This window comes from Heterodontus francisci, chromosome 26, assembly GCF_036365525.1.
Source record: "Heterodontus francisci isolate sHetFra1 chromosome 26, sHetFra1.hap1, whole genome shotgun sequence".
NCBI classification, from domain to species: domain Eukaryota; kingdom Metazoa; phylum Chordata; class Chondrichthyes; order Heterodontiformes; family Heterodontidae; genus Heterodontus; species Heterodontus francisci.
In genome coordinates this window covers 63,453,337-63,945,088 of record NC_090396.1, presented here as the reverse complement: position 1 = coordinate 63,945,088, position 491,752 = coordinate 63,453,337, and the positions used below count along the sequence as shown (strand labels likewise).

The 491,752-nt window shown below is 42.3% G+C and overlaps 2 protein-coding genes and 1 long non-coding RNA gene across 8 annotated transcripts; 2 read left to right on the top strand and 1 right to left on the bottom strand.

The window, feature by feature from the left end:
* The first annotated feature begins 12,862 nt into the window (after positions 1–12,862).
* aatkb (apoptosis-associated tyrosine kinase b) lies at positions 12,863–357,272 on the top strand. Of its 4 annotated transcripts, none has more exons than XM_068058412.1 (14): positions 12,863–13,171; positions 266,218–266,351; positions 295,751–295,895; positions 306,132–306,211; positions 316,780–316,898; positions 324,283–324,370; positions 330,818–330,951; positions 333,394–333,478; positions 337,114–337,235; positions 343,048–343,197; positions 343,724–347,297; positions 352,436–352,595; positions 354,900–355,127; positions 356,128–357,272. In XM_068058412.1, exons 1-14 carry the CDS (start codon positions 13,069–13,071, stop codon positions 356,154–356,156), a joined length of 5,151 nt encoding a protein of 1,716 aa, XP_067914513.1. In that variant the 5' UTR covers positions 12,863–13,068; the 3' UTR covers positions 356,157–357,272. The 4 variants fall into 4 exon arrangements, with proteins under 4 accessions (XP_067914513.1, XP_067914514.1, XP_067914515.1 ...); XM_068058413.1 differs by lacking the exon at positions 12,863–13,171 and adding an exon at positions 121,512–121,565; XM_068058414.1 differs by lacking the exon at positions 12,863–13,171 and adding an exon at positions 234,097–234,179.
* An 18,777-nt stretch (positions 357,273–376,049) lies between these two features.
* On the bottom strand, positions 376,050–465,761 carry LOC137384401 (BAR/IMD domain-containing adapter protein 2-like). Of its 3 annotated transcripts, XM_068058409.1 has the most exons (16): positions 465,443–465,761; positions 459,769–459,844; positions 457,028–457,072; positions 452,782–452,868; positions 415,919–415,980; positions 414,390–414,461; positions 412,581–412,718; positions 398,256–398,408; positions 394,660–394,908; positions 390,654–390,849; positions 389,298–389,499; positions 389,041–389,106; positions 384,325–384,493; positions 381,145–381,179; positions 380,156–380,221; positions 378,148–378,238 (listed from the first exon to the last, which is right to left on the bottom strand). In XM_068058409.1, exons 1-15 carry the CDS (start codon positions 465,488–465,490, stop codon positions 380,194–380,196), a joined length of 1,626 nt encoding a protein of 541 aa, XP_067914510.1. In that variant the 5' UTR covers positions 465,491–465,761; the 3' UTR covers positions 378,148–378,238; positions 380,156–380,193. The 3 variants fall into 3 exon arrangements, with proteins under 3 accessions (XP_067914508.1, XP_067914511.1, XP_067914510.1); XM_068058407.1 differs by lacking the exon at positions 380,156–380,221 and having other exon boundaries at positions 376,050–378,238; XM_068058410.1 differs by lacking the exons at positions 380,156–380,221; positions 457,028–457,072 and having other exon boundaries at positions 376,050–378,238.
* Positions 465,762–465,880: 119 nt separating this feature from the next.
* On the top strand, positions 465,881–486,015 carry LOC137384403 (uncharacterized). The gene is made up of 3 exons (XR_010977584.1): positions 465,881–465,969; positions 478,173–478,353; positions 484,396–486,015. It is a non-coding gene; the product is annotated as an uncharacterized lncRNA (long non-coding RNA).
* The last annotated feature ends 5,737 nt before the right edge of the window (positions 486,016–491,752 follow it).

Below are 491,752 nucleotides of genomic sequence, written 5' to 3'. Positions count from 1 at the left end.
GTTGACGTTGTTCTGAACCAGCACGCTATCCAACTGAGCTACCTGGTCCCCATTGTCACTATTGTAACATGGGAGAATGGAGCAGCCAATTTTTTACACAGCAAAGGTTTCACAGACAGCATCAAGGTAATCACCAGATAGTCTGTTTTAGTGATGTTGGGTAAGGGGTTAACGTTGAGCGGAACAACTCAGCTTCAAATATTGCAATGGTATCTTTTACCTTCCCTCAGAGAGCAGGCAGCATCTTAGTTTAACATCTCAACCAACAGTATAGCACTCCTTCAATACTGCACTAAAATATTAGCCTAGATTACATCCTTAAGTCTTTGGAGCAGGGCTTGAACTCTACAATCTACTGACACAGAGACAAGAGTGCTATCCACTAAGTCAAGGTTTAACACCAGCATGTGTTTAAACTAAACAAAAGTGAATAAGTCTGACTCCAAAAGTGAGGCTCGACTTGCTGTATCATTTATGATGAACAAAATACTACACTTAAGATCATATTCTGGAAATTGCTCACCATTAGTGTCTCGTTTGGTATTGACACCAGCCCAGTTCTCAGCTGCAATGGAAAATGTGTGTTCTAGCTATAGTTCCAAAGGACCATTAGCATCTCTCTCCATTTGAGAGCGATATTTGGTAATGCATAGCTTAAGAGGCACCACTCCTCATGCATGGGGCCAGGCAAGGAGGCAGGTTACTAAAGGCTACAACAGCCAGTACAGGGATTGAACCCATGCTGTTGGTATCTTTCTGCATCACACTCTAGCCATCTAAGCTAAGCAACTCCCCACGTTGGAAAATAGCAATGGGGACAAGAAATAGCCATTTCATGTTCTTTCAACAAAATGGGAAATGAAAGAAACTGAAATTGTTCATGGATCCCCAAATACAATATTATCATCCAATTAATGGGTCTTCAAGCTCCCTTCTGTGATTAATATCTTAACACCCATTTTGTGCAGGCATACTCTGTGGGGCATTCAAATTCAAAAAGAACAGAATTAATCTATCTGGATAACACAATGTAAGAACTAACTTGGATTCACTTGGAAATTACTGGAAATAACTATATTTATTTAACTATAAATGTGTTTTTCACTGTAGAGAAAGCTCAAGTTAAATTTCTGCTGTATGAGGATTAGCCTATCACATTTCGATTGAAGTGACATTCCTTCTTAAATGATTATCTTTGATTCTGCATTGAAGTAATAAATATACATTAGGATGCATACTATGTAGAGAGATAAGTGTGATTTTATTCTGTGTTTACATACTTCACCCCCACCCCACTACCAACACAAAAGAAGTAGTTCCTTCCACTTGTAGAAGAAGAATAGTGTTTAGGGGTCATTTTACAAACCCTTATTGCTAGTGGGAAGCCTCATCCAATGGCAGGATGAATCAAGGATTCAGTTCTACATCTTCCGACCTTTAAAAGGAATGTTTGGGAATAAGTGACTCTTGACACGTCCACAGGTGAGGTTCTTCACCACCAGTCCAGTATTGTAAAACTATTCCCTTATTTCTTTTGTGAGTGGCAGAAACAAAAGCTAAATATTCCTGTTTTAACATTCTTATTTTATTCAGAAGTTATAGAGCTGACCTAATTCATAAGGCTGGATGGTTAAACTTGCAATACATTCATGCCTCAAATTAATGTATAGGAACTGTTTTATGATGTTATGCTAGTTCAGAGCAGGTTTAGATTACATTTAACATTATTTATGTCTCGGCTGTTAAAAAGAATAAATTGCAGAGATTTTAGGAACATAGGAGCAGGAGTAGGCCATTCAGCCCATCGAGCCTGCTCCGCCATTCAATATGATCATGGCCGATCATTCACTTTTTCCCACACTATCCCCGTATCCCTTTATGTCATCGGTATTTAGAAATCTGTCAATCTCTGCTTTAAACATACTCAATGACTGAGTTTCCACAGCCCTCTGGAGTAGAGAATTCCAAAGATTCACAACCCTCTGAGTAAAGAAATTTCTCCTCATCTCTGTCCTAAGTGGCTTCCCCCTTATTTTGAAATTGTGTCCCCTGGTTCTAGACTCCCCAATGAGGGGAAACATCTTAGCTGCATTGACCCTGTCTATCCCTTTAAGTATTTTGTAAGTTTCAGTGAGATCACCTCTCATTCTTCAAAACTCTAGAGAATACAGGTCCAATTTCCCCAATCTCTCGTCATGGGACAGTCCCGCCATCCCTGGAACAAGTCTGATGAATCTTTGTTGCACTCACTCTATGACAACAATATCCTTCGTAAGGTAAGGGGTCCAAAACTGCACACTCTACTCCAAGTGCAGTCTAACCAAGGTTCTATACAATTGATGAAAGACTTCACTAGTACTGTACTAAAATCCTCTTGTGATTAAGGCTAACATACCATTAGCCTTCCTGATTGCTTGTTGCACCTGCATGTTAGCCTTCAGTGATTATTGATGAGGACACCCAGGCCCCTTTGTACATCTACACTTTCTAATCTCTTACCATTTAAGACAGAAACAAAGTGATTCCTGATAACGCAGCTCCCCACTGGCGTCATCAGGCTGCGCCGCGGTGTGCACATGCGCAGACGGTCTCCTGCTATCTGCACATGCGCTGCGTTCCGGCTTGCCAGGACTGGTTAGCGCATGCGCCAATGACGTCATCGCGTTACGTGGACTTCCTCGGGCAATGCACCTGGTCGGCCTCTGCGCAAAACGCCAACGGGTATTCACGCATGCGTCAATCTTCCGATATTCACGCATGCGTCAAAGCTTCGGCGCAAGTTTCTGAAAGTGGAAGGAGGAGAGGTTTTGTCGGGCATTTTCTGGCATTTTATCGCAATTATTTAGTCATTTTGGAGATTTCAGTCTGCTTCATTTTTATTAGACAGTGAGATTGCTCCAAGGTAAGTTGCTCTGCTGTTGTAAGTTGTTCTGAAAACATTTCCATTGTCTGGGGCACTGCATGTGCTCCAGTCCACTGCACTGCACTAAAATCCTTTCCATTGTCTGGGACTGTGTGCAGGCAGTACATGTGCTCCAGTCCCTGTTGTAAGTTGTTCTGAAAACATTTCCATTGTCTGGGGCACTGCATGTGCTCCAGTCCCTGTTGTAAGTTGCTCTGAAAACATTTCGGTGAGGCTGCGCTATGTACACTATGGGCAGCCACGCATCCGTTCCACTGGAGTGAGACCGAATCAGAGGTAGGTGCTGCGGTCACTACATTTCCACTTGTGTAGCTTGTCAGTCCTGTAAAGCTGTTCCTTGATGCGCATCGAAGCAAGATTAGATTTGCAGTATCAATACATCTCGTCAGTGAGATCCTGTGCCCACAAAGCCATGCGCATACCACCCCCGTGTCTACGGACTGTCTTTGTTGTGATTTCCTGGATGGAGCAATGGCTGGTCGACCACCTCTGTGCAACCTCCTCTGCACTGCGAAACAGGTGCGCACCAGATTTTTGGACCTTGTCATGGTGCACATGTAAACTGCTGCCAGCAATACACCTGGGGATGGCTGACATTTTGGTGAGGGCACGAGGAACTTGGGGCGTGCTCATTGAATGTCTATGTAACTTTTCAGGTATCTCGCCCTGGGCTGTGAGGTCTTCATCAGTGTGAAATTCAATACGAGCAAGAACAAACTGTGTGTCAGCTCCTACTATCTTGTACATACCGGTCATGTTTTGCATCCAGAATGTTTACGCTTCTATGCAAGGAGACGACAACTGAACCACGATGAAAGGCAGAAGGTAGAAGAGTTGGTCAAGCTGCAGGCTGGGAACAAACAGCTGAAGGATTATATCGAGCGTTCATTCAATAAGACCGTGACCCTTAGTGACATTAGAAATGTAAAATCCCGGCTCAAAACAGGGGATGACAGTATGGATGCGCTGTGTGATACGCTGGAGAAGATTCAGCAGGACGGGGCCACAGTGCAGGTTGGCCTGCAGGGAAGCAACATCCTCTGTATTGCCTTCATGACACCAGCCATGAAGGCCCACATGCAGGCCTTTCCTGAACTGCTGTTCATGGACGGAACGTACAAAGTGAACAAATGCAGCTACCCTCTGTACCGGGTGATGGTGCAGGACAATGTTGGTAGGGGCAGGGCTGTGTTCTATGCCATGGTGAGGAATGAGACGGCTCAGATGCTGGACGAGATTGTGGGTGTTTTTGTCGATTTCATGGGATCCAGCGCCTGCCGCGTGAGATCAGCCATTGTGGATAAAGACATCAATGAGATCAATGCGATCAGGAAGCATCTCCCAGCTGCACCCATCAGAGCAGTGCACATGAACACACAGTCACCTGTTTCCCCATCCGCCCTTGAAACAGCCATGCAGAGCCTTGTGAGACTCCGCAATTGCCAGCTGCTGCCTGTCAAGCAGAGAGGGCATCCAAAGAGGTCAAGCACTTGGGGAACATTCAGCAAGAAGAGACTGAGCACTAAAAGAAACAAGCATGCCGTGTCCAGTGGTAGCACGAATGTGAATGCTCTTGCTGCGTACACAACTGGTGAGGTGGGAGTGCAGCCACACCGTTCTCCATCCCCAATGTTGCTTTAAGGCAAAGGTAGATAAGAGTGAAAGAAATGGAAGATGATGCTGATAGTAGTAGGCAGGATTAAATGGGAGCGTATGGGAAGGCACAGGAGTAGCATAACCACTAGCAGCGAACAGCTGGGCTAAATGGCCTGCGATATGTTCATAGTCCAAAAAAAATGTGCTTCTTTTTCCAGCACCCTCACATCATTCATGTTTTCCCTGAGAGCAGCATTGAACCATCACGAGATAGGGACAGTAACGTCATCCTGACTCCTACAGCTGAGGTGGGTACTAAGTGATTCATTGGCGGTGTTCTCAGTACATGCCTATACTGCAGAACATAAAGCATGCTCAACGGTAATTTCATTGGAGGGAGGGAAGCTCTGACACTCATGTTCTTTCCTTATTTCTTTTCATGTAAAACGTGCCCTTGAGAAAACAATCCTTGACACTTAAGGACGGCATTCAAGCAAAGGAGGCAGTGCAGGAGAGGACGCAAGGATGTGCTGATTGCTACATCTGAGGTGGGTAATAAGTGCTTCATTGGCGACGTTATCAATTGGTGCCTTCAGTGCAGAACTTAAAAAGGTGTACACAACAGTAATTTCAGTGGATGGAGGGAGGCAAGCTCTGACACTGATTTGCTTTATTTCTTTTCATGTAAAACATGCCCTCGAGAAAACAATCCTTGAGACCTAAGGTCAGCATTCAAGCAACGAAGGCAACTGGATCATGCTACGGAGCTTGTCACGATGTGGAAAGGAACATTGCTTTTATGGATGAAGTGGGAGTGCACATTGGGATGCGCTTGGGGAACATTCACCAAGAATAGACTGAGCTCAGTCTCTTGTGACTTTGCCTTCTTCACATGGACAATACAGTAGTGGAATAGAGAGCCAAGCGTTCATTCACCACAAGGCTGTCCAGGAACAATCTCTTTAGCTGTGCATAGCAGAGACTCGGCCTGTCTGTCTCACGGGAATGCTGGACACAACACTCATGTATCCATGCACAGCAGTTCCTCGGATGCTTAATGAACTTAATAAAACTTCTCAATAATTAAACCCAGAATTGTTGAGGTTTTGTTTTGGATGCTATTTCCCCGACTTTGCAACTGCACTTCAGATATTCAACTGTGGTGGAGGGGTGGAGGTAGCGGGGTAGAGGGAGGGGTGGGTGAAGAGGGGGAGGGAGGGGTGTGTGAAGAGGGAGAGGGGGTGGGGTGGGGAGAGGGGGGAGGGGTGGGGAGAGGGAGCATGCTAAAGGGAGGGACCAGACTGTTGCAATGCCTGAAGTACTGCTGAGAAGTAGAGGAGAAAGCAATTGGATAGGGGATCCGCAGCTGGAGGGAACGGCTGGATGGAGAGGGCTGGAAGCGAAAGGCCGTAGAGAGCCGCGGGGAGCGAGCGGCCGAAGACCTTGGTGTTGCCGGGTGTGGGGACCGGCCGGTAAGTCTTTTGCTGTTGTGTTTATGGCGCATGCACAGAAAAACGCACTCCTCCTCCGCTCCGCTGCTCCCCCCCCCCGCCGTTCTCCCCCCCTCCTCCTCCTCCTCTCCTCCTCCCCCCTCCTCCTCCCCCTCCCCCCCTCCTCCTGCTCCTCCCCCGCACTTCCCCCCCTCCCCCCCACTCTTCCCCCCCCGCTCTTCCCCCCCACTCTTCCCCCCTCTCTCCCACCTCTTCCCCTCCCCTCCTCTCTTCCCCCTCCTCCTCCCCCCCCCGCTCTCCCCGCTTCCTCTCTCCCTCCCTCCCCCCGTTCTCCCCCCCGCTCTCCCCCCTCCTTCCCCCCTGCTCTCCCTTCCTCCCCATCCCGCGCTCTCCCCCCCCACCCCCCACTTTCCCCCCCCGCTCTGCCCCCCCCGCTCACCCCCTCCCCCGCTCTTCCCCCCCCCCCCACCACCACTGCTGCCGCTGCTCTCCCCGGACCCCCGCGCTGCTTTCCCCGGCCCCCACTGCGCTGCTCTCCCCGGCCCGCGCTGCTTTCTCTGGCCCGCTCCACTCTCTCACTCCGGCCATTGTATGCTGCCACGTGTTTGTTAGGTTGCCTCTGTGTGATTCTTTGAGCAGCGCCACCTTTAGTCCTGGCAGCTGCTACAGTCGCAAGCTTTGACGTTTTAGTGGCAGATGCTGTATTTGCGCATGTGCCACAACAGCACCACCTACCGATAGCGTTGTCAACAAATGCAGTCTTTAAGAAATACTCTGTACATCTATTCCTCCTACCAAAGTGGATAACTTCACATTTTTCCACATTATATTCCATCTGCCATATTCTTGCCCACTCACTAAGCCTGTCCAAATCCCCTTGAAGCCGCTTTGCATCTTCCTCACAACACATATTACCACCTAGTTTGGTGTCATCAGTGAACTTGGAAATATTTGGTCCCCACATCCAAATCATTGATATACATTGTGAACAGCCGGGGCCCAAGTACATATCCTTGCAGTACCCCACTAGTCACAGCCTGCCAACGTGAGAATGACTCGTTTATTCCTACTCTGTTTTCTGCCTGTTAACCAATCCTTAATCCATGCCAGTATATTACCTCCTATCCACGTGCTTTAATTTTGCTAACCAACCTCCTGTGGGGTACTTTATCAAAAGCCTTCTGAAAATCCAAGTGTACCATGTTCACTGACTCCCCTTTATCAATTCTGTTGGTAACATCCTCAAAAAGATCCAACGGGTTCGTCGAACATAATTTCCCATTCATAAATCCATGTTGACTATGCCCAATCAGATCATTATTATCCAAGTGTCCATTTATCACATCCTTTAGAATAGATTCTAGCATTTTGCCTACTACTGATGTAAGGCTAGCAGGTGTGTAGTTCCCTGTTTTCTTTCTCCCTCCCTTCTTAAATAATTGGGTGACATTTGCGACCTTCCAATCTGCAGGAACCATTTCAGAATCTATAGAATTTTGGAAGATGATCACCACTGTATCCACTATCTCTTTCAACACTCTGGGATGTAGAATATCAGGTCCCAGGGGCTTATCAACCTTCAGCCCCATTAATTTTTCCAATACAACCTTCTTACTAATACTAATTTCCTTCAATTCCTCATTCTCCCTAATCCCTTGGATCTCTAATTCTGGCAGACTCCTTGTATTTTCTTCAAAGAAGGCAGACACAAAGTAATCATTAAGCTTCTCTGCCATTTCTCTATTCCCCATTATAAATTCTCCTGACTCTGCCCACATTTGTCTGAGCCAAACGTTTTCTTTTTATGTACCTATAGAAGCTTTTACAGTCAATTTTTATGTTTTTTGCTAATTTACATTCATATTCTATTCTCCCTTTCTTTATCAATTTTTTGGTCCTCCTTTGCTGTATTTTAAAATCCTCCCAATCCTCAGGTTTACTACTATTTCTGGCAACTTTATAGGCCTTTGCTTTTAATCTTATACAATCCTTAACTTTTTTGTTAGCCACAGTTGACTGCCTTTTCTTTTGGGGTTTTTGTGCCTTGAAGGGATATCTAATTGCTGTAAACTATTGTCATGCTAGGCCCCCACCTGCCAAGAATGAGGCACATTAATTTGATATTAAACTGAGTGAAGAAAGGACTTGTTAAACATGGCTGATGCCATGGCTGGAAAAGACATTTGCATATTAACAGACGGTGCTTGGAAGGACAAAGGACCATTCCCTGATAGAGTCAACCCACAATGGACCTTGATCACCAGGTATTGTGTATAAGAGGAGCATTCCAGAGACTGCTAAGGTGATACAATCCAACTCGTGGTCAGACCAGTTAGTCACATGACTAACCTGGTTGGCAACATGAGTTTTTCTGAATTGTACAAATACTTTGAACTCAGAAAGTCTGTTTGCTCCTGGACTGAGAAGACCTCGTCCTGTCTGCTCCCATCTCTTTCTCACAAGCTTCTGAATCCACTGCAGACACATGAACCCCAAGAGAGAAAAGTCTCCTACAGTGAACAAGGTTTAAGAAGAATACTGGGCCCCAAAGAAAAGCAAGATCTACCTACAATCAAGGACTCTACAGTGAGCTTGACGAACCATAGCAAAACCTCTTCAGATATTGCCTCAAACTTTTCCATTTTATTTTTCTTCTGCTCTTTCTGTCTCTATTTGCATGTGTGTATCATGTATGCATGCTAGCATGAGCGCGTCATGTATCCGTAGGCGTTAACCGAATTAGAGTTTAAGTTTAATAAAATTTCAAGCTTTCTTCTTTAAACTGAAGAAAACCTGGTTTTGCTGGTTTCTTTGCCTTCTAATTGGAAAGCAGTGAACAAGGGTTCACCAAGGGGGAGCTAAAAAAACCAGTGTGTTTAAAATTAAACCGTTACGGTAAGATCAGGTGAAGGCTGAGAGGGACCCCCTAGACACCTTTCTCACCTGGTCATAACACTATGTAATAGTTCTTTAAAGACTATCCATTGCCTATGTACTGTCATACCTTTTAATGTATTTTCCCAATCCACCTCAGCCAATTTGCCCCTCATACCTTCATAATTTCCTTTGTTCAAATTTAACACCCTGGCTTCAGATTGAACTAGCTTACTTTCAAACATAATGTAAAATTATATCATATTATGGTCACTCATCCCTAAAGGTTCTTTTACAACAAGATTATTAATGAGCCCTTTCTCATTGCATAATACTAGATCAAAAATAGCCTGTTCTCTATTTTATAGAACAGAAGAAGGAATGATGAGCTAAAAATACAGCAAAGCCACAGGGGAGAGGAGAAAGAGATTGAATGAGGAGAAAGTAAGGATTGGGCAGAATGAATAATGCATATACGTCTTTGACTACCTTAGGTGCCTGTTTGAGTCAGGTGATGACATGCATGTCTCTGAGTTACAAGTATCAAAGATTTGAGCAAATAATATGGGTTAACAGTGCAATGCTGAATGTGTGCTGCATTGTTGGAGATGCAATCATGCAGATGCAACATTGGACTAAAATCCCACTGTCTGTGCTGGTGGTTCAGATAGATCTTAAAGATCCCATACCTGGGCACTGGGCTGCTTTGGAAACAGAGTTTGCCTCAGTGGCTCTTTGGTCAGCTTGACTTAAGTTCCACCAGGTGAACTTCCATACTGTGGTACCCAACCCAACCCACCTCCCCCCTCACCCCCATTAGATGTCAGCTGTGAATCAGTTGGTAGCACTCTTGTCTCTGCATCAGATGGTTGTGGGTTTAAGTCCCACTCCAGAATTAAGCAGCAAAATCTAGGCAGCCTTTACAGTACTAAGAGGGTGCTGTCTTTTGGATGAGATGTTATACCAGGAGCCTCTTTGCCCTTTCAAATGGATTTGAAAGATCCAAAGGCACTATGTTGAAGAAGAATGGGGAAGTATTCCTGGTGTCCTGGCCAATATTTATCCCTTAATAACAGATTATCTGGTTATTATCACATGGCAGTTTGTGGGAGCTTGCTGTGCATAAATTGGCTGACAGGTTTCCAACATTACAACAATGACTACTCTTCAAAAAGAACTTCATTGACTGTAAAGCGCTTTGGGTCATCCTGTGGTCATGAAAGGTGCAATAGAAATCCAAGTCTTTTTTTCTTCACAAGGAAGAGCTGAGAGTTCTCCTGGTGTCTTGGTTAACAATGCTCTCTAAATTAACGCCACTAAAAACAAATTAACTGATCACTTATCTTTTTGCCTTTTGTAGGATCTTGTTTTGTGCTAAATAGTTGCTGCATTTGCCCAGCTAACAGTTAGTGCACTTCAAAGCAATTTGTTGTACGTAAATGCTCTGAGCCATTTCTGAGCGATGCGATGAGCTGCTTCATAAATGCAAGACTTTATTTCTTTTGTGATGGGCATTAGTCTGAGTTAGAGAGCTACATTTATATTTTTTCTGGAATATCTAGGCACTGCCATCTGAAAGCATTTAGAGATGCAAATTGAGATGATGAGGCATTTAGTTTTATCACTACTATGGGTGCTCTATTTAAATATGAAGAGGGAAGAAAGTTGTATCACTAATAATCAAGGACTGCAGTCTCACTAAATGCTCTGCAGTCTGACTTTTGTTATTGCAAGAAACATTTTGGACTTGGGAATTGTGTGGAGCAGTGCCTTCTTCAACTTGGATTCAAATCTAGCCAGTGTAACGAATGGAACTCTCCTCCCACTCCCAATAGCACAGGTCTTAAGTAAAATAAGTTTGATCAGTTTCAACCCATTCCAAATTGGCCATGGTGAGAGTACATAGAAAGCACACCTATTACCCAACCACCTACATTTTCCCCAAACTTGGTCATCTCCAAATTTTAATCGCTCTGGCGGCTCTGCTTTTAGCTGCTTTAGGCTCTAAGCTCTGCAATTCTCTCATTAAACCTTTCCACCTCTCTAGTTCTCTTTCCTTCTGAAAGATGCTCCTTAAAACCTACATCTTTGACTAATTTTTTGGTCACCTTAAAGGGCTCGCTGTCAAATTTTGCTTGATAATGTTCTGGTGAGTTGCCTTGAGATATTTCATTAAAGGCAAGGTGTTGTTGTTTTTGGTCATTGAAAATATATGAGACTTGTTGTGGATAATTTTGACCTTCACCATTTGTTGGCAAACCATTGAAATGAAAGTCAGGGCTGGTTCTGTAACAGGTGGCTGATCTCCTGCAACAGTTTACCACCTAAACAGCTAAATGTCTATAAAAGAAATCAGAGGTGAAAATATCTGGAGAATGTGAGAAGTCACATTTTTGATGCAAAAGTGTGACGCATGTCACAAGTGCAAAGAAATGTTTATTTTTGAGAGTGAGAAATGTCCAAGCAAGTTTGAATTTTGTATCAAAATAGGTGAGTCTGACAATTAATTTATAAAAATCACATCTCAGACCTGTGGAATGTCACTCTGAAAGACTTTAAACTTGGCAAGTCTGATTTAAAGTCTTTCTTTTTGAACAAAGCATTTAACTGAGCAATGGGGTGCCTTGCAAAATCACAAAAGGGGTTGGGTACTGACTTGAACCGGTATGCCTAGGGATCTCTGAAACACCGTCAAGGCTCAGGAATGGGTTTCAGCCACTGTGGTGATTGACTTCACTGAGTCATCCATAGAGTGGAGAAAAGGCAAAATAAAGACACAGTCAACCAGTTGTTAAAAAATTGTAATTTTATTTGTAGATCTTGAACATAGAAAGTGGGAAGCAAATTTTCCTTTGAGGGCATTATTGATGCTATAGCCATAGTTTAGGGGATCGGCAGTTTATGAAGCTTCATCCAGTGGTAGGAATATGCAGCTGCAGATGTGACTGTGTGACAGGTCATTTTACAATGGGAAACTCCTACCAAAAACCCACAGAATGGTGAGACCAAATAAGAAGACCTCAATATGTAATGGACTTATATAAAGGACTTGTATCTATATTACGCTTTTCATGATCTCAGGACATCCCAAAGTGTTTCACAGCCAATGAAGTACTTTGGAAGTGTAGTCACTGCTATAATGTTGAAAACACAGCAGGCAATTTTCCTTAGCCATACCAGAACAGCAAGCTCCCACAAACAGCAATGTGATAATGACCATGTTTTAGTGATGTTCATTGAAGGATAAAAATTGGCCAGGATACTGGAGAGAACTCCATCTCCGTTTATTTCCTGTGGGCAAAGTGCCATGGGATCGTTTACCCCCACCAGATTAATGCCTGATCCAAAAGACAGCTCCTCTGACAGTGCAGCACTCCCTCAGCACTTGCACTGGAGTGTCAGTCTGGTTTATGTGTTGGAGTCGGAGTCCCTCTCAAGACTATCTGACTCAAACAATGGGAGAGTACTGAGTCACACACAGTGGATTGCATAGGATATACGGCACAGAAACAGGCCATTCAGCCCAACTAGTCCATGCTGGCATCTATCCTGTCCTACTTCAACCACTCCCTGTGGGAGTGTTATAGAACCACTCTTTGGGTAAAGAAGTTCCTTCTGAATTTCCTATTTGACATTTTGGTGACTATCTTATTGTGATAGTTTTGTTCTCCCCATTCCAATACACACACACACAGCAGATTTTCAAAAGATTTTTTAATAAAAAGTTTAACATTGAAGAAAAAAGAATCATTGCACCATTTGCTGCCCTTTGTTGAACACCTGAGCAGGTGCATTCAGTGGTGGGGTGGAGAGAGGTGGGGGAGGGGGGGGGCGAGGGTACGCGCAGGCGCGCGGCCGGATGCGCGGCGCCGCCGGGAAGATGGCGCTGTGCGGCCGCGCGCTCGCGGGAGCCCGCGCTGTGTACAGTGCGCGCCGCCGGCCCCCCCCACCCCGCCCCCCCCCCACTCTGCACCGCCAGCAGCCCAGGCAGCGAGCCGGGAGGATGGAGCCGGGGGACTGGGAGGACATCAGGATTGTCCAGCGGAGGGAGGCGAGAGAACCTTCCCAAACCACTCACCGGGCACCTTAGCAGCAACCCAGAGCTGCTGCAATAGATTGCATCTTACATTTCACAGCTTCATCATTTGCTGTCAGAAATTTGTTTATTATCAAGTTAATTTTTCTCTCTCTTGAGCAGACGCTGTTTTTTTTTAAAACATTTCAATGATCACCATGTGGAGGTGCTTGCATCTGAGGTTTGTTTGGCTGATGCTGTCCTCAGGACTCTGCAATCCCAGCCTGGCTTTCAGCTCTCATTTCGACCCGGGTGAGTACTGAAAGAAAAAGGACTTTCTCTCTTGTGTACTTATTCCATTTGCAATTGATGTGATTTTGTTACGACATTTAAAAAAAAAATATTTGCAAAGCAATATTTTAAATAGAGATAAGACCGTTGCTGCTTTATAACCAGTGTCTCTCCTCCTCCGCTCTCGGTGCAGCTCAGCAAAGGTACCTGTCGTCGCTTGCAGCAGCTTAACCCTGTCGGTGCTGAGGTTTATTCCTTTCAACCTCTGTCTCCTCTCTATACCCTTCTCTCCTCTCCTCCTGTCCCCTTTCCTCTCGCCTTACCTCTCTCCTTCTCCATCTCTCTCTCCCCTTCTCTCTTTCGCTCTCCCCCTTTCTCTCCCTCTTTCTCCCCTGCTGTCTCTCCCCCTTCTCCATCTCTCTCCTCTCTCCCCCTCTCTCTCTCCCCCCCCCCCCTCTCTCTCTCCCCACCCCCCTCTCTCTCTCTCTCTCTCCCCACCCCCCCCCCTCTCTCTCTCTCTCTCTCTCTTTCGCCTTCTCTCGCTCCTGCTCTCTCTCTCCTCTCTATTTATAGTAGCGAAGCTGATGGGCTATGTGGTTTGTGATGGGAATGAATTGTGCAGCTTTGCGATGCTGATTGATATTAAACCCGCGTTGGATCTCCTCGTCCCCTCACATCTTCGCAAAAAAAAAAATCAGTAGTTTAAAAAAAAATGCATCGAATGCAGCAAAATACCGCTGTGATTTCTTGTGGAAATGTGTCAGTAAATCGGCTCCTGAGCACACGGTTGAAGGCAGCTTAACGGATGGGGTTCCCAAGTGAGCGCCCGTATCAAAGTGCATGAAATGAGAAACCTTCTTCTCCCCAGTACCTTTAAAAAACACATTAAAAATAAGTGGCAGCCTCGGTGTTTGTGAGTGCGCATGTGTAAGCTGCAGTTGTCACTGGGGGTGGGGGATAACATGTCTAACATTTAGAGAGCAGTGCAAGTTTGCATTCACTGATTTGCAGTCGTACCCCCCTCCCCACATTCTCCCATTTCATCTCTTTGCACTGAAAGGGTGCAATTTTCCCATTCCATTCCCACCCAGAATCAATCCAGATTTAAAAAAAAATAAAACCCATAATAAACTTTGCACCGTTTCCTAAATGATACTGGCACAATTTCCTTACTGTGCCAGGAATTCAGTAGTGGGAAGGGTCGCTGTTATTCAGACAGAGACATACCGGTTGTTGGGGATGTTAGTCCAGTAACACTGCACCTCATCAGTTGGTGAAACAGTGAAATTCCAAGATACGGCGATGACATCATCCTGCAATCCCAGAGCAGCCCATCAGATTACACTTTTTAATGGATCAGGATTTTATTTGGAGTTGCTGCTGTGGTTTACAGCGTGTGTCTGAGAAGAGGGTTAAAGTTTATGCTTTTCTGACATGCTTGATAAAAAAAAACTACCTAATACTGCAAATAACACAATTTTATGTGAAAATAACAAGGCTTATGTCGATCTAAATCTAAATTAAGTTGTGATAAATGTGGCTTCACTTCAGGACTCGTTATTTTCTCACTTTAGTACCATATTTAGCTTTTAAAAAGCTTTTTAGAGTGCATAGGAACGCAGAAGTAGGCCATTTGGCCCCTCGTGCCCTGTGCCAGCTCCTTTGAAGTGCCTTGGGACATTTTACCACGTTAGAGATGCTGTATAAATGCAATAAACTCTCCCCATCTCCACTCTGGTTGCTATTTGTGAGTGGGAAGCCTTATTGGGGAATGCTGCTCCCAGGTTGGGATGCTAGCCCCCGGGCGGTTGGCACTTACTGAGTGAGGTTTGGGGGTGTGCAACCTTCTGGACCACTGCTTATTTAAAAATACAATACCATACTAGTGGATGTACCGTGGCATTGCTCACATACAAATTAAAAGGTCGAAATAAATATAACAATAAGAAGATAGTGTGCTCCTCTCTCTCCACAGCTGGATAAATGAAAGAATTTGTACTGCTCATGTACTATAGTTGCATAAACAAATCTGTGCTCATAATGTGCAATAGTTACACATTAATAGACATGTCTCTTGTGCCTCACAGTTGCATAAATGCTACAATGGATCTTTAATTGTATAAAAGCCTCACAAACTTGGCAGTGTTGCTCCATCCAATCTCTTTCTCAAAACTGTCCTGCATTATTTTACAATTCAATATTAAATTCACTATCACAGAGTTTATGCTATATACATTGTACTGATAGAATTTGACAAAATGTGATCCTGTCAGCCCAAGGGGAATCCTGATATTATGTGTCAGAATTGGATCTTGTCTGGTTCCACCTGCAAATGGACTTCACTGATTCGATTGACCTGGATCTTATTCTGTTCGGACTCGGGTTGAGCCCAGGCAGTTTCCATTTAAAATGTCCAATAGAAGGCCCAAGGCTTGAATGGAATGAATTGCCATGCTCATGTTGCTCTCTGGTAGAAGGTGGGAAAGCATGCTAACTGGAGCACTCTGGGCATGCCTCAACAGGTTGGAATGGAACACTCATAGGGAGAGTAGAGGCAGCAGCAGGTTGACTGATTGAGTGTAATGCCTGCGGGGGGAGGTTTGAAATTGGGGGCAGGGGAGAACTGGGAGTATTACGGTGCCTGAAAACAGATTGACATCATTATTCCCAATGTTCTCTTTGGCTAAGGTTGTTTCATGATTAGCTTGGACTAACACTGGAATTTGCTTGTTCCTTGCAACACTGCAGATCAGTCAGTAACATTGGACAATATCACAACAGTGTAATATTACAGGCACAGACAAAGATGGTAATAATATAAAAGCAAAATGCTGTGGATGCTGGAAAATACTCAGCTGGTCTGGCAGCATCTGAAGAGAGAGAAACAAAGATAACGTTTAAGGTGGATGAACTTTCATCAGAACTCTCTCCCTAATTTGTGTTCTGATGAACGGTCATCGACCTGAAACATTGGGCAGGATTTCCGTGGCGCGATTGTGGAGTGAACGAGGGTGGGGATGGTGTGGGGGTGGGGGGGGGGGGGTGGCGGGCCTGGAATTTCCCGCTGCCAGCCAACCTGCCATTTCCCTTGCACCATCCAGCCACCCGGCCATTGTCCAGGAGGCTCGGTCAGGTCTGGAATGACTACCTGCCCACAAGCAGCAAGTGCGCCCTCTGTCATTAATTGGCTAATCCTGCAAAAATCGTGTCGGTTAACTATTCCTGATGTGGTGCAGGATCGGGACCAGCATTTGATCTCGCCGTCAGGGTCCCAACCCCAAATGGAAAATCCAGCCTATTAACTCTGTAAGATAGTAAAAACATCCCAAGGACGTCGCAGGAGCGTTATCAAACAAAACTTGACACTGAGCCACATTAAGAAATACTAAGGCAGTTGACCAAAAGTTTGGTCAAAGAGGTAGGTTTTAGGAATAACTTAAAGGAGGAACGAGGTTAAGGGAAGGAATTCCAGAGCATCAGGCCAAGGCAGCTCATTACAGGGTCAACAATAGTGGAGCGATGAAAATTAAGGACGCGCAAAAGGCCAGAAAACCAGGAGCGCAGAGATATCTCGGACGGTTATACAGCTGGAAGAGGTTACAAAGATAGGGATTTGAGCACAGATGTGAGAATTTTAAAACTGAGGCATTGCTGTATTGGGATGCAATGTAGGTCAGTGAGCACAGGGGTGATGGGTGAATGAGACCTGGTGTGAGTCAGGGGATATGGACAGCAGAATTTTGGTTAAGTTCAAGTTTACAGAGGGTGCAAGGTGGGAGGCTGGCCTGGAGAGCATGAGAATCGTTGAGTTTGGAGGTAACAATGGAATGGATGAAGGTTTCAGTATCAGATGAGCACAGGCAGGGACAGAGACTGGTGATATTACTGAGGTGGAAGTAGGCAGTCTTGGCAATGGAGAGGATATGGGGGCTGAAGTTCATCTGAGGGTAAAATAGGATGCCAAGGTTGTGAACAGTCTAGTTCAGCCTCGGACAATGGGCAGGGAGGGGGATTGAGCTGATGACTAGGGAATGGAGTTTATGGTGGGGATGAAAATAATGACTTTGGTCTTCTCAGTATCTAATTGGAGGAAATTTCTGCTAACCCAATACTATAAGCAATGTGACACCAGAGGCAGTGGACAGACAGAGTGAGACGGTAGTGAGGTAGAGTTGGGTGTCATTAGCATCATGCACAATTTGATGTGTTTTTGGATGATATCACCCAGAGACAACATGTAGATGAGAAATAGGAGGGGCCCTGGATAGAGATAACAGTGTGGGAATGGAAAGAGAAACGATTAATTCTTTTTTTTAATGTGTAGCTGCTGCTTTATTTTGGCAGACGCAACAACCAATTACCAAATAATTTGTTTAAGGGAACATTGGGCAGGCCACGCGAAGAATTCCCCTTTGTAGCGTGTCATGGAATCTTTTATTTCCACCTGAGCAGGCAATGGGGCCTCAGTTTAATATTTCATTCAAATAAAGACACCTTCATCATTGCTGAATTCCATCAGTACTGCACTGAAGGGTCAGCCTAGATTATGCCTTCAAGTTCCCTCTAAAAATGAAAGAAAAAATTCTCTTCCTCTCCCTCCCTGTAACTGCTTGCTTCTAGTTTTAGTCTTTTGTCTGCCTTCCACTATCAGTCTCTCTTCCCCGCCCCCCCTTTTCTGTCTGACTTTCTTACACTCTAATTGTTATCTCTTTATTTCTGTCTGTCTCTGACTCATATTTTCGCGTATCTCATCAACTGTTTTTCCCTCTCCGTGGGCCGGATTTTTAAAATAGTTCTGGGCTTGGAATGGAGGCTGGCAGGTGCTCAATTTGACACTGGCGGCTTCTGTGACGGTTTGCTGCCATGATCCTGATCCTGAGCCATTTTAAATGAGGGTGGTTCGGGGTTGGATCAGCTCTCCGCCAGGAAGCGACAGGCCACCAATTGAAGCCAATTCTTGTCAATTACAGTCCTATTAATGCCCTGTTTCTGCGCGGACTGGAATTTCCAGTTGGCAATGTGGGCAGCCCACGTTGACCTGGACCATGTCCAGGCCAACGTGGTGGGCTCAGGGTGGGAGGTGGCAGGGGGTAGGGCCGATGGATCATGTGAGGGACCTCCCACCACCACCCCCCCCCCCCCCCCCCCCAGACCATAACGGCCACTGTACCACAGTTGCAGCTGCTGGCCATCCCCTGGAAGGGTTGCCTCTCTAGGATCATAGCCAGCAGTTGTGGCTTTTTAAAACATACAAATAAACTTACCTTTGCTTGTCACTCGCAGTTTCCAACTTCACATCGGCAGCATCCACCTCAGCTGATGGGGCTGCCAATCAGAGTGCTGGGGGGCCTCCCATTGGCCCTCCAATGTCAGGAGCCCATCCGCCATCCCTGATTTGTCAGTAAGCCCGCTCCCTGGCCTTTAATTGGCTGAAGATTTGAAAATCCCCGAGGGTATGCTTAAAGCATGTCGCACGGCGTCGGGACCAGGAACTAGCCACCATTTCCGGTTCCTGACCCCTGATTGAAAATCCAGCTCATTATGCCTCTCACAGACTTGCTCTTTCTATATTTCTCTGTCATGCTTTCTGGATCTCCCAACCTCCCAATGCCTTTCAGACCTTTTCTCTCCTCTCTTCTCTCCCTTTGTTGCTTGCTCTACTTTTCCTTTCACAGTGGACATCTAGAGCTCGAGTAGGTGCTCCGGCTCTCAAAAACTAGCCGATATTCTCTTGTTTCCCTTCAAGAACACAAGAAAAAGGAGCAGGAGTAGACCATTTGGCCCATCGAGCCTGCTCTGCCATTCAGTACGATCATGGCTGATCTTAGGCTTCAACTCCACTTTCCCGCCAACTCACCATATCCTTTGATTCCCTGAGACACCAAAAATCTATCTATCCCAGCCTTAAATGTATTCAATGATGGAGGATCCACAACCCCTTGGGGTAGAGAATTCCAAAGATTCACAACCCTTTGAGTGAAGTAATTTCTCCTCATGTCAGTCCTAAATGATTGACCCCTTATCCTGAGACTGTGTCCCCATGTTCTAGATTCCCCAGCCAGGGGAAACAACCTCTCAGTGTCTAACCTATCTAGCCCCTTCAGAATCTTGTATGTTTCAATGAGATCACCTCTTATTCTTCTGAACACCAAAGAGTGTAGGCCCCTGGATCAGGAAAAAATGGATTGATATGTATGTTCTAAACCTGTGCTCTAAGCCCCTTCAATCCAGCCTTCCACTCCGTTCCAGCCAGGCTCTAGACTACTGTCTCCACTCGCTTTCACACAAGAGGAGTTGAGCAATGAGACTGCGGTCTGCAGGGATGCAAGGCCAGTGACGATTGGGACCCAGAAGCACTGGCAAATTGCAGAGGCAGGAAAATTAGATACCCAAAACTGAATGTAAAGTGAAGCCTTATACTTGTCTCATCTCAATAGAGCAGCAATTTGTCAGCTGTGACTCAGTTGGTAACACTTTCATCTCTGTGTCAGAAGGCTGTAGATTCAAGTCCCACTCTAGTGAGCACATAATCCAGGCTAACACTTCAGTGCACTACTGGAGGAATGCTGTGCTACTGGAGGTGCTGTTGTTCAAATGATTCGTTAAAGTGAGGCCTGCTTGCCCTCTCTGTTGCGTGTAAAAGATCACATGGCACTATGAGAGGTGATCTCATTCATAACATACAAAATTCTTACAGAGCTTGACAGGGTAGATGCAGGAAGGATGTTTCCCCTGGCTGGGGAGTCTAGAACCAGGGGACACAGTCTCAGAATAAGGGGCAGGCCATTTGGGACTGAGATGAGGAGGAATTTCTTCTCCCAGAGGGTGGCGAATCTTTGGAATTCTGTGACCCAGAGGCTCAGTCATTGAATATGTTCAAGACTGAGATCGATAGATTTCTGCATTTTAAAAACATCAAGGGTTACGGGGATATTGCAGGAAAATGGTGTTGCAGTAGATCAGCCATGATCTCATTGAATGGCAGAGCGAGCACGAAGGGCTGAATGGCCTACTCCTGCTCCTATTTCTTATGTTCTTATTTCAAAGGAGAGCAGGGGAGTTCTCCCAGATGTTCTAACCAATATTTGTCCCTCAGCAAATGTCATTAAAACAGATGGTCACTGTCACATTGCTGTTTGTGGGAGCTTGCTGGGTGCAAATTGGCTGCTGCATTTCCTACATTATAACAGTGACTACACTTCAAAAAGCATTTAATTGGCTGTAAAGCACTTTGGGACATCCTGAGGTGGTGAAAAGTGCTATATAAATACATGTCTTTCTATAATAGTTTATTTTTTTGTCAATGCCATTATCTCCAGGCTCAGTAAATGTTATTTAAAAGAATCCTGAAATGTTCTGATCATATCAATAGCGGGACTTCCCCTCATGTTCATATTGGGAGGGATTGATTTAATTTTAGCACAGCCTGCCTTGCTGATGCCTCCTGGCTGGGAAGAGACAGTGGTTGTGGTGAAGGCCAGATTTAGAAGATGTGTTAGTGAGGTCTGGAGACTGAGATGAAGTGCGAGCTTGTGTTGGGATAGAGCTGGCACCCGACCATTGGTGCCTGTGCCTTCAGCTGCCTGGGCACTAAGCTCTGGAATTCACTTCCGATACCTCTCTCTCCTCCTTTAACACACTCCTTAACCACTCTTAATCAAGCTTTTGGTGGCGTGGCCTAATATCTCCCTGTGTGGTTCGGTGTCAAATTTTATTTGATAATCGCTCCTGTGAAGTACCTTGGCTTGTTTTACTATATTAAAGGTGCTATATAAATGCAAGTTGTTATTGCAGAGTCAGGTGGGATGGAAGTGAATACATTGGTCCTTGGTAACCATGTGACATGTTCCATCTTAAGTCTCATGCAGCTGTGACAGAACAGTGAGATATCAGAATAAATGATTGATAAATTAGATCCATTTTAAGACAGAACTTATACCGGTGTGCCGATACTTCCATTGCAACACCAGTATGCCATAAACAGTCAAACCTGTGCTTTGTATTAATGTGAGCAAAAACGAAAGTGCTGCAAAAGTTTTACTTGCACATTTTTTTTGTCAGTTGATTTTTGCTGTGTCGATTCCTGCATTATTAATTGCTGCATGCTGGTGTGTTGGTACCACAACGTGTAGTAACTGCATTCCAGGGGTGTTTCCATCTGTCATCAAGTGCTGGCAGCCCTGTCAAGTTGTGCTTATTAATCCTTTGAGAAAGGATCTTTTTTTCTTTTTAAATACATCTTTTTGGGCTGTAGCAAGCAGTGATGCTTTTCATTTCAATATTGAGCCCTGCATTCCACTGTTCCACATTTAACACTGGCTGATAAACTGGGAAATGATGGTCTTGATTTGTTATAATTTTCTTGTGCAAAAATACCTCAAAGGGATGATTCAATACGGGCGGCACAGTGGCGCAATGGTTAGCACTGCAGCCTCACAGCTCCAGCGACCGGGGTTCGATTCCGGGTACTGCCTGTGTGGAGTTTGCAAGTTCTCCCTGTGACTGTGTGGGTTTCCTCCGGGTGCTCTGGTTTCCTCCCACAGCCAAAGACTTGCAGGTTGATAGGTAAATTGGCCATTATAAATTGCCCCTAGTATTGGTAGGGGAATTGTGGGGATGTGGCAGGAATATGGGATTAATGTAGGATTAGTATAAATGGGTGGTTGATGGTCGGCACAGACTTGGTGGACCGAAGGACCTGTTTCAGTGCTGTATCTCTAAATACAAAAATACCTTAAGGTGCCTCCATTTTTCAAATACAAAGTATATAAATTCCTCCTGTTTTATTGATATGTGCTCAAGCTGCCTTTCTTTCAGAACCTGAACAAATTTTCAATTCTGATGAGGGTGCTAGTGTCATCAGATTTTTGTTAGCAGGTGGGCTCGTACCTGTTCACTCTGTTAGAGGTTCTGCACCGCTCCTCAGATCAGTACATCACTGAATTCCTTGGCTGTTGAAGTATTTAATGGAACGCTTCGATTCTTCTTCCATTTTTATCCCCCATCAGATTCTTCAATATGACATTTCATAAAGGTGCATAAATACTGCAGTTCTTAATGTAAATCTGGAGTTTCGTATTAGCTGTCCAATGGTGTGCTACATAGGTTTTGAAATTTGTTGAAGGGAAACTTCAAGGAGATAACAAGGGGCCTGCAAGATAGTCAAAACTCTGCATTTTTCAGTATTTGACAGCTTCTTTACATGTCATTTCTGTTGCTGTGTACTAAAAATATGTTTTACACAATGATCACATTGAGTAGGCAATACTGCATTTCAGACCTTAGGAGCAGGAGTTGGTGTTTGCAGGAGACTGCTGATGTGGTGAACATTTGCAAGGAGTTTCTTGCTGCGGAAAAGTTTGAGACATTAATCAGGGGCCCTGTAGAATTATAGAATAGTACAATGTGGAAGGATTCCATTTGGCACATTGAGTCCGCATCAGCTTTTTTAAGAGAAATCCAGTTATTCCCATTGTTGTTGTATTCCAGAAAGCTAGTTGATGAAGGATGATGCTGGAGGCAATCTTTACTTGGTTTCATATTTATTTGCAGAGTGAAACATTACAATCATGTACCTCCTAACCCAACCCCCACACAGCTTCACTGTGTCGCTTTATATATGCTCAAGTAAGACCCAACTAATGCCTGCACATAATTAAACCCAAATGATATACAATTAACACCTGATCTTTCCCCATATTCCTGCAACATTTTTCTCCTTCAAGTATTGATCCAATTGCCTTTGGAAAGCTCCGATTGAATCTCTGTCCACCACCCATCAAAGACTGAATTACAAATTCTAAAGTTTTTCCTCTTGTTGCCTCTGATTCTTTGCCAGTCACCTTAAGTCTGTGCCCTCTCGAGTTATCAACCCATCAGCAATTGGAAACAGGCTCTTTTTATTTACTTTATCTAAAACCCTTCATGATTTTGAACAACTCTATCGAATCTCCTCGTAGTCTTCTCTGCTCTAAGGAGAGCAATGGCAGCTTCTCCAGTTTATTCATGTAACTATAATCCTTCATGCTTGGAACCATTCTGGTAAATCTCTTCTATACCTTCTCAAGAGCCTTCATGTCCTTCCTAAAGTGTGGAGCCCAGAATTGGACGCAGTACTCCAACTGGGGCCAAACTGGTGTTTTATATGGGTTTAGTATGCACTCTATGCCTTTATTTATAAAGCCCAGGATCCCAAATGCTTTATTAAATGCTTTGTTAACCTGTCACCTTCAAAGATTTGTGCACAAACACTCCCAGGTCTCTCTGTTCTTGCGCCCCTTTAATATTGTACCGTTTAGCTTGCATTGTCTCCATTCTTCCTACCAAAATGTATCACCTCACACTTTACTGTTAGTTCACGTGGATGTTAAAAATCCCATGGCACCATTGGAAGAGTAGAAGGTTCTCCCAATATGCAGGTCAACATTCCACCCTCAATAACAGCCACCAGAAACAGGTTAGGCAGCCATTGTGGGACCATGTTGTATGCAAAATGGCTGTTGTGTGTATCCACATAACAATAATAACTGTACTTCAAAACTAATCTGCTGTATGTGAAGTGTCTTGGGGCATTTGAGAGATGTGACAAGTTACTGTATAAATATAAGTTATTTCTTTACTAGCTTAAGAGCAGATTAAAAAAAAACATTTTTGTTCACCACAGTTCTGCTGCTTGAGATGCAGTGTGGAAAATATGCTCTTTCTCTTTGCGTTTTCTGTAGTTACTAGAAGATACAGTGGATTTGCAAAAGCTGCAATGATACACAAAATAAAATTGGGATTCGGATCCCTTATTATCTTCAATGCTATTGATGCTTGTTTCTTTGTTTTTAAAGCCAAAGTGTCAAAATAGCAAGACAACCAGTAACAAACCTTGCCAGATTGGAATTAAAGAGTATTATGTAGCTTTGGACAGGTGAAAACTATGAGCAAAAATGATGGTAATGATCAGGACAGCTAAGTAGTTAGATAGAAAATAAAATAACCAGTGTTGACTGAATGAAATTTTACTATAGGTATGATTGTCAAAGCTGATAGGCCTGTCGCTGTGTAATGTTTGAGAAGTGTTTTACACCACCCTGCTTCAAAAAACCCCAACTCAGTAAAAGCCAGCAGCATTTCTAGTCAGGTCAGTACCTTCACCAAAATTTGCAATGCCCATGAGCCATGCAGTCTTTGAAAGGATAAGTAGCAACAACAAGGCAAGCTTCATCTGCTTAATCTGCAGTGCAGTACTGAGGGACTGCTGCACTGTCAGAGGTCCCATCTTTTGGATGAGATGTTAAACTGAGATTCCGTCGATTCTCCCAGGTGGACGTAAATGATCCCGTGGCCCTATTTAGAAGAAGAGCAGGGGCATTTCCCCCCACTGCCTTAGCTAACAGTTATCCCTCAAACATCTGGTAAAACATGATCTGGTTATTACTTTATTGCTGTTTGTGAAATCTTACTGTGCAGAATTTGGCTGCCATGTTTCCGACAATACAACTGTTCTGAAATACTTCATTGGTTGTAAAGTGCTTTGGCACACTCTGAGGTTGTGAAAGACTCTATATAACTGTAAGTCCTTTCTTTTGCTTTTATACTGTTTTTGACCATGCTTGTGCTGCTGGCACCCAATGTACAACCTGAAAGCTGCATTTGCTGAAGCTGGCCACTGAGAACATTCAGTATTAACCAGGCCTACTGCTGACTACAGTCGTTGGCTTCCACTAGATGTGTGGAACCCACATGTCAGTTGTGACGGAAATCGCACCTGCCAAATGGAATTATATTAATTTCGTAATATGGAACACTGCTTGAAATCTTTACTGGACATTGCAAATAACTTTTTAAAAAGCAGAACTGAACAGTTAAAAAGTGGCCAAGCACATTTGCATTTCGAGAAGACAAAGGCTGGCTGAGAGACAGAATTAAAGTACCAATCTAGCTGGAACAATGGGGTGCTTCCTGTTTCAATTAGCGAGATTGGTTTTGCCAATAGGAGTAATCAAAAGACATTGACATCCCTTTGACTTTGTAAGAGCCAAACTCCACCCCCCCCCCCCCCCCCCCCAGCCCCCCTCCCCACCGTGTATGTCTGAAAGACGCTGAAATTCCAAAACCCCTCCAGGAACTGTTGTTTCAAACAAAAAGATGGTCACATGACCTACCTGCTGGGGTAAGCCTGAGGTTTTTGAATTGTGCCTCAAAGTGAGCAAGAGAGTGCAATTTTGAACTCCACAAGGAAGACATCTCTCTGTCTCCTTCTCCAGTAAAGTCCCAGGAAACCCACGGTGGCAGCTTCTACACTGCAAGACTACAGAACTTTACAGGCAATCACTAAAAATACAGACAAAATTTCTCTTCGACCTTCTGGTACCAGAGAAGCAAGCCTGAAATTGTGCACATGGCCCGAGCGAGGACTCCAAGACTTTAACTTCAATTAAGGACATTACATGAAAGACATTAAGGATGGTATTTGTATTCCATTTATTACCAACTCTACTTCAACCTCTTCCCTTCTGTATCTATTTGTGTGTGTGTGCCTCTTATATGCACATGAGCGTGGATGCATCGTGTATTTTAATAATTTTAACTGGTTTAGAGTGATAAGGTTAATAAACTTACATCTTTCTTGTTTTAACCCAAGAAAATCTGTCTGCTTGGCTCATTTACAATTGTAATTAGAATGCAGTGAGCAAGGGTTTACTGAGGTGGTAAGCTAAAACCACTGTGTAAAAAAGGCTAAACCCTGTTATGGCCAAACTAGAGAAGGGACGAAAGGGGAGCCTGAGACCCCTTCCTCACCTGATCGTAACACAGTATTCGAGGTGCTAGCATGGCACGTAGCATTACCATCTTATTAACTCTGGTCCTGGGAACACTTGTGAGAAATCATCAACATTTTTCAATTTTTTTCAAAAAATGTAAAACACATATGACTGATTAATGATAGTACAATGGGATCTAAGAGATGGGTTCAGATGACAACAACCGTGCAAGGGATGCTTTAATGGTGTATGATAGTCACATAAACAAAGTGATGATATTGCAGCATCAGTATCGTTCCCTGATGTGTCTCATTTCTGTTCTACGCAGCAAAGCTTTATCCTGTTCTTGAGGCAACAGTATGGATGCTTACTGTCAGTGTGCGCAAGGTTCTTGATATGCTATGTTTGCACGAGAGGATTAAAGAATTAGTGATTTGAAATGTAATTACTGGAAGATTATCTAATAACTATGCAGTTGGCAGTAGATTTCCTCTCCAGTCATAATTTACATTGGTGAATTTAAATGTTACAAAGTAGTAATCAATCCAGTGGGACCACCCAGATGATCTGTCACAATCTCCTGATTCTGTACGTTTCTGAGAGGACTTGAGCTCAGATCATAAGCCACGAGCGTGAAAGTCAAGCTGGTTGAAATTGAGTTGTGTATCTTATTGACCCGGATTTTGTGGTGGTCAGCAAAGCAATGACGTTCACTGCCAAACATAAGAAATAGGAGCAGGAGTAGTCCATTCGGCCCTTCGAGCCTGCTTTACCATTCACTATGATCATGGCTGATCTTCTGCTTCAACTCCACTTTCCCGCCCGCTCCCCATATCCCTTGATTCCCTGAGAGACCCACAAATCAGTCTATCTAAGCCTTAAATATATTCAATGATGGAGCATCCACAACCCTCTGGGATAGAGAATTCCAAAGATTCACAACCCTTTGAGTGAAGAAATTTCTCCTCATCTCAGTCCTAAATGATCAGTCCCTTATCCTGAAATTGTGCCCCCGTGTTCTAGATTCTCCAGCCGGGGGAACAACCTCTCAGTGTTTACCCTGTCAAGCCTCTTTAGAATCTTGTATGTTTCAATGAGATCACCTCTCATTCTTCTAAACTCCAGAGATTATAGGCCCAGTTTACTCAGGTTCTCATCATAGGACAACCCTCTCATCCCAGGGACCAATCTAGTGAACCTTCGCTGTACCGCCTCCAAGGTAAGTATATCCTTCCTTGGATATGGAGACCAAAACTGCACACAGTACTCCAGGTGTGGTCTTCACTTAACCTGTCTCTATCTCTTTACTGCCTCTTTGTGTCCTCCCCACATCTTACATTCCCACCAAGCTTTGTATCGCCAGCAAACTTAGATACAGTGCTCTCGGTCTCTTCATCTACGCCATTAATATAGATTGTAAATAGCTGAGGCCCCAGCATTGATCCTTGCAGCACTCCACTAGTTACAGCCTACCAACTTAAAAAGGCCTTATTTATCCCTATTCTTTGCTTCCTGTCCATTACCCAATCCTCTATCCATGCTAATAGATTACCCCAACTGCATGAGCCTTTATCTTGCATATTAACCTTTTGTGTGGTATCTTATCACATGCCTTTTGGAAATCCAAATATGCTACATTGACTGGTTCCCCTTTATCTACCCCACTAGTTACATCCTCAAAAAACTCTAATAAATTTGTCAAACACAATTTCTCTTTTGTAAAACTGTGTTGACTTTGTCTGCTGATACGACGATTTTCTAAGTGCATTGTTAAGACTTCCTTAATAATAGTTTCCAGCATTTTCCTGACAACTGATATCAGGCTAACTGGTATGTAGCTCCCTGTTTTATCCCTCCTTTCTTGAATAGCAGAATTATGTTTGCTATCTTCCAATCTGCTAGGACCGTTCTAGAATCTAGGGAGTTTCAGAAAATCATAACCAGTTCATCCACTATCTCTGCAGCTACCTCTTTTAGAACCCTCGGGTGTAAGCCATCAGGTCCTGAGGACTTGTCAGCCTTTAGTCCCTTGAGTTTCTCCAATACTTTTTCTCTGCTGATATTAATTAACAACTTCCTCACTCTTATTAGCCCCTTGGTTACTCTTTATTTCTGGTATGTAATTTGTGACTTGTACTGTGAAGACAGGCACAGAATATTTGTTTAAAGTCTTTGACCTCAAAGAAAGTTTCCCACAAAATTCCAGTGATCTCTGTGATGTAAATTTCTCATTTCCCCATGTCACTTTGAAACTGCCGCTAAGTCAAGGGGATCTCCATGCATCTAGTAACAGTGATGTCATCAAGCAGGGTCAACAGCCAATCACATTGAAGTATTCTCACAGACAGCAAACCAGGAAGTTAAATGCACTGATTATCCTTTGCTTTTAATTAAGTCTGACAGAGTGCAAAATAAATGATTGGGACATAAACGTGGGATTAGATAGAAGCTGAAATATTATAAACATAAAAATAAAATAAAATTGTGTTTTTATTATATTGGGGAAATTTGACATACCACAAATATAAAATTAGTTTTTCAGGGCCAGAGAGATTTTTCAGCCGTAATTATGAACTTAGTATGCTGTTAAAAATCTAGTTACACCTCATTCAACAAGGTGTAACATTTTTCAATGGTTTTTACAGTGAAACTAATACAGTGAAAGGACAAGTTCTCATCAGTTCAGTGTTTTCAATTTGATTGCAATCTGGGGCAACTTCAGCAGCACACCCTATGAGAAAGCATAGAATGATCAACAGCAACTTTTGGATTTCCGCATTTAACTTCATATGTGCAGACTCCAGAAGTTGCTGCCAATTTCAGAGGAGTAATGAAAGGGGAACGCTGACTGTTTCGCCGACATCACAAGCGCAAAATTCGGGCCATTTTGCGATTTCAACCTCAAAAAGTTTATGATCTCAACTGTGAAAAATATTCAAGTCTCAAATTACAAACAGATGTGGGATCAGCAACTGAATGGGAAAAATTTGTAATGTTACGGATGGGAGTCATCATCAGAATTGAGATGTTCAGGTTGGGGAGGCCCTTGTATAGGGCTGAAAAGAACAAGTTGGGCATGGCCATGAAAATGTGGAAAGCAGGCAATGGGAGAATGGTAAATTCATCGGTCCTGTGCTCGAAGGTAGCATGGATCAAGGGAACCGATAATACAATGTTGGGGTCATATCTCTGACCCATGCTGGCTTTAATTGCAGTTCGTTGTTAAGAGTGCAGCATTGGTGAATTTACCCAAACAGGTTCAGGTCTGCTGATTATTTTACGAGCCAGACGCTATGTCTGCTAACGTATTCACAGATTTTAGAATGCTGGAGGAAGGTACAAATGATGTACGCTATCTTCAGATTGATATCAAATTGGTTTTTCAAAGCCTGCCTATTGAATCTCAAAGTCAGTAAAATAAGAAGTGATGAGTCAATCATGTGATGCCAAATGTAAAAGAAGCAGCAGAATTGAATTTAGACCAGCTATCCAAATCCAGAGTGTGATGTCCTGTGTCAGCTGTGGCTCAGTTGACAGCAGTCCTGCTTCAAGGTTGTGGGTTCAAGTCCCACTCCAGCACTTAAGCACACCAATCTAGGCTGACAACTCTAGTGCAGCGCTGAGGGAGTGCTGCACTGTTGGAAATGCTGACTTTCAGATGAAACATCAAACTGAGGCTCCAGCTGCCCTCTCAGGAGAATGTAAAAGATCCCAAAGTACTATTGCAAGGAAGAGCAGGGGAGTTGCCCTGATTTCCTGTGTCAATATTTATCCCTCATCAACATCACAAAAAACAGATTATTTGGTCAATGTCACATTGCTGTTGGTGGGAGCTTGCTGTGTGCAAATTGGCTGCCGTGTTTCCTATATTACAACAGTGACTACACTTCAAAAGTACTTCATTGGCTGTAAAGCACTTTGGAACGTCTAGTGATCGTGAAAGGTGCTATATAAATGCAAGTCTTTCTTTATATGGCAAGATAAAGCCACAATTCCTACCGTTGCTAATTTTAGTGAAAAATAGATGTGAGTACCAAGCACAGTAAAATGATTAATCTCAAATATGTCAATCCATAATTGCCTTTAGGTATCACTGGTAAGTGAATTACGCTTGAGATCAGTAGTCTCGTAGGAGGGTGAATATTGTGTTTTTTTTTACTAAAACTAACAAGGGCAGCAATTCTAGCTCCTAGTGTCTTGCTAAAGTTTTCATTTTCTCTTGGTGGCGTGGGATCTTGATAGACAGTAATGACAGTTTGGTTTTAAGGCTAGAATAAGATTATATCATGTGATTCAACAAGGCATGATATTGGGTAATTTACTGGCTGGTACTAGGGAATACTATAGCATACAGTAAAATAGCAAAGGCACTTTCCAATCCAAGATGAATGCCATGAGCTGGGAATGTTAAAATTGTATGGAATTTAACTTTTGTTTCAGAGGATAGTAATCTTTAGAGTACTGATTATCTCATTGCTCAGTTGTCTTATCTATGACTTGCAGGACACAGTTATTTTCCACACTGCATTTGAAAGTGGTCAATTCCCAGATTGATACAGGAAAGTATCCAGAAGTTTGAAGATGGTGGTTGTACCTTTTGTCGGGTAGCTTGGGAAATTCTGTACCTCAGCCCTGTAAATATGTCCCAAATACAAACTTGAATTGCCAGCCTTTTGCAGCTAAATGTTTGCTCATAGAGTTTATTTTTCAAACACAAATAAATGGTCTACACTGGTGCAGTAGAAAAGTTATCAACAGTTTTGTACATCTTCCTACTGTGGGTCTCCATCTATAGGATACCAAACACAAATTGTGATTGATTTAGGGTTGCTCTCTTGTTAAATCCTTTAAAGTTGAAGTATGCATCTGTGATTAAACCTGTAATAAAATTGAACATCTCTACTTTGAACTCAAAAAATTTTCTCTGTGTCAACCGTAAATTTGTTGGTTGCACATTTTTGGTGAATATTGAGGTGAGTGATATCAGTGTTGGGGAATGGGACTTTTTTTTGAAGGGGCACTTGCATATAGCATTACCTTCCTCTCTAAACACAATACAATTACAAAATCAGATATTCAGAAGTAACATTGTTACACAAGTTTTCCTGTTGGATAAGAAAGGGTCAGAAGTCTAGATTTAGACCCATGAGCGCCAATGCTAAACATAGCAAATGCATGTTGGGCATCTATTAAATAAGTTGTTCAACGAATGCACACAGCAGGAATGGTTTTGCATGTCAGTGCTGTGCGCATTGATTGTTCAGTAAGCTGATTTGATAAATGACCTGCGAATGACAGTTACAAATTTGTGATGACACTGTACGAGCTTTGTGAGTTTTATTTTTGTGTGTGGTTGCTTCAGGAACGCTGTGCAACTGAAGAGGAAAGAGCTTTTGTAGTGATCTGGCGATGTGGCTGTTTGTTCTATGCGTGAGGAGTACCACCTGTCTCAGTGGGGATTACTAGTGTTTCCGTTGAACCACATCAAAGAAATCTTGTGGTTGCGTTTCTGTACGTGGGAGTAAAATAATGGCCAGTAAAAATAATATCCAATCAGCCTCGTAATCCAGGTAACAATCTGGCTCATTTAATTATCCCACATGACGATTCAAATTCGTTTCCCCTCGCAAAGTGATGTTGTTGATGATAATGCAAAAATATGTTCAACATTTTTTGATTGGATTCCCCGTAAATGACGATTGTCTCTCAACGGTTTGATTGTGAACCCAAGTAATTCATACTGCTCACCCTACAAAAAGTAATTGGATCATGTTAGATGGATGCTACAGAAGAATGATCTATGTTATTGGTATGAAAGAGAATTGCATGCAAGCATGTTGCCCGCAAACTGCATAGATCTTATTTAATTGAGAATGTTATCAAGGGAGCGCTTCAGGCTGAACTATAAATCCTGCGCAGTGATTCTGGCCCATTGTAAACTAAACACATATAAAAAAAGCCAAAATTAGTAAGTGCTGTGGGTTTTGCTTTGAGTTCATAATTGAGTTCTTTTGCAAGCTCTAAGTGATCCTTCGACACTTGACTTTTTTCTGCTTCTCTCCTGGTCTTGCCGATGGAGACTCAGTATTTTAAGAATTGATTTCTAAATTACTGCATGGTTATGTTTCCATTATTGAACAGTCACTTTCAAAAAGCTATATTGCTGTTTTACAGCCAGCAGCTTGTGTTGTAATTAACAAAACTGAGAATGGCTTGGTTAATCAAGCATATTTTTTTATATATACCATGCACAACCTGCCCTATTGTGGGATTTATCCAGTCTATTTAATCTCTCAAGGAAAGGTTCTTCCCTGTCCTCTTCCAAAAAACAGGAAGATCAAACACAACCCGAGAGGACTCCTCAAACCTTAGAAGCCATGTTATAAATGTTTGGTGTGATCTTTCTTATAAGTACAATTGTTGAGGTGTCATCACTAGTGACACAGCAATTAATTATTGTCATATATATATATATATATATATATATATGTAACGGTATAAATAAATGGTATCGTGGTCCTATACCGCTGTAATCTACGCCTTCTAGGGCACTTCCATCAGCGCTGCCTCCACAGCATCCTCAAGATCTGCTGGAAACAGCCAATATCACCAGCAGCGAGGCCATCCTCCTGCAAAGCCAACTGCGTTGGGTGGGTCATATTGCCCAGATAGATGACAGTCGCCTGCCCAAGATCGTGTTGTATGGAGAGCTGACCACGGGTAAAAGGAACAGAGGGGCCCCATGCAAACGTTTCAAGGACTCCATGAAGAAGTCCCTCTCTGTGTGCCACATCGACCATCGCCAGTGGGAAGCGCAGGCCATAGATCGTGATGCCTGGAGATGCTACATCAGGAGGGCTACAGACACCTTTGAGACTGTGCGAAGAACCAGCATGAAAGAGAAAAGGAGGAGAAGGTCACCAGTAGGCCTGCAACCGATGAGTGCAACCTTCCCAAAATCTTCGTCCTCGAAGAAATGCCAAAAAATATATATGTAATGGTATAAAAACCTCAATGCTGATCCAAATCAGTCATTTTTCTTTTGCCAAGTGTTACATCAGCACAGCAGTAGTTGGATGATTGTTCCACAGATCTGCTACAATGAGGGGATAAATCTGTTTAATTTTAAGCCTTTCTTGAGGCTTGTTAATTTTGTACTCCTATCTATGGTTCTGTGCTCACAATCCAAGTTAAATTGGGAACTATTGTAAGCAAATTTATACACTGCATTTAACACTAAAATTTGCAAATATGACCCTGGTCAGACATCCCAAAATTCCCACTATGTTGTGGGTGGTTTAAGTGGAACCTAATCATTAACATGTTGACCTCACAGAGAGAGAGAGAGAGAAAGAGACTTGAGCAAAAAATTCAGCCTGGTTAAAGGCCCATTCTTTTTCTATTTTCTTTAACGAACAAGGATGCCCAAATCCTTAAAATAAGTCAGACAACTTCAAAAAAAGTTTACAGATGTATTAAAGAACAAAGAACAGTACAGCACAGGAACAGGCCATTTGGCCCTCCAAGCCTGCACCGATCTTGATGCCTGCCTAAACTAAAACATTCTGCACTTCCGGGGACCGTATCCCTCTATTCCCATCCTATTCATGTATTTGTCAAGATGCCTCTTAAACGTCGCTATCGTACCTGCTTCCACCACCTCCCCCGGCAGCAAGTTCCAGGCACTCACCACCCTCTGTGTAAAGAATGTATTGATGCAAGTTTTTTAGTATTCAATCATGGGATGTGGGTGTCACTCTCACGTCCAACTTTTATTTCCGCCCCTAACCTGCCCTTGAGAAGGTGGTTCTTCTAGAACCATTGCAATACATGTGAGATTATAGTTTTTTGTAGTGGTTTTGACACTTCTAAGTGGCTTGCTAGGCCACTTCAGAAGGCATTTAAGAGTCAGCCATATTGGGTCTGAAGTCACATATAGACCAGACTGTGTAAGGACGGCAAATTTCCTTCCTTAAATGACATTGGCGAATCAGTCTGATAATTTCATGGTCACCATTACTGAGACTAGCTTTTTATTCCAGATTTATTTAATTAACTAAAATCCCCCGATTGCTGCAGTGGGATTTGAACTTTCGTTTTATGACTTACTAGCCCAGTAACATAACCATTAACCTTGGTGGAAATTAACTGCCCAGACTGCCCGAAATGATACATTAATTCAGATAAAAGAAGGTTCTTGAATTGGAGGTTTTTACTTTCGATTTTATAATTATCTTCACACTTCTAACACTGCAACACAACTTTCATTTATGATGTCTTTCACCTAACAGAATGCCCCAAGCCTCTTTACAAGGAGAAAGGTGGGGAGATTACCAAAGGCATAATCAAGGATGCAAGTTTTTAGATGACTTTTGAAAGCCTGGAGAGATGGTGATGAAAAGCAATTTAAAAAGTGAGTTCAGGAGGTATAGGAATATATTGGCTGAAAGTTGTATTACTTCTGGTGTAGCCAAGGAATGAACAATAGACTAGAATCTCCAGACCAGAATAGGGCTTCATGCAAAGATGCGTGAGGGTGGAGAGTATTATACTCCTATTGTGAATGGGGGCTAAGTATTACTTTAACCACAAAAGATGATCTTAAAGTTGAAATATCAGTGATAGGCAGCTACTGTTGGGCGGCAAGAGGTGATGGGCAAGCAGAATATGATGAGCTCAAGTTTTTTTGGGGTGGAGCTGGAGAGGCTGGCCAGAAAAGCATTAGACAAATCGAGGTTTAAGCTGACAAACTAGGTGAGGGTTTCACCAGCAGTAGGGTTGACATAGGGAGTAGATAAGTGATGTTCCTGAGATCAAAGTAGGCAGTTTATGAATGCATCAGAAGCCCAAAGTTTGAGACAGGAGCCAAAAGAATGACTTCAGTCTTGCAGATGTTGAGCTGAGGAAATTTCTGGCTCATCCAATGCACAATCTGCTCAGCAATATAGGATTGCATTTATCCAGAGAGGTCCTGATGCATGAGAAGGTTTTGTAATGATTTTTTTCAAATCAAGCGTAATGTAAGGTAGCCCCTGTACAATGTTAATCTGCTTTCTAAATTTTTAGCATGATTTCTGCCTCTAATTTCAAAACCTGCAACCTACCCCACTCATAGCAGAAAGGGTGCCCAAGCCTAGTATAGATGTCATGCCCTGTGCAAAATATTGGCGAGAAGTTGGAAAACAAGCTGTTGGTACAAGGATAAGTACAGATGAGAGCTTATTTAGCTCATTCTCCTATACCCCTTTCAGAAGACCATTCCTCTTAAATACTCCAGAGCTTTTGCCTTCACTGCCCTATCTAGAAGACCATTCTAGTTACTAATCATTGTGAAGAAGTGTTTCTTGATAGTCAACCTTAATTTGCCTTTTACTATCTTGTACCTCTATCTCTTTGACTGTAATCATGGCTTAACTTGAAATAGTGCTCAACATTAACCTCTTGTAGTCCACTTATAGTATATACAAGATCCCCTTTTATTTTCCTTCTTTCAAGGCAGGGATCCAAGTTATTCTCATGTTTCCTCCAAAGCTCAGTCTTCTGACGCTGGGGATTAGCCCCATAACCTTTTGTGGAGTCCTTTTTTTGTAATTCAGTGACAAGAATTGAATGCAGTACTCAAGATTTGTCCAGGCCAAAGAACTATACAGCTTCAGTGGGCTGCTTTCAGACTTGTACTATAATGACTTGTCAATATAAGTTTTGTTTGCTTTGCTAACTGCTGCTCTGCAGTGACTGGACATGGCAAATGTGGAGCCTGCTATCATTCCCAAATCTCTTTCAGCACTTTACTGAGTGCATCTCATGGATGAACGATTAAAAGTTATAGATGTCTCACTGAAGATGTACCACAGAGGTGGGACCAGTGCCCTGCAGAAGTAGAACTGTTTCTAGATAGCAACCAAACCACTAACCAATGCCTTTATGCTAATATTATCCAGTAGACTTAAACAGGAAGTTATCTAACTGCAAAAGGCTAACTATACCAAATGCATCCTGTAGTCCTCAAAACTGAATATTACTCTTAGCTATAATAAGTTGAACCTAACTAAGCCTGTAGTACTGTAATTCTGAACTGTTATGCTGTTAAATTGACCTCTGCTCATGTTGCAATCTGACACCAAGTTACGGTACTCTTTCTTTTGGTTACATTGACAATTCCATTATTCTTGTCTCTAGAAATAATGGGGTAAATAGCTTTTCGTGATGCACTGTATTCAGCCAATGATATCCATGTAGCAAGATAAGAGCCAATCAGTTTTCCACTTCATACCTACAAAGAAACTGTGTCCGGATCTTGCAGATTGAGTTAGCTTTATGTGGGATGGCTCAAAGGCCAACTTGAGTATCCCAATAAAATTCTAGACACAAATGTCAGTCACAATTGACATTCCCTTGGGAAACAAGAGATGTGTTTTCAACTTTTTTTTTGCTCCTCTTGAGATGGAGGTAACTGCTGCACTCTTGCCAGCTGCTGCATCAAGCAATACAGCCAAGTCCAGTGACACTTGGTCCAATGGAGGCTGGCAGAGGTGGATATTTGGGCAGCTGTGGGTTGAGGCACATTGAGGCACTGGACACAGCAAAGACTACGGGCCCTGACAACATCTCGACAGTAGACTTGTCCTCCAAAACTAGCCATGCCCTTAGCCAAGCTGTTCAGTAGAGCTGCAAAACAGGCATCTACCCAACAATGTGGAAAATTACCCAGGTATGTCCTGTCCACAAAAAGCAGGACAAATCCAATCTGGCCAATTACCACCCCATCAGACTCCTCTCAAGCATCAGCAAAGTGATGGAACGAATCATCGACAGTGCTATCAAGCGGCACATACTCAAGAACAGCCTGCTCACCTATCCTCAGTTTGGGTTCCGCCAGGGCCACTTGGCTCCTGATCTCATTATGGCCTTGGTCCAAACATGGATGAAAGGGCTGAATTCCAGAGGTGAGGTGAGAGTGACTGGCCTTGACATCAAGGCAGCATTTGACCAAGTGTGGCATCAAGGAGCCCTAGCAAAGCTGGAGTCAATGGGAATAAGGGGGAAACTCTCCACTGGTTGGAGTCATACCTACTGCAAAGGAAGATGGTTGTGGTTGTTGGAGGCCAATCATCTCAGCTCCAGACATCACTGCAGGAGTTCCTCAGGGTAGTGTCCTAGGCCCAACCATCTTCAGCTGCTTCTTCAATGACCTTCTGTCATAAGGTCCGAAATGGGGATGCTCGCTGATGCTTGCACAATGTTCAGTACCATTAGCAACTCCTCAGATACTGAAGCAGTCCATGCCTGCATACAGCAAGACCTGGACAATATTCAGGCTTGGGCTGATGTGTGGCGTGAATGTTACTTGCCACTTAAATGCCAGAAAATGACCATCTCTAAAAATCTCCCCTTGACATTCAATGGCATCACCGTCGCTGAATCCCCAACATCAACATCCTGGGGGATTACTAATGATTAGAAGCCTACTTAAAAATCCATACAAATACTGTGGCTACAAGAGCGGATCAAAGGCTGGGAATTCTGTGACAGGTGACTCACCTTCTGACTCCCCAATGCCTGTCCACCATCTACAAGGAACAAGTCAGGCGTGTGATGGAATACTGTCCACTTGCCTGGATGAGTGTGGCTCCAACAACACTCAAAAGCTTGACACCATCCAGGACAAAGCAGCCTGCTTGATCAGCACCCCATCCACCCTCTTAAACATTCACTCCCTCCACCACTGGTGCACAGTGACAGCAGTGTGCACCATCTATAAGATACACTGCAACAACTCGCCAAGGGTCCTTTGACAGCACCTTCCAAACATACAACCTCTACCACCTAGATGGACAAGGGCAGCAGGCACATGGGAACACCACCACCTCCATGTTCCACTGCAAGTCACACATCATCCTGACATGGAAATATATTACTATTCCTTCATTGCCACTGGGTCAAAATCCTGGAAGTCCCTCCCTAACAGCGCTGTGGGTGTACCCGCACCAGATGGACTGCAGCAGTTCAAGAAGGCAGCTCACCACCACCTTCTCAAGGGCAATTAGGGATTGGCAGTAAATGCTGGCCCAGCCAGTGACACTCCCATACCTAGAACGAATATTTAAAAAAAGCTACGCCATGAGTGTTTCCACTGCTGTAGGCTGCTCAGGCCCCTGTAGATTGCGTGGACTTAAAAGTTTGATCAACTTTAATCCACCTGGGGGATTGAAGGAGAAAAACTGGCTTCTTTAAGCTGTCTAGATAAAAATTCAGACTACTTGAGTTTTATTCAGGCCGTGTCTTCTCGAAACTACTAAAGGCAGACAAACCCAGGGAAATCTGGCAGAAGTTAATCTTCCATGAAAGAATCTTTTGAAACCAGTGTTGCGTATACTGCATCAAAACTGAAAGGAACTGAAGCTGGCTCCATCTGCTGCGATGGCTGTAATCTACAGAGTTATCATATAATTGATGCTTATAGTGTTGGGTTTCTTTATGCATACTGTAAAGGTACAGAGGCGCAAGGGGAGAGCCAACTGTGCAACAGCCCCAACAAACAAATTTCTCTGCAGCACCTGTGGAAGAGCCTGTCACTCCAGAATTGGCCTTTATAGCCACTCCAGGCGCTGCTTCACAAACCACTGACCACCCCCAGGCGCGTATCCATTGTCTCTCGAGATAAGGAGGCCCAAAAGAAAAAAAAAAAAAGAACTGTAAAGGTGCCTTTACGGCATGAAAGGAACTGTGCAGAAAACCATTTCAGTTCGGCTCAGTTGATGAAGTTAAATGCATAATGCAAATATGCTGTTTTTCGGAGTTTACCCTAACTTGTTTTATTTGTCAAATGAACAGCTGCCTTGTGGGCGTCTCGGGAGAGACCACGGCTAAGGGAGTAAACCCTAACAGAAAATCCGGAGTGGAACCCCGTAGGCGGTCATGTGTCACCTTTGGCATGTTTCCAGCGGTTCCTGCAGCCATACCGGTGCCAAACGTCGTGCTCTGCACTCCTTTGGACCCCACCAGAAAGGCCGAGAGGGGGGTTTTGACGCTTGGGCAACTCTCAACCTCCATACATTCGCCCAGGCATGCGCCATGGAGAGGTCACTCCATAGTTGCCTCACAGCGACTGACACCACTGACCACCTCTAGGCGCTTACCCATTGTCTCTCGAGACAAGGAGGCCAAAGAAGACACAACAGGCATATGTTCCAATTCAGAGGGTTGCTTGCTCGGTCCTTTCACTTGCACTTTGTAGCTGACCCAAGATGAGGTGCACTTCAACAAAGTGAAGTGAGTTCTCTCTGGCAGGCTTGAGGTTTTGATTTGGATTTCAAAGTGTTGTGGTATATTAGAAGCATTGTAGGTGCAGAGTGTGCAGAATAAAAATGTGGTGCATTTTGGAAGAGATCTCATCATTCATTGTCTTTCAGGGCAGGCTAAACAACTCTCTCCAAATTGGATAAGTCTGCATTCCTCCAAGCAAATACGCCAGATTGAAAGGAAGTATAAACCCACGGACAGATCACACTATAGCACTGGTGGAAGACAGTGACACCCCTTGGCTTAAAAGTGCTGTTTTTAATTGCTTGGGAGGGAGCAGCCAGAATAGCTGTATTATTTTTATTTTGGCGCTTAATGGATACCATGGCGGTTTTAATCGCGGTTTGATACAAATTATGTAACCGTGTCTGACAATGGCTTGCCAGACTATTTGTAATAAAGGCAATGCCTTTTTCAGGAGGAATGGTGCCAGCACGGGGAGTGAGCTGGAGATATTTTATTTTTTAAAAACTGGATTTATTGAGCTGAATTTTTTTGTAATTCATTGGGCATTAATGCTTCAAAATTAGCATCTATTGCACATTCACGCTCTGGTCATTTTGGCGAAGTCAGTGGCCCTGATGAAATAGCTTGCATTCCACATAATTCTTGGGAAGGTTTTAACACGTTTAACAATTTCAGTAAAATAGTAAAGAGGGGAATTCCAGAGAAACATTAAGAGTTCGTACTTTGCAGAGCTCATTTAGTGAATTGCTCTTTTGGAGCCTTGCTGGTAGTGAGTGGAGGGAGCAGATTCCCTCCATTCTTAGTCCTGTCTCTAACCTGAGTTTGCAACTGGCAAGGGTCCACAACAATAGCAGAACCTTGCAAAATTACCTCATATGTTCAAAAATATAATTTCAGGATCCGCACTTTAATGTATGCTTTTTCTGGTTTAATTGACTGCTTATTTAATCAGCATCCTTTAGCTCTATAAAGTGAGTATTTGCTTCATAGAAGAAATAAAAACAACATTGTACAGATATCACCGATAAGGGTAAAGTAGTGTAGTGGTCATGTTACTGCACTAATAATTGGACTAATAATCTGGAGATGCGAGTTCAAACCTCATCACACCAGTTGGGAAATTTAAATTCAATTAATTAAATAAATCTGCAATACAAAAGCTGGTGACTATGAAACTACTGGACTTTCATAAAAATCCAACTGGTTCACTAATATCCTATAGGGAGAGAAACCTGCTATCCTCAACTGGTGTGGCCTTTCTGTTACTGCAGACTCAGCAACATGGGTGACTCTTAACTGCCCTCTGAAATGACCTGGCAAGGCACAGTTGTATCACAAAAATGCTAGCCCCACCAGGACTGCCATGTTTCACGAAGGTGGCTCATCATTGTCTGCTCACTGGATCTTTAGTGCATTTTGGCAAAGTTAATGGCCCTGATAGCATGACGTAAGTAATTAGGGATGTGCAATAAATGTTGGCCTTGCCAATGACGCCCACATCCCGTGAATGAATGCATTAAAAAAGTACAGTTAGGAATCTTATTTAATGAGTACAACTTAAGCCAAAATTGTGACTTGTTAAGAGAGTTGTAGTCTTCAGATGTTAATATTATAAAGGGAGACCTCTGCACTTACTGGTGTTTTTCAGTCTACATCTATGCCTGTGTTTTATTTTCAACTATAAAGCCACTGATTGGAGACAATCTGGGAATCAGCCATTTTATGTAGAATAATGGTGACATTGTGTTGTGCTCCAGTGACAATATGAATGGAAACATCAGTCTATAGCCATCGGCTTGTACAAATACAGTCCAAGATAGTTGCTGGTGTTGTTAAATTTGACTGCAGTTATGCCATTGCCACTGTGGTCGACTCAGTTCCTTTGCAGGAGAGTTTTGGTTTACACTTATCTTAGAATTTAGTGTTCTGAATGCTGAACTTTGTAACATGATTATATTTTAAAACTGTGATTTTTAAAAGTTTAAGATGGAGTCCAAGAAGTCAGGTAACCTCACATCCACTCTGCTTAAGGACACTTCGGAAATCTTGGTTACCAGAACAACAGAGCATAGAATCAAGATTTTTTTTTTAAAAACAGGGACGGCAGGGGTTACACCTGGAAAACAATGAGTTTCACCCTCCAGACTTTCAGATCGTAAACAAGGAGTCAATGATTCTGAGGATGCAAATGTACCAGGCAGCTGTTAACACCTGGGAACAATAGAAAGCCCAGGTGGCTCTGTGAAACCAGACTTCTGGACTTTGCATATTGGAAAAGGTCAATGAGCTATTGACTTTTGAGTCCAGATAAATTTATCAGATTTTCTGAAGGCAGACAGGCTGTACAGAAGACCAGCGGTGGCAGCCACTGAGCAGGCTGTAAGAAAGGAAGACAACCAAAAGAGACTGAGCGAGACCGGCAGTGTTTAATAAGAGCAGCGGCAGCAGGAAAGAAGGAGACTGAGCGAAACCGGCGGTGTTTAATAAGAGCAGCGGCAGCAGGAAAGAAGGAGACTGAGCAAGACCAGCGGTGTTTAATAAGAGCAGCGGTGGCAGGAAAGAAGGAGACTGTGTGAGACCGGCAGTGTTTAATAAGAGCAGAGGCAGCAGGAAAGAAGGAGACTGAGTGAAACCGGCGGTGTTTAATAAGAGCAGTGGCAGCAGGAAAGAAGGAGACTGAGCTAGACCAACGGTGTTTATAAGAGCAGCGGTGGCAGGAAAGAAGGAGACTGAGCGAGACCGGCGCTGTTTAATAAGAACAGAGGCAGCAGGAAAGAAGGAGACTGAGCGAGACCGGCGGTGTTTAATAAGAGCAGTGACAGCGGGAAAGGAGACTGAGCAAGACTGGCGGTGTTTAATAAGAGCAGCGGCAGCAGGAAAGAAGGAGACTGAGCGAGACCGGCAGTGTTTAATAAGAGCAGTGACAGCGGGAAAGGAGACTGAGCAAGACTGGCGGCGTTTAATAAGAGCGGCGGCAGCAGGAAAGAAGGAGACTGAGCGAGACCGGCGGTGTTTAAAAAGAGCAGTGACAGCGGGAAAGAAGGAGACTGAGCGAGACCCGCGGTGTTTAAAAAGAGCTGCGACAGCAGGAAAGAAGGAGACTGAGCGAGACCGGTGGTGTTTAAAAAGAGCAGCGGCAGCGGGAAAGAAGGAGACTGAGCGAGACCAGCGGTGTTTAAAAAGAGCAGCGGCGGCGGGAAAGAAGGAGACTGAGCGAGACCGGCGGTGTTTAAAAAGAGCAGTGGCAGCGGGAAAGAAGGAGACTGAGTGAGACTGGCAGTGTTTAAAAAGAGCAGCGACAGCAGGAAAGAAGGAGACTGAGCGAGACCGGCGGTGCTTAAAAAGAGCTGCGACAGCGGGAAAGAAGGAGACTGAGTGAGACCAGCGGTATTTAAAAAGAGCAGTGGCAGCGCGCCTGAGTTTTGAAAAAAAAAAGCCAACAGTGACATCACAGGAGAGCTAGTGTAATTAGTATTTTTTAACGGCAGTAACTAAATTAATTTAAAGGTAAGTCATGGCAGGAGGGCTCAGCCCCGTGATATGCTCCTCCTGCGCTATGTGGGAAATCAGGGACACTTCCAGTGTCCCTGATGACCATTTGTGCAGGAAGTGTATCCATCTGCAGCTACCGGTTACCCGCATTACGGAGCTGGCGCTGCGGGTGGATTCACTGTGGAGCTTCCGCGATGCTGAGGACGTCGTAGATAACACATTTAGTGAGGTGGTCACACCACAGGTAATGGCTGCACTGGCAGAAAAAAGATGGGTGACCACCAGACGGAGTAGTAGGCGCAGGCAGGTAGTGCAGGAGTCCTCTGTGGCCATCCCCCTCTCAAACAGATATACCGCTTTGGATACTGTTGGGGGGGATGACCTCCCAGGGGAAAGCAGCAACAGCCAGGTCCGTGGCACCAAGAAGGGCTCTGCTGCACAGCAGGGGAGGAAAAGGGGTGGAAGAGCTATAGTGATGGGGGATTCTATCGTAAGGGGTGCAGATAGTCATTTCTGTGGCCGCAAACGTGACTCCAGCATGGTATGTTGCCTCCCTGGTGCTACGGTCAAGGATGTCTTAGAGCGGCTGCAGGACATTCTGAAAGGAGAGGGTGAGCAGCCAGAGGTCGTGGTCCATATTGGCGCTAACGACATAGGCAGGAAGAGAGATGAGGTCCTGTAAAGTGAATATCGGGAGTTAGGCAGAAGGTTAAAAAGCAGGACCTCTAGGGTTGTAATCTCAGGATTACTCCCTGTGCCACGTGCTAGTGAGGGTAGGAATAGGAAGATTAGGCAAATGAATGCGTGGCTGAGGAGCTAGTGTAGGCGGGAGGGCTTCAGCTACTTGGATCATTGGGATCTCATCTGGCGCAGAGGTGACCTGTACAAGAGATACGGGTTGCATCTGAACTGGAAGGGGACCAATATCATTGCGGGGAGGTTTGCTAGTACTACTCGAGAGGGTTTAAACTAGTCTTGCAGGGGGGTGGGACCCAAAGTAGTAGTCTCTCCGATGAGATAGTTGAGACAAATGTAGAGGCTAAAGCAAGCAAGTCCATTAGGCAGGCCGGGCAGGGTCAGGACAGGGAGTGTGGAAGGTCTGATAGGCTAAACTGTATTTACTTTAATGCAAGAAGCCTTACAGGTAAGGCAAATGGAACTCAGAGCATTGATCGGTACATGGGATTGTGATATTATAGCTATTACAGAAACGTGGTTGAGGGATTGGCAGGAATGGCAGCTCAATGTTCCGGGATACCAAAGCTTCCGGCGTGACAGAGGTGGAGGTAAGTGAGGAGGGGGATGTGCACTATTGATTAGGGAGGACATCACGGCAGTACTTAGAGAGGATATCCCGGGGGGAACATCCAGTGAGGCCATATGGGTAGAACTTAGAACTAAGAAAGGGGTGATCACTTTGATGGGATTATACTATCAGCCCCCCAATAGTCAGAGGGAATTGGAGGAGCATATATGTATGGAAATCACAGATAGGTGTAGGAATTATAGGGTTGTAATAGTAGATGATTTTAACTTCCCTAATATTGACTGGGACTGCCTTAGTGCTAAGGGATCAGATGGGGAAGAATTTGTAAAGTGTGTCCAGGATAATTTTCTGAAGCAGTATGTGGATGGCCCTACTAGAGAAGGGGTTATACTCGACCTCCTCTTAGGAAATGAGGATGGGCAGGTGGTTGATGTGTCAGTAGGGGAGCACTTTGGGACCAGTGACCATAACCCTCTCAGCTTCAAGATAGTTATGAAAAAGGGTAGGACTGGTCCTCAGGTTGAAGTCCTAAATTGGGGGAAGGCTAATTTCGATGTCATCAGTCAGGAACTCTCAAAAGTTGAATGGGAGATGCTGTTTACAGGTAAAGGGACCTCTGGCAAGTGGGAGGCTTTTAAAAGTGAGATAGGAAGAGTTCAGGGCCGGCATGTTCCTGTTAGATTGAAGGGCAAGGCTGGCAAGTTTAGGGAACCTTGGTTGACGAGGGATATTGAGGGCCTGGTCAGGACAAAGAAGGAGGCATATGTCAGGTATAGGCAGCTGGGATCGAGCGAGTCCCTCGAGGAGTATAGGGGATGGAGGAGTACACTTAAGAAGGGAATTAGGAGGGCGAAAAGGGGCCATGAGATTTTCCTGGCAGATAAGATAAAGGAGAATCCTAAAAGATTCTATAAGTATATTAAGAGTAAAAGGGTAGCTAGGGAGAGAGTAGGTCCCCTTAAGGATCAGTGTGGCAATCTATGTGTGGAGCCACGGGAAATGGGCGAGGTCTTAAATGAATACTTCTCGTCTGTATTTACCGTGGAGAAGGTCATGGAAGCTAGTGAGTTCAAGGGGGGGGGGAACAGTGATATCCTGGAGCATATCAACATTACAAAGGAGGAGGTGTTGGAGGTTTTGAAGCGCATTAAGGTGGATAAATCCCCAGGGCCAGACTAGGTGTATCCTAGGATGCTATGGGAAGCAAGGGAGGAGATTGCTGGGGCCCTGGCAGAGATTTTTGTATCATCACTAGCCATAGGTGAGGTACCAGAAGACTGGAGGAAAGCTAATGTTGTGCCTTTATTTAAGAAGAGCAGCAGGGATAAGCCAGGGAACTGCAGGCCGGTGAGCCTTACATCAGTGGTGGGAAAGTTATTGGAAGGGATTCTGAGAGACAGGATTTATATGCATTTGGAAAGGCAAGGTCTGATTAGGGATAGTCAGCGTGGCTTTGTGCATGGGAAATCATGTCTCATGAATTTGATTGAGTTTTTTGAGGAGGTGACCAAGAGGATTGACGAGGGCAGGGCGATGGACATTGTCTACATGGACTTTAGCAAGGCCTTTGACAAGGTCCCACTTGGTAGGCTGGTCCAGAAGGTTCGAACACATGGGATCCAGGGTGAGCTAGCAAATTGGATACAAAATTGGCTTGGTGATCGGAGGCAGAGGGTGGTCGTGGAGGGTTGTTTTTCAGACTGGAGGTCAGTGACCAGTGGTGTGCCGCAGGGATCTGTGCTGTGCCCTCTTGTTTGTCATATATATTAATGAATTGGATGTGAACATAAGGGGTATGTTTAGTTATTTTGCAGATGACACCAAAATTGGTGGTATAGTGGACAGTGAAGAAGGTTGTCTAAGGTTACAACAGGTTATAGCTCAACTGGGAAAGTGGGCAAGGGATTGACAAATGGAATTTAATGCAGACAAGTGCAAAGTGATGCATTTTGGGAAGTTAAACCAGGGCCCTGGGGAGTGTTGTTGAGCAGAGAGACCTTGGGGTGCAAGTACATAGTTCCCTGAAAATGGCAACACAGGTAGACAGGGTGGTGAAGAAGGCGTATGGCATGCTTGCCTTCATCGGCTGAGGTATTGAGTACAAGAGTTGGGACGTCATGTTACAGTTGTATATGACGTTGGTTAGGCCGCATTTGGAGTACTGTGTGTAGTTCTGGTCGCCACACTACAGATAAGATGTAATTAAGCTCGAGAGGGTGCAGAAAAGATTCACAAGGATGTTGCCTGGTTTGGAGGGCTTGAGTTATAAAGAGAGATTGGATAGGCTGGGTCTGTTTTCCCTGGAGCAAAGAAGGCTGAGAGGGGACATGATAGAGGTATATAAAACTATGAGAGGCATAGTTAGGGTTGATAGCCAGAGTCTGTTTCCCATGGTAGGGATGGCTAAAACTAGAGGGCATAGATTTAAGGCGAGAGGGAGAAGGTTTAAAGGGGATCAAAGGGGTACATTTTTCACACAGAGAATAGTGGGTATCTGGAATGAGCTGCCTGAGGAGGTGGTGGAGGCAGGAACAGTTGCGACATTTAAGAGGCATCTGGACAGGTACTTGAATGAGCAAGGCGTAGAGGGATATGGAATTAATGCAGGCAGGTGGGATTAGTATAGATAGGCATTATGGTCAGCATGGACGCGGTGGGCCTAAGAGCCTGTTTCTATGCTGTACGACTCTATGACTCTAACCAGCGGCAGTAGCCTCAAGAGGGAGAGAGGGAACAGCTGTTCTCAGAAAATACTGATACAGTGAAAGGCTACAAAGACTTGAACTTGTTTTGAAAGTTGATGTTTGCGGAGAATTAAAAGCCCCACAGGATCACCAAGAATCACATTATTCTCGGACATCCAGGTTGAAAGTGCTCAGAAAAGTGAGTGAAGAGGACATTAATTTTGAAAAGGTCTGGGAGATCCAACCCATTGCAACTGGGAGGAGATGGGGACTTTTAACTGCAAGGATTTCACCATCAAAGAGGACTGTGTAATGTGCAAGTGTGATGTGAGGATTTCAAGTATTATAATAAGTAAAGAAAATGCCTTTCTTTGTCATTTGGGGTGTCAGATACTTACAAAGTACTATTTAGTTAATGGGAATTTCTTGAGTTGTAATAAAAGTCTTAAAACAGGAAAATGCTGTGTAATTCTTTAAATTTGACTGGGGGTTCAGAAGTCTTATTTTAACATTAACAGTCTCACTGAGGTCAAAACAGACAGCATTCAAGATTCTCAACAACATGCATAAATGATAACTCCCCGAAGTTTTCTGACATGATGCTGAAGAAAGCAGCAGCCAGCAATTTATATTTAGATGCAGCCTGCATATACCATTTATGATGTTGCTGCAAGCAAAATTACTAATTTTTGTTATTCTTTCATGGGATGTGGGTGTTGCTGGCAAGGCCAGCATTTGTTACCCATCCCTAATTGCCCTTGGCAACTCAATGGCTTGCTGGGCCATTTCAGAGGGCAGTTAAAAGTCAACCACATTGCTGTGGGTCTGGAGTCACATGTAGGCCAGACCAGGTGAGGATGGCAGATTTCATTCCCTAAAGGGGATTAGTGAACCAGATGGGTTTTTCCAACAATCAATGGTGGTTTCCTGGCACCATTACTGAGACTAGCTTTTCATTCAGGATTTTTATTAATTAATTGAATTTAAATTTAACCAGCTCCTATAGTGGGATTTGAAACTGTGTCTCTAGGCCCTTAGCTGGGGCTTGTGGATTACTAGTTTAGCAACATGACCACACCACCACCATCTCCCTGGTTACATACTGCCTTTATTGAGCAGTTTAAAAGCATAGATGTAAGAAGAGTCTGAGCGTGTATAGGATCTCTCTCTCTCAGTTATACAGCAGGACAGATGAGCAAGCATCCTCGAAGTCTTGTTTTGAACCTTGCATCTGTTTTATAATAAGTGGACAATATATCTTCCTTTTGACAAATATGAGCCAAATACTTTTTCAGTCAATCAATTACTTCATATCTGCGACCATAATCCAGATTGTTTATAAATACAGCCATGCTTCTATTGCCGGATTGTATTCTTTCCGCATTTTTCCCTGACATTTCAGCATATAAGTGGAACAAGAGATTAATTTTTTTTTTGTTCCTCGCTGTTTGGGTGGATAATGTGCTATGTGGCATTGAGCCATTCACAAGAGAAAGGTCCTAGGTTCAACCACTGGTCAAGACTTTAGTTGTGTCAGTTGGGATAGTAGTGGGACATAGTTGTTGTTGGTACATGCATGCTAAGGAGAGAAAAATCAGCCAAGGTTCCCACTCCTGATTGATGTCTAGTGACCCCTGTGGAAAGCGCGTGTCCTTGGGGGCCAGATGAGGGCAGGATTTTACTTCTGGGTGATGCTTGCACTGGCTGCATAGCTTGCTGAAGCTCTCTGCAGGGGCTCAGGCATGAAGGATGGACTTTATGTGAAGTTGGACAAGTTTGCTGTCACCCATGGTGTTGCATCTAGCATGAGTCGGAAAAGAATGGCCTCTATTTTGTATAGGATGGGAGAAAATTAGAAGGGAGATTACAGGGAATTTTGAAATTTTGAGTAAGTAAAACATGCCAGCCGAGCATATTTGGTTATAGGATCATTGAAAATCATAGAATAGTACAGTATAGACGGAGGCTATTCAGCTCATCGAGCCTGCCCTGCCATTCAGTATGATCATGGCTGATCATCCACTTCAATGCCTTTTCCTCACACTATCCCCATAGCCCCTTATGTCATTTGTATTTAGAAATCTGTCAATCTCTGCTTTAAACATACTCAATGACTGAGCTTCCACAGCCCTCTGGGGTAGAGAATTCCAAAGATTCACAACCCTCTGAGTAAAGAAATTTCTCCTCATCTCTATCCTAAGTGGCTTCCCCCCTATTTTGAAATTGTGTCCCCTGGTTCGAGCCTCCCCAACCAGGGGAAACATTTTAGCAGCATCTACCCTGTCTATCCTTTTAAGTATTTTGTAGGTTTCAATGAGAACACCTCTCATTCTTCGAAACTCTAGAGAATACAGGCCCAGTTTCCCCAATCTCTCGTCATGGGACAGTTCCGTCAACCCGGGAACAAGTCTGATGAATCTTCGTTGCACTCCCCCAATGGCAATAATATCCTTCCTAAGGTAAGGGGACCAAAACTGCACACACTACTCCAAGTGCAGTCTAACCAAGGTTCTATACAATTGAAGCAAGACTTCAGTACTCCTGTACTCAAAATGTCTTGCGATAAAGGCTAACATACCATTAGCCTTCCTAATTGCTTTCTGCACCTGCATGTTAGCTTTCAGTGACTTATTGACAAGGACATCCAGGTCCCTTTGTATGTCTACACTGTCTAATCTCTTACCATTTAAGAAATGCTCTGCACATCTGTTCCTCCTACCAAAGTGGATAACCTCACATTTTTCCACATTATATTCCATCTGCCACATTCTTGCCCACTCAGTAAGTCTGTCCAAATCCCCTTGAAGCTGCTTTGCATCTTCCTCACAACACACATTCTCATCTAGTTTTGTGTCATCTGAGAACTTAGAAATGCTACATTTGGTCCCCACATCCAAATCATTGATGTATATTCTGAACAGCTGGGGCCCAAGCACTGATCCCTGTGGTACCCCACTAGTCACAGCCTGCCAATGCGAGAATCACCAGTTTATTCCTACTTTCTGCCTGTTAACCAATCCTTAATCCATGCCACCACATCAACTATCCCATGTGCTTTAATTTTGCTAACCAACCTTCTGTGGGGGACTTTATCAAATGCCTTCTGAAAATCCAAGTATACCACATCCACTGACTTCCCTTTAACAATTCTGTTAGTAACATCCTCAAGAAACTCCAACAGGTCTGTCAAACATGATTTTCCATTTATAAATCCATGTTGACTATGCCCAATCAGATCGTTATTATCCAAGTGTCCATTTATGACATCCTTTAGAATAGATTCTAGCATTTTCCCAATGACTGATATAAGGCTAACAGGTTTGTAATTCCCTGTTTTTTATCTCCTTCCCTTCTTAAATAGTGGGGTGACATTTGAGACCTTCCAATCTGCAGGAACCGATGCAGCATCATCAACGCATCCACTTTCTCCATAGCTACCTCGTTCAACACTCTGGGATGTAAAATATCAGGTCCTGGGGACTTAGCAACTTCAGCTCCATTAATTTCTCCAATACTTACGAATACTAATCTCCTTCAATTCCACATTCCTCCTAATCGCTTGCATCTCTAATTCTGGGAGATTTCTTGTATCTTCCTCAGTGAAGACAGACACAAAGTAATCATTTCGCTTCTACACCATTTCTCTATTCAGCATTATAAATTCTCCTGACTCTGCCTGTAATGGACTCACATTTGTCTTAGCCAAACATTTCCTTTTTATGTACTTGTGGAAGCTTTTACAGTCCGTTTTTAAATTTTTTGCATGTTTACATTCATATTCTGTTCTCCCTTTCTTTCTCATTTTCTTAGTTCTGCTTTGCTGTATTCTAAAATCCTCCCAATCCTCAGGTTTACTACTATTTCTGGCAACTTTATAGGCCTTTTCTCTTAATCTTATACAATCCTTAACTTCCTTTGTTATCCACGGTTGACTGCCTTTTCTTTTGGAGTTTTTGTGCCTTGAAGGAATGTATAGTTGCTGTAAGCTATGTAATATTTCTTTAAAGACTATCCTTTGTCTATTTACTGTCAGACCTTTTAATGTATTTTCCCAATCCACCTCAGCCAATTTGCCCCTCATACCTTCATAATTTCTTTTGTTCAAATTTAACACCCTGGCTTCAGATTGAAATACCTCACTTTCAAACATAATGTAAAATTCTATCATATTATGGTCACTCATCCCTAAAGGTTCTTTTACAACAAGATTATTAATTAGCCCTTTCTTATTACATAATACTAGATCTAAAATAGCCTGTTCTCTATTTGGTTCCTCAACATACTGCTCGAGAAAACTATCCCTAACACATTCCAGAAACTCGTCCTCCACAGCATTAGTGCTCATTAGGTTTACCCGTCTATATGCAGATTGAAGTCACTCATGATTACTGTATTCCCCATGCCACATGCTTCTCTAATCTCCTGATTAATACCATGCCCCACACTACCACTATTGTTTGGTATCCTATAAACAACTCCTACCAATGTTTGCTGCCCCTTGCTGTTTCTTAGCTCCACCCAAAGAGATTCCACATTTTGTTCATCTGATCTGAGATCCTCCCTTACTAATGTACTGATCCCATCCCTTATTATCAGCGCGACACCACCTCCTTTTCCTTTTTGCCTGTCCTTCTGGCCTAAAAATCCTTCCCAGTTTCTCTTTATTTATTCTACCCAAATCCTTCAGAATTTTTTAACACCTCTATCAAAATCTCCTCTTAGCCTTTTCTTCTCTAAGGAGAATAATCCCAGCTTCTCCAGTCCATCCACTTAACTGTGTAATCCCTCGTCCCTGAAGCCATTCTAGTAAATCTCTTCTGCAACCTCTACGAAGCCTTAAGATTTATACTAAAGTGTGGTGCACAGAATTGGACACAATCAATAATAAACCTGGGATTCTACAACATTTCTTTCCTACAGCTATCAAACCACTTTAAAAAAAAATTCCCACCTATCATTGTTATGGCATGGAAAATGGTTTTGGTTGTTGGACGGCAATCATCTGAGCTCCAGGACATCACTGCAGGAGTTCCTCAGGGTAGCGTCCTAGGCCCAACCATCTTCAGGTGCTTCATCAATGACCTTCCTTCAATCATAAGGTCAGAAGTGGGGATGTTCGCTGATGATTGCACAATGTTCAGCACCATTTGCGATTCCTCAGTTACTGAAGCAGTCCGTGTAGAAATACAGCAAGACCTGGACAATATCCAGGCTTGGGCTGATAAGTGGCACGTAATTTTCGCACCACACAAGTACCAGGCAATGACCATCTCCAACAAAAGAGAATCTAACCATCTCCCCTTGATATTCAATAGCATTACCATCACTGTATACCCCAATATCAACATCATGGGGGTTGCCATTGACCAGAACCTGAACTGGAGTAGCCATATAAATACCATGGCTACAAGAGCAGGTCAGAGGCTAGGAATCCTGAGGCGAGTAACTCACCTCCTGACTCCCCAAAGTCTGTCCACCATCTACAAGACACAAGTCAGGAGTGTGATGGCACACTCTCCACTTGCCTGGATGGGTGCAGCTCCAACAACACTCAAGAAGCTTGATACCAGGACAAAGCAGCCCGCTGGTTTGGCACCCCATCCACAACATTCACTCCCTCCACCACCAATGTACAGTGGCAGCAGTGTGTACTATCTACAAAATGCACTGCAGCAACACACCAAGGCTCCTTAGACAGCACCTTCCAAACCCGTGACCTCTACCACCTAGAAGGACAAGGGCAGCAGATGCATGGGAACCTGTAAGTTCTCCTCCAAGCCCCTCACTATCCTGATTTGGAACTATATTGCTGTTCCTTCGCTGTTGCTAGGTCAAATTCCTGGCACTCCCTAACAGCACTATGGGTGTACCTACACCACATGGACTGCAGCGGTTCAAGAAGGCAGCTTTCCACCACTTTCTCAAGGGCAATTAGGGATGGGCAATAAATGCTGGCCTGGCCAGCGTCGTCCACATCCCATGAATGAAAAAAAAGTAGCCAAATGATAAAAGATCATTTGAGCTCGAGATTTGCAGTTAATAAAAACTTGGATTCTGCACAATATCTTACATTTCAAATCCTAGATGTCAAGATGTCTCGGATTTACCACATGCCGATTTGTCACAGTTAGAGTAAGTGCCTGATCCAATTTACTTGTTTTCAGCAGAATTGTGCTGAGATGAGTCATATTGTTAGCATGTGGAGATTGTAATGACTGACTTCAGAACTCAGGTTAACCGTGGAAAACAAAAGGATTGAGTTAAAAAGGCATTGTGAAGCCATGAATAACAGTGGGTTTGGGGCACATAGGAATATGTTGCGTGCCATGCGGAAGTTAACCCAGTTTGTTTTCACTCAGATTTAATTGTTACCTTTTCAGCTGAAGTTTGCAAGCACCAATACACTTTTCTTTCTCGAGTCTCCCTTCCTGAGCATTAAATGAGGCCATCGCTGTCCATTTCTTCAGTTTTACCTGAGTTTCCTAATGGAGCTTAGGCGGGAGGAGTGCACTGCTTATTCTAGTTCCACTTCTCTCCGGGTCACAACATATATTTTAAATTTTCCCCCTTACCGATACGGTCAATCATATGCACTATTTTTCCCAGAATAGAACACACTAACCAGGTTTTTTTAATGAACAACAAAATTATCAGTTTATTATAAAACAAGTCTCAACCAGTAATGAAGTAAAGCATAAACACACAGATTGAAATTTTTAAAGTTCCCTTTTTAACCTTAGCCCCTCACACTCACACATACATACTGGTTAACCGGAAAAATAAAAGGGATTTTGGTTCAGAGCTCTGTTACAGACAAAAAAGAACACGGGCTGAATACTTGCTCATTCCTTGAGTAAACAGCAGATGAGATATATTGTGTTCCAAACTGGCATACAGTCTAACTTCTGAGTACACGTAGACAGGTCACTGAGATCTTTTAGAACAGTTTTTTCAGGCGATGTTGAAAATTAATTTAGCAGGCTTTTCTTCAAAGACAGGAGAAAAGATGAATTGACACAGTGGACTTCTCAGGGTCTTTTAAAGAGTTGCTGGAAAGTGACCTGGGTTGTGGTCTTCTCTTCTTCCTTGACACTTCTTCAGCAGCAGTAGCTAACTTTATCTCATTCCAGAAGGTAAAGCACACTGACACTACAACTTGTGAGTTTGCTGCCCTCTCAGGTGTGCTCTGCTGCTCCCGGCCTTGTCCAGTCAAGGGGTGCCTGTCACTTCGCTGCCCACATCTTCCCCTGTTACCAGGGTTTCTGTTCTGTTTTTAACTTGAGTTATGTGACAACCTGTAAACATTGTTGCCACACCAGGTCTTTCAGTGTCCCCTTGATGACTCTCTTGAAAAAAACTGGTCCAACATTTCTTCGGTTTGCTTATGAATTCTTCAAAAAATATTTTAACAAAAAAAAATCACTTTCATAACAGGTTAACCATGGAAAACAAAAGGATTGAGTTAAAAAGGCATTGTGAAGCCAAGAATAACAGTGGGTTTGGAGCACATAAGGAATATGTTGCGTGTCGGGCGGAAGTTAGTACAATTTGTTTTCACTCAGATTTAATTGTTACCTTCTCAGTTGAAGTTTGCAAGCACCAATATATTTTTCTTTCTCAAGTCTCCCTTCCTGAGCATTAAATGAGGCCATCGCTGTCCATTTCTTCAGTTTTATTTGAGTTTCCTCTTGGAGCTATCGTCACGTGGTCTGGGAATTGAAATACACTGTTAAGATGTTGTGCGCAATTCACATCTTTAATGCAAGGTTTTCTTGATGCAAACCTTGAGTTCAAGTGATCTTTTATCATTTGGTTTCTTGCCATAACAAATATAGTTGGGAATTGTTTGTTTAAAAGAGCAGTTGTTCTAATAGTTATAGAAAACAACTTAGGAGAAGAATCTGTAGAATCCCAGCTTTAGTTTTCTGATATAACCATCAAATATTCAAGATTTGCATATTTTACTTAGTTACGCACAATTTCAAAAAAATCCCTATCATTTCATTTCCAACTTTTTCCAGTTTGACTTAAATGAGGGAGGCTATTCTTTTCATGCAGGCAGTTTTCAACCTGGAGTGAGTTACGTAACAGGGGAAGGTAATACACAATAAATGGTAAGATACTCAGAAGTGTAGAGGAACAGACGGACTTTGAAGTGCATGTCCACAGATCCCTGAAGGTGGCTGGACAGCTAGATAAAGTGGTCAAGAAGACACACTGGATGCTTGCCTTTATCAGCCAAGACATAGAATATAAGAGCAGGGAGGTTACCCTGGAACTGCGTAAAACACTGGTTAGGTCACAGCTGGAGTACATGCTTGCAGTTTTGGTCACCACACTATAGGAACAATGTGATTGCACAAGTGAGGATACAGAGGAGATTTGCAAGGATGTTGCCTGGATGGGAGAATTTTAGTTATGAGAAAAGATTGGATAGGCTAGGGTTGTTTTCTTTGGAACAGAGGAGGCTGAGAGGAGACCTAATTGAAGTGTATAAAATTGAGGGGTCTATAGAGAGTGGATAGGAAGGCCTTATTCTCCTTGGTTGAAGGGTCCATTATCAGGGGGCATAGATTTAGGGTAAGAAGTAGGAGGTTTAGAGGTGAGTCAAGGGGGAATTCTTTCACCCAGAGGGTCATAGAGTTATACAGCACAGAAACTGGCCCTTCGGCCCATCGTGTCCGTGGTGAGTGGTGGAGATCTGGAACGTACTGCACGAAAGGGTGATAGAGACAGAAACACTCATAAAATTTAGAAAGTACTTGGATATGCACTTTCAGTTCCATAACCTACAAGGCTACGGACCAAGTGCCAGAAAGTGGGATTAAGCTGGATGGCTCCTCGCCGGCCGGCAGGGGACAGGATGGACCAAATGGCCTCCTTCCGTGCTGTATATTTCTATGGTTCAATGATACAAGGCAGTAACAATTTGTATTTATATAGTGCCTTTAATGTAGTAAAATGTTCCAGGATCATTACTGGACAAACGTTTGACACAGATACCTGGGCATATGTGGTGTAGATTGCCATTGCTTTCTCTACTTCAGTCTGGTGTGCTGTAGATGCTCTGCTCCTCTCCTGGAGTATTTTGCAGCTGAGTAATTGTGCAATGGAAAGTCAATAAGATCTGAATGGTGGTGTACCTGACCACTGCTTCCAAGTGAATCATCACATGCGGTACAAGGGATATTGTTACAAAATAATCAAAGCATGTTCAGGACTGATGGCAAGAAGCACTTCTCCACGTAAAAAATTACCAGTACCTCAAACATGTAGGGTAGTGGTGGCAAAATCTCTAGTTATCTAGGAGGGAGTTAGATACTGCACTCGGGGGATTGTAGATTTCTGCGGGAGGTTGAGCTACAGTGGTTTCCCACATCTGCACTTGTCTCTGTGAGCTTTATGATAAATATAAAATTGGCTTTGAACAAAAATGTTTGGTATATACTGTCCATCATCAACCAGGAGTGATTTTAAGACGCTAGTAAAATGTTCCAGACAAGAGGGATTAACCACTTGAGCTTTCTTTCTCATTGACTGTGATATGATCTGAACTCTGCTATTAGATTGCAGCCTTGGAATCATTCCCAAGGATCCATTATTCTATTTTGAGTGTTTAAACTTTGTGGGCGTACATAAAATATTATGTAACTTATTCATTCACCATTCAGTACTTGCTATTATTTCTTAATTTGCTAGTGTGGTTTTATTGTTAACTTCGTAGTCTGATTTGTTCTTAAAGTTTTGAATTTCCTGTTGTTCAGAAAGTTATTTGCGTTTTATACCTAAATAAACACTTGTGGCCTGTACATTGTAAAGCAATTTTGTTTAAGTTTGGTACACATTGTCCATTTACCACTTAATAAATTCTGTATTGTTCCATTAGTGTTCAGAACTCATTCTATTGTCAGTTACAAGACCAATAGTATTAACTCAGTGTACCTTTGTGATAAGTTGAAAAACTCTTATCTGTCATAACCACACGGACTGTTATTTATACCTGTGTTCTTGATCCAAGCACCTTTTTTTTTCCTTTTTTGCTGTTACGTCTTTCAAAATAAGATCTCTAATGAAAGTAGACTCTATCTGAAGTAAACTTCCAGGTGTGTTCCAGGAATTAAGTTAATTTAACAATTTATTAACTAACATCACCTGCCCTTCCCCCTCTACACCCAATCTGCTGCTGAACCCGACTCCATGCATTTCACCCCAAGCCTGACTATTCCAATGCTTTCCTTGGCTGGTTTCCCATCCTTTACCCTCCATCAACTTCAACGCATCCAAAACTCTGCTGCCTGTATCCTTTCCCGTGTAACAACTCCCTCCGAGCTCTCCACTCCTCCAACTTCATCCCTCTCCCTTTCCCCAACTCTGGAATTCCCTCCCTAAACCAGTCTCCATCCCAGGTAAGGTTTTAAACCTTATCTCTGAACAAGCTACCAGTCACCTCTGGTAACATCTTTTGCTCAGTATCAATTGTGCCCCCCGTCTCCCCTCACCCCGTTTGCCTCGAAAGCACATAGGGATGCTTTTCTATGTTTAAAGGTTCTATATAAATGTTATGTTAACACTGTGCAACCTCCTTCAACCTTGCTCTTAGTTTAACAGTGCCTCGATTGTTATGGCACAATATTCAACAGTCAAGGCAAGAACACAAATCATTTAGATATTTTGTTTGTTCCCCACCATAGAGTTAGCCCTCAGCATCTCCACTGTTCTTGCTCCACTAGTTATAAACTCTGTAGACTTCTCCCAGATGCTGACAAGTTGGCTTCTTTATACATTCACCAAGGGGTGTGTTTAAGTGATGTCAAAAGGGAATTTCTCTGCCTGAGGATCCCCTGCTCCTTTGTCAACCCTGCTGAAACTGACAGATATTTTTCTTGGGAGCTAGTGGCCGAATCTTGAACCTGAGATTTGACCTTGAATTTTCTGGTTCAGGATCCAATGCTCCAATAATGTTTGATGCACTAATTCTGCAACACTCTATGTTTCCAAAGAACATGCTGCAGATTGTTCTTTTCTGTAGACAGATGCTTCTTCAGTAACTGCATTAGTTATTCAGTCAGGTGGCTGGGTGCATTCAAGGGTTGAGTACGAGGAACGGCTTCACAAGTTTTAGCTACCATCCAGCAATTTGTACTTTTAATTTCGGTGCACACTACCCACAATTTTCTGACTGTTAATGAATCATTAATCTTGTAGATATTTTATATGTTCCCCGCCACGTTTGACTGAGCTCTCTTAATCCAGAAGGTATATACTCCATAGCCATCTTCACAGATACTGTCAGTTCTTCACCTGTCAATGGTTGGAAGATTATGAGCAGTGCTTGTCTGAATTTCCCTTTGGCAGCATGGACATTTCAAATTATCTTTGTGCTTACCAATGGAGAAATCTTTACGATTGCAGAGTTAGTCCATAAATCATGCTGCAATATGATGTGTAATGTTATGACTGAGGCTGGAGGAGTGCACTTCTCCACAGGTCACAACATATATTTAAATGTCTACCCAGTTACCGATACGGCCAATCATATACTCTACTCTTTATCCCAGAATAAAATTCACCAACCAGGTTTCTTTGATAAACAACAAAATTATCCATTTATTATAAAACAAGATGTATTCAGTAAAGAGGAAAGCATTGACAAACAGATTAAAATATGAAAGATTCCTTCTACCTTAGCCTCTCTCTCACACACACATGCACACACACCAGTTAACATAAAAATAAAGAAATTTTCTCTGCAGAAATCTTTATACAAAAAAAAAGGACAGAAAAGAATACTTTGGCCTAATACTTGTTAATTCTTGAAGGAAAAGGGGAAGATGTGGAATGATATCAGTTGTCCCTTTATTCTGGCATCCCAAATATGTGTAGACAGGTTACTGGGATCTTTTCTGGAGCAGTTCTTTTCAGGCAATGTCGAGAATTATATGACAGGCTTTCCAGGAGCTTTTCAGACGAAACGTGGAATCAAGGGTTTTAGCTCTCATGCACTGGATTTTTCAGGGTCTCTTCAGAGAGGTGGAGAAAGGACGAGCTGGTGTCTTACCACTCAGCAGGCTCACCTCCAACTAACTCAAAACAGTATTCAAAAATGAAACCCCTCTTGAGCACCATGAATCTTGACATGTCATTTCTCTGTAAACATCTCCCCCAAGTCACCAAGGTTTCTGTTGTTTATTGAGCTTAAGGCATGTGACATCTAGTAAAGGTTTGTTTTCAAGAAAGACCTCTCAGTGATCCTTGTAAAAACACACATCCATGGAATCTTTTCAGTTTTCCCAAATAAACCAATGTCCATAATTCTAAAATACAAGTCCTCAAAAAATATTTTAAAAAGCACTTTAATAGCAGAAGGAATTTTCTTGTTGAAGGTCTTTTTTATGATAACATGACCTTGACTTCCCTATGGCTCACCACTTGAACTCCCCTTTCCATTCCCTTGGTGACCTCTGCATCTTAGTAATCCTGCACTATTCTAACCAGACTCGATGTGAGCTTGAAGGATAGTAGGTACCATTTTCCAACTCCACACTTATGGTGTGGAGCCCTGCTGGCATATTGGGAATTCAGTTGAGTGACCATGTTAGTGGCTGGAAAATAGTATGGAGCTGCCCCTGAACTTCTAATGATTCCCAGTGGGCAAAGTTGCACAATCACTCCTAGTGTCTCAACTTTCCCTAGTTCAGTCTGCAACCCTCTGGTCTGAACAGTGACTTTAGTAACTTCAACCTGTACCAAAATCTGCCCTTCTCTTTACAGTAGCGGGGTGATTTTGATATAGGGTGTGTCATTCAGCATTTGGGAAGATAAGAGATAGTTGAAATGTTGGGTACAGGTGCTTTGCCAGGGTGTTGCCCTGTTTATTATCTTTGTAGCTGGCAGACCTAATGTGTGTTTCTTGCATGCTTTTCATTTCAGAATTACAAAGCAGGCCATTTCCTTCATTCGCTTTCTTTCCATCTTTCTCTTTCTAATTTTCTCTTTCTTTCTCTTCCTTTAACTCTCTTTTCTCTCACCTCTCTTTTTCTTTCTCCTCTCTGTCTTTCACCACTTCACCCAATTATCTTGACATCTTTGTTTGATCCTCCCTTGTGTCTTCAGTCTCTTAACTATTTATACATTATTAATGCATTTCTATTGTCCTATTAAAATAATCTTTGATATCATCTGATAATTTTTCAATTGAGTAGGTTATTCAACCCATTAACTTCTCTCTAATTGCAGTGCCTGTGACTTCTGCTGTCCTCGATTCTGTCCCTACCCTACTGAAAAGCTTACTAAATTTCAGTTTTGCAAAGGATCCCAAACACCCAAAACTTGTGCTTGTCTTTTCTTTGCACAGTTATTAAATGATCTGTGTGTTTTGATTGATTTTCAGCAGTATTTTTTCTTCTTATTTAAATGTGTTTAGTTCAGTTTCTATAAGGATGCAAGATAGTTTTAAACCACAGTAATTGTGATAATAAAGGGTTCTGTGTGTCCAGATTTTGATCCTTTTGTTGGAGATAATTATGCAATTTATATAAATTACAACAATAAACCAGTTTGCTATTACATACCGAAGATAAATAAATTGATGAGATAGTTTGCATTTCTAAAACACAGGTAACGTGTGGAAACTTTAATAGAAAGCTGGTTGGCCCTGATTAGAGCCCTTTGCTTATGAGTAGACCATAGAATGCTAGAACACAGAAGGAGGCCATTCGGCCCATCATGCCTGTGCTGGCTCTTTGGCAGAGTTTTCCAATTAATCCCACTCCCTTGCTCTTTCCCTATAGCCCTGTTTTTTCCCCCTGTAAGTATTTATCCAAGTCTCGTTTTGAATGTTACTATTGAATCTGCTTGTTCTTTTTCAGTCTCTTTCCCCAGTGTCAAAATTGTGATGGGGAACGATTTTTTCCGTGTGCTAAGTGTAATGGAATTATAAATCAGTTGTTTATAAATGTCCAAATCAATGTTGGTCTACCTTTCCGCCTTTGCACCTGTCTTGCATTGCATTTACATGTTAAAATCATAGACCTTTCTGGCACAGAAGGAGGCCATTTGGCCCATCGTGTCCATGCCTGCTGAAAAAGAGCAATCCAATCTAATCCCAATTTCCAGCTCATGGTCCATAACCCTGTAGGTTACGGCATCTCAAATGCATATCCAGGTACTTTTCAAATGAGATGAGGGCTTCTCCTTCTACCACCCTTTCAGGCAGGGAGTTCCATGCCCCCACTACCCTCTGGGTGAAAATATTTCTTCTCAGCTCCCCTCTAATCCTTCTACCAATTACTTTAAGTCCAGAACTGGTCCCAATGTCCCAGGAATCTAAAACCCTTGCTCCTGTGTCATCTCTCCAGCCATGCACGATCCTCTTATTTCTGTACTCGCCGGCGCGTGGCTGCAGGGGTAATCTGAAGATTACTATCTTTTGAGGTCCCAGTTATTAATTTCTTTCCTAGCTCCCTAAAACCTCTCTTTATACTTATGTAATTGGTACCAATGTATCATGTCTGTTGCTGTAGAAACTCCTGTCTGTTCCCCTATCTACTGAATTCCCTATTGCTAAATGAATATGGGTTAGAGAGCAAGATGCACTCAGGGGATTTCTGCACGAGCTGCCTGGATCTCCTTGTCTGCCTGGCAGTCACCCATTCCCTCTCTGCCTGCACACTCTTAAGCTGCAGGGTGACCGCCTCCTGAAATGTGCTATCCATGTGGACGCACTGCAGTGATGCCAGCTTCTGCTCAAGCTCCTTTAGCTGATGATACTTCCTGCATGTGTGGTTGTTTAGGACATGAGAAACGTCCTAATGCTCCCACATGGCACAGGATGTGCATTCGATGGGACAGAGGTACCCTGTTATGCCTCTCTTTATTAGACTACTATCTAAATTTACCACAAAAAAACTTCACCAGCTACTCGCCAACCATCTCATGCTCCCTTACCTCCAGGCTCTCCAATTTTCCGCCGTCCGTCCTTGTGCAGTGACAATACTTTGAGATTTTTGCTTGCTGCTGTGCCGTTCACCTCTGTGCTGCTGCTCTGCTGCGCTTTGGTTATAAACCCTTGGGACCGCTCCCATGGTGTTCCTCGCTCTCCTGGCTCTCTGTGCTGTGGTGTGGGGTAACCTTGCTTCGGACTGATGCTGGGAAACTGTAGGTTAAGTCTGGAGCTTGGGCCTGACTGGACGAGGCTTTCTATTATGTCCCCATCATGTCATTAACCCCACTCTCCATACGTTACCTAAAGTTCACAAAATGCACACAATCTTTGGGAGAGTTGATCTTCCTTTCTCTGGAGTGCTATTCTGATTCTTAAGTGTAAGTAACTCCATTGTCCAAAAAGCATCAATATACTGCCTGATCAAAGTTGCTATGTCCATTGTGGCTAGAATTTACATTCTTAAAATCATACAGCACAGCAGCAGGCCATTTGGTCCACTGTGAATGTGCTGGCTCTTTTGAAAGAGTTATCCTATTGGTCCCATGGCCCTGCTCTTTCCCCATAGCCTTGCAAATTAATGGACTGTATTCAGTGACCCCTGCTGGAATCATGCACGTATGGCTGTGGCACTTGGGCATGATTGACTTTGGCCTTTCTGATACTCATTGCCAAGCCATTCACATGACTGAGGTACCAGATGGTGATCAGTACCTATGGAGCAGCACGCCAACAAAGAGTCTAAGCTTTCAAGAGAGGAGAAATCTCGCCGGATTGAAGATGATTTAAAAATTAAGTATTTTACAGGACAACTTTTAAGGGCAATAATTGAGGATTACTTTTTGGGTTTTGAGGGTTAGGAAAAAAGCTGCAGAACACATAGATTTCTTCTTTTTGTTATGTATCCTAAAAATTGGGCTTTATCTCCTGTGCAGTGGTGCTTCCAATGTATGAGAGCGGGAATAATCCTCATAGCTGTAAACTGCAATTAGGAGCAATTCAAACACCTGAAATAGCACTGGAGAGCTCGGGAAGATCTGCTAACTGAGTGAAATGACTAAAGAATGAGACATTACAGAGTGAGGGAATTCAGGTTTACTATGCACATGTTGGAAATCCCAGTGCAGGGTGTCAGGAAGGTAAGAAATGAGGAGGGCCGGAATCGCCAGAGTCTCAAGAGGCTGTCAAATGGAGCACTGCGGCCAATCAGCACACTTAACTGTTTACACAAGGCAATCGTTTTGATGGAGCTGTAGTAAGGTGTTACACAAGTGAAACAAAGCACAAAGGGGCAGCTGACAACATTCGTTTGAAGAATGCGCTAAATAATCATCATTGTTTCCAATGCAGCAGAAGCCCAACACAAGATGACAGTGAATGCTATTTGACAAACAGAGCATGAAGGTGTTTTGTGAAGTTACTCTTATGGAGCTATGTATTCCTTGGAATGTATCTTGAATTAGTGCCTGGTGCAACAGTTTTTCTTACCACATTGCTAATTCCCCATTTTAATTTTCACCCTCGTGGTTTTCCTTGACTTCAGCAACGTGCACAATGTGGTTGAGGATCAAGCACCAGACTATAATTATATTTGAAGGCATGGTTAGGGTGAAGGGGCCTGTACCTAAGGCAACATCTTCCCACCAATTGGCTGCTTCAAAATCCTGCTGGTATGTTTGATAATTATGTAATCTGCTCTTTGCTTCTGCTATGGTCGTTGCAATGGTGTCTCCAGTCATGGTTGCAGAGAATAGCCTTGATCCCCCACTTTTGAATCCCTTTCAGATAACAATTGAACAGGTAAATGTCTTAAAATGATAGCATTGTGGGAGCTTCCGAAGGTGCAGGCATTGATCTGCATGATTGAGTGTTGGTCACATGCCACATTGAGATTGAAAGAATAAAATCCCTTTTTGTTTCTTTTATGGCACGGCATGGTCAACAGGGGCCTGAAATGGCAACATGGGTGCAAATGATGATCCCTGGAACCTGGGCAATGTTCTGTCGAATTGGCCCCTTGCCCCCTCACATTGATGTTATTAGTCAATACAGAAAATATTGGTGTCATTTACCCCGCTGAATAATAATTCTGCGATTGATTGCCCTCATAGAGCTGTTGATAGCAAACTAACCAACACTGCACATGTTGTCTTGGAGGATCTGACACACACAATTGAATGTTAAGGTGATTTTGGCTACTAATTGTTCCATAAGGATGATAGTTCTTCTCTAGAGTCAGTCTGGTAAGACTCTGTAACAACCTCCATGCCATAACTCAGTCCCCTTAGGCACATCTCTTCTGTTAATTTTCAGGTAGTTGTGCCTGGTATGGTGGGCTGGCTTTGTTGCGTGGAAGTGAGACCTGATGTTGTGCCTTGTGATCTCAAGGGTAACCCATTCCTGCTGTTGCTGGCCCTTCTCTGCCATGTACATTGCTAGTGGAATGCTGAATGCAATCCCATACTGTGTGGAGAGAAAAATCATACACTCAAAGAATGGTCACAGCACAGAAAGAAACCACTCAGCTTGTTGTGTCCTTGCTAGCTCTCTGCAAAAAGCAACTCAGCTAGTCCCACTCACCTGCCTTTTTTCTGTAGCCCCGAAAAATTTTTCTCTTCAGATAATTATCCAATGCCCTTGAAAGCCACGTTTGAATCTGCCTCCACCACCGCAATCTCAAGCCGTGCGTTCCAGATCCTAACAACTCACTGCATAAAAAGGTTTTTCCTCATATCACCATTGGTTCTTTTGCCAATCACCTTAAATCAGTGCCTTCTGCCAATGGGAACAGTTTCTCTCTAGCTACTGTGTCTAGACCCCTCATAATTTTGAACATCTCTATCAAATCTTCTCTCAATCTTCTCTTCTCTAAGGAGAGCAACCCCAACTTCTCCAATCTATCCATGTAACTGAAGTCCCTCATCTGTGGAACCAATCTCATGAATCTTTTCTGCACGCTCTCTAAAGCCTTCACATCCTTTGTAAAGTGCTGTGCCCAGAATTCGACATAGTACTCCAGTTGAGGCTGATCTATTGTTTTATAAAGGTTCACCATAACTTCCTTGCTTTTGTACTCTATGCCTCTATTTATAAAACCCAGGATCCCATATGCCTTTTTAACCACTTTCTCAACCTGCCCTGCCACCTTCAACGATTTGTGCACAAATACCCCCAGGGCTCTCTGTTCCTGCTTCCTCTTTGGAATTGCATTCTTTATTTTATATTGCCTCTCCTTGTTCTTCCTACCAAAATGTAATACTTCATATTTCTCTGCATTGTTTCATCTGGCACATGTCTGCCATTCCACCAACCTATGTCCTCTTGAAGTCTATCACTATCCTCCTCACAGTTCACAATACTCCCAAATATTGTGCCATCTGTTGACTTTGAAATTTTGCCCTGTAGACCCAAGTCTAGGTCAGTAAGATATATCAAGAAAAACAGCGGTCCCTAAACCAACTCCTGGGGGCCCCCACTATATACCTTCCTGCAGTCCATAAAACAACTGTTCACCACTACTCTCTGTTTCCTGTCACTCAGCCAACTTTGTATCCATAGGAACATAGGAGCAGGAGCAGGCCATTCAGCCCATCGAGCTTGCTCCACCATTCCAACGCTATCTCCATATCCCTTGATGTCATTAGTATCCAGATATTTATTGATTTTCTGCCTTGACCATGCTTAATGATTGAGCTACCACAGCCCTCTGGGTGGAGAATTCCAAAGATTCACCACCCTCTGAGTGAAGAAATTCCTCCTCTGCCCATGCTGCTACTGTCTCTTTAACTCCATGGACTTTAACTTTACTGACAAGCCCGTTATGTGGCACTTTATCAAATGCCTGTTGGAAGTCCATGTACACCATATCATCACCCTCATCAACCCTCACTGTTATCTCATCAAAAAAGTTAATCAAGTTAGTTAAATATGATTTTCTTCTAACAACTCTCTGTTGGCTTTCCAAAATTATTCTACACTTGTCCAAGTGACTGTTAATTTTGTTCCAGATTATTGTTTGTAAAAGCTTTACCACCACCATGGTTAAACTGACAGGCCTATAGATGCTGGGTTTTTCCTGTTTACGTGAGTTCCATTTTTTTGTTGAAACTTGGGAATCTATATTTTTTTCAAACTATAAAAGGATTTCATGGACATTGAAACATCTGGAGATAGCTGAACTTTATGGATGCTTTAAAAAAACAAGGTCAACAAGAGGTTCCTGGTTTTGACCAGTAAACAAATACTGGAAACCAGGTGATTTCAAGTAAACCACAGGGGGCTGTGACCTCAAGAGCCAATTGTTTATTGACAAGACAGTTTATGACTGTCACAGGATTGCTGCTGAACAGTTAGTTTCATTTTGAACTGTTAAAAAGACCAGTTGTTTTGGCTAAAGCAGAAGATGTTTGCATATTAACCTGCCAGGATTCAGAAGATTCAGCCAGCCCGATTTTCTCTTGAAAAGAAAATCCTGTGTCATGTGTGGTTCCTGTTGCCTCCTGTATTTGAAGAAACCTTTTACTGCTATACTGCTGCTGTAAGACCTAAGAAGATCCTTGTTGCTGATAGCGGATGGAACACCTATGTGAAGCTTCTGCAGTTGAATTTCTTTGAATGCCTATCAAAAACAGACTGTTCGTCAACTTCACCTGGAAAGACTCCGAGTGGCATCCAACTATTAGGCTTTGGGATCCCTCGCCAAAAACCAGGACTTCCATCTCTTCTCTTCTGTAAAAAATGTTTTTCATTCCTTCTATTTCTTTGTAACAGCTGTAGACAAAAATCTCTTCTTTTAGGTTAACCTGTTTTTGGATGTATGTGAGTGTGTGTGATGACTAGAATAAATAATACGAGGCTTTAATATTTCAATTCGTGAATATAGTTATGTCATTACTGGTTAAGACTTGGTTTTATAATAAATGCATAATTTTATTGTTTATTAAGGAAACCTGGTAGATGTGCTTTGCTTTATTCTGGGGACAAATAGAATATCTAATTGGCTATTTCAGTAAGTGGGAAAATTTATTGATGTGTTGTAACCTGTGTAGAAGTGGGACTAAACTGACAGTGCTCTTCTCCAACCTCGGTCATAACATATTAATTGGGGGCTCTTGTCAGGATTAAACCCAATGACGATAATGGTTAATTATAAGTGGAGCCTGTCTCTAGATGCAGAAATCAACAAGCGCATGGGTAAGGCTTCCACTGCTATGTCCAGACTGGCCAAGAGAGTGTGGGAAAATGGCGCACTGACACGGAACACAAAAGTCCGAGTGTATCAGGCCTGTGTCCTCAGTACCTTGCTCTACGGCAGCGAGGCCTGGACAACGTATGCCAGCCAAGAGCGACGTCTCAATTCATTCCATCTTCGCTGCCTTCGGAGAATACTTGGCATCAGGTGGCAGGACTATATCTCCAACACAGAAGTCCTTGAAGCGGCCAACACCCCCAGCTTATACACGCTACTGAGTCAGCGGCGCTTGAGATGGCTTGGCCATGTGAGCCGCATGGAAGATGGCAGGATCCCCAAAGACACATTGTACAGCGAGCTCGCCACTGGTATCAGACCCACCGGCCGTCCATGTCTCCGTTATAAAGACGTCTGCAAACGCGACATGAAATCGTGTGACATTGATCACAAGTCGTGGGAGTCAGTTGCCAGCATTCGCCAGAGCTGGCGGGCAGCCATAAAGACAGGGCTAAATTGTGGCGAGTCGAAGAGACTTAGTAGTTGGCAGGAAAAAAGACAGAGGCGCAAGGGGAGAGCCAACTGTGCAACAGCCCCAACAAACAAATTTCTCTGCAGCACCTGTGGAAGAGCCTGTCACTCCAGAATTGGCCTTTATAGCCACTCCAGGCGCTGCTTCACAAACCACTGACCACCTCCAGGCGCGTATCCATTGTCTCTCGAGATAAGGAGGCCCAAAAGAAAAAGAATAAGTGGAGTGATAATAATTGAAAAAGGAAAATAAAAGGACCAATTTTCTTGTGTAATTATGGTAAAGTCTACATCACCGGAATGGCTTTAGCAGTCGCTGCAACTTTTCTGTGGAAGGAGGAAATATCCCTCAGTGACTTGCAAAATTTAACCAAGGTTAAATTTAAGGATTTGGTAGCACAATTGGGGCTAGAATTGAAATCAGGTGCTAAAAAAGCAGACACAACTAAAGTAATAGCCCAACATTTGAAATTGGAAGAAGAAGACAGTAAATCAGAGGTCAGTGTGGTTGGATTAGTTAAAATTCAATTACAACTGAAACAACTTGAGCAGGAACAAGAAATTAAAAAACTTAGGTTTCAACAGGAAACAGAAAAGGAACTAAGAAAACTTGACAAGAAAAAAGAAAATGAAACAGCAATAGCATTGGAAAGACTTAAGCTTGAATTTCAAAGAGAAAGTGAAAAAGAAGCAAGGGAATTCAAATTAAGAAACATGGAACTAAGACAAAGGGATGGTCTTGGCTCCAGTGAAATTTCTGGTCAGGAAGAATCTGAGTCCAGCCCAGGACACAGCGAAAAGCTGTTTAAATTTATACAAGCTCTCCCTAAGTTTGAGAAAAGGGACGTCGAGGCAGCATTTTTCATTTCTTTTGAAAAGATAGCCAAACAAATGAAATGGCCAAAGGAAAGCTGGACACTGCTTCTGTAGAGCAGGTTGATGGGCAGAGCTCATGAAGTTTATGCCATGCTTTCTGAAGAGGCTTCTGCAGATTATGAGATGGCATATAAGGCTATTCTTGCTGCATATGAGTTAGTCCCTGAAGCTTTGGAACCCCCAGAAATTGGCTGGGCAGACTCATCCAGTCCTGGTGATATATCATCTTTAAGTACAGCCACCCTTTCTAGTACCTGCTCTTTATCAATTTCTAGCACATCTAGTGTCTCAACTGTCTCCTCTTTCACTATGACTTTGACAGCATCTTCTTCCTTGGTAAAGGCAGGTGCGAAGTACCCATTTAATACCTCAGCAATGCCCACTGTCTCCAGACATAAATCCCTTTTTTGGTCCTTAAATGGCCTCCACTTAATACCCTTTTTCTACTTATGTGCCTATAGAAGACTTTTGGATTCCCTTTTATGTTAGCTGCCAGTCTTTTCTCATGCTCTCTCTCTTTGTCTCTCTTATTTCCTTTTTCACTTCCCCTCTGAACTTTCTATATTCAGCCTGCTTCTCACTTGTATTATCAACCTGTTATCTGACATATGCAGCCTTTTTCTGCTTCATTTGACTCTCTATCTCTTTCATCATCCAGGGCGCTCTGGATTTGTTTGCCCTACCATTCCCCTTTGTGGGAATATACCCCCTCAACTGTACCCCAACCATCTCCTCTTTAAAGGCAGCCCATTGTTCCGTTACAGTTTTGCCTGCCAATCTTGAATTTCAATTTAGATAGGACAAATCCATTCTCACCCCACTGAAATTGGCCCTCCTTCAATTAAGTATTTTTTAAATCTAGATTGCTCCTTGTCCTTTTCCATAGCTAATAGAACATAGAACATAGAACATACAGCACAGAACAGGCCCTTCGGCCCACAATGTTGTGCCGATCCTTTGTCCTCTGTCAAGGACAATTTAATCTATACCCCATCATTCTCCTTTATCCATATACCTATCCAAAAGCCTTTTGAAAGTCCCTAAAGTTTCTGACTCAACAACTTCCCCGGGCAAGGCATTCCATGCCTCGACCACTCTCTGGGTAAAGAACCTTCCCCTGACATCCCCCTTATATCTCCCACCCTTCACCTTAAATTTATGACCCCTTGTAACGCTTTGCTCCACCCGGGGAAAAAGTTTCTGACTGTCTACCCTATCTATTCCCCTGATCATCTTATAAACCTCTATCATGTCACCCCTCATCCTTCTCCTTTCTAATGAGAAGAGGCCTAGAATGTTCAGCCTTTCCTCGTAAGACTTATTCTCCATTCCAGGCAACATCCTGGTAAATCTCCTCTGCACCCTCTCCAAGGCTTCCACATCCTTCCTAAAATGAGGCGACCAGAACTGCACACAGTACTCCAAATGAGGCCTTACCAAGGTCCTGTACAGCTGCATCATCACCTCACGGCTCTTAAATTCAATCCCTCTGCTAATGAACGCTAACACCCCATATGCCTTCTTCACAGCCCTATCCACTTGAGTTGCAACTTTCAATGATCTATGCACATAGACCCCAAGGTCTCTCTGCTCCTCCACATGCCCAAGAACCCTACCGTTAACCCAGTATTTTGCATTCATGTTTGTCCTTCCAAAATGGACGACCTCACACTTTTCAGGGTTAAACTCCATCTGCCACTTTTCAGCCCAGCACTGCAACCTATCCAAGTCCCTTTGCAGACGACAATAGCCCTCCTCGGTATCCACAACTCCACCAACCTTTGTATCATCTGCAAATTTACTGACCCACCCTTCGACTTCCTCATCCAAGTCGTTAATAAAAATCACAAACAGGAGAGGACCCAGAACTGATCCCTGCGGCACGCCACTGGTAACTGGGCTCCAGGCTGAGTATTTACCATCTAAGACCACTCTCTGCCTTCTATCAGTTAGCCAATTCTTAATCCAACTGGCCACATTCCCCACTATCCCATGCCTCCTGACTTTCTCCATAAGTCTACCATGGGGGACCTTATCAAATGCCTTACTAAAATCCATGTACACCACATCCACTGGTTTACCCTCATCCACTTGCTTGGTCACCTGCTCAAAGAATTCAATCAGGCTTGTGAGGCAAGACCTACCCCTCACAAAACCGTGCTGACTGTCCCGAATCAAGCAGTGTCTTTCCAGATGCTCAGAAATCCTATCCCTCAGCACCTTTTCCATCAACTTGCCTACCACCGAAGTAAGACTAACTGGCCTGTAATTCCCAGGGTTGTTCCTATTCCCTTTCTTGAACAGGGGCACAACATTTGCCACCCTCCAATCACCTGGTACCACCCCCGTCAGCAGAGAAGATGAAAAGATCATTGCCAGCGGCTCTGCAATTTCATCCCTTGCTTCCCATAACATCCTTGGATATACCCCGTCAGGCCCGGGAGACTTGTCTATCTTCAAGTTATTCAAAAACCCCAACACATCTTCCCTCCTAACGAGCACTTCCTCGAGCTTACCAGTCTGTTTCACACCGTCCTCTTCAGTAATACACCCCTTCTCATTCGTAAATACCGAAGAGAAGTACTCATTCAAAACCTCACTTATCTCTTCCGGCTCAACACACAGTCTCCCGCTATTGTCCTTGACCGGACCAATGGTCAGCTAACCTAAACCTTAAGATACTATGATCATTGTCACTTAAATGTTCCCCTTCTGACACTTGATCCACTTGTCCTACCTCATTCCCCAGAACCAGGTCCAGCGATGCCTCTTTCCTCATTGGGCTGAAAACATACTGAGCTAGAAAGTCCTCCTGAACACACCAGAAAATCTTCCCCCTCTCTGCTCCTTATATTATTACTATCCTAGTCTATATTGGGATAAGTAAAGTCTCCCATTATTACGACTCTATAGTTTTTGCACCTCTCTGTAATTTCCTTGCAAATTTGCTCTTCTACATCCTTTCCACCATTTGGTAGCCTATAGAATACAGCCCATAGCATAATGGTGCCAATATTGTTTCTTAGCTCTAAACAATTACATTCTGTCCTTGACCCCTCCAAGACATCCACTCTTTCAAGCACTGTGATATTCTCCTTAATCAATATTGCCACCCCTCCTCCTTTCATTCCTTTCCTATCTTTCCTGAACGCCTTGTATCCAGGAATATTTGGTACCCATTCCTGCCCTTCTTTTGAGCCAGGTCTCCATTGTTGTCACAACATCATATTCCCATCTGGCTATGTGCGCCTGCAGCTCACCAACCTTATTTACCACACTCTGTGCATTTACATACATGCACAGTAACCCTAATTTAGACCTTAATGAATTCCCTATTACTCTGACCACACCTAATGCCTCAGCATTTCTTAGTCTAATGCTATCTGTCTCTCTCAATCCTTTGTGCACGTTGTTTCTCCTTTTTAATGCTACAACCTGGTTCCCATGCCCTTACCAACTTTGTTTAAACTATCGTCCAACAACAGTAGCAAACTGCCCCACGTGAACATTGGTCCTGGCTCCGTTGAGGTGCAACCCAACCAGCCTGAATAGGTCTCACCTCTCCCAGAACAGGCCCCAATCTCTCAGGAATCTAAAGCTGTCCCTCCCTCACCATTTCTCCAGCCACACATTCGTCTGTTCTATCCTCTTATTTCTATACTCACTATAGTGGCACCTGGAGTAATTCGGAGGTTTCCACATTTGAGGTCCTGCTTGCTAGTCTCCTTCCTAGCTTCATAAAATCCGTCTGCAGGACCCCACCTCTCTTTCTTCCTATGTCGTTCATACCAATATGGACCATGACCTCTGGCTGTTCACCCTCCCCCCCCCTCAGAGTATTCTTCAGCTGCTCAAGTGACATCTTTGACCCTGGCACCAGCGAGGCAATATACTATCCTGGATTCACATTTGTGGCCACAGTAACACCTGCCTGTTCCCCTAACTGTAGAATCCCCTATCACTATTGCTTTCCCAATCTTCTTCCTGCACCCCCCTGGACAGCTGAGCGCCCGTGGTGCTGTGGACTAGGCTCTGGCTGCATTTCCCAGAGAACTATCACTCACCAGTATTAAGAGCTGAATACCAGTTAGAGAGCGAGATGCACTCTGGGGACTTCTGCACTACCTGCCTGGTCCTCATTGACTGTCTGTCGCCACCCATTCCCTCTCTGCCTTCTCACTCTTAAACTGCGGGGTGACCATCTCCTGAAACGTGCTATCCACAAAACTCTCAGTCTTGTGGATGCTGCTCAAGCACTGAAATCTGGATCTCAAGCTTCTCCATGTGAGAGCTTTGCAATAAAAAGAACTGATCTTAAATTTAGCATCACAGTTAAGAGGTGCTGTGACAGGTGGAAGAGTGTGATCAGGAAGAAATGTTGTGAGTTGTTACACAGGTGTTGAGAAACATTTTGTGAGGGCATTTTTAGTCCAAATTCACAGTGGCTGCTGTAAAATTAGAAGAACTGAGAGACAAGTTTTAGGATATTGTGGTCGTGAGACATCAACCGGGATTTTAAAAAAATCATTTTTGCGGCACATTACATCATCAGATGTCTTAGTTTTAGCCTGACAGCAATGGTAGAATGCAAATTGGAAGGTAGTAATAGACAGAACCAGAAGAGACCTTTGCAGTGTGACTGGTCAGACCTAAGCTTTTGAAACGCTGTACATTACTCTATCTCTCCCACCCCTCAATCGTGTTTCCCACCAAGAGTCTATCCAGATCCTTTTTAAATTAGTCAGAACCATCCACTTGCCTTCACCCACCGGCAGTCAGTTTGATATGTTCACACTTCGCTGTGCAAAACAGATTGAAGAGTATCTTCTGGAGAATTCTGTGAGAAAAGTGGGGCTCATAACGACATAGAGTTGGAGAGGAGAAAAGAGCATTCCCAGAAAACAAAACTATTCCACTCTGTCTCTGTGCCACCATTCTGTAACATCCCAGAAAGTCATGTGTTCCTTACAGTATTTTACAGGATAGATGGTTTTGAATGTGCAAAACTATAAAGAGATTTCACAGTGTTGTATACAATAATAGAAAGGGGATGAATTGCAAATCTCTGTGCTGGTCACTCAGTCTAATATCTAAAACTGGGAAAGCATTGGTGAGATTGAGGTCACCATAACTTTTAGGACCAACCTTCCAGTGTATTAAAATACTGTGATTTGAATATCAGAAAGACTAATCAAGCTTCAGACACAATTGTTGGGAAAAGGTTTACTTTATGTATTTTATTTGCTGCGTATTAAAAGTCAATTTTCCACTTCACCTATTTTTGGCATAATTTTTCTTCTCTTGTTTCAGTCACACACTCCATTCCCTGGTTGATGAATTGCTCATGAGCATTTGCCAGTGAGCTGCTGAAACTCATTTGAGGTGTGCAAGAATGACCTCCATCTGACTATTTGATTAGGACGAGGGACTCGCACAGGGAATTGCAGGCACAAAACTGTAGCGCAGCAGTATCAGGCGATGTACCCTCAGCATTGCCAGCAGTCTCTCTTCACGTGCTATTTTATGGAACCCAAATAAATGTGTTTATTGGGAGATGGGCTTTTAATAGTTTGAAGTTAGTGAAATGGAGAGAGGGCGCGGTGAGGAAATGCTGATTTAAATCTAAAATATTTTAAAGAATGAAGCGCCAATTTACCGTTTTGCAGAAAAATCTGCTGCTTCAAGAGCTGTTTAAATCCTTGTATTCTCGTGGGATATTCTATTTGAATGTAGTCACAATGATTAGAATGAGCCAAATGCAGATCATTTTCATGATCTCCAGAAAAGTCAAAAAATGCGGCAGGAAGGAAAATACTAACATTTGTGTTTTTTTGTTTGTCTTTTGCACTTGTGACTGGAACAGGCCACTGGACCTCAGGGCAGCGAGGAGGTGAGTGCGGAATGTGTTTGATATTAAAACTGGATTTGCTGCAAGACTGATGGCAACAAGACATGCTGGAAGGAAAATGATGCAAGGCGAGCAGTTGTTAGGGCCTGAGCAGTGTTGAAAACATGGACCCTGTGGAAAATTCTCTGCTAATATATTAGCAGAAATGGTTTGAATTAGTTGTACCGTTGAACACCAAAATTTAATTTAAAAAATCCCTGCCTCATCTCTGATTCCCCACCTCCATTATGTAACAGATCTAATGTAGCAATTGGCAGGACATCGATACAGCTGAACCTTTGATGAATTCCTAGTCTTTTCCTGTGTCCTGAGGTTTGTGATAATGTTTGAGTGCGGCCTACCATGTTTTGAAGTGAGCTGTTGAGATTTTTCAGAGTGTGGCCTATGTGGTGAATCGCGAATCATGACTACCAAATGTCTCAAAGCACTTTACAGCCAATGAAGTACTTTTGAAGTGGAGTCCTTGCTGTAATGTAGGAAACATAGCAACCAATTTGTGCACAGCAAGATCCCACAAACAGCAATGTGATAATGACCAGATAATCTGTTTCAGTGATGTTGATTGAGGGATAAATATTGGCCGGGGCATCAGAGAGAGCTCCCCTGCTCTTCTTCAAAATGGTGACGGGGGATCTTTTACATCTTCCGAGCAGGCAGATGGGGCCTCGGTTTAACATCTCCTCTGAAAAATGACACCTCCAACAGTACTGCACTGGAGTGTCAGCCTTGATTTTTGTGCAAGGGCCCTGGAGGGGAACTTAAACCCAGAACCTTGTGACTCAGAGGCAAGAGTGTTACCAACTGAGCCGTGGCTGACACTAAAGGGCATGAGTGAACTGGTTGGGTTTTTAAACAGCTGACAGTTTTACCATTACTTTTATTGATACTAGTTTTTGATTTACAGATTTAAAAAAATACTCAAATTGCCATGGTGGGGTTTGAACTCATTTTCCCTGGATTATTAGACCAAGCAATAAAACCAATACTTTGCTGTTGGAGCACCTAGCAAGGGCAGTATTGTGGCCTGAGTACTGGACCACCACTCTACACGGGACCTACATGCACATTTGCAGAAATGTGCTGACCTAGCCTGATAATATGAGGTCAGCTCACTTTCATAATTGATTTTGGTCCCTGCTCCAAACTCTGTTCTCTAACTACTGACTCCATTCCTCTCCCTGGCAATAGTCTGATGTTAAGTCAGTCTGTTTGCAACCTTGGTGTCACATTTGACCCCGAGATGAGTTTCCAACCTCATATTTGTGCTACCACTAAGACCACCAGTCTCCACCCCTGTAATATCGCTCGACTTCAGCCCGTCTCAGCTCATCTGCTGCTGAAACCTGAGTCCATGCCTTTGTGACCTCTAGATTTGACTATTTCAACACACTTTTGGCTGGTCTGCCACATTCTACTCTCTGTAAATTTGAAGTCATCCAAAACTCTGCTGCCCATGTCTTAACTCGCACCAAGTCCCGTTTCCCCATCACCCCTGTGCTCTCTGACCTTCATTGGTTCCCGTTCAAGCAACGTCTTGATTTTAAAATTCTCATCCTTGTTTTCAAATCCCTCCATGGCCTCGCCCCTCCCTTTTTCTGTAATCTCCTCCAGCCTCACAACCCTCCAAGATATCTGTGCTCCTCTAATTCTCGCCTCTTGTGCATCCCCGATTTTAATCACTCCACCATTGGTGGCTACGCCTTCAGTTGCCCAGGCCCTCAGCTCTGACGTACCCTCCCTACACCTCTCCGCTTCTCCACCTCACTTTCCTCCTTGAAGACACTCCTTAAAACCTACCTCTTTGACCAAGCTTTTGGTCATCTGACCTAATATCTCCTTTTGTAGCTCAGTGTCATACTTTGTTTTATAATACACCTTGGGATGTTTTATTATCTTAAAGGCGCAGACATGATGGGCTGAATGGCCTCCTTCTGTGCCATAATTTTTCTATGGTTCTATATAAATAGGCTATGTTTGCTGACAACGCAACCACTAGGTGGTGCAGTACTTGCACATGCACAAATCCAGCCTCTTCAACTGGAACGTCAGTGTCTGCGACGTTCAGGCAGCTGCCAGGATTAAAGATGGCTCTGCTCAATTTATCACAGGAAATGCTTATGGCTAGATCGTTCCAGCAAACTAACCTTACATTAAGTTGGATGGAAGCCCAGTAATATGCTACTACATAGTTATAGGATACTAACTGTAATCCTCCGATCCATTTAATATTCCAGTAATCCTATTAAATACAAAGTGAATGTTATGATTGAATTTCCATTGCAAGTTAGTGAATTGTCACCCCAATTGAAAATCGGGCTGAGTATAAAATGTGCTGCCCATTTGTTATTGTGATTTGTTTATATGACTGACCGGGACTGATTTCAGCCAAACTCAGCTACTAGCTCCCGCCCTACTGGCCACTCTCACCCCTCGGCAACTCGCTTTCTGCCCCTTCTCCCCACTGGCCACCTCACCACCCCCTCCCTCAGCCGCTCGCTCCAGACCTCTCTGTCCGCACCCCACTACCTCCCTGGCCGATTGTTCCTTGCCACCCCGCTCTCCGGTCACTCACTCTTCACTTCCCCCCACCCCGAACCCCCAGCCGCTAGCTCTAGGCCAGGCCGCTTCCCTCCTCTTGGCCAATTGCTCCCACGTTTCATCAGTCACCATGCGTCGTTCAAAGAAGCAAGGCGGGCTGCAAGGGGTGACTGGGTGACGTAGGAGCGAGTGGCTGAGAGGAGGGAAGCGGCGCGGCTGGAGGGGAGCGGGGGAAAGCGGGGAGTGAGTGGCCGGAGAGCGGTGTGGTGCGAAATGAGGAACAATTGGCCAGGGGAGTGGAGGGGAGCAGCTGAGGGGAGGAAACGTCGAGGCCTGAAGCGAGTTGCTGAGGGGGGAGAGCAGCTAGTGAGGCAGGAGCGAGTGACGGGGATCAAGTTCCAGCCTCGTCTCCCATCCAGCCACTTCCTCCAGCTGAGTCGGGGACTGGCTACCCAATGACGCGTTATCGTGCATGCGCGAAGATGGACCAGGCAGTGATACACGATGATGTTGACGCTGCACGATGATGTCATACTGCACACACGCCACTTAGTCCTGGCAAAATGTAGCTGCACTTGTGTGAACTTGGCGCACTCTGATAACGTACACGGGCTGCTGCGTTGTCAGGAATCATTTTGATATAAATATTTGTTGTTGTTGTTGTATTTACACATGCTCCCTCTTTCACAACACACTGAGAGCCCCAGGGTTGTTTTGTTGGGCACAACAACCAGTGAAGGGCAGTAACTGATATTATTTGATATTAAGATCTTCCAAAAGGTTCATTTAAAGGGTGAAGTCATGGCAGGAGAGCTGGTGTGCTCCTCATGCTCCATGTCGGAAGCCAGGAACGTTTCCAGTGCCGGGACCGGCATGTGTGCAGGAAGTGTGTCCAGCTGCAGCTCCTGGAAGCCCAGGTTTCGGAGCTGGAGCAGCAGCTGGGGACACTGTAGAGCATCCACGAGGCGGAGAGTATCGTGGATAGTACGTATAGAGAGGTGGTCACATCGCAGGCTCAGACTCCACAGGCAGGAAGGGAATGGGTAACCACCAGGCAGAGCAAGAGGACTAGGCAGGCAGTTCAGGAATCTGCTTGCGGCTATTCCCCTGAAAAACAGGTATACTGCTTTGGATACTGTTGGGGGGGAATGGCCTCTCAGGGGAAAGCAGCAACAGCCCAATTCATTGCACCACGGTTGGCTCTGCTGCACAGGGGAGGAGTAAAAAGTGTGGGAATGCAATAGTTATAGGGGATTTAATTGTAAGGGGAATAGATAGGCATGTCTGTGGCTGCAAAAAAGACTCCAGGATGGTATGTTGCCTCCCTGGTGCTAGGGTCAAGGATGTCCCAGAGTGGTTACAGGACATTCTGAAGGGGGAGGGTGAACAGCCAGTGGTCGTGGTACACATTGGTACAAACGACATAAGTTAAAATACAGGATGAGGTCCTAAAAGCAGAATATAGGGAGCTAGGAAGTAAGTTGAAAACTAGGACCTCAAAGGTAATGATCTCAGGATTACTACCAGTGCCACGTGCCAGTCAGAGTAGAAATAGCAGGATATATCAGATGAATACGTGGCTGAAGAGATGGTGTGAGGGGGAGGGTTTTAGATTCCTGGGACATTGTAACCAGTTCTGGGGGAGGTGGGACCAGTACAAACTGGATGGGTTACACCTGGGCAGGACTGCGACTGATGTCCTAGGGGGAGTATTTGCTAGAGTGGTTGGGTAGGGTTTAAACTAAAATGGCAGGGGGATGGGAACCTTTGCAAGGAGTCAGAGGAGGGGGGATCAAAGACAAGAACAAAAGACAGTAAGGGGAATAAGAAAAGTGATAGGCAGAGAAATCAAGGTCCAGAATCAAACAGGGCCAGAGTGAAAAATAATGGGAAGGGGACAAGTAATGTAAAAAAGACAAGCCTTAAAGCTTTGTGCCTTAACGCGCAGAGCATTCTCAATAAAGTGGATGAATTAATCGTGCAAATCGATGTAAATGGGTATGACACCCACTTTGTGTTGGCTTCCCAGTTCTCCCACTGCCCACCCTTCATTCCCTCTTTGGCCCGTCTTCCAACTCCCTTTTACATTTCATTTGACTTTGTTTTCCATGATCTTAAGGGGTAATGAAGTGGAATTATCTCTGCGTTTTCTGTGTCTGCGACATAATCCTAAATAAAAGAGGCAGATTTCTACTTTCATCTTCAAATAGCAGATGAGCAGACTGATGCAGTATGATTGGCTGATAGAATCCACACTGTGGGTTTTGGTTCTGAAATAACAAATGAGCTCCATGCAAAAACCATATACAGGTATTATCTGCTATTGGCCAGTGAACCTGATGTCACAGGTTATCAAAATGTAAAAGAATAGCTGAGAGGAAATTTCAGTTTCTTGCTTTATTTTGCATTGGAAGTAATCATTAAGTTTGTGAAAGGTTTATGGGTTCTGCAGCAGTCAATGTTATCCACTGAGATGTAAACTTCTTGTTTTGTTGTTTATGTCAGATCAGGGTGAGGAAGGATGATGAGTAGTTGCTGCAACCTAACAACCTACCTGAGTCATGCATTTTTTTCTGGTCTTAAAGGTAATGGCCATGATACAAATTACCAAGCAGATTGTGCTGTTCTCTGAGCTAGCACAGTTGCCTAGATAAGTGCAGCTCCATCAACACTCAAGAAGCTTGACACCATCTAGGACAAAGCAATCCACTTGATTGGCACCCCATCCACCACCTTAAACATTCACTCCCTCCATCACTAGCGCACCATGGCTGCAGTGTGTACCATCTACAAGATACGCTGCAGCAGCTCACCAAGGATTCTTTGACAGGGTTCAAGAAAGGGCCTCACCACCACCTGCTGAAACGCAATTGGGGATGGGCAATAAATGCTAGCCTTGCCAGCGACACCCATATCCCGTGAATGAATGAAAACGAACAGTTGCTTGTTGCCAGTCTTAAAAGTACCATCCGTTGGGGACGACTTATGTTTTATGACCTTTTTTTAAATAAGAAGTTAGTTTTTATCTTTCTTTCCTGTAACATCTTGCTGTGCATCAGACCATTATCTATTCAACTGAAGCCAGGCTCCGAGACTAATTTCTTCACATGATCATTCTCTTGCTGACTCAAGACAATTAGAAACCCACCAACAGATTGGAACCTTTGCTTTACAGTTCCATTCGTCGACAGTCCTTTGCCATCATGCTGTGAGTTCACTGAATCTCCATACTGCTTTAAGCACCAAATGTGAATCAGTTTTTTAAATTTGCAATGGAAACCACCACTTGCCATTTAAAAAAAAAATTTACTTGTGCAGGTTAGATCCTGGAACTCATCCTGTGTCCACTTCACGTGAGTATGGCTGTGCTGTAGATGGAAACTCCGTAGACAGAATGAAGTTCGATGTGAGATTTTTCTAAGGACTTAAGAAATAGGAGTAGGAGTAGACTGTACGGCCGTTGAAGTCTGCTCCGTCATTCAATAAGATCATGGCTGATATTCTACCTCAACTCCACTTTCCTGCTCTATCTCCATATCCCTTGATTCCAGCAGTGTCCAAAAATCTGTCATTCTCATTCTTGAATATGCTCAACAGCTGAGCATCCGTAGCCCTGTGAGGTGATTTAAATATTGAATAAGACTCTGCATGATGCTCTCAGATTTTACCCCCAAATAAACCCTTCAGAAAATCAGGTGTCTTAAAAATCAATCATACACTGATTTTTTTTCCCAATCTTCAGTAAGGTGGGGCTTTAAGGAATTGAGCTTATTAGATCTTAAATGTCAATGATCCATGAGATATAAATAGAATATTGTTTTGAGAGTTAAGGGTTTTAACTTTAAGGCTTTTGGCTGCTGGAGGATATTGGAATTGCAGTAAGAGGACGCACAGTCGTGGCTAGGGTAAGAGGACGTGGGGTGGAATAGATACAGATCCATTGCTGAACACTGGTGCAATACACTGTGTGAAACCTCAATGCTTCCAGACTTAATTACACTCCGACTGTGATGATTTAAGTTATACTATCTATCACATCAATATGCTGACAATTGTCATGTATGGACTTTGTATTCTTAGAAGAATTAATGTTTCATGATGAAAGGCAATGGATTTTTTTTTGGAATATCATAGATCAACATCATAAACAATGCCAATATTTTCCTTGAAGATTATGTGTACTGAAAATTCACTTCTGTCTGTTTTACCTAAATAACTAATGAAAGTGATGCATAATCATCGCTAATTTGTCAGGTATTACTATGACCAGTAAGTGAATATTGTACATATTTGTGCAAAATGTTGGTTGTTATACTGCAAAGTTTTCCAACAGAAACCCACCAGTTTCTGGTACTTTTGTGCTGGTGTTTTAAATGTTGTAATTTTTTTGCTTCTGAAGTTATCATCCCTATTGTATCCTCTGCATCATGGGGTTAGATAAAGAGGGATGGGAGAAGGCTTGTGTGGGGCATAAACTCGCCAAGCCTCCTTCGACAGCACCTTCCAAACCTGTGACCTCTACCACCTGTCACATCTCAGACTCAAAGAATCACACTTGAAGTCACAGATTTAAGTTTAACTAAGATTTAACAAGTGTTTGATAAACACTTCTGTTCACTGCTGCTGCATATGCCTATACAACAACCCCCAGGTCAGGTGTTTTACCCAAAGCACAAAGTTACTTTCAGTTTCTCTTCCAAGTACCATATAGTCTCTAATACTCAAGCCCACACATGCAATCATGACATTCCTCTCTTATGAGACTAAAACATGTCCTTGATTTTCCTGCTTAATGTATGTAGCTTGTATTCCATCTCTTACCAAACATACCGTAATAAATTTCGTAACCAAACTTAACAAATCATTACTTTCCTAACTCACTCAGTAAATGAACTTCTTCAATATAATAAAAACAAGAAATGCTGGAAATACTCAGCAGGTCTGGCAGCATCTGTGGAGAGAGAAGCAGAGTTAACGTTTCAGGTCAGTGACCCTTCTTCAGAACTTCTTCAATTACCTTTGTTTTTAAGGGCGGAGTTCAGCATGCACCCTTTTAGTTTTGAAAATAATCACAACACAAAATCTTCATATCACTTTGTTGATTTCCTCTCGTGCCGTGGTCTTGCTGTTGTCCCAGGAAATCTGGTCACTACATCAGGATTAGGAAATATCATCGGCCCCTCTGGAACCGATGTTTCTCCCTCTGGATAACAAGCTGTCTGCCTGTCAACAGCATCACTGGCTTGGACTTCTGGACTGCTGGATGTCAGCTTCACCTCAGCTGCTACATCTGGTTCATCTGTGTCATTGTCACCATGATACTTTTTGACACATGAAGAATTTCTGTTATACTGTACTGCACAGTCACACTGTTTACCTTCTTGGCAATAACAGTGTTTGGCTTGGGATAATATGGTGTATCCATCTTAAACGGACTCTCCCTTCTCAGCAATACGTCATCACCTGGGATCATATCAGACTGTCTAGCTCTCCTTCTGTGGTCTGCATAAAACTTTGCAGCACCCTTTTTCTCAACATCATGATCTCGAATCTCCTGATCAACTCTAATGTCCCTCAGTTCTGGTATCTTGGTGAGTGTTTTGTGTCCAAATAACAATTCAGCTGTGTTCTTTCCCGTCATTGTGTGTGTATTTGCTCTCTACATGACCACATATGACAACAACACCTGCTTCCAGTCTTTACCCTAAGCCTGAGCAATCCTCAACCCTTTCTCTCAGGATTGGTTTTGTCGTTCCACTTTCTCATTTGCCTGTGGCCATTTAGATGTTACTCTGTGATGGCGAATGCCTGTGACATGCATATAATTTGCAAAGGTCTGTGTAATAAATTGTGGCCCATTGTCTGAATACAGAGTGACTGGTAGACCCTCCCTTGCAAATATTTCAGTCAAAGCAAACACCGTTTTCTCTGCCGTTGTAGACTTTATTACCATACACTCAATAACGGCTGTAATAGTCAATCACCTCTAGTATAGACTGTCTTGATGGAAATGGGCCTCAGATGTCAACTGCTCCTGTGGTCCAGCTGGTAACAGTGTGCTGTGTACTGATTCTGGTGGATTGGGTCTACTGACAAGTTGACATCCATGACATATTTTGGCAAACTGCTCCACATCTTTCTCCACCCTGGCCACCATACTTTGGTTCCTAGGTTTTGCTTGGTACCAACCACTCATGAGCTAGCATCTTCAGTCTAGGCCTAAGCTTTTGTGGCACTACAAATCTGTTACCTCTGAGAACACACTTCCCAATTGTGCACAGCTCATCTTGTATAACGATGTATGCCTTGAATGGGCAATTCTCCCAATTTCCAGCTTGGATTCTCTGTCTGATGTCATTCAATTCTGGATCTTTGTCTGAATCTCTTTCAATCTCTCTAGTTGTCATTGTGCAGAAACTGCATGCATGATTCAGCTTCCTTCTCCAGTGAAGATCTCTGTGTTGGTCCTTCAACTGGTCAACTATTTCCTTGAACTTTGCCTCAATATTCCCTCTCAGACCAAAAGGTGTTCTGTGTGCAGGCTGAGCTACAGGCTTCACATTCTTGTCAATGCTGAATCTCACTTAGCGGTTGTGCAACTTCCCAATTCCTTGAAACACTGGTTCAAACTCCTCTCGAAGCTCTGCATTGGATTTCACAGAATTCACTTTCAATCCAATGTGTAGCACCCCCAAGGCTTGGTCAGTTTCTCTGCTCAGAAGAGGCTCACCATCCTCCTCAATCACTACGAATGCCTCCACATTCTGATCTCCAGCTCTCTCACTCACAGTGAAGCATCTAACAATTTGAAGGGGGGTTTTAGATGTGTAAGAATAAAGTTTTTTGACACATTTTCGAGATGTGCACGTGATTCTCTTTGTCTTCGGTTCCTCCCACAGTGCTCTGTTGATGACATTACTGTCACTACCTGAATCTACAATAATGCTCACTTCAACATCCCCAACAATCACTGGAACTTCTTCATTGTTGCTTCCATTGACAGAAAACGTGTATCCAAGATTGCTATTCGTGTCCTTACTCTCTACATCTTCTTCAACTCATCTCACACGTTGTACTACTTCCATCTCTCTTTTCTTTACATGGTTTGCCAGGCTTCCCACTCTGTTCAGCTTTGTTTCTGTATTTGGCAAAATGGTCTCTGCCCCCACATTGTCTGCATCTCTTTCCCTTGTCAGGGCAGCAATTATCTCTTCCATAGTGCCCGAAGCTGCCACATCTGAAACACTCTCTCAGACTTTTGTTGTTTACATTTACATGTACCTGGATTCCATTGTGCCACTCAATTAACGTCAGATTTTGTCCTGCCGATGTTGGAAATGAGACCAAGTTTCATGCTGTGAACTTGTCCATCCACTGCTTCCAATGCAGCTGCTATTTTCAAAGTGTCATCCAACGTTAAGTCACCTCTGCTTTCCAGCAGCCTGCGCCTCAACTTATCCGACTTGCAATGTTGGACCACCTGATGCATTATCTGGTTATTCAGATCTGTCAGAAAATAATTGCATCCTTCCGATGCCTGCCTCAAACGAGTCACAAATTGGGCTATTGTTTCGGCCTCTTTTCTGTCTTATCTGATGGAAAACATGCCTTTGGAATGTGGCATTTGGTGTCACCACGTAATGGTCCTTCAAAGTTTTCATGGCACATTCATACGCCTTTTCTCCCGTGTCAGGCAACGTCTTGAAAGTCTCCCTCACTGACGTACCCGCATTGAACAGTAATAAGGCTCATCACTGTGCTTTCTGCATCTCCATCGCTCCGCCCAAAAACAAACCGTGACTGTCAGCATACGCTTCAAACTCCTCCAGCGACGCTTTCCATTTCACACTGACAGTACTGGCATCACCTGTCGGATCAAACGGCTCAATTCCCTGGACTTCAGACATATCAGCTCCAGCAAATGCCATGACACAATCCTAAATAGCTCCAACTTTGCCTCATCGCCAATGTCACATCTCAGGCTCAAAGAATCACACTTGAAGTCACAAATTTAACTTTAACAAAGATTTAACAAGTGTTTAATAAACTCTTCTGTTCACTGTTGCTGCATATACCTATCTGACCTTACAACAACAGGTGTTTTCCCCAAAGCACAAAGTTACTTTCAGTTTCTCTTCCAAGTAACATATAGTTTCTAATATTCAAGCCCAAACATACAATGATGACACCGCCTAGAAGGACAAGGGCAGCGGATGCATGGGAACACCACCACCTGCAAGTTCCCCTCCAAGTTCCACACCATCCTGACTTGGAACTATATCGCCGTTCCTTCACTGTCACTGGGTCAAGAACCTGGAACTCCCTTCCTAACAGCACTGTGGGTGTGCCTAACCGCATGGACTGCAGTGGTTCAAGGTGGTGACTCACTACCACCTTCTCAAGGGCAATTAGGGAGAGGCAACAAATGCTGGCCATGTCAGTGATGCTTGCATCCCATGAAAGAATAAGAAAAGAAAAACACTGGCATGAACCTGTTGGTCTCAATGGCCTGTTTCTGTGCTGTAAATATTTGATAACACTCCAGGCTCCCAGGGCTATCCAGAGCCAAAGGAATGAGGATGGATTGGTATGATATCTTCCAAGGACCCCACCAATGTTATTCTGAGACCAGGGCTGGGAGTTCTGTGATAGCTTCCCAGCAATGGGTCGCCTGTTACCTCCCATCTCTTCTCAGGTGAGCGTGTCCAAGATTGACAACGCAGCAGTGACGGAATGAAAAACTTGCTTTCCCCTAAATTCTTGGCATCTTGATGCTTCACTGCCCTTTTGCACATTATCCCTAGTTGTCACTTGTTGCATGTATGTCTTAGGGGAAACAACATTTATCGGGGAAAGAGTCATCTTGTGGATGTCGGGAAAACTGAGGTATGGGTAGATTTTTATTTTATTTTTTTAGAGATACAGCACTGAAACAGGCCCTTCGGCGCATCAAGTCTGTGCCGACCAACAACCACCCATTTATACTAACCCTACTGTAATCCCATATTCCCTACCACCACTAGGGGCAATTTCTAATGGCCAATTCACCTATCACCTGCAAGTCTTTGGCAGTGGGAGGAAACCAGAGCACCCGGCGAAAACCCACACGGTCACAGGGAGAACTTGCAAACTCCACACAGGCAGTACCCAGAATTGAACCCAGGTCCCTGGAGCTGTGAGGCGGCTGTGTTAACCACTGCGCCACTGTGGTGAGTAGCTCATCAAATGTGTAAAAATTGTTATTTTATTATATGTTTATATATCATTCAAAAAACATTTTTAAACTGGCATTTTAGAAACAGTAGAACATTTGCTTTCACTCATTTTAATAGTGTACCTTTGCTTTTCATTTCCATTAAACAAATCAATGGAAGTTTACTGTCAGTTACCTTCAAACTACAGCTAAACGAGACTCAAAAGTATAGATTTCTCTAGATAACTCTCTGGAGAGCCTTGTCTGTTTGTTTTAATTGAAATTATTGTTTGTCTTCTCGATCCAAGAAGTACAAAGAGGAACCTTGGGATAAAGCATGTGAAGTGACGGTCATTGTCAATAAATTAGTTTTACAAAGTAGGACTAACCACATTATTCACATTTTGTAGAATGAGTGTACTTGTCATGACCCATATAGGTTTACATAAAAGTCATTTGCATTGGTGAAAAGAAAACTGAGGGAGCTCAGAACTTTGAATTCTGACAAGTGTAGAGCATGTAGATATGAGGAAAGAATTTGACTTGGTCTATGAAGACAGAACTAACAGGTTTTTAAAAAAGCAAGCCATATGAGACCAGCAATTTCTCCCATGGAATAGTGGATTATGGAACCAATCCACAATGAAAGCAAATCGGTATTGTGTTGATTTTATTATTTCGAAGAAACTCCTTGTTAAATACCATGGATAGGAATCAGATTAGATGCTAAAGGGTTCGGATTTTACTGAGAGGGTGAAAATCACTTTTGGAATGGTGGTTACTGTTTTGCTGGGGCTTGGAGTGGTTGCTATCCTTGGGCTGGGCGAATAGTGGGAATGTAAGGATAGATAATTGTTGTGGAGTTTTGATATGATTATCTTCATGGATTAAGGAATACTTATGCAAAACTGTTGCTCAAGAGATTATCTGGGCTTTGTAGAGCCTGTGATAACATAGATCGTATGTAGTTTGCAGTGAGTGAAGTTAGCAACACAAAATATGTTTTGGTATTGAAATAATCCCCCATTTGTTTAGATTCCCTGGAGGTGGAGTGCATACGGTGGATTGATGTACCATTGTTACCTTTTATTCTTTGTACATTACAAGCATACAATCAATGCATCATCTAGAAAAACATTTATTTGTGCCATTTATGTGTCTTCTGAAGAAAAATGATTCGGTGCTGAATATTTCACAACTATCTGTTGTCAGTTCCTGCAACAGCCCTTCAAATATCCATCTAAAGGATTTTCAAGTTTCTAGTCAACTATCTTCTGGATGCAAGTAGAATCTGATTCTTGAGTATGAGATGTGATAAAATGGCTTCCTTGCTTATCCTGACTAAAATGTAATTTTCACCACAGGTGAAATACCTGGAGGTAACATTGGAACACAATATTTATCCTACTTTACTCGTGGGGAACCATCGTATTCCGGACAATATTCTTTGTATACCAAAATCAGTGCTAGAAATAGATGCCTATTACAAAAATATCCCTGCTAAGAAATGCATTACTGTATCCACAGATGTATTTAATGGGCGGGTGTGGCAGTACTTGTTAAAAATTGGTAATCTAACTCAATATTGTTTAACCAATTAGCATGAGGGAGAAAGGAACAGAAGGTTGTGCTGATGGGGTGGGTGGAGGCCTGTGTGGAGCATGGAGCACACACCATCCTGACTTGGAACTGTATCGCCATTCCTTCACTGTTGCTGGGTCAAAATCCTGGAACTCCCGTCCGAACAGCATTGTGGGTGTACCTGCACCAGATGGTCTGCAGAGGTTCAAGAAGGTGGTTCGCCACCAGCTTCTCAAGGGCAATTAGGGATGGGCAATAAATGCTGGCCTTGCCAGTGACACCCAATTCCCATGAATGGATAAAAATGGATCAGTTGTGCCGAATGGCTGTTTCTATGCTGTGCATGCGATGTAAATTTAGGCCTGTTAGGATTTCCAGGATGTTCGCATCCTTTCATCTGCTTCCTTGCTTGGAGGTGCAGGGGATGATGCATCTGTCTAGTCTTTTTCCCTTTTCAGGTATTGATGGACTTGCTGTGTGTTTCAGCACTTATTGTTTACCTTTCAGACTTTCTGATCTGAAGGGTTTTTTTTTCTTCTTTTTCCTTGTTGTGGCCCTTCCCTCCCACCTTCTCACTACCTGGGACAAGGAAGCTTTCTTTCTTTCCTTTTCTTTGGCCTCCTTATCTCGAGAGACAATGGGTAAGCGCCTGGAGGTGGTCAGTGGTGTGTGGAGCAGCGCCTGGAGTGGCTATAAAGGCCAATTCTAGAGTGACAGGCTCTTCCACAGGTGCTGCAGAAAAATCTGTTTGTCGGGGCTGTTACACAGTTGGCTCTCCCCTTGCGCTTTTGTCTTTTTTCCTGCCAACTGCTAAGTCTCTGTGACTCGCCACACTTTAGCCCCGCCTTTATGACTGCCCGCCAGCTCTGGCGAACGCTGGCAACTGACTCCCACGACTTGTGATCAATGTCACAGGACTTCATGTCACGTTTGCAGACGTCTTTGAAGCGGAGACATGGACGGCCGGTGGGTCTGATACCAGTGGCGAGCTCGCTGTACAATGTGTCTTTGGGGATCCTGCCATCTTCCATGCGGCTCACATGGCCAAGCCATCTCAAGCTCAGCTGACTCAGTAGTGTGTATAAGCTGGGGATGTTGGCTGCCTCGAGGACTTCTGTGTTGGAGATACGGTCCTGCCACCTGATGCCAAGTATTCTCCGGAGGCAGCGAAGATGGAATGAATTGAGACATCGCTCTTGGCTGACATACGTTGTCCAGGCCTCGCTGCCATAGAGCAAGGTACTGAGGACACAGGCTTGATAGACTCGGACTTTTGTGTTCCGTGTCAGTGCGCCATTTTCCCACACTCTCTTGGCCAGTCTGGACATAGCAGTGGAAGCCTTTCCCATGCGCTTGTTGATTTCTGCATCTAGAGACAGGTTACTGGTGATAGTTGAGCCTAGGTAGGTGAACTCTTGAACCACTTCCAGAGCGTGGTCGCCAATATTGATGGATGGAGCATTTCTGACATCCTGTCCCATGATGTTCGTTTTCTTGAGGCTGATGGTTAGGCCAAATTCATTGCAGGCAGCCGCAAACCTGTCGATGAGACTCTGCAGGCACTCTTCAGTGTGAGATGTTAAAGCAGCATCGTCAGCAAAGAGGAGTTCCCTGATGAGGACTTTCCATACTTTGGACTTCGCTCTTAGACGGGCAAGGTTGAACAACCTGCCCCCTGATCTTGTGTGGAGGAAAATTCCTTCTTCAGAAGCAGTGTGGAGAAAAGCCATAGAGTTAACCACTAGCATTCAAGGCTATGATGAGAAATTGGACTCTTTAGGCCTGGAGGCAGGTGACTGAGAGAAGACCTTCTAGAAGTAGTGTTTTTTTGTGGGGCTGAAATCGCTCAATTGGGAGAGTGTTAGACTGAAGATCTGAAAGGTCCACAGTTCAAACCCAGGTGCCAGCAGTCAGTACAACACCAGGATGGCTGAGTGATTAAGGTGTTGTGCTTGCAGTCTAGCGAGCAGTTATTCTCCTGGGTTTGAGCCCCACTCCTGGTAATATGTTCTGCAGTATTGTTGGATGCGTATTTGAAGAAAACTAATTTACTGGATTATGGAGAAAAAGCTGGGTTGTGGGACCAAATTATATTGCTCTTTCAAAGAGCTGGTACAGGCATAATAGGCCAAATGGCCTCCTTCTATGCTGTAAGATACTGTGATACTAAGTATATTGATATTGGTTAATCTAGAGCATGACTTCAAGGTGAAACAAGACAAAAGAACAAGGGGGAATAGGCTAAAACTGGTGAAAGGCCAACTTAGGACTGATGTCTGAAGGAACTTCTTGACACTGTGATCAACACCAGGGGCTGAATTTGAATTTTACAGACCCCCGACATTGGGCATTGTGGTGGGGGTGGGGGGGGGAGCACTGGACAGAAAATGCTTCTGGAAGAGGCCCGCCATGGGCCTCAACGCCGGGAAGGCCCGACCTGATTTTGCAGGTGGCAGCGAGGCCTCATGGCAGACCCCCACTGCTCAGCAACAGAAGCCAAAAGTACATATGTAAAATAATTTACATGAATGAATAAAAGACCTACCCGCTCCGCCGTCCGTTCCAGAGTGATATTAGTGCTATTGGCCGGCACTCCCGGGCCTTCAGATCCCCCTCAGGGGATCCACGGCGGAGCACTGGTGGAGAGGGGGGAGCAGGTAAGTTTTTCAGTGTGGGACGGGTGAAGCGGCGTCAGTCATTTCATGGGTGTAGGGGATGGTGGCAAGGGGTAAAGATTAAAGTTTATGAACTTTGTGGGGGGGGGGGTGGTAAGGTCAGCTGCACAAGGTAAATATTTGGGGGTGGAGAGGGCAAGGAATTAAATCTATGGTTGTTGAGGGATGGGTAGGAGTGGGGCAAGATCAACTAATATAATTTTTTTAAAGGCAGCTGATGCCATTGCCGGGGATGGTCCACCATCCCCCTCCACGTCATTGGGGGTGGCCGTCCACCCCCAACCATTTAAATGAGCCGCCGCATTTAATATCGCGGCAGCTCCGTGAAGTGCGGCCCGAGTGTGCAGGCCGCCATTGTTTACGTCCACTGCCGATAATGGCAGCGGAAGAATACATTTCAGCCCCAGGTCTTTTGAATAGTGCAGCGAAGGCACAAGCCTTCCAGTTAGATGATGATAAGGGTTAGAATGGTGACAGCACAGAAGGAGGTAATGTGAGGTTTTTTTTTCACCTGTTGTTTGGATAAGTTATCTGCACTTATCTCCTGATCTTGTGGAACAAGGTGTATCAACTCATCTGAAAAAGAAAAGAAAGTCTTGCATTTATATAGCACCTTTCATGACCACCGGATGTCCCAAAGAACTTTGCCGTAAATAAAGTATTTTGAAGTGTAGTCACTGTTGCAATGTGAGGAAGGCGATAGCCAATTTGCACACAGCAAGCTCCTACAAACAGTAATTCTTGTGTTCTTGTCAATGTGATAATGACTAGATAATCTGATTTTGTGATGTTGGTTGAGGGATAAATAATGGCCAGGACACCCGGGAGAACTCCCCTGCTCTTTTTCAAAGTAGTGTTATGGGATCTTATACATCTGCCTGAGGGAGCAGACGGGGCCTCTCTTTAATGTCTCATCTGAAAGACGGAGCAGAAGTCTGTAACAGAATCAAAATTGAATTCCCCTTAAAAAAAAGTGACTGAGCCAAGTTGCTGTGAGGAGGTAGCAAGAAGGAGAAGGGAACATCAGCAGGAATTTCACCGCTGGCTGCTCTTGTGCACCACTGAACAGTTGATTATAAAGTACCATAAGTAGATTCCTGACAACATTACCTCACTTCTCTTCTGGCCAAGAAATAGCAGATTGGCATGGGAAGAAGTATAATGTATTTTTCTCGTTTTATCCAGTGTTCTAAAGAGTCCAATTCTTGGCTTTTTCAAAGGGGAGAAACAGCAATAAATTGTAACTTTTCCGATGGCATTTTTAAAATCTTCTCAATCATACTTCTGCTGCAAGTGATTTGGCATTAAGAGAAAGAAAGCATGTGAACTGTATCTTGTATGTGTCAAATTCAACACATGTACCTTTTTGATAGAGTTTGGTGACCCCGATTTATATTTTCACAAAGGCAAAATACTGCAAATGCAGGTGGTATATGACCCAATGTTTAGGCTGGCATTAAATATATCCACAATCATTCATGGCAGAAGTAAGGTTGAAAAATGTGTCAGCAAAGTGATGAATCTTAACTGGTCAGGAAGGTGCTTTCTTTTTTTTAAAAAAAAAGACCTCTATCCAGGTTTGAGTACTGTTCCAATGTCTGCTCAGAATGACCTTAGCATTACTGCAGCAGTGTTTTTGGCCTGTTCCATTGCAGACTCGCTGCAGCTGATCTTAGTAACAATACATTCGCATTTTAAATGCATGCGGGTGAGTCGCATTAATATTCTGTCTGATTCTTTCTGACTCCTACTGTTCACAAGATGCAAGATCACAGTATCTGGGGAATTAAGTATTTCTCTTTTTTACGTCTCAGTGACACGATCAAGTACTCCCTCGGCAGATAGTGTGAGGCTGTACTCCTTTGTACTGTCCAAAACATGGTGCTTCTGTACCAACCTCCAAAGCACCTTGTACTGTCGGATTCTGACTGCTCCTTCCTGCATCATTCATCTTTATGGGTTGTCTGAGTGACATTGCTCCATCTGCATAAATTAACCTTTTCAGGACGACAGTACTATCTCTGCACCAAACCCGAAATGTGAATAACTATATATACATATATGATATATATATCTATGCGTGTGTAATTGTCAGAAGAGAGATCTATGGCACGGCACACTTTGAGCATTTAATAACATCATGGCAGGTGTTAAGTCTTCTCACTGTCACAGAGGTATTAACAGCACAGGAACATGTATTGTGACTTTGACAAATCGTTCACGCTTCGAACCTTAACACTGCCACAGGGTAGCTCCCAGTTCACTGTGAGGGAGTATTTGCCCGTCTCTATCACCCCCTCCCTGCCTTGTGTCTGTATTGTTGAGATTGAAAACTTGCTGTGTGGGGAAATAGCATATAACAATCTACAGCCAACTTGCTGCCTGAAGCTTTAATGATTAAAATCATGATAATTGAATATATTGAAGTGAGCCTAGTTGTATAATATCCAGCTTCATCATCATATACATTAGTCTGACTTACCAAGGTTAAATCTTCAAAGCATCTCGTGACGTTTGCCACCGCATCGACTGTGAAATTCACCTGTGATTGACATTCTCAACCTCCAGCGGTTTATTTTTAAACTTAAAAATTAATTTTTTTGCAGAATATAGAGGCACTTAGAAAAATATGAATCCTCAATTTACAGTTTTGTTTGTATCAAACCTCTATTTGACAAATACGAGAACTGGGAAGATCTTTTCATCAGGGATAAAAGCTTCTTGCAGTGTAATTACAGACAGTAACTCATTCCTTCCAGGTTCATCGATTACAGTGCACCTTAATTTGGTGAAATATTTTAATTGGATACGTTATGAAGGTGAGATTCACATCACATTCTATTTACTGCAGCTACTTTTCCAGTAACCATTTGCTTGAAGAGAGTGTCCCTTCTAAACCCACATAGCCCAGCAGGATGTGACACATTTCAGTGACAGTGCAATGGCAGCAATTCAGTTACCAGTGCTTAGTCCCAACATGTCCGTGTGTTGTTGAACAAGTCATGTTATGTTGAACCCTTGTGGTATTGTCTTTATACAACCGTGTAGCTCATTTAAAAAATAATCAAGCTACAAAGGAAGAAAATATGAATGGGAATACTGAAGGTACACTTGATTTGCTCCATATCTTAGCATCCTCTGCCTCCCTTCATTTCTTTCACTGACTGTTGCCTGCTATCTCAACTTGAGCTCCTTGATCCAACATCAAAAACTATCACAGTCAATGAGAGAACAAATCAACATTAAAAATACCGGAAATGTGGAATCAAACCAGAAAATGCTGGAAGTTTGCAGCAGGTCTGTCAGCATCTGTAAAGAGACAAGATGCATTAGTGTTTCATATGTGAACTTGTTTTAACAAAGAATCTTCACCCAAAGCCTCGGCCCTTCTACTTTTTACAGATGCTGACAGACTTGCTGTGGATTTTCAACCTTTTTCTGCCTTAATTGTTGGGGAGCAGATCACAGGATTATTTCTTAGAGTGTTTTTTGAACTTTCCTGGTTTCCCGTGTCCCCCAGTCCTTGGAGACATTGCAATGGGTGCAGAACAAGATTATTTCGAAAACCTTTATAAAAACAACATCCTTGTATACTGTTGTTGAAGATTTCTGAGTTGATATGTTCGTCTCTTTTGGGGGTTAGTCGATCTTTACTGTCAGGTTTTTAACCAAAGTTTCAATTAAGGTGAGTGACACCAGCAATGGTCAGAATTGCTTTTAATGCAATAAAGTCTCTCTTTATGTGACAGCAGCACCAGCTTCCAACACCTGGGCCTTAAGTAGTCAATGGCCACACAATTGTAAACTTGCTGGAATTGCCAAAGTTGATGATAAGGAAGACGGAGTAAAGAATGGGTTTTCCCAGCTGCCAACTTCAGTAGATCAAGCAAGTTGGCTTTGACATGCAAAAATGCTGCAAACACTCTACAACAACAATGACAGTTTGTATTTACATAGCACCTTTAGTGTAGTGAAATGACCCAAGGCACCTCACAGGCAAATTGAGATGAAATTTGACAATGAGCCACAGGAGTAGATATTGGGAAAGGTTTATAGCTTGGCCAGAGGTAGCTTTTAAGAGCCATCTTAAAAGGGGAGAGAGAACAGGAGAGGCTCACGGAGGGAATTCCAGAGCCTGGGCAGCTTAGACAGCTGAAGGCAGGGGAGCCAATCGAGGGGCGATTGAAATTGGGAGTGCACAAGAGGCCAGAATTGGAGGAATGCAGATTTCTCAGAGGGTTGTGGGACTGGATGAGGTTAGAGGAATAGGATGGGCCAAAGCCATGGAAAGATTTAAACATGAGGATAGATCCAGGTGGTGTTTAACTGGGAGCCAATGCAAGCCATCGAGCACATGGCTGATGGGTGAACAGGACTTGGTGCGAGTCAGGATAGGAGCAGCAGAGTTTTGGTTCAGTTCAAGATTCTGGAGGCTGAAGGGAGGCTGGCCAGGAGAGCATTGGAATAGTCGAGTATGGGGCTAACAAAAGCAGGACAGGCGGCGTCTGTACAAACAGAAACAGAGTTAATGGCTGGGATTTTACCAGCCCATTGGAGACGGGCTGGGAGGTGGGAGGGGCGGTAAAATGGAGGCAGAAGGCAGCAAATTAATCTAATCAATTGGCCTATTAATGGCCATTTTACCACAACGCTGGGATTTTACCTCCACCGTGTGGGGTGACTACCAGGTACATCTAGATAGCCTCCCAGTGGTTTGCCGGGGAGGTGAGGGGGAGGGGCAGCGGCAATGGCTGCCCCCGCAGCTGCAAAGCCGATGCTGGAGGGTTCACCCCTCTGATCGCTGGGGTCTGCCTGCCTATCCCCGGCACATTAAAAAAAATACCTTACCAGCCCTTTGGGGGTGCATCAACATGGAGGCTGCAGAGCTGCCAGCTCTCTGATTGGGCCAACAACTCGGAGAGGCAGGCCGCCGTCCCTAATTGGACAGCAGTCCAAAAATTCCAGCCAATGTAGAGTGGGATTTCCCTTTCCATTGCTCCAAAGACCAGGCTCCACTGACTCCCGCTTCACTTCAAACAAGCCACACAGTCCACGACTGAACCCAGTTTTTACTTCATTAACTTTACATGGCGCTTTATCAGGCTCATGAGTGTAAGCTTGGATCGCTGTGGTAGCTGTGCAGTCGAGGTTGTGGTTTCGAGCTTCACATGAGGACTTCAATATGCCACCCAGACTGATACTTTGGCACCATCAGTTATAGAGTCAAAGAGTCATGTATAGCACAGAAGGAGGCCTTTCGGCCCATCAAATACATGCCTGCCCTCCGTAGAGCAATCCAGTCAGTCCTGTTCCCCTGCTGTATTCCCGTAGCCCTGTCAGTTTATTTCCTCCAAGTGTCCATCCAATTTCCTTGTGAAATTATTGATTGTCTCTGCCTCCACCACCTCCTGGAGTTGAGGGTAAAAAAATATGGTGCCATCTTTTATCTTCCTTGAGCTCCTGGGACATTCTACTTACTTCCTGCTGCAGCTGCTGTTTATTGTGTGATTGCTGTGACGTTCAGGACCTAGGTGTCATCACGGATCCAGGAAATGTAAGTCTCAGGATGTGCAAATGTTACACCCTTCTTCAAAAAAGGGTGTAAGGATAAAGTCAGTAACTACAGGCCAGTCAGTTTAACCTCAATGTGCGTAAGCTTTCAGAAACGATAATCTGGAACAAAATTAACAGTCACTTGGACAAATGTGGATTCATTGAGGAAAGCCAGCACGTGTTGGAAAGTTGGCTGAGTGACAGGAAACAGAGAGTACGGTGAACGTTTGTTTTTTCAGACTAGAGGAAGGTGTATAGTGGGATTCCCCAGGGGTCGGTATTAGGATCACTGTTTTTCTTGATCTATATTAATGAGTTACACTTGGGTGTGCAGGGCACAATTTTAAAATTTGCTGGTGGCATCAAATGTGGAAATATTGTGAACTGTGAGGAGGATAGTGGTAGACTTCAAGAGGGCATTGACAGACTGGTAGAATGAGCAGACACATGGCAGATGAAATTTAATGCAAAGAAGTGTGAAGTGATACATTTTGATAGGAAGAATGAGGAGAGACAATATAAAATAAAGGATACAATTCTAAAGGGGGTGCAGGAGCAGAGGGGCCTGTGGCTATATGTACACAAATCATTGAAGGTGGCAGGGCAGGTTGAACACGTGGTTAAAGAGTCATAAGGAATTCTGGACTTTATAAATAGTGACATAGAGTACAAAAGCAAGGAAATTATGGTGAACCTTTGTAAAACATTAGTTCGGCCTCAACTGGAATATGGCGTCCAATTTTGGGCACCACAGAGAATCGCATAATTGTTACAGTGCAGAAGGAGGCCATTCGGCCTATCATGTCTGCACCGGCTCTCCGAAAGAGCAATTTGCTTAGTCACAGTCCCCCGCCTTCTCCCTGCAGATTCTTCCTTTTCATATAACAATCTAATTCCCTTTTGAATGCTTCAACTGAACCTGCCTCCACCACACTCTCAGACAGTACATTCCAGATCCTAACCACTGGCTGAGTGAAAAAGTTTTTCCTCGTGTTGCTTTTGCTTCTTTTACCAAATACTTTAAATCTGTGCCCTCTCATTCTTGATCCTTTCACGAGTGGGAACAGTTTCTCTCTGTCTGCTCTGTCCAGACTCCTCATGATTTTGAATACCTCTATCAAATCACCTCTCAGCCTTCTGTTTTCCAAGAAAAACAGTCCTAACCTCCCCAATCTATCTTCATAACAGAAGTTCCTCATCCAGGGAACCATTCTCGTGGATCTTTTCTGTACTCTCTCCAATGCCCTCACATCTTTCTTAAAGTGCAGTGCCCAGAACTGGACGCAATACTCCAGCTGAGGCCAAACTAGTGTCTCATGCAAGTTCAACATAACTTCCTTGCTCTTGTACTCTATGCCCCTGTTAATAAAGCCCAGGATACTGTATGCTTTATTAACCACTCTCTCAACCTGTCCTGCCACCTTCAATGAATTATGCACATATACACCCAGGTCCCTCTGCTCCTGCAACCCCTTTAGAATTGTATCCTTTGTTTTATATTGTCTCTCCATATTCTTCCTACCAAAATGAATCACTTCACATTTCTCTGCATTGAACTTCAACTGCCATAGGATCATAGGAAATGGGAGCAGGAGTAGGCCATTCAGCCCATCGAGCCTGCTCCATCATTCAAACAGATCATGGCTGATCATCTACCTCTGCGCCATTTTTTATCACTAACCCCATATCCCTTGATGTTAGTCTTCAGAAATCTATCAATTTCTGACCTGAACACACTCAATGATTGAGCTGCCACAGCCCTCTGGGGTAGAGAATTCCACAGATTCACCACCCTCTGAGTAAAGAAATTCCTCCTCATCTCAGTCTTAAAAGGTCTGCCTCTTATTCTGAGACTGTGTCCCCTGGTTCCAGACTCACCAGCCAGGGGGAAACATCCTATCCACACCCACCTTGTCACGTGCTGTAAGAATTTTGTAAGTTTCAATGAGATCATCTCTTATTCTTTGAAACTCTAGCGGCACAGTGGCGCAGTGGTTAGCACCACAGCCTCACAGCTCCAGCGACCCGGGTTCAATTCTGGGTACTGCCTGTGTGGAGTTTGCAAGTTCTCCCTGTGTCTGCGTGGGTTTTCGCCGGGTGCTCTGGTTTCCTCCCACCACCAAAGACTTGCAGGTTGATAGGTAAATTGGCCATTATAAATTTCCCCTAGTATAGATAGGGGGATATGGTAGGAACATGGGATTAGTGTAGGATTAGTGTAAATGGGTGGTTGATGGTTGGCACAGACTCGGTGGGCTGAAGGGCCTGTTTCAGTGCTGTATCTCTAAATAAATACAGGCCCAGTTTCTGCAATCTCTCCTCATAAGACAATCCCGCCATCCCAGGTGTTCAGAATCACAAGGGGTCTAGATAGAGAGAAACTGTTCTCACTGGAGGAAGGATTGAGAGCCAGAAGACACCGATTTAAGGTGAATGGTAAAAGAACCAGAGGCGACATGAAGAAAAACTTTTTTATACAGTGCGTGGTTAGGATCTGGAATGGACTGCCTGAGAGCCAGATTCATTCGTGGCTTTCAAAAGGGAATTGGGTAAGCACCTAAAGAGAAAACATTTGCGGGGCTACAGGGAAAGTGTTGGGGCATGGGACTAGCGGAGTAGCTATTGCAGAGAGCCAGCATGAACATAATGTTCCAAATGGCCTCCTGTGCTGTAGCCATTCTATGATTCTATGAAAACGTAAGCATGTTTTACTTTTAAATAATCCTTTCTTTCTGTCTTTGATGGCAAAGAACCCATGGCATAATTTCAAAGTTCTCCCTGGTGTTCTGGCCAATATTTATCCCTCAATCAACATCAGAAAAACAGATTATCTAGTCATTATCACATTGCTGTTTGTGGGATCTTGCTGTGTGCACATTGGCTGCTGTGTTTCCTATATTACAACAGTGACTACACTTCAAAAGTGCTTCATTGTCTGTAAAGCGCTTTGGGACATAAGGTGGTCGTGAAAGGTGCTATATAAATGCATGTATTTTGTTTTGTTTTTCTTCCTCCCTTCCTCTCTTTTCTTTCTTTTCTTGCCCGCCATCGCCCAGCTTTAAACCCATTGTGGTGGCAGTTCTCATCTGTACCAGTGCTCTGTGGTCCCCTTAAAACCGCACAGGTTTCCTCCATGATAAGGAGCACAAGCTGAAACCTTTGAGCACTCTTGCCTGGGCCTGGGTTCTTGCCTTCCTCCGTTGCACGATGTTATGACCGCTGGACTTTGTAACATGCTTGTGTTTTAAAAACTGTGATTTTTAAAAGTTTAAGATGGAGTCCGGAAAGGCAGGTGAGCTGACATCCACTCTGTGAAAGGACAAGGCAGAAGTCTTGGTTACCAGGGCAACACAGATCAAAGACGGATTTTTGAAAAAACGGAAACGCAGGGGTAACACCTTAAGAACAGTTGGTTTCACCCTCACAGACTTTTGAGTTGTAAACAAAGTGGGTGGGGTGGGGTGGGTTCGGTGATTCTGAAGATGCAAGTGTGCCAGGCAGTTGTTAACACTTGGGAACAATGAAAGACCCAGATGACTCAATGAAACCAGACTTCTGGACTTTACACATTGGAAAAGGGACAATAAGATATTGAATTTTAAGTCCAGATAAATTTAACAGATTTTGAGAAGGCCGTTAGGCCTTAACAGAGGAAACGAGCAGTTGCAGCCCCAGAGCAGGATGTAAGAAAGGAAGGCAACCAGCAGTTTCAGCCTGGAGAGAGAGAGAGGGAGAGAGGGAACACCTGCTCTCGGAAGCCTGATACAGCAAAAGGCTGTGAAGACTTGAACCTGTTTTGAAAGTTGAAGCTGGCAGAGAAGTAGAAGACCAGCAGGATCACCGGGAATCGCCTTATTCACGGATATCCAGGTCGGAAGTGCTCGGAGAAGTAAGCGAAGAAGACATTGATTTTGGGAGATCCAACCCATTGCAACTTGGAGAGCTTGGGACTTTTAACCGCAAAGCTTTTGCCATCAGAAGACTGTGTAACGTGTACATGTGATGTGAAGTTTTCAGGTGTTTGAATAAGTAAAGAAAAGATCTTTCTTTGTAATTTGGGGTATCAGCTACTTACAAAATACTATTTTGGTTAATGGGGATTTCTTTTAATTTAGTTGTTATCGTAAAAGTCTTAAATCGTGAAATCTTGTCATGTAGTTCTTTAAATTGGTCAGAGGTGTTCATATCTTGTATTTTTAATATTAACGGTCTCACTGAGGTTGTAATAATGGAGAAACATGAGAGGGCAATGAAGAGAAGTGAAAGTGGAATGATGAAAGTGCGATAACATAGGGCGAAAAACCCAAAACGGAAAGAGAAAGAAAACTGACAGAAGGAAAAACGGAGTGAGAGAGAAAAAGCAGAGGTAGCCAAGCTAAATAGGAGGAGGAAGTTATTTTGTTAAATGTCAGAGAACTATGGCAACGTCATGTCGCATATAGCTCAATTCAGAGGTCCTTTCCATCTGTAGCAGCTTTTAACATACATTCCACAAGGAGACAAAGAAGATGTACAAACAAGATTGTTATTGACAAAATGCTTCGTTCTGGCACAATTTATATCAACAGGCTGGTATATATTAAATATCAACACAGCTGCTGTGAATAGCACAAAGTGTGCGTTTTAGTTTACAAGATGAGCGATGTTCAGTCTATTCCGCTTTTGCACTTTATCTTTATTCAACTAAATGTTTGGCTTCGTTTCCTTGAACTTGCTTTTTGTTTGGAATTATATCGTTGCAATTGCGAACTTACTGAGCATTTCTAGTCCAGTAAATTATTCACATTAGCATGTCTATTGACTAAAGTGCATATAAATGTTTTCCTTTGACTTTTTTGTTCCAACTTTCGGGACAAATTTACTTTTTAAATGCATTTCAGATGCCTTGTGTTATGATGTAGCTCTTAGCAGAACCAAAATTCTAAGAATCTGAAATCGGCACAGCTTCTCTAATCTATCATTTAATGGTGCTTTTTATGGGGTAATCTTCTAATATCTGCAGTACGTGTATCAAATTAAATTGTCTTTTAAGTCCTGATAATAGCCACTTCGGTGTAATGTAACATATTTAATCAAACAGTATCGATGTTACAATTGTCTTGTAATTACCAAGATTTCTGTCTGTTTCAGGGATCATTCTACCTCAGCGATGAGGAACCATTTAGGCAAAGATTTTGCAATGCATGTAGAGCAGAGTTCTTTACTCCTGTTCCTCTGCTCAGTCCTCACTAACTTCTTCCTATTCCTGTTCAGCTGCAGCGATGGGCAGATGTGCCATGCATGACTTGACTTAATTGCCAATGTTGTTTCGTGTGTGTTGGGGAGGGGAAGGAAAGAAAAGAGCAACTTGCATTTATATTGCGCCTTTCACAATCTCAGGGCATCTCAAAGCGCTTTACAGAAAATGCAATACTTTTTTGAAGTTCTAGTCACTGTTGTAATGTTGGAAATGTGGCCAGTTTGCAGACAGCAAACTCCCACAAACAGCAATGTGATAATGACCAAACAATCTGTTTTAGGATGTTGAGTGAGGGGTAAATATTGGCCAAAACTCTGGGGAAGAGTCCCCTGGTCTTCAAAGTAGTGCCATGGCACCTTTTCCATCCCTCTAAGAGGACAGGTGAGGCCTCAGTTTAACATCCCATCTGAACGGTGGCACCTCTGACAGTGCAGCATTCCCTCAGTACTGCATTGCAGTGTCAGCCAGATTTTGTGCTTAAGGAAGGAGGAGGTGATGTAGGAGTGGGGGTTGCTAAGGGGCAAGATACAAGGGGCTCATTTTACACTTCGCTACCTGGTTGTTGAGCTGGCAGAGTGGAAAAGCTAAATGGAACACGCCTGCCTTCTGTTCATTGGTTTCAGTGGCACTAAAATCGAGTCGGTTCTATCCTGAGTGGGACTGGGGAGGTCGGGGGGCAGGGGGAGAGGTGGGTCCGATGAGCCCAATCACTATCCAGGTGGGGAAGTGGAAAATTAACCCCAATATGTTCTATTATTCACAAGAGAGCCACTCTGTTTACACAATGCTTAGTAGTTAGTAGGCAAGAATTAACTCATTGAGCTGATATAAACAGAGGACTCGGATTTAAGATAATTGGCAAAAAAGCCACGGGGAAGACGAGGAGACATGGTAGGTGGTAGAGAAATATAGGGACAGGTGGGGAGGTGGTAGGAATATGGAATTAGTGTAGGATTAGTATAAATGGGTGGTTGATGGTCGGCACAGACTCGGTGGGCCGAAGGGCCTGTTTCAGTGCTGTATCTCTAAACTAAACTAAACATTTTTTGCGCAGTGAGATGTGATGAACTGCAACATGATGTCTGAAAATGTGGTAAAAGCAGATTCAATCATCCCTCTCAAAAGGTAATTGGATAAATATTTCAGTAGGAAAATGGGAAAAGAGCAAGGGAGTATGGCTTATTGGTAGCTCTTTCAAAGAGCTGACACAAGCAAAGTGGGGTGAATGGCCTCCTTCTGTGCTGTGTGATTCTATGATACCGGCAGCCCATTACAATGAGACTTGTATCCAATGTTTCAGGTTGCCATGTGGGCATTTTCACCAGACAAACCCTTGTGTTGTAGCACAGTAATTAAAATTAACATGGGGAATGGGGTTGCTGGTTTTGTTTTGTAATCAATGGGCATGGATTCAAAATCAGCAGCTAAAATAGGGGGCGCCAATTCAAGGCGATTGGTAGAAGGATTACATGGGACATGAGAAAGCTTTTCCACCCAGAGGGTGGTGGGTGTCTGGAATTCACTACCAGGATCTGTGGTGGATTCACAAACCCGCAACTCATTTAAAAGGTACCTGGACCTGCACCTGAAGTGTTCTAACCTGCAAGGTTATTGACCAGGTGCTGGATGGTGGGATTAGAATGGGCGGCTAGTTTTTTCAGTCGGTGCAGACATGATGGACTGAATGGCCTCCTCTGTGCCGTAACTTTTCTATGATTCTAAATAGTTCAACAGCAGATAGAAAGAGGGATCATAAAAAGAAGAGACTGAGGATATACAGAAATGTGAATGTTGGAGAATAACTTTCAAATAAAACCAAAGCAGAAAATGCTGGAGAGACAGGGCAACTTCATCCGCACCTGAAAAGGGAGGTTAATACTCAACAGGCCTGGCAGCATCTGGGGAGAGAGCAACAGAGTCAACGGGCTGAGTTTTATCTGGCCCTTGGAGACGGGATGCGAGGCGGTGGGGAAGGGGAGGGGGTGTCAGACATGGGGCATGGGGAGGTGTCGGGTGGCATGCCATTTTGTCTGCGGGAGGATGGTGAAGGATGGCTCTCCCACCCGAGGCCAATTGAGCCACTGAAGTGAATAATTAAGGGCCACGTAAAGGCAGCTTCCTGTCTCTGCTCCCATTTAACTAAAGTCGGAGGGGCCCGCCGCCACATGGCGACACTTCCAGGTGAGACCTGGCGGCCTCCTAGTGGCTTGAGGTCGATCCATTAAGGTAATTCCATGGACCACAGAGAGGCCCACTGGTGGAGATGGCTGCCACCACAGTGACCCTCTCCCACCTTCACCAACCACCTCCCAACCCCCTCACCGGGGCCTGCCTGACGAGCCCCATCGACCCAGACCCCACTGGCCTTGGTCCCAGGTCAGTGTCTACGATGGCCACCACTCCTTGTGGTGTTGATGGGACTGCTGAGCTGCTGGCCCTCTGATTGGCCGGCAGCTCTTGGGTCGGGATCTTGTCCCTGAAAGGGGACGACATCCCCAACAGCAGGCAGTTAACTGCCTGCCTGCCGTTAAATTCAGCCAGGAGTCCAACAAACGGCTGAGGCAGGGTCACTCCCCCACCTCCCCACCCACTGCTTTCCGACCTGTCGCTGGGGCCCCCGCTGCCAAAATAAAATTCAGCCCAACGTTTCAGAAATTCTGACGACAGGTCGTCACCCTGAATTGTTAAGTCTATTTTTCTCTCGACAGATCCTGCCAGACCTGCTGAGCATTTCCAGCACTTTCCGTTATTATTTCAGATTTTCAGCATCTGCAGTCTGTTGCTTCTGTAAAGGAGAGTCATGTACTAGGTGGAGCCCTTCAAATGCAAAGAAAATCCTGTTAAGATGCAGCAGAGTTGAGAAAAGGTGCAGAAGGATGAAGGTTTATAAAGAGGGTGGATCAAAAGACTGTATCTTGCAGCCTAGAATATGACTGGAGTGTAAAGCGATTAGGCAGAGCTGATCAGAGACAAATGATGCAGTGTACTAATGTGGGTAGATGAGCATGAAGAGAGATGCACAGAGCATTTCAATGAGATGTTGAAAGATCCGCAGGCAGTTTTGGGAAATGAGCCTGAGAAGGACCTATGGGAGAACAGGAAGGAGTGGTGGAATTGGAAACAAATACCAAGCGATCTGTCGAGATTCAGATCAATAAAGGGATAAGAAATAGGACAGTAAACTGCCATGATGGCAGAAATGCTAAAGACTAGAGTTAAACAACAGCTAACAACAGCAAAATCTATTTTAAATGGAAATATTCCAACCAGTTAGTAAAGAATACTCACAAAGGAAAGTTGTTTAACCAAGTGCGGCAACGAAAGGGGAGATTCCTTCCTGGTCTTTTTTTGGATGGGTTATCTTGGGAAAGAATCAAACTGCAGTAGATTGCAAACTTGTGTGAAGGGTGACGGAGAACACGAGTAGTAGCAGATCAGATTTGAACTAGATCTTCATAACTTTTTTTTAACTCTTTCTTGGGATGTGGGCGTCACTGGCAAGGCCAGCATTTATTGCCCATCCCTAATTGCCCTTGAGAAGGTGGTGGTGAGCTGCCTTCTTGAACCGCTGCAGTCCATGTGATGTAGGTACACCTACAGTGCTGTTAGGAAGGGAGTTCAGGATTTTGACCCAACGACAGTGAAGGAATGACGATATTGTTCCAAGTCAGGATGGAATGTGGCTTGGAGGGGAACCTGCAGGTGGTGGTGTTCCCATGCATCTGCTGCCCTTGTTCTAGGTGGTAGAGGTCACGGGTTTGGAAGGTGCTGTCGAAGAAGCCTTGGTGAATTGTTGCAGTGCATCTTGTAGATGGCACACACTGCTGTCACTGTGAGTCGGTGGTTGAGGGAGTGAATGTTGAAGGTGGTGGATGGGGTTCCAATCAAGCAAACTGCTTTGTAATAGATGGTGTTGAGATTCTTGAGTGTTGCTTGGGTGGGGGGGGATTGCGATTTTCCCAGAGGCCGCCTCTGCGCTTGCTGTCCAATTAAGGACGGGAGGGGGGCTCCCAATGCTGCCGGCCCAATCACAGAGCCGCAGCGTCAGAGCTGCAGTACACTCAATGGCAGAGGTGCTGTTGAGGCAGGTCTGAGAATGTAAGAGCGGCTCAAAATGGAGGTGTCCTCGGTGGGGTAAAAATTAAATATTTTAGGGGGGTTGGTGGAGGGCCCCAAGGAATGGAGAGAAAGCCTTCCGGAGGGATCACTGGGTCTGCTGGGATGGCTTTTCCTTCCTGCAGCTCCGTCAACATTATTTATCACAGAGCAAGGCTGGTCAGGTACTTCCAGGCCAGATCGCAGCTGCGCACCCTATGGATTTGGGGCAGCCTTGGTGTCAGAGCCCTGCCCATTTTTGTGTCTGTTCCAGTTGCCCTCCCCATGGCATCTTTTGGAATTCAATGAGGCAATAATAATCATAATAATATCACCAATGCCTCAATAGCGATGGACGCTCTTCACCTTTGTACACAATGGTATAAATTCAGAAAAACATGTTGTTGGCTTCAACAGACATACTAATTGATTGATTGTAGATTTTGCATCACCAGTGGATGCAGCCTGATAATGTTGCCTGGCCCCTTTAAGATGCTGCAAGTATCAAAATCCACAGCAGCAGCCATTCCTCCCGGACTGGTGAGCTCCCGAGAGCAGTCGGAAATACCACTGGAACCTGCTTAAAACGTTTTGACTCTTGGGTATTCACTGGGGTCAGTTGGCCAGGTGCCCTGCTGCCATTTAAACACTTCAGATCATGTTGGGGAGGCTTATCTTGGCTATTATGAATTTAAAAAAAATATGAAGAGGCTTAAAATTAGAGTCATAGAGAGACACAGCGCTGAAACAGGCCCTTCGGCCTACCGAGTCTATGCCGACCATCAACCACCCATTTATACTAATCCTGCATTAATCCTATATTCCTACCACATCCCCACCTTCCCTCAATTCTCCTACCACCTACCTACTCTAATTGTAGACATAGGGAAAATGTCGCCGCTTCATAAGTACAAGACAGTCACTAATAAGTCAAATAATGAATGCAGCGTAACCTCTTTACCCAGAGAGTATTTAGAATGTAGAACTTACTGCCACATGGAATAGCTGGGGTGAATAGCATAGCCTTTAAAGGTGAATTACATGAGGGAGAGAAAATTATGCAGGCAGGGTTAGATGAGGTGAAGTGGGAGGAGACTCATGTGGAGCATAAACACTGGCACAGACCAGTTGGACAAGTGGCCTGTTTTTGTGTTGTAAATTCTTTGTAATATGTATTCATAAGGTTATCAAGTGGACAACAGCTGGGAATCATTTGGACAACCAAGAGATTCTCAAATTATATTGTATGCTGGCAGCATCAGAAGTGCCCCTACCAACGACTGCTTGGCATCAGCGTACAGCGCATAAAGTTATAGGATTTCAGAGGGGAAAAGACAAAGGACAAAGTCAGTGTTTGCATCAGATTCTTGCTAAATTCATTTGAGATACAAAATTGATTATTTGTAAGTGCTGTGCTGTCGTCATTGTTTTTAACTGTACTCTGAGTGAATGCTTGTCAGTCCTGTACGTTAAACATAATGAGGAAAAAAATTTGTTAATGCCCTTTTACGGGCACAGGGATTGGAATTCGCGACCTGTCTGTGCCCTTTCCCAGGCGACACGTAAGTGTAGAGCTGCCTCCTCATTTCCATGTTTTAAGCGTGCAGCCCAGCACAACCCACAGGGCTGGCTGGCTGGCTGCATTGCATATCAGAAGGCCTAACAGAATGCAAGGCGAGCACATGTTCTAGTTAGCCTCCAGCTCTTAAAGTCAGTCTGTCCCTCGTCAAGGAATGCTGCACTGCTAAAAATGGACAGAATGGATATGGAACACCAGGGCAGAAAGAGGACTCCACGGTCCACAGCGCAGGAGGAAAAAAAACGTACCCAACTTCACCCTCATCCTGATGGCCATCCTTGTCTGTGGCTGCATCAAGCTGTGTGTAGACCCTTGGTACACAAACACCAAGTGTCACTACGTGCTGAGGTACTATCTGTCCCAGGTGTTACAAAGGATGGGTCTGGCCAAATTGTCACGGAATGCTCAATTCAGTTGGACCATGCTGTGCCACCTATCCTTCGTGGAAACGTTTGTGCAAAAAAACACCTGTGACCACAAGTCCGTCAGGCAGTGGTCCGTACATGATGTCCTCAAGGCCCTGCGGGAAAAGGAGATGGCGGATCCTGGTGGATGGTTCCCTGAGCAGGCTGTTAAACTCATTTGGCAGAATACCTCGTCGACAGAACTTTCAAACAAGCGCCAAGTCATAGCTTGAATGGCAGTGCGAAGGACCATCTCCGTCACATCCTTCCTGCACACCCGGACTCTCACCGCCTCCATATGCTGCCCTTGAGGTGGCTGAGGCGGGGAAGAAACTGTCGTCCACCTTGCTGTTGCCTCTCAGCCAGCCAGCCCAGACTGCTGCTGCCTGTTCAGGGAGGTGCTGTCCAAAGCTGGGCCCTCAAGACCCAGAGCTGCTTGAGGCCATTCTGCAAGGCCGTCTGCAGTCTCCGCCAGTGAAAGTCAGCAGCCTTCCATTGGTCATGCTGCATAGGAGCACTAGGCAGGTAAAGGCAAGACAGGCACTTGGGGAATGCACAACAATGAATAGTTTATTTCTGTTTGAAGAATTGGATGTATTGTTAGATTAAGATGTTAAGGAAAAGGTTGTAGGTGGCTTTTATAGCAGGATGGTAGCCAAGGGGACTCTGTGATGGGGCGTCTCATGGGTTTAACAGTGGGGAATGGTGAATCAATGGTGGGCAAGAGGAGTAGTTTCATGAAAAAGGGAGTCTGAGCAAGTGCTCTTGGACACCCCACCGGCAGCAAAGGAACAAGGGCTCCGGGATGCCTCTCCCCTGCCTCCTCCTCCTCCTCCTCCTCCTCCTTCTCCAAAGGTGGTCTCCAGAATCCTGGTGGCATTGGCTGTGCCCTCATGATGCTGATGTTTTGGAGGATCCATTGGCGCCATGTACAGGAGGACTCTCGCCGAGCGGTCCAGGCATCGGTAGTGTTGCTTGAGCACATCATTGGTTCCTGGTGGCTCCATGGCTTTCATTATATGCGTGTTGCCCTTGTGAGGTCAGGTGGTAGAGGGGAGTCATCATTCACGAGTACAAGGGGTAGCCTTTGTCCCCGAGCAGCCAACCTCTGGTCCTCCATGAAGGCCCGAAGTTGGCAGGAATGGCAGGCTGCCTCAGAATGCTGCCAGGCTCGCGGGCATTCATCGACATGATGTACTGCGATCACACACCAGCTGCACTTTGATGGAATGGTAGCACTTGCGGTTCCTGCACCTTTCCCCACTGACCTGGGGGGCCTGCAGAGTCACTGGTGTGGCAGTTGATGGCTCTCTGCACCATTGAGACTCCTGCCATCCGGGCAAAGCCATGTGCCCTCTCATCCTGCTTCTCCCTGCTGAGGAGAAAATGGGATTTTCAGCTCTCCTGGTATAGATGGACTCAGTCACCTCCTGGATGCATTGAAGGACAGTGTACTGGAAAATGTTGGAAATATCTCCTACTCCAGCCTGAAAAGATGCAGACGCATAGATGTTGATTGCAACTGAGACCTTTATGGCCGCTGGTAACACCATCCTCACCCTGGTGTGACGCTCGGGTTGAAGGAGGTGGCACAGTTCAGTCGCTATCTCCTCGTTGAACATGAGTCGCCTCAGGCATTGCTTCTGAGTGAGTGGAGGTAGGAGAAGTCTTCTGGAACCAGCAGTGTGTAGGGCCTTTTGTTGCTACGACCAAGGCAAGAGTAATGCACTGTTAATTCAGTCCCACTACTCCGCAGATCATAGCATATCAAATAAAGTTTCCCACCTACCCAAGAATAGTCAAATTAAACAGTGTATTTTTCCCCCAGAATGAAGCTCACCAAACCAGGTTTCTTTAAACAACAATGCCATTAGTTATTCATTAGAAAAGAAATAATGGAATCGGTTAACCGGGGAAAAAGAGTTTTTGGTTTACAGCTGTTTCTTGGGAATAGAAGGAATAATTTAAAAATAATTGAGGTTCACATTCTGGTAGGATGTTTTCGGATGCCACTCGAAGTCTCTCCAGGCGAAGTTGATGTGATGCTAGGCGTTCACGGCAATTTAACTGCAGCAGGCGTCACAGAGGTCCTCCATCAGGGGTGTAGCAACAGATCTGCTTGGGTTTTGAAGCAGCAGTATAGCAGAAGAAGAATTCTTCGGATTTCAGGATTTCTTAGCACACAGGAGGCAGCAGGAATCTCACTGGATGCAGAAATTCTTCAGAGACGGGAGACAACAGGAATCTGCCACCTTTCAAATGCAGGATTCCTTTTCAAGAGATGCGAGTCTCCTTTACAGAGAGAGGTAACACTTTTCTGGGTCTTTTCCCTCACTCCAGGCAGGGCAAAACAAAGATTTCAAATGCCTTCCCTTTGTCCAATTCACAGGCTTTTTAAAGGGTCCAAGGTGAAAAAGACCTTCCTGAATATGGTCACATGTCCAGACACAGTAGGCTGGATTTTATGAGTGCCCCGCAGTTCGCTGCGGCACACTCTTAGAATGGTGTGCATCCTGTGCGGATGCGCCGACCCTGAGCCCCCACGATATTACGGCTCATTTAAATAGAGGTGGCGGAGCGGCCGCCCCAATGACGTAGATGGGGCCCCCAGCAACGGCATCCGGCGCCACCACAGGCCCCGGTGCCATTTTTAAAGGGCTTTAAGCCCGCACAAATAAGTTTAATTTTTAAAGGGTATAAAATAAAAGATTTTTAATACATTGACAGATAAGTGATGGAGGCCCTTGCCCAACACCCCCCCCCCCCCCATGGTCCTTTCAGGCAATGAAATGACCATCAGTTGTTTGTTCCAATACACAAACTGCCGCCGCTGCTAATATGTGGCGGGCACTTCTTGATGTCTGCAGCGTCGAGCGGCCAGTAAAATTCAACCCAGTGTCTCTTGTCCTTCAAAAAAAGACTGCTCTGAGGAAAGGTCCCTGTGGTTTCCTTGAAACTGCTGGCCTTCCTGTCCTTGTACAAGTTCAACTCCCTTTCAAAGCACCCATAGTTTCACTCTTGTTATGAACTTCCTTTCAAAATATTGCAGGAATTCCAACTATTTACAGGTGTCTTCCACTGAGCAAAAAATCCTTTTCTCAGCTTTTAAAACACACGGAATTCTAAGTTTTCATTTTAAAAACAAAATACTTGTAATATTGTGTCGAGCCCTCCTTCTCCTACCCCTCCCCCACCTCTGCAGAGCTTCCCCTTTCTCTCTGCAGCCTTCGCTCCATTTTCTGATCATATTGCAGACCCTGAAGCACTGCAGCCACAGCTCCCATACCTCATGCAGACTTGGGTCACCAAATTGTGTGGTCTCCCTCAATGTATACAGATGCTCTCCCAAACACCTCTAAACACAATCCACAGCATTTCCACTAACTTTGCCTAAGCAGAAGTCGAAAGCACCTCAACTGCAAGTTGGTTTCTGATCCTTTAAATAACGTTGGTGGGGCGGTGGGGGGGGAGGGGCAGTGGTTGGGGGTGCGGGGTCCCTTGTGCTGTGAATGCCTGTTCAACTGTGAGTCATTAGTACAGGCTTTCAGTACACACGGCAGACCAATTTAGGGAAGCAAGCTTCATGTCAGCTGGAATGAGTGTTTGACGTCATGATCGGACCTCTTCTGGATTGTGCTCGTCACTCCCTCACAAATGCCCTTCACAGTGGACCAGGCTGGAAATGGCCGGGAGCGGAACCAGTTTCACTTTAGGGCCTTCCATTATGCTGGCACCAGCTGTATGTGGATTGCACTAAGTATTCATAGGTTCTATCAGTAGCACAGTTCACAGTACACCATGCTGCCAAGTTCTAAAGGAAGTTAATGCAGCCATTTGGGCAGAGGGGGAAGATAGGCAGCATGTTTTACTCAGTCCCTATATCAGCCAGTCACTGTTCTATGAATAAATAGTTCAGAATCCAAGCGAGACTGATGGTCAGGGCGACAAACAGGAATCAAAGCAGCAAAGCTCCCTATTTGAACAGATCAAATCATTAGAAGCAACAATAACCAGCAGTGAAATATTAGGAGAGCAAGTTGATGCTCACAGGCTGTCTTAGTGCGTTGCACAAGCCTATAGGCATATTTAGATTAAAAGACTGCATCATACTGCAGACATGGCACCACTCCTCCCCCTCCCCCATCCCCATCCTTTGGTGCCGTTCTCGGAACCAGCAGCATCCTATCATTGGATTAGGGCTGCATTGTTAAGCAAATGAATACGCGGAGCCACTTCTGCACTTTTGCACTCTTAGGTGCAGAAATGCAACAATGCACAGCTCATTACTCAGGCACGAAAGGGCCTCCCAAGTTTCAATATTGAGATCAAAAAGTGGACACTCATTATGAGCCGGGAGTGTGCCGCCCACCCTGTTGGCAAAGGTCAAAAAATTGGTGTGCTGTACCCACTCCTGAAATAGGTGTTGGGCTCATATTTGCATACGCAATGGACATAACGCCTGTTTGAGGCCCTTATGTGCAAGACTGGCTTAGGCTAAGGCAGAAAAATCAGGCCTACCTGCAGCCTTAAAGGATCCGCCTGTTAGAGGTCTTGGAGAAGCTCCTTAGCCGGGTGTAATATGTAGCAAAGGGAGACCTCGAGAGAGGATATGACAGGAAAAGAAAGTAATCTGCAGTAATATTAGAGGGAATACATTGAATTAATAAAATGATTCCAGCTGTCTGAATGAATGAGTTAAGATCTGACACTGCTGGCCAAATATTTCATGCGATGATGTTGTCAGTTGTTACAACCAGGTGAGGAAGGGGTCTAGGGCTTCCCTCTCAGCCTTTTTTTGGTTTGGCTGTAACAGGATTTAACTTTTAAAACACCGTGTTTTTAACTTCCCTCTCAGTGAGTCCTTGCTCACTGCTCTCTAATTATGATGACAAAGAAATCAACCAGACAGGTTTTCTCAGATTTAAACAAGAAAGGTGTAAGTTTATTAACCTTAAAACTCTAATTCAGTTAAAGCTGCAAAAAATATGTGTCGCGACCACGCTAGCATGCATATGCAATAAACACACATGCAAATAGAGACAGAGGAGAAGAAAGAAGGGGAAAGATTTGAAGTAATAGCTGGAGTTCAGTTACTGGCATAGGGTTTGATGTCAAGTCTTTGATTGAAGTTAAGTCTTGCAGTTCTCGTTAGGTCCCAGTGCACACTTTCAAACTTGTTTCATTGGTCTTCTGTCTTGAGGTTTAAGTTACTTCTGTGGGTCCCTGGAACTTTGCTTGAGAGAGTGAGAGAGAGAGGCCTTGCTTCTCTTTGGTCTTCAAAAAGCAGTCTGTTCCTTTCTGTGTGGCACAATTCAAACAACCCCAGGTTGCCCAGCAGGTTATTCATGAAACTAGCTCCTTATTTGGAACAGTCTCTCCTGTGAGGTTTGTGGATTCCCCCAAGCTTACCAGACCCTCTCAGTGGGCGGGGGTGGGAGGGTGGAATGCTGGCTCTTACACATTCACTGTCTGTTGATCATCATTATTGACAAAAATCCATCTGGCTAATTGAATCAGGGACGACTCCCAATGTCTTCTTCAGGCAACTGTGTTTTAGAATGCAAATGTACAGCCATGTTTTCAGTTACAGTTGTGGTCTTTTTAAACAAGTTATTTCAAGTTCAGTAACAGTTCAAAAATAATGTTCCATATGTCGAAATTAATATGTCTCATTTTGGCAAGTGTAGTTTCCATCACATAGTGTTCACCGTTCAAGCAAAAAAAAACTACAAGAATGTTCTAAAACTGACTACTTGGGAGGGGGCTGTGTTGGAGAGTCAACACAAAGCACCACCGCAGTATATGACACTAGTTCAATTCCCTGCACTGCTGAAATCTTGACTCCTACTGTGCTATTGTGGGGAATCATCATGTGGAAGTCAGGCACTTACTCCCCCCAACCCCCTCACCGAGCACAGGGAGAAAAGCAGAAGGAAAATTGACCCCAGCTCGTTGAAGCCAGGAGGAAAATTGACTGCCCCCTTCTTGACTGTAGGCTGCAGGAGTTGGTGAGGGTGGAGGAATGGTGGGCAGGGGTGGGGAAGACATGGGGTGGGGTGTGGATGGCAGGAAGGATGGGGTGAAGAATGTTAGTTGTGGTGAAGAATAGTTGGGGTGAGGAAGAATGTTAGTTTATAGTGGTTGAAAAATGGTGGTGATGTGAGTGTGGAAGAATGGTGGGGTGGTAAATTACATTACAGAAACAAGAAGAAATTAAATGTCCATTTTGATGTGGTTTGATTTTGCTTTGTCTTTTAGTAATGACATCCTGAAATATCCAATTCAGCACCACATCAGGTTCAGAACTGTTGCTAACAGTTGAAATGCTGATTAGCAAGACTGAAAAATCCACGATTATTTTCAGTCGACAATGCACACTGAGAGAGATTTCTCATGCGTAAACTTGGATGAAGAACGATAACAAATTGTAATTAATTTTTGTGTGCGCTAAACATGTCCACCAGCTTATTGGGCTGTAGGAGTTATTTTATGACGAGACTCTGTTTTTCTGGAAATTATGTTTATGAAATATCTCTTACCACAGTTATGTACAGTGACTCAAGTGCTGAATCAATCCACTTTACTCTGCTGCTCCAATGATTCAAAATGATTGCTTCTTTTAGCAAAAGAGTGATTACGTGAGGTAGCATTTTGACATTCTATTAGTACTGTAAGTACTGGCTGTTGATTGCTGTACAGTTGTGTGTGATGTTAAGTGGAAGAGACAGTTCATATCTTGCTCCAGTTCATGTCTCTTGCTGTAGATTGGATCTATTGAAGTGTAGACTTGTACTGCCTTATTTGTCAAGTTGTTGCTTCACTTTGCCAAGTTGTTTTATTGCCAGTGCAGTGTTTTCATATTTGACAAATGTTCTGTGATTAAACAGCGCACCAAAAAAGCAGGGAAACCCAAAATTGTGGATGGAAACTTGTTGAAAGTTTTGGACTCAATAATAATCTGCAACTGATTTTTTTTATAACTGGTGCCTAATTTATAATCATATTTAGACCCTCTGGTTTTTGGGTTTTATTTTTCCCGAATTGCTGTCGGCAAATGTATGTTTTTCTGGGTCAAAGATAAACTGATCAGAAAACTTGAGGCTTCAACTGAGATTAAGCAGTCAAAGTATTAGAGGGAATAGTAACACGTTTCAAGTAAATAGCAAATGCTTACAACTGTCTTCACAAGATAGAGGGCTGAATTCTCCTGGCCCATTGGGGTCAGGCTGGGAGGCAGGAGAGCTGGCAATATGGCGGGGGAAGGTGTCGGGAGGGGAGCCTGACATTTTCCTGCTGTCATGGCATATTGCCAGCGGCAGGAAACGTGGTGGCATGGCAGTCCGCTTGGCGGCCAGTTGAGCCACTTAAGCGGCCAAATAAGGGTCACTTCGCCCCTTCGTAGGCATACTGGGAAGTTCCGCCGCTGCATGGGAAGACCACCAGGTAAATCCTGGTGGCCTCCCGGGAGGTCCCAGGATGGGGGGGTGCCCTCCTTTATGGGCACTCCATGGCCCATGGAGGGCCCCATCCCGGCAGCACAATGGCCACCCCACAGCAATGGCACTGCCAGTGCACTATGACCGCCCACCCCCCACCCCCCCCAACAAATCGCCAAAGTCGACCTGCCTGTCCCTGGTGTCCTCCAACCCAACTCACCAGACTTTGAGGGCGTCCCGCCATTCAGGCCGCCTCTCCCTGGAGCTACAGCTTCAGCACTGGCCACCGCTGATTGGCTGGCAGCTGTTGGGGGGGGGACGGGCCGGGCTGTCATCCTTAAATGGACGGCAGCCCTGGCGGTGGCCTCTTAATTGGCACTGCCGACAGTATGCCACCCTAGGGTCTCGTCGCCATCATAGCGAGGGTGGCTCCCACTTTCAGCCCAGGAGCGGGACTTCATGGCCAACGAGAAAATTCAGCCCATAATGTTAAAAGGAGTTGGTGTGCATCAGGTCCTCTCTCTCACCAGATAGAAATTAGTTTTTGTTCTTCTTTTTCACAGGTCCTTGTTGCTTTTTAAATAAAAGTTGGTGTCTTAGAAATATGTGTCCATAGTGTAATTATTTACAAAGAATCGTAGGGAGACTGTGTGGCAGAAAAGGCTAATGCAGTACTTTTGACTGTGCCATTTAAAGATAATGCAATTCTAAATACTTTTTAAAATAAATTGTAGTCAGTTCTTAACATGCTATATAAAAACCTGCAGCTAAAGTTTAATTGTTAAAATAGCTTTGCCCGAAAACTGGTTCAAAATGTTTCTCCTGTTGTCTGAATCTATTGATGTACCAGGAAACGTTTTGTGGCTTTGAAGCCAATTTCGTACTGAAAACAAGAAATGCTTTGTAGGCAAGCTTTGTGCATCCGTATTTTTATTTATAATCCAATTACATTCTCATTAAAATAGCAGCAGTGACCTGGGGTTGAATTTTTTTGAGATTTAAGAAGAAACGCAACTTGTTCTATGCAGAAGGCAACTGTGCCCCAAGTTAGATTGTGTTCAGGGGCTGAAAGTTTTTTTTGAGGTCTACGTAATAGCTTCTTTCATTCTTTTTTGTCTTGTTTTTCCCGGCAAAGAGGAAAGTGAAAAGTCTCCACATCTGCTGAGTAATTAGGCAGCTCCTGCTGAGTGACACTACGCATTGTGAATGTCTCCCACTGACTTGTTCTCTGTGCACTCAGAAAGAGTGGAACAATGATTTGCCAAAGTAGTCAGGCTGTAATTTCAGCCAGTTGCAATTCTTTAAAAGCTAAAACCAAATTTTCAAAACTTAAAAAAAAATATATTTAACAGTTTCATTTCTACCCAGCGCAGGTGCACTGGAAGGTAGTTTATAACTTTCTCTAGAAATGGGCATGAAATGGGTCATGTGTCCTCGGCTCCCACCCAGCATTACCGTCGGAAGGCCTGGTTCATTTTCGGTTCCAGGCGTGGTTTTGAATTTAACCGGATGGCACCGAATGGGGGCCAAATATCGGCAGGGAGTCGACGAGGAGGTTGAGTCTATGTCAGGGAGAGTGAGTGGGGAACGGGCATGGTTGGATGAGAATGAGGGGCAGACAAGGTGTGAACTGTAGCTTTGTGGGGCCTGGAGCGTCATAAAGATTCGTGACACCCCTCCTCTTCGAAAATCTTGATGGAGCAGCCTCCAGCGGTCCATTTAAGGACAACCCAGATAGGATCCCGATTTAACAGCCTTGCATCTATTTAGGGCAGGAGTCTAGGGCCTGTCTGAAATTTGAATTGACAAAAAATATGTTTCCTCCCATGCTCCCCACCAGTTATGGTGAATCTTGCTGCTCGTGAAAGGGGGATTGGTAATGTTCAAAACTGGAACACATTTTCTCCCCTCTCTTCCCTCCTTCCCACTTTGGGCAACCAGTAATCCCAGTCTGGATGGAGCACAGCTGGATGCAGAGTGAAGCTCGCAACAGTTTGCCTCAGCACCGATCTTCAGACGACTGTAGCTCTTACATTTCCTAGGTCTATGCTGACTGAGTGAAAGTGCCGACTTATTGGAAATTCTGGGGCCACATCTGCTAAAAACTAGTTTGAAACTGCCCGAAATCATTTCACATGGAAGACATCACCAGAGTAGGATGGACTGTTTTATGCTATCAGCATGGTTTAGACTTGAACCTAGGTCCTAGAGGTGGAAAGCCCATGTTTACACCTGGTGCACTGTCAATCCATGCTGTGCTGTCTTTATTAATGCCAGCATTATTTGTTTAAAAAAATAATTCCAAGGCATGGTGATAACTCGCTAAGTCAAGTGCATTTAAAGTGCAGTCATTTTTGCAATGTAGGGAATGAGCTAAATGACCAGATTGTTGTGATGGTTGAAGGGCATGTTGGCCGGGACATTGGGAGAACACTCCTGTTTTTTTTCAAATGGTACCATTTACACCCAACTGAGAGAGCAGGCGGGGCCTCGGTTTAACTTATCTGAAAGACGGCACCTCTGACAGTGCAGCAACTCCTTCAGTGCTGCACTGATGTCAGCCTGGATTGTGCTCAAGTCCCGGAGTGGGGTTTAAACCCACTGCCTTTCTACCACTGAGCCAAGGCTGACACACTAGAAACAGCAGGAAATCCACCATGGCCTCTGTGGATGTTACTGTGCATTGTCTGTGATGAGGTACATGACAACAGAAAGGTTCTATTAACAAAGGATGCAGAATGAGGGCATCAGATAACAAATCAATATGCAATTTGACAGAATTGAGAAAAGACAGCTAAAAAGACAGCATGTTCATTTAATGGCCACAGATAGAGTGCCCGTGTAGCAGCGAATATTCATGTCAGTGCTAGAATTTGCAGAAGATAGTGCAAGCAATAGACTGTTTCTATCAGAGAAATGCTGGATAGATTACACCTGATACCACCAATTGTACAAGCAAGAGATAGCTGCCACTTCACTATCATGAGGCATAGATACCAACTATCTGTGTTTTATACAGACATTCATTAGTTTGAACCATAGAACCATAGAAAAATTACAGCACAGAAGGAGGCCATTCAGCCCATCGTGTCTGTACCAGCTGGATCCAGCACTCTGCGTTTTTTTGGCTATAAAAAAAATTGCAAAGATGTAAATGTTTGTTGCTGTCCTGAGATGATCCTAATTAATATTGGGGTTCAGTTCTTTTGTGTGAAAATCCCACCCTACTCTCTGCATATGATCCTGTTCCACACTGCTCCCTGTGCCACTGCTCCTGACTCCTCTCTGATATTGCTGGTGCTTTGCTCAGCATTTCAAACTCTTACTACTTTACAACAAAACAAAATGTGCTTTTGATAGTCTTGGATAAGCAAATTATTCTGATTCACAGGGAGAACTTGGAAAAGTAGCCACTATTTCAGTTATTGATTTTTTTTTTACAGTTAACTTAATCTGTGATTTTTTTTAATAGAAAGGATGGACAAAGTAATATTAAACTTTCACATTAGCCTTAATCACATTGTTGTTCTGTTTTCGAGCTTTGTGCCACATGGATTTAGCGTGAGTGACCAATCCCTTAAGCAGTTCTTGTGTCTCCAATGGACCAATGTTTATCTTTACCAACCCAATATCTGGCTAAGCAATGGTGAGACTGAATGTTGAACAAAGAACCTTTGCCGCTTCAATATAACTCGTGCTGCCATCTATTTCTCCACATCTCCATATACTTTCTACCAGACCAAGGCTCAGATGCTAACAAAGAATTTTATTTAACATAGAATGGGTAAATAAAAGTGTCCATTAAAAACAGTATCTAGTACTGTAATTACCATACTTTAATGTTCTTGATGTATCAAAAACAATGGATGCTTCTCCTGAGACCGCCCATTTCCACCTCCGTACCATTGCCCAACCCCACCCCTGCTTCAGCTCATCTGCTGTTGAAACCCTCGTCTGTGCTTTTGTACCTCTAGACTTGACAACTCCAATGCACTCCTAGCTGGTCTCCCACCTTCTACCCTCCCTAAACTGAAGGTCATCCAAAACTCTGCTGCCCATGTCCTAACACCATCCAAGTCCTGTTCACCCATCACTCCTGTGCTCACTGACTACAATGGTTTATAGCAGTATCTCAATTTTAAAATTCTCATACTTTGTTAACCCCACATAGCCTCACCCCTCCCTATCTCTGTAATCTCCTCCAGTCCATAGCCCTCCGAGGTAGCTGTGCTCCTCCAAATCTGGCTTCTTGAACATCGCTGATTTTAATTGTTTCACCATTTATGGCCATCCTTCAACTGCCAAGGCCCTACGCTGTAGAATACCCTCCCAACACTTCTCTACCTCTCTCTCCTCCTTTTAAGATGCTCCTTAAAACTTACCTCTTTGACCAAGCCTTTGGTCATCAGCCCTAATATGTCCTTATGTGGCTCAGTGTCAAGTTTTGTTGATATTTGCTCCTATGAAGCACCTTGGGATGTTTTACTATGTTAAAGGCGCCATATAGATTTAAGTTGTTGTTGAGATACCTTCATAATTGAAACTGGTTGTTTACTTCTTACACGGCAAAGCACTTCCATGGAGTTAGAGTAGCCTAGTCTTTCTGCTGGCATCTAACCTGACTGATGAGTTAAGTTCAGGTAGTCCAATATAACCCCATAATTGGAACCCCCTGTTTGCAGAGTTGTCTGTGAAAGGTATTACAGCCAGTCATTGATGCAACCCTTACGCACAGCCCTGATCCACATGTCCACCCCAGACACAACGGTCAATCAAGCCCACTAACCCAAGATAGTTTGATACATTGATGTGTACCAGATAGCTTAAGCAACCAGCTCAAGAATCTATCAGAATAAAAGGCATTCCCGCACAAAGGGCTGGATTTTATGGGCCCCCTGAGAAGGGGTCGGAAGCAGCGGGAACCCTTGAATCACAACAGGAGATGGGTGGTGGAGGGCCCATTGCCAAGCAGTTTTGCCAGGTGCGGGATAGGTCGATGACAGCCTTCCCCTCCAGAGGCCAATTGAGGCCCTTAAGTGGCCTATTAATGACCACTTAAGGGCCTCCTCCTCCCGCCACTAGGATTTAACCAGTGACGGGGGGCCTCCTCCATGCAGGGAGGGCGCCCAGTAATATGAGGCATCCTTCCTGTGGTATTGGGTGGGGAGGTGGGGCCCTCCTCTGTGGGCAATCTGTGGCCCACGGATCCCTGCTGGAAAATCCTCCACCTCCATAGAACCCCCTCCCCCTGGACCACGCCCACCCCTCACCCCCACCTTGCTGGTGCCCTTCGGACAGGCCCTGGCGACCCTGCCTCACTTACCTGAGGTCTGGGTCTCCAGCATCGGGCCTGGGTCCAAGGCCTCCGCAGAGCCAGCAGTGGCCAGCACTCCCAGTGACGCTGCCAGTACTGCTGAGCTGCCGACCCTGTGATTGGCAGGTGGATCGTTTCCGGCGCTGGGTTCCCCGTCTTTAGAGGAATGGAGATCCCAGCGCCGGAAACTTCACTTCCACAACAATGGAGGATCGCTCCGGGCTGATGTGGGCGGGGGGTAGGGGGATGGTGCGGAGGGATGCGTGAAAAGGCAGAGACGGAGATCCCCCGGCTTTTTTGGCCCAGCGCTAGAAGCACAAAATCCAGCCCTATAGCTTGCATAATCTCTCAAATGATATTTCATAAGTATACAAGGGTGACGATCACTTTTACTGAACCTTTTCTAATTCATTCACAGGAGGATGTGGGTGTTACTGGCAAGACCAGCATTTATCACCCGTACCTAATTGTCCTCGAGAAAATGATGGTGAGCAACCTTTTTGACAACTGAGTGGCTTTCGAGGTCATTTCAGTAAGGAGTCCACCACATGTGGGTCTAAAGTCACATAGAGGCCAGATTTCCTTCCCCTAAAGGACATTAGTGAACCAGATGGGTTTTTAAACAACAATCCAATACTATCATTACTGATACTAGCTTTATATCCAGATTTATTTAATTGAATTTAAATTCCCCAGCTGTCATGGTGGGATTTGCACCTATGACTCTGGATCATTGGGCTAGACCTCAGGATTACTAATCCAACGACATAACCTCTATGCGACTGTTCCCAAATTATACTGTAGCAACCTAACTGTCATCAGCAGCATTTTGGAACACCATGACCTTGGCTGGCAACCACATAATTACTAATTACGTATGCATCACCTATCGATGGGAAATCTCTCTAGGTTCAAAGCTGTTGTGAATTGACAGGGCTGATCATTGTAAGTGAACCTGGGATTTAATCCCCCGTGAGGAGGGAAACAGGGTTGATATTTCAGTTCAATGACCTTCAGTGTTAACTCTGTTTCTCCCTCCACAGACGCCACCAGACCTGCTGAGTATTTCCAGCATTTTCTATTTTTATTTCAGGTTTCCAGCATCTGCCATATTTTGTTTTTCTTTTAACCATCTAGCTCCCTCCCCTTCCCTACTGCCAACCATCCCCCCTCCACAACCCAGAGTCAAGACCAGAAGTTGTAATCTAAATGAATAATTCAACAGAAGCAAAAGTTCTCCTATTTTATCACAATCACTGTACGAGAAAGGATACGGTCTCAATTTTGAGGCCGCTGTGGCCTGATCACATGCAGTAGTGCAACGTGTAAAAATAGCTGCATCTCAAAGTGCTCCAGTTTTCGAGCTTCAGTAACTTCTTATGTAGACAGCTAGGTTACAAAGATGGTGAGTGTAACAGTGACAGGCAAATGGAAAAAGGACAGGACAGACAGTCCATGAGATTAATCGACAGCCTGGTGTGGATTGTGCTGGTCAACTTTACCGCTGAGCCTAACGTCTAATCAGCAAAGGCTGACAGAAACTCTTTGTCGCCTCAGGTACAAGAAAAGGTGCATGTGGCTCCAGTGGGATAATCTGGGAAGATTTTATTGACCATGGCATTCTCGGTGGGAATGTTGAAAGTCTTATTCCTGCCTTAATTGGAAACGTGCTGATATCAGTGTCCTGTAGTGGAAATCCGCGATGTAAATAAAATAAAAATAGGGCAGAGGTAAGCAAAATGCTTAATTTGTCTAGGGCTGACATCGAAGGGTTCAGCTGGAATATATTGTGTACAGGATAACACACAGTGAAGGGTGTGTCACAGAACAGTGGCACACTGAAGGGTACAGACAGTCGCATGTTGGAATAAATACAGATTGATGGCAGTGCCTGTGAGAGGTAAGCATTTTAAATTGTCATTTGAAAGCTAGCTATCACAAATAAACATGCCGAATGTTGTAAGCATTTAGTTGGTTATTGCTTGAGAAGGAAAAAGTTTAGTCTGTTGTGCAAATGTTCTGTGTGACTGTTTACATCTGACGCAATTTCATTTGTCTCCCAGCCAGTCAATTTAATAGCGACAAATGCTTGGTTTTGGTTACTGCCTCTGTCCTAGGGGCACACAAGCTGTTTCCAAGCTAGTTCTAACCCTGTATAATTTTTCAAATAGATTCTTCCAGTTGTTCTTCACTTCCCCATTTTCTCGAGTTAGATTCCATGCTAGTACAGTTCACAGAAAACCTTTCTCTGGCTTTTTTACAAACTTGTCCTTTACTGCACTACAGATCAATTTTTCTCACACATCACCTCCGAAACACAGGAAAAGGACGGACGGATGTTCCCCACTGCCTCCCCTGCCCTAATGAATGTTATGATTCCACTGGCACCTTGCCCATAAAAAGTGGTGAGGAAGTAATGCAATTGGGAAAAATCACCAGGATGCCTGTCTTAAATGGGAAACTGAATTATCTTGTGTTCCCTCAAATTATAGGGAGGGTAATTGTCCACCTACTGGTGGCTTTGTCACTTCGTATTATCACTGCTGACTGAAGTCAGTCAGAACAGACGTCTTGTTTATAAGCCCTCTTAGTTAGTTGTCAGATAAGGCTCAATGGTCGTACTCGCCTCTGAGTCAGAAGGTTGTGGGTTCAAACCCCACCTGCAGAGAGTTGAACGCATGTGATGGCTGATGTTCCAGCGTAGTGTTTTTTTAAATTCATTCATGGAATGTGGGCATCACTGGCAAGGCCAGCATTTATTGCCCATCCCTAATTGCCCTTGAGAAGGTGGTGGTGAGCTGCCTTCTTGAACCACTGCAGTCCATGTAGGGTAGGTATACCCACAGTGCTGTTAGGAAAGGAGTCCCAGGATTTTGACCCAATGACAGTGACGGAACAGCGATATAGTTCCAAGTCAGGGTGGTGTGTGACTTGGAGGGGAACTTGCAGGTGGTGGTGTTCCCATGCATTTGCTGCCCTTGTCCTTCTAGTTGGTAGAGGTCGCGGGTTTGGAAGGTGCTGTCTAAGGAGCCTTGGTGCGTTGCTGTAGTGCATCTTGTAGATGGTACACACTGCTGCCACTGTGCGGCGGTGGTGGAGGGAGTGAATGTTTATGGATGGGGTGCCAATCAAACGGGCTGCTTTGTCCTGGATGGTGTCGAGTTTCTTGAGTGTTGTTGCAGCTGCACCCATCCAGGTAAGTGGAGAGTATTCCATCACACTCCTGACTTGTGCCTTGTAGATAGTGGACAGGCTTTGGGGAGTCAGGAGATGAGTTACTCGCCACAGGATTCCTAACCTCTGACCTGCTTTTGTAGCCACAGTATTTAAATGGCTACTCCAGTTCAGTTTCTGGTTAATGGTAGCCCCTAGGATGTTGATAGTTGGGGATTCAGCGATGGTAATGTCATTTAATGTCAAGGGAAGATGGTTAGATTCTCTTTTATTGGAGATGGTCATTGCCTGGCACTTGTGTGGCATGAATGATACTTGCCACTTATCAGCCAAAGCCTAGATATTGTCCAGGACTTGCTGCATTTCTGCACGGACTGATTCAGTATCTGAGCAGTCGTGAATGGTGCTGAACGTTGTACAATCATCAGCGAACATCCCCACTTCTGACCTTATGGTTGAAGGAAGGTCATTGATGAAGCAGCTGACGTAGTATTGCAGAGACGCTGTCTTTTGGATGAGTTGTTAAACCGAGGCACTGACTGCTCTCTCAGCTCAATGTAAAAGATCCCATTGCAATATTTAAGAAGAGCGGGGAGTTCTAATTAATGTCCTGGCCAACAATTATTTCTCAACCAACATTGCTAAAACAGATTATGTGGTCATTATTCCTGTTTGTGGGATCTTGCTGTGTGTAAATTGATTGCTGTGTGTGATTTACAACAGTGATTGCACTTCAAAAAGTACTTAATTGTCTTGTATAGAGCTTAGGGACATTTTGAGGTTGTGAAAGGCACTATATAAATGCAAGCCTTTCTTACTTGGCATACGATAGGCTAAGCTCTGCTCCAGTGACTTGGATAGGGATCTCACAAACGGTTCACTATTACCTATTACAGGAAAAGAACAGGGGAATGGGACTGGAGGAGCTAGCTGCAGTTGGACACCTCTGGCTATGGGGCTGTTAGAGTAATGCAATTACAAAACCAACAAAGCATGTAACCGCAAGAAAAATCTCAACCAATGGTTTAAAAATCAGGATCAGTGTGCTTTTTAACTAAATACTGATAGAACATCAAGTATTATGTCTGAGGCTGTAGTCTCATGAAGCATAAACTGATGGACTCTCTGTTTGAGCTTTTAATATGGAAGCTCTAGGCCCTGTTTTGAAGGCAGTTATATATCAAACCTAACTTCCATTCTATGTACAATCATTCCCTGGATCCCAGGTAGTCAGGTCCCAGCACTGACATATAAACTACTATTGCTGCATTACATGTGTTCAATGGATTATAACAAATAAAGTAGACTACATAATACTCTGTGTAACACACAACATACGGCTAATCCTCATTATCCAGGGACTAGCTAGGAGCTATTAATTATCGATCTATTTAATTAAATGTAACTTTGATTATTTTCTTCAACTGTTTTTCATAAATTATTCAATGTATAAGTTTCTTAAATATGGTAAATCAATTGTTTGCTGAAATGCACCATGTATTAAAGTTAATGTCCAGAGCTCAGAGTTTCAAGGCTGTAATACTTCAGGGTCATCACTGATTGGACAAGGTGGGAGAGATGAATTATACTGAGACTCAGGGGCATGAAATCTCCAACTGGAACATTAAAATGAGGATGAACCAATGTCATATGTTGCCCACCATTTGAGCCCAGTACAAATCATGCTTGCAAATAACAGGTTTGCACATACATCAGCTGCAGAGAGAAGTTCATTTAAAGGGCACAACAGGAAGATTATGTCACCTGTTAAGGCCACTTTTTGGGACGTTTTCTTATCATTTTAAATCGAATTGTGCTGCCTTTTAGGCTTTCGCAGTCTGTTGTAGTAATCGTTTAGCTTCTCTTTGTTGATGCTTAGCCCCATTATTGCTGCTGACGAGGGTTTTGAGAGAAAGGAGAAATTTCTTGAACTACAGTTTTTTTTTGTCTGTCCTGTTTAATTTGAGTGGGATGGAGTTGATCCTCTGGTAAGCAGGCTTATATTTTAGGCCAGGAATAGAGGTGGGGGGGGGGGGGGGGGGGAAGTGTTTTATTTTTGAACATTTCACTGGCAGATTGTTGCTGGAACCGGGCCCAACCAACTAGGCTTCCAAGAGATTTACTTCATGCCTGTGCAACGGGAAGGAAACTGTCTGTGACTTGAGAACAAGAATATGACTTTTTTTTATTCTTGCTAATTGTCGGCGTATTTGCTTGGAGGAGACTATCATTCTGTTGTTAGTTTTCATGCAGTCACATGATGTGTCTCAGCTGATTTATGAAGCTGCCTTGTGGAAACTTGATGCTGTTCAGATTTCTCCGAACTGCTCCACCTGGCTGGATGTTTATCGAGGAACTTGATTATAAAAGGGGTAAGTATATTAAAATGTCACTATAAAAGGAATTTACAAATATACAGTGAGAGCACTCATCATTGGATTTTCACTGAAGGAAATCCTCATCTATTTTTATTGTGACTTTTAGATTCACAATAGAGTACTTCTGTTCCTCCTTGGACTGCAGACGACTCGCAGCCAAGCAACAGAAAAAAAAACAAATCAATCACAATATTTGTTTGTTTTATGTGAATTTACAGTGTAATCCCTGGAAAATTCCAGATCCATATAGCTGTGTCCTCGAATTCAGTTTTTATCTTCATAATAAACTCTTCGTTGTCACAAATTATAGTGTACATCATCAATCTTTCTAACCTTGCTCCTTAATCGAGCCAGTTTAACCCATGCTGTATCTGCAGCTTGTGGGCGGGAGGGGGGGGTTGTGGGGGTGGAGAGACTGACACCAAATAATGACCAATTTAGGAGATCAGTGTACAGAAAGGAAGATTTGCATTTATATAGCACCTTTCACAACCTCAGGACGTCCCAAAGCGATTTACAGCCCAAGAAGCACTTTTGAAGTGTAGTCACTGAACAAAATTCAGCCCTACATTTGCAACTATATACTGTCCATCTGCAGCTAGTGTCTGGAGATCAGTTTAGAGATAATTGTTTGTCTGGCCATTGTGCCAGCCTAATATTGATGAGCACCGATCTTGCAGAGGTGCGACCAGAAGATACCAAAATTGTGGTCATTTTCAAAGAGATTGTTTCTCAGCGCTGGCCTGATGAGAGCTGGACCTCCTCCCATGCCCAAGAAGGGTCTGTCACTGTGTCTGCTATGCAGTTGCTGCCTAATTTGTTACGGATGTTAAAGTTATTATTTTGGGTGTTAACCAGAACAAAATGCTGAATTGGCATCTCACTAATGGTGGGAATCCTGAATCTTTAATTGCTGAGCTTTGATGTAAATGTCACAAGTAGTATAGTCATTAAAGTACATACAGGATATGTAGCTTGCTGTGTCAGATTGATAGCCAGTTATTAACAGCCTGTGGCGCAGATGCATTCTCTAAGAGAAAGAAACCCTCTAATTGTCTCCCAATGTGGGAAGTGGTAGCCACCATTCAGTATGCCAGACCCTAGAAATCTGAACATGCAGTGCCCGGTTTGTCCAATTGGTGGGCAGGATGTGCACGGTGTTTATGAGCTGCAAGTGCACACCTGCGATATTGGCGTAGACAATAATGTAGGCTTACAAGGTCCGCACCTGGGATCGGCATTAGGGAGCTTATTTGCATTGCAAAGGGCCTGATGCCCATCCAGCTCTCAACACTGGGTTGCCATGACGCAATCAGCGTTCATGCTGTGCAAGAAAGCATGGTCTATTTGTGGCTGGACGTGCTGGTCATTAAAGGGACTGCTGCAGACCGCCATCAATAAGGTACAATTTTAACAATACTTAGCTCTTTCCGGTCCCACATTGAAACCACTCTGGCCACTTCTGACCCACTGCTTCACCTGCACCCCAATTGCGACTTGACATCCACTACCCTCCTTTCCGATCCCCAGCGATGCCCCTCTCCTAGTCTCCACCAATGCTGCTCTCCTGTTCACCTTTAAGGACTTGTCTGAAGGCTGCTGTTGGCGACACAGTAAACTGATCTTTAATGCTTTGTGCTGAGAAGCTGCCTGAGGTCATTCGTTGGGTAAATGCCACTACCCGCGTCAATGATAACGCGGCCAGAGACCCAACATTGAGTGGGACTTGGGCCTATCCCTGTGCACCTGTTCCTGGGTGCACTCTAACTTTCTAGGTCATAGTATTCATTAGGAACAACTGCAGAATTTCATTATTACACCCAATCATTTGTCAGTGTGATTCATTGAATGGTGTCAGGCACAAATGTATATGAAAATCTGAACAGTCGATTGAGCTGAACAATTCGAATTCAGATCGACAACTGGATTTATAAACCTTGCCCTTCTTTCTTAAAATTATAAATTTTTTATTTTGCCTTATTGGCAGATCCTGAATGAATTGTAGAAAGATAGCATTCTGTGATAAAGTAGGGAAATGGCGTTTATATTTGAACTACAGTACAACCTCTGGAAAAGCTGCATTATTATGATGTGTGTATGTGTGTATTGTGCTCCTTTCATGAAGGGGAGTTGTATGCCATTTGGAAGAGAATGTGTGCATCATCTATTCCATTGTGATACTTGTATGAGCTAGTATTTTGTTTTCTTCACCAGAAAGAATGTTCCTTTTCATCCAGGGTGAGGAAGTGCTTGCATTTGGTGGTTTCCCACAGCAGTGCATTCATGACCAGGAGCCACAGTGAATTTGAGGAAGAGTCACACATTGTGCTTCAATAATTTGTCATTTTAATTTTTCAAAACATCTAATTTTAGATTTTTATTTGATCGATTGCTGATAGTAGATTTTGCATTATTGGTCCTACCTCCATGTCGATATTTATCAGGAATCTCCTTTTCATGTTTTGGTCGCTTTTTGTCCCTTAATGAGTAAAATTGCTGATGACTGGATTTAACAATGAATGCTTCAGATGATCTTTGTAACTGGTAAATAATGATTGTATCCTTGATGTGTTGATCGGTTATCCCTTCATGCTGCTTGATTTGAATCAAAATAGATTTTTAAACATATGACCATATTTTAGCACAAAATCAAACCAATCAGATTTTGAAAATATTTGCCATTAGCAGTTTAAGTTGTGGTTTTGTCTTAGTGTATTGCAATGCTGATTTTTTGGACTTTTTAATTGCTACATTATATTCTTTGCATTCTTAACCCTGTTTCAGCTATGGTTGTTTACTTCTCAGTATTTTGGGAAAGACATTTTGGAAACTGTAGTCTTATGTATATTAAACTTTCTTGTGATCATTGTTTCAAGAACAATATTGTTTTGTAATCTGAGACAAACATGCCTCCAAACTGTGGAAGCTCAGCAATAATTATGGTCAAGGCCACTTAACAGATTAAAAGAATAAAATGTTTGAAGAAATAAAATCTCCCTTTCTATCTTTTCCAATGATAGCTTTCCCTGTTAAGTGAATAATTGTTAAATAACCAAAACATTTAAACGAATGGGAAAAGCCTGGATTTATTCATTTAAGCATTGTCTTGCCTCACTAAAGCCGCTGGATTGAGCCCTTTTTGGGGTTCATGCACTTTTGGCAATCATTATGACGGGAGCTTTAGTTTAAGGTGCGAAAATCGCCTCATCAGGTGCTATTGCTCAAGCTTTGTGATGCTCAGAACTGAACGTTCTAAATGAATGTTTTAATGACACACAAACTCTTTGGCAACAGGCTATAGCAGAAACTCTGCCTGAATAATGAAGACTCCACTTTGAAAGAAGCCTCTTTCTCTGGCTGATGAGGTGAAAGTAATTGTGATACCGAATGGGCTGAAATTTTTGCCAGAGTGAAATCGTTAAACCATTCAGTGTAACACAGCCTTTTATTTTTAAAGATTTGTTGTAATGTGTATTTTATAGTGAAGCAAATGACATAAATACACCTCATAGGAACATAGAGTAGGCCATTCAGCTCCGTGAGCCTGTTCCGCCATTCACTTAAATCATGACTGATCTGTATCTTAGCTCCATCTACCCACCTTGGTTTCATATCCCTTCATACCCATGGCTAACAAAAATCTATCAATATCAGTTTTGAAATTTTTAATTGATCCAGCCTCAGTTATCCAACAACTGTGGCTGTTTTCTCACTCCACTCATTGCAATCTAGGTTGCATTCTGCTGGGAGCTCTCGCCCAACTTGGCAAGGCAGTTAAAATAGTTAACAGAATAGAACCATTAAAATGAATAACATTACTTGGAAAAAGCATTCATTTCACTATATTCCTCTGTACTGTTTTTCACAATCGAACAAAGGATTCAGGCAAGGCAATTTACTCCATGAACGAAGAGTGATAGTTTGTGGTTTTAAGGCTGCCAGCTGTTGTGCACTGAAGTTTTCGTTTATGTCAAGGCTGTGCTAGATGGAGATGTTGTAACTCAAGAAATGGAGGAACTGTCTTCTAAGCAAAGAGGAGACATCAGCCATGTCGCTGATGTTCGACATGACTCGAGTGGTTGTGTTGAGGAGAACCAGTAATGTGACAAAGGGCAGGATGAAAGGTTGGATGTATTAAAAGTGACATCAAGGTTGCAAATTATATTCTTGCACAGACTGAAGGTAAAGTATGTAATATCTTTCTGTGTTTCATGTACACCTAGGTGGTATTTTGCAAAGAGGCAATGATGCAAGTAAGTTTCTGAGTTCTTTAGTTGGTGGCAGTAGTGTTGAAGGAGTCGGTTAATTTTTCCCAGATGTGCTTTGTAGCAGATGAGGGAACTCACTGCTGGACTGACAAAGGCTGATCTTCTGCACAGCAGCTCCTGGATGATGAAGAAATCTGCGTTTCTTGTTTTCACAGCCACAGTTTGAAGGTTTCCAATCAATACGTCTGCTTTTCAGAGGTCAGGTGTGATTATCACATTTGGCCTTTGGCTGGTTTTACAGTCAGAGTGGTGGCTATCACCTTGCTGTTTCCCAGAAGTTGCTCTGTATTAAGATGTGTGACTCCATTGCCAACACCTTTGCATGGGACCACATGAGATCTCCCTCACTGTACCGAGGCATTATGAGGGTAGAATTATAGGGCATCATTGATTATACCACAGAGTTTTAAAATATCAACCAGGAGCCTGGAGGAACTGTGTTTTCTTTTTAAGGTGCCACTGAAATAATCATTTGCTCAATATTTTTGGAGAAGTAGAATTTTTTTAAAAAGCAATGTTATTAATCTGGTAACAGTTTTAGCAAGTGCTGAGTGGCTGATTGATTGTACACTTCCATTTGTTATATTTTCACGTTCAGCACTGACTAGCATCCAAAGAGAGATTAGAAAGTTGCATAATAATTTGTTTGTGCTGTCAGACAGACCTTCCCAAGCAGCAATACTTGCACTCCAGGTTTAAAGGATTTATTAAATTGGAGTATATCAGTTGGCTATCTGTGTGGTATCCTTTAATATTACTTCTTCCAAAAAAAACTCAATTTAAAAAAAGATATCAATTGCTGAAGATCTCAAAGAAACTAACTATCCATTCTTTTTTTTAATAAAACTGTGCGATTCCTCAGTCCTTAGGGAGGTAGTAAAAAGGAATAGTAATGGTTAAAATAATGGGGAAAGTATTTAACCTCAACAATTGATGCTGTGCCAGCCCATGTGACAGACAACCTATTCCAGTGATTGTCGTACCACAAGCTGCTTGGGAAATGAAGTCAATCTGCAGGTGGGTACAAATGCACAGATGTAGTCTGCTTCGCCTGTGCACATTCCAAACGGCAGCCTGGGGTGATACCAACAGGACTGCTTTTTAATAAAAAATAAATCCAGATTCCTGAGCAAATGTCTGTGCCGCTCAGGATGAATGAGATCAGGTGTTGTGGAATTGAATAACTTTTCTTCTTCTTTTGGAATTCAGTGTCAGTATAAGCAGTGTCATGAGACAAGTAATGCTCCATTGACTCATATCATCAGCATGGCTTAAGCTAGCTAGGGAAGCATTGGGATCCTAGCAAAATAGGAGCAGGAGTAGGCCATTCAGCCCCTCAAGCTTGCTCCAACATTCAATTAAATCACAGCTGGTATGTACATCAACCCCATTTACTCACATTTGCTCAATATGCTCTTGATCCCTCTCTCCTCTTCACCAACCCCCCCCAAAAAAACTGAGGATGTCAAGGCCTTGCAGAGGGTGCAAAGGATATTTACCAGTATGCAACTAGGGATGAGGGACTCCAGTTAAATGGCAAGAATGGAAAACTGGGGGGTTCTCCTTATAGCAGAAAAGGTTAAGGGGAGATTTAACAGAGGTGTTCAAAACTATGTACGGGGTTTTTATGAAGTAAGGAAGGACAAACTGTTTCCAGTGGCAGGAGGGTCATTAACATGAGGACACAGGTCAAAGATAACTGGCAAAAGAACCAGAAGGGAGATGAGGAATAGAATGCGTTGTGCATCGAGTTGTGATCTGGAGTATACTGCCTAAACGGGTGGTGGAACATAGGAAATAGGAGATGGTAGCTTTCAAATGGGATTTGGAGGGGGAGGATTTCTATGGCTATGGGGGAAAAGTAGGGGACTAGTTGGATAGCTCTTTCAAAGAATGACCTGGAACCCGCTGCCCTGAAGGGTGGCAGAAGTGGAGACAGTGAATGACTTCAGGAAGAAGTTGGACCACTTGAGGGAAATAGACTTGCACGGCTATGGGAATCGTGCGGGGGTAGTGGAACTGACTATGTAGCTCCATGGAGAGCCAGCATGGACTCGATGGGCCGAATGGCCTCCTTCTGTGCTGTAAATGACTGCATGACTGTAAGATATCCTTACATTATTAAAAGTCTATCGTTCATAGTCTTCAAAGCTCCAATTGATCCAGCATTCACAGTCTTTTGTTGTGAAGAGTTTCAGATGAGCTCCAGGTGAAAAAAATGCTTCCTGATTTCACTCCTAAATTGCCTAGTTCTAATTTAAAAATTATGTCGTCTTGTTCTGGATTCCTCTCACCAGAGGAAATGGTTTCTATCTATCCAATCAAAACCCTTTATCAAGTTGAAGTCCTGTATTAGATCACCCCTCAACCATCTAAACTCAAGTACATACAAACCAAGTTTATGCAGGGTGTCCTCATAATTTAAAGCCCTGATGACATTCTGGTGAATCTGTGCTGTGCCCTCTTCCAAAGCCAATACAGCTTTCCTGAGGTCCAGTGATCAAAACGGTACGCAGTGCTCCCAATGGGGTCTGACGAGGCTCTGTGTAACTGAAGCATCACTTCCTCACTCTGAGAGTCATAGAGTCATTTGAAGAGCATGCCCCACTGCAAATAGCATGCGAGCTCCATTTCATGCATCAACTGCCTCCAACGTGACCTCTCTAATTTGTGGGTGGTTTTGCAGTTCGAGCTCCTGCCCTCTGGAAACTGTGTTGAGACCACCTGAACCCAGTTTACATGGGGCTCTTGCAGCTAGGAGAGAAAGCGAGAGAGCAAACCACATCTCGTTGCTTTGAACTAGATTGAAACCTAGGTTCCAGAGATGAGGGAACAGTATGTATGCCCCCAGATGTCTCCTATTCTTAGAATCGTAGAATATTGTAGTGCAGGAGGAAGTCCATCCTGTCTCTGCCAGCTGTCTGAAAGAGCTTTTCATTTGGTCCCATTTCCCTGCCCTTTGCCCATATCCACTTACATTTCCTTTTCACATGTTTAGCCACGTCCCATTTAAAAACTGTTATAGATATTAATTCCACCACTAAATTCAGGTGGCGCATCCCACGTCTTTTTAACATCCTGTGCAAAACCCTCCTAGCCGCTCAGTTTATTTCTTTGGCGTTGATCCTGAATTTATGCTATCTTGTTACCAACTAATTGAGCACTGGAAATAGTTTACCTTACCAGAACTCCTAATCATTTTGAGCAAAACTGTTAAATATCTTTTTAACCTTCTGCATCCGAGTGGAATCTGTTCCAATTTTCTAGCTTCTAGTTGCCTAATCTGCTAATGCGTCCCCCTCAAGTCTCTTCTCGCTCCACTTCACAGTTTGATATTATACCTGAGTCCAGATCATTTCTATAAATTGAGAAGATCAATCGGTTCTAACACTGACGCCTTGGAGGACACATCTTTCAGTGTGAAATATATTCAATAAGCATTAATTTCTGTCCTTTAACCAACATCTTATCCATTTTGCCATATTCCCTGTAATACCATGCACCCTAATTTTATTAACAAGTCTCTGATGTGGCACCTCATAAAACACCTGTTTAAAAATGCCAATAAACAACATGCACTGCACTTCCTTATCCATAAATTCTGAGGTTTCTTCAATGAACTCTGCTAAATTTGTCAGACATGAATTGTCTTTTTTTAAAAAATCCGTGGCAGCTGTTCTTAATCAACCTGATTTCTAAGCAAGTATTAATTTTATTCTATATTATGGCTTCTAGAAGTTTACCCACTAGCTTAGGCAAGGCTGTTCAGAGTTACCAAACCGAGGCCGGTAGATGGAGTTAAGATACAGATCAGCTATGATCTCATTGAATGGTGGAAAAGGCTCGAGGGGCTGAATGGCCTCCTCCTGTTCCTACGTTCTTCGTGATTATCAGGCTGAACTAGCCTATACTTAACCTAACTTATCCCTTTCTCTCTTGAACAGAAATATAATATTAACGGCCCAACAGTCCTCAACATCCACATCCAATAAATGCTTAAAAGATTGTGGTCAGAGACTTTATTATTTTCTCTCTTTGCTTCCTCTAGCATTACAGGATGTATGCCATCAGCATTCTATTTCTTTAAAAAAAATGGCTTATTTAGCAAATTAGCGGTAGAATCAATAAGCTTTGTATACAACACTTTACAATTACATCAAACACCTTTTTGAAAATCCATTCTACTGGCAAAACATATTTAAAAGTATAAACCATCCGGATTCTTTGCAAAAGTGGAATTCCGTCCTTGTATGAATTATGTAAGCCTAGGCTTATGAAACTTAATTGATCCTTGTGCGTTGCAGTGAAACAAATGGAACTGAGTCAGGGTTAGTCATTCTATGGCAAGGATTCACCTTTGCCATTTTCATTTTGGTAATTCTCAGCAGTCGTCCCTGATGAGATTGTAGGATGAAAACACTATTTACGAAACAATCCAACAGCCTCCGGTCTGACAAATTTAATTGATGGATCCTTCCAGTTTAAATTACATGAAAAAGTCAAGTTGAAATATGATTTGACACTTCTGAGAAAAGAAAATACATCTTTGTTTTGCGTTCTAAATGGCAGCAGAAAATGCTACTGGTGCTATTAATCACTACTGTTATTACTCACAGGTGGTATTAGTAGAAACACAGCAGTTGTTAATATTTGAAATGTGAAACTTGCCTGAAATAAATCTTTGGAAAATGTAATCGGCAGGTTGTTTCAAAGGTGGTAATTTCCGTTCACAAATGAGGTGTTAATGAGACCAAGATCGCAAATGGAATTTTAGTGTTACTTTTGGTGATTTGTATACCCGTATTCCCCGACCCTTCTTTGCCTTTACCCAATTCAGGCACTTATTTTCCAAGGAGTATGTGGCCTCCTTATTCTTCCTACCACCATGTACCACTGCACACTTATCTATATGGAAGTTAATTTGCCAATTACACGCCCACTCTGCAACTTTATTACTGTCTTCCTGAATTTTGTCGCAGTCCTCCTCTGTATTAACTACACCTCCCCAATCGCCCCACCCCGCAATTTGGTGTCATCTGCAAATTTTGAAATTGTACTTCCGATATCCGAGTCCAACTCATTTATGTAAATGGTGAACAGCAGTGATGCCAGTACTGATCCTTGCTGAGCATCACTTCTGACAATCTAAGTAACTACCTTTAATCCTTTCTCTGTTTTGTAGCCAGCTTGCGATCCATTCTGCTACTTGTCCCATAATTCCAAATGTTCTGACCTTTAATTATGAGTCTACTATGTGGTAGCTTAGTGAAGGCCTTTTGAAAATCTAAATATATTACATCTACTACATTGCCCTTATCTACCTTTTTTGTTACTTCTTCAAAGAATGCAATAAGGTTGGTCAAGCATGACCTTTCCTTTTGAAATCCATGCTGACTGTTTTTAATTATATTTTCAGTTTCTTGATGTTTTTCTGTTACATCTTTGTAACAATTCATAATCTTTCCTACTACTGGCATTAAACTAATTGGTCTGTAGTTCCCTGGACTTGTTCTATCTCTCTATTTAACTATAGAAATCACATTATCTTTTTGCCAGTCCTCTGGCACTATTCCATTTTCTGATGAATTTTTATCTATATGTAATGCTGCCCCTGCTATCTCTTCTAACTTCTTTTAATATGTGTGGACGCATTCTATCTGGATTAGGGGTTTTAGCCATATTTCAGTTATTCCTACCACTTCTTGTTCCTTGCTACGGATTATTATCTCCGGCATGTTGTGATGAGGACATAAGGAATCTGCAAGGGGATATAGATAGGTTGAGTGAGTGGGCAAAAACTTGGCAGATGGAGTTTAATGTAGGAAAGTGTGAGGTCATGCACTTTGGTAGGAAGAATCAAAAGGCAGACTATTATTTAAATGGAGAGAGACTCCAAAAAAGAGCAGCACAGAGGGATCTGGGTGTTCTTGTGCATGCCCCAATAAAGGCACCCCCAAGACTAAAGGTCACCACCACAGTCAAAAGCAGTCCTGTCGCGGGGGCCCTCTCCACACCAATGACTCTATTTGCTGTGGGATTCTTCATTCTAACATTTGCAGAAGGCGTCCGAGTGCACATCCATGTTGATGTGCTCTCCCAATCGCCTATCTGCCTTGGCAGCTGCCAACTCTGCTGGTGGGGCTGCCATCAGTCCAGAGCTGCAGGCCCTCCTATTGGGCCTCCTGCCACAGGAACCCGCCCACCATCCTTAATTGAAGGCCACATGCGGAGGAGGCCTCTTAATTGACCGCCTCCAGGAAGATTCCATCTATCAGCGCACCTCTGACCTGTGCGGGGTGGAGACCCGGAACTGGTCCTGATATCGAGGTCCCCACCACATTGGGAAAATTCAGCCCAATGTTTCAGGTTGATGACCTGTCATCAGAATTCTTCCTTTTCAGATTTCCAGCAGCTCTGAAGTATTTTGCTTTTGTACCAATGTCTGTGGGACCTCCAACTCTATCTCCCATTGATTCCCCTTACCTTGCTGACTAGCAGTCACTCTCTCCCTTTGCTGCACCTGTGCTTGTCTCTGAGGTGTGACTTTATGGTTTGCTGCCAGCTAGCCGATTAGTGCAAGAAATCCAAACAAAACTTGTGACTCAACCAGGTGTTTACTTAGGTTTGGTAATTGTACATGAAGTTTACAAAGTTAAGACTCTGGCTTTTGAGAGCAAAGTGGTGGCTGTTTAACAAGGTGCACACCCAGGGCAGCTGGTGTTAAGATTTAGTTTTGAGCTCCACTCTTTGTTTAGTTTGTAATCTCAGTCAGGTCGAGCTGGGAGGCATCGAGCGAGGGGAAGAAGAGGAAGGAAGTTTTCTACATGTACAGTTTATGGTACCTCCCCTAATGGGGGCATCGGCAGTTGAGTGGAGGCAGACTGCTTGGCTACATCCTCTGTTGCAATACAGCAATGAAGAGAAAATTTGCAGCCATAAAAAGGATGTGTGCGTGTTTGTGTTTGCGGTTGGGGGCACAGGGGTAAAAGAGCTACCTAAGGGCCCAATTAAATGTGTTCTTACTGGCCTGTACAGTGGCTTGTTGCACTGGGCCGCATATGATCACACTGGCCCCAGGTTAAGCAGACGGGCAATAATCCAGTTTCCAAGGCTCTAGACGTATTGCTTTATATTTGACTGATAATAAATTGGGCCGGTGGCTCACCACCCACACACCACCCCCCCCCCACCCCCCCACTATGTGAAGCTGGACCCCACTACTGCCAGGTACACCCCTGCAACAACAAACTGCATCACTGAACCTGCATCACTAAGCCAACAAATGCCAGCAGTGTGCTGTGGTTAGAAGTGTTACTGTACGCTATCATTATAGTCTGGGTTGCACTAAAGCAGAAAGTGATCTGAGGAGAATACATTGGGATAAGAACAACACAAACCACAGCTCATAATCCCTTGTAGGAGTCTCAAAGATTCTCCAGTTTTCTGTTGTAAAAGGCTACTCAAGATTTTTAAATGGATCTTGTAGATTTATGGTTTAAATATCTATACTTTGTGGGGAAAGTATTCACCAGCTTTGCTACAGTGCAGGAGAAATCTATATAGATTAAATACCTGCTCGATAGCTGACAATTTGACTTGATTCCTGTCCTTTAGTTCATTACCTTGAGTGCTTATTAAAGAAAGCTTCAGACTTTATTTTCAACTCTCTTGTGTGTTAAAATGCAAAACAATTAAGTGTACTTTAAAATACTTGTACCTGAATTCCCTTATTGATGTTGATAAATTATGGATGGTCTGCAGCAGTATTTGACTTCATGCAAGATTGTATTTGGATAGTCACTTTTTAAATGCAACCCTTCCCTTATAATTTCCAGAAGTGCCATATATCTAGTTAAGAAGGAAAAAAAATGCAAACACATGAAAAGTGAAATGAAAACTGAAAATGGTCAAAATACACGACCAGGTCTGTCAGCACTTGTGAAGTGAAAAGACATGCCAAACGTTCTGTGCTCACAGTGTGGTGCATTTGCGCATACTGGGAGCTACATATATTAATACACAGGGCCCTGTTCTTTGCAGACAGAAAGAACATGTACACACATTGTGCCTTTTTCAGCTAAACAAAATAAGTGACAGTCATTTGCTGGTTCATTCCTCAGGGCAATGCCTTGACCAATCAGAGTCAAGCTGCCTAGTTTAAATTTCAAACAAAGCTTGGCAGTTCACTGTCAGTCACTTTAAACTGGTGCATTCTCCATAGCAATGCCTCGACCAATCAGAGTCCACTTGCCAACCAATCAGCACGCTGTTCTCATACGGTATAAAGTTGTTGCTTTCCCTTACATTGGTATTCTTGCGAATTGTCCTAATGAGTGCAAGATGAAAGGCTTTGATAAAATGTCTCTGTTTTCAACAATAATCTTTGTATTTCCGGCATACTCTGTTTTCATTTTAATGTACTATGTCTTTTCTTTGATAATTCTATCTTCTATGTAAGGTAATGTTTTTATTTTTGTTTAAAAAGAAGAAAATTAGCCCCCAAGTAGCTGAAACCAATGGAATTTTGCTGAGGAGCTTGAGAACCTTCAGCTGCCTGGGCCCCAAGCTCTGGAATTCCCTCCCTACACCTCTCCGCCTCTCTACCTCTCTCTTCTCCTTTAAGACATGCCTTAAAACTTACCTCTTTGACCAAACTTTGGTCACCTTCCCTATTATCTGCTAGGGTAGCACAGTGGTAATGTTACTGCCCAGCAGCCTGTAATAATGCTTAGGAGCTATGAGATCAAATCCCACCACAGTACCTGGAAGAATTTAATTAGTTGATAATTCTGGCATAAAATGCTAGTCTTATTAATAATGACCATGAAACTACTGGATTGTTGTAAAGACTCCTCACTTCAAAGAAGGAAATCTGCTATCCTTACCCAGTCTGGCCTACATGTGACTCCAGATCTACAGCAATGTGGGTTGACTCTTAATTAACGGCCCTCTGAAATGGTGTAGCAGGCACAGTTATATGAAAACCATCACAGGTAAAAATCACTGTAGGTGTGCCTACACCACATGGACTGCAATGGTTCAGGAAGGTGGCTCACCACCACCTTCTCAAGAGCCGTTAGGGATGGGTAATAAATGCTGGCCTTGCCAGTGATGCCCACATCCCACGAAAGGAAAATAAATGTGGGTCAGCAACAAGTTTTTCTTGAAAATGCTCCTGTGAAGCACCTTGTGACATTTGAAAGAAAGAACTTGCATTTGTATAGCAACCTTCATGATCTCAAGACATCCCAAAATGCTTTACAGCCAATGAAGTACTTTCAAAGTGGAGTGACTGTCATGATGTAGGAAACACAGCTGCCAATTTGCACACAGCCAACTCCCAGGAGCAGCAGAGATAATGACCAGATAATCTGTTTCTCCAGTAATGTTGATTGAAGGATATATACTGTCCAGGGAACCAGGTATAATACCCCTGTTCTTCTTTGAATAGTGAAACGGGATCTTTTACATCCACTTGAGAGTGCAGAAAAGGCGCTATATAAATGCAATTTGTTGTTCTTGTTTTCATACCCTACTGCTGGGACCCCACAACCCTTAACTACACTCTCTGCTCCAGATAACAACCTCCTCCTCTCCCTCCTTATTCTTTATTTTCCCATTACCGGTCACTAAATCGGTACATTTAATTGATAAAATTCCTGTACTGTTCACTATTCTCTTGTCACATGCAACTTGCCGTAGCAGATAAATAGGGTTAAGGTACAGATCAGCCATGATCTAATTGAATGAATAGTGGAACCGTCTCGAGGGGCTGAATGGCCCACTCCCGTTCCTATGTTACCTTCCTTCTCAGTAGCTCCACGGTCTGGAATTAAATGCAATACTCATTTTTCAACTTGCTTCCATAGCTGCGGAATGCTGAACAAATTCCTCCTTTATAATCTTGGAAAAAGGCCCTAATAAGTTACATCGGCTGTTATTGTAATTTTTTACAAGTGCTTTTTCCTTCAGTAGGAATGCTCAGTGCATGTTCGGAGCAGAGATAATTAATTTCTTGCTATTCTGACGCCCGCCACCAAACATCCCAGTACTTTTATATAATAAAAGCAAAATACTGCAGATGCTGGAAATCTGAAATAAAAACAGAAAGTGCTGGAAATATCTCAGCAAGTTTGGCAGCATCTGTGGACAGAGAAACAGAGCTAACGTTTCAGGTCAATGACCCTTCAACAGAACTGCCTCTGTATTTAAAACCTGTTACATCGCTCACTTTTTCCAGTTCTGATTAAAGGTCTGCCTATTACCATATTTTTTTATTTGTTCATGGGATGTGAGCGTTGCTGGTATGGCCAGTGTTTGTTGCCCATCCCTAATTGCCCTTGAGAAGATGGCAGTGAGCTGCCTTCTTGAACCGCTGCAGTCCATGTGGGTGTAGGTACACCTACAGTGCTGTTAGGAAGGGAGTTCTAGGATTTTGACCCAGTGATAGTGAAGGAACAGCAATATAGTTCCAAGTCAGGATTGTGTGTGGCTTCGAGTGGAGCTTGCAGTTGGTGGTGTTCCCATGCAGATGACACAAAGCTGGGTGGGAGTGGGAGTTTTGAGGAGAATGCAGAGAAGCTCCAGTGTGATTTGGACAGGTTGAGTGAGTGGTCTAATGCATGGCAGATGCAGTATAGTGTGGATAAATGTGAGGTTATTCACTTTGGTGGCAAAAACAGGAAGGCAGATTATTATCTGAATGGCAATAGATTGGGAAAGGGGGAAGTGCAGTGAGACCTGGATGTCCTTGTGCACCAGTGGCTGAAAGTAAGCATGCAGGTGCAGCAGGCAGTTAAGAAGGCAAATGGTATGTTGGCCTTCATAGCAAGAGGATTCGAGTACAGAAGCAGGGATGACTTGCTGCAATTATACAAAGCCTTGGTGAGACCACACCTTGAGTATTGTGTGCAGTTTTGGTCTCCTTATCTGAGGAAGGGTGCTCTTGCTATGGAGGGAGTGCAGCGAAGGTTCACCAGACTGATTCCTGGGATGGCAGGACTGACGTATGAAGAGAGATTGGGTCAATTAGGCTTGTATTCACTAGAGATTAGAAGAATGAGAGGCGATCTCATAGAAAATTACAAAATTCTAACAGGACTGGACAGACTAGATGCAGGAAGGATGTTCCTGATGGCGGGGGAGTCCAGGACCAGGGGTCACAGTTTAAGGATAAGGGGTAAGCCATTTATGACTGAGATGAGGAGGAATTTCTTCACCCAGAGAGTGGTGAACCTGTGGAATTCTCTACCACGGAAAGCAGTTGAGGTCAAATCATTAAATATATTCAAGAGTTAGATATAGTTCTTAGGGCTAAAGGGATCAAGGGATACAGGGAGAAAGCGGGAACAGGGTACTGAGTTTGGATGATCAACCATGATCGTATTGAATGGCAGAGCAGGCTCAAAGGGCCGAATGGCCTACTCCTGCTCCTATTTTTCTATGTTTCTATCTGCTGCCCTTGTCCTTCTAGGTGGTAGAGATTGTGGGTTTGGAAGGTGCTGTCGAAGGAGGCTTGGCGAGTTGCTGCAGTGTATCCTGTACTTCATAACATCGTCCGACTCCACCCTTGCTTTAGCTCATCTGCTGCTGAAACCCTCACCTGTGCCTTTGTTACGTCTAGACTTGACTATTCCAATGCACTCTTGGCTAGTCTCCCACTTTCTACCCTCTGCCAACTTGAGGTCATCCATAACTCTGCTGCACATGTCCTTACTTGCATCAAGTCCTGTTCTCCATCAACCCTGTGCTCTCTGATCTACATTGGCTCCAGGCCAAGCAATGCCTCAATTTTAAAATGTTCACCCTTGTTTGCAAATCCCTCCATGGCCTCACCCCTCCCTAAGCTTGTAACCTCCTTCAGCCCTACAACCCTCCTAGATCTCAGTCCTCTGCAATTCTGGCCTCTTGAGTATCTCTGGTTTTAACCACTCCACGATTTGAGGCTGTGCCTTCAGCAGCCTGAGATTTGGAATTGCCTCCCTATATCTCTCTACCTCTCTCTCCTCCTTTAAGTCACTCCTTAAAACCTGCCTCTTTGACCAAGCTTTTGGTCATTTGCCCCAATATCTCCTTGTGTGCCTCGGTGTCATATTTTGTTCCATAACAGTAAAGTGACTTGGGATTATATAATACATCAAGATGCTATATAAAGGCAAGTAGTTGTTGTATAATAGGTGGCTGATCCACCATCACTTGTTTCCACTGTGTCGAAAGTTAAAATCAGCCAGAATTATTTCTAAAGCCCCTTCGCTGTCACTATGATGTTTCTGCTGTGTTTTAGATTGTATAATCAATGTACGATTTCAAACCAAGTATAGAGGAAAGATTGCACAGATATGTGTGGGAATATTATAAATGCATTCAAAATGAACATGTTAGTAATATTGTCACATGTGGCAAGGAGAACAATTCTTCCTTCTACCTGATTGCACTATGTTAATTTAAAAAGAAAATAATGAACTGATTTGACCAATGTTCGTGCAAAAATGTTTAAAACGTATGCCTCTCCCTTCCTGGAACTGTCTCTGCTTGTTTCCCACACTCTTAATTCTTTGCCTTCATTGCTCTGCTGTTCTTGCACTTTTTCCATCTACTGCGTATAATATAGCTGAAATACATATTTAAAAAATATCATTGCTACCTTCAGTATCCCAGAGCACATTATTAAAAAGTAGGCTTTGTCTAAAAGTTATTGCAGCTATAAATTTTGCAACAATACCGTCATTGAGGCTTCACTTCACGTTCGCATTATGTAGCTGCTCTTTGTAACAGCCTGTAGTCCCTGGCATCTCAGTTCAGAGCCTGTGACTGGAAGACAGGCATAGTTGCAAAATCTAGGACTTGGGAGGTGGGAGTAGAGGCGGAAAAGTCTGTGGTTTGAGGTGCGGTGCTGGGACCTGGAACGAGAAGCCGATTGAGGTAAAATTTGAGTACATGCTGGGAGGGAGTTGTCTGGCTATATAGTGAGACCTGGGCTGGGAGGGATGTGGGATCAAGTCCTGGTAACAGCATGAATGACAATGCATCAACAATCATGTGGTTTCGACAGATGAGTGAACTACCAAGCAGAGATTCAACTCCATGTATTCGTTGAAATTATGGACTATACCTTTTTACAAACAAAATAATTGGTACCTACAAAAAGGCATTGCAGAATGAGCTGAACCGATTCTTGACTTGTGCAGAGATTGCATCATATAAAAGGTCATTATCTTTATAGATAACACTTGGCCCATGCTGGACGAGTTTCAGTCACCTGAGGGAGTCGGACAGGAATTTTCCATGTTGTGTTATTGGTTTCTAACACAAATGTACCAAACACTGTGAGCATGATTGCTAAGTTGAATGAAGGGTTCTTTATTACAGAATAAGAGAATTACAGGAGAGTTCTGAGAGACACGTGCTACCTGCTGACCTAACACTGCTCCAACTACTGTATCACATGTTAGCTTGCGTCGGTTCCTGTGATGATGGATACTAAACTATTTACATATTCAGTAGTGTGTTAACTAGCATTCAGGCAGTTAAAGCAATATCACAACATTCCAGAGTATTTTTCCCCTTATTGCCCAGGGGTTTTTTTTTTCTCCCTGTTTTTGCCTCTCCCCGGAGATTATCTGGCTGCAGAGAAAATGTTTAGTCATGATCCTCTGGTCAGCATGGTATGTGGGGCAGGCTCGATGGATCAATTGATTTTTTCCTGCCCGCCAATTTCATGCATTCATATATTTCTAAAGTTAAAGTAGTGCATGTCAGAATTGTGTCACTAATGTTTTTAAGGTGGTAGTTTTCAGTCATTACTTAAAGTAACCTGTGTCGTACATTCATTTTCTTTGGCTCTGCAGTGAGCACCATGAGCATCTAGTCTACTAAGGGTAAGACCACTGTTGATGGTTAGTCGTCTCAGGTTGCTCATTTAAAACCAAACCGAAACCATGCATCGTTACAACACTCCAATTCAGAGTGCAAACATTTTGACTGGTAACAGGATTTTCAACTGTAAGAATCATTGATGACGTACGTCTGGAGAAGCTTTTCTAATAACTGTACTTTTATTTGCTACAGTTAATGGCTTCATTTTTAAACATGGTGGTAAACAAATACAAAAGAAGCAGCTGAACCTAATCAGAAAATGCTAGAAATGCTCAGCAGGTCTGGCGGCATCAATGGAGAGAGAAACATAGTTAATGTTTCAGGTCTGAGGCCTTTCATCAGAACTCATCTGCAGTATTTTGCATTTGTGTTGCGGTCCTAATCAGACCCGACTTTCCTCTCCACTCGCCTGTAAGGGCTGGTGTTCCTTCTGGTGCTGTACTACCCTCTCAGTGAGTGACTTTATGCTCCATTTGGTGTTCCGCACCTTCACATACTGATTCCTTTCTTGGCTGTCTGCTTACAGGATCACATGAGTAAGATTGAAAATAGTTATGAAAATGGACAAAAAAAACCATATAACTCCATGGTAGTTGCTGATACCTATGCACTTGGAATAGGAACAACTGCAGGTCAATATTTTAGTATTTTAATCTTTCTGAATGAGCTATCGAGTGTAGTAGATCAGTTTCCTCTTTTGTTTTGAGGTAGATGGCTTCATACTACTAACTGCATTGTTTCTAGGATTAATGAAGCTCATTAAGTGTTCTGTGGACTGGACTGTGCCAGAGCAGCTCTCAATTTATGCGTTATTCTGTGCACATTAATATTGAACTGCTGAGTTTAATAAGGCAGTTTAACTACCGATTATCGACCAAATAAAATGTTGCCTTTGGTTTAAAAAATACTTGCGTGATTAGAGGTGGGTTAGCATATCCCCCGGTGCTGTTAATTGAGTTTTTGGTACTAAGATCAGATTTCATCTCCGCATCCATGACTACTAAAAGTGGCGGACATGAAAAGACACTCTGGTCCATCCAGAATATTCCACACAATTGTGATATCTCGTGTATCACAATATGTGCACTCGCCATCCCATCCAAAAACCAGGTGATCTGCTGAGAGAGGCGGAAAAACAGATAAAAACCCAGCCTGACCCTATATTTCCAGGCAGCTCATGACCAGATGCAATTGCATTTGTCACTCCAGCTGATCTAGAATTGGAGTAGAGACAGGTGGGACCCATCTCAGTAAACATCTGAGCAATGAAGTTACATGAAATTGCATTTTATTTATTCAGAGATACAGCACTGAAACAGGCCCTTTGGCCCACTGAGTCAGCACTGACCAACAACCACCCACTTTTATTAATCCTATATTCCCTACTACATCCCCACCATTCTCCTACCTATACCAGGGGCAATTTATAATGGCCAATTTACCAATCAACCTGCAAGTCTTTTGCTGTGGAAGGAAACCAGAGCACCCGGTGGAAACCCACGCGGTCACAGGGAGAACTTGCAAACTCCACACAGGCAGTACCCGGAATCGAACCTGGGTTATTGGAGCTGTGAGGCTGCAGTGCTAACCACTGTGCCATTTTAGTATTTTCAGCTACTAAAACATCCCTCTATGTTTTGGAGTCTGAAATTGTGCTGCACAATTTTATGAAATTGTTCTGACCACCATTTTAATGAAATTGCTTAACAATTTCAAGTAATAAAGGACAGGCATTTATTTAGAACCTTTTATGACCTCCGGATGTCCCAAAGCACTTTACAGCTAATGAAGTAATTTAAAAGTGTAGTCACTGATGTAATGTGGGAAATGTGACAGCCAATTTGCAAACAGCAAGAAGATAATGATCAGATAATCTGTCTCAATGATGTTCATTAAGAGATAAATCGTGACCAGGACACTGGGGAGAACTCCTCTGCTCTTTAAAATAGTGTCATAGGATTTTTTTTAAGTCCACTTGAGAGATCATACAGGGTCTCAGTTTAAAGTCACATCTGAGAGATGACACCTCTGACGTACAGCACTCCCTCAGTACTGCACTGAAGTCAGTTTAGATTATATGCTTAAATCCCTAGAGTGGAACTTGAATACACAATCTTGAGATTCAGAGGTAAGAGGACTACCACAGAGCTATGGCTAATGGTCAAAGCTGTGTCATTTGAGTACATTACCTGCTTGGTTTCACTACTTAGATTCCTCATCTTCTGAGGGATTTTCTGGGTAAGTTTAGTTCATGAAGCAACTAGGAAGATTATCCTTAAAAAAAAAACCTAATCAGAGTTCTGTGGATTTGTGAGTCAGTCTTAATGTTTAAATAATTGTCTTTATGCCTGATTTTATATGACGTCACGATATTGCACTCCTCTCTCTTGACTCACGTTGGAAATTTGTCCTGACATTTGAAAAGGTGACATTACCTCCTTAACAAATTACGCATTCCACCTTCCAGATGGCTGTGTGATAAACAAGATGAATGTTTTAAATTTGCCCTATTGCCAGCCAAGATAATGTTATCATGTTAGCTTATTAAAATATTATTTACAGTGATACATTATTAACAGTTAATTGCATGTGCATTTTTGCAGTCAATCTATTTTTATCAACATAATTTTTTTTTTAAAGTTTAAGCATTTGTTGCATAAAATGCTTACTACCTGTCACTTTTCATGATCTCTAGTCTATGTTAGTACAATTCCTATTGTCTGGATTATGCGCCAGGGGAATTTTGTTGTTCCCAGAAAGGTTGTTAATAGTTGGAATGTAGTCACTATAACCTCTTGTCAGGAAAGTTACAGGAGATTTTGACTTGAATATTCCAGTGTTGGGTGACTGGGCAGCTGGCAAATGTTCGTCCCCCATGGAAACTGTACACATCATCCTCATTTGCATGAGTCATTGCCTCCCTACTCTGGATGGTAAACTCATGCTGAGAGGTAATGTGAAGCAGTGATTTACTTGTACTTCTTTCAATTTAGTATACTGTTTTCGCTGCTCACGATGTGGTCTCCTCTACATTGGGGAGACCAAACGCAGATTGGTTGACCACTTTACGGAACACATCTGCTCAGGCCGAAAGCATGACCCCGAGCTTCCGGTTGCTTGTCATTTCAACCCCCCCCCCCCCACCGACCCCCGCTCTCATGCCCTCATCTCTGTCCTGGGCTTGCTGCAGTGTTCCAGTGAACATCAACGCAAGCTCGAGGAACTAAAGGCCTGCTCAGGTCAGGGGGAAAAAAACCCAACCTGAACCCGACAGGAGCAGATCGGACCCGAGCCCGACCCGGCCCAAGTCCCTCCAATGTTTCCTGCGCCCGACCCAACCCGAGCCTGACCCCGACCCCGACCCCGACCCAACCCGACCTGAGCCCGACCCGACCACTGGAATGTTCCCTTTACCTACTTTGCAACTCCCAATCTTCAGGAAGCTGCAGCATGAGCGTGATGACGTCATAGAGACGTTCATTCGCTCACTGCGCAGACTCAGAGTTTCCCTCTTTGACATCCCGGACTCGCAGCTCAGGTAGGTTTTTTACTTTTAACACTTACCTGCAATTTTTGCTGTGTGTGTTCAACCCGGACCCGGACCAACCCGGCCCAAGCCCGAAAGCCGGACCCGGAAGAGCGACCGACCTGGCCCGAACCCGACACATGTCGTCGGGTCCCATTGGGTACGGGTCGGGCAGCAGACCTTTACGAGGAACAGCATCTCATTAACCGATTAGGCATGTTAAAGCCTGCCAGACTGAGCATTGAGTTCAATAATTTCAGAGCATGACGGGCCCTCCTTTATCTTTTTATTTCTTTTTTCTTTCTAATTTATTTTAGTTTGTTTCATCATTCAATTTTTTTACCATGTGCCTGCCCACTATTTTTTCATGTTTGTGCTTTAGGCGAGGGCTGTTCATTTTTCTGTCAATTAACATCCTCTCTGCACTAACGCTTTGTCTTTCAGCACACCATTAACATACCATTTGCCTTTGCTCCATGACCTTCTGGTCAGTTATTCTCGGTGACCGTGTCCTATCAATACCTTGCCTTTTGTTATCTCTTGCCCCACCCCCACTTTATTGGCTTAAAACCTATTACGTTTCTAACCTTTGCCAGTTCTGATGAAAGGTCACTGTGTTGTTGGAGCTGCACCCATCCAGGCAAATAGAGAGTATTCCATCACACTCCTGACTTGTGCCTTGTAAATGGTGGACAGGCTTTGGGGAGTCAGGAGGTGACTTACTCGCTGCAGGATTCCTAACCTCTGACCTACTCTTGTAGCCACGGTATTTATATGGCTACTCCAGTTCAGTTTCTGGTCAATGGTAGCCCCTAAGATGTTGATAGTTGGGGATTCAGCAATCGTAATGCCGTTGAATGTCAAGGGGAGATTCTCTCTTGTTGGAAATGGTCATTGCCTGGCACTTGTGTGGCGTGAATGTTACTTGCCACTTATCAGCACAAGCCTGGATATTGTCCAAGTCTTGCTGCATTTCTACACGGACTGCTTCAGTATCTGAGGAGTCACAAATGGTGCTGAACATTGTGCAATCATCACCGAACATCCCCACTTCTGACCTTATGATTGAAGGAAGGTCATTGCTGAAGCAGCTGAAGATGGTTGGGCCTAGGACACTACCCATGCCTTCAAGAGAGAGTGAGGCTAGTTTTTGACTGAGGCAGAAGTTAAGTGTCTTTATGGAGAACATTTGGTCCATACTATCTCCTGAGGAGGTCAGAGGAATATTCCAGAGTAAATTTTCCCCCTTTGATTCTGGTTGCATGAGTGGGGTGGGTGGAGCGGGAGGCAGGGGAAAGAGATTGGGGGAGGGGAGAAGTGTTCAGTCATGATGCTGTGGCCCCAGATTTTTACATTCACTTTTCCCAAGCTTTATCTCCATTTAGCCTTTCCCCTAACACCACAGACATTACATACAACATGTATGTGCATAATACTGAGTACAGACCTGGGTTCCAATGTGATGCAGCCTTTGGTGCCTTTGTGTTTTAAACTGTTGCACCATTGTACTGCCATTTAACTTTTTATTTTAACTACTTGTAAAGTGCACGATTAATTTTGAGTGGGCACAGTCAGTCATGTGATATTGCTTTACCATCTGTGACAGTGCGTATTCCTCTGATTGATACATAACAGCAGCTAAGGATAATAATAGTTGTCTTCTATGGTGAGGCACTTTTCTGGACAATACTGTTGCAGAAGTGTCTCAACTCTTTCTTTTAATAGGTGCAATATATTAGAGTGCAGAGCTTGTTGTTTCAAGAAAACTTATTCCAGGTTACAAGACCTATCCTTTGGCTTGCAGTATATTGTAAACCATTTCCTCCAAATTGGTGTACGAGTGCATACTTGCCATGTAAATGCAGCACCTTGGTCTCTAAAGGCTTTATTTAGTTTGCCCAAATAGTACATCATCTCCTTGAACTGAGCTGCAGCTCCAGGTATCTTGCCAAATCAAACAGACAGCCTTGAGGCAGATTATTAACCAGGAATTCGTTGCAGTTTTCTGGTAAAAGGAAATAGCATTGGTGTGAAGATATCCAGCCTTAAATTGGACTAGAGATCAGAAGACCTTTTTTTCTCTCTACTGTAGGCTCCCAGCAAAAGTAGTTAATGATGAACTGATTAACTCCTTTTAAAATAAAAAAAAAGGATAAATGTTTGTTTCGGATTAAGATTGAAGGTTATTGGGATAAGGACAAGCACAGATCAAATACTTTATGGAACAAGAAGGTTGCAGTGCTGCAGGGGTGATGGATGAGTCATTTGTGGAATGAAACTGGTCAGAGTTGAATAGGTGGCTTCTAAGAATGAATTAATATCCTGGAGTTCCACATGATTGACTTTGAAGGTCAGGGAGAAATGTAATCTACTGTGTGCTGCTGTACACTTTTTGAGCAATGGCCCTTATCAATCCATTCAAAAGCATAGAAGGTAGTTTTGTGTTTGTGTTATAAATAGAATATATGTAGCAAAGAACAGCTTACATGATAAACCATTTGAGGCACAGACCTCTAAGGTATAGGTCTGCCATTACTTAATGGGGTTACTCACTAGATAGTTGTATGCTTGTGTCTGTCCTCCGTCAATGAACATCATGCTGTTCTTTAACCGCAAGAACTGGAGGTTTTAAAACTTGCTTTGTTCTCTGTGCTTTTCATTTAATACACTGTGGTGCAGCCAGTGTGCATTGGCGTCCAGAAGCAGTATTAGAAGCTGAGGTTTGTGACTTTATTGTGCTCACAAATAACTCTTAATTCCTTTCAAATCTCTAAGGACCATTTCCAAGCTCCTGTGTTCCCAGCGAGAGCAACATTCCAAGGAAATCATGGCTGCACCAGATATGGTTCGCCATCCATTGATTTTAATGAGTTGAAGACTGAGGGCTGCACACCTCCAATGTGCTCCCTGCAAACACTACCTGATGGGAGCATAGGCTTGATCCTTACTATCTGATCCCTTCTTAACTCCTAAACAAATGAATGAACTCCAGTCCAACCATCCAGAGACTGCTGCGTGCTACAAGTGTAACTTGTTCCAGAGTATTCATGATCATCTCTAAACTCTAGTTCCTATCTTTGCATCTGCCATCTGAGCATCAGAAGATAATGGTCTGATTTTGCAGTAGTAATGATGGCAAAACTGTTGAGTTCACTGTCATTTCTCCACTGAAACTTCTGGAGTCCACACATTGTGCAGTTAAATCCGGAAGCTGCTGTCAGTGATTCTACACTTATCCAGAGGGTGCACTGTTGAGGTCTCTGCAGACTGCAAACAATTAGAAATTATTGAACTGATGAAAACTTGCTTTTTTACACTTTTTGTCTCACTGTAAAAACCCTTTAAAAAGTTACACTTTGCTGAATGAGATGTAAAAGTGTTTCTATTCGTATGCTAAGTTCGTAACTACTGCTGAACACCTGTTATGACGACCCTGAAAAAGATAATTTTATATTTCATAGAATCATAGAAAGTTTAAGGCACAGAAAGAGGCCACTTGGCCCATCGTGTCTGTGCCAGCTGAAAAATGATCCACCCATTCTAATCCCACCTTCCAGCATTTGGTCCATAGCCCTGCAGATTACGGCACTTGAGGTGCATATCCAGACTCATTTTGAATGAGTTGAGGGTCTCTGCCTCAACTATCCTTTCAGGCAGTGAGTTCCAGACCCCCACCACCCTCTGGGTGAAAAAGTTTTTCCTCATCTCCCCTTTAATTTTTCTACCAATCACTTTAAATCTATGACCAATGTCACTGACCTCTCTGCTAAGGTGAATAGACCCTTCACCTCCACTCTATCCAGGCCCCTCAAAATTTTGTACATTTCAATCAGATCTCCCCTCAGCCTTCTCTATTCCAAGGAGAACAACCTCAGCCTATCCAATCTTACCTCATAGCTGCATTTTTCCAGTCCTAGCAACATCCTCGTAAATCTCCTTTGTCCCCTCTCTAGTGCAATTACATCATTTCTGTAATGAGGTGACCAGAACTGCACACAGTACTCAAGTTGTGGCCTAACCAATGAGTTATGCAGTTCCAGCATAACCTTCCTGCTCTTATATTCAATACCTTGGCTAATAAAGGAAAGGATTCCATATGCCTTCTTAACCACCTTATCAACGTGTCCTGCTACCTTCAGGGATCTGTGGACATTCAGTCCAAGGTCCCTCACTTCCTCTACACTTCTCAGTATTTTCCCATTAATCGTGTATTCCTTTACCTTGTTTGACCTCCCCAAATGCATCATCTCACACTTCTCCAGGTTGAATTCCATTTGCCACTTTTCTGCCCATCTGACCAGCCTACAGCAATCCTCTGCACTATCAACCACACGGTCAATCTTTGTGTCATCTGCAAACTTCTTGATCATGCCCCCTACATTTACATCCAAATTGTTAATATATACCACAAAAAGCAGGGGACCCAGTACTGAGCCCTGCGGAACGTCACCGGAAACAGCCCTCCAGTCACTAGAACACCTGTCAACAATTACTCTTTGTTTCCTGCCACTGTACCAATTTTGTATCCACCCTGCTGCATTTCCCTGGATCCCATGAGGTTTTATTTTTTTAACCAGTCTACCATGTGGGATCTTGTCAAAAGCCTTGCCAAAATCCATGTAGACCACAACAACTGCACTACCCTCATCTAGCTTCCTTGTTACTTCTTCAAAAAATTCAATCAAGTTGGTCAAACAAGATCTTCCCTTAACAAATCAATGCCGACTATCCTTGATTAACATGTGCATTTCTAAGTGACAGTTTATCCTGTCTCTCGGAATAGATTCCAATAATTGGCCCGCTACTGAGGTTAGACTGACTGGCCTGTAATTATTCAGTCTATCCCTCACTCCCTTTTTAAACAGAGGTACAACGCTAGCAGTTCTCCGATCCTCCGGCACCACACCTGTATCCAGTGAGGACTAGAAAATGATGGTCAGACCTTCTGCTATTTCCTCTCTTGCTTTTTTTAACAATCTAGGGTACATTTCATCTGGCCCTGGGGCTTTATCAACTTTCAAAGATACTAATCCCATTAATACTTCCTCTCTCCCTATGTTTATCACATCCAATACTTCGCACTCCACCGTCCCCTTCCTTTGTTAAGACAGACGCAAAGTATTCATTAAGAACCATACCAACATCATCTGCCCCTACACATAGGTTACCTTTTTGGTCTTTTATGGGCCCTACTCTCTTCTTGGTTATCCTCTTACTCTTAATGTATTGATAAAACATCTTTGGGTTCACCTTGATTTTGCTTGCCAATATTCTTTCATGCCCTCTCTTTTCTTTCCTAATTTCCTTTTTGATTTCACCCCTCCACTCTCTATACTCCTCTTGGCTTTCTGTAGTATTGAGTTCTCGGTGTCGGACATAAGCTTTCCTTTTCTGCCTTATTTTACCCTGTAAGCTCCTTGACATCCATGGGGCTGTAGATTTGGCCGTCTCACCCTTTTTCTTTGTGGGAACATGTTTACTGTGAACCCCTTGAATCTCCCCTTTGAATTCCTCCCACTGTTCTGACACTGATTTACCTTCAAGTAGCTGTTTCCAGTCCACTTTCGCAAAATCACTCCTCAGTTTAGTAAAATTGGCCTTGCCCCAATTGTGAACTCTAATTCCTGTTCTATCTCTGTCCTTTTCCATAATTATGTTAAAACTGACTGAATTATGATCACTACCACCAAAATGCTCTCCCACTGCCACCCCTTCCACCTGCCCATCTTCATTTTCTAAAACTAAGTCTAAAACTGCACCCTCTTTTGTTGGACTTGCTACATACTGGCCAAAAAAGGTTGTCCTGAATGTACCGCAAGAATTCTGCTCCCTCAATTCCTTTTGCACTAAAACTATCCCAGTTAGTATTGGGTTAGTTAAAATCCAGTATTATTACTGCCCTATTGTTCTTTCACTTCTCAAAGATTTGCCTACATGTCTGCTCTTCTATCTCCCTCTGACAGTTTGGGGGTCTATATTACACTCCCAGCAGTGTGATTGCTCCTTTTTTTAGATTGAACTTACTTTGTTGTAATTGAAGGAGAATCATTGCATGTGTAGAATGTCTGCATGATGTTGATAACCTGCATTTACTGTTGGGCTTAATGCAGGAGAATAAATAAAATTAAAGCATTTCATAGCAGGAATTTGGCATTTATATCTGAGAGATCATAGAAATCATAGAATCATAGAAATTTACAGCAAGGAAGGAGGCTATTCAGCTCATGTATCCATGCCGGCCGACAAGTAGCCATCCAACCTAATCCCACTTTCCAGCTCCTGGTCCTTGTAGGTTACAGCACTTCAAAGTGTATATCCAAGTACTTTTTCATTGTTATGAGGGTTTCTGCCTCTATCACCCTTTCAGGCAGTGTTCCAGATCCCCACCACCCTCTGGGAGAAAACATTTCCCCCTTGAATCCCCTCTAAACCTCCTACCTCTTACTCTGACTCTATGCCCCGATTATAGGGCGTGGATTTAGGGCTTTCCTATCCACTCTATCTAGAACCCTCATAATTTTACACACTTATTTAGGTCTCCCATCAGCCTCCTCTGTTCCAAAGGAAACAACTCTAGCCCATCCAATCTTTCCTCATAACTAGAATTCTCCAGTCCAGGCAACATCCTCCTGAATCTCCTCTGGGCCCTCTCTAGTGCAATCACAGCTTCCCTACAGTGCGGTGTCCAGAACTGCACGCAGTACTCCAGCTGTGGAGTAACTAGTGTTTTATATGGTTCCAGCATAACCTCCTTGCTCTTATATTCTATGCCTCGGCTAATAAAGGCAAGCATTCCGTATGCCTTCTTGACCACCTTATCTACCTATCCAGCCACCTTGAGGGAACTGTGGACATGCACTCCAAGGTCCCGCTGTTCGTTTACACTTCTCAGCTTCCTACCATTTATTATGTATTCTCTTGCCTTGTTAGCCTTCCCCAAATGCATTCCTCTCTGCTCCTTCTGGCAGCCTTAATTGTCTTGGTGTTATTCTAACATCTGTTGTCCAGGTAATTGGCTTTGGCTGGCAACTTCAGTAAACTTGATGACTTTTTCTTTTTGTGCTGTTTGAATGTCTGAGAATTCCATGTCCGGTTGTTCCATCCAATTCTGCCAGCTCTGGTGGCGAGAGAGAATGTTTTAACTTAAAAAGCAATTAGAAACCTGAATGAAGTGATGAGCCGGTCGTAACACGCACAACAATCAGTCTTTCACTTTCCTGCTCATTTCTGGTGTTATTCCCAGATAGAATGAGAGTGGGTGACAAATGCAATCTCATTAATTTGTTATTTTTGAGGAAATAAATAAGAAGGAAAGTCTTGCATTTATATAGTGCCTTTCACGCCCAATAGTGCTTTACAGTTAAAGAAGGATGTTTTAGTTTTTTTTTTAGAGATACAGCACTGAAACAGGCCATTCGGCCCACCGAGTCTGTGCCGACCATCAACCACCCATTTATACTAATCCTACACTAATTCCATATTCGTACCACATCCCCACCTGTCCCTATATTTCCCTACCACCTACCTATACTAGGGGCAATTTATAACGGCCAATTTACCTATCGACCTGCAAGTCTTTGGCATGTGGGAGGAAACCGGAGCACCCGGAGGAAACCCACGCAGACACAGGGAGAACTTGCAAACTCCACACAGGCAGTACCCAGAATTGAACCCGGGTCGCTGGAGCTGTGAGGCTGCGGTGCTAACCACTGTGCCACTGTGCCACCCCAATGATGTGCAGTCAGTGTTGAAATTGATGCCCTGCACTTCCGTAAGAATAAAAATCCGTCTGCTACTTTTAAAATTGCTTTCTGCATGTAGATTAAAAACAGGTATTGGTGCTTCAGTCAGATGAATTAATCTGCTTGGCTTCTAGCCTCGCTTTCTGTTCCACAGGAGAAAGCTTTCTTCATGCTTCTTATTGCAGTGTCAATTGGAAGTCATTTTGCATTCTCTGGATCTACAATTGATGGGAATTTATCAGGCTTGCTGGGAGCTTTGCAACCCATATTTGCTCAAAAAGGCTGAGAACAAATTCAGGCAGCAGCTATTTTGCTCTTTCCTCTCTGATTGGAAGATTCCTAGTTTAGCAATTTGGTAAATTACCATTGTCTTTAAACAGTGACGTGCTCATCAAACATGAAATGGATAGCATTGCCGCTATATCAGAACCTGTACAGAGTGTGTAGTAATTGGGCTGACATTTCCTTTTTCTTTGGTCACAGGTACAGATTGTGAGTGTAATTTGATGGTTTCCTAGTGCTATGGAACTGGCTCAGCTCCAAAGCATATCAATCCAGTCCTCTAAGCATTAGGTTTGCATGCAAAAAAAAACATCTGTTCTTTGAAGCGTTTGCTTTTGCACTCAGACCAAATAACTGTAAGACATTTCAATTTTTATTTATCATTATAAGAACTTAAGAAATAGGAGCAGGAGTAGGCCATTCAGTCCTTCGAGTCCACTCCGCCATTCAATGAGATCATGACTGATCTTCTACTTCAACACCATTTTCATGCACTATCCCCGTAACCCTTGATGTTTTTAATGTGTAGAAATCTATCGAACTCTCTCTTGAACATAATGACTGAGCCTCCACACCCCTCTGGGGCAGAGAATTCCAAAGATTCACAACCCTCTGAGTGAAGAAATTCTTCCTCATCTCAGTCCTAAATGGCCTGCCCCTTATTCTGAGACTGTGTCCTTTGGTTCTAGACTCCCCAGCCAGGGGAAACATCCTTCCTGCATCTACCCTGTTGAGCCTTGTAAGAATTTTGTATGTTTAAATGAGATCACCTCCCATTCTTCTAAACTCCAGAGAATAAAGGCCCAATCTATTTAATATTTCCTGATAGGACAATCCCTCCATCCCATTATTTATCTGTGAAGTTCATGACAATGATTTTCCTGTGCCAGTGCAAGTCACTTCTAAGCAATTCTCAGTAGGTTTATTTTATTTGCTCTTGGTAGGTTAGCAGTATTGTCAGTCCCCATCTATTGCCCATCCCAAAATCGCAAATTGATAATTGCAATTTGTTGTCCAGCAAACCTGCATAATTATTCACAACTCTGTGCAGATTTGGACATAAGCAAATAACACACTTGTGCTGGGAGTGGAAAATTCCAAGTAAGTGAAAATGAAAGGGAAGGCAGTAATTAAAAGGATGCTGATAATTAAAGGAATGGAGGAAATTCAAGGGACAATTAACAGGAAGCAGTAGAATAGTGGGCCAAAAATTCTTCGATCTTGGAAAGGCTCAAACGGTATCTCAACTGGTTAGCACTTTTGCCAAGGTTGAAGGGGATATGGGTTAAAAAAATCCGCGGCAAAACTATAAAGAGAGGAAATCCAAGGAAACATACATAAGTCTGCAGGAAAGTGAAGGAGCAGTCCAACATCCGAGCCCCTGTTTAACAGCAGTTCATGCAGGGTTGGTGCTGTACAAGGTAGTTGCAAGGAAGATGGGCCTGATTGCCTCTCGAGAATACCATTCCCTTATTCTTTGAGGAAGTGACAAAGTTGATTGATGAGGGAAGGGCTGTAGATGTCATATACATGGACTTCAGTAAGGCGTTTGATAAGGTTCCCCATGGTAGGCTGATGGAGAAAGTGAAGGCACATGGGGTCCAAGGTGTACTAGCTAGATGGATAAAGAACTGGCTGGGCAACAGGAGACAGAGAGTAGCAGTGGAAGGGAGTTTCTCAAAATGGAGACGTGTGACCAGTGGTGTTCCACAGGGATCCGTGCTGGGACCACTGTTGTTTGTGATATACATAAATGATTTGGAGGAAAGTATAGGTGGTCTGATTAGCAAGTTTGCAGACGACACTAAGATTGGTGGAGTAGCAGATAGTGAAGGGGACTGTCAGAGAATACAGCAGAATATAGATAGACTGGAGAGTTGGGCAGAGAAATGGCAGATGGAGTTCAATCAGGGCAAATGCGAGGTGATGCATTTTGGAAGATCCAATTCAAGAGTGAACTATACAGTAAATGGAAAAGTCCTGGGGAAAATTGATGTACAGAGAGATTTGGGTGTTCAGGTCCATTGTTCCCTGAAGGTGGCAACACAGGTCAATAGAGTGGTCAAGAAGGCATACGGCATGCTTTCCTTCAACGGACGGGGTATTGAGTACAAGAGTTGGCAGGTCATGTTACAGTTGTATAGGACTTTGGTTCGGCCACATTTGGAATACTGCGTGCAGTTCTGCTCGCCACATTACCAAAAGGATGTGGATGCTTTGGAGAGGGTGCAGAGGAGGTTCACCAGGATGTTGCCTGGTATGGAGGGCGCAAGCTATGAAGAGAGGTTGAGTAGATTAGGATTATTTTCATTAGAAAGACGGAGGTTGAGGGGGGACCTGATTGAGGTGTACAAAATCATGAGAGGTATAGACAGGTTGGATAGCAAGAAGCTTTTTCCCAGAGTGGGGGTTTCAATTATTAGGGGTCACGAGTTCAAAGTGAAAGGGAAAAAGTTTAGGGGGGGATATGCGTGGAAAGTTCTTTACGCAGAGGGTGGTGGGTGCCTGGAACACGTTGCCAGCGGAGGTGGTAGACGCGGGCACGATAGCGTCTTTTAAGATGTATCTAGACAGATACATGAATGGGCAGGAAGTAAAGAGATACAGACCCTTAGAAAATAGGCGTCATGTTTAGATAGAGGATCTGGATCGGCACAGGCTTGGAGGGCCGAAGGGCCTGTTCCTGTGCTGTAATTTTCTTTGTTCTTTGTCCTTGTTCTTAGGTCAACATTGCAGCACTCCTAGAATGCAGGTTAAAGGTCATAGCTGACCGGTACTGTCACTGGCTGAGTCAGCCCTATGATGTATGCTAGCTGTAGGTGCTCTGCATATGACTCTCTACCAGCCTGTAGTCCATGAAGACAGTTCCCCCATGTGAGTGCCAGGCAGATGCTTTAATCCCTGCAGATATGGTTGGTGACATCTTGGCAGTTGTGAGCACTCTAAAAATTATTCAAATTGTCGGTCTTGTTCACTTGATTTTCAAAAGTTCTGGGTTCTGTTTTGATAGATTGGGTAATTTAAAACTGATTTCTGCCCCAGTTTGAATCCCCACACTCCCAAAAGTTACCATATTTCTATACCAAAAATTGGGTCCAGGCATGCATACACTGTATGATTGTATCCCCAATGTCAGCACACACATGGTGTCATGCTATTTGCCATTCATGATCCTTATCCCAGAGAACTTGCAAAACCACTCATTATTGCTTGCTGCCTTGACAACCTGAGACCAGTCTTGACAAAGCCACCTGATGCATCTATCAGTGTCTCAGCTGTAGTGTAGAAGCTCTGGTGATGGTCCTGAATCCTCGGTTGGTCTGGGGATCTGAAAAGTTGTGCCTGAGGTACAAGACTTGAGTTTCCAAAACAAATGGTCAGCAGTCAAAATCATAGATGGCTTGATGGTTTTGTATACCGTACGCATTGTTCTTCACATTCTCTTCATCGGGTAATTTTATAGCCTCACTTCTGGACTTGTTGAGGGAGCTCAGTCAGATTTTTCTACTTAGCGCCCTCACCCTACATCTTTTGGACTGTGTTACAAACATTTTAGGCAGGAATTGTTGTCAACCTGGAGATGAGAAGCAAATTGGCAGACTGGTGCTATGGTGTTGGTAATCCCCTGGACCCAGAAGGACTAATATTCTGGAAGAGCGTGAACCTTGTATGAAAGGCTTGAATATCATAAATCATTCTGCTTGTTTAGGTTAGAGATATCAGAGATTGGACCTTGGTGCATCAAGTCTAAACTGAACATTGCAGTTCTGTGATCTTTGAAGTAGTTTGCTATTTTGTGAATCCTCTGATGTTGCACTTAACCAAACTTAACCATGTATCTAGAGGACAATTTCTTTGACTTGATTTTAAAGAAACTAGCTGCCATAAGTATTATTGTGTAGGCCTTTTCTTTCCACTGTGGTCATTGAAACAGGATTCAAACTTGCTTCAAGACTGACAATAAAACCTGTAAAAATCCATTTTTTAGACCAGCAATAAAAGAAAAAAAGACTTGCATTTTCATCACGCCTTTCAGAACCACAGGACGTCCCAAAGCACTTTACAGCAAATGAAGTACTTTTGAAATGTAGTCACCATTGTAGTGTAAGAAACACAGCAGCCAATTTGTACACAGAAAGCTCCCACAAACAGTAATGTGGTAATGACCAGATAATATTTATTTAGTGAATATGACTGAGGAATAAATACTGTCCAGAACAGCGAGGATAACTCCTCTGCTCTTCTTTGAAATAGTGCGCTGGGATCTTTTATGTCCACCTGAGAGGGTTGATGGGGCCTCATTTAACATCTCATCTGAGGGACGATACCTCCAACACTGCAGCACTCCGTCAGTACCGTACTGGAGCATCAGCCTTGATTTTTGTGCTCAAGTCCTGGTGTGGGACTTGAACCCACAACCTTGTGATAAAACCTACTTTAATAATTCTCAGCGATCAAGTGATTCTGGCTGTTGGTTATCCTGGCATGTCTTCTTTCATGTAATGCCACTGAAAGTACTACATACTAGGGTCCTATAGAAGCAATCATTCAGCATTATACTTCGTCCGGCATTCCCAACTTTCTTTGGGAATAACTGCCCTTTGTATACATTAATCTTATTCCAAAAACAAGCTATGCGGATTTGATATGAATGTGAGGGTCATGGTGGGTAGATAGAGAACCTCAGGTGTAATCTGACCTGCCTGAAATCTCTCTGCTGTTCATGGGGATATTTAGATGAAGAAAAGGTGCAAAGCAGTTACTGCCAAGGCTCGTGAAAATTTAAATGGCAACTCTTTTTATTTTTAAAAAGTAAAAAAAAATGGTCCAGAAGCCACCTTAAAAATGTTCACTTAATCTTATTTTGCCCTTTAATTGAACGTCTGCCTGCAGCTGATCCCTAGCAACACAGGATGTCCATTATACATGAAACTGATTATGATTTGCAATTGTGCCTTGTAATGGCCAGAAAAAGGTTTAGAAGGTGTTATTTCACTCCTGTGTTGTTAGAATATTATCAGTCCAGTGAAGCACCTTCTAGCTTCCTGAGCAACTGTTACAGTTTTTTTTTAAGGATGTGCTTTAAATCCATCATAAGACTACTATAACTTTAAAATAATACATGTACAAGATTATATACATCTCAGATTCATGTTTGTCACATCTTGATCAAAACTCAGGTTATCAAGTAACCCAGTACATAATTGGTATGAAGTTATTTAATGAATATTGGCTCAAGATGATATGGATATGACAGGAAGGAAAGATGACAATTTCCATTGAATCACTGGAATCATTCATTAACCTAGTCTGTGTCTACTGGATGTTGCTCAAGCCAGGGTGCCTTTTGAAATGTCAAGTCTCCATTGAGATAGATATAGGACATGGATTAAAGAATTAATCCTTCTGCCCTTGTATTAATTTGGAGAGAGTCTACACTGTGAAAATATACATAGGCAGTTTCTATTATAAATGTGGACGTAAAAAATTATAATGATATAATGGTTTGATCTCTTGACCTGCACTAATATCTGCTAAGGATGCTATTTGTGCATCTTCGAGCATGCTTGTGACAGAGCAACACTGGTGAGTTTCAGGTCATTGAGCAACTGTGCAGCCTTCCAGGTAGATAGAGGGCCCTGCAGCAATTGTCATAATGACAAGAACAACTTGCATTTATATAGTGCCTTCTGTAATTCGTTATTTGCAGCTAGTACTGTTGTACTTAGCAGAATAAGCAGCTGCACGGGAAAAAAAAGGCTTTTTTAAAAAAATCCATCATTTTTTTTTAGGAATATCATTACTGAAAACCTATTATTTGTAATTTAACTCTGATAACAGGGTGCCAAGGAATTTTTTAAAGTTATTATTGTTCCAAGAACGCAGTGAATTAAGAAATATAGCTTAGTTCTTTGGATGTCTCCTATTTTCCTTAAAACGAGTCTCAGAAGATTTTCAAAAGAAGTGTCATTTGAAAGCTGCAGGCATGCAGTGCATTAAGGGTTGATTGACCCTTTGATTTTGCTCCTCACTGTTACGAGATTGCTGGACCCCAAGCTTTGGAATTTTCTCCCTTAATCTCTCTACCTCTTTGCCTCTCTATTTCCCTCCTCCTTTTAAGAAACTCCTTAAAACCTACCTCTTTGGCTGAGTTTTTTGTCACCTGTCCTAATGCGATGTCTTGATGTGGCTCGGTGTCTAATTTTATTTGAGAACCCTTCTTAGAGCCTTGAGGCATTTTAGTATGTTAAAGGCTATATATAAATGTAAGTTGCTGCAGTGTTGACTCCCATCACTTGGCACTTTGCCCCAACAGTTCCTTTTAAATTGGAAATTTACTGTGGTGTTTTGCCACTCTAACATACTCTCATTAACTTCCACAAGCCTCTGGTTAATATCTTGCAGCCTTCGATTGCAGACATAACTACGAGAACTCTCTCTTCAAGGTTTCCACTGCCCTGTGATTCTTCTCCAGGAGTTACAATATGCGGATCACTTGGCTGTGTTTAAACTCCCACCACACATTGCACATGCAACAAAACTTCTTTCAAAATGAATGGTGGCTCTCTTACTGGTTGCCATGTAAACGGAAAAGTCACTCAAGCCAAGTCTCAAAATTTCTTTGGGATTTAAGTCATTCTGAATGTAGAAAAACATGATTCTGACTGTCTCACTTCCAGATTGTGAAGGATCATACAAAGACTTAATTGGTTTCCATTGTACATTTCCCAGTAGTTGAAAATTACTGGAACACGAGCTTTATTTCATTGATGAGTACTGTTCAGTGTTATATTTTGTAGTAAACTTTCAAGTAATAGACACTGTCCAGAACTGATTTGCCTTAAGGACATTATCTGAGTAGGGTAGGTTTCTTACAATATCTTGCTTCTTGAATAACTGTTGAGCATTTACCAATGGCAAGACTGAATTCGTCAAATTCATCCAAATTCTGTCTGGTTAATTTGCCTTTTGGTGAATCTTATCTTCCTTATGTAGTGGTTCAGCTGGCATAACGGGCAACAGTTCCTTGGGTATTATGTAAAACTTTTATAAGAAAAACAATTCTTTTCTGAAAGGAAGCCAGGAAGAATATTCTTCCTATGATTTATCTGCATGTTGAGTTTGAAGTTTGAGCAAGAATGTCTGGTGAGCTGTAGACTGGAAGCGAGCTATTTACTGAAAGGAGGGAAGGAGCTAATTGAATAGCTCTGTCAAAGAGCCGGCACATAATTGGATGGCTTTATCAAGAGCCATCGCAGGCACGATTGGCCAAATGGCCGCCTTCTGTGCTACATGATGCTATGATTCTAAAAGTCCAAGAATAATTGCAGCACATCCTTTAATCTCTGTGAGTTGAAGGATAATCGTATCGAATCAGATTAATATTGGATGAAAAGTATTACATGCTATTTTACATGAAAAGTAAAACTGCAGTCCCAAAAAAATGCAGCTTAAAATAGTTTACTGTACTTAAAATTTTGTTTTAGTTGAAAATGAAAATAATGTATGAAATCTTCCAAGAGCAACATCTAAAACTGTTAAATGCAAGAAAAATGACCATTGCTCATGTCTAGTGTCAGGACCGGAGTGTTTTTCAAGCAAGAAAACTGAAAGGTTGCAGGCAGTTGGCCTTTATTTGATCTTGGGATATTGATGACACTAGCTAGGTGGTGTTTATTGTCTCATTGCCCTGAGGGCATTGCAAGTGAATCATATATAGTGTGGGACTGGAGAATGGGTGGCAGGATCTCTTTCCTGAAGGAGGTTACAACAATCCAGCAGCTGCCATGGACATATCCTGATGCGAGTCCACACATGACCAGATTTGTTGAATTCAGGGGCTGGACTTTTAGCCCCCGATGTGGCCGAGCACAGAGGCAGGCGGGTGGATGCAGAAATCTGCGCTGCCAGCCGGTGTGCTGATTTTACCAGCAGCATCCCGCCCCCAGGCCATTTTCCCATGAGGGGATTGGGGGGGGTGGGGTGCGGTAGCAACAGGACTATCCATCAGAGGCTGACTGCAGGTGTCGGGGACTAGGCCAGCTGGCTGGAGGCAGCCTCCTGGTGGCCAGTGCTCCAGGCAGGCTTTGAGGCCCTCCCCCGTCTATTTAGCTTTGGCTGCAGCCAGAGGCTGCCCTGTAGAGGGGTTCTTCCTTTGCAATGGTGGCTGCTGAGGGTATTTTTTTAATATAAAATTTTAAAAAGTTGGGAGAAGACACCTTCATCTTGAGGTGCCCCCTCTCTCTCTCACCTGAAAAGGCAGCCTGCTAATTCTTCCAAGCTGGAGGGCCTCCTGTTGGTGCTCCATCTTCGAGAGCCCGCCCGCTGCCCTTAGTTAGACGCCCAGCCTACCCTCTGACCACTAATTGACCAATTTTGGGGAAATCACTGTCACAGTGTGGGGTTTTGACCCCCATTTGTCCCAAATGTCAGGGTCCCGACCCAAACCCAAAATCCTGCCCCAGTTTCTAAAACTGTCACGGTGGAGTTTATGACCTCCAGTTTGCTGGACCAGTCCCATATTCACTAGGCCGTCACGTCAATTAAGTGTGCCTTGTTATCATTGTATAAGGTGGTTAACATTTTAAATTAAAACATAAATGCTGAAAATACACAGCTGGTAAAGAATGAAGGCCGCTAATAACAACATTCCAGGAGTGTATCTTCATCACACTAATAAAGAGTAGTAATGGTTGTAATTTTGTTCCTTGGAGAACATTTGAGCAAACTGAAGGGTTAATTTATGAGGACAGATGGCATAGACTCGGCTTTTATTCCCTTGTATATAGAAGATTAAGGGGTGATCTAATTAATGTATTTAAGATGATTAAAGGATTTGATAGGGTAGATAGAGTGAAACTATTTCCTCTGGTGGGAGGATCCAGAACAAGCGGGGGTGATGGTGCATAACATTAAACGTAGAACTAGGCTGTTCAGGGGTGATGTCAGAAAGCACTTCTTTGCACAAAGGGTAGTGTGGAAATCAGGAACTCTCCGCTCTAAAAGCTGTTGAGCCTGGGGCTCAATCGAAAATTTCAAAACTGAGATTGATAAATTTTTGCTAGGCAAGGGTATTAGGAGTTCCACAACCAAGGCAGGAAGATGGAGTTAAGCTACAGATCAGCCCTGATCTAACTGAGTGGCAGGAGAGGCTTGAGGGGCTGAATGGCCTGTTCCTATGAATGGTGGAACTGGCTCGAGGAGCTGATCGGCCTACTGCTGTTCCATTGCCCCTGTGCAATGTGGTGACTTATCCCACTGTTTGTTCTTTGTCAAGGCTTCACATAGTAGTTGGAAGCTGCATGCTTCCTCTTTCCAGCAAGACTGGTGCAACACTGACTGGTCTGCTGGCAGGGCCACAGTTGTAAGACAGTTAATTCCACCCCCGCCCCCTCCCCGCTCCTCCAGTAAGGTTACAAGCTCCGAGTGGCTCAGTGGCCCAGAATATTGTGCAGGTACTTATTTCCCACTGAGCTCCCAGTCTTTGCTCCTTTACTGTCAGTCATTCCTTGTTCCCCTCCCAGTGTCTCCCTCACAGAAAGGTGAAGGGTCAGAGGGCAGGTTACTGCAGTTACATGCCTCTTGGTGGCTAGCTGCTGAGTGAAATTGTTAGGCGGGTTGCTTGCATTACCTTAGATGTCAAAGGCAGGTAGCCATGTAGTGAATAGAGGGGGTCCAATAGAGAAGCACAGTGCCGAGAAAAGGAAGTCTTAAGTTCAGTTTTAGGCCTCGACGCTGCACCGAGTGATTCAGCAGCAACAACAAGAACAAGTTGCACCTTTAAAACAATAAAACGGCCCGAGGTACTTCACTGGAGAATTATCAAACACAATTTGACACCGAGCCACGTAAGGGGATATAAGTTCAGGTGACCAAAAGACTTTGTCAAAAACTAATCGTCCATCAGTTTATTAGTTTCAAGCAATCATTGAATTCAAACCTATAATCTCTGGCTTGTGACTGGGATTTGAACTCTGGTCTGGAGCATGGGAATCGAGTCATCTGCCACAGATCGTTGCTGAGCATGTCATGAGATTTTGCTGCATTTCTTTGAAACTCATGCAGAAAGAAGACAAAACCCCTTGTTTCAGTACTTAAATGAATTATTTATTTACCTCATGAAGTGCATAGTTTAACATTGTGCAGTTTTCCAGTTTCCAGCCTTTTAAAGCTAAATGCCTAAACCTGTCAAACGTGCTTATAATTTCACAAAAATGGGAAAGTTATAAAATATTTCCTCTGACATCTACTTGCACTTTTACAATGTGAATGCTCACCAACTGCTCATAGAGTCATAGAGTTATACAGCACAGAAACAGGCCCTACGGCCCATCGTGTCTGTGCCGGCCATCAAGCACCTATCTATTCTAATCCCATTTTCCAGTACTTGGCCCCTAGCCTTGTATGCTATGGCATTTCAAGTGCTCATCTAAATACTTCTTAAATGTTGTGAGGGTACCTGCCTCTATCATCCCTTCAGGCAGTGTATTCCAGATTCCAACCACCCTCTGGGTGAACATTTTGTTTCTCAAATACCCTCTAAACCTCCTGCCCCTTACCTTAAATCTATGCCCCTTGGTTATTGATCCCTCCACTAAAGGAAAAAGTTTCTTTCTATCTATCCTATCAATGCCCCTCAGGCTGATTAGCTACGTTAGGGCTGCATTTGGCTCACAATTTAATAAAAACACTTTTTTTTTTTGTTCCTGGGATGTGGGCATCTCTGGCAAGGCCAGCATTTGTTGCCTATCTCTGTTGTGCTTGAGAAGGTAGTGGTGAGTCAGCTTCTTGAGCTGCTGGAGTCTGTGTGATGTAGGTACGCCTACAGTGCTGTTGGGGAGGAAGCTCCAGGATTTGACCCAGCGATAATGAAAGAATGGTGATACAGTTCCAAGTCAGGATGGAGGGGAAAGCAGGTGGTGGTGTTCCCATTCATCTGCTTTCCTTGTCCTTCTAGGTGGTAGAGGTCGTGGGTTTGGAAGGCGCTGTTGAAGGAGTCTTGGCGAATTACTGTCTTGTATCTTGAAATCTTGGAGATACTACACACTGCTGCCACTGCACCAGCGGTGGAGGGAGTGAATGTTTAAGCTGATGAATGGGGGAGGAAGGGTGGCAGCAGTCAACGTTCTAATGAGTTTGTGAAAGAATGAGGAGGAATGGGAGAATATCGTATTTAATTCCCACTGGGGGGCTCCTGCTTGGTGTCCCCCGCAGCACCCTAAGGCTCACCTTGAATGCACGTTGACTCCAACCCAATAAAATTGTCCAGTCTTGGGCAAGGTCAAGGCAGCAGGCAAAAGGTTCTCACCTCTGAATCAGAAGGCTGTGGGTTTAAGCCCCACTCTGGTGATTTGAGCACAATAATTTAGGCTAATGTTCCAGTGCAGTACTGAGGGAGTGCTGCAGTCTCGAAGGTGCCATCTTTCAGAAGAGACGTTAAACCAAGGACCCATCTGCCCTTTCTGATGGTTGTAAAAGATCCCATGGCAATATTTTGAAGAAGAGCGGGAGAATTCCTCTGGTGTCCTCGGCAATATTTATCCTTCAACCAACATCACTAAACAGGTTATATGGTCATCATTCAATTGTACAGAACCTTGGTTAGACCAGACCTGGAGCACTGTGTGCAGTTTTGGTCTCCTTACCTTAGGAAGGATATTATTGCCATAGAGGGAGTGCAATGGAGGTTCACCAGACTTGTTCCAGGGATGGCGGGACTGTCATATGAAGAGAGATTGGGGAAACTGGACCTGTATTCTCTAGAGTTGCAAAGAATCCGAGGTGATCTCATTGAAACCTACAAAATACTTAAAGGGATAGACAGGGTAGATGCAGCTAAGATGTTTCCCTTCATTGGGGAGTCTAAAACCAGGGATAAAGGGGGCAGCCACTTAGGACTGAGATGAGGAGAAATTTCTTTACTCAGAGGCTTGTGAATCTTAGGAAATCTCTACCCCAGAGAGCTGTGGAAACTCAGTCATTGAGTATGTTTAAAGCAGAGATTGACAGATTTCTAAATACCAGTGACATAAAGGGATATGTGGATAGTGTGGGGAAAAAGGCATTGTAGTGGATGATCAGCCATGATCGTATTGAATGGCAGAGCAGGCTCGATGGGCTGAATAACCTACTCCTGTTGTTGTGTTCCTATGTTCCTATTGTCACATTGCTGTTTGTGGGAGCTTGCAGTGTGCAAATTGGCTGCCGTGTTTCCTACATTACAACAATGACTACACTTCAAAAGTGAAAGGTGCCAAAGAAATGAACTCTTTTTTTGTTTAGAAGTCCCAATCCGAGCCTGTCACTGACAGGCAAAGTAAAATTCAACCCTAGTATTTCAAATGAAGCTCGGAAAGTTGGAGCAGAGAGACATGAATTTATACGAACAATTAGGAGAAGTAGGCCTTTCGGCCCATCGAGCCTGCTCCACCATTCAATAAGATCATGGCTGATCTGTTTGTGTTTCAAATTTCACACTCCCACCTATCCCCCAATAACCCTTGATTCCCTTGCCTAACTATCTACCTCCGCCCAAGAATCTATCTACTTTCGCCTTAAAAATATTCAATAACCCCACTTCCACCACCTTCTGAGGCAGAGAGTTCCAAAGTTGCACAACCCTCAGAGAGAAAAAAATTCTCCTCTGTCTTAAAAGGGTGGCCCCTAATTTCAAAACAGTGCCCCCTCATTCTGGACTCACCCACAAGAGGAAACATCCTCTCTACATCCACCTTGTCAAGACCATTCAGGATCTTGTATACTTCAATCAAGTCTCCTCTCACTCTTCTAAACTCCAGTGAAAACAAGCTCAGTCTGTCCAACCTTTCATCATAAAACAACCCACTCATTCCAGGTATCAATCTAGTAAACCTCCTAAGAACCGCCTCCAATGCATTACCATCCTTTCATAAATAAAAAGACCAAAACTGCACACAGTATTCGAGATGTGGTCTCACCAATGCCCTGTATAACTGAAGCATAACATCCTTGCTTTAATTTTCACTTCCTCTCATAATAAAGGATAGTATTCCATTAGCCTTCTTTATTACCTGCTGTACCTGCATACTAACATTTTCTGACTCCTGCACTAGAACACCTAGATCCCTCTGCACTTCTGAATTCTACAGTCATTCCCCGTTTAAGTAATACTCTGCTTTTTTATTCTTCCTGCCAAAATGAACAACTTCACATTTTCCCACATTATATTCCTTCTGCCAGATTTTTGCCCATTCACTCAACCTATCTATATCGGTCTGCAACCTCCTTATGTCCTCTTCACAACATACTTTCCTACCTATCTTTGTGTCATCTGCAAAGTTAGCTACCAGGCCATCGCTCCCCTCATCTAAGTCATTGATATAAATTGTAAAAAGTTGAGGCCCCAACACAGACCCCTGCAGGACTCCACTTGTCACATCATGCCAATCAGAAAAGGACCCATTTATGCATACTCTCTGGTTTCTGCCAGCCAGCCAATCTTCTATCCATGCTAATATGTTACCCCTGACACCATGAGCTCCTACTTTGTGCAATAACCTTTTATGTGGCACGTTGTCAAATGTCTCCTGGAAATCCAAGTACAGTACGTCAACAGGCTCCCCTTTATCCACAGCACATGCCACTCCTTCAAAGAACTTCGACAAATTGGTTAAACATAATTTCCCCTTCACAAAACCATGCTGACTATTCCCGATTACGTTGAGTTTTTCGAAGTGCCCAGCTACAACCTCCTTAATGATCGATTCGAACACCTTCCCCACGACAGACGTCAAGCTAACTGGCCTGTTTTCTGCTCCCCCCCCCCCCCCCCACCTTCTTGAATAGAGGGGTTATATTTGCTGTTTTCCAGTTTGATGGAACCTTTTCAGAATCTAGCGAATTTTGAAAAATTAACACCAACGCATCTGCTACCTCATTAGCCACCTCTTTTAAGTTTCACATTAGTGAAAAGTAATTTCAAGTAGATTTTAAGAAGAAATATTTTGCTCAAAAAGAGCATGTGTCAGAAATAATCTTTCAGCTGGGGTTGTGGAGACACAAAAACATTAGGAAGATTGAGGAGGAAGTTGGATGCAATAATGGAAGTGGTAGGATGGCAGAGGGCTAAAGTTTCAGTGGCCTTGACTGTTCTTATCTTGTGCGTTGAAGTTTAGCAGTGTGTCTGTAGGAACTATAATCCTTTCAGCACTGCATTGTTTACAGACTCTAGAGTTTGTACGTTACCTGCCATGACCCATGAGTGAGAAACCTTCGAAACCAAACATTGAACCAATGTTACAAGTTAATCTCTTTGAATTAGGAACAGGTTGAACCCAACAGTATCAGCAGTTTTATTCTGCTTGGGTTAAATCATGCTCTGTTAACCTGAGCATGTGTCGTAAAGAATGTGAAATAATCGGTACCCAACAGCTGGTCTCTGTTCATGTGAACATGTGAAATTGAAAGGCAGGAAAAGACCAGCTGCTCCATCAAGCCTGCCCCCACACTGTGTTGGCTGGAACTTTGCAGTTAGATACTCCTTCCCTCCCTCCTCCCCGCAGCCATGTAATCCCTGGGGACGGGGAGAAAAACCCAGGGCCAATAAAGGAAGCAATACACTGAAAAGTTCCTCCTCAGCCCCTTCAGGCGATTGAAAACAATCCAGGAGATCACACGATCTGAGCAAAGTCAGGGGTCAATTTTTTTGATTTCTGAGTGGCCGAGCCTCAATGTGAGGCAACTGGTCACCCGGTTCGGTGGCGAAGTAGTGGTTGTGATTTTAAGGCCTCTTTTTGGGCAGTGTGCTCATAAGATTAATGTCGGTCAACATCGGCTTGCTCAGGCTGACAGCTTGCTAAATGCAAGGCTCAAGCGAAGAGTGGTTATATTACTAGACAATTATTATCTCAAGGCCTGAACCAATGATCTGCAGATATGAGTTCAAATTTCACCATAGTAGCTGGGGAATTTAAATTCAATTAATAAAATAAAATCTGGACTAAAAGGTTAGTATCAGTAATGGTGACGATGAAACTACAGGATTGTCGTAAAAACCCATCTGGTTCACTGATGCCCTTTCGGGAAGGAAATCTGATGTCCTTATCCAGTCTGGCCTATATGTGACTCCAAACCCACAGCAATGTGGTTTACTCTTAACTGCCCTGTGCAAGGCCTAGCAAGACACACAGTTGTTAAGAAGGCAGCTCGCCACCACCTTCTCAAGGACAATTAGGGATGGGCAAGAAGTGCTGGGCTAGCCAGTGACGTCCGCATCCCATGAATGAATTTTTATTTTAAAAAGGGTCAGCAGGGAATGGTAATTGTCGAAGGGGGTGGGGAGGGTGAGTTTGAGGTCCTGGTGGGGATGCCCAGACCATTTTTGTAGGGCCTGGAACAGTTAAGTTGCTCCTCTGTGTCCATAAAAATAATCTCAAACTTAATGTTTGGCTCCATCACCCGCAGACTATGCCTTGTGCACATACTGACCTAAAATGGCAGTCATGGTGGGGATAGAGGGGAGGGTGGGTGCATCTTAGGGCCATGATATGCATATTAAAAGGGGCCTCCTGCCTGAAACCACAGGCATTTTTGGCATCCAGCAGTAGGGCCCCCTCAAAATCGTGTCATCTTCTGCGTTGGCGTGATTAGGGCAGTAGAGCTATTTTAATGCCGTTCTGAATCCTTTAATGCAAGCCTATATAGCCCATAGCGGGTTCAACTTCCTTACAATTTTCTTATTCATTTGGGGGAGGTGGGCATCGCTGGCTAGGCCAGCATTTATTGCCCATCTCTAATTGCCCTTGTGAAGGTGGTGGTGAGCTGCCTTCTTGAACCACTGCCGTCCTTGGCTGCACAGCACAGAAAAAAAGAACTTAACGTTTATATTGCGCCTTTCATGTCTTCAGGATGACGAAAAGCTCTTCGTAGCCATTGCATTACTTACGAAGTACAGCCATTATTGTATGCAAGCTAGTGCAACAGACAATTTTCACACAGATGACCAGTTACTCTGTTTTAATGGTGGTGGGTGAGGGATATATGTTACCAGGGCACTGGGAAAACTCCTCTGCACTACTTCAGATAGAGCAAAGGCATTTATTACATCCACTTGAGCAAACATATGGGGGTCATGACTTCACATCTCATTGAAAGATAGTATATGTGACAATGCAGCACGCCTTCAGCCCAGATGATGTGTTCAAACTCTAGAGTGCGGCTCGAATCTATGACCCTCCAATGCAGAGGTGAGTGCGCTCACTGAGCCAATATGACACTTCATATATTGACCCTTCATTGTTTGTTACAGTCAATTCAGAGCAACATGTTTATGCTTCAGTGACCTTGATAATAATAACAACAACAAGTCAGTCTCAACTGACTTAGCGATTGAGGCAATAATCTGCCTTCTCAAATTAGTGTTTTAACTTTCGAATCGAGGCGAACATGCTTTTATATATTTTATATATAAAAAATGATTGTATTCACTGTATAAGTGCAACATGCTTGACTTTATTCTGGAATGGGAAATCTCTGTGACTAATGCTTGTGATCTGTTGCAACAATTGCTGTGAGCCCACCCTGTACATGGAAGGACATCTGTGGCCTAAAGACCTGAAACTCACCAAGCACCTTAACTGTTGATCTGCAAATGGTCGGAGAATACTAACAGGGGCACAGGCCAGATCCTTACTGCTTCTGTATGAAACGCCCTAAAGGCGTGGGTCAAGAAAATGAACCAGATGTTGCTTCAGTTATGGGAAGTAATTTTTGTCTCAAAGTCTACTTCATGTCGCAAGGTTGATGTCACTGAGCTGCAAAGGAGCTCCATTAGCTGCTTATCGCAATTATTATTTGGGTGACAGAATGGAACAAAAATGTCATGTTGCCAAATATGGGAACCTTCTTGGCATCTGCTGTGTTGGTGGGGAGTGGATCGGAAAGAGCATTATGGTTGATATACAATTCCTTGATAATAATAACAACAACAATTTGTCTTTATATAGCGCCTTTAACATAATAAAACATGCCAAGTCACTTCACAGGACAAGTTACCAAACAATATTTGACACCGAGTCACATAAGGAGATACTAGGACCGGTGACCAAACACTTGGTAAAGAGGTAGGCTTTCAGGAGTGTCTTAAAGGAGGAAAACAAGGTAAAGAGGCAGAGAGGTTTAGGGAGGGTATTCCAGAGATTAGGGCCTAGAAGGCTGAAGGCACAACCTTCAGTAGAGTAGAGTAAATGGAATTGGGGATGTGAAGAGGCCATAATCGGAGGAGCTCAGCTATCTCGGAGGGTTGTGAGGGCTGAGGAGGTTACAGAGATAGGGTTTGTTGGCCAACCATGATAGAACCATTATCCTTGGTCATATGCCCTGCAACCAGCTGCCTACCTGTTGCATTAGCAGACCATTTCAGTTCATAGTTGTCTGACCAATCGTACATACCATTGAATTGCTGAAGGGTTTGGGTGGCACTGTGGCGCATTGGTTAGCACCGCAGCTTCACAGCTCCAGCGACCCGGGTTCAATTCTGGTACTGCCTGTGCGGAGTTTGCAAATTCTCCCTGTGACTGTGTGGGTTTCTCCGGGTGCTCCGGTTTCCTCCCACAGCCAAAGACTTGCAGGTCGATAGGTAAATTGGCCATTGTAAATTGCCCCTAGTGTAGGTAGGTGGTAGGAGAATTGTGGGGATGGGGTAGGGAATATGGGATTAATGTAGGATTAGTATAAATGGGTGGTTGATGGTTGGCACAGACTCGGTGGGCCAAAGGGCCTGTTTCAGTGTTGTATCTCTCTCTATGACTCTATGATTTCTGGTCATACCAGCAGGTTCATTGTCAATCCTATCACCTATCAGTGACAAAGAAAGGTGTGACAAAAGGCTTACTGTGTAAGCTGAAAATCTGAAATGTAAACAGAAAGTGCTGGAAATACTCAGCAGGTCAGGCAGCATCTGTGGGGAGAAAAACAGAGTTAATGTATCAGGTCTGTGACAAATATAATGGCTGGAATTTTCCGGACCGATTGGCAGGAAGACTGGCTAAATGGCGTAGGGAGGCATTGGTGGGTGGAGAGGGGTGCCCGATGCCTTCCTGCTGCCATGCCATTTTGCCAGTGGCGGGAAAGGTGGCAGATGAGCTACTCACCGGGAACCCAATTGAGCCATTTAAATGGTCCATTAAGGGCCTCTTACCGCCTCCACTGACATTTTGCCAGTGGCGGGTGGGGTGGGGGGGGCCGGGGAGGCCCGCCACCACGTAGGGAAACTGCCAAGTAAACCCTGGCAGCTGTCCTGCGGGCTGTGGGGTACGGTGAGAGCTGTACTTTTTTGGGCAGTCCATGGCCCACAGAAGGGCACCACGACACCAATGGCTGCTCCCATGGCTGCCCTCAGCAACCACCCCGCCCCCGACCCTTGGCGGGACCTGCCTTACTGGCTCCAGTGGCCCCAGACCTCACTTACTTGACTTTGAGCGTGCACGGCCATCAATGCGCCCTCGTCATCCAGGTGCAGCCCCAGTAATGGTGACCAGTAGTGGTGGTGCTGCTGAGGCTACTGAACTGTCTGCCCTCTGATTGGACCAGCAGCTGTTGGGGGCCGGACACCATCCTTAATGGAACAGAAGCCCCAGCAGCAGCCAATTAATTGGCTTCCACTGGCAAAATGCGCCCCTGAGTCCCACTGCCCACCGAAGTGGGGTTGCCCCCCCGCTTTCATCCCCAGCGGTGGGACTTCTGCCGCTTCCAAACAATTCTGCACAATTCTGCAAGCTCTACTATAGAGTAGCTGATTAGTTAAGTAGCTGACCAATCAAATCTGGTTGCTGCAGTTTCAGCTTCAAAAGGAATAAATACAGAGATCTGGGTGGAGCCTGCAAACAGAATGAAGATTGCAAGCTGAGTGTGGAGATTTGAGTTTGGTGAGTGGCAAGTTTGGTGAAGGGGGGAAGCAGGTGTTCCATTTTTCTGTTTTTTTTCTACTTTTTTAACCCTCCAGTACTTGGTTCTTGCTTCAGTGCAGTGGAAAGAGTTGGTTGGTGAGTAACTGGTAAGCTATTCTACTTATAATAAATAGTCTGTAAAGTTAAGGTATGGCAGGGCAGCTCTGCCGGGTTCAATGTACAGCTTGTGCCATGTGGGAAGTCATGGACACACCACGTGTCCTGGACAAACACATCTGCAGGACGTGTCACTGGCTGCAGAAGCTTGAGCTCCGGGTTTCGGAACTCGAGCGGCAGTTGGAGTCTCTGTTGTGCATCCGCGAGGCAGAGGACTACGTGGATAGCACGTTGAGGGAGGTGGTCACACCTCAGGTTAGGAGCATGCAGGCAAAGAGGGAATGGGTGAATGCCAGGCAGTCTAAGAGAACCAGGCAGGTAGTGCAGGAGTCCCCTGATATAATCTCACTCATTAATCAGTTTTTCATTTTGGATACTGGTGAGGGTGATAGTACCTCAGAGGATTGCAGTCAGAGCCAAGTTTGTGGTGCCACAGGTAGCTCAGTTGCACAGGAGGGGAGCAAGAGGAGTGGAAGAGCAGTAGTGATAGGGGATTCATTAGTTAGGGGAACAGCTAGGCGTTTCTGCGGCAGTAAATGTGACTCCAGGATGGTGTGTTGCCTCCCTGGTGCCAGCATCAAGGATGTCACGGAGCAGCTACAGGCATTCTCCTGGGGAAGGGTGAATAGCCAGAGGCCGTGGTCCACATTGGTACCAATGACATGAGTAAGAACAGGGATGAAGTCCTGAAAGAAGATTTTAGGGAGCTATGAAGTAGATTAAAAAGAAGGACCTCAAAAGCAGTAATCTCAGGATTACTCCCAGTCCCACGTGCAAGTGAGCACAGGAATAGGAGAATTGAGCGATTGAACACGTGACTGGAGAATTGGTGTAGGAGGGAGGGCATCAGGTTTCTGAGACATTGGGACTGGTTCTGGGGCAGGTGGAACCTGTACAAGATGGACCGGTTGCATTTTAGCAGGACTGGGACGAATACCCTCACAGGGAGATTTGCTAGTTGTGGTTGGAGAGGGTTTAAACTAAATTATCAGGGGAATGGGAAACTGATAGGGAGCTCAGATTGGAGGGAAGCAAAACCGATAACTTCTGAGGGGCATGGGAAGCAGGAGCAAGTATCAGAGAGGAATACCAAGGTGCACAGAATACTGGGGTTGATAGATAGCATTACAGTAGGGAATAGTAAATAATTAGGGGGGTCAGAGAAAGGGAGAAAGTAATAAAGTCTAAATTAAGGTTAATGTGCACGTATGTGAATGCATGGAGTGTGATTAATAAGACTGGTGAGGTGAGGTAGCAGGATATATCGGATGAATACGTGGCTGAAGAGATGGTGTGAGGGGGAGGGTTTTAGATTCCTGGGACATTGGGACCAGTTCTGGGGGAGGTGGGACCAGTACAAACTGGACGGGTTACACCTGGGCAGGACTGCGACTGATGTCCCAGGGGGAGTATTTGCTAGAGTGGTTCGGGGGGGTTTAAAATAAAATGGCAGGGGGATGGGAACCTTTGCAAGGAGTCAGAGGAGGGGGAAATCAAAGACAAGAACAAAAGACAGTAAGGGGAATAAGAAAAGTGATAGGCAGAGAAATCAAGGTCCAGAATCAAACAGGGCCACAGTGAAAAATAGTGGGAAGGGGACGAGTAATGTAAAAAAGACAAGCCTTAATGCTTTGTGCCTTAACGAGTGGAGCATTTGCAATAAATTGGATGAATTAATCACACAAATAGATGTAAATGGGTATGATATAGTCAGGATTACGGAGACATGGCTGCAAGGTGACCAGGGATGGGAAATGAACATCCAGGGATATTCAGTATTTAGGAAGGACAGACTAAAAGTAAAAGGCGGTGGAGTTGCATTGCTGGTTAAAGAGGAAATTAACACAATAGTGAGGAAAGATATTAGCTCTGATGATGTGGAATCTGTATGGGTAGAGCTGAGAAACACTAAGGGGCAAAAAAACATTAGTGGGGGTTGTATATAGACCCCCAAACTGTAATGGTGATGTTGGGAATGGCATTAAACAGGAAATTAGAGACGCATGCGATAAATGACCATCTGTAATTATGGGTGACTTTATTCTGAATATAGAGTGGACAAATCATATAAGTCACAATACCGTAGAGGAGGAATTCCTGGAGTGTATTTGGGATGGTTTTCTGGACCAATACGTTGAGGAACCAACTAGAGAACAGGCCATCCTAGACTGGGTATTGTGTAATGAGAGAGGAATAATTGACAATATAGCTGTGCAAGACCCCTTGGGGATGAGCGACCATAATGTGATAGAATTCTTCATCAAGATGGAGAGTGACGTAGTTGATTCTGAGACTAGGGTCCTGAGTCTTAGTAAAGGAAACTATGAAGGTATGAGGCGTGAGTTGTCAATGACGGATTGGGAAACGTTACTTAAAGGGATGACGGTGGATAGGCAATGGCAAACATTTAAAGAGTGCATGGATGAACTGCAACAATTGTTTATTCCTGTCTGGCGCAAAAGTAAAACGGGGAAGGTAGCCAAACCATGGCTTACAACGGAAATTAGAGATAGCATTAGAACCAAGGAAGAGGCATATAAATCTGCCAGAAAAAAAAACAACAGACCTGAGGATTGGGAGCAGTTTAGAATTCAGCAAAGGAGGACCAAAGGATTGATTAAGAAGGGGAAAATAGAGTACGAGAGTAAGCTTGCAGGGAACATGAAAACTGACTGTAAAAGTTTCTATAGGTATGTGAAGAGAAAAAGATTGGTGAAGACAAATGTAGGTCCCTTACAGTCAGAAACAGGGGAATTTATTACGGGGAATAAAGAAATGGCTGACCAACTAAATGCATACTTTGGTTCTGTCTTCACAAGGAGGACACAAATATCATACCAGAAATTTTGGGGAACACAGGGCTTAGTGAGAGAGAGGAACTGAAGGAAATCAGTATTCGTAGAGAAATAGTGTTGGGGAAATTGATGGGATTGAAGGCCGATAAATCCCCAGGGCCTGATGGTATGCATCCCAGAGTACTTAAGGAAGTGGGCCTAGAAATAGTGGATGCATTGGTGGTCATCTTCCAAGATTCTATAGACTCAGGAACAGTTGCTATAGATTGGAGGGTAGCTAATGTAACCCCACTATTTAAAAAGGGAGGTAGAGAGAAAACAGGGAATTATAGACCAGTCAGCCTGACGTCAGTTGTGGGGAAAATTCTAGAGTCCATTATCTAAGATTTTATAGCAGAGCACTTAGAGAACAGTGGTAGAATCGGGCAGAGTCAGCATGGATTTATGAAAGGGAAATCATGCTTGACAAATCTACTAGAAGACTTCGAGGATGTAACTAGTAGAGTTTATGATGGGGAGCCAGTGGATGTGGTTTATTTGGACTTTCAGAAGGCTTTCGACAAAGTACCACATAAGACATTAGCATGTAAAATTAAAGCACATGGGATTGGGGATAGTGTTTTGCAATGGATAGAAAATTGGTTGGTGGACAGGAAACAAAGAGTAGGGATAACTGGGTCTTTTTCCGAATGGCAGGCAGTGACTAGTGGGGTACCGCAAGGATCGGTGCTAGGACCCCAGCTATTCACAATATATATTAATGATTTAGATGAGGGAACTAAATGTAATTTCTCCAAATTTGGAGATTACACAAAACTGGGTGGGAGGGTGAGTTGTAAGGAGGATGCAGAGAGGCTTCAGGGTGATTTGGATAAGTTGAGTGAGTGGGCAATTGCATGGCAGATGCAGTAAAATGTGGATAAATGTGAGGTTATCCACTTTGGTAGCAAAAACAGGAAGGCAGATTAATATCTGAACGGTTATAAACTGAGGGAAGGGAATATGCAGCGAGACCTGGGTGTCTTCGTACACCAGCCGCTGAAGGTAAGCATGCAGGTGCAACAGGCAGTAAAAAAAGAAAATAGTATATTGGCCTTCATAGCGAGAGGATTCGTGTACAGGAGCAGGGATGTCTTGCTGCAATTATACAGGGCCTTGGTCAGGCCACACCTGGAATCTTGTGTGCAGTTTTGGTCTCCTTATCTGAGGAAGGATGTTCTTGCTATCGAGGGAGTGCAGCGAAGGTTTACCAGACTGATTCCTGGGATGGAGGGACTGACGTATGAGGAGAGATTGAGTCGGTTAGGATTATATTTGCCGGAGTTCAGAAAAGTGAGGGGGGATCTCATAGAAACCTAGAAAATTCTAACAAGACTTGACAGAGTAGATGCAGGAAGGATGTTCCCGATGGTGGGGGAGTCCAGAACCAGGGGTCATAGTCTAAGGATACGCGGTAATCATTTCAGGACTGAGATGAGGAGAAATTTCTTCACCCAGAGAGTGGTGAGCCTGTGGAATTCGCTGCCACAGAAAGCAGTTGAGACCAAAACATTGTATGTTTTCAAGAAGGAGTTAGATATAGCTCTTGGGTCGAAAGGGATCAAAAGGTATGGGGAGAAAGCGGGAACAGGTTACTGAGTTGGATGATCAGCCATGATCATAATGAATGGCGGAGCAGGCTTGAAGGGCCGAATGGCCTACTCCTGCTGCTATTTTCTATGTTTCTATGTTTCTATATACAGGCGTAGATTGCCATGTGGAAATAGGATGTTGTGGCTGTAACAGAGACCCTGGCTCAAAGAAGGGCAGGACTGGGTGTTAAATATTCCTGGATACAAGGTGTTCAGGAAAGATAGGAAAGGGAAAAAAGGGGAGGGGTGGCAGTATTGATTAAGGAGAGCATTGCAGTGCTGGAGAAAATGGATGTCCCAGAGGGGTCGAGGACAGAATCAATTTGGCTGGAGCTAAGGAACAAAAAAGGCGCAGTTACATTGCTTGGTGTAGTCAATAGACCACCAGCTAGTGGGAAGGACGTGGAGGAACAAATTTGCAAGGAAATTACAGAGAGGTGTAAAAATTATAGGGTAGTTAGAATGGGGGACTTTAATTATCCATAGACTGGGGTAATAGTAGTGTAAAGGGCAATGAGGGGTAAGCGTTCCTAGAGTGTATTCAGGAAAATTTTCTACAACAGTAGATTGCTAGTCCAACGTGAAAGGAGGCACTGCTAGACCTGGTTCTTGGGAAAGAGATGGGCCAAGTGGATCAAGTATCAGTAGGAGAACATTTAGGGATAGTGATCATTGTATCATAAGGTTTAGGCTGACTATGGAAAAGGACAAAGAGCAATCCAGAGTAAGAATAATTAACTGGAGGAAGGCCAACTTCAATGAAGTAATAATGGAGCTGAGGTGAATAAATTGGAGTCAAAAGCTGGCAGAAAAACTGGTCGATGAACAATGGCTACCTTCAAAGAAGAGATAGTTCCGGCACAGTCAAGGTATGTTCCCTCAAAGGGGAAAAGTAGGGCAAACAAATCCAGAGCTCCCTGGATGACAAAAGAAGTAGAGATCAAGATAAAGAAGAAAGTGTGTGCTTATGACAGATGCCAGGCAGAAAATACTATTGAGAACCAGGCTGAATTTTTTTAAAATTCATTCATGGGATGTGGGCATCACTGGCTATGCCAGCATTTATTGCCCATCCCTAATTGCCCTTGAGAAGGTGGTGGTGAGCTGCCTTCTTGAACTGCTGCAGTCCATTTGGGGTAGGTATACCCACAGTGCTGTTAGGAAGGGAGTTCCAGGATTTTGACCCAGCGACAGTGCAGGAACGGCGATATAGTTCCAAGTCAAGAATATAGAAGGTTCAGAGGGGAAGTGAAAAAGCAAATAAGAGAAGCAAAGAGAGAGCATGAAAAGAGACTGGCTAACATTAGAGGAAATCCCGAAGTTTTCTATAGGCATATAAATAGTAAAAGGGTGGTAAAAGGAGGAGTGGGGCCGATTAGGGACCAGAAAGGGGATTTGCACATGTAGACAGAGGGCATAGCTGAGGTATTAAATGAGTACTTTGCATCTGTCTTTACCAAGGAAGAAGATGCAACCCAGGTACTGGTGAAAGAGGAGGTAATTCAGACACTAGAGAGGTTTAAAATTGAGAAAGAGGAAATACTAGATAGGCTGTCTGTTCTTAAAATGGATGAAGTGCCAGGACCAGATGAGATGCATCTAAGGATACTGAGGGAAGTGAGGGTGGAAATCGCAGAGGCATTAGCCATAATTTTTCATTCTTCCTTCGACTCAGGTGTGGTGCCAGAGGACTGGAGAATTGCAAACGTTACACCCTTGTTGAAAAAAAGGGTGTAAAGATAAGCCCAGCAACTACAGGCCAGTCAGTTTAACTTAGGTGGTGGGAAAACCTCTAAAAAAAAAAATTCGGGACAAAATCAATAGTCACATGGGCAAATGCGAGTTAATTAAGGAAAGCCAGCAAGGATTTCTTAAGGGAAAATCATGTTTTGGAGGAGGTAACAGAGAGGGTTGATGAGGGCAATGCTATTGAGATGGTGTACATGGACTTTCAAAAGGCGTTTGATACAGTGCCACACAACAGACTTGTGAGCAAACTTGTACCTCATGGAATAAAAGGGACAGTAGCAACATGGATACGAAATTGGCTGAGTAATAGGAAACAAAGAGTAGTGGTTAATGGATGTTTTTTGGCTTATCTTTACACCCTTTTTTTCAACAAGGGTGTAACGTTTGCAATTCTCCAGTCCTCTGGCACCACCCCTGAGTCGAAGGAAGACTGAAAAATTATGGCTAATGCCTCTGCGATTTCCACCCTCACTTCCCTCAGTATCTTTGGATGCATCTCATCTGGTCCTGGCACTTCATCCATTTTAAGAACAGACAACCTATCTAGTATTTCCTCTTTCTCAATTTGGAGGAAGATTTGTAGTGGAGTTCCCTAGGGATCAGTGTTGGGACCCTTGCTTTTCCTGTTATATATTAATGACCTAGACCTTGGTGCACAGGGCACAATTTCAAAATTTGCAGATGATACGAAACTTGGAAGCATCGTGAACTGTGAAGAGGATAGTGTCGAACTTCAAAAGGAGATAGACAAGTTGATGGAATGGGCTGACAGGTTGCAGATGAAGTTCAATGCAGAGAAATGTGAAGTGATTCATTTTGGTAGGAAGAACATGGAGAGACAATATAAAATAAAGGGTACAATTCTAAAGGGGGTGCAGGAGCAGAGGGATCTAGGTGTATATGTGCATAAGTCTTTGAAGGTGACAGGACAGGTTGAGAGAGCGGTTAATAAAGCGTACAGTATCCTGGGCTTTATTAATAGGGGCTTAAAGTTCAAGAGCAAGGTAGCTATGTTGAACTTGTGCAAGACACTAGTTTGACCTCAGCTGGATTATTGCAGCTAATTCTGGACGCCACACTTTGGGAAAGATGTGAGGGCATTGGAGAGAGTGCAGAAAAGATTCACGAGAATGGTTCCAGGGATGAGGAATTTCAGTTATGAAGATAGATTGTAGAAGTTAGGACGGTTTTCCTTGGCGAAGAGAAGGTTGAGAGGTGATTTGATAGAGGTATTCAAAATCATGAGGATTCTGGACAGAGTAGATAGAGAGAAACTGTTCTCACTCGTGAAAGGATCGAGAATGAGAGGGCACAGATTTAAAGTATATGGTAAGAGAAGGAAAAGTGACATAAGGAAAAATGTTTTCATGCAGCGAGTGGTTAAGGTCTTGTTAAGACCGACCGCTCCAGTCAAAGCCCCCAATCAAAATATACGATTCTGATTGTGGTGGGAGAAACACACTGATAATTCAATCCCGTCCCTCCACAGAATGCCTAACATATCATTTTATACTTTCCAAATTGAAGAAAGACCCAGCCAAATGGTACCATCTATTCACCCCCGAATGAGACTAACCAAACCAGGTGTCTTTAAATCAACAAATTAACTGTTTAATTAAAAAACCTAAATTCTTAAACACTATGAAGATATAAACAACACTTAAAATAGAGACCTTGCAAATTTACAATCCAATGTTGCTTGACGTCCTCACAGCTGTCCGATGAGGAAAAAAGGTTCTTCTACTGTTGAACAGTCTATAGTCTAATTCCAGCAGTAAGAGACGGTTTCCTTCCTTCAGCGATGGATTTTAACAATTAACAACTTACAAACACTTTCAATAGAATCAATGTGACTTTAGAGTTTTTGAGGGATAAAAGATTGTCGCAGTCTAACTTCCCTTCCTTCAGTTTAAATTATCAGAGATCTCTGTTTTGGCTTGACGTTTTTTAGAATTTTGAGAGATAATAATAATGAAACAGACAAAATTCTCTTCCTTCATTTTAAATGGCTGAAACCTCTTCTTTCAGGTGCTAACACCAGCTCTCTATCTATGGTCTCTGTTAGAACAGACTGTCTTCAACTAAAACGCCAGTTCAAAATTGAATTGTAACAGTGTATCACATAATACTCTGTCCAAGTAGTTGTATCCAAGGTAACGAGAATGCACCCTTTGAATCACAGTCTCCGAATGGTTGTATCCAATGGCAACCAAAAATGCATTTTCTCTAACTCCTGAGGCTTGCTGGTTTTTAAAGCAGTACCGATCCTTTTCCAGCCTGAGACACACCAAATATTCCCCGGAGAAAAAAAACTACTGGACCCTGACAGTCTGGAATGCGCTGCCTGAGAATGTGGTGGAGGCAGGTTCAACTAAAGCGTTCAAAAGGGAATTATATAGTTATATAAAAAGGAAGAATGTGCAGAGTTATGGGGAGAAGGCAGGTGAATGGAATTGAGGGAATTGCTCTTTCAGAGAGCCAGTGCAGAGATGATGGGCCGAACGGCCTCCTTCTGCACTGTAACAATTCTGTGATTTTAAGCAAGCACAGAAGCTGGGAAAGAGGGAGAGGGAAAGATGGAACAGAAAGGGAGGTCAGTGATACTGTGCAAGGCAGGAGGGATTAAATGACAAAAGGCATGCTGGTGCAAGGCAAAAGTGGGTGGTAATGAGGCAAGTAAAGAAATAAAAGATGGGTCTACAGAAGTATCAGGATGTCATGGAGAGGGAACGCTCGCTTCCGAATGCTGAAAGGGGACGGGAGGAAACAGATGTTTTTGATGTTGGTATTGCGAAAAGGCGGAGGATGATTTGTTGAATGTGGAGCCTGGTAGGGTGGAAATTGTGGACAAGGGGAAACCTATCATGTTTCTGAGGGGGAGGGGAAGGCGTGAGAGCAGAAGTAAGCAATGACAGTGACCAAGGTATGAGAGACAAATTGAAATTCCATCAGAGAGACAAGCAGAGCTTCTGGGCATTCCTGGAAGAGAAGTGGCAGTGAATATTTCAAAAGGCAAAATACTGAGGAGGCTGGAAATCTGAAGTATAAACAGAAAATGTTGAAAATACTCAGCAGATAAGGCCACATCTGTGAGTTACCCTCCTATTTCACAGCTTAAAGACAAAGCCCTCTCATACCGACTGAGGAGAGATGATTGCTCGGCCAATATTACTGATCGTCAGAGACCACTTCTATTGACATGTTGTAGTAGACTGAAAGGATCAGTCCCCTTTTGTTTGTTGCCAGCCAAACAGCATCCAATTGTGTACTTAAACCTAGTGATTGGGTTGCTTTTTAATGTAATACCATGGGTGGCTCATATATATGGAGCACAGTTCAGCAGAGTCAAGATAAAAGGTGACTCTTTATGAACTCATAAATATAAACACTTGATTGCCATTTCCACCCTCCGCAGTCAAAAAATTGGGCATGAAAATGGCTGCAATGTGGACTGACTTGTGCTGAGTGGGCTCTGACGGGTCGGGAAATTAACTAAAGATGCACTTGGGAACTGAGCTTTCAGCTGTTGGAAATCTAATAATATCAGAGGCATTCAAAGGAAAGGCTTCACATCTATCTACCAAATTGGGCAGAAAAAAATTTAATATGTTCAGAAGCAGATTAAAATTTAAAAAAATACTGAATGCAGCGGTACTCATTATTTCAAGTTGCCAAGAGTTGGCGGAGTCATTAACGAAGTCAGTATGTTTTCAGAAGAGCCTCAATGCACATTTCATTGATGACAGACATGAAGATTAATTTAAGGCTTGAAAGATCAGATAAAATATATATACTGCATAAGAGAGTAAATCCACTTCGCAATCAATTTATGATGCAACCTAAATCATTGGTATGCACTATAGTGACATGGCTGTCCTGTCAATAATCATTAATATTTTATTTTAAGAACTGAATTCTCTAAGGGAGTGTTGTCCAATAGCAATCACTGACAAGCCACAGTTGTACCTATGGCAGCACTGTTATAGCCACATGCAATAATTGTAGTACTACTACTATTACTTTCACATGATGGGAAAAGCTTATATTGGATGCTTAGTTTGACTATCCATTCAGTGGCCTCCTGAAATGCCAACTGGAGAAATAAGGTGCCTCCTGCAACTGATCTTAGTGGGCAGGTTGATGTGATGTGTTCCATGCTCTGGAACTCATGGCCACAATTGCACTTCAGGTTGTCCATTTTCCACATTAGGGAACAGGTGGCTGCATCATCCAGGCCCTGTGCAGATTCGGTTGAGCGCTGCCCACTGTCTTCGAGGGAGGTCCAAGCTGGTGAGCTCTGGTGTTGTGTCAGTGTGATGCTGTTTTTTTTATGCTGCATGCGTCCCACAATTCCATCCAGTTGATACCAACTGCATGAATATTAGCTGCTGTTTTCCCGGTGCGATTTTAAGTGCTTTCATGGTAGGTTTTTAAGTCTTCATGAATAGAAAGGTTGGTGTCGCTCATGGCTTTTTCCATCTCACGGGACACTAATTTTAATAGAAAACGCCTTACACACAATTTGGTAAGTGTACATCACATATAATGTTGACTGAACAAGTATCTGCCACCATTCAGTAAACATGGAAGTGAAGCACACAACCATCAAAAAGACACTTGCATACCCACTTTCATCTTATCATTTTATCAACAAATGAACAAAAGGTTAAAGTTCACATGGATACAACATGCGAATTTGAGTATTAGAATGACATGCCCAATTTTTTATTCATGAATCAGAAGTGCAAGTATTCACATTTGAATTCACAGGCGACGACTGGCAAAAGTATTGGAAAGCAATTTGTTAACCATTTAAAATTATATCTAACAATTTAATAAAGGCATTCATTATTAGGTTGTACAAATTTGCTACAGAACAATGTATCCTGGAGTTAATGCTTCAATATATGTATGTATTTGAATTTGGCTTGAATTTGGGACTTTTTTTATGATGTCTATTACAAATGTTCAAATTCCTGTGGGAAATATAATAAGTAATCTCAGTCCAGTTCCCTAGTGAACATTAAGTTAGACAGAGCTTTGCCCTCAAACTGTAATGATGAAGGATAATATTACACTGCTGAAGAGAGAGGATATCTTGAAGGGGTCAAGAACTGAATCTATTTGGTTAGAATTAAGAAATGATGGACGTTCCATTACTTTACTGGGTGTATTCTATAGGCCACCCACTAGTGGGAAAGATATAAAGGAGTAAATTTGCAAGGGAATTGCAGAAAGGTGCAAAAACTATAGAGTAGTGATAATGGGGGACTTCAAATATCCTAATATAGACTATGATAGTAGTAGTGTAAAGGGCAGAGAGAGGGAAGTGTTTCTGAAGTGTGTTCAGGGGAATTTTCTTGATCAGTATGTTTCCGTCCAACATGGAAGGAGGCATTGCTGGATCTGGTTCTGGGGAATAAGGTGGGACAAGTGGATCAAGTGTCTGTCAAGGAACTTTTAGGAAATAGTGATCATAGTATCATAAGGTTTAGGTTAGCTATGGAAATGGAGCAATTTAGAGTAAAAATACTAAATTGGGAGAGGGCCAATTTCAGTGGGTGGGAATGGATCCATCCCAGGTATATTAAAATCAAAAATTGGCAGGAAAGACTGTAAGAGAACAATGGGCAGCCTTTAAAGAGGAGATTGTGGGAATGTACCTCGACTGTACTCAAACGAAGGTGAAAGGTAGGGCAGCCAAAGCCAAAGCTCCCTGGATGACGAGAGAGGTAAAAGTGAAGCAGGAAAAGTGGGTATATGACAGATGTCAGGCTGATTATAGAAAGTTCAGAGGAAAGTAAAAAAGGAAAGCAGAGAAGCAGAGATAGAGTATGAGAAGAGACTAACAGCTAACATAAAAGGGAATCCAAAAGTCTTCTATAAGCATATAAATAGTAAGATGGTAGCAAGAGGAGGGCCAATTAGGGACCAAAATGGGGGAATCTATGCATGGAGGCAGAGAGCATGGCTGAGGTACTAAATGAGTACTTTGAATCTTCTTTACCAAGGAAGAAGATGCTGCCAAAGTCATCGTTAAGAGGAGGTAGTTGAGATACTGGATAGGCTAAAAATTGATAAAGAGGAGGTATTAGATAGGCTTGCTATACTTAAAGTTGACGAGTCACCAGAACCAGATGGGATGCTGAGGAAAGTAAGAATGGGAATTGCCAAGGCACTGGCCATAAACTTCCTTCGATACAGGGATGGTGCCAGAGGATTGGAGAATTGCTGATGTTACCTACCCCCTTGTTCAAAAAAGGGTGTAAGGATAAATCCAGCAACTAACTACAGGCCAGTCAGCTTAACATCGGTGGTGGAAAAGCTTTTAGAGACAGTAATCCGTAACCAAATTAACAATCACATGGCCAAGTGCTTATTAATTAGGGAAAACCAGCACAGATTTGTTAAAGACAAATTGGATTTAACTAATTTGACTGAGTTTTTGATGAGGTAACAGAAATGGTTGAGGGTAATGCAGTTCATGTGGTGTACATGATGTGTTTGATAAAGTGACGCATAATAGACTTGCTGGCAAAGTTGAAGCCCATGGAATTAAAGAAAAAGCGTTAGGATAGACAAGAAGTTGGCTGAGTGAGAGGAAACAGTAGTGGTGAACGGTTGTTTTTCGGACTGGAGGAAGGAATATAGTGGGATTCCCCAGGGGTCAGTACCAGAACCACTGCTTTTCTTGATGTAGATTAATAGCCTAGACTTGATTGTGCAGAGCACAATTTCAAAATTTGCAGATGACACAAAATTTGGAAGTATTGTGAACTGTGAGGAGGATAGTGATAGTCTTCAAGAGGACATAGGCTGGTGGAATGTGCGGACATGTAGCAGATGAACTTTAATGCAGAAAAATGTGAAATGGTACATTTTGATAGGAAGAACGAAGGGAGACAATAGAAAATAAAGAGCACAATTCTAAAGGGGGTGCAGGAACAGAGAGACCTGGGGGTATATGTGCTCAAATCGTTAAATGTGGTAGGGCAGGTTGAGAAAGTGGTTAAAAAGGGATCCTAGGCTTTATAAATAGAGGCATGGAGTACGAAAGCAAGGAAGTTATGATGAACCTTAATAAAACTCTGGTTCAGCCTCAACTGCAGTATTGTATCCAATTCTGGGCACCGCACTTCAGCAAGGATGTGAATGCATTAGAGAGGGTGCAGAAAAGATTTATGATAATGGTTCCAAGGATGAGGGGCTTCAGTTGCACGGATAGATTGGAGAAGCTGAGGTTTTTCTCCTTAGAGAAGAGAAGGTTGAGAGGAGATTTGATAGAGGTGTTCAAAATTATGAGGGGTCTAGACAGTGTAGCTAGAGAGAAACTGTTCCCGCTGGCAGAAAGGTTGAGAACCAGAGCACAACATTTTAAGGTGAATGGCAAAAGAACCAATGGCAACATTGAGAAAAAGCTTTTCTTTATGCATTGAGTGGTTCGAATCTGGAATGCATTGCCTAAGAGTTGGTAGAAGCAGTTACAATCGGGGCTTTCAAAATAGAATTGGATAAGCAGCTGAACAGAATAATATTTGCAGGGATACAGGGAATGGGACTCGCTGAGTTGCTCTTGCAGAGAGCCAAAAAGGACATGATAGGCCAAATGGTCTCCTATGCTTTAACCATTCTATAACTCAAACTCATCACTGATTTGACAATCCTACCCTGAGGGACCAAAATGATAGGAGCTTGTTTTTTTAAAATGCTAAAGCAATAGTGCATAGGAGCAAAAGAATAAGAGAGAATAATAGACCAATCAGAAAGTGGTGATAATGCGGCACGAAGCGTGGGTTTGAAAAATGTGTGTGTGTAATTGAAGGAAGTGAATATTGAGGAAGGTGAAGAGTTCCCTTAGCTTTGGGTTAGGGGTGTTTCGATTTCAACACGGTATGATTAAGAGGGGGCAGGAAAAGCTTTTAAGATTACTTGGAGCTTGTGAGCAATAAAAGAGGAAAGTTCAGACCAGCAAAGAGTGTAGTACTACTGAAGATTAGAATAATCATAATGTGTGAAGGCTGGAGGAGGAGAAAGATTGTCTATTAGATGATACTGTTTTTATCTTGCTTGAATGAGGCTGCATTGGCTTAATCAGATGGCACAGACGTTTGCAAGGTAAGATAAAGGGAACCCTGTTGCACACTGTGTGACTCTGGAATGCTGAATATTGCTCATGAATACAAATCAGCTCATACCTTGAATCCAAACACATGAACTGAAAATAAAATATGAGTGGGAACGGGGCGATGGAGGAAAGCACATTACAGGCTTTAGTAGATTTTTATAGGTCCTGCAGTCAAGTCTTACAGGCCTTGTAATTTTGGATATAGTGCAGAATTGCTTCCACCACAGTCCTTGAATTTTTAAGAGGAAGGAATGTGGTGATCTGCCTTTTAAGATAACCTTGAAACTCCAGTACAATGGTCCAGATATTAATTTATACAAGAAATTGGTGTTGTGTTGCAAAGAGTAGAGTGGAATAAAACTGCCGTATCTGGGAGGAAAAAGTAATACACTACTTCTAAAACTGGATGTTCTGGTGTCAGCCATGTGCTATGCCATTATTATATTCTGAATATAGGAAATAAATGCTACTATTCCTAGCTAAGTATACAGTCACTTACTGGGGAATTGAGGGGATAAGCACAGATATCGCCTTTGAGGCCTTGGGATTTGTATCCAGCCCTGATTGGTGAGATTGAAGTTTCTTTCTGCTAGCTGTAAGGGTTTATGTGAAATGAATGTGAGTGTTCTCAATCCAATATCCAGTGGGTGGGAATACACATTCCAAAAATAGCCCTAATTGGCATGAAATGGCGACTTCGCTCAAAGTTTAGTTTAGTTTAGTTTAGAGATACAGCACTGAAACAGGCCCTTCGGCCCACCGAGTCTGTGCCGACCATCAACCACCCATTTATACTAATCCTACACTAATCCCATATTCCTATCAAATCCCCACCTGTCCCTATATATTTCCCTACCACCTACCTATACTAGGGGCAATTTATAATGGCCAATTTACCTAACGAACCTGCAAGTCTTTGGCATGTAAGGATGGCTGGTGTGGAGAAGGCAAAAATTCACCCAAGTCCTAAAGTGGCTGCTCTTCTGAGGCAAATTGTTGCTTTAGAGTAAAGGAAGCTTTACAGTCGGCTGCGTGAAACAGATTCGGAAGTGCATGATGCTGACACTGGCTGATAAAAGTGGAAAGAGTCTGTCACTGTCCAGTGACTAATATCCTTTGCTTTAAGTGTAAAGTTCACCCTGAATATAAACATTTTTTTTTCCTGATATATATTATTTTCCTGATCATGGTTGTGGCTGAAAAAAACTGACATTTATTTGATTGACTTGGCTTTCATGCTGAGGTCCCTTCGAATTTCTCTGGCGGGGGGCTCAGAGTATCCTCAAGGTCACTAGATTCCTGCCCATTCATGGCTGGGCAGACAGGGTGTTGTGAGTGCACTATCTCTAGAATTCAGTATATTTCCGGTGTATTTTGTTGATTTACTAGCATGTCGCTCTGTTGCTGTACACTACTAATAAAAGTGTTTTCTGCGAGGATAAAGCTGTTTCTGTTTGGATAGCTGCCACTGTATTTCAGGAGGTGGGAGAGGAAGTCGTCAGGAGTGTCTCAATATCCGCAGAGGCTCCCATATGCAGAAAAGTTTGAAAACCACTGGTTCAGGTGATAGTAATTGTTGCTTCCTCATGTATACACCACCTCCATCTTAGTATTGCATAACAGTTTTTGTTGAACTGTGAATAGTTTAAGATATTTCAGTCCAACTTTCATGAGGTGGAGAAGACTTCAGACTGGTCAGGTGCATGGGCTTTGACAGAGATTGGAAACTTCCAACATTTATCCCTCAATCAACATCACTAAAACAGATTATCTGGTCATTACTACTTTGCTGTTTGTGGGAGCTTGCTGTGCTCAAATTGGCTGCTGCGTTTCCTACAATACAACAGTGACTGCATTTCAAAAGTACTTCATTGGCTGTAAAGCACTTTTGAGATGTCGGGTGGTCGTGAAAAGTGCTATATAAATGCATGTCTTTCATTTCTTACATAGGACCTCTTGGTTAAGAACCAGAATTGTGTCATTTTGTGGCATAGCTTGTCAGATACTGAACCTGCTGCAACATTGGGCGTTTCCACCCTGACTCTAAGACTGTCGTGTAAGGAAACTGCTGTTGGCCAGCCTTCTTTCAAAATGTTGCTTATATAACAAATCACAAATAACCAGCATTGCGTCTGGAATTAATTTTCCTCAGATGTACCCTGTGGGCTAATCCTGCACTCTTCCTCCTTGCTTTATACTTGGCTGTATTGTCAAAGAGTGTGCTTCTTATGACTTGCAACTTCACTAGAGGCAAAAAGAAATCACTCGCTGATTGATGATTTCTACCATTCTCGGAATGTAGCAGTTTAAATTGTACTGTACAATATTAGTATCATAGAATGGTTGCAGCACAGAGGAGGCCATTCGGTCCATTGAGCCTTTGCTGGCTGTCTGCCAGAGCAATTTAGCTAGTCCCACTTCCCCACCCTTTACCCATAGACCTGCATTTTCTTTCCCCTTTCGGCTGCTTAGCCAATCCCTTTTGAAAGCCACGATTGAAACTGCTTTCATCGCCCTTTCAGAAAGTGCATTCCAGATTGTAACCACTCACTGCATAAACATTGTTTCCTCATGTCGCCTTTGATTCTTTTGCCAACTGCTTAAAATCTGTGTCCTTTGGTTCTCGATCCTTCAAACCACTGGAAACAGTTTCCCTCTATCTACTCTACTAATGAGTATATTAATATGATATTTCATTGCTTTTTATTTTAAGGGCAGAATTAGCCCATTAATTTAAATGGGTCAGTGTCTTTGAAGTAAAATAGTTTCATATGAACATATTTGTCTATTCATTGTTAATATCACATAAAGAAATACTTGCATTTATATAGCGCCTTTCACAATCTCAGGCTGTTCCAAACGGCCAATGAAGTACTTTTGAAACGTAATCACTGTTGTAATATAGGAATCCCAGCAGCCAGTTTCTGCAGAGCGACATTCCACATAAAGCTTTGAAGCAAATGACCAGATCAACTGCTTTTAAATGTTGGTTGAGGGATAAAGATTAGCAATAACTCCACTGCTCTTCTTTGAATAGTGCTGTAGGATCTTTTACATCTGTCTGGGAGGGTAGACAGATCCTCAGTTTAATATTTTATCCAATAGATGACACCTCCAACAGTGCAGTACATTACTGAAGTGCTCTCGTTTCTGGAGTGGGGGTTTGAACCAACAACCTTTTGACTAGGGTGCTACTAACTGAGCCAAGACTAGCACCTAGGTAGTGCTAATCCTGAGCCTGATGAAAACTATGTTAGAAGCTCTGGCTCACTTAAATCGAGAGGGATACCAACCTCTCTGAGCTCTGCATTCTTCATTGTTGTGGATATTGTTTAAACAATACACTGCGAGGAAACCTAGAGACATTGTAGCATATCCATCTGAATTGATGGTTATTAGATGGGCTCATTGACATTTGATGTTCCAGCTCAATAACAACTAAATCAAATGTTAAAATAACAGCTTCCTTTTTTGCAAAAGCAACACTTGTAAATGGATTGGTGTTATGAAGGGTAGCGTACAGTGATTTTGAACAACACTTGAAAGCACTTGAAATGCAATTTATTGTTTTCAGTATCGCACCTGGTATAATTTCTCCGTTTGTAGATTCTCTTATCGAGAAATGCATATGGCTGTGAATTTAAGAGAAAAGCGTATGTGCGAGCTTATTCATGCGTCACTTCTCAGTAAAACTGTAAAATGCTATTTATTTAAAGAACAAGGTATGCTGTACTATATATTATCTAAAATAGCAGCTTTTTGGGAAAGTCTGCAACATTATACAGTTGAATTGTGGCTTGTCTATGCATGAATGACAGTGGTACTGCAGATAAAAGACTAGCAATGAGGGACACTTTCAGCATTTTCTAATTAGCTCTGAGCCAAACTGACTTCTTTTTGTGAACAAAGATTGATTTTTATTAAACTTGTTAATCAAGTATAGTATTGAGGTTCCTGAAATCAGCATAAAATCACCGAGCTTTCAAGTGAATTATGTAACTGGGTTTATCTTGCATTGAGATTTGATGACTTCACACTAAATTAAAAGCATCTTGTTGAGATGATAAATGTTAAAGGCAGAAAGGTATATTTCAGTGTTTTTTGGTGAATGTTTTTCTTCCCCATTTTCACCCCTCCATAACGGCTGGACCATCTCCCGGTCAAGAGTACCATCTGGAGAACTGCCAGTACCAATCTAGCTGGAGCAGCCCAGAGCTTCCAACTTTTGCACCATCCTTTTTTTTGATTCATTCACAGGATGTGGACGTCACTGGCAAGGCCAGCATTTATTGCCCATCCATAACTGTCCTTAACTGAGTGGCTTGCTAGGCCGTTTCAGGGGGCATTTAAGAGGCAACCACATTGCTGTGGGTCTGGAATCACATATAGTCCAAAGCAGGCAAAATACTTGCCCTAAAGGGCATAAGTGAACACCATGGATTTTCACAACAATCTGGTAGTTTCCATTATTAATGCTAGATTTTTACATCAGATCCAATAATTAACTGAATTTAAGCTCCCCAGCTATTATTGGGGATTTGAACTCAAGTCTCTGGATTATTATTCCACGAACATAACCACTGTGCTACCATTCCCTTGTATAGAAATAGCTGGCATCTGCTCAGCTCATGGTTAAAAGAAGAAAGAAAGGCTTATATTTATAAAATGGCTTTCAGGAAGTCCCAAAGCACTTACAGCCAATGAAGTACTTTTGAAACGTAGTCACTGTTGTAATGTAGTCAAACCTATGTGAGAGATCATAGGCATTTTCCTGTATCGTTTTGCTTCATGCTCCACAGCATGCTGGAACATTTTATGGCTGTGCCTTTGTGCCGTTTGACTATTTTGGTGTGTGTTTTTGGTCATTAGTATTCTATAACAGTACCTGAAAAAGTTAATTGAACTGTGTGCAGTGATCCTCATAGTGGCTGGCTCAGCATCAAGTCACTAGTCCAACTACAAACAACAGTATTTGTTTCCAAATCAATTTTGATGCTTGGCATAGTCTAAAGACAGTAACTGCTCACCATTAAGTGCACTATTTTGTATCATTCCAGGAATTCAAATTTCTGTAGTTCCGATAATTTTTTAAAAATGTGGTATCAGCCTTGGACCAGTGACAGCACCCTGAGTCAGAAGGATCAGGCCTCAGTCCATAACTTCAACACCGCCTCTCAACTCACACTCAAGTGAAGTACTGAGGGAGTACTGCACATTGGAGGTGCCATCTTTTGGATAAGGTGTTAAATCGAGGCCCCCGTTGTTATATTACAGAAAGCCAGTTGGTGATGGATGATACTGGAGCCAATCGTTACTCAGTCTTATATTTATTTAGAGTGAAGCATTACAAGTGTGCACCTCCTAACTCAATCCCCACACAGTTTCAGTAAGTATCTCTTCATATGTGCTTAAGTAAGACCCCAATTAATGACCTCTACCTGCATATAATTAAACACAACTGATATATAACTAATACCTCTATGCTGTCTCAAGTGGACATAAAAGATCCCATGGCACTATTCGTAGAAGAGCAGATGAATACTCCTGATTTCCTCGCAATATTTATCCCTCAACCAACACCACATTGCTATTGTGAGACCTTCCTGTGCTCGAATTGGCTCTGCGTTTGCTTATATTATAACAGTGACTGCACTTAGATCATAAGATCATAAGAAATAGGAGCGGGAGTAGGCCATTTGGCCCCTTGAGCCTGCTGCGCCATTCAATAAGATCATGGCTGATCTGATTATGGTCTTAACTCCACTTTTCTACCTGCCCCCCATAACCCTTGACTCCCTTGTAGATCAGAAATCTGTCTAACTCAGTCTTGAATATTTTCAATGACTCAGCCTCTACTCTTCTCTGGGGAAGAGAATTTTATAGATAAATGACCCTCTGAGAGAAGAAATTCCTCCTCATCTCTCTTAAAAGGGGGACCTCTTGTTTTGAAACTGTGCCCCCCGCCCCCCCCCCAGTTTTAGCTTCCCCCACGAGGGGAAACATCCTCTCAGCATCTACCCTGTCAAGTAAAGGCCTGCTCGGGTCTGCAATTGAAACCCAACCCAAGCCCGACAGAACCACATCCGACCCAAGCCCGACCCGGCCCGAGTCCTTTCATTTTTTTCCCGTGCCCGACCCGACCACTGGAATGAAGTTGATTATATTAAAGAGGTTGTGCTCTACCTTGGATGGAATTGCTCACTGCAGACTAGTGCGGAGTTCACGTGTACGTTTCCCACCTTGACGTCCTGGCTGTCACTGTGTCCGACCCGACCCAAGCCCGAATACCGGATCCGGAAGACCGACCCGACCCGACCCGAGCCTGACACATTTCGTCGGGCCCGGTCGGGTAGCCATGCTATACTGTCAAGCCCCCTCATATTCTTTTATGTTTCAATAAGATCACCTCTCATTCTTCTAAACTCTGATGAGTATAGGCTCATCCTGCTCAATCTTTCCTCATAAAACAAACTCCTCATCCCAGGAATCAACCTATTGAACCTTCTCTGAACTGCTTCCAATACAAGTATATCCTTCCTTGAATAAGGAGACCAAAGCTGTACACAGTACATTAGCTGTGGTCTCACCAATGTAACAAAACTTCCCTACCTTTATACTCCATCCTCCTTGCAATAAATGCCAACATTCCATTTGCCTTCCTAATTACTTGTTGTACCTGCATGCTGACTTTTTGTGACATGTACAAGGACACCCAGATAAGAGACACTTACTGAAACTGTATAGGGGTTTAATGTAAGTAATTTGTTGACTGTAAAGCGCTTTGGGACATCGGGTTTGTGAAAGGTGCTATATAAATGCAAGTGTATCTTTCATATTAAGGGAGAAATGTAGCAGACAAGTGGAAATAACATTTTTCAAATGTGTTGAAAGAGCCTTTTTGTGGAAAGTGATGCTGAAACTAACATGGCTCATGAATTCTAGCAGTTACTATTACTTTACGTCAACTATACGACATACCCAGTGTGTGTTGAGTCTCTTCCTTCATCATCCTTGCACTCTGTTACTTACAAATAGAAAAACATCAGAGGCCATATGATCCCAAAAGAGGCATATGCAACATCACCATCTTTAAGAAGCAGTTTGAAGCATGATGCCCCGATCTGAATTTGAATGCACTAGTCATAATTTTTCAAAGCTCTCTATTATTCTTGATCCTTTGCATTGGAAAATTGCAACTGTAACTTCATTATTTTGGTTTCAAATCCCTCCATGACCTCGCCTCTCCCTATCTCAGTAACCTCCTCCAGCCCCAAAACACAAGAACACAAGAAATAGAAGCAGAAGTAGACCACATGGCCCATCGAACATGCTCTGCCATTCAATACGATCATGGCTGATTTTAGGCTCCAACTCCACTTTCTTGCCTGCTCGCCATATCCCTTGATTCTCTGAATGACCAAAAATCTGTCTATCCCAGATTTTAATTTATTCAACGATGGAGCATCCATAACCCTCTGGGGTAGAGAATTCCAAAGATTCACAATCCTTTCAGTGAAGCAATTTTACCTTATCTCAGTCCTAAATGATCGGCCCCTAATCCTGAGACTGTGTCCCTGTGTTTTAGATTCCCCGACCAGCGGAAACAATCTCAGTGTCTACCCTATCCAGCCCCTTCAGAATCTTGTATGTTTCAATGAGAACATCTCTCATTCTACTAAACTCCAGAGAATAGAAAACCCTTCAAAATATCCACACTCATCTTAATTCTGGCCTCCTCAGCATCCTGATTTTTATTGCACCACCATTGGCGGGTATGCCTTCAGCTGCCTGGGCCCTAAGCTCTGGAATTCCATTCCTAAACCTCACCGCCTCTCCATCTCTCTCTCCTCCTTTAAGATGCTCCTTAAAACCTGTCTCTTTGACCAAGCTTTTGGGCCATCAGCCCGAAGGCTCAGTGTCAAACTTTGATTTCTAACACTCCGGTGAAGTGCCTTGGGACCTTTTATTATGTTAAAGACACTATATAAATACAAGTAGTTGTTGAAGAAAGGGAAGTCAGGGTAACATCAATTGTAGGGAAGTTACTGGAACCTATCATCAGAGACAGTGACTGAGCACTTGGCCAAGTTATCAGTTGATCAGAGACTCAGCATGGATTTGTGAAGGATAGCTCATGTTTGACTATTCTTGTTGCAATGTCTATGAATGATCTTTATACGGAGTTCCAGAAAGCATTTGAGAAATTATTAGCAAAAATCATTTTCTGTTTGGCAGTAAATGACAAGTGACATTGCACAGGGACCTGGACTGGCCCTGAGCTTTTTCACCATATGTATCTATGATTTGGATGAAGGAATAGGGATTTGCGTATCCAAGTTAGGAGGCATGGAAGGTTGTGTAGATGGGAGCAGGAAGTTACAAAGGGACATAAACTAAGTGGATTGTCAAAACTACGACAGATGCTGTTCAATGTGAAGACAATTTGGAATTTGTTTGAATGGTGAGAGATTCGAAACTGTGGGGACGCAATGGGATTTAAGTGTCTGTGTACAGTGGCACAGTGGCGCAGTGGTTAGCACCGCAGCCTCACAGCTCCAGCGACCCAGGTTCAATTCTGGGTACTGCCTGTGTGGAGTTTGCAAGTTCTCCCTGTGTCTGCGTGGGTTTCCTCCTGGTGCTCCGGTTTCCTCCCACAGCCAAAAGACTTGCAGGTTGATAGGTAAATTGGCCATTATAAATTGCCCCTAGTATAGGTAGCTGGTAGGGGAATATAGGGACAGGTGAGGATGTGGTAGGAATATGGGATTAGTGTAGGATTAGTATAAATGGGTGGTTAATGGTCGGCACAGACTCGGTGGCCCGAAGGGCCTGTTTCAGTGCTGTATCTCTAAATCTAAAAAAATCTCAATCTAAATCTACACTTAAAGCTAGTATACAGAGGCAAGGAGGAATCAAAAAGGTAAATGGAATGTTGGCCTTTATCTCCAAAGTGCAGGAGTGCTGCTTCAGTTGTACAGAAACGTGGTCATATCCCATCTGGAATTGAGTTTGAGCACCTCAGGAAGCATGTACTGGCCCAGAACGTGCTGTTGTAATGACACTGAAACTGTCAGCGCTGACCATCACTATTCTGTGTAAAACTGACAGCAACTTCTGGCTTCTGCATATGTGCAGTTAAACGTGGAAATCCAGAAGCTGCTGTCGGTGATACCCCACTCCTTCACAAGGTGTGCTGTTGCAGTCTTCGCAGGTGCAATCAGTACGGAATCAGTGAATTGACATGAACATCACCTTTCTACACACTACACTCGCTGTAAAAACCATTGAAAATATTAAGTCTTGTTCAATCAGGAGTTTTTAATGGTGTAGTAATTCATAATTATTGCTGAACAAACACACTGGCCCTGGAAAACTAATTTTACAAATGTGGAGTCTCATTCCCCAAGAAGAACATTTTCATGATTTTTAAAAGTTTAAAAATAATTTTTCGTTTTTTAAAGTTAGTTCGATTTTTCGGCTTTTCCCTTCATCCCATGTGTATATCCCAATCTTTTTTTTCTTTTTTGTACAATGATAAAAATGAGAATTATATTCTGTGATTTTTACTTCTTGCTTTGCTGTCTATGTGAATTCTTCAATTTGATTGGCTGGTCAGCCTGCCAGCTGCCTGTCTTGTTGGGTGCCACAAATCCCCTATAAATGGAGTGAAATTCAATGTGATGTCAGAATAGAGGAAACCTACGCACTAGAGCCCACTAAATCTTTGTGGGCAGCTTTCTTGGAGGTCAGCAGCGAGCAGCATCCATTTGTAGATTATCACAAAATCCAGGCCATAGGCCTTGAAAGAGCTATAGCACTGATTCACCCGAATTACACCATGACCTGAAGGGTTAAATTATCAGGACAGGTTGCATAAACATGACATGTATTCCCTGAGTCTAGACAGCTGAGGGGTGATCTAATCAAGGGACAGCACTTTTGGATCTCACCAAGGCCAAGAATGGAGACAGACGGGACCCAAAATACCTGCACAGGCCGGCGTGCAGGTTTCCCGACCCCGTTCCCAGTGTCAGCCATCTTGGCCGAGGTGGGTTTGGGGCAAGCAGTGCTGTCCATCCCATGTGGCGGGCAACCAATTAGACTCATTAAGAGCCTTGTTAAAGGAATGTTGAGGAGGCCAACTTGGATTTTCCTGTCTGCTTTCAGTTTCCCAGCGTGATGGGGGAGGGGGATGCAATTTAGCTGCCAGGAGACAGGTACCCAGCGGTAGGCTAGCGTGCCAGCATTCCAGGCAGGTCTACAGGTCCTCCTTGCCTGCCTGGGTCAGGGGTGCAGCTAATGGTCTCTCTAAATAAGGGCTCCCCCCACCCCCTCCACCACAGTGGTGGCCTGTCTGTTTTTTGTACTTTTAAATTACATTTTTTTTAAAGTGGCTGAGCGGGCACCTCCATGTTAAAGTGACCTCTCAGTTACTTAACTTTTACTCCAGTCAGGAGTTCCTCTGAAGCTGGAAGGCCTCCGATTGGCCCTCCACTTTCAAGATCCAGCCCGCTGCCCTTAATTGGACAGGGAACCTGACTCCATACCAGTTAAATAGCAACCCCCCCCAGAAAAAATTCCAACCAGTGACTGCTTCCCCCCCCCCCCACCTCCCCTTTCACCCGGGGGCATGGAAATAGCAGCAGCTCCAGTTTCCTGCAACCAAAAGCAAAAAATCAGTGCAAGGAGTTTAAAATGGTAAAGGGATTTAATAGGGTAGATAGAGAGAAACTTTCCCCTTGTGGAAGAATCCACAATTAAAATTAAAGCCAAGCCATTTAGGAGTGAAATCTCGGAGCACCGGAACAGGAGGAGGCTATTTAGCTCCTCGAGCTTGTTCTGCCATTCAATGCTGATCTGTGACCTAACTCCAAATACTTGCATTTGTCCATATCCTGTAAGAATATTGTCTAACAAAAATCTATCAATCTCTGTTTTAAAATTAACAATTGATCTAGCATCAGTTGCCATTTGTGGAAGAGAGTCTCACCCTCTGTGTGTAGAAGTGTTTCCTAATTTCACTCCTGAAAGATCTGGCATAATTTTTAGACCTGCCCCCTAATCCTAGACTCCCCAACCAGCGACATTAATTTCTCTCTATCTACCCTATCAGTTCCCCTTAATATCTTGAAAACTTTGACTGAAAATCAGAAAGTACTTTTTTCCAAACAATGGTTCATGGAAAATTGATACTTGCTGCTCCAAAAGACTGAGGTAGATATGGAAATGGTGTTGAGGTGCAGATCAGCCGTGATTTAAATGAATGATGGGCTGAATGGCTTAATCTCGATCCTGTGAATCCAATACTGATGAAAATGTGAATGTTTCAAAGGGATGGTCACAAAACTGAACAGCACAGAAGCGACTGCAAAAGCCATCAAGACTGTGCTGTGTTTGAGTGAAATAAAAGATTGGATGGACCACGTTGAGGCAATTGGTTAGTTATCAAGGCAGTTGGGTGCCAAGTGTAAAAACGTTTCTGGTTTTTGTTCTGAAATAGCTATCTGTGATATTCTGTCAAGATGTTCTCAATAATGAAGACCATTAGAACAGGCTGTGGATTCCAGACCTGATGAGTATTCTGAAACAGGATATATATTACATGTATTCCCCAGGTGGGGGTCACGTTGGAGAGACATAGTTGAAGGGAGGAGGTAGTCGCATCCCAGCTTTTGTGTGGATTTTTTGGGACCACAGCGGTATCACATGGGAATGGAAGGCAGATAATTGCTTGGAAAGGCTGCAGATGGGCTTTCCGATGAACCAAGTCACCATGTGATGTCAATCTCTGCAACTCCTGTGGACACTATTCATCACCCATGTGCCAGGAAACCACATGCAAAGCAACAACAGCAATCAGAACTTCCATTGTTAATAATAAAACATAAAGTTTATTGATGTTTAAGAGAGAATGCATTCATGGGGTTAAAATATTCAGTAAAGTTTGCCCAAAGATCTTAGCAAATTTCCATGGGAAATGGTGTTAGCAATTATGTTAATTATTTGTTCAAGAATCACAGATTAGTCCAGTCATTTATTTATATAGATTGGACGGAATATGATTGCTGAGGCTATGGCTGATGAGTATTGTATGTATCATAATTTAATCTTAGCATATTTGAGCTGGTTTATTTTACTATATGCACAGGAATTGAGCAAGAATGGAGAGATGGTAAACATGGAGACTCACTTGCTCTTCAATTAAATTAATCAGAAGGAGCACAATGGGGACACTTTACTGATTTGATATGAGAGAAGGAATTTCTCCTTATCTCAGTCCTAAATGGCTGACTCCTTATCCTGAGACTATGACCCCTCGTTCTAGACCAGGATTTTCAAAATACAGCCGGCAGGCCAGAATCTGACCCGCCAAAGTTTTCAATCCAGCCCGCCAATCCTCATAACTTGTGAACAGAAAGGGGCAAGATTGATTTTGTTCCATTTGTGTCCCCCAGTTAATGGCAGTAAGTGAGCAGACAGTTGGTACACTGCAGTCACTAGGCTTGGTTTCCTGCAGCAAGTGGCAGTTGTGGGGGAGGCTGGGGGGGCGGTGGGAGCAGGCTGACACTCCTGCGATTGACATGGAAACCCAGCAATCAAAAGTACAAACAGTTTGCCTGCGTGCGGACCTTCATCGAATAGGAGCGCAGGGGAGGTGAGACTTGCTGGGAAGACTGGTTCCGTCAATCAGGGGTTCTGACCAATGGGATCATGGGGGTGGTGAACACGCAGAGACAGTGGGGGGAGATGGGGGTGAGCACACAGAGACAGTGGGGGGAGTTGGGGGTGAGCACACAGAGACAGTGGGGTGAGGGGTGAGCACACAGAGACAGTGGGAAAGGGGAGCACACAGAGACAGTGGGGGGGGAGTGGGTGAGCAAACAGAGACAGTGGGGAAGGGGAGCACACAGAGACAGTGGGGGGGGGGGTGAGAAAACAGAGACAGTGGGGAAGGGGAGCACACAGAGACAGTGGGGAAGGGGAGCACACACAGACAGTGGAGAGGGGTGAGCAAACAGACATCAATTGCAACGTGGGCCTCATGCGAAAAGGTTGGACACTCCTGTTCTACTCTGCAGCCAGGGGGAATCAGCCTCTCAGCATCTATCCTGTCAAGCTTGCTAAGAATTTTATACATGAGATTAATTCTCAGGCCGGACTTTTACAGAGGCCCCGCCCACCAACCAAAAAGTCGGGGCGAGCCCATCTCCACTCGATCTGGAAGCCACGCAGTGATTTTACATGTCTTAGGCCCTTATTTGGCCTTGGGCGGGACTTCCGTCCTGCTGAAGCAGGAAGTCCCACCTCCAAGAGCTGCAGCGGTGCCCACTGCTGGGGCTGCACCCAGCATGAGGAGCAGCATTGGAGGAGGCCCCAGAATAGAGGTAAATATGTGGGACCTCGCCGAGGACAATCGGCTGGGGGAGTAGAGAATGTGCTGCTGTGCTGCAGTGGGGGCAGCTTGTGCCATAGGGTATGCCCACCCGCGGGGTCACAGGGTGCCAATCAGGAGAGCAACCCCTGCTCCCCCCGAGCCTGCAAGGAGATTGCTAGGTTTTACTGGACAGCCTCCTGAGGCTGGGAATTCTGCGGTGAGTAACTCAACTCCTGACTCTCTGAAGCCTGTTCACCATCTACAAAGCAGTCAGGAATGCGATGGAGTATTCCCCACTTGCCTGGATGAGTGCAGCTTCTGCAACACTCAAGAAGCTCGGCACCATCCAGGACAAAGCAGCCCACTTGATCGGCACCCCATACACCATTTGAAACATTCACTCCCTTCACGACCAACAGGAGGAGATGGTAGTGTCGTGATAATGTCCACCCGTCACTGGTAATATATCAGCGGCAGCGGGAGGAGGCCCGTAAGTGGCAATTCATAGGCCACTTAAGGGCCTTAATTGTCCCGGGGCAGGCGGGCAGTTTGTCACCACTGCCACCACTTGTAAAATTGCAGCACGGGTGGGAAGGCAACAGGAACGGCACACCCCGTCTCCCACTCAATTTTATGCTCCCCCCTCACCCCCACCTCCAGCCTGTTCCTGCGGGGGGGGGGGGGGCGTAAAATTTCGGCCTCTATCTTCCAAACTGCAGAGAATATATTCGACTCAACCTCTCATCCCAGGAATCAATCAACTTTTGTTTTGTATTTTAGCGGAGTGATTGAATTAGTTTCTGAAGCTTTAACGTCTGTGGGATGTACAGTTAAAGTACAGCTGTGCTGAAACTTGGACCCTTTAGAACTAATTTAGCAGCCCTTGTCCAAGCTGGTTTGTGCTGGAGAGAGATGGACTGCTAGGTCAGGACACAATGTACATTAGGGTAATTATACTCAACAGGCATATTTTTGATCACCTGATTTTTTTTTTTGTTCTTTCACTGATTATAAGGAGGAATATTAATTGCTCTGATAAGCTCCGAAGATGGAGCTACTTTAAATCTGCACTGCAGCAGAGTAATTTTACTGATTTTGCTCTCCCACAGAGAAGCTTGTGCTCGACAGAAGAACCAGTTGTGGAATCTACGCTAGTGTTGCCATCCCTCCTCCAAACTGCCCTTGCTGCGAGCACAAGTCCAGTGAATTTACCACTCTGGTACGAGCAGCTTTTTATATGCTCAGTCTGAAAGAAAAATCGAGAAATTCCTGAAGACCTCACTCTTCCAAAATGACTGGAAGCAAAAGGAACCCCTTTGTCATAATCATTAAAAAAAAATCTAAAGAATGCAGCCCTGTGCAGTTTTCCAGCCATATCAATTGTGAGCTTTCTTGCTGCAGGATGGATTTGGTTTTATAAATCATGTCTGGGCGTTTGAGTTGGAAGCTTGTTGCTGGATTACAATATTTAATATTTAATTTCAATTTAATAATTTATAATAAATTACAATAGAACAAAGGAGATTGAGGGGAGATTTGAGAGAGATGTACAAGATTATGACAGGCTTAGATAGGGTAAAAACCCATCTGGTTCACAACTGTCCTTTCGGGAAGGACATCTGCTGTGCTTACTTGATCTGGGCGACCTGTGATTCCAGACCCACAGCAATGTGGTTGACTCTTAACTGCCCTCTGAAATGGCCTAGCAAGCCACTCAGTTGTCAAGGGCAATTAGGGTTGGACAACAAATGCTGGCCTTGCCAGCGACACCCACATCCCATGAAAGAATTTTTTAAAAAGTATGACAAGGAAAAACTGTTCCCATTTACCAATGTTCTGAAGAAGGGTCACTGACCTGAAACGTTAACTCTGCTTCTCTCTCCACAGATGCTACCAGACCAGCTGAGTATTTCCAGCATTTCTTGTTTTTATTTCAGATTTCCAGCATCCACAGTATTTTGCTTTCATTTAACTAATTGGGGACACAGGTTGAAGATTTTGGGCAAGAGATGCAGGGGGAATATGAGGAAGAACTTTTTTACGTAGCGGATGGTGATGACCTGGATCTCGCTGCCCACAAGGGTGGTGGAAGTGGAGACGATCAATGACTTCAAAAGGAAATTGGATGGTCACTTGAAGGAAATAAACTTGCAGGACTACGGGGATCAAGCGGGGAAGTGAGACTGACTGGATAATTCCATAGAGAGTGGGCATGGTCTCGATGGGCTGAATGGCCTCCTTCTGCGCCGTAAATGACTCTGACTCTCTATGACTCTGTGCATGTATAAGAAAGAGTGAGCCCTGCCATTATTAGGTACCTATTTCAGACAGCTCTCCACAACTATAGTCGAAGTTTCTTTGTTTATTGGCAGTGTGATCATTATGTGTATTTTAAGGTACATTTATGTGAACTAGTGTTCCAGTGGTTTTCATTCGGCAGGAACAATATTGATTTTTCACTTCGGCGGGAGTCCCAGGTCATTGATTCCTAGCCACACGGTCCAAGTGGTTATTGCAAATGGTGGCAACTACATATATAAATCCTAAATACTTAATGGGCTTCCTGGCAGCAGTTTAGAATTGTTGATGGTCTCAATCATTTTGTAGTTTCCTTCCATCAAGATTTTGACTGAAGGGTTAATGCCCTGTCAAGTTACAGCTGGCTCGAATGATGTTAGTGCCAAAGAAATTCATGTTTCCATATCAACTGAAAGATTCCATAAATCCCTACAACACTGAAGTCCATTAGGCTTTAAAATGGCACTCCGTAGTTTAGATAGTGTGCTTTTATTGCTTTTGCCTTGTTTAAAATACTCCAGCCACATATGGCCACAGTCAAAATAATAAAAACAATGCAAATAGTGGGTCAAATTGATGCTTCCCTGTGGCCTTGTTAATGCCAACTCTAGACAGAGAGTATTGAGGCAAAAGTGACTTTGATGCACGAGATACCCTTAATGAGTCACTTTAGTACTTTCCTAATGAGGTCAAAAACATGAAGCCGCCTCTCTTATTTTTCTCCAAAGGCTGCTGTGAGTGGTAACAGTAGAGCTTTGTTAGGATGTCCTCCACTCACTGAAGAGATTTAGATTTATAAATTGGGCTTTACTGCCAAGCAGAATAGCGGCCAGAGCTACAGGGTGCGGTGCCAGCTTTGCTGCAGTGGCACCACTTTGGAGCCAGCCCTGCTTACTGCTTGGAGCAAAGCATTATCCAAAGGATAGTCCTCGTCCAGTACACAGAATTGGAGCTTAGAATTGAATTGGTTTCTGAACAATGAGGTGTCAAGGAGCTTTGAACGCTGTATTAAAGACAAGCCTGAAGTCTTTGAGCAAGTAAAGCAATGTTCCCTCTAATTTTTTTCTTTGTTGTGCGCAGCCTGTTGGTTGCACTGCACAGTCTCTTTTTAAGACTTCTGTGTGGCCACGGACGCGTACATCTGAAAGGAATGTCGTTTGTGCGTGGCCTGTTTGTTGCACTGTGCAGTAGGTTTCAGGCTGCTGAGTGGCTACGCACCCATGTATCTTAGAGGAAACATTGGAGGGAAGGGGATAAACAGAACAAATTATAATTTCACAATTTACGCCAATTTGTTTCATTACTGAGGTCACTGAAAATTTTCAGTTGGAGGCAAATTGGTTGCAGTTTTCGCACTTGGGAATGGGAGGGAAGAAGCACAAAATTAAATAAGATTCATTTATACTGAGTAACCCTGTATCCAGCTTTGTAATATTCTAGTAATACTCCATTTGGCAGGGTTCTTTTCCCTTTAGCAATTCAACTGGGAAAGGCTATAAATACTGATCAAAATCAGTATGAATCTATAATTTTACGATTCATTGCATGCTCATAATATTTAAGAGAATGTGCACTCCCTGATCATATGACCTGTTAGAATCTACGCAGATTGTGCCCTGTGAAAGTGCCATTTTCTCTACGATGCAGCAGAGCAGCTTAAGAAGAATTTAGTACATATTTTTGATAGAATGAATAGAGAAGGAATATTTCCTCTGGTTGGGGAGTCAGTGACTTAAGTTCATCAATTTAAAATTGTTGCTAAGAGAGAGAGGAAAGAGCTTCAGAGAAAGGTCTTTACGCAACATGTTGTTTGATTATGGCAAGTGTTCCCACAGTGAATGGCTTTTAGAAAGAGTATTTTGTTTTCTCAGGTGAACATTGAGTGCAGGAGTAATAATCATCCCAGCCACTGATTTACATTTTGCACCAAAAGAATCATGGCATACAGTCCCTAAGACACTAGTATAAATCCCAGAAGAACAGTAATAAACACCAAATAGGACTTCTTCAGTCATTATAAATTAGTGGCTGTGATAACTCACGGTGGGGGAAATCTGCCTGTGTTATTATAAAACAACATCGAGAACACATTTCCTGTCTGTCACACCTCATTGACCCCCTTGAAGTGCCACACTCAAATTTCGCCAAAAAAAAATAAGCAATTAAAATAATTCTCCGGGAAAATAGACACTTGAACCAGAGTGTTTAGTGCTTGTTAATTGGCCCTTGTAATGACTCACGCTGGGTTTACTTAACAGCGATTCGATTTTGTAACTTCAAAGGGATGCAGATTTTTTATTTTTTTATTTTTCTACACTTTAGCAGAAGAGGAATATATTGTGATGTACATGATATAATGAGATGAAAATCTGGGTCATCCCTGAGGTTGGGTGGGGGTGGGGGTGGCGGTGAAGGGCGGCCATCGCCGCCGGTGGTGGGGGGGGGGGGGTGGAGGAGAGGCCTCCAGGGGCCCTGGATTGTCCCAAAGAAAGGGCTCCCTGACCCTGCTAGGGCTCATCCACCTTCAATTAAATTGAGATGGAGGTGGGAAGAGGCGCTTGTGGCCACTAATTGGCCACTTAAGGGCCTTAATTAGCCTGGAGCAGGAAGGCTATCCTCGGCTTTCCATGCCTCAGACTAAATCGGAAAGTGTCAGGAAGATGACAGACACTCCATCCCCGGCCTTCCCACACAATTTTATGGCCCCCCCCCGCCCACGTTCCCATCCTGAGGGGGCCCATAGAATTCAGCCCAGAGTCCAGCCTTTGCATCAGGATCAATGGCCCACTGATATTTGGGCCCAATGAAATCGCACATCCTCTGGCAGACTGCGAGATGAGTGCGTGAGTTTTTGTGTATGAGTAGATCTTGCATCTTGTACACATTTCATCACATAAGATATGACACCACATATGGTTAAAAATACACAAGAAAAGAACAATAATTTTGTAATGAGGCTATGAACAGATTCATAGGTTAATTGCTGTTAGTTTGCACTTTATCCTTCTGACTCCCAAGCACCTGATAGTCTGCAAAATCACCAACAATAATTAACCTATTGAGATCACTTCCACACAGGGAACAGAGAAACAAGAGTAGGCAATTCAGCCCCTCGAACCTGTTCTGCCATTCAATTAGATTTTGTCTGATCAGCATCTCCACTCCTTTTCCCTCCATTTTCTTTGTATCCCTTGGCACCCTTACCTCACAAAAATCTCAGTCTTGAAAGCTCCAGGCAGTACCTGAGCAGTGATCTGAAAGAAAAGGGCAGATTAGCTGTTCCGCATCATGGGTTAAATGTTGCACGTCCTATATGTCTGGTTCAAAGCCTCAGTCCACAGGAGAGTGGAGCGGAGAATCAGGGCAGAGGTCAGTGCACCTGATCTGAGCTGCTCCAGCCTAATTAAAATGTTCGGAACATGGAAGAATTTTTTAAAGAAGTTTGTCACTTTTGTTCAATGAAGATTAGCCATTTTTCACTACTTTAATTGAAGGCTGGTATGGCTTGAGAGTTTGCCTTCCTGTGTCACAGAGCATAAGTGGCAGAGCCTAAAAGAGCATTTTAATATCTGCTCATAATCAGTCATTCATTCCCTCTGGGATTCATGTCAAACTCAAATTCAGACAATGCCAATCATCTGTAAGAGTCAAGTTAATGCAGAGATTCAGATGAAGCTGTGCGGTCTGTAGATAACTGCAGGGCATTTAACAGAAGAACGAGCTGTATTCACGCAGAGGCAAAAAATGCACTTCTGTTTCCGACGGAAAGCGCACATTTCCTCGTGCAATTTCCTTCTCAATGCCTTGCCCCATTTATAAATGCATGGTTTGCTTAGTTGCAGCATTACATTTTTGCACGGCGTGAATGCGTTGCATGCAGTTTAATACTTTCAATTCTGCAGGAATGAGACATTTTGCATTGGCAGTGAAGAAAGCGATTCAAAAACAATTGTAGGACTTCTGGCCCAGAAAACTGGAGGCCTACTTCTAACTGAAATTTCCCTGAAGGATCCGGCAAGCCAGACCAAAGTAGCAACCTACCAGAAAGGTGTGAAATGCCCTCTCCAAGCATTCGCCCAGGAGACACCACTCTGCTCCCCTCCCTCCCCACTTTATATTCATTTAAGGCTGCTCCTATCCCCTAGATCTGGAGACTAGGAGGATTCCACTGAAGATAACCTGTCCAGGCTGTCCTCAATCCAGGGAAAGAGGTGAGTATGAGATCCCTCATACACTTGGACTCTCTTCCAACCTGTATCTCCATCTGATCCAACCCTTTCCAGCCCCTTAAAAGTGCTGCCCGCAATCCCGGTTTCAAGGCTGGCTGGATTTGATTATAGCACGAAATGACTCACCTCTACCCCACCATCCCCACACCAGCACACACTGGGAACCCCACCACAGGAGCAGTGACTGCTAACCCTGATGTGCCCATTGGCTTCTGCTTCCCCTCCCCCGCCCAAAGATAACATTCTCATCCTTGTGTTCAAATCCCTCCATGGCCTTGCCCCTCCCTATCTCTAACTTCGTCCAGCTCTACAACCATCCCCTTCCGACCTCTGATCTCTCCATCCCTTTGTCTCTGTGTCTTCCTGATCCCTTTGCCCCACTACCTTACCTTCAGCCAACCAGGCCCCACACTCAAGAATCTTCTTTGTAAAAAAAGAAAACCCTCCTTTATGACCCTCCTTAAATCCCACCTCTGACCAGCTTTTAGTTACCCCTGTCCTACTCTCCTTTAGTGTGGTGTCCATTTTGTATCTTTGTCAAGTATTGTATTATGTATATTCTAGGAAGTTTATTTGTTATTGTAAGACTTCTGTGAGGTGCTCCGTGTGTTATTTGATACACTTAACAAGATTTTAGGATGCCCGTGTGATATCATTATTAATAATGCAAATATGTTTGCTAGTCTAGTTGTCAATAAAAATAGATTGGCTCAGTGATATGGCCATAGATCAGAATTAAATTTCAAACTTGTAAGATCACTCACTGCAATTTGAAACTTGATGGAATGGGACCTTCACAAAATCAATCAGAAGAGCAACTGATCTTAATAGGATTTGACTGCAATTGATCCCCCTGATATTGTATAATATGCAAAACAATAATATTGAAGCAAAAGTTAATGATGGGCATCAATCCTGTTCTTGCATTATTTAGTGACTTCCAAGAGCCTGAATTTGAAGGTAGCTTTACATGGAATGGTTCTTTTTGCACCATTTACAATTGAATTTCCCAGTTTATACTTTCCCAAAATGAGATCAAACTCAAACGCCAGGTTGCGCTCTTCAATTCTGGAGGATGGGAACACATTGCAACAAAATAAAATAGGATAGGAATTATTGGCTTTTTTTTTGTCGTTTCTAAATGGTTGGGGGAGGGTTGGTGAGAACATATCAGGAAAGTGTTACAAGGGTTTTTGTTTTTGTATTAAAAACTTAGAATTCTGTGTGTTTTAAAAAGAAACTGAAAAAGAATTTTTCAGTGGACATTGACACCTGCAAATAGTTGAAATATTTGGATGTTTTGAAAAGAAGCTGAACAAGAACAGAAAAGCAGGTAATTTCAAGGAAACCAGCAAGGGGTTTGACATCCTCAGAGCTTTTTTTGATTGGCAAGGGAGACTCTGGCTGGGATTTTACCTGAGGCGGAGGGGAGCCAGCTTCCGTCACGCCTGGGGATCCGACCCATATTTTGTGGGTCACCAGGACTCAATTGGTGTAAGGTGGGAATTCCATCCACCTGAGATAGGAAGTCCTGCCTAATAGAGCTGCCGGCCAATTAGCGGGCCGGTAACTCTTGGTCCCAGCAGTGCCACTGAGAGCAGTGGCCATTGCTGGGACTGCAGCCCAGTGTGATGAAAAGATGTCAGGGAGCCTGGAGCAAAGTTAAGTTTTGGTTGTCTCACCCGGGGTAATCGGTCAGGCCCCAGCGAGGCAAGGGTGGTCGAATGGGGAGAAGGGGGTGTGTTGGGGTGGTTGGGCTAGCAAGGTTGGCCCTCAATTGGGCACAGGGTGCCCGATCATGAGGGCCCCCCGCAAGGGGGTTTGAGAGCTGTCTGCTTTTGTCAGGCGGCTTCTCTCGGGTCTAGAATGCCCCTTGCCACGTGTAAAATCTGCTTGGAGGCGGACGAAGGCCCTTAAGTGGCGTTAAGTGGCCACTTAATGGCCTTGATTGGCCTGGGGCAGGTGGGCCATTTTCCATTGCCACTGCCCTGTGTAAAGTGGCGGCAGAGGCGGGAGCGGATCGGGAAGGGCTCCCGGAGCCTCCCATTCCATTTTATGGCACCCCCGCCCCCATACTGCTCTTTGGGGTGCCATAAAATTCAGTCTGGACGTGTGACCTGTTAAGGAAGGTTTTGCTTTCACTTTGGACCTTTTAAAAAGCCAGTGAGTTGGACTAAGAACAGGCATTAGAAATTTGGTTTTTGACCTGCCTGGAGATCAGAGAGGAAGACCCAGAAAAAATGTTACCTTTCTCTGTAAAGGAATTCTGCATCCCTATATTTCAAAGGTGGCAGATTCCTGTCTCTGAAAAATCCCTGCATCAAGTGTGGTTCCTGTTGCCTCCTGTATGTTAAGAAATCCTGAAATCTAAAGAAGTCTTTTTTTTTAGAAATACAGCACTGAAACAGGCCCTTCAGCCCACCAAGTCTGTGCTGACCAACAACCACCCATTTATACTAAATCCTACATTAACCCTATATTCCCTACCACATCCCCACCATTCTCCTACTGCCTACCTACACTAGGGGCAATTTACAATGGCTAATTTATCTATCAACCTGCAAGTCTTTGGCTGTGGGAGGAAACCTGAGCACCCAGCAGAAACCCACGCAGTCAAAGGGAGAACTTGCAAACTCCACACAGGCAGTACCCAGAACTGAACCCGGGTCGCTGGAGCTGTGAGGCTGCAGTGCTAACCACTGCGCCACAGTGCTGCTCTCAGTCTTCTACTGCTATACTTTTTATTTGTTTCATGGGATATTGACCTCACTGGCCAGGCCAGCATTTATTGCCTATCCCTAATTGCCCATGAGAAGGTGGTGGGTAGGGTCACTCACAATGCTATTAGGAAGGGAGTTGCAGGATTTTGACCTAAGCAGACCTGTTGCTACACCTCTGATGGCAGACCTATGTGAAGCCTGCTGCAGGTTATTGCCTTGAATGCCTATCCATCACAGGCTGTTCATCAAACTGGCATGGAGAGACTTCAAGTGGCATCTGACTATTTGACTCTGGGACACCTCACCAAACCGAAGGACTTCCTACCAGAACGTGACAAACTAATTTGTTTTATTATTCCTTTTATTCCTATGAAACAGCTGTAAACCAAAATCCTTTTTTCCCCGGTTAACCAGTTTATTTGCAATTATGTGTATGTGACTGAGGGATAGGGAAATAAGGAGCTTTTCATATATAGATTTATCTCATTACTGGTTAAGACTTGTTTTTATAATAAATAGTTAATTTTGTTGTTGATTAAAGAAACCTGGTTGGTGTGCTTCATTCTGGGGGACAAATCGAGTAAGTTCTTCGGTAGGTGGGAAAGGTTTTTGATATGCTGCGACCCATGGAGAAGTGGGACTGAATTAACAGTGCATTCCTCCCGCTTCGGTCATAACAAAAGTGAGTAACACTGTATCATACACCTAGGTTAAAATGTCATTTTGGCACACTGAACAATCTTCTAAAGCATGTTTATGCAACATTTTCTTCAGCGAAGTGAATGCTCACCATCTCTTGTTTATTGCTCAATGCATTAGTTCATAAGGGGGAATTGTATTTGAAATGATTGGCACAGTTAATAGGTGAGCCCAGGGTGAAAGATCTATATGGGCTTCAGGTTGTGTTTGTGTAGAATGTGAAAGAAAGACAGACTTGCATTTATAATAGCACCTTTCACGCCCTCCCAAAGCACTTTACAGCCAATGAAGTATTTCTGAAATACAGTCACTATTGTAATGTAGGAAATGCGGCCGGCAATTTGTGCACAGCAAGCTCCCCCAAACAGCAATGTGTTAATAACCAGATAATCTGTTATCCTTCTGTGATGTTGATTGAGGGATAAAAATTGGCCAGGACACCAGAGATAGCTCTCTTGCTCCTCTTTGAAATAGTATCACAAAGTCTTTCACATACACTGAGGTCCTGTTTGCTCTCTCAGGTGAAACAGCATCAAAAAGATGGCACCTCCAGTAGTGCAGTACTCCCTCAGTACTGCACTGGACCATCAGCCTAGATCATCTCTTACTTAAGGTATGGAGTTGGACTTGAACCCAAAACCTTCTGAATTAGTGGGGGTGTGGGGGGAAGGCGGAGGGCGTGCAGATTGAGAGCACTACTAACTGAGCCATGGCTGACACACTAGGTTAGTGGGGAAGAAAACAGGGGACAAGTTGCGAAAAACCTTTTAGAGTCACAGAGTTATACAGCATAGAAACAGGCCCTTTGGCCCATCGTGTCCATGCCGGCCATCAACCACCTATCTATTCTAATCCCATTTTCCAGGACTTGGCCCATGGCCTTGTATGCTCTGGCATTTCAAGTGCTTATTTAAATACTTCTTAAATGTTGTGCGGTTTCCCGCCTCTATCACCCCTTCAGGCAGTGTGTTCCAGATTCCAACCACCCTCTGGGTGAAAAAGTTTTTCCTCAAATCCCCTCTAAACCTCCTGTCCCTTACCTTAAATCTATGCCCCCTGGTTATTGACCCCTCCGCTAAGGGAAACAGTTTCTTCCTATCTATGCCCCTCATAATTTTGTACACCTCAATCAGATCCCTCCTCAGCCTTCTCTGCTCAAAGGAAAACAACCCTCGCCTATCCAGTCATACTTCATAGCTGAAATGCTCCAACCCAGGCAACATCCTGGTGAATCTCCTGTGAACCCTCTCCAGTACAAATCACATACTTCCTATAGTGTGGCAACCAGAACTGTACACAGGACTCCAGCTGTGGCCTAACTAGCGTTTTATACAGTTCCATCATAACCTCCCTGCTCATACATTCTGTGCCTTGGCTAATAAAGGCAAGTATCCTGTATGTTCCAAACATCAGAAATTTAAGATTAAAAAAAATATGTCTAACGAGATAGTGCTGTCCCATTCAATCCTATGGTCTCTTAACTCCAATAAACCCGATTAAAAATTCAGGTGCGCCTCAACCTTCATTCATTTGAGTTCATTTGATAAAACATCCAGGAACTCACACGTTGAATTAAGGCGTTACTTATACAGTTGATTTCCATTTAAAGTGCCGTTAGCCTGATCAGAATGTGTAAGCATATAAATATAAATTTCTGTTTCAAGCTGCTCGTCTTGCCCATATCGATTTCATCAGCAGGTGCAGAGAACCTCAAGTCCTGACATGAACCTTTCAAACATCGTAATGTGGAAAAATGACTTAAAAGCAATCAATTTGCTCAATATACATTTTTGAAAGAGATGCTGCCATGGACTTAGCCAGCTCGTCATCTCTAACCACCTTATCTACCTGTGCTGCTGCCTTCAGTGATCTATGGACAAATACACCAAAGTCCCTCTGACCTTCTGTACTTCCTATGGTCCTACCATCCATTGTATAGTCTCTTGCCTTGTTAGTCTTCCCAAACTGCATCACCACACACTTCTCTGGATTAAATTCCATTTGCCACTGCTCTGCCCATCTCACCAGCCCATCTATATCGTCCTGTAATCTAAGGCTCTCCTCACTATTTATGACACCACCAATTTTCATGTCCTCTGCGAAATTACTAATCATACCTCCTATATTCACTTCTAAATCATTAATGTACACTACAAACAACAAGAGTCCCAGCATCAATCCCTGCAGTACACTACTCGTCACAGGCTTCCAATCGCAAAAACAACCCTTGATCATCACCCTCTGCCTCCTGCCACTAAGCCAGTTATGGATCTTATTTGCAGAATTGCCCTGGATCCCATGGGCTCTTACTTTCTTAACCAATCTTCCATGTGGGAGCTTATTAAAAGCCTTACTGAAGTCTATGTAGACTACATCAACTGCTTTACCCTGATCTACACATCTAGTCACCACCTCGAAAAATTCAATCAAATTTGTTAGACATGATCTCTCCCTGACAAAGCCATGCTGACTATTCCTGATTAATCCCTGCCTCTCCAAGTGGAGATTAATCCTGTCCTTCAGAATTTTTTCCAATAGTTTCCCTACCACTGATGTTAGACTCACTGGCCTGTAATTACCTGGTTTATCCCTGCTACCCTTCTTGAATAATGGTACCACATTCACTGTCCTCCAGTCCTCTGGCACCTCTCCTGTGGCCAGAGTGGATTTGAAAATTTGTGTCAGAGCCCCTGCTATCTCCTCCCTTGCCTCACATAACAGCCTGGGATACATCGCATCCGGGCCTGGGGATTTATCCACTTTTAAGCCTGCTAAATCAGCGAATTCCTCCTCCCTTTCAATGCTAATTTGTTCAAGTATATCACAATCCCCCTCCCTGATCTCTACACATACATCGTCCTTCTCCATAGTGAACACAGATGAAAAGTAATCATTTAAAACCTCACCTACGTCCTCTGGCTCCACACACAGATTGCCACTTTGGTCCCTAATGGGCCCTACTCTGTCCCTGGTTATCCTCTTGCCCTTAGTATACTTATAAAATGCCTTGGAATTTTCCTTTTTCTTGCCCGCCAGTGTTTTTTCATGCCCCCTCTTCGCTCTCCTAATTACTTTTTTAAGTACCCCCCCCCCCCCCCTACACTTTCTGTGCTCCTCTACGGCCTCTGCTGTTTTCAGCCCTCTGGTAATCCTCTGAATCTATTTTCCCTTGGGCTTTTTTGTCCTTTTTGGTGGATATCACCACCACCACCATTAATAGTGCTGTGGAATTGGCTGGCAATAATGTTCATTGCTTTCCCAGTCTGAGATAGACAGGCCCATCTAGCTGCCTGCATGAGAACTGATGATACACAAAGGTCAGACAGCCAGAGGACTTTGTGGGTGAGAGTCAAGTGTTTTGAAAAATTAAAGTCTTTAATTAGTGTAGAATGAGAGAGATGTTGGGTGTTTGTGAAATACGTTGCTGTTAAATTTCATAAATTAACATCAGCTGTGTAAACCAACCGAGCAAGATACCATAATCCCACATCCTGGAGGGTTGCCTTGTCACAGTAGCTGACTTTGACGAGGCTGGTTGTTTACTGGAGTTCAGATGAGTAAAGATGCACATATAAGTGCAGCTGTTATGTTTTGCTTTCTGTGCCAGTATCTGCATAGAACTGCCAGTGTGGTAATCACAGAGAACACTGTGCCCTCAGTTCAATGGAATTGCTTCAAATTGACGAGATATGCTTTGACAGATAATCTGAACATCACTACCAAAGCACAGCCCCCACCACAACTGCTGTGCTTTGAGGAAATTGCCACTTTTTGTTTCAGTCGGTCAATACGCTTTGTTCGCAAAATCTCCTTTACGATGGTGGGGCAACACATTGATGCACAGGATACGGACTGGTAGGATGGGAGGGTCCCACGATTCTCACGCAGCAGATCGGCTTTTGGGGAGTCACCAAGCAGGTGTGGAGCATCTGGCACAGAGGAACAAACCTTGGAAGAGGTTGTACAACTGTCGCTTTGCAATTGCAGCAGGACTGATATTAACAGGGCATAAAGGGGCTTAAACAGCAACCACAACAGTGTGCATTTATATAGAGTTTTAAGAGGTAGGTTAGCTGGAGCGTCTTAAAGGAGAGAGTTTGGGGCAGGGGAACCAATCCAATGGCGGGAGGGAGGAAACCAAAAAGAAATCTCATTCAATCTGTGAACCACCAAAAAAAATCCATGATTGTTTTAAAATCCCTTTTAAACGCATTAGCAATCTCAACAATCTTCCAGATTTCCAATTTTGCTTGCAACTAGTTGGCAGATATTTGTAGCTCAGGAATATGTTGCACGACATGAATATTTTTAGCCAACAATTATATTTAGTTTCAAGGCTGTATAGCTAATTAAAGACTTGCAGTTATGCAGCGCTCTATTGCACCTCACGGAAAGTTCTCAAGCACTTCACGTACATCAAACTCTTTTTGAAAGACAATGACTGTTGTTATGTGGACAAATGTGCCTCAGTTACTATAATTATCAGCTCAGCTTGTTTCATATCCTCTCAAAATCTCATAGAAAGGAACATTATCTAATTGTTACTCTAATTATATGCTACGAAAGGACATATTCTTTGCATTATTTCCAAGTTAGCTTTTTATTGCTCCCTTTGGTACAGATCTGTTTTTTTTGTAAAACCATCTTAGAATATTAATAGAGAACCTCGAAGAAGATGCAGATTTTTAATTTGTACTGAGATTTAGTATTGCACCTGTACAATATACATCATTAAGGAAATGTGTTGACTTAAATGTTAACTTCCCCACAGTCAATGCCTCACTGGATCAAAATCTGTCCCAGGCCTTTAGAATCACTCCTACCACAGGTGTAGAACACACTCGGTCGATGTGATCCCCTGGACTGGTTTAGATCACGTGAGGGGATCAGAGAGGACATTTCCAGGTTATTGCTTCTTCTATTGATCCTGGTTTATTTTTCTGTTTTTTTTTTAACCACTCCCAGGAAATTTCATAGCACTTGAGGGGGAGGAGAGTAGGAAGTGTTTGGTCATAATGTTTCAGCCATCAGGTTGTGGGTCAGGTTTGATGGGCCAGCTAGTATTATCCCACCTGTTAATTTTCATATGTTGGTATATGAATGATGTAAAGATGCACTGCCTTTCCAAGGTACAGTCTTGCATCATATGCCTCCACCTTAATACAACTCAATCCTAATTCTGGCCTCGATGTTTACTGGGCCAGTGTGAGGGAGGGGACTGGAAATGGCTGAAGAACCTGGAAAGGCTGCGATTGGCAGAGGGGAGGCCGAAGGTTTCCTTGTGGGGCTGGGGAGAGCACTCCTGCCCCTCCTGGGCCACGTGGAGTGCTGTAAGAAGGTTGTGGGTCCAAGACCCACTCCAGGACTTGAGGATAAAAATCAAGGCTGACAATGCAGGGCAGTACTGAGGGAGTGTTGCACTGTCAGAGGTGCCTTCTTTCGGATGACATATCAAACCGAGGCCCCTTCTGCCCTCTCAGGTGGATGTAAAAGTTCCCATGACACTATTTCAAAGAAGAGCAGGGGCGTTCTCCCTGGCGTTTTAGCCAATATTTATCCCTCAATCAACATTACAAAAACAGATTATCTGGTCGTTATCACATTGCTGTTTGTGGGAGCTTGCTGTGCACAAATTGGCCGCTGCATTTCCTACATTAGAACAGTGGCTACAATTCAAAAGTACTTCATTGGCTGTAAAGCGCTTTGGGACAGCTTGTAATCGTGAAAGGCACTATATAAGTGGCGCAGTGGTTAGCACCGCAGCCTCACAGCTCCAGCGACTTGGGTTCAATTCTGGGTACTGCCTGTGTGGAGTTTGCAAGTTCTCTCTGTGTCTGCGTGGGTTTTCGCCGGGTGCTCCGGTTTCCTCCCACAAGCCAAAAGACTTGCAGGTTGGTAGGTAAATTGGCCATTATAAATTGCCCCTAGTATAGGTAGGTGGTAGGGAAATATAGGGACAGGTGGGGATGTGGTAGGAATATGGGATTAGTGTACGATTAGTATAAATGGGTGGTTGATGGTTGGCACAGACTCGGTGGGCCGAAGGGCCTGTTTCAGTGCTGTATAACTAAACTAAACTAAAAAACTAAATGCAAATTTTTCTTGCCTTTTGGAGTCAGTAGTTCCTGCCTCCCTTTCAGAGCTGGGTGGGAGCCCGATTTAAATATGTTAATGATATGCCCCGCCTCGCCTTGATAGGTCACTCAGATGCCTCAAAACCTACCGCCATAATAATGTGATTGGGGATACATTCTGTTTTTTATTTTTAACCCCTCCCTTGCCTGACCCACTCCCGCCTGCTGCAGAGGGTGGGGAAGTGGGTTAATATCAAGATCTATAACATTAAATGTGCCAACAGTCATGTGTTGTTGAATTTTTTTTTAATTGCACATGTTGCTGCATTCTGCTAAACGAACATTATTTACAAAATTGCAGCTTGGAGATTTAGAATAGTGGCATTTTGTCTGTCAGTCAACTAAGTTTACTTGCATTATTTGCAATTTTAACATATTTTATCTGTAAATGGAATTTATATGAAACATATTAAATTTAGTTTAGTGCGAGAACATGAGCTTATAAAGCCTGCTATTTTACAGGCAGGGATGGTTAATATCCAGCCCAGGGGATCTGAAATTGGAAAATTTCCATTCCCCAGCACATATTCTTAAAATGTCACACAGGGTAAAAAAGTTTGAAAGCTTCCCATGTGTCAAATCTGTACCAGCTACAATTGTCTGTCAGAATTCCAAACTTGGCAATTTCTCAAGTAATGTGTTTTACCCTTCATAAATAAGTTTTCATAAATCCATAATATGTTCTTCTTTCACAAAGGATAAGTATTTTGAAAAGGCCAGTGGTATTGATGAGGGAGATGTTTAAAATTGTTCCATGCATTCTCGGGAGTGATGGGACAGTTATTTGGATATGACTGAGCTTGACTTTTTTAAGACTCCCAGTGCTTGAAAAGATGCAGTTGGGTGGAATTCCTGCACTTTTTATTTTGGAAAAAAGTTATGTTGTAGTTTAGAAGCAGTTGCACAGGCTTGAAGAGCCAGCCAATATTACATGCAATGTGGTTTAATAAGTCAAACTGTCTACACGCAGAGCCTTGAGAAGAGATGGAGAGTTCCATCTGATTATAATTTTGCCATCCTCCATAAATAATGCCAACTTCACATCTGGATTGGCAAAGTTTTCACCATCTGCACCAGTTAAGTGGATTGTTGGCTCCTTGAGAAGATTAATATGATTATTGTTATGGGTGTATGGTGATTGATTGTTTTTGGTGTCCCCAAACATTAAAATCCAGTGATGTTGTATAAACTGCCTATACCTGTCATTTTGTTTGGTTATGAATAATGGTACAAAAGTGTATTTAACCTCTTCATTAAATAAACAGGAAAACATTGTCCATTGTGTATTAAAGAATTCATACAGTGTTATCCCTCTAAAATAGAGCCCATTATATATAGTGTGACATCTATAACAGAGCATAATATACATTGTGTGCACTGCACTGTAGTTAGAACATTCCTATATATATGAAAGACTTTAGAGCCTTACACAGTCTATTGTATATTCCATAGGCACTGTAGAAATGCAAATCTTTCTTTCATGACATCAGGATGTTCTAAAGTGCTTTACAGCCAATGAAGTATTTTTGAAGTGTAGTCACTGTTGTAATGTAGTTAATATATAGGAACAGGAGTGGCCATTCAGCCCCTTGAGCCTGTTCCAACATTCAGTCAGACAATGGTCAATCTGTATCTTAAGTCCATCTGCCCACCTTGGCTCCATATCTCTTAATACCCATGGCTAACAACAATTAACAATCTCTAAATTAAAATTATTAATTGAAGTATTATCTACTGCCCACCAGTGATAGCCAACTTGACAGCCAGTGACAATGCATGCCCATCTGATCCACTGGGAAGGAGGTCTTGTTCTATGAGGCTCCAGATGTCAGCAATGACCTGCCATGAAAGCCTGAGGCACTGGTGCCCAGACATCTTGAGAGAGCTGATCCTCTGTCTGTGAACTCTGTATTGGGAGTTTCGCCTCCTAGGAGCTGAATCTGTGTCCATCCCCTGTGTCCATCCCATGGACAGAGGAGAAGGCGGCTGGTTCTGCTGCTGGTGTTCCTGTTGGTGTTACTGCTCCTCTTGTTTCTCATTGTGGGTGCAAGGTGGAGCTGCATAAGTTACTCCCATGCTTGGTGAAGGCTGGCAGCAGGGAAGCGCAGCTGAAGATGAGTGAAGTGCAAGACAGGTGAACTGACTTCCAAGAGGTTGCCAATCATCTGCCAAGCAGTGAAAGCACATTGTCAGAAGGACTGTGAGCACTAGCCTCTCACCTGGGCAGGGCTGCATCGCTTCAGTTTCACTGTGTTCAAAGCCTCCCAGCCTGCCAGTTTCACTGAAGAAGCATTTCCCACCATGCACTCACAAGGTTGACCCTGACGAGTTACTGACAGTTTGGGAAATGGGTGCGCTGGCTGTTAAAGCCAGAATGGTTCATTAAAATAGCAGTTAATTACCTATTTGTTTATGTTTATGTAACATTTGTGCCACACAAGTGCCAGGCAATGACCATCTCCAAAAAGAGAGAATCTAACCATCTCCCCTTGACATTCAATGGCATTACCATTGCTGAATCCCCCACTATCAACATCCAAGGGGCTACCATTGACCAGAAACCGAACTGGAGTAGCCATATAAATTCCGTGGCTACAAGAGCAGGTCAGAGGCTAGGAATCCTGCGGCGAGTAACTCACCTCCTGACTCCCCAAAGCCTGTCCACTATCTACAAGGCACGAATCAGGAGTGTGATGGAATACTCTCCACTTGCCTGGATGGGTGCAGCTCCAACAACACTCAAGAAGCTCAACACCATCCAGGACAAAGCAGTCCGCTTGATTGGCACCCCATCCACAAACATTCACTCCCTCCACCACCGACGCACAGTGGCAGCAGTGTGTACCATCTACAAGATGCACTGCAGCAACACACCAAGGCTCCTTAGACAGCACCTTCCAAACCCGCGACCTCTACCACCTCGAAGGACAAGAGCAGCAGATGCATGGGAACATCACCACCTGCACGTTCCCATCCAAGTCACACACCATCCTGACTTGGAACTATATCGCTGTTCCATCATTGTCGTTAGGTCAAAATCCTGGAACTCCCTAACAGCACTGTTGGTGTACCTACTTCACATAGACTGCAGCGGTTCAAGAAGGCAGCTCACCACCACCTTCTCAAGGGCAATTAGGGATGCGCAATAAATGCTGGCCTAGCCAGTGACGCCCACATCCCATGAATGAATAAAAAAAATGTCAATTACTTACCCAACAGATCCAAGGAGTTCCCCACTCAGCTGCAAACCTGCCTAGGTGAAACCTGGAAGTGGCGGGATGATGTCGGGTCCTCGACCCGGTGTCACTTTTAGAGGTTTTAACTCTCTGCATGCACCCAAAACCCACCTCCCCTTGCCCGTAAAAATTCCCCCCTCTTGTCTATCTTTCAGAGCTCCTTGATTATGCCGGTTTTTGAGGGGACTGCCAATATTCCGTGATGTCAATATCTAATTATTCCGATTCAGTTTTAAATAAGTGTTGGGGAAACATGTTAATGAATTGTGTGTCTCTCGGGTGGTGGTATGCTCAGCAGAACCAACATTAGAATGCCGCACAGCATTGCATTTTCAAATTTGTCAGCTATTCTATGTGATCAACTCTTTTGGTCTTCATTTCAATCCATTAATTGGAAATTCACAGCATTTTAATATCGGGCAGCATTCCACAGAGTTTCATTATCTTGTGGGATTTACTATATCACACATCAAACAATTAATAATTTATAGGTATTCTTCAGAGTAAATGTAATATAACTTGCATAGAGATTCCTTTTATTGACAACTTTCATATAAAAAATCTGATTTACAAACTGCAGAGTTTCAGTTAACTACAAAATTGATGCAGCAGTTAACTCCACCTATAAAAATATGAATATTAACTAGTCAAGGCAGGGAAGAAAATGTACTTTGTAAATCACTTATGAAGAATAGAGTCTTGCGTAGTCGGTTCAAAGCAGATATTACATTCTATTGATTCTTATAGATATTAAAACAATAAAGGTGGAGAAGAAAATATTGTAACTTTTAAGGGCTGACAAAGTGATTACCGTCGATTTCTTTCACTGTGGGTAGCTGGACAGCGTGCTTGAATGATCCACAATCTGAATTTACATTTGTGAGGTCCAAAAAAATCCGGTTGGTTTTCCGATACTCCATGCAGGCAAAGGTCACTGGACTTCATTCCTGGGAGATTGTAGAATCTTGCAGCATGGAAGGAAGGTCATCAGGGTTGTCGCACCTGTCCCGTCTCTCTGAAAGAGAATGATATCGGACTTTGCTGAATCCACACCAGGAGTGCTGTGTATAGTTTTGGTCTCCTTACCTAAGAAAGGATAGACTTGCTTTAGAGGGGGTACAACAAAGGTTCAGTAGATTGATTCCAGGGGTGACAGTGTTGTCCTAAAAGGAAAGCTTGGGCCTAAACTCTCTGGAGTTTAGAAAAATGGGCGATGATCTCATTGAAATGTATAAAATGCTCAGATGGCTTGACAGGGTAGATGCTGAGAGGCTGTTGTGGTTGAGGAGTCTCAAACTAGAGGTCATAGCCTCAGGATAAGGAGATGAGGAGAAATTTCTTCACTGAAAGGGTTGTGAATCTTTGGAATTCTATATCCTATAGGGCTGTGGATGCTCAGTCATTGAGTATATGCAAGACTAAGATTGATAACTATTTGGACAGTAACGGAATCGAGGGATATGGGGATCAGGTGGGAAAGGTGGAGTTGAGGGAGATGATTAGCCATAACCTTATTGATTGGGGGAGGAGGCTGGAGGGACCAAATGAACTTCTTATTTCTTATGTTCTTATGTCCACTTAGTTGCATTCCCTTGCTCTTTCCCTGTTAACCTTTTTTTTTTAACCTTCCTTTTTCAAATATTTATCCATTTCCAATTTAAAAGTTGGTAGGTTTCTGCTTCCACCACATTGGGGTGTTCCAGGCCCTAACCAGGCTCTGTAAAAACTGAAACGATTCCATCCCCTGCTTGGTTCTTTTGGTGATGATCATAAAATTATATCCTCTAGTTACTGACTCACTGACCATTAGAAATAGGTTTCTCTCAGGCATTTTATCAAAACCCTTCACAATTTTGAACACCAACGAAACAGGATGACGACGACTTATAATGAAAAGCATCACTGGATGGCCATTGCTGATTTTCACACCCATTCAGACAACCTCTGTCTGTGAACATGTAATTCTACAGTAATCCACTCCATCAAACACAGAAGGAAAAAGCTTCTGCGCCTTTTACAATTTTGACCTGGATATTGGACACTGGGGTACAGAACACACGCGGGCCTAGAAATTTGGCTGCACAACCCTTGATTTTGAGATTCTGAACGACTTTCAAAAACTCAAATATGGCGACCAGGGAGTGCACACTCATTACGGGCTGGAAGTGCAGTGCCCGCCATATTGGTAGAGGCCAAAGAATCGTCATGCAGTGCCCACACCTGAAACAGGCGTAAGTCGTTTTGCACATGTAAGGCACCCGCTGTAAGGTTGGTTTGCTCTGAGGCAACTGGTTGGACCGCAACCAACATGGAGAGATTTTAAAATGTACTGAGTTGGATCTGGAGCTAGGAGGAGCAAAAATACTACTGCCCGCCCTGTTTCTAGCTCCCCTAAAAAGAAAGACTGATACTTATTTAGCACCTCTCGTGAACTCAGCACTGAGGTTGCCAGTGCCTGGATCCCCCTCCTTCTGAGCTGCTCGTCCTCCTCAATGAGGGCCCTGAAGCCTGGGTGGATAAAGCCCATTGCAGGTGGCCTCTCTCCTAATCCTATGCCTTCTATCCAGATGCCCCCCACCTTCCATGAATCATTCCTTCATAGCAAGTCCCACTGCCCCTATGTCATCTCAAAGCGCTTTACAGCCAATCCAGTACTTTTGAAGTGTAGTCACTGTTGTAATATAGGAAAGACAGCAGCCAATTTGTGCATAGCAAGCTCCCACAAACAGCAATGTGTCAGTTTTTTAGGTGCTGATTGTAGGATAAATATTGGCCCAGGACACTGGGACGAACTCCCCCTCTAAAAAATAGTGCCCTGGGATCTTTTGTGTCCTCCTGAGAAGGTAGATGGGGCCTTGGTTTAACATCTCTTCAGAAAGACAGCACCTCTGACAGTGCAGCACTCCCTCAGTACTGGCAGTGGGAGCGTCAGCTGAGATTTTGTGCTCAAGTCTCTCGAGTAGGACATAAACCCACCACCTTCTGATTCAGAGACAAGATAGCTACCAACTGAGCCACAGCTGTTATCCAAGCGCAAAATTACAGAGGATATTTTAAAATATTTAGTGTGCAGCAGTTTGTAAGGCTCGCCTGAACTTAGCCACAACTGCAGAGAGAAAATACGTGTGTGTATGTAGCATCTCATGAATATGGATAAAATTCAGTGAAAGGTTAACACCAGTTTAAGGAGAATGTCATCTTTAAATATCAGAAATTCCACTGTAGAAACCATCAGGTTTCAGCTGTGTTTGTTTGTGTAGTCTGCAGAGCTGAAGTGGAAGGACTGGAGAGTAAATTTAGACAAAGTGTGTCTCGGAATGTTAGCATGAAACATTCTTTTAAAAAATAGCGGCAGTGCTGTAGATGGGATCTCTGGAAGTGTTCTTCTCTTTCCAAGCTGTATTCAAAGTTTTCTGTTACATACTTATTTCCTTTATTTTTTGCTGTTGTCAACTTTCTTGCATGCTGAGTTGCTGACTAAACCAGTTTTATTCAATTTGCTGGTTGTAACATTTGTCAGCAACAGTGTCAGTGACATTTTCCGTTGCAGTTGATGAAATGTCGATGGGACTTGGTAACAATCTTCCTAGATACATCACTATATCTTTTGTCCTCTAGATATATAGCTTTATGTCCAATGTTGTATTTGATGTGATATTTTTGTCACTGCTTTAGCCCTGTACCCACAGCACAGTCCTCAGGTAGGTCACAGGTTTTAAGCAGTAATCTGGTAAAACAGTTGCATCTTGAGTAGTGAGGGATTGGGGACGGGACAACTGGCAAAGGTTATGAGAAAGGACTGTAATTTTATAGGATAAAAGAACGGCTTGAAATTCCTCTGAGTGGCCAAGTCTGCCAACCTAGAAAACTTGCAAAAGCTTTCATACAGCTCCCAACAAAAAGCCTGCCAATTTGTAACCAGCCCTGGATTTAGGGTCATGATCAAGGCTACTGCATGAATGAATACATTTTTTTTAATTACATGGGATTTTACAGCTTCTACTGGTGCTTTGTGCATTGATAAAAATGGAAACCTGATGGTCACACCTATGATAAGAGAAAACAAGTAGATAAACTGAGAGCGCAGCGGGCTTGTTGTAATTTGAGTTGCTGTCGCACTCAATTTTCCATTACTTGTATGGAAGAAAGTACACAAAATGTGTTTTTGTGCAAGAGGATGTCGGCACCAAGAATGAAAAAAAATGTAATTCACAGCAAGTTGGAGTCTGCAAGCATAGCCACTGCTCTGGAAGTTCTGATTTTGACATTGATTTAGAATGTGTTACAGCTTCCTAAGCTGGTCCTTAAAATGGTATTGAACAAATCAACAATGAAGGCGTTGAGTTGGATAGTGGCTGTAGTCACTGCCTTTTTGAGGGAGATAGATTCAGTAGATCTACCATCAATCCTTATACGTACATAAGAGTTGGAGTGCACATCCCAAATCAGATTGACAATTTGACCGTGGACTCCTATAGTTTCCAGTTTCTTCACATGAACTGGAAGAAGCATTGATCAAAACAAAATCAATGGAAATAACACAGTGGATTTTCCTTGATATTTGGAACCTCCTTGACCTTGTATAAAGCCACAACCTGCCTTACATATTGGGGGAATTTTAACCCCAAAAAACAGATGGGTTTGTGTCAGGTTGGGGCATGGGGAGGTGGGGGTTTAAAGTGTTAAAATACACTCCAAGGAGGCAGATTGACACTTTAAATATTACACTCAGGCTATGCCTCATTTTTATTCACCATCTGAAATTTAACCCTAGCTGGCTGACTTTCAGAGCCGGGGGAAAGCTGGCACCTAAACCAAGGCAAAGGGCTGCTGGATCAGGAGATAGGTGCCTTTCCATTTACCTGCTTGATGCAGCGTGCCTGTCTAACCAACCTTCCTGTGATTGGATTTCCCCCTCTGACCCTTCCAATTCCCCCCCCCCCACCCCGACCCTTCTGATCTCCCCCACCCCTCACAAACCAGGGCTCCGTCCTCCTCCCCCTTTGCCCCCTCCCCTGGTAAAACTCCAAAGTGTGAAGGAAAACCTCAATTTCCAGCTCCCAGCAGCTCAAGAAAATTAAAATCCCCCCCACCTCCCATTGTTGCTGAGAGCAAAATGCAGCCTGTTCCCTTCTTACTACCCTGCAAACCTTCAAAGCATCCAACATGGGCCAAGGCAAGAGAAAGAAAGACTTTTTAAAAGCCACTGATAGCACAAGATTCCTTGGTATTTTCAGGGGTTCACTAGAATCTACCATCTTGTGGATAGAAACTACTGTGATTCCCTCAGACAGAAAATCCTTTACAGCAGCCTCAGAAGACGCAGTGCCATGGCAAAGTAGGTGGTTTATGGCACTGTTGTTCAAGTCCATTGCTTTGAGCTGTCTTAGATCAGTGAACTCGGAGTAGCGATAGGACTCAAACACGAACAGTCGCCATGTATGTGTCACCTAATTGTTCAGTTCACATCACTCTCCTGACTGACTTTTACATACAGTTTTACCACATATTTTACATCAGTTGGTCCCTCAAGTACGATCTACAACATCAATCTCTGCAGTGTACCTCATCCTGAACGCTGCAAGTAGTTGGACTCTACTGGGTGCTATTTCAGTGGAGGCCAGCACGAAAGCCACCTGACTGTGCTGCTCTGTGGGTACACCAGTTCTGCAGCAACACACACAAATACACACACGCACTCTGCACAAGCACAGTTGACTTTCCTGTAGCATTGTCAGGTGATCTGTGCATGGTGCACGCTGGTTTCGGTCAGCAGACACAATTCACGAGGTGTTGCTTTTCAGTCTGATGCACTGAAAACCGGCCACTTGTGTAATATTTTAGCAAACCATAAAATTACCACTTCCTTGTGTTTCGTAAAAAGAGTATCTTATGCCCTCTGTATGTCTCTTTAAAAGTTACAATGCTCAATGTGTTGCACTTTAAAATTCTGATTTGATGGCTTCAGTGGGAGAAGTGGCTGCAAGAGGGGGTGGGTGGGGGAGGACTCGAGGATTAAATTGCTCGGGAACAGAGATTAATCAGCACATTATAATTCACCTTGCTTATCTGTCCACTGGGTACCTTAGAATGAACCAGTCCAGACATTGCTCCATTGTGTGACAAACGTGGTAGGGTCTACCTTGTGTGGGAAACGTTTGGGAGCATTCCGAAGCACTCTAATAAATAAAGAACATGCAGCACCAGACCTTCAAATTGTGCACTGGTTTTTTTGACCGCAAACTCTGACAAGTAGGCAGACGCCAGGGATCGTTGAATGTCAGTGTGAAGGGATGCCTGTTTGGGATGCACAAGGTTCTTCCAGCGTTAGGTCTGGCACAGAAATTTTTTTGAAGGGCCTGGATTCAATTTGTGACCTGTACTGCAGTGACGGATGTCAGCCAGAGTGCAGTAATTCACCTTAACAACTCTGGGCTAAGGAGAGGGAAATAAATCAGTCATGGTTCCTGTTACTAATGGCCACCGAGTTCCTGGGCTGAATTTTACTGAACACCTCCCCGCCCCTGAAGTCGGGGGTTGTGGCGGGCTGGAAATTGCCTCTGGGAGAGGCCAGCCACGGACCTTGATGCCGAGAAGGCCCGGCCTGGTATTGCCGCCGCCGGCTAGGCCCCGTGGCGGGCGGCCCGCCCGCCAGCCACTCGGTGACGGGAACCCTATTTAAATACGTAAATAAATTTAAATAAAGGAATAAATTACCTTTATGCTCCCGCCATCTGCGCAGCTGCAGTATTAGTGCCGAAGGCCGGCACTCCCACGCCTTTGGATTCCTGTCCGGGGAACCAAGGCAGAACATTGGTGGGGAGGTGGTGGAAGCAGGTAAGTTTCTCAGTGTGGGGGTCGGGAGTGGCGTCACATTAGTGTAGGGGATAGTGGGAAGGGTTATAGTGTAACGTGGATGCACTTTTGGGGGGGGGGGGGGTAAGTCAAGTGGACAAGAAAAGTGTTTTTTTGGGGGGGGGGGAAGAGGGAAAGTAATTAATTCTATGGCAATTGGGAGGGTGGGAGAGGGGCAAGATAAATTTATTTAATTTTTTTAAAATCAATCTCTCTTTAAATATTTAAATTGAAATGTAGGACTCGAAGCCCTTTTAAAAAGGAGGCGAAGGCAGCTGACGCCATTGCCGGGGACGGACAGCCCTCTCCCTCCGCGTCATCGGGGTGGGGGGCAGTCCGCCCCAGCTATTTAAATGAGCTGCTGCACTTAATAGCGCGGCGCCTCTCCAACGTGCGGTGCGCACAGGCAGGCCGCCATTGTTTTCAGCCGATTTTGGCGGCAGGACCATAAATTATGCCCCCCCCCTGTGTCTTGAAGGAGGCATCCGTGAGCATTAGCTGAGAGCAAAGTGTGGCTTGCCTGTCTTCCCTCCCACAATCAGTTAGCCTGTCAATACTCACTGATGAGTCTCCTACACACTGAGGGATTAGAGGCTTCAGGGCACACATTGAACGTTATCCCTAATTACTCTGCACCTTCAGGAAAGAGGGAAGAAAATTAATAAAAGCCACTTGAATACCTCTTGATCCCTCCATGCCTCGGCCCTCTCTATCATTGTCACCTCCTCCAGCCCTCTGAGATTTCTGCATGCATCTAATTCTGGTCTCTTGAGCATCTTCGCTTTTAATCCACTGTTGACGGTCGTGCCCTCAGTTTCCTGGGCTCTGGAATTCTTTCCCTACACCTCTCCAACTCTCTCTTCTGCTTTGATTCACTACTTAAACCCTACCTCTTTGGTCAATATTTTGGTCATCCGTCTCAATATCTCCTTGAATAAGTGACCTGTTCTCATATATTCTTGTATGTCTCGGTGTCACATTTTGTTATATAACGCTCCTGTGAAGTGCATTTGTGAGTTTTACTATGTTAAAGGCACTATTTAAATGCAAGTTATTGTTGTTGATGACTGGGATTATTGGGATCTTTTTTACTATGGTACAAGTGATTTGTACTGGTTATTTGGATCATCTTATTGCTGTGCCAGAGTCAGATAGATAGTAGGGGGAACTAGAGGACACATATGTGATTGGGAATTATATCTGATGGTTAGATGGTGTGCATTAAGGTGTCTCAAGATTATCTCAGATTGTTATCTCACTTTTAAAATATGAACCCAAATGGTATAGAAACATAGAAAAATAGGAGGAGTAGGCCATTCGGCCCTTCGGGCTTGCTCTGCCATTCAAAAAAGATCATGGCTGATCGTCTAATTCAGTACCCTATTCCCACTTTCTCCCCATATCCCCTGATCCCTTTGGCATTAAGAAATATATCTATCTCCTTCTTGAATATATTTAATGACTTGGCCTCCACTGCCTTCTGTGTTAGAGAATTCCACAGGTTCACCACCCTCTAAGTGAAGAAATTTCTCCTCATCTCGGTTCTAAATGGCATACCCTGTATCCTGAGACTGTGACCCTTGGTTCTGGACTCCCCAGCCCTCGGGAATATCCTCCCTTCATCTAGCCCGACTAGTCCTGTTAGAATTTTATAGGTTTCTATGAGAACCCCTCTCATTCTTCTAAACTCTAGTTTATAGGCCTAGACGACCCCATCTCTCCTCATACGTCAATCCTGCCATCCCAGGAATCAGCCTAGTAAATCTTCTTTGCACTCGCTCCATGGCAAGAACATCCTTCCTCAGATAAGGAGACCAAAACAGCACACAATACTCCTGATTTGGTCTTACCAAGGCCCTGTATAACTGAGCACATCATGCACTTCATGACATGGCTTTTACAAAGCATCATTCATCTCTCTCATTTCTCCACTTTCACTCAGTGATGACCAGCTTCATGCTGCGGAATTAATATTCTTGATTTCAGTTTGCTGGTTTCTAGAGCGGTTTCTCATGTCAAAACTACATCTGCGCACCAGTGAGGAAATGGCCACATCAAGTACAGGGGTGTCTAAAGGAACTGTTTGTGCCCTGATAAAGTGGGCAGAACAAAGAGAATGGAGGGAAGCTGCACTGAGGCTATTGTGAATATCTGTCGATCTGCAAACGTTCAAAGTGTTTGCAAGAGTTTTAACTAAAGTGCCATTGTTACAAAGCATTGCCCACTCTGGTTGGGCATTTTCTGGAGGTGTAATCACATGACCTCTTGCCTCGACCTGCCCTGCCCCCACACTGCTGCCATTGGTCACCTGATGTCTACGTTCACAGTGCACCGTCTTCTCATGCTGATTGGATGATTCTGGACTGTCAGTCAAACAGCCCTTTTATCCCTGTGTCCAATATTTTTATAAATAGTAAACAACATTTTTCAAAGAATTGTTTTTCAAACCACAATTTTTATTGCCACAATGATTTTTCTCTGGCTTGCTCGCAGTCATGTTCTGGAAATTAATATCTAATTCCTGGAGACTCCAGGGCAATTCTGGAGGGTTGGTAACATTTATTACACCACTGCCAAGTAATGTAATGAGGTGGGGCAAGCCCATGGAAATAACCAGGTAATATTACCCCAGCTACAGGAGTACCGCATTAACAGGTGAATGTTCTAGAGCATTCTTTGCAGCTGAATGGGGAAGTAATGCTCCTTAATGATGCTGTACAATTAACACAAAATAATCAACTGTAATATCAATGCTCCATTCGCAGATTTCTGCCACTAGAGGACTTCAGTGAACTGAAAATGGTGCAGCTTTCCCTTTTATGAATCAGTTGTTCTAGTTTTCCCGATTTTTACTGGTGCAGCAATATCAGTCACAAGCACATGCACATTACCCTCATTCCAAAACCAAATGCTGACACTGCCCATAAAAACCTCATCATGAGGCTGCAGATGGCCCAGTCATCTCTTATTCCCACTTCACATAAAGGCCGGAATTCTACACCACCCCAGCGAGTCGGATGGTGGCGGGGGTTGGTGCAAAATGGAGCGGGAGACTCCGGGAGGCTTTCCCAACCCGCTGCCGCCTCCAGCCCACTTTACGCAGGGCTGGGGGGTGGAAAATGGGCCGCCCGCCCCAGGCCAATCAAGGTCCTTAAGTTGCCAATTAACGTCCACTTAAGGGCCTTTGCCCGCCTCTGAGGATTTTACCCGTGGCAAGCGGGCGTCCCGGAGCCAGGAAAGGCTGCCCAGTGAAAGCTGGCGGCCTCTCAATGCACCGGGGGTGGGCCCTGACAAACGGACACAGGGTACCCGATTGAGGGCCACCCCTGCTTCCCCAACCACCTCCAGGACCCAAGACATCCCCCTTCCCCCCCAAACAACCACTCTTGCCAGGGCCCGAACAATTACCCCCGGCGAGGTAAACCAAACTTACCTGCACTCCTGGCTCCATGTCCTCGACTGGGCTGCAGTCCCAACAGTGGCCACCGCTCCCGGTGGCGCTGCTGGGACTAAGAGCTGCCAGTCCGATGATTGGCCGGCAGCTCAATGAGGCAGGGCATCCTCCCTCATGGAAGTCCCGCCTCGGAACTCTTAAAGCCTGGGGACCCATAAAATGTGGGACGGATCCCCAGGCTAGGCAGGAGTGGATTCGCCAATGACTTTTATGTCGGTGGCCAGCTCCTGTTCGCCCGATGCAAAATCCAGCCCAAAGTCTCAGGAATTCAACCGTTGTGCCACTTCAAATTTCACCTGTTATCATCCTAGATCACTCGTTTCCAAAAGTTTGATCCGTCTCCTATTGAAAAGGAAAAGGAAACACAAATTCCCAGGTTGGATGGTTAAACAAAATATTTGACAACCCAATGTTTGACCAATGTAAACTATCAGTATGTGAATCAAGGGCTGATTACACCCAAGGAGGCAAATGATGGTTCTAAAAAACATAAGAAGAATGAAGGTAAACCCTAAATAGTGGGTAATGTTATCTGTCACTGCTTCCCAGAGGATAATGTGGATACAACAGGCTAATTTATATGACAGTGAAGCAAACCAAGTGAAGCCTTAAAGGTTACAACAATTTCTAGGAATCTCACTGACACTTAAAACTGGCTTCTAAGTTGTCTGCCTGCTTCCTAACATATTTGCCTGTTATTAAACTACACTGTTTCTCATAAATTCCTAATATGTTCAATGACATATTATTTCTTGGTAATCAACCGCAGATTATCACTCGATGGTCATAGCATAAGGACATAATGAGAAAATAAGAAAACCAATACCAGAGGAGTGCTTTCAAGGCTATAATCGCACTATGGTTTCAAATGATAGTTAGAAACCACTCGAGCTTCATTCTTGATGCTGCCTGAAATACTTAATGAGGTTACCGTGTAATCATTCTCAATTGTCCACTTCAACCAGGAAAGGAACTTTTCTAATACCTCGAATAGATTATGCCTTGTTAAATGAGGATTCAGCATCTTGTGTCACAAGTTGAAATCGCAAGAACCATTTTCCTATGTTCCATCATATCAATGCAGCCCAGGAATCAGTCAGATGGTTAATCTCACTTGTCGTTGACAGAAATAAATGATCCCATTTATATGCTTGCTGCAATTAGAACAGCCATGATGGTGAATTGCTCAATCACTGTGGCAGAATTTTTTTTTCCCCATTTGATGTGCAGGTGGTAGGATCTTACAGCATCACCTGGTAAATATTCAAATTTTCACAGAGGAAGTCAGTGACTATTTCAAGAAGACATTGTTTATTTCTCACCTCACTGACCTTTCCACTTCACCTTTGGGTTCTTTTGCCAATTGCAAAACCATGATATTGGACAAATATCAGAATTAAGCACTATGAGCAGATGAGTGATTCACCTCAAATTCACTTCTTTTACTGAAGTGTTGGTGCCTTGAGTGATGGAATCGGGAAGAACCTTTGTTATAAAAGTGTGTTGGCTTCTGTAGCATCTATCCATAAATTACCCAAAGGAATTCTGCAACTTGCCAGAGGCACTACACCTATTTTTTTCCCCTCCTTTCCTGAACATGCTGGAATATGGTTCCATTGCCAGTCATCGCCCTCACTGACACAAGCAAATTGCCAACTCTCCCAGTTGTGGTCAGTTCCATCCTGCAGGTGAATCTGTGCCTCTGTTTCATAATTTGAAGGGGCTGCTTCGCAACTTTTGGCTCCACTTCAGACCCATGCACCCGATCTTTGGCCACCCGGTGCACTAGGCATGCAGGCAGCCTTGTGGGTCTGCTCCTTGGCCTGACTGAGGTGGCCAACCACAGGTTCAGTTTGGATGCGGCCCCTGGGAGTTTCTTGTTCTGACTACCTGCCTTTCTTCAGGGCCACCTGAATTCAGACAAGGCCATGGAAGAAGGAACACGCAGGGTCCATCAGTGTTCACCACAGGGACTGGACTCGGTTTAATATTTGAATTTTTAAAGTTGCTTTAGCTCTCCATTAGTTCGGCCCCTCTAAAACGTGGGCATTTTTATTTGATACAACTAGGACTGCCCAGTACACCCTTACGGTTTTTATAAAGAAAAGACATAGTGCATTTGATATGGAATTTCCATCAGTCTGACTGGGCAAGTGGGAACGTTACACAAACCAGAGATTTTGACAGACTTAAAGCAACTAATCAAATACATTTACCAAATCAGGCAGAGTTACAAAATCTAGTGAATTACACTAATGCTGGAGCACAGGATTGTTAGTATTTGTAACAGAATTCTCACCAGCTCTTCTCCAGTAATTAGAAAACTCTGGGAATTAAACAAGCAAATGTACTCTGTGTAATCTACTATGGTACGACTGTTTTCAGCTCTATCCCCTGGGCTGTGGGATTGACATGGAATACATAAGCCAACACTGAACCCTTTCCCTGAAACAGCTTCAGAATACTGCCAGGACAAAAGAGTGTGCAACAAGGAACCCATCAGTTATCTCACACCCATTTGATGTAATGCATTAGCAAACATATCCATCCCAACAGAGTGGTTTCTAAACACGTCATTGGATTGATCAATTAGACAAAGCTCATGTGAAACAGTCAACAATTTACAGAAAAAAAGGGCCAAATGCTTTAGGTTCTGAATTTAAAAAAATATACAAGAAAAATAGCTTTAACAGTGGTGATACAACTCGAATAGTTTGGAACCTAACACCTGACTGGCCAGCTATTTCTGGCACAAAATTAAAGTACATTTATTATTGACATTACGTAATGCTGCAGTTCATACAAACCGTGCCTGATTCTGCAGGGAATAGCTGGGACTAATTTACAAAGTCACATCCTCTTAACACCCAGAAAGCGAAGACTGGGTATTAACGCCCTTCACTCAAGGCAGAATCTTCAAGAGCAAAAGGTGAGTAACGCCCTTTGAAATAAATAAAACAGATGGACAACTCTTAAACAGTCGCTCAGTGAAATAAAACATCACGCGTTTCTGCTTTCGCGGTGCAGGTTCACAGCCGAAGCTGTTTCTCACCGAACAGATACACACTTTACAGCAGGGCTCCCCGGACAGGGATGGGGGGGGGGGGTTCGAACCCTACTCCAACCCCCAGGGACTGAAGCCAATTGGAACGTTCCAGCATTTTTTCTTCGGCACAGTTCTACTCGTAAACGAATGTTTTTTTAAAAAAAAAATAACTAAAAGTTAGCTTTTGAAGATTGAATCTGAATTGAAAAAGCAAAGATCAAAATGAACTCCTTTCTCTGAATATGAATTAGATATTGGTCAGGGCCAATGTGCTGAATAAGTTCGTGGTGATACATTGCAGTGATAATAGATAAATGGTGATTGGCTATAATGTTTTGTTCTGTAATAGAATGCAGCATTGTTTGAAGGTTTGATGAAAACTGCACTGATATTGTGTAAGCGGTGTGTCACCACTATCTAGAATAAAAACAAATATGCAGAATGTTACAGTGTCTGCTTGGAGAAGTTAATACAATTCTGTTATCTAATCAAGTGTTCGATTTGATGTAAGCCCTCATAAATAATGCAAGAAATTAACCCTTAATAACTCGAATAATACGTTTGTCTGTCTTGTCGTTTTATTAATTGGGAGTATTAGGTTGGTGGTAGAGGATGTACTTTCAAAGTGAATTGGTGCCTCCCCTCCCCCATGTGTATGGCTTATTGGGAAATAACTAGTTCTACCTGTGAGGGGAAATTTAAGGTTTGTTTCATCCATTGTTTCTGACTATTACTTTCCAGTCTGGTTCCAAACAAAGAAGAAAACTGCTCAGTGGATTTCCTTGCACATTAGGGCATTAAAATCCATTACAAAAGATAAAGTTGAGATTCCAAAGTTGAGATAAAGAACTGGAACCCTGGCAGTTCCCCACAATTATCTAGCCAGTGTTGGCTAAGGCAAACTGTGTTGCCGCTACCATCATGCCAAGGTAACTTTGTACGGACTGTGGGTCGAATCAGGGACTTTCTTTGTCTGCATGCCTCAATGCAATCATGGGGGTGTGATGGTGGGGAGGGTTATGAAAGGAATTTGCACCCCTCTCTGAAATATTCTGGGCAATGGTTGTGTCCCTTTCTTTCTTCTGACCTATCTAAATCCAGGAATTGCCTCTGATGTGTTTCCCCTTCCTCTAACACCTTTTGGTGGTTGCAACTCTATCCATCTCCTTGAGTACCACACTGGTATCCACACAGCTATCAAGGCATCTCCTAACAAGCATGTATATTACTACCTGACACTGGCAAATGGTGTTGTAAAGGAAATGGTGATGGCAGGGGAGTGTTTTATAATCCATTAGTCTGGGTCAGGAAATTCTTTGAGCCCCAGTATTAGAATAGATTATAATAATAATAAAAAAACTGGCCAGGTGAGTGATGACCATTGCATTCATTCTACTAATTATGAACCACTATGAATCTGGTTCCCAGAAAGTAGTCAAAGAGCATTTACCAACTAAAGGGGGGATGTATATGTAGAGAGGTGAGGGGGTCTAAGCCACAAAACAACTGTGCTATGTTTTTCAAACCTTGCATAGATCAGAAAGGCGGGTAAATGAATTGTTTGCAGAATTGAAGTGATGTTTTTGAAGGCAAAGATTTGATTTTTCTTGCAGTTTTTACAGAGCAAAATTCAAAATGACCCATTCCTTTCTCAAGATTCTCGTTGGAAATTATACATCAGCCAATCAATTGGTGCTCACAGTTTGGTGATCTCATCAGATACTGGGCACCTTCTGTTTGGCTTTTGGCAGACAAGGGCTATCCGTTGTAATAATTGTGATTGAAACTCATGGTAACCTAAGCAAGAAAGTTTGGTTTAAAAAGTCCAGATCAAAGGCTGACAAAAATGGAGAGTACGCGTGAACAGAGTTTGCAACACTCCAGCCATCCCATCCAGATCAGTCAAGAGCTGAAAGCAGTCAGCAATGACCTGAAATTACAAACACTTTGGCCATCGTCCATGTTGCTACTTGAGAACTAAAGGGAACCTTGTGCCAGGATGAAGGTTGTGCAGATATTAGAATGGGGTCATGAGCAAGAGGATGAAATGAGGTAAGGGAGCATAGAAGCTGAAACCCTGACTACCTCAGTCCTGGAATAGTCTTAAATGCTTCCTCCTACAAAAGTGTGGAAAAAGCTTATTTCCATTCCAAAACATAGTTTTTTTTCTCTTTCTTTTCACCAGATGCTTTTTGCCAGCGTCAAATCAAAACAAAATGTTGCTGCTTTTTGTATTTCTACCAAATCACCTCACTTTTACTCTTTTTCTTTGCCTTTTCTCTCTTCTGGCTTTTAATTTGCTTTCTTACTGTTAATCGATTTAAAAAGAAACCATTGGCACCCTGCTGTTTCTGCACTATTTTGCCAGTAAAGTCTGTGCAAATCAGTGCTGGTGCTTTCCTTTCTGATTGGGAAGGCCTGGTTAATAACTGAACCCCAGTGATGCATGAATCTACAGCGCTAGGGACTGATGTCACTGGCGTATGACATGGGATGAGTTCATTACTAATGGCAAAGCTGTTGTAGTTTAGAAAAGAGTAGCATCACAGGATAATGCTGTAATACATTTATAGACTGTGTAGAGCATTTACCGCAATGAAATTCGATTAGTTAATAATGGGATTGATGCATTATTTTCAAACAAAGATAAAGTGATGTTGAACAGAGTCTAAAACAACCAATTTAGCTCCTTATCCGATGTGAGCACAAATGGGTTTGCATTCCTCATGACAAATCTTCAGCATAATAATGAACTGCAAAGAAATAGCTTTACCATGTCTCATTTCCTTAGAGTGACATTGGCTCCACAGGTAGCCAATCACAATGCATTTGCAGTAACGATCCTTTAATGCTTCTCATCCAGCTAACAAACCATTCTCCTCGTATAAATGTTGGAACGTTTGCTAATCCAATTACATAATTGGTGGCGTTCTTGTTGAAAATTGCTAAGTGACCTGTGAGAGAATCCAGATTCAGATATAAATTTTGGCCCAATTTTAACTCTGTAAGTGAACGGGTTTGAGTGAGTGAAAATCTCACTCTTTGATTTTGAAGTGTTGGTACCTTGTATAATGGAGCAATGTCAGCACATTTTTGGAAGGGGAGTACAGCCTCCAAATACACAAAGGAAGCGGCAAACATGGCAGTTCTGTTAAGGTGTCAGCTGTGGCTCTTTTGGTATTTTTCTCGCCTCTGAGTCAGAAGCTTATGAGTTTGATTCCCACTCCAGGGCTTGAGCACAAAAATCAAGGCTAACACTCCAGTGTAGTACTGATGGAGTGCTGCATTGTTGGAGTTGCTATCTTTTGGATGAGATGTTAAACCATGGTCCCGTCTGCCCCCTCCGGTGGTCACAAAAGATCTCAAGGCTGTATTTCTTAGAAGAGCAGGGGAGTTCTCCCTTCTGTCTTGGTCAGTATTCATCCCTCAATCAATATCAGATTATCTGGTCATTATCACATTGCTGCTTGTGGGCCCTTGCTGTGCGCAAATTGGCTTTTTTCATTCATTCTTGGCATGCAAGTGTCACTGGCAAGGCCAGCATTTATTGCCCATCCCTATCTGCCTTACAAAAGTTGGTGGTGAGCGGCCTTCTTGAATCGCTGCAGTCCATGTGGTGTAGTTACACCCACAGTGCTGCTGCGGGGGGAGTTGCAGGATTTTGACCCAGCGACAGTGAAGGAACAGCAATATGTTTTCAAGTCAGGATGGTGTGTGACTTGGAGGGGAACTTGCAGGTGGTGGCGTACCCATGTGCCCTTGTCCTTCTAGGTGGTAGAGCTCACGGCTTTGGAAGGTGCTGTTGAAGGACCATCAGCGAGTTGCTGCAGTGCATCTTGGATGGTGTCGAGCCTCTTGAGTATTGTTGGAGTTGCACTCATCTAAGCAAGTGGAGGGTATTCCATCACACTCCTGACTTGTGCATTGTAAATGGTGCACAGCTTTAGGGGAGCCAGGAGGTCAGTTGCTTATCACAGAATTCCCAGCCTCTGACCTGTTCTTATAGCCACAGTATTTATGTGGCTGCCTCCTTTCCGATATTATAACAGTGACTACACTTCAAAAGTACTTTGTTGGCTATAAAGTGCTTTGGGACGTTGAGAAAGGTGTTCAATAAATACAAGTCTTCCTTTTTTCATTACATTATTAAACATGTACAGAATTTCACAGTCACCTGTACCCTTTTTTGGAAAAATAACGCATCGATAGTCCAAAGGTCAAACATTTTCTACCAAAGGTTGACTCCTATGAAGTTCTCAGTGGGAGCCCAGAAGGTCTCTAACATAAATGGTTAGGTAGTGATGATCTCCTCCGACAGACTAACTCCACAGCACAGCTCTATTGCAGAGTACAGTGAGACATAACCTCTTTGTTGACTGCTGTGCTGCCCCACACACATAGCTGATTCTGTTGTGATATATTTGCTAACTGGGATAGAGCCATGAATGTCCTAGGTCGTCCTGCTAGACCTATTATCTTGGACAAAAACCTCCTCCGTATCACTCATTGCTGCAGCCTGACTCTGACCCTGCCTTAGCGCAACCGTTGCAGAAACCCTCATCCATGCCCTTGTTACCTCTATATTTGACCATTCCAATGCTGTCCTGGCCAGCCTCCCATCTTCAACCTTACATAAACTCATCCAAAACTCTGTTGCCTGTATCCTAACTCATAAAAAGACCCATTCACCCATCACTTCTATGCTCACTGATCTGCAGTGGTTCCCAGTCCAGCAACGCCTCAATTTTAAAATTCTTGACCTTGTCTCCAAATCCCTCTCTATCTTGATAACCTCTTCCAATCCTAAAAAACTTAGAGATCTCTGCACTTCTTCAATTCTGGCCGCTTGCACATCCCCAGTTTTAATTGCTCCATTGGCGGCTATCCTTTCAGCTGCCTAGGTCCTAAGCTGTGGAATTCCCTCCCTAAACCTCTTCGCCTCTGTACCCCTCTCTCCTCCTTTCAAACGCCTCTTAAAACCTACCTCATCTGTCCTAATATTTCCTTATTTGGCTCAGTGTCAAATACTGTTTGATATTGTTCCTGTGCAGCGCCTTAGGAAATTTTACTATGTTAAAGGTGCTGCAGAAATGCAAGTTGTTGCTGTTGTTGTAGTGGTAATGCTTTGAAATCTTCTCTGCTAAGATTACTAACATCACATCAAGCAAACTATTCACCTTTCAATTTACCTGCTGTTAAGACCGAGAGGAGTGCACCATCTTTCTCGAGTTCCACTTCTCCATGGGTCGCAACATATAGTTAAATGTTTACCCAGTTACCGATACGGACAATTATATAATCTATTTTTATTTCAGAATAAAATCCGCCAACCAGGTTTCTTTAATAAACAACAAAATTATTAATTTATTATAAAACAAGACTTATTCAATAAAGATGCAAAGCATTAATACACAAATTGAAATATGAAAGTTCCCTTTTAAATTAGCCCAACACACATGCACACACACACACTGGTTAAAGAAAAAATAAAGAAGTTTCCTCTGCAGAAATCACTTTACAAAAAAAAGACAAAAACACTTTGGCCAAATACTTGTTAATTCTTGAAGGAAAAGGAGAAGATATGGAATGATATCAGTTGTCCCTTTTCTGGCATCCCAAATACGCATAGATGGCTGTCACTGGGATCTTTTTGGAGCAGTTCTCTTCAGGCGACGTCGAGGATTGGTCTGGCATGTTTTCCAGGAGAAATGTGGCATCAGGGGTTTTAGCTATCACACACTGGATTCTTGGTTTCTCAGAGAGGTAGAGAAAGGATGAACTGGTGTCTTCTCTCTTAGCAGGCTGACCCCCAACTGACTGAAAACAATATCCAAAACGAAACCAACTCTTGCCCACCATAAATCCTGACATGTCACTTCTCTGTAAACAACTCCCCTAGTCACCAAGATTCTTGCTATTTATTGAGCTTAAGGCATGTGACATCCAGTAATGGTTTGTTTTCAAACGAAGTTCCACAAGTCCTTCCAATGACCTTTTTTTCCCCCAAAAAAACCAAAGTCCAGCATCTATGGAATCTCTTCAATCCCAAATGAATCCATCTCCAAAATCTTCAAGCACGAATTCTCAAAAAAATTAAAAAATGGAAGCACTTCCATAATTCTGTGCAGCTGCGAAATACTGCACCACCTTTAATGGCCTTCAGCGTGTGAAAATTGGACTATTCCATCATATGTTTTGCTCTTTTTGACCCATTTTTGGAAAGGTACAGTTGCTTAGATGAGCACTAAGTGCAGATAGGTCATTGGTTTGTACGTTACCCCAAATACAATTTTTGCTCATGGCTACCTTTTTTGTTTGCTAAGGTTAATAGCACGAAGAATGTCACCCCTATGTAATTTTCCAATGAGTTGACAAATTGCCAATGGGGGCAGAATTAATTCAATTGTTTCGGAAAAATGTCATGGACAGGCTGAAGCTGTTCTTCCTCTGATGGGAAGTACAAACACCACAAAGGCTGGCAGGGGTGGAGGGGAGTGGTGGGGGGGGGGGGGGGGGGGGTGGAGGTGCTGCCATTCAGAGAAATTCTCCAACTGCAAAAGATGTGGACACCAAAGATAAATTAGTTTATCTGTGGAGCAGGATGTGAGGAGATTTTGAATAAACAGGAAGGTTATCATTGAGATTCCTGATTTAATGGCAAGAGACTCACACAGTGTTGCTTGTGAATGACATTGCTTTTTCTGATTGCTTTCACGTGCTGTCAAGGGCTTGGGAGAGATCATAGCAATGCTGCAAAAAGCACATTGTCAAATTGTACAAAGCTGGTGATCAAAGCTATGATGGCGTGTTCTTAAAGCTCATACATTATCCAAAAAAAAAATGCAAACCAATTGTTAAGGCATCAGAATTCCTTTGCAGTGGCTCGATTTCCAAAGTAGAGACTTGAAGGCCTCCTCTAAAAATCCAAATTCTTGTCCCTTGATTGGAATTAGTTCTATTCCTCCTACAGGCAGCTAACCTGCAATACACAGAACATTATTACGATGATTTACTGTCGCATTTTCTGGTTCCAACAAGGGGAGAAGGCACGTTCATCTTCCCACTATGAGATTGGCCTTTCTCTTAATCAGGCATGGGAGTCAGCTTGTCAGCTTGATGAGATTAGAACAGCTCTTGTATTGAGACCAGGCCATTACCCCTGGCTGAAATAACAGATGGACATAGAAAATAGGAATCTTCTCAAGAAGCTGCTTTGCCAACAGTAGCAGCAGGAAATCTGTTTAGAACCTAGCTACAGAACCAAGAAACATAAAAAATTAAGAGATTAACTGAATTTGTATCTTTCCTTCTCATGAATATTTTTGTAATATTTAATATGGATTATGGTTGTGCCTGAGTAAGTTCATTTAAATTCAGAGCTTTGGATCCGAACTTACTTCCAAACTTGAAGAATGATACAGTCATCAACAACAACTTATATTTATATTTATATAGCACCTTTGAAGTAATTCCTTGTGGAACTTCCTATTCTTACATTAATCCTTTATTTGCTGGACAAAGAGGCAGTTGAATAAAACGTTACATCGGATTACTTCTGAATTCTGTTAGAGATGTGCACATATATAAATGTTAAATCATCCAGAGGTTCAATGTGTTTCGCTTGTCGTTTCAATTTCTTTGTGCCAGTTGTCAGTCTGATAAAATGCAATTTTATCCTTTGTTATTTTAATAAATAAAAGCCTTGCATGTAGTGCAATTGTCATACTTGAATGTGTAACACATGCAACTTCTATGTCACACGTATACACTTGATGAAATCACATATCTAATCCACAAAAATGTGGAAACCTGAATCAAAACATCATCACCAGCAGTAACTTTGAATCATCTCTATGACGTGTGTGTGTAAATGTATTTAAGTGTATTTAAATGCCTGGAAATACCCTTATTTGTAATGCCTTCTACTGTAGACTTAATGGCATAGCAGCTTTCAGAGAGTTTTTAAAATTACTTTTCTAAACTCTATTTCAAGCTGTTAATACTGTGATGTCAAGTGATAGGTATGATTAATTACGATTTGTATAATGACATTAAAAAAAAACATTTTTCAAAACAGCTGACATGAATTATGCTAAATAGTCACTCTAATGAGCATAGAGTGCTTACTGTGTACCACTTTGCATTTAAAGATTTGACATTCAAAATTTCCAAGTAACAGTTCATTGAAACCCATATCCACTGTTGGCAATGTCAGTTTGCCTTGATAGGAATGACAGAGTTGTTTTGTCATTTAACCTTGTCAAACGCAGCGGCATGAACTTTACTGGCCCCTCAATGCCGCGGGTTGCGGTGCGGGGGCCGGTAAAATTTTGCGGAGAGAGGCCTGCCTGGACCCACGATATCGAGAAGGGCCCACTGCAAATTACCAGCGGCAGGGGGACCTTGGTGTGGACCCCCCCCCCCCCCCCGGTCGCACGGCAGCGGAACCCCAATTAGAATATGTTAAATGGTACTTACCTCTGCAGATTATGCAGCCCGTCGCCTCTCCATTGACACTTCCTGACTTTACTTTGAACGAGCGGCGGTCATGTGCCGTCCCGTTCACGATCAGAAAAGCCGGCGGGTCATCGGAGGCAGAAGTATCGCGACAGAAGGTAAGTTCCGTTTTCAGGAGTCTCACTCTGCAATCTTCAAGGGAGGGGGGGATTACAGGGGTACCATTCTGCATTCTGAAAGGGAGGACGGAGGGGGGAATCACAGGGGTCTCACTCTGCATACTGGAAGGGAGGAGGGGGGATTACAGGGGTCGTAGCTCTGCATTCTTAAAGGGAGGAGGGAAGAGGTTTGAGATTACTGGAAGGAAAGCTCTGCAGGCATGAAGGGAGGTACTGTGTACCCTCCCTCCGTAAACAGTGTACGCTCTACGTTTGTTTGCGTTTGTGAAGGAGCAATGGCACTCTAGACACCCTGTGTGTGGGGAGGGTGTCAGAGAGGGAAGGAGCATGAAGGTTATGTGGATAGTGGGGGCTGTCGATTCAGCTGGTAGGATCTTGATGTGGTCATGCTGTGCCACTCTGGGTGTTGGCCAAGATGGGTAATGCCATGGCACGCCAAATAGTTGATCCATGAAAGCAGCTGATGTACCCGTCAACACCAATCCCTGCCCTGTTAGGAACCTTCGAATTCATGAAAGGTTCAACATTATTTATCACATGGAAATAGGTATGGCTCATCCTACATTGTGTGATCCTCTACTTCTGAGGATCTGTATGCACCAGAGACAAAATCAACAGGCAGGTGTGATCCACGTAGAGGCCCCCGGTAATGAGCAGCAGCCCCCAAGGGGAGCTCGCCATTATGATTGCTGTGCATCTACAGGCCCCACGTGACATTCCATCGGATGTCAGAGGTGATTGTGCACGAAGAGAGGGTGGTGACACGTCTCTGTGCCCTGCTCAAAGATGACCTGCAGCCCATGGGCTTTGGTGGACATCCTATGCCTTTGGTCCTCATAGTGGCAGCAATTCTCAAGCTTGATGCCCATGCAGCTTTTCAGGGGCCCATCGGAGATCTTTGTGCGGTCACACAGTGAGCAGTACACCGCTGCATCAGAGAGGTCACCAATGCCCTGCACTGGAGGGCCAGTGAGTATGTCCGTTTCAGGATGGACTCTCACAGCCAGGCCCAGAGGGCCGTCGGTTTCGGCATCATTGCCGGAGAACCATAGGTTGTAATGTTCATAACTGCACTCATGGGGCCATCAGGCCTCCCGTCAGGCTACCACCTGCAGACGTCACCATTAAAGGGAACCTCTCAATCTAGGTGAAGTTGGTATGTGGTCACTGGAGATGCATCATGCAAATCTGTGACCGCTTTTCAGGCAGCTGCCATGACACCTGGGTCTTGCGCCAATCCCAGCTGCCACCGCGGTTCACTGAACTGGCTCAGATGGAGGGGTGGCTTCTTGGAGATAAGGGCTATCCTTTGCAGACATGGCTCCCGACACCAGTGAGAGACCCCAGCACCGCTGCAGAGGGGAGATACAACACCAGCCACTGAGCTACAAGAGCCACCATTGAGCAGGAGATTGGCATACTGAAAGAGTGCTTCCAATGCCTGGATGGATAGGGTGATGCCCTGTACTGCAGGCCAAAAAGGCCAGCTCCTTTCTTTGCTGCTCTGCGCAACTATGCACCCAAGAGGGGCTGGCCTGGCATGATGAGGAGAGATGTCAACAGGATTCCTCCTCTGACTATGAGGACGCTGAGGACCTACAACATGAAAGACACATGGGAGGGCAGACCCAGGCTCTGCACGCAGGGCTAGTGGTGAGGTAGGGATGTACGGTAGTGGCTTATCATTCAAAGGCTGTCTGCTCCATAGGAACCGACATGAGCTCTGCAAGCTACACATCACCCTCACCACCTGCTGTGCACCAGTCCACATCTGCAGCATCCCATTAGAGGCAGCAGCTGACTGAGCCAATGTCCATGTCACTGCATCCATGGAGACGTTAATGAGTAATAGTGGCGTGGCAATGATATTGTATACGTTAGCTCTCTTGAAGGCCCAACGGTGCAAAGGGATGTGACATTGGCACTACATGTTGGCACACATCATTCACACAGAGAAAAGGACACCCGTGCATTCCCATTTCTGTCAGTGTGTTCTCTGTAAACGGAGTGATTGCCCCTTCTTGGTGCACCCTCTGCGCTAGCAGCCTGACTGGAGGAAGGCAGCTGATCTGATTGCCCTTTGGTTGTGGATGACTTTGCTGCTCATACCCTGTGTGCACGAGGCCTAGTGGGCCCAGCTGGCTGGAGGAGTGCTTGTTTATCCCCTTCTAGCATTGGACCCTTTGACGGCGGATGGCCCCACGGCTACTCACCTCCTCTGCCATCTCCAGCCAGACTGCCTTGTTCAGGCAGGAGGGTCTGTTCTTACCGTTGCTGGTGAAAAGGACCTCCCTCCTTGCCCACACAGCCTGGAGGAGAGTGACCAGGGAGGCTTTGCTGAACTGTGGGGCCACCCTAGAGCACCCCTCTGCCATCCTTGGTTTTTGGTGTGGTCCTTTAAATGCAAAGGAGACTCCACTGTGTAACTGCTCTAACTTCTGGCTGCAAGGTTTGTCTTGCACATGTTTGAAAACCAATGCAGGACTAGTGAGAAAATCTGTGCTGTTGTCATGGTTTTTCAACTATTACACCGACACATGTTCATGCTTCTGCAGCAGCTGATCATATTTATTGGTGTAATATTTCTAGTTGGCAATGCAGCTAGAATATGAACATATTTTCCTTTTTTTTTAAACAAAGATTGTATAATTGCAACTACATGTATTTTCACATAACAGTTGGCAGGGAAATGAATATAGATTCCAAATGCATATTAGTCTGTGGCTTTTCACATTCAGATGATTAGATGCTCATAGTAGGTAATTATTTTTCAATTATGGTTTTATTTCTGTTGTGTATTTGCCTTTTATGGTCTATTTAAGTCTCACGTCCTGGAATGTGCAAAATTAAGATTATTCACCCAGGTGCGGCACGCCTACAAGAAGGAATGTTACACTCGAGTGGAAGAAGAGGATCACAACTTCACAGGACACTGGGACACAGCAGGGTAAGTATGTGGCAGCAAAGCAGAAAGTGCTGGGGAAGCTCAGCAGGTCAGGCAGCAGCTGTGGAGAGAGAAGCAGAGTTGACCTTCAGGTCTGTGAACTTGGTCAAGTTAACTCTGCTTCTCTCTCCACAGATGTTGCCTGACCTGCTGAGTTACCCCAACACTTTCTGATTTGCTGCCAGATTGACGGTAGCCCCACTCTTCAGCCGTCATTTAAGTATTTCATTGACAGCTGTCAGGAAGCAGGTGCTGGGGTGCTTTAAATAGGGCCCCAGCACCTGCTACACAGCTGTCAAAATGTCTGTCACTGCGCCGAATGTCCCGCCTCTCCCCACATAATATGGGGGAGGGAGGGGTGGCTCGGCACCGTGATGCTAATGAGCCCCCACTGAGTTTAAAGGGCGCCCGAATAAAATTCAGCCCAGCATGTGTGAAACTAGGCATCACTTAAATAAGGGTAATTATGAGGGGTGAAGACAGAGCTGGCTGAAGTAAACTGGGATAGGTCAGCAGAGATGCAGTGGCAGACATTTAAGGAGCCATTTCATAATAGTCAGCAAAGATACATTCCAGTGAGAAAGAAAGACTCTAGGGGAAGGACGCACCATCCGAGGCTAACCAAGAAAGTTAAAGATAATATCAAATTGAAAGAAAAAGCATACAATTCAGCAAAGAGTAGTGGAAGGTCAGAAGATTGGACAGAATATAAAAGCAGCAAAGAATGACTAAAAGAATAAGGAGAGAGAAATTAGAGTACGAGAGAAAGCTTTCTAGAAATATAAAAACAGATATGAGTTTCTACAGGTATTTTAAAAGGAAAAGAGTAAGTAAAGTGATTGGCCCTCTAGAGAGCGAGTCTGGGGAATTAATAATGGAAAATAAGGAAATGGCGGAGGAATTGAACAGATTTTTTGCATCTGTCTTCACTGTAGAGGATACAAATAACATCCCAGAAATAATTGTGAATCAAGAGTTGAAAGGGAGGGAGGAACTTAAAACAATTACCATCACCAGGGAAAGGGTACTGAGAAAATTATTAGAACTAAAAGCTGACAAATCCCCAGGCCCTGATGGACCTCATCCTAGGGTCTTAAAAGAATTGGCTGCTGAGAGAGTGGATTTGTTTTAATTTTCCAAAATTCCCTAGATTCTGGAAAGGTCCCATCAGAAAATAACAAATGTAACTCCACTATTCAAGAAAGGGGGAAGACAGAAAGCAGAAACTACAGGCCAGTTAGCTTAACATTTGTCATGGGGAAAAGGCTGGAATCTATTATTAAGGAGGTTATAGCAGGTCATTTAGAAAATCTCAGTGTAATCAGGCAGAGTCAACTTGGTTTTGTGAAAGGGAAATCATTTTTGACTAACTTATTACAGTTCTTTGAGGAAGTAATAAGCAACTTGGATAAAGGGGAACCTTTGGATGTGGTGTACTTGGATTTCCAGAAGTTGTTTGACAAGGTTTATTTGACATCAAAGGTTACTAAACAAAATATGAGCCCATGGTATAGGGGGTAACATATTAGCATGGATAGAGGATTGGTTAGTTAACATGAAATGGAGAGTAGGTATAAATGGGTCATTTTCAGATTGGCAAGCTGTGGAGTGCCACAGGGATCTGTGCTGGGGCATCAAATATTTACAATCTATATCAATGACTTGGATGAAGGAACAGAATGTATGGTTGGTATATTTGCTGATGACACAAAGATAGGTGGGAGAGTAAATTGTGAAGAGGACATAAAGAGTCTTTTTAAAAATAGATTCATGAGATATGGGCATTGCTGGCTAGGCCAGCATTTATTGCCCATCCCTAATTGCCCTTGAGAAGGTGATGGCGAGCTGCCTTCTTGAACCACTGCAGTCCTGGGGATGTAGGTACACCCACAGTGCTGTTAGGAAGGAAGTTCCAAGATTTTGACCCAGTGACAGTGAAGGAATGACGATATGGTCGCAAGTCAGGATGGTGTGTGGCTTGGAGGAGAACTTTCAGGTGGTGGTGTTCCCATGCATCTGCTGCTCTTGTCCTTTTAGGTGGGGTAGAGGTTGCAGATTTGGAAGGTGCTGTCGAAGCAGCCTTGGTGAGTTGCTGCAGTGCATCTTGTAGATGGTACACACTGCTGCCACTGTGCGTCAGTGGTGGAGGGAGTGAATGTTTGTGGATAGGGTGCTAATCAAGTGGGCTGCTTTATCCTGGATGGTGTCAAGTTTCTTGAGTGTTGTTGGAGCTGCACCCATCCAGGCAAGTAAAGAGTATTCCATCACACTCCTGACTTGTGCCTTGTAGATGATGGTGATGATTGCACAATGTTCAGCACCATTCGCGACTCTTCAGATACTGAAGCAGTTCGTGTAGAAATGCAGCAAGACCTGGACAACATCCAGGCTTGGGTTGATAAGTGGCAAGTAACATTCCAAGCACTGGGGAGTCAGGAGGTTAATTACTTGCCGCAGAATTCCCAGCCTCTGACCTGCTCTTGTAGCCATGGTATTTATATGGCTGCTCCAGTTCCATTTCTGATCAATGGTGACCCCCCCCCAGGATGTTGATAGTGGAGGATTCAGCCATGGTAATGCCATTGAACATCAAGGGGAGATGGCCAGATTCTCTTTTGTTTGAGATGGTCATTGCCTGGCACTTGTGTGGCGCGAATGTTACTTGCTACTTATTAACCCAAGCCTGGATGTTGTCCAGGTCTTGCAGCATTTCTACACGAACTGCTTCAGTATCTGAGGAGTCGTGAATGGTGCTGAACGTTGTGCAATCATCAGCGAACATCCCCACTTCTGACCTTATGATGGAGGGAAGGTCATTTATGGAGCAGCTGAAGATGGTTGGGCCTAGGACACTACTCTGAGGAACTCCTGCAGTGATGTCCTGGGACTGAGATGATTGACCTCCAACAACCACAACCATCTTCCTTTGTACTTGGTATGAATCCAACCAGTGGAAAGTTTTCCCCCTGATTCCCATTGACTTCAGTTTTGCTAGGGCTCGTTGATGCCATACTCGGTCAAATGCTTCCTTGATGTCAAGGGCAGTCACTCTCACCTCACCTCTGGAGCTCAGTTCTTTTGTCCATGTTTGGACCAAGGCTGTAATGAGGTCAGGAGCCAAGTGGTCTTGGCGGAACTAACCTGAGCGTCACTGAGCAGGTTATTGCTAAGCAAGTGCCGCTTGATAGCACTGTTGACGACCCCTTCCATCACTTTGCTGATGATTGAGAATAGACTGATGGGGCGGTAATTGGCCGGGTTGGATTTGTCCTGCTTTTTGTGTACAGGACATACCTGAGCAATTTTCCACATTGCCGGATAGATGCCAGTGTTGTAGCTGTACTGAAACAGCTTGGCTAGGGGCGCAGCTAGTTCTGGAGCACAGGTCTTCAGTACAATTGCCGGAATGTTGTCAGGGCCCATAGCCTTTGCAGTATCCAGTGCCATCAGCCATTTTTTGATATCATGTGGAGTGAATTGGATTGGCTGAAGACTGGCATCTGTGATGCTGGGAACCTCAGGAGGAGGCTGAGATGAATTATTCAGTCGGCACCTCTGGCGGAAGATGGATGCAAATGTTACAGTATTGTCTTTCACACTGATGTACTGGGCTCCCCCATCATTGAGGATGGGGGTATTTGTGGAAGCCTCCTCCTCCTGTCAGTTGTTTAATTATCCACCACCATTCATGGCTGGATGTGCCAGAACTGCAGAGCTTGGATCTGATCCATTGGTTGTGGGATCGCTTAGTCCTGTCTAATGCATGCTCCTTCCGCTGTTTGGCATGCAAGTCGTCCTATGTTGTAGCTTCACCAGGCCGACAGTTCATTTTTAGGTATGCCTGGTGCTGTTCCTGGCATGCCCTCCTGCACTCTTCATTGAACACAATTAAATATGTCATTAACAATTAACAGCCTGTATCTCTGCAATTCTCATGACCAAGAATCTGTTACTTTCAGGGTACAATAACCCAAAATCCAAGTCAATTCCTGCTTGCTGAGGTTGCACAATATCGATGGAATATTAAATACAATATACTGTAAACAGGCATAGTTACAAAGTGTGATCTGGTTTGTTCCATATGAAAACAAAAAGATTTCATGTGCATTCTGCTTGCTCTGATATTTAGTCATATTTCTATAGTAAGAAAAAATCTATTTCTGTCAGCAATTCCTGGTACATTGATTGCTGTGCTGAATATTACCCAAAACTAGTGGTGGATAGACATCAATATCTCAGCCAGCAAAATTACTTGAAGGTCAGTAGGCAAGGAGGTTTTTACAATAGCAAAATACTGAAATTAACCAATAAAAAAGGCTAGGTGCTCTGTTATGTGCTTAGTTTAGAGCCAAATGCAGATTTTATGTAGACGCAAGTGGAAATTGTGTTGCCACCTCATTTTCCATGGATAGCTTATTTGCATAGCACTGATAGGAGTGGAAAATTGGATGTGCATAACATTTAAAGGAAAGGGGAACAATTAAAGGTCAATATCAGAAAGGGGTAAAACGTTCTGAAAGCCTTTAGAAAGACTCATAAAGCATTGTCGCCCATTAACAGCCTTTGCCAAGTTGAAGAGGAAGTGGAGGAAGAAGAAAGGTGCAGAAATGAAAGAAAGGGGACCCCATGATGTTTGCTTGAGTCTGCAAACAGGTGTCAAAGCAAACCCAGTAGCTAACTCTCCTTGAATGTTGGGTGATTTGGGAGAGGATTGACACTAGGACACGGTAATGACGTTAAGTCCCACCTCGCTGCACCTCCAGCAGCAGAGTGGAATGCCTGGAAAGCAGCCCTTTTATTTTTTCAACTCTCTTTTGGTAGCAATAAGTAGATCATGAAAGTCACATTAATAAAATGATGAGAGTGATAAATTAGTTCATTCCCTATCTTCAGACGGGCTCGATTTATTTCACAGGTGCAATTATATCAGAATAAGCATTCAAGTACATCACCAAAATGAAAACTGTAAGACATCAGAGAATATTGAATTTCCAATACATAGAAGTGATTAGCTCCAAAGTTATGTCTTATAGAGTAACTAATGGCTCTCATTATATTTTCATAAATGATTAAAACCAATTGCAGCAACAACTGGGAGAAGTTCGGAAGCTGAACACTTTTAAATTGCAAGCTGTGGCTTGAAAATTAATACCCCAGACTGTTGGTGCAGTTTCGTGTTTAGTATTGTACTGCTGTGTATTGTGTGGAATTTAAGTACATGAGTGACTTTTGTTGTGATGTTGTTAAAGCTCCTCATTCATCTGTTCCATGTCGAGTGATGTACAAGTGGCACATTGTCACTGTTTGTCTAAACATTCTTTTAACCCGAGTAATTTTCCATAGTGTTGTAGGTGGGGAGCTAAGACCTAGTGTAGTCTTTGGATGAAGTGGGGGTTAAAGGGTGGGATGGTGATAATTAGAACAGGTGCTCAAATGTAATTAAATCCCCATGTTAAAGTTTACATTCTATTCTTATTTCCACATTGTCATTTTAAGAGTCTATGGCCACTAGAAGCTGCCAGGGTGCACTTGTCATGCTGTAATGACACCCTCCTGCCATTGGTGGCACTGCTGCACTTCCACTGAAGGAGGGCACAATTACAATATGACACATTGACTTCAGTAGTTGCCATTATACATGTGGACACAAGTATTTATAATGGGAAAGGTTCACAGGAAGTGCATGCAGGTGTAGGATTTTCAATATACCATTAGTAGGTCTCCAGTGACAATGCACACACGCTAAACCGAGATCAGGTGTAGTTTTCAAATGAAGCGGGGTTAGCAGACTCGGAAATAATTGGACTGGACACGTGCAGATGTCATTCAGCTGCCATTTAAAAGTCATAAGGGTGGACAATAAAGATGAATATCTACTCTATGCATTCTATCCCTATTTTTATATTTTTGTTTATAGCTTCCTGTGCATCCACACTTATAAAATAAACTGCCCGTGTACGTAGAATTGTTGTTGTTGTGCATAGAATTTACAGCACAGGTCCGTGCCACTGTCTATGCTCCATATGAGCCTCCTCAAACCCTTCTTCATCTAACCCTATCAGCATATCCTACTATTCCATTTTCTCTCATGTACTTATCTAGCCTCCCCTTAAATATATCACCTCAACTACTCCCTGTGGTAGTAAGCTCCACATTCTCTGGGTAAAGAAGGTTCTCCTGATTTCTTCATTGGATTTACCAATGACTATTTTATATTCATGATCCCATGAAGTCGTCTGACTGTACGTATAGCCTCCTACAAGGGGGAAAAGTTAACAGGAAGTGCACATTGATTGTTGGTGTAGATTTGTGGAGCTCACAAATACCCATTGTCAATGTGTTAACATGATAAACATGCATTATGCTTTCAGTATTCAATTAATTTTAGGTCACATAGCAACTGTGGAGAAAGACACCCCTTTCTTGATTGAGTCCACACTGGCAGTAATGAATTGATTAATGTTGTGTGCTGAATATGGTGATCTAAGTGGGATTAAAATTACATATAATATATCATAAAAAGCCCCTTTCCAATCAGACATAACTGGAGCCCTGTACACAGGAGACTTGTTCAAGCAGCAATCTGGTGAGTTCAGCGTGCCTCTCTGCCACCAAGCTACACTGAGTTTTCAGGTGTGATTTCATCTCACACTGTTCTCTAGTGGTATATAGATTTTGACCACAAGTAACAGGCAAATATTGCCAGGTTTAAAAGCTCATTTGGTAGTATTCTTGCCTCTGAGTCAGAAGGTTGTGGATTCAAGTCCCACAAATTCTAGACTGACACTCCAGTACAATAGTGAGAAGTGCTGCACTATCGGAGGTGCCCATTGTTCAGATGAGTTGTTAAACTGAGGCCCAGTCTGCCCTCAAAACTGATGTAAAAATTCCAATGGCGCTATTTTCCAGGAGAGTCCTGGCCAATATTTATCCCTCAACCAACAAATTACAAAATAGATCACTTGGTCATTATCGACTATTGTTTGTGGGATCTTGCTGTGCTCAAATTGGCTGCTGGATTTCCTCCACTACAGCAGTGACTACACATCAGAAGTGTTTCATTGGCTGGAAAGTGCTGTAGGATGTCATGAGCTTGTGAAAGGCACAATCTAAATGCAAGTTTTTCTTTGTAACGTGCTTATTGCCAGCATGAAAATAGCCACTGGGGTAAAATTGTTGATTTACCACTGGCTTGTGTGTCCTTAATGCTGACCTTTTGAAAACTCTAGCCCACAGGGACAGTTTTGAGCCTTGAATCTTTTGATGCAGTACTGTGATCACTCACGCCCTGAAGCATCAAAACAATTTGTTGTATTTTGTTTCACGTTCAACACTAGCATTGACTTACTCGGCTGGTAGGGGGGTCTTGTGACTCATTTGGTAGCACTCCTGCCTCTGCACCAGAAAGCTCTGGTCCTGAGTCCCACTCCAGGACTCAGTGGCTACCAAAGGAGTATTCATGATGTGACCTATCAGCTTGTTAATCAGCCTGTGAATTCTTCCAATATTCCACAGGAAAGAGCGTGAAGACAGAACAAACAAACAAAGCTAGAACTGAGTACTCTCTGTCAGCCAGTAATATTTGTAACTGGATACAATTTGTTAATTGCAGAATTGGTTAATCAAGCAATGTCTTCATTTTCTCAAGGCTATAACAACTTCTTTCATTTGTCATAAAATAAAAGCAGAAAGTGCTGGAAATACTCAGCAGGCCAGGCTGATCTGTGGAGAGAGAAGCAGAGTTGACATTTCAGGTCTGTGACCTTTCATCAGAACCGACAAAGAGTAGAAATGTATTAGGTTTTAAGCAAGTGAAGGGGGTGGTGAAGAAGAGAACAAAAGGGAAGGTGTGTGATAGGGCAGAGGGCAGGAGAGATTACATAACAAAGATGTCATGGGACGAAGGCAAAGCGAGTATTAATGGTTCTGAAGAAGGGTCACTGACCTGAAACGTTAACTCTGCTTCTCTCTCCACAGATGCTGCCAGAGCTGCTGAGTATTTCCAGCGTTTCTTGTTTTTATTTTAGATTTCCAGCATCTGCAGTATTTTGCTTTTATATTAGAGTATTAATGGTTGTGGTGGAAGACAAAGCATTAGTCCAGAGAGAGTGTTAATGACAGAATAATGAACAGCTCTGTCCAAAAGTACAACATGGAAAACCAAATTTAAGGCAGGCACATGGTTAAAAAAAAATAATTTAAATAAAGGCCAGTCATGCTCTGAAATTGTTGAACTCAATGTAGAGTCCGGAAGGCTGTAGAGTGCCTAATTGAAAGATGAGGTGCTGCTCCTCGAGCTTGCGTTGATGTTCACTTGAACACTGCAGCAGGCCAAGGACAGAAATGTGGGCATGAGAGCAGGATGTGTGTTGAAATGGCAAGCAACTGGAAGTTCGGGGTCATGCTTTTGGACTGAGGGGAGGTGTTCCGCAAAGTGGTCACCCAATCTGCATTTGCTGTCCCCAAGGTAGAGGAGATTGCATTGTGAGCAGCGAATACAGTATCGTAAATTGAAGGAAGTACAAGTAAATTGCTGCTTTATCTGGAAGGAGTGTTTGGGGCCTTAGATGGTGAGGACGGAGAAGGTAAAAGGGCAGGTATTACATCTCCTGCGATTGCATGGGAAGGAGCCGTGGGAAGGGGACGAGGTGTAGGGAGTGATGGAGGAGTGGACCAGGGTGTCATTGTCCCAGTTACTTTTTCCCTCTGAATATTCTATCTCTGTGGCTCTTGTACAAATCTCATTGAGTGACAGTGCTTGCAATTCAGTGAAGATATCAGCAGGCATTTCACAATCTGAAACTTTTGCAACTGTTGGGTGCCATCTTGATTACAGTACTGTGCTCCAAAGAAATCGTTATAAAAAGTCTAAAAATTACTATGCTCAATTTTACCCACTATGGAGTCACTTGAAAAATATCGTGATGGACTTTAAAAGTAGGACCAACTCCTTGTGAGTGAAATGTTCAGGGTCTTTTGTACCAAATGTCAAGCAGAACAATCCTCAGCTAGCCTGGATTATATTTATTAAGCAACATATGTTTGTGTCACGGTGGATCCATCTGACAGGATTGTGTGCTGTATTTTTTTTAGTCAAAACCACTTGTTTCTTTTTTTTTCTTATAGAGAGATTAGCATCATGTATCTCTCGCTCTCTGTATATGCCAATAACAACAAAAATAACTTGCATTAAACATTTAACGCATTTAACATGGTAAAACATCGCAAGGCATTTCATAGAAGCATAACCGGATAAAATTTGACATCGAGACACATGGAGGTATCAGGACAAGAGGTAGATTTTATAGGAGGAGGATGAGGTGGATAAGGAGGGAATTCCAGCGCTTAGGGCCTAGACAGCTGAAGGCACGGTCGCCAATGGTGAAGCGGAGGAAGTCGCCAGATTGGGTAAGTTGTGGCACTCTCCATTTCCAGGTATTAATTTGATGCTACAATCAAATGACAGGAAGCATTTTCTGTACATTGTACCAATTGATTTGTATCTCGTCACTTGGAGCTCAGCTGTAATGGTTTGCAACTATTACTCTGAGCAAGGCTTTCATTATCATAGACAGTGGCCAGTCAGTGGTTTGTGCACTGCTGTGGGACATTGCCAGTGAAATCGATTGAGGCAGTAAATTTATGGATGAATCTGGTCTATGCACACCAGAGGCTTGTGCTAATCAGAAATCCTCTGTTCTTTAATGGTGCATCTCATTCCGATTCAGTGCGGTGCGGCACCAGAAAGACAGCTTGATGCTGATTGGAATCGAGCCCCAGCTCTTGCATGGTGCAGTCAGGTAACAAGATACTTACAGCACGTGGGCAAATGAAACTGTAAAGCTAAAATTAAATGGAAGTCAGCTTGAATTTTTTTGCTGTCCAAAACCCATGAAATAAAATGGATATTTAATATTGTAGGAAAGTTCTCTTTCATAATCAGTGAAAGGCTGTTGTTTTGATATTTCCCTTTGAGGAATTAATTGTGCAGGCCAGATGGTTCCAGATTTGATCTCAGCTGCTGCTACAATTGGCTTTATCATCTCTGGGCTAAGGAGAGGGAATATCAGCCAGTGTCCCTGCTCCTGACCAGTGTCCTGTGTACCAGTATGTGTGGATCTTGGACACAGTCCAGGATCTGGCCCAGCTACAACGCTCTTTATGGTCACCTATTGTTAAGGCTTCTTCAGAGAGAGTGACCAGTTGGCAAAGAGGAAAAAAACAAAGGTAGATCAGCTCCATATATTTGACCAATTGGGATGCACACACACAAGATGATGCGAGTGCTGTTATCAAATGTTCTCAGTAAATCCCAGGACCTTTTTTTGCAGGGGTTGGAGAGTTAGAGGTGCATCAAATATCACAAGAGGTTGTTGAAATGTCAAACAAATGTACTGCTGCAGGAAACAGGAAGTGAAGTCCAGGCACTTCCCCACAGGAAGGAAGGTTTTACTGACAAAGGCCTTTTTTCCTGTAATACTAGTCAGCTATTTTTTCATTGACCTCCACTGAATAAAGTCACTTGACCCACACAAGTAAACTGTGGAGACAGCGGCGGAATTAATGCTTCACTTCCCACTTTGACCACGGTCATCCATCAAGATAGGCGCTTGTTTTGCTTAGCGTATTTCAAATCGTCCTCTTGCCTGGAGTTGCATTCTCAGCAGAGCAGAGCTCTGACTGTGTGCTTTCATAGAAATCATTGGGAGGGAAGCAACTTAGAACAAAATGTTTGTCTTTCCTTAATTTTGCCACTTGGCCAGTTTTTTTTCTCCTATTCTCTTACTGGTATTAAACAAATCTGAATATTACCAGCGAATCAGTTTTCCGCTGTTGGGAAACACAGGTTTTAAAATCTCTGCTTAATTGTGTGTTTGCTTATAAAGAAGATTCTCACTGATTTCCTGACCTCCCTCCCAATCCTTCCTTGCATCCCGTTTAAGAGGTGCTGTTTGGCCTCTAATAACGTCCCTCAAGTTGCTAGTTTTTAATTTGTGAATCTCAACAAAGAGGCATTGCAGGTGAGCACGACTCTGTTCTCCCCACATTTCCATTAAGGATCACTGGATAATGATCAGAAGGAGAATCTCTGGCTGAGTTTGATTTTTCTGTCCATAAATTCAATCGTAGAGTCACCCACCACTCTGGCGAGTTCAGCTTATACAGCACAGACTGGAGATTGAATCTGGGACCGTACTGGTCTGTATGTCTCGACTGCTTACTGTTTAAATCCACTGGGCTGGATTTTAAAGCCCCTCCGCCATCGGGAACGGTGGCATGGCGGCAATGAAGATCGATGCGGTGGAGGCCCACCACCAACCCCAACGGTGACAGGCCCCATGTCGATCTCGGTGGTGAGGTCTCATGGCGGCCAGCCCGCTGCTCGGCGACGGGACCCCCATATCAATATGTAAACAAATTTACATTCCTGATTTAATGAGGGTCCCATCGCCTCCTTAATTGCCGCACCGATCTTCATTCGAGCGGCTGACAATTCCGTGCATTTGAATCCCCGTTCGGGGAAACGTGGCGCGACACCTGTGGGGAGAGGGGAGGAGGATTTTTTTCTCTGTGTGGTGGGGAGAGCGGGGTTAAAACGTTGCAGATTGGTCAGGGGTGATGGGAAGGGGTAAAGGGCAAAGGTGCCTGGGGGGGTGGGTGGGGGGGGGGGAAGGTCAAATTTTAATTATCTTTATTCCGGAAGGGAAAAGGGCAGGAATGTTGTGATTTGCCATTGGGGTGGGGTGGGAAAGTGCATGGTATATTTATTTTATTTCGTTTTAGGAAACTTAAACTCACCTGTCCCTTTAATTTTTAAATGTGCATTGAGGGCTGTAAGCCCTTTAAAAATGGCACTTGTGCCTGCGCATTGGCGGCAGACGCTGTTGCCAGCGACGGGTCTCGCCCGCCCCCTCCACATCATGGCGGGGTGGTGGGTGCCACGGCCATGCTAGTGAGCCACCGCGTTTGAAATCGCAGCGGCTCCATGACGCAGCGCCCGTGCGGGCAGGCCACATTTATTTATGTCCACCGCCTACGTCGGCAGCGGACTCTTAAAATGCAGCCTCTGAGTTAACTGGAAAGTTGCAACTTAATAGCCGATGGGAGAAATGATCAGTTGTTGATCATCTATATGGAGGAAAATACTATGGTCATCACATGAAATATCTTTGTAGCTGGCACTTAGCAAGATTTCAGGTTTCACCACCGCAGATATGTCTGCAGTACACTGTAAAGGGGGTGCACATTAGAGACACAAGAAGGAAGAAATTCCATTCTACGCTGTCATTGGGGACTTCCACATGCCCCAGTGTCCACACTCCCAAATCCCGGGGATGGTTCATTTGCATAAGAGGGCGAGAGATTGATTGCCATCGGGATAACTGTACAACATTGTTGGGCTCATTTGCGCTGTTGTGCGGCAAGTAGGCCTGTTTTCACAGGCATTCCTTCTTTTGTCAGACACTGGCCAAAGAAATGAGGCCTTTCTGGGGAGCTCAACATTCTGGATGTGGTACCTCCACATGCGTTGCTTCCCACCCCTCAATCAGGATCCCCCAGAAGGGCTTACAACAGGCTGGAAGCCTGGTGGATATGGGTTGTGCCCCAAATCGCTGCCACCTCCTCCACCAGTACAAATTTTGCTAATTTGAGGCAGAAAGCAGGCTGGAATTACTCTTCTATGCATTTGCAGTGAAGTTAGCTACCAGATTGTTAAGTTTCGAGAACAATCTGTTTCTGTGCTACAAACGCCAGTAACAGTGATACAGTCTAAATGACTGCTGCAAAACCAAGTTAAATGTGTCACTGATTTAAAAAGAATTCTTCTGCTAATCCAGCACTGTACTGTACGCATAAAGAAATCAGTTTCACAGCTGCCTTCTTAGCTTATAACTTACATCTACATGCACAGCAAAGGGCAAATCCATGGTTCAGTGCATATCGACTAAAGTTTATAACCAGACACTTGATTTCTCATTTGTAGTTTTTTCATGGCTCTATCCCTATAATCAGGCCATTGGACGTTTTATATTGAGAAAGTAATATAACAGCCAGCAGCTAGACTGGCAGGATTCCAAATCCTATATCCAAAATAACTTTTTTTTATCCTTTTTATGGGAATTCTGGACTGAATATTTCCAGGAACTGCAGCACCCTCCTGTAACTAGAGATCTTACTAGTTTTATTATGCAAAGGCTGGTCTCTGGCGTTTAAAGTTTAACAGGTTCAATAAATGAGAGTGGTGGGTGCGTGGAATGCGCTGCCAGCGGTGGTAATAGAAGCAGATACATTAGGGGCATTTAAGCGACTCTTGGATAGGTACATGGATGATAGTAGAATGAAGGGTAGGTAGTTAGTTTGATCTTAGAGTAGGTTAAAGGTTCGGCACAACATCGTGGGCCGAAGGGCCTGTACTGTGCTGTACTGTTCTATGTTCTAAATATGAATTAAATCTTGGCGAGTTTAAAACATTGAAAATGGATCAAATAATGAATCTGGGTGAGAGATAGTCCTATGATCATTGGCAAGCCTGGCCAGTTTACCTCTTTCTCCTCTTTTAAGACACTCTTTAAAGTCTACCTCTTTGGCCAAGCTTTTGGTCACCTGTCCTAATATCATCTTGTGTGACTCAGTGTCAAGTTTTGTTTGATAACAAAAGGCCTTGGGGAGGTTTTACCATATTAAAAGTGCTAGCCAGAACACTCGAGATTGCTCCTCTTTTCTCAGAACTCGTTTACGCACTAGGACACCATGACGAGTTTAATCAAGCAAACAGGAAGAGTGCAAATCATGGACAAATATAGTTATTGTCATGAAGGCATGATATGCTGAATGAGGATTTTTAATTCATTGATTTAGCTAGGCTTCGCATGCCTCGCACAAGATCGTGTAGAGAGAGAGAGATGGAATATTACAGTCACGTCTCACTCTCACTCTCTCTCTCACTCACTCTCACTCTCACTCTCTCTCTACAACCTTGTGCGAGCCTGCAAAGCCGAGCTGCTGGCTGCAAGATACAAGACGAAGACCCCGGGAAGGAAACCCTCTGCTCAGCTGTCTCCAAGAACAACTATCAACCCAGAATTTCAGGACCATGAATTCAACCGGAAGACCACTAAAGTCACCAGACACTACAGACTGTATATTCCTTTCTATTGATTCAAACTCTATTCTAACTACTAATCTTCTCCATTCTGTAATCTATTGGTGTGTCTGATTCTCCTATGAGTGAGTGAGTGAAAGTGTAGCATTATTTTATTCATATTGGGTTTTTGGTTAAGTCCAATAAACTCACCTCTTTCTTGTTTAAACTCAAGAAAACCTGTCCGATTGGTTCTTTTATGATCACAACAAAGGTAAAAGGTAAAACACTCACTGAAGTAGTAAGCACATCCACTGTTTAAAAAAGAATAAACCCTGTTGTGGTCAAACAGGGAGAAGGACAAGAGGGGAGCCTTGTGGCCCCTCCTCACCTGGTCATAACATCATCCTTAATGAAAGTTAATGATAATGGATTCCTTCAAGACCAGGGGATGATAATTTGGTGAAATAAGCTTACAACTTGGGAGAGGCGGTGGTGTAGTGGTAATGTCAGTGGGCTAGTAATCCAGAGGCCTGGGCTAGTGCTCTGGGGACATGGGTTTGAATCCCACCATGGCAGATGGCAAAATTTGAGTTCAATTAACTAACTTGATGTAGTTTTTTGAAGAGGTAACAGAGAGGGTTGATGAGGGCAATGCTGTTGATGTGGTGTACATGGACTTTCAAAAGGCGTTTGATACAGTGCCACACAACAGACTTATGAGCAAACTTGTAGCTCATGGAATAACAGGGACGGTAGAAACATGGATATGAAATTGGCTGCATGACAAGAAACAGAGAGTAGTGGTTAATGGATGTTCTTCGGGCTGGAGGAAGGTTTGTAGTGGAGTTCCCCGGGGGTCAGTGTTGGGACCCTTGCTTTTCCTGATATATTAATAACCTAGACCTTGGTGTACAGGGAACGTTTTCAAAGTTTGCAGATGATACGAAACTTGGAAGCATTGTGAACTGTGAGGAGGATAGTGTAGAGTTCCAAAAGGACATAGACAAGTTGGTGGAATGGGCAGACAGGTGGCAGATGAAGTTCAATGCACAGAAATGTGAGGTGATTCATTTTGGTAGGAAGAACATGGAGAGACAATATAAAATAAAGGATACAATTCTAAAGGGGGTGCAGGAGCAGAGGATATGTGGATAAGTCATTGAAGGTGGCAGGACAGGTTGAGAGAGCAGTTAATAAAGCATACAGTATTCTGGACTTTATTAATAGGCGCATAGAGTACAAGAGCAAGGAAGTTATGTTGAACTTGTATAAGACAATATTTCATCCTCAGCTGGAGTATTGCATCCAGTTCTGGGCACCGCACTTTAGGAAAGACATGAGGGCATTGGAGAGAGTGCAGAAAAGATTTGCGAGAATGGCTCCAGGGATGAGGAATTTCAGTTATGAAGATAGATTGGGGAAGTTAGGACTGTTTTCTTTGGAGAAGAGAAGGCTGAGAGGTGATTTGTTAGAGATATTCAAAATCATGAGGAGTCTGGGCAGGGTGCTTGGAGAGAAACTGTTCCCACTCCTGAAAGGATCGCGAACAAGAGGGCACAGATTTAAAATATTTGGTAAGAGAAGCAAAAGTGACATGAGGAAAAACTTTTTACACAGCGAGTGGTTAAAGTCTGGAATGTGCTGCCTGAGAACGTGGTGGTGGCAGGTTCTATTGAAGAATTCAAAAGGGAATTAGACTGTTGTATGAAAAGGAAGAATGTGCAGGGTTATGGGGAGAAGGCAGGGGAATAGAACTGAGGCAATTGCTCTTTCAGACAGCCAGTGCAGACATGATGGACTGAATGGCCTCCTTCTGCACTGCAACAATTCTGTGATTCTCTGTAATAAATCTGGAATTAAATAAAGCTAGTCTAATGGTGACCTTGAAACCATTGTCGATCGTTGTAAAAAAAACCCATCTGGTTCACTAATGTCCTTCAAGGAAGGAAATCTGCCGTCCTTGCCTGGTCTGGCCTACGTGTGACTCCAGATCCACAGCAATGTGGTTGACTCTTGAATGCCCTCTGAAATGGCCTAGCAAGCCACTTAGTTCAAGGAAAATTAGGGATGGGCAATAAGTGCTGGCCTAGCCAGCAACGCCCACATCCCATGAATGAAAAAAAAACTGCTTCGCAGCATGTTAAGGTAATAGGAGATGGGTATCAGTGGCAGAACCTATTGGAACTCTAATGCGCTGCATCAGAATAGAAGAGCGTAGGTTTAACCCCCAATTCCCTGCAATCTCAATCTTAACCCTGTGATTGGCGAAAAAAGATGCTGGCTCCTTTACCACAGGGAGAGAAGAAATACCCGAAGCAGAGTGATCTGTGCTCATTACAGAACGGAACAAAATATTACAGCACAGAAAGAGGCCGTTAGGCTCATCGAATCTGTGTCGATTCTTTCAAAGAGCAAAAAAATGCTTTGCTACAGGCGCATTCTGTGAGAGGACTGTCTGTGCCATGAAGCAGCACCTTTGACCAGCCATTCTGCGGTCTGTTCCCTAATGACTTCTGAACAAATACCACTATTGCCCTGTGTTATTTTGTTGTTTAAATTCACAAATGATACAAGTATCATTCTCTGAGAGTCAAATGCAGGAGCTCTTGTTCATTAGACAAGTACTTTAACCAACTAAACCATGTATGTCCTCTAGCAGGCAGTTGTGGAGTATCATTTGCAGAGGTCTGGGAAGGAGGGCTGCCTATACCGGGGTTGCCAGAGAAGGTGCTTGATGGAGGAGGGTGGGGGAGGGTGGTGGGGAAGGACCGAAAGGGTGAAGAAGCCAGGCAAGAAAGAAGAGGAGTTTTGGCCAATTACTTGTGCTTAAGCTGAGGTGCTGGAACATTTTGAGGATGGGGAACATCTGATGATTAATGATATGATTATCCTTAGATTTTATAGAGCAAGAGATACAAAAAATAATGCTGTAATGATTCTGGATTGCCCGAAGAAAGAAAAGTTAGGGAATCAAAAAAAATACTGGAAGAGAACTTAAAATGATGAAGAAGGGTGGAGCGAGGTTTGTGTGGAAGAGGAAGACAAGCATGGACCTGTTGAGCCGAATGGCCTGTTTCTGTGCTGTAAATACTTTGTGAAAACGAGTTACTGAAGAGTTTGCAAAATAACAAGATGTGGTGGTCAATCCAGATCCTTTAAAAAAGGTGCTGAGTGACAAGTTGAGACAGTGTAATTGCTTTTTCTTGTTCCTTCATATGCTTTGAGGATTAGTAGCTATGTAATTATGTATTTGTAGAGCACTCGAATCAGGGCTGCAACAAAAATGGGATTTTAAGTTTCAAGTCTGTGGTCATCATTTTGCTTCAGGTTGACAGATTACTCTTGGCATGGAATTGGCGTCAGAGTAGGTAGGAGATGAGATATATTTCATTTTGTTTGGGTGAATTTCATACTCATCAAGGAAAAAAAATGCTTGGAAGTGAAGGACTCTTCCCACGTTTGTCACCCAATGTCATCATAATCCATTTCATGGATAGTTTCTCATTAGGTATTTCTCACTATTTAAAAAGGGAGGTAGAGAGAAAGCAGGGAATTATAGACCAGTCAGCCTGATGTCGGTAGTGGGGAAAATTCTAGAGTCCATTATCAAAGATTTTATGGCAGAGCACTTGGAGAACAGTGGTAGAATCGGGCAGAGTCAGCATGGGTTTACGAAAGGGAAATCATGCTTGACAAATCTACTAGAATTCTTCGAGGATGTAACTAGTAGAGTTGATGAGGTTTATTTGGACTTTCAGAAGGCTTTTGACAAAGTCCCACATAAGAGATTAGCATGTAAAATTAAAGCACATGGGATTGGGGGTAGTGTATTGCGATGGATAGAAAATTGGTTGGTGGACAGGAAACAAAGCGTAGGGATAAATGGGTCTTTTTCCGAATGGCAGGCAGTGACTAGTGGGGTACTGCAGGGATCGGTGCTAGGACCCCAGCTATTCACAATATGTATTAATGATTTAGATGAGGGAGCTAAATGTAATATCTCCAAATTTGCAGATGACACAAAACTGGGTGGGAGGGTGAGTTGTGAGGAGGATGCAGAGAGGCTTCAGGGTGATTTGGACAGGTTGAGTGAGTGGTCAAATGCATGGCAGATGCAGTATAATGTGGATAAATGTGAGGTTATCCACTTTGGTAGCAAAAACAGGAAGGCAGATTATTATCTGAACAGCTATAAACAGAGAGAGGGGAATATGCAGCGAGACTGGGTGTTCTCGTACACCAGTCGCTGAAGGTAAGCATGCAGGTGCAACAGGCAGTAAAAAAGGCAAATGGTATGTTGGCCTTCATAGCAAGAAGATTTGAGTACAGGAGCAGGGATGTCTTGCTGCAATTATACAGGGCCTTGATGAGACCACACCTGGAATATTGTGTGCAGTTTTGGTCTCTTTATCTGAGGGAGGATGTTCTTGCTATAGAGGAAGTGCAGCGAAGGTTTACCAGACTGATTCTTAGGATGGTGGGACTGACGTATGAGGAGAGATTGAGTCGGTTAGGATTATATTCTCTGGAGTTCAGAAGAGTGAGGAGGATCTCATAGAAACCTATGAAATTCTAACAGGACTTGACGGGGTAGATGCAGGAAGGATGTTCCCGATGGTGGGGGAGTCCAGAACTAGGGATCATAGTCTAAGGATACGTGGTAAACCTTTCAGGACTGAGATAAGGAGAAATTTCTTCACCCAGAGAGTGGTGAGCCTGTGGTATTCACTACCACAGAAAGCAGTTGAGGCCAAAACATTGTATGTTTTCAAGAAGGAGTTTGATATAGTTCTTGGGTCTAAAGGGATCAAAGGGTATGGGGTGAAAGTGGGAACAGGTTACTGAGTTGGATGATCAGCCATGATCATAATGAATGGCGGAGCAGGCTCGAAGGGCTGAATGGCCTACTCCTGCTCCTATTTTCTATGTATGTTTCTATGTAGGTAGAAAGAGCTGCTATTAAGTATCTCACCAGACAACTGGAAAATAGGTTGGATGCACAACCTTCTAAAGTCTGGTCTTCCTAGTGGATCAGGTTGTGTAACACAAAACTGATCGTAATTTAACACATTAGCAGTGCCATTTAGGTCTAACAATGGCTGGTGTTGGAAATAGAAAGACTGGGGTACAGTTCTGAAGTTGCCATTAAGGCAAAGTGTTAGGGCAAGAATAGAAGAAGCTTTCTTCTTTATCTGCCCACCCTGAATTGACCTTGGAATGCCTGATGCTTACACTGAAAGTGGAAATGTCTTTCATTGTCCAGTAATGAGTATAAGTTTCTCTAAGAATATATAACTTCTTCTCAATAGACAATATATAATTCTGACATCACATTGATAGTTATTATGCCATGGGTCCAACCTAAAGGGAATAAAAATGCTTGCAAGTCCATTGTATAATCACAGACAGTACACTGAATATGTTGTACATTTCAAATGTATTTAAATTAGTCGCATATCGGCATATTTGTAGCACGTAAGTATTCATGTAGCTAGTTTGAAGTGAATGACCACATGTTACTTAAGTGTGAAATCCATGTAAGCAAGTTCACTATTATATATGGCCCAATATTTGCAGAGAACTAAACTTTAATGGTGAAGCCAATTCCTTTCATTATATTGTATTTTTCCATTTTATAGTGTTATTTTTTGTTTTTCCTCCAGCCAGCCCACTTTTTCCTTGCTTATTCTGGCTAGCTGTGTTTATTGCTGTGAGTAATTAAGGGTGAATGATGTTATTATGGACTCAGTTGCCATGTAAAGTCAAGGTTCTTGACAATTATTCCCATGTAAGTAATGGAACAGTTTTTGCTGCTGCTTTGGCTTCATAGAGACAATATCCTTGATTCCATCATTTAGTTCAGCATCATAGCTGATTAAAACCTGCCCTGGCAACATAGATGACCTAAATAAACATATAGTCAGATGATAGGAATAAGAAACAGTTGGGAGTTCATCACAGTAACTCAATGGTGCAGGGAATACCACAATAACAAAAATTAATTAGCACTGACATTGAGCTTAACTTCAAAATAGTTCCACAGTATGCCAAGTAAAAGCTTCTAAAAAGGCCATTAGTATTTTCTGTCAAGCGTGACAGTTTCTTCTGAATTGTAGAATGTTCTTGAAAAATGTAGCTTATGAGTAGAATCTTATTTATTCAAAACTTTCATAGAGCTTTCTGTAAAAACTTTTGCAACTGTTGATAAACTGACAAGTTTACTAAAATTAGTTGTCTGTGTTTTTATTTTACTAGATGGGATGCCCATCGGCGAGCTCACATGGTCCTCCTCACTTGCTGTGATAGCAGTGTCCTTTTCTGGTCTCTTCACCTTCATCTTCCTCATGCTTGCCTGCCTCTGTTGCAAGAAAGGAGACATTGGGTTTAAGGTAAGAGCTGCAGAAGGAAATTGGATAAATTAATTGTTGTTTTTATCTGTTCTCTGTTTACCTTCTACTGTACATTCAAACAGAACTGATAAAGATCAGAACATTATGTGGTCCTGCAACCGATTTCAGTACACTCCGAAATGTTTTTCCTTCGGACAAAGTGAGACTGTCTGCCAAAAGAATTTGATGATGGCTCTAATTGATAATTTTAGTTTTCAAGCTTGATACTATACAAAGGACCGAGGAGTCTTTGGGGGTACAGGCGTACCGAGGAGTGTTTGCAGCTACAGGCGTACCGAGGAGTGTTTGCAGGTGAAGACTTGCCCCATTTACACTCGTTTATTGTTGTACAGACACCCTGTGCCAAGAACTGTCAATAGGTTACCTATTCTGCACAATACTCTTTAGTGAGTTAAACACAATGTATGAAAGTCTAATGTACTTCCTGGTGATTGACTTGGACCAACATTAGGAGAAGCATATGAGGAGCTCAACTGTGCTATTTTTTGTTAGATACTTATGCTTAGCATAGATGAGGAAGAGATCCCCACAGTATGAGGTGACCTAGAAGTAGAAGTAGAGCAGAAAGAGGAATGAATTGTCCTGATACTGTTTTTAGTATGCTCGTGTCTTTATAGGAACTACAGTTGGATAATGAGAGTTCCTGATCGAAATGTAAAACATTGAGGTCATGGGGAGTATTGTACTTTATATTCATGTGGAAAGATTTTCCCAGGCTCGAGGGGCTGAATGGTCTACTCCTGCTCCTAATTTGTATGCCTTACAAAGATTTGGTTAGACTAGCCAGTAGCATCGGTAGCAGAGAAACTGTCCAGTATCCATACCACAAGCTTGCAGTCAAGCCCACCTGCCCATGTTAATAGAATGTTCCATCAGTTGTCAGACTGGCTTCAAGATAGAGCACCATATCATGGTCCAAAATCTAGTTTATAACAGTGCGTTTATCTAATTGTTAATTCAGTGTTCTGACTGTATCTCACCACACTAATTTTAATCATTGGGTCTAATTTTAGCCTAACCCACCATGGGACTGGGTGGAATGCGGGTTTTATATCCTGCCCAATCTTACTTTTGTTAACTTCAATGGAGAGTGAAACCAGGCAGAATGTCAAACCCACATTGCACCTGATCTCATCAGTTTCCCGAAGGTCAGGTTGGTTTAAAATTGCCCTCCGATTATCTTCAGAAATTCAATAAATATTTAGAGGTTAATTTAATTTGACTTTGCATGTGCTGGAACCCCAGGGGAGCATTGAGGAGGAAACCACTTTTGACAAAAGAGAATGAATGTTATAGGCTTTTATGCTTTGTTGGAAAGATCAAACATTTGCATCCCTGGCTCATTAGCTGACTCTGAAGCTTCTGCTCGGAGGCAACACAGGAGCAGCCAGGTGAGGCTTTGTTCTGTCCCTTGTGGGAAGGGCCCCAGGTGAAATCACGGATTCAGAAGTATAGGGGGACACGGACATGAAGCGGTATCGCTGTGCTGCACAGCACCATTTCTTACAAACTTGGGCTAATTGTAAATGTGCACTTTTCTCATTTGCTTCACCTGATTAAAGAAGAAAGAACTTGCATTTATATAGCGCCTTTCACAACCTCAGGATACCCCAAAGTGCTTGATAGTGTAGTCACTGTTGCAGTGTAGGAAATATGGCAAACAATTTGAGCACAGCAAGATCCCACAAACAGCAGTGAGTTAATGACCAGGTAAACAGGTTTTCTTTCTCAGTAATGTTGGCTGAGGGATAAATATTCTCGTTCTGCAATGATCACTAAGAAGTCTACACAGCTCAGAAGAAAGAAAGCAACCATTTCTTTTCGAAGTGCAGGCGAAAGGGAATAATCACTGGATCTGTGTTGCAGCACAGATTGTCTGGTAGCCCGCATAACAATGTTTTCATCATTGTACTGTCGCAGGTTATATATGGATCATACCAAAGCTGTATTACTTCACCTGCCATTGGGTTAATTGTGAGACTTGTGTTACATTTTCAGAAAAAAATTAAATCTTTCGGGTGCAATTTAATATATTCAATTCCTTGGGAAAACCTAGATATATTTGACGGTTTTAAGATGATTTTCTAATTGTACCTATTAATAATAGTTCATAGCAATAGATAGAGAAGATGTTACAGAAAATAATATTTTTTATCCTTACACTACCTCAGAGGAATTGTTTGAATTACAGGCTGGCAAAATTCTTTAATTCACTGCTGCATTTTTCTCCATTTATTTATTTATTTATTTATTGCTGCTGCTTTTTGGTTTTGTTGTTGAAGCCACATGTCCAGTTCATGTGACATTCCCAGGAGCCCATGAGAATGAGCTGCCTTTTACCTGCCTTGCTTCTCTCTGCAAAATCAAACATTTAGTAGGTTAAATGTGGCATATCTCCGGGGAGTTAAGTAATCCACTTCCTCATTGGAAGTTAGGTAAACATACCAGTGGTTAGAGCTCCATTCAGTTAAACCAGCCCGACTGCCAGGTGTTGAAGTCTTTGTGCTTTTAATCTGAGTGAAACATTAAACAACTGGGCAGTTGCCGAACTAACATTTACAAGTTGTGTTTAGCGGATGTTACTTAATGGTAACTATGCACTATGTGGAAGCTGCAAAGGGCAGTCAGTATTTCAGTAGTTAAACACACCTGTTGTTGTTGAATCCAGCAGTTGCCTTCATCTATAGTACATAATAGTCAATATTTTGTTTTCATTCTGTTTAGTAGGAATTAAGAGTACAGTACATAGTTTCTCTTTAATTGTTAGTAGCTGGGCCACACAGAAGAGGAAGGCTATTCTGAGTAACTTGCTTTTGCCTGGGCTGGTGCTAGGGCTGTGACTCTTGATTTCACTGCGCCTGTGGACAGGATCAGCCGTGGCCGTGATTCCACCTAACAGCTGAAAGGGTCCAGCCACAACATGTGAATAATGGTTACTTACACACAACAACAGAGGCCAATTGATATTTTTTTTTTGATTTAGAGATACAGCACTGAAACAGGCCCTTCGGCCCACCAAGTCTGTGCCGACCAACAACCCATTTATACTAACCCTACAGTAATCCCATATTCCTTACCACCTACCTATACTAGGGGCAATTTACAACGGCCAATTTACCAATCACCTGCAAGTCTTTGGCTGTGAGAGGAAACCGGAGCACCCGGCGAAAACCCACACGGTCACAGGGAGAACTTGCAAACTCCGCACAGGCAGTACCCAGAATCGAACCCGGGTCGCTGGAGCTGTGAGGCTGCGGTGCTAACCACTGCGCCACTGTGCTGCCCTGGGGGTTTGTTTGTCATCCAGCTGGGAAGCCAGTGCCTTCAGAAAATTAATGAGGGTCAAATCAATAAGAATTAAGCACATACCAGTAAATATCTAGGAGAGAAAGACACTAAATTGGACTGAAAGTGGGACAACATCACTGACTAGCACAGGAGACATGGGTATAGGGACTGGAGCCTGTTCCCTATTCTGTTACATCGTGGCTGATTGTATTTTGACTCCATCTACCTGCAATCTTTCTCCAACTTTCCATTCCTATCTTTAAACCATATAAACATGAAACAAATGAATTTTCCCAAAAGGATGACTCCGGTGCAGTTTTGCCATAGTTGGGCAGCCAGGAGTTGACACACCCTTGCGTTGTCTGAAGGCAAAAACGACTGTTGTGCAGTCCATTCATTTCTCCAGTGACATCATCACACACGCAACAGTGCAGTGAAATAATTGTTTGTGAAATCTGCTTGAGCTTCGACTGCATAATTAGATGTTTTCAAGATTTAACTTCGTAAATCTCTTCCCAGTAATTATTATTTTTGTGTCTGATCCACAAGTTGTCACTGTATTGCGTTTAAAAATGTCTTTGCAGAAGCCCATTAGCATCATTGCTGAGTCTCGAGACCCTTAATTTAAAGCTAATGCAACTGTAAGAAATATTAGCATTAACTTGAAGCTAAATTTGGTCAAAAGCTTGAATAAATAGTCTTCAACTATTAGAAAAGGAAACAAGAGTGTTGGAATTCAAAAGCTAAGCGTGTGCGTGGGAGTGAAAGACCCACATTAATTTTGTATCTCTATTCATTCAGTAGCTGCAAAGCTCCACTCCTTCAGGAGTAGGGGGAAAGCAAGCAAGTACTTGTGGACATCTGCACAGCTAGCAGCTTCAGTGCTCAGTGGATTGGCAGACAAAGGCCTCTTTCTACAAAGCAGAGCAGACTGTCTGACCTGTCAAGTAGTTTTTTAAGGGCACATGTACAGGGATGTTTTACAAATAATTGTCAGATATCATAAAACCCCAGCTGAGGATATCACAATAATAATAAGAGAAGAGCAAGGAGAGGACACGAGAAGTCATTGGCGGGTAGGATCAGGGAAAACCCTAAGGCTTTCTATAGGTATATCAGGAATAAAAGAATGACGAGAGTTAGATTAGGGCCAATCAAGGATAGTAGTGGGAAGTTGTGTGTGGAATCAGAGGAGGTAGGGGAAGTGTTAAATGAATATTTTGCGTCAGTATTTACAGTAGAGAAAGAAAATGTTGTCGAGGAGAATACTGAGATTCAGGCTACTAGGCTAGATGGGATTGAGGTTCACAAGGAGGAGGTGTTATCAATTTTGGAAAGTGTGAAAATAGATAAGTCCCCTGGGCCAGATGGGATTTATCCTAGGATTCTCTGGGAAGTTTAGTTTAGAGATACGGCACTGAAATAGGCCCTTCGGCCCACCGAGTCTGTGCCGACCATCAACCACCCATTGATACTAATCCTACACTAATTCCATATTCCGACCACATCCCCACCTGTTCCTATATTTCCCTACCACCTACCTATACTAGGGGCAATTTATAATGGCCAATTAACCTATCACCCTGCAAGTCTTTGGCATGTGGGAGGAAACCGGAGCACCCGGAGGAAACCCACGCAGACACAGGGAGAATTTGCAAACTCCACGCAGGCAGTACCCAGAATTGAACCCGGGTCGCTGGAGCTGTGAGGCTGCGGTGCTAACCACTGCGCCACTGTGCCGCTAGGGAGGAGATTGCAGAGCCTTTGTCCTTGATCTTTATGTCGTCATTGTCGACAGGAATAGTGCCGGAAGACTGGAGGATAGCAAATGTTGTCCCCTTGTTCAAGAAGGGGAGTAGAGACAGCCCTGGTAATTATAGACCTGTGAGCCTTACTTCGGTTGTGGGTAAAATGTTGGAAAAGGTTATAAGAGACAGGATTTATAATCATCTTGAAAAGAATAAGTTCATTAGCGATAGTCAGCATGGTTTTGTGACGGGTAGGTCGTGCCTCACAAACCTTATTGAGTTTTTCGAGAAGGTGACCAAACAGGTGGATGAGGGTAAAGCAGTGGATGTGGTGTATATGGATTTCAGTAAGGCGTTTGATAAGGTTCCCCATGGTAGGCTATTGCAGAAAATACGGAAGTATGGAGTTGAAGGTGATTTAGAGCTTTGGATCAGAAATTGGCTAGCTGAAAGAAGACAGAGGGTGGTGGTTGATGGCAAATGTTCATCCTGGAGTTTAGTTACTAGTGGTGTACCGCAAGGATCTGTTTTGGGGCCACTGCTGTTTGTCATTTTTATAAATGACCTGGAAGAGGGTGTAGAAGGGTGGGTTAGTAAATTTGCGGATGACACTAAGGTCGGTGGAGTTGTGGATAGTGCCGAAGGATGTTGTAGGGTACAGAGGGACATAGATAGGCTGCAGAGCTGGGTTGAGAGATGGCAAATGGAGTTTAATGCGGAAAAGTGCGAGGTGATTCACTTTGGAAGGAGTAACAGGAATGCAGAGTACTGGGCTAATGGGAAGATTCTTGGTAGTGTAGATGAACAGAGAGATCTTGGTGTCCAGATGCATAAATCCCTGAAGGTTGCTACCCAGGTTAATAGGGCTATTAAGAAGGCATACGGTGTGTTAGCTTTTATTAGTAGGGGGATCGAGTTTCGGAGCCACGAGGTCATGCTGCAGCTGTACAAAACTCTGGTGAGACCGCACCTGGAGTATTGCGTGCAGTTCTGGTCACCGCATTATAGGAAGGATGTGGAAGCTATGGAAAGGGTGCAGAGGAGATTTACTAGGATATTACCTGGTATGGAGGGAAGGTCTTACGAGGAAAGGCTGAGGGACTTGAGGTTGTTTTCGTTGGAGAGAAGGAGGAGGAGAGGTGACTTAATAGAGACATACAAGATAATCAGAGGGTTAGATAGGGTGGATAGTGAGAGTCTTTTTCCTCGGATGATGATGGCAAACACGAGGGGACATAGCTTTAAGTTGAGGGGTGAAAGATATAGGACAGATGTCAGAGGTAGTTTCTTTACGCAGAGAGTAGTAAGGGCGTGGAACGCCCTGCCTGCAACAGTAGTAGACAGTAGTAGACTCGCCAACTTTAAGGGCATTTAAGTGGTCATTGGATAGACATATGGATGAAAATGGAATAGTGTAGGTCAGATGGTCGGCGCAACATCGAGGGCCGAAGGGCCTGTACTGCGCTGTAATGTTCTAATTCTAATTCTAGTCCTGGTAGTATCTCAAAAGGGTGACCTATAGGTACAGCTTTTCCTGATCACTGTTTGAAATTTGCACGGTGCTGCGATTTCGCATTTTTCTAGGCTGCATTTGCTGACAATGCAACCACTAGGTGGTGCAGTACCTGCACATGCGCAAATGCAGCCTCTTGCACTGATACGTCACTGTCTGCGATGTTTTTGGCAGTTGCCAGTTGTAAAGATGGCACTGCTCAATTTATCACAAAAACAAATGAAACTCAAATTCCCAGTGGCTGCCATCACCACCTCCATCCCACCCCCAACAGCACCCCGCTCCCGCACTTCTCTTCATGGCCGCCTCGCTACTTCTCCACCCCCCTTCCCCCCCCCCCCCCCCCCCCCCACTGGCCACTCACCGCTTCCTCCCCTGTGCTCTGTACCCCACACCCTCCTGCTTCTGCTCCCTGCTCCCTCCCGCTTCTGCTCCCCGCTCCCACTCCTTCCCACTTCTCCTCCTCGCACCATCCCACTCCCAGTCTCCCTCCCCTCCCCTTCCCTGCCTATATTGTCACTCTCTCTCCCCTGTTTCCTCCTTGTGGGGAAGAGAGACGGCGATCACAGGGCGGAGCGGGGAGCAGAGGCAGAGCAGAGAGGGGAGAAGTGGCGAGGCCGGGAGTGAGTGGCCCACAGGTAGGTGGGTGGGGGGGGTGGGGGGTGTGAAGCGGGGAACAAGTGGCTGGGGGGGGATGTGGTGAGGCAGGGAGCGAGTGGTGAGTGGTGAGCAGTCGTTGCATACGGGATTACTTTTGCGCACGTATGCGTGAATAGTCCTGGCAAGCTGGGCACTGACGTAAGCTGCGCATGCACAGCACCATACTGGCAGCAAGAGTCCATTCTGCACATGTGTGAAATTGGGAGCGCTCTGATGACGTCACTCTGGACTGCATTGTCAGGAGTCACTTTGGTTTTTTTAATTATAGTTAGTGCTCCTAAATAATCAATTTGCAGAAAAATACGCATGGACGCAATGATTTTTTTTCAATAATTCAGTATTTTAATGGATGCCCCTTGAAGAGAAGTGAAGGTCATGCAATTTGAATTTTCATACTGGCTTTTGTGGTGCACTCATTTTAGCACCTCTGAAACATCACCCCAATTATGTCCAATCATCAGTGGCCTGTTGGGATAGAAAATCACCAATCCTTCATCAAAGTATCCTTACATGCCTGCTCATCCATGGCCCCCTGAAAAAATCTAGGGCAAGGTCCAATCTGAAAACTAGTCTACTGAATCAGACAGTGCAGAAGGAGGCCATTCAGCCCATCGTACGTGTGCTGGGTCTTTGAAAGAGCTTTCCAATTAGACCCACTCCCCTGTTCATTCTCCATAGCCCTATAATTCTTCCTTCTTCAAGTATCTATCTAATTCCTTTTTGATGAACGAGTTTGAATGTTCCTAAAAGTTGCTCTGACGATGGAGGGATTTAAATAGCTTTGACATAGCGATATATATTAATCCACATTTCTGAAAGCAATCATTTTCTTTCTGCAAGTTTTCACTTGAGGGAGTTTAATTGCATTTCCAGAAGCTGAGCCCAAGAGCTGAGAATGGAACAGTTTGTAGCAGCATCTTATCACAAGTTCTTCATTTCAAGAGTGGAAAGATATTTTAAGAATGATTTGTCACCTGAGCAGCATGGAATAATGTTTCTCAAAAAGAGATGTTCCACGCTTTAGACAACAGTTTTGAGACACTTGTGCAGGTTACAACATGAACCAACAGTCCTAGCGAGCAGTGTTAAGTGTCTGTTGAGACTTTTTTCAACCTGTAGTTCAAGGACACATTCACAGAGGAACAAAAATCACAAGAATGTTATAAGTTGCTTTTCTAAGTCGATATGATTTTTCAAAAATTCATTCTCAGGTTATTTGGCATCCCTGGCAAGGCCAACACTTATTGCCCATCTCTTTTTGCCCTTGAGCAGGTGTTGGTGAGCTGCCTTCTTGAACTGCTGCAGTCCGTGTGGTGAAGGGGCTCCCACAGTGATGTTAGGTAGGGAGTTCCAGGATTTTGACCCAGTGGCGATGAAGGAACAACGATATATTTCCAAGTCAAGCTGCTTTAGAGTCATAGAGTTATCCAGCACAGAAACGGGCCCTTCGGCCCACCCTATCCATGCTGGCCATCAAGCCTACCTATTCTAATCCCATTTTCCAGCATTTGGCCCGTAGCCTTGTATGCTGTGGTGTTTCGAGCGCTCATCTAAATACTTCTTAAGTGTTGTGAGGGTTCCTGCCTCTATCACCCCATCAGGCAGTGCGCTCCAGATTCCAACCACCCTCTGGGTGAAATTTATTTTCCTCAAATCCCCTCTAAACCTCCTGCCCCTTACCTTAAATCTATGCCCCTTGGTTAATGACACCTCTGCTAAGGGCAAAAGTTTCTTCCTATCTACCCTATCGATGCCCCTCATAATTTTGTACACCTCAATCAGGTCCCCACTCAGCCATCTCTGCTCTAAGGAAAATGACCCTAACCTATCAAGTCTCTCTTTTTGGCTGAAATGCTCTAGCCTGGCAACATCCTGGTAAATCTGCATTGCACCCTCTCCAGTGCAATCACATCCTTCCAATAGTGTGGCGAGCAGAACTGTACACAGTACTCCAGTTGTGGCCTAACTAGCCTCTTATACAGCTCCATCATAACCTCCCTGCTCTTATATTCTATGCCTTGGCTAATATAGGCAAGTATTTCTCACTCCTTCCAGTTTCTCCCTCGAACGTCTCATGATTCTACCTGTGCTGCTGCCTTCAGTGATCTATGGACAAGTACACCAAAGTCCCTCTGACCCCCTGTACTTCCTAGAGTCCTACCATCCATTGTATATTCCCTTACCTTGTTAGTCCTCCCAAAATGCATCACCTCACACTTCTCAGGATTAAATTCCATTTGCCACTGCTCTGCCCATCTTAACAGCCCATCTATATCATCCTGTAATCTAAGGCTCTCCTCCTCACTATTTACGACTCCACCAATTTTCATGTCATCTGCAAACTTACTGATCATACCTCCTATATTCACTTCTAAATCATTAATGTACATTACAAACAGCAAGGGTCCTAGCATGGATCCCTGCGGTACACCACTGGTCACAGGCTTCCAAACACAAAAACAACCCTCGACCATCACCCTCTGCCTCCTGCCACTAAGCCAATTTTGGATCTTATTTGCCAAATTGTCCTGGATCCCATGGGCTCTTGCCTTCTTGGCCAATCTCCCATGCGGGACTTGGAGGGGAACTTGGTGGTATACAGGGGTTTGGTGAGACCACACCTAAAGTACTGTGGACAGTTTTGGTCTCCATATCTAAGGAAGGATATACTTTCCTTGGAGGTTACAGTGAAGTTTCACTAGATTGGTTCTTGGAAGGAGAGGCTTGACCTTTGATGATAGGCCCATTTTACACAACCTTATATCTGCAGTTTAGAAGAATGAGAGGTGGTCTCACTGAAACATACAAGATTCTGAAGGGGATTGACAGGGTAGACACTGGGAGATTGTTTCCCCTGGTTGGGGAATCTAGAACATGAGGGCACAGCCTCAGGATAAGGGATTGTTCATTGAGGACTGAGGTGAGGAGAAATTACTTCACTCCAAGGGTTATGAATCTTTGAAATTCTCTACCCCAGAGGGTTGTGGGTGCTCTATCATTGAATATATTTAAGGCTGGGATAAATAGATTTTTGGTCACTCGGGAATCAAAGTATATAGGGAGCAAATGGGAAAGTGGAGCTGAGGCAGAAGATCAACAATGATTGTATTGAATGGCCAAGTAGGCTGGTGGGGCCAAATGGTCTACTCCTACTCCTATTTCTTTATGTTCTTCTGATGGTGTTCCCATTGCCCTTATCCTTCTAGGTGGTCGAAGTTGGACTGGCAAGATGGGTCTAGGTTAAAGGACATGGAAGTATGGTGTATTGGGAGGTGCTGTCAAAGATGTATCAATGAATCCTAATTTACAGCATTAGTAGTGGCTTGGGCACATCTCTTTGCTCTTTCAGCAAATCCAACAATATCTTAGTGAAAGGTAGTCTAACTTAATTGAATATAACCTTTCATGAGATCTGGCATTGAAACGTTCATCTATCTTTCTCTCTCTGATGCTGATCCGAGTATGTGTTTCTAACTTTTTCTGTCAAACTTAAGCTTCTCAGCTCTCCAGTGCAAACCAGTCACCCATCTGCATCAATCTTCTTCAAAGACTCTTTGTCATAGCCTCATCTTCATCAGATTTCTGTTGTAGTAACAAGGGACAGGATTTGTTCATGCATCTCATGTGGCTGACCAGAAATTACAGTACCCTGGGAGGAAATCAGATGCTTTACATGCATCTGCCCGTTTTCTGTACCGATTTATCTAGTGATTAATATTCTTATTTATTTTTTGGTTTTAAACTGTTGTGATAGGTTTACTGGACTGGCAGGATGGGTCTAGGTTAAAGGACATAGCAGTATGGTGTATGGGGACAGTACAATGAGGAGGAGAGCAACTTAGAAGAATTGGCAAGAAGAATTTTGAGAAGTTCAAGGGAGAAACTGGAAGGAGTGAGAAATATTTGTAGCCTATTTAGAATTCTATAGTTGATCATTGTCGCGCTACACTTTCTGTTTTATTGCTTTCTTTTTGTATTCTTTCATTCTGTGTTCCTATTGCTCCTTTCATTTGTGTTCTTGCGTTTTGATAACCACGTAACATTGGGTCATATCCATTAGTACACACAACCTGTTTGCAGGCAGTTGGTGTTTGAATTTTGTTTGCCACTGCGAGTCATCGTACTAGAACCTTCCGCTATGCACCCCACCTCCCCCAACCCTACACCCAGTTTGCACAATTCCGCTTCACCAGTTTGCTTCACAAAGTGACACTTGCTGCTCTCCCTGGCAACGCTGTGGCACAGCTGATTTGCTGTTTGAAAGTCGACTCTTTGGTCTTGATATGTACTTGCTACTGTCTCTTACAAGCTGCAGTTGATAGCCCATCGTTTTCTCGCTCTAAGGGCAACTTCTTCCGCCAACCACTTTAAAGGAAAAAGGAATCCAGAGGCTGGGGACATACAGGGAAAAGAAACATTGCACCAGCTTGTTATCTTAATGGTGCAGTCAGTTACTGTCTCCCATCTAATTACTATCCTTTCCCAGAGCTTCTTCCTTGCGTTTGCACATTGCAACTATTTTGAAAAGAAAAACAACATAGAAATAAGGAAAGACTGGAGGGTAAATAATGCCACAATCCTGTGCCACTGCATATTTGTAAAGAACAGCATATTCACCAATCCCATTGGCTGAAATCACCTGACCTCATGACAATAGCAACTATGCAAAGAACAGCAAACTAGAATTAAACTATTTGTCCTAAACAACTGAAAACTGATTCATATCTCATTTTCTCTGACCACTCTGTGATGTTTTGGCCTAGTTATATGTTCATTTTTCCTTACTGACGCCTGTTAGAACCTGTTGCCATCTCCTAGGCGACCTTTTGTGTTTATCAAATTGAAAGGTAGCGAGTCTGAAGTAATGAAATCCTGGGTCGCTGCCCGTTCACTTTTGGACAAGACTGTCCGGGTTTTGAGCACGCTGTCCAGAAAATTACAAAAAGGGAAATCTGTCGCCAAAAGCCCCATATTTTTTAAAAAGGCATCCATTTCTATGGAATCACTGCATCTGTTCTACTGGTATTATCTTACTGGGATATTGTTTGAGAGATAATGAAGGGCATTTTGATCTCCCAACACCTTCTGGTGTTGCAGTCATGATTCACAGACCAACTTTGCCTGTATTTCACAGCTTTCCATTATCACGACGGCTTCTTTGAAAATATAAGAATTATACAGGATCTAAGGAGGCTACTTGACCCATTCTGCTCTTTGACACAGCTATCCAAGTGGTCCCAATCCCCTGCTTTTTGCCTGTAGCCCTGCAGATGTTTCCTTTTTTAAGTATATTTCCACTACCCTTATGAAAGCCACCATTGAATCCACTTGCACCACCCTTTCAGGCAGTGCATCCCAGATCACAACACACTAAGTAACAAATCTTCTCCCCTCTAGCTTTTTTGTCAATTATCTTAACTCTGTGTCCTCTGGTTACTGACCCTCCAGCCAGTAGAAAGGGTTTCTCCCTATCTACTCTATCAAAACCCCTCATAATTTTGAACAACTCTAATAATTCTCCAAAACAAAAGCAAAATACTGCAAATATTCTGAAACATTAACTCTGTTTCTGTCTTCACAGATGCTGCCAGACCTGCTGAATATTTCTGGCATTTTCTGTTTTTATTAATTCTCCCCTTCATCTTCTCTGATGTTAGGAGAACAATCCCAAATTCTCCAGTCTCTCCATATAAATGAAGTCCCTCATCCTTGGTACCATTCTAATAAAACTTCTCTTCACCCCTTTCCAGGGCCTTGAGATCCTTTCTAAAGTCTGATGCCCAGAACTGGGCACAATACTGAGGTCTGACTATACGCCTTTAAAAGAGGCATGAGGGAGTCTGCCAGATTTGGTTGGAAACTTCCCCAGCGGCGGGACTGCATCCAGGAGAAGGATGTGTCTTCCTGCTATTTTATTGACCACACCCACCACCCCCCCCTTCCCCGCCTCCAAGCCTGCCATTGGGGGCTGGTAAAATTCACCCCTAAAACTCCAATTCTGCTGCTTCTTGGGCTGATCCTTGACATAGATAATTTCAAAACTGTAAGTTATTTTCTTTGTAAGTCATCCTGACCAGAATGTACCGTATGTACTGTTTCAGAAAATGCTGCACATTGCAAATACAGTAGCACAGCACCAACTGTGGTGATCTAGGAAAACTTCATCAAACACCTCCGGTCTTTCCATTTGACCTCCACATTTAGTACAAGGACATCTCCCAGGCTTCAGGCCACACACATGCGTGAATTTGCAGACGTTTGGAAAGCTTCGCCTTGAACTCTAGGCTCATTAACAGTTAAGACTCGCAGTTTCTTCAAAATCAATGCATTGTTTGCCTCAAAATTTCATCTCTTCATCTTCATTCCCACAGGAACCGATTTCTGCAGTCAAAAATTTCAGCCAAAAGGTAGGAAAGCTCGAAGCGTGTATCATGGCAAAGATCAAAGTCAATCGAACGCTGTGCGCCCTGCTGGGCATATAGGTGTTGGGGTGGTGGTGGTGGATGGGGGTATGGGGGGAGCCTGTGGGGAAGAGGAGGTGGGGCTATGATTGTCTGTATTTGACTCGTTGTGTAATGGAGGCATTGAAATGTTCAATATGCTCACTGTAGTGAGGCATATAAATGGGTTAGATTATGCCTGCAGAAATTATGTGAGTTACTTCAATGCTCTGCAGTACAATCTTGTGCCTCAGCTTTTCTCTACTATCTTCAAAATACAGTGAAACCTGTAAGTTAGGGACACCTTAGGGATCGGCATCAGCTGTTCTGTTTTTACTGGTGTACTTAATTTCGATATGGTTGTTGTATGTACTGTAAAACAAAATTCAGTAGAATGGGGAGTTCTTTACCCAACTTCCATAGCGGCAGGGAAACCACTCTATCCCTGGGTTTTGAGCTGTGCCAGCATTCAATGCTAGAACTAGACCCGTTTGAGAGCTTGTATATTTTACAATGCAAGTTCTTTGGGTCTCCCAATAAGTGTCCGTTTTTTGCAGGTGTCCATTTGTTTTGGGAGAGTTCATTTATAGAGGTCTCACTGTATGTACCTTAACAACTTATTAAAAGTTAAGAGTCTTTTCAGAATCCAAGTGTTACAACAATAAATGTCTTTCAAAGAAAGTTTTATGTTAATAATGGGTTGAACTGTGTTGATATCAATTCAGAAATCTGCCCAGTAAACATTTCATTCAGTCCAATAACAGTTGTCTGTATAAAGTTTGCATCTGGTGGGCAGATGTTAAGAGTTTTTGGAGACTCTGAACAGGACAGCTACAGATGTTATAAAGGAACAAGCTTACATTCTTCAATGAAGCCAGAAGCAGCTTTGCATTGGATTTAGTCAATGGACTTTGGAGATTTGAAGAAAAAGCTTCAACATCTGCCAAATTAACGTTCAAACCAATATGATTTGCTACTCATTTTCGCTGGTTCTTGTTTGCCAATCAAAGGATCCAGGATTTTCACTCACTACAGTTTTTATAGAGTCATAGAGTCATAGAGAGATACTGCACTGAAACAGCCCCTTCAGCCCACCGAGTCTGTGCCGACCATCACCCACCCATTTATACTAATCCTACATTAATCCCATGTTCCCTACCACATCCCCACCTTCCCTCAATTCTCCTATAAGCATGTATAATTTGGATTGAATCCTTTGTTACGACCGAGGTGGGAGGGGTATACTGTCTTTCTCTAGTTCCACTTCTCCACAGGTCACAACATATTTAAATGTGTACCCAGTTACCAAGGTGGCTAATTATACAATTTTTTTTACTTCAGAAGAAAATCCACCAACAAAGTTTCTTTAATAAACAAAAAAGTATTAATGTATTATAAAACAAGACTTAGTCAATCAAGATACAAAGCTTGAACACACAGTTTGAAATATGACAGTAAATATATATTCCCTTCTAAATACCCAACACACACACACACACACACACACTGGTTAATGGAAAAATAAAGATGCTTCGACCAAAGTACTTGTTAATTCTTGAAGAAAAAGGTTAAGAGATGTTATGTTCCAGATGGCATACAGTCTTCTGTCCGAGTACACGTAGACAGGTCACTGGGACCTTTTCAGAAACAGTTCATTTGGAGATGTCGAGAGGAAGTCTTCCAAAAGCTTCTCAGGAGGAATGTGGCAACAGGCGTTCTAGCTATCACACACTGGATTTTTATTCAGGGTTCCTCAGAGGTGTGGAGAAAAGATGAGCTGGGTGTTTCTTTCAGCAGGTTACAAACCCACCTAACTCAAAACAGTATTCAAAAATGAAACCCACTTGTGAGCACCATAAATCTTGACATGTCACTTCTCTTGTAAACAACTCCCATTGTCAGAAGGCACCTATTGTTTACTTAGCTGAAGACATGTGACATCCATTAAACAGAGTCCTTCCAGTGACCCTTTTTTTAAAAAAAAGCCCAGCCTCTATGGAATCGAATTCCACAATTCTAAAACACGAGTCCTCAAAAAATATTTGAAAATGGAAGCACATTCATAACACCTTCTTGGTGCTGAGCTAGGCACTAGCCAGAAAGCAATCATTCAAGTATAATTTGGTAACCCCTAATATCAATGTCTGATTGCAGTTATTTTTAAAGTACGTCACAGTGAAGGAGTCAGAATCTAGAACTTTCTTGTATTTAGAAAAGAACTTGGTCCAAACTGTGAAATCATCTTCTACATTGCTGTCAAGGAACTAATAAGAACATTGCCTCCTTCTGTGTGATTCCTCTGTTTTTATTTCATTGAGCCTCCACCTGCCTATTTCCTTTGAGGAAGGAGGTTCTGATCTCTGCAGGCCATTTACCTATTCAATTAGTGGATAAATCACTCCCTGATATCTTGACCGCAATCCTATCGACTCACTACATAAAAAAGCAGCACAAAGTAGGGTTATGGGGAAAAAGCTGGGGTGCCAGACTAAATTGGGCAACCACAGGCATGATGGGCCAAATGGCCTTCTCTTGAGCTGTAAGATTCTATAAATGATTAAGAGCAACAGTTGAAACATTGAAAATGCCTCCTATCAAATAATTATACAGATGTGGGCAACAATATCGTAGAATGCAAAATGGACACTCTGCTAAGCACTAGATACATGTTTTTTTTTTTTAAACCTTCAAAACAAAATATGATTTTTGTTCCTTTATGAACCAAGCTAACATTTTGCAATCCTGGTTTTATCCATCACATTTCGCACTCAATTATAATAATCAGGTTGCAGACTTTTTGAACCTGCTTTTCACTGAACTCTTAATATTCTGAGCTTGTGCACACATGTGTCAGAAAGAAACTTATTCCAGAATAATCATATAACGTAGTAAATAAAATGCAATCTGCCCACAGGAAAATAAAGTTTAAATACACATAGAATATTTAGCAACACTGTGCTGAAAACCAATGCCTCAATGTGCTAGACACATCTTCTCTCGTGCACTTCCGTACATCACAGATATTGTATTGATTGCAACAGAGGTGGAATTTTCTGATTTAAAGTCAGTTCAGCACGTAGTTCACTCACTCACTGACATCACAAGGCAAACTGTGAAGGTCAGATCCACCACAATCAAGAATCAGGAAGCCTTGGGAATATTTCATCTCCCAACATTCTGAAAGCATGATACTCTACAAAGAGTTTAAGCGCTTGCAAACTTATCCCTAAAAATCATAAAAGTTTGCCATGGTTGTAAGGAAGCATCACTGATATGGTTCCACGATTGAAACCTTAAAAACCTATGTTTGCAGTCTGCACCAGGTAATTGTATTAATGCCTTCAAAGATAATGCTCAATACTCATGCAGAATGATCTTTATTAGAATAAACTTCAATATCATGTATTTGGTAAAGGAGATTAACATGCTGTTAGTGATAAGGAAAAGGATCTGATGCAAGCAGAGATCTGACTGCAGATGGCAGGGTGCTGAAATAGCTAAGGATGAAAATGAAGGAGATCTAAGGGTCTTCGTAGACTCAACATTCAAGATTTTCAATCACTACTCAGCAGGAATCAACAAGTCAAAATAATGCTGAACCATGTAGACAGATCCTACATTGAGAACTGTTTCCTGTTTGGGTCACTGAGACAGAAGGTGATAATCAAGCACTGGAGGCAGTTCAGGGAAGTACCTAGTGTCAGAGATCTGAGTTATAAGGGAAGACTGGAGAAACCTGGGACTTTTCAGCCTTGATGGGAGGAGACTGAGCAGTGATCTTGCGCAGGTATAGAAGATAGTAAACAGTATAGAAGAGGTGAATCCAGACTAACACTTCAAACTAAAGTGCAAGAGCAAGACAAGGGGAGACCAGTACAAAGCAGATTGCTTATTAATGTCATCCATTTCTTCAGACGGAGTGATCAGCGCTGGAATGGAATGAACATCTGGATAGAGTAGGAAAGGCAAAATCCCTGGAATCATTTGAGAGACAATTGGATTCTGTAGTTGGGGGTGGGGAAAGTGCAAGGTGGGTGACGTATCAAATGGCCTTCCTGATCTGTAATTATATTGAGTATTTCCATTGTAAAACATGTAACGGGTACTAAATGAATGGTGTTGAAATAGCTAAAGATGAAATTGATGGTAGGTTAGAATCGATAACAAAATGAATTGAGGTCCCTATTGACTAAAATGTTTTAGGTCTGTAAGCTTGTAGTTCCTCCACAATGCACCCCACCAGTCCCCTTTCCCCAACCCCACACACCCTACATGTATGGAATTTATAAAGCGTTTTACTGAATATTTCTCGGAAGAGGAGGGGGAGCTGCATATTCACAATATTGACATTGCAGGAGCTCTATCGAGAAATCCTCATGGATACTGACAATTAATCAAATAAATGAATGCAAAATGACCCAAATGCCACTGATCTGCAGTATTTCTCTCTCTTGAATGATATAGGATGTTCAACTGTGACCCAAAGAAGATGACATATTCATTGAGTGTCACCAGAGTGGGGGCCTGCATGACACCTCCACACCCAGCAGAATGCAATGCGATTTGAAAAAAGCACATTTCATTAAAAGGGTCAAGAAAAAATATAAGATACAGAAAAAAAGCATGCATTTCTCTCATTAATTCATAAATCCTAAAACTCCCCGTAGTTAACTCAAGCCGCTCCAGCTCTCTTTCTTCACATTCTTTCTGGAAGGTTCTTTCTATCTCTCTCTCTCCTGCCTCTCTTTGTCTTCACGTTCCTTCTGGAAGGCTCTTTCTCCCTTTCTCTTTCCTCAAATTCAAGTTTACCTCTGTTCCAATTGTATCTTTGCTGGCAATACCCTGTCAGAGTCTATTTCTAACCCTGTTTCTGCTTCTTCAGATTCGAGGGAAAAGTGGTTGGCCACTAGCCTTAGGAGTTCAGACTTCCTAGCCTTGCCACATACAGTGATCCCACACTGCTCAGCCATTTTCCTCAATTTTCCTCAACTCCTCCATAGACAGTGCTTTTAACTTATCCCAAGCTACTTCACCCTGGCTTGGGGAGCTACAAGCTTCAGTTGCAGACAGGTTAGTATTCAATCACACACAACCACAAGAAAACCTCTATTGAAAACTTGCTCTTTTTTGATTGGGAACAATTTGGCTTCTCACTTCCAATTTCTCTCGTTTGTGGGTAAAATCAAGGACGGTAGCCCCCAAATTTCTGTTACGACCCAGTGAGAAAGGTGTCTAGGGGTCCCTCTCAGCCTTCACCTGGTCTTACCGTAACAGGGTTTAATTTTAAACACTCTGTTTTTCGCTCCCCCTTGGTGAATCCTTGTTCTCCGCTTTCCAATTACGAGACAAAGAAATCAGCACAAACAGGTTTTCTTAGGTTTAAAGAAGAAAGATTGAAATTTATTAAACTTAAACTCTAATTCGGTTGATGCCTATGGATACACGACGTGCCCCACGCTAGCATGCATACGCGATACACACATGCAAATAGAGACAGAAAAGAGCAGAAGAAAAATAAAGTGGAAAAGTTTGAGGCAATATTTGAATAGTTTTTGTTGCGGTTCTTCGAGCTCACTGTAGAGTCCTTGATTGTAGGTAGATCTTGCTTTTCGTTGGGGCCCAGTATTCTTCTTAAACCTCGTTCGCTGTAGGAGACTTTTCTCTCTTGGGGTTCATGTGGATTCAGAGACTTGTGAGAAAGAAATGGGAGCAGACAGAAGAGATCTTTTCAGTCCAGGAACAAACAGTCTTTCTGCCTTCAAACTGTCTGTGGCTAGTTTAAAAAAATCCCTGGAGCAGCCAGTTAGTCATATGACCAGCTGGTCCAACCAGTCCTGGCCCCTGTGGATTACATCACCCCAGCAGGCCGTGGATAGCACTTCCCCACCCCCTCACTGTCCGGTGATCAACATTCATTGTGGGTTGCTTGTGTCAGGGAATGGTCCTTTGTCTACACAAGCACTGCCTGTTAGTATGCAAATATTTTTTCCAGCCACAGCTGATCTGTTCAACAAGTCATTTTCTCGCTCCAGCAACAGTAAAAAAATCAATGTTCATATGACAAAACCAAAGTGCCTCATTCTTGGCAGTTGCGGGCCTGCATGACAGCAGGTACAGCAGGTACAGCAGGCAATAAAGAAGGCTAATGGAATGCTATCCTTTATTATGAGAGGAATTTAAAATAAAACTAAGGATGTTTTGCTTCAGTTATACAGGGCGAGACCACATCTCGAATACTGTACGCAGTTTTGGTCTCTTTATTCAAGGAAGGATGTAAATGCATTGGAGGCGGTTCAGAGGAGGTTTGCTAGATTGATAGCTGGAATGAGTGGCTTTTCTTATGAGGAAAGGTTGGACAGACTGGGTTTGTTTTCATTGGAGTTTAGAAGAGTGAGGGAAGACTTGATTGAAATCTATAAGATTCTGAACGATCTAGACAAGGTGGATGTGGAAAGGATGTTTCCTCTTCTGGGTGAGTCCAGAACGAGGGGGCACTGTTTTAAAATTAGGGGTCACCCTTTTAGGACAGAGATGAGAAGAAATGCTTTCTCTCAGAGGGTTGTGCGACTTTGGAACTCTCTGCCTCAGAAGATGGCGGAGGCGGGGGTCATTGAATATTTTTAAGGCGGAGGTAGATAGATTCTTGTTAGGCAAGGGTTATCGGGGGTAGATGGGAGTGTGAAATTCGAAACGCAAACAGATCAGCCATGATTTTATTGAAAGGCGGAGCAGGCTAGAGGGGCCGAATGGCCTACTTCTGCTCTTAATTCGTATGTTCGAATGTCAAGCTTTTCATGTAAATGTGTTTACGCTCGCCACTGCATTAGATATTTGTAATAATACCCTCAAAGTATGGATGCGGTTGAAGGAATAATCTTTAGTAGACATAGAACTTTAAAACCATAAATTTGTAAAGGAGATTTATGTGCTTTAGTAAAGAGGTAGAGGTTGAATTGAATGGGGACCTAAACAGCACTGAACAGCTGCAAAACAATTCCATGGTTATATTTTGTGGACAAAAATAATTCTACAACAACGCAATGCAGAAGGTCAGGACGGATTACAACATGAATTGAGATCATGGTCTCAGATTTTGATGTTGCTCTAGCCACTGCTGGTTCTGCTGAACCCTGTATTTATTCTTTAAAGGATAAAGTTATCCAGTGGAACAATCTGTTGTCTTTGAGAGGCCAACACACAAAGGCTAGTAGAAATTAGAAACCCCCTTAAAAGGCAGCAGATGCTGGGTTAGGAGTTTTCAAGCCTGAAATCAATACTTTATTGTTAGGTAAGAGTATCAAAGGAGAAGCAGAAAAGACAGGTAAATAGAGGTGATTATAAATCAGTCATAATCTAATTGAATGGTGAAACAGGCTCAATGGGCTGCTCCTGTTCCTATGTTCCTGTGTTACTCTATTAAATGAAACTCTTTGCCAAAATCCCTCCACCTTTCCCCTTTCCTTCTCCGCCTTTCCCCTTCTCTTTCTCTCTGCCTTTCCACTTATCTCTCTCTCTGCCTTTCCCCTTCGCTCTCTCTCTCTGCCTTTCCCCTTCTCTGTCTCTCTGCCTTTCCACTTCTCTCTCTGCCTTTCCACTTCTCTCTCTCTCTGCCTTTCCACTTCTCTCTCTCTCTCTGCCTCTCCACTTCTCTCTCTCTCTCTCTCTCTCCGCCTTTCCACTTCTCTCTCTCGCTCTCTCTGCCTTTCCACTTCTCTCTCTCTCCGCCTTTCCAGTTCTATTTCCAACTTTAAAAACTTTCTCAAACCCCACCTTTGTGAGCAAGTCTTCAATTACCCCTCGTCGTCTCTCCCACCACATTGCTCAGTGTTTATTTCCCAATCTGTTTTCATTTGTGAAATGCTCTGGGGTATTTTTTTTAAACATTAAAGGCACTATGTAATTGCGAGTTGTTTAGCATTATTGAAACCTATTACACAATTCCTAGTATACCACAACTAAAAGCAATTAAGTCTTGAGCAATCTGGACTGAAAACATCACCAGAATCTGCCACCTTGCTAACATATTCATAATACAGGTATAAAGTGATTCCTCTGTCTTGTACCTTTTTAATTACTTTATATTTAATTTTTAAGATTTGATTAGGAAATTAATTTTATCATGTAGAATCAACTGTACATTTACTGGACCAGTTTATGGCCTCTGTGCATTATATTCAGCCTTTGAATTAACTTTGGAATCTAGCGATTTGGAATATTAGCGTCAAGCTCAAAGATATTCAGATAACTAATAGAGAAAAAAGCTGTGACAAAATTATAAAGACCTTTCTGTCATTATTTAAATTAGATGGAGGTCTCCTCACAAGCAGGAATAATGTCAAGAAATACTTAGCATTATTGGGAATTTTGTGGAGGCTTTTGGCATTGTCGACAAAATGCAAAGCTTAGTTGGCATGCATTGATTGCAACCCCTGATGTGCATTCTTTTATGATTCTGGTGACAGTGGCCTGACTGGTTATTTAAAAGGCCATAAATTCTACCAGAAAGTTCTGCATGAAAAGAGTGGAACAAAGAGAACATTTGACAATATGTCCATTTTATTATTCAGAGGAGCTTTAGAGCATGAGCCATGTTCAGTGTAATTGTGAAAAAAATTCATGAAAAAGAGTCTGCGAGTCTCATTACCCCACAGCGTAGGAGGAGGGTTTGAGATGGGAAGAAGGGAGACAGTCCCATAAAGAAGGTGCACAAATGAAATTGGAGACTGAAATAACTTGAAGATTCATCCCATGAGTAACCAGCGATTATATAAGAGCCAGAGATCCTTTCTGGGAGCTGGTATTTAACAAAACTCTTGGTGTTGTCGATGTTGACAGAACCAAACACGCAGTGACGACACAGTCAGAAAATAATATTTGCTCTAACTGCCATCTCTGAATACACGGGACGGAATGGTCAAGTGTCTTGGTGTGTCTCTCAGCTGGTGCCACTATAGAAGTTACTCTAGAGGGTTACACTTAATGAAGGGTAAGATGATCTAGTCATCTTCTATTATTACTTTGGGATGTTGCGATGTTTTGAAAGATGTGGTGAAGATGAGTAAAGATCAGGAAAGGATGATTTATGATAGCAAGGATTTAGCCTTTGTTGCAACTCTTCTGTCTATGTACTTAGAGAAAGAATCTCACTGAAGATTGTTCTGGTTCAGTGAAAATGTTTCTCTTTAAATGTGTTGAGGGACACCTGGTGCAATGCACTAACTGAATTTTAATTATCATCTTTGGGAACCGTGGCAATGTTTCCAAGATCTTTGAAACCTGATTGTAGGAATTTTATGATGCGAGACCTTCTCCCTGCCCCAGTCTGACAGGCCCCTAGTTCTTAGATAGTTGCAGCAGCAGCAGTTAAGTTCTGATGTTTCAACTGTACTGGTGTCACTTGCTTTTTCAGTTCTATGATTTCACAAGACCAAGCCTGATTTATCATCACTCTGTCATTGCCACAGTCCACCTCGTCTATTCCTCTATTTGTAGCATCTTGGAGCCAAAATCTCCTCCTTTGTTTCAGTGACTGATTGTTTGTTTAAGTGCTCATGTATATAGGAGTAGCAGTCAGTCTCAGCTGCAATGCTGTGCCCCAAAGAGGCCAGTGGTAATGGGTTGCAGGTGAGTCTCGCTTTCACATTTGTTTGGGGGCAAAGAGATTTTATACCTATCCTGTGATTTACAAGAGTAGATTTTTGATCCTCATGAAGGCAGTGAATAGAACAGGGATCTGGATCCAGGGCATTCGCAGAAAGCAGTGTGAACTGAACTGGATCTGGATCCAGGGTTTTAGCTGACCAGCAGTGTGGATTGAACTGGGATCTGGATCCAGGGTTTTAGCTGACCAGCAGTGTGAATTGAACTGGATCTGGATCCAGGGCATTAACAGACCAGCAGTGTGAATTGAACTGGATCTGGATCCAGGGCGTTAACAGACCAGCAGTGTGGATTGAACTGGGATCTGGATCCAGGGCGGTAGCAGACCAGCAGTGTGAATTGAACTGGATCTGGATCTGGATCCAGGGCGGTAGCAGACCAGCAGTGTGGATTGAACTGGGATCTGGATCCAGGGCGTTAACAGACCAGCAGTGTGGATTGAACTGGGATCTGGATCCAGGGCGGTAGCAGACCAGCAGTGTGAATTGAACTGGATCTGGATCTGGATCCAGGGCGGTAGCAGACCAGCAGTGTGGATTGAACTGGGATCTGGATCCAGGGTTTTAGCTGACCAGCAGTGTGAATTGAACTGGATCTGGATCCAGGGCAGTAGCAGACCAGCAGTGTGAATTGAACTGGATCTGGATCCAGGGCGTTAACAGACCAGCAGTGTGAATTGAACTGGATCTGGATCTGGATCCAGGGCGGTAGCAGACCAGCAGTGTGGATTGAACTGGGATCTGGATCCAGGGCGGTAGCAGACCAGCAGTGTGGATTGAACTGGGATCTGGATCCAGGGTTTTAGCTGACCAGCAGTGTGAATTGAACTGGATCTGGATCCAGGGCAGTAGCAGACCAGCAGTGTGAATTGAACTGGATCTGGATCCAGGGCGTTAACAGACCAGCAGTGTGAATTGAACTGGATCTGGATCTGGATCCAGGGCGGTAGCAGACCAGCAGTGTGGATTGAACTGGGATCTGGATCCAGGGCGGTAGCAGACCAGCAGTGTGGATTGAACTGGGATCTGGATCCAGGGTTTTAGCTGACCAGCAGTGTGAATTGAACTGGATCTGGATCCAGGGCGGTAGCAGACCAGCAGTGTGAATTGAACTGGATCTGGATCCAGGGCGGTAGCAGACCAGCAGTGTGGATTGAACTGGGATCTGGATCCAGGGTTTTAGCTGACCAGCAGTGTGAATTAAACTGGATCTGGATCCAGGGCGGTAGCAGACCAGCAGTGTGAATTGAACTGGATCTGGATCCAGGGCGTTAACAGACCAGCAGTGTGGATTGAACTGGGATCTGGATCCAGGGTTTTAGCTGACCAGCAGTGTGAATTGAACTGGATCTGGATCCAGGGCGGTAGCAGACCAGCAGTGTGAATTGAACTGGATCTGGATCCAGGGCGGTAGCAGACCAGCAGTGTGAATTGAACTGGATCTGGATCCAGGGCGGTAGCAGACCAGCAGTGTGAATTGAACTGGGATCTGGATCCAGGGCGGTAGCAGACCAGCAGTGTGAATTGAACTGGATCTGGATCCAGGGTTTTAGCTGACCAGCAGTGTGAATTGAACTGGATCTGGATCCAGGGTTTTAGCTGACCAGCAGTGTGAATTGAACTGGATCTGGATCCAGGGTGTTAGCGGACCAGCAGTGTGGATTGAACTGGGATCTGGATCCAGGGCGGTAGCGGACCAGCAGTGTGAATTGAACTGGGATCTGGATCCAGGGCGTTAACAGACAGCAGTGTGAATTAAACTGGATCTGGATCCAGGGCGTTAACAGACCAGCAGTGTGAATTGAACTGGGATCTGGATCCAGGGTGTTAACAGACCAGCAGTGTGAATTGAACTGGGATCTGGATCCAGGGCGTTAACAGACCAGCAGTGTGAATTGAACTGGGATCTGGATCCAGGGTGTTAACAGACCAGCAGTGTGAATTAAACTGGATCTGGATCCAGGGCGTTAACAGACAGCAGTGTGAATTAAACTGGATCTGGATCCAGGGCGTTAACAGACAGCAGTGTGAATTAAACTGGATCTGGATCCAGGGCGGTATCAGACCAGCAGTGTGAATTGAACTGGGATCTGGATCCAGGGCGGTAGCAGACCAGCAGTGTGAATTAATCTGGATCTGGATCCAGGGCGTTAACAGACCAGCAGTGTGAATTAATCTGGATCTGGATCCAGGGCGGTAGCAGACCAGCAGTGTGAATTGAACTGGATCTGGATCCAGGGCGGTAGCAGACCAGCAGTGTGAATTGAACTGGATCTGGATCCAGGGCGCTAGCAGACCAGCAGTGTGAATTGAACTGGATCTGGATCCAGGGCGGTAGCAGACCAGCAGTGTGAATTGAACTGGATCTGGATCCAGGGCGGTAGCAGACCAGCAGTGTGAATTAAACTGGATCTGGATCCAGGGCGGTAGCAGACACCAGCAGATATCTCAACAGGGATTGTTGGCAGGTTAGTTGACCATCGGAGTGTCACTGTTGTGGTGGTTGCTGCCATCAGCCAAAACCCCCAGACACCTACTTTTTAGCAGGGTCGCTACTTAACAACACAGAAGCTTCTTTCTTCAATTGTAGCCCCTTACTGCTAATCCTTGTTAACTCAGCACAGAGCATGGATCAGTAACTCTCCTGGTCTGCATCTCTGGACTAAACCCTCACACGCCATGAACTATTGTCAATATGTAGAATAGGGTGTGGATCTTAAACTTTCTTATTGAATAGCTTTTAGATCTGTGACCTAACTCCACATACCCCCCTTTTCCCCATATCCCTTAATACCTTTGGTTAATAAAATTCTATCTATCTCAGTTTAAAATTTAACTATTGATTTAGCATCAATTGCCATTTGCAAAAGAGAATTCCAAACTTCTACCACTCTCTTTGTGAAGAAGTGCTTCCTAATTTCACTCTTGAATGGTCTGCCTCTAATCTTTAGACCATGCCCTCCAGTTCAACCAGCAGAAATAGTTTCTCTCTATCTACCCTATCTATTCCCCTTAATATCTTGAAAACTTTGATCAAATCGCAATATAACCTTGTAAATTTCAGGGAATAATCCTTAGTTTTACTCCCTCCTCGAGGCTTAACTCTTAGAGTCCAGGAATCATTCTGGTAAATGATTCTGGCCCCTCAAAGGCCAATATATCCTTCCTAAGGTCTGGTGCCCAGAACTGCTCACAGAACTCCAGGTATAGTCTAACCAGGGCTTTGGGTAGCTTAGGCACGGCTTCTACCACCGTGTATTCTATTCCTCTAGATATAAAAACCAGCATTTCATTAGCTTTTTTGATTATTTTCTGCACCACTGATTTCCCATAGAGTACGTCAGAACAATTGTCGACTGCTCGCTGGCTTCCAGCACCAACATTACTCACAAAATCCGATATGTATCTGCTGCAGCTGATCTAAGAAATATCTTTTTCTCCCATGGTATATCGTCGAACCTATTGGCCTGGCTGAGAGCTGATACTTCTGACTTACATTGTGCATCTGATTCCATTCAATTTACAAAAGTGGTGCCCCAAATTTTCTAACAATCTTCTGAACATGGCAAACCTATAGGGAAGATAATGAGTGAGATTTCTTTGCCAACGGGCAATTGCCATTTTAATTGGCCTTGATTTTCTTTGGAATAACAGATTAACAAATTTGAAAAGATGAGAAACTTTGAAGCAAAGTAACTCCTGTGCTGGGTTTATTTGGAATCTGGCTGCCATTTCTGGCCTTCCAGAGGCTCAAACAATTGAGGTCTGAGCTGAAGTGTTGTGTTTGGATTATTTAGCAATCATTACCATTATGGTTGAATAACTGAGGGTAAAATTCAGTGTTAGAAAGGGTATAAGACGGGCAGTCGCAGATCCATCACCCATTATACACACACCTGATCTTCCTTCACCAACAATGTTGAATTTCAGCCCCGTTGTTATTATGCACATTTCCGAACTTCTGCATACCCTACTTTGATCTGGAGAAATCTCTGCCCTAGCTTTTTGCTTCCACATTCAAAGGTGAGTCAACAATTTATGATGTTTTCTCATAAATTGAAGGCAATTTTCTGGAGTGATGAATGACTGCACCATGATATTGACAAAGCAGAAATAGATCAGAAGTATGAAGAGAATAAATCAGAGTGAATGAAGGAATGGAGAATGTACCAGATTTAAGTGGACAGGAGAGAGTGAGAGGAGTGAGGTAGATATGAAGAACCCAAAAAGACAAAGAGAAATGGGTGACCGAGAAGGAGCAAAAGTGAGAGAAAAGTAATAAGGCAAAAGTAGGATGGAGTGTTGTAAAAGGTCGAGAGACTCTGTTCATACAATAATCACCTCTTCCAGTTGAAATCTTCAATTTTTACCAAGAGACAAAGTTGATAATCCTGGCTATACATTGAGGTGAGAATTATTTTAATGAAGTTTTTCAAATATTGCATCTCAGTTAAGATTCACTGACTTTCCACTGATCTTCTATCTCATTATATTCCTTTTTTTAAACAAACATCCTGAAATAAATCACTTTACGCAGAGAGTGACTAGAATGTGGAGCATGGTGTGGTTGAAGCGAGCAGTGTAGATACATTTAAGAAGACTTTGTGCACTTTTAAACACTTAGAGGAACTAAAAAGTCAGAATACATCCAAGTCAAATGAATTCAGAATTGAGAGAATTTAAAAAACAAAGACTGTAGTGTTTGGGATATTTCCCATGATATTGTGGGCGAATTTTCCCCAAAACAACAGAACTTCCTGAATTCCTGTGAAGATTGGCAAAACTTAAAGGGAAAGAAACAGAAGGACACCTGAGATGAGAAGGATAAAGTAGATTGATTCAGAATGAATCACAGGACCACACATTTTGCTCCGACTGTATAATAAGTAGTGTAGATGGGTGACGTTCAACTGGGTAATCAAGACACAAAGTAACAGCGGTAGTTAACAGCATAACTGCTGAGCTGTCAGATCAGCCAGTGGCTGACACACAGTTGAAGTGATGTCACACTGTGAACCATTATATGGATTTGCAGGAGGGGTGGTGCTGAAGTGTATTTTATATGCACTGACCAAAAGAAAAAAAATCAGATTGTTTGCCTTGTCATTCAGGCTACAAAAGTTTTCTGTTACTCTAATTTCCCCCATCAGATAATCAAACCTGCTCTGAATGAGGCAAATAAAACAGCTGTCAGCTTTTGACAAAATTAAGGTTGGAACTTTGTAAGATTGGTTAGGATACTCATTACTGCAAAGACTGCATGGGAATTTTTAGGATGGCAAAGATTATAATATACACTGTTGAAATAATTCTCAGTCTGAAGAAAGGGGACCGTTCCTGCTTGTTGATTGTGTCTGTTGTGCCTTTCTAACCTGTACGCAAGTGGAAATGGAGAGCAGGATCTATCCTGTTGTCTAAAATGGGGCTGTTCAATTTGCAGCTGATGGACACATCTGTCTCCCCTGCCCCGCCCCATCCCGATCCTTGTCATTCTGGCTCATGAGTGCAAGAAACTCAAGCAATTTGCCCTTAAATTTCTTGCCCAAATCTGAGTGCAAATAGGTTTGGAAAAGGTGGGTACATGGAGTTAGATTGCAGGTCAGCCATGATCTCCTGGAACGGTAGAACAGGCTCGAGGGGCTAAATGTTCTCCTCCTGTTCCTATTTTTAGCACTTTGCCTCATTGGTACATAGACCTTAAATCGGAAAACACCAAGGTCTTTTACCATCAGTAATTTGAATACATGCAAATTAATGAGAACATGGATTGGGACTTCCATGTGGCTCCCGAGATTCCTCGGTTTACAAAATGCTTGAATATAAACTTCAAAGAAGACGATCAGATGAACAGACGTGCCTGATATCTCGTTACTTGCTTGGCATTAACTTCATTATTTTAGAGGTGATCTGTTCCACTTATCATTTTTTTGCAATATAAAGCTGCTTCTTTACCCAAGTGTCTTCATATTATAAAACAAATTACAAGTTTACTAGAAAAACCTAAGAAGAGGATTCCCAAGTCCGACAAAGAGTAAAGGTAAAATGTACTCTCTTTTTTTTTTGTTTGCAGGAGTTTGAGAATAATGAGGGCGAGGATTACACAGGAGAATTCTCGCCCCGCACCACTTCCTCATCACAGAATGGCCCTGAGGTTTACATCCTGCCGCTCACAGAGGTTTCACTTCCTGTGTCAATCCAGCCGTCTGCAAGATCAGGTAAACCGACACAGCGGGATTACCTTTTGAATAATGCTCACGTAACTGCCATGCTTGCCTGATGGTCAAATGGGCGGGTGCTTTAGACTGCCCCTGATTCATCAACTAATGGTGAATGGCATGTTACCAGAAAGCGAACTAATGAAGGACTTGTATTCAATTATTACACATTTTATTACTGTCTGTACTTGGCCAGCAGCTGGGGACCAAATACTCTGTGGGGCTTCTGAAGTGGAATAGCTGTCCCACCACCACCACCACCCCCCACCCCAATTCCTCCCTCCCACTGATAACTGGGTTTCTAGCTTCCCCTCGACTCTCTGCCTGATGACCTGACCCAAATTGGCCATGAACTGAACATGAAGGGGGTCACCATTTCTTTTGAATTTGGGGTCCCAAGTATCCATTGCGCAGTCCATTGCGATAGAAAGATACAATCCCTGGTCAGTGCTGACTCAGTTGATCTCCGTGAAATGTCAGTAGGAGCACTGATCTAGTGAGGGGAGAATTGGCCAGTGTTGCCACTCCCGATCATTACTCAGTGCCCCTGGCTGGAAAGAATGCGTGTTTGTCAGTGGATACTGGATGGGGGGAAACTGCATTCAGCTTATCTCTGATGCCCCTCAGAGTTAGAGTCTGTTGGAACTCACACTTTGGATATGAATGGGAGGGAAGATAGCTCCCGTTAAATTAACTAAACTCTGGCACAAGACACTGCTTTACGGAGAGAAAAGCAGAGAAAAATTGATGGTTTTTTTTTCTTCAAAAAAGCAAAAGAAAAAGCTTAAAAAGTGGATTCCATGAACTTTGTTCTTCTCTGTATGATTAAGAGAAATTCAGATTTGCAGCATCTGCAGTATTTTGCTTTTATATAAGAGAAATTCAGTTTGGTTGGCAGTTTTTGTTTTGCCTTTACTGTGCTGATCAAACAATGTAACACAGCAGTTTGTCAAAATTTCACTCCGGCAAGAAAAAGTGGCAATGCAATGTTGGTTGGACTGGAAACAAAAAAGTTACAGGCTTTGTTGATGCCCAGGATATAGTTCCAGCTCTGCTGACGATGCCTCTTGCACAACTCCACCCGTGTTGGAAAGGATTCTTAGCAGTTGGAACTAATGGACAGATAATCCTGGGCTGCTGCTAATCACTGGCTGGGTGCAAGGCTTCACCAAGTGTTCCTGTAGTCACATGCAGTGTCACTTTTTTGCCACATTGGATTGGATGGCTCTGTGTTAGCACGCGTGCCATTTCGCTGCTGGGGTATCTTCTCAGTATCTTATCTTTCAGAAAGCGTCTGCTGCATTTCCTTGAAAATTTAGAAAAGTGAACAGAAAACGCGCGACCTCTACCAACTAGAAGGGCAAGGGCAGCAAATACATGGGAACACCACCACCTGCAAGTTCCCCTCCAAGTCACACACCATCCTGACTTGGAACTATATCGCCGTTCCTTCACTGTCGCTGGGTCAAAATCCTGGAACTCCCTTCCTAACAGCACTGTGGGTATACCTACCCCAAATGGACTGCAGCGGTTCAAGAAGGCAGCTCACCACCACCTTCTCAAGGGCAATTAGGGATGGGCAATAAATGCTGGCCTGGCCAGCGTCGCCCACATCCCATGAATGAATAAAAAAAAATGCAAGAGAATAGATTTTGATGGAGGCTCACGTTGTACTAAAAAACGAACTTAAAGAGAGACACAGCCCCCTACTTAAAAGAGACAGCAGCCATTTTCCCCAATGTCTTGTCATTGTATAAAATCATCCACATCAACTCTCTTACACAGATCCTTGGTGATTGGTGCATTGCTGTGGAAGATATAGACCTTGATAAATGATGTCTAGTGCAGCGGCTGAAAAATATAGCAATAATCAGAGCCTCCTGGTGTAATGAGACCAATAATATGAAAGACGGAGCTAATAGACTTTGCTTCTGTTCCTAGCCTAATGTAATCTATTATTCATTGGTCCTCATGTGGCAATTTCTCAATCTCGGACAGACCTCTGGGACTGGAGGATGCCAGGCAGTTCCTCAGAGATGATAAAGATTGGCAGGGACGTCACCATGGGCCATTGTCATGGACCTCATGCCAACTGATTACAGAGCACCGTTCACAGAGGCTGAGGCTCAGGCTGTTCTTTGACCTTGTCTGGAGGAAGTGATTCAGGGAATCCTAAAGGAGCAAATACAGTCAACCAGTCAGACAAAGAAATGGAAGAAGTCCTAATTTTTGTCTTTAGCTTTTTGTAACTGACATGCACTAAACTTAGGCTGTAACTGCTTTGTACTTGTGTGTTCTCATTCTGTATATTTGCACAAATAATGCTGCAATTTGCTAAACCTGTGGTGTTTCAACTATGACCTCCGAACCCAGAATGTTTCGGCTTCTTCAAATTATTCTACAGATTTCATTGAAAAGTTCAAATCCCTTGAAGGATGAATCATTCCATGTTTTATTGCAGGTATTTAAGCAATATCAAAATGAACTTCTCTGGCTTTCTTAATCCAATCTTTATTTGGCGGTAATTGGCAATCTCACTCCAGTGGTGTGGAAACTAGGTGCTCTTGTGGGTACTTTTCTATGGTTCAGGCCAAGGCACATTGTTCTCAGAATACAGGAACTTTTATTTTGTGTGGGTTAGGCTATAGCTCACCTGCTGCCACTGAAATGGAAAGACTCCTCCTTAAGGAGCACAAAAGTAAAAGAGTTGATACTGTGCTCGGCAGGCATATTTACATCACAACGCAAAGAAACCAGTGCAGAACCCTCAGCCTGGTCAACAGAGGCCTCATTCTCTCCACCCTGGAGCTATTCCTGGACAATACTGCTTAAAGTTCAAATATGCCTGCAGGTGCTGGACCCAGAATTATATAGGTAGAATTTTGCTGTGGAGCTTTCCTGTTGATTTTCTTTTCTCAATGTTTTAACTACATTTGAAGTAATTTATCTCCTCTATAATAGAATCTGTGAAAATCACACATTTAAAACATTTTCTATACCCCTTGTCCTGTTTGTCAGACCGATTCATACTTTTGATCTGATTTCACAGTCCTCTCACCCTGAAACGACTGAAAATTCGGTGGCGAACCCGCTACTGTCTCGCCTGGGGATCCGACCCGTATGTTTGCAGGTCGCCGGGCTTTAATTGGTGTGAGGTGGGACTTTCACTCGTTTGAGGTAGGAAGTCCCGCCTAATAGAGCTGCCGGCCAATCAGCGGGCCAGCAGCTAGCTGTCCCAGCAGCTAGCTGTCCCAGCCGCGCCACCGGGAGTGGTGACCGCTGTTGGGACTACTGCCCAGCTTGAAGAAGAAGACGATGTCAGGGAGCCTGGAACAAAGGTAAGTTTCGGTTGCCTCGTTGGGGGTAATCGGTCGGGCCCCGGCGACGCAAGGGTGGTCGATTGGGGGGACAGGGGACATGTTGGGGATGGTCGGGGCTCGATCATGAGGGGCCCACCCGGGGCCCTCAGAGAGCCGCCTGCTTTTGTCAGGCGGCTTCTCTCGGGCCTCGGCCGCCCGATTAGCCATGGGTAAAATCCACGTGGAGGTGGGCGAAGGCCCTTAAGTGTCCACTTAAGGGCCTTGACTGACTTGGGGCAGGCCGTTTTTCACCACTGCACCCCACGTAAAGTGGCGATGGAGGGGCAGGAGTGGGTCGGGAAGGGCTCCCAGAGCCTCCCGCTCCATTTTACACCCTCCGGCCACCATCCTGCTCTTGGTGGGGGGTGTAAAATTCAGCCCTCTGTCTTATCTTTCTCTTGTTTTATCAATCATTGCTCCTGCGAATTTTCCTCTCCTATTCCATCTCAGCTCCATCTTCATGATACTGCTTCCTCTTCCTCCTCACTCTATTGGAATTGAAACGGATCACTCCATCATTCACTTGTAACTCATTCTTTGCCAGCTCCTTACCTCCCTCAGTCTTTCCCTTCCTCCTACAATCTTACCGACCTTTGTAAAATCCAAGTCTGCCATCATTCAATCTCTGCTACTTACAATTATACAGAACAGAAGGAGGGCATTCGGCCCATCTTGCCTCTGCCAGCTCTTTGGACGAGCTATCCCATTAGTCCCATGCCCTTCCTCTTTCCCCGTACCTTGGCAAATTTTTCCTTTTCAGGTATCTTATTTGATTTATTCTGGTTGCTGCCTGTGTGAAAATTGTCGACGTAACAACAGTGATTAGAAACAAAGGAGCACCGAAGGAGGTCATTCGGCCCATCTTGCCTCTGCTAGCTCTTTCAAAGAGCAACCCGGTTCGTCGCACTGCCTGGCTCTTTCCCCATATCACTGCATTTTTCTCTTTAAGTATTTATCTAATTGCCTTTAGGAAGCTGCTACTGAATCTGTTTCCACCACAGTATCAGGCAGTGCATTTGTTATCCTAACCACTCATTGCATTCAAATGTTTCCTTTTGTCGCCTCTCTACTTCTTTTGCCAGTCACCTTAAATCTGTGCCCTCTGGTTATCAACCCCTCAGCAACTGGAAACAATTTCTCTTTATTTAATCTTACAGTTCAAAAGCAATTCCTTGACTGTTAAATGCATTGGGGCATCTTAAGGACATAAAAAATGCGATATAATTGCAGATTATTTCTCATATTTCCTGAATCACAAGCCTTGGCCTTTCACCTAATTTGATTTTTGAAGAACCTGCACTGTTAACTGTTGGTGTTTGCACTTCATCACTGAGCAACTAAACATTCCAAATTTATCAGTGAGCACAAAACAGAAAACATGCAATCAATTCCTAACTTCTTGGGGCATAAATAAAAAGATAAAAATAAAACGTGATCAATTTTTGCTGAAAGGTGTGCATTTTAATCCACTTGCATTACTGAGATTTGATATAATAGATGCTTTCGAAAACCAAAACCTTTAAACTACAATGTTGTTGTCTGTTAATCCTCCTGTGAAAGAGTAACATAGAATAGCTCTTTGTTGAATGCTGCACTGGTTCCTGTTTTGTATTTTCACCCTCTTCCTTCCGAGAGATCAGTGTGAAGTCCTGGAAGGATTTGCAGGAGGGTTAACAGCCTGACAGGTTGCAACGTGAATGCTCCGTGCGTGGTCATAACTATCTGTATACCAGCTCACAGTGTTAACTGGAGGGTTTTATAGGCTCCCAGAATCCATAGGTTGAATCAGAGTTGGGGGAATCACCCAGATCCATCGGGCATAAGTTTCCCACTGTATGTCCACCCAGAATTCGGAACCAGATGTCTGATCGCCATTCACTGGGACAGTCTGGAATGGGGTTTGAATCTCCTGTCTCAGGTGAGAATGCTATCATGAATCCAAATGCTTCCTCCAACTAAGCAGGTTAGACAGCATCTGTGGAAAGAACAGAGCTAATGCTGACACTACTTCAAAATTAGAGACGATTAATATTGATAAAGGCAGAGAATGAAAGGAAGCAGACAGAGAGAGAGACACACACACGTGCACACAGACACATATATGCACACACATACACGCACAGACGTGTGCATGTGAACAGACACATGCATGCACAGACATACACACAGGCACACACACACACACATAGTCATGCATGCATGCACAGACACACATGGCACAGACACCTACACCGCACATACGTGTGTGCGTTGAAACGCCCACATAGACGCACACACACCCACTCACACACAGGTGCATGTGCAAACACAAGCACGCACAAAACAAACATTAGGTTAAATGACTGAAGTGACATTGACATGGCACAATAGAAAGAAACATAAAGAAACAAATTGAAAAGGTGCAAATAACATGTGAATAGCTAAGACGACGAGAGGAGGAGTTAGACAGGTCTGAAGTGGGTACAGGAAGTTCTGGCTCCGGTACCCACTGAAATGTGGGCAGGAATTTAACTGTTAGTGGTGAGGTTGTGGAGGTGGAAGTGTAAGTGGGTGGTGAAGACTCTCCCGTTCTGTCCTTCACTCCCATTGTCATGGCAGGCCAGTTGGCCAATTAGTGGCCAGCAGGCGGGGTCACCGCTGAATCCACAACTGTGGGTGGGATGTAAGGCTACAGCCTTGTCATCCTGTGGCCCAGAAGAATGTGCTGGCGGCATGTTTAAGAGCTGCCAGCATCTGATGCACGTATGCAGATCTCCATGCCACCTGGGCAACGCTGCTTTAAGGAGGTGACCCTTCCTATTTGTTGCAGAAAGGCTACCTAGTCCTTCCCCCCCACCCCCCCCGCCCCCCTATTAGGCCCCTCTCCAAAAAGCCCCCTGCCAGGAGGACCAAGTGTTCAAGAGGGACTCAAGCCAACACAAATGTTTGCCTGTCTCCTACTGCGCTAATAAATCAGAAAGTCTCAGTGAACGTCTGTCGGGTGCAGCAAACCCGGACAGCTGCCACCCCATTGCAACCCTTTAAGTGCTGCCAAGGCTTTGACCCCCATGTGGCCCATCCATGGCTTGTAACATTCTGGGGGGGAGCACGTAACATCGGTGTCAGTTGTCTCCTCAACTATGTTAATTGGCCTTTAATTGCTCGTTTGCAAACGGTGAGCAGAGTCCTCACTTGGCTTGCCATCCGCCCTTGGTAAATCGTGTCCTGGTGTCATGACGTCGGGATGTCATGTTTTCAACAGGTAAAATTCAGGCCATGGGGTATGTACTTCATGCCATATTGGTGAGGGCACCCTGTAGTCGTGCAATGGCTATGCAAATTGGGGGGGGCCCCATTCCTATATTTAATCGGTCAGTTTTGCATACGAACATATGAATTATTAGCAGGAGCAGGCCACTTAGTCCCTCAAGCCTGCTCCGCCATTCAATAAGATCATGGCTGATCTGATTGTAACCTCAACTCCACATTCCCGCCTACCCCCGATAACCTTTCACCCCCAGGTGGCCAGAGGCTAAGCTTTTCCTTATTAAAGGGACTGCAGGAGGCTACCAATAAAAAAAAATGTCTAAAAAATGTAAAACTTACCTGAATGTGGAGCTAGAAGGAACAGGGGTACCCATTCCTGGCTGTACATTAAACTGCAGGTTGTGTCTAACCACTGTTTGCCTGCACCCACAACCCTCCCCCCGATTTCCCCACCCCAGGACACAGGGACGTTTGGTGCATTTCCACCAGCTGATCTTTGTCTTCTTTGCAAGTGGTGCCCGCATCTTGAGATACAGCTGGTCTCTCCAACGTGCCGTCCTGGTGGCACAAGAGAACCAATTTCGAATGGCCTTCTTGCCAATCCCTGCCTGGTTTCGGGCTTCACAAGAGGCTATCTCAAACATTATTATCAGTTCTACGCCAGTGGAGTTACTGACATTTTCAGCACTGATTCTGTTTTGTGCACGAGGACCCGATGAGAACCTTGGATAGATAAGTTTGGAATGTTGTTCTTGGAGAGGAAACTTAATAGTGGCTTCAGAGAGGCACTAACCACACATATGTGGAAAGAAGGCCTTAGCCAAGATATGTGAAGCATTTAGCTTTTCTGCACCAGAGTGTGTTTTATTGCACCAGTCCCATGTTCCACACCGGCCTCTCGGAATGAAACGGCCAGTTTGATCACTTTGTGCTGAAACGTTGCCAACTCCAAGCTGTGGAAATGCAGCCACGAGGAGCTGATTCCAGGCTGACAAAACAATATTCACATAGGAGCGGATTAATAGGCAGAGAATGGAGAGTTTCAGCACAGAAGCCTGAGTTAAATTTGCTGATTCCAGGTGCCAAATGTGCCCATGCTCTATCTTTCTGTATAATCTCGTTACATGTTGGATTTCGTACCAACAATGCTGGTGATATCCTCATGATCAAAGTAAAATTGTGTTGTAAGAAAGCATTATCTAAACAGTATTGTTTAAACTAAGTGCACATTTAATGAAGCCTGACCACTGCACTTCGCATTACACTGATTGCGAGGTTTTATATAAAGTGTGCTGTGGGAATATCCATTACAGAATTCAAATCAACACTGGTTTGTTTGAGATGTAATCTGTAATATTTGTTCTAATTCCTCATCTGTAAATATCTTCCTGCTTTTGCTGCACTTGCTCACTTTAACACGACTTGTCTGAACGCCAAATAGAGGCGAAAAAGGGCACCTGATATTTTACTGATGTCATGAGCAGTTGCTGCCTGTTCACATTGCATTACCACAAATGGGCCCACAGTGGGCTGAGGTTGGAAATTTAAAGCTTCCTGTTTAGCCGAGAAACTGTAGATGGTTGACAGATTCCACTTCGGAACTTGAGACAGAATCTGAAACCTTTAAATGTTACAGCACTGCCTGCACCTGTGCTGAGCTTTAATTTAATTATTTGGTTATTGCCATTACGGAATTCAAATTGAATGTGATGTCAGCTGAAGGTTGTGGGTTCATAGTCTGCTCAAGAGACCTGAGAACAAAATCTAGGATGACACACCAGTGCCAGTACTTAGGGAGTGCTGCTCTGTCAGAGGTGCCATCTTTCAGATGAGATGTTAAATCTAGGCCCCATCTGCTCTCTCAGGTGGATGTAAAAGATTCAAATGGCACTATTTCAAGAACAGCGGGGGAGTTCTCTTGAGCAGGTGTCAAATCCTATTTCTTTCATCTTACTGTGTTCCTTGAATCTCATAACACTCGTTGCCACGAAAGTTTGACAGTTTTTTTTGGTTCGAGTTGGGAGCCATTTCCAGTCTCTTTTTACAACCTTTTTCTCTGTTGCATTTTCTCTGAATGTGCCAACTCCGCCATCCAGCCCCCAACCAAATAACGTGCCTCAGATTTCCTTCTGCTCTTGGTCTTGAAGCCATGGCATCCTCGCTTGGGTCCAGTTCACAGGCATCATCCATTCTCCAGTATCTCCCCCAGTTAGCCTTTGCTGACGTATGAAGCTGTAAAAGAGTGTCAACTGTGGAGGACTTCACAGCCAACACATCCTGTTCGTGCCACCTTCCCCCCCCCAGTAATCCAGCAGCCTGGGCAAATCTCTGAGTACTTGATTTCAAACCTCATCCACAGCAGCCAAACAAATGCAATTCTTAAATCTGGAATAAAATATTGGTCTCATTAATGATGATCATGAAACTATCAGACCCATCTGGTTCACTAATGCCCTTTCGGGGAGGAAATCTGCTGTCCTTACTTGGTCTGGCCTCCATGTGACTCCAGACCCCAGCAAAGTGGTTGACTCTTAACTGCCCTCTGAAGTGGCCGAGGAAGCCACTCAGTTGCAGGTAGTTTACCACCAACTTCTCAAGGGCAGTTAGGGATGGGCAATAAATGCTGGCCTTGCCAGCGACGCCCACATCCCAGGAACGGATAAAAAAAAAAGTTCCAGTACAATTCAGTGTGCAGTGACAAGAAATGGGAAATCGACCAGGGGTGGCTGCAGCATTGCTCTTCTTAAGTTCAGAGACTTCACCTCCAAGCCACCAGGACGTTTAATAAATCATTGCAATTTTATTTTCGTGTTTCGTAGAAATGTATAGAGATTAACACCTTCTACATAACCTCTGTCTAATATATGTGCGCATGTGTACACACACATGCACATAAAATGTGTGTGGATGTTTACATGTATATAATGTATGTATATATAATGTACAGGTACATGCGTGAATATCTGAGTTTTTTTTCACTGCAACATGTTAATCTTAACGAAAACCTTCTTGTCTATACTTGGTTATTCATTTCTCACTACACTGGGAGAAGTGGGAGGAGAATGTTCTGATGATTTTTAATATTATGCAAACCTATCCTTATTCATTCAGCGCTGTCTGATGTCACTGGAATGTTGGAATTGTTTTATGTTCTCCAGCCAGCAAAGCGACCACAGCTACGCAAGTTACTGACAAAGAATTTGTTTCTTTCAGTAAGTCAGCATGTGCTTGCAATCCTTGCATCAGTAATTTGCAGGGGTGGAGAATGCCAAAGCGAGGAGGAAAAGCTACCACAGGGGTCACATCTTTCCCCAGTAAACAACTTGTTTACCTTGGCTCTGGTGCTGGAGTGAGCAGCAGCTTTTTTTCCTGAAATGCACAGTTTCTGCTTCATGCTGCATGCTGTCCAAAATTATTTTCCACTTCACCTGTCAGGAGTCTTTCAGTTGAGAAGACAGTGAGGCCAAGAGTGCCTCTTTTTTTTTACGTGTTGTGCAGAAAATATTCCATAACCTCCTGCACTCCAGATTCGCAGACTTGGTACGTGCCTCGGGGAAGGATTATTGATGAAGAACAGGAGGAGGTGGAAATGACAGTAATAATCTTGATGTTTATATATGTCTATTCACAGGGCAATTCCTTCAACAGGCCGACTTGGGCCGTCAAAGCCTCCTCTACCTGAAAGAGGCTGGCAACAGTTGGTTTGGAAAGGTCAGTAGATTTTTTTTTAAACTTGCTACTGTTTAACCCCTCCCCTTGTACCTAACAAAGGAATTTAAAATGCCAGCCCATATATATATATATGTACATTGTATTGAAACAGAAAGGATGTAAATGTAGTTCACTATGATTGGAGCTGGGTATAATCTAGGTAAAGGGTACTTGATTTCGCTGTATGTCCAAGTATCTAATGGACCTTTGAATTGGACCCGAAAGTGTCAGATCTTGTCCATGTTGGATAGCTTGTCAAGAGATATTAATTCTAACTTTTTGCTGCAGTATTGAACCTCTGCTCCAGGTGTCTTTATTCCTGATAGCCAAAGTTGTCTTTCATATTTCTAACGCCTGAGGAGAGAAAGCCATTGAGTATCAACATTCCCTCCCCTAGCTTTTAAAACCATAATCTGAGACCAAATAATGTGGAGGGGAATCAGTTTGTTTAAAAGGCACATTTCCTTGAATCTAGCATTGAAATTGGCATTTTAATGGACTTCATGAGGTTATATTTTCCATAATGGGAGAAGTTAAAAAAATATGCAGATGTAAGTAAAACACAGAACAAGACTGGGAGATAGTGGTGACCAGATGAAAAACAGAAAGTGCTGGAAATACTCAGCAGGTCTGGCAGCATCTGTGAAGAGAGAAACCGAGTTAACGTTTCAGGTCAGTGACATATCTCAGTGATGAAAGGTCACACAGAGCTGAAACATTAACTCTGTTTCTCTCTGCACAGATGCTGCCAGACTTCCAGAATCTTTACTGCACTTTCTGTTTTCATTTCAGATTTTCAGCATCCGCAGTATTTTGCTTTTCTATTGGTAACAAGAGTGTTCGTTTGCTTGTGCATTACTTGGAGCCTTGCTCCCATGCCCAAATATGTTCGTAAAACATAGCCCAAATCAAAATTGCTCTAATGGCTGCTAAGTCCTCATTAAAGAGCAGCTAAGAGTCATGTACAGTTCTGCTAGTGTGGCAGAACTGTGAAGTCTGACTTCATTCATTGAGGTCATGCCTCATGAATTCGTTGTAATGAAGGAAAGGCAAGACGCTATACTTAAAACAGAGCACGGACAGAAGCACATGGTGGATTTAGCGAGATGCTGCCGCATCCCATTTTTTTAAAGCTGACTTAAACTGGCAACCCTACCCTGATCCCTTTTGCAATTCTGGACCAAACCAATCCCTGCTGGTGGCTTACACGCTCAGATGAGTGAACTTACGGTTGACACATGCATTCCAAGTTTTGGCTCGAATGTATGAATATTTTAATCGGATGTGTGTCTTTAAAAAAACTAATAATTGTCAATTTTTGAACCATATATGTCCATGCAGTCCATATTAATAATGTCCATCCTTTGCATATTAAGAGGGTTCTACTTATCAGCTGTAAGATCAATGATTTCGGGTTGTATTAGAGCTGCCACTAGGGCTTAGGTTAGACTAGGGCGTCAATGGCAATCTGATCAGGCCATAGCTGTGCTCCATCCATCAAGACCTGTAGTATAAGGATGTAAAGGGTTAATACTGAAGACTGTGAAAGCCACCCCTCCCACTGTCCAAGCGGTGGTGTAATAGTCACTTGAGATAGGCTTGAGAAGACGAAGGAAAAGCAGCACGAAGGATGCTTGCTTATGTGGCTTGCTGAGAGTGTATATAGTGACTGTAAATATTAGAGTTGTTAGTTAACCTTTACCGGAGTCTAAGACTTTTTCTAGAATGCCCTACAATACTGCTAATACAAACCCAACAACACAACATGGTGGCGACAGTGAAAGCGACCAGGAGAATTTGAAGATCTTACCTTTGTAAGAAACACCAGGTAAGCAACAGAGAAATTTAAAGATAAGTACTGGCCCGGTACAGTAAGAAAACTACTTAGCAGCAGAAGAGACTGTGAATAACTCTGAAGCCTCTGAGACCACACCACAGCAGCGTGGGGCTCTGTGTCGGTACTTCCAGCACATCCAGGGGTCGAGTCTGAGTCTTCATGCCGAATGATGATCCAGAATCAGAGAGACAGTGAAACTGGCCATTTATTTAAACGGCACTGGGAAAAAAAAAATCTGATGCAGAACGCGACCTCGGTCGAATCGGTGACTGGGGAGGTGAGCTAGTTGGCAGCCATTGCTCAGCCTCACTGCGGAGATAAAGCACAGTAATCATCGGAAAGTGCAGGAAAAGTCAGGGAGTGCGGGAAAGCCCCGAACAGAATTATAGGGGAACACCCCAGCAAAGCCTCACAAACGAAAGGAAACAACATGGATCCAACATTGAGATTGCCTGAGAGTTCCTAGAATCAAGAAGGTCCCAATCAGGTCCAAAATTGGCTGGTTTGGAGAAAAAGGTTCTTAAGACTCAGAATTGCTTCTCAACTCCAGACCAAATCTGAAGTGGAGCAAGTGAACACCCTCCTGTATTCAGTAGGAGTGATAGAGGACCACATAATTGTCCGACAAAGGATCAGTGAGGCTACTGATAAATTCGAAGAGGTACCCCAAGCCTTTGATAAACATTTTAACCTCCGTACCAGTAAAATTTTGGAAAGAGCCAAATTTAATAAGCGGATGCAGATGATTGGCGAATCTGTAGACTTGCATATTAATGACCTTTATAGATTGGCAGAAAGTTGCAAATACGGCAAATTAAAGACAGAATTAATCAGAGACAGGATAGTCGTTGGCATAGCAGTTGAATCTTTGTCAGACCTGTTGCAATCCAAAGTAGACCTTACACTGGAAAAGGTCATTCAGATTGTAAGATAGGCTGAAGTTGGCAAACAGAATCGGGACATCCTATGAGCTGAAGACAAGCCATGGATGAGAAGGAGTCCAATGCCAGTCCAACTGGTTAAGCCAAAGCCAGGGAAACACTTTGAGGAACAGAAAAAACATAAATAAAAGCAAAATACTGCGGATGCTGGAAATCTGAAATAAAAACAAGAAATGCTGGAACCACTCAGCAGGTCTGGCAGCATCTGTGGAAAGAGAAGCAGAGTTAACGTTTCGGATCAGTGACCCTTCTTCGGAACTGACAAATATTAAAAATGTCACAGGTTATAAGCAGGTGAGGTGGGGGTGGGGCAAGAGATAACAAAGGAGAAGGTGTAGATTGGACAAGGCCACATAGCTGACCAAAAGGTCATGGAACAAAGGCAAACAATATGTTAATGGTGTGTTGAAAGACAAAGCATTAGTACAGAAAAGGTGTTAACGGACTGAATATTGAACAGCAGCAAGTACAAACATGAAAAAAAACAGTGGGTAAGCAAACTGAACAAACTAAGATGAAATGAAATAAATGCATAAAGGTGAGAAGACATGAATTTCATAGGTGACATAGAGTCATACTCGCAACACACAGCACAATGTTGCCCAGCAAGCACACAGAAGATGCGAGAAATACGACAAGCACAGAAGAATGAAGAAGAGTGCATTCGCATTAGACAATATTGCACACATGGGTGGCCACAAAAAAGTCCAGGAGGGAGAACAATGAAGACATTCCATGAGTATAGGAAATACTTTACCTGATGATTATTAGTTTACAACGACAGAATAGTTATTCCTACTTCAATGAGATCCGATATCATAGATTGATCACACCAAGGCCATTTGGGTATAACCAAGTGCAGAGCGAAGGTACAGTCTTCGGTATGGTGTCCTGGGATATCTAAGGATATCGAGACCATGATCAACAACTGTCAGACATGCATGATACAGCACGAACCGCCGTAGATTACCCAATTTCCAACTCGACCTTGGCAAAGGCTAGACATGGATTTATTTGTGTTTGGCAGGAAGTCATATATCATCATTATTGACTACTTTTGGTGGATAGAAGTCAGACAGTTACATTCTACAGCCACCAAGGTAGTTATCAGAATCCTTACGGACATCTTCATGACATATGGTATTCTGAATGAAATCTTATCAGACAACAGACCACAGTTCGCGAGTGTATGTTTTAGCCAGTTTGCTGTGAAGATGCGCTTTCAGCATCTTACAAGCTGATTGAGGTATCCACATTCCAATAGCAAGGCAGAATGAGGCGAGAGAACCATAAAATCTTTACTCAAGAAAAATGAAGATCTTCCTACCTCACTCCTAATTTATCATTCAACGTCATTGCTGTGTGGATTATCACCAACAGAATAAAAATTAATACCAGGATTGAAGACTCAAGACTACGAGAAAGTTCAAGAAAGAGAAAACTCCTACAGAAGGAAACAAACCAGGAATTACAATAGGAGATTTTGAGTGAGAAGCTTACCCAAATTAAATAATGGTCAAAAAATTTGGATACATGACCTGGAATGAGAAGGTGCAGTTACCTATAAACATGAGGACCATCAGCGATGGTATGTTATACGAAAGAATGAAGGGAATATACGAAGGAATCGGAGGAATATCATTCCTATTCCGCAAAAGCAACAGCCAGGATTTCATCAGCAAGATCCAGATGAAGATGAACAAACCCAAACCGAATGGAATACTTCAACCCTTCGAAACGAGAAACCAAGTCAGCAGCCCAGACTTCCTACGAAGACCACTGATCGTCTCAGACAGATTACAACCAGATCGGGGAGAGTTGTCCAACCTCCGATGAGACTGAATCTGTAAAGTCAGAGACCTGGGGGGAGAGAGAGTAGTAGAGAAGTTATAAATGTAAATATGTTTGGAAAAATGTTGGATTAAAACTTGGAGGGAGATGTAGTATAAGGATGTAAAGGGTTAATATCAAAGACAGTGAGAGACCCCTCCCACTGTGCGAGCGATGATGTAACAGTCACGTGAGATAGGCTTGAGAAGAAGAAGGTATAGCAGCACGAAGGACGCTAGCTTAGATGGCTTGCGGAGAGTGTACATAGTAACTGTAAATACATACATACGACTAATAAAGAGTTGTCAGTTAACCTCTATCGGAATCTAAGACTTTCTCTAGAAAGTCCTACAATGCTACTAATACAAACCCAACAACGCAACAAAACCATCATTTGTTTGCATTTCAATCCCATTATTTTAACACATCTATGTTAAACAGGATTTTGCAGAACCTTGATTGGATCATTTCAGCCAAGCTTTGCACAATGTGCAGCTGCATGAACAAAGTATTCTGGATTTGTGATGTTTACATGCCCGGTTTCAATGCTTGGCAAATATGAAAACAACATTACTACAGATGGATCTTGTTTGGGAGAATTTTCTTCTGTTGATACTAATAGGTTGAGATGGAATGGAAACTTTGGAAGAAAAAAACCCCTTGCCTGCCATTTCCATTAGGTTTGTTATACCTACAATATATAACGATAAGTAACCCTCTATTTACAGGGGAAAAGAAAATGAATCCCATAGTTTCATATCTAAACCTAATATGGCTTCGTTAACTTTATACCCACACTTACTAATTGAGAGGTTATTAGAAGTCGAGTTTTCAATTTGAAAAACACTTTGATCCTCTGAACTGCAAACAAGACCCCAAATTAATTGATAAAGGTGCATTTTTTTTTAAATCTCAGCGATTCTTTATCTCAAGAATCTTCAACATCATGGTTTATTTCTCAGCTGATTGTGTGTGTGGGCAGATAGATCGCTGTTGGGCTCATGCGAGGGTGCACCTTTTGTGCCAACTAGCCTCCATAGTACTACGGAAGACAGGAATCACAAGTTACCACTCTGGCCAGATCTGGACAGGTAGTCTGACAAATAATCCTTTGGGTTGTGTTGGAGTTATCTTTATATGGGGAAGATTCACACCATACAAACACACTCTTCATAAACCTGGCATGTAGCAGAGGGAGGAAATCTTTTCCAAAAGTTACTTTTATTTTACTGAGTTTTTTTTGTTTTGTTAAATCCTTAAAATACTCAGTTTTCAAATCCTTCCATGGCCTCATCTCTCCCTCTCTCTGTAACCTCCTGCAGCCCTACAACCCATCAAGATCTCTAATTCTGGCCTCTAGTTCATTCCTGATTTTCATTACTCCAGCATTGACGGCCCTCGCTTCAGCTGCCGAGCCCCCGAGCACTGGGATTTCCTCCCGAAACCTCTCCATTTCTCTCCCTCTCTCTCTTCCTTTAAGATGCTCTTTAAGACGTAATTCTTTGACCAAGATTTTGGTCACCTGTCCGAATATCATCTTTATGTGGCTTGGTGTCAAATCTTGTTTGGTAATTGCTCCTGTGAAGCACCTGAGATCATTTTACCGGCCCCTTGACGCCGTTGGTGGTTGGGGGGTGGGGGCGGTAGAACGTTGCGGGGAGAGGTCCACCTCGACCTGCAACATCAAGATGGGCTCGCCGCATATTACCGGTGGCGGGGGGACCTCGGTGAAGCTCCCCCCCCCCCCGGCTGCCTGGCGGCGGGCGCTTCAACTCCATATGCAGATGACCATTAAATATATGTAAAGTAACTTACCTGCCGTCCCACGCCGATTTTACAGCCTCCGCGTGCCTTTGGAACTCCGCACGAAGTTCCGAGGCGAGAACCTGGTGGGGAGCGGGGGGAGTAGTAAAAATTTCAGGGCGGGATGGGTGGGGAAGAGGGGAAACAGATTTAATTGGTTATGTGAATGGTGGGAAGGGGTTAGAGGCCAGATGTTAGAAGGTTAGGGGGGAAAGTTCGGATATTTGGGAAATCAATTAATGGTCATTTCATGCAATGACATTGGTGAAATGACCATTGGGAAGGTTGGGTAAGGGCCTCCATTATTTATCTTTCTATTTAGTAACAGTCACTTATGTTTTGCCTTTAAACATTAAAATGAATTATAAGGGCTTAAAGCCCTCTAAAAATGGCGCTGGCACCGGCGCCAGGCGCCGTTGCCGGGGACATGGAGGCCGCCCCTACACATCGGCGGGGGTGGGTGCTCGACCCCCACTATTGAAATGAGCCCCCGCACGAAATATCGTGGGGGCTCCTCGGCTGCCGCTAAATGCGGGCACCTCACTGAGTTTAAATGGCGCCACCGCGGAGTGCAGTGCCCGGATAAAATCTAGCCCCATGTTAAAGGTGCTATATGAATGCAACTTGATGTTGTTAAATTAATTGCTTGCTTCAAATTCAGAAAATAGTCGATGATTTGTATAATTTATGACTTAAATTTGAAAACCGTTGTCCAGCTGGAACAATCAGTTACTGCATCTTGAGTACACTTTATCCAAAGGCGAGTTTAGGGTTAATATCTGTTCTTTGGGATTGGTCAGTTCGTTTAGTTCTGTTTGTCTATTTGGGGTATTTCAATTCAGTAGAAACAATGAGTTGTGTTATCAGCAACCCTGATGATTAAACTCTTTGTTGAAATGCTCGAATAAGTTTGTTGTTTGAACCCACATTTCAAATGCACTGTAGGTCAAAGTTAGGATTTGCATTCACTATATTTTAACCGGAAAGTATCCATTGAATACTGATCTCTTATCAGATTTTAATAACCAGCGCATCCTTTCCTCGAACATTTGTACATCTGTTTTAAGTAACTTTGTGATGGTTACTAAATACAGCCAGGAATATATAGGATAATATACCTAGAAAAACAAGGACAGCAGATGCATGGGAACACCACCACCTGCAAGTTCCCCTCCAAGTCACACGCCATCCTGACTTGGAACTATATCGCTGTTCCTTCACTGTCGCTGGGTCAACATCTTGGAACTCCCTTCCCAGAAGCATTCTGGGTGTACCTGCACCAGATGGACTGCAGCGGTTCAAGAAGACGGCTCACCAACACCTTCTCAAGGGCAATTAGGGATGGGCAATAAATGCTGGCCTAGCCAGTGACACTCACATCGCATGAACGAATGAAAAAAAAATACTGAGTTGGATTTCTTAGACTAACCTTGTTCAGCAACTGCACCCCGCCCCCCTCTCTACCCTACCCACCCCCCCCCCCTCGCTTCCCCCACAATCACTTGGATGCAGAGTTGCTGCAGGATGCCATGAAGGGCTAATGTGCTGAATTAAATGATCAAGTTCTGGTGAATATTTAGTTATATACCAGGTTCATGCTGTCAATGGAGGTTGTCTGGTGATTTCTGAAGTAGTATTTTTTGACTTATTTGACCCCCTTTGAGTCTAGAGAGCAGGCAGCTTGGAAGGGGAGACATTTTTTGGTGCCAAACAGCAGAGCTTTTTGAGCTGCCAAGTGTTAGGAAGTTTGAATATTTTCCTTGAGAGCTACGCACAAATGGTGGTAGATTCTGCAGTAGGACAGGAAACTGAAGATAAAGTTACACAGGGGAAGTGTATTACATGCACAATATATCCACAGCTGATATTATGCACATGTGGTATATTTATTTAGAGATACAGCACTGAAACAGGCCCTTTGGCCCACCAAGTCTGTGCTGACCAACAACCACCCATTTATACTAATCCTACATTAACCCATATTCCCTACCTACACTAGGAGCAATTTACAATGGCCAATTTATCTATCAACCTGCAAGTCTTTGGCTGTGGGAGGAAACCGGAGCACCCAGCGGAAACCCACGCGATCACAGGGAGAACTTGCAAACTCCGCACAGGCAGTACCCAGAATCGAACCCGGTTCTCTGGAGCTGTGAGGCTGCAGTGCTCACCACTGTGCTGCCCCTATTTATAGCTGATATTGTACACATAGTATGTCCAAACAACGATATTACACACGCCGTTGTGCATATCTCTGAGTACTTCCACTGGTATTTAAAAAGATAATGCCTCACATTTCTGTAGCATGCTAGAACAAAATGATGTGATCTTGGCTGACTCACACTTACCTGTGTCTGTGTGCAGGAACTTTGCTTTAACATTAGCAGTGGTTTAAGAAGCTAGGAAATCACTAACCCAACAGAGTGTGTTTATAAATGATAATGAGTCTACAGACTGCACAAGACTTCTGGTGACTTGATTAATAATTCCAATCCTTTGATCCACATTGACCACTCTAGATAAATTATTACTCCAGATGATTTTCAGAAATCAGACTTTCCGAGTGAAAAATAAACATTTGCCCTCTTGCCAGCCTTATAGATGAAAATACCCCAAAAGAGTTCATAAAGGTTGCCTTTAAAAAAAAAAATCTATGTTTAATTTTAGGTCATCCATGCCGTTGCCTATTCCCCTGTTGTGAATGTACCCAGCCTCCTCACATAGAGTGTTAGGAGGAGTGTGAGAACAGCCTGTGCTTTTTCAACTTGGCCTGGATTTCGCTGTAATAAAAACAGTGAGGTCTTTGTTGTTATTACAGGATAAAACTGACAGCAGCTTCTGGAGTCCACATATGTGCAGTTAAACGCGGAAATCCAGAGGTTGCTGTCCGAGATACTCTGCTCCTTCACAGACTGCGCTGTTGCCCTCCTCATCAGTCAGCTCAGCATTGTAATAACTGCAAAGGCATAAACTACTTAACCACTAGTTCAAAACAAAAGACAGCTGAAAGAATTAGACCTGGGTACATTTAGGAGTAAGTGACTTTTTAAAGGTGAATTAAGTGATAATTACTGAACAGCCGCTCTGGCCCAGAAGATTCTGAAAATGCATTTGGGGCACCAAACGATGACAAAAAAAAGTTCATTTTTTTTTCTAATTAATGTGGAAAACAGTCAGAAAGACATCAAAGCAACAGCTTTAATGTGTGATTCATTTATTCCTTGCTTAATATCACTTGTATCATCTGAAACCATTTGTTGAATCAAATTATATTTCACCATTAAATGAATAATTGCATTGCAGAACGTTGCTGTCACAGAAATTCTCTTGTGAATGGTCAATAATGAGACACTTTGCCAGTATTTTAAATACTATTTATATGATATTTGCCAATGCCTTTGTTAAAGACAGGGCAGAGAAATGGCCTATGAAGACATTTATCACTAATACTGCACAATACAATTCTAACACCAAAATCTTGCAAGCAAAATGAAGCCTAGTTTGAGCAATTTCTCAAGGGTGGGAGTCATTAGTCCAGCTGTATAAAAACAGTGGGAGTCTCATGCGAGATGCAGAAGCATAGTGTGTCCACCTGCCCAGAACAGGGAGGCTCTAAGGAAAAGGGCAGCTGCAACCCAGAGGCCTGACAAATAATGTAATATAATAAATCACTGATCAAAGCCAAGGCTATTTTAGGTCTCGAACCTGGATTATATTATTCAATTGTTTTACATACCAAATATTGTATCCAAGCCACTGAGTTGGTCTTCATTAATCTCAATCCCTTTGCCCTTCTATCTAAAACCGTAATGGCAGAGTCAGTGCATCCTGGGGAGAACAACCATTTAATCCACTACAGACAAATGTCTGCAGTCTGTTCTTATACTGAACAAGCCCTTTAAAAAGATCCATCACTCACTCCATCTCATTGAAAATAAGCAGATCTTTTCAGGATGGGGCCATGATTTGGCTTCTGTCTGAAGGTGTCCAGCATGGATTGTTTTGATTTGTGATTATAAATGGGGAAGAAGGATTTTGGAAGCTGAAATACACTTCCAGAACACAGAGTAACACCAGAACTTGTGCTTTTACAGATACTTATCCAAAACCTTTTTTAAAATTGTGTACATGTATTTTTGTTTTTAAACATGCCTCAGGTGTTTCTCGGTGAAGTGAACATCAGCCTGAATTGCTGCCAGGTGGTGGTGAAAGAGTTAAAAGTTGGTGCCAGTATTCAGGATCAGATGCGATTCCTGGAGGAAGCCCAGCCACACAGGTGCGTTTTACAAGGTAGTCACCTCCCACTCTACACCATGTAGACTTCCCTTGCTCTTCTGAAGGCATTGACCCTTTTCTGGAATACCATTCCACAAACCCCAGGCATCTCCTGGTAACTCAACACATGCATGCTATTAGCTTTGGCAGCTCGTGTTGACTGGCTCTTTGACTGCAGTTTGCATCACACCCGATGCTGGCTAATGATAAAGCGTAAGCTTCTGGGCTAATTTGCATCACCCTCACTCAGGGCGTGAAAGCCAATTGCAGTATCCTTACCACAGCCATGGCTGAGTTCAGCTAGCTCAGCACAGACTGAGCTCAAACCTGGCATCTTCCTGACCCACTCAACTCAAAGATGATGGCTTTCAGATCACTTTGACTGCTGCCTGTGCTCCTAGTCATGTTTCCATCAATAATTTGCATTACTGTAGTTAGCAGAGTGTTAGTTTCTAATTAAATACATCAATATTCATATTACAATGGTGCTCTAGTTGGTATAGTAATAGATTCCCAAGTAGGATGCCTTACTTTAGATGACCGCTTTCCCTGATAAATATTTAAAGGATGGATTAAGCGGCGATCTAATTGAGGTGATTAAAGGATTCAATAGCGTAGATAGAGAGCAACTACTTCCCCCGGTGAGGGAGTCCAGAACAAGGAGACGTAACCATAACACTAGCGCTAGGTCATTCAGGGGTGATGTCAGGAAGAACTTATTCACACATGGAGTAGTGCACATGTGGAATTCTCTCCTCCAGAAAGCTGGTGAGGCTAGGAGGCAAATGAAAATGACAAAGATTTTGATAGATTTTTGTGAGGCAAGGATATTAAGGGATATGGAACCAAGACAGATATATGGAGTTAAGATTGTTACGACCGAGCTGGGAGGAGAGCACTGTTAATTCAGTCCCACTTCTCCACAACATATACTTTAAATTTTCCACTTGTTAAAACAGTCAGTTGGATACACTGTTTCCGCCCCCCCCGCCCCGACCCAGAATAGAACACACTAAACTAGGTTTCCTTACTGAATAATAAAATTAACAGTTTATTATAAAACAAGACTCAACTAGTAATGAAGTAAAACAATAGCACATAAATCAAATTTTTAAATATCCGACATTAAATTTTAAAACATCCTCTTTTCTACCTTAACAATTTTTAGAGTCGCTTTTTACCTTAGTCCCTTCACACTCGCACTTACACATATATATATTCCTATACCTAAATCGGTTAACTGGAAAATGTAAAAAAAAAGGATTTTTTAGATCAGAGCTCTGTGACAGACAAAAAAGCACAAATAGATCGCTTGCTAATTTTTTGAAGTAAACAGCAGATGAGATATGTTGTTCCAAAATAGCTTAAGTCCAACCTTCTGAACATATGAATCTTTGGGATCTTTAGAATCTTCCAAAAATTAGTTCTCTTCAGGCGGCATTGAAAGCAATTTAGCAGGCCTTCTTGAAATACAGGAAACAAAGCTAATTCACGGTGGACATCACAGGATCCTTCAGAGATATTGGAAAATGAAGCTGGGTTCTGGTCTTCTGTTCTTTCTTGACTTCTGCTCCAGACACACACACTGACTAACTAACAGCCGAACAGCTTGGCAGTTTTAGCCCACCCAGATGTACTGTGCCTGCTACTAGGCTTGTCCAATCAAAGGAGAGTTGCCAACTTTCTGCTCCTGTTGCCATGGCTTCTGCTCTAAGTCTAGCCTGAACCAGGTGACAAACAAGAATCCAGCCCTCACTGTCTTCTTGTTTAAAACATTTGTCAGGTACGCCCCACCCACCTGCCAAGAATGAGGAAAATTAATTTTGCCACATGAACATTGATTTTAAACTATTGTTGATGAAGAAAGAACTGGCTTTAAAAAAACAATTGGAGACTTTGGCTGGAGAGAGATATTAGCATAGCTACAGACAAGTACTTCAAAGGACAAAGGAGCTTTTCCCTGCTCCAATTTAATCCACAATGGACTTTTGATTGAAGCATTCCAGGTTAACTACTAAGATGGCCGAATACACAAACAGACGTGGTCAAGCCAGTTTAGTCACATGACTAACTGTCGGAGTTTTTTGAATTTGAACTTCCAACAGAGAATTTGAACTCAGAAAGCTGTTTTCTCCTGGACTGAGAACACCTCTCTCCTGTCTGCTGTCATCTCGCTCTCACCAGCTTCAGAAACCATTGAAGACATATGAACACCAAGAGAGAAAAGTCTCCTACAGTGAACAAGGTTTAAGAAGAATACTGGGCCCCAGTGAAAAGTAAGAGCTGTCTACAATCAAGGACTCTATGGTGAGCTGGAAACACAGAAGCAGTAACAAGAAATCCCCTTTAGAGAATGCCTCAAACCTCTCCATTTTATTTTTCATCTGCTCTTTTCTGTCCCTATTTGCATGTGTGCATCACGTGTGTATGCTAGTGTGGGCGCGTCGTATGTCCGTAGGCGTTAACCATATTAGAGTTTAAGTTTAAAGTTTAATAAATTTCACTTTTCTTCTTTAAACCTAAGAAAGCCTGTTTATGATTATTTCTTTGCCTTATAATTGGAAAGCTGTGAACAAGGATTTTCAAAGGTGGAGCTCAAAACACAGTGTGTTTAAAAATAAAACCCTGTTACAATAAGACCAGGTGAAGACTGTAAAAGACCCCTAGACACCTTTCTCACCTGGTCGTTACACATTTATTTAACTAAAAATTCCTTTTTAAATATTTTTAGCAAAACAGAGTCACTTTCATAACAAGATACAGATCAGCCATTATCTAACTGAATGACGGAAAAGGTTCGATAGGCTGAATAGCCTCCTGCTGTTCCTATGTTCCTGTGGAGGTTGAACATTGACAAGTCATACATTTCTGAGAGAAGGTACAGACGGGAGGCCAATCTGTCTTTGGTCATTGTCCGCACTGTAGTGGCAGTCACTAAATAGCAATCAGGGATGCAATCATTTCCCCCACCCTAGTCCAGGGAGACCGAGGCCAGTTGTAGCACCTCCACTGAACTTGCATCAACCAACCTCGCACATACCAAGTACTGAATCTGGGAGTTTCCTTGATCTGTGTAGCCATACACATCGGCTGTGATTTAATTGAATGGCAGAACAGGCTTTTGGGGCTGAATGGCCTTGCTCCTTTGTTTCTACATATAGCCCAGGCAGACACTGTGTAAACCCACTGAACCATCAGTGCAGATTGTGTCATGTAAGTATGTTCTGGTTTTGCAAGCCAGGAGCTTGTTGTCAATGTTAATTCAACTGTGCAAGTTATTTAGTTCTTCCCATTGAAAACCATAGGGCAGGGCAAGCATGTGTGAGTGTACTGGCCAGCAAGGCAAGAGGTATTCTTCCTGTCCCTTTGCACTTTCCATTGTTAGCCCAGAGAAGCAAACGATTATGCGAAACCATTATAAAACACTGGTTAGGCCTCAACTGCAGTATTGTGTTCAATTCAGGACACCATACTTTAGGAAGGATGTCAAAGCCTTGGAGAGCATAAGAAATTTACTAGAATGGTGCCAAGGATGAGGGACTTCAGTTATGTGGAGAAACTGGGCTTACTCTCCTTAGAGCATAGCAAGTTAAGAACAGATTTGATGGAAGTATTCAAAATCATGTACAGTTTCAATAGAGTAAATAGGGAGAAACTGTTCCCAGTGGCAGAAGGGTCAGTAACCAGGAGACACACATTTAAAGCGATTGACAAAAGAACCAGAGGCAACATGAGGAAACTTTTTTTCACAGCAAGTTGTTGTTATCTGAAATGTACTGCCTAATAATGTGGTGGAAGCAGATTCAATAGTAACATACAAAAAAGAACTGGATATATACATGAAGAAAATAAACTTACTATGAATAAACTATGGGGAAAGAGCAGGAGACTGGGATTAATTAGATTGCTCCAGCAAAGAGATACGACATGCATGATGGCCCGAATACCCTCCTTTTGTGCTGTGTCATTCTTTCATGTGTAGATACATTATGAAGCAGCTCGGACCACTGTTTAATGAAGGCAACTCCGTAGGCTGCACATTTCATGCACCTACTTCATTGCCCAGGACACATCACGACACTTTGGCAAGTGAGATTGCAGCCAGTTTGAGCTGTGTGCAGCTCACAGGCAGGAGAATGCAGTCTGCTGCTTTCTAACTGGAGGAGCTGATGAATTCACAAGATAGCGCTTTGGCCTCAATGAAGAGGTGAGCAGCAGAGGAAATGAAGCAGTGAAAGGAATGAAAATGGAAAAAGCAGATGAGCTAATCAAATGGAATTCAAATACAACAATAACGATAAATGATAAATAGAAAAAAACAAAATAACGGAACAGGTAACGGAGAAATGTTAAAATTGTCAAGTTTATAGAGAGAAGAAAAAGAGGAGCTAAGATAGAAAAGCAGAAAATGCTGCACATCTACGGCCAGGTCTGTCAGGATCAGGGAAGAGAAGTTAAGGTCTCAGTTGGCGGTCATTATTCAGAGCTGAGTTAAAGAAGAGACAAGAAATTGCTTGATAAGGCTGACCAAAATGAAAAGGGGAGGGGAGAGTCCGAGAGAGAGGCTGTGAGCCAGATAAGAAATCAAGAATGTCATGACATTTTTTAACAGAATAGAATGTCCAAGAAAGAAAAGGGATTTTGCTGTAAAGAGTAAAATAGAACTGAAAGAAGCTTTTCTTTTTAAAACAATATATAATAAGTTACTAAAAGGACATCTGCATCTTGTTGACTGCTCCTGATACTGTATTAGCATATGACCCAGCACTGAATTGACGTGTTTAATATTGAGCACTTGTAAAGGTCAGCAGTGCATGATTACTATTTAAATTCCAGATTAAAACAGGAGGTATGATTGAAAGAAATGGTTTGGAATAGCTTCTGCATGCAGCATATCTGACCTGCCTCTTTGGGCCAATAATTACTTTATATTTGCGTTCTTGGTGCACTGCACAATGTCTGAATGGTCTGTTAATGCAGTCATTGCTGCATTGCATCACTCAACATCTGTCTCGACTTGAGCCCTAGGAAGGAATGCACATTGAAGACATTGGTGAATGCTGGTAAAGAAAGAACTTGCATTTATATAGAACATTGCGAAATGCTTTACAACCGGTTAAGTACTTTTAAATTGTCGTCACCATTATAGGAAAATGCTGCAGATGTGAAAAGTTAAAACTTTGATGAGGATTCCTAAGTTGAAAACAGATATGTTTCTCCACTGTACACTGAATTCCAGAAGTGGGAAATATGGGGGAATTTTATGCTCTTCCCCCGTGGCGGGTTTGGAGGTGGGGAGAGCATAAAATCAGGTGGGATGGTGGCAGAGGTGGGATCCCACCACCTTCCTGTCTCCGCCAAAATTAAGTCCAGGGCGGCAAGGCCTGTGAATGGCCATCGCACCCAGCCACCAATTGAGGCCCTTAACTGGACAATTAATCCCAATTAAGGGCCTCATCCCACTGTTGCTGCAATTAACCGTGCGGCAGGCGGCCCTGTTGCTGCATGGAAAACATGGCACAAAAAGCCGTGCGGGCTGCTTTCCAGCTTTGGGGATGGCGGGGTGGGGAGAGGCGGTGGTTCCCTCTTTAAAAGACACTTAGTGTCTGAACGAGAGACTTGGCATTGGGAAGTGGGGGGGGGGGGGGGGGTGCCTGCTGAGAGCCACCGCCTGCCCATGCTACTGACCCCCCTACACTTCCCCTCTCCCACGACCCCCACCCCACTAGATCCCTCCCGCCCTGACCTACCTGTGGCCTGGTTCCAGCGTCACTCCTGGGCCTCAGGTAAGTGCTGCACCAGCAGCAGCCACCACCTCCGTGATGGTGCTGCTCAGAGAAAGAGCTGCTGACTTCTGATTGGCTGGCAGCTCTCTGAGGGCGGGACTTCCGTTGTCAGGGTCCTTGATCCCATGGAAGGCCGGCTGCTGGCCACTTAAATGCCTAATTGGCACTAGATTTGGTGGGCCCTCCACATTCATCAGAAACTTAACTGGACCAGCCATATAAATACTGTGGCTACAAGAGCAGGTCAGAGGCTGGGAATTATGTAGCGAGTAACTCATTTCCTGACTCCCCAAAGCCTGTCCATCATCTACAAGGCACAAGTCAAGAGTGTGATGGAACACTCTCCACTTGCCTGGATGGGTGCAGCTCCAACAACACTCAAGAAGCTCAAAACCATCCAGGACATAGCAGCCCATCCAGAACCTTAAACGCTCACTCACACCACCACCGTCGCACAGTGACAGCAGTGTGTACCATCTACAAGATGCACTGCAGCAACTTGCCAAGCCTCCTTCGACTGCACCTTCCAAACGTGCGACCTCTACCATCTAGAAGGACAAGGGCAGCAGGTGCATAGGAACACCACCACCTGCAAGTTCCCCTCCCAAGCCCCACACAGCATCCTGACTTCGACACATATCGCCGTGACTTCACTGTCGCTGGGTCAAAATCCTGGAACTCCCTTCCTAACAGCGCTGTAGATGTACCTACGCCACACAGACCGCAGCGGTTCAAGAAGGCAGCTCACCACCACCTTCCCAAGGGTAATTAGGGATCGGCAATAAATGCTGGCCTGGCCAGTGAAGCCCACATCCCATGAATGAATTTAAAAAAGTGATTTGTTTTTCCAGATACAAGCATCTTTTAATCATCAACAATACTGGTCTGTGAAATGTAGTAAATGCTGGGAACACTCAGCAGATCACTCAACATCTGTGGAGAGAACAGAGAATTTAATGTTTGAGTTTTAGACTCTTCACCACAACTTCTGACTAAAGGTCTGCAATTGAACTGTTAACTTATCTGTTCTGTCCACAGATACTGACTGACCAGTAAAATATTGCCAACATTTTACATTTTGTTTGAATTGTGCAGTATTTTGATTTATTTTATTAGTAATGGCTCAATTTTCTGGCATCTTTCATGCAGATCTAAAGAAACAGCTCAATTTCACACCATGCAGATGCATCTTTCTGAAAATAATCTATACTTAAACGAAGAAATACAATAGAGAAAGGACACCAATAGGCCACAGACTCAAGTGCTCTGTTTTTCCCACGCTTTCGTGTGATGTTCCTTTTGGATCACTTTTAAGTTGTTAACCCAAAGCTCCCTTTTGTTAAATGAAATTAAGTTGTTAAATTTCACACATCGCCGATTCTTAACCCATCAGTCATCGGAGTGATTGTAATGTCAATCTTCATGATGCCATCTGATGAATCTTCATAACACTCAGAATATTAAGCATGCAAGACGTATCAGTGGGAGTGCAGTGTCTGAAAGATACGAAGGATTTAGCGTCTGAAGTGTTCATCTGTAAGTGAGTTAGTACTTTAATAATCCACTCGCTAAAATTTCGCAGTCATTTTTTTTTTGCAGAAGCCTCCAGCATCCCAATCTGCTTCAGTGCCTCGCTCAGTTTACAGAGGTGACGCCTTATCTCCTCGTTATGGAATTCTGTCAGCTGGTGAGTATGCACGAGCCCTGGAAGTTGGTTATCGGAGAGGATACAGTATTTCACCATAGCGTTGTCATTTTGCTGCATCCTGTAACTTGAGAACTGGCAAGGGAGTTGGTGACAGTTGTTGACTGACCTCCCAGCACCATCGTGTGCAATAGCTATTTAGCAGGAACAATGTGGATGTGGACAGTTACCATGGCCATTGCTGGCTGTAATCTTCCTTCTTTAATTGTTTTTAGAATGTATGAGTAGATCTCCCATGGCATTGCTTGTGGTGAGTAAGGAATACAGGGGTGTATCAAAGAGTAGCAACATGGAACAGGCCCTAAATGCCAATAACTGGCCCCAACTAGTAACCAAAATGTCACTGGAAATTGTTACATAAGGATTTCCCAATTAATTTGATGTCATTGGCAGCTAAAATGTTAAGTATTAACATAAAACCATGACCAAAAATCATGACAACAGGAAGTAGACCCTACACAAGATTTTTAAAGGTAATATAGATATTAATAAGTCCTGTTCTTCTCATTTTATTTATTTAACACACAAGCTCTTGTTTAACACTTTCTGATTGCAAGAGCATTTCTGGACAAATAGGATTTCTTTTGCTCCATTAGTTTTTCTCAACTAACCTTCACAAGATCAAAGGTCAGCAACAGAAATCATTCTGTGGCAAGAGAAGGAAGACAATTACACCTTCCACCATTTCATGTCGATCCTGAGCTCCTAACAAAACCATCTAGACCTTGAACTGAAACCCATTTCCGTAAGGAGACAAATAACAGCCATGATAGTTGATTAATTCTTCCTTTGCAGAATTGTCAATGAAAGCCTGCAAGGTTACATTTTGTCCCTGTAATCTCTGCATGGAATCAGAATTTGGTTATTACACTGTCACTTCTGGTGCTGTAGCAATCCTCAGCAGGAATCTGTTGGCCAGTTAGGACAGTGATTGGTCTCCATCCCCTGGTTTGTTCAGAATCATTGGTGTTGTGGTTTGTAGAGACAGAAAGGCAAACCTGCAGCAACCAGGCAGTCATCAGTTTCCAAAGGGATGACAGATGGACTGTTCCAAAGGGAATTCCATACACTGTAGTGTTAATTTCCAGAAGGCATTTGATAAGGTACCACATCAAAAGTTAATGCGGAAATTAAAAGCTCATAGTGTAGGTGGTAGCATAGTGGCATGGATAGAGGATTGGCTAGTTAACAGGAAACAGAGTAGGCATGAATGGGTCATTTTCTGGTTGGCAAGATGCAACAAGTGGTGTGCCACAGGGATCTGTGCTGGGGCCTCAACATTTTACAATTTATATTAATGACTTGGATGAAGGGACCAAAGGTATGGTTGCTAAATTTGCTGATGACACAAAGTTAGGTAGGAAATTAAGTTGTGAAGAGGACATCAGGAGCTACAAAGGGATATAGACAGATTAAGTGAGTGGGCAAAGATCTGGCAAATGGAGTATAATGTTGGAAAATGTGAAATTGTCCATTTTGGCAGGAAGAATAAAAAAGAAGCATATTATCTAAATGGTGAGAGATTGCAGAGCTCTGAGATGCAGCGGGATCTGGGTGTCCTAGTGCAAGAATCGTAAAAGGTTAGTATGCAGGTAATTAGAAAAGCCAATATAATATTATTGTTTATTGCGAGGGGAATTGAATACAAAAATAGGGAGTAAAGGTTATGCTTCAGCTATACGGGGCATTGGTGAGACCACTTCTGGAGTACTGTGTAAGGAAGTATGTAAATGCATTGGAAGCAGTTCAGAGAAGGTTTACTAGACTAATACCTGGAATGGGCGGGTTGTCTTATGAGTAAAGATTGGACAGGCTAGACTTGTATCCGCTGGAATTTAGGAGAGTAAGAAGCAACTTGATTGAAATATATAAGATCCTGAGGAGTCTTGACAGGGTGGATGTGGAAAGGATGTTTCCCCTTGTGAGAGAATTTGGAACGAGGGTTCACTATTTAAAAATAAGGAGTCGCCCATTTAAGACAGAGATGAGGAGAAATTTTTTCATTCAAGAGAGTCGTGAGTATTGGGAATTCTTTTCCTGAAAAGGCAGTGGAAGCAAAGTCTCTAAATATTTTTAAGGCAGAGGTTGATAGATTCTTAATAAGCAAGAGGGTGAAAGATTATCGGGGGTAGGTGGGAATGTAGAGTCAAAGTTACAGTCAGATCAGCCATGATCTTATTGAATGGCAAAGCAGGCTCAAGGGGCTGAGTGGCCTACTCCTGCTTCTCACTTGTATGTTCGTATGTCACTGGACGAGTAATCCAGGGAACATGGGTTCCAATCCCATCATGGCAGCTGGTGGAATTTAAATTAATTAACAAAAAAAATCTGAAAGCTAGTCTCAGTAATGGTGCCATGAAACTATCATTGATAGTTTTAAAAAGCCATCAAGTTCACGAATGTCCTTTTGGGAAAGAAATCTGCCATCCTTACCTGGTCTGGCCTACATATGACTCCAGACCCACAGCAATGTGGTTGACCCTTAAATGCCCTCTGAAATGGCCTAGCAAGCCACTCAGTTTTCAAGGACAATTAGGGATGGGCAACAAATGCCAGCGATGCCCACATCCCATTAAAGAATAAAATACCTCATTCCAGTGTCTGTCCACTCTGTGCCATCTAAAATGGATGTGGACAGGGCTCCATGGAAGAACCTCAAAGTAAAAGGCTAAAATTAGAAAGATACTTTGTGGAGGACACTGACTGTGGTCTTACCTTTCACTAAAAAGCAGGAAGGTGGGGATTTTTGCGCAAAGGTACTAACATCTGTTTGTCCTTTTTGCCTCCTCTGCCCTGCTTTAAGGAGATGGGGAGTACCTTATATAGTGTACAGGACCAAGAAATCATTGCCCTGGCTGAGTAAACCTTAAAGGGGAGGTGACCCCACTGATTCATTCTCACTAATGCTGCCCTTACCCATGGTGTACCGTGGTGGAAGATTCCACTCTACAAAAAGGGGAGCGATTGTACTTGGAGTGCATGAACCTGCCCTTCAAGACTTACTGTGCGTTGTTCTGAGAACTGTATAGCACAAGACTTGCTTTAGCTTCCTCCGACATATCACTTTTTTTAGCCAGAAAGGATAAAGGTGGCTTATAACAGTTGTTATGTTCTTGAGGGAAATGTTGACAAATAACAGGACATTGCTTTCCACCCGAGATTTGCGCAATGCATGATGACTGTATAGCAAACAGCTGCCACTGTGATTTGTCCAGCATTCCCAGGAAACTTCTTTGGGGTTAAAAGAGGACAGGAGAGACATTCCACATGGGTTGTTTAAAGCTTCCTTTTTCTGCTTACCAAGATAGCATTTGCTTGTCAAATGGTGACCTCATTACTACAGCATTTTGACATGCAAATGGCATGCACGTTGAACCGTTAAGGTTGAGGCATCTGGGACATAATCATTAAACCAAGCTGGACTGAGGAAATACCACCATTCCGTTCTGTGTTAATATTACAAGATTCCACGTGTTCTTTTTATGGCTTTAGTGTTCTCCAGTGAAGTAAACATATTTTAGGTCTCTGCTTCATGAAAATATTGTTATTGAATTTTACAGCAACAACTTAAATGTGGCAACTTTAACACAATGAAACATCCCAATGAGAGAAATACCTAGCAGCATCACTTTCTGTGTAATATGAGCTAATGATGCATTCTGACAATGGCTCTTTTAAAGTAAAGTTTTTTTTAAAAATAATGCACAGACATCTGAAATGTATTTACTGGAGATATTAAGTATGGTCCCTTTGGTCCTGTGGAGGGGAATAAAAGCTGAAATTGGTGGAAATAAACCACGCTGTGAGTCAGTTTTGAAAAAGAGGTTCAGGTTTGGGGTGGAACCTTTTTGTCAGGTCAGTCCTGATCAAGGAACCCACCTTAACCGTCTTCTTACAGACTCTGAGCAACCTGTTGTGCAATTCCAGCATTTTCATTTTGTTCTTTTTATCTGGACCAAAGCAAAGGATTTAGTACAGGTGCAATCTGATCGGCTGCTCCAGTATAATTTAGTATTTAAATATTGGCCTATGGCTAGTCAGTGTGCACTATTTACACTTGGTCAGCAAAATAACTACATCAACGTCTAACGGTTCTTCAAGTCTGACGCACTAAACTTCTAATCTAATGAGCAGGCTGACTGCCGCCAGTAGATTCAGCCAGATTTGTTTTGATAGTCTGAAATTCAAATAGCTTAAATAAAAATAGTTGAACCGGTGAGATTTTAAAATACACATCCCACAATTATTGGGACGAAGACATTAATCTGGCTATACTATGCCTCCTGGTGGTTTTGTCTTGCCATTACAGCTCTGAAGAAAAGCGATCAAAAGTATTTTTTGATATGGTGAGCATGGGAAGTTGCCAACATAAAGTACCAAAAGCCATCAGTTAAATAGGTGGAAAAGCTGGGCACTATAAAAATGATGTTTATGCATAAATTGATTTATAAACAGCTGGTGAGAACTTTTATCATAATTTATAATCAATTGAGTTTTGTTGAACTCAACTATGAATTGCATTCGAGAGATAAGTATGTATTTAAAGCAACGCCTCTGGTGCTGAATGTCATTGTCTTGTCTGGTCAAGAGGATGATACATTAGTCTTGCTGCAGTCATTTATATTCATTGCAACACAAATTAATTTTGCACTGGGTATATTTCATACCAAAAAAAATTAGCAATCACAAAGAAAGTGCACAATGTTGCACTTCAGTAGTATTTTTTATTACCATATATATCTTCAGTTTTTGAAGTAACTCATACAGCACTCCATTTGTGCCAGAGAATAGTGATAGTGCCAAATAATGTCAGAAAAAAGGAACCTGCATTTATTCAGCATCTTTCATAAACTCAGAAAATCCAAACCACTTCATGGGCACTTTTAAAAGTGTAGTCATTGTTGTGACATGGGAAAACACTGGAGCTCATTTGCACACAGAAAGCTCCCACAATCAGCTAATTTTCTTTTCAGTCCTGTTGGTTGAGGGGTAAATGTTGCCCTGGACACCTTCCCTGCTCTTCTTTGAACAGTGCCATGGGCACAGCTTCAGTTTAATATCTCACACAGCAGGTGGCACCTCTGACAGTGCAGCACTCCTAAGGCACTGCACTGAGACATCAGCCGAGATTACATGCTTAGGTTTCTGGAGTAGAGCTTAAACTCACGGCCATTTGATTCAGAGACAAGAGTGCTACCACCCAGCCAAAGCTGAGACCTTGGTAGCAAATGTACAATCATAGGACATCTTCAATCCATGAAAATAGCAGAAGTTATTGTCCTGCATACAATAATACATTCTAGAGTATGTAACTAATTACAAGAAAGTACAAAGTGTCCCTTTAGAAACAGAATCTCCCCACTTTCTTCTTACTTCCCTCTTTCATGGTTCAGTGGTTAACATTCATGTCTTTGAGTCAGGTAGTTGCATGTTCAAGTCCCACTCTAAAGACTTAAATACATAATCTCGGCTGATATTTCAGTACAGTGCTGAGGGAGTGCTGCATTGCCAGAGGTGGCGTCTTTCAGGTACTGTCTGCCCTGTCAGGTGGAGCCTATGGCTGCCATTTTGAAGAAGAGCAGGGGAGTTATCCCTGGTGTCCTGGCCAATATTCTTCTCTCAATCAACATCACAAAAAAACAGATTACCTGGTGGTTATCATTTGGAATGTCCTGAGGTCATGAACGGTGCTGTAGAAATGCAAGTCTTTCATCCAGGTTGAGTTTCAAATCACATTACCAGCATGACCTTGCATCTTGTCACTGCCGCATCTATCTCTTGTAGGACATTAAAACTGTCACCAGCACTGAGCTGCTGGCAGGCAGAGTTTTAAATGTGCTTTGAAGGAGGCACAAAGCATGTAAGTGGGATAGCAAGCGGCAAACTTTCCTTCTCATCGTGCTTGGAAAGTGCGGGGCAGTGAAGATGAAATGCAATAATGGGCAGGGTGGGAAGACCTGTTGAATAAGGTCTCCATCTCCACATGTTGACCCAGGAGCGCTACATGTTCCCCAAATTTGTATAACGCAGCTTCCAGCTGCAGTAATATTATGAAGCAGGAGATCGGTGTTCTCAGTCTCCTGCTTCATATTCTTTTCTCTGTACCCACAAGGTGCCCAACCAGGGTGCCGTGTTGTTGTAGGGTTTATCCTATGAATTGTATGGAGTATTTAATATCCTTTTAACCTCACAGGATTTTCATAGCCTTCCCCCCTGCAAACCATTGCTCCCCCACTCACACCATCAACTTTGAAGCTTCATGATAACCAATAGGAAACAAAATGAGGAAATAAAACAACAACAAAAGGTATTAATATGTTCACCATTCTGCTATCCAGTGTTTATTTTCTATTGGCACAACAGACCAGCAAAAGAGGTTATCCTATACCCGTAGCTTTAATGTTTGCCTTTCACTGTTCTATTTTGAAGGGTGATTTAAAGGGTTATCTGAGGACTCATAATGCAGCTGATGAATTGGCTCCTGACCCTTCAACTCTGCAGAGAATGGCATGTGAGATCACATCAGGCCTACAGTATCTCCACAAATATAATTACATACACAGGTAAAATGCTGTCTGTACGCTGCGAGATTGCAAACACCCGCCTTCCTTCCATAGTGTAAATTTAAATTAATTTTGAATGACATTTCGGGAATTGAATACTTTTATATATAGCACTTTTATAAGTTGCCTTCTTGATTAAGGTTTGGGAAATTATACTGAAGCCAGCAAGGTTCAGCACAATCTCGTTGTCCTTTATCTGTCTGTGGGAGTTAGCTGTGATGTGTTAATAAACTAAATGTGTGTGGGCAGAATATTAAAAAGCACCTCTTGAGAATCAAGTAGCTGGAATTTCACTGTAGCAGTTTTACTTGGGTCACAGCAACAAGGAGCAGAGAGCAATGTGGTTGGTGCCAGTGGGGCTGAATTTCCTTGCAATGTTTCCTGTTTCATCACCGTAACTTCAGCGGAGACCCCTGGTGGAACTGGAGACCCCGCATCCTGGTGCTTCTCGCATCTCCATCGAAAACCAAGTACCTTTTGGAAAATTAGAAAGCATAGTATTATTGTGAACGGCCGGTCAAATTACATCGATTAGACTAATTTCACACTTCGAATCTCAATTACAAAGCAGGCAGCTCTTCTTTTTTAATGCAAAATCTTTAAGCCCTGTCTTTACAAAACTTAGGTTTTCCTTACTTGCATTTCTCTTTCATACAACTTTAGAAGGTACCACAGCGTACAAGGAAATATTCAGAACTACAACTTGATCAAAAAGCATATTTACAGGTGACTCAGACAGAAATGAGCCCGTTGACGAGGCTGACCCACTGGCACTACGGTATTGCTGCAGTGTATTGCTAGCCAAATCAGAAGAAATTGCCAAGTTAATGCATTTTGCTAATTAAGTTTAAGTTAAAAGTAGTTGATGTTTCTGAAAGGCTCATTTTCCCTCCTTTATTTTGAGCCTGACCACTGTCTCCTTTTATATGGTTCTTTCTCTCTGCTCTGTTTTTCTGCCATTCGGTTTTGTACCTGCTAGTAGCAATATTGCAGCTGTTAGCGCTAATCTCTCAAGCCTGAAGCCATTTCCTCCCTTCCCCACGCTGCTCCACCCCAACCTTTCCTGCCGTGGAGACCGTCGTTGCTGTTCATTCCCTGTAACAATATCCTGATGCTGACAGAGTGAACCACGTGGCTCCAGCATCAGTGATTTTGTTGCGGAGGGTGTTCACTCGCTGCTTGTCCGGCCAAGCTCCGTGCTCACTCCCTGACACACGGTCAGACTCTGTACATGATTTCTCGCCAAAGGTTACCCATTCTGACCTTTTTCTCCTTTTGCCTGATATTTGATAAATGTACTTGCGACAGTGTGATGGCATGCGTGAAATAAAAATAACTTAACAAAGATAACATGTCACGGAATGTTTTGATTGCATTAGAGACAATGGCATCTTTTAAGGGAACGTTGAAGCAGGAAGATAAAGGATATGGGGAGAGGATAAAGCAGTGGGATTATTTTAGCAAAGAGCTGGCATGGACAAGAGGGGTTCAATGGCCTCCTTCTGTGTAATAAACATTGGTGGTTCTATTTTAACGTTTCTTTGGTTCCCGCTGTTCATGATCTCCCCATAACATACAGCACCGAGACCATCGATTTCCACCGCCATAATATCACCCGTCTCTGCACCACCTGGGCTAAAGCACTGGTAGTTACCTGCTCCCCAGTGACACTCTGCTGCTTGGTCACTGCAAAGCGCACAGGATCAGCCCAGGCTGGTTGTCTGGCCTGATCATCGCCCATTCTTGTGGGGAGGTACCTAGTTTCCAGGAAAAATCGTTCCCAAATCCAGCGGGCCAGATCAAACACAACGCAGCCTGTTGCAGCAGCACTGCACTGCACTTGTAGAATTGCAAACAACTTGCAGGCTTTCCTACCTTGGACCCCAAGTAAAATGCTTTAAAAAAAAAATTCAACCAGCTTGGAACATTTCAGGCGCTCCTCGATGTTTCAGCAAGTTTATCTTAGTCATTGATCGTACCCTGGAGCATCCCACATGCAAAGGCTGGCTTTATTGCTGCAGCTGATCTCAGCCGGGAAGGCTGAAGCCTGTGGGGATTGGCGTCAGTGTCCTCCGATCAGGTGGGAAACAATTGCTCCAGCTCCTGATTGCCTCCCAGCCACGTCCCGCTGGAATTTCATGACTGAACATCCCAAGAGGGCAGGGGCAGACTTGGTTCAATAGCCTCCTCACTCGTCATACATGACTATACCATGTTGAGGGAGGCTTCATGGACCAACTGGTCTTTTCCTGTCTGTCAATTTCATACGTTTGTATGATTAATGGACACTTGGGTGAAGTGGGTGTTTTTGATGCCTATTGAACCACACGCTAGCTGTGCCTTCAGGAGATGAACAGAATTGACTATAATTGAGTAGCATTTAAATTGTATCTATTTGCATCCACTATTATAGAGTAATAGCTGTGGTTCTCCTTTGTTCAGTGACTTCGCCCTGCGAAACTGCTTGCTGTCTGCAGACCTGACTGTTAAAATTGGAGACTATGGACTGTCTCACAATAAGTACAAGGTAAATGAATAAGAAATGAAGAATTGGATGTACATTTGAACTGTGCACATTTTTATTTTAGGCATGCTTGCATTATGAAATAATACATTGGTGTAGTTCCAGAAATGTCAGGAAGATTGCGTTTTGCCCTTCTTTACTATTGTCCGTTCAGGGAGAAATTCACTGTAAGGTGGTTCAGGTTTGTGAGGTGACGCAGGGGCCTCGTGAGTAGCTAAGACATATCGCATAATCGGCAGCACTGCCCATACTGTTCCAACCATTAATTGGTACTGCTGCAGCGCATCATTGGTCTACGCACTCTCTCAATCAAGGAATGACACAGGTGATCTTCTGAAAAAAATTCACAGTAGATTGTTGAAAATAAAACAGCAGAAAAATACCATAAATACACGGTAAGTTAATCAGTGTCAGAAAGGGAGACAAAGGCTTCAGGTATTATCTGGTGAAAAGTATTGCAAAGTTTATCTTAATGCAAGTTTGGCGGTGTAGAGGTTATGCTAATGTGCTAACAATCCATTATTTGTTATGAGTTTAATTTAATAAATGTGGTTATTTGTGGGCTGACCTGAAAACAAAATTTATCATAAAAGCTGTCATTTTGTTGTACAAATTTAACTAATGTCCTCCAGGGAAGAGAACTTGCCACCCTACCCACTGTCGGAAGACCCAGTTGAAAGACCTATTGAGCAGCTACAACAAACTAGCACCACTGTGGGAGTAGCATCACCACACGTACTGCAATGGTTCAAGCCCAAGACTCACCACCACCAACTCGGAGCAACTAGGGTTGGGCAATAAATGCTGGCCTTGCCACTGTTACCCACACCCTGAAACAGTTGATAGAACAAATCTTTCTCTGTCAGATACTGATTGACCTGGTGTGGATTTTTTTTTTAGGTTTCCGACATTTATTTTTCTTTTCAATCTCCACTTCAGGAAAATTCTTCTCAAACAGGGGGGTTGCTGAATTTGCTGCAAGAGTGCTGTGCAGCTGAGGTCTTCCCCACTGTCAAACTGGACCAGATGTCCTTACAGCTAGAAGCTAAACTTGGCTTGTACTTGAAAGATGCCCATATTCAGCCAAAGTGGCAGAGTTTCATTCATAAAATATCCATACTTACGCCACAGAGTGATGGGGTACAGGGGATCCCTCACAGAGGGAGCTCCTGCCCCTGAGACATGTGGGGTAGATCTGGACTTTGTGCGAGAGCGTAATGTAAAGTAAGCTGCTGATTCATTATCACCCATTTTACACTTTTGCACCGTTGAGCTCTAGCCCATTGTGAGGAGAAATCAAGTGCAGAGAGAATAAAGTGGAAAAGGAGTAACTCGGACCTCCCTTGTCCACCTCCTGAGTGATTCATAGATGTTGTTTGGACATGGAGAGATCATGGAAGGCAAATAGGAGAAAGTAATAAATACTTTACTCTATAAACCGTACTTTTAAAAGTTCTGTTACTAAGGACGACTGAGATTGTTCTCATTGTGGATAACACCAACATACAGGACAAAAGGCCAAGAATAATACAATCCTGGCCAAAGAAATGCAAAATGAATGTACTCACACCTCAAACATTCCTCATCATTGCTTTACTGCAGCTCTTCGTTTTATGAGATTTTGATTTTATTTCCCAGTGTTTTTCAATATTTTATCTCACTCTTATCATCGTCCCCCTTAGCTTTCGTCGGATTATCCTTGCAATCCCATGTTCTTATTCATCTCACTTCAAGATAACAGTCCGACAGCAGCCCTGTGGCATCTAGTTCAATGATCGGTAAGCAACTGAAGTCTCTGACCATCACCCAGTGAGGAAGGATAGAGCTTTCTTACTCTGGGGTGTACCAACACTAGCAATGGCCGTGGTGGGGCTTCCCCAAGGTTCAATTTCCCTTAATAATTGCATAATATAGAGTTGTGATGCCAGGGTCTGTGAGGTCAGAAGTTCGATTGATTATTAAAGATTCTGTGATTGGAATTAATTTTCTGAGCGTGTGATGTTGTACTTTGTGATGTAAGATGGTTCTTTTTCAGTAGCCAGCTCTAGTTGGTTGGTAACAGTCGTTGAATTAAAATAAGGTGGCCAGGACTGAGTATACGTGAGGATTGGAACGACACCTGATCAGAGTTTGGTTCCCCAAGTGTCAGTAGGTGAATATAATTACAGTCTTGCAGAAATGCAATGAGAAATTGGTATCTTAGTATATTTTCAGCGTGGCTGTTTATTTATCTTTTAACAATTAAGGCCAAGTGTCAAACAACATGTTAGTATCATGCTACAAAGTTATAGAAATACATCTGGCTGAACAGTCTTCGCCTCAGCTGATCTCAGTGGCAGTAGAGAGGTGGGCCACTACATTTGGTTTCAGTGTTTCGGGCTAGGGAGGAGAAAGTTCATGTAGGGTTCTTGAGCACTGTTCAGCAAACCCTGCTGGAAAAGGGGGTGGTGGGGGCGAGCGACTAAAAACGGGGCTGGGGGGGGGTGGTGGGGTGGGGGGGGGGGGGGGTAAGAGATGTCAAATGGGCTGCTGACTCGCCACCATCCGTTTTACACTATCATAAAAAGTCAAGGTCTACCTCAGTGTGTGTGGTGGGCTTTGGGTAAGAAGAGGACTGAGCTTACCTCTCATGCCTTCGACAGTCAAATAGCTAACTAATCATCATTGTCTGGTTGACCCATGAAGAATGTCCAGTTGTATGAGGTCCTAGATTCCTGCCCTTGCCCATGGAATTGTACCTCAGCATAAGCCTTTAGGACAGGAGGGGATTAAAAGGACATAATTATTACTTTATTAAATAAAAACATATATCCATCCACATTCAGAGTCTTGTTACATTTAGACTACATTTAGGCTTGTGATCAAACGACCGCTCTATTGTGTGATTGTTATGGGGAAGCCCTCATCATGGCCATTGCTAGTGTTGGTACACCTTAATTAAAACAAACGTTTGTCCTTTCTCACTGGGCGATGGTCAAAGAGCAAGGCCAAGATTTCAGATCCTTACTCTGAATTAGATTCCACACGGGCTGCTGTCAGACTGTCATCTATAAGAGAGACCAATGAGAACAAAGAATTGCAAGAACAATCCAAGGAAAGCTAAGGGGGGAAATGATAAAAGTGAGGTAAAATATCAAAATAAAGAAGTAAGTGGGAGAAAGAGAAGCAACATTTTCTAAAGCGAACAGAAGAAATAAGATCAGGAGTAGGCCATTCGGCCCCTCGAGCCTGCTCAGCCATTCAATAAGACCATTGCTGATCTTCCACCTCAACTGCACATTCCCGCCCGATCCCCATATGCTTTCATTCCTTTGAGCTGAAAGTGAGCAATGATGTGCAAAATTAGAGATGAAAGTTCTTCCCTGACATTTCTTTGGGCACCATCATGGCCCTTTTGTTTCCCTGCATATTGATGACGTCATCCTAACTAACTGGGATCATCCTAACTAACTGTTTCCCAGTTTCTGAATTACCAAATGAAGAGTATTATATCAAAAACTGGAAAGAAAGAGTTGGGTTAATGAAGATTAATGGAAAGTGACTGACATTCCCATTAAATTTCACTGTTGTGACATGTTGGTGTGGGATTCTCTGGAAGCTGACTGGTATGAACACTGTCTTTCTAATATTTTTAACAGAAAGATTACTTTGTAACTCCTGACCAGCTCTGGATTCCATTGCGCTGGATTGCACCTGAGCTTATCGATGATGTTCATGGGAATCTGCTGGTGGTGGATCAAACCAAGATTAGTAATATCTGGTGAGCAAGTGGTGAGAATGACTGCAGCAGTATCCCAGTTATCATAGAACAGGACATAGAAATGGAAATCATTTTGGTGCATTTTTTAAAATATTCTGTATTTTTGAAGGACTGTTTTCCTTGTGGAAGAGAAGGTTGAGAGGAGATTTGATAGAGGTGTTCAAAATCATGAGGAGTCTGGACAGAGTAGATAGGGAGAAACTGTTCCCATTGGTGGAGGGATTGAGAATGAGAGAGCTCAGATTTAAGGTAATTGGCAACAGAAGCAATGGCAATGTGAAGAAAAACTTTTTCACGCAGCGAGTGTTTAGGATCTGGAATGCACTGCTTGAGAGTCTGGTGGAGGCAGATTCAATCGAGGCATTCAAGAGGGAATTGGATTATTATCTGAAAAGGAAAAATGGACAGGTCAATGGGGAGAAAGTGGGGGAGTGGCACTAGGTGAACTGCTCCTTCAGAGAGCCAGTGTAGACACAACAAGCCATGTGGCCCCCTTCTGTGCTGTAACTATTCTATGATTCTATAATTTTGGTCTTCTTCCAAATGGTGAAAAACCAGTACTGGGGAACATACCACTTTCCCATCATTGATAACTATTCGATTGTATCACCGATGTCACTTTAAGTCAATCAGGTGCAGAGCACAATTTCCTCGAATGGGAATATCAGTAATAAAAGGGCACTTCCCACAGCATCTTTGTAACATTTCCTTTCCCACCATAAACTATTCTTGTGTTCTCACGAGGTGCAATTGCCAATTTCACCCATTATGGACTGGTCACTCATTTCCGGTAGAAGATTGCAAATAAAAGAAAGAACTCACATTTCGATACCACCTTTTGCATTCTCAGGATGTCCCAAAGCATTTCACAGCCAACAAATTTATATTTGAAGTTTTGTCACTGCTTTGCTCCTCTGATAACCTCACATAACAAAAATAGTCTTTTTTTAGGGAAGAACATGATGGGATATGGAACAAAGGTGGGTGAATGGAGTTGAGGTACAGATCAAATAGAACAGGCTCAAGGGGCTGAATGGCCAACTCCTGTTTCAGTTATGTGGGCATTGAGGTAGCCAATAATATACTGCAAGGTCCCACGGACAACAAATGAACGACTGACCAGGTAATCTGTTGTATGTGGTGTTGGTTGAGGGACGAACGTTAGCCACGGAACCTTCAACATCCACATAAACAAGCATCAGTTTAATATCTTATGACTTGAATGCTTTTAAAGATGCATTCAGACCGAAGATAATGCTGAGGTAATGCACATTGAGTAACTAAGGGGTAGGGCCATGGCTCAGTTGGCACTACTTCATCTCTAGGTCACAAGGTTCTGGATTAAAGCACCACTGCAGGACTTGAGCACAAAGATCAAGGCTGACACTCCAGTACTGAGGGAGTGCTGCACTATCAGAGGTGCCGTCTTTCAGATGAGATGTTAAACCGAGGCCCTGTTTTCCCCCTCAGGCAGACATAAAAGATCCCTTGGCATTATTTTGAAGAAGAGCAAGGGAGTTATCCCCAGTGTCCTGACCAACATTTCTCTTGATAGACTCTTTGTTGTTCGAGTATGTCAAAGCTGTAAACTATTTCATCGTCTTCCGTGGGTCCTTTCATGACTGAAGAGTCAGATGCGGGATTGACATGGACGTCCACAGAACTGGCAGTTCATATTGTCATTGGTGCTTGGGGGAAGCTCTGCAGCTGTGCCACCTTTGGCCCTGCTCTGGGCATGGTGTAGGAACATGCTGAACCTGATTTCAGTGCTTGCCTCCATCACAACATTATCTGTTCATTATCACATTGTTGTTACAGGAGTTTGCTGTGTGCAAATTGTCTGTCACATTTCCCACATTACAACAGTAACTACACTTCAAAAGTACTTTGAGAAGACCGGTGGTTGTGAAAGTGCTATAAAAATGCAAGTCTTTTTCTTTTAGAAGAAGACTTGGTAACTTGTAAGAGACAAGTTGACGAATGAGGTATAAGGGTTTGAACAAAATAAATTCTGTATTCTGCAGATCCTTTGAGAGATTTCTTTAAAGATTTGTATTTCCAAAAGCGCAAAATAAATTATGCAAATATTGGAGTGTGTAATAAATTTCAGTTATCTTGGTGGTAAGAATATATCATGCAATCTGACCTGCACATCCGTTACTGGGTCATAAATCATTATCAAAACCAAATCTCTTTTGCAATTTAATTGTCTTTGCTTATTTAATGTTCAAACTGGACTCCTAGAGAACAGGTAGTCCTTACGAACCAACTCATTTATTTATGAAATTTATTATTGGCTTCAATGATTTATAATTTCTTTTACTCTCCATGACCTATAACAAGAGTCATATTTCCAGCATGCTACCAGCCTTGACTGTAATAGAAAAGTAAAAGGTAAGTTCAGACATCACCTTTCAGTGATCAAATATTAATCAGTGCTTGTGATTTGAAAGTAAACTCACAGCCTCCCCATAAATCTGTAGGCCAAAGGGAAATGGATGCCACAATTGGTTAGAAGACAATAAAGTCTTGTCTCTAGTTGCTTTTACAATTAGCAATTCTGTAGGTTGGCTTCATAGATGATGTTCTTGCCCAGCCTCCCATGTTTACCTTACTAAAGAAAACTCCCTCGTCCCGAAAGTAGGATCATAAACCAGTCATCATGTTTATAATTACCAATTCAGTATGAATGGGAGCAATTTCATTCAAAGCTGCCATGAAGATGATTTGTTTGGGAATAAGATGGCACACTGATGGTTTGATAAGCATTCTTTTACGCATTTAGGTGAAGGCACAATGATGGAGCAGAATAGGAGCAGCTGTACCCAACCCATGCTTAATCTCATCTTAAAAGTGATGCTGGCAATGGGCACAAAAGTGAAAATGTTCCACTCACCTTGAGAAGCATGAGTTTGCCTGTTTTTAAAAAAAAAAATAAAGTTGGAGTTTAGGTAATTGGGGAAGGAATTAAAAAGTGATTTTTTTTTTTGAGCAAGCCCATTGGCTCCAACAGTCACCTTCGACTGTCAAACTGGGGATATAGATTTCAGACCAAGCCTTAATGGGCATTTGATCTGGGCTGGCATTTAGGATTGGGTCTTCTGGTTGTTAGCTGGACCACCACATGCTAATCGGAATGGAGCCCTCAATCTCTAAAGGAAACAAATCACAACTTTACTGCTGTCAGCTGATACAGAGATGCAGTGACAACATTATGGACAAGTCTGCAGCCCTCTTAACATCAGCAGTCATGCACTCAATGATAAGACAGCACTTGTAATAAGTGGCTAAAGAACATAGTAATTATGTGAGAGAAAAATTGCAAAAATGTGAGAGAGAAAGCAAGCTAAAGCAGGAAAATGTATGCACAGATTGGGAATATTAAGACTCAAGATGGTTTTTGGAAAAAAACTTAGCAAATAAAGAGCTTTCCTGTATCAGTTTAATTATAGTTACAGTGAAATTCCTATCCCTTGTGTACCACCAGCACACACAAAAACATCTCTACACAACTTGGTGTGCTATTAATTAATCAGTAAAGGCTGTTGATTAAATATTAAAAACAAGTGACTGATTCTCTATAAACACTGTATTGTGTTTCACATCCTCTCATCCAAAACTAAATGCCAAGACATCTATCGGAGCACATTGTAGTGTACATTAATGATTTAGACGTGAATATAGGAGGTATGATCAGTAAGTTCGCAGATGACATGAAAATTGATGGTGTCGTAAATAGTGAAGAGGAAAGCCTTGGATTACAGGACGATATAGGTGGGCTGGTAAGATAGGCAGAGCAGTGGCAAATGGAATTTAATCCTGAGAAGTGTGAGGTGATGCATTTTGGGAGGACTAACAAGGCAAGGGAATATACAATGGATGGTAGGATCCTAGGAAGTACAGAGGGTCTGAGGGACCTTGGTGTACTTGTCTATAGATCACTGAAGGCAGCAGCACAGGTAGATAAGGTTGTTTGGAAGGCATTTAAGATACTTGCCTTTATTAGCCGAGGCATAGAATATAAAAGCAGGGAGGTTATGATGGAGCTGTATAAAAAGCTAGTGAGGCCACAGCTGGAGTACCGTGTACAGTTCTGGTCGCCACACTATAGGAAGGATGTGATTGCACTGGAGAGGGTGCAGAGGAGATTCACCAGGATGTTGCCTGGGCTGGAGTATTTCAGCTATGAAGAGAGACTGGATAGGCTAGGGTTGTTTTCCTAAGAGCAGAGAAGGCTGAGGGGGGACTTGATTGAGGTATACAAAATTATGAGGGCCATAGATAGGGTATATAGGAAGAAATCTTTGCCCTTAGCGGAGGGGTCATTAACCAAGGGGCATAGATTTAAGGTAAAGGGCAGGAGGTTTAGAGGGGATTTGAGGAAAAAAAATTTCACCCAGAGGGTGGTTGGAATCTGGAACACACTGCCTGACGAGGTGGTAGAGGCAGGAACACTCACAACATTTAAGAAGTATTTAGATGAGCACTGAAACGCCATAGCAAACAAGGCTACGGGCCAAGTGCTGGAAAATGGGATTAGAATAGATAGGCTTGATGGCTGGCACGGACACGATGGGCCAAAGGGCCTGTTTCTGTGCTGTATAACTCTATGACTCTATAACATTGAAGGCTGGTATGTGGAGAGTATCAATTGGGCCCTTATGTCATACAGTTATAAATATTTTGTTCATGATTTGAGAGCTTTAATTACTAGTGCAGCAGAATTATTCTACCACCTACAGTTGTGAATATTAATCTTGTGTTGCTGTGTGGTTCAGACAAGATATTATATCCAAGCAGCATTCCAACCTTTCCTTTTTTTGGTACAATGTTGTCTGCATGTATTAACTTCAGTCCTTTCTTTCATTTTTCTTTTAAATAGCAAATGAACTTTCCGAGTATATTTAAGTCACCGATTGATGGTCTTGGGACTGGCTCAGTGAGTATCTGCACCCTACCATGTGCTGCAGAGGTCCTACAGACCAGGAAGGCCTCAGATCCAACCTGTTGTGTGTTGCATTAGTTGCTGTAGCTGTGAAAACAATACAGTTGGCCTCAAGTATAAAGAAGATCCCAGTTATCGGAGAGGTGCTACCAGCCATGTTGCCATACAGCAGCACGAGATACCACCCTCTGGAGAGGAACTGAGAGACTCAGTAGAAGAAAATGATGGGGAAATGCAGCTTTGAGTTGTCCCCAAGACAGGACTTTACAACAAAATAAAACCCAACAGCATTGGTAAAAAGAATGCTATAAACTTGTAACATTCTTTAAAAACTTCTTTTATTATTTATATTTCCATGTATCAATTTTACATAGATATTACAGCACAGAATCCAGCCATTTAGCACAAGAGGTCTGTGCTAGTGTTTATGCTCCACATGAGCCTCCTCCCAACTTATTTCATCTAATTGATGTGGATTACTTTCCATTGCCATTAACTACTGAAATTATTGAGTGGAAATAACTGAGACAGCCAAATCAGTGATGAGGTGAGAAATGACAGCAAGTGAATGGTCACAAGTCCTGGTTTAATGGCAGATGTTATCTGTGGGTAGGGCAAGTAATTTGTTTTCGACCAGATCCACCAAACAGACAACTCAGTTGTCACCGCCACCTTCTGATGGGCAATAAATGCTGGCCTTGCCAGCGAAGCCCACGTCTTGTGAATGAATAAGTAAAATTTGTTTGAAAGTTAAGCATTCTTCTGTTTGTTCATGGACAACTTTTGGATTTGTAAGACTTGCAGTTTGTGGCTGTCGCCGTTCTTTGATTCTGAATTGTTCTCATTGTCTTTGTTTTTTTTATATAGGTCCCTGGGTGTAACTTTATGGGAACTGTTTGAGTTTGGTAACCAGCCCTATCATCGGTGCTCAGATAAAGAGGTGCTTACGTATGCTATTAAAGAGCAGCAGCTGAAACTGACGAAACCCCTGCTGAACCTGCCACTGTCTGACCGATGGTATGTCAATATCTTTGCTGTTTACATATGTGGTTTGTCTGATGATTCAGGATCTAACCTATAACTAATAGCCTTTCATCTGTTACACAATGTTAATTACTTTGTAACATGAATACAACCTAATTTTAATTTTATACAAATTCCAATGTGCAACCTTCACTTTTATAAATCACTATTATTTACAAAAAACATCAAGTAATTATGCACCTACATTAGTATTAAAAGTTGAACAACCATGTCTTTGTGCAATTATCATAAATTGCAATTATTTGTGGCTTATTGATAAGCTGCTGTAAATTATAATTGTGTGCTAACTCAAATGCATTCCATACATCAAACTTCATAAACTATAAATAGTTTGTAAAATAGATTCTATTATAATGAATAATTTGTGCCACCTTTTGCCTTTTTGAAATTATACAATAATTCCCATCTTTAAACAGTATTCTTCACAGAAATGCGTAGATACGTGTTTGCATCACTACACCTAAGCCATTACTTAACTCTCTCATTATGTTGGTTACAGGTACGAGGTGATGCAGTTCTGTTGGCTACAACCAGAGCAAAGACCTACAGCAGATGAAGTCCACCTGCTGCTCAGTTATCTTTGTGCAAAAGCATCCAGTGAGGCAGAGGAAGAGTTTGAAAAACGCTGGAATGCAATGAAACCAAGTGGCTCAAGCACCAACCACACAGCTGAAGTCTCCTCCTTTCCACTCCTGGAGCAGTTTGGAACAGATGGGTTTCACACTGAAGTGGATGATGTGTTGACAGTAACCGAGACGAGCCAAGGCCTTAACTTTGAATATAAGTGGGACCATGCACAAATGGATAATTTTCTGCCATCTTCTGCGGGCATGGGTCATGGCAGTGCCCAATATCAGGAGATTTACTTTCCTAACAGTGCGTCGGGAAGGCTAAGTTTGAGTGTTTCTCCTGTCTCCTCAAACTCTTTCTATGAATCTAAACAGCAGTCTAACATTCCACAGAGTCTGCAGCCACCAGGTGTTGTGCCAGTTATTAGTGCACACAGCCCTTCAGTAACTGGTGAATATTACATACGTATAGAGGAACCGACTGAATGCAATATGGATCTGGACTATACGATGTGTTCCTATAGCCCTGAGTACGATGCGAGCTTGCAAGTGGAGTCATCGTCTTGGCAAGGATTACAAGGAAGGGACACTGTAGATGATTGTGAGAACAGCCCAACCATATCCTTGACCATGGAGCCTCTTTTGGGTCAGGTATCATCAACAACCCAAGATTCTTGGGAAGACAGCCAATATTTTAGCAGGAATAAGAACCAAACATACTATGAACATTTCACAGTAGATGATGCTAATCAATATTTATTAGAGAATTACTCTGAAAATAATAATGATTGGAAAATACAGAGTCCTGGAGAAAACAGTAGTGGGGACCCTTTGGGAATATCTCCTTTGGTGACTTGTTCCTTCAGAGACTCCAGTTCATTGCTTGTGACCTCTTATGGTGAACTGGATGAAACTGGACCAAATAAAATGTGCCAACTACCTTCAGCTGAAGAGTTTAAATATTCTGTGCAATCTGTAAATACAGCATTACATTCAATCAATGATTTGGACACCGTGAAAACTCTTGCAATCAGTGACCCTTCACAAGCAGGTGTGCCATCATCTACATGCACATTGTTAACAGAAGATGAAAACCTATTGCCCTCTGAGATAAAATCATGGGAATCCAATAGTTTCTTAAATAATAGCAGTGTGGATTTAGCAAAACAGTCACAGAAGCAGGAAAATAATGGCACTGGATTCTCTTGTGGAAGGCTCCAAACAGAATTTTCAGAAATAGACCTGTCCAAGCTGGGAAATGTTGCACCTCTCTCTTTTTCCCACGCACCTGAAACACACAACTTTAAGGTGGGTAATTCTGCAGAAGCAGAGAACGGGAACTGCAACTGGATGGCAAAGTGCAAAGAAATCGATCAGGACAGTCAAAGCTTTGATCAATCACTCTCCATTACTGAAGTGAAAGATGGGCTTTTTACTCATTTAAATACTGTTTCCCAGCAGGAGGAAAGTAGGATTCTCATTTCTGATAGATTGCAAGTTTCAAGAAGTGAAGAACTTGTTGACCCTTTACTTGGTGTGGTCGTGAAGAACTGTGCCCTTGGTGACTATGGCAAAACCAGGACACACGCGGACAGTGGTGAAATTAACTTGCCTGGACAAGATACAGACATAGCCTGTAACAATGACCAATTGAAAGCCATTGTTCAAGAGACCAATCAATTAAAGATGGATAGAGAAGAGGTTCATAGTCCAACCCAACTGAAGATTGAAATAGAAGTAGGAGATAGTGATACCATTCATTCAGAAATGGAAATGGTCAATGATATAAACCAGGTGGAAGTTGCAGTGAGAGAGTTAACAAGTTCTCCCCAGTTTGAAACAGCTGACAAAAGTGAAAATTGTCTTTCATCGGATGTAGAATCTAAAGATCCTGATAGCTCTCCAGTGAAGACCCTTTCCAGTGTAAGCTTTACTGAAACTGATGTATGCAGTGATGAAGATGAAACCGATATCACTTCAGGAATCTTTACAGATTTAGCACAGGACTACGAAAATAGTGATATTGTTCTCTCTCACAAATCTCTGCAGAAACTTGTGGGGACGCCAGATTCACTTGAGTCACTTGACATCCCATCCACAACTAGTTCCTGTGATATGTTTAGTCCAACTTCACATTATTCATCACTGCAACCAAAGGCTACAGACAGTGGCTATGATACTGAGAATTTTGAATCTCCTGAATTTGTCTTGAAGGAGCCAGTTGAACAGAAGGACCCTGAGATGTTCACCAAAGTTAACAAACCCAGTAATGTTACTGTGATGAAGGTTGACAGCAATGACGCAGAAATGTCACAAGACTCTGAACCACAGTCCATTGATGAAAAAAATCCTTATAGGGACTCGGCATACTTCTCAGATTATGATGCCGAGTCAGAAAGATATCAAGCCTTAGATTCGGAGAAAGATGATCTTGTACAAGGTGAGATTGATCAAAGGGAACTAAATGAAGATCACCTTGCAGACATTCCTGTTCAACAGACTGAGCGGGTGCATTTGAGTTCTTTAGAGCTCAACAACGCTGACCTGAAGCAAACTGAAAGCCTAAAGAATCAAGGTACAAATTCAGAGCATTGCAATTTGATCCAAAGATTATGTGATGATCCTGCAGAGGGCTTAGTAAGCATTAAAAAGGGTCTCTCTGCAGAAGTTTCCATTCTTATTGAGAAACAAACAGATCCAACATTTGATAACCCAGATGCAGATGTACTGACAGGAGCAGAAACCGATCCAAATAAGCAAATATCAGAATTAGGTATCCCAGTAACAAATGAGGAGTTTCATGATCAGGACTTAGAAATTGAGAATGAAAAAAAAGCAGTTCAAGCTGACTATTTAGTTTGTAGACAGATATTAGAAGAAGCAGATTGCTCCAATTCAAAGAACCAGGATGGATTTCTTCAAAACAGTTATAATTCAGAAAACCTTCTCTTAAAGAAACAGGTATCTTTACGTAAGAAAGGGTGTCTTCACAAAACATCCGGTTGCATCTATGATGGTACTGAGTTAATATTGGAAGAGCAATCATCTGAACAAGGTAACGACACAGCTGGATTTCAGTGTACTGATGTTGAGATGAGGAAATTCCAGCCGTATTCCTTGAATGTTGAAGAAAGGTTGGAGAGTTGCATTGTCCCCAAAATACAGTCAGTTCAGTTGTCATTGGAGCTCCCCTTATTAGCTCTCAAGAAAGAACCCCGACAGGCTTCTGATGGGGAAGAAGGGGATGAAGAAGATGAGGACGATGATGAAAGTGATGATTCTGATGAGGAACTAGGCATCTATAACATTCAGGAACACAGTGAAGAAAGTGAGGAAGAAATTCCCACTGTTCCCATTATTGTAACAGAAAAGGATGATGGGAAGAATCTGAGAAGCCTTCTAAAGCTACCTAATTTAGTATGCGAGACCTTCTGTGAGGATCTCGACCGAAAGAAAAAAGCGGTGTCTTTCTACGATGATGTTACTGTCTATCTTTTTGATCAGGTAGGGTGCATCGTTGACATTTTCTATTTTATTTTAATAGATTGATGCACCAGCTTTGATAGTAAGTTATCTAACCAGCCATCAAGAACTATTTAATGTCTATCAGTATGTAAGATACTAAGTGGAATAGAAAAGGCTAATCCAAAGCACTATTTCAACTTTGAGACAAGAGGATGGAGGAAAAACTGTTAAAACTCAAGTACAAGGCTGATGCCAAAAAGCACTTCATGCAAACATTGATTAATGCCTGGTATCATTTTCTGAGTAGGATATTAGAAGTAAAATCTCACCAATCATTTAAAAGGCAGTTGTGTGCTGTAATAGATGGATTGTCAGGTGTCTGTCTATGAGTGCAATGTCAGCATCCCTCAGAGGCAAAAGGTCATGGGTTTAAGCCCCAATCCAGAGACCTGAGCGCACCATCAGTGAAGTACTGCATTGTCACAGATGACATCCTTTGAATACACGTTAAACCAAGTCTGACTGCACAGGTGGATGTAACAGATCATATGACACTACTTGAAGATGATGGGAGTTCTGCTAATGATCGAGTCAATGTTTTGCTCTTAAAATAAAACTTCTAACATATAAACAGAAATTAAACAGTTTTGAAAAAAAATCAACAAAACCTGCCCATCTCATCTCCTACAGCATTCCCAACACAGGCCTGTCCCTCTGTCCCAGGTATAGAATATGTCCTTCCTCAGAGATTAATCTTTCAGTTTTGCGCTAATCCACGCATGTGCAAGGAGCTTTTTTTTAAGGTTTCTTCCCATGTGTGAAGTCTCAGAGCCCCCTCAGTGCTAGTCTTTTCAGGCTTCACACCTGTGTGAAATCAGTGGCAAGTGAGCATTCACAAGACCTCAGAGAAAGTAAATTCGATCCAATGAGGAAAAGGGGAAGTGATCAGAGGTCAGGAAAGTGGGAATAGGTAAACAAAGAGAAACCACAAGGAAACGGAAAAAATAAAGGTAGCGATGGTGGGATTGTGAATTCAGAGGTGAAAATTGTCCCAGTATAGAACATAGAACAGTACAGCACAGTACAGGCCCTTCAGCCCACGATGTTGTGCCGAACCTTTAACCTACTCTAGGATCAAACTATCTACATACCCTTCATACTACTATCATCCATGGACCTATCCAAGACTCGCTTAAATGTCCCTAATGTATCTGCTTCTACTACCACCGCTGGCAGTGCATTCCACGCACCCACCACTCTCTGTGTAAAGAACCTACCTCTGACATCTCCCCGAAACCTTCCTCCAATCACCTTAAAATTATGCCTCCTGGTGATAGCCCTTTCCACCCTGGGAAAAAGTCTCTGGCTATCCACTCGATCTATGCCTCTCATCATCTTGTACCCCTCTATCAAGTCACCTCTCATCCTTCTTCGCTCCAATGAGAAAATCCCTAGCTCCCTCAACCTTTCTTCGTAAGACATGCCCTCCAGTCCAGGCAGCATCCTGGTAAATCTCCTCTGCACCCTCTCTAAAGCTTCCACATCCTTCCTATAATGAGGCGACCAGAACTGAACACAATATTCCAAGTGTGGTCTAACCAGGGCTTTATAGAGCTGCAGCATAACCTCGCGGCTCTTAAACTCAATCCCCCTGTTAATGAAAGCCAACACACCATACGCTTTCTTAACAACTCTATCAACTTAGGTGGCAACTTTGAGCGATCTATGGACATGGACCCCAAGATCCCTCTGTTCCTCCACACTACCAAGAATCCTGTCTTTAAGCCTGTATTCTGCATTCAAATTCGACCTTCCAAAATGAATCACTTCACACTTTTCCAGGTTGAACTCCATCTGCCACTTCTCAGCCCAGCTCTGCATCCTGTCAATGTCCCGTTGCAACCTACAACAGCCTTCCACACTATCCACAACTCCAGCAACCTTCGTGTCATCGGCAAACTTGCCAACCCAGCCTTCCACTTCCTCATCCAAATCATTTATAAAAATCACAAAGAGCAGAGGTCCCAGAACAGATCCCTGCGGAACACCACTGGTCACCGAGCTCCAGGCTGAATACTTTCCATCTACTACCACCCTCTGTCTTCTGTGTGCCAGCCAATTCTGTATCTAGACTGCCAACTTTCCCTGTATCCCATGCCTCCTTACTTTCTGAATGAGCCTACCATGGGGAACCTTATCAAACGCCTTGCTAAAATCCATATACACCACATCCACTGCTCTTCCTTCATCAACGTGTTTTGTCACATCTTCAAAGAATTCAATAAGGCTTGTGAGGCATGACCTGCCCCTCACAAAGCCATGCTGACTATCTCTAATCAAACTATGCTTTTCCAAATAATCATAAATCCTGTCTCTCAGAATCCTCTCCAATAATTTGCCCACTACCGACGTAAGACTGACTGGTCTATAATTCCCAGGGTTATCCCTGTTCCCTTTCTTGAACAAGGGAATAACATTTGCCACCCTCCAATCATCTGGTACTACTCCAGTGGACAGCGAGGATGCAAAGATCATCGCCAAAGGCGTGGCAATCTCTTCCCTCGCTTCCCGTAATATCCTTGGGTATATCCTGTCTGGCCCCGGGGACTGTCCTCATGTCTTTCAAAATTTCCAGCACATCCTCCCTCTTAACATCAACCTGTTCGAGCATATCAGCCTGTTTCACGCTGTTCTCACAAACGACCAGGTCCCTCTCACTAGTGAATACTGAAGCAAAGTATTCATTTAGGACCTCTAGTAGTATCTCTACTCTCATTCTTCGTCAGTGTAGTTTCTTATCCCTGGGATCATTCTGGTAAACCTATGCTATATGTTCTCTCTAGCTTCAATCTTCTTTCTATTATGGGGCTTCTAAAACTGTGCACAGTGTTGTATGGCCTGAGCACAGTCTGTACAAATTTATCATTACCTATCCGATTCTGTGCTCCTATTTGTAAAACATAAGTGCTATTAGCAGTTTTGTATTTTAATGCTTAGGTCTCTCTATCCATCCACAGCTTATAGTGTCCTGCCATTGGAAATATATTCCCATTGCTTGTTTGATGCACTGACATGCATTTCTCCACGTTAAATTATATCTGCCACCTGTCTGCCCTTTCCACTGACCTATCTATATTCTCCTGAATTCTTTCATTGTTCTCAATAGCGTCTGCCAGATCTCCTAGTTTTAGCTTCTTCAGTAAATTTGGTCAATGGTGTGCATTATGGATACAGAATATGAGAGGATGAAATGAAATTAGATGTTTCTGGAATTCTGCCTTTTTCTAGTTCATTTGTATTGAAACTTTCACTGAGAAATGTACCCCTGAATTCTTTGACATGGCTCTTAAATTCTTACTGTTTAATATGGTGGTGTGATGAATTCACTCTTCAAAGCAATGCAGATCTGAAATAATACTTCCTTTGACATGTGTCATCAGACAGACACATATGCATCCTTTCTGAAGCTCCTGTTTAACATATTCATTGACTGCCTCAATACTTCAGCAAGTAAGTGAAACCATGGTTGTGGCTTGTTTGAATCTCCAGAGACAACGGTGACATTTGGTAAAGTTATATAACTGGCACAATTTTAAAGAGGATTAATAATTTACAATATTCATTTGTAACATCTGCAAATGTGTTGCTGTCATATTTGATTCCATAGTTTAATTGATTAAAGGATTCATTTTGTTTTAAGTGTTCAATACTTTGCGCCGAGTAACCTTCTACTGTGTTATTAATTATGGCATTTATTGGATATACAGAATGACAATATTAAAGTGATTACAGATCAGAATAACCTGAGACATCATCAGTACTGATGCTCATCATTTCATTGGCATTTTTCCTATTCAGAAATTGGACTCAGTAAGAACACAAAAGCAACAAATAGCCAGAAGTTGCAACATGGAAGCAGGCAATTTGTCCCAAACAGGCCATGTCAATGTTTACCCTCTACACGAACAAATCATTCTGATCACGTTTAGCCACCCTGTTCCCATATCCTTCGTCCACCTTTTCCTTTTCCTTCAACCACTCATCCAATCTAATCTCAAATATTCACATCATTCCTGCCTCAACTGCTAACACTGGAAGTGAATTTCCCAGGCTCACAACCCTCTGTTCTAAATCGTTTACATCTAATCTTATAACTGTGGCCCCTCGTTCAAGATCCCTCAGCTATCCATTACTGATATTTAGTGTATGTCATTAATGCATGTAGTCATAAAAGTTCTAAAGTAGTTCTGTTTATTTAAATATTACTGTGGTATAATAGGACTTACTTAACATCTTTCAATGTTAAAGTATAGATTTCTTTCTGCAGTTAGTGCTGCAGCTTTGCTGACCATTGTAATATTTCATAATAGATATTTTAAATGAAAATCATCTGTCTATCTTAAGAATCTTGCATCTCTAAACATGTGTGTTCTTGTGGTTGTGCAGTGTATGGCCTGTAATACTATAGAAACTTTTCTGAGCGCAGAACCAGAAACCACTGTCCCTTCAAACAATCACATCTCTTAAGCTTCAAATAATCAGATCTCAGACACAATGGTCTCTTCAATCTATCGGCATAATACCATACAATTAATCAGGGCCATCTCTGTAATGCCTGCCTCAGTTACAAAAAAACCCAATGGCAATTCATAAGGTGTCTGTGATGTTATATAACCCTGGAAGTAAACATTGTATCATTAAAGCATTAAAAAAAAATCACAAAAAAATATAATTTACTCCCTATTCCACTTTCCAATCTCTCTCCTCCAAATAAACTCAAAATCAATAGCTGAGACCTTGCGCAAGCTCTCCCTGACTAGCCAACAGAAACACAACTACCTTTGTTCCAGAGCCGAGCCCACCTTAAGGTTGGCGTCCAAAACCTTGATGTAGAACAAGCACATTCACAACAGACCAAACATGGACAAATGTACCTTCTCGTAACTCCACCCCTCCTGGGTCTCTGGTGCTGTATCCGGCTGCTCTCCACTTTCCCACTGATTCCCTCCCACAGCTCTCCATTCAGTGCTAGCTCCAGTTGTCCTCCAGTCTTTTTCTCACTTGCTCCCAGTGCTCTGTCCTGGGGACAAAGAGAAAGAAAAAGGAAGAGTACTGGAGACATCAGAAACTAGTAAATGTGTTGAAGTATACTTAAATGTGCACGTATTTTGTTCTAGGAAAGTCCGACAGGTGAACTAAGTGAGCAGAACATTCCAGAGGTTGACCCAGCATTTCTACACCCTCCTGAACACTCGCAAAACAAAAACACCGATGTTTCCATGGCAGAGAGGCAGAATACCTCCAACATCTCGTCGGATGGAAACTTCCCTGAAGAAAGTAATCTGAATTTCATAAACAGCTTCCAGTTTGAGCGACGTGTACACAATGTACTGCAGATTGAGAAATACTCACTTCTGCTTCATAATTGTTAGAAGATTTTTGCAGACGTTCAATTCTCATCCACTCACAAACACATCAGTTGACCCATTTAGTCTAATCCCATTTTCTTGCTCCACTTTAATATTCCACTTTTTCAAACAACTAATTTAAAAGTACATATGGATTTTCTTTCAACAATGAGTTATGGCAGAGAATTCTACATTCTAACTACCCTCTGCATAAATAGATTTTTACTAACTTCCCCTTTCCTTCTCATTGCTATAACTCCAGTCTGTCAAAGATTTTGTCACTATTTATTATATCATAACCCTTCATAAGTTTCAGGCTAACTTTCCAAGCTCCAGTGGACAATGGCCCCAAGTCTAACTTCATAGCTGAAAACGCTCATCCCTGGTAACATCCTAGCAAATCAACAATGCATCTTTTACATTTCTTCCTATAATAGGATGTCCAAGATGATACATAACTGCAACAGCAGCCTAATCAATATCTTGTACAAATTCAAAGTTAACTCTCTAGTTTTATTTCGCGTGCCTATAGACACAAAACACAAAGGTTGTGTTCGCTTTTTTAATGGGCTTTCACCCTTTGTAAACTTGAGCTCATCCAAATCTCTGCTGCCCTTGTCTTAACTCGCACCAAATCCTGTTCACACATCACCCTGTGCTCACTGACCTAAAGTGGTTCCAGGTCTAGCAACACCTCAATTTTAAATGTCTTATCCTTGTTTTCAAATCTCTCCATAGCCTCACCCCCACCCACATCTCTGTAATCTCCTCCAGTCCTACAGCTCTCCAAAATCTCTATGGTCCTCCAATTCTGGCCTCTTGTGCATCCCCAATTTTTATTGCACTACCATTGGTGGCCGTGGCTTCAGCTGTTGAGACCCTAAGCTCTGGAATTCCCTCCCAAACCTCTGCACCTCTCTCTGCTCCCATAAAACGCTGCATAACACATACCTCCATATCCAAGCTTTTGGTCGCCCGTCCTAGTATCTTTTTATGTGGGGCTCTGTGTCAAATTGTGTATGATAACACTCCTGTGAAGTGCCTTGGGATGTTTTACTGTACTCAAGCCATGTTATTGTACTATTACCTACTTTAACAACCTGTATATCTCCATACCAAGGTTCTTCTGATCCTCTACTCTATTTAAAATCTGACCATTTAAGGTATATTTTCTTTATTCTTAATTTCATCATACAAAATGTTTCATTTTTCTGCATTGCTATTCTAGGTTTGCTATTCCTGCTCGCCTATCTATGTCCTCCTGCAATCTTTCAGATTCTTTGTCACAATTTCCCATACCTCCCAATTTAATGTCATAAGAAAATGTCAATATTGTTCCTTCAGTTCCTGAGCCCCAATCTTTTATGTCAAGGGTAAATAACATAGGCACCAACACAGACCCCTGTGGAATACCAGTCACCACATTTTTCCAGTCTGAGAAATTTTGCTTTGCTCTGACTCTGCCTTCCAACAATCTCATTGCCAATGTGACCACATTCTCCTTAATTCTGTGTGCCATTATTAAGGTGCAAATGCTTTTTGAAATCCATATAAACCACATCCACCGTCTTCCCTTAACTATCCTTGATGTAGTTTTTAAAAGAATTCTATAAGGTATTTCATGGCACCTTTGAGACAATACACCATGTGCAACTCACATTTATTATGACAGAAGCATCTGAATATGCCTCTCACTGTTAAATCTCTCACTGTCATTGCTCATATCTGTGCCATGGTCTCTTTGTGGCTGCCCTCTGCTGGGTTTTTGCCTTTACAGCAAGTATTCAGTGCTGAAAACTTGGTTGCCACAGCAGTATCCTCCTGGGACCCTGGTATTTTCCTCTTTCAGTTAATGCATGGTTACAATTTTCACTTGGGTGTTCCCAGCATGGAGCTTTTCCCACCAGGAGCATACATCAGGAAATCATGCAAGCAGCCCACAATTTTATGTCTAGACAGAAAATCATAGACCGTGTGTCTAATTTGGTGTTGTGCACTCCCAGAGGGATTCCAACAGAAAATCTTTCCTTTATAAAGTCCTGATTTATTGCGTAAACTTTCCAAATAAAATAAGTGGTTTTAAGGGTCAGCCAATTACAAGAGTTGACCTTTTAATTGAGTTGCTATCATCTCATGATTATAATTTTGACTATAAGACTATTTGTTTTTCAGGATAAAGTAATTAATTACCAGCCTCTATTTATCTTCTCTGTTGTGTTTCAATGTGGATCAGGTGGAGGCTTTGAATGGGATGATGACTTTCCTTTGGTGTCAGTAAAGTCATCCTTAGTGACTGAAGGTTCCTCTCTGACATCTGAAGCTGCTTCTAGTGCTGCTCCCTCGAGGCCAGTGCAAAATCAGGTGCAGAAAACACGATTCTCCCGTTTCACTGTCTCTCCTGCCACCGTCTCTAGGTTCTCAATTACACATGTATTGGATTCGGAAATTGAGTCAGTTGGAGGTAAGCAAAAGCTATTTTCATCTATTTTGCAACAAAACAGAATGACAGTTTTGCAAAGTTAACCACATTGGAAGATTTCAACAATAATGTGTAATGCTTTTCCCCCCAAAAAAGCACAAAAAGTTTACTTCTGCACTGCCATTACTTTACAACAGTGACTGCACTTTAAACAGTAATTTAATGGCTGTGACATGCATTGGGATGGCCTAAGGACACAAAAAGCACTAGATAAATGCACACTCTTTTTTTTACAATAAAAACATGCCACACTATCCCTATTAGTAAGCATGTTTAACGTTTTTCTCAGCAGCCTTCTGATCCTGAATGGCTGTGGGTTTGAGATGAATAAACTTTCCCTTGATTGGCCAGACTTCATCCCCAGACCTAGACAACTGTGTTCCCTTTGTCCTCGTTTCCTTGTGTTTCCAGCAAGTGGGAAGCTGTCACTCTGATTTTTTTCCTCATTCAGTGATTCACCAGTTGGCCCATCAGACACCCTGTATTTTGGGTTCACTTGAAAAGAAGAAGCAGACCTATCTCAATTGGTGTGAACACACCTAGCTTCTGTAAAATACCTTTTATTGTCTTAATTTCAGATCTTCTGACTCCTGGGGTTGTATTTTAAGAGTGTGCTGCCGAAGTAGGCGACGGATGTAAAATCCGGCCCGTCCGCACGGGCACCACATTACGGAGCCGCCCTGATTTCAAACGCAGCAGCTCATTTGCATGGCCGCGGCGCCCGCCCCCCACGATAATGTGGATGGGGCAGGCGAGCAGTCACCGGCAATGCTGCCCGCGCCAATGCACAGGCACCTGTACCATTTTTAAAGGGCTTACAGCCCTCAATGGACATTTAAAATGTAAAGGGTCAGGTAAGTGAATGGTTCGCAAAGAGAAATTTCATTACCTTTCCAAGCATTTTCCCACCCCCTCAATGGCATTTCAATGTTACTGCAGAAAGTGCTATCACTAATGCCTCTTTTTCCCTAATTCCTTCCAGGCAGTATTGAGGAGGGTGAAAGAGAATGACTCTCACATGGGCCAGGGCTGGAATTTTATTTTATTTTTGGGAAAGAAAAAAGCAAATGGACAGGATCTGACAGAAAAAGAATCGCAAATGAATGTTTCGCTCGATGACTTTAATTGCTTTGAATTGTTGGACAATTTGAATGCGAGTTTTGGCTGCTAGCGCATATGGACGCACTGTTACAACACCTGTGGTGATTAAAGTTGCTGTTCAATTCACAAGTCTCCTCCATGTAGTTTGGGCATCCTTTCCTATCCACCCAATCTGTATTAAATCAGGATTCTGACGATTTCACTGCAGGCAAATGTGATGTCCAATTCAACTGCAGCACCCAAAGAGATGGGGCAGATTATGACTGAAGGGAGACATTTATTATATGGAGGAGATCATACATGTTGCAAGCCTACCACAGTGAGGGATCTGATATTTCCAATGCAGAGCAACTGCGAAGGTTGACTGAAAATAGACACTGCAGACTGTTTGGGCTCCATTTGTAACAGACCACATTTTGCAAATAATGCCATCTGCTTATAGTCCTCATCTGCTCAGGCATCTGACAAGAAGTGCTTGGATGAAGCTACTCACTAACATTTCTCTGCCCACATCACAGTACAAATGTCGTACTATCGAACATGCCTCACAGTATTCAGTCCACAGTATTTAGTGTTTCCACCTTTACGCATTTGATATTGAATAGTGTAGAAAATCAGTTAAACTGCGATCTCTATACTATTTTTGTAAAACCATTCAGACTACTGATGAATATATTGTAAATGTTGCCAAAGAGATGTAAAAATTGTGCAGCTCCTAGATACGTTAGTTGCTACCTGTATGGCTTCAAGCTATTGTGTGACAGTCCAAATTTTAAAAAGGAGACGCTGAATATGTAGCAATTTTTGCCTCCCTCATCAAGCTATACAGACGCAACATTTATTATGTAAAAGAAATGGCCAGTTGCATGATGCCAGTGAACAGGGCTGTCTTTTAAATGTTACTGCTGTTAGTACTTTGTATAACTGATGAATACGGGTCATTACTGCTCTTCATTGTTTTATTTCCATTTAGCTAGCAGCATGTGGCTTAAATCGCCAGACTAATAAACTTTTTACGATATCTTACATTTGCTTTTGTTTCCTGCCTAGCTGTTTCTTTGCTGGACTGTTATCTTATACTTGATCATGGGAGACTATCATGTAAAAGTCTTTTATCTAGCTTGCATCTATCCCACTTCGTGTTAAAAGTATTTTTTCAGAAGACAGTAATTTTCTGCTGTTTCTTCCTGGCCCTGATAATCTTGCCTCTCCCTATATGCAAAAACCAGGGATTCAGAATAGTTGCCAATCTACTACAACAACTTATATTTACATAGCACCTTTAACATAATAAAACATCTCCAAGGGGCTTTACAGGAGCATTAAAAAAACAAAATATTACACAGGCCATATAAAGAGATATTAGGTCAGGTGACCAAAAGCTTGGACAAAGAGGCAGGTTTTAAGGAGTGTCTTAAAGGAGGAAAGCGAGGTGGAGAGGCATAGGGAGGGAATTCCAGAGCTTGGGGGCCAAGGCAACTGAAGGCACGGCCACCAATGGCAGAGCAATTAAAATCATGGATGCACAAGAGGTCAGAATTAGAGCAGTGCAGATATCTTAGAGGGTTGTGAGACTGGAGGAGATTAGAGATCGGGAGGGGGGAGGCCATGGAGGGATTTGAAAACAAGAATGAGAATTTTAAAATACAGAACTTTAGCTTAGTAATTACCTTCTACTTGACTTCAAGATGTGCATATTTAAACATCTCCCTTGCAGAGAGACTCTGAACACTGGCCCTAACAGGACAGGCCAAGTTAAATGCAACCCCATCACAACAGCTAAACATTAGTGGCTGAATTTTACAGTCAGTTGCAAAGGAATGGTGCTCGCCTCTAAACTCGAAGAAAGCTGCCCAGAAACATCTCTGTGGCGTGGACCTCCCCTTTTCAGATGGCAGCTTAAATCCAGTGCCAAGTCAAGGGGATCTCCAGGCATGCAGCAGCAGTGATGTCAGCAAAGCATGGAAGTTTCCATTAATTCCTGATTGCTTATGGATTGCAGTCTGGGGGGAGCCTCAACAATGCACCCTCTGAAGGAGCATAGAATCAATGACAGGAATTTCTGGAGTTCTGTATCATTCTGTGTATTTATAGACTCCCAAAATTGCTGTCTGTTTCAGTGCATTAATGACAGCAAACACTGACAGTTTTGCCATCATTACCGCCACAAAATCTGGGCCCCAAACTCTCTTCTAGACTCATGATTAATATGATCAATGCCACGGAAGATCAGATAGTATACAAAACTACCCTGAACCTGTTTTGAAAGTTGAAGTTCGTAGAGAAGTAAAAGCCTGACAGGATCACCAGGGATCGCCTTATTCACGGACATCCAGGTTGAAAGTGCTCGGAGAAGTGAGTGAAGAGGACATTGACTTGAAGAAAGGTCTGGGAGATCCAGCCCATTGCAAGTGGGAGGAGTTTGGGACTTTTAACCGCAAAGATTTTGCCATTAAAGAGGACTTTATAATATATAAGTGTGATCTGAGATTTTCAAGTATTTTAATAAGTAAAGAAAATACCTTTCTTTCTAATTTGGGGTATCAGCTAATTACAAAGTACTGTTTAGTTAATGATGATTTCCTTTAGTTTAGTTGTTATAATAAAAGACTTAAAATGTGAAATCTTGTGTAATTCTTTGAATTGGTCTGAGGATTCATATCTCATATTTTAATGTTAATGGTCTCACTGAGGTTGTAACAAATCGGGGGCTCGTCCGGGATACGAATTCACAGACTGTAAAACAGGATCAGTGGAATTTTCTAGAATTTAAATGAATAAGATTTCACAATTACTTTTGCTTATACTCATAAGGAAACGGCAGCATGTCTACTTCTAATGCTGAAGACTTTGCTGAGAGGGAAGATTTGACTCTCAATGATTTAACACCATTAACAATTGATGCATTAACAGCTGTAGCCAAACAAATGGAGGTTGGTTTGAAATCAAAAGCTAAAAAGGCAGAAGTTGTTGAAGTGTTGGCTCAGCATTTTAACTTTGAGGAAGAAAAAGGTAATCCCAATAGCTCTCAAATTGAGTGTTAGCTAGAATTCAGTTACAAATGAGGCAACTGGAACTGGAAAAAGGAAAAACAGAAAAGGAAAGAGGAGAAAGGGAAAAAGAGAAAGGGACAAACAGTTACAATTTGAACTGAGAAAGTCTGAATTTAAAGGGAAAGAAAAAGGGGGAAAAGACAAATACAACTGGCAATGAGAAAGCTTGAATTTGAAGAGAAAGGAAAAGAGAGTTACAAAAAGAAAGAGAAGCCAGGAAATTTACAATGGACAGAGAAGAACTTAGATTACATGAACAGGGAGTGCCAGGAAGTTTTGAGGATGAATCCGATTCAACTGCTGGTTTTGATTTGGCAAGGAATATTTGCTTAGTGCCTAAATTCATTGAGGAAGGAGTTGAAATGTACTTTGTGTCCTTTGAAAAAATTGCTACAAAATTGCAATGGCTGAAAGAAAGTTGGACAATATTTGCAAAGTGCGCTAGTGGGAAAAGTGTTAGAGGTATAGAATCATATCAAGTTTAAGGTACAGAACGAGGTCACTTGGTCCATCGTGTCTATGCCGGCCGAAAAACGATCCACCTATTCTAATCCCACCTTCCAGCATTTGGTCTGTAGCCCTGCAGCTTACGGCACTTGAGATGCATATCTAGACTCATTTTGAATGAGTTGAGGGTCTCTACCTCAAGTACCCTTTCAGGCAGCGAGTTCCAGACCATCAACTCCCTCTGGGTGAAAAAGCAGTTCCTCATCTCCTCTCCAATTTTTCTACCAATCGCTTTAAATCTATGCCCTCTCGGCTAAGGTGAATAGACCCTTCACCTCCACTCTATCCAGGCCCCTCAAAATTTTGTGCATTTCAATCAGATCTCCTCTCAGCCTTCTCTGTTCCGAAGAGAACAATCCCAGCCTATCCAATCTTTCCTCATAGCTGCATTTTTACAGTCCTGGCAACATTCTCGTAAATCTCCTCTGTACCCTCTCTAGTGCAATTACATCCTTTCTGTAATGAGGTGACCAGAACAGCACACAGTACTCAAGTTGAGGCCTAACCAATAAGTTATGCAGTTCCAGCATAACCTCCCTGCTCTTGTATTCTATACCTCGGCTAATAAAGGAAAGGATTCCATATGCCTTCTTAACCACCTTATCGACCTGTCCTGCTACCTTCAGGGATCTGTGGACATTCACTCCAAGGTCCCTCACTTCCTCTACACTTCTCAGTATTTTCCCATTAATCGTGTATTCCTTCGCCTGTTTGACCTCCCCAAATGCATCACCTCACACTTCTCCTAGATGAATTCCATTTGCTACTTTTCTGCCCATCTGACCAGACCATCAATATCTTCCTGCAGCCTACAGCTATCTCCCTCGCTATCTACCACACGGCCAATCTTTGTGTCATCCACAAATCTCTTGATCGTGCCCCCTACATTTATGTCCAAATCGTTAATATATACCACAAAAAGCAGGGGACCCAGTACTGAGCCCTGCGGAATGCCACTGAAAACAGTCACTAAAATACCCGTCAATAATTATCCTTTGTTTCCTGCCAGTGAGTCAATTTTGTATCCACCTTGCTACATTTCCCTGGATCCCATGGGATTTTATTTTTTTTTTAAACCAGTCTGCCATGTGGGACCTTGTCAAAAGCCTTGCTAAAATCCGTGTAGACCACATCAACTGCACTACCCTCATCTATCTTCCTAGTTACCTCTTCAAAAAATTCGATCATGTTGGTCAAACAAGATCTTCCCTTAACAAATCCATGCTGACTATCCTTATTAACATGTGCCTTTCTAAGTGACAGTTTATCCTGTCTCTCAGAATAGATTCCAATAATTTGCCCACTACTGAGATTAGACTGACTGGCCTGTAATTATTCGATCTATCCTTCACTCCCTTTTTAAACAGAGGTACAACGTTAGCAATTCTCCAATACTCTGGCACCACACCTGTATCCAGTGAGGACTGGAAAATGATGGTCAGACCCTCTGCTATTTCCTCTCTTGTTTCTTTTAACAGCCTAGGATACATTTCATCTGGCCCTGGTGATTTATCATCTTTCAAAGATGCTAATTCCATTAATACTTCCTCCCTATGTTTATCACATCCAATACTTCACACTCTTCCTCCTTAACTACACTATCTGCATCGTCCCCCTCTTTTGTGAAGACAGACACAAAATATTCATTAAGAACCATACCAATATCTTCCGCTCCTACACATAGGTTATCTTTTTAGTCTTTTATGGGCCCTACTCTCTCCTTAGTTATCCTCTTACTCTTAATGTATTGACAAAACATCTTTGGGTTCACCTTGATTTCGCTTGCCAGTATTCTTTCATGCCCTCTTTTTGCTTTCCTAATTTCATTTTTGATTTCACCCCTCCACTTTCTGTACTCCTCTTGCTTATTTTCAATACTTTAGGAGGAACAGTCAAGTGATTATGAAATAACTAAAACTGCAGTTATCAATGCTTACGAGTTGGTACCAGAGGCCTATAGGCAAAAATTCAGGAATTTTACAAAAGAAATAGAGCCAGACATTTATGGAATTGGTTAGAGAGAAGGAAATGATATTTGATCATTGGTATCTGTCCTTGAGGATTGAGCAAGACTTTGAAAGCCTTCGGGAAGTGATCCTAATGGAAGAATGTAAAAATAGTGTCATTTCAGGAATAAGGTCCCACCTAGAAGAACACAAAGTTGATAAAATAAGGAATGCTGCAGAAATAGTGGATGATTACGAATTGACTCACAAAAGCAGTAGTTACAGACCCAATTTGGAAATTTTCAAAGAATTTGGAAAGATAGAGACATAGGAACATAGGAGCTGGAGTAGGCCATTCAGCCCATCGAGCCTGCCCTGCCATTCAATATGATCGTGGCTGATCATCCACTCCAATGCTTTTTTTCTCACACTATCCTCATATTCCCCTTATGTCATTAATACTTAGAAATCTGTCAATCTCCGCTTTAAACATACTCAATGACTGAGCTTCCACAGCCCTCTGGAGTAGAGAATTCCAAAGATTCACAACCCTCTGAGTAAAGAAATTTCTCCTCTTCTCTGTCCTAAGTGGCTTCCCCCTTATTTTGAAAATGTGTCCTCTGGTCTAGACTCCCCAACCAGGGGAAACATCTTAACTGCATCTACCCTGTCTGTCTAGGTTTCAATGAGATCACCTCTCATTCTTTGAAACTCTAGAGAATACAGGCCCAGTTTCCCCAATCTCTCTTCATAGGACAGTCCTGTCACCTGGGAACAAGTCTGGTGAACCTTCGTTGCACTCCCTCTATGGTAATAATATCCTTCCTAAGGTAAGGGGACCAAAACTGCACACACTACTCCAAGTACCGTCTAACTAAGGTTCTATACAATTGAAGCAAGACTTCACTACTCCTGTACTCAAATCCTCTTGCGATAAAGGCTAACATACCATTAGCCTTCCTAAGTGCTTGCTGCACCTGCATGTTAGCTTTCAGTGACTTATTGACAAGGACACATTCCTGTGTGCTATTGAATTAAGTCAGGTCCTTGAAGGTTAGAACATTTGTGTTCAGGGGTAAGGTGTCCCGATATTTGTCAGATGAAGCAGGAAAACCAATTGTGCTGCTTAGAGGTAGAAGGAAACTCAGTCATTAATGATAGCAAAGGATGTAGGTTCTCCTCCCTCCGCCCCCACCCGCACCCAAATAGTGCTATGAATGCGAAATGTGGTGAAAAAGGCTCCAATGCTAGCAATGGTGAATTGTTTAGCAGATCATCTTTGATTTGAAGCACAGCAGACCGACCCTGATTTAAGAAGTTTGTCTCAAACGGGGTGTTCTGAGGCAGAAGCTGAAATGGTCCCCAAGTGTTGTTATATTAAGAATGACATTCTAATAAGAAAGTGGACACCTCCCCGGAGACCTGCCGATGAGGATTGGGCTACAGTTCATCAGGTTGTTGTTCCTCCAAGGTACCGCAGTGAAATTTTGAGAACTGCCCATGAGATCCCAGTGGCAGGTAATGTGGGTATTCGAAAGACTCAGGCCTGGATAAGACAGCATTTTTATTGGTCAGGCTTGCATAAGGATGTGGTTGAATTTTGCAGAACTTGCCATTCATGTCAGATAGTTGGAAAGCTAAAGCCTTCAAATAGAAACATCGAAAATAGGAGCAGGAGTAGGCCATTTGGCCCTTCGAGCCTGCTCCGCCATTCATTATGATCATGGCTGATCATCCAACTCAGTAGCCTGTTCCTGCTTTCGCCCCATACCCTTTGATCCCTTTAGACCCAAGAGCTATATCTAGCTCCTTCTTGAAAACATACAATGTTTTGGCCTCAACTGCTTTCTGTGGTAGTGAATTCCACAGGCTCACCACTCTCTGGGTGAAGAAATTTCTCCTCATCTCAGTCCTGAAAGGTTTACCCCGTATCCTTAGACTATGACCCCTGGTTCTGGACTCCCCCACCATCGGGAACATCCCTCCTGCATCTACCCTGTCAAGTCCTGTTAGAATTTTATAGGTTTCTATGAGATCCCCCCTCACTTTTCTGAACTCCAGCAAACTCCTAACCGACTCAATCTCTCCTCATAAGTCAGTCCCACCATCCCAGGAATCAGTCTGGTAAACCTTCGCTGCACTTCCTCTATAGCAAGAACATCCATCCTCAGATAAGGAGACCAAAACTGCACACAATATTCCAGGTGTGGTCTCATCAAGGCCCTGTATAATTGCAGCAAGACATCCCTGCTCCTGTACTCAAATCCCCTCACTATGAAGGCCAACATACCATTTGCTTTTTTTACCGCCTGTGGCACCTGCATGCTTACCTTCAGCGACTGGTGTACGAGAACACCCAGGTCTCGCTGCATATTCCCCTCTCTCAGTTTATAGCTGTTCAGATAATAATCTGCCTTCCTGTTTTTGCTACAAAAGTGGATAACCTCACATTTATCCACATTATACTGCATCTGTCATGCATTAGCCCACTCATTCAACTTGTCCTAATCACCCTGAAGCCTCTCTGCATCCTCCTCACAACTCACCCTCCCACCCAGTTTTGTGTCATCTACAAATTTGGAGATATTACATTTAGTTCCCTCATCAAAATCATTTATGTATATTGTGAATAGTTGGGGTCCAAGCACCGATCCCTGCGGTACCCCACTGGTCACTGCCTGCCATTCAGAAAAAGACCCATTTATCCCTACTCTTTGTTTTCTGTCCGCCGACCAATTTTCTATCCATCGTAATACACTACCCCCAATCCCATGTGCTTTAATTTTACATGCTAATCTCTTATGTGGAACTTTGTCAAAAGCCTTCTGAAAGTCCAAATAAACCACATCCACTGGCTCCCCCTCATCAACTCTACTAGTTGCATCCTCAAAGAATTCTAGTAGATTTGTCAAGCATGATTTCCCTTTCATAAATCCATGCTGACTCTGCCCGATTCTACCACTGTTCTCTAAGTGCTCTGCTATAAAATCTTTGATAATGGACTCTGGAATTTTCCCCACTACCGACGTCAGGCTGACTGGTCTATAATTCCCTGCTTTCTCTCTACCTCCCTTTTTAAATAGTGGGGTTACATTAGCTACCCTCCAATCTGTAGGAACTGTTCCAGAGTCTATAGAATCTTGGAAGATGACTACCAATGCATTCACTATTTCTAGGGCCACTAAGTACTCTGGGATGCATACCATCAGGCCCTGGGGATTTATCGGCCTTCAATCCCATCAATTTCCCCAACACCATTTCTCTACTAATACTGATTTCTTTCCGTTCCTCTCTCTCACTAAACCCTGTGTTCCCCAACATTTCTGGTATGATATTTGTGTCCTCCTTTGTGAAGACAGAACCAAAGTATGCATTTAGTTGGTCAGCCATTTCTTTATTCGCCATAATAAATTCCCCTGTTTCTGACTCTAAGGGACCTACATTTGGCTTCACCCATCTTTTTCTCTTCACATACCTATAGAAACTTTTACAGTCAGTTTTTATGTTCCCCGTAAGCTTGCTCTCATACTCTACTTTCCCCTTCTTAATCAATCCCTTGGTCGTCCTTTGCTGAATTCTAAACTGCTCCCAATCCTCAGGTCTGTTGTTTTTCCTGGCAAATTTATATGCCTCATCCTTGGATCTACTGCTATCTCTAATTTCCCTTGTAAGCCATGGTTTGGCTACCTTTCCCGTTTTACTTTTGCACCAGACAAGGATAAACAATTGTTGCAGTTCACCCATGCGCTCTTTAAATGTTTGCCATTGCCTATCCACCGTCATCCCTTTAAGTAAGGTTTCCCAATCCGTCATGGTCAACTCACGCCTCATATCTTCGTAGTTTCCTTTACTAAGATTCAGGACCCTAGTCTCAGAATCAACTACGTCACTCTCCATCTTGATGAAGAATTCCATCATATTATGGTCACTCGTCGCCAAGGGGTCTCGCACCACTAGATTGTCAATTATTCCTCTCTCATTACACAATACCCAGTCTAGGATGGCCTCTTCTCGAATATAAAATGCTGGAAATACTCAGCAGGTCTGGCAGCATCTGTAGAGAGAGAAGCAGAGTTAACGTTTCAGGTCAGTGACCCTTCTTCAGAATTGGAAAATATTAGAAATGTAAAAGGTTATAAGCAAGTAAAGTAGGGGTGGGGCAAGAGATAACAAAGGAGAAGGTGTAGATAGGACAAGGTCACAGAATAGCTGACCAGGAGGTCGTGGAGCAAAGGCAAACAATATGTTAATAGTGTGTTGAAAGACAAAGTATTAGTACAGATAAGGTGTTAACAGACTGAAAATTGAACAGCCTGTTCTCTAGTTGGTTCCTCAATGTATTGGTCCAGAAAACCATCTCGTACATACTCCAAGAATTCCTCCTCGATGGTATTGTGACTAATTTGATTTGCAATAAATAAACTAGACCCATTGATGCCAATATCTGCTATTGACGAACTGTTTAGTAGGGTTCTTGTGGATTGTGTCAGACCCTTACCCACAACTAAACCAGGTCACAAACTTCTCCTAACCATCATGGATTTGCCCACTAGGTTTCCAGAGGCAATACCTTTGAGAAAGATCACAGCAGAAGTTGTGATTGAGGGGCTAACACAGTTATGGAATCCCAAAAGAAATTCAGCCTCAGTGTAGGCTGTAAGAAAGGAAGCCAACCAGCAGGGGGCAGCCGCAGGGGAGACAGAGGGAACATCTACTCTCGGAGAAGACTGATAAAGCAAAAGGCTGCAGAGACTTGAATCTGTTTTGAAAATTGAGGTTTCTGGAGAAGTAAAAGTCCAACAGGATCACCACGAATTGCGTTATTCATGGATGTCGATGTCGGAAGTGCTCAGAGAAGTGAGAAAAGAGGGTATTGACTTTGAGAAAGATCTGGGATATTTAGTTGTTATAATAAAAGTCTTAAAATGTGTATTTTGTCTATTTCTTTATATCAGTCAAGGGGATCATATCTCATATTCTAATGTTAACAGTCTCACTGATGCCGTAACGCAAGAAAGCTTCAAATTTATCCTAAAATACACAGGAACAGCAGGTGAATTTCATGTCATTAGAGTCAGATATGGCACTGAAAGAAGCCATTCAGCCCATCAGGTCCATGCCAGCTCTCTGTAGTCAGTCCCACTCCCCAGCTCGATCCCCGTAGCCCTGCAAGTCTATTTCTCTCCGGTGGCCATCCAACTTCCTCTTGAAGTCACTGATCTTCTTCACTTGCACCACCCTGTGGGCAGCGAGTTTAGGTCTTTATCACCAGCTTCCTCATATGTCGGGGGGAAGAATGTGTAAAATCATAAAATGCCCTCATTGGCAATAAAAACAAAACCCTTTCCAAAAACACTTTGGGCAATCTGACTAGAGTGAGCTGAGCTGAGTTGAGTTTTCCTTCCCAAAGACTTGGACTGATTTCTGAATTTTTCTTTTCTGTAACCAATGTCCGGAGTTAGTGAGAGGCTATGAGAATGTTTTTAATGGGACCAAGTGTGTAAACATGTGGGAATCACAGCACTTTCTGAACGTATAATTGCTCTGTGACAATTGGTGCATTCTGCAATTCGCTCTGTGATTTGTGACTCCTTACTTTTGGGAGCTGAGTGTTCTAGGAGATTTCTGTAACAAATCTAAGATCGCTCCCTCCTTTGTGGTTGACTGTTTGTTGTGATTGATGTTTCCCAAAGGTTTCTTCTCTGGACAGCACCTCAGGAAGAGGTACAGCTTGATAAAATATGTCTATTGTGATCCCAGGATCCTTCTGCATGATGGGAACGTTATTCATTTTGAGGGTAAAAGATCTAGCTGTATATATGATGGGGCCTCTTGCGTTGGTGATCCAACTTTTTCCCCTCTACATTTCTACCATTGCTAAATTCCCCCACTTGGGATAATTGAGGGAAGGTGGAGGTTGAAATGAATGAAAAAAGCCTGGTTTTTATTCATAGTTAATGGTCTTCTAACCGAAACACATTCTGAGAAATTGCAGGATTCAAAGTTGTACATTCCCACAAATTCATTCATAGGTGTTAATTACGAAGAGAAAGAGTTCACCCTGTGAATGCTCTCCTCCTGCTTATTTAGCTCAGACTATCGTAGAGATCATATTTAACACCTCCAGGAATTACGTGGGATGTTATTCACCCACTGATCTTGAGTTGGATGTGTCAAGAGGAAAGCTGCTTCTCTTTCACTTGGCGCATAGCTGCTCAGTTATTATAGAGAATTGACAAACAGTAATTATTGACTTGTCTGATATGAATAAACAATTACCGCTCTAGCTGTGCGTATCAAGTGAGTCAATTAAAATTAGAATAAGGTCAAAAGACAATATTGCAACTATTATTAGTGGCTTAACAGCATCTAGTTACTAAGTAGAAATCATAAAATAGACCCTGTCATGTGGGATTGGAGATTGCTTATATCAAACGCCTGCTATGAAGGGGCGGACTTTGATTGTGTGCCAAGGTTCTGCAGATGCAGTTATTTTGTTAGAGCAGCTGGAAGCTCGTTTAAGTTTTAAATTGGGCTGTTTTTTGCCTTCAAGTGATGGATTTAAGTACAATAGAGTTTTCATTTTTATGCACTCAGTGTTAATATTAAGCATTCACAGGTCAGGAGCAGCACAGCAAGACAGTAAATTTCTGTTCTGCCTTAACCCCAACAAACCTCACCAAAACAATCTCTACAGTTCCAAATTTTCAATTTTCTCTCTACAAGCTTCAAAACAGCAACCTGGAGGAGAGGGGAGGGATGTGGTGGAACTGGTCTGCTGGATGTTTTCAGAAGGGAATTAACAAGCAGGGAGCTGGGGAAGATATAACTGATCTCAGTGTAAAGGACTGTCTCAGCATAGAATCATAGAACAGTTACAGCACAGGAGGCCATTCAGCCTGTCGAGCCTGTGTCATAAAGCCTGGCTACCTGACCTGAACCCGACTAAATCCGACTACATGTGTCGGGTTCGGGTTGGGTCGAAATTCCGAGTCCAGCATTCGGGCTCGGGTCGGGTTGGGCTGGACACTGCTTCCGGGAAGTCACGGGATCAGGCTTACCCATGATTCCGCACAACTCCAGCTGCAGGAATAGCCTGCTGCCGGAACAGACGAAGGAGATTCAGATTGGGTCGGGCGCAGGTCAGGTTCGGGTTGGCTGTGGTCAGGTTGGGCCCGGGTTGGGTTTTAATTTTATACCCAAGTCAGGCTTTACAGTGTCAGCTCTCTGCAGAGCAATTTAACTACTTCCACTCCCCCACCTTTTCTCCACAGCCCTGCAATTCATTTTCCCTTTAGGAGCTTATCCAATACCCTTTTGAAAGTCACAATTGAATCTGCCCCAACCACACTTCCAAGGTAGTGCATTCCAGATTGTAACCATTCACTGTGTAAAAAAGGTTCTTCCTCATGTCACTTTTGGTTCTTTTACCAATCATTTTAAATCTGTGTCCTCTGGTCCTCAATCCTTCCACCAATAGAAACAGCTTCTATCTACTCTGTCTAGACCACTCATGATTTTGAACATCTCTATCAAATCTCGTCTCAACCTTCTATAAGGAGAACAAACCCAGCTTCTCAAATCTATCCACATAACTGAAGACCCTCTGAAGAGGCAGTGGCACTTACTAGTGCTTGGAGACTGCGTGGGACTATATGAATTCTAGGCTGCATTACAGTGCAAATAGTTTGTGTTAATAGTCCCTTGCCTGTGTGTTTGAGACAACTGGTACTAAGTAAAAGCAAATGAGAAATTAATTAAGATTGCCTTGCTGCATACATAAAGAGTGGGAACAGATTCAAATAATTCTCTGATACCAGGTCGACCATTGTGGGAGGGTCACATGCTGCACATTATTCAGCTCTGTTGGGAAAATAAAATCATTTATGGTCAGAACAGGAGTGGAATCTCCAAAATGTTGGTGATGTTTAAGCAGCATCAATAACAGAGGTGTCCTACGTGCTGTCAGTGGGTCACAGGTAGCCCGAAAGCCCAGAGAAATTATTTAAACTTAGTTTTTCACTTGCTCCTTTGAATTGTGTGGTCCTGGAGGTTTGGAAAGAGTCATAGAGCATAGAAACAGGCCCTTCAGCCCACCGCGTCCATGCCGACCATAATGCCTATCTATACTAATCCCACCTGCCTGCATTAATTCCATATTCCTCTACGCCTTGCTCATTCAAGTACCTGTCCAGATGCCTCTTAAATGTTGCTACTGTTCCTGCCTCCACCACCTCCTCAGGCAGCTCATTCCAGATACCCACTATTCTTTGTGTGAAAAATTTACCCCTTTGATCCCCTTTAAACCTCCTCCTTCTCACCTTAAATCTATGCCCTCTAGTTTTAATCACCCCTACTGTGGGAAACAGACTCTGGCTATCTACCCTATCTATGCCTCTCATAATTTTATATACCTCTATCAGCCTCCTTCACTCCAGGGAAAACTGACCCAGCTATCCAATCTCTCTTTATAACTCAAGCCCTCCAAACCAGGCAACATCCTTGTGAATCTTTTCTGCACCCTCTCTAGCTTAATCACATCTTTCCTGTAGTGCAGCGACCAGAACTGCACACAGTACTCCAAATGCTGCCTAACCAACGTTAGGTACAACTGTAACATGACGTCCCAACTCTTGTACTCAATGCCTCAGCCGATGAAGGCAAGCATGCCATACGCCTTCTTCACCACCCTGTCTACCTGTGTTGTCAATTTCAGGGAACTATGTACTTGCACCCCAAGGTCTCGCTGCTCAAGAACACTCCCCAGGGCCCTGCTATTCACTGTATATGTCCTGCCCTGGTTTAACTTCCCAAAATGCATCACTTCACACTTGTCTGCATTGAATTCCATTTGCCACTCCCTTGCCTACTTTCCCAATTGATCTATATCCTGTTGTAACCTTAGACAACCTTCTTCAATGTCCACTATACCACCAATTTTGGTGTCATCTGCAAACTTACTAATCATGCCCCCTACATTCACATCCAAGTCATTAATATATATGACAAACAACAGAGGGCCCAGCACCAATCCCTGCAGCACACCACTGGTCACCGGCCTCCAATCTGAAAAACAACCCTCCACTACCACCCTCTGCCTCCTTTCACCAATTTGCTAGCTCACCCTGGATCCCATGTGTTCGAACCTTCTGGACCAGCCTACCATGTGGGACCTTGTCAAAGGCCTTGCTAAAGTCCATGTAGACAACGTCCATCGCCTTGCCCTCATCAATCCTCTTGGTCACCTCCTACCTATCATCAAAGAAAATACTTGGGGCATCCCTAAAATGTTTGGGCAAAAAATACCAACTCCAGTCCAACCAAAGCATCATGTGAGTAGAACTACTAGGAATCTGGTTCAGAAACTGAACTGATCATATAAATACCGTGACTACAAGAGCAGGTCAGAGGTGAGGAATCCTGTGGCGAGTAACTCACCTCCTGACTCCCCAAAGGCCATCCACCATCTACAGGGCACAAGTCAGGAGTGTGATGGAATACTCTCCACTTGCTTGGATGGGTGCAGCTCCAACAACACTCAAGAAGCTGGACATCATCCAGGACAAAGCAGCCCACTTGATTGGCATCCCATCCATAAACATTCACTCCCTCCGACGCATAGTGGCAGCAGTGTGTACCATCTACAAGATGCACTGCAGCAACGCACCAAGGCTCCTTAGACAGCATCTTCCAAACTTGTGACCTCTACCACCGAGAAGGACAAGGGCAGCAGATGCATGGGAACACCACCACCTGCAAATTCCCCCTTCAAGTCACACACCATCCTGACTTGGAACTATATTGCTGTTCCTTCACTGTCGCTGGGACAAAATCCTGGAACTCTCTTCCTAGCAGTACTGTTGGTGTACCTACCCTACATGGACTGCAGCGGGTCAAGAAGGCAGCTCACCATCACCTTCTCAAGGGCAACGAGCAACGGGCAATAAATACTGGCCTAGCCAGCGATGCCCATATCCCATGAATGAATAAAAAAAAAAAATCTGTATTGGCTGGAAGAGGCAGATCTGAGCCTGATTACACAGTGTAAGGAACAGGGAAAGACTTACACAACTATCTGTAGAGGTAGTCCGAAGGAGGATTCTTATATGGTTTATTGATAGAAGTGAAGGTAGAGGGTGTAGCACTTTTTTATTTAAAGATGTACTGATACGTCTCAAACTCTTTGCCCAAGTAAATATATTTTAAACTGTCATTGACAGAAGCACCACCAACCTATCCTAGCAATCACGTCATATAGGATGTAAAGGTGAGGGGAGAAATATCATCTATAAAGGCTTGTAGTTGATCTATTTCCTACCTTTTGTATTCTGTAGCTTTGTTTCTGTCAGTTCAAGCTCCCCGTCAGATACATTCACCTGAATTTTGTTGCAAAGACCTTGCAATGTTGGTTTTCAAAAATCCTGAAATGAGGTTTCATTTCTCCTGATGTATTTACAGATGCATCATAGATTTTGGAAGTTAGTTCCAAAGTGAGATGATCCACGCAGTGAAAAACCCTTGGAGCTTTTGCTAATGACTCATTTTCTGTAGCCTGCCTTGAAGAATATCCTACAGCTGTCACAGCCATTATTGCCTTCCATTGTGCCAAGCATCACCACAGCTCATGTCATCTCAAAGGTAGTTCAGCATGAATCTCAGCTTACAGCTCACCTTTTGTTCCACCTCATGCAATTTTATAATTGTTCAAATGCCCGGTTCATTCCCCTATAGCCATTTCACTAGTTATTTCATTGAAAAATATACCTGTATATTAATTGCTCTCTGTCTAAAAGACTATTTTCTACTTATCCAATATTTATAGAGCTTAATTTCAAATTGGCTTACCTTTATTCCTAAGTGTTCAGTTTCATTCATAATCTGTTCAGAGACCAACAATCATAGCAGATTTCCTTCAGAATGTCTCAGCTGCATTCATTTCATCAGGGATAAACCTATGTTCAGGTTTGAAGAAACTGCATTCCTGAGGAGATTAACCATTTTCATTTTACTGGTGTTTTTCACATATAAATAACTGGCATCTATGGAATTGGGTCAGGATGAACTCAAGGTAACAGCCACACTGAACACACACATCTGTGCTTTACTTTTTTTTTAAAACAACAACTGCTTCCAACAGTGACTCAGCACAATTTTTACCCTCAGGGAGGTTCTTATTTTCACCAATCCACCTTCTTAAACAATCTTCACAGAATCAAAGAATCACAGAATCGTTACAGCGCAGGAGGAGGCCATTCAGCCCATCGTGTCTGCACCAGCTCTCTGAAAGAGCAACTTCATGTCACATTTGCTTCCCTTACCAAATACTTTAAATCTGTTCCCTCTCATTCTTGATCCTTTCATGAGTGGGAACCGTTTCTCTCTATCTACTCTGTTTAGACCCCTCATGATTTTGAATACCTCTATCAAATCAGCTCCCAGCCTTCTCTTCTCTGAGGAAAACAGTCCCAACTGCTCCAATCTATGTTTGTAACTACATTCCTCATCCCTGGAACCATTCTTGTGAATTTGTTCTGTGTACCCTCTCCAACGCCCTCACATCTTTCCTCAAGTGTGGCTCCCAGAATTGTACGCAATACTCCAGCTGAGGCCGAACTAGTGTCTTATACAAGTTCAACATAACTTCCTTGCTCTTGTACTCTATTCCTCTATTAATAAAGTCCAGGATACTGTATGCTTTATTAACCGCTCTCTCAACCTGTCCTGCCACCTTCAATGACTTATGCACACATACGCCTAGGTCCCTCTGCTCCTGCACCCCCTTTAGAATTGTACCTTTTATTCTATATTGTCTCTCCATGTTCTTCCTACCAAAATGAATCACTTCACATTTCTCTGCGCTGAACTTCATCTGTCAACTGTCTGCCTATTCCACCAACTTGTCTATGCCCTTTTGAAGTTCTACACTAATGTTTATATTTTATCTTTAAATTAGAATGGAATAAAAATTTTGCAATTTTTTTTTTTAAGTCCCTCACTTTGTGGCGTTTAAAATACCGGATTTTCTTTGGAGTTACCTGGATACTTTTCTTTTTTACAGCTTCAAAAAATAAAAACTTGAATTTTTAAATTGGTAATAAGTTTGACTTTTAACGATCCTAATTCGTATTCACTTAAAATTCTATTTATTATAAAATATTGTGCTAATCATCACCAACTCAATGATTGGTGAAAGGCTAATTCACAGAAAATACCTCAAATTTACAAGTGTTGTCCTATACCAGGTTCCAGAGATTGCTATTAACTGCAAAATTCAAAGAGAAGAAACTTGTAGCTTTGCACCTACTTAATTAAACAAAGTTCATTGAAATGTTAATTTATATACCAATACATTCTTTCGAAAGAATCTAATTTTCTGCTTACTTTTAATATATCCACAGATAAAAAGTTTGCATGAGCTGAAATTTATATGCGCACCGCAAATTGCTGCAGCGTGCTCTGATCTCAGCGGTCTTCAGGCACAGATGCGCCATCACTGAGCCCCCGTGGTATTTTGTCCGAATGGAGTTCCGAAGACGCGAGAGTTCTGGCCAACAGCCGGAATACCAGTGTGGGACAACCGACGGGTCAAGATGAGTTAGTTTGCATTTGTTTTAATTCTTTTTAATATTTAAATGATGTGGCGGGGCCTTCTCAGCGTCGGTCGTCATGGCAGGCCTCTCCCAGAAGAATTTTCTGGGCCCCCCGCCATGACCCCCAATGCCGGAAGGCTCATAAAATTCAGCCTCATGTGTGTAAGGCAATAAATAAGTGTTATGAAAAGTAAATGGGCTCCATGTTTAGCTGTGGCTCAGTCAGTAGCACTCTTGAACCCACAACCTTCTGAATCAGTTGAGTCCCACTCCAGAGTGTTAAACACCAACATCTAGGCTGATGCTCCACTGCAGTACTTTGCCTTTTGGAAGTGAGACTCCTTCTGCTCTCTCAGATGGATGTAAAAGATCCCATGACACTATTTCACAGAGACTAAGCCTTCCTGGTGTCCGGGCCAATTTTATCCCTCAATCGCCATCACTAAAAACAGATTACCTGGCCATCATCATACTGCTTTTGTGCGAGCTTGCTGTGTACAAAATGACTGTCTTGTAGCCTAAATTACAACAGTAACGGCACTTCAAAAGTACTTCATTGGCTGTGAGGCACTTCGGGAGGTCCCGAGATTGTGAAAGGCAGTATATAAATGCAAGCTTTGCTTCAAATACAATTCCACCTTAATTTCTAATAATTAACATTATTTAGCGTTTTTAAAAAGTTTGTCTACGGAATTCTGCATGCCTTTTTTTTTTATGGTGTGCACTTGAGTGTTCCCACAGCCTTTTTCCTTCATCCACCAATCCTATCTAATCTTGAACGTTGACAGATTCTATCTCAACCACTAACACAGCCTCAACTCTGAAAACATTTCTTCTGCAATGTGTTTTAAATCTCTTGCATATAATCTTGGATCCATAGACCCCTCATTCTCGCGCCCATCTACTTTGTGCAATGCCTTCATATTTTTAAAATATTTCTTTTGTAATCTACATTGTTCTAATGAAGCACTGAGAACAGGGGAAAGACAATTTATTATGAGGCAGAAATATTTAACAAAAACAAGAGTGGGTAAACGACAATGCAGTGGTGCTGTGACATGTCACATAATGTATCTATGATATCCTATGTACCAAGCCTTCAATCTAGGTTGTGCTTACTTGGGTTGGGGCTGCAGGATAGGGGAGACTCGGCCTGTATTTTATGCTGGCGACGGGGGCCTCGTCATGCAGAAAAAGCAATACCGAGAACCCGGCGTTGCTTCTTCTCTGGAATGCCCGCTGAATCTAGTGTCAGACACTTAAGTGGACAGCGGTGGGCATTCCATGGGATCAAGGACCCCTAACACAATAAGTCCCTCCCTCAGAGAGCTGCCGGCTAATTGGAGGCCAGCAGCTCTTCCACTGATCAGCGCCACCAGAGGCAATGGCTGCTGCTAGTGCAGCATCACCTGAGATCCAGGAGCAACACTGGACCCCAGACCAGTGGGGGGAAGAGCATAAAATTCCACCTCAAGTTTCTATACGGGAGCAAAAAAAAAAGTGCGTCCTCACAGTATTCCTGAATAACTCCCAACAGTCAAGACACAGACTGAAATTGTAACCCACCCATTTGACAGAAATACTATGTTGTCTCTAGAGCTCTGAGGGTATGAGCAGAGTTAATGATAAATGGACCATAGTGTAGTAACAAAACAATGAATCTTTCAACTAGAAAATTTCAATAAAGGAACAGAGACAAGGACGATATTTAAATAGTGAATCAATTTTATTTCGCATAGTTACTATCAAAATCTTTTTGATTACTAGTAGAATTATACTCCAAATAGGACAATTTAATTCACAAAACATCATGATTTATGAAAAAATGGCAACTACAGAAATCTGCATTGAATACAGACTATAATCAACCGTCCTGGCATGTCTTACTACCTTACAAAGCTTTAAAAATGAAAAGGCACAAACTAAACCATATTCCTGCAATAATGTCAAAAGTAAAGGCATGAGGGCTTAATACAGAACTGAAAAACATGGTGGCTGTTTTATATGTGGGGGTTAAATGCACTGAGTTGGCAAATGAACACGTTTTTCTGTAACTGATTCTCGACAATAGCACAGAATAAGAGACAAGTATTGAAGTGCCATGTTTTCAAATATAAATATGAAACAGCACAGGCTGAATTTAGTATTCATTGCTTTACAAAAAAACCACACTCAGCAAGTGTCTAAACTTCAATTATTTTTCTTTTATCATCCACAACCAGTTTAAGGCAAACCAAAGTGACTGATGCAATAAGTTTCTTTAAAAAATTTTAATCTACCGCCTTTACTCAAAACATACCCACAGAAAATTGTAAATTTCATTTGGTTCTCATAGTAAAGCATTTAAATGGTTACATGCCTTAACTCCTTCAATAGCCCAACCACTGTTCCTTTAGTGATGACAATAGTTTCATACTTGAACTTGCTTTTGCATTGTGCAATTAAAAAATTTGGTATAAGTGGACAACAAATGGGACATTATATATTAACAATATTTTTAAAAAATAATTCTAACTGTATAGCATTGCTTAAAGATTGCAGAACACCTTTCATTCAAAAAAGTGACCAACAGGACTGGTGTTTTTTGCTCATTAATAATACTGGTTATCTCCGTGTCTAATCAATCCTTGCACAAAACAGATTTAACTATTCAATTTGCAAGGGAGTCACCAAACTATTGCTTTATTGAAATGACTATCATGCATCATGTCACGTACTTGCCTCACCTGCAAATGTTTCTTCACCTTTGTCATTTTACAGAATAAAAAATGAATTTCCAATTCCTCTCCCACTTTGAAGCAATGTTGTTAATATGTAAATCAACACTTAAAAAATTGTTCCCCCCCCCCACTGCACTCTGAAGTTTGTGCAAGAGAAAGATCAAGAATGCTTCCCTATGCATCATGCTTCCTGTTTCTTAGTCCCATCAACTCAAAGGCATGGTTTCATTCTTGGGGACCTCAGTGACTTATTTACTCATTCTACTGACCTACCACCATTGATAGTCAATAAAAAAAAATTAAAAGGAAGCACTACATACAACAGATTGGAATGTGAAATTATCTTTGATAACTTTACATTGTGCTATTTGTTGGGAGAAAAAAAAGATGAAACCTAAAGTTCTACAAAAAGTATAAATTCTTGTTTCTGCAGATTATACAATGCCTTTGCCATCACCAGAGTACATATTAATTCTTTCCAAAAGGAATGGAAGCTTTATAGGTGAGAGCAAGGATTCAAATAGCGACCACTAAAATTTTAACAAATTGAGGTAACTTTGGATTAAAGTTAACTCAGTTATATATACAAATTCTACAATTTGATTTTTCCCCCTAAAACACTTACTTGGAAATTGAACACAGTATATACGCTTTATAACTAGTTTAACAATTCTCAATATTGCAGTATTCTAGGTTTCTACAAAGTGTCAACATTTAGCCAATTCCCGCAAATAGCCAGGTAATAAAATATTGTTTTATATGATTAGTACAAAGTATATAATAAAAAAATACTAACTGCTAATTCTTAAACACATGCATAAATAACAAACACCATACAAATCCCTAGCCAGACGAGTGTAATTAAACAATTCCCTCCACATGATCCCTCAAATATAAAGCAGGGACTAAGATGGGTGGGATTTAAAAGTGGCATTTCCTAGCAACATGTGCAACTGATATATCTGTAATTTAATGACCATCTTCAGATTGGGTCAAATCTAGTCTAAAGACACTGTTTTCATGCAGTTGAAGTTTCAGATTTAGTCTTCTTTGGCATCTTTTGCCAGCAGCAAGTGTACAGTGTAAGAATCTTGCAGAGTCAGTGTTCAGTTCACTTTCGAAGCTGATTTGTCATTTGTTTTGGTTGGCTTCAATTTGACATTTGCAACAGCTTCTCTGCAGAGGGGAAAAAGAAAGAAAGCATATAATGCACTGGGTTATTCAGAGGAATACAGCAGTGAAACCATGACAGTACGGCTTGCAAGAGCTCATGCCACCTATGAGTTACTTTGCTGTGATTACAGGGAAAAGAAAATGGGTGTGACCCACTCGTTATATAAAATACCTTTCTGCAGCTGGTTGTGAGGTCACAATAAAATGCAATTTATTAAACAGCAACATTTTGAAAACCTGGTTTCCATAAGAATTTTTACCTAGGTCTGCATTAATAAATATTACACTTCTTTAACGTTTCAGGTTTTACATTATTTTATTTCTTCTGAATGTTCTCCTACTAAAAGGTGCATTTAAGAAAATGATTCTCGTTTCCTTGCTCTTCTTGGGGTGCCTATGCCACAGCGATGGACAGACTGCAGGATTGTTGCTCTCGAACCATGTTCAATGCTGCTCATAATCTAGCTGCAAGATGTGCAGGAACTTGTGACTTGTCCTTTGGTTATCTGTGCTTCTTGGTATTTAGCTCCTGCTGTCTGAGACAGTACTGGACCATGCTTTCAGGTTTTTCTGCCCTAACATCACATTAGGTTATACAGAAAACTTGAGAACTAGAATTGATTAGTTTATTCTAGGTTTCCTTTGACAAATGGATTTCTGCTTTACTTGGAGATATTTCAATTCAAATTTAAAATTACTGTAGTGCTGATGCCCAATTTATATTAACCTAATACTCTGGGATTGGCATAATCAAACAAAACATCTGGAATAACATTTATGCACTTCACGTTTCAGAGATTTTAGAATTGAAAGCTAAATTAAATCTTTAATGCCGATTCTGTGAAATGCATCAGCTGACCATTACCATGCCGCCATGCTGCAGCCTGCAATGGCTGTAGCCTGTACAATCTGTATTTGTTTGTGGCATAATCTGCTCTTGCCGTGCTGAAATGGTAACACAACTGTAAGTGACTTATTGGAACAAATCACATAAGCCAGTAAATTGCAAGCCACAGGCGGACAAGCAGAGAGGTTGTCAGCAATGAATCACAGGACCAAAGTGAGTCAATGCCCTGAGTCAAAGAAGCTTATGTATGATTGGTGCAACAGCGAAGAGACCCAAAAGGTGTAAGTTTGTGAAGTGATGACAGAAAACATCAGCTGACCTCCTAGCACAGTATGACATCAAGGGGAACAGAAACAAGTTATATGATAACTATATACAACATTTAAAAGTTATGGATAGCAAATCTTTTAGACAAAGCTTTATTGAACATATTTAGGACCATATTCCTTTAATGGTCAATTGGACATTGAGGATTAGCAGCATCACATGACCTGCTTTGTTGGGTTTATTCCCTGTGCTGCTGCCTCTCCCACTCACTTGCTTGCCTCCATTCACTACTTTCTAGCAGTTCTTAATAGGTTCCACTCAATGGAGTGACTTTGCAAGTGAGGGGGTTCTACCTCAGAAGGGAGGAAATATGGTGGATACCAGCCACACCACATGACATGCAGCACTTGCCAATCAATCAGAAAGTGGCACTAAACAGCAAACACTGGAAAGTCTGGGGGAAGATAAGTGCTGGCATGCAGCACAGTAACAATCTCTTCAAAAGGAGCCAGGATTGATTCTGAAAGTAATTGCCCTGATAAAGTTCTGACAATTTAAAATTTGAAATAGAGTTGAAGGAGCTGTTCCATGCCAGTTAGTACATTTGACTTACATTTTCAAAACAATGCAACAATAATGTCCTTTTTTTGCCAGTATGAAACACAGAAACAGATGTAGCTCAGGACTGTGGAGAAAGTGAGACAGAATTTGCCCATTTGTAAAGCCACAGTGGGAAATGAGTGATTGTCACCAGCGACAGACAAGGTGATAAAAGTCAGACTGGCATATTGAAATGCCAAACTTACTAATCTAGAGAGGCCTTATATGTGGCAGAAGTTTAAATTCAAAACCTTTCAACATCGGCATCAGAACTGCAATGAAAAAAATTCAGTCGGTTTGTACCTATAAGTGCAAAAATCTGGGAAGGAAATCAAGCGACACAATACTAAGCTTAGATAGAATTAACATAAACATTTTCAACAACTTATTACCAATAGAGGAAGGCCCTCCCTCAAACCGATGGTTCAGTATTATGCAGTGAGTAGCTGATGCACACAGACCAAATGGTCAATCGACTACAATTGGCCCCAGCACCCATTGGGTTGGGAAGAGGAAACCCAGTTAGTCCTGCTCACCATCCACCGTTCAGAGGGAAGGCTGCAGGTGTAGACATGCAAAAAGGACAGCATTGCACTCTTCTTTGATGGTTCCAGTTGCGGAATAGCCTTACAACATTCACCATCAAAGCTTCCACCTCAGTAATGGCCACAGGGCAACTGAAACCTGTGGAATCACACTCCATCCAAAAGGTTCAGGAAAGGAGGGGAGCCAGAAAAAAATGTATATACAAGAAAAATTTTAACATTTAAAATAAACATTACAATATTATAGTATTTTACTGTGTTGACTAGTTTGAAGACTCACAACAATTACATAGCAAAACCCTACTAATTTTACGTAGCGACATTTAAAAGCGAAGCATTTGCTATAGAAATACTTGAATAAAATGAGATACTTAGTTACTTTCAGCAAATACATCTGACATGAGTTAGTACCCACGAAGATGACTAGTTTGTGCCATTCTTTCAGATGGAGACTGATCCCATAACAGCATGTCTTCGTGTTTCAAACTGACTGTTCAATACTGAATCGAACAATTACCTAACCTGGCATTGTTGATTTTGCATCCCTGCTTCCATTACTTATGAAATTAATGCACAGAAAGTCTGATTTATCATTTAGTGCAAGTTTACTTTTTTTTTTACTTCAAAAATTAAATTTAAAATATTCTTACTTCAAAGACATTCTTGAATGGCTGAAATCCGGGCCCTGGAAAGAATGAGATAAATTAGTGTTACCTGTGTAGCCACTAGATGTCAGCATCAATGCTTACAATCAGTTACTGGTCTGCTGCAAAATGCATTATTCCCAACTTTTAGCAATGATGAATCTGAACACACATGAACTCCTTTGTGCTCAACATTGTTTTAACTTTCATATTGTGCACCCCACCACCACAATATCGAATATTTAGTGCATTTCCCGGGATAAATTTTCCAAAGTGGTTAAAAGTGAGAAAGAACTTCCATTTATACATCTTTCCTGCACTCAAGATGTCCCAAAGCACTTCACAGCCAATAAATTACTTTGAAGTGCATTCAGTGTTGTAATGTAGGCAAACACAGCAGCCAAATTGAACACTGTAAAGCCCTACAAACTAAAGCCTGGCTCGGGTGTAAAATTAAAACCTGACCTGACAACAGCCAACCCAATCCTGACCCGGGCCCCGAGTCCATTAACTTTTTTTCATGTCCGACCCGAAAATAACAAACATATTATTGAAACAGAAAAAAAATAATAGATTAAAACGAAAACAATATGAAACAAAACAGCAGATGCCAGCCCTAACCGAACGCGAATGCTGGACACAGAATACAGACCCGACCCACGTAGTCGGGTAGCCAGGCTTTACTACAAACAGCAATGAGATGAAGGGCCACTTAATCTGGCTTGAAGAATAAATGCTGTCCTAGCTACTGGCAGAACTCCCTGCTCTTCAAATAATGCTAAGCAGCCTTTACCATCAATCTGAGCAGGCAGGCAGGACCCCAGCTCACTCTGCCTTTTGAAAGATGCCACCTCTGATAATGCAGCATTTTCTCAAAAATCAAGAGTTGTGAGTTTAGAATATGTACCCATGTCCTAGGGTGGGGCTTGAACCCACAACCTTCTGATCCCAAGATGATGACCACTCAGTTCATTTCTTAGCTCACAATATTATCTCAATAAATGGAAGTGAAAAGTCTGGTGTGGTACAAGAGCAAAATACTGCAGACACTAGAAATCTGAAATTAAAACAGAAAATGCTGGAAATTCTTAGCAAGTCAGGCAGCATCTGTGGAGAGAGAAACAGTTAACGTTTCAGGTCGATGACCTTTTATCAGAATGCTAAGTGGCCTTTCAGGTCGACTAAACAGGCAGGCTTAGTTCTGATGATAGGTCATTGACCTGAAACATTAACTCTCTTTCTCTCACGGATGTTGCCTGACCTGCTGAGTTTTTCCAGCATTTTCTGTTTTTACTTGTCATGTGTGGTTATAGTTTTCCACTAAGAACAAAACTGCTACAGTATCTGGTTTATCATTAACAGCAGCCCAATCACCTGAGAAACAACAATCTTAATAACTAATAAAATCTCTGCTAGAGTGCAAATCCCAATAGCTCGAGACCAACTCTACCTAGTGGATCTGCCAGACTTAGCCAAATCATCTAGGAGAAAGGAGATCCCTTCCTGTATTGTTCACGTGTCTCCACAGGTAAAACTAACAGAGAAGCACAACTGCCATCAATGAACTGGACTATGAAGCCTGCTGTACCAAGGACAACATAGGAGGTATGGAATAAAGAGAACAATATTACAGAAATTTTAAAAATGTCTGCATTTATATAAATCTGCAGTCAAAGTATTTATTGAAAAGCTTATCAATACAATATGTATGGTGATGTGTGTAGTGTGCATTGAAATAAGAGAGAGATGAGCATCTTATTCACCGCAATAACATTTAAAGTTGCTACATAAGTAGCAGGAAATCAATACATTCTCAAAATCTCAATTTCTGCTCATTAGAAATTCAATGGCATTCCCCTTTCAGGACAGAAAACAATTTCAGCACCAATTAATTCATAAGTAACTCTTCTGGTCTTTACATGTTCACTGACCTAATGGACCAGGTTTGTAACAGTCTCTGAACAGAATACTGAGTTCTTTAAATACGTAACAAGCAAATGACCTAGAAACTTGGATTAAGGAGCGTTGTGTGGCATGAAGAGGCTCCACTGTGTGCAATCACCATGTTGTAATTAAAACCCTGAAGGCCAGCCTGCATCTCTTGTGAATTTGTTTGAAACTCAGCAATGAGCAACCTAATCTTCTGCTGAATTTGGCATCAGTAATTCAATAGTTCTGCTGTGTTGATGACAACCGGTGAGTTGCAGATACTTTACACAAGTGTACTACTTAATTACTTGAAGACAGCACTAGTGTTTATGATGCACCGTTTTTAAAATAAAAAATTAATGTTATACATTTCTTTTTTAAACAAGTATTCTCTTGCAGCTTTTTAAGAATGGTCAAAGTAGTCTGTGCTTTTAGTTTGGCTGTATTTGCTCACATAACAGGCAGTGTCTTTCAAAGCAATTAGTTTCATGTTACATGACAAGATGCTGTATAAATTAAACTCTTTATATTTCAGAACCCCATTACACAGATATACTGTCAGACCAGTTCCTTCCATCAATACATTATAAAATGCTCAATGCATCCGTGTATTGAAGTCAATTGTGTGTGTGCGCATGCAACACACTTCCTACCATGGTTGCCTGGAGTTACAGATAAAATATAATGCCATAAAAATATTATTATGGGATGTAAGATCCCTGAAAAAATGTAGGGAAATTTCAGGCCAGTGGCTTCACCATTTCGAAAAGTAGGACTGGGAACACACCTATTCAGTTCTATTGTAAACAAAGGTTAGTAGAAAACAAAAAGCTGTGAGGCTAGGTCAATTAAAAATTTTAAAATTGGAATTGATACATTTTTGTTAGGCAACGGTATTAAGGGTTACAAAATCAAGATGCATAGAGAGAGTTTAGATACAGATCAGCCATGATCTAATTGAATGGGGGGGTAAATGGACTACTTTTGTTCCTATACGTTGCCTACTTATCACAACAAATTGCATTTGATGATGTACTGTTGTAAAGAACAATAAAAAGCCCGAATTAAAGAGAAATAATGTGGTTGAATTGAATCTCAGCAGGAACATAAATTGGGCAGTAGCAGATCCATTAGACACCCCGCCAAAGACCGTGGAAAGGAAAATGTAGCTACATGTAAAACACATTTATGATCCACTACCACCTGAATTGTTCCGCACCAAAGTTGAAATTTACTTACAAAATGTGTTTTAAATACCTGTGAGAAACCTGGCACTGCCATACTGTAGGGCCTGGGTTTAAAAGTGCTCGAGCTGGACAGAGGATGAGAACTCATTCTTACAGATGAGTGGTAGTCAGGTGGAGGAATGGAGAGATCCTCTTTCTGTAGAAGGTTCCCTGTGCTGCTGCTTTTCACATGGTTCAAGCTATATGATCCAAAACATGGCATAATTAATACTCAAGAATAGACATGGATTGTATCAGTTAATACAAGTTTATTCATCAATCACGTGTATTGACAGCACTTTTCATGGCAGAGTCAGTGAGGAAAACCAATTGCGCAGCGTGCCTGAATCACATGGAGTATCATTATCAATGCCAAATCTTGAGAATGGGCATTCAAAAGCAAAAGCACATGACCCAAGTGGCCTGTTGTAGTGTAAACAGGATCTTCACTTTTATAATTAGATCAGTTATGAAATCTTCTACAATATCAGCTCCATATTGTTTTGACTAAAGAAGTGTTGCAATCATTCCTATTTCAGATGCACACCAGTTACAGGGAGAATTAATTAACACAATTCAACCACACGCATGAAAACATTTTTTTTGTAGGTATCAATTCCATATTTCTTCACAGTATCATTACAGCACAGAGGAGGCCCTTTGGCCCATCATGTCTGCACCGGCTCTCTGAGTGAGCAATTCACTCAATGCCATTCCCCTGCCTTCTCCCCATAACCCTATACATTCTTCCTTTTCAGGTAACTATCTTTTGAATGCCTCGATTGAACCTGCGTCCACTGCCTTCTCTGGCAGTGTATTCCAGATCCTAACCATTTGCTGCATTAAAAATTGCCAATTACCTTAAATCTGTTCCCTCGCAGTCTTGATCCTTTCATGAAACAGTTTCTCCCTATCTACTCTGTCCAGACCCCTCATGATTTTGAATACCTCTATCAAATCTCCACTTAACCTTCTCTTCTCCAAGGAAAACAGTCCCAACTTCTCCAATCTGTCTTCATAAATGAAGTTCCTTATCCCTGGAACCATTCTTGCAAAATCTTTTCTGCACTCTCTCCAATGCCTTCATATCGTTCCTTAAATGCGGCGCTCAGAACTGGACGCAATTCCCCACCTGAGGCCAACTAATGTCTCATACAAGTTCAACATAATCTCCTTGCTCTTGTACGCTATGCCCCTATTAATAAAGCCTAGGATACTATATGCTTTATTGACCATTCTTTTAACCTGTCCTGCCGCCTTCGATGACTTATGCAAATATACACCCAGGTCCCTCTGCTCCTGCATCCCCTTTAGAATTGTACACACTATTTTACATTGTCTCTCCATGTTCTTCCTACAAAAATAAATCAGTTCACATTTCTCCGCATTGAACTTCATCTGCCACTTGTCTATGTCCTTTTGAAGTTCTATACTATCCTCCTCATAGTTCAAAATGCTTCCAAGTTTCATATCATCCACAACTTTTGAAACTGTGCCCTGTACACAAAGGGCTAAGTCAACATATAGCAGAAAGAGCAAGGATCCCAACACTGACCCCTGTGCAACTCCAGTACAAACCTTCCTCCAGCCCGAAAAACATCTATTAACCACGACTCTCTGTTTCCTGTCACTCAGCTAATTTCGTATCCATGTTACTACTGACCCTTTTATTCCATGAGCTATAACTTTGCTCACAAATCTGTTGTGTTGCACTGTATCAAATGCCTCTTGAAGTTAACTTCCATTAAAAAAAATCTACTTTATAACTATTCTGATTCATTAAAAAGATTATTTACCCCAGACACCTTCTTAAAACCATTGTCAGAAAATGCGCTATTAAAAATAGGGGATGTTCAATTTGAAAATACAGGGTCTAAAATGACAGCTAATTGGCAGGGTTAGGAGGTGGATTCTAGGTACTTTGAGCTGTAAAGAACTGGAAGGTGCACTGACAGAACAAGCTTCCAGGTGCTCCAGCATGAAAAGTGCTCTCTTCAAATAAGGATCAACAATTCCAAGTTCACACAATGTGTACGTCAAATATATTCATCCCAGTGCTTCAATATGCCTAGCTGATATTATAGTCATAAGTATTTTTGTCTGAGCACTAGGTACATTTTCCAGGAATATTTTCACTGATTTATAGGAATGTTTGTATAGAAGGACTTGTAAGACAGAAAAAAAAACCAAGCTTAACCATTAGTGAAATGTCAATTTGAGTGCTGCTTGTTGAGCAGATTGAGGAACAAGACATCAAGTTAAACTAGTTGATAAATCCAGCCATGAGAAAAATTCAGTAGATTGCCAATCAAGCATTATAAGCATAGCAAAATGAAATCACAAGTCATATGTCTGAAAATTTTGCCAGAAGATACATTTAATATAAAATAACTCAATTTAAATTTACCTCTCAGCATTATTTAAAAACGTATAAATAATTCAAATCCAGCCAAATTTGCCCTATTCCCTCCTTGTCTCAATCTACTTGATTGAATGTAAAGGATATACTTGCACTGGAGGCAGTGCAGCGAAGATTTACTAAATTTGTTCCTGGGATGAGGGGGTTGTCCTATGTTAAGAGGCTGAGTAAATTGGGCCTATATTCTCTGGAGTTTAGAAGAATGACAGGTGATCTAATTGAGACATACAAGATTCTGAAAGGACTTAGGGTAGAAACTGAGAGATTATTTCTGCTGGTCGGGGAATCTAGAATGCGGAGGCACAGTCTCAGGATAAGGGGCCAATCATTCAGAAGAAATTACTACACTCAAAGCGTTGTGAATCTTTGGAATTCTCTACCCCAGAGGGTTGTGGATGCTCCATTGTTGAATATATTTAAGGCTGGGATAGATAGATTTTTGGTATCACAGGGAATCGAGGGATATGGGAAGCGGGCAGGAAAGTGGAATTGAAGCCCAAGATCAACCACGATCGTATTGAATGGCGGAGCAGGCTCAATGGGTCATAAGGTCTACTTCTGCTCCTATTTCTTGCAAATTTGGAGTATGCAATCAGGGACAATTAACAGTCAACAAAGGTTACAGTACTTTCAAAACCATGCGAGTTAAAGACTTTAATTCAACGCAACTTCAAGTAACTATATGACATACAAGAGATGTTCATTTATGTAACACACACTGCTACAGCATACAGCAAATATGGGCTCAGTTTAAGCAAACAAAATGGACAGATTCACCAGTCAGCCAGAGTAGTGGAACAGACTTGGTGCCATGACAGGAGACGATATTGGTCCAAAAATGGACTTAAAATGACAGGGCAAGCTGGATGAGCAGAACGCTCGTCTGCTTCTAGATCCTTATTGTGTAATTCACTGTTATCCAGCAACTCAACTTTCTTTTTAATTTTCCAAAACATTTTCATAAAGGAAGTGGGAGTGAAAATAAAATTCTAAATGTATTTGTTCCTACTGGAAAGAATTCGACAGATAAACTTCCACAAAAGAAATTTGAATTGTGGATGTAGCACCCGAGATGAAATGGCTTTGAACAGTGGATGTAGCACCAGAGATTAAACGGCTCTTAATAGTGTAGCACCTGCGATGAAATTGTTTTAAACAGGGCGAAAGGCACTTCAAATGCAACTATGTTGAAGATAGATCACTTTATGCAAATAATTTGTTGTAAAAATCCAGTGCACAAGTTACACCTTAGCGTTGGTTTTTACATGATCTGAAAAGCAGGTGGATACAACTCATGGGATGACTATTTGCCAGATGGCATAAAAGTTGCAGATGTAATCAGTACACCAGATAATTAAGACTGTTTCTTTGGTTTATTATGTGACTTTGGAATACTAATGTAAAATTTAGTTGAACAGACAGAGATAGTAATTTAGATTGAAATGAGATCTCTATTTATTTTCTCCACTGGCATGAAGTCAAAACACATTTCTACTTTATCTATTTCATCGGGTAGAGGAAAGCATAAATTGTGTAAGATAGCACATAATAATATAAAAAAAGGCACACATTCTAGACCAGCTATACAGACTGATTAACTTGAACAGGGATGGCAGCAGCTGTTGCAAACAGGATAGCTTCTCCACCCCCCACTCCACCTTTTAAGTCTTAAAGCTTGTCTTTTGCACTATTAACAATACAGAGCAGTAAGTGAGCCAGACTAAGTTGGGTGGGGTGCTCTAATTTTGAAACTTCAGCCACAGGCAAGACTGGACTGGAATATTAAACCTTTGAATGTGAACATATTACTCAATCATTACTGAAGTTTGATAAAACAACAGGTAAAGTGAGCTACTGCAATTAACAAGCACATGTGTAAAGCTTCATCATCAGTACTAGTGTAACTGTGAATCTTAGTTATCAGTGATCATGTTGGCACGGTGCACTGGCATACAAATATGCTGCGTCGCAGAGAGGTTAGATACAAGTGGCATGATGGAGGTTCAACGGCACTCTGTAAAAACAAAAGTGGCCCTTCCCAAGAAAGAAAGCCAACTTCCATTGGTTTTGTACTCCTCAAACTGACTCATTACAGAATAGCATAAGTAGAGAAGCAGAAGCAGGAAGCCTGCTGGACCTTTCAGTGAGACTGCCAATGATGCAAAGTATAGGTGAGAAGCTACTTAATTACATAAGGCCACCCCCCATTCCAGTTATGTACCAGCAAAGGTCTATGTCAGGGTGAGTGGGATGGGGAGAGAGGAAGCTGGGAGAAAAAAAAAATCAGCATATCTTCAAACTCTTATTTATGCTTAAATAGCCACTTACTTGTGCAATATGCCATTTATTCCACCGTGCATTAAACGAGTATAAGAGAAGGGAAACCATCCTCTCCTAGAAACAGAGTGATAGAATTATTGGGTCATATAATCTTACATGAAATAAAAATATCAGGTGTCTGTCAGCAAGAGGCAGTATAGTTGATTATGCCATATAGTAAACAGAGTGTTATTTGTCTATAACAAAGATGAAAGGGAAGATGAAACTGGAAGAAAATATTAACACACAGTAACAATGTTACTTACAACCGGTTCTTTTCATTTTCTCCATAATGCCAGCCATCCTTGGCCTCAGGAACCAACAATGTGATGACATCGCCTTCACTGAAGCTCAGCAGTGTGTTGTTGCCTTTTGCCTGATGTGAAAAGATAGCTTGCACTTTGATTCTTCCATTCTTTTCTAATCCAGCAGCCATTGAGCTGGATCTGGGTAAAGTCCTAGTCTCAGCTGAATAGTAAGAAAAGGTGATAATGTCACATAGGGTACAAAACATGGAAAATATATTAATATAATAAAAGCTAGATACTGCGGATGCTGGCAATCTGAAATCAAAGCAGGAAATGCTGGAAACACTCGGCAGGTCTGGCAGCATCAGTGGAGAGAGAAACAGAGTTAATGTTTCAGGTTTTCATCAGAATAGTAGTGTGGGATTGGAGTCACGGGTAGGTCAGACCACATTGGAAGACAGGCTCCCTTGAAGGGCATTTGCGAAGTGGTTAGACTTCTATGACAATCCCACTGCTTTCACTGGCTGGGGCCATCTGGTGAATTACCAGACTACTGGATTCAATTTCACATCGTGCTACAGTGGTTACTTGAATTCGTGACCTCTGGGTTGCCAAACCAGTGCATAAGTACAGGGATGTTCTGGGATTACAACATTTCCTGTTTTTATTTCAGATTTCCAGCATCTGCAGTATTTTGCTTTTGTATTAGTCTTTTTTAGCTTTTTGTACAGTGTCGGCTTCAATCCCATGCCACCAGGCACTGGCCTGTTTGCCAGTTCTAGGCTAAACATGCAAGTTATCTATTGCAAAAACTATTTACCTAATATACATTGAGCAGTACTGTGAAAAATTGAGACAGTAATATCTGACAACGTCTAGTAAGTTTGTTTTACTGACAGCTATTGGAAAACAGTCACTTCAACATGACAACAACACAGTACAGCACTATAGAATTAAGTGCAGTTACTTATATAAGTGACAGGACCTAAAAGTTAACAGTAGGTGAGAGATTTTGAAATATGAATGTTGCTACATAACAGGATGGGGGGTGGCCTTATGTAACTAAGTAGCAATGTAACTATCACACGACTGCCTCAACTATTAAGGTGACAAGACACAGCTTTTTTTAATCATTTGCTGTTACTGTTTATTGAGGAGGACTAACTACATTTCACAACCAACTTTGCAATCAAGTCCACACCCAGTTAAATATTGGTTATGACTAAAGAAACATAGAAGTCGGTGCAGGACTTCTGTAACTGAGTGCTATTTATATATTTTATATTTAAAACACACACACACACACACACACATATATTGTTGTTTGGTTGTCCTTATTACCACTAGTCAATGCCTAGATTAATGACCACTCACCTGTCAAAGGGCTGGGTTTCAATGGCATTGCTTTGCGTGTGGGCAGTGTGTTGGAGTAAACATCAGACTGTTGTTTTGGAAGTTGGGGTGGTGAAGGAGGCTTTGGTTTGACATCAGGCTGACCAGGATGCTGCACAGGATGTGAATTTGATAGGTCACCATTAGGCACTAATGAAATATCCTGGCCCATCATGTGCTAAAATGAAAATAGAAAAAATAATTAATTATTCAGTATCCAACTTAACGGTGTGTGAAAATAAAAGTAATCTTTTCTGAAATATACAGTGCATATTCCATAGCCCTGTAATTGCATAAGACCAAAATTAACAGTTTTCCATTATTTCAGTATTGTACAACATTTGTAATTATCAGCTTTCAAGATTTTCTCCCTCAATAATAATCCTGCTTATTTGTCAAACGCAGTGAATTCTTACTATGTTAACTTGTTACCACTAGCTGAATAATCAATAGGTTCAGCTTGGAGTTTAGTCTCACATATCTAGTTCATATTAGATAATTTACTGTTAACAAATCATGCAAGTCTTTAGATATGTTTTCTTTACTGTGACAGCAACATCAAATGGTATGTAATTAAAAATTCATTTGTTCTCCCATCTCCACTTAATTTATTATCTTTACAAAAGCTCAAAAGATCAAGGAAGAAGATCACAGGGGTCTGGAGTATTGTTGGCAGGGAGCATTAGGAGGTCAGGGAAGAGAATCACAGTGTTCTGCATTATTACTGGGATGGTGTCGGAGTGCTAGGAAGTTAGGGCCTTGGGGAGATCGGGGTGGGGGATGGCAGTGATGTCTGAAGGTCAGAGCCAGGCATGAGGTCAGAGATCTCAGGACCAGGAGCGCTGCTGATTAAGAGAAGTATTAACCTTTATTTATTCCATTCTGCATAGTGTTGGTTTTCTGGAGGCCTTGGGTGCAAACCAAAGTTGCAAGAGAATGCAACAGCAGGGTTATGCCCCTTATTTGCATATGCTAACTGCCTAATGCCTGCTTCTGATGTGGGTAAAGGACGTCTGTAGTTTGACCCTTACTAAAATGACATCCAGTGTGGCCTACATCAGAATTATGCGCATACAGTACGGATGCCATTTTGGACATAAAATGGTCCCCCTAGTGTCAGCAAACTGGGTGCTGTGGAGCCAAATTTCTAGCCTAGTGAATCTAAAGGATACCAAATTAGTTTCTCAACAAATGAGCTTTAGGTTTTGGATTACCAGGGATGTTAGTCATGATCATAATCAGTCATCCACAACAAAAGAATTTGATTACACGATCAGTTATTCTACGATATACACTTGTTACTCTTCACTAATTGTAAAACACCAACTAGGTACTAGCAATTATGCAATTAGACACAAATTAGCTCTACTTAATTCAAAAAAATTAAATGCTTAGTCAGATTTTTATTTGCATTAAAGCATATATCTTATTCAATAGCTCAAATTTAGTGGCAGTAGAATGGACAAGGTTGTTTCCTCTAAGTAACCCTAGATATGCAATATGACGAGACAAAATCCATCTACTTATTAAATCTAAAGAAATTTTCAGAAAACCAAAACACTGGAAGAGCAAAACCAGCAAACATAAATTAGTCCAAAATTCATTAAACCTTCAAAGAAATCAACAGATACAAGTATTCCTACTGAAATGGGTGCAAAGATTTTTTTTTTTAAATTAGAGTTTGAATAATTGGTCTGTATGTTCCAGTCTTACTGGAGAGATATTAATGGAAATCACTCTTTAAATGGACTGTTTTTGACAACTTCAAGTCATGCTTGCATGAGAATTTTAAAAATGCGTAAAGTGTACATTGTGCAGATTAATATATCTGCTGTAAATCCCCTTGCAGAGCGTGTAGCACCATGCAATTACTTCCCAGATAGGTTTTGTGTCACAAATTGTTTGACATCTGCTGTTATTGCCACTCAGTGATTAGCTGTTGGGAGGCATTATTCAAATAGGATGAAGTCAGTTATTTTTCCCTTGCTGCTATAAGAAAAAGCACTTGGTAATAACATTGTTGGGCTAGGCTAACTGAAAACTGACGAGACCTACCAACCAAGGCTAGTGATTTCAAATAAAAGACAGATCATAGCCTCCTGTTCAGACATGAGGACTTCTATTATTAGAGCTATTATGGCACAGTTCATCCATAAGGACACAAGGCGGCAATGGGGAAAAGGTTGAAAGGTTCACCTAGGTATCTGTTATTTAAGTCCAGGTATTTAAGTCCAGGTTCAAAAAAAGCACAGACCATTTATCTCTTCATTGGAACAGCACTAAATTTCTATATATAGCTTAACAGTGAAGAACATTTGATTGTACCCAAAGCCTTTTTCACAGGAATCCATACAAGAAGTCTACATATTGACCTTGATGGAACTCAATAGCTTCGAAGAAATGCAACACCAGCTAAGTCCATTTGGAAATGATCTAATTATTCTTTTCTTTAAAAAAAATTTAATTTTTCCCTTATTCATGGCATATGGGCATCGTTGGAAAGTCCAGCATTTATTGCCCATTCCTAATAGGGTCACTAACATTTACGCAAAGTTTAATTTAAGACAATTCTACAGCTGAATATTAATGATTTGAACACACCTACAGAGCACTCTCACGACCTCAGTATTAAAAATGCTTCATTTAACAAGCTCCTCCATAGTGCACTATTGTCACCAATTTCATCCATGGCTAAAGGAATGTCTCAGAATAATTTAGATTAGTTGCTGCAGTTGGCAAACAAACCACTAAGTGGGGCATCATCTACTCCCCAGGAATGGTTAAGAACAAATTGACTCATGGACGAGAACTTCTACTAACCAATTCCCAACAGACAATCTACCAAAAGCCAAGCTACAGCCAGTCTCTAGCTGCCAAGATAATAGGGTAAAGGCTATTAATGGCTTGTTAAGAAGGGAACGGAAGAAGAAAAAAATAATCAATATGTAAACAGTTTGATATTCACAATGCTAGGTACTTCAGTATAAAGTTGATTTGCATTTAATGGAGATATGTGCTGCAATAAGATTAAATTACACCTCTTGTGGTCAACGAATAAGAAATCAGCAGCTTTTTAATTTTGCTTTAACATTTAGAGACTGCTATTTGTTCACCTGTTTAAAACAGTATTGTGTTAACAACTGTCAGTTGCCATGCATAAATGATCTGTAACATTTCATAATTCTCCTTTTATATAGGTGCAATGCCACTTGCCGGGACTTCATAAGCACTGACAATATGGGATTACTGAAGGAAGTTAGTCTGTATTTAGCTTAATTATATGAAAGAATGCATCAAGAACAAAAGTAAATCGTCAGACCCATAAGAGGAGTTTTCATTTCTATCTGATCAGGAACCCAGCAAAACCTCCGGGAGTAACTCCAGCTGTCTGGAAGAAAACCTGAATCCAATTTCAGGGGAAAAAAAATTCTTCAGGAAACTGGTCCTATAGGAGATCAAACCAGCTCCACCATAATCCGTTTCTCATTATATGCTAGACAGATTTATCTAACCCATACCACCTCAGCCTCGCCACCTCCTTGATATGGCTTGTGGAGAGTGGGAACAGGTGGAGCAATTCCCTGCAAAATGTATCACTTAAGTCAGCAAGATATTCATGTTGAAGCAGATGTGATAGAAAAACTGGCTTCATCATTCTCCAGTAATAATGCTGCATTAGCACAAGAAGTGATGTAGTTGAAAACTATTAAAACCAATTTGGACTATTGCAGGCAGGACAAGGAAACCCTCTAGTTGAGAACTAACATGATTGTATGATTTTTTTTCTGCCATATGGCTCTAAAAACAGATGTATAATTAAATAAACTGTGTTGCAGCATGAGAGAAAACTCAAAATACAACTTTATACTGCTCAAGAATTCTGTTCATGCATAAAAATAGATCAGCATATTCAGCTCAAAATTTGAAGTTTTAAATACACTACATAGACTTCGAGGTCTAAATCACTGACAAAATCATCAATACTTACAGAACTTTGACTTAATCCTCCACCAACAAAAGGTGCAAGTTCTGGTGGTATGGGTAGAGGTTTAGCACCAGGAATGGGGTCTGATATAGTCAGCCCTGATTTGGTGGTAGCAACAGGGTCAGAGATGAGGGTTCCTCCATTGCCTGAAGACATCTGCTGCACCAATGACATTGCACGGTCAGGAATTTTGGATGGATCGCTACAGGACTGTTGCCAGCCAGGAAGCTTTTGTGTTATCATATCCTTGCCCTGTCAAAGAAAAAACAATTCAGAGGTTACTTCAGATGAATCCATAGAATAAAACAGCAAATGTATTAATTTAATCGATTTTAGGGGGGGACAAAATCTAAAAAGGTGAAGAAAATCCACACTATTTGCCATGAATATTAAAAACTGAGGGGAAAGGCTGAGAACAAGTAAAATTTAAATCTGATAAAAAGGAGCTTTACTATTAAAATACGATCAATGTTTCTGCAATGTTTGATTGCCTAATTTCCCCACAGTATCCCTTTGTCATTGCTAGTTACATAGTCAGCTGGATGAACTCCAATTAACTATGGACTTAGAGACTTACAACTTTGAAAATGCAAGCCCTCTTTATACAAGGTGCACAAATCAGATGTTCTGTAAACTTTTTGTTACGACCAGGTGAGAAAGGTGTCTAGGGGTCCCTCTCAGCCTTCACCTGGTCTTACCATAACAGGGTTTAATTTTAAACACACTGTTTTAGCTCCCCCTTGGTGAATCCTTGTTCATTGCTTTCCAATTATACAGCAAAGAAACCAGCACAAACAGGTTTTCTTAGGTTTAAAGAAGAAAAGACTGAAATTTATTAAATTTGAACTTAAACTCTAATTTGGTTGATGCCTATGGATACACGATGCATCCATGCTAGCAAGCATAGGCGATACACACATGCAAATAGAGACAGAAAAAATAATAAAGTGGAAAGTTTCAGGCAATAGCTGAAGAGTTTTTGTTACAGTTCTTCGAGCTCACTGTAAAGTCCTTGATTGTAGGTAGATCTTGCTTTTCGTTGGGGCCTGGTATTCTTCTTAAACCTTGTTCGCTGTAGGAGACTTTTCTCTCTTGGGATTCATGTCTTTAGTGGATTCAGAGGCTTGTGAGAAAGAGATGGGAGCAGACAGGAGAGCTCTTCTCAGTCCAAGAGCAGTCTTTGAGTTCAAACTCTCTGGGGCTAGTTCAAAAGACCCTGGAGCAGCCAGTTAGTCATGTGACCAGCTGGTCTAACCAGTCCTGGATTGTATCACCTTAGCAGTCTCTGGAAAGCTCCTCTTACACACAATACCTGGTGATCAAGGTCCATTGTGGGTTGAATGTGTCAGGGAATGGTCCTTTGTCCTTCCAAGCACTGTCTGTTAATATGCAAATGTATTTTTACAGCCACGGCTGATCTGTTTAACAAGTCATTTCTTCGCTCTAGTAACAGTTTAAAATCAATGTTCATGACAAAATTAATGTGCCTCATTCTTGGCAATTGGGGGCCTAGCATGACATTTTCTAATTGGTTAAGTAATTTCAGTCAATATGCCAAATCTGCTCATAAAAGTAAATAAAATACAGTGCCACTAATAGAATGTTAGACAAAACTATTCCTTACTATATACTTGTGTTGGTGTATATCTTTTGCATTCTTTAAGGCTATGGAGCTTTTGCTTGGATAATTATCAGTAACAAAATGAGTTCCCTTGACGGCTCAGCTACTCACTTGGAATGTTACAAGGTTCCATCTTTGGATCTGAGTTTATTTAGATGGTGACAAATGAACAGTGCTACAGATTTTCAATTGGCCCCTGCACCCCTGGGTTGTAGAAAAGTAGCCACGGCCCTTGCTCCTTCCTAATCATTCTCCAATAAACTCATGCAAATTGTGTGATCTGGCGAGGACAGAGTAAGAATTGGCTGCGATACCATTCAGGATCAAGTAGCTTGCTGACACTCACCATCAATAAACATTTGCCACTTGGGTGAAGAATAAAGGACAACAGAACTGTACACTGGTAAGGAATCAATGCCTTTAGAAGAGGCAAAGACAATGAGGAAATTAGCAAGGAAAAAGAAAAGGTAATTAAAATTACAATTTACTACACTTTCAGCAAGAGGAAAAGGAAGCTAATGAAGGGAATGAGAGTCACATTTTTCCTCAGAATATCCAATACAACAATCTGCTGAGGTGTTATTCATCTGATATGGGTGTACTACTTTAACGACAGCAGCTCAATTATTTATGAGGTACCACTTTTGATATCAAGGTAACATTAAACATTATAAATGTGGAACATTGAGCAATACAAATCAGGAACAGCCCAAATTTGAAACCAGGGCTGTGCTCAGTTAGCTGTCTCATCCAGAATGACAGTAGGGCATTGCAATTGTCCCGAAGCTAGAAAGAGGAAAAATGAATAACCCTGGGTTCCTGTTCTCAATGGGGAGGGGGGGGGCAAGATGTAAATGGGTAGACATTAGTTGAGAACAAAATCTATTTCAACGGTGATACTTGTTACAGCATTTACATATGAAGAATGGTCATCTGAAAAAGCTAATAGAGGTCTACTGATGTCTCAGGACAAATTGCCATCTTTAGGTGAGAACATAAGAAATAGGAGCAGGAATAGGTCATTCGGCCCCTCAAGCCTGCTGTGACATTTAATAAGATAGAGTCTGGTTCTGGCCTGAACTCCACTTTCCTGTCTGTCCCTCATAACCCTTGATTCCCCTGTATATCAAAAATCTTTCTAACTCAGCCTTGAATATATTCAATGACCCAGACTCCATTGCTCTGTGGGGTAGAGAATTCCAAAGATTAATGACCCGCAGAGAAGAAATTCCTCCTCATCACAGTCTTAAAAAGGCAGACCCCTTATTTTGAAACTCTGCCCCCTAGTTCTAGATTCCCACACAAGGGGAAACATCCTCTCAGCATCTACCCTGTCAAGCCCCCTCAGAATCTTATATGTTTCAATAAGATCGCCTCTCATTCTTCTAAACTCCAATGAGTATCGGCCCAACCTGCTCAACCTTTCCTCACAAGACAGCTCCTTCATCCCAGGAATCAGCCTACTGAACCTTCTCTGAACTGTTTCCAATGCAAGTATATCCCTTCTTAAGTAAGGAGACCAAAACTGTATGCAGTACTCTAGGTGCGGTCTCACCAATGCCCTGTACAGTTGCAGCAAGACTTCCCTACTTTTATACTCCATCCCCCTTGCAATAAGTGCCAACTTTTAATTTGTCTCCCTAAATACTTGCTGTACCTACATGCTGACTTTTTGTGATTCATGTACAAGAATACCCAGATCCCTCTGTACCACAGCATTCTGCAGACTCTCTCCATGTAAATAATATTCTGCTCTTCTATTCCTCCTGCCAAAGTGGACAACCTCACATTTTCCCTACATTATACTCCATCTGCCAAATATTTTCCCACTCACTTAACCTAGCTATAAAGTGAAACATGAACATATATTTATTTTGAAAAAACACTTACCTGTTTATTTTTCTCTGAAACATTTTTGAAAACCTGCAATGTTGGGGTTTAGATTTACTTAATTTGAAAGGATTAACAAATTACTTACCCTGCTGTGGTACACCATGTTATTCTTGGAAACTGCACACTGCCTTTCTACCAGAAAGCAGTACCGCCTGCGTTCTTCACTCAGTGCTGTTTTGTAACCACTTCCAACAAAGCTCTTCAGATCAGACTGCTTTTTGCTTATTGTCTCCGCAAACTGCAGAAGTTAGGGGAGAAGAGAAAAATAAAAAAAAAATTTAGGAAATGATGAAACAAAACATTTTCAGTTATAATGACTGGCTATGGTTGTGACATTAAATTATGTGGGTGCAGAGAGAAAAATCATAGGTAATATTTGGTTTACATATTTAATTATTTGTATACTTTGTTCAACATTTCAACTTTGATACCTGAAGACTCATTAGAACACAGTTTCACTCAAAAAGGAAAAACTCCACTCAAGACTGCATTGCCCTTCTTCACTCATGGAAAACACTTTGTACTCCATTGTTTCCCATAGAATACCTTTAGTGTGATCAAATTATTGAATAAAACTTGCTTATTTATATTAGAAAATTGACTTTTGAATGATGAATAAGAAATTGTCAGTGTTGGGACTTAACATGCACATAGACCTGCTGAACTAACAAAATAATGTTTTTCAACTCCTCAATTTCTATATTACCAGTGCTAAACTGTAGATTCCCAATCTGAAATATAAACTAATCCATTTTAAACAGAATTTATACCTCCACACAATTTTAGTTTGGATTAAATCCAGTGATCATTTAGTATAAATTCAGACCCACATTTTTGACACATGTTTGCTTGCAGAATATATGATCCAATGTAATGTGGCAATATAATGATGGTGAATTAATAATAGTGGTTTAGTAAGGTCACCAGCAGGGGTATGTTTACTCAGTGTGAACTCACAATATACAAGGTACTTGATAGACAATAGGCTAAATAGCAATTGTAGCCATCATTAGAATTGATTTTCATACATGTAATTACCAACACATTTTTAATGACAATTCAACAGTTCTTGAGGCCATTTTTCTGATGCTAGGCCACTAATTATTAGATTTGTATTACTCTATTCACAACTTCTTACACAGAGTTAAATTCTCAACTTCTGGCTTACTAGCATAGCGTGCATATTTCTATACAGAATTACAATATTGCCTAAAATGATTGGCGGAAGACTAATAAACTAAGTAAAAAGGATGAACCAACTCTTTATGATGCCACCTCTGTTCCTGACAAATGTATTCAATTACAGCACAAATTACCAGTCAGTCTCCTGTCACTATTAATTGCACATCACTTGTCAAACTTTTGTCACAGACGGTATACTGTCAAAATAAGGCAATGCACAGAGACCAAGAAGAATTACAAAATATTTGCTAAAACACAAACTTTAAAAATGTAATGGGAAAATGGAATTTGTGACCAGTCAGCACAACAGTAGCAAAAAGTTACATTTTATTAAACCAAATAACCATTCTAATGGTTCACATGAAGTACCATGGGCAAGAGTACTGGAATTGGCTATTTGCTCTCCTCTTCCATGGACATGTTCTCATTAACGTGGGAGTGTGAATACATAACCTAATTGAGAAACAGGAGTGGCAACAGAAGTTGCATTAGAAGTAATATAATATCTTTAATAAAAGGTAAAAAGTTAAGTAAACTTTAAATCAAACAATCCTAAACCTCCCTCTAACACAAACTGATTAAACATTGGCACTTCAAACATGCTGTTCAAGGCATTAATGTTCCAACGATGTGAGGAGATAATTGCAGAGAAATCAGAGATGATTCCCTGGGTGGGCATCAAACACCTGCTTCTTCCAGGCCCACAAAAATAAGAACTGAAAATATACCATGCTTTTACTGAAGCCTCCAGCAATCTTTTAAAAGGATAGCTGTTTAGACCATTCAGCATCTGGTACAATTAGACAGAGCAAGCTCTGCCCATATGTAACTGAATTTCCCATTCAGGGTCTAATAACCAGCGAAGGACCCTGATTTATGATCATTAAGGAGCCTAATACATGTTTCAGGCAAGCACGCCAGATGACTAAAAGTCACCGAGCCAATATGAAGCCTGGCATGGCAGATCACACCGGGAGATTTAATGATGACTTTACGCTGGAAAAACAAGCGACTGTAATTTAAGTTTCTCTCCAATTTGCTGCTAGTTGTGGTTCAATGGTTATAACATTTAATAGGTGTGAAAATCAGAATTATTGAAATAGGGAACACCAATAACTGGCTTCATTGTGTATGATAAATCCTATCAGAATGTCAAAAATTTGTAAATTATTCTGATTAAATTCTTGCAATTGATAATATCAACCCTCTAAGTTAATAGAATTGACATTAGCTTAACTGCTCAACTACATTAGTTTCTTCTTCAGTTATTTGTCTTAAGACTCTCAAGTAACATGTTTAATAGTTTAAAAGCCAATCAAATACAATTGTCAAATCCAATTAATGCACAGAATTTTATTTTAAAGACTTTACATTAAAATTACAAAAATAAAGGTACATTGAATGCAAACTTAGAGTAGACTGGACGGTTAGTTGAGGATGTATGAAGCCAGGCATAATTTGGCTATTTATTGACCAAAAAGTGTTTATAGTGCACAGGAAAAGGTTACTTAAATATGCATCATAACATAATAGGTACTTAGTTGTTTATTGAAACAACTACTCCAACGATCTATCAATTTCTGTTAGAACAAGTTGCACAAAGACTGGGAGAAAAAAGTTGGCTGGCTTGTGGCCAAATATGAATGTTAAAGGTTTAGAATCAAAGTGAAGGGAACCTCACAAAGTAAACGACATTACTGTGTACACTGCCAACTAATTTTGCATAAAAGCAACATTTAAAGCTTTCAGAAGATCAAAGATGGAAGAGAGCAGTTATGTTTTATGAGTTCAAGAACGGTGTCATCCCACTTCTGAGAGCTAAATCTAAAACTAGTCTTTTACTGCAGAAAAAAAAAATCTCGTTCTTTGCTGGCTTCAAAGACTAAAGTGAAATACATTTGAAAAGTCTAAATCCAGTTTACTAGAACATTTGTACAGTCTACAAAACTACCCAATTATAGTAGAAATTAAGAAGAAATCTCATTTAGTGTCCAAGATAGATGATATGAGAAATAAAACACTCACACCAGTATACAGCAGGTAATGACTAAGTAAAGAGAAATTAACCATGCTCTACACAAGGAACGGTTCAATACCAATACTGACACGTCAAAAGTATAACTATTCCATTCTCCAATACAGACTATTAACTTTAGTGACATGACTTCAAGACGGAGAAGAGGCTGAAAATATAATTCCCTTTATTATGGTATTAAAGAAAAAAATCTAATGAAGCTCAGTACAGTTTTAAAATAGAGTGAAGAAAAAGCCAACACTACTTTGGTTAAAGATTAACATTAACCAAAGGAGCAGTGGTAAGGCAATATAATTCCTTTGACATTTCATTGACGGATCAAAGTAAACTTTTTTTTCAATCAAATAGATGAGTCTAAAAATGGAGAAAGAAGAAAGTACGTCATTAAATTAGTACATCCTCAGTCATGCATTGCGGAGGAAGGATTATGATTTAGAAACACGTTGCTAAATCGGGGCCTCCAAGATATTAAGTTTATTTGGGATTTGGCAGTGAACAAAAGCAAGCTGTGGATTTAGATTTAAAACCAAAATGTTTTCATGTTGTTAAAGTGCTAGTGCTTTCAGTGATCAAAGATTAGTCTTGCTACAATCAAAGATTTAAAGTTAATACTCATGTTTCAAAAGAAAATTAGTTGTGCATGTTATCAGCCAATCAAGGTACACTTGGAAATCTGGAGCTGAAATAGTTAAGTGCTGGGAGGGACAGATAAAGCCGCACCCACACAATGCTCCAGGATAGATTCACAAGGAAGCTGGGCATAACTACAGAGAGAAGTTAACAGAACAGGTTGTGCAAACAAGTACTAAATGAAGATATCTGCAATCAGCATTCTGCAAGACGCTGATTAAAATGTGCCAAAAGAAGCAGAACTCTCATCACACAATCTTCATTTGCACTCACAACCACCCTTTACTTTACTCTGAAGGGCATTGTGTTTTTACCTACACAGAAAATTTAAGTGTTTTTTTTCTTGAAATTCTTGTGTTGGTAAGATTTCCATGATCTTCAATTATTGCTTGGAAATGTCATTTTCCATGACTCACAACTGTATTCCAATACAAATGTGCTGATGATGAGCTGTTGTCATAGCTACAGGAAATAGGTCATACCAGAAATTCTTTTCATAGTTGGAAACAGCATTACTTAAGGGATGAAACCTAAGGATGATATTAAAAAGAGTTAAACCAAACATATAGCAACACCAGGCTGACCCAAATGGTTACATTATCAGTTGCTTAACATATCCACAAATCAGAGAACAAATAATGCTATTAAAATTAGAAAAATATTCCTAAGGACACTGGACTACAGCAGGCATGCTGCATTCATTCCATGACTCATTGTCCATCAGGGACAGTTATTGTATACTTAATGTCTGTACAAAAATATATTTAAGATTCAAATCCTGCTCTCATTTCATATAAGCAATTAGCATCTGTGCTAGTGTAACACAGTGACCCCTCTACTCAGGACCATATTCTTTATATTGGTATTTTAATTCTAGGCCCTTATCTAAAGGTTGGATGCCTGGTACAGTAAAGCATTTTTGTTGCAAGTGAGATGGAATGGAAGGCAAGTCAGTGATCAATTCGCCCTCCTTCTGCACAGTCTAATCCCATTCTTTCAATTACCATGGTGTGGGGAAGAGAGAAGTAATTTTTCTTAAACTTGCATAGTTGGCAACAGCTGCCTTAATGCACTTTCAGTAAACTAAATATGATCTTTCACTGTGCCTCTTCAGTTTTATTTACAGGTTAGTTGCAATTGGAAAAATCTTAAATGCAGTGTGAAACAATAAAACATCATCCTCATTCAACGTTACAAAATTCCCTTTAAAAACTAATAGACAAATGATTTTTTAAAATGTAATTTTTATTTACAGCACTAAGTTCAGTTTAAACTGACTGCAAAACTTTAAATCCTCAATCAAACTCCCAAAATATGGAGAATGGATTACTACCTCCAATCCAGAGTTTACACTTAAGAGCACCAAATCCTTGGGCTGAATTTTATTAGCGCGCTGCACATCACTGTGATACACTTTGAACTCGGCAGGCTTCCAACATGGAGGCGCCGCCAGTGAGTCCGTGATATTTCGCGCGGGGGCTCATTTAAATGGAGGGGGCGGAGCAGCTGCCCCTGATGACATAGAGGGGGCGGCTGCTGCTACCCGGCAATGGCATCCAGCGCAAGCGCCGGCACCATTTTTAAAGGGCTTCAAGCCCTTAGAAGCAATTTAAAGGGACAGGTTCGTTTAAAAATTGAAATAAAAACATGTTCACACCTGCAATCTCCCCTCCCACCCGCCCCCCAATGAATAAACAGTTAATTTTTTGCCACATCGTTCTCACTCACAACCTTTCCCCCCCGACCTTTATTCCCTTTGACATTAAATCCCTTCCCATCATCCCTGCAACCAATCGGAGCTGTTTTCACCACTTCCCCACCCCTCACGCCCTGATAATTTCATTCATGTCCCCTCCCCACCAGTGTCTCATATGGAGTTCCGAAAGCGCGCGGCGCTCGTAATATCGCCATGGGACTGCCGCCCGATCCAAGTAAGTGCATTAACATTTATTTGCATAAGTTTTAGTAGGGAAATGAAGGGCCCGCTGCTTGGTGGCGGGGGGACCGCGTCGAGGCCTCATGGCTGTCGGTAATATGTGGTGGGGCCTTCTCGGCGTCGGGGGTTGTGGTGGGCTGCTCCCACATAGCGTCATAGAGAGATACAGCACCAAAACAGGCACTTCGGCCCACCGAGTCCGCGCCGACCATCACCACCCATTTATACTAATCCTACATTAATCCCATTTTCCTTCTCACATCCCCACCTTCCCTCAATTCTCCTAACACCTAACTGCACTAGGGACAATTTTTGTTTTACAATGGCCAATTTACCTATCAACCCGCAAGTCTTTGGCATGTGGGAGGAAACCGGAGCACCCAGAGGAAACCCACGCGGTCAAAGGGAGAACTTGCAAACTCTGCACAGGCAGTACCCAGAACTGAACCTGGGTCGCTGAAGCTGTGAGGCTGCGGTGCTAGTCACTGCGCCACCCCCACATGTATTTTCCGCCCCCCCCCACCCGCCACGACCCTGACGTCAAGGGCTAGTAACATTTAGCCCCTTCAGTCGGTGTGGGATGCTTTATTAAAGATTATGCATTTTTTGATTATCAGTTTGAATTCCTCACTGATCACACATCACAAAAGATGCAGCTAACATTTGTGTTGCTAGCTTCACCTTATCAGGAGTATGTTAATTAAGAAAATGACTAAAGCTCCTTCTGAGTGTTCTCACCAGTTCACTTTTTTAAAAAAAACTCCATAAAAACAGAATTTTAAGTAGAAATTATCATACAAATTAACGATATCAAATAATTGAAACTAAATGCAATCCAAGTTACTTTTGTAAATTCCAAATCAAAGCCATCAAAAGTCATTGAAATGGAAAAATGCTGCCTTAATGAAGTAGAGAAGAAAAAAAAAATCAGGACATGCACCCCACAGCACAGGATAATACTACCACTTGAAATCCTGGTCTGTGCTGAACTGGAGCAGCAGTAAGGGCATCACAATTGGCCATAATGCCTCTAGACTAGGAAAGGAAATTAAAATAAACCATCACCTGGAATTATAACTCAATCACAATTTAATGACAGAAATATATGTATGTGTGTGGATGCTGAGTGTGGACAGAATCAGGCTTGGCTATGACACCCAGAAGAAACTGAAAAACCTGCTGACACTCAGGGGAGATGGTAGCGTAATGGTAATGTCACTGAGCTAGTCATCCAGAGACCTATGCTAATACCATGGGGGACACGGGTTAAAACCCTACCACGCTAGCTGGTGGAATTAAAATTCAATTAATTAATAAAAATCTGGAATTGAAAGCTAGTCTCAGTAATGGTGTCATGAAACCATCATGGGCGGCACAGTGGCGCAGCGGTTAGCACTGCAGCCTCACAGCTCCAGGGACCCGGGTTCGATTCTGGGTACTGCCTGTGAGGGGTTTGCAAGTTTTCCCTGTGTCTGTGTGGGTTTTCGCCGGGTGCTCCGGTTTCCTCCCACAGCCAAAGACTTGCAGGTGATAGGTAAATTGGCTGTTGTAAATTGCCCCTAGTGTCGGTAGATGGTAGGGAATATGGGATTACTGTAGGGTTAATATCGATGGGTGATTGTTGGGCGGCACAGACTCGGTGGGCCGAAGGGCCTGTTTCAGTGCTGTATCTCTAAATATAAATATCGATTCGCTAATGGTCCTTTAGGGAAGGAAATCTGCTGTCCTTACCTGGTCTGGCCTACAGGTGACTCCAGACCCACAGCAATGTAGTTGACTCTAAACTGACCTCTGAAGTGGCCTAGCAAGCCATTCAGTTCAAAGGCAATTAGGGATGGGCAACAAATGCTGGCTTTGACAGCGACGCCCACATCGCCCATCAAGGCTCAGTTCTGAACACTCATGGTCCTGTACATCAGCAAGGGTGGAAATTTGTTTTCCACCCCCCCCCACCAAAAAGGGAGATGCAACATTATGCAGTGTTAAATAGTTATTACAGAAGTACAAATTAATGTTTGTTGAGCTTATGCATATAGAAACACAGCACAGATTTGTACAGTACAACAGCACAGGTGGGGGGGTCAGTGATCCAAGTCCACGGTGACGTAAATCCAGGGAACATCTAATTCTCTTATTCCACACCCAAACACTGACATCCATTTATAGGAGTTGGTATATTTGGCAGTGTCTAGCACTAATCATCCCTATTTTTCAGTTTCAACCATATTACAAGATATGTGCTAGAGTGTGCTGAAAGTAACATCAATCAGATTGGACAACTATGATGTATTTTTACAAACAAAGAACAAAGAAAATTACAGCACAGGAACAGGCCCTTCGGCCCTCCAAGCCTACGCCGATCCATTGGTCTATCACTGGCACAAAAATAACAGGGCACAACTGCACTCTTTTCTGGCTGATGACTGTACAAATGCCAGTCTCCAAGAAGCAGCTGCCAAATTTGGAGTGGTATCACAATAATCTGCTAGATAGCTTTAACTCACAGGTGAAACGGTCACCTTTTGATACAAAGTAGTAATTCTGGAAAGCATTCAAACCCATCTGCAATGCAGTTAAGCAACTCAAATAGCAGAATTGATTAATATTGTATAGAAACTTTATTACAATGCAACAAAAATCTGTAGTGCAAAGTATTATACTTTTAATGAAAATTAAGATAAAGAAGCAAAACATTTTACAAAAAAAGGTGACATCCATTTGAATAGATAAGTACAAAATACCTGTGTGGTTTACAAGGTAACTGGAAAATAATGACCTTGTTCTGTGCTTCGCACTGAACTCAAAATAGCTACCATCTTTTTGACTTTGCAAACCCTATCATTAGGAAGAATATAAAAAAAGCACAGAAAATTTATTTACAGCATCTTCATAAATGCAACCACTGGTCACAAAAATACTCATACTGTGCATGAACCCACTTAGATTAAATACTCAATAATGTGATGTTTCATTAAATGGTAGGCTAATGATGTTGGATTGATGCTCCATTGTGCTCTAGCATACAGTGTCATGACACGGGTTCACACCCATGTAAAGGCCTGCGCGGGTATACAAATTTAAACCCGACCTGGGCCTGACCCGGACCACATCTAACCCGAACGGGGCCCTGAGTCCTTTGGTCTTTTCCCACGCCCCACCCGACTATCGGAAATTAATGACGCTTACTCTTACTTCACTTTCCCTCCCTGACCAAAAGGCAGCACTGCCACGGGGTCCGACCCAGCCAGAGCCCGAATGCCAGACCCAGAAGAGCGACCCAACCTGACCCCGGCATATGTCGTCAGGTCCCGTTGGATTCGGGTCGGGTACCATACTCTACACCCATGATCTTCCAATCTGATGTGCCATCAATGGGAACCTGTCCCAATGGGAAAATGCTGTGTACCTTAGAGTCATAGAGAGATTCAGCACTGAAACAGGCCCTTCGGCCCACCAAGTCTGTGCCGACCATCAACCACCCATTTATACTAATCCTACATTAATCCCATATTCCCTACCACATCCCCACCTTCCCTCAATTCTCCTACCACCCACCTACACTAGGGGCAATTTACAATGGCCAATTTACCTATCAACCTGCAAGTCTTTGGCTGTGAGAGGTAACCGGAGCACCCGGCGGAAACCCACACGGTCACAGGGAGAACTTGCAAACTCCACACAGGCAGTACCCAGAATCGAACCCGGGTCGCTGGAGCTGTGAGGCTGCAGTGCTAACCACTGCGCCAGCTTATAAGAACTCTTGGAAGAAATAACAGAGGATAGATATGCAATGGGTGCAGTTCAGTAGGATCTTCAGAAAGCTTTTAATAAAAGCACTGCACAGGACATTACAACAGTATAATATAAATACAATAAGTGACAACATTTCAAAAGTATTTCATTGGCTGTAAAGCTTTTTGGGACGTGCTAAGGTTGTGAAAGGTGCTATATAAATGCAAGTTCTTTTCAAGTGGCTTGCTGCAAAGATAATGGTACATATCTATGTCATGAAAAGGTCATTGCGGTCATAGAGAGACAGATGTTTTGGGGTCAGAAAGCAAAGTGTATGAGCAAATGGGAAGCTTCTCAGACTGGAAAGACATAGTGAGTTATGTTTCATAAGCGGTCATAGTACATAATAAATAAAAGCAATGTACAGAAATAACTTGGACTTGGGATGAGGGAACAATATCAAAATTTGCTGATGACACCAAATTGGGGGTGGGGTGGGGTGGCGGTGGTGTAACAAATTGTGACAAGGACTGTGAAAGCCTCCACAACAGCATATATTGGTTAGCAGGAAGGGTAGATAGGTGGAAGATACAATAGGTCTGGTATCACAGAAATATGAAATAATGCATTTTGGAAGCAAGAACAGGGAAAGGAAACTCAACTTGAAGAGTAAGATTTTGAATGGACCAGAGGAGTAAAAAGACTTTGGTGTGCAGGTACATGGGTCATTAAACGTGGCCATGCAAGATTAAACTATATAAAGGTGTAAATGGAATCCTTGATTTGCTATTCAGAGGCATCAAATACAAAAGCAAAATTTTACAAATTGAACCAGTAATAAAATGCTTGAAGCAAATGAAAAGTGAATATATACTGGAAAATAAACCTCTGAGTCACTGACAATTTTGCATCTTTCAATCATTTCAATGATCTCATTCATATCCTATTTGATTTGTTACATTAGTTCTTTCTTAATCCATTTAAACCATTTTTGTAAAGGAACAATAATAAAACATACAACAAAAAAGTGATTTTGTTCATACTGTCAAGATTTGACAGACTAAAACCCTCCATTACAAGGGAATCCTAGAGGAAGTCTTATATTGTAAGCCCAATTCTTACTCTTGGAACAGTCACTTCTATTGTCCTTAGAAACACACACCTACATAGAGCATTTAACAGATTTAAAATGTTATGACAGCTCTCTAAAAGCACTGCTGATACACTGCTAGCAATTGCACTGTACATGACTCATTGTGGTTAGCATTGTACTAGACAAAGAGCATGTGTTGTGGGGTTGGGGGTTGGTTGGGGGGGGGGGGGTGGGGGGAGAGAACTACTCTTCATATTAGTCACTTTGTAAAAAAGTTATGTTAGAAAGTTTTAAAATGCACTTTGGTTATTTAGAGGTACAGTTTTGAAGAATTGAAAGAGACTGTACCTAGAGTATCAGTCATTTTAGTGTATAACGGGGGATAGAATATCCCCAGCACACAATATTCGTGTTACAGTGGTATTCTATGTGGTAGAATTTCTGCCAATATCATCTAAATAAAGTATAGTAGAGTAATGTGTTAATTTGAACAATTGTAACCATATACATATGAATGAAATTCCCCTGACCTATTTTATTCCTGAGGTGAGTTACAATTGGCACAAACATTTTTGGGGGATGGGGAGGGGAGGGGAGGGGAGGGGGGCTGCTTTGAGGTTACACACATAAGACTGAGGCATGTTGAGGCAAGTTATTGTTCTACAAAGGAAGAACCAGTGCCTTGCGATTCTTAAGAGCAGTGGAGCATCAGCACACAGCGTTCCAGAGTACAAAGCACACAAGCCCAAATGCTTTAGGACTATAAATTTTAATAAGCTCATTTGTGTGCAGCTAAAGTGGCCCTGCAAGAGGTGCGATAACACATCTCAGAGCCACAAGGATTCTCAGCAACACATCATAGCAACAGCACATTCTGCAGAAGTGTCTAGTATGGTTAGGTCTCCATGGCATCAAGCACACAAAATAAATTTAGTTTGCTAAGTAATGAATTGTATAGTACTGCATTTCATTTCCCTTAAATGCCTATTTGCTACTAGTTTCTCTAAACTTAATTCTGGTCTGTATCACTATATGATCTGATATATTGGTCTGATTCGTAAAAATGGGCAACCAAAGTAAATAAAAATGTGAAAATTTTATAGAGGACTTTCACTGGCCAGTTGTACAAAAAAAGACCCTAAGTGATGAAATATTTTAACAACTTGTGGACCTCAGTCGATATAATCCTTCTGGTTGCACGAGCAGGAAACAGAAAGAGCACAAAACAGCTTCAAAATGCATGAGCAGCACATCACTCTTTAAAAAGCAGAAAAGCAAGTCTAAATTTCTTACTATATTTTATACAGTAGGTACCAGAAGACAGTAAGCGACCAGGTTAAGCAGCTTTTCTTTCCATCAAAATCAGACATTTACTGGAGCTTTAAGGAGGTCAAAAAATAGCACATTTTACAGAAACAATGAAAGCATTTTTTTTTAACCAAGGTAACCAATAAAACACTCATTTATGCCTTTGTTACCTCCTAATTTGACCATTCCAATGCTCTCCTATTCGGCCTCCCACCATCCACCATCCATAAACTCAAACTCATCCAAAACTCTGCTGCCTGTATCCTAACTTGCACCAGTTCTGCTCACTGACCTACACTGGCTTCTAGTCCACTTTGATTTTTAAAATTCTCATCCTCGTTTTCAAAATCCCTCCCCCTCCTATATCTGTAATCGCCTCCAGTCCAACAAGCTCCAAGGTGTCTCGGCTCCTCCAACTCTAGCCTCTTGCACATTCCCAATTTTAACTGCATCACCACTGGGGGCTGCATCTTCAGCCTCATTGGCCCTAATGTCTGGGATTCCCTCCCTAAACCTCTCCACTTCTCTAGGTCTCTCTCCTCTTTTAAAATACAGCTTAAAACCACGCTCTTTGACCAGGTTTTTGAACACCTGTCCTAATAGCTCCTTATGTGGCTTGATGTCAAAAAGGCTCCTGTGAAGCACCTTGAGATGCTTTATTACATTAAAGGTGCTATATAAATGCAAGTTGCTGTTGTTGTAAAATATATCTTCTTGTGAACACTAAAAAGGTTTAAGCCTGTGAACTCTAAACTTTAACAGGACCCTCACACTGCTTGAATGATTCCACAGAAAGGTTAATCTTAAAAAACACAATTACTTTAATTACAGTGCAAGTCTTTATGGAATTCAAGTGCTAGAGAAAGAAAGAAAATATTGCTATTCCTACTCTGGTGCTTTTTGAGCTATTTAGTGAAATTGCACATACAGCAGCATACTGCTACATGTCAAGACTATGGGATTTTACAATGAGAAAATATGTATTCAAGGCAGTCATTAAAATTTAATATATTGAGTTCAATTATTTAAAAAGTCCAAAGAAGTTAACATGAATCGAACTGTTGCAACCATATGTTTAACCACAATTTACATCTCTATTCTGGAATTTAAAAAAAAAATAATTATTTTCATTGTTATATCATGAAAATATTTATTCAGGAGCCATCACTTTATATGGGATATATAATTTTGCCATAAGAAATTGTCATCAGCATTCAGTATGAAAAACGGTACAGAGAGAACCAAGCTCTCATCATTCCAAATCTAGGGTGAAGCCAAGTATGGAATAAGTTTCATATTCCTCCAGTGATTCGATATGTAAATTAATTGGAGTTTTATTGGTAAGCTATACAGACCAGAGAGGTCTCGGCTTTAATCCCTTGAGTTAAATAATTACAACTGGTCCATCACTAGCAGCACTACAATTGGCCGCAGCATCCATAGGCTAGGGAGGAGAAAATATATCAATCAGGGTTTCTGCTTGATTGTTATCCAAGGGTCTGTGCTGGAACATATTATTGATACTAAAACTAAAGATAAAATATATGTAATACTATTTATCACTTTAGAAAAGTTGTTCAAGATACAATTAACGTTTTCATCATCCCTAGGGATTGAGTTCTGTTTCTCAGAGTTAAAAATTTCACCCGAACTTTGGGTGCTGAGGATTTCTAACTCCTGGGACTGATTTTGCAGAGAAACTGATTGCAAGTATTTCTAACATTAAGCTATTAATTTGAGGGTTATGCTTAACTATTATAGCTAAAATTATTTAATTTTTATGTTCTATATGAAACTTGTTTGGCTGGGTCAAAAGTCAAGTTGGTGGCTGCAACTGTTTTTGAAGAAAGTAAATTGAGAAAATGTGCAAATAGATTATAAACTTAAACTTATCAATGTAAGTGTTCACCAAGGTCATCACACAATTATATCTTTCCAAGATGGTAAGTGGTCTGATTACAATTCTTTTCTGTTTAAGCATAGTTAATAGCCAACATCAGCATTAAACAATGAACAGATTTTCACTCTAAACACCCAGTTTCGACATTGAGCACTCCCAGTTCAGGTGCACCCGTCAGTAACGCAATAAAACTCTGTACATCTCATCCTAAATATGTACTCTTTGAATCTCAGAAAAGTATCCACTGCGACATCATGCACCATTTCCATTCACCAACAGCAGCCATTCTTGTGGCCTTGCTGAGCAAGACTCGCAATTTAACGTCAAATCATTTGTATTGTGTACCCATGCTGAGTTGAAACTATCTTCACAGAGGCTCCTATCAGTTGACAGTGAGAAATGTTTTTCCATCCCATTCAGGTTCCAAAAAGGCAAAGACCAGTGCTCTAACACATTCCCAAAAAGGAAATGAAAAATAATTCCATCTCGCTTCCTCCCCTGAGATTAACCTTTCCAGTAGAGTTTTTCTTGAACAATTTCAGAAGGTATTCAAATAACTGATTATGTGACAAACCACGAGGGAACAGTCCATACCTGCATTTCTTTATCTTCATATTTCTGTGGGTTCCTGCTCCCATGACTCTTTCTTCGAAGTTTCTTCAGTTCCGCATGGCACTTTTCCAGTGACTCCAGCCTGGCTTTGTGTTCAGCTTGATACTTCTTCAATGTTGCCTAAAGGGATAAATGCAAATAGAAGTAAATTAACAAAACTGTCAATGGTGACAATATTGCTTTAGCAACATGAAAGAGGTCTGCCTTTGTTGTGAAATAATAAAGTAGAAAAAACATGGAGTAAAAGGTAAGATTTAATTTTTTTTAAAGTCAGTCAAGGCACAATTGTGGTATTGATTTCAAACTGCTTTTAGTTCAATTCACTTCCTAATGGTTTCTGAAACACTGATCTGTCAGCCGTCATATTATGAGGTTCATCATTTCACATCTATCAGTAAAATATACGGGTGAGAACCTGTTCTGGCTTTCGAAAACAGAAAATATGATAAGGCTTTGGTCTGCCAATAAAAGTAGTCACATCTTGCTCTATTATCCATTATTCAGTAAGATTTGAATCTAACAGCTAAAGATAGGAGACTTGAAGGAACAATGCCAAGAGAATCCTTTGGAGCACTTTGGGATGTATTATTATGCTAAAGGCATTATATAAATGCATTAGCTGTTGTTGAGCCCATCCAGTCCAAGTTGTGAGAATTGCATTTCTGGCAATGGATATTAAAAACATACCAGATCGTCCAAAAAATAAACTACTAAAAGCTAACTAATTCAAGGTACATGAGCTGTGTCATGTAAAGTTACGAAGTTTTTGACTGACTGGCAGCATGAGGTGGTCTTGGAGCTAGCAGCAACAAAGACTGCCACATACCATTAGAAATTGGACAACATTTATTGTGGAATCCCCTCTGTAACTTTAGGACACCAACGTATAGTATACACCATATAGTTTTCATTCACTCATTAGTAAATTAGTACTATTAATGTTACACCTAATTTCAAAAGCAGATTCACTCAACTGACAGAAACTTGCAATTCTCTGAATCAAAGGTACCGTTCTGATGCCAGTGATCCAGACAGACAAAATATTACAAAAGGTTAATAAGTCAAGAACATGCAAAAAAACACAGCCACACACACAAAAAATGTGACTATGAACTAAAATGTGTCTCTCCGTCGAGGTCTGAGTAGACAACTTTGTCCATATGCCACATGAACCCAAACATTTTAACTGATAAGTGAATCATGGGCCAGTATATTTTGGAAAAATAAATCATGGGCCAGCTTACCATCGGAAAACTACAGAAAAAGCCGCAAGACTGAATTGGATGAAATAATGTGGTCATGTCAGCAAACATGTCCTGTGCAAAATTTAACTCAAATATATAAAGTCCATCATTCCAGAATGGCATTGCAATAATTAGCAAAATGTCTATAGCATCCGCTGATAGCAACTGCTGTGGCAGGAAACCTTTTTCCAAAAGCCAATATGGAGGTCTAAACCAGAAGTTTCAGAAGACATTCCAGAAACCAAGTCTGCCTGAAAAACTTCCTAAGTCATAATTCTTTTAAACCACCACTCTTTCCTTATAAATGATAGGTGGAAAGGAACAAGTTCAAAGCTGTAATTCAACACATGAGTTCATAACACTTACATAGTCTGAACCCCTATTAGATTACAAACTTATAATCAGTTCATACCATCTGTTTATTTTGCATTTGAAAATATACCACTTTTTCTTGCTGTAATATTACACGATACAAAGTGAACTGAAAGATTAATATGAGCTTATTAATCAAGTGGTGTGACAGCACAGAATTCAGCCTGAAACTTACACTTAAGTATTTGGCATCTAATTCAACCTTCTGTTCCAGTTGCATCAGTAGCTCAGTGTGGAACACTTTCAACTGCAACGACAAGAAAATGTCAGCTGTAGGACTTACAACATTTAATTTCAATAATGTCAAGAGCACAAGAAACCCCCTGAACACCCACACACACCCACATTGCAGAGGCACTGATTGTACCTTGGATCCTCAGATTAGTCATGTGCAAGTGATGCTTCCCTCCTCCACAAGTTCAGCTCCTTAAAAGCTATAATTTTACCCCTCCCCCCACACACACACATTCTCTCCACGCTAATTAACTTGGATTTCTATCCTAAAAGGTACATACTACTATTCTGTTTCACCTCGTTCCCTAATCAAGAATTTCACCTGATACATTGATTAAATACTTCAAAGAGCAAAGATGACAAATGTGATCTTTACTTGAAAAAACTGCTTTTTGGCAGTTCTGATTTTAATTTGCTGGCTAAATGTCAAACACATTCTCTCAACAGGCAAACAAGATTTGAACACAGATGTAAGGGCTGAATCGGCGAGCAGAAAATACAGCAGCCCGCCTATGCGAGTCACATGTCACGGGCAGGGAGCCACTGCAATCTTCCGTGCAGCGGCTCATTTACAGAGCCGAGGTGGGCAGCCCCCTCCCCCCAATCACATGGAGAGGGCTGGCTGTCCGTCCCTGGCAATGGCGTCCGTTACCTATACGGAGGCGTTGACGCCATTTTTAAAGGGCTGTCAGCCCTCCTGGGAAATTTAAATATTTAAAGACAAAGTGAATAAAAATATATAAAGACATTTCTCCTGCCCCTCTCCCACTCCCCCAACAACAATTAAATTAATTATTTGCCCTCTCCCCCCCAAAACACTTACTTTGTCCATCTGACCTTGCCCCTCCCCGCCAAATTGCATAAACTTTAACCTCCAACCCTTCCCACCATCCCCTACACCAATGGTGTTACTTTGAGCCTGCTCCCCCACCCCACCCCAGCACTGAGAAATTTATCTCCTCCCTCCCCACCAGTGTGGCGCCTCATTTCCCCGGACAAGGATCTGAAGGCGCGGGAGTGTCAGCCACGGGCCCAAAAATCGCAGCTGAACATCAGGCGGCGACATAAGTATCATTTATTCATTCAGTTTAATTTATTTAAACGTGCAAACGGGGGTCCCGTTGCCACGTGGCGGGGGGGGGGGGGGGGAGGGGTGGTGCCGCCTCTGGTAATATCAGGCCGGGCCTTTCCGGCATCGAGGTGCATGGCAGCCCTCTTCCAGAGGCACCTTCAGGCCTCCACCCACCCACCTTGGACCCCGACACCTGGGGGAGAACAAAATCCAGCGGAGTGTCTAATTTGGCAAAACTATATTCATTTGGAGCTATTTCAGCTAAAAGGTATCCCCTTCACAAGAATAAATAACAGAATGTAATATACATAAATCCCTTGACAGAAACTTTTGCTCATCAGGTACAAGCTTTCGCGAATCCAACCGTGCACTCATAATACCTTAAAAGGAATACTCACCATTTCTTCGAGCTGTATCTGAATCTGCCTGTGGACCTCTGCCATCTGGAACAAAACATCCCCTGAAAAATAACAACCGGAAGCTAAAATAAGCCATCTATCATTTTAGAATGTTCAGTACAGCATCCACACAACATATGGGCCTAATGATTAAGGCAGTTGGGGTACAAAAAATGTACCATGTCAAATAATGCTTAACAAAAGTTGAACAAAAAATCTACTATTTATACTCTGCTTTCAGAGTTCTTTGTTTTATTTTAATTACAATTTTTCATTTACATTTCTATTCTCCCAAGCAATTATGGCTGTTATCCTTGGTCAAGAGATTAGTAGCCCATCGCCTTCATCCCCTTCGATACCAACAATAGTACTCTAAGTGGCTCACTAAAAGGTAAGAATTTTACATTTGGAAAGCTGATGTTGTTGCAAGTCTAAACCCGCAAATTAGACTGTTCAGACAAGCTCAAAACTAATTCTGAGCCATCTCTGCCCCATCCTTAACGAAAGCTGTGTTTTACCCTCTCTCAGAATACACTCCCCTAACTTGAAATTTTTAAACTCACTCCAATCAAGATAAGATATACCACACGTGTAATATCGAGGAAGAGAGAGAAGGGAAAAGTCACAGCCTTTATTACAGCACTTGCAACCACCATATGGAATTGAACGCTTCATTGATAAGACAGACTAAGAAGACTTTTTTAAAATATATAAATATGCAACACATGAAAATTTATTTAAAATTATATGCAAAGAATCCAATTTTGGTGACTTCATTTTAATATTTTATAGAAGACGTCATCAAATCCAAGAACGTGCAAATACTTCCAACTTCACAAACAGGACGGAATCTAGACAGCTCGCCTGGGTCTCCAAAACAACCCACTACATCCATGTGCTCCTCTGAAAATTCCACAGGACCCATCTGCCCTTTTCCCAATCTGATACTCCCAGATGTGTTCCAATAATTGACATAAGAAAGGCATCATCAGACTAGGTCATTTCCTCAACAGGAGAAAGCGGATGTAGAAATTCCATCACCTCAAATGGGATCAGTACCATTATATTGTAACTCCATTTCCCAACCAATCCCATAAATGCAGTCCTACATTTTTCTCTAATTAACAAATCAGAAAACTAGAGGGAAGCCTAGATCACAGAATCATAGAAATGCTAGAAATTTACAGCACTGAAAGAGGCCATTCAGCCCATCGTGTCCATGCTGGCCGACAAGTAGCCATCCAGCCTAAGCCCACTTTCCAGCTTTTGGTCTGTAGACTTGTAGGTTATGGTACTGCAAGTGCATATCCAAGTATTTTTAAAATGTTATGAGGGTTTCTGCCTCTATCACCCTTTCAGGCAGTGAGTTCTAGATCTTCAACACCCTGTGGGTGAAAAAATTACCCCTCGAATCCCCTCTAAATCTTCTACATCTTACCCTAAATCTATGCCCCTGGTTATGGACCCCTCAACTGAGGGGAATAGGGTCTTCCTATCCACTCTATCTAGACCCTTCATAATTTTATACACTTCAAATAGGTCTCCCCTCAGCCTCCTCTGTTCCAAAGAAAACAACCCTAGCCTATCCAATCTTTCCTCAATTAAAATTCTCCAGTCCAGGCAATATCCCCTTCGATACCAACAATAGTACTCTAAGTGGCTCACTAAAAGGTAAGAATTTTACATTTGGAAAGCTGATGTTGTTGCAAGTCTAAACCCGCAAATTAGACTGTTCAGACAAGCTCAAAACTAATTCTGAGCCATCTCTGCCCCATCCTTAACGAAAGCTGTGTTTTACCCTCTCTCAGAATACACTCCCCTAACTGGGTGCCATACCTTCAGCTGCCTAATCCCCAATGCTGAAATTACCTCCCTAAACTTCTACGCCTCTCTTTCTTCCTATGAGACACTTCTAAAAGCTACCTTGTCACCTGGTGGCTTGGTGTCAAATTTTGCTTGATAACCCTCCGGTGAAGTGCCTTGGGATATTTTTCTAAGTTAAAGACACTATATAAAGTTATGTTGGTGCTGTAGTATGGCTTGGAAACAACAGGGAAAGAGGGAAGAAATAATATGGGGCTCATTTGATTGCAAAAAAAAAAGCAAACACAACATAAAAAGATACTTATTATAGTGCTTACAAAGCACTACAGCTGATTTGGTTACATTATGCCAAAGCAATTCAGAATAGCTAATGCCGGTCAGACCAGTCTTGGGTGGTTAAAGCTTTCACGAGGTTAATAGTTAAACATCTATAAACTTTGAACAGTTTCGGATACGTTTACTTGACCAATCTAATTGCATTAAAAAGGTTGCAAAGATAATTTTTCAAGATGGCAGTTGTACAGTACTGGAAGCATCTGCAAATCTGGGTCGGAAGGCTAGTCAACCATGTAGGGCTTCACAGTTAAGCCCAGCTCTGCTCATGGCACACCTTTGTTGTTGGTAAATGAAGCAGATATAAATAGAAAGTCTGTTTGTTGCAGTTGCCAACAGAAACCTCTGTTTCTATGCAGTTTGCCACTCCCAAACGATGTCAAAATATCCTCGCAAAAACAAAGTTGTTATTCATATGGTGTCCTCAAACATATACACCTATATTTAGCACTGCCCTCATGTCAAAAATCAATAAAATTTCAAACAGTATGTTGTAATAACCATTAACAAAGAAGGGCATATCAGAGCAGATTTTTAAACTGCAATGATTGCACTGGCTGTACTGTGTAGACCTGTTGAGACAAGTAGATCTAGGTCTTAATCTTACTCTTGGCTGCCATTTGCACTTGGCCGTCTCAGATTTTATCTGGGTCATAGTGGTCAATGGTTAAAAAGAAATGCTGGGGAGAGGGAGGTGGAAATCTGTTTTCCCCGGGATCACACTTTCACCTATAATTAGAATTAGGATCGGATTGGATCCTCAGGATGGGAGTTTCACTGATGGGCTTAACTTTTTTCAAATTAATATATGGATATATGTACATTTGACACCTTTATATCTTACCTAGTTGTGCTAAAAACATACCTCCACCTATTCAGCTATGACATGCACAACACCCAAAGTGCTAAACAATCACTTACATTCTGCTCTCTCTCTCTCGCAGGACAAGATATCGCACAACAGAAGGGAGCAGCAGAGAACCAGCGGGGCCAGGCACCCAATAATCCACTGAGGAGATGGACAAAAGAGATGGTGCTCTAAATCACGGGGCTAAGCGTAACAGAGCCTGTAGCATCCGGCGTCACCAAGACCATTCATGATGATGGCATGATATTTCCTTCTGGCCCTTCTCAACACCCACTTCACTCTCATCCTGCTAGCTGGCATCATGAGCAAGCTGCAGAAAAAATGACCATGGACCTCTTGCTTTACACCCAGCCCCAGCCCTCACCCCAATACTCCCCTGCTGATATTATGCACTCAGATACCGAAGAACTGTCACATTCTACATACATAAATAGTTGAGATATGATATTAAGTGACCTTGATAAATTTGAGTTGTTTTTTTTAAATTCTTCCATGGGATGTGGGCACCAGCATGTTGCCCAACCCTAATTGCCCTGTTGAAGGTGGTGGTAGTGGAATGAGGAGGCAGCATGGAGTTTGCGTGCTGTCTTCCTCAATGGGAACCAGTGCGGGCAGATCGCAAATCGTAACCCAGGTGCACAAAAACATGTGCAGACCTCCTTGAACTGCTGCAGTCCATAGGGTATAAGTACACCCACAGTGTTGACAGGAAGGGAGTTCCAACTTTTTGACCCAGCAACAGTGAAGGAATGACGATATAGTTCCAAGTCAGGATGGTGTGTGACATGGAGGGGAACTTGCAAGTAATGATGTTCCTATGTGCCTGCTGCCTTGTTCTCTGAGATAGTAGAGGTCGCAGGTTTGGAAGGTTCTGTTGAAGGAGACTTGGCAAGCTACTGCAGTGCATCCTGTAGATGGTACACTGCTGCCACTGTGTGTTATTGGTGGAGGCAGTGAATGTTTAAGGTGGTGGATGGGGTGCCAATCAAGTGGGCTGCTTTGTCTTGGCTGGTGTCAAGCTTCTTGATTGTTGTTGGAGCTGCATTCATCCAGACAAGTGGAGAGTATTCCATCACACTCCTGACTTGTGCTTTGTAGATGGTGGACAGGCTTTGGGGAGTCAGGAGGTAAGTTACTTGCCACAGAATCCCCAGCCTCTGATCAGCTCTTGTAGCCAGAGTATTTATAAGGCTGGTCCAGTTAAGTTTCTGAGCAATGGTAACCCCAAGGATGTTGTTAGTGGGGAATTCAGGGATGGTAATGCCATTGAACGTCATGGGGAAGATGGTTAGATTCGGTCATGTTGAAGATGGTCATTGCCTGGAATTTGTGTGGCACAAATGTTACTTGTCACTTAACAGCCCAAGTTTGAGTGTTGTCCAGGTCTGGCTGCGTTCGGACGCGGACTGCTTCAGTATCCAAAGAGTCTCGAATAGTACAGAACACTGCAATCAGCAGCAAACATCCCCACTTATGATGCAGGGAAAGTCATTGATGAATCATAGAATCGTAAGTACAGAAGAACACCATTCGACCCATCACGTCCATGCTGGTTCTCCTAAGCAGCAACTGATGTACAGCCACTCCTCCACCCCATCCCCTCATATTTGCACATTCCTCCTTTGCTAAATAGCTGAAAATGTTAAAAAAAAATTTACAGCACAGGAGGAGGCCACTCTGCCCATCACATCTGTGCTGGCCGAAAAATGAGCAATTTATCCTAATCCCATTTTCTAGCACTTGGTTTGTAACCCTGGAGGATGCAGGACTTCAGCTGCACATCCAGACATCTTTTAAATGAGTTGAGGGCTACTGCCTCTATCACCCTGTTAGGCAGTGACTTCCAGAACCCTACCACCCTCTGGTTGAAATTTATTTTCCCTCATCTCCCCTCTAATCCTTCTATTAATCATTTTAGATCCATGCCCCCTCTGCTAAGGAAAATAGATCCTTCCCATTCTTTCTATCCAGGCCCCTCACAACCTTGTACACCTCCACCAAATCTCCCCACAGCCTCCTCTGTTCCAAAGAGAACAGCCCCAGCCTATCCAATCTTTCCTCGTAGCTGCAATTTTCCAGTCCTGGCAACATTCTCGAAAATCTCCTTTGTACCCTCTCTAGTGCAATTACATCCTTTCTGTTATGAGGTGACTAGAACTGCATTCAGTACTCAAGTTGGGGATGAAGCAGCTGAAGATGGTTGGGCCTAGGACACTACCCTGAAGAACTCCTGCAGTGATGTCCTGGGTCTGAGAAGATGGAGGCCAACAACCACAAGCATCTTCCTTTGTGCTAGGTATGACTCCAACAAGTGGAGAGCTCCCACCCCACCACCCCACCGACTCCCATTGACTTCAATTTTGCCGAACATTACTGGACATAAATGTTCTTCATGGCTTGGACACTGAATTGATGCCACACTCAGTCAAATGCTGCCTTGTTGTCAAAGGCAATGGCTTTCACCTCACTTCTGGAATTCAGCTCTTTTATCTATCTTTGGGCCAAGGCTGTAATGAGGTCAGGAGCCAAGTGGCCTTGGCAGAACCCAAACTGAGGATCGGTGAACAGGTTATTGCTGAGAAAGTGTCGCTTGATAGCGCTGTCAATTATACAGTGAGAGCAGACTGATTAAGTGATAATTGGCCAGATTGGATTTGCCTTGCTTTTTGTGGGCAGGACCTACCTGGGTAATTTTCCACATTGTCGGGAAGATGCCAGTGTTGTAGCTGTACTGGAACAGTTTGGCTAGGGGTGCACTAGTTCTGGAGCATAAGTCTTCAGTATAGCAGCTGGGATATTGTCAGACTGGATAGCCTTTGCTGTATCCAGTGCCTTCAGCCATTTCTTCATATCACAGAGTGAATTGAATTAACTGAACACTGGCAGCTGTGATGCTGGGAACCTCAGGTGCTGGCCAAGATGGATCATCCATTTGGCACTTCTGGCTGAAGATGGTTGCAAATGTTTCAGCCTCGTCTTTTGCACCGACGTGCTGCACTCCCTCATCATTGAGGATGGGGATGTTTGTGGAGCCTCCTCCTCCTGTTAGTTTAATTGTCCACCACCACTCACGACAAGATGTGGCAGGACTGCAGAGCTTTGATCTGATCCGTTGATTGAGAGATTGCTTAGCTCTGTTTATAGCATGCTGCTTACACTGTTTAGCATGCATGTAGTCCTGTGTAGTAGCTTCACCAGATTGGCACCTCATTTTTAGGTATGCCTGGTGCTGTTCCTGACATGCTCTCCTGCACTCCTCATTGAGCCAGGGTTGATCCCCTGGTTTGATGGTAATCGTACAGTGAGGGATATGCTAGGCCATGAGGTTACAGATGGTGGCTGAATACAATCCTGCTGCTGCCATCCCACAGAACCTCGCAGACGCCCAGTTTTGAGCTCCTAGACCATTTCTGTAGCTGCAAAGCATGCAAAACTAGAAAGACTGTTTTTCCATTAGTTCCCTTGTGAATGCAAATCAGAGCTATTTGCAACTTTTAATAACATTCCTCTCCATTTTAAAAAAATTGCCCTATTTTGTTATTGATATATTCTGAAAAAGTATAAAAGCCAGAACAATTTAACATTATCTCACTATTTAAAAAAAAGACTTGTATTTAAATCCCTGTTTGTGTGCTCTTATTTGCAATTCTAAAAATAGCACAACGCAATATCACATGCCCAAGTGAGAATTCAGGTGCAAAAGGAGTCACGTCAACAGTATGAGAGATAACTTTGTGGTTCCAAGAAGCACATGATACCTAAAGTATATAGCTGGGGTTGATGCAAGAGATTGTAGAAATTTGGATTTTCAACTCTTACTGTCAGAATCAGTACTGTGCTGAGGTAACTTGCATCAGGTTTCACAAAAACATGCTTTGAATAAAACGAAGACCAGAGTTTGTAGCACTGGAGAAGGTTTTAACCAGAATGCTGTGTCAAGAAAATTGCTTTTCCTCCATCATTCAATTCAGTGTCCAAGCCATGACAAACATTTATATCCAGTAATGTTCAGCAAAATGTTATATCAGAAGATGCTGGCAAAATTTAAATAATTTAAATGAATTTCAGTGTTATACTGAGGGGGTGAAAATCACTTATTACATATCTATACCAGCCCATACATTGCTGAATAAACAGGAGCTTTCCACAATTAAAACAGCAATTCTAAGACCATATTTGAAGATAGAAATAACAGGTTGGACTTCACTGCAGAGGAGAGGGTACAGAGGAGATTCACCAGGATGTTATTATTTTATTATTATTTAGAGATACAGCATTGAAACAGGCCCTTCGGCCCACAGCTATGGAGAGAGACTGGAAAGGCTAGGGTTGTTTTCCTTAGAGCAGAGAAAGCTGAGGGGGGACCTGATTGAGGTATACAAAATTATGTGGGGCATTGATAGGATAGATAGAAAGAAACTTTTCCCCCCTTAGCGGAGGGGTCAATAACCAGGGGGCATAGATTTAAGGTAAGGGGCAGGAGGTTGAGGGGATTTGAGTAACAAAATTTTCACCCAGAGGATGGTTGGAATCTGGAACGCACTACCTGAAGGGGTCATAAGAGGCAGAAACCCTCACAACATTTAAGTAGTATTTAGATGAACACTTGAAACGCCATAGCATACAAGGCTACGGGCCAAGTGCTGGAAAATAGGATTAGAATAGTTAGGTGTGCGATGGCCGGCACAGACACAATGGGCCAAAGGGCCTGTTTCAGTGCTGTAAAACTCTATGACTAAAAATAAGTTAGCCACAAACTGCACTTGGACAAGTTAAAAGCAAGACTGCTGTTTTTTGGGTGTTGAAAACATTACACCACAAAACCATTTCTTTTCCCTTTAGAAAATATATATTTTCACAGAACACCTCTGGTTTTTTGAAAGTAGGGAGACACACTCCCGATCTTTAGTCCTCCACTACCAAAGTAAGGAATGTGAAATTGTGGAAAGCTTTTTCAGCAACAAACGTGAAGTAGTTCCTACGGCTGACAAGACTGTAATCTGTTTTCAAGAGGTATTAATAGTGGTTGAGCAGGGGAACGCAGAGCTCACACATTTGGAGGTGTTGTATGTGACCATTCCTCCCAACACTGCTGTCAACAACCTGTTACACTAGAAACAGCATTATGACCCAATAATATTACTAGAGCACAATACCATGATCCCACCAAAGCACCATCGGAACTGATGCGCAAATTATGCAGCTACTCTGCATCAGCATTAAAAGGAGAATTCAATAAAGAGTATACAACAGTAATTAATGCTTTGAGCTGCATTGTCTACATCAACGGTTAAAACCAAATTCAAATCAACTTGGCCATTAAACACAGTGATGTGCAGGCACAGTTCTAATTCAGCAATGTTTGCTTGCCGCACATTGCATTCAGATTTAGAGTACTGCATCAATACACACTGTGTAAAGGAAGATATATTTAATAATGTATTTCCCAAGATCTCCACACACAGCTTCAGAGAGAATTTTTTGCAAGACAACATTGTTCCCACTTCAACACCTTATTTATCTTAAATCAAACCAAATTCTGCAACGGATGAATTGAGCTGCAATAATGACCCCATTTGGTTGGTTCATCTGTAATCTCAAATCTCACTTTCTCAAAGGATGCAAAAAAAAACTAACATGAAAGTAGAATAATTTAATATTCTAGCAGCCTGGAGGGAATTACATTTTTCTAAAAATACTGCTGTCACTTTCTTGGTTATTTTGGTGGAAGGCATCTTAAATTCCTATTTAACATCTACACATCATTTCTTCAGCAAGCTTGTTTTGACAGTTTTTGCAGTGGCTTCTGCTGACTGGTATCCCCAATGAAAATCGGTACTGTATACTGCTGACATCACACCACCTATAGCCGGCAAATTGCAAGGCTCCACGTCTCATTCATTTCAACAACAGAATCATTACCATATAAAGACAAGTTATTGATGATAGTTATGTTTCTTCTGTGTAGGGTGGTGAACAGACCAGATATGTCTCATAAAATCACCCCCCCCCCCCCACCCCCAACCTTAAAAAATGATTAAGGCATATCCTTCCCAGTTGGGATTATTTCAGTCTGTTCTGTTGAAAATGCAAAACATATTGTGCTTGTTTATACATGTTAGAAGACTCAATGTTCAATTTCTTTAAAATATCAGATTGACAATACAGAAATGTGTACAAACTGTAGTCATTCCCACCAACCTAAATACACATTTCTTCTGGAAAAGTATACATGAACACCAGCTACAGTGTGCTTCCAACCCAGATATTTCAAGATCTTACTAACACTCCAGCTCCAACAGTGAGAAAAAAGTGATTTGAGCATTACTGGGAAGTTGACTATCCCACATTTCCTTATACCAAGGCAAGAGGGATCCAAGGCATGGAACAGGCAGAAACAGCAAAATGGGAAAATTTTCTGCTCCCCACACGTGGTCTCATTCAGCAGGAGCACAGATCAGGGAATCAAGAACGAATGCTCCCAACCCAGTTTGTTTTTGGAAAACCATAAAATCAGAGGTCCTGCAAATGGCCCTTGCTGACTCCAGGTTCAACTATGCAATCTGCACTTCTATCAAGCAAGACTCTTCAGAGACAGCAGAGACTCCAAAAATGCACCCAATGAACTGATAATCAAATAAAATCAGGGAGTTTCAAACACTACCTGCCTCTTACAGTTTCGCCAAGCAACATTCCCTGCAACCTCTAGATTATGCAGCAATGCATCAAGGCTCCTTAAACAGCACCTTCCAAACTCACGACCTCTACCACCTAGAAGGACAAGGGCAGCAGATGTATGGGAACACCACCAGCACCTGCAAGTTCCCCTCCAAGCCACACACCATCCTGACTTGAAACTATATCGCTGTTCCTTCACTGTCGCTGGGTCAAAATCCTGGAACTCCCTTCCTAATAGCACTGCGGATGCACCAACCCCACATGGACTGCAGCGGTTCAAGAAGGCTCTCAAGGGCAGTTAGGGGTGGGCAATAAATGCTGGCCTAGCCAGCGACGCCCACATCCTACAAATGAATAAAAAAAAAATCTAGTTAGAAGGAAAGACTTGCATTTTTATAGCACCTCTCAAAACTACATGACGTCCCAAAGCTCTTTACAGCCAATGAATAGTTTTGAAATGGAGTCACTGTTGTAATGTAAGAAAACACAGCAGCCAACAGCAGCAACGTCCCACAAACAGCAATGAAATAATGACCAAATTGTCTATTTTAGTAATGTGTGTGGATAAATACAGGCTTGGACACTAATTGGGAAACATCTTAGAATGTAGCCATTGCATTACAACTTAGGTAAAAAAAAAAAACTTGTGCACCTCATTGAATTGGATTACAAAATAATTGCTATACTGTTGTGGTTAGTCGAATTTCTGTAAAGCTTCTATCACTGCAGCATATTAAGCTTTAAAAGTGTTGCATTTCACTTTTGTTATGAAAGTGCTTCTGTTTTTGTAAAAAATATTTTTTGAGGATGCATAGTCAAACTGAAGAAATGTTGGACGAGCTTTTTTCCCCCAAAAGGGTCATCAAGAGGACACTGAAAAGGACTTGTTTGACAACAACATTTACTGGTTGTCACATAATGCAGGTTAAAAATAGAACAGAAACCCTGGTAATAGGGGAAGATGTGTGCAGGGAAGCGAGTGGTCAGAAGGTGGACTTTCCGTTACAAAAACACAAAGTGCTGGAAATACTCAGCAGGTTTGGCAGTATCTGTGGAGAGAGAAGCAAAGTTAACGTTTCAAGTCTGTGACCTTTCATCAGAACAGTATTTCCAGCACTTTGTGTTTTTGTTTCAGATTTCCAGCATCTGCAGTATTTTGTTTTTATTTTAGTGGACTTTCCGTTTCTAGCTTCACTTTTGAATTGTTCAGAGTTGGGAATTAACTGTTTAAGAGGGTCTGGAATTCTTAAAAAATAAAACTGAAGGACAGAACCCCAGCGCAGCCCAGCCTGTTCCATCTCTTTAAAAAGCCTGCAGAAGAGGAGAACTTCCAAGGAGAGAAGAGAATTCCCAAGTAAGAGGAGAAGACCACAACCCAGCTCAGCTTTCCAGCACCTCTCTAAAAGACCCCAAGAAGTCCACTGTGTCAACTCATATTGTATCCTGTCTTTGAAGAAAAGCCTTTGAAGAAAATTCGCAATGCTGCCTGAAAAGAACTGTTCTAAAAGATCCCAGTGACTTGTCTACGTGTACTTAGAGGCCAGACTGTATGCCAGTTTTGGAGCACAACATATCTCATCTGCTGTTTCTTCAAGAATGAGACAGTATCTGGCCCAAGTGTTTTTTTGTCTGTAACAGAGCTCAAACAAAAATCCCTTTTATTTTTCCGGTTAACCGGTAAATGTGTGCGTGTGTGAGTGGCTAAGGTAAAAAGGGAACTGTAATATTTCAATCTGTGTGTTTATGCTTTACTTCCATTTCTAGTTAAGACTTGTTTTATAATAAACTGATAATTTTATTGTTTATGAAAGAAACCTGGTTAGTGTGTTTTATTCTGGGAAAAATAGAGTATATGATTGACCATATCGGTAAGTGGGAAAATTTAAATATATGTTGTGACCTGTGAAGAAGTAGAACTAGAATGAAGAGTGCACTCCTCCCGCCTCGGTCATAACACTTCCATTTTGTTAATACCTGCTGTAGTACCACAGTTATTACTTGTTTCATCAATCTGTGAACCCAATTGATAAATCCATTATGTCTTACTTTATTCCAATCAGGATTATTTTTCTTCTGTCACATTTATAGACAAAGATTGCTGCCAAAAAACCCTCATCTGGACAGATAGCCCAACACTGTCAGAACAAAGTAAAAAAAAAACTGCAGGAATGCAGTTTCATTTGATCCCTCGCCAGGTCAGAGTAGGGAAAACATTTAAATTGTTTTCCAATGATAAGCATGTCCAAACTTTTCAAAATTACACATCTATGTGGACACATGCACAGAATATTGCAAAAAGAAATTTTCAGGAAAATGCAACTTGGACAGAGATTAGAAAGCGCCAGGTTTATTTAAGGCTGTGGAAAGATATGCCTTTTTAGGCAACCACAAATGAAAGTTGATTGTTGCAGTTTGTAACATGGCAATTTGGACTCCTTGGTTTCTCAGCTATGACTGTCATTTGAGGCAGAACTTTCACAAAACTGCACAATGCCTGGAATCGACCATCCCCGGTAAGACAGGACTACAGACAGGTAGCATAAATTATATGGAAATTAGAAGATTTTAGATTTTGATAAATTCAGTAATACACTACTTTCATGTTGATATTCTATATTATTTATAGGGAGTACTCGAATCCAATTTTAAGTTTTTTTTAAAATAAAAACACTTTTGTTCATCAGGTGGAAGAACGTAGCTTTAATCCCAGTAAATTCCCAAGTACAAGGTTTTAATCTTGTTGATCTCCCTTTTTATTTACCTGTTATGGGACATGAAATCGCTCAACAAAATTCAGCAGCAGTTCAGAGAAAATATGAATGGGTCAGGCAGCAAAGGGAATTAAATGTTAAACTTAAATGCTGAAATGTAATAAATGATGTGACCAACCTTGAGGCCCTTCTCTGTACTGATCCCATAGATTGAAGGTCTGAGTGACTAGAACTGAATGCAGTATTCAAGGTGTGGCCGAGCGAGAGCAATGTACAGTTGCAGCAGGACAACCTTAGACTGAAACTCAACCGATTTAGCAAAATAGCTCAGCATTCCGTTTGATTTGCTACTGCTGCTCTGCAATAACACATGGTCAGAGTTCAGTTTTTCTCCCCCAGATCTCCTACAACCCCTTCCCTAGTTAGTATGCCTCATGCCTTATATATGTTAATCCCTCTTTTTATCTTCTAATGCCGAAGACTTTATTGCCATTGTATGCACAGAATGCAACTAGTATAGTTCTGCCCTTACAAATAGCGTCTTAATTCTTCTGTAATTCTTTGGCTGTTTCATTAGAGTCTATTATCACTTTAGACTAGTATTTTTTTAAATCTGCGAGTGTAACCAATTTAAACAAAATCAAACAGACCATCGGAGCACCAGTTAAACCACATTTGACACTGTACCGCTGTTATCCTCACAGGGGCGTCAAACCCAAACATGGCGAGATTGCCTCCTCGCTGAGGTGTCTTAGCAAGTCTTTTTGGAATTGGGTGGTGCCTCATTCTGGAGGGTATACTGACTGTCACTATGAAATGGAAACGGTTTTGTGGTGATGTTAAAGTTGCAGTATTAATACAGGCCTATTCTACAGGAAAATGCCTGTGCGTGCTCATCTGCTGCTGAAACGCTCCTACTTGCCTTTTGTTTCCTCGAGACTTCACTATTCCAACACACTTCTGGCTGGCTTCTCATTTTCCACCCTTCATTTGTAATCTTGAGGTGATCAAAATTCTGCTGTCCATGTCCTGACTCGCACCAAGTCCCTTTCATCCATCACCCCTGTCTTCTTTTGGGCCTCCTTGTCTCGAGAGACAATGGATACGCGCCTGCCTGTACTCACTGACAAACATTGGCTCTGGGTTAAGCAATGCCTCGATCTTAAAATTCTCATCCTTGTTTTCAAATCCTTTCAAGACTTTGCCCCTCCAAGACGTCTGTACTCCTCCAATTCTGGCCTCTTGATCATTCCCAATTTTAATCACTCCACCACTGGCAGCCATACCTTCAGCTGCCAAGTCTCTTCCCCATCACTGCCTCACAACCTCTCGTTCCTCCTTTTAGGATGCTTCTTAAAACCTACTTTTTTCACCAAACCTTTGGTTATCGGCCCTAATATCGCTTTATGTGGCTCGGTGTCAAATTTTGATCGATAATGCTCTTGTGAAGTGCATTGTGATGTTTTGCTATGTTAAAGGCGTTATATAAATACAAGTTGTTGTTGCTGTAGCAGACAGATGAGCACAGAATCTGTGATGCCATCCATGATCAATACCACACTGCACTATAATCCTGAGACTCTCTAATTAACAGCATGATGATAGTATCTTCACCATTTGGACTGAAGTGGTTCAAGGTGACCCACTACCACCTTCTCATAGGCAACTAGGGATGAGAAGTAAATGCTGGCCTTGCCAGTAATGCCCATATCCCAAGAATCTTTTGCTAAAATGACCATGGTCCTCTATTATATTCAGTATCTTAGAAGTGCTAGATGTATTAGGAATAAGATGAGATCAAAAAGCAAAGTCTTTCAGTTGTTCCCACCATCTCAGTTAATAGATTTCCTCTCATTTCAATTGAAGGTCATTTTTGTCACCAGTAATAATTAACTGGTTCTTATGAAAAAAAGAACAAAATGTACATCTCCAACTAAGATCAATGAGAGGTCAACACCATTTGATAGACTGACCTGGATAACCATGCTAAAGAACATAAAAATATGGTTAATCTTACTAACAGTCATATTGGAGTACTAATGCAACCAAAAGCAAAAGAGGTGTTGCAAGAGCCGGCTCTTTAAGGCCAGTGCTAGCCCCACTTCAGATGTGCTTCACTGCATTATGAAATATAATGATGCTCTCAGTCAAATGGCAGATGTGTGAAAATAAGCTGGCTATTCAAAAAATGTTGCAGTCCATTTGAATGCCAATAAGCGCAATACAAGTACCTGATGTGATGAGTTACTCAAAAATGAATTATCTCTGCAGAGAAATACCTTTGATATTAATTGAAAGGAAATTTCATCTAAAACAAATACACTTGTTAGATTGTATTCAGTAAATGACAACCTGTGAAAACTAAAAGTGAGGTTTTGTATGTTTACTGAACGTGCAAAACTAAGCAGCTACAATGTTGGTAACACCACACTGTTCACCCAGCCTTCCTCCTCCACACCACCGCCACCATCACCACCCACTCCCCCCACCCCCGCCATTCAAGATGACTTCTCTAGTTTTGTAGAAATTTATGAAAGCTTTTGCTCTCAAGTTGTCATACAAATCCTGAGTAGCATACCTCTCGTCATTGATTATTCTCCATGGATTATAGAAATTGTTAATCACGGATAACTGTATTTTACTCAATATCATTTCACCACATGGAATGTAAATCCTGGTTTGCACAGCCTGACACTATCTGGTGACTTTGATAAAACTATTTAATAGAAGATTATTCAATGCTGTGCTTGGTAAAATACAACTCTGAAGGAAAGGATTTCACTTTATTAAACTGATGTACAAAATGGATGGTGTGTGTGTTAAGAAGTTGCCTCTAATCACAAGGGATTATCGTGGCCTTTACCATAAATTACATTCAAAAAGTTTACATTTTCATCAGTTTAGATAGTAGTACATTAAAAATTTAGATTTAAAAATCACAAGTCCCATCATAGCCATTCTGCCCCCACAGTTGCCAGTTGGAGTTTTAAAGTGACTTTGAGAAAATTACAGTACCCAAGGCATAACAGGAGAAAAGAATTCTAGAAGTCAAGAAGCTAAACCAGAAGAATGAAACTGGGGGAAAAAAAATCACTAGTAAACTTTACTCTGACTTTGCAACACCTTCCTATGGGGAAGTGACAGATCTTTACTGGACACCCTGCCAAGTTTGAGATCAGTTGTTCACAATATGTTGGAGCTCTAATGCTACACAAAGTATAGTACCTTCAAGCTTCCTTCTTAGTTAAAGAAATCATTTCTGCAACAGTTTTACAACTGTAGCTTTCCCTTACGTGACCTCCACCATGCAAAGCTCTTGCAAAGTGTTAGAAGCCATTTAGATCTTTTATAATATATAATATAAAAACAAGAAATGCTGGAAATACTCAGCAGGTCTGGCAGCATCTGTGGAGAGGGAAGCAGAGTTAACGTTTCAGGTCAGTGACCCTTCATCAGAACTGACAAATATTAGAAATGTAAAAGGAGTAAAGGGGGGGGGGGGGGGGGGGCAAGAGATAACAAAAGAGAAGGTGGTGATAGGACAAGGTCACTGAGAATAACTGGCCCGAAGGTCATGGAACAAAGGCAAACGGTATGTTAATGGTGTGGTGAAAGACAACACACTGGTCTTTCACCACACCATTAACATACCGTTTGCCTTTGTTCCATGACCTTCTGGCCAGTTATTCTCCGTGACCTTGTCCTATCACCACCTTCTCTTTTGTTATCTCTTGCCCCACCCCCGCTTTACTTGTTTAAAACTTTTTACATTTCTAATATTTGTCAGTTCTGATGAAAAGTCACTGACCTGAAACATTAACTGCTTCTCTCTCCACAGATGCTGCCAGACCTGCTGAGTATTTCCAGCATTTCTTGTTTTATTTCAGATTTCCAGCATTTGCAGTATTTTGCTTTTGTCCAATCAGGTTGAAGAACATAAAACAGTGGATGCAGTATTTTAGCTAGCCTATTCAAAAAGGAGAAAACCAAATAAGAAATCTAATTTACTACTTACACAGTTGAGATGGTGATACAAATGTATTTCAATCACCAAACACCTCCTCCCACGACAAGGGGAGGGGGGAATCAATAAATCAAACCAATCATTTAAAAACTAATTAAATATTCTGTAAGGTTCGACCAGTGCCAATGGCTGGAATATAGAATATTTTGTTGTAGTGTTTTATTTTACACTCACCCCTCACGGTTGTCATCTACCAATCATTTTTCAAACAAGCAACTACTGAAACTTGTTCAGCTTTCAAATTACAATGCGACATGAATTGTCTCTGTGTTGACAGCTTCCAAGCATCAGCCAATGAGTCAGAGAAAGGATGCTATAAAGTATGCATCACAATAACTCCATCATCTTAATCTGTTAAAGTACTTGGGTTACAAACTCATAAGCAAGTCAACCATGGCTAAGCTGCTCAATTCACATACTGCAACCAACTGAGATTCTACAAGTCATACAAGTTCAGCAGCTTTCATCTGGGATGCAAGAGGCAGTCACTCACACCATCATCACATTCTGACCTCTCAGAGAGGTAACCTGATGCAGCAAGTTGTCTGAGCCAAGGGCAAGTGCACTCTGCATGGGAAGAGTAATAGGGACGGAAATTTGTTGCATCGGGCAGTGGCGCAAAATGGGCAGCATCGGATCAACTACCTGTTATATGCAGCGCCTGATATTCAGTTCCACTGCAGTCAATGAAATTAAATATCTGGTTCTACATATAATGATGGCACTAATACTTCATGTTGGAACACAAAACATAACTCTAAAGAGTGAGGGAAGCACAGATTCTATCCCCTACTCTGTTCATGGTCTAATCTAAGCTGGGAAGTACCATAAGGAGTCAAGGGGGTTAAAAAAAAAAGTCAGATAAACTGTCCTTACTAGATTATTGCACCAAAATAGGTCTTGGAAAGTATAACCACTTGATTTGCCTATCACAAAGCTGCACAGTCCAGCAGAATCGATTATATATCAACAGATTTTTCTTTGCTATGCAGTTATCTGTACTTGGAATAAGTTAATGGCACATGTGACCACAGATCCCTCTGCAACAGTTCAAAAAGGAGATGGCCAAGTTCCCTTCTGTGACTAACATCACTGGCTTTGAAAAAGTAGGTGGGATGTTAGGTGTGTACCTCATGGTCACTCTAAGCTCCTGAACTCATTTTTGATCACCTCACAGGGTCAGAAAGGAACTTCACAGACTGTTTTTCCTGAATTGACCTAGTAGGATTTTTTTTTAAAAATCTATTTACTTGTCTTTTCCCAGGAGATTATATGGCTGCTGTGGAAAGGAACACTAGGGTCATGATGCTTAGTTGGATTGTGATTGTTTGGGACAGGCTTGATGTACCAACTTCTTATATCAGCCTTTTCATAAGTTTGTAAATAGCTTCAATAAAAAAAAAGTCACAATATTTCTGTGTTTCATGAACATCTAATAACTCATTAAATTTACCAGCAGATACTGCCCTGTTTAATTTAATTACTTATATTTTTATTCAATAATGAGAAACAACTTCCTAGTTTTCTGAAACTTCTAGCATATCAGATTAAAATTTGAAAAACAGCCAGATTTATTAATAAAGTGCTTAGCTTCTTGCAGTGCATCCAAAGGAAAAAACATTTGTCCAATTTAAGTTATTAAAACAGTCAAAATGACTTGCAGCTATGAATCTCTTACTTCAAACATACGAACATATGAATTAGGAGCAGGTGTAGGCCACTCGGTCCTTCAAGCCTGCTCCACCATTCAATACATTCATGGCTGAACTGATTACTCCACATTTCCACCTACTCCCGATAACCTTCCACCCCCTTGCTGATCAAGAATCTATCTACCTCTGCCTTAAAAATATTCAAAGACTCTGCTTCTACCACCTTTTCAGGAACAGAATTTCAAAGACTCACGACTCACGGAGAGAAAAAATTTCTCCTCATCTCTGTCTGAAATGGGCAACCCCTAGTTCTAGATTCTCCCACAAGGCGAAACATTCTTTCCACATCCACCCTGTCAAGACCCCTCAGGATCTTATATGCTTCAATCAAGTCACCTCTTACACTTATAAATTCCAGTGGATACAAGCCTAGCTTGTCCAATCTTTCCTCGTAAGATAGCCTGCCCATTCCAGGTATTAGTCTAGTAAACCTTCTCTGTACTGCTTCCAATGCATTTACATCCTTCCTTAAATAAGGCGACCAGTACTGTACACAGTACTCCAGATATGGTTTCACCAATGCGTTGAATAGCTGAAGCATAACCTCCCTACTTTTATATTCAATTCCCCTCGCGATAAACAATAACATTCTATTAGCTTTCCTAATTACGTGCTGTACCTGCATACTAACCTTTTGCTATTCATGCACTAGGACACCCAGATCCCTCTGCATCTCAGAGCTCTGCAATCTCTCACCATTTAGATAACATGCTTCTTTTTTATTCTTCATGCGAAAGTGGACAATTTCACACTTTCCCACATTATACTCTATTTGCCAGGTCTTTGCCCACTCACTTAATCTATCTATATCCCTTTGTAGCCTCCTTATGTCCTCTTCACAACTTACTTTCCTACCTATCTTTGTGTCATCAGCAAATTTAGCAATCATACCTCTGGTCTCTTCATCCAAGTCATTTATATAAATTGTAAAAAGTTGAGGCCCCAGCACAGATCCCTGTGGCACACCACTCATTACATCATGCCAACCAGAAAATGACCCATTTATGCCTACCCTGTTTCCTGTTAGCTAGTCAATCTTCTATCCATGCCAATATATTACCCCCTACTCCATGAGCTTTTATTTTCTACAATAACCTTTGATGTGGCACCTTGTCAAATGTCTTCTGGAAATCTAAGTACAATACATCCACCGGTTCCCCTTTATCCACAGCACATGTAACTCCCTCAAAGAACTCCAATAAATTGGTTCAACATAATTTCCCTTTCACAAAATCATGTTGACTTTTCAAGGTAATCAGGCATTTTTCTAAATGCCCTGCTATAATGTCTTTAATAATAGCTTCTAATATTTTCCTCCAAGACAGATGTTAAACTAACTGGCCTGTAGTTTCCTGCTTTCTATCTCCCTCCATTTTTGAATAAAGGAGTTATATTCACTATTTTCCAATCTAATGGAACCTTCCTCAAATCTAGGGAATTTTGGAAAATTAAAACTAACGCATCAACTATCTCACTAGACACTTCTTTTAGCACCCTAGGATGAAGTCCATCAGGACCTGGGGACTTGTCAGCCTGCAGTTCCAACAATTTGTTCAATACCACTTCCCTGGTGATTGTAATTTTCTTGAATCCTCCCTCCCTTCCATTTCCTGACTTACAGCTAATACTGGGATGTTACTTGTATCCTCAATACTGAAGACTGATGCAAAATACCTGTTCAATTCATCTACCATCTCCTTATTATCCATTATTAATTCCCCAGACTCACTTTCAAACACTCACTGCTGCAATATGCATTCAGTTATATAAGTCAACCAATAACCACAATGCTGGAAACAAAAGCCCAACTCCACAAACAGAACAACAATTTGTTTAGGTCAGTTTTCAGGGCAAAAAAAAAATACAAAAGGACAGTGCACACAGTTGTATTTTGTTAAAGCAAAGAAGGGCAAATAATCTCCAAAACACAATTTGAAGTTCCCTGCTTCACTTTGTGAAATTGCGATTCTTAAACTATACAGACAGTACTATTCAATTTTTTCTGACCATGAATTCAGCAATTTAGAAATAAGCTGTTAGTGGGGTACATGAACAATTTGAGTGAAAATATGTTAGGGTCTGTAACCTTCATTTGTAATGCAAAGAATCTTTCTGTATACATTATATAAAATACTCCACCCCCACCACTCCCACCCCACAGAGATTGCTGCCAAAACTCTGGATAGGAATCCCTTTGTTATGAAACAAGGATAACAGAATACACAAGTCTCAAAAGGGATGTAAATAACTGTACAGCAATTCCCACTACTGAATATCATACTTGTAGCAAGTAAATAACCTATTACACAGCAACATAATTTGTTTACTGGGGACTTTGTCACAGCAGTGCTGCAGGTCAGCTATCCTGTGCTTTGAATGAAATGCTTGAAAACAGGATGTGTCCTGCAAAACTCATTTCCACCATCACATTTTTTTAAAACTTTACTCAATCAGCTACTCAAAAGCAACAAAAACTTCATTATGAATAAAAATCAAATACAGTAATCAAAAACATGTTATGGACTTACATCCAATGGATAGAACATGTCATGTGCCAAACTAAGCTCACAAGTTACTTTATATAGATATAGGAACAAAAATACCTGGAACTCATCAAAGCTCAGCTATGAGGTTTCCTCCATGGGGCAAATGGCTCCTGTTGGAACTATAAAAGACTTCTGGCACTTGCACCAGCCCTGGCATCAATAACAACTGTAATGTGAATGAGGCAGTGCTCCTATCTCTGAAAGGACAGAGTACTACCTAAAGAGGTGCTTTACCACTCTCCCCTATCCTCAACATTGCCGAAAGCACGTGCCACCACATGCAAACATTAATAATGCAAGAAAAGGGCCTTTTAGCAGCTGTTATTAGCAAATAGGAACCAATTTCCAACATCAGGGACATTCTTAACAATTACAACTTGTCTTTACATAGGTGAAAAATGCCCAAGGCGATTCACAAAGGTGCAACAGAAACCCGATGCCGAGTCAAAGTAGAAAAAATGAGAAGTGGTGACCAAAAGCTTAGTCAGAGTTAGGTTTTAAGGAGTGTTTTACAAGGAAGGGAAAGTGACTGGGTAGAGAAATTCCATAGCACAGGGCCTAGACAGCTGAAAGCACAGCTACTCATGATGGGGAATGCAGGATGCACAAGAGGCTGGAGTCAGAAGAACAGAGTTTGGGGCTCGTTGTAGGGCAGGAGGTGGTTCAAGGTAGGGAGGGCCATGGCTATTAAACAACTGCACATGCTCTATCTTGCTCACAGCATACATATTTGTTGAGAGTTAGGCACTTTTGCTTCAGAATCTTCCCCACAACTTAAATAGATTGCATAGTGTTATAGAAAGCATATATGGAATCGCTTACATTTAAAAAAATAGTTCTACATAATCATTAACCCAGAACTAAATTCTACAACATTTTCTTAGTGACTAATTTCTATCCCACTGACTCAAACACAAATCTTGCCCATTTTCAATGATTAATGTAACTCAGATGTCATGATAAATCTACTGATTACTTGACAATAAAGATGGCACTACAACACAGGATTTTGGGATATAGAGTATATGCTACAGTTGAAGTAAAACCTTCATATCCTTTAATACAGTAACTGTTTTCTGCAAGATAGGAAGCTTTAAAAAGGTATATCAATATTGGGCCCTTCAAATATTACTTAAGTATTACACAACGTGTTCATTCTCCAATATTAAAGAGTCCAATTTCAAGGCACAGGTTTCTTTACAACGTAATGAGGTAGTTATCAGCTGTCTGATTAAGTACAAAAGATGACAGTTGCTTTACCATGAGTCTATTGTCCATAATGTAGATTTAAACCTGAAGTGCGTATACACAATAAAAGTTTATTTTACACCATCCACAAATCATCCAGTAATGTGACACAGGTTTAAATGAGAATATATACGTATAGCGTAGTTTGATTAAAGTCTCCAAAGCCATTTATTGTTTTATCCAATGCATATGATCTCAAAACAGAAAAAAGACTTTTTTTCCAAAATGGATGGAAAATTAAGCATACAGACACTAATTAGTGAATCTTGTTATTCTGTTCACTTGAGTTTCTTTGATGATAAATGTAGTGTGACTAGCTCCAAAGCCACTCATCTCACTCATCATTCATTAACAGGCTTAGAAAAACACAGCTGGAATACAGGGAAATTATCTGTTTCTGTTTAGCTGTTCTGTCCAAATGACAGGGCTTTGGGATGTAATGTACTTTATCTGTACATCTTATTACCAATACTTAATGCAATTATCACTTTTCACTCCAAAGTCTTCAGTATATTTGCAGCACATTAAATTTTTCAAATAGCTGGCAAATCACTGTTGCAGTCAGCCATTAACTTCCCTACAAGCAAGACTCAGTTTATAAAACAGAAAAACAGGCTTTTTGCCAGCAAGTGAACCAACCTGAAATAGTCTAGAAAAGCTTGTTTTGGCAGAAGAGCCATAGGGATCGAATGTCATTTATGGTTTTGTAATTGCTGTAGACTAAGACTTTAGTCTGAGCACAAACTTACGAAGTCTAAGCTTTGCATATTAAAGTCCCACCATCACTTTGTACTAACATGTAAACTTGGTGACAGAATGGCAATTCCACAGTGAAATGGATAACAATACTATTTTAGATATAACGTATGGGGAGAAACTGAAATGGTGGAATTTTATGCTCTCCCCCACGGCAGGTTTGGAGCAGGGACAACATAAATTCGGGTCAGATGGCGGCAGGTGGATGGAGCCCAGCCACCATCCCGCCTCCACCAAAATTTTGTCCATGGTGGGAAGGCCTGTGAACAGCCTTCCCACTCTGCTGCCAATTGAGGCCCTTAACTGGGCAATGAATCCCTAATGAAGGGCCTTTTCCCACACAGCCACAATTACCCATGTGGTGGGCAGCCCTGTCGCCTCACAGGAACCACAGCACCAAAAACCATGCGGGCTGCTCCCAGGCACCTGGGGATCGGGGTTTCCCTCTTTCAAAGGCACTTAGTGCCTAAACGAGGGACCCAGCATTGGAAATGTGTGTGGGGGGGGGGGGGCAGGGGAGAGGCACTGAGACCCCTCCCCTGTCCTTGCTGCTGCTCCTCCCATCCTCCCCCGCAAGACCCCTCCCGCCCTGGTTCCATCGCCAGTCCTTGGTGTCTGGTCGCTGCAGCTACCGCCTCCGATTGGCCGGCAGCTCTGAAAGGCAGGGACTTCCAGCAATGGGGTCCTAATTCCTACGGAAGGCCCGCAAGTGCGTGATTGGCACAAAACTCAGCAGACCTCCTGTACAAAAGGCGACGCAGGGATCTCGGCATCCATTTCCCCGACGTCGAGACCCCTGCTGCCAACATAAAATTCCCCCCAAAGTCTCAGTCACTCTGAGGGAAGTGACTCAACTTCCTGTTTACTTCTGAGCAAAATGATGTCGATCAGGTCTTCAGTGTCAGTGTAAATATGAAGTGCTAGTAGAGGCACTATTCAAGACAAATTATTAAATAAATTCGCTATAAAGGAAACTGGTTCTGAAAAGAAATTCAAATAAAGTATCAGCTACAAGGGATAAAGGCAGTACAAATCTTATGGTTTGCTATTTTATGTGGGAGGACACCAAGTGAAATGAAAATAGCATCCAATATACCAGATAAACTTCTGTGGTAAGAAGCCCATTAAGGTAAAGTAACAATAATTTTCCCTTTGATTACAATATGCATACCAAGCCAGTAATTCAAAGTTTTAGTTCCTTTCAGATGACACTTCAACAGAAAATTTAATAATGTATGTCATTGCAGTTTAAGTGATTCTGAAACAGAACTTTCCCACTTACATGGCTACATAACTTACATAACGATCACTTACACAGACTCTACAAACCTTTCCATTGCCTAATCGTGTGAAGGTTTGTTTGGTTTGGGCTTCCCGCAAGAGAAATGCAAAACATGCATGATCAACCAGGAATAGGCTGCTAAAGACAGAACAAAGAGCAAGAAAAAGAACCAAAAAAGTTAATAATCTCCAGATTACTACCTGAGCCACAAGAAAATTGGCAATGGGTCAATAAGATTAAAGAGGTAAATGCGTGGCTCAAAGATTGGTGTGGGAGAATGGGTTTGAATTCATGGGACATTGGCACCAGTACAGGGGAAGGAGGGAGCTGTTCCGATGGGACGGGCTCCACCTGAATTATGCTAGGACCAGAGTCCTGGCGAATCGTATAACTAGGGTTGTAGATAGGGCTTTAAACTAAATAGTGGGGGGTTCAGTTGCATGGAAAAACAGGAAGTTAAAGGAGAAGCTAGGAGTGAAGGTTAGTGGTGAGGCTGATTGTTAACAAACTGCAAGAAGTATACTGGTTAAACCAGAAGAGAGAAGTAATAAACAGGCGAATAAAGCATCAGTGCTGAGGGACAGGTTAGGGGGTATAGCCCAAATAAGAGTTCTATATACAAATACATGGAGTGTAAGGAATAAACTAGATGAGCTGCAGGCGCAAATTCAAATGGAAGATGATGATGTGTTTGCCATTGCGGAGACGTGGCTGCAGGATGGTCGGGACTGGAAACTAAATATACCTGGTTATAAAGTTTACAGGAGGGACAGGGAAAATGGCAGAGGGGGTGGAGTAGCCTTACTGATTAGAAATAATATCACTTCATTGGTGAGGGAGGATATAATGAGGGGAAAGCATTCAGTGGAGACCTTAGGGGTGGAATTGAGGAACAGAAAAGGATCTAAAACTGTAATAGGTGTTGTGTATAGACCCCCGGTAGCAGTTCTGAGGTGTTAGATTGTATAAATGCACAAATTAGGCAAGTGTGTAACAAAGGCAGAGTAGTATTAATGGGGGATTTTAACTGACACATAGATTGGGAGAGGCAGATTAGCACCCGTCAGAAAGGCAGTGAATTTCTGGAATGTGTCCGGGATAGTTTCCTACAGCAATATGTCCTAGATGTAACAAGGGGACAGGCAATATTACGGTTGATAAAGAGAAACTATTTCCACTGGTTGGAGATTCTAAAACTAAGGGGCATAGTCTAAAAATTAGGACCAGACCATTCAGGAGAGATGTTAGGAAGCACTTCTTCACACAAAGGGTGGTAGAGGTTTGGAACTCGCTCCCACAAACAGCAGTTGAAGCTAGAACAGTTGTTAATTTTAAATCTGAGATAGATAGATTTTTGTTAAGCAAAGATATTAAGGGATATGGGCCAAAGGCAGGTATATGGAGTTAGGTCGCGGATCAGCCATGATCTCATTGAATGGCAGGACATGCCCGAGGGGCTGAATGGCCTACTCCTGTTCCTATCTTCCTATGTCCTAAAAGAAAAGCGCTTAGTACATATCAGTAGCTAGGTACATCAGGAACTAACTTAGGAATTGAAAAAACAACCTTCACAGCCACACAGGAAAAAAAAAGATTTGCGTAAAACTTTTCAGGAGCACATAAACCCATCTAACCAAAAGATTGCTACAATATTGTGGCCAGTTTGTGTTTCATATCCAATCTGTTGATGTAACTATGGCCCTGCTAGATAAACATCCAGTGATTTGATATTAATAAAAGATTCTAAACAATGTGCAAGTCCTATGTGATTAAAGAGTGAAGAAACCTTTATTTTATAGGGGTTTTTTAAAAACACCGAAAATACTGAACTGGGTTTTTCCATTAACTTCATGCCTAATACAGTGTAAACCTCCATGAGATTACTATACACTTAACATGCAAGTTTCCCAAAGCAGCAATACTTTAGTCTGGAAAATATCAGTGACTTTTGACAATATATCAATGGGAAGAGGATAACCAGGGAAAGAGTTGGACCCATTAGGGACCAAGGGGGAAATCTGTGGGTGGTGCCAGAAGATATTGGTAGGGTGTTGAATGAATACTTCACATCTGTCTTCACCCAAGAGAATGAGGATGTAGATATGGAACTCAGAGAGAGAGAGACTGAGGTTCTTGAGAAAATTGTCATAGGGAGTGACAAGGTATTGGAGGTTTTGGCAGGCTTAAAAGTGGACAAATCTCCAGGTCCGGACGATTTGTGCCCCAGGATGCCGTGGGAGGCGAGGGTGGAGATTGCAGGGGCTCTGATCCTAATTTTTAATTCCTCTCTGGCCACGGGAGAGGTGCCAGAGGACTGGAGAACAGCTAATGTGGTCCCACTATTTAAGAAAGGTTGCAGAGATAAGCCAGGGAACTATAGACCAGCGAGTCTCCCGTCAGTGGTAGGGAAACTACTGGAGAAAATTCTGAAGGAGAGAATCTATCTCCACTTGGAGAGGCAAAATTTGATTAGGAATAGTCAACATGGTTTTGTCAGAGGGAGGTCATGCCTAACAAATTTGATTGAATTTTTTGAGCATGTGACCAGGTGTGTAGATGAGGGTAGTGTAGTTTACATGGATTTCAGCAAAGCCTTTGACAAGGTCCCACATGGGAGACTTATCAAGAAAGCAAATGCACATGGTATACAGGGTAACTTGATAAGGTGGATTCAAAATTGGCTTAGCTGTAGGAGACAGAGAGTGATGACAGACAGTTGTTTAAGTGACTGGAAGCCAGTGTCCAGTGGAATACCACAGGGATCTGTGCTGGGTCCCCTATTGTTTGTCATTTATATAAACGACATAGATGACTATGTGGGGGGTAGGATCAGTAAGTTCGTGGATGACACAAAGATTGGCAGAGTGGTTAACAGTGAGGTTGAGTGTCTTGGGTTACAGCGAGATATAGACGGGATGGTCAAATGGGCAGAAAAGTGGCAGATGGAATTTAACCCTGAAAAGTGTGAGGTGATACTCCTTCCAAAGTGTGTGACACGGAAGTATTCAATGAATGGCCTGACACTGGGAAGTTCTGAGGAACAAAGGGACCTTGGCGTGTTTGTCCATAGATCTCTGAAGGCAGAAGGGCAAGAAAATAGGGTGGTGAAAAAGGTATTTGGGATGCCTTGCCTTTATCAATCATAGATTACAAAAGCAGGGAGGTCATGTTGGAGTTGTATAGAACTTTGGTAAGGCCACAGCTGGAGTACTGTGTGCAATTCTGGTCGCCGCATTATAGGAAGGATGTGATTGCACTGGAGGGGGTGCAGAGGCGATTCACCAGGATGGTGCCTGGGATGGAACATTTAAGCTATGAAGAGAGGTTGGATAGGCTTGGGTTGTTTTCACTGGAGCAGAGAAGACTGAGGGGTGACCTGATCGAGGTGTACAAGATTATGAGGGGCATGGACAGGGAGCAGCTGTTCCCCTTAGTTGAAGGGTCAGTTACGAGGGGACACAAGTTTAAGGTGAGGGGCAGGAGGTTTAAGGGGGATTTGAGGAAGAACCTTTTTACCCAGAGGGTGGTGATGGTCTGGAATGCACTGCCTGGGAGGGTGGTAGAAGCAGGTTGCCTCACATCCTTTAAAATGTACCTGGATGAGCACTTGGCACGTCATAACATTCAAGGCTACGGGCCAAGTGTTGGCAAATGGGATTAGGCAGACAGGTCAGGTGTCTTTAATGCATCGGTGCAGACTCGATGGGCCGAAGGGCCTCTTCTGCACTGTATTATTCTGTGGTTCTGTGAATTTATAAAACCCTCACTCAGAGTTGAACTAGCTGCATTGTATTTGCAGTGTAAATATTCTGCAACATTTGTTTTCCCAATTTCTTTACAGATGAAAATACTTCCATATTTCCTCAGAGCTTGCACTTACTTCCCAATTAGAGTGTACTTCACGTGGTAAATACTCGTCCTTGATGTATCTCAGGGTTTTTTCCCCAACAGTGTTTAAAAAATGCATTTTAAGTGCTCCTGTTTATACTCCATGTGGTGTATGAAAAAGAAAGCAGATGTGTTCCAGTGATATCAGCTAAGGGGATCCCCATGGAGCAGGTCTGCTTCCTAACATTGACTAAAAAGAGGAGAGTACACCAACAAGAGTCTGGTTTCAATTTTTTTTTTTTAAATTGCTGTGCTTTTCAGCACAATTTTAGTGAACAGAAAAGTGGTTTGCACGCAATGTGGAATTAGACAGCAATTTTAAGATGAGTATAGGAGAAGTCAGAGAGTTTACAGGAGGCCCAGAGAAAGATGATTTGTTGGGCTAATGGAGAAACTAAACGCTAAACCCATTGATACAGAGCAGCAATTGCAGGGGTTGTCCAATAACCAGAATTGAAAATCATAATGCATAATGTCTAGCTACCTGCATGCAAATAGGCATTGTATGCACACTTGGATTACTGGCCCTGATGCTGATATTTATCAAAGTAAATGAACAAATTCAACTGCACCTTCTACTATTAGAGAACAGCTGCAAGGAGAAATGGTTCTGTAATGCAAATTTAATATAAAACGTAGCTGGCAAATGTCAAGCATCGGGTTTGTAATGTGACTTGACCTAGCAACTATAGTGCTGTAAAGTGCATATCATTAGCCACCTCAGATTTAAACTTGCTGTCAGGGAAGTTAGATTAATTTGAAACAATTGTAAAAGATTTACATCACCAGTGATCCAGTTTTTTAAAAACTATTAGAAATAAACAAACATAAGAGACATCTGGTAGAAAGGTCATGAATTGGCCAGTCCTTCGCTTATTTGAACTCCTTATGCTGCAGCAAAAAAACATGAAAGCCTTTGTTCTTGCTGAAAATAATGAATCATGCTAAAACGTCACGAGAATTTGTTTCTCACTATTGTATTTCAAGTTTACCCCAAGGTTTCCTCTCAGGAGCCAGCTGCCTTTGGCATGTTTGTATTGTGCTGACAACATAAAAAGCAGACCTTTACTGACTATAAATCTAATCAAAGTATTTACTTTGTTATTCACCATCCAATCACAGTTGACAGAGCTGTTAGTAGCAGCTATTATTTCACAATAAAACATGTCCTACTCTAACACAGCTAGGTAAGGAATTAAAGGCTTTCAAGAAGTTACCCAAACTGAAGCTTTATCAACAGCTTTTAATAAGACCTAGAGAAACATATTAATTTCAAACTTTTTTAGCTCCTGTCCTGAACAATGGAGTAATCTGGCATTAGCAATGTATATGAAAGGCATAAAGTACATTCCCTTTGGTGATGAACAATAGGGACTTCAGTCAAAGATATTTATAACACTTCCCAAAAACTTCAAGTCCTGTTCCTTTGACAATGTTTTCTTCCAAGGGTACTACTACTACCACCACCGCCATTGACAAATAGAGAGGAAAGCCAATACATTTAAATAAAATAGGTGCCGTTGTTTTCCTGAGCCTAATTCTTTTTAATCTGAATTGTCCATGGACTTCCTTTCCAATTTAAACAGTGTAGCATTAAATGCCCTTTAATTAAAAAGGGGCACCATCATCCCAATGCTGGCGGGGGGGAGGGGGGGGGGGGGGGTGCAGATGCAGCACAAGGCAGCAAGTGATTAATGTCCTGAGCAGTTCCTGGTTGTTACATTATCAAAACTAACAAATGGATGAATCATTTGCATTTTCCCCAGAAATGTTTAATTTGAAGAGTTTAAACAAAGCACTCTCCACATACAATAGTAATTTTTATGGGAATGGCTCACATTTTCAAACAAAATAGAGCTACTGAGGAAAAGTGCAATCTGTTGTCATGCTGCCTACTCCAAGTGGGCAGTTTGTTCACCACAGAACAATACCCTTTTAAAGTAAAACACAATGTGCATGTCTTAACCTGCCAACATCTTGATACTTGAAACCTTAAACATAATAGCAAAAATACAAAGTACTGTGATCCTTTGGCAATCATTTGTGCTAACTGTGTAGTCAAACTAGGACATCTCAGCCAAAATATTTGCAGAAAAGCAAAATGAAATTTATTCTATTAATACTGTCATTTCTCAAACGTGTTCACATTAAAATGAAAGGAACACTGCAAGTTGTTTGGATTCATGGAGAATAGTTTGATCACAATTTAAAAAGATAGTCTTACGCGTACACGTGTGCAAAAGAATAATTTTATCAGCTGTTACATGCTGTTGAAAACTGCTGTAATTGGCGACAAAATACTAGCTGTGTTATTCTTAAACACAATACACTGATGGATCTGTTGCTATAAATAGGCTTAAACATAGGATTCAGCAGTCTAACTGCCTGTCAGGCTAAAACTAGCTCTTCTTTATTTAACCAGTACACTGGAACCTCCAGCATCCACCATAATAGTGGGGACCTCAATAATGCACAAAGAAAATCAGCAGACAAGAGAAATTTTGGTCCTATACAATGTCATCCTATCTGCTATAATATCATATGCAAAGCAATAATGCAAATAACACAAATAAAAAAATCAAGAAAGTGATGAAATACAATGCAAAATAAAGTGATCTCTTATGCAAGATGGTGTCTTTGAGTGTAGATAGCATGACTGGAATGTCAATCAAGTAGTTTTTTTTTAAAGTGCAGGTGAATACTGATCAAGAAAGATGAATAAAGATTAGAGAAAAATCGTCTCTAGGTGAAAGAAGCCAATTTAATCTTCTAACTGTTAATGCAGTATTTCAGTCAGAAAACTTTTTGTTTGTCTGTTGGGGTACTTATTGTTCAATAATTCACATCAATTGCAAAATAGTAAATTAAGAAAATTAAACAGGACACAATTTTCTTTTCTTAATAGTAGCACAAGGCACTACAGGTTGGACCTCCAAAATCCAGCTGTCCGAAAACCGGAATTGTCCGAAAACTAGACATTCTGACCTCTCCCACACTTCTGGAAGCTACCGGAGTGGATTTGCTCTGGTTTATGACTATGCAATTAGATGGAAAATGTCCAAGAGAATGTGCAATGATTGCCTAGCTCATGCCTCAAACCTTCCAAGAAATACTCCCTGGTAGCAAACAGGAGCAATAATCATGCTAGGTGCTTTAACAGCAGGTGATTTATGAAGCTTTTTGAAGGTGGTAACCTGTAAAATTAATCATATGTTTCTTTTGCTACTTTAAAAAAAAACCAGAATGGCATATGTTTTAAATGTTAAAATGCAGGTGCACGATGTGTATACTAGCTTTTCTTATTCTATTGTCCAATATCTGGGAAAATCCGAAATCCAGCATGGTCTCAGTCCCTAGGGTGCCGGACTTTGTAAGTCCGGCCTGTAGTGTGAAATGTAAAATGCCTAATTTTGAAAAAAACATTTGCTTAAAATGTTTGAGAACTATTTTGGTGTTTGGGGGGGGGGGGGGGGGGGGGCAAAAATGAGGGGAAAGAGGGACACCTCTCCCCCACCTTCTCCCAGTCAGGCAGGAGAGGGTTAACAATGAAAAAAAGGTAATGCGTCCTCAATCTGGAATCCTGAGTGTCCCGCCAACGGGAGGTGGGACACTTCAAAATTTACAATATGGGAGCCCGATTTAAATAATGTATGGTTGCTGCAAACTTTTCCCAGGGAATCAGGGAACCCGGCAGTCAAATGAGACTAGAGCTGCTGGCTCCACAAGGTTAAATACCTTTTACAGTGGGCCTTGGGAGTGCCCTGGGCCCTCAAAGAAGCCTTCAGCCTACATTCCACCAATTATGGCCTCTCTCCCCTGCCTGCCATGATCACCAACCTACCTCCTGCTCCCCCCCACCCCCCCCAAACTTCTGACTACGAACCGTTCCTCTTCCCAATTACCGTGGAGCGTCCCCATGGGTCCCCGGCTGCTGCCTCATGTCGCTGTTCTTTCCACCCAACAGTCAACCAGTTTGCCAATTTGGCTGGCTGCTGGGCAGTAAACAGAAGATGAAAAAAAATGATGGAGATCCGGTGTTAAATTCGGCAGAACATCCACATCCCAGCCTTTGTTCTTTGCCCATTTTCGGCCTCCCCCACACCCTCCCTGTAAATATCAGGGCCATTAAAATAGTGATTTATAGAACGTCTATAATCCAGCCACTGATTTAATTATTTTAAAACGTGTGCAGCTTCTAAATTATAGATCAGTATTTATGTAGACCCTTAAAAAGGAATAGTGTGACCTAAACTAATTGATTTACACTAAATCGCAAACATAATTCAGTACTCAATGGAGTGATGCAGCATGCATGCATGCAATGAGAAAACAAACAGTGCTGTGAAGAAGGCTTGCCTTGGGTCTCTGTCAAAGCATGCTCCCACAGCATCATCTCTTGCTCGCTTACTAAATTAGGTACCATATTAACATTGAACACAGGGATCAAAAACAAGCTCATTCATCAGCAGCAATGAGATAACAAGCTTTGGGCAGGCAAATCAGCTGCCCATGCTTGGTAATGCTGCCATGCACCCAAGGGATCAGGCCATATTTGTGTACAGAAGAACCCAGAAAATCTCTCTCGTGGGAGCATGACAACTAATAAAAGCTTACTGAAAATAAAATCAAAAAAGAAATTCGAGTACTTGTAAAGCTCTGACAAGTATTTGAAGAAAGACAATTATAAAGGTACTTTAATAGAATAAAAACATTTTAAAAGACCTTTTTTTTTTTAAATACATAGCATGGTTAGCACTGATTTTTAAAGACCAAGGGAAAGATTTTGGGTTGGGGCCCCGATGTCAGGATCAAATGGGAGTCCTGATCCCACACTGTGTCGGGAACAGTCACACAGCAGTGATTTGCCCTGAATTGGAAATTTTGGCCATTGGGCTTGCATGCCTTCCAATTATGGACAACAGGAGGGCTTTCAGAACTGGAGGGTCAATAGGAAGCACTCCAGCATGGAAGGAGCTGTGGCCTGCCATGGTAGGTAAGGGAGAGGGAGGGCACCTCGCAGCAACTTTTAACACTTTTGAATTTAAAAATGGCCATAGCTGCCAGGAACCCCTCCACAGGGCAGGCTGTGGCCAAGATTGTGAGGGGGGTGGAAGGGGGCCTCAAGGCCTGACAGCAGCTTTGGACCCTTGGTCTGCTGCCGGGAAGTTGCCTCCGGCAGCTGGCCTGTTTCCAACACCGCAGGAGGCCCAGGGCCAACTGGAAAATTCCAGTGGGCCTCTGATAATTGGCCTTAATTGGTCCGTTAGCTACCTTAATCGTCTCCCAACACTTGTGGGCAGGTACCCCTTCCGCCCCCATCCTGCCTCTGTGAACACAGTCCAGGGGTGGGATGGTGCCAGCAAACTGGCCAGTGGCATAAAATTATGCACCCTCCCACCTCCATACTCACCCCCCATCAGGATGAAAATTCAGCCCCAAAGACCCAGATTCACAATCTAGTCTGAGCTAATTTAGCAGACCTTTAGCAGTGAATAAGCTATTGTAAATGTTCCTAGGCTAGGGGAGGACATAGAGGGCAGTGTTCCTAAGCTGGACAGCAGGAATGGGGTTGAATGGGAAAACGGAAAAAAAGGTCGGTCAGAGATCTGATTCCTGACTTAGACTTTGGCCTCTCTTCAAACATTTTACAACATGGAATTACAGAGATCAAGATTCGACCGTGATAGCTTCAACAGATCATATTAAATAATGATATACGAGGAGTGGTCACATGCTCAAGGTAGAACAGTGATGATGCTCATGTAACTATGGCAATTTTAACCTAACCTACCCATCAGAAAACGTGAGAAAATGCTTTTAAAGCATGAGTTTACACTAGATCGGCAATTTTGATATAGGATAAATGAGAGCCCAAAAGACTATCTGTGCTCTCAAACAAAAGTAATTGGTGTGGAGAAATTGAGCAAGGTACCAATGTAAAATTGTCCACTTGGTAAAATTTAGTTACCTCAGAAATATTAAAATGTTTTGCACACAAAAATAACATTGTAACAGAAGTAAAATTTATAGCAGTTTTAGCTGTTTCAATGAACTCAAACTTCTTCAAAAAGATTTCTTGCCTAAATTTCTGTTATTTGTCTAATAAAGTTCTATCTGGATTTGCTTAGCATGTTCGGGTTTCCCAATACCAGTTAACAGATCCCATGACTCCAGTCACAAGATACATTATTTCCATGCTGCTGCATAAAATGAATTAATCTGTTCATCACAGTGTTGACACATCATCATCTAGTCTGATAGATTGGTCACCATAAACTCCCCCACTTTGGTCTATTCATTTTCAAGTACTGCAGATCCTGTTTAAAGTTGGTGTGCATCCTAGAATCGTGATCATTATGACACTAATTGAAGTCTGTCATTTCAAGTTAGTTGATTCATTACTGAAGACAAACTTGCAATCACAATGAGTATTACTACTTCATCAAAATTACTTGATTGTTAAAACAAGTTATAATATATGAACACAGCGTCAATAAATTTGAAATGCAATTACATTATAAAGCAAGCTAAGTTAGAAATGCTGTTGAGAAAATATTTTAATGCGTCTGCGCATTTACACTTCATACTTCAAGACTGCAGAAAAACTGACTGGATTACCAATAAAACATACTGATCCAGTAGCAAAACTAATGTTATGGCAATGGGTCAACACTTAACCCTATAAACCCAGGAAAACACCCGAATCCAATAAGCATACTTCATATATGATACATACTGTGTATAATTAATTGGACTATCAGTGGAAAGCACCCAAAGCTAAGCACTTCCCCAGAGATAGATCAAAACAAGCACAAGGAACTCTCAGAACATCCCAGAAATTATTACAGAACACCAGCGACATGATCAGGATAGCTGTTCAATGTCCCAGCCAAGGAGATCAATACAGTATCCTACATTTCACAAGATTCCACATTTAATAAGATTCTAATCTACTCCATCATTTTTTAAAAAAGTAGTCATCAGCTGAGGCTTCCCACTTTACCCTATGGAAAAGATGATTAAAATGGTCCAATACATGAGTTGCGGTTATATTATTGAACAAGTAATCTAGAGGCCAGGACTAATAATTCATGAAATGTGAGCTCAAATTCCACCATAGCAGTTTGAGAATTTGGATTATTAAATAAAAAGCTGGTATCAGTAAAGCAAAAGTGACTCTGAAGCTAGTTGATTTTGTTAAAAATCCAAGTGGTTCACCAATGTCCTTCAGGGAAGGAAAGCTTCTGTCCTTACCCAGTCTGGCCTATATGTGACTCCAGCATCACAGCAATGTGATTGACTCTTAACTTCCCACCAAAGTGGATTAACAATTCATTCATTTGTATCAAACTGCTAAAGGCAGCCCATCACCTCCTTCTCAGAGCTATTAGGGCAATAAATACCAGCCTTGTCAGCAATGCCCAAATCCCAAGAATGAATGAAGTATTATGGCAAATTCCATTTACATTTCTTCAAATTAAATCTTATTTACCACTTTATTTTAAGCTCTGATCATAGTTCATCTTAATTTTTTTTAAAAAGACTGGCAGATTGATCACTGCAATTCACTGTTTTATAGGGCAAAAATGTATGTGCTGCAAAGTGAAAATGTGACTTGAAAAGGAGGACACAAGAAACAAAATAGAACTGGTCACTGTTCATGCGTGAACTACAATCCCACTACAATGCGTGAACTTCCAACACTTTAGTATCTTGCTGGTGTACTGCACAAAACATTACTTAAAAGATTCACATCACAGCTGCTACTGCTGGGCGTAAACTGCTCAGCAAGTTACAACAGTTCACATATTTGAAGAATAAGCAGTTTGACTGCATAAATTATTTATATCATTACTTCAAGGCCTATTTTGCTTTCAGGTGAAATGCAGAGTAACTATTATCACTGTAAATTTAGGACAAAATAATGAGCACTTCCTCAGATCCAGTTAGCCTGATCACAGCTAGTTATCAATGCAGCTTATGACAAAATTAATATATTTGACAAATACAGATTAATGGAGGCTGGGAGAGAACTTCAAAGCTGTAATTTAATCATTGAGCTCTAATATCAAACTGCTAAAATAAAGCTCAACTGGCTTTATGTCTGAACTAACTAAACTACAAAAAGATAATTACAGAGACTTATGTCTTGTTTCCATTGACTTACTCCTCAAATATTCTGAGGTTGTACACTTGGAAGGAAACTACACATATTAATCCTACAGTTCCAGACACACCAACACAAATATTTACAAAAAAACAGATAAATTAAGATACTAAGAATGTAACCTCCTTTATCAAATTTTCACAAAGAGAATGGGATGCATAAATACTGCATCAGTTACAATATGGAAAGCATTTGGGACCATGTTAATAATGTCAACTCCAGCATTACATCAACAAAATAAGATCCCATATAGGACTAGGCAAGAACACAAAATGCAGATGATCACTTTTTCCTCACCTCCTGTCCCGAAGGTGTTAATTTAGGCATCCGTATGGTTCCATTGGTGCAGACAGCTCTTCAATACCTCACCTAAAGTCAATGTTCGTGCACAAACCTGTGCAGTGAGTTTGGCAAACCATCTAACTTTCAGGAGCATCACAGCTAAATCTAATCATATCCTTAAATGTAACACACATTTTCCCACACAGGTAGGTCACTGAATGGCAATCAGGAGCAGTCAGACCTGGGTGATTTACTCTTTGTCCAGGCATGCTCAGAGATTATCACATGCAAATAATATGGAGATTTTAAAACACTGAAGTGTTTTCAGATACTTTCCAGCTTTTGTTCCATTAAATATCACCAAGATTAATAAGCCATTAAAGCAGCATTTCAATTTTTCATCAAATTACAAAAGCAAGGCTGTATTTTTTCCATATGCCCATGAAGCAAATTAATGTGGGAACACAAGTAGAATTTCAGCTTTACAACTAGTACAGACTTGTAACTCATTCATATTCCAGTCACATTGTAAGTCATTACTTACCCATCTCCTTGGAAGCATGGCTATCGCTGGCTAGTTCACCCATTTTCACTAGCGCCTCAAAATAGCCTTTTGCTGCATAGGTCACACCTGGAACATTGAGATTTCAGAAACTATGTTTGTAGATCAGAGCCTTAAAATGCTAGTGTACTTTAGAGCTATTTAGTTTCTGTGCTTAAAACATTTAACACCAAGTGACCACTGTGATTTAGCATACATTGTCAATACGATTTCAAATTTCGATATTTCTACATTTTAAAGAGCAATTCAGGAATACAAAATTTAATTTTGGTAGTCTTCAAAATAAGAGGAAAGCTTATGCAACATTTCAGTGAAATTTTTAGGTTCTACCATAGTTAAACTGGGAAATTACAGCATTTAAAGCAAAGCAACCAGTGGTAGAAACTATATTTCTAAACAATTTTGATACAGGTTTTATGAATTATTGATGGGATATATATTGATCAGAGGATAGTAGTTCAAATAAAATTAAAGCAAAGCAAGTTATACATCAGCATACTCACCAACATCTACCAAACAATCAAATGTACAAGCTATAAAACACTGCTTATATTTAAGATATTTGTAACAAAACAAGCATGGCTGATCAAATTGTCTTTCATTATACTTTATGTAAATGTATGACTGTAGAGGAGATAATGCGAAATAGAACTATACAATTTGGAGTACCTGATGGACTTCAATTAAATCATTTACATTTATTGTTTTTGAAGTTAGATTTTTTTTTTAAATTACTCCTGCATAATATTTACTGAACTTTTTAGAAAACACAAAACTATCATAGTGAAATGAATCTGAATTTGTAATTAACAAGAGTTTAGACATCCAACCCTAGCAAATTTTCCATTTATCACTGTCAATTTCACATTCCCCTTCATCTCAGCAAGATTAATTGCAGTCAATTTCAGCAAATGACAATTTCTTTGTAACAATATTGAAAATAAATCCAATTACCTAACGCAAATAAAATAAAGCTGAAATAGATTTTGAAGCGTATATTCCTAAGATTCCATTTCACTCACAATAGATTCATTGCAGGCATCAGCTTTCAATTCACTGAAGCCTTATTCTGGAAAAAGTCTTTTTCCAATCTGGTGCATTTTCTTTTTCTATTTGAGCGGCTTGTTCAATAAAAATGGGTGCTAAACTCTGAAATATACCCCAGAAGAACTCATTGAAGGTGACAGAACAGGTTGAGAGCGCCATTTGTAGAGCAAAAAAATTGGCCGCGTGGTTGATAGCTCTAGACTGCAGGAAGATATCAATGGACCGGTCAGGTGGACAGAAAAGTGGCAAATGGAATTTAACCCAGAGAATTGTGAGGTGATGCATTTGGGGAAGTTAAACAAGGCAAAGGAATACGCAATAAATGGGAGGATATTGAGAGGTGTAGAGGAAGTGAGGTACCTTGGAGTGTATGTCCACAGATACCTGAAAGTAGCAAGACGATAAGGTGGTTAAGAAGGCATATGTAATCCTTTCCTTTATTAACCGATGCATAGAATATAAGAGTAGGGAGGTTATGCTGGAACTATATAAAAAACATTGATTAGGCTACAACTTCAGTACTGTGTGCAGTTCTGGTCGCCTCATTACAGAAAGGCTGTAATTGCACCAGAGAGGGTACAGAGGAGATTTACAAGATGTTGCCAGTAAAGGCCTGCTACCCGACCCGAACCAGACGACGTGTCGGGGTCGGGTCAGGTCAGGTCGCACTTCCGGGTCCGGCTTCAGGCTCGGGTCGGGCCAGGTCAGACATGCTCTATCACAGGTGAGTGGCTCCACGGTTAATTTAATTTTTGGACTAGAAAGGTGGTTTTGTTAGTTATTTTAAGCTTGTGCAGATCAGCAAGAAAGTGAAAAATGGAAGGTAAGTTAACTAATGGTCAGGCCGGGCATGGGAAAAAAACAGAAGGACTCGGGCCGGGTCAGGCTCGGGTCGGATATTGTTCTGTTGGGCTCGGGTCAGGTTTTTTTTTTTGCAGACCCGGGCAGGCCTTTAGTGTTCAGGACTAAAAAATTACAGCTATGAGAAAGATTGGATAGGCTGGGGTTGTTTTTCTTGGAACAGAGGAGACTGAAGGGAGATTTGATTGAGATGTACAAAAGTGAGAGGGGTATGGATAGAGTGGATGGGAAGAGCCTATTTATGTTGGAGAGGTCAGGGACTAGAGGGCAGAGATTTAAAGTGATTGGTAGAAGGCTTAGAGGGGAGATAAGGATTTTTTTTTCTCCTAGAGGGTGGTGGGGTTTGGAACTCTTTGCCTGAAAGAGTGGTAGAAAACCTCATCACATTTAGAAGGTGCCTGGATGTGCACTTGAATGGTTCCAGGGATGAGGAGCTTCAGTTACGTGGATAGACTGGAGAAGTTGGGCACAGCAATTATAAACATAGATCTGTAAAATTCATGTACCAGGGTCTGCCCTCTTACCTAGAGGTATTTTCAGAGACACAAGCTATTCAATCACTAAAAAGCAAAAAAAAAAAAATGCAGATGTTGGAAAACTGAAATAAACAGAAAATGCTAGAAACACTGGAGGTTAGACAGCATCTGTGGAGATAGGAAGGTTAATGTTTCATGTCTACATGACCCTTCACTGGAACCACTGTTCTGATGAATGGTCATAGACCTGAAATGTTAGCTTTACCTTACTCAGTTATCAATTTATTTTACTTTTTGCTGGAGTTTCAGCAAATTGCCAACAGCTGCCATATGCCCAAGGTCAATGGTTATTTATAGTGGTTTGTGTACAAATGTAAGAAAAACAAATCTAAAAGGGGTTTTTGACTTGATGTTCAAGAAGACTCTCAACCAAATTAAAAACATTAAGGACAAAACATACTGAAGTAATGGTATCACTTTTGTTGGCCTTTATAGCGTGTGTTTTAAGATAATTCAAAGCCAAAGTTCTCTTTCACAATACATATCCCAGTCTAATAACAATTTTGCATCCTGCCACTTTCTTTAAAGATGACATCTTTTTCAATAAAGAAAATGATTTCAAGCAAATCACAACCAGTTATCGAAGACCACTAAAAGAAAAATATCAAATTTAAAACAGATTTCCAAATATTTGTATCATGCGGAGATTTTATATGCTCCATTATAGCTGTATGATAGAGGGAAAGGAATTTACTCATTTCCATGTGACTTATAACATTCATCTTATGGAACCACAACTCTTATGTGGTTTTACAAGTCAGTCGCAAGGCAACTAATGTTAACAAATTAAGCCAAACATATCTTTTCAGTTACTGTGGAAACTATTTCTCCAAACAGATTTGCATAAAGTTAAGAGATCAGAAGAAATTAATTAGCTGCATAGCTCCACATTTTTGAAAATTCAGTACAGTACAATTATAATTAAAATTATTCCAGATCACTCATACTATGAATATGAACATTTTAACACATTATGCTGCTTAACTAAAAAGGGAAGGCCACACTCAATTTAATTCCAAAGTGTGGACTTCCCTTCCTTGTTGCTCATTTCCACAAAATCTCCTTCAGTCTGGAGAGTAGTTTAGTCAAGACCATGGCCTTCACTACTCTGATTGGCTGACAAGGCTCTTCCAGAGAGGAAAGACAGAACTACTTGTGTCTACTTTCACACCATGACAAGATTAAAAGCTTTATTAGTGCAAGATGTTTCTTAATTTCAAAGAAAACTTGTTGAAAACATTATAAATAAGGCTGAAAGACCCTAAAATTAGGCATCCCTAGGATCTGAACCAAACTCAGTGAGCAGTATTACCACTGCACTACCTGGAGATCATATTCAGAATCTGCTTTTCAAATAACTCAGGAACTACTTAGGTTGCTTTGTGGCACAAAAGTAATTTACAGTAATCTCTACAGCACCAATTTACTTAGTCACACTTTAAAGTTTACACAACAACAACGAAAGTATTCATTATAATGAAGAGTCATATAAACAAAAATTCAGGGCTCGAATTTAATGCTAGCTGACTAACATAGTATTAAGGAGCCTTTACATATGGTCAAGTCAGCCTCAATTACCAGCAGAATTTTGCCAGTAAGGGTTAAAAAAAAAACTCACAACTTAGTATGTCAGCATTTAATCTCCATTACTGTAGTGGCTTTCTCAAAAAAAAGTTCAATCAATCTCAGGAATGGAATGAGGTGGTGGAACAATAATAAAATGCAGCTTCCGTACATGCACGAATATACCTTGATTCATTGCACATACGGTATGTATTTCTCACCTGTTCTAGCTTTCTTGATCCAGATTTTCTCTGCACCCATGTGGCCTGAAGTAATGTTCCAACAAGGTTTGAGAAAAAACAGTAACAGTAAAAAAAAAACAAAATTCAGGATGGTGTTCCCAGCAGAACTAGTGATAGCTACAACCACTAGTAAATATTTACCATGGAAAGCCACTTTGCTTTATTGATGTTGTTTCAGTTTGGATTCCAGAAGATCGGCATCCATGAATCAGTTCCCGCTTCCCTTAATCTAATGCAAACCTGCAGACTCTCAAAACATTGGATTTACCTGTCTGCCTCTAGGAGCAGGATTTCAAAGCATCAATACCAGAAGCTTGCTCACTGAATCCAAATTAAAACAATGGAAATATAAAAGCAGCTCAAGAAAGATTTAGATACGAGCCCCGAGATTAGATTACAATATTTTCTGAATTAAAATCTGAGAATTAGTGTTTTGGTGACCTCCCACAAGTGACAATGGAAATTTCAATTTAACTAGCATTTGGAATTTTTACTAGCAAATGTGCTACCACAATATCAGGTCAAACACTGAATCAAGTCAAAAAGGGCACACTGCTTTCAATTTTACAATATTTACCATTAAAATAGAAAAAAATACAGGTGAGCAATAGTATTTCACTAGAGTTTTGACAAATGCTTTTTAGCTGACTGTATATGCTATTATTTTAGTTGCTAACAGTAGGGTTTTGGAAATTACACACAGCCACCAATTTGCTTGTCTATTTAAAATTTTCAATTTAGTTTGTGCAAACAGATGTTTTGCATCAATCCAAATACTAATACAAATATACACTATTTCACCTTTATATACACCTTTAGACTTTCATTTTTTTCACCAGCTAAGAAATGCATCAATAAATTAATGGGGCTGCAACAAGAGTTGTGGGAAATTGTTGCCACTGCACTTTCAGGAAGTGCATTCCAGATGATAACAGCTCTCTACAGAAAACAATTTTTCCTCATCTTCTCTCTGGTCCTTTTGCCATGTCTCCATTTGAACCAAGATTGAATACAGATGTTGAATCTTTACTACAATGTAAAGTTGCAATTTTTTTTAAACCCCACTTAATAGTGCTTCATTAGTACTATACTCAATGACTACTTTCTATAGAGGATCTGTATGGCATTATGCAAAGTTCAGAAATAGACTATTAAAAAAACTAATGTAAACTGGGACGATGGGGTTATCTTATGAGAAATGGTTGAATAGGTTGGGCCTACACCCGGTGGCATTTAGGAGAATGAGAAATGATCTTATTGAAACATATAAGGTCCTGAGTGGATCTGACAGGGTGGATGCTGGAAGGATGTTTCCACTTATGGGCTAGACTAGAACTAGGGGACACCTTTTAAAAATAAGGGGTCTCCCATTTAAGATGGAGATGAGGAGAAATTTTTTCTCTCAGAGGCTTGTTAGTCTGTAGAATTTGCTTCATTAGAGAGCAGTAGAGGCTGAGTCACTGAATATATTCAAGGCTGAATTTAGATAGATTTTTGATAGACAAGGGAGTCAGGTGTTATGGGGGACAGACAGGAAAGTGGAGTCGAGGCCACATTCAGATTAGCCATGATTTATCAAATGGCACAGCAGGCTCGAAACCATTCTGAGCCCCATTTTCACTCATCAAATTTGCAATAATCTGCTTATCCGCTCCATCCCATTTTCACCTACCTTTTCAGAGTGTCATTTTTTTAAAAAAACAAGGAGGTATTATTGGCGAAACACCAACACAAGCAAAAAGACTCACATACACTTAAGTCAATAATTGTTAGAATGAGCACACACAGGAAACTTGCAGACTACAAGGGAGCAACCCCTAACCATTTTTTTTTAATATATAGAAACCTACCCTACCTAGTGCAAATATTTTAGTAGGCAAAAAAAAAAGTTGTTTAATATGACTCAGCATCACTCATCCAAATCCAGATGTGAAAGATAAAGTGGACCATATTGCTTTATGTGTCCCCTTCCATATAGACTTTTCCCCATCCTGCACTGCTAAAGGCATGCACTCTAAATTTCTACAAGTATATTTTCCGAAACTCTACTGCTCACAGAAACTAATAGAAAATGGAATTTATTTGGCTCTGGCATGCCACTAAAGCAATTTTACTAGCATGTCAAAGTTGCATTCCAGGCAGTAGAATCTATCCCTGTGTTAAAATAACCTTCTCGTAGGCACCACAACTTACACGTATCCAGTGCAATGCCTGGCTACAATTTTCATGCAACTTTCTTCCTTTATTGTGCAATGTTATTTGGCAGACAAACATCCAACTAATGAAAATGATTTCAGTTACAGTAATTAAGACAGTTGTTAAATCCACTGTGGTTTCAGGATTAAAATACCAGCAGTGGCTACTACTATTCAAATCCTCCACCAAGTTTCATCAGTTCTGAATAGGACTGCTAGTCCTACACATTGACGGGACACACTGTGTAAGCAAAGTGCCACAGTTTGTGGAGAAAAGGGACACTTCTGCCTCACCCCACAGCTACTGTCTGAGTAAAAAATTAATTAGGATGAGAAGCTGTGGAGGAATCAGTGACCAGTCACCCAACCAGCTACAGGAGAATGCATGGAGATGAGCAAACATACTTACACAGGCAAAAACAAACAAGGACAAAGCATATGCACACATTAATAATATAAATGGATATTAAAAAATAAAATCAGGTTATAAAGCACAATAAATATCTAAATGGACAAATAACTTACTGGAAAGTGTCTTTTCGTAAGACTTTCCCATAGCGAGGAAGTTTCTCAAGCTGGGGTTGAACTGGTCCATAATGGTCTACAAAAATAAAATGATGGAATTTTTTCCAAAGGAAGTGCACTGCATACAACATATTTACTTCTATCTCTAAATATTTTTCATATAATACACATTTATGGTTTGAATGTACTTGAAATGTATAATAAATTATGCAAAAAAAATCACTTTTGGAGTTAATCTCTGCAAACTTTTTCATATAAAACATACACTCGGTCCATTTAACAATGGCAAATGTGTGAAGAGCTACCTTGTGTCATGTGATTTCTCTCATTACAAAGGACATAATTATACAAACAGCATTTAATATCATAAAACAATCAATATAACTTAATAGCATATAAAGAACGATATTGGAGCATGTGCAGTGCTCCTGCAGCGTTCCTTTATTGTTCAGCCATCCTCCAATGGTATTTGGTGCATGAACACTGGATTATGGTATGAAAATGGAGTCAATTTTCTATAATTGATTTCTGGTAGGAATTGAAAATTGCAACCAGAGAAGTGCAATCATACCAATAATAGGTTCTGATTGTAAAACTCAACCTGCAACAGATCCATAAGCTGATGTTGATCACTGGGTTCTTTAAAGAGTGATGGTATTCATACAACAGGGTAACTGCCTCCTCAGTAGAATAGCAGTGATGTGGGACGACCAATTCCAATGAGCTTGTCAGAAGTCACTGCAGTCTGGTTCAATTTAAAACAGTTGGGGTCTTTTCCTTTTTACCTTGGAGGTATTTTCATTGCTGTTAGTTATAACCATTACTGTCAGGTTAGATGCAGTAGTTCAATAATTTGCAAAATTGATAAGGAATACTAGTTATTTCTCAACTACTTTAATCTGAATTCAAACAGGTTCTAAATAACATTTATAATAATGATTGTGGCAACTTTGGGAGGGCATATGGCATGGGGAGGTTTCAGACATTAGAACCACAGATTTGATACAGAAATAGGTCTTTTATTTAAAAGAAGCTGATCTTGTGTTGGCTGACAAAGTGATGACTGGAAGTTGATAATGTCACACTATTTGTCCGAGTTTTGTGCACCTTTTATATCGAGTTCTAACCACAGTTACAATGGACTACACAATTTTATAACTAAGAACTTTGAAGTATAATTCGAACAACTGTCTAAAGATAGTTATCAAATTCAAACCAGATTATCAGTGTTGTTCATTCTATTTTTTTTGCCCGCATTACGGTCCAGTATCTCTGCAATGAGTTACCCCGTTTCATAATGATCAAGATACTTCCTTTTCAATACATAGCTATGAAAAAGGTATGTACACAAACAAGTAGTGTCAAATATTTGTTTGAAATCCACCCATCTTAGTTTCAGGGTGTGAAAGAGAGTATTGCATATCTGAGACATTTATCTTATTATAAAAGGCACATTACTCCCTTCCCTGTCCAATTTTCTTTCTTGCCAGAACTCCTACCTGCTTCCTCTAGCTACCACAGAGAAGCAGATGGTCTTACTCAGCATTTGCCCACCACATCATGGCCAAGATTGAAAACTCAGTGCTAAACAGTACATCAGACTTTTGGATCACCATTCCAAGGTAAATCATGTTAGTGTTCAAATATGCTGCACACAGCCCCAGGCAAATTTTGTGCAGTTATTATAATTTAAATTTGATCAGTAATAACTTCATGTAGATTAATGCTAATCAACCTGGCCGACTACTTAAACATACTGCAAGGTCAGTTACTTACAATGGGACTGTAGGGACAGAGTAAAAGGAAATTGTGCTCGCAAGTCCCCACATAATGAACACCAGATCTCCATCAAACTGTGGAGGGCAATAGTGAGCATATGTGAAATGTTTTCCTGGAGGGAAGGGAAGGAAAGCTAAAACTATACCAATCTGCGTTACCTCGGACAGCTGGTTATAGTGCACCTAGAAGGTCAGCTGCCTGTCCTCTGGGGCAGGACATGATTTGGCGGTTCTGCTTCCTACTATTTGGTTGTGATCAAGGTTGTCTGATGGGTTAGCAATGGATAGCTGCTCTTGTATCTATGTCATTATGCAAACCTTGCATTACAAATTTAGCAATCAACTGATGGGAGGGTAAAGCCAACCAACAGTCAGCACACAGTAACTACAACAAACAATTCAACGTTTCTGAAGTCACCCAGTATGAATCATGCACAAGTTAACTATGCTCCACTATGAATCCTTGCCAATTATTTCAGAGAGCTTCAACCTCCTTGTTCACACTTGAAGGAAAGTGCTGATTTAATGACTCACTACACTGAATAAAAAATATTCAGTGTTCAATGTGTGTGCACGTCAATTTATTGGCACCTAAAGGACACACTCAATCTGGCTTCACTCTACTCCCTGCTGCTGATTAGTAAATTGTATTAACTTAAGAAACAAACATAATATAAAAGCAAAATACTGCAGATGCTAGAAATCTGAAATAAAAACAAAGTGCTGGAAATACTCAGAAGGTCAGGCAGCATCTGTGGGGAGAGAGAAGCAGAGTTAACATTTCCGGTCTGTGACCTTTCATCAGAACTGTTGACAAAGAAAGCATTGATTTGTGGCGAAGAAATGGCAAAAAACAATGGGAAAAGTAAGCAAGAAAAAGAATTGCCAGAAAAGGGATGGCAAAGGTAGGTCTACCTTTTAAACCAATATACTTAATTGCCGTTTTTTTTTAAATTCAGAGAACTTCCTAAAATTGCCCCTGCTCACACTCAAGTGGTATGTGCATTCTCTTGCTGCCATCGTATTTTTATTCAAAATGTTCTACTGCTTTACAACACTACCAAAAGTACCTAGTGGACTCCAGGTTTGGAAAGAATATTATTCTGCATCTGCTAAAGGACTAAACTGCTTAAAAAGTAACTCGCTGAGATACAACATCAGGTCTTAGGATGGAAATGAGTTTATCAACATTGATCCAAGTGTAGCCCATTTTACTTACTAGGATACATCCTAACCACAACAAAGCAGGCAATTAATACATAACTAAAGAATCTTTGGACTTCTCTATCCCAGAGGGCAGTGGAAGCTCAGTCATTGGAGTATGTTAAAAGCAGAGATTGACAGATTTCTAAATACAAATGCAATAAGGGATATGAGGATAAGGGGAAAAGGCACTGAAGTGGATGATCAGCCATGATCATATTGAATGGTGGGGCAGGCTCAATGGGCTGAATGGCCTACTCCTGCTCCTATGTTCCTAACTATTATTCTTCACTATTTGGTCCGAGCAATACTGCCTTTCCCTGTACTACCACAAGCAGGGCCATGGAAGATGAGTCAAGTGTAAGGTAACCATTTCTTATCTAAATTCATATTAAATATGACAAGCATGTGCTTTCATGGAAGAGAGGTGTTGCAACACACATCAAACCAGATGCCACAAAACAGTTATCCCGATGCCAGCTCTTGATTTGCATAGTGCCACCTGTGGTATGTCAGGACACCCATCTAAAGTGGTATGGACAAAAAAAAACAGCGAAACAACACACCCAATATGCTGGGAAGGAGAATTTAAAAATTGCCTTTAGTGAATCTCAAAACTACTACACTTCAATAGTAATAGGAGGAAAATACTTCATCTCTGATGGTCCAGTTTTCTCCCTTTAAATTGGTGGCTTAAAGAGATAAGCTTTATTTGAAATGTTATGCCCTTGACATTATAATATCCTCAATGAAATAAGATCTCAATACCATCACCAGTTTAGTTGCTCACAGTCATGATTACTCATCCATCATTTCAGTGCTGCTGTGGCTCTGGCTGCTGCCCACCCACTGCACAACAGCAATAAGGGCATCAACTGGCTTCTTCCTGAGAACTTGGACCTACAGTGGAATTTAAGCCTGAAATCATTACAGCACAAACAGCACAAAGTTCCATGATTTTCTTTCATTCATTGTTATGAAAATGGTGACAACTTTGAATTCCTTGTAACAAGTTAACCCAGCAGCAATCTGATAATGTGCAATCCAAGTTTCTGTTACACAGCTGACATTTGTGATGCCAGCATTGCTGCATCACTTTATAATGTCAGGTTAATCAGAAAGCTCAAAAGCAGGTTCAACAGTCAGGGAACTGCATCACACAAGATGTGAAATAAGATCCTAGGCTGAAGAGTGCAGAAACCACCCACTGCAATGTGACAGAATAAAGTCTCAAAACCAGAACACCACAGATTTTCATTGCAATAAACATCTCTTTTATCCAAATGCTGCTACTGTTGCATTCTCACACCATGTACTTTGAATAGAAACAAAGTATGTAATAGGGTGGGGAGGGTGGCAGCAGTTTAATTTATTTGGCAATCTTGCAAGATTCCCTTAAGGCAACCCTCAGAGACCATACACCATCTTCAGGACAAAGTGAATGCCTGCCTGCTGGTAATTAAACTAACTCAAAAGATCAAGCTTGCAGATATACAGTGTTAGATATATTGATCTTACTCTTAACTATAAGCAGTTGATAAAAAGTGGACTACAACTGTATAAAGTACAAAGGATTATAAGTTATAAGATTCCAAACCAGCTGGAAAATATTAGTAGCTATTTGCTATTTCAATGGGCTGATTGCAATAATTTATTCCTCAGTAATGGACCATATCTTTTAACAAACATTTCACTCTGTAAAATTGATGTTTATTAAAAAAAAACATAAAATACCACACACGCACATATTCTGGATCATAACACAAATTGTGCAAAAACAGAAGGCAGAATACTCTTACACTAACTGCATACTGATTCAAGAGCATAGTTTTTGAAAGGATTTAGAATTCCCCAGGTCCTTCCCTTGTAAATGAGCTACTACAGACTAATTAAAAATGCAAACTCTATTACTATCTTTGGAAAGGAGTGAACAACTATGCACACAAAAAGCATGGGAACCTTACTTTTGAAGAAATATAAATTCATTTGAAATTCAACATCCCAAAGAACACAAAAGGTATTTGAGATCTCATGGTATCACGTGGTGATTAACAAAAGATATAAGACATATATAGGATTTATAGGCAGTATCACAGTTTAGAGCTATGAGAAGCAAACTGCCCAAGTTTTGCTTTCGTAGCTCATGACATCAGCTGGATTCCACGCCTAGATTACTGCCTCGGAATTCACCCCCACCCATCCAGGATCGCCCATTCCTTCATTGTCAAAGCTTGTACTCCATTAATTCTCTAAAGAACATTTTAACTAAACACTTGTAATTTTGGAAGTCCACCAAAAGTTTAAACATACTTAATCTTGCTCAACTGTACATGTTTTGTTTTTAAATTCCATAATAAGGCACGTTTCGTTTCCATTTATCTCTCATTCAAGTAGGATTAGCAGGAGTCCTACTTTGGAAAAAGCCAGCTGGAAACCTCTAAAAAATAGATGTAAAATACTTCAAAACGTAATGATTTTTTAAAAAAACTATAGAGAGAAGTCTGCATTAGGATGTGGAAGCTTAATAATCCCGATCAGAAGTCAAAGGATAGTCAACAAAAAGTCTCAACAGAAAGGTTGGACACTGGGATTTTCAGAAAGGGGAAGAAAAGTTACCAATTATAATGAATTATATATATTATAAATTTTAGAAATAGGTGACCCGTCTGAAGCTGGTGCCAACACTCACTCACCTTGTAGACATTCTCAGTCATGCGGTGCACTTCATCCGTACGAGACATGGTCGCTGAATCTCTCCTCAGTCAGCACCAAGCAACTTGCAAAATGTAATCTGAAAGTTACTCCACAGCGCGAATAAAAAGCCTCTCTCGCCCCCTGAAACTTTTTTTCACACTTTCTCTCTCTCTCTTTGACAGTAATTTCCAATCCACCCACACAACAAAAAAAAATCTCGGGTTCCTCTTCACGCAGCCGCCAACTCCAACTTCACCGCCAGCGAGCGCCCCGTCGCCTAGAAACCCGTGTGGAGTCCTCCCGCTGACAACCTAACCTGACAGCTGGGAGGACTCCTCGCTTCCGCCTCCTGCCATTGGCTGGGCTCGCGGAACCCCGCGCGCCCATTGGCTAACCCCCAATGCTGGTAGGTTGCGTCCGCACAGCGTTGACGTCACAACCAACCCTCCCTGGATCCTGTCGAGCGTATTTTGTTGGAAGATTTTGTAGCAAAGATCAAAGAGGGATTTTTTTTTATTTTAAAAACGTAAGTCGTTTCCACAGCAACCCAGTTAATACTATGTTAGAAATCCCCCTTCGCCTGTACCGGATTGTGCAGCAAGTACGTAACATTGGCAGCTCCTGCAGGGTTTTTTTTTCCCCTTTCCTGGTCGTCATTTTGCTTTACTTTTTGGAAGGATCATTGCAAAAAGGGTAATTATTTGCAGATTAATCCCATGTGAGCTCATCTGGTGGGCATGATGAATCATTCTCAACCAGCGGTTACTCAGGTGCTCAGGGATGACTACCCCTGCCTACTTCATATTAATGTCATTCTAAACTAATCACCACAATGAGTTATTGCGAATGCTCAATCCAAAAAGGCTATGCTGCAGTTTGCAATTGTGGCTTTACTCTCCAAACATCTCCGATGTATAGTTTTCTGTAGTTGTACATTTATGCATGGTTTTTCTTCCTGCTGTCAGTTATTCTAAATTTTCTTGATTTCCTGAATATCAAGTGTAAGTGTCTAGACATTCTCCTATTCCATAGGTCCCTCTTGAAGGAGACTCCCCTTGTTTATACGTGTGTTAGTGGCAGAACAGACACAATGGGATTTTATAATCTCACTGCCAAAAACCAGCGTCCCGCCATAGAGCTGGCGCAATATTCTGTGCGGCGGTTTATTTGCATCCCTAGGGCGGGCTGTCCGTCACCAGCAATGGCATCAGTTGTCTATGTGCAGGCGCAAAGGGCTGTTAGCCCTACTGGCTAATTTAAATATTCAAAGGTAAATTGAATTAAAATAAATAAATGCATTTCTTTTGCCCCTCTCCCACCCTTCAATAACAATTAAATTCATTATTTGTCCTCCCCCCCCCAAACACTTACATTTACCATCTGACCTTCCCCCCCCCCACCGCCCCAAACTGCACAAACTTTCAACTACAACTCGTCTCACCATCCCCTACACCCATGATGTTAATTTAACCCCGTTCCCTCCTCCCTCACTGATAAACTTACCTCCCCCCGCAACCAGTGTTGCATCTCGTTTCCCAGACGAGGATATGAAGGCACGGTAGTGCTGGCTGCCGGCCCGAAAATCTCAGCGGGACATCAGGCGGTAACGTGAGCTTAATTAAATCAATCATTTTAATTTATTTCAATATTCAAATTGGGGTCCCGTCCCCGAGAGGCCTCCACAAGGCCTTGCCACCGCCAGTAATATCGGGCCAGGCCTTCCTGGTGTTGGGGTGTGTGGCGGCCCTCTCCAGGAAGCATTTTGCAGCCCCCCACCCACACCACGAAACCCGACATTGGGGGTCGGTAAAATCCAGCCAAATCTATGTAACCGTTTTCCCATAGCTTTTTTTCTGTTTTCAAGAAATGCTCTCTGTGCGTTCCAATAGATTTGCAGTTACAATCTTTTTAAAGAAAATAAATGTCGAGGTTGGAAAATATAAGCAATAACCAAATTTACAAGTCTCCCACGGTCCCAGCAAACTCCACTTCTTTTCAAAACATGCAAGAGAAAGATGGCTATCTTTCTGACTCTGTCCCTCGGGTTTTAATCTGCTATGAATTGCTGACCACATAAATATATGCATATGCAATGGTTTAATTTGGAATATTTTCTTTGAAAAAGACGGTATCTAAGAAATATAGTGATGATTTTGTGTTAAACCAGATGCTTCCACTTAATGATCAATTAAGAAAGTATTTGAAAAAGGCAAAATTTGAATTACCATGGCAACTAAAGAAAGTTTGCAAAAAGAAATTAGTCACATCACTAAGCACCAAACTGTGACATTTGTATAATATGCAAGCAACAAATATTTCTATTGTACCTGGCAAGTTGTTTCTATAGCTTTACTTAACAGCAAGGTGATTGTCAGATATATGGTGCCTAACCGTGGCATTTAGTTGGAGGAATCCTATCTTTACTGGGCAATTTTCATGTAAAGGGCTCGTGCACAGAGACTAGCATTACGTGATTTCATACAATGATTGGGGAAGCCCATCCAGAATTCCTGCTAATAACAGCAGAATTTCATGTAGTGAGTACAATCACAGTTACAAATCAGTTAGTGGCTTTTTATTTTTCCCTTTTATGCATCTATCTGTTTTCTTCATGGTTGCCTTTTGTTTATCAGGCTATGGCAGGATGGGTTGACAATCTGTTCCCAGGCGACAACAGATGCAGCTGTCAGCCAACTGCTAGGAGCTGACCAAAATTACCTGGACTGTGCTCAGCACCTCCCCATAGCAACCAAGTGGAGCTGGGCAAACCACTCCTTAGCGCCACATACTGGCATTTCAAATTCATGCAATATTATGTGATCATGATTTTATTAGTAATTTTCTTCACTTTTACAAGAACAGTGGCATTTATATACTGCCTTTATTGTAGAAAATATCTCCAGGCACTTCAGAGAAGCGTTATCAGAAAAATGGGTGCTAAACCAGAGAGAGCTATGCAGCGCTGTAACTAAAAGCTTGGTCAAAATGAGGGATTTTAGGAGAGTCTTAAAGGTTAGCAGCACCTCTAGGACTGAAAGGCACAGTAGATGCAAAATGTTGCACTCTTCTTACCATTCTTGAAATAGTTCATATTCTGTGATGCTCCATCGAATGGTAATAATTAAGAATTTCCAATACTGGAAGTTGCCAAATCTTGGTCATACCTTCACTGTACCTACAGTGAAGAAGGGAAAATCGGATGACAGTCCTCACATTTACCCTGAGAGACATCCTACTCCTGCCACCAAGAGCAGTATCAACAGAATTGGATGCAGGTTGTTTGCTCATATATCCCAGCTTGGGATTTAGTTTCCCAATCCAAAATAAAGTGCAGCATTTACTTGTATACTATAAGATTAACACTTTTCAACATTTAATTTTCCTCCCTGTTAAAGAAAAAACCCAGAGAATTTAAATAAAGATGATTTTGAATTAACATATTTTTAGAATACAGTCTTAAACACAAAGTTGCTTTGAAGTTGAGGCCATAGTCTCAGGATAAGGTCGGCCATTTAGGACTAGGATAAGGAGTTCACTCAGAGAATTGTGAATCTTTGGAATTCTCTACCACAGAGGGCTGTGAATGTTCAGTTGCGAGTGTATTCAAGACTGAGATCAATTAGATTTTTGGACATGAAGGGAATCAATGGATATGGGGATAGAGCAGGAAAGTGGGGATCTTATTGAATGGCAGAGCAGGCTCGAGGGGCCGTATGGCCCACTGTTGCTCCTATTTCTTATGTTCTGTTCATTTTAATAAATTTTGAAATGTAATAATTTTAAAAACAGCATACCTAATTGGATATGCCTACTGTACCTTTAAAACAAGACCTTTATGCTGCTGCAATTTAATAGAGTATCCTAATCTGTAAATAATCCAACATGGAACAAAAACTTTCTGTGCAATACTTTATTTTTCTACTACTAAGTTGTCAACAGTTGTATTACAAATAACATACCCATGCCATCAAGCTATATTACACTGTTCTGCCATCAGTAAAATTACTTGTAATATAACCAAAATAAACAGCTATAGTTATGGCAACTATAAACAAGTAGTTCAATTCTTTGATAGGTGTTTATATAAATATTTAAATAAATCTAGAACAATGGTACCCAAGGCTAAGCGATCAGCTTATATAAATTATGCTATTTAAATCACTGATCAATAGTCCAACATGTCACCAGGGGTACAAACTCTAAGTACAGTAATATAGCACAGAGGAAGCATTCAGCCCACCATGTGTATGCAGGTTCTTTGAAACAGTTATCCAATTAGCCCCACTTCCCCTTACCCTTTCTCCAAAGCAGTGAAAAATTTTCCCCGTCAAGTATCTATTCAATTCCCTTTTGAAAATTACATCTGAATCTGCTTCCGCTACCCTTCCAGGCTGTGCATACCAAATCATAATAACTCGTTGCATAAAAAATTACTTTCCATCTCCCTTCTGGTCCTTTGCAAATTACCTTAATTCCATGTCCTCTGATTACTGGCCCTTCTGCCAGTGGAAACAGTTTCTCCCTATTTATTCTATCAAAACGCCTCTTAAGTTTTGAACACCTGTATTAAATTTTCCCTAATTTTCTCTGCTCCAAGGAACACTATCCCAGCTTCTCTAGTTCCTCCACATAAATGAAGTCCCTTGTCCAGGTACCATTCTAATAAATCGTCAGTGCACCTTGTTACGACCAAGTGAGAAAGGGGTCTAGGGTTCCCTCTCAGCCTTCACCTGGTCTTACTGTAACAGGATTTAATTTTAAACACACTGTTTTTAGCTCCCCTTAGTGAATCCTTATTCTCTAACTTTCAATTATAAGGCAAGGAAACTAGCCAAACAGGTTTTCTTAGGTTTAAAGAAAAAAGGTTGAACTTTATTAAACTTAAACTCTAATTCGGTTAACTCCTACGGATACACGACACGCCCATACTCGCCTGCATATGTGATACACACATGCAGACAAGAGACAGAAAAGAGCAGAAAAAATAAAGTGGAAAAGTTTGAGGCAATATCTGAAGATGGTTTTGGTTACTGTTCTTTGAGCTCGCTGTAGAGTTCTTGATTGTAGGTAGGTCTTGCTTTTCATTGGGGCCCAGTATTCTTCTTAAACCTTGTTTGATGTAGGAGACTTTTCTCTCTTGCGGTTCATGTGTCCTCAGTGGGTCCAGAGGCTTGTGAGAAAGAGATGGTGATCAAAATCCATTGTGCATTGAATGTGTCAGGGAATGGTGCTGTTGTCACCACAAGCGCTGTCTCTTAGTATGCAAATGTTTTTCAGCTAAGTGTCTGGCAGCCCTTGTAACAGGCCTTCTCTTCTTTCCAGCATGTTTAAAATCACTGACAAAATTAATATGCCTCATTCTTGGCAGGTGGGGGCCTGCATGACAACCTCTATAAGGCCTTGACATCCTTTCTAAAGTGTGGTGTCCTGAATTGGACATAATAATCTGGCTGAGGTCCTAACAGTGTTTTCTAAATGTTTAGCCTTTTCAACTTGTCCTGCCATCGTAAAAGACTTTTTTGATTCAGTTTGATCTGTTGTATATAAATAGATAACCTTTTCAGACACTGCAGAAGTGAGAATCTGTGATGAATTTCTGAGTAGGTAAAACAATTTTCTTTTAAGAGATTCTTAAATCTCCTCTTTACTGAACTAGGATAGTGATGTAAAAAAAAGATGCATCATCAAATCTACTACTTCCTATTATTATGGCATTTTTGCTTGGAAGTGCCAGCACATCTCTGAGTCTAAAACATTCAGTGGCCAAAACAGAGAAAAGTATCTAATTAGAAGCAGGAGTAACTATCTTCAGATTTTAGAAGCACAGTTTAAAAACATCAGTATTGTTATCCCAATACAATGGTGAAGTAGTGGACAAAATATATATAAGATGACCAATGCCTTTGCTCTGAGTGGACTAGCCTAAAGTTGGTAACCTTTGCACGGTTTGTGCTCATCTGCTAAGTTGTTTTTATTTTCTTTACATAGTGGCTGAATAGGGAATTCTTTTTCTTCCCAAAAAGAGATGGTGTCAAGTGTAATTATAGTTTGGCATAACTAATGCGTTGGTTTCTAGGTGGGGACAATTTGGCTTTGCCCTTCTAGACAATCAAGCAATTCAAAGCTTGACTGTGCATAACCAGTAAACAAAAGAACATTTAAAACTAGTCTTTGTGTGAAAACAGATAAAAACGATAGCCTTGAAGAGCAGTTTGCACTTGACCAACATCACCAACAGGGCAGAAACAGATAAGATGGTCATTATAAACCAAAGAAAGAAGTTAAAATACGTATTGTACTCAATGCACTGTTAGTGTGCTTTTTTTTTGGAGATACAGCACTGAAACAGGCCCTTCGGCCCACCGAGTCTGTGCCGACCATCAACCACCCATTTATACTAATCCTACACTAATCCCATGTTCCTACCAAACATCCCCACCTGTCCCTATATTTCCCTACCACCTACCTATACTAGTGACAATTTATAATGGCCAATTTACCTACCAACCTGCAAGTCTTTTGGCTTGTGGGAGGAAACCGGAGCACCCGGAGAAAACCCACGCAGACACAGGGAGAACTTGCAAACTCCACACAGGCAGTACCCAGAATCGAACCCGGGTCCCTGCAGCTGTGAGGCTGCAGTGCTAACCACTGCGCCACTGTGCCGCCGCTTTATGCATGGTGGAGTGTGACAAGCAGCATATATGTGTCCCAAAATTTGACGCCTCCTATTCTACTTCCATTTCCATAAATGTAAAAATGTTCCTGCGATTACAATGGATTATCTGTTCTCCTGTCTTTTTTGCTGTCATTTTCTTCACTTCATTACATTGCTGTGTGCCATTTCAGTGGTTTGCTTGTGTCACGGGGGGTGGTGTGCTGTTGATTTGCCTGTTGTTGCCAGCAATAAGCCAACAGTGGAATCCAGATTTAAGGAATTTCTTCTGATTCTGATGCTGTGAACACATAACTTTTTCAGACTGGGCTATTTTCCATAATGATTCAACCCGTGCTGACAGATTGGGGGGAACCTATTTACTGTCACATCAGCAGGATGCATTGTTGAGCCACAGTTAGGAGTAAACCACAAGTTACTGGTATTTTCATTGTCTGTTATTTATCTTATTTAGCGAATGCAAATCCCCGAAGCCAAGCGATAGCCTCTCCATTGGCTGAGTTGAAGGTGATTAGTCCGCCACTTAGTCTGTAGAGGGGATCAGCATTCATGCCGCACCCCTCCATCAGTACCCAGGCGCCCCTGGGGAAGCAGATGATCCTACCAGCAGACTGAATTCCAAGAGAAAATTACTCTGAAAGAGTCCCTTGCAGAATCCCAGTCACCCCAGAACCACCAGTCTCAACAAGCATGCTGTCCGAATCTTACAGTTTAATGTTGAAGGCCTATCGACTGCCAAGCAAAACCTCACTGGATGCCTTGCCACCCAACACTCCATCAACATCATTCATTGTTTGTAAATGCTGAAGATAAGGTGACAGATCTGGCTCAACAATTAGTAGTTAATTCTTTCCATTTTAAAATTTTGCACAGTGCATGTTGGCAGTAGGCCTGCCTGTTGGGGCATGTCCAAAGGATGTGCCTTAATGTGCTGCCCCTTTCAAAACCTCCCCAGTGGTCATCTGAGAACTCAGGATTGCATTTATATCAGGGCAAGGATGTGTTGTCAGGGTAATGGTCTATCTTGACTTGTTCCTGTTTCAACTTGTTAGAGGTGGAGACTATGTACAGCTAGATTCCTGTTCACCTTCAATTAATGTTCTTTGTTGGTCTTTTAAAAAAAAAATCACTGCTTCAATTTTCTGCATACATTGGAATCAAGATTGTGTAGTCTCATGAAACCAGTTTGGTTGCACTGTATCTTTATTGTGGTAGGTATTATTTTGGAGTATATTGGTTTTTGTGGTTAAGGATGTCATAAAGTTGAAGATTACTGTGATTGTGCCATGAATCAAAGTTCTCACCTATGCCTCCTGACAGAATGTCAGGATGGTATCATATAAGCTACTATGAAAGTGATGACACATGCCTCTCCAAATTCATAAGATGAATAGAAAGAAACAAGAAATGTTGGACCAGATGAATAAGTCAATATTCTTGCTCCAATACTACCTGAGGGTGCAGTCTTAGACCATTAGCCCAGCACAACAACAACTTGCATTTATGTAGCACCTTCAGTTGGAATTTACAGTGCAGAAAGAGGCCATTCGGCCCAATCAGTCTGTGCTCTGTTTATGCTGCACACGAGCCTCCTCCCACCCTACTTCATCTAACCGTAGATGATAAAGTCCTGGCTGCTGGTGACGAGACCTGCGCTCCGAGAGCCATCAGCCGAAGTCACATCAAAGCTGCTACAAAAGCAGTTGCCACTCCAGATAACCAATTTCTTCCATTATTCACTTTAACATAGTAAAATCTCCCAAAGCGATTCACAACAGCAATTATCAAACAAAATTTTACACCGAGCCACATAAAGAGATATTAGGACAGGTGCCCAAAAGCTTGGTCAAAGAGGTAGGTTTTAAGGAGATAAAGGAGGAAAGCTAGAGGTACAGAGAGGTTAGGGAGGGAATTCAAGAACTTAGAACCTTGGCAGCTGAAGGCACAGCCACCAGTGGTGGAGTGAAGAAAATCGGGAATGCGCAAGAGCCCAGAATTGGATGAGCACAGATATCTCAAAGGATTGTAGGACTGGAGGAGGTTAAAATCAAATTGTTGCTGGACTGGAAGCCGATGTAGGTTCGCAAGCACCAGGGTGATGTGTGAACAGGACTTGCTGCAAGTTCGGATACAGATTTGGATGAGCTCATGATTACAGAGGATGCAAGGTGAGAGGTAGAGGCTTGCTCAGGTTGGGAAAAAAGAACCCGACCGAACCAGAGCGGACCCGAGCCCAACCCGGCCCGAGTCCCTCCTATTTTGCCCTGAGCCCCTCAGCCCGACCCAACCATCCCTTTACTTACCTTCTGACTGGGAAGCTCCGCGAAGCTGCAGTGCATGCGTGATGACATCATAGTGACATCACTCACTCACTGCGCAGACTCAGTTTCGTCCCGGACTCCCAGCTCAGCTAAGTTTTTTAATTTCAATACTTACCAGCAGAGCACTTGCTGTGTGTGTCCGGCCCGACCCAACCTGACTCAACCTGGACTCAGCCCGACCCAACCCAAGCCCGAGCCCAAAAGCCAGACCCTGAAGATGAGCCCGACCCGACCCGAACCCGACACATGTCGTCGGGTCCCATCAGGTCCGGGTCGGGTAGCAGGCCTCTAGTGAGAGGCTGGCTAGAGGAGTTTCGGAAATATTCAAGGCTAGAGGTAATAAAGGCGTGGATGAGGGATTCAGCAGCAGATTGGCTGAGGCAATGGCAGATAACCTCCAATTTTAGACAGGATATGGGGTCGGAAGTTCAGCTTAGGGTCAAATAGGACGCCAAGGTTCACCCTCAGACAGTGGCCGACAAGAGAGACGGAGTCGGTGGCTAGGGAACAGAGTTTGTGGTGGGAACCTAAGATAATGGCTTCGGTCTTCCTAATATTTCATTGGAGGAAATTTCTTCTCATCCAATACTCCAAGTCTTATAAGTAGTGTAGCAAATCAGAGGCAGTGGAGGGGTTGAGATAGGTGGTGGTGAGGTAGAGCTGAGTGTTTTCAATGTATATTCGGAACCTGGCATGTTTTTGGATGATGTCGCTGAGAGACAGCATGTAGAGGAGAAATAGGAGGGGGACAAGGATAGATCCTTGGAGGACTCCACAAGTAACTATTGCCAGGAGTTGTGCCACCTATAGCAGTACTTGTTGAGCAGCTGTAGCCTTCTGATGTTGATTCTAAGTTCTTTACCCTTCCAGAGGAATTTGTTGATCACTTTGTCTGGACCAGTGAAGGTGAATTAGGAGGATCCTAACTGCATCTGCATTACTTAAATACTTACTAGAATTTTCATTTTAACAATAGATTTTTTTAGTAAGAATGTTGCAACGGTTGTCTAAAATGGGGTTTATCTAAGTATAGTTAACTTTGCAGAGGATTTACTGTTCTGGATTTAATTGAACTCGGCTATTTAAACACAGTGGGAGATCATCTGAAGGGATTGTGATTTTTAGGACTGGGGACACATGGGAAGATTAAAACCAAATCAATTCTCTAGCAGGCTTGGTAATCCGATATCTGAGTAAGCTTGAGTCTACAGTTCTCCAGGACATTGTTGATGATTAATCAGTCATCCTTGCTCATTGATGGATCCTGGATGGGTAAACTTATCACTATGATCAGGAATTCTTCCCACTTAGTTCCAGCCTTAGCAGGTAGGTCCTAACCAGACAAGCAGAAGGACTCTGCTTTGGTATGTTGTTCAATTTAAGCTGTTTAAACTCCAGTAGTATCCCTGAAAACACATGAGGCCCTCTGATTTTATTTATTTTATTTTATTTAGAGATACAGCACTGAAACTGTCTTTCAGCCCACCGAGTCTGTGCTGACAAACAACCACCCATTTATACTAATCCTACATTAATCCCATATTCCCTACCACATCCCCACCATTCGCCTACCACCTACCTACACTAGGGGCAATTTACAATGACCAATTTACCTATCAACCTGCAAGTCTTTGACTGTGGGAGGAAACCGGAGCACCCGGCGGAAACCCACGCGGTCACAGGGAGAACTTGCAAACTCCACACAGGCAGTACCCAGATCTGAATCCGGGTCACTGGAGCTGTGAGGCTGCGGTGCTAACCACTGCGTCACTGTGCTGCCCCATTTAGCTATTGCCCACTTGAGCCTGAAAATCTGTCTTCAGTAAGTGAAATTTCTCCTACAGGGCGAAAATGTGCTCCCCATTGTCAGACAAATGGAAATATTGGAACATTTTTGTGTGGATTAGTTTGGAGCCTCTTCAGCATAGTGATGGGTTTCAGATATCTGGTTGACCAAGAGAAAAAAAAACACCCAGTGGAATAGCTTTTGTTCATGTGTGGTTACTTTGTATTCCAAGTGAAGTGGGGCCAAAGGGTCAACATTAGTAGATTTAGCGTTAGAAGGCATTAATAATCTTAGAAGAAGCACTGTAGTTTTGAGGCAGCCTTTGGCCAGATGGGATATGTGACCATTATTCTGGGATTGTACGACTCAGTACTTAATTGCCTCAGCCTGTGTAAGCATGCTGTCCTTGCTTCACTAAGAAAAGAGGTAAGGGGAAATTAGAGACTAGACAAGCAACAATAAACCATGGGAACTCGCAGCGTCAAGGCTGGGGACTGAGATAACAGGAGACATTTGTTGGGGGCCATACAATCCAGTTCATTGATCAATGGGGTGTTAAATATTTCAGTGCAGGTTTCCATGTTATGGAGAGACAAAGTGGGAGAGTGGGTGTTTACAGTTTAGGGATAACTTACTTCCAGTAAGACTTTGTGTTTTGGACCTGCTACTTCAGTCCCCTGTATTTTGGGGTTGATGCAGATTTCTACGGAGAGTTATTCAATGATTAGGACAGAGTGGTGATAGACCATTTGGTGATGAGATTCAGTGTGACTTATACCCGTGCCAATCAACTGTTCTCTGAACAAGCTCTATTTGACTCCTGAATGGCTCTTTAGAATGCAGAGAAGGCAAAAATTGGCAAATGCATTGATTTCCGCTATGAAAGTAACTAATACTGGGTAATAATTGTTTTTCCTGGTAGAATTCCCTACCTCCTACCTATAAACTGGAGTGATGTCAGGCCTAAGGAGGATCTCTCAGCATGCCATTGAAGAGATCAAGGTTTTCTGTTTGCTTATCTTGTGAGTGCTGATCAGAGCCATATTTTGTGTTTTTTTCCATTCCCACCCTTTTTTATTGTCCTTTATAAACTCCCTGTGGGAAAGCACCTGGCATTGCTCAAGACCTTTCTGTGGTACCTGAGATTGGAATTTGTGAAGAATAATGGACATAATCTTGCCCCTGTCCTTTTTGTAAAACTGTAGATTGAAGCTTCATTATCTCAAGCATGTTATTTCTGCTTCATCTAAAATGCTGCTTTTCAAATCTATTACAAGATAAACTGAAAGACTGTTTTGTAAGATAGCACATTATTTTAACTTTATGTATGCCTGACTTAGTATTAATTCATCATTAAAACATACAAGAACATAAGAATCCATCGAATGAGAAAAGGCCACTTACCTCATCACATGAACAGATGATCTGGACATTATCACATTACTGTTTGTGGGACATTGCTGTGTGCAAATTGGCTGCCACGCTTCCTATATTTCAGCGACTACATTTCAAAAGTACTTCATTAGCTGTAAAGCGCTTTGGGAGATCCTGAGGTCACAAAAGGCGCGATATAAATGCAGGTCTTTCTTTCTACCTCATTGTGAGCTCAACCCTACCCATCCACCCGGCAAAATCTCTCCCTGACCCCAAAAGCAAACAAACAAATCTTCAGCACCTGCAGATGGATAGCGAAATGTCCAAAGTTAACTGCTTAACTTTAGCTTTTGTTGGTCTGGTTGGGGGAGGGGGTGGTGGAGGTTGATTTGTAGACCAAAAATTGTATAATTAAATTCAATTTTGTAATTTTTGGGGAACTGTTTTAACAAATGGAAGCAAAAAGAGAGAAGTAAATTAGTTTAAATATTTTTATAAAGATTTGGTTGTCAAATATAACCAAAAATGTTCCTGACACCTTCTGATCTAATGTTGATTTAAATTGACTGTAGGACTTCCCATTACGTACAATTTACTATCGAATTTAACAGCAATTTTCATGCTGTGGACTGGCATCCCTTGGAAACCTGATTAGAACCACACAGATTTTACACTTGGAACGATTAATAGTTGATCTCTCATGGCAGTACACATAGTGAATCAAGACCAAGTGCAGTCTTCATATGAAGTCAGGTAAGTGGACAGGGAATAACAGAACCAGTTCATGCAGACATAATTCAGTCCCCATTTTAAAGTCATATATTCTATCCTTATGTTGTACTTCTATTATAAATTCCTGTGGCCAGTTAGATTGGAAACTGTAAACTTGCTATGTGTAATTACACCCTCCTGCCAGTGGTGGTGCTGTAGTGCCTCCTGTGGAGGGGGATGTAATTACAGATTGACAAGCTTTACATAGGCTGAGTACAAACAGATTCCATGCTGTAAAGGATATGCTTTCAATCTAATGTGCTGCTGTATTATAAAGTAATTTTATTTTTTGAATAGGAAAGAGAATTTAAATAAAATTGTATTGCATTAGAAGTTACAAAGAGATGCAATTATTGATATGAAACATATAAAGAAAACACCTACGCACTCACTGATAGCCTAAAATCTAAGATGTTTTCCTAACTGGTTATAACATATGCAAGCCAACTCACTTTCTTCACTCTACTAGGAATGACTGTTTCAATATAGGGACTTTTCCCATATGTCCTATTAATTAAATATACTCTGGCATAGCACTGTAGCTTGCAGAGTTTGACTGGAGGAAGTCTACCCTTCTGCTATTTGCAGCCTCCGCATTTTATACTGTCACTCAGACAAGAGCACAGACACTGAAATGTTACAAAGCAGCATTCAGCTGTAAGATAGGAATCTCATTTAAATATTCTAGTCAGAGCTTTACATAAAACTTGATATTCTTCACATGGAACAGATTTTTTAAAAAATCATTGTTCATTTCCTTTGGGGATATGGCTGGTCTCTACTTGAGCTTGGGAATTGTGTATAGATGACATAGGAAATAATATTGTCCTACATAATGGCATGGTGTGTTATACTGAAATTCTTCTATTATTGGAAGACCTTGGGCTTTAAATACTGTAATTATTTACAGGGATGTATACGTTAAATGTAAATTAAACATTGCACATTAGTATACATTTATGCAAATACGTGTTTTTGTTTTCCATGCATATTTAGTTGGGGACTCAATCCCCGAATCCGCCTAGTCCTGCCTCCCTCTAGTTGTGGGTGACAGGTGCAGTCGTGAGCCTATCACTGTATCACTATCTGCCTGGAAAACACTGTCAGGCTGTAGGTGGGTGGGAATGTGTGGTTGCAGTCTGCTCAGCACGCCTACATATAAAGTCACATCACTAGCACTGTAGCAGCAGTGTTACTCCATTTACAGTTAATATTTTATTATATATTAACTCTACTTTTATTTGGCAGGTTACCGGTCTTAGATTCCCAATATTAGTAATCTTAACATGAACGGTGCCAGAAAAAGGCACGCATACAGCCTTCCTCTTGTGCAGTGCTGCTAAATATCTGTTTATTTCAATCTTCATACCAACCTGGGATTACACCTGACTCCCTGAACACAGCTCCATTTGATCTTGTAGATTCACCAAGCAATACAAAAATGAGAATAGCAAGGAGAGAATTAGACAACAAATGCATAACTTAGTCCCAATTAGTAGCATAATTAATTCACTAACAAAGTGTCATCTTTGATCGATTGGTAGAATAGTTACTTCTACACCAGAAGACTGTGGGGTCAAAGCCCACTCCAGGCCTTGAGAGCATAATCTCAGCTGACATTGTACAAGAGGGAAAGTTGTCACCGTTGAAATAAGATAGCTGCTGCTCTGGGTTGGATGTTAAAGATCCCAACAATATCTAAAGAATAGCGGTGTGTTCTCTGGTTTCCAACCCAACAGTCTTCCCTTATCCCTTAACCAAATCAACTTACCTGGTGGTTCATTTTGTTTGATAGCTGTGGAATCTTGCAGTGTATAAATTGGCTACTGTCTTTGCCTACTTAATCATACTTCAAAAAGGTAATTCATGATATATGAAAAGCTTTGAGATATGATAGGTCACTATGTAAATGCAAATTTCATATTTCTGCACTAACATAAAAGGCACTCATGTATATATTCTTTCAAGTTAAATGTAAGCTTCAGAAGGCAGCAGGTGGCGAGAAAATGCCATAAGCGCACAACACAAGTCTGCACATGAGATTCTCTCAGGGTTTGTGCCACCTGCCACTTTAATGGAAAACTTCACCTTTCATGTCCACTTATGCACAGATGAAAATTCCATGAATTAATGCAATGCTGAGGCACAACAAAAGTGTTTCCTCTATCAGACTTGTATGACTTGGGGCTTCACATTCAAGCACATCCAGAAAATAGAACATAGAACATAGAACATACAGCACAGAACAGGCCCTTCGGCCCACAATGTTGTGCCGATCCTTTGTCCTCTGTCAAGGACAATTTAATCTATACCCCATCATTCTCCTTTATCCATAATAGAACATAGAAAATGATTTTTTTTAATTAGATGTAAAGTATATGAGTGGTGGATGACTCCAAATATCAGATACCGATGCAAAGAACTAGTTTCCAATACACCATGTATAATTGATATGAAACACAAGTACAATTTATACTGTTTTTTTTGTTAAATTTGAATTAAATGTTTTGTCATCTGTAGAAGATTTTAAAATATCAGAATAAGCTCAATAGAGTTTTTATAAGAAATACAACACTGAATTCTCACTCTGCAAAAAAAATGCAGTAATTTGTTCATTACAGGAATATGGACACAGAACGTTATCACATTATCCCTTAAAGTCTTTTGCCATTTTCAAAGATACATGCACAGTGCCAATGCTTTTATCATGGAACCTGCTAATTAAAGATTGCTGCTGGAATATGAACAAAAGCATTATAATCAAATTACTCTTTTAAGTACTGAATGTCCTCTTTCACTTTCAATGTGTTCACAACAATCTTTTTGTCATGTGCAAATGAGTTTGCTCTAAATTTCTCAGGTAGAACGCATCACGTTAGTACTGGTGTGACTGGATTTACTTCACAAGCCTGAGAATATACTCTGAAGTTTTTCTCAGGAGTAATGTAAGTCCAGAAATAAATCGCTATATAAACAATATTCTTCTGCATTCTTGAAAATAGAAATGTTGGGGGGAGATTTTTTTTGAGGGGGGTTTTAAATTGTTTTGAGTTTATGAGCTATAGAATCATAGAATCTTACAGCATAGAAGGAGGCCATTCAGACCACCAAGCCTATGCCAGCTCTTTGAAAATTTAGTTCCACACCCCAATTTTTCCCCATAGCAAATCAGTTCTGTTCAAATACTTGTCCAATTGCTTTTTAAAAGTTTAAAATTGGAATCTGATTCCATCACCCTTTCAGGTAATGGGTTCTGGATTTCAAAACCCTCTGTGTGAAGAAATGTCTTCATTTCCCCTCTAGTTCTTTTCCCAGTTATTTTAAATCTATTACCTCTGGTTACTATCCCACTTACCAGAGGAGATACAGCAAATAGGAGGAAACTATCAAACCGCCCCATAATTTTGAATGCCTCTATTAGGTGACCCCTTAACCTTCTCTACTTGAAGGAGAGCAATCCCAGCTTCTCCAATCTCTCAACATAACTGAACTCCCTCATCCCTGATATCACCCTAGTAAACCTCCTCTGTATCCTCTTCAGGGTATTGACATTCTCCGAAAATGTGGTGCCTATAATTCTATACAGTACTCCAGCTGAGGCCTAACCAGAGATCTATAAAGGTTTAGCATGGTATCCCTGTTTTTGTATTCAATGTTCCTATTTACAAAGGCAAATATCACATATGCTTTCTTAACAGCTTCTCAACTTGCCCTGCCACAGGACGCTCTGTACTTGTCCTCCCCTCAAAATAGTACCATTTAGATTATACTGCCTCCCCATGTTGCTTATCCCAAAGTGCATCACCACACTTATCTGCATTAAATTGCATCTGCCATGTGTCTGCCCATTTTACCAGTCTGCCTTTGTCCACCTGAAGTTTGCAACTCTCATGCTCACTATTTACTCTGTTGCCAAGTTTTGTATCGTTTGCAAACTTCAAAATTGTGTTCCCTATGACCAAGTCCACGTTATTTATATAAAATAAAAAAGGAAATGGTCTTCATGTCAATCCTTGGGGGACCCCACTGTATGCTTCTCCCCTGTCAGAAAAACATCTATTCATCACTACACTCTGCCTCCTATTCCTTAGCCAGTTTCGTACCCAAGTTAACACCATCCTTTTAATACCATGTGCTTCTATTTTCCAAATTACTCTATTATCGGGTACATTACCAAATGTTTCTTGAAACTCAAATACACAACATCTACTGCACTATTTTCATCAACCCTCTTTGTTACTTCATCAAAGAACACAATCAGGTCAGTCATACATGATTTACTTTTAACAAATCTATGTTGTCTGTCCCTTATTAACCCAGGCTTCTCCAAGTGAGAATTAATTTTGTCCTTGACAGTGGTCTTTGGTAGTTTCCCCACCACTTACGTTAGAATGATTGGCCTGTAGTTACCAGGTTTATCTCTCCCCTATTTTTGAATGGGGATGTAACATTTACAATCCTCCAGTCCTCTAGTACCATTCCAATATCCAAGGAGTATTGGAAGATTGTGGTCAGTGCTTCTGCTATCTCCATCTAAGCTTCCCTCAGCAACCTAAGATTCACCCCAACTGGACAGGGTGACTTATTGACTTTGAGTGATTCCAATCTCTTTAGCATCTCATCTCTATTTTTATCCTATCCAATATCTCCACTTCTTTCTTTTGTACTCTGATATTAAACTTCAGCCTTTTATTTTGTGAAGACAGATGGGAAGTACTCATTCAGTACCTCGGGTCATGTCCTCTAGCTCCACAAGATTTTCTTTTTTATCCCTAATCATCCCCACCATTCCTTTAACTATCCTTTTACTATTTTATATATTTATAAAATATTTTTGGGTTCCCTTTTACATTACCCACTAATCTTCAATTTCCCCTGCACATTCTGTATTCTACCTGGTATGCGATTGTACAGGATACAACCTCTTTTCTGTTTTGTTTTTAACTTCTATTGCCTTTTTCATCCGAGGTGCTCTATTTTGGATGCCCAACTCCTTATGAGAATATGCTTGGTTTGTACCTAAACTATCTCCACCTTGAAGGCTTTCCATGGCTCCTTTACGATTTTCCAAGCCAATCTTTGTTTCCAGTGCTAGATCCCATTCGTGTCACTGAAATTAGCTCTCTTCCAGTGAGATATTTTCACTTCTGATTTTTCTTTGTCCTTTTCCATAACTACTTTAAACCAGTTACATTATGATCACTGTTACCCAGATGATCTCCCATTGAAATGCAATCCACTTGCCCCACTTCATTCCCCAGAACTAGATCCAGCACTGTTTTATTCCTTGTTGGGCTTGAAACATATTGATTAAAAAATTCTTCTGTACATATTTTAGGAATTCTTTGTCTTCCTTGCCCTCTAATATAGACTGAGGTAGTTGAAGTCCACTACTATTACTGCTCTAGTTTATGTTGGTAGTTCCCATAGTGACCAGGCTTCACGATCTGTTCTGCTCTTGGTATTCCTTTATCCTTCTGATACAATGTACATGGGGATACTCAGCTTTCTGAGGTGGGCCTTGCTGGCAGTGGCCGTGACTGACATTTATACTGACATTTAGATATTCACTGCTGCGAAATCATGAGAACTGAGAGAATAACAAGAATGTAGAACAAGGTAAAATTACAGATATATACAGAAGCACAGTGTGGTGCCTTTGAACTCATCCGAAACTCGCATTGTTGCAGTTCTGCAAGGCCAAGAAGCTCACACGTTAAAAACGAGACAGAAACAAGTGAAAGCTTTAGCCTTCCTTCAAGCATTCCCTGTGGTGATGACTGTATAGGGAACATTCAGTGCCAAACATCACAAATATAATTTCCAAAAATGGTCTGACCATTTGAAAACCACCAGAACAATGGCATATTGAAACTTCAGTCTGAAGGTCACAACACAATGGAATACATTCAATATTTTCATATAGTACAATAATGATGCCTGGGAGACCATACTAGCTCAAAATGCCCAGAGAAATTTCTCCAGTAATTTTTTCAGGACTGCTTGCCTATTTTTGTCTTTCAGATTTTTGACACCCCTTTACGAACTTGAAAAACAATCAGCTGGTGAGGATAATGAAAATCTGGAGTACTCTCCCCCAAAAAGCTGTTGAGACTAGGTTAACTGAAAATTGCAAAACTGAGATTGATATGATTTTTGAAATGAGAACAGAAAGTGCTGGAAATGCTCAGCAGGTCTGGCAGCATCGGTGGAATGTTTCAGGTCTGTGACCCTTCATCAGAACTTTTGTTCTTATTGATAAGATTTTTGTTAGGCAAGCATATTAAAGGATACAGAAGAAGGGGACAGATGGAGTTGAGATACGGATCAGCCTTGATCTGATTGAATGTGGAACAGGCTCGATGGGCTGAATGGCCTACTCCTACTCCTATTCTTATATTTTGGTTCAGCACTTGGGGGTATTGACTACAATGGAAAAGAATGTCAGGCACTGTCTATAACGGATGGCCGATCCGATACCCACTGTTTTGCGCCACCGCCTAAGACAAGTTTCCATCCGAGCGGGTACTTCCAAACAGACAACTATACTGCTGCCTCACTCGAGCCTGGCAATAGATTGCTTGCCCATCTTCTTAATTTGGAAATGTGTGTGCATGAGGAGGATGTGGGGAACCCTACTGCCGTAGCGAAAGGGAAAAGCAGTTAAAAATGTAGGAGGGTTACTGGAACTGATAGCAGTTTACTCAGGCTTAAAAAGAACTAATGGCAGCAAGCCAGGCTTAGGATTTGTATGAGCACCTCTTAATGCCAAGTTCAGAGCCCTTTACATTCTACACACCTCTGAAAGAGAACGGTAACAAACCTACATTTAAATTTCAAATGACGAGATAATAAATCGAAGTGGCTGTAGCTGGCAATATTTGATGGCTGTAACTTTCGATTCTCAGTTTCAATGAAATGTTGAAACTAAAATAAAAATAGCATTACAGTCAGTATATTACTTCAGAACTTGGAAAAAAAGGACAGCCATAGACAGCAAAAATTGCTGACCGCATCATTTATAAAGCGTAATCCTGGAGTAGTGCGACTGGAGTCCAATTCCACAAAGAGGGGAGATGAAACCATGCAGAGACACGTCAATGTAATTCTCGGGAGTGATATTCAGCAGCATAAAATCTGAGTCAAATAGCGAACTGTTTAAATATGCACATATTTAATAAGGTGTATAAAAGTAGGTTACATTTGGTTCATTAAAAAAGGTCAGATTTCACAGGTAGTACTCCTAGCTTGACGTCGGTACTTGAAAATGAGTAGCAACAGGAACTGCCAATGAGAAATCTGCCAGCGTCACTGTTGCTCTGGAGGGTGCCCACGGGTGCAGTTCTTCTGACATGTTTAAAGTGCTCCGAGGTGTTTAAAGTGCTATGGCTGACTCAGGCAGCCCAAGGAAAAATGTTTCAACGTGGGAAGAGGATGAAACATTGCTACCCTTGCAGCCACCCACTATCTAATTTACATTATTTTACAAGAGGCTTAGTCACCAGTAACAATATGTTGAGCGCACATGTTTACGGAGGAGACATATGCTGCTGTCCGAGTGTCATCCGAATATTTTTTTAAATACTGACGATTGCATTAGTGTGTGTGTGTGGATTAAAAACTGGTGATTCCCCCTTTTTGACGACAGGACAGCTGATTTTAAAAGTCCAGTCCATTGTAAAACGATAATGTACCATGTCAGTAGTGAAGTATATCAGCGTTTAAACAATTTTTCACTGCTTAAGTGTGATAAATTTAAACAGCTTCTGCATGAGCGGAAACAAACTATGTATTTCATTTATATGAATGTGTACTGTTTAGTATTACTTCGAATTGTCTCCCTGACAGCTCACCCCCATCCATGAGCTGCCTCTACCAGTTTCCCCCTTCCCCCTAGCCCACCAGACCAAACTTCCTTAAAGTTCTCCTGGCCCCAGCCCTGAACTCACATAGAATCATAGAATGGTTACAGCACAGAATCAGACCATTCGGCCCATTGTGTCTGTGCCAGCTCACTGTAAGAGCTACTGGGCTAGTCCCACTCCCCTGCCTTTTCTCCGTAGCCCTGCAATTTGTTTCTCTTCAGAAAATTATCCAATTCCCTTTTGAAAGCCATCACTAAATCTCCCTCCACCACACACTCAGGCATTGCATTCCAGATGCTAATCACTCGCTGCGTAAATTTTTTTTCCTTATGTCACCATTCTTTTGTCAATCACCTTAAATTGGTGTCCTCTGGTTGTCGACCCTTCCACCAATGGGAATGGTTTCTTGCTACCTACTCTGTCAAGACCCATCATGATTTTGAACACCTCTATCAAATCACCTTCTATTCCCTAAAGAGAAGAGCCCCAGCTTCGCCAATCAATTCTCATAACTGAAGTCCCTCATCCCTGGAACCATTCTCGTAAATCTTTTCTGCAACCTCTCCAGTGCCTTCACAACCTTCATAAAGGGTGGTGCCCAAAATTGGATGCAGTACTCCAGTTGAGGCCAAACCAGTGTTTTATAAAGGTTCACCATAATTTCCATGCTTTTGTACTCTCTGCCTCTATTATTAAAGCCCAGGATCCCATATACCTTATTAACTACTTTCTCAACCTGACCTGCCACCTTCAACCATTTGTGTGCGTATACCCCAAGGTCCTTCTGAATGGAGGGATGTGACTAGTGGTGTTCCGCAGGGATCAGTGCTGGGACCTTTGCTGTTTGTAGTATATATAAATGATTTGGAGGAAAATGTAGCTGGTCTGATTAGTAAGTTTGCGGACGACACAAAGGTTGGTGGAGTTGCGGATAATGATGAGGATTGTCAGAGGATACAGCAGGATATAGATCGGTTGGAGACTTGGGCGGAGAAATGGCAGATGGAGTTTAATCCGGACAAATGTGAGGTAATGCATTTTGGAAGATCTAATACAGGTGGAAGGTATACAGTAAATGGCAGAACCCTTAGGAGTATTGACAGGCAGAGAGATCTGGGCGTACAGGTCCACAGGTCACTGAAAGTGGCAACGCAGGTGGATAAGGTAGTCAAGAAGGCATATGGCATGCTTGCCTTCATCGGTCGGGGCATAGAGTATAAAAATTGGCAAGTCATGTTGCAGCTGTACAGAACCTTAGTTAGGCCACACTTAGAATATTGCGTGCAATTCTGGTCGCCACACTACCAGAAAGACGTGGAGGCTTTGGAGAGGGTACAGAGGAGGTTTACCAGGATGTTGCCTGGTCTGGAGGGCATTAGCTATGAGGAGAGGTTGGATAAACTCAGATTGTTTTCACTGGAACGACGGAGGTGGAGGGGCGACATGATAGAGGTTTACAAAGTTATGAGCGGCATGGACAGAGTGGATAGTCAGAAGCTTTTTCCCAGGGTGGAAGAGTCAGTTACTAGGGGACATAGGTTAAAGGTGCGAGGGGCAAAGTTTAGAGGGGATGTGCGAGGCAAGTTTTTTACACAGAGGGTGGTGAGTGCCTGGAACTTGCTGCCAGGGGAGGTGGTGGATGCAGATACGATAGCGACGTTTAAGAGACGTCTTGACAAATATATGAATAGGAAGGGAATAGAGGGATACGGACCCCGGAAGTGCAGAAGGTTTTAGTTTAGGCAGGCATCAAGATTGGCGCAGGCTTGGAGGGCCGAATGGCCTGTTCCTGTGCTGTACTGTTCTTTGTTCCTGCACCCCCTTTAGAATTGTATCTTTTATATTGCCTTTCATAGTTCTTCCTACCAAAATCTATCACTTCACACTTCTCTGCATTAAATTTCAACTGCCATGTGTTCGTCCATTCCACCTGTCTATGTCCTCTTGAAGTCTACCACTATCCTCTGCACAGTTCACAATACTTCCAAGTTTTGTGTCATCTGCAAATTTTGAAATTGTGCCTTACACACCCAAGTCTAGGTCATTAATATATATCAAGAAAAGCAGTGGTCCTACTACCGACACCTGGGGAACCCTACTATATACTTTCCTGCAGTCCGAAAAACAACCATTCACCATACTCTCTGTTTTCTGTCACTCAGCCAACTTCATATCCATGCTGCCACTGTCCGTTTTATTCCATGGGCAACTTTGCTGACATATATTATATGGCACTTTATTAAATGCCTTTTGGAAGACTATGTACACTACATCAACTGCATTACTCTCATCAGCCCTTCAGATGGGTACATTTATCTTTGGATTTGTCCTGATGGCAGTGAATTTTTTCCTGATTTGCTCCCCGGTAATGCAACCTTCATCTAAGCAGCATGCACTTCCACTTGGGAGATGAGGATGCTTCAGCACCAAATTGCTCTACCCCACACACACATCTTTGCTGCACTTCCTGCAATATCATCTTTTTCTTGTCTCTCTCCTATCTCCCCTCATGCCCTCTCCAAGCTCATCTTTTCCATTAGACCCACCTCCGCTTCCTTGACCCTATTCCCACTAAGCTGCTCACCACCCAACATCCCCTCCTGGTCCCCATGTTAGCTAATATTGTTAACAGTCTTTCTCTTTAAGAACTGTCCCTCTCTCCTTCAAACTGCCATCATCACCTCTCAAAAAACCAACCCTTGACCCCCACCGTCCTTGCAAACTACCACCCTACCTCCAAACTTCCTTTCCTCTCAGAGTCCTTGAACATGTTGTCACCTCCCGAATCCCTATTCATCTTTCCTGTGTAACAATGGTACCTTTGGCCTTCTATGAAGCCAACTTAGCTCATTTACCTACGTTGCAGGCAGGTAAGTCATTTGTCAGCTTCAAAGGGGAAAGTACCAATCCCACCGGAAAGATGAAGGTTATATATGTTTGTAGAGTGTACAACGTGCATATTACTGGGTAGAGATTGGCTGGAAGTAATTGCTTTAAAATGGGAATCTCTGGTCAAGTTAGTAGATCAGAAGTCTATGATGAAGGGAGAAGCACATAGGCTAATTGATTATATGTTGGGGTAATACTCAAAGTTGTTCGACGGGCAGGAAGAAGTGCTCTTCCAGTCAGAACGAAGCCATACAAAGTTCCTTATCCAACGAAAGGGCAAGAGGAACAGGTGTTGGATTGTATCCAAAAATGTAGTGTCAGAGGCTAGGAATCCTGCGGCGAATAACTCACCTCCTGACTCCCCAAAGCCTGTCCACCATCTACAAGGCATAAGTCAGGAGTGTGATGGAATACTCTCCACTTGCCTGGATGGGTGCAGCTGCAACAACACTCAAGAAACTCGACGCTATCCAGGCCAAAGCAGTCCGCTTGATTAGCACCCCATCCACAAACAGTCACTCCCTCCACCACCGGTGCACAGTGGCAGCAAGTGTGTACCATCTACAAGATGCACTGCAGCAATGCATCAAGGCTCTTTAGGCAGCACCTTCCAAATCTGTGACCTCTATCACCTAGAAGGACAAGGCAGCAAATGCATCAGAACACCACCACCTGCAAGTTCCCCTCCAAGCCATACGATCTCCTGACATGGAACTATATCGCCGTTCCTTCACTGTCGCTGGGTCAAAATCCTGGAACTTCCTTCCTAACAGCACTGTGGGTGTATCTCACCACATGGACTGCAGCGGTTCAAGGCGGCAGCTCATCACCACCTTCTCAAGGGCAATTAGGGATGGGCAACAAATGCTGGCCTAGCCTGTGACGCCCACATCCCATGAACGAATTTAAAAAAACAGTCCCACACAGTGAGTGGAGTTCAGGCATTGTTGTGGTCCCAAAAAAGGTTGGTACAGTTTGACTGTGGCAGTTACAAGAATACCATAAACCTGATATTGAGCCCAGTGGCAGCCCCAAACATAAATACTGAAGACATACTGTCAAGTTTGAGTGGAGGTATAGCATTTTCCAAGTCAGACCTAGCACATACCTACAATCAGTTAGAGTCAAAGAAGTACTTGGTCCTTTCCACCCCTAAAGGTCTGTTCCAACAGAATAGTTTTATATTTGGCATTATTACTGCACCAGCTATTTAGCAGACTGCAATAGAACAGGTTCTTCAAGGACTACCTGGGGTACAAATACACTTGGATGATATTTTGGTCACAGGTCGGTTGCAAGAGGAGCACATGACAAACCTAGACGGAGTGATAACACGCTTAGAGGAGCGAGATCTGAAGCTGGAGAAAGAGAAGCACGAATTTATGCGCAACTCGGTAGACTTCTTAGGACACAGGATAGATGCACAAGGGGTACACACGTCAGGAGAGAAGGTGCAGCAAATTGAAAACTTGCCTAGACCTACAGATGTGTTGAGGTCCTACCTGGTCATGCTTAATTATTATCGTAGGGTATCGAATCTAGCACACAAAATTGCGCCATTGACGGCACTGCTAGAAAAGACTCCGAAATATGAGTGATCACAAGAAGCAGAGAATGCATTCGTATGATCGAAGCAGTTACTTAGAGAGTTGGGATTTTGGACCCATTTTGACCCAGAACTGCCGATAATGATTGCTACTGATGCAAGTCCTTTGGAGTAGGAGCAGTTCTTTCACATGTCTTTCCCAATGAGGAGGAAAGACCGATACAGTTTATGTCAAAAGCATTATCAAAGACTGAGCAGAAATATCCTCAGATAGAACGCAAAGGTTAACCACCGTGTTTGCGCTGAAAAAGTTTTACGTGCATGTATACGGACTCAAGTTCACGCTCATTCTGCAGAATAAACTGTTAACTGCTTTGCTAGGCCCATACAAAGGTTACCAGTACTAGCAGCAGAGAGAATGCAAAGATGGGCAACGTACCTAGCAGGATTGGATTCCAACATAAATACCGCAGCTCAAAAGAAAACGGCAATGCAGATTGCTTGTCAAGGATGCCTGATACAAGCACAGCACAAGCGACGTGTGAATCAGATGTGCTAGTATGCCGTGTTGATGTGTTGCCATGCACTAGGGAAGAAATTCACAATCAAATGCGCAAGGACACTGTCCTTTCTTCCTGAGGTATACCTTAGATGGATGGCTGAACAAGCTCACATAAGAAGGGAATTCGAGCAGCTAGTCAGGACAGAGGTCCAATCCAGACTTGGCTAGACAGTTCTTGTTAGCATTCAAAAACATTACTCATTCTGTCACAGGGGAATCTCCATCCACCTGGTGCATGGGCAGAGCCCTATGCAGTCGCCTAGATGACATCTGCTCAAACAATGACGTTTGATATAAAGAGCAAATGTAGATAAGCATAGAAGGGTTAGCAAACTCAGAGAGTTCTCAGAAGGAGAATTGGTTCTTGTTAGAAATTACATAGACAAGGAGAAGTGGATCCCAGGAACCATAGCAGGGAAGGTCCACTCAATTATGGGCGGCACAGTGGCGCAGTGGTTAGCACTGCAACCTCACAGCTCCAGGGACCCGGGTTCGATTCTGGGTACTGCCTGTGCGGAG

Bases quoted from the DNA above. Each gene is read 5' to 3' on its own strand.
- LOC137384401 (XM_068058407.1), bottom strand. From the start codon at position 465,490: ATGTCTCGTACGGATGAAGTGCACCGCATGACTGAGAATGTCTACAAG. The intron at 384,494-389,040 runs GTAAGTGGCTAT...TGGATCATATAG, and splicing joins ATAAATGGCATATTGCACAA to CTTGAACCATGTGAAAAGCA. The intron at 378,239-381,144 runs GTAAGAATATTT...TCCCCTCTGCAG, and splicing joins CATTCAAGAATGTCTTTGAA to AGAAGCTGTTGCAAATGTCA.
- aatkb (XM_068058412.1), top strand. From the start codon at position 13,069: ATGATCACCATGTGGAGGTGCTTGCATCTGAGGTTTGTTTGGCTGATG. The intron at 306,212-316,779 runs GTCAGTAGATTT...AACATGCCTCAG, and splicing joins GCAACAGTTGGTTTGGAAAG to GTGTTTCTCGGTGAAGTGAA. The intron at 355,128-356,127 runs GTAAGCAAAAGC...AATTCCTTCCAG, and splicing joins GGAAATTGAGTCAGTTGGAG to GCAGTATTGAGGAGGGTGAA.